General features: G+C 39.2%; 2 protein-coding genes, 1 long non-coding RNA gene and 5 pseudogenes across 5 annotated transcripts; 4 read left to right on the forward strand and 4 right to left on the reverse strand.

Moving 5' to 3' along the window:
• The first annotated feature begins 30,848 nt into the window (after positions 1–30,848).
• On the forward strand, positions 30,849–477,287 carry SLC35F1 (solute carrier family 35 member F1). The gene is made up of 8 exons (XM_053591164.1): positions 30,849–31,141; positions 303,725–303,900; positions 391,566–391,693; positions 427,272–427,431; positions 435,955–436,111; positions 437,994–438,046; positions 445,603–445,757; positions 473,918–477,287. The coding sequence occupies exons 1-8, from the start codon at positions 30,960–30,962 to the stop codon at positions 474,140–474,142; spliced, it is 1,236 nt and encodes a 411-aa protein (XP_053447139.1). The 5' UTR covers positions 30,849–30,959; the 3' UTR covers positions 474,143–477,287.
• LOC128586436 (26S proteasome non-ATPase regulatory subunit 5-like) lies at positions 50,633–52,254 on the reverse strand (annotated as a pseudogene).
• Positions 178,388–179,614, forward strand: LOC128585831 (KRR1 small subunit processome component homolog; annotated as a pseudogene). The gene has a single exon (XR_008380122.1). The product of XR_008380122.1 is annotated as a KRR1 small subunit processome component homolog (transcript).
• Positions 369,035–370,741, forward strand: LOC128586437 (succinate--CoA ligase [ADP/GDP-forming] subunit alpha, mitochondrial-like). Its single transcript, XM_053592228.1, has 2 exons — positions 369,035–369,053; positions 369,588–370,741. The coding sequence occupies exons 1-2, from the start codon at positions 369,035–369,037 to the stop codon at positions 370,529–370,531; spliced, it is 963 nt and encodes a 320-aa protein (XP_053448203.1). The 3' UTR covers positions 370,532–370,741.
• LOC128585835 (cofilin-1-like) lies at positions 388,494–388,984 on the forward strand (annotated as a pseudogene).
• Positions 457,182–457,435, reverse strand: LOC128585836 (40S ribosomal protein S27-like; annotated as a pseudogene).
• On the reverse strand, positions 472,646–472,746 carry LOC128586986 (uncharacterized; annotated as a pseudogene).
• Positions 477,288–478,123: 836 nt separating the features above from the next.
• Positions 478,124–483,314, reverse strand: LOC128586247 (uncharacterized). Of its 2 annotated transcripts, XR_008380211.1 has the most exons (4): positions 483,102–483,314; positions 481,223–481,416; positions 480,105–480,185; positions 478,124–479,802 (listed from the first exon to the last, which is right to left on the reverse strand). It is a non-coding gene; the product is annotated as an uncharacterized LOC128586247 (long non-coding RNA). The 2 variants fall into 2 exon arrangements; XR_008380210.1 differs by lacking the exon at positions 480,105–480,185 and having other exon boundaries at positions 478,125–479,802.
• Between the last annotated feature and the right edge of the window lie 93,402 nt (positions 483,315–576,716).

Genomic DNA, 576,716 nt, shown 5'->3' on the forward strand with positions numbered 1-576,716 from the left:
GGCATCAAAATTCTCTCAGAATAGTAGGCTTATTCCTGATCATGGAAAGCCATGTTTCCTCTGCTAATTGAAGCATTGTCCTCTAGTCGCCTTGGTGAGTGAAATGTATCTAATCCTGTATTTTTAGTTTAATTTTATGAGTCTTCTCATTGGGGGTCTTATAGCTCGACAACGTAAAGTTCCAGCATCCTATTTGTCTTGTGCAATGTTGTTCAATGGGGAGACGTAGGTCAAGGGCATAAAGTTACAGTTACACAGAATGAATAAATTCTAGAGATCTAATATATAGCATGGTGACTATGGTTAATGCTTTGCTGTGCACTTGAAATTTGCTAAGAGAGTAGGTCTTAAGTGTTCTCATCATACAGACACACAAAAGATGAGGTGATGTGATATGGCAATTAGCTTGATAATCGTAATTATTTCACAGTGTATATGTATTCATGTATCAAGACATCATGTTGAATTAAACATACACAATTTTTATTTGGCAATCATACCTTAATAAAGCTGGCAGGGGGGAATTTACTGAAATGACAGATATATCCAATACAGTAACCACTAGCCATAAATGGCTTTTAAGCACTTGAAACATGGCCTATGTGACCAAGCAATTGACATTGAAATTTATTTAATTTCAATTGGCTTACATTTAAATTTAAATAGCCCAGTGTAGCTATTGCTAATATAATGGTCAATGCAATTCTACTATCTAGCCAGAAAAACAAATAATTAATTTCAGGTTACATATCAGTCTGCTCTTCCTGCTAAATTCGTATCTTCACACAGAGCTTTTACCTCTGTACACTTATGTGATTCCTACTCTTACCTCATTCAATTAACTTTCTCTTATCACTTGTTTCTCTACATTTTTCAACCATTGCCTGCTTGCTTCGAGCAGGAATTTCAAAATCGCTTTATTGGATGATATTCACAGGAGCATCATTTTCACAACTTCTTCCCGTGTTTCAAAATTAGAATAATGGTTTGTAAATGGTGTTTTTTTTTTCATGTTTGTTGTTAATGCAAAGCAATATTTCCCAAAGTATGGACCATGTGCCCCTGGTGGCACAAGAGACAATTTTAGGTAGTACAGTGCTAAGCATTTACATAATTATATTACTTATTTTTATTTTAATGAGCATTATAAAAATGTGATTAGCATTTCAGATGTATACTTTAATGGATATTTTCATTCAACATGAACCTCAAGTAGGCATTTACATTTTAAAGAGTCACTTAAAATAATATTAAATCAGTAGTAGTACAGGTGGTACACAGATATAGTAAAATGTATTAATTTATTTAAAAAACTGCTGAACTCTGGGAAAGTTGTTAAATAAACTTCTGTATTAGCTTCATCCCATGCTCTTATCTCACATTCCCTGAGCCCCAGCCTTGTGACCCTGCTGTGTGCATTTCTTTTCCATCAGGTCTTTGTGGATTGGTTACTTCTGCCAGGAGTGACTTTCTACTCTTGACCCCTAATTCTCCAGCAGGTGATATTCTATACAGACCTCAAATCCAGATCATCCTTGGAGAAATCATCCCTATAAGCTCTTTTTCACTGACATTTTCATAGAACAAATTATACCTACCTTCTTAAAATCATCATATGTTATTCATTCTTCCAGGATAGCATGTCACATGGCAATTTAGTTGGTTGTACATAGATTTGTTTTAGTCACTAAATTGAGAATTCCTTGAAGGCAGAAAGACTTCTTTCCTGAAATGTGTCATCTCTATTTTATATTATAGAACATAGACTTTGTTAGTAATCTCTATCCAAGATCAACTTTATAAAGCAAACACATGAAAATATAAAGTTTTAGTACCTCCCAACCATAAGCTCTTGTAATGTAGTGGATATGTATAGTTTAGTGCACAAGAGACTAAGTAAAAATTATGTCAATTCTGTCAATTATGTCAGATTCATTAAAATGGTTGCTATTAAAATAAAGCAAAACTAACAAGTGTTGGTGAGGATGTAGAGAAATTGGATCCCTTGTGTACTATTAGTGGGAATGCAAGACAGTATAGTCATTATGGAAAACAGTATGGCAGTTCCTCAAAAAATTAAGAATAAATTGCTACCAATCCCACTTTGGGTTATATATCCAAAAGAACTGAAAGCAGGATGTCAAAGGGATATTCACACACACACATGTTTATAGCAGCAATATCCATAATAGCCAGGAAGTGGAAGCAACCAAAATGTGTATCAGTGGATGAATGAGTAAAGCAAATGTGGAATATACATACATGGAATATTATCCAGCCTTACAAAGGAAAGAAACTCTGACACATACTATAACATGGATGAACCTTGAGGATATTACACCAAATAAAATAAGTCAGTCACAAAAAGACTATTTGATTCCACTTATATGAAGCTATCTTAGCCCATTTTATGTTACTATGAGGAAATACCTGAGGATGGGTAATTTACAAAGAAAAAAGGTTTATCTTGTTCACAATCCTGGTGGATGGAAAGTTCAAGATTGGGCATCTGCATCTGGTGAGAGTCTCAGTCTACTTCTACTCATGGTGGAAGGCAAAGAGGAGCAGGTGTGTGCAGAGACTGCCTGACAGCAGAGGAAGCAACAGAGAGTGAGCTGGCATCTTAATCAGTTTTCTACCTTAGAATCAATCATAATGCCTGGTATATAGTAAATGTTCAAGAAATGTTTGTCAAAGGGCAAGCCCAGATATTAATTGAAACCTAATTATGTGAAGACAATTTTTAAGTACTCCTCTCTTCCTCTCACATTTATTACATTTGTAGACAATTTTTGCCTGTACTAGACAAATAAATGGTCAGGGAAACAGATTACATTTAGTATTTGCCAAAAAGAAACAAATAAGGTTATTAAATGCATGAGGAAAAAGTTACAAAGCTTTCTAAATCTAAAACAAAGTGAATTTTTAGAATTATTTTTGCTTCTGCTACCAAAAAGTTTTTAAAGTAAAAATTTAACTTATTCAAATAATGCATACTAAAATACCCTGCTTTATTAAAAATATCCTGAGTTTTTTGGCTTGAACTATGGTTTGTCTATGCTGATTTTCTTTACCAACTAATTGCTCAAATCTCTTTTTCACTGTGGTTAACTGCATTACAAATATAATATTGCATAGACTTTTGCTATCATGAGTATACAGTAAAATATATATACAGTTATATATAAAGTTTCAATAACCTCCTGATGTGAATGAACCATTTACTTATGTCTGAAATAATAAAAATATTTAAGATAGCCAGGGCTTATAGGAATAATTTCTGTTTAAATAAAAAGTTAACTGCATTACTTTCTAGAGAGCTCTTGGCCTTTTTAAAAAGTGATTTCTAGCTTGGATAGGTAATATATTTGTTCAGAGGGTATTTTCCTTCCTTTTAGCTTTTTATCTTCAGCCTCAAATGAAGTCTAGTATATAAGGCCTGATTCCATCTATTTTTTTAATGTTATGTGATTTTTAAGAATATGTAGGACAAATTCCTAAGTCAATTTCTTCATTGCCAGTCAGCTATTTGACAGGTACTTATTGGATGCCAAGTACTGTAAGTATTAGGAAAGAAGCTGCATGACACAAGGTAATTTAGCTACTGGAGCTTGCAGTATTCTACAAAGAAACACATAAGAAAACTGATACGGTGTATGGTGTATTCAGAGAGGGCTGTGGTTGCACTGATGAGGGGAACTAATTCAGGCTGTGCAATCATGAAAGACTTCCTAAAGGAAGTAATTTCCAAGATCATTCTTAACAATAAGTAGGTGTCAGTTAAATCAGAAAAGGAGGGAAGGACATTCAGAGTGAGTAATATGTGGGAAGGCCCAGAGGCATGAGCTAGCACTGCACAGTAGGGGAACTGAGCATTCTGTTTGGCTGAGCAAAGGAAATATGTACTAGGAAATGGAAGAAATGAAGCTAAAAGGGATTGGCAAATGGCCAGAACATGAATGAGGCTTCCACTTAGCTAAGGGATTTGAACTTTACCCTGAAAGCTGATGGAGCTATTGAAGGATTGATAAAAAGGAAGTGACAAGGTCAGTTTTGTGTTCTTAACAAAGTTCTTTGGTGGGAGCTTAATTCAGAGATCATTAGAGCATTCCAATTTAGATGTGACAAGAGTGTGGATGTGGCTCAGTGCTGTGATAGGATGGAGATGAATGGGAGGAGTTTTTAGGAGATAATAGTGGAAGATGTGATGACTACTGGGTGAATGAAAAGGCACAGTATAGGCATCTCCCAGAAGTTGAGATTAATGCATTCATTAAGCCAGGTGTTAAAAGCAGGAGGAGGACGTCAGTAGGATAGATGTGAGACCACAGTGTTTCTGATATGCCTTTGGGATATCAAGCATTTGTGTTAGGGATTTCCAGAGAGTTCTGAAAAATAAATACAGAAAACCCCTGGAAGTAGTGCATGACAAATGAAGCCATATAGGTGAATGACATCACCAATGGATCATGCATTGAATAAAAAAAGTAGAGGGCCAAAGTTGAGGATCTGGATAAAACCAACAGTCAAGGGGAACTGGAGAAGGAGAAAGCCTGTAGATGAGATGGAGAAGCAAGGAGGTTGGAGAAAACAAGAGAAATGTCTTTCCAGAAGCAGAAATAGATTAGGAGAAGGTGAACATTACCAAATATTGTAGAATGTTCAAATAAAATAATGGTGGTTAGTATGGTGGCTAATTTTATGTGATAACTTGACTGGCCTAAGGGGGTGCCCAGATAGCTGATAAAACATTGTCTCTGGGTGTACATAGGTGAGGTTTCTGAAAATCGTTACATTTAAATCAGTAGGATAAGTAAAGAAGATAAGTATGTCGTCACCATTGTGGGAGGGCATGGACTAATCCGTTGAAAGTCCAAATAGTTCTAAGACAATGAAATGTCTTAGCTTCCATAATTATGCGAGCCAATGTATGAATCCAATAATAAATCTCCTCCTATAAATCTCTACATATTTTATTGGTTCTATTTCTCATCAGAATCCTGATAAATACAATCAGCTTTGAAAAATGTAAAAACAAGAAGTTTTTGAAGACTTAATGAAAGTCATTTTAGTGGTATATTGGGACAGAAGCTGTGTTTCAGCAGATTAAGAGATGAATATGGCAGAATAAAGACACAGAAAGAATGAAAAATTCTAGACATGGGATCAAGAAAGGTCTTACTTTGTTTTGTTTTGCTTTTAAAGATGGAAGTTATTTGAACAGGTCACATGTTGAGGAGACAACTCAGTAGAGATGGAATTGGAAGATTGGCTGGGAAAATAGCCTTGGGGGGAGATGAGAAGGATGTTGCATGTGCTATACAGAAAAGAAGGAATGCATTTAAAGAAAGGTATTTGAGGAAAGGAACTGAAGTTAAGATAATTTTTTTTTTTTTTTATTGTTGGGGATTCATTGAGGGTACAATAAGCCAGGTTACACTGATTGCAATTGTTAGGTAAAGTCCCTCTTGCAATCATGTCTTGCCCCCATAAAGTGTGACACACACCAAGGCCCCACCCCCCTCCCTCCATCCCTCTTTCTGCTTCCCCCACCATAACCTTAATTGTCATTAATTGTCCTCATATCAAAATTGAGTACATAGGATTCATGCTTCTCCATTCTTGTGATGCTTTACTAAGAATAATGTCTTCCACTTCCATCCAGGTTGATACGAAGGATGTAAAGTCTCCATTTTCTTTAATGGCTGAATAGTATTCCATGGTATACATATACCACAGCTTGTTAATGCATTCCTGGGTTGGAGGGCATTTAGGCTGTTTCCACATTTTGGCGATTGTAAATTGAGCTGAAATAAACAGTCTAGAACAAGTGTCCTTATGATAAAAGGATTTTTTTCCTTCTGGGTAGATGCCCAGTAATGGGATTGCAGGATCAAATGGGAGGTCTAGCTTGAGTGCTTTGAGGTTTCTCCATACTTCCTTCCAGAAAGGTACTAGTTTGCAGTCCCACCAGCAGTGTAAAAGTGTTCCCTTCTCTCCACATCCACGCCAGCATCTGCAGTTTTGAGATTTTGTGATGTGGGCCATTCTCACTGGGGTTAGATGATATCTCAGGGTTGTTTTGATTTGCATTTCTCTAATATATAGAGATGGTGAACATTTTTTCATGTGTTTGTTAGCCATTCGTCTGTCATCTTTAGAGAAAGTTCTATTCATGTCTCTTGCCCATTGATATATGGGATTGTTGGCTTTTTTCATGTGGATTAATTTTGAGTTCTCTATAGATCCTAGTTATCAAGCGTTTGTCTGATTGAAAATATGCAAATATCCTTTCCCATTGTGTAGGTTGTCTCTTTGCTTTGGTTATTGTCTCCTTAGCTGTACAGAAGCTTTTCAGTTTAATGAAGTCCCATTTGTTTATTTTTGTTGTTGTTGCAATTGCCATGGCAGTCTTCTTCATGAAGTCTTTCCCCAGGCCAATATCTTCCAGTATTTTTCCTATGCTTTCTTTGAGGATTTTTATTGTTTCATGCCTTAAATTTAAGTCCTTTATCCATCTTGAATCAATTTTTGTGAGTGGGGCAAGGTGGGGTCCAGTTTCAGTTTTTTACATGTAGACATCCAGTTCTCCCAACACCATTTATTGAATAGGGAGTCTTTCCCCCCAAGGTATGTTCTTCTTTGGTTTATCGAAGATTAAGTGGTTGTAAGATGGTAGTTTCAGTTCTTGGTTTTCAATTCGATTCCAAGTGTCTATGTCTCTGTTTTTGTGCCAGTACCATGCTGTCTTGACCACTATGGCTTTGTAGTACAGACTAAAATCTGGTATGGTGATGCCCCCAGCTTTATTTTTATTACTAAGAAGTGCCTTAGCTATACGGGGTTTTTTCCAGTTCCATACAAAACGCAGAATCATTTTTTCCAAATCTTGAAAGTACGATGTTGGTATTTTGATAGGAATGGCATTGAATACGTAGATTGCTTTGGGAAGTACAGACATTTTAACAATGTTGATTCTTCCCATCCATGAGCATGGTATGTTCTTCCATTTGTTAATATCCTCTGCTATTTCCTTTCTGAGGATTTCATAGTTTTCTTTATAGAGGTCCTTCACCTCCTTTGTTAGGTATATTCCTAGGTATTTCATTTTCTTTGAAACTATGGTGAAGGGAGTTGTGTCGTTAATTAGCTTCTCATCTTGACTGTTATTGGTGTATATAAAGGCTACTGACTTGTGGACATTGATTTTATATCCTGAAACATTACTGTATTTTTTGATGACTTCTAGGAGTCTTGTGGTTGAGTCTTTGGGATTCTCTAAGTATAAGATCATGTCATCAGCAAAGAGGGAGAGTTTGACCTCCTCTGCTCCCATTTGGATTCCCTTTATTTCCTTGTCTTGCCTAATTGTATTGGCTAGAACTTCCAGCACTATGTTGAATAGTAAAGGTGATAGAGGACAACCTTGTCTGGTTCCAGTTCTAAGAGGAAAAGCTTTCAGTTTTACTCCATTCAGTAAAATATTGGCTGTGGGTTTGTCATAGATAGCTTCAATCAGTTTTAGAAATGTGCCACCTATGCCTATACTCTTCAGTGTTCTAATTAGAAAAGGAGGCTGGATTTTATCAAATGCTTTTTCTGCATCTATTGAGAGGATCGTGTGATCTTTATTTTTGCCTCTGTTAATATGGTGGATAATGTTTATGGACTTGCGTATGTTAAACCAGCCTTGCATCCCTGGGATGAAGCCTACTTGATCATGATGAATGACTTTTTTGATGATAAACTGTAATCTATTGGCTAGGATTTCGTTGAGAATTTTTGCATCTATATTCATGAGTGAGATTGGTCTGAAATTCTCCTTTTCGTTTGGGTCTTTTCCTGGTTTTGGTATCAGGGTGATGTTTGCTTCATAGAATGTGTTGGGGGAAGATTCCTTCTTTCTCAATTTTTTGGAATAATTTCTGCAGTATAGGAATAAGCTGTTCCTTGAAGTTTTGATAGAATTCTGGAGTGAAGCCATCTGGACCAGGGCATTTTTTGGTTGGAAGATTTTTTATTGTTTCTTTGATCTCAGTGCTTGAAATTGGTCTGTTCAGGAGCTCTATTTCTTCCTGGCTGAGTCTAGGGAGAGGGTGTGATTCCAAATATTGATCCATTTCCTTCACATTGTCAAATATCTGGGCATAGAGTTTCTGGTAGTATTCAGAGATGATCTCTTGTATCTCTGTGGGATCAGTTGTTATTTCCCCTTTATCATTTCTGATTGAGGTTACTAGAGATTTTACTTTTCTGTTCCTCGTTGGTCTGGCCAATGTTTTATCTATTTTATTTATTTTTTCAAAAAACCAACTCCTTGTTTCATTAATTTTCTGGATGATTCTTTTGTTTTCAATTTCATTGATCTCTGATTTGATTTTGGATATTTCTTTTCTTCTACTGAGTTTAGGCTTAGATTGTTCTTCTTTTTCCAATTCCATAAGATCTCTTGTGAGATTGGTGATGTGCTCTCTTTCTGTTTTTTGAATGTAGGCATCTAAAGCAATGAATTTTCCTCTCAAAACTGCTTTTGCAGTATCCCACATGTTTTGGTAGCTTGTGTCTTCATTGTTGTTATGCTCAAGGAAGTTAATGATTTCCTGTTTTATTTCTTCCTTCACCCATCTGTTATTCAACAGAAGATTGTTTAGTTTCCATGCCTTTGGGTGGGGTCGAGCACTTTTGTTAGAGTTGAGTTCCACCTTTAGTGCCTTATGTTCTGAGAAGATACAAGGTAAATTTTCAATTCTTTTAATTCTGTTGATATTTGTTTTGTGTCCCAGGATATCATCAATTTTGGAGAATGTTCCATGGGGTGATGAGAAGAATGTATATTCTTTATCTTTGGGGTGGAGTGTTCTATATGCGTCTATCAAGCACAGTTGTTCTAGGGTCTCATTTAAATCTCTTATATCTTTGTTTAATTTCTGTTTAGAGGATCTGTCCAGCTCTGTAACAGGAGTGTTAAAGTCCCCTGTTATGATGGTATTATCAGATATCATATTGCTCAGACTGAGTAAGGACTGTTTCAAGAATCTGGGGGCATTTAAATTGGATGCATAAATATTTAGAATTGAAATGTCTTCTTGTTGTAGTTTTCCCTTGACCAATATAAAGTGACCATCTTTGTCTTTTTTGACTTTCGTTGCTTTAAATCCACATGTATCTGAAAATAAGATTGCAACTCCTCTTTTCTTCTGAATTCCATTTGCCTGAAAAATTGTCTTCCAACCCTTGACTCAGAGCTTTAATTTGTCTTTTAAAGCCAGGTGTGTTTCTTGCAGACAGCAAATGGATGGCTTCTGTTTTTTAATCCGGTCAGCCAATCTATGTCTCTTCAGTGGGGAATTCAAGCCATTAACATTTATTGAGATAATTGATAAGTGTGGTAGTATTCTATTCGTCTTATTTGGTGAGAGTCCATTGCTTAGTTTTATCTTTTCCATCAGTGTGGAGGTTAGGTTCTGTCCTTTAATTTCTGAGTTCTTTCTTTGCTGCTGATGCATTATTGTGGTCAGTGTGCAGAACAGGTTCAAGTATTTCCTGTAGAGCTGGTCTTGTTGTGGCGAATTTCCTCAATGTTTGTATATCCGTAAATGATTCGATTTCTCCATCAATTTTTAAGCTTAGCTTAGCAGGGTACAGAATTCTGGGCTGGAAATTGTTCTGTTTAAGTAGATTAAAGGTAGATGACCATTTTCTTCTTGCTTGGAAAGTTTCATTAGAGAAGTCTGAGGTCACTCTGATGGATTTGCCCCTGTCGGTCAACTGGCACTTACTCCTGGCAGCTTGCAGAATCTTTTCTTTTGTCTTGACTTTGGACAGGTTCATCACAATGTGTCTTGGAGAAGCTCAGTTAGAGTTGAGGCGACCTGGCGTCCAATAGCCCCCTGAAAGCAGTGTGTCAGAATGTTTGGTGATATTTGGGAAATTTTCTTTTATAATATTCTCTAGTATGGCTTCCATTCCTCTGGGGCATTCTTCTTCCCCTTCTGGGATTCCTATCACTCATATGTTGGAGCGCTTCATAAAGTGCCATAATTCTGACAGTGAATGTTCTGCTTTCTCTCTCTTCTTTTCTGCCTCTTTTACTATCTGAGTTATCTCAAGAACTTTGTCTTCTACCTCTGAAATTCTTTCTTCTGCATGGTCTAACCTGCTGCTGATACTTTCCATTGCATCTTTAAGTTCCCTAATTGACTGTTTCAGTTCCTTCAGGTCTGCTATATCCTTTTTATATTCTTCATATCGTTCATCTCTTATTTGATTCTGTTTTTGGATTTCCTTTTGGTTATTTTCCACTTTATTAGCAGTTTCCTTCATTTTTTCCATCATTTCTTTCATTGTTTTCAACATGTGTATTCTATATTCCCTTTCTGTCATTCCTAACATTTCTTTATAGGTGGAATCATCTGCAGTCGCTACCTCATGGTCCCTTGGCGGGGTCGTTCTGGACTGGTTCTTCATGTTGCCTGGAGTTTTCTGCTGATTCTTCCTCATGAGTGATTTCTTTTATCTGTTTCCTTGTCCTAATTTTCCTTTTACTTCTTCTTGCTCTTTAAGTTCTCGTGCCTGTGGAGTAAGTGTTACAGGACCAGAAGGGTGAGAAGGATGAAGAGCAAAAAAGGGATGAAAGAAAGGAGGACCGAGTGATAAGAAAAAATAGAGAAAGGAGAGGGGGTGGGTAAAAGGAATATTGACAAAAAGAAGAGAGGCACAGAAAGAGGGAGACAGAGCAATATAGGTGTACAGTAGGGTACTTTCACACACCCTTAAAAAAAAACCCACCTTCTGGGGGTGCCCAGTTTGGTGGTTCCCTTGAGGTCAGCAGCTCTTTGCTGACCTAATCAGACACAGTACCCCACCTCCACCAAGTAGAGAGGAAAGACAAAAATGCTATAAATCAAACCAAAACAAGCAAACAGAAAACTTTATGGGATAAAATTGGGTGAAAAACCAAATAATAGCGGTAGAAACACTAGCAAAAATGAAGTTCTAGTTATTGAAAAATTCAGCAATGGGAAATTATAATTAAACTAGAAAAATTGAGAAAGAAAAAGGATCTGTATGGAAAAGGTTGAACTTAAAAAACAAAACAACATCAACAACATCAAAATAAACAAAAAAAACAACCAAAGCAAAAAAAAAAACAACAAAAAAACACAACCAAAAACAACGCAGTATGTATATGTTATTGAATATTTCTGGGCAACACATGGTCTTCTGGGGTATGAGATGTTAATCACAGTTCTGATGTGACTGGAGGCTGCTTATTTCTCAAACCCCAGCAGGTAGACACCCTAAATCTCTCTTCAGCCCACTTAAAAGGCACTTTGAACTTGTAAACTTGCTGAGCAGAAGCTTTCCCAGGAAAGTGCTTGTTGCTGGAATCATTGCTGAAGTGGCTATCCACTTACCCAGTGTGCCAAAATCGGTCTCACTCTGCCCCTGAGGGTTAGGGCTGCAAGTCGGCTCAGACCCCACCCTTAGGCTACTTGGTCACTAGGTTACCAGCTCCCACCCTATTCTAGCTCTGCGACCCTGAGGGTGGAGCTTGCCTAGGGCAGATCACTCACGATGGCTCCCTGTGACCCACAGCCAAACACTATTAGCTCCGTCTGGCTCAGCGGCTCAGACTGGGGCCCTAGACAAAGGCCAAAGTTCTCCGCACTCCCGCTCAGGCTCTCCCCAAGGCAGTTCAACTGAGTGCCAAGTCCAAAGACACCAAAACAGTTCACAGGTAAGGCCTTTCTGGTTTGCAGTCTCGCTGCTACTGAACTTACAGTTGCGGGTGGGTTTAGACGGATTGAGCACACGCGACCACTTGCCGTTTTTCCACTGTTTTAGTCCTCCTCTGGGGGTCAAGAAATCTCTCGCTGACTCCCTGTATCCTCACAGGGCTGATGATAGGCAGATCCCACCAGCCAGAGATGCCTGGAGTCCTATCTCCCCAGACTCACGGTGCCCAGATGTAAGGAAGCTGTTCCTGGGCCGCCATCTTGCTCCGCCTCCAAAGTTAAGATAATTTTTACCAGAGGATGTTCATTTCCTTTGTGAAGGACCAGATAGAAGAAGGTGATATGATAAGTCCCAGGAGAAGCAAAATTCTGAGAAGGGGCAGCAGCTTATGAAATTTTTTTTCTTTTTGCAGTTTCTGGCCGGGACCAGGTTTGAACCTGCCAACTCTGGTATATGGGGCAGTATATGGGGCCAGCACTCCACTCCTTTAAGCCACAGGTGCCGCCCCCCACCTTTTTTTTGAGACAGAGTTTCATTGTGTCACCATCAGTAGAGTGCCATGGCGTCACAGCTTACAGCAACCTTCAACTCTTGGGCTTAAGTGATTCTCTTGCCTCAGCCTACCAAGTAGGTGGGACTACAGGCACCTGCCACAACACACAGCCATTTTTTGTTATTGTTGTTGTCATTGTTGTTTAGTAGGTCTGGGCTGGGCTGGAAACTGCCAGCCTCTGTGCATGTGGCTGACACTATAACCACTGTGCTACAGGCGCCGAACCTGCTTATGGGATTTTTGTTCATGCCAAAAATGAATGGGCTGAGGGAAGGAGCAGAGAATTTGTAAGACTGAACTGATTGAGGTCAGGAATATTGTTGATATGAGTAATTGGAGGACAAGGGAGATTAGGAAAAACTTTAAGAGAATGATTGAAATGGTAATCCACAGAGTTAATAAATGTGTGCAAGATATTTGAGGAAACTTAAAATGCTGCAATAGAGAAAAAGATATGTTGAGATTTCCTAAGCTTCCTTTAGGTATGCATGTATGTATTTATGTATATTTATTTATTTTCTAAGCTTTATTTTAAAGGGTAAGTAACAGGCAAAGGGAAGTATAGGGAAGTTTCTATGAGAAGGATATTATGAAAAAACCCTTGGGTTGAAAGAGAGGGTGTCCCACTGAAGGAAATGAAAACAATTCAGTATAGTTGGTGCACAAAACACGATGACAGTGCAAAAGTGAAAGACAGATAAATAGGATACTGAAGAGAAAAGATGTGATATGCAAAGAGCAAAATTTGGACTTACTTTTGAGAAATACTAGAAATTATTGAGTTTTAAGCAAAAATAGTCAAGTGGTCATGCTTGTACCCTGTGTTGTTAATAAAAAGCATAAATTAGAAGGGTGCCAGAAAGGTCAGACTGGTCTCTTGAACAGAACAGGCTGTATGTAGTATGGACAAGGCATTCACATGTAGAGAGTGAAAGGAGTATGGAGACATTCAGGAGTTTAATGAGAGGCTGCAGGTGAAATGTAAATGGAGCACTCACTGAGTTAGTGAAGAGAGGAAAGAGTTGCTCAGTAGAAAGATACTGAGTCCAGGTTTAGCATTTTGAGTTTGAAATGCTTGTGGGATAAATAAATGGAGATGTTTAGTAGGCTGTAATTTATTCTGGTCAGAAGCTCTGGAAAAAGGGCATGTTCTGCATATAGATTTTAAAGTCATCAGTATATATGGTAGTTAAAACCGTAAGTATAGGTGAAATTGGGTAAAGAGAGTTTGTGGAGTGAAAGAGAAGAGCCTCAAGGAACACATTTAAGAGACATGCAGGGGAAAAATTCTTGCAAAAGAAATAGAGAAGAACAGTCAGTGGAAAAAGCCAAGAGAATAGAAACCAAGGGAAGGAAGTTTCAAAAGGGTCACACATGTGCTATATATTCTAACCATTATATTAAAAGGTCAATAAAGTGTCTATAGGGCAGGGGTCATGAGTAACTTTGGAAAAAGCAATTTCTAAAAAGTGGTGAGTAGGGAGCAGAGGGGATAGAAGTCTGATTGTATAAGATTGATGATTGGAAAAAAGAGACAGCAAATGTGGACATAATCGGAGACATTATCAAAGGGAGAAAATGCCCTTAATTAAAAGGTATTCCTCTAATATAAACTCAGAGGAAGCATTGCTGGGTTTTTCAGAAGAGAGAGATTTGAATATATCTAAATGCTTATGGTTAGAGATGGTAGCAGGTAGAAGTTAAAATTATAGGACAGAAGATGGAGGCCAAGACGGTGGACCAGAAGCAGCCTGCACAACACCGTTTTCTTGAACCTAGATGTCTAGATCCCTAGCAATACCAGAGAAGTTTTCCTCAATGATTCCCTTGAGTATATTTTCCATGCTTTTAGCTCTTTCTTCTCCCTTGGGGATATCTATAATTCACGTTAGTTTGTTTTGCATAGTCCCAGATCTCTCTATATGATTTCTCTTCTCTACTCTTTAAGACTGGGTTAGTTCAAGAATCTTGATTCCAAGCTCTGAGATTCTTTTATCTCCTTGGTTCATTCTGTTTCTGAAGCTTTCTGCTGTTTTGTAATTCTCTAAATGACTTTTTCTTTCCTTTAAGATCTATTACATCCACTCTTATGTTGTCTAGCTCTTTGGTGACTTTTTCATTAATTTTCTGAAATGCTTTTTTGACTTCTTTTTATTGGTTTTCAACTTTCTCTACAATTTCATTCATCTTATTTGCCATCTACATTCTGAATTCCATTTCTACCATTTTGGCAATTTCCTTGTGATTGGAATTCAGTACTATAGCTCCACTGTGATCCCTTAGGGATATCAAACTGTTTTTCTTCATATTACCAGGATTCTTTTGCTGGTTTCTTCTCATATGAAACATCCTCTCAACTCAGGAGTAATAGGTTTACAGGGCACCTGTTCTTTTCTGGAATCTTCTCTAATTAATTACAAGAAGGGAGAGCCCTAGATGGCTTCCCCCCCTTACTCTGAAAGCATTTCTATTCAATATAGTACTGGAAGTCATAGCCAGGGCAATCAGGCTTGAGAAAGAAATAAATGATATCTATATCAGAAAAGAAGAGATCAGATTATCCCTGCTTGTTGATGAAATTTTTATACCTAGAAAATCCTAAAGACTCCACCAAAAGAGTCATTAGATAAATAAATTCATAAAAGTCTCAGGTTACAAAATCAATGTATGTAAATCAGCAGCATTTCTATACATCAATATCAGTCAAGCTTAAAATTAAATCAAATACCCAATACCATTCACAATAGCTACAAAAAAAAATACCTAGGAATATATTTAAGAAAGGAGGTGAAGAGTCTCTATAAGGAAAACTATAAAACTTTGAGAAAAGAAATCACAGATGACATGAAAAAATGGAAAAATAGATCATGCTCATGGATTGGTAGGATCAACACTATTAAAATGTCCATATTACTCAAAGTGATTTACAGATTCACTGTAGTCCCTATCAAAACACCAATATCATATTTCCCATATCTAGAAAAATAATTCTATGCTTCATTTTGAATCAGAATAGAAGCCAAATTGCCAAAGCAAAAAAGAACAAAGCTAAAGGCTGATTACGAGACTTCAAACTATACTGTCTTCAAACAATACTATAAGACTATAGTAATCAAAGCAGCATGGTATTGGTGCAAAAAATAGAACATAGATCAATGGAACAGATTAAAAAACCCAGATACAAAACCATATACATAAGCCAAATGATCTTTGACAAAGCAGACAATAACTTACACTGGGGAAAACAAGCCCTATTCAATATTTGGTGCTGGGAAATTGGATAGCCATATTCAGAAGAATGGAACAGAACTCCTATCTCTCACCACTCACTAAAATTAATTTAATATGAGTAAAAGGCTTAAGTATAAGGCATGAAATAATAGAATTACAGAAGAAAATGTAGGAAAAATTCCTCAAGATACTGGCCTAGATAAAGAATTTTTGAAGTAGATCTCAATGGCAATCACAGCAACAATAAAAATAGATAAAGAGGACTTGATTAAATTCAAAATGCTCTGCACAGCTAAGGAAATAATCAACAGAGCAGATAGACAAGCTACAGAATGGGGGAAAATATTCACAAACTCTATATCTGATAAAGGACTAATAACCAGAATCCACGACTCAAATAAATCAGCAAAAAAAACCCCAAACAACCTCATTAAAAAGTGGGCAAAAGAAGATAGACAAATGGCCAACAAATATTTAAAAAATACTCAGTGTCACTTATCATAAAGAATCTGCAAATTAAAAACATAATGGGATATGAATTTACCCCTGTTGGAATGGCTTTTATTAAAACGCCCCCAAACTATGGATGTTGGCATGGATGCAGAGAGAAGGGAATGATTATACACTGTTGGAACACTGCAAACTAGTAGCAAACAGTATGGATATTTCTCAAATAACTAAAAGTAGACTGACCATTCAATCCCACAACCTTACTGCTAGGTATTATCCCAAAGGAAAAGAAGTCATTCTTTTGACTTCTTTTTGAAAAGAAGTCATTTAATTTTATCAAAAAGACACCAACAGTTAAATGTTTATTACACACAATTCATAATTGCAAAGGAATCAACCTAATGCCCATCAATCCATGAGTAAATAAAGAAAATGCGACATATATTACATATATGTAATATACACATATATGTGTGTATATATATATACACACACACACACATAAGCTGTCCAGAAAGTAACCAGCCATGTGATATGACTGATATTGATGTATAGAAATGCTGCTGATTTACATACATTGATTTTGTAACCTGAGACTTTTATGAATTTATTTATCTAATGACTCTTTTGGTGGAGACATATGTGGCTGAATACTTTTTGGACAGCTCTCTTATATCAGGGAGTACTACTCAGCCACACAAAAGAATAAAATAATGTTGTTGTTTTTTTGCAGCAATCTGGATGGAACTGGAGACCATTATCGTAAGTGAAGTATCTCCAGGAATGGAAAAACAAATACCACACATGTATTTGTTTTTGCGAATTGGGAGCTAAACAATGGGCACACATGGGCACAAAGAGATGTAAGGAACATTGGAAACCAATCATGAGGAGGGTGAGAGAGGGTGACAGGTAAAAAGAAACTTACCTGTTAGGTTACAGTGAGCACTATTCAGGTGATGGTGAACACACTAAAAGCCCCAATTTAAAAATTATACAAGGTATTCATGTAGCAACAACCTTTGTATTCCATTAATATTTTGAAATAAGGAAAAACTGTAGAATAGCCAAGGTCCAGAGCATAGGTGAGAGTAGCCTTAGGAAGGCTGAGGGGCACCTTGTCCATTACAAAAGGTGAGAAGCAATAAAATAGGTAAAATTCTGGGATGCTGAGAGAGTTCTCCTCAATGGCTTCTGTTTTCTGTGAGAAGCAGGAGGCACATAAGTTCTGAGTAGAGGGAAGAGGTGGTGGGATGGTGAAGTTGACAGAGGTCATGGTCCTAGTCATGGAATTGAGGTGTAGTGGCAGAGGTGGTAAGGGCAGAAATGTTTCAAATAGCTGCCCATGAAGCATAAAAATACTAATGGACAACGTCGAGGCCTCCATTAGGGGTGGTGGTCATTTCATCTGAGAAACAATTCTGGATTTTGTTTAATTCAGGGTTTGGCTATGGCAGTAAGTTGCTAAATTGGAGGTGAAAGTCCCAGGGGATATCAGGGTAAAGTACCTGGGTGTTGATGAGTAATTTCCATGGACTTTGAAATACTAAGGTGGAGAGAAAAAGGGAATCTAATGAGGCAGAATAACCACAGGCCAGTTGATGCCTGTGAAGATCAACCATTAATTTTGAGCCACGTTTATAGACTACAAAAAAAAAAAAAATAGTATTTACATAAAAAGTTTGAAAACAGCAATGAAAAGGAAGCAAGAAACTGACTTCTTATCTCCTCCAGGATAGGAGGAAGTATGAAATAAGCAAACACAATTCAGGAGAATATACTCTGGTTTCTCTTCAGATCGCACAAATATTTCGCCTTTTCACAATTCAGGAGAAGCTGGAATGCTTTGGGAGTGTCAGATCTTAGTAATAAGGTCATAGAGCAGGGGATATTCACAGCAGAGTTTGAATAAACAGCAGAGTCCATTTCCCTATAATTTATTCATGTCTTCAATGACTATTGAGAAAGGTCAATATGTGTCAGGCATTTGATAGGTCTTAGGCACACAATGTGAGCAAACACATTTTCTGCTCTACTGTTTAATGTGGAAGGTAGTCATTACTACCTTCTTTAAATCATACAAATTTAAAACTACATGGATATGGCTTGGTGCTTGTAACTCAGTGGTTAGGGCGCTGGCCACATAAACTATGGCTGGCAGGTGTGAACCCAGTCTGGGCCTGCTAAAACAATAATGACAACTACAGCAAAAAAATAGCCAGCTGTTGTAGTGGGCTCCTGTAGTCCCAGCTACTTGGGAGGCTGAGGGAAGAGAATCACTTAAGCCCAAGAGGTTGAGGTTGCTGTGAACTGTGACGCCAGGGCACTCTACCGAGGGTGATATAATGAAACTCTGTCTCAAAAAAAAAAAAAAAAAAACTGCATGGATAATCAAGTGTGATGAAGGAAAGGAACTTAGTTCTCTACAACAAGGGAACATGATCTATTCTGGATAAGGATAAAAGGACGCTATCTTGAGGAAATGATATTTGAGCTTAAATCTGGGTGAAGGGTAAGAAATTCCTAGTCATAGCTGGAGAATGGTTGGAACAGGTGGAGGAAATGACAAATATTCCAGGCAATGTAAGGACATATACAGACTGTGAGATGAGAGAGTGCCCAGTAATTTAGAAGAAAGGTGATGTGGCTGGAGGAAAAAAAGTAAGTAGGAGAGTTGTACAAGATAAAACCAGGCAGGGAAGAGATATGAAGGAACTAAATATGGCCTTGTAAGCTCTAGTAAGGAAATTTCTCTTTATGTAAGAGCAATGGGTAACTATGGAAGGTTCTTCAGCAGGAGGGTAGCATGATAACATTTTAATTTTGAAAACATTACTGAGAAATGGAGAATGTTTTGGGGGTAGACTAGAATAAAAGCAAAAGGGACAACTAAGGGACTATTGCAGTGTTCCAGACAAGAGATGAAGTAAGTTGGACTAGGACAATAGCAGTGGAGATAGAAAGAAATGATCTTATTCTAGAAATATGCAGCAGGCCAAATGGACAGGATGTATTGGTGGTTTGGATATGGCAAAGACAGATCAGTTCTTGGCCTTTTGGCTAAGATCATGCATGACCGTGGCAAAAAGAGAAAAGAGCACGTAAAGGACAATAGTTAAATTTTGGTTTTGCACAGTTGGGTGGAAGGTTGAAGAAGATCAGTTTGGATTGGGAATGAGACTGTAATTTTTGTCTTAGGCATATTCAATCGAAAGATTTCAGACTTAGAAGTGAAGACTTTGAGTAGACTGTACATATCAAGAAGCCAGAGGAAATTTGAGAGTTATTCAATTTATTAAAGCAAACAAGGGCTATGTGCTTTGTTCCCATGTGTTTTATGCATGGGAAATAGAGACATGTTAAGTTTGTGTGTGTGTGTGCTTTGTTCCCACGTGTTTTATGCATGGGAAATAGAGACATGTTAAGTTTGTGTGTGTGTGTGTGTGTGTGTGTGTGTATGGTTTGCTCACCATCTTTGCTTGATAGAAACCTGTTAAGTTTTTATTGTTCTTTTCTTTTTTTTGTGGTTTTTGGCCGGGGCTGGGTTTGAACCCGCCACCTCCGGCATATGGGACCAGCGCCCTACTCCTTGAGCCACAGGCACTGCCCGAGACCTGTTAAGTTTTAAAGGCAGGGTCTATAGGCCTCGTGGGTAGATTGGATGTCAGGGTAAGGACAAGTGGGATGATGGCTGATGGCTAACTAGTACATTTTGTTTTGTTTGTTGGAGAACTGAGTAGATGTTGGCACCATCTCCTGAACTTGGGAAGATGAGTTTAGATGTGTGAAGTTTGAGATGCCTGTAAGAAATTCAAAAGGGAATTCAAGGTGGTAGTTAGGTACATGAGCCTGGCAGTCAGGAAAGGAGGCATCAATTAGGGAGTCACTGGCAGATATGTGGCAATGGGACTAGAGAGATCACCCAGCAGGCATTTGTATGTTTAAAAGAGAAGGGGTCCTAGGAAAAAACCCCAAATCTCTCCAAGCACTCGAGGAGAAACAGAAAAAGGAAAGTTGAAAATAAGACTCAAAAAGGAGTGACCAAGGAGGTAGGAGGAAACTTAGGTAAATATTGCATCCTGAAACCAAAAGAAGAAAGAATTTCAAAAAAAAGAAATAATTACTATGTTGAATATATTGATGAATTGAATTATACAAAGACAGAGGATCAATTATTAAAACAAGATACAAAGAACATCACAATAGTAAATGTCACTGTTGGTGAACATCAATAGTGTTGAGTAGGATAATGGAGACCAAAGCAGTAAAGGAACATGCTGAAAAGAGAGATGAAGAACTGACTATAGACAAGCAGAGCGATTAGGGGAATTTTAGAAAAGGTCTGTGGGAAATGGGGTTAGGGATCTTGGAAGACTTGTTTCCTGACATATGAGATATTAGCACACATGTGATTGTATGATTGTTGCAGTAATTCAGTAGAGAGGAGAAATTTGATGATGTAAGAGAGATTGTGGATAACTATAGGAGTAAATTCCTTGAGTAAGCAAGTGGAGGGTCAGTGTAACAGTTAATTTTTTGCGTTAATTTAGCTGGACTATGGTGTCCAGATATGTGGGAAACACTATTCTAGATATTTCTGTGATGGTGTTTTGGATGAAATTAACATTTACATTGGTAGACTTGGAGTGAAGCAAATTGCCCTCCATATTTTGAGTGGGCCTTATCCAAGCAATTGAAGGCCTAAAAAGACAAAAGAACAAAAAAGAATTCTGCCAGCAGATGGTCTTTGAATTTGAACTGCAACATCAGCTCTTCCCTGGTTCTCTAGGTTGCTGGCTCACCCTGCAGATTTTGGACTTAACAGCTTCTCTGTAATTGTATGAACCGATTCCTTAAAATAAATCTCTCTTTCTGTATATATATACTATCAATCAATCAGTCAATCACTGGTTCTGTTTCTCTGTAGAACTCTAACAAATACAGCCAACCTTCAAGAAGATTGACCTTTTCTTCATTATACCAGGAGAAAAGGTAGAGGCTGGTAGTTTTAGTGGCAAGAAGACATCTTCTGCCTGATTGCTTCTATTTCTCAATGAAGAATGAAACAAAGATGCTGAAAGTGATAGTGGAAATACGACTGGAGTAACTTTGCAGAGAGAGAAGATACAGAGAGGGGGAGCCCGAGTATGGATATAAACATGAATATTGTGTTTTTGTAAAGTAATGCATACTTATTTGAGTTTTGTGGGTCATGAAAATAAAAACATCCTTCAGTAGGCTTGTGTGTTCTCTCTCTTTAGCAACATTCAGTGGCTAGGTACGCGCACAGAATAGGTAGATAAATGGATTGAGTAAGGCGGAATTTTGTTAGGTGAAAGGAATTAAGGTAATTTGAAAAGGGTGATTGTAATAGTGGCTGGTCAAATCTAAATTTGGTAAGGATGGAATGAGAACTTGAGAGGAAGTCTTGATGAGTTCAATGAAATGCTAGAGTGAAAGAAGTAGAGGTGGTAGTTGGAGAACAGGATTTTGATACACATATTTTCAGAGGGCACTCAGTTGGTTGTGATAAGGACCATGGAAATAAAGGAAGAGCCGAAGGAAAGATCAGCACTGGAGCCACGGAAAACCTCAGTGCTGGGTTACAAAGGCATTATTTTAGGACTGGATCAACACATAAGTGATGAACACAGTCTTTTGACCTTGCTACAACACATCTCTAACTGAACTTGATGTGGGAAAGAGTGATCTTCAGAAAGTGGTCTGGCTTCTTTGAAATTTATTATCAAGTAGAGAACATGAAATGCTCAAGTCTGAGTCAGAAAATGAGAAATTGGAGGTAGGCAAAACATTAAGACCTTACTTAGGTTTCCAGGTAAACAAAAATCACACAAATATATTTTTGTATATTTATTGGGAATAATAGAAAAAGTGCTTTAAAATAAAAGACAGTTTAGAAATATATGTGAAATTATTACTAGGTAGACTTTTCCCCTTTTAACATTCTACAATTAAATCTTGAATGATTTCCAATATTCTATAACTTATTTCTATTGACTTTAAACATCAAGCACTCAATGGAGAAAAGAAATGTGTCAGAGTTATACTTCTCTTTTTTCTTTTCTTTTAAAATCAACATTAATTTTTTAAATGACTTGTATAAGCCTAAAGGGAAAAGGGACTTGTATAAGCCTAAAGGGAATGACTTGTATAAGCCTAAAGGGAAAAGGGAAATCTACTATGTCTGGCTGAATAAATAAACTCAACCACATTGAACTTTTTATTTATAAAGTAAAAAAAAAGGTTTACTGTCTTTCGGGGCTTACTGACAAAGGTTGCTAACTACAAAGTGAGGGCTCATTGTTTTTACTATAATGATAGAATATAATATTCTGGCATTTTACATCAACTTAAAAGACAAGAAAATGTTTATTGAATTGTATCTGAATTCATCTATTGGGAAATTGAAGGTTTATCATTGAAGAAAAGGTAGATATTTCTAGAGAATGGAAGAATAACTGGCAAATTAATGAGTCCATTTGTAGATTTCTGGTGACAATGGTTTGTGAGCCTGAACAAGAACGGTTCCAGCTCTAACCACCACCCCCAATTTTCTCTCTTAGTTGCAACCTCCTCAGGAAGATGCCTTGAAAACATCAAGGACTCAATGGAGAAAAGAAATGTGTCAGGGTTATACTTCTCTTTTTTCCTTTCTTTTAAAATTAACATTAATTTTTTAAAGCTATAGTTACACATAGTTTAAAGAGTCAAATAATTCTTCAAGGTTTGTTAAGCAAAACAGCAGTGTTTCTCATCCTCTTCCCCATTCTCCCCTTCACTAGAGACAATCAATTTCTAGTCTTTTAGTTGATTCTTCTATTGATTTCTCATTATGGCTGCTGTGGGTTTAGCTTTCTTTTTTCCTGTCCCCAAATATACATATGTATTATTTTATCCTTTCTCAAGTTAAATATAGTTAAAAATTTATCTAGATAAAAATTTAGGGTCTGTGTTGCTGTGGCTCAGCAAGCCCTACTCAGCTTAGGCAATTAGTAAACTATAATTCCTTTTCATCTCTTGCCTGAACAACTCTTGGTTATTACTGGAGTTAATAGTTACCATTTTTGAAATTTTCTTTATTTTCATGTCATTAAAATTAAATTGCGAATTCTCTTCCAGTTTTCTAAATTCACTTTCAGTAAGATATATCTAACATATCTGTGTAGCTATAAAATCAATTTCATCTCCTTAAAGATATCTCTCTTGAAGTCTTCTGACATTTTCTCAATGTGGATTTTTTTGTCCGTGCACCCCTGTAGTCTTGAGATCTCTTATTAATATCCTAGGTATTCCCTGGGATTCCTCTTACATTGGAGCCCCCTCTTCCTATTTCTCTTTCCTCATTTACTCTCTGGTTTTGGTATAGTACATCAAGTAGCTTCCTGAAATATTTCGAGACTTTGTATGTGTGAAAATATCTTTATCTTCCCTTATATAGAATTGACAGTTTGGCTGGGTGTAAAATCCTAGAATGAAAATAATTTTCCTTCAGAATTCTGGAGACTACTTCACTGTCTTCTAATTTCTATTATTTCTATTAAGAAGACTAAACTCATTCTGATTTCTTTTTTCTTCTCCGGAAGCTTGAAGAATATTCTTCTAAATTCTATTCTAAATTTTCTCAATTTAAGGCATATTTTACAAACCATAAAATTTACCCATATCAAATCTACACCTCAACAATTTTAAGTAAATTTATCAAATTATGCAACAATCACCATAAATGAGTTCAATCTTATTATTTACTGTTTATTACTATTTATGATTAATTTCTGTCTTCACTCTTGCCCCAGAAAACCACTAATCTCCTTTATATTTCCATAGATTTGACTGTTTTGAACATGGAATCATACATATGTGGCCTTTTGTGTCTGACTTCTTTCATTTAGCATAACTTGTTTGAAGTTGACCTGAACCATTGCATAACATGTATCAGTAATTTGTTTCTATTTATTGGTGAGTAATATCATATTGTATGGATATACTACATTTTGTGTTTGTCCAGTTAATTGACAATTGTGTTTTTTGTGACTTTTGGAAAAATCATTATAATTAATGATTTGTTGCATATATGTCTACATTTATCTTGGGTAGATGTCTACGAATGTAATTTATGGATCATATGGTAAATTTATGTTTAACCTTTATGAAACTGCCAACTTGTTTTGCAAAGTGGCTTCACCATTTTGCATTCCCACAAGTAATCAATGAGTGTTCTTGCATTCTACATTTTGACAATATTTATTATTGTCTGTGTTTTTATTACAGGTATCCTAGTGGGTATGAAGATGATATTTCATTGTAGGTTTAATTTACATTTTCCTAATGACTTATGATGTTGCATTTTTTATACATTTATTGACTAATTAATATATTTACTTTGGTAAAATGTCTATTGACATCTTTTGCCCATTTCTGATTAGGGTTGGTTGCTTGCTTCTTATTGAGTTATAAGAATTCTTTGAATATACTATATACACGTAATTTATCAGATAGGTGTTTTGCAAGCATTTTCCTCTTGACCTGTTTCTTGTGTTTTCTTGTTTGACAGTATATTTTTGGCACCGAAGTTTTGAATTTGAAAGAGGTCTACTTCATCAATTCTTTTGTTTGTTTATTTGTGAATTGTGTGTTTGGTGTCATATAAAAGAAATCTTTGCCTAACCCAAAGTCTCAAAGATTTTCTCCTATGGATCATTCTAAAAGGTATATCATTGTAGATCTTACATTAAATGTCTGATCTACTTTGAGTTAATTTTGTGGATGGTATGATGTAAAAGTCTAAATTCATTTTTTTGTATGTGGATACCCAATTGTCCCAATACAATTTCTTAACAAGGCTATCCTTTCCCTAGTGAATTATCTTGGCAAGCCCTTCAATTAACTATAAATAGAAGAATTTATTTTAGGACTCTTAATTCTGTTCCATTGATCCATATGTCTATCCTTATGCCAATACCACGTTGTCTTGACAGCTATAGTTTTATACTAAGTTTTGAAAGTAGGAAATGAAAATCCATCAACTTTTGTTCTTTTTCAAAATTGGTTTGGCTATCCAAGGCACTTTGCTTTCCATATACATTTTAGAATGAGTTTGTCAGCTTCTGCAAGAAAGCCTGGGATGGGTGGGATTTTATAGGGATTGTATAGAATATATAGATCAAAAAAGCATCATTGTCATCTTAAAAACATTATGTCTTCTGATTCATGAACGTGGGATATCTTTCCATTTCACTTTATCTTCTTTAATTTATTGCAATAATATTTGTGGTTTTTCATGTAAAAGTCTGGTCTTTCATTAAGTAAGTATTTTACTATTTTTAAAATTATTTTTAATTTCATTTTCAGATTATGCATGGCTAGTGCATACAAATATAATTGAGTTTATCTACATCCTCCAGTCAGTAGAAGTGGTGAGAGCAAATATTCTTGGCTTGTTCTTAACCTTGGAAGTATTCATCTTAAATAACAAATTTAATTTTCACTGTAGGATTTTTATAAATATTGTTTCAAATTCAGAAAAATTTTTCTCTTACAAGTTTTTTTGAGTGACTTTGCCAGTCATAATTATTGAATTTTGTTAAACACTCATGAAGATTTTGTTCTTTAGTCTATTAATGTGGTATATGACATTAATTGGTTTTCAGATGTTAAACTAACCTTGCATTCTTAGGATAAACCCCAAATGTCATGGGATATAATGTTGTCGAAGTTGATTTGCTAATAATTTGTTGAGGATTCGTGCATCAATATTTATAATGTTATTGGTCTGTTTTTATATAGCCCCCGAGTCTGGAACTGTTTTTACATTTGTAACTAGATAAAAAAAAGAAGAATAGTTCATGACATGTGAAAATGTATAAAACTCTAATTTTAGTGTCTGTTTTAAAATAAAGTTTTGTTGAAACCTAGCCTCATTCGTCATTTGTTGCCGATGGCCACGTTCACATGCAACAGCAGAGAAGTTGCAGCCGAGTAGCTGCAATAGAGACTGGGCTACAGGGCTTAGAATATATATCACTTAGCATCTTACAGAAAACATTTGCTAACTCATATTATAGATTATTGGTCCCCTTTTTCCTACTTCCTTGCATCTATAGTAATTTCTGATTCACTGTGGTTTAGACATTTTGAGTGACAGTATCTTTTTCAAAAGATCATTAAGTTTTAATCTGGAAGGCAATCACTTTGCCAGTGGGTCACCTTTATCACGTTGAGGTTTTATTTTAGGTTCTATTAAGGAAGAAGCTTTTGCAGGTCTGAATTCCCATTTCTGCCTCTTCTACCCAATGAGACTGCCACTATGTTCAGGCAGTCTGTGGTTTGGAAAATGCTAGGTGGGGCTAGGTGAAATCTGGGATGACCATGGCAATCATCTAATGTGTTCATTTCTTATGTATTTCTTTCCCTTAAAGAATCATAGTTTCACATTGACTATCATCTAATATTCTATCCAGCTTTTAGAATTGTTCATGTGGGAAAGTTAATTAAGGCATCAGCCATTCTATCATGATCAGAGGCAGACTATTTATTTTTTAAAAATAATTTTCATGTTAAATTCTCTGTCTCTATATATACTGTTTGTACATATGCATATATACTGTATTATATATGTATATGCGCCTCTATGTACACCTACATAATTTGTTAATCTTTGTGTCCTGAAAGGGATATATTATTATTCTCAGTTTTATAGATTAGAAAACTGATGCTTAGAAAGTTTAAGATAGTTGCTAAAATTAATCTGGCCAATCAATAAAGCTAGAATTAGAACAGAGTACTTTAGTTTCAATTTCTATGATAACATACTACATTTCTATCCCCTGATAAGTCAGTGAATAAATTTTGTACAAGAGTCACTACAATTTTTCCCACAGTTGTCCATTAACATTTTTGTGGATTAAAATGTTTAGAGGGAGAGAACATTATTGGCTGAAATAATAACTGATGGTTATATGAGAATTTTGTCCCCTTTTCACAGATAACTAATAACTAATTGCATTTAAAATATTGAGGGGTATAATCTACATACATATACACATATTTTTGCTAATAATATAGGGTATTAAAGCAATCCTGACTCATTTAGAGGACACTGATACTACTGAACCAGTTCCTTCACTGAATATGAAGCTTTCTGTTAACAGAGACCTTTTATGCCATTAAAGACAGACCATACAGTACTTTTGATAATGGAACACTTTGGAAATAATACTAAGAAATTTTAAATCTATCAAAAGGTAGCCTGACTCTGCAAAATTGGCCCCTATTCATGACTAACACATTAATCTCCTCTGATTTTCCATCTCTCTTAGCAGGAAAGATCAATTATAAATGTGCAAACTGTAATCTGAGTTTCTTCCAAAGGAATAAGTTTCTTGAATGCAAAAAATGTTATACAAAGAAACAGAAACATGATGCAAAATGTATGAACAGTCTTTGAAGCCTGTAGTCTGTTGCCTATTTCTCTGCTGTGTCCATAATTTTCATATTCACTAACACCACTTACAGGCTATCTGTCTTGATAATGAGAGTTCACTGAAGTCCTGTGTTTTGACATACCAATTATTTTATCCATTTCTTGAATTTAAATTTAAAAACTGACCCAGTGACTTCTTTTCTTCCCTGCCCCACAAATTTCTCACAGTTTTGCTTAGCTTTCCTCTCTCCTATATGAGTTGAATTATGTGAGTCAAAACCCTGAATCTCTGTTATTCTAGAAGCTACATACCTTTAGTACTGCATGTTGAATAGATTGAACCAGACTTAGGAAAGAAAGAAAAAGATGAAGAGGATGACACAGGGTAAGCATATGGGCCATGGGGCATTTGCAGCAGCACGAGCAATCCCAGGCAACTTTCAGCAATTTGGGGAGAATCATCAGCCACCTCTGGAGAATGACTCTGAAGATTTTGTCCAATACAACACCCAGGTGCAATCTGTGCTAAACAGTTTAGTCAAAATGCCTGATGACTCTGAGGTCTGAAACACAGGCCAAATTCTGCTCTTTCTACATAAGTGGAAATGGCTTCGAAGTGAGCAGCACTGAAGAAGATATAGCTTATAGCCAACTTCTGCTTCCCCAAGGAATTCAACAGAATTAGCATATGTCTTAAGAAAATCTCAGGTGATGTAATGGTTAGAGTGGCAGAATTTGGGTAATGGAAATTTTGTAATAGCATCGTGCCACTTGTAAGAAAGGGGGGCGATGAGCAGTAAGTATGTCCCTGAAACCCACATGGCATCGCTACAAAATACATGAAGATTCCAACCCTCTTGTCTTCATCCCTTCTCCTTTTGACTGGAGCTCATGGAGGATGGATTTTGAGGCCAGGAAGACAGACAAAACTCTTGCAGCAGACTTCCCTAAATCTCTTCTGTTTAATTCCTTGTCAGACGTGCCATTATGACACTTACACGTTTGACACCTGTTTCCATATTTCCAAATGCTACTTGGTTACTTTTTAAAATTTTTAGAGATAAGGTCTTGATATGTTGCCTACTGTGGCCTCCAGTCCTGGGCTGGAGCAATCCTTTTGCCTCAGCCTCCAGAGTATGTAGCTGGTACAACAGGAGCATGCATGGGGCTTCAGACTGCTTGGAGGTCTTTTCTTACCAGCAGGATTGATATTTCACTCTCTCATCCTGTTCTTTCCTCATCTTGATTTTCTTCCTTCCTGACTCAGTGAAGGTTTAGATCATTTAGATTCAGTAGTCCCTCTAGAGAAATGACCAGATGCAAATGTGGACACTGAAGTGCAGACACAGCACTGTGTTGTGACGTGCCAAAAACATTCAAAGGGAAGGCAGCCAAATGTGAAGGAAGAGGGCACCGAAGCAACCAGTCATTCAAGGCAGACACCTGGATTTACCATAAATGTTGTTTTAATAGAGAGACTTCTACTGTGATTTGCTGCCAGGTTCAGCTGAAGTGCATTTTATTCATGTCAGCTACATTTGGTGAGTCCCCAAAGGGAAAATTCATCATGGACTATTGGAATTTTAATGCCTATGAGGCTTTGGTACTGTTTGTATTATGACAACTATTCAGAGCATCCTGTGCAAATCTGAGGTGAAAAATCTGAGAATGAAAGCGTGTTGAGAGAGAATGAGCTGTGTTAATTATAAAAAGGAAAACGTTCTAATGTGAGTTATTTTTGTAGGAAGATATCTCAGACATATTTCAGGTAGTGCCCAGATTTTACATATAGATTGGAGAAGTTTCGTGAATACTTGTTTGCTAAAGATTTTTCACAGTTACAAAAAAGGACTCCTGACATTGCTAAAGTGATGAGAACTTACTTGTCAACTGAACAATTAATCCCATCTTCTTTTTATTCTTCCCTATCCCTCTTCTCTTCTGTTAGAAGACATGAAAGCACAGTCCATTCCTTTTTTTTAAATGTTTCCTCTCCAACTTTTTCCCACACCCTGTGGCAAATCCTGTCACCAGGATTTTTAATTTACTGGTTTTCAGGGCAGTTGGATTGAGTGGTGGTATTAGTAAGTCTTTGCCTGAACACATTTACTTATTAAACTGACTCAGGAAAATTTATTCCCCGTACTTCAAGCAGTCCAGATAAAGGAAAATTTGAAAAACATATTTTTGTTTTTTCAATTATTGAAATTATTTTTGAAATTTTTCAATTATTAATTGAAATTATTTTTGTTTTTTTGTCAATTAGTAATTGGGATCTGGATCAATAGGTATGAGAGGGCCAAGCTTTCTGTGGCAAATAGAGTCTTCCCTTTTGGAGGTGGAGAATTGTTACAGGAGCAGTCAGGCTTCCCTGCTGGGTGGTTTACTTCATTCAAGCCTTATAACACCACTGGGAGAAAGACACGAGTACGGTGGTCCCGTTGTACCGAGGAGTATGCCTCAGCATTTAAGGAAATTGCTTGGGGGTGGTCTCTTGATGAGTAAGTTTCAGACGTGTCGCTGGAACTCAAATCTGCCTTTGTTTATTTCACAGCGCTACATTGCCCCAAACAGAGACGTTTTGACTGGGTCTAATATGCTTTCCCCAGTTCCCAGAATGGATCCTTTGGGAGAAGTGTTTTTCCTTCCCATTTCCTTCAGGCCACTAAGAGTAGCTTACCATATACCGCTATAATAGATACTGGGTTTGGGTTTCTAAACCCAGGCCAGCAGGGGCTGGGCTCCCGCCTGACGCTGTCCCAAGGTGGTGGTGCTGGATTCTGCGGTGCTTCAGCAAGAGCAAGAAACTCCCTCTAGAGGGAGAATCTCTCCTCAGCCCCACCGGACAAAAACACAGAAATAAAAGCAAAAACCCAAACCCAATGGTCACCACAATCTAGACTGTGGGCCTCTGCAGACTAGGAAGAGGGTCGGGGGCACCAAGGCACCTCCGGAGCGCCCTCTGGCGAGAGCAGAGCTAGAGGGTCCCCTTCCCGCTCCCCCCTTCGCCGCCGCCGCGGCGCCCCCGCCCGGCTCTCGGTTCACTCTCGGTCTTTCACTCCGTGAGACACAGACGGCAGCTTTCCGAGAGAGCTGGGGACAGGCTGAGGCGTCGCCAGCACAACTGTCGCCGCTCGCCCGACAAGACCTGGACGGAGAGAGAAGGCGAAGCCTGGAGCTCCATCCTCGCTCTCTGCAGGGTTCCCCCAAGCCGGCCGGCAGCTCCGCGCCCCCGCGCGACACCCTTCGCAGCCACTTTGTGGGGCGTGCCAGGACTTGGGGACGCGGCTCCGGAAGAGCCAGGGCCGGAGGCGGCGGCGGCAAAGGAGCTGGGGTGCGCGCGCCTGGACTGGCGCGGAGTGAGTGGCCCGCTGGGCGGCGGCGGCCGTAGCCGCGGGTGGCTCCCCACCTCGCCGCTTAGTAGGCAGCACCGCCTCCTGGGCCACGGCCGCCCGGCCGGGTCCCCTGCGCGTTCCCGGGCCCGTAGCCGGCGCACGATGCGCCTGGCTGCGTTTTGATCGCCGCCGAGCCTCCGACTCCGCCGCGATGATCCCCCCCGAGCCGCCGCAGCAGCAGCAGCCCCTGCAGCCGCCGCCGCCCCCAGCCCAGCCGAACCATGTGGTGACCACCATCGAGAACCTGCCGGCCGAGGGCAGCGGCGGCGGCGGGAGCCTGTCCGCCTCCTCCCGGGTTGGTGTGCGCCAGCGGATCCGCAAAGTGCTGAACAGGTGAGCGGCGGCGCCCGGCGAGGGTGGGAGCGCAGGGGTTGCGGGCGCCGGCCGGGGTCCCCTGCGTCCCTGGGGCCGCCCGGAGGTCCTCTGGGACTGGGTCGCCGCCAGGGGAGACCGGGAGATGGGACGCCTCCGCGCTCCGGAGAGGCCGGCCGCAGCAGCTTTGTCCCGGCGCAGGGAGCCCTGGAGTGCGGGGCCGCGGCGGGTCCGAGGAGGGAGTTGGGGGAGAGGCGGGGATTTCCGTCCCTAGCTGCCCTGCGTGTGTCCGCGCTCACACCCTCGCACACGCGTGTCGCCTCACTTTCCCTTCGCGCTCCTACCCCGGTTCTGCGCTCAGGGGCCGGAGGGGACGCGGGGACACGGTCGGGGCGGCGGCGGGAGGCGGGGGGCTGCGGAGATGGCGCGGAAGTCCTCGGCCTCGCGCGGTCGCCCGCCCCGCCCCGCCGGCGGGACTGTGACCCCTCTCCGGGGGATGGGGTCCGGCGACAGCCCTGGAGGGAGGGAGGAGAACCCACATCTCTCCCCTGACGTTCCAGTGGTGGCGCCGACTCTGGGCGCCTGGGAGAGGAGGGGAGAGGCCTGGAACAGACCCACACAAAGTGAGAATGTTGCGGGAAGGGTGTGAGAAGCAGCCGCCACTCGTTCCGAGCGAGAGCCGGAGGCGGCGCCGCCAACCGCCGCGCTCCATCGCTGGAATCTGCGTAGTGGACAACGAAGCACCGGGCGGTTTAGGTCCAGGACCCGCGTGAACGGGAAACGGGGGCCCATCGGTCCCTGACTCAACCGAAACGTGAAAGGGACTTTTTCTACTTCAGTAACTTGAAATGTTTGATGGGCTGACACATCGGGAAATCACGCGGGGACTGGGTTTTGTGTGGTTTTATTCGGGTGCTTGGGTGGTTTTCGACCATCTGAAAGGGCAACTCTTCTGGTCGCTGTGTTCGTACAGGTTTCTGCGTGGCACCGTTTGGGGTGGCAGAGATTCCCCGAGGATTCACGTTGAGCTGTCTCGGGCGTTAAGCTCTAGTGGGAGCACAAAATGTGTACAGAAAGAGAAGCTTGAAAAATACTCTTAATTGGGGGAGTATGGTTTAATTTAGTTATACCAAATCCCAAACCATTCAAGAACCCCTGTGATGATGACTTGACGTGAATTTAACTTGTGAGTACTTACATATGTTTCCATTTACTATCAAACAAGGGGAAATTCCCTCTGAAGAGAGACGTGAGTTGGTAATGGAGAAAGTCAAATCTTTTGATTTGTAGCTTGAAATAAACACCTTCCAAAATATTGCACTTAAAAGGCAAAGAGCAGAATAAATCAGGAAGAAGCTGGCTCTGTACATATTTTATGGGTTTCTTATTCTTCGTGAATACCTGTGGGGTTTCTTTTTCTTTTTCTTTTTTTTAACTGCAAATGCCTTGACATTGTTTACATTTTTAAGCAGAATATATTTTTAATTATTAATTTATTCTCATCAAACCAGCAAAAAGTGGCACAATAGTTCATTTGTCTTTGCTTAATTATAAGTTATTATTGTTTCCATGCAGGATCTTTCTTGATATATGCATCTGACACTTAGGGACCAGAACAGCAGGACTGCTGAGGTCCGAGTGAGGGACTCTGGTTGTCATCATGCCTCTCCTTCCATAGCTTGCACAGGGTTTGCAGCAGAACCATTCATTTCCTCTTGTTTGAGTTTCTTTATTTATAAAATATGTTTAAGAATAGTACTTTTCTTACTTCCCCTACCATGATTTTGAGAATTAGATGATATTGAAGAAAATAGTTGGAAAAGTATAAAGCTCTACACCAATTCAACTCATTTTTTTGTTGTTTAACAAGTCTGAGTTTGTGGCAGCAGCACAGGCAAATATGGTGAAGTCATGGTACTTTATGGGTAGAATTTTGTATATTAACATGTTTTCTGTGATTTGTGATATGAGTTGTGCTATTCCTAAGTTGGGTCACTGATGTTTCATCTCAGGTACATGTGTGAGTGGAACCTTAGGGTTATGGCTTTAAGACTTAAACTAAAACAATTATTTATTTGTCTTTCAAAGTTTTCCAGAATTTTCAATATCATAGTTTTGCATTGAATAGCTGGCTTTCCCTTATCCTTAAAGGATAAGAAGACATTTCTTTTGAGAAAGTACATTTTTAGTAAGGAGATTTAAAAAATCTGAATAAATTTAATACCTCCGTGGCGTGATTTCTTTTTTTCTTTTCTTTTCTTTCTTTCTTTTTTTTTTTTTTTTTTTTTTTTTTGCAGTTTTGGTCGGGGCTGGGCTTGAACCCGCCACCCCTGGTATATGGGGCTAGCACCTTACTCCTTGAGGCACAGGTGCCACCCATGGTGTAATTTCTTTAGCATGCTGATGGAGTTGGCTTTTGTGCCATGATTATGTCAATAAAAGAGAGCATTAATAGTGATAGGGGAGTGTAATTTAGCTTTAAGTAAAAGTAAGAATGGGATTTTAGAGATTCTGGGCAGAGCTTAGGTGTGGCTCCCCTCTGGTTTGGACTCACTGAGTGTTGGACTAGCTAGTAATGGGCAGGCCCATTAGCGTCAATCATAAGCATCTTTGTTTATTTTTTAAAAACTCAGGATCTGTTCCCTTTTGTCTTCTCTTTTCCCTCTTTCTGTTCCTCTCCCTCCTTCCTTAAGACTTGCCTGGCATTGCCCTATTCCACTCACTGTCTTCAATAATTTCCTTTCCTCTGTCCCTGTCATGTAGCATCTTAGCACTTTGCAGAAAGTAGTTCCAAATCTAGAAGCTAGGAGCCGGTATAAGAAACATGCTTCCAACTTTTGGCATGCAAATACAGTTAGCTGCATTCTATTGCTGGGAGCTTGCTGGGGATGGGGAGTTGCACGTCGGTCAGTGGTCAGCATCCCATTGGGCTAGAGGGGCAGTGCTGAGAGACAGGTTGGTGCAGTGGGATGAGGAGTGTTTTAGACTGTGAGCAAGGCAAGCCTGGTGAACTGCCAGCTGTAGGTCACAGAGTATAGCAACAGCTACCTGCCAACCCAGAGGAAGAAATGTGAAAGCATGTGCTATCTATATCCTGACTACCTAGGGAGAGTTAAAGAAGGAAGCACTGATTAATAATTAAAGGTGCCTCTTCTCAAGAAACTTACAATGAAATGTAGTGTTACCTTAATAAAAACCTGCCTTACGCTATCCTGCATCATTTTATTTCCTTCCTATCGCTTCATTTCTTCTCCCCTCACTTTACAGGCTTGCAGAGTTGGATTGCCCCACTTTGTACATGACAATAGGAGCGTCTCACTGACTAGTTCCTTTCTAATGGAAGCAATTAGATTAGAATATAATTGTCTCCAAGACTTTGGTGAAAAAGGAGGTGGTAGATAATTTTTTTTTTTAAAACCAATTAATGGGATGTGTTGCATGCTTTCCTCTCCCCTACTTAAAATTGTTTTAGCAATGGAGCACAAAAAATACAAGATGATTTGGTTGCTGGAGTAATTCCTACTTCTTTAACTTCTAAAGATGCAATATAATGTATCAATATAATTGATCAATATAATGTATTGATTCAAACAAGGAAAATATTATGGCAAACTCTTCTTTACTTATTTTCTAGCCTGGAATAGTATTTCCCCCCTGCTACAAGCAAGCAAGATATGACAAGAATAGAGTATTTCAAGGGTAACAGAGATGTCCCTGTCACAATGACTGCCGATCAGGTAGATTTTTAGGAACATAGAGAAGTAAATACTGATCTGCATATCACAGCTCCTCCAGCTTTCTTAATAAAATGTTTTTGAGAAACAAGTAATAGCTTGTTTTGTGTTTTGCATATGCATGGTTTATCTTTTCCCACTTGAATATTACTTTCAGTCCATAACAAAAATAACCATGAATTTCTGGTTTTAATCTACTTTCTTCACAATAAGACATAAAGTTATAAAGACATCTCTGCCTTTTTGTTTTTTGTTGTGGGGATATTTAATCATTAGAATGGAAGTACTAGTGACTCATCTATTTATTAGATTTAGAACTGATTGCCAACTTACATTTAGATTTATTTTATTAATTTTAAAATTTCTGAAACTTTTTTGAGTTGTAAACCTAATAGCATTAAGGATGATACATAGGAGAGCTAGAAGGAAAGTTACATGAAATCAATGTGCAAGTGGGAAAGTTACTCTGTAAAATTGGGCAATATGTATAATACCCTTCCAGAGTCGTTCAATAAGGTGGATAGAAGATTGTGACTGGCTCTCAAGGAACAGGGATATGCTTGGTCTTTTAGATACAATTGGTGAAAACATGCATTATAATTTAGATAATTCTTCTTATCAAGTAAGAAGGTTTCCCTTAAGAAATTGATGGTGAGGCTTTTCCTCAAGCTGCTCCTTCTAACATATGTCAAAATGAAAAGAAGATCAGCAGTAAAGGATGCATTTATATTTCACTGAAAGGAGACAATTATAAAAATAAAAGATCATCCAGTATATTTTCGTTTATGCACAGAGTTGGAGAAACTAACGTTTATATTAAAAAATATTTGATTTATCTCTCATAAAGACGATACATTTTGAAATAATTAATGTGTAATAGACATTTTTAATGGAATTTTTTTATTGATCTTTTACTTTCTCAAAATCCTTCAGGGCCTTAACGCTGTCATAATCGGTCTATTTTTACTATAAACATCTATAGATGTAGATGACATAGGAAATCGTGCTGTCTGCCCATATAGTTCTAAAGTTACTCAATGCAAAAGATGATTTATTATTTAGTTGCCATTACTCATAAAAGCCGAACACAGAATGTGAAAGTACCATCACTGGATTTTAGTTTAGCTTGTCCATTTATTTACGTTCCAGCCAATGAGCATTCACTGTGCATTGTTCAAACACATTAATTCTTGATTATCCTTCTGAAGAGGTATGCCTAGGGAGTCAGACTTTAGTGGACTCATGGAAAAAAATCTGTAAATATTTGACGTGTTTCTTGACTGTAGCATGAACATATACAAATAAATATTCATTTGTTCTTAAATAATTACTGTGTGATAAACCCTATTCTGGAAGACATATATATGGCAAAACATTATTTTTGGAGAGAAGGCCCTCAAAATCTAACTGGGGAAGGTGACATAGGATCACTACTTAGAATGAAATGTTGTAATCTATTATCTAAATTGTGTACATAGTGCCTACCTGGAGACTTACACATGTCTAGATACTGGAATATTGTTAATAAGCTATTCAATGTGCAATCCATATTCATCTTCTTGTTCTGACACTTTGGCCTACTTACATGTACAATAGATAGGAAAAAGATTCACAGGAAATGTCAAGAAGAAAAATACAAATCAATATGCTTTAGAAAATATTTTCTTTAAAAAGTCATACCTCAGTGGCAACATGAATGTAATTTGTTTGAGTGTACTTTTGAATTTTTTCAATTACTGTTTTCTTTTGAATTTAAAGTCTAAACCTTCTCTCGAGAATATTTATCTATGTGACTGTGTGATGGTTAAAAAAAAATACCTTTAAGATCATTTTGCAAGTTCAGAGATTACAAGCCACCAATTTCTACTGCATTTCATTTTAAACAAATTAATCAGGAAAATTGTCTACAACTGAATGAACACTTAATAGCTTTTAAAGACAAAATCATACTAATTATATCTAGATTTAGAGTGACAGGGCTGCAATTTGTACCTGTCCCTGTCTCTGAGAAAGCATACAATACTCTGATCTGTCAAATAAGACAGGTCTCTCTCCCTCATTCATTGATTCATTCTTCCAGTCATTCTTTTATTCAACAAGTATTTGTTAAGTACCTGCTGTATGTTGGCTACTGTTGGGTTACTGGTGAACCAGATAGCCACAAGTTGGTGTGACCTTGGTGCCACTGGTGGAGATTGTGTTATTACCCTTTCAATATAACCCATCCAGGAGGTAGTTTAATTAATGTAGAAATAAAGATAACATTAATTCCTCTCAAAAATGATCTTTGTAAGCTGATGCAACAAAAAATCTGGCTAAATTAGCTGGTTCACTTTTAGGAAAAATGCTTAAAAAGACCAAATTCATAATGAACTCTCTGAGGTGTACAGAGAGAACAGCAGACCTTTCTTGATGAAGACAATTGAGTTTGTTTCACTGGGGCCTTTACAATAATTTTAGGACTAACCACTGATGTTCATCTAACTTTAGAGAGTTAGAAAAACAAGAACAGATTTGAATCCAGTCCTACTGTTCAGGGTGACTCTATCAAGGTTGTTGTCAGATAGCTCAAGAAAATAGAGTTTTCTGAAATTATTAATGTGCTGACAGTGCATAGGCAACTTTTTTTTTGGGGGGGTTGGGGCACCTGTTTGTGCACTGCAGATAGAAGAGCTTTAAAATATGACACAAAGAGGAGGATGAGTTAGTAGGACTGGCTACTTCATGATGTGACAACTTCATGCAGGTGTTTAAGTTAAAATGAGCATTTAGACATAGTTTAAATTCTTTAATTTTACGTTATAAAACATAAATTTTATATCACAAAACATTACATGTTTTATCCTCCTAATCACAAAAGTTGGTTTTATTATCCTTTTGGTGAAACAAATTTGTGTGTTCACATAGCTAACTACTTTTATAAGACCACAGAGGAAGGAGAGTCCATGCTAGCTAGAGATGGGGTAGGAGAGATGGGGATTGCATTTGCCCTTGGCATTGAAAGATGGTTAGGATAGGAACATGTGTGGGAAGGGGGAGGGGAGAAAGGATGAATCACATAAGGAAGTGAGAGATCTGGGGGAGGCATAAGTGTCCAGTTTGACAATATATATATATATTTTTTAGAGACAGAGTCTCACTTTATGGCCCTCGGTAGAGTGCCGTGGCATCACACAGCTCACAGCAACCTCTAACTCCTGGGCTTAAGCGATTCTCTTGCCTCAGTCTCCTGAGTAGCTGGGACTACAGGTGCCCGCCACAACGCCCGGCTATTTTTTGGCTGCAGTTCAGCTGGGGCCGGGTTTGAACCCGCCACCCTCGGTATATGGGGCCGGTGCCTTACCGACTGAGCCACAGGCGCCGTGTGTAGATAGAAAGTGAAGTAGAGTGAAGTAAAACTAGGGTTGTAACATGTAGGGAGATAATGAAAAGCCTTAGGATGCTCCAGTAAATTGCTGGACTTCATTCTGTGGGCTACTATTCTTGTAGGTTATTGAGTAGAGAAATGACATGATCAGGGATGTTCCTGGACATGATATTCTGGGCAAAATCTATATGACAGAAGAAGAGGGAAGGAACCGGAGTCTGGGGGTCTGTTTGGAAGCAGTTGCAGTCATTCAGAGGAAAGGAGATGAGAGTCTGAAGTGGGGAGAGGCAGTGAGGAAGGTGAGGGAAGTGTTCTGAGCTGTACAGAAAGTGGACTAGGTCAAGGAGAGGAATTTGGGTACTTCTGGGGAAGGTACCCAATAGTTCCTAGAACATAGTGGGTATTCAATACTTGTATGTTGAAAGATTATTTAAAAGCTACAAAAGAGAAGAGATTTTTCTCGCCAGGGCCAAAAGGGCCCCTGGGGGGACAGCAGCCAGGTACTGAGAGCATGGTCCGTGGACCTGTACTGAGCCACAGACTGTGTAAAGAACAGAAGTCAAGAGTAAGCATTTAGAAATATCCATAGCAGTTTGACAGAGCACTTTTATGTCTTTTGTTCTATTATAAAAAAACTGGGTCTTGTATTTTGGTAAGTTTTTGTGTTTTGCCACTTAATTTTTCTCATAATTGATTTTTATTAAATTTTACAAAAGTATTATCTGCAGTGAATTGTGAATCAACTGTTATTTTGCAACATTGTTCGGTCCTCAGGTGATGCCAGTAAGCCGTATGACTTCTGAGAAGTTTTGCCCTAAGAAGGAGCAGAGTGAAGAGAGTCTTAATGGAGGAGATAATACAATAGATCCGTGTACTAATGGGAGTGATAAAGTGGAGAGGAAAAAATGAGTGTGAGGGAGGTGAGATGAAGGAACAATGGAAGCCTCGAGAAGGCTCAGAGGGTGGGATCTGAAGCAGGGAGTGGAGGGGTTGATCTAGGACAGGAGGCAGGACACTGTCCATAGCACAGGACGGGGAGGCCAAACATGTGAGTATAGAGGATAATGCGGCAGATTTGGTGGTGGCAATAAAAGACAATTCCTTTCTGGTGGCTTGTCCTCCGACCGAGGCAAGGCGATCTGTTGTGAATGAAGGCTCTCGGTGGCGAGGGGAGGATGGAGGATGTTTGTACAGAGAGAAGTGGGAAATAATCATCTTGAAGAGTCAGAAAGGAAACACACTAAAGAAATGTTATGTGTAAATTTGACATTTGCCGTGGGGCTGTGGTAGGAGGTGTGATAGGTAGGAAGAAGCTGCTACTATGTCTAATCTGCCTTGAAAAGAGTTAACGCAGAAGCAGATCTGGGCCCAGGAAACCAGAACCCATCAAATGAGAAGTGAAAATACTGGGGCAAGGCATATTTGAAGGAGCTTAGTTAGACTGGGCTGCCAATTCTATTTGGGAGCAGGGTGTGAGAGAGAGAGAGAGATGCCAATTCTATTTGGGAGCAGGGTGTGAGAGACAGAGAGAGATATGGGGGGATTAAGAGACTTTACTTAGGGGTCACCTAGAGATTCTGTGCCTGGGCCACTTGAGGGATGGTGTCCCTGTAAGAATGGAATGTGTTTTCTTTCTCAGGCCAGTGTCTTAACTTTGGGGGTCTTCCATCTTCTCACTTGTACACCAGTTGAAATAATCCTAATTCTTCATTTCTCATTGGATGTTTGGGGCTTTTAAATGAAATAACATCTGGGAGAAAGCTTGGAAAACTGCCTAGCAGTATGCAATTATTATCCTGGTCACAAAATTAAAAGGAACGCCTGAGTTTTGGCAACCTGGCGCTGTCAGCAGGCCTGTAATAAATGCTGTCGGCCCCCTCAGCGTGCGGTGGACTTTGCTACCTGGTCACTGCTCTGGTGTGGTTGTTTTTCTCATAAGCTTCATCAGTCAGTCTGGACTGAAACCCGCCGAACTGTGAGCAAGCCACCGGTCTGTTTACTCAATGTGTTCATTTTTTTTTCAAGCTAGATATATTTAATTTTGTGTGTGTGTTTTTTGTTCAAGAAAGCCTCTTCTTGGGAAGACTAATTTGGCATAAGGCATATGTTCTCCTGTCTAATTGTGTCTCTCAGACTGATGGAGCTTCAGGGTACCTGTGGTTTGTTAAGCAGAGTGACAGGCTTCAGGAAAGCGTTCGTGCCTTTTGAACTGGGGAGGTTTCAAAAGAAGCGTGGGCCTAAAAGGCTCCATAGAGGCGGGGCAGCGGATGGACAGAGCGGCTCAGAGGGAAGGGACAGAGCCGCTTTAATGTGCTAATGAGGGGAAGCCCAGATGCCAGCGGGATCAGAGGAGCTCTTTGTGATGCTAGGTTCCCGGGCTGGCTGGAGTCTCTGTCCTTATCTGGATCTTGCTGCAGGCCCGAGAAACAGTGTGCTCTCAGAGGTGCTCTGTCCTCCACAGACAACCGCACAGACCGCCTGGAACATGCAGGGCTGGGAGGATCTGCGGAAGACCCTGGGTGGGGTGACTGCAATTAGGGGGTGGGCGAGCACTGTGTGCAGGGCAGGGGAGGGGAAGGCGGAATGATTGTTCTGGAGGGCGTGGAGTCAGAGAGAGCTAGCAAAGACCCCTGCAGCTTTGTATAATTAACTATTTTTCCTTCACAACTGCCAGGCTTTGGTTAATTGGTGTTCAAGCCCATCTAAAAGGAGGTAATCTGTCCTGGGAATTAGTGCAAGTTGGTTTTTAGGCTTGCAGAGTAAGCCTGAACCATCACCGAAACCAACCAAACAAAACTGACCACCATCCAGTTATTTCTTGAGTGAAATTTATGTTCTGTTTATTTTATTCTGGGATCGTTCCAGCATTGCTAGGTAGAAGGGATTGGGACACCAGTTGGGGGAAGCTGGGCCAGGCAACTTGTCTTGAAGTTGTGTTTGCATAACAGGGACCCAGTACAGTATTTACAATGATGAGGTGTTTACTGCTACTGACCCTACCTGCTGATGAAGAGATTAGGTAACCAAAGTGTCCCCCAGTCACCCCTATGAATGCTGCCTCTAGATTTTGTCATAAATTCTTATTTCTGCAAATACAAGTTCCCAGGTAAGATGGGCAAATGAAGATCATCAAAGGTATTTTGACCTTTTCTTCATCTCCTGTTTTTTCTTTCTGAATAATTTATGGGACAATGTATTCATATATTTATTTTTTTTTTTGTAGAGACAGAGTCTCACTTTATGGCCCTTGGTAGAGTGCCGTGGCCTCACACAGCTCACAGCAACCTCCAACTCCTGGGCTTAAGCGATTCTCTTGCCTCAGCCTCCCGAGTAGCTGGGACTACAGGCACCCGCCACAACGCCCAGCTATTTTTTGGTTGCAGTTTGGCCGGGGCTGGGTTTGAACCCACCACCCTCGGTATATGGGGCCGGTGCCTTACCGACTGAGCCACAGGCGCCGCCGTATTCATATATTTAAATATTATGGAAATATGTATATGTTATATGTATTATTTCCCAAATCATGCATATTAGGTATTATCTGCAACATGTCTTTATCCATCTATGTGACTGTCTCCGTCTTGCTCTGTTTTTCATTGTCACATACACAGATATGCACAGATATGGTCTAGAGGACAGTTTTCCATTGGAGTGATTTGTCTTCCTTCTTTGATGATAGCCCCCAAATTTCATTACCATGTTTTTTGGGATGGACAGAGAGGTCTGAGTTGGTTCGAGAAGAATGCTTTATTTTTTAAATGTTTTAAAAATATTTAAAATATTTTTGTGTTTGTTTTGAGACCGAGTCTCACTATGCCACCCTTGGTAGAGTGCCATGGCATCGCAGCTCACAGCAACCTCAAGCTCTTGGGCTCAAGCGATCACCTAGGAGCTAGCTATAGCTCCTCACGTTCACAGAAAGTGTGAACGCACTTGTAGATCAACCACCCCATAGGATTATGCTCCACTTCTCCGAGCCCTTTACACTTTCATTACAACACATTCTGTTCTAGGTGGCAGTGTGTATGGTGACTTGGCTTCTACCCTTTGACTTCTTCTGTCTTGAACAGTTTGTGTGATTTTAATGCTTTAATGCTTTAATAAAAATGTTTCCTCCTTTCCGTGATGTTTTCCATTTATTTCTCTAATGGGAGACATACTTTTTGGATTAATTTTCCCTAGTGAAAGCAGGGTGCTCCCAAGCCTAAAGAGGTCGAGGCAATGAGGTGCTTGCTTGTGCTGGTATTAGAAAATCGATCAATTGCAACTCTAATGCTCATAAATGGACTCATTTATTTCCATGAAGAAACCCTGCTTATTACTTCCTTGGCCCCACAGTTAATTGCAGCCTAAGAGAATGCCTTCCACAATGACAGAAGAAAAGCACCATTTAAAGCATTTATAGTAACAGGTATCAAATTTCTCATTTTGGATATTAATTTGTCAGAGAACAGTGATTATGAAAAGTATGGAAAGGGGAACATAGGTAGAATGAACCCAGGGTATTGGGTTTGCAATTTGTTAGTCTATGGGTTCATGAATTAAGACAAAAGAAGAAGATGTCTTAGCTAAATTGTCATCTCCTATTTTCCTTTATTATAGCTAGAAAGCAGTTCATTGGATTTAGAAAGACAGGGATTCTTTTCTCTTTTAGCTCTTAATGGACAAGCAGGGAAACAGGCTACAGTGCACCTCTCGTCCCTAAAAAAACAAAAATTTGGGGCGGTGCCTGTGGTTCAAAGTAGTAGGGTGCCAGCCCCATATACGAAGGTAGCAGGTTCAAACCCAACCCAAGCCAAAAACTGCAAAAAAAAAAAAAAAATGCACATCCTGATATACTTCTCCACAAAGCGTTGTTGGATGAGATAAAATAATACTCACTTAATGAATTAATGATGTGCTTGTGGTGGGCTGGGAAAGGAAAACTAAGAGAATGGGCCTGGCACCCATAGCACAGTGGTTATGGTGCCAGCCATGTACACTGAAGGTGGTGGGTTCGAACCCTGCCTGGGCCAGCTAAACAACTGCAAGAAAAAATAGCCAGGTGTTATGGCAGGCACCTGTAGTCCCAACTGCTTGGGAGGCTGAGGCAAGAGACTCCCTTAAGCCCAAGAGTTTGAGGTTGCTGTGAGCTATGATGCCGCAGCACTCTACGGAGGGCAACATAGTGAGACTCTGTCCCAAAAGAAAGAAAGAAACAAACACCTAAGAGATATGTTAGTTAGAAGTCCTAGCTCAAAGTAAGCAAGGGGAAGGGAAAATATCATTTCTTATTCCTACTCAGAAATACTTTCCTAAACAATTTCTACCAGTTAGAAATTAATTTGAGTTGAATTTCTTCATTATATGCATCACTGTGGGAAAATTTAACAATATTAGACGTATATACTTTGTGCGTCTACTTTAAAGAAAGCTTAGTCCTAAGCATGATTAGGAGATGGTGAGGTTAGGTTCCTGCTCTTAAGTATTAATATATTTTAATCTAGCTAATCAATTATTATTTTAGTAACCAGTACATCGCTTTCCTTTTAAGAGCTGAAATCAGCCACAGGGAAGCATGGGAACATTACTTCAAGGCATCTTTGGAACCCGGGGCATAGGGAAGTTCTGGCTGGAGTTTTATAGTGGAGGAAATTGTTCCATTAGGGAACTCTAAGATTCTGGGCCAGGGGAGAAGAACGCACAGGCGCAGGAAAGCTCCAGAAATCCACCTTGCCATTGTTGAAGAGTATGTCTTGGACCCTCCAACAGTGGGATCAAGCATCATCTCACCAGAAGATTCTCAGAGGCATATGGATCAATAAATATCTGAGGACATGTCTGTGTGAAAAGTATGAGATTTTGACAAGTTATCTGAAATGCATAGTCTCCAAATCCCCTCCAGTTCTTAAAATCTGTGATAATACATGACACTACAGTCAGAAGTCCTTCTGACAAATCGGATGAAGTTTGTTCTGAAGCATATGTCTAGCCTTCTTTCTTCATGTGTTGGTCCTTCAGAGTAAGAGCACAGCCCAGTCATTTCAGCAGTCATTCATATGTACATGTGTCCTGGAGGCACACAACCCATGCAGCGTGAGTTTAGTAGCTAAAGGTTCTGTGTGCTAAATTGGAGCTCTGATCAAGAAATTACCAAATAATTCAGTCTATTTAGGTAAACCCTGCACAAGGGTTCAGTTTAACTTGACAGGTTTTCTATACTGGGATAGACTACAAATTGACATATATGCATAGTTTTTAAAGTGTCAGATAACCTACTCGCCTTTTAAATTCCTGCTCCAGAAAACACCAGTAGGATACCCCGAGGAGCAGAGCAGTGGCAGAGGATTGCTAACTATGACAGCCTTGCTTTTCCTCTGTCTGGTATTTGTTGCTTCACTAAAGCAGGGTGTCTTATCCAGGGTAAAGTAATGGAAGCTTGCTTTATAATATTATCAAAGATCTGTCTACATAAAAAAGAGTAATGAAGTCATTTGGCTTGCATTCTTGATATCATTTGTAGCGCCTCTGTGCGGGTCGAGTGAAACAGTTTCTCTAGCTGCTGGAAGCAATAAGGCTCCAAACATTAAATGCTGACTCAACATAAACATGGCTACAGAAGAAGATGATTAACTAGAAGAGAAGCTAGCATCAGCAATAAGAAATACAACCACACATTCAGAAGGCACATAGAGTATTTACATGTGACATCTTCAGGATCCATTTCAGAAAGGGAACAGCGTAATTGTGTTGGATGGAAATAGGTGTGTTCTTTCCTTTCTATCACTTGCATAAGAGTTTTTGTCTAAAGTTTTGCATTGCTTCCCTCATTTAGTGCATTCATTTTATCCTAGAGAGTAAGCCCTATCCCAGGGCTTTGGAAGCTTGTTAAGTTGTGTGTGTTTTTTCTTCAGCCAGTTTGTTCATGGAATTTTCCTGGACTACAGGGCTTGGAGATTGTTGTTGATCCTGGAGTGAGCAAGGTTCTAGGTTGATTCAGCCACATTGAAGAAGATGGACTTGCATTTGATGGTGAGGGAAGGGATGTCTCTTTCTCTTGCTGGATTTAATAAAGGAAGCAGCCATCTTGCTCCAGCTCCTGTGGGCATCCACCTTGTGACCATGAAGAAAATCAGCCTTAGGCTGATGCTAAGGACAGAGGAGTGAAGAGAAGAAAAGTGCCCGGGTCCTTTAGGATATTATTGTGTAACTTCCTGCAGTGCCACATGCTTGGAGCTTGCACAGTCACTGGACTTTCACAGGTATGGGATAAGCCTCTTTTAGCCAGGTTGAGTTGGAATTTTTTTAACTTGCAGTTGAAAGCACCCCTGACTGATACACATTTCTTTCACTTTGCCCTGAAACAGATGGCCTTTGAATACCATTCAGGGCCTTTTCATTTTTTTCAGTCTGGGTACATCTGCCAAGGAAGAGCAAGGGAAGGTTTGCTCCAGTCTGTGATATGAAGGATTGGTCTGCCTAAGATGTGTCCACCAAGGATAGAAAGAATGGGATCTTGTGACTGGTGAATGTCATGGATATCCATATCAAACTGTGGCACCTGTGATAGTCCTAAGTTGGTCTGAATTAGGCAAATTTGGGAGGAGATTGGCGTGCTGGGTGAAAGGCTCCCCCTACCTCCACAGTCATTTCATCATTTGTTTGATAAGCATTTATTCTGAACCTGCATTGTGATATGAAAGTTCTCGCACAGTATAATGGAATATTATGGGAGCACCCAGTATAAGGGGATGGGGAGGCATCTGAGCATAGGAGAGCTAAGCGGACAACCAGAGAAAGAGGAAGACAGAGCCAGAACAAAGGTAGGCATGTGTGTGTTTGTGTATCTGTGTATGGGGGGGAGTAGGGGATATGGGGAACAGTGTTTCCCAGAGGAAACAACCTATCAGATGCCAGTGAGTGGGTGAGAGCATGGCACATACTGGGAAATAAAACGAGTTCAGATGGTTACAGCCACATATGAGACTGAGAGATGTCAGAGGCTAGAGGGTTACACAAGGGCATGATCACACAAGATTTGGAAGCTTGTTAGGTTGCGTGTTTTATCTTAAGAGCACTGAGCAGCATTGAAGACTCTGAACAGAATGGTAACATGACGGGTTTACATGTTCATAAGATCTGGCTGATTTCAGTATAAAGTGAATTTGAGTGCAACAGGATTGGTTGTAAAAAGTCCAGCTAGAAGCCAGTTGCAGGAGAGGAATGGAAAGTAAAGATGAACTCTTAAACCCCTCCTTTCTGAAACCATGGGTTTTGATTATAATTACTACATATGAGGAAGGTGAGTCAGGGTGGACGGTGGTCAACATTTGATTTCATTTGGTGTACTAACCTCAAGACTTCAGGAAAATTATCTAAACTGTCTGAGCTTTGGCTTTATCATCTGTGAAATTATGGTAAGAACACTTACTTTGTAGGGACATTGAGAAAGATTAAAGAAAATGATATATTTATAGCTCTTGACACCATGCCAGAAACATATTAGCCATTATAATTATTAATATTTAGTTTAATACGTATATCAGGAAGAGGCACATGAATGAAGGCAGAGAAAGAGCTTCTTTCTGAGTTCCTTCCTAGTCTGGGATTTGAAAGTCTCATGAAAATCATAAGGCAGGTATAACTATGATGCTATCATTTTTTTCTTTGAGACTAGGACTTATAATTATTATGCAGGCAACAAATTTCTAAAAATTCTTTCACCTGGAAGAAGTAGAAATTGGGATAAAAAAGGATAAATAGAAGGTGTGCTTATTTTTGGCCAAGGAGAAGAGAAGAGAGGGGATATTGACCTCCCAGGTCAGGAAGAGAAGGAGCCCTGTTCCTGGGTTGTTCCAAAAGACCTGTGACTTCTCTGCAGAGAGAACATCCTTCAGAGTCACACCTGGGAGCTGATGAAAGCAGGTGTACTTCTTTAAGACTTCTGTCTATTTTTCTCTTCATAGAGAATAGTCCCTGCCAGATGGTAGATATTATTGTACACAGCAAACATTTGCTGAATGAAAGAAGGAATAATGAAGGGATTGATACGCTTCTCCCAAGCTTTGAGTTGTGGGGTGACAATTTCTGCTTACAGCATAGGCACATGCTGGGTCAGGCTCCCTCCATTTGCTCTCTACAAAGCAGCCTTGTATTTTCCATTGCAGCCATTAGAAAAGCTAATTAGAGAAGCTAATCAATAGCTGATGAACTGATTCATGGAGATAGATTTTTCAAGCCAAAGTTTGGAAAAAAAAAAAACAGATCCTTTCCTTAAGCAGTGAAACAGTTATTTTTAGTCAGCAGGTGTTGGAGCCTTTAAGAGGCATTTGGCAGGGTTTCCTTACACACCCATTTCATCCAAAATATGTATCTTTCATGGTTTCCATTCCAGAAACATGCTGCTTTTTGTGAGTGTTCTCTGAGTAGAAAAGGGAATGCTGGTAAAGTATAATTAAGAAAAAAATATATGAAGTGCTTGGCTCTGAACCTGGCACCATAGTAAATAGGCAATAAACAAGAGTGATTATAGAAATGCAGTTTACAGAATGAGGACAGAGAAAGGAGATGGCAGGTAGATACTGCTTCCTGCTGCACTTGGAGGAATGTTCCCTGCGTCCCTGGAGATAATGGGTCGCTTTCAGTTTCCTCAGTCTGAATCAATTTCTGTTCATACAGCCTTGGCTTATGATTTTAGATGTCAATACTTATTAGTTACGGAAGGGCCGATTAGTTTTCTTTGTGCATTGCTTAAAAACAAACAGCTCCCCTCCAAATCAATTGAAAACATAGTAACTTAATGGCTTGGACAAAATGGGTCTTCCAGAAAACAATATGGTACTAATTCTGAGATGAAAACTAAGCCTCTGGAATTGTTATTTCCCAGAATAAAGTTCTTTTTTTTTTTTTTTATTGTTGGGGATTCATTGAGGGTACAATAAGCCAGTTACACTGATTGCAATTGTTAGGTAAAGTCCCTCTTGCAATCATGTCTTGCCCCCATAAAGTGTGACACACACTAAGGCCCCACCCTCCTCCCTCCATCCCTCTTTCTGCTTCCCCCCCCCCCATAAACTTAATTGTCATGATTACATCCTTCGTATTAACCTGGATGGAAGTGGAAGACATTATTCTTAGTAAAGCATCACAAAAATGGAGAAGCATGAATCCTATGTACTCAATCTTGATATGAGGACAATTCATGACAATAAAGTTCTAATCATAGATTAGATTTATGCCAGAGATTGGTAAAGTGTAAGCCATCGATGCTCTGTGTTCATATGTTCCACTACAAATGCCAGACTTAAGTCTTTGATGAAGACAGCTTGGATATATCTTGCTTCTTAGAGAATAGTTTTGGAAGTCAAGCATATTTGTTCACTTCAGCAAACTGTACATGGTCTGCCATTATGGTTCCTGTCTGACCAGTACTGCAGAGGGGTTGGGGATGACTCGGCAGTAATGATGATTTTATCAGTGAAGATTCTCCAGGTAAGCAGAACCAATAGAATCTATGACTATCTATTTGCACATAAATATATTTGGAAAGTGAGAGAGTTTACAGTCAACTGACTGTAAATGTTAATCATATCTATAAAATACCTTTATAGCAACATCTAGGCTAATGTTCAACCAAACAACTGTGCACCATATCTTAGCCAACACATAAAATTAAACGTCATGGCAAAATGATATTGATAACTTTCAGATGTCCTGGAATTGTCTTGTTACTCTGCCAAGTGCTTTGCTTGTATTATCTTGTGCAATTCTCCTAAACCTTCATTTCCATTTTAAAGATGAAGACAAGCCAGAGAGGTCTGCTGAATTGCCCCCAAATCACCCAAATAGAGAGTTGCATCTTTGGGGCTTGAACCTACTTGGATCTGAGCCTGTGCTCTTACATAGCATTCCATAGAGCTGATATTAGTTGGTACCACATTGTTTTCTCCATGTGACAGATACCTGACTCATGCTTGGAAAAACAAACATGCAATTTATTGTTTCAGGCCCTTGGGAAGTCCAAGGTAACTGGATCCTGGGGCTAAAAGGAGGTTGGGACTCTGGTTTTTACTCTATCTCTTGGCTCTGTTTATTTCCTCTTAGCTTTATTCTGTAGACAGGCTCTGCAGAGGAAGGTAGGACTCACATCATCTGTCTCAACAAGAGCAATAGAAAAGAGCTTTGCTCTTCTGCAGCCTGAACCCAATTCCAGAAATTGACTTTGATCTTGCTTGGATTATGTACTTATTCCTGGTCTAATTCCTAGGTCCAAGAGATACAGCTCCCTTTGACATGACCTAGGGCTCGGGGGCCTGGGATCCAGGGCTTCATGATGGAAGCCACACTCAGCTGGGCAGAGTGAGGAGGGCACTGCCATGCTCAGCCCACCCCCCATGGGCTAGGGGTAGACACCTCCTTGGAAAGGTAACTCCCAAGTGGGTATCTCTTGCCCTGGACTGAGTGTGATAACTTTTCATTTTCTCGATGGGTAGAATTTCTCTGAATCCATTTTTTGGGAGTACTGTTTTTAGTGCCTTGGCCTGTTCAAAAGGAAAGCCCTAAACTATTTAGAATTTAAGTTTGGACTTTTAAGTTTTTTCCTCTAAGCACAGGATCTAGGCAGCCTACTTTTTCTAAGCCTTAATGATAAATTAGCTTCCCAGTAGGTGCCTAAACAGCAAAAACAGTGTTAGAGAAGGTAATAGTTGGACCTAAAGCTCATATTGCTTCATCCTTTCTGATGGCTGATTGCAGCCTACCTTGAAATATGGTTGTTTGTATTCTGGTCTTCTCTTTGTACTAGAATGCAGGCTATGGGGGGCATCGTCCAATCTTATTTCTCTTAGTAACTCCCTATAGCTCCTGGCACAGACTTCTGTTGCAGTGAGCACTTAGTAAGTGCTTTTGAGCAAATGAATGAATATGAGCCATAATGGAGTGAAATAATCCATTGTGTGCAGTGCTCCGAGAGATTTTTAGGGTAATTTTCTGAAGAAGCATAGCGCAGAACAGAATGAAGGGCACTGGCTCTGGTTCAAGCTGCCTGGACTTGAGCCCTTTCACTTTACCCTTTTAGTCTCTGTACCCCCATTTATCAAATGGAGATTATTATTTTTTTTTTGCAACCTATTTGGCTTTACTTTATTTGAAGCAGATTTTAAGTAAGGTTGTATGTCCATGAACATTTTCTGCAAGAAAAAAAAAAAAACTTACATCATGTTGCAAAAATTAAGACAGTCAAAGGAATCTGAAAAGTGTTGGTTCCATTACAACCAAGTTTGTCTGTTCTTACTGTATTCCAAAATCCTGGTTCCGCTTTGTATTTCAATGTAGAAATATAACAATGTTGGTAAAGTTATGTTAGACCTTCCATGATAATTCTGAGTCCTGTAAAATAGAGATGGAGTCAAATGCCTCTGGAGGCATTCTGGTTCAAACACGGTCCTCTCTATCACACTCTAGGAGAAACCATGCAGCTCCTTCCACTGCTGTTGTGGAAGTAAGTTTCACATAGCATGGACCTTCACTTAGGTAAGTACTGAGCCTCAAATAATTCGGGTTCCCAAAGATTTCTGCAGTTGTCTTAGATTTGGCAAGTGCTTTCACCAGTTTATTTTTGGCATCCTTTGAAGCCTTGTCATGTTCCACAGACTGGTCTAGTACATATTACTTGAAACCTGGACTATTAAACATAAGTTCTGGCCCCAGAAATGGTTCACAATGGCTGTGAACACTTTCAAGGCAGCACAGTGCAGTTCAGGGATAGGTTGGTTATTGATGGCATGGCAAAGCTCTAGGGGGCCCTGAGCTGAGGAGGAAAAGCAATATTCTGTCATCCTCAGTAGGCCATCAGTCTGCTGCTCAGGTGGTGAGTACAGAAGATATGAAATTATGTCTAAATATCTAATTTTTAACTCTGTTGAGGAATTCTTGGCTTGATGTCCTATTCTTGTGATTAAGAACTCAAAGCAAGTTCCTGTTTTCTGTAAAACTTGTTTTCCTTCAACATCGGATCCTAGGATTGCAGTAGTGTCTATTGCTACACCAGTCATGGTGGGGTCCTGACTTTCTGTCATTTCAAAGACTTTTCCCACAAAGACAGGACGATGCTTACAGATGTGTTGAGGACTGTCATGACAGCCAGCTTTCCAGAAAACTTCACAGAACCTGAGGGAGGAATAAATCTTCAAATTTTGGAAGTGTTGAAGAAAAATGTTGAAGCATATTCTGGAGTAGTTCCTATGTTAAAGATTCCAACTCAGAGGTTTCATGAAAGTGAAATATACTGGCAAGTAGAAGCTAGAGAAAGGGTCTAAATCCAATTCAACAATTATTTAGAAATCTGGTCAATAACTCCTTCTTGAGCAAGGTACTGTTGTTCATGATGAGTATATGCCAGTGATGCCACGATTTCTGTACAGGTGGCTTTGTACATCCTTTGTACATTCTCTCAGCATCTGGGTTACCAATTCACTTGTGCTACAGTAGGCTGAGATTCAGGTGACACAGAAGAAATCTCTACCATTAGCTCATATGTCCTGTATCAAACAGTGTCATTTGTTTTCATTACACTTTACAAATCATCCAGCAGATTGCTTTCAAATAATGCCCCCAGTCCAGCCTGCATTTGTTATATTCTTTTGATAGAGATTTGATGGCCACTTTAGCTATAGATTCTCTCCACCAATGCAATAAACAACTTGTTTTAGTAATTCAGCATTATTTAGAATCTCTAACAGCATCAGAATTTTCAGCAATTCTTTTATCCTGGGAAAGAGTGAGGGTCTTTACAGAATCATCAGGGTGAGTTAATCCGCTCTGTAGGTCAACCCTGAGGTTTTGGGCCACTACAGCTTACAGCAGACTCTCCAGAATGGATACACACAGTTGTCTTTTCCTGATGGCTTTTGTTGAGCAGGGAGAAAAGCAGACCAAGGCACAACTCTGCTGCAGGCTGGTGAAGCTCGCTGGTGGCGCAGACTGCAGCACTGTCCCTCTAGCAAGGCTTGCAGCCTGGCCACCTCACTCAGCAGTGCCAAAGCCTGAGCTGCCATCTTGAGATTACAATAGTTTTTACCCTACAGAGGTGTTAGGAGGTTATATTATGAGCATCTGGCCATGTTTAGTAGTAGGTAAAAATTAGCTGTCTTAATGATTCTTGCTGTTTGGTTGTTTTTTGATCCTACAAGATGATCAAGCCTTATTGGAATGTGCCAAGAATTTTATTTAGTTATGCTTATAATTGTGCCTCTATCAGAATTGTTTATTCTTGCTAGCTTTGCAAAAGTAATGTCTTTCAAAAAATAAGTTACTCCTTTTTTAAAAAGTAAAACAATACTAATGTATATCTCTATACTGTTGTTACAAAACCAAATAAAAGCTAGTGAGAGTGTACAGATATTTGATCTCTAAAGATCTCAATCTCAGCCATGATAAAACTGCAGCTAGTTCATCTTGGTGAGCCCCACCGACAGTTTTCTGCAAGTTGCCTGACTTATTTTCACTGTGGATGTGGCCCATTTCTCTCTAAGCTTATGGTTGACTAATGGCTTAAAACTGGTCATGTTCGTTCTTTTCTGGTTCAGTCATTTTCTGGGCACATCATTTGATAATCTTTCCATTCTCAATTCATTCATATCACCCACCCATTTTTTTCACTTTGCAAGCAGATGTTATGTGTGAGGAGGGGATAATGGGATGGGAAGGAGCATGTCCAGGCTTCTTTGTAGTTCATTGTAGTTCACTCTGGATTTGTAAAGATAGCGGGGAGGACTAGAATTGCCGGCACAGAGGTATTTGGCCCTGTTCTGTACAGTACAGACCAATGTAAAGATTGGTCTGTACTGTAGCCACTATTGCTTAAGTATTATTGTCCATTTTTGAGAAACTATGAATGAAGAGGTATCTCCAGATAGAGGCAAGGAACTGCCTTTGTTTGTTTTTCACTATTGTTGCCTGATACCTTGCTGTGGTTTGAATGTTTGTGTCCCTCCAATATTTATTTTGGAACTTGAACCCAAAGGTGATGATTTTAAGAGGAGGCCCTTTGGGAGATATTTAGGTCATGAGTATTCTGTCCTTACACACTTAAAAAAGAGGCTCCCAAGAACTGCTAGGTCCATCCATCTCTTCTGCTATGTGAGGATGCAACATTTATCCCTTCTGCTCTCCCACTATGGGAGGACACAGCAAGAAGGCACCATCTTGGGAGCAGAGAGCAGCCCTCACAAGTCTTCAGATCTGTCAGTTACCTCAGTCTTGGACTTTGCAGCTTCCAAAACTGTGAGAAATAGATTTCTATTATTTTTATAACTTACCCAGTCTGTGGTATTTGGTTATAGCATTAGGCATAGCCTAAGATGTACATTTCACTTTTTTTTTTTTTTTTTTACTTTTATCTCTGTTTGATAGAGAAAGTAACCAAGCACACAAAGTTTAGGATAACAAAGTAAGTAGTAGAGCTAAGATTTGAAAAGAAAGTTTGGCTTTAGCACCTGTTATCTAAGGTGGAAAGAAGTACCTTTTAAAGCCTCCGTGGTCTGTATGCAAACTAGTTACCATTCCATACCCGAATCTAAGATGAAAAATCTGAGATAAATTAAGTCTCAGACATTGAGACTTTTCTTCTGGGATGACCAAGGCATTTAAATCCTTCATTTCTAAACCACTTATTACTTTGTATTATAACTAGGGCTATCTAAACTGTATCTTTTCAAGAGTGATAAGAAGTATTCTGGAGTTGAAAAGACCAGGTAGGACTTTCAGAACTTGAAGTAACTTGAGGTTGAGCCTCATTTTCCTTTAGAGGTGATCCACAAATGTGATTTTTGGGAAGCTTTTGTGATCCAAGAGATACATGCACTCTTTGGGGTTCCGGGGCCAGGGAGGCAGCACTTGCCCATGGCCTGTGCTCTGTCCTTCACCTTTCCTGGCCTCCCTTCTGGACTTATCAGAAGGCTGCTCAGAAAACTAGTAATAACAAAACAGATTTCTTCTGTTGATTTTATGAAAGGTCTAAGGCCAAGCTCAAAACCTGTTTGACTTCTGCAAAATTTCTGTATGAAATTTTGGATTTCATAACTGGAAACTGCAGACTTTGGATGCTTGTGAAATATTAATGCTTATTGAGATATGTCACAAATGGGTACAGAATTTGTATCTTAATGATAATTCCTTTTATTCATTTTTTACTCCTGGTAATGTCTCTTGGACATACATACATTGTCAGCATTTACAAGCCTCATAAGCAGTAGAACCTCTAGAGTTGATCACCTCCCTACATTGACCACTGCCTTAAGTTGACCTAATTTTCATAGACTGGACATGTACCATACATATGTATCAGTAGTGTAGTGGGGCCTAGATCCTAACGTTGACCATCTCTGTATGTTGACCAATTTGTTACAGTCCCTTGGGTGGTCAATTGACAGAGATTCTACTGTATTTATATCTTAAAGGATTTCTCAGTGAATACCTCATTCTGCATTTAGACTCTTCTTGTTCTCTGCCTTCCAACAAAAGAGTAGCCCTATAAACCACTCCAAATTACATTGTTTTAGAGTAGCAAATTGTCTTAAAACATCAGCACACCCAAGGGACTTCCATTTTCTTTTCAGCCTTTTTTTGGAAGAAGGTATACCACACTCACAGTATTTCTGAGTAAGCATAAATGTCTTATGATGTGGCGGTTGCCATAGTGATTAATCACCTCCCAAAAAGAATAGTGGAGAATATAAATCTATGTAAATTACTCAGAACACTGGTTATATCTGCCCCATGAGCACCTTGGCTTATGAGAAATTTCTGGGGAAAAGGGACATTTTCCTCTTTTTTTGTTTCATGAGAAGAGGAATAGAGAAGTCTGCTTTTGTGTTTGGCTTGCCCAGGCCTCTCCCTTCCCACTGGTGAGTGCCAGAAGGTTGAGCAGCAGTGGGGCTGTCACTATAGTAGACAGAGAGGGCTCTTGTGATAGCAAATTGCAAAATTCCACAGGCATGTTGGAGTCCATCCCTTTATGAATATTCTGCATTGAGATTCTAATCCCCAGGGCACTTCCTGGGACCCCGGTGAGAATGCAGAGCTCAGCCCTCAGGGCTTTGGTGGAGGCTCTTCTGCTTGTCCTGACCTGTGACTTGTTTCACATTGAAATGGAATTTGCCACTGATTTCTATTCAATAGGAATAGCAAAAGTGGAAATTATTTTGAAGACTTAATCATTGAACAGAAGTCTGCTTAGACAGGTGAGGGAAATCCATGAACTACAGAAAAAGGGTTGCAAAGGGAGTGAGCAGCTAAAGATTTCAGAAAATTAAACTATATTGTGCAGTTGCTGTTTCATATCTAAGATAGATTCACCTTTTTAACTTCTTCTTGTAAATCAAAACCCCATAACTTTTAATCCTTTTAAAGAGAGTCTGTGTCCTTCAGAAATAAGGGAAGTGTGGATGGCATACAGAGTTGCTTTTGATTAAAAGGATTTCTTGCAGAAGGCTAATGGAAACAGGTTAACAGGGTGAAGGTGTTTTTAGCGAGGGTGAACGCAGCTAATCATATTAAGAAGATATTCTGGGTTAGTATTAGACAAATTTTGATAAGACAATGTCTGATTACTATTAAGGATATATTTTTAGATATACTTGATAGTCATATGTTTCATATACTGTATCTCACTTGCTAGAATGTATTTTTAAAAGTCACTTGTAAAGTGAATTCTCATCTCAGTAAATACAAAATTGCTTTGGGGGGAATTTTATTCTCAGGTATGAAATTCACAGTTCATTATTTTGGGGCCAATATTTGATTAAGAGTAGAGTAAAACAAACCATTGTATTTAATGGTTTCATTTAAATGAAAATGATTCTTCTCTGATGTTGTTGTACAAAAGAAATTTCAAGATATGAATTTTTTCCATGTTTGACTCAATAATAAGACACAGTGTTCAGTGTTTAACCTGACAGAGCCCTGTGGCATGAAAAAGAAGTCACTTAGTCACTGTCAAATAACTTAGGCATGAATTCTGCACCAAGGAAACTCTACCACTCTATTCCATGAGACCGATATTTACTCTCATACAGCCTGTACTTATTCTTGGATGAAATGACTTTTCTAATCCACATGGTAATATCAATTATACAGTTGATTTTTATTATTCTCAGTAGTTATGCTCTATAAAAGTTGATGTAAATTACTGAATTAGTAAATCCTGAATTAGTGAATACAGAACCATTACTTCTAGGGGAAATACAAGATAAGCTCCTTTGAGCTGGTGGTTACATTTTAGTCAACTTACAGTACATAATCTTTTAAAATATATATTTCTGTTTAATTTATAAGCATTGAACTCATGGTCAATAGTGCTATAACTCATTCCTGGAGGAAGCTTATCTAACATACGAATTTTCTCCATAAAGCGCATCAGAACCTTCTTGTACTTGGAAACTGGTCAAAACTTCAGTGCTATCCTTGGGTGCCATATTAAACAGTGAAATCACCAACAAACAGCAACAATAACAACAAAAAGTATGAGAAACATGGTGCTAAACAGGCCACAAAAAGGACACTTGTTTATAGTGTGAGAGCTGCAACAAGAAGGCAGAGAGTTGCTTTGTTTGACCTCCGCTGGGGATGTGCACACTGTGTGACTTAAGTTTTTGCCACTTTATATGTATACCCTTGAATGACTATGAAAATGGTGAAAGTCTTGGTTTTGGGGTTACACATAAATTTTAGCTAGTAGGTGAATTTGCAAATACAAAACCCACAAACAATGAAAGTCACTTTCTGTTTGTTCTCTTGAGTTCGTTTCTTCAGATGTTTGTGATTCTCTTTATTGAATGTGGTGCCCTCTCTCATGGGGTTGGCTCTCTTGAAGTATGTGACAATTCCTGTATGTGTTCATTATTATATTTGAGATTCCTTACTTGCTTACCTGTAAATAATGTTTCTGCTTTCTAGAATCTACCTCCTTGATGGAGAGGGAGGTAGATGTGCTGCCAGGCAGGGGTTCCGATGCTCCTTTTCTGGATACTGTCTTTCTGCTCCTTTTGGACACTGACAATCCAAGTCCCTCTCTAGTCTACTGTCCTCACATGCTACCTAGGCCCAGGGTCGATGCTGCTGCTGTAGCCGTTGGTTGGGCTGTGGAAGGTGGGAGGGTGAATCATTCACCAGCTAATTATTGGCTCGTTTTCCTTAGGACTCCTTTTCTGCTGCCTTGTTTGACATCCCCAGAGTTGCTCTCATCTTTGCCTCTGAATTCCTCTACACGTATCTGGGTTGTGATTTTTCCCATCAATATGATTCTGTCAGTCTTTCTTATTTTTGGAAACCCTCAACATTTTTGTTCATCCATTCCACCCAGTCTTATTTCCTAGCACTGTTGGGAATTTGCTCTTTTTAAAAACAGATTTTCTGGTATTTTTAGAAAATTGAAGTGGGAGTAGATAGGCAGAAAGACTGAGTCTGCCATTTTGATCTAATTCCCTACTATTTTAATTAGGAAAAAAATACAGTTCTTTGAAAAAAATTTTGTATTTTTATGATGCTCCTGAGAAAGGTGTCCCAATTCTGGATTTTAAGGCAGGATTTGCATGGAATCCTTTACTGATGGTTTATGGAGGCATCTATAAGAACAAAGAGGAGATTCTAATTTATTATTGTTATGGTTATATTTATTCTTATATGTATGATTTTTATCTTTATTAATGACATTTTCCTATGAACACCTTATGCACTCTTTTTTTTTTTTGTGGTTTTTGGCCGGGGCTGGGTTTGAACCTGCCACCTCCAGCATATGGGACCGGCACTCTACTCCTTGAGCCACAGGCGCCGCCCCACCTTTTGCAATCTTAACACATCTGTGTCATAATAATGGACGCCAGACACTTTATGACTCATTATCTCATTTAATTCATACAAAGATCCTATAATGTAGTGGTCGTCATTCTCATTTTGAGGATGAGGAAACAGGTCCACTGACTTTACTTGCCTGTGGGTTCTAATTAAGGTGAGGAGCTGGGATTGATCTGATAACTTGCTGACTCCAAATTCATCCATCTACCATACTCTTAGAGAGGATTGGTGCTCATTCCACATAATTAATTATTAGCTTTCTGCATGGGTGCTGCTACACATAAAAAAACAGGAAACTAAGCAAAGTGCTGTGGAAATTAGGTCTACATTGGAGGGACTGTGTGGTAAACACTGAAGCATATGCTATAGCCTTCTGTTATGGGGTTCTTCTTGATGTGAGAATGAATAACTGTTTAAACGTTCAACTTTCCAAAACAAATTAATGATCAATTTTGCATCATTATAAACCACTAAAAAATTCCTGCCCAGTTGAAGGCACGGCAATCAAACATTTATTTAAGGAAAATAATTCTGTTCTCCCTAGGTTTTTTCATTTGAATAAACAGCTCATAAATCAAGAAATACTGTACACAGCAGGCCTCTAGCTCAGAACAGCTCAAAAATTCTCCCAATATCTATGCTGTAAAAACAGAAGAATTACTTAATAATTGGATTTGTGTTGGAAAAATACTGCTACTTTTATTCATGGAGATGATGAGTACCTTGGGCAGAAGCAAGAACATCCCAGCTTCTAACATCTCCATTTTGAGCTGTTCAAACTCAAATTTGGGAATGTTCCCTGTAAATGTCAGGCTGAAGACCTCCATGCCTCAGCTTCTCCCGTTTCTGATGGATCTGATTTGAACAGAACAGTGAGATCAATACTGTTGTCTAATCCGCACCTCTTTCCTCATCTGCCACCTCACACCCATACTTCAGAGGCATAAAGTGCTTGCTCTGTGGGGGTGTCACGGAACCATTTCTAGAGACCAGTTCATTTACCTATAACATACAGTGACATAAAAATTAAATACAAGTATCCTGAAAATCAGGTGTAGGGCAACAGGCCTTAAAAAACCCTTAAGTTTCACATGGCTTCCCTAATTCTTCTCTTCTCCTCCCCTCCCCCCCCCCAGTGGTGATATGGACGACATGATTTATTCACATCCAAAGTGTTTTATCTCAGCCATGTGCTAGTTGTTAACCTGTTAGTCTAAGTCCTCTGAGAAACGTGGCATAGAAATAAATCTCACTGAATTTAAAGTGGATATGTGTCTCCACTAGAATAGAAAGGTCAACTTTCAGGATTTTGGTGAGTGCTACTCCCTGGATCATGTTGACATTAAACATAAAATCTCATTGTTCTAAACATGTTGACTTTGTTCCAATAGCAGCATTAATCTATCCTGGCAAACTTTGGGGTGTTGTCTTACAGGCCTCACAAGGTGAACAGGAGCCCCCGTTCTGTTTGCTCAAGGGAGCCACCACCCGCCAGCCTGCCCTGCCCTGCAGAGTGACATTTGGCTGGGCTCTGGGAGCAGATGCTGCTTGGTCATTAAGGCTTCTGAGCAGCTTCAACCTGCTCCTGATAGCTTGGCCACCTCTTGAGATGAGAAGTGGGAAGGAAGGAGTTTCTTCTGTTTTGGAATATGTAGCTAAGAAAGTCCTGGAGCAGGGGTTCTTGGGTCCAAACTGCGGCAGAGTTGAATGTGATGGCTTTGCCAAGTCACACATAGTTCTTTCCCTACCTGAGAGGTGTACACATCACAAGGTAGCTGTGTCTGAATGGACTTAAAATTACATCTGCTGCCCACCCTCAGGCCTCCAGGCTTGTTGTATTAGACAACTTCTGCCCCTAGAATGGATTTTCCTTTGCAGGCACTTCCCCGCTCCCCCTGACCTCCCACATCCTCTCTGAACCCGGGTTCCAGTCCTCTTCCTTCCAGCGTCCTACCAGATGTGTTGTCATACGCTTGAATTCTAAGTAGAGGTTTGATTCCAGGGTTCTGCAACCCCCTCAGCAAATCTTTCAGCCTGTATGTAAATCGGTGGATGCGAATAGGTACTTTTGAGAACAAGTATCACTTAGCTCTACTTCCCAGACAGATCTGAGTCTCACGTCAGCCCGGCCAAGAACTGCATGTAATTTTTGCATTTCTTTCTTTTTCCTCAGGTACTTGTTTTTCCTCTAATATTGTTATGTTTAAACAGCAAGTTAAAGTGTGCTAACATTTCCTGGGCATCCTCGATCTCAAACTTCCACAACCCTCAGTTCATCTTTGAAATTTTTTGATACTCATACTGAAGGTTGCTGAAAAGTTTCTGAGTCCGTTGGAATCCAAGTATTACCTTTGTCCTAATAGTTCCTTGAAAAGTAGCAGTTAGAATGGACCTAAAGGAATAAACTTGGAAAGATAACAAAAACACCCTACTGTGGAGTTTATGGAAGAAGAAAAAAAGGGAAGAGATGATTAAAAGTAATTAAAAAAAATTCTGCATATGTTCACATTACTTTCCTTTTTTACTTTGAAAGTAGGGGAATTCTCCTTTTAAATTAACACAGAGAGGCAGGACCACGCAAGCAGAGTGGAGATAAGTCATTGCATCGGTGTTGCCTTGGTAGGGCTGTCCGGGCTCTGCAGCCCTGAGGTCCTGCACAGCGTAAAAGGTAGGCTGGGTGAATGAACATGCCCAGCCCCACTAGCCCCGTGCTAGGCCAGGAGCAGCAGGGGGCGCTCTTTTAAGCCTGACTTTCTCCTGTGGGTTGGAGAGCCTCTGATGGCAATTACCCAAGACAATTTAACCAAGTAGGAGGGTGGGTAATGGCATGGAGACACTATTCAGGAAAACCATTTATCATTTCAAAATGAGTGCAGTGGGGGCGAGAAATGCATAAGGATAAAGAGCTGTGTTCTGTGCTCATTGCTTTTGATCCCTTATAAGTAGAATTGTTGAATACTCAGAAGAGAGAAAAAAAAGGGAGAGACCTCTATTAACTGTCAGGGGGAGGGGGGAATATTAGGTATTCTTCTGTTGACATGTTGGTGGAGGATGGAGCTTTCTTTTATAACTGAGGGTCATCTGAGATATTTCACCTACACCGTCTCCACTTGCTGCCTTTGTGCTTGCTTGCTTACTTATTTATTTACCTAGCTTTATTAAGGTTTAATTGACAAATTAAAAATGAAGCTTCCTCGTGATCCAGCAATCCCACCCCTAGGTACATATCCAAAGGAAATAAAATCCGTATCTCGAAGAGATGTCTGCACCCCGACGTTCACTGTAAGATTATTTCACAATAGCCAAGGTATGAAATCAACCTAAGTGTTCCATAACAGCTAAATGGAGAAAGAAGATAGGCTTTTAAAGATTCTTTTTTAGCACCTGTAAACTTTTATTAAAAATACAGTAATGGCGGGCGGCGCCTGTGGCTCAGTCGGTAAGGCGCAGGCCCCATATACCGAGGGTGGTGGGTTCAAACCCAGCCCCTGCTGAACTGCAACCAAAAAATAGCTGGGCGTTGTGGCGGGCGCCTGTAGTCCCAGCTACTCGGGAGGCTGAGGCAAGAAAATTGCTTAAGCCCAGGAGTTGGAGGTTGCTGTGAGCTGTGTGAGGCCACGGCACTCTACTGAGGGCCATAAGAGTGAGACTCTGTCTCTACAAAAAAAAAAAAAAAATACAGTAATGGCAACTTGCACTTGTGTTTGGTGCTCCAAGTTTGATCTCTGGTCGTGGTTTTTCTCCATGTTTGATATTTTTAGACATACCATCCACAAGTTGGTTATGGTGTTTACATTTGGTTTTAAGAACGTAATCATATCTTTCTGATTTATAAATTTCACATTAAAGGATTTCCTAATGCAAAATGAAAGCTCTAGTACCTCTTGAGAAAATTTATATTTAGAATGAATTATTTTTAGGCTTTTCTGCTTTAGATGAGAAAACATATTGGAAGGACTTTCTGCTATTTTTAAATATTTAGATGTAAATTAGTCTCACCACATTGTTTAACTTCAAGGTTAAAGCCCTTGAAGAATGAAAATAGTTATTTTCATTTCTATTCTGTTTCTATGATCAATGTAGAAAGGTTTACCGAGGAGGGGTCATATCCTTGATGAAACTGCAAAGTTAACCAGTAACAATAGCAAAACCAATAGCAATTACTATAACCACAACCTTTCAAGTAAACCAAGAATCTCAGCAACGTCGAGGGCAACTTATCTGGTTGTGACAGGCCTACTTTTATTCCTTCTTTTACACAATATTCTATTTGCCTTTGGAAATTATTGATATAGTTGCTGATAATGCAACACATTAGTTTTCAGGTAAGAAACAAATTTAGCATGCCTCTAGTGCCAGCTGTTCGGGAGGCTGAGGCAGGAGGATCACTTGAGCCTAGGAATTGAGGTTGCTGTAAGTTCTGATGATGTCATGGCCCTCATGCCCAGGTAACAAAGCGAGACCTTGTGTCTCAAAAAAAAAAAAAACAGAAAGAAATTTATTCCATGGAGTGAGTTGTTCAAGTACCACTGAAGATTTAAACCTCTATTTAAACGCTTTATGTATTTAATTATATTTCTTGTTTACTTGAAGTTTTTCTAAATGAAAACACATCATCCCCCCTCCTCCCCAAGCTGGGATTCCCCATCCATACCTGGAAAATATGGATAAAATTAACGTGAGTCAGTAGTTGTTGTTGATCACATAAGGGTTAGAAAAGCAACTTTCTTCTTCAACATCAGATATCATTTAGATAAAAGTTACCTTAAGTTTGAATATGTTTGTGTACCAAGAATACCTCTTTTGCAAGATCTGAAGCATCATCATGGGGAAAAAGTGGTAGAAAGGGCAAAAACATGCCTATTTTACCAAAATTATCATTTAATCCTCTCAACAACAATTAAAATAGCACATCTTTTTACAGACATTGTACTGGCTCAAGAGTGCCTCAGCCACTGACTTGAGACTACACAGCTAGGGGTGCACTGAGGGCTAGAATTTGAGTCTAGCTTATAACAAGGCACTCATTGTTGGATTTTGACCTAATTCTATTGTTGTTACAGAGTATAAATTATGTAAACACTGTGAGCTTAAATATTGTAAATGCCCAGGGAAAAGGAAAGGACAGAAAAATTTTTTGAATTTTGATTCAGGATGTTTTGAGTTTGAGAATGTTCATGACTCTGCGTTTAGGAATTTAAAATTTTAATACTTCACACTAATTAATTGTAGTCTTCTCTAGAAGTAACCTCCATTCTATACAGAGTAGTTAATTACATTTTTATGTCTATTTTTAATTTACTGAAATTAATTTCCTTAAACTACTTATATTTTTGTATAGTTTTCAAAACAATGATTTGTATATAATATAGAAGGTCCCAAAAAATGTATGCACATTTTAAGAAAGGAAAAAACTGCATGAAATTTTTAATACTGAAGTCACATTTGACTTCTGTAATTCCAAGAGGTGCTAAATGTGACTCTTATTCATTTTTTCACCTATATGTATTATTATAATTTTAATAATATAGTTTTTTCCTTTCTTAAAATGTATATGTATATTTTTTGGCATCATGTGTTTATTGTTCAACTCCCTGGCATGTATTAAAATGTTAATTATTATAGCTTGTCATTGAAGTTGGTATTTTATGAAGTCCAAACTTCTTGGTCAAATCTTGACCTGGTTACAGTTTTATCAGAAATATTTTTTTTTTTTTTTTTTTATTGCTGGGGATTCATTGAGGGTACAAGAAACCAGGTTACACTGATTGCATTTGTTAGGTAAAGTCCCTCTTATAATCGTGTCTTGCCCCCAAATATCAAGAAGATTTAATTCTTCCATCAGTGGTTAGCCATTGCCAATTGTGTGTTCTTTCTATTAAACCAACTTTTCCAAAATCAGTTTTGTAGTCATCATTGTCATCAAGATAACATGCGACGTTATTGTGAATTTTGTGTCACTTATTTTTACAAGTAATGCTTTACTTGTATATTCAAGTAATACAATTAACAAAATGAATTCACAGCTAATAGTTTTTATGAATTTCTTAGCCAAGTCATGAGAAAAATATGATCAATTTCTCTTAGTCCACAATATCCTTTGTCAATATACCATGCCAGTCTCAAATTCTTTCAATTCTACCACTGTCAATAGCCCAGTGCCTCTGAGATGACCTTTCCTGTCAGATGCACTGATATTGTTATTGATCCATTTTGGATTGGGTTTTGCAGATCTTGTTAATGGTTTTCTAAAATACACAGTGCTTTGTTCCAAATTCCATTTAAGCATAATGCATGTATCTCTAACCAGATTATTTGGTAGATCATTACTGCTGATTGATATTTCATGTTACCAGACCTGAAGGTAACAAAAAACTCATTTTCTGGACCAGTTTAAATGTGGTTGTATTTTTTTCTAGTATGTTAACTGCCAATATCTCCAATAAAGGCCTAGCTTGTATGTTGGAATTGAGGTAAGTGACACAATCATCTCCTCTGTGTGAGTAAGCTGTTTCTTTCTTAAACTCAATAAGCTGTTAACATTTTCTGCTATAACTTTCACTGGATTAAAAAAATTGAAAAATTTAATATCAGGGGAAAGCAGACAGATTGTATTAATGCTGCTTGTTAAGACTGTGGATTTTGATGTCAGTGTGAAATTTTGCATAAAGTTCTTACAGCTTGAAGCTTACTTACATCAACAGCAGATGAGAAATGATTAAAACTCTCTTGCAATGTAAATTACCTATATCTTTTCCAAAAGAGTTGGCTCTATTTTAAATGTTCTATGAAGGAGAAGTCTTTTCATTTGATTGTTGCAATGATGTGAAGACTTCTGGCCAGATGAAAACAAAATAAACGTCTTACATATTCTTAGGTCTGAAAATGTTCTTGAGCCTCAGTTTATGGCAAAACCCTTGATTTTGCTGGTCTTTGAAGAAGTTCCTAAAGCTTTAAATCATTTTTTGTCGTTATATCTGCCTTTAGTTGTTTTCCTTTTGCCTACTCTCACGTGTTCTGATAAGCATAAATCTGAATTAAAAATGATATTTTAAATGTTAGAAGCATCAGTTATGGGAGGCTGAACTGTGGCAACAACACTTCCATGAGAATGTTCTTCACTATCCACAGATCCACTGTCTTCATGGAGATGTGACATCTAGCTTTGCAAGTGTGAAAAATGCACTTTTATGGTTTCATTATTTTTGAAAAGCAGAATAAGTGGCCATGATAAGATAATTTTTTTGCAATTCTATTTGTTCTACATTTGTGCTTGCCATTAAAAACAAAATATGAACAATTATGGAGAATTGTGGCCAGGCACAGTGGCTCATTTGTATAATCCTAGCACTCTGGAAGACAGAGGTGGGAGTATCACTTGAGCTCCGAAGTTCAAGACCAGCCTGAACAACAGCAAGACCCCATCTTTACAACAAAATAGAAAAATTAGCCAGGTGTGGCATGCACCTGTGGTCTCAGCTATTCAGGAGGCTGAGGCAGGAGTATTACTTGAGTTCAGGAGTTTGAGGTTGATATGAGCTACAGTGATGCCGCAATACTCTAGCTGGGGCAACAGAGTGACACTCTGTGTCAGGGAAAAAAAAAATTAGAGAGAATTCTTCTTCTGCCTGTTCATTAACATTTTGCTTACTTTGGGCTATTTGTATACATCATTGGTAGTTAAGAGACCATTATTAAGGAAAAGATAAAGGATCTGGGTGCAAGGAAGGGATGAATCATTTCTAATTCAAAGTTGCAAAGTCAAAATATGCCACTTTGTTGCCAAACATAGTTAACATTCAGTTACGAGGCTCAATACCTCTGAGCTGCAATTAGAAAATGCTGTGGATAGCTTAAAAGTGGAAAATATAGTGAAAATATACTGAGTAAATTTATCACACTGAAAAGCTAGTTACTATTTTTGTTTTTACTTTCTAAAAAAAGGTTTTAACTTTGTTATTTGAGATCCACCGCTCCCAACACCCATCCACACATGCCTGCGCACGCACACACACACAAAATATATTCAAAATACAAACACATGATAAGTATTTGTTGATTTGTTTCAACTTACATTACTACCATCTTTATGGCCGCATCTGTTCTAGAGAGAGAATGCCTGCATACAAACAAGGGAAATTTAACTAAACTTTATAGGATTCCACTTTTAAAGAGTAATTTGTAAGCAGTTTTTGAGATGTGATTCTTATTTAGGTATGAAGCTATTCTTACTTCTAGTTTCAATGATGTTGTTTAAATCCAAGTGTTTTTTCTACGCTCCCAAATGGTCTGGTTTCTTGCAGAAATGTTGCTGGATCTGTCTTTGACAAGGTACAGCAGGTTGGAGGGTGAGAGGGCAGAGTGGGAAAATCCCTCTTGGCGGGGCACTTGGACAAGCTGCCAGGCTCCACCAGCCAGTGCTGTTCCCATCCATGGGGCATCTGGCAATGGTCCAGGCCCTCTCTAATGCTACCCAGTTTTAGCTGGATGCAGCAACCAACTCTCTTTGAGTCATTTAGGGATGAGTTGACGCTATTTGGAATGATGTACTACAACAGAGGGTATGTTTCTCTTTTTGGAAGGAAGGATTTTTCCCCACATATAGTCACAAATTTACTCCTCTTTACTCAGTATTTGGTATGGACATTATAGTATTTAATCCTCATCCTGCAAGGTAGGCAGTAGCCATTATCCCATTTTACAAATGAGTAGACTATTATTTAGGGGGAATAAGTCATACTATGTATGTAATATTCATTACAGCTTTTTTGAAAAATAAATGTTAACTGCTCATCATGGTTATTTTAGAGAGAGTTGCAATCATTTAAAATGATCACTTCTTAAATGTTAGAGGCAACATCGTCTTCTCTAGTCCCTAGTTCTCAAACCTGCGAGTAAAGACGGGTTCCTAGGACGACAGGCTCAGGGAGACTGTCTCCTGGCTTTCCTCTGTTGTCGTTGTGTGTAATTGAGGTGCCACATGTCCTCCCGGCAGAACTGTAGTGGGAAACCCTTCTCTTCTGGGCGGTAAGAAGTTTTTCCTTTCACTTTGTAGGGACATTTTCAATTTTAGAGTAATTTGAGAGTAGACCCAAACCCATTTAGACTATCCTCTTTTCCTAAGTTACACTTCCTAAGTGTAAGTTGTTTAGTGTGATAGTATAAGAGCTGGAAGAGCTGGTCTCAAACATCCCAGGAGGAAGAGCAGGGGCCTAAGGGAAAATGGTTATTCTTATATGTTCCGTGTGCTGCTAAAAGTTTTTACAGCAATTTCAGTTTATGTTGTTATCTCAGAACCGAAGAACAGAAACTCATGCTCTTTCTTTGTGCTTCGTTATTCTGACCAAACTTTAGTGCAAGAATAAAAGGAAAATGAGCTGGGTTGTTTCCCCTGTAACCCATTTCTCTTCATTCTCCTCACACCCAAGTTCTAAGTCCTGACCCATTTCCAGAGCCTTCTTTTTAAAGAGAAGATTGAGAGTTGAGTAGGAAAAGAGGATAGTCTAAATGGGTTTGGGTCTACTCTCAAAAATGTAGATTTAAAAATTATTCTTTTAATAACGAGAACATAAGTACAAATGAAATGATTGAGAAAGCAACCTGCAAATTGGAATTAAACTATAATTCTTACAACCACAAGATAACAAAGAATGGCTGATTTTTTGTTTCTTAATTCAAATATGGGTCCGCTGAGGTTTTGGGGGATTTGGCAGCCTTACTCTCAGAGCTCTGGGGCTGGAGCTTGGGGAAGAACTCAGCCCTATGATACTCAGTCCTATGTTCTTCAACCCACCATTACTTTCCCACTTCAAGCTGTCGTAAGTTTGAAAGACCAGGTAATGTAACTTTCTTTGTAACAGCCTCCAGTAAACTCTTCTCAGTGGTTTGATCTCTAGGAAAACTATTAGTGGCTAATTGAAAACTGCATGCATTGTGACATTACCAAAGAAGTAGGGTTGAATGTCCACAGAGAAACATTGATCCTTTTGGCCACCAGATACTGAATTGAAACCATTGCAGACCTCTTTATCAGGTATGGGATGCATTGTTTATTTTTATTTTGAGAAAGCAGATCTAAAAAGCAGGAAACCTATTTGTTTAACTGGTTCATTCATTCATTTAACAAGCATCCACTGAGCACCTCCTCTGGGCCAAATGCATTCTTAGATTTGGGGGAAACAACAGTAAACAAAGTAGTCCAAAAAAATCTGCTTTTAGGAGCTTATATCCATGTAGGGAAAGACAGACCATAATAAGATTAATATATAAAATATCTGTTATGGAAGTGGCTAAGGGAAAAGCTTGAATTAAAAAAAGCGATATGAAGTATGAAAAGGGTGATGAAATTTTAGATAAGGTAGTCAGGGAAGACCTCGCTGAGAAGGTGACTTTTGAGTAAAGACTTAAAGGACATGTGGTAACAAGCTATTTGGATATCTGGGGAAAACCTACCCAGGCAGAGGGAACTATGAGTGCAAATACAGAGAGTATAAGAGCTGGGGATATTCAAGAGATAGCAAGAGGCCAAGACTGCTGGAGAAGATGGAGAGCATAGCGAGAAAAGAGGTTCTAGAGGAAAAAAGGGGACTGGTCATTGGAGAAGGGCACTGCAGATCATTGTAAGGACTTTGGCTTTTACTCCAAGTGAAATAAAGTCATCTGGGGATTTTCAGCAGAAAAGAGTTGTGATCTGATTTATAAGAGCTCTGCTGTAAAATGCTGCTGTGGAAGACACAGACATAAGTGGGCAAGAATTGATTAGGGAGATCATTTAGAAGGTGACATCTAAGTGCAAGCCAATGGCAGCAGTCACCATCATGTGAACAGGTTGTAGGACTCTAGATCAATTGGACATTTTGAAGGTAGAGCCATCAGGATTTCTTGACTGAGGGGTGTGGGCCATGGGAGGAGAAGAGTTGAAGAATGCTTTGGTATCAGTTATGATGTGAAGGGTACAATGAGTAGAAGTGGGGGATAAATCAGTAGTTCAGTGTTGTATTTGGAATCTATATTGCATATTCATATCGACTTGTTGAGTGTAGGAATCTGGAGCAGGAGAGAGGACTCCTGGGCATATACTGTTTGAAATTCATCACATAGTTGATATTTAAAACCCTGGTGCTTGATAGCATCTCCAAGGATGTAAGTGTAGATGATGGAGAGAAGAAGGCCAAGGACTGAGCCCTGGGTCCCTCCCACATTAATGGCTCAATTAATGAGAAGCAGCCATCCGTGAGGTAGGATAGAGAAACATTTTGTGTCTTACTAGATTAACTTATGTTTCAATATTATTAAAATTATGGAAGAAATGGCAATAAAGGAAACTGAAAAGAAAGAGGCTAATGGTATAGGGAAAAACTAGGAAAATGTTCATAAATGACAGAGTTTTAACTAAGACAAGTCTTAACTATGTTAAGTAGCAGAACTAGGTGCATGGGGCTGGAAGGATGAAGAAGAAATAACACTATCATTTTTTTCCAGCCTTTGCTACTAAACTGTAAATTCTAATTACTTTGGATTTGACTTGGTATTGAAAAATGATTTAAGCTGTGATATCCTGATACTGGTAAATAGGACCTACTCTTTTATTTTACTCTGAAGTTGGGCTTATTGCTTTCTGAATTGTTTTAATATACTTGGGAGAAAGGTTGATTGTTTTTTCTCTGATTCATTCCCCAATGATGTACTTTTCTTCAGGTGCTGGAGGGTAAAAGTATTCTGCGTTCTGGTGGATAGATTTGTCATCATGACCTTTTTTCATTTATTTGGTGAACATTTTTCAGAATCAGTTACGTCTCAAGCTTTGCACTTGACATTGGGGATATAAGTATCAGACAAGCTAATTCCTACTCTGAAAGAGCTCCTATTCTTGTAATTATAATGAGCAATGACAGTGTAGTGTGACATGGGCTGTAGGAGAGAGGAGCGTTGGGGAAGGATTTGTTAAGGAAACTCAAGGGAGAGAACAACCAACTTCCTGGCAAGGGTTGAAGAGTGCTTCATGCAAGAGCTGATACTCAAGTTTAGTCTTGAAGGATCAATAAGAGTTTTCCAGGGAACAAGAGAGCAAAAGATATTCCAAGAAGGGAAGTAGTGTGCGGATCTGCAAATTAGTATGAAAGAGGAAATGCAGAGTTTAGAAGGCAGATAGGAGATAAAATCAGCAGAGTTAACAGGTGCTGGGTCGCGTAGGCCACCTTATGCTCAATGCTGGGGACTTAATGCTTTTTGTGTATTTACTCACTGAATTCTCAAACAACCCTCTGAAGTAATAAAGTATTTACACTGTTTTTACACATGTGTGTCCTGAGGCTTAGAAAAATTGAGTGGTTTCTCAAAGTTGTGCAGCTATGTAACATGTGCATCTGATACAGCACAACTCTAACACCGATTACACTCATGTGTAACTGACACAGCACGTGGTGTAATGTGAATCTGATACTACCAGTGTTAGTCCATTAGTCCTAATGCCCTTCTCATTATTTTCTTATTATAATTATTAGAAATAATAATACAAATAATAGCCACTGTGGGTGGGTTTTTATTCTTCTTCTGTCATACCTGTTTTCCATCATATGAGATTTGATGAGGGTTTTGATTTTTTCTGAATACTTCTTTACTTCTCTTTTTAGACCTTTGAATTTACAGTCCCTTTATTAGGTTGGCAAGCCTCCTGCTAAGGTTAGTTTGTGTGAGATGCCATCTGACCCCTTTGAGGAGCCCATGGCTCAGAAGAAAACTTCCATCTGTTAGGATCATTCATAGACCCTACTGTTCACACCTGAGATGCTCATTTCCCTCATGTAATTATCACTTTCAAGTTGGGTAAAGTTTGAAATATCACCTGCTCACCTGTATCCCTGAGGCTCTCAGTTTCCTAACCCATTACTGCAGGTTTCTCCCGAGCCAGTTGCAGAAGGTCATGTGGGTGGGCACAGCAGATAGCACAGCTCCTCCATAGCCACAGGAGATTGACTTTGGCTCATCTTTAGAAACACGTGTCTCTCTCTGGAAGACTGCAGAGGTCTGTGCACCTGATAATGCATCCTGGTTAGTGTTCTGTGGAATGAAATGCTTCTCCTTTGCAGGTCTGGAGTCCTCCCCAACCCCCTCTGGGTAGAGTCTCACCTTTGTTGAGTAACCGTCATGGCACAGCTTTTCTTCTGTGTTGTAGTTTCCATCCACAGCCTTCAGCTAGGTCTGGATTTCTCACCCCATCTTTTTCTTGCCTTGCCCCAGTCTTTTTCTCTGGGTGTTATTTCTGTCCAGGAATTATTCATCTTCTTTACTAAGGTGGTAGGGATATATTCTTCGGGCTCTTTCACGTTCTTTTCTCCCGAAGAGTTTGATTCCAACTCTCAGTACAATAATTGGGGGCCCACACATTTGGCAACAGCATGCCTGCGTTGTCATTTCCTTACATTCTACTAATTTGTAGGATTCAGATGCTCAGCAAGGTGCAGTGAGACTTCAGAGCACGTACTGCCATTGTGCAAAAGCTTGGACCTTGATCACCTGGACTCCAAACTCACAGCTCTTGGTTACTGTGTTCGGCTGCCTCTTCAATTCTTAACATTTAAGGAGTAGTAGTTTTGCTAGTTCTGTGGGATGTACCTTTATTGAGCATCATTTATTGAGTACTCTGTGCCAGCTGCCATGTAAGATCCTTGGCTTGCGCACAAACGTTTCTACTTTCAAGGAAGCTCACTCTTGAGTGGCGTGACTCAAAGATCGACGTGCCTGGCTCTAGCTATCAGCTTATTTCAAACGTTCCTTGCATTGTTAGCCATAAATGCAAGTAAAATAGAAGATTTTCATTCTAAAACTGAGAAGGTAGGTAATAGGAAAGTGATCTGAAATAATTTTTAAACTCTAAATGAATATTAAGCATTGATAGTAAGCATGTTTTAAATGTTTAATATGAAAATGTACAGTATTGGAACAGTAATTCCCTGCGTTGCGATTAAGACACAGAAGGAAGCATTTCTGTGTTGAGACATCAATATTGATAAATAAGGGACTTTTAAAATAGTTCAAGTCATTTCTAAGAAATGGAAATCATTTTTTCAACTTCTTTAGCATAGAGTCAAAGAATGCATTTTTAAGTGAGTCTAAAATAAAAATCACAGATATGTACAACTGAATGAATTACTTTACTATTCACTTAGCCCTGGATGTTCTATTCTTAGATGCAAATGGGAGCATTTCTCTTCATAAGGATTTATCTCAATAATATGAATGTGAATCTATGAAAAGATGTTTTGTAGGGTTTGTGTAGAGCCCAGAACCATTTCAGAATGTACTGAGGGAGCTTTGGAGCAAGGCTGGAAAGTCTAAAGATTAAGGGGTGAAATTCAATGCCTAAATGAAAAGGCTTGATCTGTTCTTTCTCAGGAAGAAAAACAACAGCAAATCAAAGTCATATTAGGAAGAGTCAAGAGTTTTCTGCTGAGTTTGAGTTGGAAAGACTCAGTTATCTGTCATCTTAACAATCTAGAGATTACCCATTGCATGTCAGAGTTGTGAAAAAAAAATTGGATGTAAAACTGTCTCAGAGATGGAAAAACAAAACATACTAACTGGAAATTTGGCAATGTGATTTTATTTTATCAAGAAAAATAAACAAAATGAAGTTTAGTTTATTTAGTGGAATTGAATGATGGGGGGTAGTAAAAAAGATACAATATGAAATGTTAACATTCACCAGGGAAACACAAAAATAACAAAAGGAAAAAGTAAATCATTTCTGCAAATTGAATGCATGATCTAATTTTTCTTTCTTTTAAATATCTGGCATGAAAGAGCTGACATGCTTTTTTGTGCTGTGTAGGACAAGGAAAAAGAGACTGGGAAAAGACCCCAGCTCAAACCTAGGCCAGTATTCAAGGATCCCAAACCAATGCTCTTTTGCCAGACGACTAACTTTTGCCAAAGAATCACAGTGGTGCAATCAGGAGAGGTGGGAGACCAGGCCTAGGGGGTGGTAAGGGATTCAGTCCTGATTGCCAATGGACAGCGCCTAAGCTATCCATTAAGCCCACGGGATTCCCTGCGAAGTGTCTGCTGGTGGAATCTGGAGCTTCTGAAAAGAAGCTTAAAGTACAGCTGGGAGCAAATGCTGCCTGTGCTGTGGTTGCCAGCCAGCCGCCCGCCTCACGCTGAGCCCTTCTGCAGAGCAGCCATCTGCTGCAGCTTTAATGAATGAATCTCTCTCATTTTTGTGTGTATGTGTTTTTTTTTTTTTTTTTTGAGAGAACAATAGCTTCTGTGGTGTGATCTGCATTCCGATGGATGGAGTCCTCTGTGTGTGTACAGGAGACAAGGGGAAGAGGCATGTAAGTCTGAGACCTCTCAGGTGGGGCCTTGATGGAGGCTGTTGGGGTCAGTGTTTTGAGTTCGTTTTAACTGGAGTGCTGAATCAACTTTTCTTTTGGAGACCTGTGCAATCAGGCTGCCCCTCTTTCCTCTACGTTTTGCATATCTGTTGTTCCTCTTTCCCCAGCCTGAACGCTGAAGGATGGATTCAGTTCTTTCAGGAGATGCTAATGAAGTATATGTCTATGGAATAACATATTTAAGAGGATTTTTTCTTTCCCTTAAATCACCTAACATTTACTGGGGTGAATAATCCCTTCTCGTGCCCCCTACACTGGCTCCCTTTGTAGCAGTAGCTGGAGGAACTCTCTGCCGGGGCTGTCAATATCTCTTTTCCCTGTGGTGTTCATCAGACTCAAGACTGGTCCTTCTTAATTACAAAGGATTGAAAGAAATACCCCAAAAGACAAATTAAAAACTTTACCAGGAGAGGATTGATTTGGTCTTTGGTTTAATCATCCTTAGAAGCAGAAAATCCTATTTCGCCTGTCAATAATGGTCCTATGCTTATAATCTTTAGCCTAGCAGAACTGAAGGAGAAGCTAATTTGGGGAAAAGCTTTTGAAGATTGGTTATCAGACTCACTGAAGTCATCTAGTTTCAGCTTTCCAAGAAAAAAAATATTTCATGTAAAATATTACTTGGAACCTTCACGTATAAACCAAATACAATTGCACCTGGGCTGGGCAGGGTGGAGAGAAGAGGACAGGAATGTGGCCCCAGCCCAGGAGCACAGGCTCTGCTGGGTAGAGTTTGTAAAGATGCTCATCAAGGGTATTTATCCTTCTTGGGGTAGGATTCTGTGAAAACCATAGTAGAGAGTAGTTGTTATTATTTATTTTAGTTTTTATTCTGCCTTTTAACTGCTAGCAGAAATGATATTTTATATCCTTCACTTCCCCTCGTCGATTTGGGCTACATTAGGCAGAAGATGGAATCGGTGGAAACTAAAATCCCTTCCATTCCAAAATTCAAAAGCTAAAAATACCTTTACTTTTTTGGATGGCTATATGCTAAAATTTTATTATGTGCTTATCCCATGATAACCTTGCCATTAGATATTTTATTACTATAAGTTCTGTGCATTAATTTTTATTGAATTTATTTTCCTAAATATGTATTTACTTAACATCTATGTATGTATTTATTTATGTGCATGTACATATGTATTGCGAGACATGTTTGTTTAAGTCTTTCTTGCATAGCTCATCCTGACAGACACCTGTCCCCAGTGGTAGACAGTAATATATAGCAGCCCTGAAATTCCTTTTTCAATTTACTTACAAAACTCTAAGAAAATCCTTTTTACAGACCCACTCACCTGTTTAGAAGAATGAGCGAGGCCTTATCAAATATAATAGTTGTTGCAGTTTTCCATCTGAGGGTCAGCCAGGGACTAGAGCAACAGATCCAAAAGGTAGGCATTTTTAGTTACATGTGTATATTTTAGATGTGAATGTTTCGGAGTCTGCAAGTGGCGCTAGGACTTAAGTCAACATCTCCTTCTAGGACCTATACAAAGGGGTCTGAGTGGAAGGATAACCTGTCACTCTCATAGCGCAGATAATTTATTGTTTAAACTGGGATGGTTTTGAGAGTGAAAGCGAGCCTTAACTGAATGGAATCAATGGAATGGCCCTTCTGGTAGTTCTTGAAACCTCCTGGGGCTCTGTTGATGAAGAAAATCTCGAGCCCCCTAGATCTCAAAGTATAGCCTTATGTTATAAAAGCAATCAAGGAAAAAAACTTTACCTACTGTAGAAAACAGAAGCTATCTAGACTTTTTTTTTTTTTTTTTTGGTTTTTGGCCAGGGCTGGGTTTGAACCCACCACCTCCGGCATATGGGACTGGCGCCCTACCCCTTGAGCCACAGGCGCCACCCGCTATCTAGACTTTTTTTAAAAAGATTTTTAAGTAATCTTAATAGGTTATAATGGCTTTAACTTGATCACTGATAATAAATGCAATGCAAAAAAATAAAAAAATGAATAAATGCAGTGCAATGAGAAAGACTATTGAATAATCATTAGTAATGAAACGTAGTGGCCAAAAAGACAGGATTATTTATTTATTTTTATTTGGTAAATTTTTTTGAGACAGTCTTACTCTGTACCCTGGGTAGAGTGCCATGGTGTCACAGCTCACAGCAACCTCAAGCTTTTGGGCTTAAGCAATCCTCTTGCCTCAGCCTCCCCTGTGGCCGGAACTACAGGCTTCTGCCACAACACCCAGCTACTTTTTCTATTTAGACAAGATGGTCCTCTTGCTCAGGCTGAACCCCTGAGCTCAAGCAATCCACCTGCCTCAGCCTCCCAGAGTGATAGGATTACAGGTGTGAACCACCACGCCCGACCAAGACAGGGTTTTTTAAAGAGTCCCCAAGATAATGTTGCTCAAGATAGATCTGTAGTGGCTGGTGGGAATCATTCTTCTGGCTGGCTGGTTGTTCTCCTGGATCCTAACATCTTGAGTATGCACAAATCTGTAGACCCAAAACTTCTACAGATTTGTGACGGCTTCTGATCCAGACTTTGCATTCAGATGTCTGATGGTGAGTAATCACAGACTAGGTCCTGCTATTCCCTAGTTTTCTCAACTATATAAATGGTTAAATATGCAAGAAATATAGTGATGACCCTAATATTTTCTTATTCATTGACTTTTAAAATATGCTCAGTATAAAATTTGGAATGCTAAGCATATTTTCTTATAACTCATTGAAAATATTCTTAACTCCTCTATAATTTATTTTCAACTCCCATTAGCCTTAATATTAAGTTAATCTTCACAATCCGTTCTAGACTATTCTAAGTACCTGGGAGCTAATACTTCATTTTGAAAACTTATCATGAGAAAATTCTTTCTGATAGCTGGTACATTTTTTAGCATTAAGTTGACTAACATTTGAACATAACATTTGTGCCATTTAATACATTACAGAATTCCTGTGCTATTTTATTTCTCAGGCCTGTAACTTCTACTTTTCTTTTTTTTTTTTTTTTTCCACTGTTTTTCGGCTAGGGCCAGGTTTGAACCTGCCACCTCCAATATATGGGGTCGGAGCCCTACTCCTTTGAGCCACAATCACTGTCCATAACTTCTATTTTTAAAGGGAATTTTATTTTATTTTTTATTTATTTTACTTATTTTTTTATTTTTGCAGTTTTTGGCCAGGGCTGGGTTTGAAACTGCAACCTCAGGCATACGAGGCGGTGCCCTACTCCGTTAAGCCACAGGTGCCGCCCTTTAAGGGATTTTTAAAATTGCTATTGCCAGAAGTACTTTTTAGGAATTGCAAGCAAAAACCTAATACTCAAACTGTATTTGCAATACTTATTCACCCTGAAAATGATAGAGACTCTATTTCCAAAGCTAAACTTGAAACCCATGTCCAGTGCACAGTCTGACAAGCGGTCTGAGAAATGGATTCATATTTGAAATGAGAACTTTCCCAGCCGATGGGTTCTGTGCCTAGAGCTGCTGATGTAATGCTTTGCACATGCTTAGTGAAACTTTACGGAGTGCAGGATTGTAGTTTATCTGACCCCAAGTTCACCATTGCTTCTTTAGATCTTGAGAGGACATAGGATGCTCCATAGTCAACAATTATGGACAAGACTTCCCAGCTCCCAATGCTACTTTGAGGACTTTCCCCACTTCACCATTTTGCCTGAGATCCAACGTAAACAAGAGAGGTTAATTAGGAACAAGAGAAGATCAGAGAAAACTGAAGACTGTTAGGATTCCAGCTCAGTGCAGTTTTGCTCCAGTCTGGGGCTAACCGCTGTGTCTCACGCATGCCTGTGTGACTCAGTGCCTTTGTTACCTCGCTCAACTGAAAGTTTCATATCTGGACTCAAATGCAGGCACCCAGTCCTGCCTGAAGTGGTCTAAGGTAATAAAAAGGAGAAGTAGGGCGGCGCCTGTGGCTCAAGGAGTAGGGCGCCAGTCCTATATGCCAGAGGTGGCGGGTTCAAACCCAGCCCCGGCCAAAAACCACCAAAAAAAAAAGAGAAGTAGTAGCACAGGATGGAAGACTTAGAGCATATGTGCTGGCATTTTATAACTGGAAATTCATCTGCCAATGCTACGATAATCATTAAGAGAAGTGGTGTGAGGGATCAAAACTGTGCTAGCTTAAACCAGCTGTCTGTGCTCTCGCGGTGCAGATGGTAAGGTTTTCCCACTTGGTAAACATGGTCTTTATGAGCGGCATTGCAGGAATACCGGGAATCTCCAACTGGAGCTGATGCAGTCCCTGCTTCCAGGAGCATTCTTACATACTCCTTCTGTGCTCAGTGGATGGCCAGGGTGGTTCTCAGATACCTGTCCTCTGATAGGGACCAGCCTAGGGATGGTGGGCTATTTTCCTGGTAAACAGAAGGCTGTGCCTCAAGCTCTTTGTCTCCAGGGCACTGCCCCTCTGGACAGCAGTGAATTGGGAGCCCTATAGGCCTCTGGCTTTCCTGGAAGTTGAGTAAGCCCTGGTTCTTTCCCTTTGTGTACAGAGCTAGAGAGAAACATAAGGGGCAGTGCAGCACAATGGTGCTATCTTTTGACGTGCTGTTGGATTGCCTTGTGCAGGAAGGATTCTAGCCCTTCCATTTGTGGATGTGAAACTGTGATTAAATCTTCAATGAGTGCTCCTTTACTAGGCAACGGGGGGAATTGGGGCCTGGAATCTAGTCAGTTCATTGATAAAACTCGAGGTTGAAAGCATGACTATTCCTTTGTGTAAGTGCATCCAGGCCTCATTAACGGGCTACTGCCCAACTTTGCCATCTGATTCAGCCACTGACTAATCACAGGCATTGCAGAGTCCATTTTCAAGCGCCTACAAGGGAAGCTTTTAATCTCTCATTGGAAAAATCGAGGACTCAGAAAATGTCACTCAGGCCCCCATTGGTAGATTAGGATTTGAGCAGAGGCCTTGGAAGGGGAAGATTTCAGTAAATCTCCAGAAGGGCAGGAAACATCATCCCTTCTTTGTGTATGTATGCTCGATATTTTCTTCAAGCGAGTATCTATCTCTTACAATCAAAATGAAAGCTGGAAAGGGAAAGAAGATGAATGAGGATGTCTGTTTCTTCCACTTGTGCCTGTGGAGTGATATTCTAACCTGTGGTGATGACTTCGCTCTTGGCCCCGTGAGGGTGGTTTTTCTTTAGCCTCCTGTATCTCTCCCCATGACTCGGTATCCTGAGTGATTTATGACTCTGCCTGTGCCTCCAGTGTGTCATCATTTTTTCTTCCATCTTCTCCAGACATAGTTCTGGGTACAACAAACATTTATCAAAAGAAAGAATGACCTCAATCACCCATGTGAATATTTTGATATGTCTTAAATCTATCTTTTTTTTGGCCACTCTTCATTTCTTAGAGAAATACTTTTGTCTTATTTGGTTTTCAGAGGTTAGTAAACTGTATAACTGTGGGGCCCTGTGTTTCAGAGAAAACCACGGGAATTAAAGAAAAGAAAAACAGAGCATCAAACTCTAAAGCATTGGAATTGTACTTCATATGTATAAGAATTTAAAAGGAGCTTGGATTTTAGGTGTGAGATTGATAGATACATCTGAAAAATAGTTTTGTGGTATGGTCCATTATTCCTGGGGAATATTTACTGGTAAATTTTAAAGATTTATGTAGGGTTATATAAGGTTATGAATTTTTGGTACTGGCTATTAAAATACAGTCACATATGGCGTATTGGTCAATGAAGGTCAATAAGTTGGTCAATTTATACCACAGTGGTCCCAGGATTATAACGGAGCTGAGAAATTCCTATTGCATAGCAAGGTCATAGCCATCCTAATTAAGTACAGTGCATTATTCATGTGTTTGTTGTGAGGCTGATATAAATATATGTACTCTACTGCCAGTCTTATTAAAATATAGCATATACAATTATGTATAATACATAATACTTGAAAATACATGACTATGTTATTGGCTTGTATATTTACTATGCTATACTTTTAATCATTATTTTAGAGTGTAATCCTTTTACTTATTAAAAATAATTAGCTGTAAAACAGCAAGGGCTGGCCCTTCTGGAGGTATTCCTAAAGAAGGCATTTCCACATGTGTTTTTACCCATGAAGACCTTCCAGAGGGAGAAAACATAGAGGTGGAAGACAGTGATAGGGATGGTCCTGACCTTGTGTAAACGTAAGCTAATACGTGTGTTTGTGTCCTAGGTTTTAAGAAAAGTTTAAAAAGTTAAAAAATTAGTAATTAAAAATAGGAAAAAGCTTATAGAAAAAGTATATAAGGAAAGAAAAAGCTTTGTATGATCACACAATGTATTTGTCTTTTGAGGTAAGTGTTACCACAAAGGTCAAGAAGTTTACAAAATTAAAGGTTTATAAAGTAAAAATCACACAGTAAGTGTTCATTGTTAAGGAAAGAAAGATACATTTTATAAACTTCATGTGAACTAAGTGTACTGTGTTTATAAAGTGTACAGTAGTGGGGTGGTGCCTGTGGCTCAGTGTGTAGGGCGACACCACCCATATACTGAGGGTGGTGGGTTCAAACCCAGCCCTGGCCAAACTGCAACAAAATAAAGAATTTTTTAAAAAAAGAAAGTGTATAGTAGTGCATACTAATGCCCTAGGTCTTCACATTCACTCGCCGCTCACTCACTGACTCACCAGAGCAACTTCCAGTCTTGTAAATTCCATTCATGCTCAAGTTCCCTATAGGTGTACCTTTTCTTTTTAATCTTTTTATACCATATTTGTAGTGTATCTTTTCTATGTTTATATATGTTTAGACACATAAATACCTACCATTGTGTTACAGCTGGCTTCAGCATTCAGTATGGGAACATGTTGTCCAGGGGTGGGGAACCTTCAGCCTTGGTGCCACTTGTGGCATTCTGGATCCTTGAGTGTGGCCTTTTGACTGAATCCAAATTTTGCAGAACAAATCTTTTTACTAAAGTGAAGTTTGGATTTGGATGAAGGGTTATGCTTGGGCATCTGGAGGCCCACTTGTGGCCTTGAAGCCACAGGTTCCTCATCCCCTGTCGCCCAGGTGTATAGAAGGCTGTAGCATCTAGGTTCATGTATCAGGCACAGGTTACTCATCCCCTAATGCCCAGGTGAATAGTAAGCTGTAGCATCTAGGTTCATGTATCAGCCACAGGTTCCTCATCCCCTGTCGCCCAGGTGTATAGAAGGCTATAGCATCTAGGTTCATGTATCAGCCACAGGTTCCTCATCCCCTGTCGCCCAGGTGTATAGAAGGCTATAGCATCTAGGTTCATGTATCAGCCACAGGTTCCTCATCCCCTGGTCGCCCAGGTGTATAGAAGGCTGTAGCATCTAGGTTCATGTATCAGCCACATGTTCCTCATCCCCTGTCGCCCAGGTGTATAGAAGGCTATAGCATCTAGGTTCATGTATCAGGCACAGGTTCCCCATCCCCTAAGTATAGTATAGTAAGTTGTAGCATCTAGGTTCATGTATCTGTGATATTTGCACAATGACCAAATCCTCATGGTACGTGTTTCAGAATGTATCTCCCTTGTTAAGCAACACACAGCTGCCTATTTAAAACCATTTAAAGAGTAACAGTTTTACATTTCACTTTGTGGACAGCTGCTGGTTAGCCACAAAGAGTGCTTCAGTGAAAGTCTGTAGTAAAATACCCATTCATTTGATAGAACTCTGCCTTTACAGAATTTCTGGATCCCTGGCTAATTTGTTGTTCCATGACTGTGGAGTTCCTATCCGGGAGAGGTGGTTTCAAGAATTGCTAAGAGCTTGGACTTTAGAGGTACACTGTTGGTTTATATCCTGACTTGTCTTTTTGCTTGCTTCATGAATCACTTAAATTCACTGTGTGTCAGTGTCTTAATCCATCAAATGGAGATATTCATAGGGCTCTTATGAAAAAATTCTCAAAATAATTTAGGTTTAGATGAGTTTAGATCAGTGTGTTGCATACAGAACACTGGATGAGTGTTTACCATTTCCTGATATTCTAAGTCTCTTAGCTGGGTACAGTGGTGCACTCTGAGCAGGATGGGGAATTCCAAGTGGGGGAACTGAGGCAGCCTCCTAGTTCCTTCACTAGGTCTGTGGGAGTTGAGTACTGTGCTGTTTAAGCACACTGTACCAAACGATGGCCTCTGTGTCCAGGACATGTAAGTGAGACGTTGTGTAACAAGGGCATTTGACATTTCAGTAACTAAGTCTCTGTCTATAGGGCCAGAGGCAAAGTTTCTCAATGCTCAAGATTGTTCTGCAACAAAGAGTTTTCTGTCCTGGTCGCAATGTGTTATTTCTGAGGGGAAGAAAACAATTCTAGCATCCAGAAACACACACTTTTTGATATACTTGAGATGTCAGAAAAAAAACATGTGTATACGTAAATACATAGATATAAAAATGGAACCAGTTTTAAACTTTTTGGCTAAATAATATGTGGAATAAGAAGAGGGAAGCATGATAACATTTGAAATTGTTCTCTTTTATATACAGTTGAAAAATAGTCTTTTGAACCAAGAGGTTTCAATGTATAATACCTGTCATAAATCATTGCATAAATAATACTGCTCAAATTTAAACAATTATTTTTAATCTCCTATGATGTGATACGTACTTTCACAAGCTTCCTCTATTAATATTTTCCACAGACATATGAGTTATATGTTATTGTTTTCATTTATAGAGAGGAAAAACTCAGGTCGTGGGAGATTTATTTGAGGTTATATATAGTCAGTAATTGACAAGGCAGCATTCAAACCCAGGAATTTCTGACCTTGAATCCATACCCTTTCCAGTATATTCTTACTGTCCTTGAAGAACAATTTAGGTCAGTCCTTGGAAAATTTCTAAGCCCTTGTGGTGTACAGAGCACTGAGGGAGTGCTGGGGATCAAAGCAAACCAGGCTGGCGTGCTCCCTGCCTTCCAGAAACTTAGTCTGGAGGAGATGACAAGATACCAGAAACTGTCAATGTTTCCATCTCCTTATCTTTGTGTGCATTACTAGAAGTGTGGCCTTAGACACTGCCACTACCATAGTTTAGACAGTTTATAAGACACTGCCTTTCTTTAAAGAAGGTATTTTTAAATGTCCTTATTTGTACTAAAAATGCACGCACCTCACATTTTCAACCCCATTACTTACCTTTGCTGTCTACAAAGTAGTTTCCAGGCCACATCATGTACGTTGTACGCGGGTGATTGACTTGATTACTTTAAAGAATCAGCGGGAGAATTATAATCTAGCAAGTTATAATGCATTTCATGTTAAAATAAAGCATCTTGCCATACCAGCTTGCCTGCTCCTACTGTGACACACCTGAAACTGGCTCTGATTCGTCTCGCTATTGTAGAGCTCCCTCAGAAAGGGGGGGAGGAGCGGAAAAGCAGTCTCTCTGGGATAGCCTTCCCAAAGAGGGCGGGGGAGGGATTAATGTCTTCTGCAGAAAGAAAAGTTGTGTATCAACTAATATTTGAAGGAGAAAGGACAAAATTATTAGTACAGGCATGGGAGAGACAAAAGTCAGGTGACCAGAGAAGCAGGAAAAAATGAGGGTGTTTCATATCTTATTTTAGGAATGATTGCATTATTTGTTTTTTGCTCACTCATGTATAGTTACATGAAATTTTCATTCTCTTATTGAATAAGATCTTTGTACCTACCTAGCAACTGTTCTTTAGTTTGACTGAAGAGCTCAGGAAGAGAAAGACATGTGGCCACCCTGCTCTGAGTCACTCATCTTTGACTAACTTGGTACCATTTGCCATAGGATTACAGTATCTGCTGGCCGTCTACCAGCAAGAAAAATAACTAACAGAAAGGGAATCAAAAGAAGAATCAGAATGGGTTACATTTCTCTTAAGTGAAGTACACATTTCCTTTAGGTCTAGGCTGTTTTGTTTTTTTCTATCCTCAGTACTTGGGCAGTTGCTCATTTACAACGGGAACTTCTATAATGAACTCCAGAAAACTTGGAAATGATACAACTGAATCTCCATGAATGAATAACTAAAGACTCTCTAGCAGATTCAAACATTCTGACAACATTTTTATTGTGCTTTATCACTGAAACTATTCAGAAAGCCAGAACGATGGCAGGCAGGACACCAAGACCTCTGGTCATCTCCACAGGATGAGAACATTTAATAAAACCAAAAGGAAAACGTGTGAGCAATTCCTTCCCAGCTGATGCTGGGACAGTCTAGACGAAGGGCCAATTAATAGAAGAGAGCTGAGCCTCAAGCTCTGGAGTTCTTTGGTGAGTCTAGAAGGGAAGTGATTTACAGGACCTCTCAGTCAGGGCCTGTGTCTGTCCCTTCCTCCTCCTCCTCCTCTGAGTTGCTCTCTGTGCTCAGTTAACATAAGGCACAGACACAGTATGTTTTCTGGTAGACTTGACTGTCACTTTTCTTGATTTCCAGTATCAGTGTCTTCAATCTAAACACTGGTCCATTCTGAAGTCACATGTTAGGAATACAGCCCGACATACACAAATTTCATCCTTCCCAGTAAATCCACCATAAAATGAGAAATTTCTTTCCAGGATTGACCATACTGGTGTGAGATACATCTCATTTTATGTCTGAAAAAGTGCTCAACATCTTTAATCATCAGAGAAAAGCAAATCAAAACTACCTTGAGATACCATCTAACTCCAGTAAGATTAGCCCAAATCACAAAGTCCCAAGACCAGAGATGTGGGCGTGGATGTGCCACTGCTGGTGGGAATGCAAAGTAATACATTCCTTTTGGAAAGATGTTTGGAGAAACTTAGAGATCTAAAAATAGATCTGCCATTCAATCCTATAATTCCTCTACTAGGTATATACCCAGAAGACCAAAAATCACATTATAACAAAGATATTTGTACCAGAATGTTTATTGCAGCCCAATTCATAATTGCTAAGTCATGGAAAAAGCCCAAGTGCCCATCGATCCGCAAATGGATTAATAAATTGTGGTATACACCATGGAATATTATGCAGCCTTAAAGAAAGATGGAGACTTTACCCCTTTCATGTTTACATGGATGGAGCTGGAACATATTCTTCTTAGTAAAGTATCTCAAGAATGGAAGAAAAAATATCCAATGTACTCAGCCCTACTATGAAACTAATTTATGGCTTTCATATGAAAGCTATAACCCAGTTACAACCTAAGAATATGGGGAAGAGGGAGAGGGAGGGGACGGAGGGTGATTGGTGGGATTACACCCCCCAGTATTTCAATACAGAAAGCAAAACCCGAGATAATATTTTGAAAGACAGTGAGAATTACTTATTTTTTCACTTCACTTATTAAAATTCTCCATTGTTTCTGTAGCTCTTTCAGCATGTTTACATTTTGAAAGGACCCTCTTCCCTTGCTTTTTAAAAATGCAGGTCCTCGAACACCATCACACACACAAACACACAAAAGGTTTTAAGACTCAGTTTTCTTTGATGTAAAACCATGGGCCTTGTATAATCATCTGCTCGCCCGGGGAGCAGATGCTGCTCTCTTTCTTGGCAAACAAAGCTTGGATGAAAAGGCCAACAATGCAGGGAAGATGTTAACTCCCATCACTCCTCTCCCCCTGACAGGCACCACTGGACTTCCCTGGGGGGCCTGTCAGCTCATGTCAGCTGCCAGACAGAGGATCTTCCTGAGGGGTCAAAGAAGAAAGTGTCTTCAGAGTGTAATGTGCTAGAGAAGAATCATGGAAACACAAGGAGGGCGTGAAACTCTGGAGTGAGACTGTGGATCAGCCCAGGCACTTGTTAGCTGCGGTGGGCTGTCCTTCCCACCTTCTGTGGTGCCAGGAGCACTGTTTTGTGTGTGGAGAGCATAGCATATGGGAGCTTGTGCCCGGGGCCTGAGACTCCTGGGCAGAGCCTAGTACTACCATCTCCCAGCTCTGTGATCTGGGCAAGCATCTTAACCTCTCTTAGCCCCAGTTTTCTCATGCTGTGGGTTGCTGGTAACCCAATAGGATGAGAAGGAGAGGAGAGGAGCAGGGAGCTGCATTTCTTAACGCTCGCCAGCTTCCCTGAGTATAACACTTCTGCTACGGCAATTCCAAGTCACCCACAGGTGTGGCTTGCAAAACTCCTGAATATTTAATGATGGGTTCTGTTTGCTGGCCCAAGCATAATGTTATTTATCTGTAAGGTGAACATAATAGAATTTACCTCACTGGTTGTCATAAGAATGAATGAGACAATTGGATGCAAAGTTCTCAGCACCCTAAGTTCAGGCATAGAGAAAAATACTTTATATTAGCAACTATTTTCCTTGGTTTTTGGCTGCATACCACTTAGAGGGGGTCTTTGTGTGAGTGATTCTAATCTGCAGGGTATTACATGTCACCCCAAATGTTATGATTGAAGACACACATTCTAAGGATAAAATAAATCTTTATTTTAATTCTTAAAATACTTGTTGAGCACTACACTATAATATTAGAGGGAAAAGAGGAATATTTAAAAATGTGAAAATATGCAGTACCAGAAAACTGTTAATTAATGCTTTTTAAACTGAAGTGTTTCTAAACAATTATTCCCCCTACATTATTGAAGATCTTTTGTCAAATCCTGATTATTTTCTGTATGTGTAATGACTGATCTGTGCTTTCATTTCATCAGGGAGCCTCCTTAGGGAGACTTTACTGAGGAGCCTGACTTTGGTTGAGTGTAAACGTGATTTTTATTCCTTGTTTGCTCATCACTTTTAACTGGGTCCTCACGTTCTCCTTGCCCGACTTCATGACATCACAGGAACATCCTTAACCTTTGTTAATAATTTAGCCAGTCCAGGTTGCATTTTTACTCTCACATCTGATCCAGAACTCCCTCCCTCCTCCAGTGCAATCTCCACATGTGACCTAAGGGCATGCAGGTGGCTCCTAAACTACTTAATACACCTGGTCCTTCCTCTTTTCCTAAGTGAGCTCCTCTAGTTTTGGCTGCAAAAAGAGCTGGGAGAGAAAGGGTGATGTTTCATCATGTAACTGAGTGAAGCCCAGGTCTCTCCTTTTGCCATTTCTTTGGACAACAGTGAGTAAAAGTTAGAGCCATCTCTGAGGGTCTGCATTCAGATGCTCCCTCTCCCGTAGAGTACAAGGACATCCTGGAGGACCCCGAGGGCCTCTCACCTCCACCTTTCCCCTGGTGTGAAGGTCTAGGCCAGGCGTCCTCAAACGTTTTAAACAGGGGGCCAATTCACTGTCCCTCAGACCATTAGAGGGCCGGACTATAGTTAAAAAAACAAACAAAACTATGAACAAATTCCTATGCACGCTGCACATATCTTATTTTGAAGTAAAAAACAAAACGGGAACAAATACAATTCACACGGCTTCATGTGGCCAGTGGGCCGCAGTTTGAGGACCCCTGGTCTAGGCTCTGGCTTGGTCAGCTCCTCCCCACCCAGCTCCAGCCCCCACTGGTTACCCTGAGCCCTGTGATGGGGAGCCAGCAATATGTCACAAGTCCAGCAGCTTCTGGGAACGTACACTAAAGCCATGGACAGGTCAAATCCTTGCCCCACCCAGTAATGGAAGCAAATGCTAAACTGCTGCAAGCCCTCCTCAGTTCTGTCTGCTCTCTTCAGTTCTCCTGAGCTTTGCGCAGAGAGGCAGAAGTAGGCCAACGTGCTGCCGAAGCAGAAGTCCAGCCGAAGAACAAGGTATCTGTGTCCTTTCTTGTGTTTAGCCGGGTCTTTTTGAATGCATAGCCTAATGGCCCTCTCACTTGTGCAAGGTAGGAGGAACAACCTTGGCTCCTCCCCATGGGTTCTCCGCTACGAGCTGTTTCCTCCCACGATTCCTCCCCAGCACTGGGGTGGGAAGCAGTGGTTAGTTGCTTTAGTTTGCTAGGGCTGCCCTAACAAAAGTACCACAGACTGGGTGACATAGACAACAATCGTTTATTTTTTCACTATTCTGGAGGCTCTGTGTTTGTATCAAGATGTCAGCAGGGATGGTTTCTTCCAAGGCCTCCCTCATTGACTTGCGGGTGGCTGTCTTCTCCCCATGTCTTCACATAGGCTTTTCTCTGGGTCCCGTGTCCAAATTTCCTCTTCCTGTAAGGTCAGCAGTCATTTTGGATTAGGGATACCTTAATGATATAATTTTAACTCATTTGTATCTTCCAAGACTGTATCTTCAAATACAGTCACATTCTGAGGTATTGGGGCTTAGGGGTGTAACATGTGAATGAGGAGGGGGCACGGTGGTTCAGCCCCAAACTAGAGGGTAGGGTTGTTTCTGCTGGTACTGGGTAGCTCTGATGCTTCTCTTTAGAAACTTTGATGCTTTCCTTTGTTTTAGCTTTGGGTGTTATCACTCAATTCTGAGGTGACAGGAAGACCACTCCCAATTTTATTCACGTGAAATGTGAATAACTCATGCTGTATATTTTCAAGACCTTTACTTTGTCTATGTCTCTCAAATAGTGAAAGTAGGGAATATACCAAATAGGAAATTACTTAGAGCCCATGGCAAAAAGAGCTGAAAAGAATGAAAGAAAAAATCAACTATGAAACATGGTAAACTATTGGGAGAAGGGATGGAAAATCTCATAGGAAAAAGTGAAAATGTCAAAAATCCATTGTGAGACCATAGAAAAAATTTATACTACATTTCTAAAAAATGAATAGGCAGGATTCTGTTTGTGAATTTAAGTAATCACCAAAATCTTTGTTGTTATTGTCTGTCAATAATACAGAGGTTAGTAAATTGTTTTTACTGACACTTCTGTTCTTACCCATTTTATGGTTTATGTAACCCATGTTTGGCCTTTATGGAGGTCGCGCAATACCTCAAGATAATGTTTGTTCAACTTGACAAAATGACCATTGTGACACTGTTGACTCCTTGTCTCCAAAGCTAATTCTTGATTTTTTGGCAATTTCTGAGTGCCAAAACCATTATGTTCATTTAAATAAACAAGTCCTTGTGAGCAAAAGTCTCTGTCAAACAATCAATCCATGCAATGAATGAGTTAGTGAGGTTAGCTCAGGAGAACTGCTGCTTGCTCTATTCAGTTAAAAAAGAAAAGTGAGTTGTCCTAAGGCTATGCAAAGAAAAGAGTTTAGGTTCGCCTGGAGAACCCATTTCAATCCAATATGAGAATAACAAATATTTGTCTTTGTTTCAAAACTCTTTTGCTTTTCTTTCTTCAAGTTCTTAACTATAGAGAGAAATAGAGATGGGTGAATGTGTGCTTAATGAAATACTGTAAAGAATGAAGATGATAATATTTTCCTGGAACATGATTTTATTTCATTTCTAAAATAAATGGCAGAAAAATGAGCATAATCTCTGATAATCATTTCAACATTAGGTGTTTAAATGAGTTGTACTTGAGTTCTGTACCCTAGTGGGATCTCTTTTGTTTGCTCAGAGTAGGGCATCAGACAGGACTAGCCCCTCATTTATCTGTCTTCTAGATCATATTTCTATTTTCCTAAAAAAAAAATGGGACCCTTATTTCAATTTGTAAAAATAGTAAATCTTGCTAGATTAGCTGATATTATTGGTTTTCACACTGCGAATAGACTTTCATATTAAGTCTTCACAAATGGTGCCTTTTATTTGTCTATCTGTTGGAAGGAAGTTACATTATTTGGTGATAGGAGGAATCATATCATTTTAGGAAAATTCCAGTGAAAGGTCATGAAGATTTCTTTTAGATGGTAGGGAGTGGTAGGGAGGGATGAAAGAAAAATCTAAGAGAGTTTTGCTTGAACGAAGACTTGGAGAGTGCCAAAACTCTACCAATATTTCATGTTAAAATAACAAGTGAATACATTTTGTTTATTTTTATACATACAGTGAGATTTGGATCAATGCTGGTGTGCCCAGAAGTGTTTGAGACATTTAATACTACACCCTTTACATGTTTAAAGGCTTCTGAACAATACAGCCCATAGTTTATCTGCATCAGAGACATCTAGGGTACTGGTTAAACCTACAGGGTCCCGTGTCCCTGAGATTCCAATTGAGTGTAGTGACATCCAAAGACCTGTATTTATTTGTAAAGGGCTCTCTAGATGATTCTGATGCACTTAGAAGTTTGAGGACTATTGTTTTGGGAAATAACTCAGCTCACAGACAATTTATTTTGGCAGCATCGAAGCCTGATTGTCTATGAATCTTGTTTTCCTTTTCTCTGTTGTAGAAGTTCACCAATTACCCATTTTGCTCCATAGTGGAGGATAGGCAATGATTCTTTTATATGGGTAGCCCATATAGCCTGGAAAATGTGTGTGTGTGTGTTTTTAATTTGCTGAAAGTTATACCATTATTTCGGATTTGGGAATCTCTTCCCTGCGTCTGTCTCAGGTGGATGAATTTTAGCGGACAGAAACAAACTGAGAGAGATGGTCTTTTCTGGAGTGAGAAATAGGAATTTTATTATAAAACATGTTCCCATTTAAACAGTAAATTTCTCTGTAATATAGTTGAAATTTTTATTTGTAGACTGAAACAACTTTTTGAATGTTTAAACAAAAATATATTCTTTATTTCTGTTCAAATTTTCTGAAAGGATAGACTGAGACATGAAGGTACCCAGGGATCTTATTTGGTTTGAGATCAGAACACCTAGTAATATAGTTAATATAGTTACCAAAAAGAAAACGTTTATGTATTTTTCCTTGCTGATTTATAAATGTAATATATGGTCTTTGTATAACTTCTGAAATATAACAAAAAGTATAAAAATATGTGACACCCAACCTGCAATTTCATAACCCATAGTAAAACATTTTTTTGCTTTTTGGCATATTGTTTCTTTTCTAAAATATACATAGCTATTATAAATATTTTATATCTAAATCTCTAGGCATTTCTGATCATCCCTTTAGTGTAAATTTCAGAAAGTATAGTTCCTATAAAAAAAAGATAGTTGCAGGGCTTTTGAGACATAGTGCCAAAATATTTCCAGAAAAGCTGACCTAATCGCTATTCTAACAGTTGTATGGATCATCAGACTTTACTTGTTCAAGAAGGTGTCTTTTTTTTTTTTTTTAACTTGTGAAGTTTCTTAACTGTTCATTTTTAGAAAGTTCATGTTGAGGGATTTTGTTTGAATTTTGTGACTTCTTTACTTTCGATGCTGAGGTTATTGTAATCAGTGAATTGAATGGGGCCGTGTAACTGTTCTGTCAGGCCAGCAACTCTGCTGATTGCAGTGTCTGAATGAAGGTGTTGTTTACAGTGTTCACCTGTAACGCCACTCTTAACTCACTCTAAGGAGCTTTGGATCGTAATGGTGGTAACAAGTACTAACATCAGCAGCAGGTTGCAGCTGCCAGGTACATCTTCTTGTTCTTTGTACCTCAAGAAGTACCTTAGCTAACAACACCGCCCCTTTAACATTCTAGAATGTGATAGATGTTTATGACCTTGAATTCTCTACATATTTTCCCTGTAGCATCTTGTAGGTTAGTCTCTCTCTTTCTTTCTCTCTCTTTTTTTTTTTTTTTGTAGAGACAGAGTCTCACTTTATGGCCCTCGGTAGAGTGCCGTGGCCTCACACAGCTCACAGCAACCTCCAACTCCTGGGCTTAAGCGATTCTCTTGCCTCAGCCTCCCTAGTAGCTGAGACTACAGGCACCCGCCACAACGCCAGGCTATTTTTTGGTTGCAGTTTGGCCGGGGCTGGGTTTGAACCCACCACCTTCGGTATATGGGGCCGGCACCTTACCGACTGAGCCATAGGCACCGCCCTAGTCTCTCTTTTTCTCCAGCTTTTTCCTTGTCATCTCTTTGAGGACAGGGGAGGTTGATCACAACCTGTAATCTACCTGTGAGCCACCCATATCTAGATCCCCAGTGTGGAATTAGGTATACTGTTTCTTTCCACAGGCAAATATATAGATGTTATTAATTTTATAAATTTACAAGAATTATGATAAGATGTTAAAATTGCAGAATTTTTAAAAATACAGTTGAGTGGAAGAGTTTTGCTGGTGTTTTAGTATGCTAGGGCTGCCATAACAAAACGCCACAGACTGGGTGGCTTAAACAAGAGAAGTCATTTTCTCATAGTCTGGAGGCTGGAAGTCCAAGATTAAGGTGTCATGGAGGCCTCTCTCCTGGGCTCGCTGATAGCTGCCTTCTCCCTGAGCCCTCATATGGTTTCTTCTCTGTGTGGGCACATCCCTGGTGCCTCTCTGTCTTCTTAAAGAGATTGGGGTCACCCCTGTGATCTCATTTCATTTACCTCTTTAATGTCCCTATCTTCAAACACAGTTTCATTCTGAAGTGAACTAGGGGCTAGGACTTCAGCACATAAATTCATTTCAGTTCATAACAACTTAGTCATTTATTTACTTGTTTATTTACCTAAAAATAGATATCACTGAATGTGAACAGGTGTTTCTCCTGAAAGCTGGTTTGGTGATGGTAAAGTTTCTGGGCCTTATTTCACATTTCAAAGTCAAAACTCGTTTTCTAGGAAGTGTATTTTAGGATTATTGGTAAGGTCCATTTCTCCCCAACTTTTACAACTATGAATAAGTTAAAGACGACCCCAAATTCCTATCCATTGAATCCTTTAATCTAAACTATAGAATCCAGGAATAAACAGTAAACTCGAAGTGGTGGTTTATTTCAGTTCTGCCAAGGCAAACTAAGCCCAGCGAGTATCGATGTGGCTGTGGGTTTGCTCTATCTCGTTCAGAATCAAGACACTGCTGGATGGTGCCAGGTAGACCGTGGAGGTCCTATGTAGAGATTCTACTGTTTCGAATACAGGCTCTGCCACTTACTAGCCCTTTAACCTTGGACAAATTGTTTAATCTCTCTCTACCCCAATATCCTCATCTGTGAAACAGGAATAATAATGAAACATGGGGTCCTTGTTAGGGATAAATTAGTTATGCCAGGAAGCACTGAGTGTCTAGCACGCAGTATGTACTAGATCAGTGTTATATTTTATTAGAGATAGATGCATATATTTTTTTTCAGGCTGAAAAGATACCACTTTATTTCCCCAAAACTACTATATACCAAACATAGCTATATTTGCACATGATAAATACTCAGTGAATTTTTATTGGAGGAATGAATTAATGATATTTGAAAATTACTTATTGGGTAGTTCTGCACTGAAGTAAAATTTAATTTAGATTCTGAGGACCATAAAGTCAAACAAAAATGCCTTTGAACTTGAGCAGAGCAGAGGATTGCTTTGACTCAGAAAATTCAGAAAGATTTTTTTGGAGTGTTTAATTTTAACATTAATATTAGTTTTTAATACTTTGTTAAAATAGAGGTATGTGACCGCTCTTCTCAGGAATTTTGGTCTAGGCTGGTGTGGTGGCTCAAGCCTGTAATCCTAGTACTCTGGAAGTCCAAAGTGGGTGGATTGCTTGAGCTCAGTAATTTGAAACCAGCCTGAGCAAGACCCAAGCCCCATTGTCTACTAAAAATAGAATAAACTAGCTGGACATTGTGGCAGGTGCCTATAGTCCCAGCTACATGGGAGCATGAGGTTGCTGTGAGCTATGATGATGCCATGGCACTCTACCTAGAGTGACAGAGTGAGATTCTGTCTCCAAAGAAAAAAATAGAATTTTGGTCTATAACCTATTTATACTCTTTAAAATTATTGAGTGCCCAAAGGGCTTTTGTTTATATGGTTTAAATCAACTTATATTTATATTATAAATTAAAATAGAGAAATTTAAAAATATTATGTATTCACACAACAAAATTAAACCTATTAAGAGTTAACATAAATAACAAGTTTTCATAAAATGTAATTATATTTTCCAAAACAAAAAACAATTAGTGAGAAGAGTTGTGTTGTTTCACATTTTGACAAATCTCCTTAATGCTTGGTTTAATAAAAGACAAGTTGATTGACATATCTGCTTCTGCATCAATCTTGTTGACAAATTTGTGCCGTATACTTATAGGAGAATGAGAGTGAAAGAAGCAAATAATTTGTTAGCATGGTTATGAAAATAATTTCGATTTGTTTGGACATCCCAAAAGGATCTGAGGGACTCCCCAGACCACACTTTGAGAGCCACTGCTCTAAATCTAATCTGTCAGGAATCAGTAGCCTCTGAGTTTTGCCGTCTCCATTTATCAGCACTAATGAGCTGAACAGATGGAAATGTTTACTTCCTTCCATTGATGTTGAGAAACAAGTTGACTAAAGTGATTTCCCAATGTCATTCACTCACCCTTCAGTGAGAATGCCCATCCTCAAAGTAAATGAGAATACTAAATAGCTAGATAAAAGTTTGTTGAAGTTATTTGAAAAAAAAGCAGAAATTTAAAAACTACTTTATAAATGCCTAAAGATAATGTGCGGCCTTCCTCAAATTTAGAGTCCTCTGACCTGTAATACCAATTAAACTTGGACCTTCGATTGGTTGGTAGCATCCGAGGAAAGTCTGGTAGTGATGTTGAAGTGTAATATAGGATCTAGTGCCTTGAAACAATTATTTTCATTTTAATATGATCTTCCCACTTTGATGTGTTAGAATTAATTGTGTATCTTAGCCTGTCAGTTAGATTCGATGTTCCGATAGTAAGGTGCAATAAAAAGCCCCCAGATTAGAGTGATGGGAAATGTGATTCTCTTTTTTGGCAGACAGGAATCTACCAATTACATAAGGGAATTTCTTCCGTCCTACACAGGCCTTTGGCTATATTGAACATTCATAATCTCTATTCTAAATTTTCTCTAATTTGATTTTTTCCCAGCCTAACATGTTGTTTTTATTGTTTTTATCTTTTAAGAAATGATTTATGATTCTTAATATTTAGAATTTATAAAAGTAACTTTTTTTTTTATCATTTCTGAAAGCTTAGACTCCTTTTCTGTAAATCCTCACCCTTGCATGTGAGCACAATAGAATATATTTGCCACAGGGGACATCATCATGTCCTCCACTGTGGCAACCCAGCAGTGGCGCAGTGTACAAGAACATTTGTGTTTCTTTTCATGAAATTTGATACAATCCACAACTCTACTAAATGTCAGGCACTTTCCTATGCAGATGCATTGCATGTTGAAATCCTGAATAATCAGGAATTCTGGGTGATTTTACTCTGTGGAGTGTGGTCCTCTCTGTCTAGGAAGTACAATCGTGTCTTCCTGTATGGTGAAACACACTGAGGTTTCTTGCAGCTCCTAATATAATATATTCTTAAATTTTCATTCCATGTCACAAGAGGGCGCTGATTCATATTCATGCCTAAAGAGACGACAATAAATTTACTCAAATCTCTTATCTTCAAGGTCAAACTGAAGAAACCTTGGCTGAAAGAAAACTGCTAGTTGTCCTTCTTCCTTTTTAGAAGGATAATTACAAATTTTACAAATTTTAGATTATAAAAAACCAAGTAACATATCACACAGTTGTTGGATTGTGTGTTAAATTCGGTACTGAGGAGAAAATTTGATTTCAGGAGCCAAGATTTTATTTGTTTTCTTGTTCAGTTTAATTCTTGCTCATTTCTTACTGCATTCTTGAGATGACCGTAGACAAAGAGTTGCGGAACACAAGGCCTTGTAGAAATACGTAAATATGAATGTTTAAATAAATACCAACAATTATTCTACAATCCTACAATTTATTTAATCACAGTTGATATTTTGGTTTATTTTCTTCCACTCCGTATATAATTGTGATCATGCTTTTAAAGATACATGTAGTTTTTTGTGCTACTTTGAAAAACGTAATGTTGTATTAATTATTCTCTGGGATAATTACATTTTTAAGTGCGATTTTAATGACCGTCCACTATTCCATTTTAACTACTCTCCTATTAAGGAAATGTATATGTTTTCCCTTTTTTCTGCTATTAATAATAGTGTGATAAGTATCTTTGTTCACGAATCTTTGAGGATACATCTGATGACTTCCTTAAGACAGATTCCTAGAAGTGGAATTTCTAGATGGAAGAACCTAATTATTTTTCAGGCTTTTGATATATACTGCTAAATTAGTGTGTAGAAGTAATTTTTTTTTTTAAGGAATTACTTTGTAGAAGTAATTTCTTTTTTTATCATTGTATACAACAGGAAGGTGCCTGATGCTCAGTACCTTCATTAGTGTTGAATATTTCAATTTTAAAAAATGATAGCCATTTCGATATGTGAAAATGCTAGCTGATGATAAGAATTTTTTCGATTGTTGGAGAAGATAACTCCTTCCTATGGGTATCAGCCATTTTTGTTTCCTACTCTATCAATCATCTTTTTATGACTTTTGTTCATTTTCTAATTTGGTGCGGAAGATTTTATCTTTTCAAATGAGCACTTAAGAGTATAAGGGTAATATTAGATCTGACAATTAAGTCCGTGAACTCATCCTAGAAAACGTGCTATATACTTTGTTGCTGAATATCACCACAGTCACCTTTGAAGTGCACCCCTTTTCCGCCAGATAACTGTAGTGATATTTAGCAACAAGGTATGTAGTGCTTTTTTCTAGGACAGGTTCATGAACTTAATTGTCAGACATCATATATCTCCTTCTGCTATATTTGGGGTATTTCCAAGTTTCTTCTTTACCATTGAATTGCTTGTGACTTAAAAATATATATGTCTATATGAGCAGTTTTAAGTTTTTATGTATTTAAACCTACTAAATACCTTTGTAAATTTGGTCATCAATTTTCCTTTTAATGCATTGAATATTTATGTAATTTTTATCAAAATGTCTTCTATGATAGGGAAAAATTTTCAGAGGTAGAAGCTTTTAAATTTTATCTTCATTTAATATTAATTAATAAATTTTCAGGTGAAACAAGCAGTTGAAATAATGTTGAGAAAAAAACTTTTATATTGGCAGTAAATTCAAATTTTACTTGAATTGTAGGGAGACTGTGCTTCACATTGCACCAAAGTCTTTTTTGGAGGACTGATAAAAGCATTTATTATAGTCTTTTTCTCAGAGTAGATTGTTTATCTCCCCATGTCTGCTTATCTGGATTGAATTTAACATCCTACTGGGCCTGTCTTCTCCTGCCAAAGCAGTGAAGAGGCACCTCATTTTTTCATGCTTTAGAAATGCTAGAAACAGAAATAAGGGCCTATTTTCTCTTCAGTTCCACTTTGAAAAGAATATTCCTGTGAAAAACAACTCTTCCCCATGCCTTCCCTCCTCCCCCCAAGTCAGGACTCTCTCTGCCAAGAAAATAAATCTTGGCAGATCACGGAACGTGTGGGGTCTGGCACAGAGGCCAGGTCTGCCTGACCACATTCCTCAGTGGTTTTTTTCAGGCTGAGTTAGTTATCCCCTTTCTTGTGGACACCAACACCTTGTCCTCTTGCCTGCTACAACCCATACCTGCTTGGCATAGAAATCCTTCTTTTCCCTTCATGACATCGTCTGCACAAGCCCTTTGCTTGGGCTCCTAGCTTGCTCCAGACAAAGGTCATCATTCCTTGGCAGAACCCTGGTTCTCATTCTCTCTCTTACATTGTCATTTCCTCGTCTCTCTCATGCTCTCATTTAAAGCCATCTTGGGTCTCATTCCCCTCATCCAGGGTTGCCAGATTTAGCAAAAAAAAAAAAAAAAAAAGCAGGACTCCCCATTGAATTTGAATTTCAGACACAGACTATATTTCTGTAAAAGCATTTCCGTTACTTAGACTGCAAACTTACCCGTTACATACCTGCAGTTCGGATTTAACAGGGTGTCCTGTATTTTATCTGGTACCTGGCAGCTCTGCCTTTATCCTGTGGCTCGTGTTACGGCTCCTCTCACTTTCCCCTTCATGGGCATGGGCTGCTCTGCTCTCCTGCCCATGACCCTGCCGCCTCTCCTCTTAGTCTGGGCCCCCCAGGCCGGCCTCTTCCTGCATGCCTCACGTCATGTGTTTTTGTACATCACGTGAGTACAGTCTTCCAGACACCCTGCACTGTTTGTTGTCTGGCTCACTTGTATGTTAGGAGATGCCCGGTGGTCAGTGTAGATGCAAGTCTAGCCAAGAGCAGAAGCCCACTCACTGCCTGCCCTCCCCCACCCCCCAAGCCTTCCTTGGGCATCACCTCCTGTATCAAAGGGCTTCAGCTAATTCTAGTTCTAAAGGCTGAGGTGAAGCCAGGATTCGGGTCGGTGAGCTTTTCTTTGATGGCCCCTAAAAGTCACAACCCTCCATTATACCATGAGGAGATTTTCTTAGGAGCCAAGTGCCTAGTTTCTGCTCCCTTGAAAACTGTTAAGAAGATTTTACTGTGTGTTGTCAAGCAAATACCAGCAGATGCAGCTTAAGGATTGGTTTTGCCTCACAATGTTTTTCCTTTTTTAAATAGCAGTAGATTTCAGATGCATTTATTTTACCTTGCCAGCATCTAGGAAGTATTAATAGCTCCTTTTCTTTCACTAACACAGCTTGTTCTCTAGTAATCAGCAGACTGGTTTGTTCCCAATCCTGGTGTGTCCTGCTTTTACATCAAAAAGAGAAAATCTCGCTTAAATCACGCTTTTTAAAGCACAGAGGCATTAAAATTCTATTATTATTTCTTCTTTTTCTTTTCTGAGGCTTTCAGTCCAAGACCTTATAAGAGGATCCATGGTAGGAGAGAAGAGAAAATCCAGTTCTGTTCCCGCTTGGCTGTGCTGTGCGGTCCTCATGGCTGTTGTCCTTTAACTTGGATCCATTGGATCCCATTTATGGGCTTTTCAGTATTGGAGCTTCTTGTTCCCAGCATGGCAGGATGATGGAGCTTTTCGTACGTATAGGCAGGAAAATTTGATTTATTGTTCTCTTAGCCCTGTCAGCAGAAATTTCTGGTAGGAACTTTTTTCTCTTCATTGTGGTAACAAATTGCTGTTAGCCCAGTTATGAAATCCCTTCTACCCCTGCACAGGGATTGGGGCCTCCGATTCTGTGCCGTCACCAGGTGGGTTTCTACCTGTGCATGTTCATGGTAGCTACAGAGTCTGTTGCCCTGCAAGGTTATCCAGATCCTCATGCATAGCACTGCAGCTGCAAGGCAGGGTCTGTTTATGATGCATTCTTAACTGTCACAGCCCACCGCTGCCACCGCTTGTCAGGGACTGGGACTGGCCAGGTCTTAGCCTGGCTTATCTAGGTTTCCCTCCTGGACGGCTATGCTACCTTGCTCAGGAACCATTGCTCCTGGGTGCCCGAGGGCTATTTACTTAGCTGAGGGGGTGGGGAAGAGATAGTCTTTGAGGATGAAGTAGTCTTAGAATAATCTTGACAGTCTTTAGCAGAGCTTAGTGATCTTCAGCAGAGAGACGCCATGCTGGCTTTCTACAGGCAGGAGAAGTGACAGAGTCAGAGTAAGCAGGTCAGTGATAGAATGCATACACTCCCAATTGCCTTCTTCTCCAGCCTAATATAAGGCTGATCTTGTGCCTCTCAACACCACAGGTGTAGAGGCGGCCAATTCACCACTGCTCTCATCTCGCGAGCTCTCTCATGCTTGCTTAGGAGAGCTAAATTCCTTCCCCTGGCCTTTTCACCAAGGTTTTCCATTATTGAGCTACAGGTGTTTCTTACAACTCACTCCTCCTAGCCATAGGTATACGGGCTGCGACACTTAACATCTTCATTGATTTTGAAACAACATGTGAGGGGAAGCTTTGGAAACCTACATAACTAAACCTCCAAGTGATCTGATAGGCTGATGATGAGGCCTCCACTAAATCTGGGATTCTAGGATGCGCATCTTTATAGGAATGGAGGCAGTTACAGACACCCTTGATTCTTCTTGAGGAAAGCCCAATTCTTCCCATTTCCCAAAGCCCCGATGACATGGCAGAATGATAGGAATTAGGTTCCCGTTCCAATGTCATATGTGTTGAGGTATTTGGCAAATTCAATAATGATGCATTTCAGTGGAGGACTTTATAGTTTCTAGAAAGGTAATGGGATACAGGAAGAAAAGGTTAAAATGGAACAGAGAGGATACATTTACTCATTTATCAATTGTTAGTACCCCCTGTGCCTGGCACTGTGTAGGCTGTTGGGCTTAGAAGGTCTCTAACTTTAGGGAGCTCAAATTTAAAGAGAAGATACACTTGGAAAAAGTTATCAGATTACATTTTAAGAAAGATTGACTAGAAAGATCACATGACTACCAAGGAGTTTGTGAAAGAGAATCAGTTATGTGCAGTCCATTTAGTTTTCAGAATGGGTGACATCTGAGGTAAACCTTCATAAAGGTGGGAGAGTTCGACAAGCAGTCCCAGAAAGCAATAAAGACATTGGCAGGGATGTGAATAAAAATACAACATGAGCTATGAGCTACTTTTTTTTTTCACATTGCAAAGATATTTTGAGGTTATCTTGTGACAGCAGGGAATCCTAGATGATTTTAAGCAGTAGAGTGACATCATCACTTCTGAATTTGGAAACCAAACTCCACAGGCAGGAAGACTGGTTGATGGTCTGCGATGAAAGTGTTCAGCAGAGGCAGAGGCCAGGAAAGGGGAGGTGGAGGGCAGTCTGAGGAAGCTTCGGTTGTGGGTGCAGAGGAGAAGATCCCTGTTCCCATGTCACCAGGGTGTTTGGTGTTGCTGATAAATGAGATGGGAAACTGAGGATGCAGAGAGGTCCTTCTATTGTGGCCACATTGGATTAAAAGTGGGAGTGCAGGTGGAGATGTCAGAAGTCCTGAGCTGGAGAACAGCTGGGGCTAGAGATGTGGATGTGGTCGTTGTGCAAACATGGCTGATGGTTGAAACTGTGGTGGAGGAGACCTCCAGGGAGAATGGAGGGCATGATCCAGAACAGAATCCCTTGAACGTTTAGGATGCAGGGGAGGAAGAAGAGGAGCAGGAGATAGAGACAGCAGGCGGGTTGAGCAGAGGGAAGACGTGAACAGCTGACATCAGGGAGGACTGGTCCTGGACAGTTAGAGGGGAGGATTATGAGGGATGATAATCAGCCTTATAAGGAGCTCTGACTAGAATTTTGGCATCAAATCATTTAGACACCTCTGCTTGGTCCTATTCCCAGGTATCAGCAGAGGACTTATATATGTGTATACAGTGGGCTGGCTTTACTTCATGTGGGCTACTGGCTTCACTTTGCAATAAGGAAAAGAAAAGTAGGAACGTGAAATGGATTTTGGTTAATGGTTAGTGTTGTATTTTTAGAGTCTGCATTAGCATTCTCTGCTAAAGAATATGATGTGGTCGAATATGCTTTTGTATATTTATACCACAATGTGCACTACTCTCTTAGAGCCCTAGTCTTTACAGTCATTATCAGCATTGCTTTGTACATTGTAAATTGCCAAGAGATCTTTTTTTGAGCATGTAGAAGTTGTCTGTGGGCTCTCCGGTGCCTCTGCTGCTCGCTCAGCGCTAAGGAAACTGATGAGTGAGGCACAGCATTCTCTGCGTCTTCCAGGATGGCAGCTCCGTGCTCATGCTTTTAAGGACATAAAAAAATACCAGCTCCATATTTAATCTGTGATCTGTTACAATCCCCAAATCTGTTTGTGTCAAACTTATATTTAAATACATTTATTTAAGGTTTCTGTTTTTCTCTCTAAATAAATTAGCCTTCTCTGATTTCTTTTCATATTGATGTGATCTGTCTTTTAAAAATCAGTTCTGGGAAAGGAAGTTGTTTTGACTCTAACTTCGCATAGGTATTTTTATGACATGTATTTCTTGTTAGCTCTCCCTTCTGAAATAACAAGAAGTATCTTTGAAAGTTACTGAAATGCACAACGTAGAAAAGTAGACCAAGAAGTTAATATTTAATGACGGTTTGGATTAGCATCAAAACCTTTATTTTTAAGAAATAAAAACTCCTATGATTGCAGAAAACAACAGGTTCCTTTTTTCTAACCTTCATTCTATATTTCCCCTTACATAAAATTTTGTGGAAGTAAAAAGAAAGGCAGAGACTATTTTAATTTTCCCTTCCAATAATACCCAAAACAGCAATGGTGACTGATGTGGGAAGATGAGCCGACCTTTAATTGAAACAGAATCCTTGGTATCTTGGAGGGGCTCAGACTTCAGAATAGACTCTGCTCTGATTGGAAAATAGTAGTATACCCATACAGTTCTATCCTGTGGAACTGTATGAACATTATCAATGAGAAGCTCTCAGAAGAGAGAGCAACTAAGACATGGGGTCTAGCATAAGACATGGGTACTTCTACTCAAAGGGAATGAAAAGGAACTGAAACAAAAACCCATACTCTTCTCCCCCCCCCTCCAAGTTTTCTGTACAGCATCACTTCTTTAAAGAATCAGCAAATTAGCCCTCTGATTTGGGGTCATTACTTGGGAGACTCTCTACAAACACATTTGCTAACTTTTCTGCATCTTCAGGGTCTCAGCTTATAAGAGCTCCTTTGTTATCTGGCATTGCCTCCTAACTAAGGCCTTAATGAGGTTGTAGCATTTAAACTTTATCTGTTTCTTCATCTGCTTACTTTTTTGGATTCTATTCGTTAAATTGGAGAGATTCAGACTGAACTACTTGGTGTAGGAGAAAGAGAAATATAATTTTCCTGTTATTGCACTTCTGTTAGTAAACTTGCAATTGTATTTCCTGGGTCTCAAAGGGCAGTCAGCAACAGGATGGTGACAGATGAGTCTAAGGCCTCAAAAACTAACCCAAGCACATGTCTTTGGACAGGTGGCTGGGGTGCTTTTATGGATGAAGAATTGTCAATTCTTCGTTGCAAATATAAATTGTGCTCCTTCAATATGGGGCAGCTCTTTTAAAAGTGGATTTCCTTAGGTCACAATTGGTCACCTGGTTCATCTGCCTTAGAAAATTAAGAAGCAGCCATAAGTTCATGCCACACTTTCAGACAGGGAAGAAACTTCTTGGTACACAAAACCTTCTCCCTTCTGACCCAACTGGTGAGCTAGAAAGGTCTTTAAAGATAAAAGTAGTATACCCATTTGCAGTATAGATGAGAAATTGAAACAGAAATGGTCAGGCTATTTCTCTTTCTGTTTAATTAAAATTCATGCTGACCCTTAATTTCCACTGTGAGTGGTCTGGTGTTTTGCAGATTAGTTATTGGGACTACCATATATCTCCTAGGCTGCCAGATGGAATCGGAGTAGCTGAAGATGGATGCTACAGTGGGATAATTGGGTTTCTCTGCTTCTTCTTAAATTCTTTAAGAGGTATATTCTATCATTTCATGGCCATTCATTCAAAATCTCCAGCTATAATCTGCCCTCTGACGGCAGTTTAAACTGCAGGAAATAAGTAAAAACACATCCACTTAGAAAATCTTCTATATTTTTGACAGTAAATCCCTTCTCTTTTTTCAATTATTACTGTTAATACTAATAACATTTTTCAGTTTGTTGTGGGGCAGGCTCACTGCCTGTTTTTGTATAAGTGGCAAGCTAAGAATCGTTTTTATCTTTTTAAAAGTGGTTGAAAAAAAGAGAATAATATTTCATGACACATAGGATTATATGAAATTTCAATCTTAGTGTTCAGAAATTATTACTGGACCACAACCACGCCCATTTGTTTACTTATTGTCTGCAGCTATATTCGCTGCAGCAGCAGAAGTGAGTAGTTGCCCCTGAGCCTAAAATACTATTTACTCTCTGGTCCCATACGGGAAAAGTTTGCCAAGCCCAGCTCTATACCACATGATCTATAGATGTCAACTCACTTAATCGTCTATGGACAACACTGTGTGGAATGTCCATCTGTTGTTCTTTTTCTACTGATGAGTAAACTGAGGCTTAGAAAGGATGTAAATTGGCCAGTGTTAGGGTTGGAATGACTGAGCTGGGAGAGCAGCCCAGGTTTGTCTGATGAGGAAGTGCTGGCCCTTCATCTTACTAAATTGTGTCTCTCTTTTGCTACCAGTTCAATCCATTTCTACAGCCATATTGCTGCCTTCTGCACTGCTGCTTAATTCTCCCATCCCCACTACATTGAAGAGTCCGTGAATTTTCCCAGGAAAGTGGAGGATGATAGAAATCACAATTTGATCAATCTTTTCTTTAATTGAATCAATAATCTACCAAACTCTGCAGTTGACTGAGCCTTTGGTACCATATATGTGAGAATAAAAGCAAGGATGTGGCTTTATTTTCCCCCTGTTCTGTCAGTACATACATGATAAACTTCCTAGAGTAAATACTGAGCAAGCTAACTGATATGAATATAGGTGGGAACTGACAGAGAGGTGGAGTCCTAGGAGAATGACACCGTGAGTCAAATTAATGCCTTGAATTAATGCCTGTAACTTGAGCTTTTTAAATTGAGCTGTGAATGTATAGATTTCTCTATTTTAAGTGGTAATACTCAGCTACAAACAAATATTAGACAATTCACAGTTCACTTGTAACGGACACGTGGAAGGAGAAAATGCTTGGGAAATACTGTCTAAATTTATAATTCAACTTGTATGCACAGTTGTTTTTTATGTAGGAAAATGCAACAATTAAAAAGTCATTACATCAGACCTTTCTTTCTTTTTTTTTTTTTTACATTAAATCTTTCTAATTGGAGCATCTCAAGATGTTCATTAAATAGCATAAAGGATCATCTGAGGCCTCTGACTACCTGTAGCTGAGTGGTGTAACTATCTATAGGTACATACTTTTAAAGCCATATGCTCCATATGTGTTAAAATGTCTTTAGTTACACTGTAAATAGTATTTCTATCCATTAATGCATTTATTTTTGACGTGTAAGTCTTTCCATTAGTGAAGAAAGAAAACAGTTCACAAAATTAGATCAATTCCTTTTTCCTTAATGGTTCTTTAAATTTGTAGAAAAATAAATATGCATGGCACTTAAATTGGGTGTCTGTCTTAAAGTTAGGCCTTCCCCCACTTGCTTGCAAGTAACAGAAAATCTCTCTCTCGTGAATTAAAAGGGGAACTTTATTGCAAACAGCCATGGGATCCAGGGGTAGCTCATGGAATCCAAAGGCAATTAACGTGATGGGGTTTCACAAAGGACTGGGCAGGGCTGGAAATGTTTGGAAGCACCGCAGCAGCTATGTTTTCATGTCTTTCTTGCTCTGTCAGGCCATCTGGGCTCTCGTTTCAGACTCTTTGTAGTGTCTGCTTTAGGTTCGATCTCTCTGCCTCTCCATCTACATATTGGTATATGGCTTTTCTCACAGCTCACCAGAGACCAAGCAGTGTCCCAGTTCTCAGGTCCTGGGAGAGAGACCTTGTTTGGCTCAGCTGGGATCAGGTGGCCGCACCAGGCAGATCCAGCTGTGGCCCGGGATTGGGTGCCATGGTTCAAACACCGAGGACTGCATGGCTGATGCCAGCCTGCATGGCTCCCATGATTGCCCGCCTTTGGTGGTGGGAATTTCTTAGTCTCACCCTTCCTGCTGGGGAGTTTTGAAAGGTGAGGAATCACTATATTTACCTCACTTGTTAAATGTGCCAGAAAGCATCAAATATTTCTGCCGTGCCACCTCTCTCCTGCAGCTCTGCAGAGCCTTTGCTCCTGACAACAGTGGCAGCTTCTCCTGCTGGAGATGATTTCCAGCAGCCCGTGTTGGGCCTTTTAGGCTTCATTCACTTCCTTTCCTACCATGTGACAGGAAGCATTGGATTCTGGGGATACAGACAGGTAAGAAACTGATTTCCATAACTAGGTGGAAATAGTCTTTTAAAAAATGCACAGGAAACTAAGGAGCGCAGAGGAAATACATTGAGCTGAACTTCTGGGCTGAAGGGAGGCTGCTTGCCGAGGTCCTGGAAAGGAGCAAGCCTGTGTCTCACGTGGAGCTGCTTTCTGAGTTTCAGTTTGCTCTGTCCTGCAGATCATCTTCACCATAAATCAAGCAGCGTATGTGTGGGTCTCTATCCACTCATCTGTCTACACTTGTGTCAATTCCATGCTGTCTGAAGTATTGTAATTTCTAACAAGTTTGATATTGAGTAGTGCAAGCCTTCTGGCTCTCTTCCTTGTCTTCCTCCTCCTCCTCATCTCTTTCTCCTTCTCTTTCTCCTCTTCCCTCTTCTCTCTCTCTTCTTTCTTCTTTCTGCTTCCAGGATACCCAGCCCCACCTCTGCACGGATTAAGAGCTTTACTGGAGCCTTTGAACTTGAGCTTGCTCCACTTTCCCATCCTGCGGGGATGCATCAAGAAGCCTGGTGGTTGCCTGCTTAGAAATGGGGTGGGAGTGGGATGAAGTGAAAGGGAATGACTCTGGGAAGAATAAGACAAACTGATACTTCCGTAGTTATTGTGCCCTACAGATGCAAGCCTCTTGGATAGTAAAGTGCTGTCCTCTCCCAGACATGTGAAAATGAAGCCTGTGAATCATCTTATGCCCGGCAATGTCTCCCAAACATATTATTTTATAATTTTTTAAAAAACTGACAATTTTTATTGGCAAATGCAAAATTATGAACTTTGTAGCCCAAGTAGTGCCCTTTCTAAAGCTGAAAAAATAGCTTTTCTTTCTGGAGGCTTGATGCCTAGGACGTAGAGTCACGGCCCCCCAGTGCATCGGGAAGGAATGACGATTATTTCCAGCTCCACAAGAGACCTGCAAGCCTCCATTGCTGCATCCTTTTGAGAGCAGTTGAGAGAACATCCATTGCTCTTCAGCAGCTCCTGAAGCCAGGGATTCTGTAGACTCGGTCACTGCTGAGCCCCTTGCAAAGGCAACAGCTGCCCAGCAATATTGATTCAGTGACTCAACTAGGTGTAGGTATAAAACAATATTTTGTGTTTAAGTCACTTGAAGCTACAATATTACTTTATCCTGAGGTGGGAGGCAGGATGGTGGGCTTCCTGCTCACAGTCACATCCCTTCTGTCCCTGAGAAGCAAGCCCATGTAGACATATACAGCCTCATAATCCATTCTCTCTGGCATAATTTAATTTCGATTAGAATTGTGACAATTTCTCTAAGTTGTGAAAGATCTCTCTGAAGAGAAAATTGGAAAGAAAACCTAATTAGATTATAGCAAAACTCTCAAATCTGTCAGCTCTGTTTGTGCCTGTGCAGAGTTAAATAAGCAGAGTTCCCAGCCCCAGTGCCTCAGCCAAGATCATCTTTCCTTGGAGAGAAGCCTGAGGTATGAAAGCTGTTTCAATGATATAATTTGAATATCAGAGATAGATATGCCTATATTAATATTGATCAGCCAGACCATTAACTCTGACATCCGTTAGGCTATTGAGGAATGTGCCGCACAGAAGGTTTCCCTGGAAAAAGATAAATGTCATGACTTCATGATGTGAGAGGAAGTGGGTAGGGCAAGAGGCAAATGGGGAGTCATTTGAATGGGTACAGAGTTTCAGTTTGGGATGTTCAAAAAGTTCTGGGGATGGATGATGGTTGCCTAATAATGTGAATGTACTTAATGCCACTGAATTGTACACTTGACGGTGGTTAACATGGGCACATTTTGTTTTATGTATATTTACCAGAATAAAAACGACCTATTTTTTGAGTTTTTGGAGGTGTCATATGTTGAAGTAGTTGTTATTATCTCTATAACATGATGGGTAGAGAGAAAGTTAGCAGTACTCAGGAAGCCAATGGGGACTTCCCAGATGACCTGTGGCCAGTGACCGCTCATTGATCACCTCCATGAGGGTCACTGCATTCAGCAACCCCCCACTCCCTGCCCACTCCCCAAGATCCTAGCAACTGGAGCATTACATTGTGGTAAATAATGAGTCTGTCTGTAGACAAAACTGTTACACGAACAGCATCCCTGTACCATTTTTAGCTGAACATATTTTATTCCTTTCCTTGTCCCCAAATAGGAGACTGTCTTTGTACTGTCAAAGAGTGCACTGTGCTTGCTGAAAGACTGTCAGCAGTGGAGGAAGTACCTCCCACTTGTAGCCTGTCGGATAATTTGGGATTCTTCTGTATGGAAAGTGGTATGTCTGGGAGAAAAAGGCCTCCTACTCAAAATAATTTTTAGTTTAATTTTCCTATGTAGTTTTTCTTTTGAGGAAGTTTTATTACAAACATTTAATTTTAGGACATTCTAAGGCCTTTTTGGTTCACTAAGGGGGTTTAAAAAATGGAACTTGGGGGCAGCGCCTGTGGCTCAGTGAGTAGGGCGCCAGCCCCATATGCCGAGGGTGGTGGGTTCAAACCCAGCCCCGGCCAAACTGCAACAAAAAAATAGCCGGGTGTTGTGGCGGGCACCTGTAGTCCCAGCTGCTCAGGAGGCTGAGGCAAGAGAATCGCGTAAGCCCAAGAGTTAGAGGTTGCTGTGAGCCGTGTGACTCCACGGCACTCTACCCGAGGGTGGTACAGTGAGACTCTGTCTCTACAAAAAAAAAAAAAAAAAAAAAATGGAACTTGGATTATAATTTCTGACCTTGCAAATGATTGTCATTTTTATTAATAATTTTCTTTTAATTCTAAGTTTAAAGTTAAGTATCCTAAAACTGGGAACAACTACTAAACTTAATATTGGACTGAATTCATTTTTCCAATGAATATGGAAACAATTTTGTAGTTATAGCTTATAAGTAGAATAAAATCAAGCAATGAATATTAAGTGTGCTAATAAAGCTCTGGTATGCTGTAAGAAATGGGAAAAGAAAAATGAAGACTAAAATAAAGCCTCTAACTTGATTTTCTAGCAAAGCCCTTACACAAATATCAAGTTCATTTGGTCTGACAAATGACAGTGTTTTTTCCATTTTGCAGGCTGTTTTCTTATACACACATATGTGTGTGTGTGTGTGTGTGTGTGTGTGTATACCTACACATACGTACACACACAAATGCACCCTGTATATATTTTTGGTAGTAGAACTGAGTCCAACTTAGCATATCATCGTGACAGTGAAGTATCTAAATTCAGAATTTTATTTCTGCCTAACTATTTGATTCAGAATGGCAGCTGACAGTTTCTATTGGTTAAAATTGGTTAAGTGGATAGTTTACATTTGAAAGGCACCTGAATCATTTAATAATTAAAAAATACTTCAAAGGGATCAAGTTAGGATCCTTTATCCCAGTGTGCTTGTACTTAGTTGTAGGGCAGGATTAGAATTCTGAATCCTGAGTTTGGAGTCACAATTATTTTCTCTAGGAAATATACAGGACTGCACTCTCACAACTATATTCTCTAGGAACTTCTGTCTCATTCTGGAGGCCACGGGGGAAGTGCGAGTAGTCTGAGACAAGGATTTCACACTTAGGCTGGGTTTGTGCTATCGGCTTCTCCTTCCTCTCCTTTCCTCAGTGGACTGTCTTCTTCCATTTATCTAGTGGTAAATTTCTATGGAAGTCACTAGATAACCAGAGAAATATATTATTTCAATGATTTCAAAATTCACAGAAGAAATAGGACATTCTGTTGCGCAAAATAGTACAGTTCAAGGCAACTCATCAACTGCTTTCTGTTTGCATTCACGGTGATGGCGTGTACACCAGCTCATTGTTCTTGGAATTACTCTGTGAGCAAGGGTCTAGTGAGTTCTGAGCCCTGTACTAGGTATCAGGAGCATGTAAAAGAAGGTGAAGAAGGCTTTTGTCTTTTTAAAACCTGTTCTTGGTTTTTATTCTACATTTACTAAGTTTCACATGTACCCTTGTATGATGCACCATAGGTATAATCCCACCAACACAATAACTAAGAAAATGCCAGGAAGGCTATGTTAACCAGTGTGATGAAAATAAGTCACATGGTCTATAAAACCAGTATATGGTGCCCCATGATCACATTAATGTACACAGCTATGATTTAATAAAAATAAATATAAAAATAGGAAAAAAAAAACCCAACCTGTTCTTGGTTTTTATGATTGTGAGAAGTTTGGAGTATTATTAGTGAGAAGTTGTATGGAGAGGTGATAAAAAGCCCAGACTAGGCTGGGGGTAGTATTAGCTGCAATTGGGAATGTCGGCCCCCTCCACCAGTCTGCTTCTGGTTCTGCTGTTGGTCTTTGTAAATGATCGGGACTTGATGAGATTCAGTCAACTGGTGGGGAAGGATATTTTTGTTCCCCAAATATTGAAAACAGAGGTGTCAATGTGTAAAGTAAGTGGTGGTTCTTAAATTTTTCCTGATAAGAAAACTAAGTGGACATTCTGATTGCAGAAAATATTGGAAATGCAGAAAAATAAGGAGAAAATACCCCGGACTACATGACAGCATTTAAAGGCGTTATGCAATGAATAGACTATAGCACCCTCAATCCACATTTGTGTTTCAAAATGAAAACAATACTAAACTACAAGCAAATGTAAAGCAGTACAAGCATGTTCTGATTTGGCACATGGTGACTGGTTCCCTGCTCTTTGTGTGTTGAATCATGAAGTTCTTTCTGGGGGGAAAAAGAAATTTTTTTTGACTTTGCCAGGTGCCCTGGCCACCTGCTGCGTAATCTAGCCTTACTTTCCCTCCCACAACCCAAAGACAATTGCTTTTCCTATTTTGGGGTAGTGCTTGTGGAGTTTTCTTATGTAGATAAAAATAAATTTGATAACTAAATTTGGGTACTGCCCATGAGGTTTTTTAATCTTCATTTTTCATTTACCATCTCATAAAAATATTCTCTCACCATTAAGAAATCTTTCAAGACACCATAAGTGGTGCAGCCATGGTTTTATTAATAGTTAACCTGTCTCTGAGTGTTTCTTATTTCATGCTTAAATAACGTCCTATGAACAGCCGCTGTATACATCTTTTAATCCATTTCTGATTTTTATTTATTCTTGTTACTTGGATCTGGTTTGTACGCCTGCCAGCAAGTCTGTTTCTTGGTACCTATGACAATCTACAGTGGCGTTATTTTAAAAAGGAATAAAAAACAACTTTTCTCATTTGATAGAAAAATAGTATTTTGTTTCATTTTTTACTTATTTGGTAGTGGGATACATTTTTTATATATTTATTGACCATTTAAAATTCCTCTGTTTATGTCTACTGAACATTTTCCTCTCATGATACCAGAATTTTTGCAAGCTGTAAATCCTTAATCTGTATATATTAAGGACATCAAATAATTTCTTTTATATTTGTTGGAAGTGTTTTCTCTCCATTTTTCTTTGCTTTTAAATTTTATGGTATATTTAATGCAGGAAGATTTAAGTTAATATTGCCAAACTTATCAATATATTCTTTTGAATTTATTCATTACTTAAAAAGTCTTTTGCCATTCCTTAAGATCTGAGATTCAAGTAGATTTTCTTCTAGGTTAAAAAAAAATCTTTTCTTTCTTTTAACTTCTTGTATTTCCTCTGACTAATGATTTGTTTTACCCAAGGTATTGTTTATTTTCGTTTGTGAATACTTGGCATTATTGTCTTTGTCGGTTCTTGAGTTTGGAAGATGAGAAAGGATGGTCTAAAGAGTCTACCAAAAGGATCATCACCCCATAACTTCTCTTAATATTCTGAGATTATCTCCTGCACATTGGAGCAGGTGTGAACTTTCCAACCACTCTTTTAATACAAGCTCTTCGTATTCCTTTCCTTTGCATTCATGTCTGTCTTCACTGTTCATCTTCCCCAGTTTACCATTTGATAAATATGACGTCTATCCTTTCCCTCCTCAGCCAGGTAGGTGTGAAGATTTTTTTCACAAAGAAATTTAATTAGGAAATTTGATTACTCCATACATAACATGACTTTCTGACAGTGAGAAACTACTGACTTTTGTAAACCTCATAAATACTTCCTAATTGGCTCTATTTTTCCATGGAATGGCTAATGGTTGTTTTTCAAATGCCATGAAGTGACATAGAGCAAGAGATTTTTTGTTTGTTGGGGTTTTTTTGTTAATCAGGCCCAGGTGAGGTTCAAACTCAACGTCTCTGGTGTGTGGGGCTGATGTGTTCCTGCAGCGCCCAGCTAGAGCAAGACATTTTTAGAGCTAATATGGTACAGAGAGACATTCCATTTCTTATTTTGAAATTAGTTGCTAAGTCTTTCCAGGAGTCATCAGAGCTCTGAAGAGTATTTTAGTTCCATTCGTTCTACTCCTCTGCAATCTGTATCTGAAAGATAGGAATTTTGCAGATGGCATTGGGCCATGCTTCATTTCTGGTCAAATCACACTATAATGATGCCACTTATTCACCCATAAAAGCTTGTGGAAGTGCATTGAACATCTGCACATAAAGCAGCCATTCATGCAAAGAAAGTTGAGGACCCCGTTTATCACAAGGGATCTGCGAGCTCTCTCTTCCTGCTCAGTTGGCCTCAGAAGTTTGAACTGCCCCGGGAGAGAAGTGCCAGCACTCAGCCTGATGAGCCAGTTCATAGATGTGGGCTCTCTCTGCCCTCATGGATGCCCGGCCGGAGCTGGGGCAGAGCCAACAGGCATTTACTTCTTCTGGAGGCTGAAAAGCAGCATCTTCCTTTAGCTCCACAAGCCTAAACCACTGCTTGGGTGTATGGCTTCCTAGGGTAATGTCTACCCTTCCCTCCATGGTCTTCCTCACCTTTACCCAAAGCATATTTGAGTTTTTTGATATTATAGCAATTCCTCAAACAGATGTTTTTAAAGAAGTACCAGTTTGATGAAAAGCATAATAATAGTTTTCTATTTCCAGTCATTGTAAATGTTCTTTCATTTGTCTGGTTATAGGTTTTTATTGACCAGCCACTGTGTGCCACGTACTGGGGATATAGCACTCAGTAAGAACAATATCACTTTATATCCTTCAGCACAATTCAAATCTGACAAATAAATTTCGAAGAATCCTCTGAGAACATTCCTTTATTGTTTTCACAGAGAACAACTCAGCTTTCACTTCATAATTATAGTGTAATTTAAATCCTGGTCTGAGGAAAAGTCTAGAAATCTGAGCAGTCTTACTTTTGATAATTGTCCTCACCTTCTTCACCTTTAATTGCTTTCTCATTTCCTTAACAGAAATGTGTTTTACATTTATATGTAACACAGTCTTTAATCCACATTTTCTGTGAATAATGGTGATGCAAAGGGTAGGTATTTCCAGTCCTCGGACAAGTCCAAACGCAAGGATATTAGTTTTTTTCTGTTGCTTTCCAGACACTTAGTGGCTAAAAATAACACTTAGTGGCTAAAAATGACACGTCATCTCACATCTCACAGTTCTATAGGTCAGAAGCCTGAGTGGACTCACCTGGTCGCTCTGCACTGGTTCTCATGAGGCAGAAATCAAGGTGTTGGCTGTTCTGAACTTTTCCCTGGAGACTCTGTGGGAAAATCCACTTCTAAATTTATTTAGGTTGTCAGCAGGATTCCTTGTTAGGAACCTCTTTCAGCTCCCGAAGGCCACTTGAATTTCTCCATCTTCAAACCAGTGACAGCACATTGCTGGGAGCCTAACACTTTGAATCTCTCTGACTCTCCACTGTCACGTCTCCTTCTGACTCCAGCCAGAGAAAGTTCCCTAAGAGCTCATGTGATTAAACAGGGTCCATCTGTTAAGTCCAGGATAAACTCACAGTTTAAGATCTGTTCCCTAATTCCATTTGCAATTAACATACTTGCAGGTTCCGGGGATTAGGATAGGGACATATTTGGGGATTCATTTTGCTTTCCACAGCTTTCAAGGACCTCACCAGAGCTCTTTTCTCACTAAATTCTTACCATGACCCTATGAGAATGGGTACTATTAGTAGCTAAATTTTGCAGGTGAAGAAATTGAAGTTCAGAGCAAGATGCATGCATTACGCAGCTGTAATGTTGGCATTCAAATTTGAACTGGATCTGTCTCAAAAGCTGCTGTGTTTCATCTGAAGAAAAAAAAGAAAAGTTGTTGACTGTTGGAATGCCTATCCATTGAGATAATGAAATAATTTGGCAAAGTTAAATTTCATCACAATGCTTTGGGATCCCCCAAAGCTAAGAAAGATCAGAACACATATGTGTCTTCGTGAGTCATTTCTGTGTCAGAAATTTACATTCCTTACTTTCTTTCAATATTCAGGCAAACCAATTAATATGATAGAATTTCAAATGTTTTTATGAAATAAATGCCTTAGCATTTGTGTTTCTGGTATCTCAATAAATATTCTAGCTGTAAGTAAAATTGTATAACATCAGCACTTCTTAAAATAGAATAAATCTTGGGGACCATCTCTCTTAACTGCTCACCTAATGCAGGAATTTCCTGTGTAACATTTCTGACTTTCCAGTATTCTCCAGCTGGATTTTCCTCTCATTGCTGGAATACTAACAGAGTCACAGAGTTTATATTTTGTAAGGTAACCAGTGAATAGCTTTAATATTCATGTCTTCGTTAGTTAAATAAAAATGTTGCTTTTGCAATTTTCCACCACTGATATTTACAATAAATCTGAGGAAAAATTCAAAACATATTTCCTATTAGAAAGGCAAATTGGGCAATGTATTTGTTTTGCTAAAAACCAGTGAGAGCTTTTAAGAATTCCACTTAAACATAGTTAAGTTCAATGAAGATATGGGTGTTGTACCTCCAGTGTCTAGGACCTAAACCATGGCAAGTGCTAAATAAATATTTATTGAATGAATGAAGCAATGAATGAATTTACATTTTCTGTATGCACAAAGTAGAAAACATAATTCAAAGTTCTGCTTAAGAAATAGACAAATGCATTTCATTTGGAAATATTGGTAGATTGGATGGGTTGTATTGTGTCATGAATCATCATGGTGTTATCTGAAGGTGTGCGTGCTAGAAGAGCAAGTACATATTTTCTGTTGTTCATAAGAGCAAATTACTTTTGAATAATTCTCAGGGAAATAAAGTACCATGGGATGTGAGGATTCATTCATGCTCTTTCCCATCTTTGTAGAAACTAAGTGCTGTCCATAGGTGAGGGAACATTCAAAGGCTATCATGACCATTTAACTTTTTCATATAAATAATTGTCTATTCAATATGACTTTTTTCCTGAAATATTCACATTTAAGAGAAGAACATAAAAACTCCACATTTATAGTTTTCATATAAAAATCTCAAGAAAGTTCAGTGTTAAGATTCTGCAATGATTTTAGCACATCTTTTGAAATTTAAGGGCATTAGGTGAGTGCAAAAGTAAGCAATCCCAGAATTGTGCCAAATAGGAATAATTTTGTTCAGTTTAAATGATGACTTTCCAAGGCCGTAGTAGATCTTTCTCAGGTGACGATTTGCTATCAGAGACACTGTCCATGCATATGCAAAAATTTAAGCTGTTTTAGAATTTCAAAGTATTACAGGGGTACAAATATTTTTGGTTACACGGATCACTTTAATAATCCTGGAGTCATGGTTATAAGTGTGTCCATCACCCAGGTAGTGTTCACTGTACCTATTGGATAGGTTTCTACCCATCCCCTCCTCTTTCTTTTCCCCTGCTTGATTTTCATTGAGTTTTACTTCCCCCTGTACACATGTGCTTATCAGCTAGTTCCAATTTAATGTGAATACATGTGGTGTATTTTTCCATTTTTTAAATACTTTGCTTAGAATCATCTCCAGTTCCATTCAAATTGATGCAAAAGGCATTAATTCATCCTTTTTCATGGCTGAGTAGTAGTCCATAGTATACACATCCCACTGTTTGTTAATCTACTTGTGAACTCATGGGCACTTGGGTTGATTCCACATTTTTACAGTGGTAAATTTGCTGTAGTAAACATTCAAGCACAGGTGTCTTTTTGATAAAATGACTTATTTTCATTTGGGTAAATACCCAATAGTGGGATAACTGGATCGAATGTCGTCTACTTTTAGTTCTTTCAGAAATCTCTGTACTGATCTTCATAGAGGTTGTACTAATCTGCAGTCCCACCGATAGTGTAGAAGCGCTCCTTTCTCTCTGCATTCATGCCAGCGTTTATTGCTTTTGGACTTTTCAATAAAAGCCATTCAAACTAGGGTAAGGTGATATCTCATTGTAGTTTTAATTTGCATTTCCTTGATGATTAGTGATGCTGATCATTTTTTAGTGTGTTTATTGGCTGTTTGTCTATCTTCTTTCGGAAAGTCCCTGTGCATGCCTTTTGCCCATTTGCTTCAGTTCTTTATGGATTCATGTTATTAGCCTTTCATCAGATATACAGCTTGTGAATATTTTCTCCTATTCTGTAGGTTACCTATTTGCTGTGTTGATTATTTCCTTAGCTGTGCAGAAGCTTTTTAATTTAATCAAGCTCCATGTATTTATTTTTATTGTTGCTGTGATGGCCAAAGGAGTCTTCTTCAAAAATTCTTTGCCTAGGCTGATATTTAGGAGAGTTTTTCCAACATTTTCTTCTAGAATTCTTATGGTTTCCTAAGTCTTTCATTCATCTTGAATTAATTTTTCTGAGTGAAGAGAGATATGGATCCTGTTTCATGTGGCTGTCCAGTTTTTCCAGCACTATTTATTGAATAGAGCTTCTTTTCCCAAGTGTTCATTGTTGTTTGCTTTATCGGAGATCAGTAGGTTGTTTGTGGGTGCTTTTATATCTGGGCTCTCAGTTTCATTCCATGGTCTGTTTCTCTATTTCTGTGCCAATATCATGCTGTGTTGGTTATAATAGCCTTGTATAGTATAGTTTGAAGTCTTGTAATGTGATGGCTCCAGATTTGTTCTTTTTTGCTTAAGATTGCTTTGGCTATTTGGGTTCTTTACTGGTTTCAAATGAAGTATAGAGTTAGTTTTTCTAGATCTGTGATCTATGACATTGGTATTTTGATGGGGATTGCATTCAATCTGTAAATCACTTTGGGTAGTATGAACATTTTAATAATGTGAATTCTTCTGGCCCATGAGCAAGGTATGTTTTTCCATTTGTTTGTGTCATCTGTGATTTCTGTTCTCTGTGTTTCATAGTTCTCTTTGTGGAGATCTTTCACCTCCTGGTTAAGTATATGCCTCAGTATTTTATTTTCTTTGTAGCTATTGCGAGTCCTATTTTAACCTTTTTTTCTGGCATGAGAATTTCTAAATTGTTTTGAAGAAAGGACATAGAGATAAGAAAAAAAGTGGTGTAATAAAGATGAAACTCAAAATTACTTTGAGTATACAAAATATCGATACTCCAAATGTGCTATTATTAGATCACCCTTACATGATTCCAGTCATGTGAGCATTCTCAAAGGTTACTTCACCTCTTCTTACTTCTCAGGGCTCTGAAGCCAGCCTTATGAAATATCACTATCTCTGCACACAGTGTCCAGATTCTGCTCAGTAAATCAAATGGCATATACATTGGGGGTGCCAAAAATGTATGTATATTTTAAGAGATGTTATCTATGTATTGGTTTTCAGAGTTGAATTGAATTATGGTAGCAACGTGTAGTATGATGTTAGCTCAAAAGATGGCATTAATCAAACAAATGTGAGCATCACTATGGGACAGGCAGGACAATCAAAGAAAATGGTGGAAGCACAATTGTTGCGTGAGGTGTGCAAGACCATTTTGAAGTGGTATTTGGAATTCAAAAACATTATGGAAGTAAGATGACAATGGAAGTGTGAGTATGTGACAGAACCTCCAATGACCCGGCCCGCAGGTCAGTCAACAGGGATACCTGGAGGAGGGGGTGAGAATGGGAAGGGACAAGGGGCGTGAAGAATGGAGACAAGACAGGAGTCTGATCAAGTCTCGTTTATTGCAAAGTTCTTCCAGGGTATATAAGGGTAGGTGAAGGAGGAGGTTTACATCACCAGGTATCCAAGCAACCTGGCCTTGGTGAAGATAAGTTCCAAATGGCAAGCTTCCAAGTTTTGCTCATGTGATTTACAAGAAGAGGCCTGGCGTTTACAGGGAAATAGAAACTTAGGCCTAGCATTTGCAGGGAAATAGAAACTTAAGGTCTGTTAGTACTGGAAATAGCACTTGGCCTACAAAATAGATGCTGTGGTGTCAGCCTTCCACAGGTCCCCCTTTTTTATAATATTTTTAAATGTACATTTTACTTTTAAAGTTTTGCCAGCTCTCCACCGAGAGGGCGGGGTGACTGTGTCTGTCTTAGGTTGGGACTGCCTTACCATCTCAGCTGATTCTCCTTACCTGTCATGGGATACACGGTAGCTATCTGACTGGGCTCCTGTCTTAGGATGGTAGGATAAGCAAAGTCTGAGATGAGGGTCCTCGTTACCCGTCCTTGACTAGCCAGTCCCCTAAGTAGTTATGGTTATGTGTTCATCTTCCATAGCAAGTCTGTGATAATGAACCTGGAGGGGCTGCATTTTAATAGCATCAATTTGTTGTTTTATAAAGGCCATGACTTTGTTAAAAAGAAAAGGTCCTAGCGACAGTAATATTAGTAAGCCAAGGAGAGGCCCTAAAAATGGAAGGAGATAAGGCAGAAAGCCATCTAGCCCGCTCCAAAACGGGTTGTCCATAATTTTTCTTTTTCTTTCCTCTAGATTATCTTGTAATTTCTTTATTTTGTCTGGAACAATTCCTGATTTATTTGCATAAAAGCAGCATTTTTCCTGTAATGCTAAGCAGATGCCTCCTTGGTTAGCCGTTAGAAGATCTAAACCTCTTCTATTCTGTAGTACTACTTCAGCTAAGGAATCTAATTGATCTTGAAGATCTCTAACTGTGCCTGATAGGGCTCGTATATCTTCTGCCATAAGTTGAGATAGTTCAGTATATTTATGTACAGCAATGCCCATACCGGTGGTACCAGTGGCCATGCCAGCAGTGATTCCCAGAGTGGCCAAGAGAGGGAGAAATTGGATAGCCCTTCTAGAACGGCCAGATATATAATCAAAGGATGGTATAGGTAAAGATTCATTTCCATTGACTGTATCTATATCAGGTAGCAAAAGGGCAATAGTACATAATCCTGTCCAATTAGTGGGTAGAATGGTATATGCCAAGTTATTGCCACAAACAAATACCGTATCATTGGGAGCACACGGGGAATAAGTAATGTTGATGATGTCAGTGCAATTGGTCAAAGAGAGTATGCCAATATCAATAGCATAACTGTCATCTCTATAAGGGGAGACAATACAGGGTGCTTCAGAAAAGACAGGTTGTACTGGTAAAGGCATGATGGACATGCAGTTATTAGATGATAATTCAATGGAATTAACATTGATAGCAGTAGGCATAGATAGTCCTAAATGAAGGCATAACCAGCAATTTTGAGCCAAAGAAGGGTTGGATTGATTAAGTAATCTATGTGTGATGTCTAGCATTTTCAGGGTTTGGGGGTCTAGATTCGCATCCCTATTTTGGGGTAAAGCTATTGGATGGTAGTTAAATTTAGGAGACATGTAGTTTATAATGTTTTCCAGTTGCTTTTGGACTATATTCTGTCTTACCTGATCTTGGGGTCCACCTCCATCAGAGACGTGCACAGGTGGAGTCTTATTCCAGCAAACTGTTTTTCCTACTGTATCAGGACAGCCAGATTGGGCATATTTATTTGAGGTCCCCTGGACCTGAGGGACTGTGTCCCACTTGCCTCCAAATGTCCCCGAAAAATGTCTGGTCAAGATTGCTGTAAAGTAGGTATTATTATCTGTACCAGTACATAGTTGAACCTGCTCATAACAGGTATTATGTACAGATGGATGGAATTCTATACAAGGGCATGGTCCAGGCTTGTTATTAAAGGTGGGGATAATTTTAGCCTTTTTGCTACAGACCCATGCCTGTGCTCCATGAATATTTTATCTCATTACTAAGTATATTGTTTTATCACCACAATCTACATTTAGGAGAGGGGTTGTCTCACCGTTCCAGGTGCCACTATGGCACTCGCAAGGAGTACCAGTTAATTTTTGTAAGAGTGCCCAAGCCTCATGGGGATTACCGAAACCACCTTCATTTTTTCGAATCAGGAGAGAGATTCCCAGCAGTAGCTACATCCAGGTGCTCATACTTACCTGCAAAGAAAAGGAAAGAAAGCCTTCTCAGGGGGGCCTCTTGCTCCCTGGATTTAGAGGTGATGATGTTATCTACTTGTTTGACCAGTCGTTCAGGTAACCATCGTGCTGCTTCCATCTTCTGTGAATATATGCATACTGCACCTCTACCCCAAATTAGAACCGGATCGGGGCTGTGCCATTTATTATCTAATGGATCTTTCCATAGGGCAGTGGCAAAATCCCGTTTAGTATCTGGGTGCCAGAAGCAGTCTGCTGCAGACCGGCCATCTTGGTCCAGCGTAAAAAAATTTTAAATGAGTAATGAATGGGATAAGAGATTTCTTGGGGATCCCTTAACAGGGTACCATTCCCCCTTCTTTATTTTTTCTAGAGTGTTTTTAAGAGATAAGTGGGCATGTTCTACTATGCCCTGCCCTTGTGGGTTAAATGGTATACCAGTGATGTGTTTGATACCGAGGTGTTTACAGAAGGTGTTAAATGCATGTCCTGTGTATCCTGGACCATTATCAGTTTTAATTTGTTTAGGGGTGCCTAGTACAGCCCTGGTGGCTAGTACATGGGCAATGACATGTTTGCCGGCCTCCCCTGACTGGCCAGTGGCATAAATAAATCCACTGAAGGTATCTATGGTTACATGAACATACTTGAGTTTTCCAAATTCAGGTAGGTGAGTAACATCCATTTGCCAGATGGCATTGGGTATGAGACCTCGAGGATTTACTCCTAGATGGGGAGTAGGGAGTAGAATTACACAAGAAGGGCATTGCTTTACCATGTGGTGGGCTTGTTCCCGGGTAATTTGAAACATGAGTCTAAGGGTGTGAGCATTTAGATGATGTAATTGGTGAGCAGCGGAGGCTAATGCGGTCTGATCAGGCTCTGTGGTGGTTTGGTCAGTACAGACTAAGTGAGTGGCTTTGTCTGCTCTGCGGTTACCATCAGTTAGGGGGCCAGGTAAATTGGAATGAGCTCTAAGGTGTCCAATGAAAAAGGGGAGGATCCTTTGCTGGATAAGATTTTGAAGTTGCAAGAAAAAGGTAGCAGTTTCTGATACATGTTTGATTTGCACTGCTGTCTCTAATAAGGGAACTGAATGAGCTAAATAAGCACTATCAGTATAAATATTCAAAGCTCGATTGGGAAATGTGGAGAAAACTGCGATAACTGCTTGAAGTTCTACAATTTGTGCAGAATTTGATTTTACCTGAAATTGCACAATCTCTGTATTAAAGGTGTAAGCTGCATGACCAGAAGAGGAGCCATCTGTGAAAACTAATAAGGCATTGGGCAATGGGGAATTGGAGGTTCTTGTGGGAAATACAAAGTCATGTGTACTAATAAATTGTAATAATTTATTGGGTGGATAATGATTGTCAAGTTTACCTGAATAAGAAGCACAAGCAATAGGCCAATGTTCTGTAGTTTGAAATAACCAATTAATTTGTGCCTGAGAATAAGGCTGTATAATGATATCTGGTTCTTTACCAAAGTATTTTTTACTATTTTCCCTTCCCATAATGATGATATCCACGACAGCCTGATAATAGGGATAAATAACTTTTTTGGGAGAAGCAGGTAAGTGGATCCACATTATGGGGGCAGTTTGCCAAAATACTGCTGTGGGTGTAAGAGAAGTTTTATAAATGATGTAGCTTAGGGGCTGAGTGTAATCTATGGTTGTAACAAATTGTGAATGAATAGCTTGTTGTACTAATGCTAAAGCCTGATGGCCTTCTTCTGTTAATGTTCTAGGAGAATTGGGGTTGCTATCGCCTTGTAAAATACCAAATAAAGGTTTTAAATCCCCTGTGGTTAGTTTTAAGTAAGGTCTAAGCCAGTTTATATCCCCTAAAAGCTTTTGAAAATCATTTAGTGTTTTTAATTTGTCCAATCTGAGGGCAGCTTGAGTATTAGTAATTCTGGGTCCAGTTAGGTGGAAACCAAGGTAAAGGTAGGGATCTTTTAGCTGAACTTTTTCTGGGGCTATTTGAAGTCCCTGGTTTGTGAGGGAGGATGATAAATCACTGTAACATAGTAAAACCCGCTGAGCATTCTGTCCAGCAATAAGAATATCATCCATATAATGAATGATGTACATGGAGTTCCAGCGAAGCCTAGTTTCCTGAATAGCTGTGGCAGCAAATTTTTGGCATAAGGTGGGGCTGTTGGCCATACCTTGTGGTAAAACTTTCCATTGGAATCTTTTCATAGGTTCCTTGAAGTTGATAGAGGGGAGACTGAATGCAAATCTTTTTTGATCTAATGGATGGAGTGGTATAGTGAAAAAACAGTCTTTAAGATCAACGATAATTTTATAGTAGCCAAGAGGGATGGCCACAGGAGTGGGTAATCCTGGTTGCAATGCTGGACTTTACAGCTCTTAAATCTTGTAATAGTCTCTATCGCCCTGATTTCTTTTTTATGACAAAGATTGGAGTGTTCCATGGGGAGTTGCTTTCCTCTATATGCCCAGCTTTTAGTTGTTCCTGCACTAACTGCTGAGCGGCTTCTAATTTTTCTTTTGAGAGGGGACATTGATCAACCCATACAGGCTCGTCACTTTTCCAAGTGATCTTATTTGCATGGCGTGCAGGAATGTCAATAGCCCTTAAGATAAATTTCCTAGCCCTTTTTTGTCTGTTTTTCCGGTAATTTGTAAAGGGCTGGGAATGCCTGATTCCTCTTTGTTTGATTCCTCATCACTCTCTAGTGAGATAAGATCTTCTTGCTCATTAAGCTGACAGTTAGGAGGAGTGCCTCCAGCAGCCCTAAAATCCTGGGATGGATCTTGGGATTTAATATCCTTTTCTTTGTGGTGATGTAACAGTTCTTCTCCCTTTTTTATGACATCCGCAACCGCGGGACAAACACTGCGATAGCTAATAATATCATTAATGAGATTCCAGTACGAGAAAGCAGTGACTGGTATTTTTTCAGGTCCAAATATCTGATAAAAATCATTTAAAGCATCACCTACTCTTTTCCATCTTTTCTCATCTATAGTTCCTTCTTGAGGAAACCAAGGACAGACTTCTTTTAAGAAGTCAAAAAATTGAAATAGCTGTTTAATTTTGACCTTTACTCCTCGCGTCTTGAGTGCATCTCTTAACTGTTCCACAAATAACTCATACTGACTGACTTCTTGCCCCATGATCGCTATTACTCACCGAGATCCTCGTTCCAGCGCAGCAGGCTACTGCATGGCCAGGTCCCGATGTTTCTCTGAGCCGGCCGGCTGCCTCCAGTAGCTTCTTCACCATCTTCCCTTGTATCCAGGTCCCTGGTCGGATGCCACGTGACCCGGCCTGCTGGTCAGTCGACAGGGATACCTGGAGGAGGGGGTGAGAATGGGAAGGGACAAGGGGTGCGAAGAATGGAGACAAGACAGGAGTCTGATCAAGTCTCATTTATTGCAAAGTTCTTCCAGGGTATATAAGGGTAGGTGAAGGAGGAGGTTTACGTCACCAGGTATCCAAGCAACCTGGCCTTGGTGGAGATAAGTTCCAAACGGCAAGCTTCCAAGTTTCGCTCACATGATTTATGAGAAGAGACCTGGCGTTTGCAGGGAAATAGAAACTTAGGCCTAGCATTTGCAGGGAAATAGAAACTTAAGTCTGTTAATACCGGAAATAGCACTTGGCCTACAAAATAGATGCTGTGGTGTCAGCCTTCCACACTCCAACATACCTAACAATTGCACATATTTGTGATAAGTTTGAGAGGCATGGTATAGTGTGTGATGTGCACAAGGGAAGATCTGGGAGGCCTCACACACAAGAAGTCCTTTGTAAATGTTGCTCAAGCCGTGGTTCTCTGTAATCAGAAGTGTCTGAATGCTGATGGTAACTACCTTCAGTACCTTTTGTAATTGCAAGTGCCAGATGTAACTTGTATTCGTCTTTTGTTATTGGAGCATATTGAGTATTACAATTTTAATACAGTTTTTTCCTTTCTTAAAATGTGTATACTTTTTTGGACACCCTGTGTGTATGTGTGTATCTATACACATACATATATATCTATAAATTAATATTACACTACTAATTCATTTGAAAAGAAACAGAATCACAAGTGAACTGACTGAGGCTGTCTTAAATTACATCCAGAGAGGTATATTGGTATGCTTATTAGCCATCTTTCTATGCAGGTCCTGTACACATATTTTGCAAATATAGCAAGCAATCTGGATAAATGCACACCAGGTCATCTTCAATTTGTTACATTTTCACTAAGCATTTATTCCTTCTTGAAAGTTGAGGATTGCACAGAATAATTTAGGTGACTGGAGGATGCTATTTTGAAGTTTTTATTTTTGTTCCTTTCAAATCTAGAAATTGAGTAATCTTTCTAAACGTTCTTGTGGAGATAATATCAACAGAAGCTTTAGGGGTTCCACTTATCCAGAGTTTCTTTTTTGTCACAGGGAGTTTGAGCAATTATTGAAAGTGCTAAGTTAAATTGTGGATATTTTGTTTATTGTCTGAAACTTAAACTTCCTATGATAATGCTAACCATTGGTGTGGAAAACAAAGTCCTAATCCTACCAGATTGTCCTAAGAACACCTAAAATACAGGTAAACACAATCCAAAATTCATTTAAAAAGTATTTATTAAACATCTGTTATGCTCCCAGGGTCATTCTAGTTGCTAGGCAAACACAGTCAAATAGGGGGCGTTACAGTCCCAGGTGGAGACCCGGCAAGCACGGACAGATTAAGCAACCTGATGGATTCATGATAGAGGTATTTATTCACAGTGCTAGGATACAACAAGAAGAAGGTCTTTCAGTTGGATGGATGGGTCTGAACAGGGTCTGGTGAGAGGTGACAGAGAGACGATTTGACATCTGGTTAGATGACAGAGAAGTGCAGGAAAGGCACATGGGAGTGGAACTGCCATGTTCAGAGACCTGCCGGTAGTGTGGTCTGAAGCGCGTGTGCCTGCTTCTGTGCAGACGGGTCATGGAGAATAAGGCAACAGGGGCCAGGTCACGGGGAAGCCTTCAGAGTGCCACTCGGGAGCCTGACTGCTATTCCAGAAATTGGGAGGAGGCGGCAGTCTGCCCTCTTTCTATCAGTGAAGCCACTTTTCTCTCAGTCTCATAAACTTGAAATAACACAGTATTGTCCCTATTTTTTGTCTGTCTGATGTGGTCAATAACTATCCTTTTAATTCACCCTTGGGGGTGGCCTCTACACAGTCTCTATTTTTACAAGTTCTACTCTTTTGCCCAATTTTAGGCTCATCTTCCTCTGCTGGACCATGGGGGGGTCCTCCTCCTCCCTATCCTCCCCTCTTTCCTCTTCTTCAGTCAGTTCTATCTCCTGAAGCTACTTTGGCTTCAGATAACCTTAGCCATCGAGAGGCTGCATCTGGTGAAGGTCTTCAAGTTGGTGGAGACTCTGCAGTCCCAAGGTGGTGCAGGGCATCATGTGGTGAGGGGCTGAGTGTGCTGGTTTCAGACTCTCTCCCCTTTTATAAAGTCACTGTCCCACTCCTGTGATAATGCATTAATTCAGTGACCTGTCAGTGGACAAACTCTGCCCTCATGACCGAAGCACCTTTTAATGACCTTACCTCTCAAACTGCCACATTGGAAATTGAATCTCAAAACTAATTTTGAAGGGAACAAATATTGAAATTACAGCAACCACCTATTATGTGCTGGACTTTGTGTTAGGCAATGGAAAGTGTGCTTTCTGCCACATAGTCATAACCCTGATGGTCCCGGTGACTTTACAGGAGTCCCATTTGTTACATGATGGCTTGTGAAGTCCTCATATCAAGAATAACTCTGAAGTTTAAAGGACAGACAGTTCAATCATTGAAAACTGGAATGTATCCTTTCTCAAATTGAATTTCACTTCCCTCATATCTTCACTCAACTATAAGATTTCATAATGTGCTCATGATTCTTTATCTGTTGTGTTAGATGTTTGTTGTCCTGTTACATATCACCACAAACTTAGTGACTTAGAATAATCACCCTAGTAAGTGTGATGGCTATTTTAAAATTTACATGTCAGCTTTTCCCATTTTTATAAGAAAATCCTTCATGTGAAACAAACAAACAAATAAAAAGACCTCCCCAACCACTCATTTATTATATCTCACATTTCTGTGCATCAGCCGTCCAAGTAAGGGTCACAAGGAGATTCAGTACGAGAGGGGCAGCCTATGGCCGCCATCACTCCAGCTCAGGGTCTCCCTAGGTTGGGCTGCAGCTCTGAACTGCAGGGTCTGCTTATTAGCTCATGTTGGAGAATTCAGCTTCTTGCAGTTATAGGACTGACATCCCATTTTCTAGCTGGCTGTTGGCTGCAGGCCACTTCTAGCATCTGGAGGCCAACTGTAGTTCCTATGGTCTCCATAGGCCCTGTTGCCCATGGATATTTGTTTTCTTTCAGGACAGGGCTAGCAATCTCTCTGACTACTAATCCTCTTCTGGTCAGCCACAGCAGAGTTTTCTATGATAATAACTAGATAAATGTTTGAGGTGATAGATACCCTAGTTACCCTCATTTGATCATTACACATTTTATACATGTATCAAAATTATCACACGTACCCCCAAAGTATGTACAATTGTTATATACCAATAAAAAGATTTTTTAAAAAAATAATACCTACTAAATAATAAAAAGGTAGTGACTATACCATCCTATTTACAGGCTCTAACTGCACTCAAGGTAAGAGGATTATGCAGGGTGTGCACACCAGGGGGCTGGAATTTTGGGGGGGCCTCTGAGAACTCTGCCTCCTATGCTTGTGCATGACATTGATTTGTTGGGGTCAATATTTAAATTAACTGCACATTTGACATGTGCTGGGCCACAAGGACGTTCAGTACAATAGGGGAAGCCTGTGGCTGCCATCACTTCTACAGGATGTGTGGGGTGAGATGGTCCATGGGCCTGACCTTATGGAGCTGTTTAATGTTCCTGCTGAAATAGCCCAAGAATGAAAATTTATCTCACAATTCAGAAAAAGATGAGAGCCTTTTCTAGAATTTCCTTAGAAGAACAAAATTTAAACTCATAGTCAATGCTAGTGATAGACCAGATTAGACCTAAGCAGATGGTCAGTGACAACTGCAGATGGCACCAGCCTCAGTTTAAAAGTTTATCTACTGCTGTGGGGAATAACAATCTTTCATGTTTTGCTTCCACTGTCTAAACTCCCTCTGGAGTCGGTTTCTTTGTACTTTGCCTCAGAAGCTGGCTCTTCTGCTCATGTTTTTATTTCTGTGAGTAGAAACTAAAGACCTGGGCGAAGAATTTTAGATGATACTATAATACATGGGTCACTACAAAAGTTTTGAGATACACAAAAATCAAGAAACAGAAAGTCCTCATGGGTGGAAACAAATGAAGGCCTCCCAGTAACAGCAATAACCTAGGCAAATCCAAATTTATGGGTGAATCAGAAAGGACACTGTCAGCTCTGTTTCTTGGGAGTGAAATAATGGACCATAACACAGTGTCTCAAACCTTTCATAGTGACCTAGGTCATTCCTGAACATACCACATGGGAGGTCTTAAACTACTGGTAGTCCTTAGAAGTATTTACTGTGTTGACACGGATGTGTTGCCCTGAGGTGTCATTTATTTTTGTATGTGTGACCAATTAACAACTAAAATAAATCCAGTGAAAGAGAGATGCTGTGTTGGTTTTGGTGTGTAGTATTATTCAAGTATCCTACAAATATTTGCTGGGTATATGTCACTATGTTTGTGCTTTGGATACGACAGAGAACACACAGACCTGACTCATGCCTTCAAGGATGAGGGATGGAGAGATTAGGCAGATCAAAAAGATCCTAAAGGTGGTTGTATTTTTCTGTTCTCTATAGCTGGACATTAGGTTTATTTTATAGAGGGTTAAATGATAGAACATCAACAGATGTCCTGTCCCTGAGATCAGGGTGTAGGCAGTGTCACGTTAGTAATGAAATCCTAGAGTGCCACCAGGACCAGCCTGTCATACTGTGTCCCCATTTTTAAATCTCAGGAAAGCTAAGTCAAGCTATTTTGAGAGAGTAAAATAAGTATGAAGAGAATAATCACTGACCTGCTCTTCTTCAAGTTTCTATGCCCCGCACTAGCATGATTGGGCGATTCTGCTCTTGGTTTCAGAGCTAATTAGAGGCAAGACGGTGATTTGCATCCTATAAGTCCAATTGTCTTTTATCTACAGCTCCATAAGATACTTTAACACCCTCTATTCTTTCATCCTTCCTTGTCATTTTTTAGTGTGCTTGTAATTATCCAACTCAGTAAAACTGCTTTCACAATGACAACCTCAGTTCCATAGTATAAATTTTATTCTCATATTCTTAAAATATTTTGAGTTCAAATTGGTCCAACTGTGTTTTCACATATTTTCTCTTAGATTTATGTACAAAAGTAAGGTATACTTGCATAGGTGGGATTTGAGTTAAAAATTCTTAAATAAATTTTATTTTGATAGCACATAGAGGGAATTTAGGGTCTAGACTAATTCCAGAATCTGATAGGCTAAGTTTTTGTTTGTGGTCCAGGAAGGTCTCTATATTCTGGGCCTATGTATGAATCCAGGATTTACTGATATTTTAACACAAATATTCTCTCTAAGGGCCTCTTAGTAGTTTGTATTATTACAGAACAGTAATGACACTAGTTTTTATATCTGTTTCCTCAGTGAAAGATAATAACTCTTTCAATATTAATGGACTGCAAGGTTTAATTAATTGTGAACGCTTTTGAATGTATTTCCAGAACTGACTAATACTACGCTTGTGGTAAAGACAAAACAAGATAAAAGTGGCTTATGATATTTTAATAATGCACTCATATTCTTAATAATTTCTTTTATCATCCTACTGGGCTATGTCAATAAGTAAATGTCAAAAAGTTGGCTTGTTAGCACATACAAAAGGTAGAAAGTGATGCCAGTTCTGCTAGGCACAGCCCACTCATGTTAAAATAAATTATAAAATGCATTTTGCTCTTCTGAGCTTTTATTGTTGTCTTGAGGGTTTTATTTCTTCTCTGAGAAACACAAAATCTTTTAACCAATCTTGTGGTATTCACAGCAATTCTCTCAAGACCAATGTGAGGTGAGTAGATATTATTAAAGAAGATAATCTCTCACCTCACTGATTCTCAGCTTCATCCCAGCCTTAAGAATGACACACACAACTCAAAATAATCTCCCTTTTCCAAATCACAAGAACACACAGCTGACCAGGCTCTAGAGAAGTTATTTCAACCAAGGGTGATTTTGCCCTCCAGGGTGCAGTTGGTAATGTCTGGAGACACATTTTAGTTATTATAACTAGGTGAGGAGGAGGCACGGTTGGCGTCTGGTGGGTAGAGGTCTGGGATGCCCAGGTGAGCCCAGCACAACTCAGAATTGTCCAGCTGCAAATGACAGCGTTGCTGTACTTGAAAATCCTGCCATAGAGGCTGTAATGCTGCACTGAGGGATAAGAGTAATGTCTTTATTTGTCTCTGCTTCTTAGGGGCCAATCGGAAAAAAGAAAGAAAAAGTATTTTGCATTCTCAGAATGAACACCTTAAAGGCATAAGGTTTTTAATAATAAAAGTGATGTTAATTTTTTTTTTTTTTTATTGTTGGGGATTCATTGAGGGTACAATAAGCCAGGTTACACTGATTGCAATTGTTAGGTAAAGTCCCTCTTGCAATCATGTCTTGCCCCCATAAAGTGTGACACACACCAAGGCCCCACCCACCTCCCTCCATCCCTCTTTCTGCTTCCCCCCCATAACCATAATTGTCATTAATTGTCCTCATATCAAAATTGAGTACATAGGATTCATGCTTCTCCATTCTTGTGATGCTTTACTAAGAATAATGTCTTCCATGTCCATCCAGGTTAATACGAAGGATGTAAAGTCTCCATTTTTTTTTAATAGCTGAATAGTATTCCATGGTATACATATACCACAGCTTGTTAATCCATTCCTGGTTGGTGGGCATTTAGGCTGTTTCCACATTTTGGCGATTGTAAATTGAGCTGCAATAAACAGTCTAGTACAAGTGTCCTTATGATAAAAGGATTTCTTTCCTTCTGGGTAGATGCCCAGTAATGGGATTGCAGGATCAAATGAGAGGTCTAGCTTGAGTGCTTTGAGGTTTCTCCATACTTCCTTCCAGAAAGGTTGTACTAGTTTGCAGTCCCACCAGCAGTGTAAAAGTGTTCCCTTCTCTCCACATCCACGCCAGCATCTGCAGTTTTGAGATTTTGTGATGTGGGCCATTCTCACTGGGGTTAGATGATATCTCAGGGTTGTTTTGATTTGCATTTCTCTAATATATAGAGATGATGAACAGTTTTTCATGTGTTTGTTAGCCATTCGTCTGTCGTCTTTAGAGAAAGTTCTATTCATGTCTCTTGCCCATTGATATAAGGGATTGTTGGCTTTTTTCATGTGGATTAATTTGAGTTCTCTACAGATCCTAGTTATCAAGCTTTTGTCTGATTAAAAATATGCAAATATCCTTTCCCATTGTGTAGGTTGTCTCTTTGCTTTGGTTATTGTCTCCTTAGCTGTACAGAAGCTTTTCAGTTTAATGAAGTCCCATTTGTTTATTTTTGTTGTTGTTGCAATTGCCATGGCAGTCTTCTTCATGAAGTCTTTACCCAGGCCATTATCTTCCAGTGTTTTTCCTATGCTTTCTTGGAGGATTTTTATTGTTCCATGCCTTAAGTTTAAGTCCTTTATCCATCTTGAATCAATTTTTGTGAGTGGGGAAAGGTGTGGGTCCAGTTTCAGTCTTTTACATGTAGACATCCAGTTCTCCCAACACCATTTATTGAATAGGGAGTCTTTCCCCCAAGGTATGTTCTTGTTTGGTTTATCAAAGATTAGGTGGTTGTAAAATGTTAGTTTCATTTCTTGGTTTTCAATTCGATTCCACGTGTCTATGTCTCTGTTTTTGTGCCAGTACCATGCTGTCTTGAGCACTATGGCTTTGTAGTACAGACTAAAATCTGGTATGCTGATGCCCCCAGCTTTATTTTTGTTACAGAGAACTGCCTTAGCTATACGTGGTTTCTTCCGGTTCCATACAAAACGCAGAATCATTTTTTCCAAATCTTGAAAGTATGATGTTGGTATTTTGATAGGAATGGCATTGACTAGGTAGATTGCTTTGGGAAGTATAGTCATTTTAACAATGTTGATTCTTCCCATCCATGAGCATGGTATGTTCTTCCATTTGTTAATATCCTCTGCTATTTCCTTTCTGAGGATTTCATAGTTTTCTTTATAGAGGTCCTTCACCTCCTTCGTTAGGTATATTCCTAGGTATTTCATTTTCTTTGAGACTATGGTGAAGGGAGTTGTGTCCTTAATTAGCTTCTCATCTTGACTGTTATTGGTGTACACAAAGGCTACTGACTTGTGGACATTGATTTTATATCCTGAAACATTACTGTATTTTTTGATGACTTCTAGGAGTCTTGTGGTTGAGTCTTTGGGGTCTCTAAGTATAAGATCATGTCGTCAGCAAAGAGGGAGAGTTTGACCTCCTCTGCTCCCATTTGGATTCCCTTTATTTCCTTGTCTTGCCTAATTGTATTGGCTAGAACTTCCAGCACTATGTTGAATAGTAAAGGTGACAGAGGACAACCTTGTCTGGTTCCAGTTCTAAGAGGAAAAGCTTTCAGTTTTACTCCATTCAGTAAAATATTGGCTGTGGGTTTGTCATAGATAGCTTCAATCAGTTTTAGAAATGTGCCACCTATGCCTATACTCTTCAGTATACTATTCCTCTTCTAATTAGAAAAGGATGCTGGATTTTATCAAATGCTTTTTCTGCATCTATTGAGAGGATCATGTGATCTTTATTTTTGCCTCTGTTAATATGGTGGATAACGTTTATAGACTTGCGTATGTTAAACCAGCCTTGCATCCCTAAAAATGATGTTAATATTTTTAATGTTGTCAAAACAATGCTAATAGCATGCATAGACCCTTAAGGAAAAGAAAGAAATCTGGAAGGAAAATGTGAACACAAAATAATCTCTTCGTAAGGCTCAATATTATCAAAAATAACATCCTATTACTTATTATATCAGTGACCAAGATGGAGAGGAAGAAGCAGGAGGTAGAAGAATGGGAGAGGGGAGAGGCAGGGACATGTGTGGTTACTTCTTCACTTACCTAGATTTCTGGTACTCCTCACCTTTTACAAAAGCTTAGTGACCGTCATTTTATTCATCTTCCTCCTGAGCTTGGAGCTATTGCAGGAGATAGCATGTAGGGACAGTAAATGCGAGAAAGAAAACAAAAACTAAAGGGAAGAGGAAGACCCTCTGGATACATGACCCAGAGAGTCTTGGGAGTGGCAGCAGCAGGAAGGAACAGCAAGCTGTTGCCCCCACCCCTGCATCTCGGGGTTGGATTCCATCCTGATTAGAAAACCTGAGCTGAGACGCCATGCTTTGGTGCACCATGCTTGGTGTGTGGACCTGGTTTTACTGAAGGCTCCTGCTGCTTCTGTCCTTACTTATACTTGCTAACTTGCTAAGTGGCTCCTGACAAATCACTTAACCTCCCTGAAGTGAGAATACACTTCACTTTCTTTGCTTTCTGTAATTCAATGAGAATGGTGAGATGCAGTGAATTCAGAGCTCTGAATTCAGAGCTATGTGCCATTTGACAGATGCCATTACTTCACGTCATCACTCATTAGTAACATGTTCAACCACCAAAATGGAAATGAGGGCTACTGTTTAATACAATCCATTAAGCATTCTGCTTAGATATAAAATCTTTTCTATTATCCACAGAGGTAGCTGCAAATTTTGCAAGCAACATCTTTTACCAACACGAGCTTTCTCTGGGGGTTACTGGAAATATGGATAGATGTGATTTTCATTTCTTATTGAGCGATTTGTTCATTATTGCAGCAGTAATCATGAAAATAGGTCAGAGCCCTCTTAGAGTTGGATTCTTCCCCCTATCCCAAGAACAGCACTTAAATATTAATAGCATCAGTGGGAAAACACGACAGCTATTTCCCTGTGTTGGGCAGCTCAATGAAGAGTTGTTCAGAGTGAGCGCCAGCGCTCTTGCCTCATGAATGGACGTGATTGTGAGGAAATCATCTCCCACCAAGGCGAAACGTGACACTGAGAACAAAGGCTGGTTTTTAGCCTGACGTGATGAGCTCACCCCACATGCCCATGTGGGGACTTTGAAGCTTGTCCAGGTGCCAGCTTTCTGTGTAGATGACATTCTTGGGGGAGCTTTGGAGACTGGGCAGCAGGCCTTCAAACATTGATCTGCAGTGTATGAATTACAAGGTCAGATGGGGTGAGGTATCATAATATCTCCTTAGCCTGAGTTTCCTCCAGAGAAGACCTAGTTCCCTTGCCCTGAGCAGAGGGAAACCACAATATTGTCAATTTAGTCAAACCAATAGTGGCTTTTAAAAAGTAAATTTATATAATTATTCTTTGGATGAGTATGTCTATAAATAAGATGGTGCATTTCTATTTTTCATTATCTACCATGCCTTTTGTGAAGCTGTGCTAATGCTTAGGAGAAATACACCAGGAAACTAGGCTTAGAGTAGCTAGTTAATAAAGGAAAACCTCGAGGAATCAGTTTTTGATTCAGGTGATGTCTTAAATCACATTGATTGTTTTTTTCTTGTTTAATTGACTAATTTGATCCTTTTTTATCATGGTCTCATCATAGCTTATCATATTGACTCTGTGGCAAATTCATCTGTTTGTGAATCAAAATGAGATTAAATGGCATTGTTTTTTTCTCCACTCCCACAGAGAATTGACAGCCACACTATTCTTCATGTGCTCAAATAGTTAATTAGGCATCTACACCTACCACTGTGTCGGGTATTAGACAAGTTCAGAGCAAGGGAAATTTATGGTATAAACTTATGAGAAAAAAGTTGCAGAATAACTTCAGTCTGCTTGCTGCTAGTGGGGAGGACAGGCTTTGAGTCAGAATTGGGTTTGAATTAAGGATTATTAGCTAAGTTATACCAGGCAAGTTATTATCTTAGTTGACCTCTGAGTTTCGTTTTCCTCACTCGTGAAATGGGCTTAAAAATACTTACCTTGTAGGCACATATATAATCAGGGTAAGATATTTTATATAAAACACCCCGCACAGTGTGAGCACTCAGTACATGTTACCCGCTGTTAATGTGATGAAGATCCCTATAGTTTGAGAGCTGTCAGGATTCAGAGAAGTTTGTCTTTTTCACAGGGTGGAGGCATTTGAGAGGAATTCTTTGTGAGAAGTTGTGATTTTAATGGCCTATGAGAAATACACTACAGGAACATATTGAAAACAAGAATTGGTGAACACAGTAACTGCATATTGGGAATAAACTGTGTTATCAGATTTGAAAAACAGACCCACACTGTCATGCGGCTCATGTAATCTCCTTAAAGCCTGGTTGTAATCACATACCTTCTTGGGGGGGTGTGGGCCTGAAGGGCAGCAGCTGGGGATTTCTCACAGGCGGTGGAGGTCTCTGGGAGTAGAAGTGCGAGGTCAACTGAAAGCTGAAGGAGAGAGCTGCCATCTCCTTCTCAAGAACAGTCAGAGACACCAAATCTGAAAGATGTGGAAGTAGAGATATAGATAACATGTCATAGAGTAAGTGTTCAGAGGCACAGACACAATAAAAATGGATGGAGAATAAGTCAGGGGCCATCCTGAGGGCCTCAGGAACTAGCCACTCTCTGAGGCCCACCTGTACTGGCTGCAGCCATGTGACAAGTAGGTTGAGAAGGCTGGCTTGGGACCCAGTAACCGGAAGGACACTGGCCTGGACAGTCCGGGTCTGAAAAGGAAGGCCTCTGTGTCAGATCTCCAGGCGTTTTTCTTTCACTTCATTTTGTTTTTACCTCTCCCTAGTTCTTTTCACCCATTTCAAAAACAGCTATTCTCTACACTTGATTTCCTCAATACAAATCTTTTCTTTATATCTGACTTTAACCTTCAAGGATCAGCCGAACGAAAAGTCTTTGTTTCCCCAGCAGTAAAAATCATGCCCCACCTCTAAGTTCTTTTAATACCCATTCCCCATTCCCACTGTACCTCATGGTTCTCTATTACACTAAAAACTCCTTAGAGGTAAAGACTACACCGGTACATCCTTGTCTTTGGCACAGTTTCTCAGAAATCGCCAATGCTTCATGGTGCCACAAACAGCTAAGAAACCCAGTTGTTTGCTACATATATCTATATAAACCATCTTGGAAGATGATTTACAAAATACATATAATTCCCTGGGGATGATTTTATTTGAACAACTCTATTAAGTATGCTTTTGAGGAATAACTGACTTCCTAAACACACACCCATTCTGCAGTTCTCCTGCTCAATGAACTCTACTTTTTGAGAATTGAACTTAGTGCTTCCTGTTCCCCACAGCTTATAGTCTTAGAATCAGTTTGCTGTATTTTGTTGGAGTCCTTCTCTAACCCAAGAATTAATTTTTTCTCCAGTGGAATGTTTCTAAGTCAGCCTGAGGGAGTCAGGTGGTCGCCAAAGTATCGGTGCACTGTGTCCTGAGTGAGTGTTTTTACAGCTACCACCTGATAACACCACTAATGCCTCTTTTGTGTCATTTTGTTCCTTGAGACATCCTGAATATTTACTGTTTCATGTTGAATACAAAAAAAAAAAATTCTTTATGTAATATTGTTTCCCATAGAAATACTAACTTAAACAAAGGCTAAGCAATCTGAATTCTGTAAGCACTGTATATATTTAAAAACATTTGGTCAAACCTAGTTTATCAGCAAGGATGGGAGGGAAAGTAGCATGATGTATGTCCCATTCCTGTAAAGTTGCATAGAATTCATTTCTTAAAACAGTATTTTAGGGTTAAACTGCAAGTATCCTTTGTTCAAGAATTTCTATTTTTATAGAATGACTTAAGTTCTAAGCTACTGTGTGAAAGTGATTCTGAAGGATCAATCCCTGTACCATGTCTGGTGCTTAATATTTGCTTAGTGTTTGAATGAATCAGCATTAGATTCTTTGCTGATGTCCTGGGTTCTTATTCAAGAGATTTTTTTTAAGACTTACAATAACATTGTTGAGGTTAAAAGACTTGGCTTTTATTGAATATTTTCAAAAGGAAAATGCTCCAGGCCATCTTGCTTCCTCCCAAGCCCCCTTAAAAGTTCTACCACTTTGCACATAAACAACAAAAAATCCACCACCACCCCAAAACTCAAACTCCCTTTGTGGTGAAGTTGCAGGATTGCTTTATTTTAACACATAGTTGGTTGAAGATATCAGGAAAGTTGTGGCCATCATAGGCCTGGCAGGCAAACAGGATTTGCAGAAACCTTTGTCTTTCTGTCCCTGAAATATTTCTGGAAAAGTTATGGTTGCTTCAAGGACCAATTGAGGAAAGGAAAAGTAACCCCAATGTCTTGAACCAGCTCTAGAACTGATGTAAATTGGTAGTGTTCTGAATGTTGCCTCATTCAGGCCTGGACCATGTCCAACGGCCACGTTAGGAATAATCTCTGGGGCCTTTTTTGAGTCTAGAATGAAACTGTTCACACGGGTGTGATCTGGGGTCTGGAAATAAAGAGCAAGCACATCCGTGTCAGACTGCACACCTTTGCATGAGGGCAAGGAAAGGAACAAGTGTACTCTTCTGCCTCCTGCACCCACTGTATCCCCACTGTGTGCACACATACGTTAGAGTCCTAGGCAAGCCAAAGTAGGAAACGTACTTTCTCATTATGGGCTTTTCAGCAATGTTTAGTATTGGCTGTGTTACTAGGTAGTGAAATTTCCTGGAATTCACAGCAGGATCATCTGCTCTTGGGCCACTGTTTTTCATTTTCTGCTGACTCGTGATATTCAGTGGGTAGCAAAAGCTCAACGTCAAGTAGAGAGTGTTCTTCTAAATAATAGCAAGTTGGCAACTGCATGAGCTCGTGCTAATTATGTTTCTGTCATTCATCTGTGGTAGATCTTTGTGGCTCTTGTATAAAATAGCTCCAGGGTATTATTTCTGCACACTTATATAAGCCCTGCTCATTAAATAAAGTGCTCTATGTTAAGTTCTCTTTTAATTTTGTTTTCTAAGATCATCATAATAAGAGAGAGACTGAATTGTAGTGAGCCCGTTTTGTAGAATAGTTAGTGGCAAGTTAATATGCGATCAAAATTTTAAAAATGCATGAAGAAGTCAATGGGCCTTATCATTACTTTACACTTTGCTTTTAAAGTCTTCCAGCATTACCCCAGAATGGCACAGCAATAGTTCATGTGATTCCTCATAAGTGCTCATTATCAGAACGTGGATTCTTTCAGTGGAAGGAGTGTTAGACTTGTAATCAAGGGATGAACTTTATTTCTAGCACTTAGAGCTGCATAAGTCTCTCAATTTCTCTGAACACATCTTTTATCATTTGAAAATGGGCATAATAATTCCTACCTTACAGGGTTATCATGAGATTAAGTTCTTTTATATATGTCTCAAGCATTTTATAGATTGGTCAATTATATATTTTTGTTATTATTATTTTTGTTGCTGTTATTAATGCCAGCGGTTTCAGCTAGGGATATTTTAAATATGCCTTTCTATATAAGCTAAGCATTTTATGATTGGTGATCTAGGCATGAGAATTTACTAGAGACTGAATATTTCTCTTAATTAGAATAATGATAACATTATGTAGGAAAATCTCACTCCAAAGCTCTACTGAAGCCATGGAGCTAGCTGGTGATGTGTGGCTAATGGGGCCAGTTGCAGCTGTATGGTATCCAAATTGGCATTATTAGGTCACACTATGCACATCCTAGATTGACTGACCTTTACTCACTCTTTCTCAACCTGGGAGCTTTGCCGGATTCTACCAGATCTACAAAGATCTGGCACCTATTCTACTGAAATGCTTCCAAAAGATTGGGAAAGAGGTAATTATTCCTAAATCATTCTATGAAGCCGGAATCATTCTGATACCAAATCCAGGAAAGGACACACAGAACATGAAAACTACACACTACTGTCTTTCATGAACACAGATGAAAAAATCCTTAACAAAATACTGGCAAACTGAGTCTCACGGTACATTAAGAAAATAATTCACCATGATCAATTGGGATTCATCCCAGGAATACAAGGATGATTCAGCATATATAAATCAATAAATATGATTCACCACATAAGCAGAATTAAAAACAAAAACCATATGATCATCTCAAGATTCAGAAAAAGCATTTGATAAAATCCATCACTTCTTTATGATGAAAACCTTGAACAAACTAGGCATAGAAGGAACATACCTCAAAATAATAAAAGGCATATACGAGGTTGGACAATTAAGTTCACGATCGCATCCTAGAAAAAATGCTATGTACCTCATTGCTGAGTATCACTGTGGTCACCTTTGAAGTGTTCACCTTGGGAAGCTATGCACTGACACGAGTGCCAAGTCCACTCTTCAAAGCAATTTTGGAACTCTTTTTCTGTAATGGCCATCCCAGCTATCATAGTACACAGCCTGATTATTAAGTTTATGAACTCATCCTACAAAAAGTGCTTTGAAGGGTGGACTAGGTGCCGGTGTTGATGCATAGCTTCCCAAGCGGAGTACTTTGAATTTCTTTTTTATTTATTTATTTATTTATTTATTTTTATTAAATCATAGCTGTGTACATTGATATAATCATAGGGCATCATTCACTAGCTTCACAGACCGTTTACCAAGTTTCACATATACCCTTGTAAGATGCACCGCTGGTGTAATCCCACCAATCCCCTTCCCTCTACCCACCTCCCCCCTCCCTTCCCTCCCTTTCCCCCTTCCCCCTATTCTTAGGTTGTAACTGGGTTATAGTGTTCATGTGAAAACCCTGAATTAGTTTCATAGTAGGGCTGAGTACATTGGGTACTTTTTCTTCCATTCTTGAGATACTTTACTAAGAAGAATATATTCCAGCTCCATCCATGTAAACATGAAAGAGGTAAAGTCTCCATCTTTCCTTAAGGCTGCATAATATTCCATGGTGTACATATACCACAATTTATTAATCCATTCGTGGATCGATAGGTACTTGGGCTTCTTCCATGACTTAGCAATTATGAATTGGGCTGCAGTAAACATTCTGGTACAAATATCTTTGTCATGATGTGATTTTTGGTCTTCTGGGTATATGCCCAGTAGAGGAATTACAGGATTGAATGGCAGATCTATTTTTAGATCACTAAGTGTTCTCCATATCTCTTTCCAAAAGGAATGTATTAATTTGCATTCCCACCAGCCGTGCAAAAGTGTTCCCTTTTCTCCACATTCGCACCAACATCTCTGGTCTTGGGGTTTTGTGATATAGGCTTGTCTCACTGGAGTTAGATTATATCTCAAAGTAGTTTTGATTTGCATTTCTCTGTTGATTAAAGATGAAAGCATTTTTTCATATGTCTGAAGGCCGCGCGCCTGTCTTCTTCAGAGAAGTTTCTCTTCAAATCCCTTGCCCAGCCTGTGATGGGATCCCTTGTTCCAAGTGGAGTACTTTGAAGGCAACTGTAGTGATATTCAGCAATGAGGCGTGTAGTATTTTTTCTAGGATGAGTTTACAAACTTAAATATCTGACCTCCTATGACAAACCCACAGCCAACATCATCCCGAATGAGATAAAGTTGAAAGTATTCCCTCTAAAAACTGTAACAAAACAAGGATGCCCACTTTTACCACTTCTATTCAACCTAATTCTATACAATATTCATAACTATAGCATGAAAATGGATATTGTGATCAAGAAGAAAATTTAGCTTGGAAACCTGGGAACTAATCAGGAAGTTATTGTATTAAACCATTATGGGTACAATGACAAAGGGAATAGACATATGTGAACAGACTCAAAATCAGTATTAAAGTGGCAAAACTTGTAAATGAATTTAATGTAGGCAAGGGTCAGTGATGACTACCAAGTGTCTGGATTGGACAGATGTGGAGGAAAGTGATAACTTTCACCAACAGAGGGAGGACTGGATAAGGAGCAGGCTTGGAAATGAAGATGAGCAAGGCTGGGTGTTGTCCTAGAGGCTGAACTGTATCCATGAAGAAAGGAACAGAGTGGAAGTTGATAGGATTTGAGCGAACTGGTGAAACAGCTGCCTTTGGGAAGGGAGGCCACAGGAGACTGGAAAGTATGGGATCATGGACAGTGTCGAGCCCTTGTCAGAGAATGGAAATCATGCATGTGAGTGACACAGGCTGCAGGGTTGGGCATTTCCACTTAGTAATGCTCAGTCACCCTTCCATAGGCACAAGAGGGCAATGGATAGATCCTGGCATTCAGTAGGTGCTTGGTAAAATTTCTTTGCTCGATGTAAGGTTAAATTTAGGTGGAGATTTCTGAAGATCAAGAATAAGATATCTTAAAAGGCAGTGGACAGGACTGGCTGCCTAATTTTCTGGGGATACAATGCAAAATGAAAATGCCGAATACCTTGTTAAAAAAATTGTGAAGGACAGAGATGGCAACAACACAGTGTTAAGCCAAGGTTGGGCCTCTCTGAGTGTGTGGCCCGGTGTGGTTGCACAGGTCACACCCCTGTGAAGCAGATTTGGCAATGGGGAATCCATCTGGGGACCTGCAGAATGCTTATTAACAAGTGAAAATTTGGGTATTTCTCTTTGAACACCTGCTTCCTTCCTCCTTTTCTTTTGTCAAACATATAAATAACAAAGGTAATAAAAATGATGTATGCCAGGGAGGTGGTGGACATGGAAAGGATTTAGTGGCATGATTTATTTAAGAGCTGTCCCTCACTATTCATCTGTGCCTGTTTAAATGGAAAAACTGAGGTCTCTGGTCTCAAGTCCTGTATCACAGTGTCTGCTACATGACAGCTGGGTGAGTTCCCAAGCAATATTAATATTAAGGTTATCATCTTAAGAACAGTATTTCTAAAGTCCTCTGTTTTCTTACAAACACATGAAGCCTCCTTTTCCATTCTTTTCCTACTCTTTGAATCTGTCAGAATGCTGATTTCTCTTTGGGTGATGAAAAATGACTCTGTTCTCTGGCTTATTGAAAAGCATTCCAAGAATCAAGAAACAAATTTTGAAGTCACAGTTAAGTTGGGTCCGCTGGCCCCAATGAGTCATATCTTCTGCAGCACAATTTCTATTGCAGAGACATGAGAGCCCATCCCTGTTACCATTAATTTTGATGAGTCTACCTGAGAGGCTATGGGGTTACTATGGAATCAGGCTCACTGTACCTACTGTGCTTGGACTTCAGATTTTATATCTGAAATAAATGTAGAGAGACGTGATTCTGCATCATAATCTTTTCATTTTGTAAATGAGAAATCTGAGACCTACTGTTGTGATTTGTTGTGGCTCAGTTTGACTGGACAGGGATGAGTTGTGAGACTCTAGGCGACCACATCCGCAGCATCTGAACATCCTAGAAAACAGCTAACTAAACAGTCCTTCCCAGTTCTTCCTACTATACTTTGCTTGACATAGATATAATTTATGTAAAGGAGTTCATTAAGGTCAAAATAAAAGCTTATACTTTAGCAACAAAAAATTGCTAAAATCTTAGTAGTGTCAAATTTCTTTTCAATTTGTTTTGGAAGGATAGTTATGAAAATTAAGAATACAAAAGCTTTTTTTTATTTGATGGTAATGGAAGAGGGAAGCATAAAGAGAAATTAGTCATTGTTTTAGGTCATCAGTTGCATTTTATTTTAGGCAAGTTGACCACAGAGTGAATTTCGGTAAATAAAGTCATACATTTTCCAATAGCTTTTAGTATAAAAGTGGATGACCTCTTTCTGAAACTAAGGTAAAGGAAATAACATGAAATAATAAAGCAATTATTTAAAATTATACATTTAAAAGCAACAAACATAGAACAAATATTAAAAATACTAACTTTGTCTAGAAACTTCATCTGCAACTCTTACTGTGGAATAAAATACATCCATGGATGTTTTTTCTCTTTATGGTGAATCTCAAAACTTAAATCTTTTATCACCTAGAAAAGTTTTGTGCTTTATGATAACTTTTTAACATATGAAGTTTGTGTATTTTTTAAATGAAATGTTTATCTTAGTCTTGGCTTTATAGAAAAATTGCAGAGATATTATAGAGTTCCTATGTACTCCCCACCCAAGTCTCCCTATTGTTAATATCTTATATCCATAAATTATAATTAATGAATCAATAATGATACACTATTATTACCTAATTCCATACTTTTTTCAGATTTTCTTAATTTTCCCTGTGTCCTTTTTCTGTTCCAGTACTCCTACCTGGGGTAGCACATTACACTGTGGTTGTCAGATCTCCTTAGGCTCCTCTTGGCTGTGACTGTTTCTTAGACTTGCTCACAATCTTGACAGTTTAGAGGAACACTGGTCAGGTGTTTTGTAGGTTTCTTAATGAATTTTATTTGATTTTTTTTTTGCAAGATTAGACAGGGTTTATGTATATTTGGGAAGGGTGAGTGCCATAACTGATCATCATTGATGTTAACCACAATCACCTGGCTGAGGTATAGTGTTTTCAAGTTATTCACCATGAAGTTAATCCCTGCCTGAGTTTCATACTGTACTCTTGGGGAAGAAGTCTCTATGCATAGCCCACAATTGAGTAAGAAGTGATGTTTCACCTCCTTGAGGGTGGGGTTTCTGTGTGAATTATTTAGAATTCCTCTACATGAGAGATTTGTCGGTTCTCCTTTGTGTATGTATGTGTGTGTGTATGTCCGTATGTATTTAATCATGGATATGTGTTAGTGTGGACTCATGGATATGTGTGTGTGTGTATATATGGACTCATATATATATATATACACACACACACACGTATATACTTTAATTTTGATTGTAATTCCAATCAAAGTGTTCAAAGTGTTTTACTTTGGGAATCCTTTCAGTTGAAAGGATTACCTGATAGTTCTCAAACCAGTATGATACACGTCTATAGAACACTAGAATTTATCATTAATTTAGAGTAAGTCTATTACATTGAAACAAAACAGAAGTAAGATTTTCAAATGGACCAAATACAGGTGCACCAAATAAAGTTTAAATTTAACATTCAGATATTCAACCAATGCTTATTGGGTACCTGTTACTTCAAGGCACTTGGCTAGGTGCTGTGGGGTTTGAGGATGACTCACACTGTCTCCAACCTCCCTCAGTGCACAGGTCATCCACGCAGTGCAGAATGGAGGAATCATAAGAGAGATGCAGATAAAAGGGGGTGGGAGTTCAGGAAGGGCAGAGACCACGTTCAGTCTTGAGGATGTTTGAAAGGATCCTGAACTTCTCTGTGTATGAGTTAGAGCTTGAAGGACAGAAAGGATTCAGATGTGATGGGATAAGGAGGGGAGAGTAGCATGACCTGCACCGAACACAGTAACTCTGACTCGGAGATGGGGGAGAGAGGCCACTATATGGGGACAGGCAGGTAGAAGGGTATGACTGGAATTACTAATTTCTTTTGGTGTGGATTTATAGATAGTATGTTTAGTGAATGTGGGTGGCTAAACTTTTACAGATGGAGTTCAATTTTAGCTTGTGACTGTTTTGTTTTTAAATAGGAAAAAAAGTGATTCTGACTTTAGGATGTGTTAAGAATATTGACATCACTCTTGGCGCTCTGCTTAATTTCTTATTTTGTTAATACCCACTTTGTGAATCCCAGAGTTGCTAAAATTCTGCACTGAAAATTTATACTTCTATTTTGTTTGCAGCAGGAAACTTTGAGATCCAGTCTTAACTTTCTTGTTCATAAGCTTTGAAAGTGTGTCATTGAGTGGGACTGAGAAGTTATTTCCAGTATGAAGATGGTTGAGGACAGAAATTAACAAGGAAGTTGGGATGAGGAAAAGAAAACATTTGCCTTTTTTTTTTCTTGTTTTGCAAAACAAGTCTTGATTTTTAAAAGCCAGGCTGATTGAAGTATAATTTATGTACAATAAGATTCACCCCCTTTAGGTATGAATGAAGTTCAACAAATCTTGGGAAATATACTTCATTGCGTGATCACTGCCACATGTGAAATAGTACATTTTCATATCCCCAAAAAGGATTCTGGTCCCTTTTTTAGCCAGTGGATTTTCCCATTGCCAGTCCTTGTAATCACTGATCAGACTGAGCACCAGAGATAAAGATTAGACAGTATGCAGCTTTTTGTGTTATACTTCTTTTACTCAGTCTGATACTTTGAGATTCATCCTTCTGATGTTTGTATTAGTAACTCAAAATATTCCATTTTATTTGTTTATTTGTTTACCAATTGATGGGCATTTGGGTTGTTTCCAACTTGTGGCAGCTGTGGAAAAGCTGCTCTAAACAGTCAACGTGCAGGTCTTTGCCCCAGCATGTGTTTTCTCTCTGGAAAATTCCTGGGAGTGGGATTGCTGTGTCATCCTGGAATGTTTACCCTTGTAAGGAACTGCCTTACTCTTTTCTATGGTTGCCATACCCTTTTGTGTTTTTAGCAGCCATATATGAGAATTCATTTCTACCACATTCTCAACTATACTTGGTAAGGTCAGTCTTTTTAATTTTATAAAGTAAAATGTTACATAATTTTACTTCACATCCTTATTAATAGATATGAAGTATTATCTTATAGTTTTACTTTGCATTTCTCTAATGAATTAATGATAAACATCTTTTCCTGTCTTTATTGACTATATTTATCTATTCCTTGGCAAAGTAACTGTCAAATCTTTTATTTTCCTCCTTTCAGAAAGGTGGATTTTTTACCATCTTTTAAATTGGATTGTAAGAATTCTTTATGTATTTTAGATATAAGATCTTTATCAAATACATGTTTTATAATTTTTTTCTTTCTAGTCAGTGGTTTTTCTTTTTTATTCTCTTTACAGTGTCTTCCAAAGAGTAAAAGTTTTTGACTAAATGAAGTACAATTTATACTTTCTCTTGTATGTTTCATATTTTTTCTATCCTATCTAAGAATTCTTTGCTGAATCTGAGGAAATCATGAGACTTTCTCTTTTTTTCTTTTTCTCTAAAAATTTTCTATTTTCAGGTTTACAAATAACATTTTAGGCCTATCATTCATTTTGGATTAATTTTGTTTAATACAGAAGAACATTCTTGTTTTATTTTTTAAAGTTTTTGTATTCCAAGAGCCTATTTTCAAATGCAGAACCCAAAATATAGTGTATCTGGAATTTTTACTGTTTTTTGTGCATTAGCCTTCTCCATCCCGTTCACACATGCAGTAAAGACTTGACTATAGTGTATTGACGAGAGGACAAACTCTAAGAGGTAGGTGTCTCTGTTTTTTGTCTCCTGTATTCTCTTCCCCCACTGCAATCCACATCAGTGAGACTTTTTTTGCAATCATGTTTCCAGTTTTTATCTTCACCCTTTTTCAAAATATTTTGAGGCTCTGGAGAGGGTCATAAATAGAGGCTATGTATAAAATAAAGGAAATAGAAATCATTAATAGGAGTAAGCAGGTAAGTGAGGGAGTGAAGCTTATACTTTGATGACTCTGGCTTAGATATATAAGACAAATTGGGAGGATGGATAACTTGTTGTGAGCCACCTTACTGACGAGTGGTGTTGATTGGTATAATTCACGGGTAGAAGAAAAGAAGGTTAAAGGGTTGGAGGGGGACCCAAAGAACAAAGTAACTATCTGAGAGAATGTGCAACTGATGAAAAAACACTTAATGATGACGATGGGGAAGGATGTAGGGAAGGAAAAGCAGACATTAAAGGTAATTGCAGTATTTCAAGCCTTGTGGACAGGGAAAATGGTATGGTCAGGGTAATGGGGAAGTTAGGGATGAAAATACATTTGAATATGATGATGATAGTGATTTTTTTTTATTTCAAGTTAATGTGAAGGTTCAAACAACTAGGTTACAATATTTGCCTTTGTTACAGAGTCCCTCTTATAGTTTTGTCCCACACCCAAAAGGCGTGCCATATACCCTTATTATGCCGATAAAGTGGGAGCACACTAATCCCCTCCCCTCTTCCCTTCTCCCTCTCTCTTGTTCCCTCTTCCCCCATCTTGAATTGATTTGAGTTTTTGTCTTGTGTGGGCATGTATTAGATTGTCTGCTGGCTTTCTATTAGTAGTGAGTACATTGGATATTTGCTTTTCCTTTCTTGTGATATTTTATTAAGAACAATGTGTTTCAGCTCCAGCCAGGTTAACACAAAAGATGTAGAGTCTCCATCTTTTTAATGTCTGAATAGTATTCCATGGTAAACATATACCACAGTTTGTTAATCCATTCCAGAGTTGATGGGCATATAGGTTGTTTCCACATCTTGGCAATTGTAAATTGAACTGTGATAAACAATGTAGTTGGTAAATGTCCTTATGATAAAATGAGTTTTTTTTCTTCTGGGTAGATGCCTAGTAATAGGATTACAGGATCAAATGGGAGGGTCTAATTCGAGTTCTTTAAGGATTCTCCATACTTCTTTCCAAAGAGGCTGTATTAGTTTGTAGTCCCACCAACAGTATGAAAGTGTTTCCCTTTCTCCATATTCATGCCAACATCTCCAACTTTGGGACTTCATGATATGGGCCATTCTCACTTAGGTTAAGTGATATTTCAGGGTCTTTTTGATTTGCATTTCTCTGATGATTAGGGATGGTGAGCATTTTTTCTTCTCAACGTTTTGGAATAGGTTCTGCAGTATAGGTACAAATCTCTGAAGATTTGATAGAATTCAGGTGTGAAGCCATCTACTCCAGGGCTTTTTTTTTTTTGAGGGCTGGGAGCTTTTTTATTGTTTCTTCAATTTTAGTGCTTGGTATTGGTCTGTTCCAGAGATCTATTCTTCCTGATTAAGTCTAGGGAGATGGTGTGACTCCAGATATTGGTCCATTCCTCCACATTGTCAAATTTCTGGGCATAAAGTTTCTTGTATTAGTCAGGGATAATTTCCTGTATCCCTGTGGTGTCTGTTGTTATTTCCTCTTTTTCATTTCTGATTGAGGTTATTTAAAATTTTACTTTTCTGTTTCTCATTAATCTGGCCAAAGGCTTATTGATGTTATTTAGTGATAGTGATTTTTGAAAACTATCTTCTTATCTGGGCGTGGTGGCTCACTCCTATAATCTTAGCACTTTGAGAGTCTGAGATTGGTGGATTACTTGAGTTCACAAATTTGAGACCAGTCTGAGCAAGAATAAGAGCCTGTCTCTGACAAAAATAGAAAAACTAGCTGGGTGTTGCAGCAGACACCTGTAGTCCCAGCTAAGGACTGGAGGCTAAGGCAAGAGGATTGCTTGAGTTTGTGGTTATGGTGAGTTATGATACCACCACAGTCTATCCAGGGTGACAGAGTGAAACACTGATTCAAAAGGGAAAAAAAAAAAAAAACAAAAAAACTGCTCTTTTGCAAAAGGTAACACTTGACCTATCTAAGTTGTTCTTTTGAAATGTAATCCCGGGTTTGGATTAGAGTCATGAGAATCAGCATAGAAATGAAAGTTGAAAATATCAGATCAATCTTTCTAAGGATGAAAAAAAAATGAAAGAAGAAAAGTAAGATGAGGATTTATCTTTTGAAGGTGCGTATTGCTAAAAATTAAAGGGCAGGCAAGAAACAACTGAAGGAAACAGAGAAAGAGTGTCCAGAGAACTAGGAGAGGAAACAGAAGATGTGGCATATAAATAGGTGAAGAAGCTTCAGGAAAGACCTTATGATCCTCTAGATGTAGGAGATAGACATCAAGCAGAACGGAGATCCACAAAAGACAATTATATTTGTCTAGGGAACATCTAATAGAGAGCTGGTGACTCTGAAGAGCAGTGGAGAAGTAAAAAGAATATAATAGTCTCACCTTATCTGTGTCTTCACTTTTTGTGGATTCATTATCTTGAGGTCAACTGCTATCCAAGAATAAGTGAGTATAGTATAATCAGATAATTTGAGAAAGAGAGAGAGGCCAGAATTACATAACTTTTATTATTGTGTATTGTATTATATATTATATATTGTTTTATTCTAGTATTAGTTGTTGTTTTAATCCCTTACTGTGCCTAATTTATAAATTCAATTTAATCATAGTTATGTATGTATAAGAAAAAACATAGTGTATATTGGTTCAATAATATCCACAGTATCAGACATCCATTTGGGGGTCTTAGATTGTACCCCCAAGAACAAGGGGGCATGTCATGGAAGAAGGGAAACAGGGACACTGTCTATTGGCAGTATTTCCCAATGTATATGTTCTAAAAACTATTAGTAAATGCTACAAAATTAAATATTTGATTTATAAAAGTTTACCAAAGTTAAAAACATTTCTTCACTGAGAAAGTTTAAAACGTTTCTTTTTCTCAATGCTCTGCAGACTTGGCTATGCTAATATGAATTCCTAAGCCCTAAAGAGGGGAAGTATAATATGCAGCATGTCCTACCTATGAGCTTTGCATCCCTCTCCCTCCTTTTAGAATATCTCCTTGGCGGGGACATTGCAATAAAGGAAGAGAAAAATAAACTATCTTATCAGGAAATTTTATGTTGTGCATTGTTATGTGAGAAGTATTGTGGATATAAGTAAGGGAGTCAGTTGTGAGGGTAGTCAGGGAATGATGACATATTAAAGACTTGAAGGAGGTGAAGAAGGAAATTATGCTTCCCTCCAGGGGAAGTCACATTCCAGGTGTGAAGCTGCTGAGATCGGAGCCACCTGGCATGTTTGTAGAACAAGAAGGATTGTAAGGCTGGAAGGGAAGTGGGAGGAGATGTGGTCGAGGTGTGTGTCTGAGGTTGTTTCTGACAGTACTTTGACAATGTGTAATTCCTGGAACTGGGGCATTGACTTAAGATAGTCTTGAGTGGGTTTCTGGTTGGGTGTGTCCTACAAATAACAACAGGTCAGCATCTTGCTTCTTCTAATGATTTTAGCTGTAGAAGGAACCTTGGTCAGAATGGTTTCTGATTTGACTTATTCTGGTAGAGCAAGGCCTGATTTCGTGTGGCTTTGGAGAAATGAGAACATGACAAGGAGAGGATACCGCAAAGTGGGAAAGGATCTCAGAAAGGAAGGAATTACTGAGGGTCATCCAGGAATCTGGGAGCAATAAATGAAAACTATGAACATCTTTGGGTCTGGGAGGACAGGACTGAGGAGATGGCAAACACAACCATCCCCTGTTACGTGTGGGTTTCCCACCAAATGAGCAAACATGGATTTTTTGAGATCTGTCTGCCTCTTTTTTATTTATTAGAGAAACCTGGTGATTTATAGCTATTCTCTATTTGAACATTGCTTCATAATCTGTTTTTAAGAAATAATCTCTTATCTTTAATAGCAGTTCCATTCCACATTCCTTTCTCCTCACTATCCTTCAAATAGATCTGAATATTTTTCACAGTAGTATGGAAAACATTCAAGTCCTTGGGTTGTATTTATTGTTTTAATCAATATTCTATTTTTAGAGCAGTCTTAAGTTCACTGCAAAACTCAGAGGAATGTACAGATAGTTCCTACATACCTCTGCCCCCACTCAGCCTCCCTCACTATCAGTATCCCACACAAGAGTGGTATGTTCCTTGCAATCAATGTGGAATTTATTTTTAGATACAATGGAACAGGAAGTGAAAAATTGGTATCTTTTTCAGGCAGATGTAATTTGAATGTACCTGTTCACTCTTAGTATTTTTTTTTTAATTTGGTTTCTTTATCCCTTACATGTGAAACTTGGTAGTAATTTTTAAGTCTATCTTAAACTCTTAAGTTTTTTTCTGCATAAACTATTACTTTCAAGGCCACATATGCAGTTTACTGTAATTTTAGCTAGTTTATAGGTGATTAATTTTAGCAAAGGAATGATTCAGGGGAAGGGGATTCCAGAGTCACACTTATTTACACACACCCGCTGGAAGTTCTACTGGAACAAAGGATTATTGTATCAGCTGGTGAGTTTGAGGCTGGTTCACATGGGTCCACGATGAATAAATTTCTAAAATCCTAAAAAAATAAATAAATAAATTATGGCTGAATTTCTTATCCAGATAGCTATTTAGAAGAAATTATTTGTGTGTGGGTATATGTATAAAATATTTCACAATGTATTAAAAGTGGTGTTTAATTTAGCTCAATAAACCCTTCTTTTTTTACCTTTTGTTATTTTTCTGAGAAAAATATTTTATTCATATTCTAAGGTCTGATTTCCATAATCATTTTTTAACAGAAAAAATGGAAGAGAATGGAAGAGGTAAAAGGGGGTGAGAACAGGATTACTTTATAGCTATAAGGACATGAAGTGAAGTGGAGACTTGTCGATTTTCTATCAATTTTATGAATGTATTCATTCTGAAAACTTTGATTTATCATCTGCATATGTCAGACACAGCATTGGGGATAGACCCACGAAGGTGAGTGAGTCACAATCTCTACCTTCAGGGAAGTGGGACACATACAGATGCTTCCGTTTAAAACATCTAACCTCCTTTCCTCCTCTCTACCTTTTCTCTTCCTCTCTTTAGGAGTAGAAGTAATAATAGCAATAACACCTTAAACAGTTTATGTACAATATAGGTTGTGGCTCTTCCAGTCTGACTAGCTGTTACAAATGATTCCAGTGTAATGAAAATGCTTGTTAGAAGGGTTTTGGTGGTATTTTAAAAAGCTGCTTGATGTTATTTGGTCTTTCTTTTCCTTGGGCTGTACCTTGTCATCACGCTCTCATGTAACCTAGAAAGCAATTGACTTTTAAAGTCTCCACTTACTAAATACCTTTCATGAGCCAGCTCAGTTCTTGACTTGAATTCCTTCATTGTGTGTTTTAGCTACTTTAATACCTTTTGCCTTTGATCATGTTCTTGAGTTTTATTATCTCTTGCCTGGCTTTTCTCACCTTTTTCAAATTTGTTCACTTGTCTTGGAAACTAAGGTAGCAGGTGATGTGCCATTAATCTTATATCTTTTTTTTTCCTCTCTCTCTTTGGCAACATCTTTTCTCCATGTTTAAGTCATTCTGATTCATTTGGCCACTGTGTTGCCTTGTAAATGTGGCTATCTCATTCGGTATTCTCACATATATGTTCCTTCTGGCAGGTCTTCCTTTCACCAAATTTTTCTATTTTATGAAATAAATAATTGAATCCAAGCACTCTATCCAGAAAAATATTCTAATTTACATTTTGCTGAGTGACATTTTATTTTCTACCCATATTAATACCACCCTTGATTCCTTTGCATAATCTTTCTTACACCCTCTGGATTTAAAATCCAAATAATTGTCAGCAACTAAGTAAATGTTAGCTAATGATGTTTAACACATTAAGATGCACATCCCAAGGATTTGGAGATTTTTCACTTTAGCTTTAAAATGGGAAGTTATTTTTGGATCCATTAATAAACCTCCCAGGCATTATCTTTTATTGATATTCAACTGCATTAGTTTTTATTTTAAATATGATATTTAAGAAGAAACTTCAATTTGAGAGGATTGACAATTTTAGTAAAAAGGAAAAAATCTGTACAATCTAAAGAAAAATCAGAGTATAGGACTGATGATTTTAAAACATCCAGTTGAGAAAGCAACAAGGCCACAATAATATCTAATATTTGCATCTCTGTACATTCACAGCAGTGTTTTCATCTTTTACCTTGAAGCGTATTATTGCCTCCATATTATAATGAGGAGAAACCTCAGGTCCAGGGAAGTGTGGCATCTGGTACAGAGGGCAGAGTCAGCCACAACAACTAGAAGATGGGACAGGTGTACTAGGTTTACCTAATCAGTGTTACCCGCTTGGCCCTGGTAAAACTGTGCAGGACTGACTGATTTATTCATTGAATAAACATTTAGGTCTTTTCTGTGAACCTGTCGACTTCCTGGAACAGCATTATATTTACCCTGCAGTGACTGAAATATAATAGGGTCCTCCCACATAATCAATCAATCAATAGGGGATAGAAGCTAAATGGAGGGAAGGGGACAGAAGACCTTGCAGGTGTCCTAATCTCTGATTATTCTGTGTATCTACTCCTGATACTAGAATAATAAAATGGCTTATTATCACCAACTTGTCATTCTAACAAGGATCGCGTACATTTTGTTTAAAGGTCAGAGAGTAAATATTTTAGGCTTTGCGGGCCACATGCGGTCATTGTTACTTCCTCTTTTTTTCTTTCTTTCCTTATTTTTTTTTTTTATGTTTTTAAACACTTAAAAAATGTACAGAACAATGCAGGCAATATAAATCAGGCCTGGGCTGTGGTTTGTCTGCTATAAAATAAAATTATGAGAAAAGTACCCGTGGTGTTCATGTTCTACTGTACATTTTACTGGCCCCCTTTGAGGTCTTTCTGTAACTAACATCATTTGCGTATGGTCCAAGATTTTGTTGAAAGGATAAATAGTAATGAGGCTCTCTCCCTCTTTTTTTTTTTTTTTAAAGCAACTTTGTTAAGGTAATTTATAACTTTCTTACTTAGATTTTGGAGTTGGGGTGTACTGGCGGTAAAAACAAAGGTAAATAGTGTTAAGAAATATCTGGAGTTGGCTGGGCATGGGGGTTCAGGCATGTAATCCTAGGTCTTTGGGAGGGTGAGGCAGAAGGATCAATTGAGCCCTGGAGTTTTTTTTTTTTTGTGAATTTTGGCCGGGGCTAGGTTTGAACCCGCCACCTCTGGCATATGGGACTGGCGCCCTACTCCTTGAGCCACAGGCGCCGCCCCCTGGAGTTTTTTTTAATTAATAAATTAATTTTTTATTATTAAATCATAGATGTGTACATTAATGCAATCATGAGGCACCATACACTGGTTTTATATACCATTCAACATATTTTCATCACACTGGTTAACATAGCCTTCCTGGCATTTTCTTAGTTATTGTGTTAAGACATTTATATTCTACATTTAGTAAGTTTCACATGTACCCTTGTAAGATGCACTGTAGGTGTGGTCCCACATATTACCCTCCCTCCACCCATCCTACCCCCTCCCCTCCCCTCCCTTGCCCCTTTCCCCATATTCTTAGGTTATAACTGGGTTATAGCTTTCATATGAAAGCTATAAATTAGTTGCATAGTAGGGATGAGTACATTGGATACTTTTACTTCCATTCTTGAGATACTTTACAAGAAGAACGTGTTCCAGCTCCATCCATGTAAACATGAAAGAGGTAAAGTCTCCATCTTTCTTTAAGGGTGCATAATATTCCATGGTGTACATATACCACAACTGATTAATCCATTCGTGGTCTGTGGGCAACTTGGGCTTCTTCCACAACTTAACAATTATGAATTGGGCTGCAATAAACATTCTGGTACAACTATCTTTGTTATAATGTGTTAAGATTTCTAACTGTGATTTTTGGAGTGGTCTGGTTCATATGTTAATTCTATTAATTTTTGTATTTTGAGGGTCTATTTCTAACCATTACCTTCCCTGATGAGTTGTCTTTTTGCCATTATAAGACATCTCTCTTTATGTCTGGTAATACATTTTGTCTTGAAATCTATTTTATCTGGTATTAATATAGCAACCCCAGCCTTCATGTAATTTTTTTTTTTTTTTTGAGACAGAGTTTCACTTTGTCACCCTCTCTAGAGTGCTGTGGTATGATAGTTCACAGCAATCTCAAACTCTTGGGCTTAAGCAATCCTCTTGCCTCAGCCTCCCAACTATCTGGGACTACAGACCCCTGCCACAATGCCCAGCTATTTTTAGAGCCAGGTCTCACTCTTGCTCAGGCTGGTCTTAAACATATGAGCTCCAGCAATCCACTCACCTCAGCCTCACAAAGTGCTCAGATTACAGGCATGAGCCACTGCGCCCAGCCTCATGTAATTAATTTTTGCGTATTATATATTTTTCCATCTTTTTTATTTCAACCTCTCTGTGTCCTTATATTTAAAGTATGTCTTTTTTGGGGAATATGTTATTGGGTCTAGCTTTTTATCCACTCTGTTAATCTCTGCCTTTTAATTAGAAATCTTAGTTTAGACCATTAGTATTTAATATAATGACTAATATTTTTGGATGTGGATTTGCCTTTTTATTTTTTTTTCTGTTTGTTTCTTCTGCTTTTTGTTCCTTTGTTCTTCCTTTCCTGACTTCTTTTGGATTATTTGAATATGTTTTGATGTTGGATTTTAAATTATTTATTGGCTTTTGGCTATATTAATTTGAAATTTTTTCCATCTACTTTGAGTTAATATTGTACTACTTCTGGTAAAATGTAGATATCTTGCAGCCATCTAGGTCTTGTTGCCATTCTCTCTTGCTATTTTTTTACATTATGGTTATCATATATGTTACTTCTACATACATTGAAAGCCCACTGAAAAATGTTATTATTTTTTACTTAAAGCATTTAAAAAACTTAAGTGGAGAAACTGTTAGTCTTTTATTGATTCTGTTTACTTTTTGTAGTTTTTTATTTTTAATTATTATACATAATAGTTGTATATATTTATAGGGTACAAATAACATTTGATTATGTTGTGTCTAAGCATAGTTTCCTTTAAATATTTTGTTTGGGGTTCACTAAGTTTTATGAAACTTTAAGTCATAGGTTTCATCTAATTGAAGATGTGTTTAGCCATGTTCCTGTTTAGAGTCCTTGGGTAGTGGTGGTGTTGGTGTTTCTTTTCCAGAGTTATAGACATAACCAGTGGGGAAGGATGGATAGCCATGGAATTACATTACCATGGCATAACTGGAAATTTGTCAGTATCCTTTAATTAACAAAGAAGTAAGTTACTTCTGTAAAGAATGAAAAGAAAAGTGATGTAGTACCATAGTTCTAGAAGTATTATATTTGAATATCTCTTATCATCATGGGAGACAATATTTACATAGTACTTACATATTAAATTACTGTAGGCATCTGCACAGGATAGAATCTTTAAAATTCAGGATTGGAAGGCTGTTAAAAGAGTATTAGTTTAATGTTATCATTTTATGTATCATGTAAACAGTGAAAATTATGGCTTGAATTAAACTCAGTTCATCGTTCAGATTCACCATATCATTGTATTCACGTAAGTGTATGTCCTGAAGTCATAGTCTGTGTGTCCAGAGCATGAATCTTGTTACATTTCCTCAACCTCAAAACCTAAAATGGGAAAAATTTAAGAAAAAGGGAACCCATACTGGTCTGTGTATAAATATTTGTTGCATTGAATTTAAACAGTTCTGTTTTTAAATTCCATCTATTTTTATCCAGGGGCATAAATACAAGTTAAGATTTAATGGTTGCTGCTCTGATTTTTTCTAATGTCCTGTAACAGGTATGAAAAGGTGAAAAGGAGGTAAATGAGTATGCCTTATGCTTTATTAAGATTATAAGAAAACTTAAAAAACCAAACCAAGTGGTACAATTAACCTAATAGAATGTGCAAGACTTGATGTAAGTTAATACTGGTGGAAGTAGCCAAAACAGCTACTTAAAATATATTCTTAACAAATTGATTCAAATCTAGAAGATTTATAAAAGAGATCAAATATTTGGTTTTTCTCAGAACCCTTTTCTAATATCTCCCTGTCTTGAAAGTATTCCGTAATTTATTTAAAGACATCTTTTTATTTATTAATTATTATTATTATTATTATTATTTTTGAGACAGAGTCTCACTATGTCGCCCTTGCTAGAGTGCCATGGTGTGACAGCTCACAGCAACCTCAAACTCTTGGGCTGAAGTGATTCTCTTGCCTCTGCTTCTCAAGTAGCTAGGACTACAGGCACCTGCCATGATGCCTGGCTATTTTTTGTTTGCAGTTGTCATTGTTGTTTAGTTGGCCTGGGCTGGTTTCAAACCCACCAGCCTTGGTGTATATGGCTGGCGCTGTAACCACTGTGCTATAGGTGCCAAACCTAGCGATGTCTTTTAAAATACATCGTTGATAATGTTGCTTCCATGTGGAAGGTGTGCAGCACACGCACTCCCCCTCCCTTAAATTTACTCGAGAGCCCTGCACCCTTGCCTGCTACCTTGGCCACATTTAACACTCAGTGATTCAAATAATCCTTATTAAACGCTTGCTATTGCACTGGGTAGTATTCTAGATACTGGAGGTACAGTGGTGAAGTGGGGGATGGGGAAGGATTTAGACAAAAATTTGGTGAATAAATAAAAATTTCAAAATGCGGTGTTTGTTGTAAAGGAATAAAGCAGGTTTTTGATTTATTCAAAGGTGTCAATGGTGTATCAGAGAGGGCAGGACTGAGAAAGTCCCCTTTAAACATCGTATTTTAACTCAATATTAATCACTTGCAAGCAAAGGGATCAGTAATGAGATAGGCTCCAAGGCAGAAACAAGTGTTATGTATCAGAAGGGCAGGATAGAGTTAGGGATTGGAAAGCAGTAGGATAGAGAAATCCTCACATAGGACTAACTGGGGCCAAATCAGTCTGATGGGGACTTCAGATTTATTCATGGTCATTTGCTAAGGCAAACAGACTTGCTTGCTTTCAAATAATATCTACTTGAAACTACCAATCATTTTTTTGTCCCCATATGGACATTTCTGCCCCATTTCTTACTGTCCAGAACCTATGGCATTTTTAAAAGCTCAAATGTAACATCCTTCATAAAGTCTTTCCTGACTATTCTAATACAATATACTTTTCTCTTTTCTATTTATCCATTGATTCTTTGAAACTCAATAACTCATCTAGAACTCTCTGTAACAGGCACTGTGGGTGGTAGCCACCAGGAATATGAAGATAAATAAGACATGTTCCTGCACTTAAAAAGCTCATTATTTGGTAAAAAAGAAAGCCATATGAATAGATCTTTATGATTAATCATGATAAATGCTGTAACCAATGGCAAATGAAGCACATTGGTGGCATAAAGGAACAAATAACTACTTCTACTTGTGTAGAGTTTCAGAGGGTAAGTAAGAGTTTTCCACTTGGGAAGGTGAGGAAGGCCATCTCAGAGCCTGGGTCTGAATATGCAAAGACATCAGGATGCGGTGGATGGTCCGAGATGAGCACCAGATACATGTGCACTAAGCTGCAGGAAGATTGTACAGGGCCTTCCACACCTTGCTAAGTAGTTTGGACTTTATGGGTAATAAGGGAAAGAAATGGGGCAATGCCTGGTGGCAGTTTGGAAGATGACTTAGATAGGAAAAGAAAGAAAATGGGAGGTCACATTGGTCTTTTGAAATAGTCCAAACGAATGATGATTAGGATCTAAATTTAGGTAATGGCAAAATGAATGATCAGGAAGGGTTAGATTTAAGGCACTATTTTGCCTTAGTAGTAACAAATATTAGTGACAAGCTGAATGTGGAACAAATGGAACAAGAGAGCTTTGGAAAGACTGGCTTGAATGAATGGTGTTCATTGACTGAAACAGAAGAGGAGGAACACGGTCAAAGGGAAGATAATCAGCTCCCTTTTGAACAGGTTGTGTTGGAAGTTCCTGCAGTACACCCCAGACACCTCTTTTGATTATAGACATAGCAGCTGCTGCTCTGTGCCCAGTGTGGTTAGTGTTCTACTTGTAAGGACGGCCTACCTGGTTAGTGTTCTGCTTATAAGGATACTTACCTCACCAGGTAGAATGTTGGCTATATGAGAACAGAATCATGCATTCCACTTTTCTTAGCAGGATATACACAATCTAGTGATCAATAAATATATTAATAAATAAATAGAATTTTAAAGTTCATATTCTGTTTTACAAGTCATTGAACTGTTCTTTAGTTCCCCATGTAATAACAGAACATTAACCCAAGCTGTGGGTTAAATGTGAGCCTGGCTTTCTACTTGTGTCTGCTTTTACTCTTGAGTTAGGAAGAGTTAACAGTCACTCTTTCATAGAGGAAAGTTTTGAATAGGATTTTATATGTAGTATTTTTGTTAAACTTAAGTTTTTTGACTGCATGGTGGCTCAGACCTGTAATTGGAGCAATCTGCAGTGGGTGGATTGCTTGAGCTCAGTTCAAGACCAGCCTGAGCAAGAGTGAGACCTTGTCTCTAATAAAAATGGAAAAATTAGTCCAGGTGTTGTGGCAAGGGGCCTATAATGCCAGCTACTCAGGAGGCTGAGACAGGAGGATCACTTGAGCCCAAGAATTTGAGGTTGCTAGGAGCTATAACACCACAGCACTCTGCCCAGGGCAACAGAATGAGGCTATGTGCTAAATAATAACGAAGAACTGACTTTTTATTTTTTGCAGTTTATGTAGTAGAAGTGGAAAGCATTTTGTGGTCTATAAATGGACCTTTCAGGTAGAAAAGGAAGGGAAGATAAATGCCTCTTATTTTCAGCTGTTGACCTGGTTTCTAGAGGTATAAATGGTACATAGTAAAAGTTCAAAAAATATTTAATAGGTGAGCGAATGAATACGGTTTTCCCCATGTTTTTATATTTTGTTGGGCATTTCCATACAAACCTGTGATTGGGAGTGTTTGATACTTTCCCTTTCACTCAGTCTTCTTTAAATCTGGAAAGTATTTCAAAGGTATCATACCCTTACTCACTGTCACCTTCACCGCGTGGCAGCATGAGGAAATAGTCTAAAGCCTTTTGCTCAGATCAACAAGGAGAAAAAATTATTTTTCCTTCCACCATTCTTTTCAGAATTGCTTTTCAATCAGGCCTTTTAAGGGACTCTGATTTTCCCTATTGTCTGTGCAGTATGTGACCTGTTCCCCTTGATTTTGACAAGTTAGTGGTGATTACTGACAGAGGAGGGCAAAAGGACTGCCAGTGGATCTCTTGATTGAGCAGAATGCAGTGAAGTGTCAGCAAAATGCGATGCCAGGATGTGACCTGCAGGTGCAGGCCAGTGCCCATGGGATGCAGAGAGAGAGAAGGAACATTCACAGCCACACAGCCAGCACCACACAGCCAGCACCTCGCTGGCCTCTTCCCCTTCAGTTTAGTCTTCGTGCTTCAGGCACAAATGGCTTATTTGAGTTCTTGTGTTGCCTGTCTTCTGCAGGAACTGTGGAATGTTTGGGGGAGCTTCTTCCACCCCACTGGAATTTCAGTCAGTGGCATCCTCTCTACCCCTACCCCTGCCTGCCTTCACCTTTTCTCCCACCTGGGTTTCTGTCTTTCTTCCTGTGGTTAAGCAATTCTTCTTACCTTTCTATTTCCCCCCATTTCTCTGAACTCTTTGTATCTGTTATATCTGATTGAAATTGTCCTCCAGGGCTTTTCCCTTTGAATGGGGTGGGGGTTGAGCACCTCATTAGGTGCCCTTGACAGGGGCCACCAGTATCTCAGAGGATCTGCCTGGGAGGCTCTGGTAGCAATTCCATTTCTCTCTGAGTCCGTAATCATGTTGAGGGGCATGGGACTGAGCCTCAGTAGCATTGTGGTCAGATGCACCAATTAATGGCCAAAAAAATTAAGAATTAATTCAGGCCTTTTGATGAGTTTTGAAGAGGAAAATCAGTCCACAGCTGCATTTATGAATCCCCTTTCTCCTCCTGGCCATGTTCCTGACACCGCACACCACTCTCTGCCCTGGTCCATCTAGTTCAACTCTGTTTACCCCTCAAACTCCCACTTGCTTTCTTAGAACTTTAACATGGCTCAGAATTTACATTTCTGTCCAAAAGGTGTAATCCTTCTAGTTTAGAATGGAGAGAGGGAATTCAAAACTATGGGAGAATGGAAGTTTATGAACACTGTTCATGTGATAATTTTTGTACTGTGGGTTGGGTGTGGTGGCTCACACCTGCAATATCCCAGTACTTTGAGAGGCCAAGGTGGGAGGATCGCTGAGGCTAGGAATTCCACACCATCCTGGGAAAACAGCAAGACCTCATCTCTACTAAAAATTAAAAAAAAAAAAATTAGCCAGACATTGTAGCACACACCTGTACTTCTAGCTATTCTGGAGACTGAGGCAGGAAGATAACTTGAGCCCAGGAATTGGAGATTCCAATGAGTTATGATTAAACCCCTGTACTCTGGCCTGAGTGACAGAGTGAGATCCCGTCTCAAAAAAAATTTTTTTAATTAAAAAAAAATTTTGCATTGTTATGTTGTATAGTACAAATTATATTTAAGTAAATACTTCAAGGCTAAGTCTTGCAACTCCTAGTAGACATGGGGAGAATTTTTCAAGAAAAAATTTATAAATTTATAATTATTTTGTTAAGCCATTTCTTTCAAAGGCAAAATATGAATTTCCTGGAAACTAACTCTTTGTTTGACAAATTTCTTCTTAAATGAATGAGTGTGTGATACAAGAATAGGTGAAACTTCACATTCTAGGGTTGTGTGTTCCACCAAAGGCTGTGTCTCTCTGAAAGAAGGAGCTTCTAGAAGGAGGATACGAATCAAGATACATGGGCCTATCCTGGTAGTGAAGAGCTTTTGAAATTAGAAATGCTTTGCAACCAGGTAGGGAAAGCATTTAAGAAAGTGTTCCTGGGCTGGTAGCTATGAACATAACTAGTCAGTTGTCTGAGTTAAGAAGGTCTAAGATCAAGTTCACTAGATATATGCTGTTTATGGGCAGAGAGATTTCAAGGGCACAGCAAAGAGTCCAGCTTAGAGGAGGCGTGGCTGCTTGGCGTGCAGAACTGATATAGAAGCCCCCTCAAGTCCAGAAGTTTACTTTTGGACATTTATCTCCCACAGCTATTTGTCTTAGTTTCTGAACTTGCCTGTCACACTCCTTATCTTCCCAATGACATGCACACAAAGCTCTCATATTTGATTTCCATGTCTTTGGGATTTAATGGGGATTTTCTGGCTGTGAGTCTGTGTGATTATGAGCGTCTGGAAGGAAAATGCATGGGCCTACCCAAGAAGCTTAGATAAATCACCTCTTCCACTTGCTTTTAGTGGATGCTGATGGTTTTATTATAACAAGACTTTTATTGGGGGGATAGGAGAAGGATACTATGGTATTCTTTCATAACTTGGTCAGGTTTTCTCCTTTCTTTGACATTGTCATGATTTGTTTGTTTTTCCAGATATTGGTTATCTCTGGGTTAGCCCTGAGACCGGTTTCCTGATGAGGACTGTAGATTCACGGGTATCTTTTTTGTGGAGTTGTGATTCAGCCAGATGAATATAAACCTGTTATCATAGAAAGTACTCTAATTACTTAAGCCAAACACATAAATGAATAGATATTTAAAGAAATAATTTAAATAAATTTTATAGATAACTAAAATAGTATAGGGATCTACAGATGCTTAACACTTTCGGAAAGTAAATTGGCTTTGTAAACAAAGTCCGAAATCTTTAAAACTGTACTGAACTAATACTTTTTCAAATACTCTTTATTACCAAGTAAAATTTGGCCTACGTCTCAGATCTGTTGCCACTCAAAATTTGGTAACAACTGGAGCGTGTCACTAATAAAGGGGTAATTATGGCCAAAAATATATGGTGCTGTCAAGCCAGGAGTAGTTATATTACTGAGATTCCTTTACAGACCTAATCTATTCTCTCTTCCTGAAAATAAGAAATGAGTCACAAAATGCTTCAAATGTGAGAATCATAATGTACTTCTGTAATGTACTTACTACACAGTATTCTTGCAGAGAAGCATGGATGTTTGAGGATGGGCTTAGCAGTTGGGAAGCTGGGTGTGGATTTCAGGTCTAACACTTCTCAGCTATGAAGAAACTAGGGCTGGGGGTCTAAGTCTCTTTAGGTTCTGTTTATTTATCTGAAAGACTGGGTTGGTAGCAACTAATCTCAAAGTTGTGAGAATTGAATGAGAAAATATCTGTGAAGCTCCTAGCATAGTATCGGGAATATTCTAAGCACTTCATACATGGTCACTGTTATAAACCTGATTTTATTTGATCTAAACAACCACCCAGTGAGACAGGTAAGGCAGTGACTATTGTCATACCTATTTGTATGATAAGGAAACAAAGTCCCAGGGAGTATAAACTACTTGCCAAAGGTTACATAGCAATTTAAGTACTAAAACTGGGATGGGTTCCAGCCAGTATTTTTTGACTAAAAATTCCCAAGATCAGTTTTATCCACATTTTTCAATTAAAGACGGATTTTTGAGATAGGAAAAAAAAATCAGATTTGTTCTTCTAATCTCGTTGGAAGGAATTTCTATCTACTCTCCTTCCTCTCTTCTTGCCAGGTTCCCGGAGCTTCATCCTTACAGCCCTGTCTCTGGGGGTGGCCGGCTCACCCTTTCCTTTCCTTGTGCTCCTAATCAGCAGTATGCCTTCAGTGTGTGCGAGGTCTGGGAGGTGTCCATGTGTGCTAACTGAAGTCTTCTTCCTGCCAGTGCCAGTAACTCTCTCAGTGAATCTCAAGCCTCAGCCACCTGAAATGCAGATGGAGAGGAGGGCGAGGGAAGGGGTAAAGACAGAAAAACAGACAGAAGCATCAGCCTCTGGGAAAATCGAGCATTTTAGAACCTTTAATTTTGGTTTCTAGGCTGGGTTAAACGTCTACTTCACTGGGGAAGGCTTTGTTCCTCTTTATATTCAGTGACTTTCTTCATAAACTTAAGTGAGTAGGTCTGGCTCTTGGAAAATAAACTTGGAAAGAAATAAATTAATTTTTAAAAAAATCTGAAGAGTTTAAATAAAAGATGTCTGTGGCTTCTGTTTGGTCCCCTGATCATCTGGGTCAGGCATGATGCCAAGTGTTTTACGGGCATTATTTTATTTTGTTTTCCAAGGAATAAAAAAGGGACATAAATGCTATTATCATCCATGTTTTTCTATATGAGGAAGCAGGCACAGTGGCTTGTCCAGGGCCGGATTTGTTGGTATTAATTGGGAGACCTAAGATTTAATCTCGGTGGCTAGCTTGTGTGCTGCTGTGGTTTGTTACCCTGGGTTTCCCTAATTGCTTCCAAACCTTGAGTACACGGGTAGGGGCAAATGTCCCAAATCCTACCAGCAATTTACTTTGTTCCCCCTAAAAATACATTAAGGTTTTAGATTATCCAAATCTCTGGTTCCTTAATGAAATGGTTTCCAAAGTAAAAGTTCAGATACTGAAGAATATTTTTCCTTTGATAAAATTGTTGATTTCAGGGGATTTCATTCATGTAAGAGCAACTTATAGAACTAAGTGTGGTGACTTGAAAGTGTTTTCCTAAGTAAGTTTTGTATAAATCCTGGAAGAGATGTACTTTCAGATTTTCATACTATTCTCATTACTGCACACATTTTTTTTTTCAGCTCAACATACTAAGACAAGAAGCTTTGGGGAAATAGTGTTCTATTTTAAATACTAAAACCTTCTTCTGCCTTGCTGCCCCATTCATTCAGACTGATTGGTAATTCTACTGTAGACATATCAAGCAGGACATGGTGATTTTTATTCTATGGTTCTTATCTTTACAGATTTTAGGTATAAAAAAAGTTATAGCATCCTCTCCAAATTCAAAAGGGAATTGCATTTGTAGACATGAAATCTAGTGCATTCATCTCGCCAGTTTGGTGCCCTCCATGTAGGATTTGGTCCTTTGAAGGATGGCTGCAATTACTTAGTCTTTCCAGGGTATTAAGTTTTATTTGAAGCATTTGAGCAATTTTAGTAGATAGGAACTTTTTGGTTTTGGCTTTAGCTATCTAGAATAAAAAATAATGTTGGTTGAGCAAACTTCACAAAGCAGAGATTGAGCTGTGCCTCTTGGAAATCAAATGTTGCTTTTTTCTTGGACTTTATTAGAAAATACACACGAAGATATTCATTGTAACATCCATCTTTGCAACAAGGGAAGTTTACTTACTTTAGTGCTCTTACCATTGAATAATTCTAGTCATCAAAATTTACAACCTGCACTGGAAATAAGAGCAATAAATAAGGTGGTAACTGGCCTCAAGGAATTCACTACTCAGGGGGAGTGGATAAAGACAAAAAATATTTTTTTAAACAACTAAGAATGATGTCTCAGTGCAATAAGGGCAGTGATGGAAGTCCAGAGACAATGAAATCCTGAGAGGTGTGGCTGACCTTGACTGAAAGAGAGCAACCCAGGACCAGAAAAGAATTTTTGAAGAGACAGCTGAGGAAGAACAGCAATTATCTAGGTGAAGAAGAGAAGAGGAGGAAAAGTGTTTTAGGCACAGAGAGCAATACACTTAAAGCCTTGCAAGAGAATAAGCACAAGGTTTGAGGAATTGAAAGAATTCCCTGTTACGACCTGGGTTACATCTCCTAGGGAGAGGAGATGGGGAGGAACGGAAGCTGGAGAGAAAGGTGGGGCCAGATGAGGCCAGGTTTTGTTATGGGTTATGTTTGAAGAACTTGGCCTTCTTCCGAGAAGAGTGGGTAGCATTAATGTAAGGATCCTGCAGGCAGAGTGTGATTCCATCATTCCTTGGCTGTTGACCCGCCCATAGAGACACATGGGGAGAGAATTCAAGGATTGGGGGACTCCTCACAGCTGTCGGGTAGAGACTGGCCATCCCACAGCCCATGACAAATATTAGATGAGTACATTGACATCTGGAAATTTATTCCCCTTCTACTATCAAATAAAGATATAATAATTGCACATGTTTAATTAAAAGATTTATGTTAAGAACTTATGCATTCTAGATTAACAGTTTCCTTCAAAGCTAGTTTTCTAGTTATCTGGATTGTCAACTTCTTACCATTTATAAAGCCTTGCCTTCAAGAACTGTACCTATTTAATTATCTCTTAGGAACACGTTATTTAATTTTCTAAGAGAGAAGCTTGAAGTATATTTCCTTTTGTTCCTCTATTCAATATGCATCGATTCTTACCAAGCACCCATTGTGGGGCCAGCACTCTTGACAACTTTGCACTCCACTCCTGCTTAGTACCTCTCTGAATAATTGAGTAATTTTCTAATTATATATTTTAATGAGTGCAATGATTGTATGTTACTTTTTATAAAAGATAAATAAAAGAATTTTTCAAATGTAATTATAAGGAAAATAAGTTAATACCAATTAGAATTCGTCATTCACCCACCATACATCTATCACTGTGCAAATCTTGAGCTGGTAATGGAGTTACAAAAAATGTAAAGTACATAATACTTAGTGCCAGCAATTCACAATATTAGTGAAGAACCAGATCGTGTGTGGAAGCAATGGAGAATAATACAAGACAAATACGATTAAAAGCTCAGAGTTTGGGTTGAAATTACAAATTGTAAGGATACAAAGAAAGAGAATCTCACTATAAGCCAGAATAATCAAGTAAGTTTTCTTGCAGGAGGGATGTCAGAGCCAGCTTACAAACTGACTTTAGGTGTTAATGGCTTGTCTTGCTGGGGAAGGTTTTAAGTGTGAAAATAATCTTAGTGTTTAAGGAGAACCAGAATGGTGATTAGGAACTTTCCAGCCTAAGTACCTTCCTTTACAGGACCAAGCCCTAACTGTTTCACGTGGATCATGCTCCAAACTGCCTTCCTGTTATATCAGGATGCCATCCCTCACTCCCTGACTTGTCCCCAGCTCCTGTGCAATAATTCATGACTCCAGGTGATGAATTCTGCCTACACTCATCTTACACTTCTCCCTAAGCCATTAGTCTAGCAGAGAATGCCTGTGCCATCCTACATATGATGGCCAAAAATAACAACTTGGACTCACCCTGCCCAGCTTTCTCTTTGTCTAAAACCATTTGGTAACCAACACCACCTATAAAGAACCCATACACCCACACACAAAACCCTTCTTCTCTGGTTGTTGTTCATATGCAATCTCAAAGCACTAAAAGAATTTTAAAAAACCCAGAATTCCCTAAATACTAGTAGGAGACTGAGAAAGTAAAGCAAAATCTCTGACACTGAACTTGTCCTGTCCTTGAGGCTCTGCCTCATTGTCTGATATATAAATAAATGAAGTGTCTAGTTTCTATTGCCCAGGAAAGCACCAAGACAAAGTAAGGCATAGATGGGAAAGGCCTTAAAAAGGTGAATTGAAAAGAATTCACCTTGAAAATAAAATATATAAGTAGAAACTAGTACAGAATTTTAATGGGTTATTAGTTAACATTGTCAGATACTATCGTCTTCTTTACAAATTACTTTTGTATTTGACCAGTGAGAAAAATGAAAATAAAGTTTAAGGAAAAGTTTGTCATTATCAATTATGTTATCAATTTTTATATATTATTTCTATACTTTCGTTTCAAACATAAGAGAAAGACTATTTAATTGTGAAAAAAATAACTGAGTGCCTGAATATTATTTTTTCATTTTTAATTTTTTTATTAAATCATAGCTGTGTACATTAATGCAATCATGGCGTACCATGCGCTGCTTTTATATATAATTTGAAATGTTTTCATCACACTGGTTAACATAGCCTTCCTGGCATTTTCTTAGTTATTGTGTTAAGACATTTATATTCTACATTTAGTAAGTTTCACATGTACCCTTGTAAGATGCACCATAGCTGAATATTATTTTTATCATGGAAGAAGAATTAGAATTTGTGAGAGAATAGTGGATTAACATAGAATATTAGTGAACATCTTTTCTAGAAACTGAAGAGAGATTGCTTCCTTATTGTGTAAATACCATAGAATTCTCAGGACCTAGACACTTAAATGAGGTAGTTCTTTCCATAAGCTCTGTTATGTTCAAAGAACGTTTGTCCTTTACTTAAATGCTCTTGTCTAAATCAATAGCACACAAGCATGGTTACCACTGACTTTAATACAGCGTACTGGATTGATCAGGCATTGTAAAAAGATCTGCATAAATTAAGGGTTTTATCTCCCCCAAAATTACCTGGTAAGGAAATTTATCCAAAGAAGATTTTACTTAAAGACTTTAAATAAACTTAAATGTTAATGATTTCAGACATTGTTAGGAACTAGCAATCCAGTTTATAAAATTCCATTGCTCTCTGCCACTCCAAAGAGAGAACACATTCCTTTGCTGTTTCTTAGGCATGCTAAGTTTTAAAATGAGTTGAAATCTATATTGTCTAAAAATGATGGTATATGATGATGATTCCATAGGGAGCTACACCAGTGCTTAGAGTATCACAGAGATGAACAGAACACAGCCCTGACCTTTAAGACCATAACTCAAATGTCTGGGGAGGAACAAAAAAGCCTTATCTCCACAAACTTTATTGTTGTAAATTTGTAAAAATAGTATTATGACACTATTAATACTTAAGGTCATTAGATAAACTCTACCTAATCCTATTATCCTAACACATTTGATTATATTTAAAATATTTCTCCTTCCAGTCTATGACCCTATCCATGTTTATTTCACCAATTATAACCATAATGAGCATATTATTCAATTTTTATTCTTTAGTTAATAGTGTAAGGTTAACATTTCGCATGTTTTTTTTTATGGTGTACGTATTTGTAATGTTTAATGACTGCATGATATCCCATTGAAGTACCAGCATTTACTTAAACATTCCTCTATGTTTAGCGTTTTTACTTTTTGTATTATAGATTTTTTAAATCCAAGCCAAGCAGCTTGCAAAGTAGAATAAACATCTTTATGCATGTATTATTTTAATGCTTGAGAGTATTTTAGGATAAATTTTAAAATTACCAAGTCAAAGAACAAGAACACTTTTATGATTCTGGATACATATTGCCACATTATGTTAAGTCACTATCAGTGGTGTATATTTCTGTGTGTTGACACACTGATAACACTTAAAAGTTTCAGTATTTTTTCTAATTTAACACATGCCAAATGGAACTGTTTTATTGTTTGATCAACAATACATTTCTTTGATAATTAGTGAGGCTGAGGATAGGCTCATGGAACATTTGTCCCTCCTCTCATAGTAATTGTAATGTTATCTTCTGGAGTCTTGATTTCCATTTATCTTTTGGAGTCTTGATTTCTTGTTTATGATCATCATAACTTTTTGCAATTAGTTATCCGTAAGCAGGCCTTTTGGGAAGAAGCAGCACTATCCACACAATAAGGGGGGAACCCTGAGAACAGAATTTATTTGGCTAGGGTGCCAAAGCATAGTAATAAAATTCTTTTCTATAAATATCTGTCCATTGTGTGAATGAAAATAAAAAGGATACTGTTTTAGTCATATATCATACCGCAATTTTCAGAATCCTTAATCACTCACTTTTGATTGAGTGATTAAAAGTTTACTTTGGGATAACATATAAAGGTTATTTGCCATCCGGGAATAAAATTCCCTGCTCTTGGCACAATTACAAACTGAGATGAAAGTGAGGAAATCATTTTTCAGAGTCTTGCATTCGCTATATGCTATTTTTGCACCAAAGGTGATGTGGGTTTGCAGGAGTTATTTCTTCATGTGCCTCTGGTATTTCACATTACCTGTCACCTTATTCCTCTCTGAAACGAACTCACTCTCTTCCATTAGAATTGATGGGTAGCGAATGTGACATGCTGGCAACTTCTGTTTTCCCAGCTGTGTAAGAGAAGCCCATTGCTGGGTTGATTGTGTGAGTTCATCTAAACCTTCTTTTCAATCAGTTGATGACTGTGTTTGAGTATTGAAAGAGTGTTCGGATATTCCTATCTAGTTTCAAATGTTAGTTTTTCAGTGTTTGGAGACATGTTTGTCTTTAGATCCTATTTTTAATTTTGAGTGAGTAGAAACATTTTTGAGATATTGTGTTAAACAATAAATCGTGAAGCATCTTAATGTAATTGATTAATGTAGTTGAGGTTGGTTTACCAATGGCTTCATGGATTAAATATTTACAATGAAGGCATTAGTTTTGAATTTTGGCAAATTGTTTTATTTTGTCAGATTTTTATATATGAAACTTGGTTTGGGGAATATAAGGAACATTTGGAAGAAAAGCCTCTTTATTGGCCTCTCATCCAAAGAAGAGTTTTTCATTTTAGGAAGGGGGGCTATTTTTAAAATGACAAGTTATTTTGATTTTTCCAAATTAATTTAGCAATCACAACATAAATCATAGAACTGGGCTGAAATGCATAACTCTCTCTTCTCCTAAACCCAACCCCAAATCTCAGGGTCTCATTCCTGGGACAATCAGACGAGAGCTCCATGGGGTTTACAAGCAGAACATTTGGAATAAAAGCAGAAGGCAGAAGTGTCTCAGGAGGAGCTCAGAATGAACTTTAATCCAGCCTGAGAAACAGTGAGACTCCTGTCTATATTAAAAATAGAAAAACTTGCCAGGTGTAGTGGTGGGCACCTGTAGTCCTAGCTACTTGGGAGTCTGAGACAAGAGGATCTCTTAAGCCCAAGAGTTTGAGGTTGCTGTGAGTACTGATGCCACAGCACTCTACCCAGGGTGACAGAATGAGACTTGTTTCAAAAAAATAAAATAATAAAATGAAATAAAATTTTAAAAATATGCTTATTGTTATCAATCGACCTTTCCTAAAATCGTGTGCTATTGAGTATGTCATGTGGAAGTCTCTGCCCATGCCAGAGCCTTATCAATATAACAAATATAGAAAAATTAGGTGCCAAAATACCCACCAGAATACTTGTATATTTGTAGCATCGTACAGAACTAAAATCCCAACCACTGTCAACACTCTGTCTACCTTACGTGGTTTGTTCTTCTAGTCACTTCAGATATTGAAAGTAGAGCTGATGTGGTTATTACCTGCTCACTTGATGTTTCCATCTCCCACATTTATGCCAGTAAACATCAGTTTTGATTAACCATTAATTTTTTTATCTTTACCAAGTCTTACAGTGATTATTTAATGTCTTTCTATAAATCTCATTTTGTGCTGTTAAGAAAAAACCTCCATCTTGAAAATCTACATCATACAGAAGGACCTGTCAGGCAAAAAAAAAAAAAAAAGTCTTATAGTTTTCAATGTTTGCTTTCTGTGCTGCACCTTTCAGGGAGGGCCTGAAAAAAAGAATGAGAAGGAGCTATTAAATATTTTTAGCAAACTATTGCCTTTCTCTTATGCAAAACACATAGAAATAGTCTCTTTAATTTAGTAAATTATTTAAAAGGTAGAGATGCTTTGTGAGTCATAGCTAAAATGACTCTTAATCATAATATTTCTATGTTCCCCCTGCATGTTGAAGCTTTTTACCAAGGTATTTCTGTTTGAGGTCTGATATTTTTCCGTCCTCTTCCCGACTTCTCTTGCAAAAAAGAAAAAAGTGCGTTTCTGCTAATGAATTGAGCAGATACCTAATAGTTTATGCACCTGTTGAGCTGTGTAACTTAGTATTTGGATACTCGATTTGATAATGTATTATGTAATTGATAAAATGGAGATATGTATTACTGTTACTTCAACCATATATTTATACTGTCTGGGAATGTCTAGTTATAGTTCTGCAGGAGAAATAATTTGTCAATATTCACCAGATTGTGAGAATTTAGTGTGAGAGCTTGAACATCTAAATAATGAAATTCAGAAAAGAGTATAATTTTAATTTTTATATCATTCCTAAAAACAATTTCTTTTTCTTTTTTTTTTTTATTGTTGGGGATTCATTGAGGGTACAATAAGCCAGGTTACACTGATTGCAATTGTTAGGTAAAGTACCTCTTGCAATCATGTCTTGCCCCCATAAAGGGTGACACACACCAAAGTCCCACCCCCTCCCTCTGTCCCTCTTTCTGCTTTTCCTCCCCCCCATAACCTTAATTGTCATTAATTGTCCTCATATCAAAATTGAGTACATAGGATTCATGCTTCTCCATTCTTGTGATGCTTTACTAAGAATAATGTCTTCCACTTCCATCCAGGTTAATACGAAGGATGTAAAGTCTCCGTTTTTTTTTAATGGCTGAATAGTATTCTATGGTGTACATATACCACAGCTTGTTAATCCATTCCTGGGTTGGTGGGCATTTAGGCTGTTTCCACGTTTTGGCGATTGTAAATTGAGCTGCAATAAACAGTCTAGTACAAGTGTCCTTATGATAAAAGGATTTCTTTCCTTCTGCGTAGATGCCCAGTAATGGGATTGCAGGATCAAATGGGAGGTCTAGCTTGAGTGCTTTGAGGTTTCTCCATACTTCCTTCCAGAAAGGTTGTACTAGTTTGCAGTCCCACCAGCAGTGTAAAAGTGTTCCCTTCTCTCCACATCCACGCCAGCATCTGCAGTTTTGAGATTTTGTGATGTGGGCCATTCTCACTGGGGTTAGATGATATCTCAGGGTTGTTTTGATTTGCATTTCTCTAATATATACAGATGATGAACATTTTTTCATGTGTTTGTTAGCCATTCGTCTGTCATCTTTAGAGAAGTTTCTATTCATGTCTCTTGCCCATTGATCTATGGGATTGTTGGCTTTTTTCATGTGGATTGATTTGAGTTCTCTATAGACCCTAGTTATCAAGCTTTTGTGTGATTGAAAATATGCAAATATCCTTTCCCATTGTGTAGGTTGTCTCTTTGCTTTGGTTATTGTCTCCTCAGCTATACAGAAGCTTTTCAGTTTAATGAAGTCCCATTTGTTTTTTTTTGTTGTTGCAATTGCCGTGGCAGTCTTCTTCATGAAGTCTTTCCCCAGGCCAATATCTTCCGGTGTTTTTCCTATGCTTTCTTTGAGGATTTTTATTGTTTCATGCCTTAAATTTAAGTCATTTATCCATCTTGAATCAATTTTTGTGAGTGGGGAAATGTGTAGGTCCAGTTTCAGTCTTTTACATGTAGACATCCAGTTCTCCCAACACCATTTATTGAATAGGGAGTCTTTCCCCCAAGGTATGTTCTTGTTTGGTTTATCAAAGATTAGGTGGTTGTAAGATGTTAGTTTCATTTCTTGGTTTTCAGTTCGATTCCAAGTGTCTATGTCTCTGTTTTTGTGCCAGTACCATGCTGTCTTGAGCACTATGGCTTTGTAGTACAGACTAAAATCTGGTATACTGATGCCCCCAGCTTTATTTTTATCACTAAGAACTGCCTTAGCTATACGGGGTTTTTTCTGGTTCCATACAAAACGCAGAATCATTTTTTCAAAATCTTGAAAGTATGATGTTGGTATTTTGATAGGAATGGCATTGAATAGGTAGATTGCTTTGGGAAGTATAGACATTTTAACAATGTTGATTCTTCCCGTCCATGAGCATGGTATGTTCTTCCATTTGTTAATATCCTCTGCTATTTCCTTTCTGAGGATTTCATAATTTTCTTTATAGAGGTCCTTCACCTCCTTCGTTAGGTATATTCCTAGGTATTTCATTTTCTTTGAAACTATGGTGAAGGGAGTTGTGTCCTTAATTAGCTTCTTATGTTGACTGTTATTGGTGTATACAAAGGCTACTGACTTGTGGACATTGATTTTATATCCTGAAACATTACTATATTTTTTGATGACTTCTAGGAGTCTTGTGGTTGAGTCTTTGGGGTTCTCTAAGTATAAGATCATGTTGTCAGCAAAGAGGGAGAGTTTGACCTCCTCTGCTCCCATTTGGATTCCCTTAATTTCCTTGTCTTGCCTAATTGTATTGGCTAGAACTTCCAGCACTACGTTGAATAGTAAAGGTGATAGAGGACAACCTTGTCTGGTTCCAGTTCTAAGAGGAAAAGCTTTCAGTTTTACTCCATTCAGTAAAATTTTAGCTGTGGGTTTGTCATAGATAGTTTCAATCAGTTTTAGAAATGTGCCACCTACGCCTATACTCTTCAGTGTTCTAATTAGAAAAGGATGCTGGATTTTTTTTTTTTTTTTTTTGTAGAGACAGAGTCTCACTATACCGCCCTCGGGTAGAGTGCCGTGGCATCACACGGCTCACAGCAACCTCTAACTCTTGGGCTTACGCGATTCTCTTGCCTCAGCCTCCCAAGCAGCTGGGACTACAGGCGCCGGCCACAACGCCCGGCTATTTTTTGTTGCATTTTGGCCGGGGCTGGGTTTGAACCCACCACCCTTGGCATATGGGGCCGGTGCCCTACTCACTGAGCCACAGGCGCCGCCCAGGATGCTGGATTTTATCAAATGCTTTTTCTGCATCTATTGAGAGGATCATATGATCTTTATTTTTGCCTCTTTTAATATGGTGGATAACGTTTATGGACTTGCGTATGTTAAACCAGCCTTGCATCCCTGGGATGAAGCCTACTTGATCATGATGAATGACTTTTTTGATGATAAGCTGTAATCTATTGGCTAGGATTTTATTGAGAATTTTTGCATCTATATTCATGAGTGAGATTGGTCTGAAATTCTCCTTTTTGTTTGGGTCTTTTCCTGGTTTTGGTATCAGGGTGATGTTTGCTTCATAGAATGTGTTGAGCAAGATTTCTTCTTCCTCAATTTTTTGAATAATTTCTGCAGTACAGGAATAAGCTCTTCCTTGAAGGTTTGATAGAATTCTGGTGTGAAGCCATCTGGACCACGGCATTTTTTGGTTGGAAGCTTTTTTATTGTTTCTTTGATCTCAGTGCTTGAAATTGGTCTGTTCAGGAGGTCTATTCCTAAAAACAATTTTATTAATTTTATATCCTTTTGACAATAATATTCTTCGACTTTCATTAAACCTTAATATGGTTTTGTCTAATAGGTAAATCCTGACTTGATATGAACAGATCGACATACATCTCTAAAGGAATGCTAGTCTCAAAACATCTGTTTAATATTTTAGATTAACATAAAAGAAGACATTTTGGTATTTTAGTTCAATTGAACACAACTTCCTAGAGCAGTGGTCCTCAACCTTCCTAATGCCACGATCCTTTAATACAGTTCCTCATGTTGTGGTGACCCCCAACCATAAAATTATTTAGTTGATAATTCATAACTGTAGTTTTGCTCCTGTTATAAATCATAATGTAAATATCTGATATGCAGGATGCATTTTCATTGTTACAAAGGGGTTGCAACCCACAGGTTGAGAACCGCTGTCCTAGAGGAAGTGTGCTTCAGTGTTCTGCATAGCACTTTGAAACATAAATATTCAGCCAAAAATATATCAATCTGTAAAGCCTTGATAGAGGTTAATTTTTCAACTCAAATCTGGTTGCACTCTCACGCAGACAAAATAGCCACAGCAAACTCTCTCATAATAAATGATGAAGTTGATACCTTGTATTCTAGTTCGGTGAACCTGAGAATGGTGTGTGTATTCAAGTGTGGAAGAGAAAAACGTCTTTGTCTTTACACAAAGACTTTTTCTGGGAATTTCCTTTAGCTTGTGATAATCACTATCTGGGTAATTAATAACCCAGAGTAGTAGGGAATTGGTCTTTACTACCTGCTTTGCATTTGGGAAAACTAAAGAGAAAAAAAGATTAGGAATGATTTGTCCTTGTTTTGATTATTAGCCCATCTTGTTTGGCAGCACTGATAAGAAGGAAAACTTCTTTTTCCTTTTTACCTTGTGGGTAAAGCTGCTTAAGGAGAATGAGCAAACAAGGATAGTAAGAAATTAAAGGTGAAAAGTGTGCTGCTCCTAATTTAGTTTTCCACATGTAGATTTGATGCTAATGAGATAATTGCATTTGGGAGTGACTACCTCTGCCCCGTGTAAATTTAAATTCCAGAGTCTATGAGAAGGCTATCTTTAAGGTTGCCATATCTCATGAGCCATTTAGCAGGAGCAAATGAAATTAAGCACGAAATTGGTTTGATTAGTGTTTCCTGTACTGTTGTACCAATGTCATGCTAGAGATGTTTACAACTTGCCATTCAAATGTGTTGACCTGGGCTTTCATCGTGAAATTAGTGGGACTATCGCATGGGTATGAGATCCTAGGTGGACAAACACATACTTGGCCAGTCTCAGAGGATCTTTCCATTGGGTACAGGGATGACCCCAAGCAGGAGGAGGGGACACTGAGGAATTCTAAGGATAACATCGAAGACAATGAGATTCTTATGGATGAACTATATGGTAAAATTTGAAGAATTAATGTAAATTAAAGATCTAAGAGTGTAGTAAAAAAAAAAAACTTCTTCCTTATTTGATTAAGAGATTAATCTGGTCAAAAGCAATTGTCTCAGTCTCTGTGGCCTCAATATTTTGTTTAATGAGGTTTTGAAATGGAGTGAGAGGTTGCTATGGTGGAAGTAAAATACTGGAAAATTCTAATTTATTAAACGGTTCTGGGAAAAGTCAAGAGAGGCAGAGGTCTGGTTGTTCTCCCCAGTATGTTGTGGTGGCAGAACAAGTTTATGATTTTTTCATAGGAAAGTCTTTGAGAAATGAGGAAAACTGGTTACTAGAGAAGGAAAAGACGTTTGAGGTGTAGATTTCTGTTGTGTAGAAGCAGGAGGCTTATGGAAGACAATCTCCTTTGCCAAATGCGTGGAAGCTTTCAGATCAAAATTCAGGCAGGCATGTTTGGAGTGGGTGAGGGAAGACATTGTTCATCAGCAGGAGATGTTCTTTCCTTTGAGGAGCCAGGAAAGCATCTGTGCACTGTTCTGTCATTCCATGGTGGGGCTGGCACAGGGGAAATTATTCCTTTGGGTGTAGAAAGAAAATAATACAACTTTGATTATTCTATATAATTTAACGTTTTCATGTATTTTTAATGTATAGGACATATTGGCACAGACTTATACACAGTGTGTGAATAAATACACAGGTATGCTGGGGAGAGGTGCATATTCAACCTTTTTAAAAAACTAATGTGGCAAAAAATATCTTAAAAATGTGGAGATCCAAGATCAGGTTCTCCCTCTTCCAATAACTGAGCCTGGCCTCTCTAAAGATACTCCATAAATCAGAAACCAAAGGAACTGTTTTGTCCTCATTATCTAGGAGCTATGCACCTTTTAAATTATTGTCTTAGGAACTAATCTTATCCTATTTTATTTCTAGATATTTGTTTTCCAGAGATCTTGTTTCCTCATTTCTTTTTAAAATCTCATTGCTCTATATGCATCCCTGTACACCACCTTGAGATTTTTATGGAATAAGGTGGGGAATATAAATTAAAGTTGAAAGTGCTTAGAGAATACATTATTCATCCTGGTATTAGGATTTTCCAAAGCAACTTCACAATTGGTAAGTGGATATTTCTATTGTGGGATCTCTAAGTATTTCGAATTACTCAACTTATTAAAAGTGCTGGTTGTCTTGATAATCATGCTTTTCCTTCTAATGTATCCTTACTATTTTTCTATTGACCTCTGATATTAAAATAAGTTGGAATTACGAGAATAGGTCTTAAAATAGAATGCAATTCTTTTTATATAATAAGATCAACTTTAGTTTCAGTGCAATGAAAATACAATGAAAGTCTCAACTTCAGCACATAGAATTTGGAAAAATTTTCTGTCAGAAGCAAGAAGCAATTTATAACCTTTTTGAGATATAACAAAATACTTCATTTCTTATTGAAATTATTTGTGCTGTATTTAAAAATATTCTCTGATAATAAAAATGTGTCATGGGGCAGCCCTGGGAGCATGAGCGGGGTAGAGTCGCCAGCACCCATGGAAGGCTCGCAGTGGGCAGCCGAGGGGAAGATAGGGTCTTGCTCTATCACCCTGAATGGAGTGCAATGGTCCCATCCTAGCTCATTGCAGCCTCAAACTACTGAGCACAAGCAGCCCTCCTCACTCAGCCTCCTGAGCAGCTGGGACTACAGCAGCTGCATTGGGGAGTTGGATAGAAAGTGACTGGAGCAGGGGCAGAGACAAGATGGCTGACTGAAGCCAGCTTTCCACAGAGGCTTCCATCCAGAAGGAGAGTTAAAGGACAGAAATTTAGCAAGTAACCTGGTGGATTAGAGCTGCACCGAGAGAGAAGGTTGAAGAACGCACATCAACCCCGCTAAGGCAAGCTGTGACCCCAAGGATATAAACAAAACGTACCAAATCCATCACCAAGCTGGGAGTGCCCCACAAACAAACGAGCAGAGTTCAAATGTCCTCCCACTAAACTCCATAGGAGAGACCCTCTAAAAACTGGACCTACCTCCCCTACTAGGGTGCCACGGCATTCTCCTGCCAGGCATAAAACTGTATATATCCTCTACCTGCAACTCTGAGCTCCCAGCACTCCCCTCCACTCTCACTCTGAGGTCTGGAGGCCTGTCCCCAAGGAGTCCCAATTCTTGGGTGATTTCTCGAGGGGTGTAGACAGGGCCTAAACTGCAGCTGGTCAGTCCTCACTCTATGGCACAAGAGTGAGGAGAGGATGGTCAGCTGAGAGGGAACCACGCCGGAGCAGCTGCCCCGAGGCGCAGAACAGCAGCTGTCTTTTGGCAACAATAGGGCTCAATCCCGGATATTCCGAAGCCACACCCCCTGTCTCCCTGGGCAACCAGAGGAGGCCAGGGATCTACTCAGGTGGCAACCACCACTGGACAGATCTGGGACAGAAATGCAGGCCCCGTAATTAAAGGGTTTGCCTGAGGCGGAACCGGCCTGGGTGGAGCATGGGGACTAGAAACGCACGCTCAGAGCCGGGAAGTTCCCAGGGCAGGGCTGACCCAGAGGACAGCTTTACCGAGCCTAACATGCACCCGGCCCTCAGGAGATCATCAGCCAATAGACAAAGAAAGACAGGTGTCTAGAATTGACAGCTAATCAAATACAAACCTGCAGGAGCAAAGACAGGGCCTGAGGCGCAGGCTCTGGGAACTCAAAACAGCTTCTCTTCTGCAGGGGAATTTAGCAGGGACAGAAACAAATTCTCGCAAAGTTGTTCTGTTCTGTTCTGTCAGTAACATCAATCAGGGGCAGGGCTGGAACTGAGTGAACACCACCCCCCAGCCTCCATCAAGTGCCCGAGGTTGTCATGCCTCACCTCCCCCTGATAGATAGGGGCAGAGCGCAGTGGCTTGGCTGAGCAGAAATAGATTGCCTTGTGATTCAGGCAGGTGCAAACCCCTGGAGTATCTGTTCACTACAGGCAACTGAGTCACAGCCCTGCAGGGCTATCAATGACTGGATGTGACAGAGGTGCAAGGTGGGGAAGGTGCATCAACCTTCCCAGACAGATCTATTTGCTGGGTGGCTCCTCCTTACTCCACGGAGCCCTGGAGCAAACCATATCTGAGTAGTCACCAGACCCCTGCGATCAAGTTGCCAGAGACCTTTTAAACTCTCCCACCTGAGACAGGTGCTGACTGAGACAATTGATTTGGACTTTTTGAACTGAGCCAATCACCCAAAGACTATGCAGGTGGTGCCCTGGGTATGCGGTTGTAGGAAGGTTTGATTTACTTTTTCCACTTGTTGCCTGTGGGGGGCGGGGTGACTTAATTGCTGGTATTTCTCCACAGCTGAGACTTCCACCAGAGTAACCACTTCACTAGGGTCAAACAGAGACCAGCTGAAAACAAGACAGACCCACTTAGCCCCACCACACCAAACAGGTCCCGCTTTCTGAGGCCATAGAACTCTATAGGTCCTCGACAAAGCTCCAGGGAAAAATCAAATGGTGTAAAACAATCATGGGGTGAAATCAGCGGAAAAACTCTGGTGACATGAATAACCAGAATAGATTAACGCCCCAAGGAAAGATATGACAGATGTAACTAAAGATCCCATTCATAAACAGCTGGCCGAGATGTCAGAAATTAAATTCAGAATTTGGATTGCAAACAAGATTAATAGAATGGAGGAAAATTTGGAATTAGAAATTCGAGGAGCAATTCAAAAGTCGGAATTAGAAATTCGAGGAGAAATTAAAAAGTTGTCTTAAGAATTTAATGAATTTAAAGACAAAACCACCAAAGATTTTGACACTCTGAAGCAAGAAATTGCAGCCCTCAAAGATCTGAAAAATACAGTAGAAGCCCTCAGTAACAGACTGGAGCAAGCAGAAGAAAGGATTTCTGACATAGAAGACAAAGCCTTTGAACGCTCCCAAACTCTCAAAAAGGAAGAGAAATGGAGAGTAAAAACAGATCATTCTCTCAGAGAGCTCTGGGATAATTCAAAGATGGCTAATATTCACCTTATTAGAATCCCTGAAAGTGATGAAGTGGCCTTGCAAGGCACAGAGGCCCTTCTCTATGAAATTATGAAAGAGAATTTTCCAGACATGCCAAGAGATTCTGAAATTCAGATAGCAGACAGTTTCAGAACCCCAGCACGACTCAATCCCAATAACACATCCCCCAGGCATATCATAATTAACTTCACTAAAGTTAATAGGAAGGAGAAAATTCTGTAAAAAAGCCATACGTAAGAAATCTATTACCTACAAAGGAAAGAATATTAGAATGACTGCAGATCTCTCTGCTGAAACTTTTCAAGCCAGAAGAGGGTGGTCATAGAATTTTAATCTCCTAAAGCAAAATAACTTTCAACCCTGGATCCTGTATCCAGCTAAACTGAGTTTCATTTATGATGGAGAAACTAAATACTTTAATGACATTCATATGTTGAAGAAATTTGCCATAACCAAACCAGCTCTTCAGGATATTCGCAGACCTTTCCTCCATAATGACCAGCCCAATCCTCTACCACAAAAGTAAACTCACTCAGAAACTTTTGATCAGAGAAGCAACTTGAACATGGCGACTTCCGCCCTGAACGAACCTAGGAAAGCGGCTGGAAAAAGGGTATTTTGTACACAGAAGCCAAATCTGGAGAACCAAGATGAATCAGAACTCCTCACTGTTCCTGATGGATGGAAGGAACCAGCTTTTTCCAAAGAGGACAATCCCAGAGGACTCTTGGAGGAGAGCAGTTTTGCAACTTTGTTCCCAAAGTAAGCAGAAAGCCTTGAATGAACATCACATTAATGCAACCCTGGACTTGATTGAGGGCAACATGACTGTTTGTACTACAGAGAAGACCTTTGATCCATATATCATCATTAGGGCCCGAGATCTAATAAAACTGTTAGCAAGGAGTGTTTCATTTGAACAGGCAGTACGAATTCTTCAGGATGATATTGCATGTGACATTATTAAAATAGGTTCTTTAGTAAGAAATAAAGAAAGATTTGTTGAAAGAAGACAACGGCTTATTGGTCCCAAAGGATCTACCTTGAAGGCTTTGGAACTCTTAACAAACTGTTATATTATGGTTCAGGGAAATACAGTTTCAGCCATTGGACCCTTTAGTGGTTTAAAAGAGGTGCGAAAAGTAGTCCTAGATACTATGAAGAATATTCATGCAATTTATAACATCAAAACCTTAATGATTAAAAGAGAATTGGCAAAAGATTCTGAATTACGATCACAAAGTTGGGAAAGATTTTTGCCACAGTTCAAACACAAAAATGTGAATAAATGCAGGAACCAAAGAAGAAATGTGTTAAGAAAGAATATATACCATTCCCACCGCCCCAGCCAGAAAGTCAGATTGATAAAGAATTGGCTAGTGGTGAATACTTCTTGAAGGCGCATCAGAAGAAGCGACAGAAAATGGAAGCAATAAAGGCTAAACAAGCAGAAGCTCTCAGTAAGAGACAAGAGGAAAGAAACAAAGCTTTTATTCCACCTAGAGAAAAACCAGTTGTGAAACCGAAGGAAGCTTCTACTGAAACTAAAATTGATGTGGCCACCATTAAGGAAGAGGTTAAGAAAGCAAAGAACAAGAAACTGGGAGCCCTTACAGCTGAAGAAGTTAAGCTTAAGATGGAAGCAGATGAGAAGAAGAAGAAAAAGTAACACACAGAACCCTTCACTACAACTTAAGACGCTACCTCCTTTTGTAAAGGATTTTGAGATACTAGGGCATTAGTTGCCTATCTGGGAGAAAGAAGAATCTGAACACTTTTTTTCTTGAGTTTTAACAGTGTTCTTTATAAATATAAATTATTGTATTCTCCATGTATTTTTGAAAAATTTTGTACTAGAAAGTGGAATATATTATATACATTGTGTCTGATCAGTTCTGGGCAAGTTTTGCCTAAGCATGATTTTGGAAGTGAATTTTTAGGTTTTTCATATTTAGATTTTTGGAACATAACCATTGTAATAATGTCCTAGCTTTTGATTTTCAGGAAAATAAATACCAATTTTTAAATGCCTACTGTCTAACAATAACAAGTAAATATTTAGCTTTAGTCCAAAAAAAAAAAAAGAAACTTTTGATCAAACTCCAACTTCCACAGTGGTGAAAGGACTAAAAATGTCCACTGGATTTTCGAAAAACTCGATACCCCAAATTTTGCCAGACTTATCAATGTTCTCCATTAATGTGAATGGCTTAAACTGTCCTCTAAAGAGGCACAGGTTACCTGACTGGATACAAAAACTCAGGCCAGATATTTGCTGCATACAAGAGTCACATCTTAACTTAAAAGACAAATATAGACTCAGGGCGAAAGGATGGTCGTCCATATTTCAGGCAAATGGTAATCAGAAAAAAGCAGGTGTTGCAATTCTATTTGCAGATACAATAGGTTTTAAATCAACAAAAGTAAGGAAAGATAAGAATGATCACTTCATATTTGTTAAGGGTAATACTCACTATGATGAGATTTCAATTATTAATATCTATGCACCCAACCAGAATGCACCTCAATTTATAAGAGGAACACTAACAGACATGAGCAACTTGATTTCCTCCAGCTCCATAATAGTTGGAGATTACAACACTCCTTTGGCAGTGTTGGATCGATCCTCCAATAAAAAGCTGAGCAAAGAAATTTTAGATTTAAACCTAACCATCCAACATTTGGATTTACCAGACATCTACAGAACATTTCATCCCAACAAAACTGAATACACATACCTCTCATCAGCCCATGGAACCTACTCCAAAATCGATCACATCTTAGGTCACGAGTCTAACCTCAGTAAATTTAAAGGAATAGAAATTATTCCATGCATCTTCTCGGACCATCATGGAATAAAAGTTGAACTCAGTAACAACAGGAATCTGCATACTCATACAAAAACATGGAAGTTAAATAACCTTATGGTGAATGATAGCTGGGTCAGAGATGAGATTAAGAAGGAAATTGCCAAATTTTTGGAACAAAGTGACAATGAAGACACGAATTATCAGAACCTCTGGGATACAGCAAAGGCAGTCCTAAGAGGGAAATTTATAGCACTGCAAGCCTTCCTTAAGACAATGGAAGGAGAAGATGTTAACAACTTAATGGGACATCTCAAGCAACTGGAAAAGGAAGAACATTCCAACCCCAAACCCAGTAGAAGAAAAGAAATAACCAAAATTAGAGCAGAATTAAATGAAATTTAAAAGAAAAGAATTATACAACAGATCAAGAAATCAAAAAGTTGGTTTTTTGAAAAGATCAATAAAATAGATAAACCTTTGGCTAACCTAACCAGGAAAAAAAGAGTGACTCTCTAATCTCATCAATCAGAAATGACAAAGACGAAATAACAACAGACTTCTCAGAAATTCATAAAATCCTTAATGCATATTACAAGAAACTTTATTCTCAGAAATATGAAAATCTGAAGGACATTACCAATACTTGGAAGCACGTCACCTTCCAAGACTTAGCCAGAATCAAGTGGAAATGTTGAACAGGCCCATATCAAGTTCTCAAATAGCATCAACCATACAAAAATCTCCCTAAATAGAAAAGCCCAGGGCCAGATGGCTTCACATCAGAATTCTACCAAACCTTTAAAGAGGAATTAGTACCTATGTTACTCAACCTGTTCCAAAATGCAGAAAAAGAAGGAAGACCACCCAACACGTTCTATGAAGCAAACATCACCCTGATCCCCAAACCAGGAAAAGACCCAACAAGAAAAGAAAATTGTAGACTGATATCACTAATGAATATAGATGCAAAAATATTCAACAAGATCCTAACAAACAGAATCCAGCAACACATCAAACAAATTATACATCATGACCAAGTCGGTTTTATCCCAGGGTCTCAAGGCTGGTTCAATATATGTAAAACTATAAGTATAATTCAGCACATACACAAATTAAAAACCAAAGACCATATGATTCTCTCAATTGATGCAGAAAAAGCTTTTGATAATATCCAGCATCACTTCATGATCAGAACACTTAAGAAAATTGGTATAGAGGGGACATTTCTTAAACTGATAGAGGCCATCTACAGCAAACCCACGGCCAATATTGTATTGAATGCAGTTAATTTGAAATCATTTCCACTCAGATCAGGAACCAGACAAGGCTGCCCATTGTCTCCACTGCCTTTAACATTGTAATGGAAGTTTTAGCCACCGCAATTAGGGAAGAAAAGGCGATCAAGGTATCCATATAGGGTTAGAAGAGATCAAACTTTCACTCTTTGCAGATGATATGATTGTATATCTGGAAAACACCAAGGATTCTACTACAAAACTCTTAGAAGTAATCAAGGAATACAGCAGCATCTCAGGTTACAAAATCAACATTCATAAATCGGCAGCCTTTATATATACCAATAATAGTCAAGCTGAAAAAACAGTTAAGGACTCTATTTCATTAATAGTAGTGCCAAAGAAAATGAAATATTTGGGAGTTTATCTAATAAAGGACGTGAAAGATCTCTATAAAAAGAACTATGAAACTCTAAGAATAGAAATGGCTGAAAACGTTAACAAATGGAAAAACATACCATGCTCATGGCAGGGAAGAATCAACGTTGTTAAAATGTCCATACTACCCAAAGCAATATACAATTTTAATGCAATCCCTATTAAAGCTCCACTGTCATACTTTAAAGATCTTGAAAAAATAATACTTCATTGTATATGGAATCAGAAAAAAACCTCGAATAGCCAAGACATTACTCAGCAATAAAAACAAAGCAGGAGGAATCACGCTACCAGACCTCAGACTATACTATAAATCGATGGTGATCAAAACAGCATGGTACTGGCACAAAAACAGAGAAGTAGATGTCTGGAACAGAATAGACAACTAAGAGATGAATCCAGCTACTTACACTTACTTGATGTTTGACAAGCTAATTAAAAACATTCAGTGGGGAAATGATTCTCTATTTAACAAATGGCTCTGGGTGAACTGGCTGGCAACCGGTAGAAGACTGAAACTGGACACACACCTTTCACCATTAACTAAGATAGACTCTTACTGGATAAAAGATTTAAACTTAAGACATGAAACTATAAAAATACTAGAAGAGAGTGCAGGGAAAACCCTTGAAGAAATCAGTCTAGGCGAGTATTTTATGAGGAGGACCCCCAGGCAATTGAAGCAGCTTCAAAAATACACTACTGGGACCTGATCAAACTAAAAAGCTTCTGCACAGCCAAGAACACAGTAAGTAACGTAAGCAAACAGCCCTTAGAATGGGAGAAGATATTTGCAGGTTATGTCTCCGACAAAGGTTTAATAATCAGAATCCATAGAGAACTCAAATGTATAAGCAAGAAGAGAACAAGTGATCCCATCGCAGGCTGGGCAAGGGACTTGAAGAGAAACTTCTCTGAAGAGGACAGGCTCACGGCCTACAGACATATGAAAAAATGCTCATCATCTTTAATCATCAGAGAAATGCAAATCAAAACTACTTTGAGATATCATCTAACTCCAGTAAGGTTTGCCCATATCACAAAATCCCAAGACAAGAGATGTTGGCATGGATGTGGAGAAAAGGGAACACTTTTGCACTGCTGGTGGGAATGCAAATTAATACATTCTTTTTGGAATGATGTTTGGAGAACACTTACAGATTTAAAAATAGATCTGCCATTCAATCCTATAATTCCTCTACTAGGCATATACCTGGTAGACCAAAATCACATCATAACAAAGATATTTGTACCAGAATGTTTATTGCAGCCCAATTCATAATTGCCAAGTCATAGAAAAACCCCCAGTGCCCATTGATCCAGGAATGGATTAATATACTGTGGTATATGTACACCCCATGGAATATTACGCAGCCTTAAAGAATGATGGAGACTTTACCTCTTTCATGTTTACATGGATGGAGCTGGAATATATTCTTCTTAGTAAAGTATCTCAAGAATGGAAGAAAAAGTATCCAATGTACTCAGCCCTACTATGAAACTAATTTATGGCTTTCACATGAAAGCTATAACCCAGCTATAACCTAAGTATATGGGGAAGGGGGAAAGGGTGGGGAGGGAGGGGGAGGTGGGCAGAGGGAAGGTGATTGGTGGGATTACACCTGCAGTGCATCTTACAAGGGTGTATGTGAAACTTAGTAAATGTAGAATGTAAATGTCTTAACACAATAACTAAGAAAATGCCAGGAAGTCTATGTTAACCATTGTGATGAAAATAAATGTGTCAAACGTTCTATAAAACCAGTGTATTGTGCCCCATGATTGCATTATTGTACACATCTATGATTTAATAAAAATAAATAAATAAATAAAAAATAAATAAATAAAAATAGATCTGCCATTCAATCCTGTATTTCTTCTACTAGGTATATACCCAGAAGACCAAAAATCAGATTATAACTAAGATATTTGTACCAGAATGTTTATTGCAGCCCTATTCATAATTGCTAAGTCATGGAAAAAGCCCAAGTGCCCATCGATCCACGAATGGATTAAAAAATTGTGGTATATGTATACCATGAAATATTATGGAGCCTTAAAGAATGATGGAGACTTTACCTCTTTCATGTTTACATGGATGGAGCTAGAACATATTCTTCTCAGTAAAGTATCTCAAGAATGGAAGAAAAAGTATCCAATGTACTCAGCCCTACTATGAAACTAATTTATGACTTTCACATGAAAGCTATAACCCAGTTACAACCTAAGAACAGGGGGAAGGAGGGGGAGGGGGGCAGAGGGAGGGAGATTGGTGGGATTACACCTGCAGTGCATATTACAAGGGTATATGTGAAACTTAGTAAATGTGGAATGTAAATGTCTTAACACAATAACTAAGAAAATGCCAGGAAGGCTATGTTAACCAGTGTGGTGAAAATGTGTAAAACGGTCTACAAAACCAGTGTATGGTCCCCATGATCGCATTAATGTACACAGCTATTATTTAATAATAAAAAAATAAATAAAAATGTCACAAAGTTAACCTCAGTAAGATGGTTCTATTGCAACTCATTGTTATAAAAATGACTTAATTATTCAGGGTATGAGAAGGCATATATCGCAATGTTTAATTACTGAGCCCAGTAAAGATATATACCACACAGCTGAGTTACCCCTCATGTTTATCACGACATAACAGAGAATTAGCTATTACTGTGTCAATCTTTGATTCATTTACAGAAAAACTAAATATCATATCTTGTTATCTAGCACAGGGAGCCATAGAAGAATGGCTTCTGTATTATGTCAATTAACTCCCTTCTCTCACCCAGTTTGTACCTGGGTAGCACAAAGGGGAAAATGGTTAAAGAGTAAAATTTAAGGAATGATGATTTGGTGGGCTACAAATTGTCTCAAAATGCAATGGAAAAGTTTCTTTATTCTCTTTAATAAATCGCCATCTTTAATATTAAATTGGGGTCTTAAGGTAAATGGCTTTTTGATTAGATTCTAAAATGCTGTATCAGTCAGTACAAACTAGGTTATAGTATGGAAACAAACTCCAGAATCTCAATGGCTTCAAATAACCATGTGTCTTGCTCACAGTCCATAGCCACTGCAAATGGACAGTATAGTTAGTCAGAAACCCAGGCATGGAGATAACTGTTGCCATCTGTGATTTCACAATTGCTGGGACAGGGAAGAAAGGGATGGAGAGTCATGTGCTGGTTCTAAAAGTTTCTGCTGGAAGGAAAACTCACCATTTCCACATATTGCCACACTGCTTTCCAGCAAGCAGAGAATCCAAGAATTCTACCTCATGCCCATAGCAAGAGACCCAGCATTTACAAACAGCCCTCATGACAGTCACAGAGGTCACCGACTGAAAGAAAAACTACTAGTGATCTAACTACATCATTTTTAGAGAGGTGGGAGAAGGAAAAGTAATTGTTTACCCATAGTGTTTATAAAATATGCCTTAGGGCTGCATATTAAAAATAAACATTGTTTACATATACCCTTAAATAGCTTACATTCTGGAAGGGGAGATGAGGATATAATTATAAGAGGCCAGATAATGATACCTGGTTAGAGGGAAAATATCTTAATTTTATAACACAAGGATCAAAGCCACATAACAAAGACAAATCTGTACTTTAGCACCAGATTTGAGCTGCACTTGCTCCCTCCTTAGTAGCTATATGATTTAACTTCTTTGGGTCCATAAATCTGCACTCTTGGATTATTATAAGGACTAATAAATGACAAATATAAAATACCTGCTATTATACTAGGCACTTGGTCAATGATAATGATTATCAGAACACTTTAATCTACATAGTATTAAGCTTTGACATAGCATACATGTACCTAGATATTCACCAAATAAGTTTGATCACATGTGATAAGTTTTTATTCCTGGCAAATACAAATCTGTGTCTACATCTAATGCCATTATTTAAAAAATACGTAAGTTCAATGATATATTTTTAAATGATTTAAAAATTGTCCCTGTACTACTACACAGAGAGTCCCTACACTTCAGTTGTGTATGTCATTTTGCAGTGGCTGGTGTTTTCTAGATTTGCCCTAAAACATTTAGAGCTGTAGATATTGGGCTTACTTGATGAGATGTGGTCCCTTTTGTGAACAAAAGAGGCTTAAAAGTATAAAAACAGGAAGTGTGAGATGGATAAATGAATGAATCATAAAAGACTAAATTTATGTGAACTAGGACACAGTTCTGTATCATTTTGTCAGTTTGAATGGTGGGTGCCTTGTGAGAACAGAGACAATTGTGTAATCACTGAAGTGCAACATCTCATTTAATTGTCATGAGAAGACAATGCTGCTCTGTTCCATATTCCACGTCTGGCATGTCCATTTTTGCACAGAGATTAAGAGGTGGAGCCAGGACTGAACCCAAGCTGTATAGTCCTAAAGCCCCAGCTTCGGAACCACCCAGCCCCTCATGTACTCAATCGTCCATTCCTTTTCTTTTTTTCTCTCTTTTTGTAAAATCTTCGTATCTCACAATTCCAAATATAGATTTATCAGCAAGAATCTTCCTGATAAATTTATCAACAAGTTCAGCCAAGTGACGCTCACAGCATGGCAGTCATTACTAGTCTCAGCTGCCTTCCTGTCGTAAGGAGAACATCAAAAGGAGCAGAACGGACTCTCCACTCCCCAGAGAGCCTGGCGGCCACCACCGTGGACTTAAAATTGCTTTTTACATGCATCAATTGAAATGGCCTCCACATAGCAATTAGATTTAATGAAGGGAAGCTGCTGCTAACTAAAACACGCTGCCAGACCTTCTGTTGGTTATTTTTAGAGGAAGAAGATTGTACAACCTATCTGGCCCTAATTCCTGTCCCTCTAAAATTGCTTTTTCTTGATGGATTTTGCTTCCTTCTCTGAATTAGAAAACAAGAATAAACTACAGATAATTTACCTGTTAGCTCCAAACAAGCTGTATTATCAAAAAACTGGACAGGTGATTCTCGGAAGACCTATTATGTAGGTATAGACACAAACATAGGCCTATTTTACATATATATGAATACATATATAGATATGTATAAGCCACGTTTATGTGTATAAATGTTTGATATCTTCTTATATGTTATATATATAATATAGAAGAAGTGTGTATGTGTGTGTATATCCACTAGAGACTTCTTTCTGTATTTATAGTCATATTCCACTAAATATTTATTTTTTTTTTTAATTTTTAGAAAAAGTGACTAGAAGTAAAGAATCCATACATACACACTGAGGGCATTTTTTGATGACTGAACTTCCTACAAAGATTGTGAGCAGAATCTTTCATTTGGGGAAGGTCTCGAAACATCAGTTAAAAGACCTTTGAAATTATAAGAAAACAAACTTGTCGATGTTAACAGATGGCTGATTTGCTACTGATTTCCTGAGGTCATGTTTGTAAAAATTTCACTAGATTTAAGGGTTCTAGTGTTTTTTATTACATGGATGAATTGCACGTGTATAATGCTGAAGTCAGAGCTTTTACTCTACCCATCATCAGAATAGGGTACATTGTGCACAATAGGGTAGATTTTTATCTCACCACCCATTACACACTTCTTTCTTAGTTTCCAATGTCCATTACTCCATTTTATAACTATATATACTCATAATTTAACTCTACTTTTAAGTAGAAAATGTGGTGTTTGTTTCTCCATTCCTGAGATACTTCACGTAGGATAATGGTCTCCAGTTAAATCCAACTTGTTGCAAACAACATTATTTTGTTGCTTTGTGTGGCTGAGTATACTCCAAAGTGTGTATTGTGTATACCCACTTATGAATTGCTGGGAACTTAGGATGATTCCATATCCTTGTAATTGTGAATTGTGCTGAGATAAACATTTGGGTACAGATTTTGTTTTTTTTGATACAATAACTTCCTTTCCTTTGGGTAGATCCCCAGTAGTGGGATTGCTTGATGAAATGATAGGTATAGTTTTAGTTTTTTGAAGAATCTCCATACTGTTTTCCATAGGGGTTATACTAATTTACAGTCCCACCAACAGTGTATAAGCATTGCCTTTTCACTGCATCCAAGCCAACATCTGTTGTTGTTTTTTTTGACTTATTAATAATGCCATTCTGATAGGAATAAGGTAGTATTTCACTGTGGTTTTAATTTGTATTTCTCTGATCATTAGTGATGTTGAGCATTTTTTTCATATATAGAACCCTAAAATAAAACTATATAGCCATTACCAACTGATTTTGACAAAATAGACAAAAATATACAGTGATTGAAAGGATCCCCTAATCAATAAATGGTTCTGGGAAAATTGGATAGCCACATGCAGAATAATAAAATAGGATCCCTATCTCTTACCATCTACAATAATTAACTCAAAATGGATTAAAGACTTAAATGTAAAACCAGAAACCAGAAAAATGCTAGAAGAAAATGTAGGAAAACTCTTTTGGACATTGGCTTAGCCAAAGAATTTATGACTCAGGCCCCCCAAAAGCAAATACAGCCACAACAAAAAGAAATGAATGGTACTTAAACTAAAAAGTTTCAGCTCAGCAAGAGAAATAATCAGCAGAGTAAATAGTCAACCGAAAGAATGGGAGAAAATATTTGGAAACTACACATCTGAGAAAGGATTAATGTCTAGAATTTACAAAGAATTCAACAAATCAGCAAGAAAAAAGTAACCCATCAAAAAGTGATCAAAAGACATGATGTCCCATGTTTTCAAAATCAGATCTAAAAAATAGACAAATTTAAATGGGCACATAAGGCACCTTTTATTTGCATCTATTTTTAAATTATTTCACTAACAAAATGCTAAATTGACTGCACTAACCTTAGCAAAATGTGTCCTTTAAAGGATTCTCTTCAGATCACATAAATCTTTCACCATTTACTAAAAAATAATAATGGAGTCCTTAAACTATCAAAGTTTTTCTGTTTTTCTAATAAGACAATCAGAAAGAGATTGATTGATTGATTGTTTGAGATGGGGGTCTTACATTGTTGCCTAGGCTGGTCTTGAACTCCTGGCCTCAACCCATCTTTCTGCCTCAGCTTGCCAAAAAAGCTGGGATTACAGGTGTGAGCTACTGTGCCCAGCCCACAATGAGATTTTTGTAGTGTGGTGTATGAAAATATGAAAAAGAAAAACTTGCCTTATAACAATCACATAAAAGATGTTCTGATTGAGGATTAGACTGAGGAAGAGATTCCAATTGCTCATGACATTTAAATAATTGGATAACAAGTGAAAACAAAAATCCATCAACTTCTAAAGTTTTACTACCTGAATATTATTTGGTACTTTCTTTATTTTTTAAAACAAAGAATCACATCAAGATGCAATTGTTTTTACAGAGTTAAGAGTACATTTTTTTAAAAGGCATTTTATTTATCTCCTAATGCAGGGATTTCGGGGATATTGCATGATTCTTCTATGTCTCATATTTATGTTATAGGAAAAAAAGCAGCTAAGTTTTGATGTCATGTGGCCACAGGAAGATTGGAGAATTACAGTCTATAATCAAGGGAGAAGGAAACAATCTACTCTGGTTGGAACTTTTCTTATTTATCCTTTGCTTCCCCATATATTTTTATATTGAATTTGTCATCAGAATACCACAGAAATATTCTAATTTTTTTTATTTCTAAATTTACGATGGAGTAAGATGGACCAGTTCATTATAAAAAACTTTTGAAAACAAAGGGGAAAAAGTCTCAACTATCAAAGAACTGTATTTCTTTCCTTTCTTTGTATGATACTGTCTTTACTTCAGACTGATGCTTATTATAAGGTTAGAATAAGACAAAGACAAAGATGTAAAAACTCTCTAAATGCAATATGTATGCACATTTTCTCTATATTTTTCAGTTATAAAAGACTGATTGTTTCTGTAGTTCAGAAATGGGTGGCAAGCCATCTTCCACCTCCTACCCCCACCCATATCAAAACTTTGTATTCCATCAGGTGCTGCATTCTTATATGGTGCAATCATTCTTCCTTCTCTTTAGTAGTCACTGGAGATTGACTGTTGTAAGTAACTGATGCACATAATCTTTGGAAATTTTATCCAGGAGAGGTTCTTCCAGTATTGTTGATTCTTCAGAGAAGAAGAATGATGTTTTTAAACAAATGGTTGGAAAGAAACTTGGGGAGAATTTTGGAAAAATTTTGTTGAAAACTTAATATTAGCTCCTTCTTTTTTAATTTAATTGTATTGAAAGTGCAATAGTGCAGAAAGAATGACATGATTAATCATATAAAGCAAGTGTCTGTCTAGACTGGATAAAGCAAACTCATAGTATTAACACCTTTGCAAGTCTTCATCATTTTAATTTAATGACACTTGAGGAACTGGGGGATCACTTCTGTAGTATAGCCTGACATACATAGTAGATTGTAAGTTGAAAACCACAGCACACCTTCCATAGCCATCACACTTCCCTTAGAATTGTCCCATGTGTTTAAGTACCTGTTTGCTGGATAGCTCTACTCTATCTTGCAGGTGACAGGACGACTGAAAGTCAAATATGAGTGAAAGGAGGTGGGCTTTGGTGGACCCAATGGGTTCATAATGAATGTTTCTATGGGGAAGTCTCAGATTTCCTTGGGTTCTGCCAGAGCTAGGTTGCTTAGAATTTCAGACTTAATTTTCTACGAATAATAAATAATAAAGCCAAAATTCCAAACTTGTGTTCTGCACTTTTATTCATATTGATCGTCTGTGGCCATGCTTTTTCTCTCTTTCTGTTCAGAGCTGCTTCCCTGAGGATGTTTTCATCTTCCTCACTATATTGTACTTATTGGCTACTCCATGGAGATGTGATGAATTTAACTACACAAAGTGCAGGAAACCAAGGCAAGTTTACACCTGTAACTCATGTATTAGGGAACAGTCACACTGCTCATCTAGATAACTTGTGATGGAAGTGGTGAGGGAAGTGACCACAGATACCTGAATTAACTGGATTTACTATGGGGAAGAATCCAGATTATTGCATGGTCTTCCACTAGAGATTGATAATGGCATGCAAAGGAGTAAAAACCTGTGTCTCCAGCTTCTAGATTCCTGCTGTGTATCCACTAATGCAATCACACGGAACCTGCCAGAAGGAGTAGGCAAAACGTCCTGCTTTTGGATATTTTAGTACACGATAGTGAACTAAGAACAGGAACTCATATTTCAAAAATCTGTCCCCTGCTTTCTGCAAAAGCTAAGAGATACTCAAAAGACAGACAGGGCTGAATTAATTTTTAATGTGATTTAGTAGATTTTTTTGCTCTGAGTTTTGGTAATTCATAGATTTATACCATACCGCATTATGTTGCTGAAGTCAGGCAGTTTTCACACACACAGAAAGGTATTCTAAAGTGAAGTAAAAACCTGTAAGAATTTAAGGTGGTAAATATCCCAGAACCCCTCATCTGATCTTTATACATTCTATACATGCACCAAAATATCACATGTACTCCCAAAATGCACAACTATGATGTAACAATAAAAAAATTGCATAAAAATAAAACTATTGCTATTGAATGAAGAAAAGATTGAACTAGTACCTTAATGAAAGATTTACAAAAAAACTTGAAATTTTTTTTCAGCTAATTAAATGGGATTTTATTGTTACAATACAGATTCCTTTCATAAAAATTAGATAATAATCTATCACCATAGAATGTCTTAGAAAAATTATGCTGTTGATTCGAACTATTTAGTTTTGCATAATTTTGAAAGTAGCTAAATCATCACTAGTGTAATTAATTGGACTTCCCTCCCAAAATATTATAGCTGTACTCAAAGATTTTGTTTACAACCTAAAATGAAACATATACAATTACTTGTGTTTATTTTTCATTATGTCTTACAGAGTAATGGTTACTAAAGAGTAATCCTTACTAAATCTGAATTAGATTCAGCTGAGATGCTTGTTAAAAATGAAGTTCTACCTAATCTGATATTTGGGGACTGGAGTTCTAGGTGTTTCTAGATGTGCACTTTTAACAGAAATGTGCTATTTTTATACGAGTGTCATATACAATGGAAAAAATATATAAATGTGTGTGTGTGTATATATATATATACTTTTTTTTTTTTGAGACAGAGTCTCACTATGTTGCCCTTGGTAGAGTGCCTTGATGTCACAGCTCACAGCAACCTCAAACTCTTGGGCTTAAGCCATTCTCTTACCTCAGCCTCCCAAGTAGGTGGGACTACAGGCACCTGCCACAACACCTGGCTATTTTGTTGTTGTTGTCATTGTTGTTTGGGAGGCTGGGCTTTCTACAAAAGCTAAGAGATACTTACTTAGCTGGCAGTTCAAACTCACCAGATCTGGTGTATGTGGCCAGCGCCCTAGCCACTGAGCTACAGGTGCCAAGCCTAGAAATAATATATTTTATTTATCCATAGGAAAATACTTTTTTTGTTGTATTGAAATTTGGCTTGCTTTGAATATTCAAATTGCTTAACTACTATTCAGCTCAGTTGAAATATCAGATTCACAGAATTTTCAAAAAGCCAATCTCCATTATTTGATGTCAATAAAACATCTAAGGAAAAAGATAAAATGTCCTCTTTTATCACTTCTTTAAAAGCATGTGATGAGGAATCTCAGGTCACCTCTAGAACCTGAGCACAGACTATAGGCTACAGTCAATAAGAAAGGTCCTCAATCATGTGCCACAAGAAATGAATTCTGGCAACAATCTGAATGAGTTTGTGAGTAGACTCTTCCCTAGTTGAACCTCCAGATAAGAATGCAGCCCAGCCAACACTTTCACTGCAGCTCTGAGTGACCCTGAGTAGAGAACCCAGCTAAGCCATGCCTGGTGTCTTGACCCAAGGAGACTATGAGATAATAAATACATGTTGTTTTAAGTCACTATATATATATATATATATATATATATATATATATATATTTTTTTTTTTTTTTTTTTGCCAGGGCTGGGTTTGAACCTACCACCTCTGGTATATGGGGCCAGCACCCTACTCCTTGAGCCACAGGAGCTGCCCCTTAAGTCACTATATTGATGGCAATTTGTTTTGCATCAGGAGAAAGATTAATACAAAGGCCAAGGAATAGAGTTTAAGTTAAAAGTGAAAGCTGACCTAAGGCAGCCATTCTTAAAATTTGGTAGCATAAAGCCCAGCTAAGCTATTTACTTAAATACAAATTCCCAGACCATCCCCTCTCAACACACCCATTCCACTGAAAGTCAGATCAAACGTCTAGTGGGCTCCTAGAAATTTGGCAAGCACCATAGGTGATTCTGGTGCATTGTTCGAAATTGCTCTTTGAAAAACACTCACCTAGGGCTATAGCCAGTGACACAGTGGAGAAGCAATACATTTCAAAGATACTTTAAAAATAGAATTAAAATTATTTGTATACAATTGTTAGTGAAAGATAAGGGGTGAAAAAGAATCACAGACCATTGGACAATGGAATGACTGATAAAGTCAGATAAGGTCATAAAATGGGAAGTAATTCAAGAGAAAGAGCATATTAGTTGAAGCAAAGTTGAAGAAAGGGAGAATATGTTGAATTGGAGGCTCCTGTAGGAATACAAGGAAAGGTATAAAAGGCAATTGGAAATTCGGGACCAGAGCACAGGAGTGGGTGGAGTGAGAGATGCAAATTAAGAGTCATTAAGGTCCGGTTGAAACACAATTTGAAATTTAGGTGAGATTGCCCTTGGAGAGAGTCAGAGGGAAAAGAAATGAGGGTGCAGAATTACAGCCTGAGAAAATTACATACATATGAGGTGGATAAAGGAAGAACTACAAAAAAGAAGCAAAGTAGTGCTTCGGGCGATGCAAGCAGACACATAGGAGCAATGTCTCGGAAGCTGGGACACAAAATTTCAAGAAAAGAAATGTCTGATTGTCTGAGAGTATCACAGAGTTCAGATGGAATCAAGGCTAAAGACAGGTGATTCCAATAGGCAATTAGGTGGTTTCAAGAAGAGGTGGAATGAGTGGTGGGAGTTTGCATCAGATTGAAGTAGGATGACAATGGTAGGTGAGGGTGTAAAGGGAGGGAAGTGTGGCACAGACGTCTTGAGGAGAGCTTGTTAGGAAAGATTGCTGTGCCCTACTCCTAGAGTTTCTAATTCAGTACATCTAGGGTGGAGATGAGCAAATTCACAGGTGTATTAGCTTTCTATAATTTCTGTAACAAATTATCACAAACTTAGAAGCTTGAAACAATGCAAATTTATTACCTACCAGCTCTGGAGGTCACAGGACAACACAGGACTCCACTGGCCAAAATGAAGGTGTTGCCATGGATGCTTTTATTTCTGGAGTCTCTGAGGGAGAATCTGTTTCCTTGCCTTTTCCAGCTTTTGGAGGGCTCCCACATTCTTTACCTTGTGGGACCCTCTTCTCTATCTTTAAAGCCAGCATTACAACATCTCCTTGACCATTCTCCAATAGTGATGTCTCTTTCTTTCTTCATGCAGAAAGAGACATCTCTTCATGTTCTCTGATTTTAAGGATTTGTGTGATTAGGTTGGGCCCACCTGGATAATGCAGAATCCTCTCCCCATCTCAAGATTCATAACTTATTTACAAAATCCCTTCCACCCTGTAACACAGCATAGTTACAGGTTCCAGGGACTGGGATATGGACATCTTTGAGGACTGTTACTCTGTGTATTACACAATGTGCTGCTGATGCTTCTGGTCTAGGACCACACTTGAAACACCACTGACATAGACATTTCTTTCCAGAAGTTTAAGCAGTGAAGGGATATTCAGAGTGTAGTAATTAATTTGAGAAAGAAGGATCAGGAGAATTTTTTCAAGGTAATGCGAAGATTAGGGCGTATTTGGAGGAGGTAGTGTGAGATGCTGGTAGAGAGGAAGAAAGGCTAGGCCCAGAAAGAGCCAGACAACTCTATGTGCTCAGGTGGAGAGTTGTGCAAGCACGGACATTTGTCCTCATGACACAGGAGAAAAAGAGGTAAGCAAGGGTCAATTTCTTCAACCAGTGTGGGATTTCTTCCGGTTAGTCAGGGTGAATTTGCAAAAGCAAACAAAAGAAAAACAGCAAGGGAGAAAAACCTATTTAATATGAATTGGCATTTACCCTACTGGGAAGTCTAGTGTTACCTGGTGGCTTTGGAGTTGAGCAACCAGACTTCAGGAGATGCACTTTTAGCTCATAAAAATCACTCATTTAATTTAAGTACCAATGACACAGAATGGCAATGTATATGCCTGAAGTACTTTTTAAAAAAAATTGTATAAATTTAAGGGGTACATGTGTGATTTTGTTACATGGATGTATAGTGTGGTGGGTAAGTCTGGCTTTTAGCATATCCATCATTTGTGTAATGCACATGGTGCCCATTATGGAAATTCAAGACCTGAAGAATACAGTGACTGATTTTTCTTCATTTTCTTCAAGATTGCTTTAGAATTTTAGAATAATCCTAGAAAATTCTAGAAATGCAGAATTTTAGATTATCAAGAATAATTGCACTTTTTTTTGACCACTAACATAAAAATTATTTTATACTTACTCTTAAGTGAAAAAAAATGACTGAAATATGGCTTTTGGAATATTTTCCAATACAAAAGAAATTTTCAGTGTGTTTTCTTTGAAGTCCTTACATTTTGGAATGCTGAGAATGCTGAAGATTACCTTTCCATTCATCCGTAGCACAGAATTAAACATAATGCCTTAATGTGCCCACACCAATTAGTGTTTCTGTTATGATGCTTTTATCTACAACTATACCAAACCAGAAGTGGTATAAATAATAAGAACTTTTTTTATGTTGCTGAAAAAAGAAGGTTTGAGGTAGTTTCCGGGTTAGGTTCAGCAGATCATTGACAGCAGAGCTCAGATTTTGACTTCCCTCTTTGTTAAAAGCTTTATGTCCTCAACAATAATTTCTAACGACAGATGCAGTAATTTACTGCCTTGTGATCCTTTTAGAGATGAAGGAAAATTTTCCAGAAGAATCCCTGTTGCTCCTATTCCTGTATCCTTCTATATCTTGGCCAAGGTTACATTCCAAGTTCATGCCTAAACCCTTATCTGGCAAGGAGAATGGAATCAACATCTCTTGTTTAGACCAGTGTTTTTCAACCTTTTTAATCTCAGCACACTTGAAACTATAGTTGAATTTCCACAGCACACTTAAATTATATTGATTCAAAAAAAGAAAGTTAAAAAAAAAGGATATACATACTTTGCTTTGAACTTCTTTAGAAAATAATTAATGATCTTTAAAATTTTTATGTCACACCTAAGATCCTCTCATGGCACACCAGTGTTGAAAATCAATGGTTTAAACCAGTGAGTCTCATTCTTGGCTCTGCTTAAAAAAAAAGAAAGAAAGATACCTAAGCACCATCCAAGAGCAATTAAATCTGAATCTTTGGGGTGGTGCTTAAGCATTAATATATTTTAAAGCTCTCAAGGGATTCCAGTGCACAGCCAGGATTGAAAATTACTGGATTAGTAATGGTTCTCAGGGATTTTTAAAACACAGATTCCTGGGCCTTCCACTCAGAGTTTCTAATTCAGTGTGGGTAGAGGGATAATTTGCATTTGCATTGCTAGATGTGCATAGCAAGTTCTCAGGTGGTGCTGATGCTGGTCAAATTGTATTTTGAGACCATGAGGGTTGGAGAGGAACCATGAAGCATGTGGCTGCCCAGTGCTGGAGCAAAAGGGCTAGTGGAAGCCTGGAAGGGCTTCAGCAGCCTCTGTCTTAGTGAGCTGATTTGTGCTGACTTCATACTAGTGAGGACAAGCTTTCAGCTTTATTTCCTTAAAGGAAATTCGATTTTTCCTGAAGGAAAGTCTACCAGGGGTCATCAAACTTTTTAAACAGGGGGCCAATTCACTGCCCCTCAGACCGTTGGAGGGCCGGACTATAGTTTAAAAAAAAAACTATGAACAAATTCTTATGTACACTGCACATATCTTATTTTGAAGTAAAAAAGCAAAACAGAAACAAATACAATCACACCGCCTCATGTGGCCCACGGGCTGTAGTTTGAGGACCCCTAGGTAGCCTCCATCTTTGGCCCCAAATACTCAGTTTCCAGGATAGATCACAAGAGACACTAGGAAAGCAGGTGTGAATGTGCCAGTGCCAGCTATCATTGGTGGCAAAATTGACAAGTGGATGGCTGACCACAGGAGTCATAGCAGCCCCTCCCCTTTCAGACAGGAAGAAACCAGTGTGAAGTTTAAGGACTGGATAAACCTACAGTTCAGAAATGGAAAATGGGTTTCAGTGGCACCATGGGCTTTAGGGAACATCTGCTTGGGAGGGAAAGAGGATGGGGAGAGCATGAAAATGAGAATCAAAGAAATAGAGCAAGGACGTCCATTTAAGGCAGCAGCCACAGTGTAGTTTCTATGAAGACATGTGCAAGAAGTATACAATTCTTTCTCCTTTCTCAGGGAAAATAAATAGAGGAGAAATCTCTCCTTGAGAAAGGAGAGGTTTAGGAATTTCTTTTCTTTTTTAAATTTCAGAGTTGGGTCTTTCATACTTTTATTTTAGGGAATGTATGAGATGGAGCCAATAGGAAGGAAGGATGGATGGATGGATGGATAGATGGATGGATGGATGGATGGATGGATGGATGGATGGATGGATGGATGGATGGATGGATGGATGAATAGATAGATAGATACATAGATAGATAGATGAGGGATTTATTGTGGGAATTGGCTCAAGCTGGAAACCCAGGAAAGTTGGCAGCTGGGCTCAGTTCCGCTGAAGCCTCAGAGCCAGGGCAGCCAGTGATGTAATTCTCAATTCAAAGCAAAAGGTGTGAGGCCCACAGGGCCACTTGTTCAAATACTGGAGTCCAATGGCTGGAGAACTGGGAGTTCTGATTTCTCAGGAGAAGAAGGGTGTTCCAGCCGCAGGAGAGAGAGAGTGAATTCACCTTTCCCCTGCCTTTTTGTCCTATCTGAGCCATCAGCCGACTGGCTGGTGCCCGCCCCTAGTGAGGGTGGATCTTCCCCACTCACTCAATAGCCCGCCTCTCACTCCAGTCTCCTCTGGAAACATGCTCACAGTCCCACACCCAGAAATAATGCTTTACTAGCTACCTGGGTATCTCTTGATCCAGTCAAGTCAATAGCTCAAATTAACTATCACAGGGAATACATTTAAGGCAGCAGCCACAGTGCAGTTTCTGTGAAGACATGCGCAAGAAGTATACAATTCTTTCTCCTTTCTCAGGGAAAGTAGAGGAGAAATCTCTCTTTCTCTGAGAGAAGAGAGGTTCCTCAGAAACCTTGGAGAAAGAGGTGTTGATGGAGGTCTCAACTAGCTCTCTCCTCCCTCCCCAATCCCAGTTGAAGTAAAGCAAATTGTTCTTCACTTTCATCCTTTTCCAACTTGTCTAAGAGTCTAGTCTTCGCTTCTGCTGGCAGTACATTTGCTAGTTCTCAGGAGAAGGAAAGGTAAGAGAGATAAGATTTATTCGGGGGTAACTTTTTTCATTATTCCCCTCAAGATGATTGAGAAATCCATATACAAGGGGGAAACTACACCTTTGAAAATGCTCTGCAGTTATTAAGCACCTGTCACACGCTCAGCCTTCTCTCTTTATATTAATCTTACCCAAACCTCATAACCATCTTGTGAGGCTGACCTTGATTGTAAACATCACTTTAAGTTTGCAAAAGAGCGCTACAAATGCCACTAAATAGAAAACCAATTCCACTAGTTTTCTCTCAGAACAAGGCCACCCAGTCAGTATTTAAAAGGAAATAAATTAAAAGAAAAATATTCTGTTAACAATACATATATAAAAATAGCAAAAATCCTATTAGTCTTGGAATGACTGAAGTTTGCTAAGTATTCAAGAAAGGATTTGACTCCTCGTGTTAGATTGAGATAAGTAAAAGAATAAAAGATCATAGGGTGACACCTGTGGCTCAAGGAGTAGAGCGCTGGCCCCATATACCTGGGGTGGAGGGTTCAAACCTGGCCCTGGCCAAAACTGCAAAAAAAAAAAAAAAAAAAGAATAAGAGATCATATAAGGTGGTTTTGCTTTAACAACGTTGTTAGGATTTCAAATATCATCAGCATGAAGCCTATTCAGGGTGGCCATAGAGTTCTTACACAATTAAAAATTGCACATTATTTTAAATTGCACACAAACTTTATGGCCATCTTGGATTTACTTGTAATTTATTGTATTTACTTGAGATTACGTAATACTGGTGGATACTAGTTAACCGCTTCATTTGCATAATATGCAACTTTTCCTTTACTCTTACACATTTTGTTTTTGACAGTTTTCCCATCATGTCAAGGAGGTAACATTAAATTCTCATTTTAGGACCAATCAAATCTAAAATCTTTACATCATCTTTAAAATCCCATTTGAGAGATGACCAAGCACATCACAAAAGTTTTGGTTTTTTTTAATCTCTTTTTATCTATAGACCAGTATTTCCTTGAATTTGGGAGAGACGGAGAGGAATTGGACATCTTATTTAATATCTTTTTTGCCAGACTCCTTTCCCCTGGCATATGCCTAGGATCAGGCCCAAAGACATAAGATGTTTTGCTGAAATTCCATAAAGCTGGTAAGAATTATTTAGCATGCCATTCAAATTTGACAGTTTTAGGGGAGACATTTAAAAATAAAGCAGAAGATTGTCATAGCAATGATTAACAATCCTTATTGTTGGCTTCTGTAGCTAATATCTAGCTATTAAACTATTCTTTGCAGCAGAAGTAATTATTCTTGTTTATCAGCTCTGAATGTTGAGAAAGTTCAGTTTACTCAACATTAAGCACTTAAAAATGAATTTAATCCCTTTTGTGTTTAGAAGAACAGAGAATCCAGGTACACAACTACTTACCCAGAATGAGATAGCTTTTGCAAGAATGTTCACTTAATTAATGATAACTTAATTGATGCATAATGTATTAAGCAGTGAGGGCTAAGAGAATCTACATTAGGGTAAAAAACCAACTGCTTCTCTCTTTCTCCTTCAGACAGAGGTAAAACTTAAATTTTAAAGAAACAGCAGCCTGCACTAAATCTTATCAAGTGAGTTTTATTTCCAATTAGCATTTATGTTTCTTCTGTGGCACAGAGGGTGTGAGAACATAAATCTTGCATCAAGAAGCTGAAATCTACTTTAAACAATGACAGTAAATTCTACACCTTTGAGTGGGGCTTTAACATAGGAAATATGTTAATTCCGTAAAAAGAAACATGCACATGTTCATATATACTTGAACGCACACATACACATATCTTAACAGTTGAATGCGATCACATTTTTAGAATTTCTCCCTATTGCATAACATCCCACACCCCCACCACTCAGTCTTACTTCCCAAGCAGTATGTGCCATAATATCTAAATAACATACTTTTCCTGCTGTTTACTTTTAAGAAAAAACAAAAACAATTGAACAACACCTTCAATACTGACTTGTTATGGTAGATGAAGACTTAGATTGCTTTTTACATTAGCCCATGTCCCATCTCCCAACCTCCCAATACAGTGATATTACTATATGTTTTTTTAATTGATCATTACTGCTTTCTCTATTACTATAAATGTTATTCACATAGTAGTGTACTATAACATTTCCTTTCCTATATAGCCTTTCACTTTTTCTGGCATTTCTAGTTGTTTTCCTTTATTACCCAGTTTTCTCATTATCATATCTGCCTTATTAAAGTCTTTATCATATTAGATATTCTGCCAAGAGTCGCTCTTCCTTTTCTGGATCCTTCCGTATGTCAGCTCTGATCACAATTGTTCCCCCTTTGGTCTCCGCTGCCCAGTTGCCCTCTCAAGGACTTCCGTTCCCATCTCCTGGCTTGTATCCAGGGATCATGGATCTTACATCTCTTCCCCTTCTGTAGTTTACTCCCTTTTTTTGGTGGAGCATATTCTCAGAAAGAAGGTAAATTTCTAGGACTCTTTCCATGGCTGAAAATCTATTTAACCCTGACAATTGTGAGTTTGATTTTGGCTCTATGTAGTGTTCTATGTGATAAGAATTATTTTTCCTAGTAAGATTTAAGGGCATTTCTGGTGTCCTGTAAGCATCTTCTGTCGGTGAGGAGTCTGATGTCATCCTGTTCTCATTCTATTTTGGTAACCTGCCTCTCCTCTCCTCACCCCCAAGGCCCCCACTGCCAACGTGTCTTGTGTCTTTTGACCAAAGATACTGGAATTTCACAGGGACACCATTTGCTGCAAGTCCTGTCTTCAACCATTGTTCTGGACACATGGTGAGACCTTCAACATGGGAGTGCATATCCTTTAGCTCTGAAACATTTTTCTATATTATTCTTTTTCTAATTTCTTTCTGTGTTTCCTCTAAACTCCATATGATTCAGATGTTGGATCTCCTAGACTAGTCCTTTATGTCTATTGCATTATCTTTGGCATTTTACATATCTTAACTTTTCATTGTTAGGGAATTCCTTAACTTTGCTCCAAACTTTCTATTTTTTTAAAAAGTGGGAATACAGATGTTTAAGAGATTTTTCATATTATTTGTTCCTTTTATATAGTATCTTTTATTTGTATAATATCTACTCAGCTCTCTCAGAGCATACAAATTAGAGGATGTCCTTTTCTTAATCGCATTTTTATTCTCTTTCTTATTTTATTTCCTCCAAGATACATTTCATTTACTTGGTTCTAATATTGGAGTCTTTTGGGGGGTTGTCCATATATATTTAGGAACAAGGCCTTGGAAAGCTGCTTGGAAGTTATGTGAGTTCTACATATGTTCATTGTGTGCTTGGAGGGTTTTTGTTTGAGGTGTTGGAGCTCAGAGTTGACTATTTCATTAACAATCCAGAATTCCAGATTATTATTTCTTTTTCCCTTCTATGACTGTTCAGTCCCTTCACCCAGGAGAAATACTGCCTGGGAAAGGTGGATGCATAGCTGTAAAACATCATTTATTTGAAGGATGGGGTTCTGCATATTCTGCATTATAAGGAATCCCCTGACCTGTTATAATAGTGTAACTATTCTTCCATATATTTTCTCTGTTCTAGAAATGTATTCACATTCTGGTCCCCTGATGGCCCCTTTCCTATGTGTTCAGTTATGGCTTTTTACATTTTAATTCCTTTAGCAGCATTTAAGTGATATCTCTGGAGGGAGGCAAGACAGATGCATTTTGTCAAGTTCTGAAGAACTTTATTAAACTATTTTAGGGTCTTCTTTTTGTTCATTAATTTGAGTTCTCTATATATCCTAGTTACCAAGCTCTTGCCCAATTCATAATATTCAAATATCTTTTCCCATTCTGAAGGTTGCCTATTCGCTTTGGTTGCTGTTTCCTTAGCTGTATAGAAGCTTTTCAGTTTAATTAAGTCCCATCTGTTTATTTTTGTTGTTGTTGCAATTGCCATTCCTTCTTTATAAAATCTTTCCCCAGGCCAATATCTTCAAGTGTTTTCCCCACACTTTCTTCAAGGATTTTTATTGTTTCATGCCTTAGATTTAAATCTTTTATTGATCTTGAATCAATTTTTGTAAGTGGTGAGAGGTGCGGGTCCAGTTTCAGTCTTTTACAGGTAGGTTATCCAGTTCTCCTAATACCATTTATTTTTTTTTATCTTAATTATTAAATTTTCTTATTTTTTATTTTTTACATATACATGTGTTATGTAATGTGTTAACTAATTAACCAATACCATTTATTGAATATGGATTCTTTTCTCCAGTATACGTTGTTGTTTGGTTTATCAAAGATCAAGTGGATGAAAGATGTTAGTTTCATCTCATGGTTTTCTGTTCGGTTCCAAATGTCTATGTCTGCCAATACCAGGTTCTTTTGATCACTAAGGCCTTATAGAGACATTAATAGAAGCTTCTTTAAAGAAGACAGACGAGTGGCTATCAAACATATGAAAAAATGCTCATCATCTCTAATCATCAGAGAAATGCAAATCAAAACCACCCCGAGATATCACCTAACCCCAGTGAGAATGGCCCACATCACAAAATCTCAAAACTGCAGATGCTGGCGTGGATGTGGAGATGGGAAGACTTTGACACTGCTAGTGGGACTGCAAACTAGTACAACCTTTTCAGAAGGAAGTATGGAGAATCCTTAAAGAACTCAAGTTAAACCTCGCATTTGATCCTGTAATCCTGTTACTAGGCATCTACCCAGAAGAAAAGAAATCCTTTTATTACAAGGACATTTGTACTAAATTGTTCATTGCAGCTAAATTTGTAATCACCAAAATGTGGAAATAGCTTAAATGCCTACCAACCCAGGAACAGATTAACAAGCTGTGGTATGTGTATACCATGGAATACTATTCAGCCATTAAAAAGATGGAGACTTTATGTCTTTTATATTAACCTGGAGGGAGGCAGAACACATTCTTCTTAGTAAAGCATCACAAGAATAGAGAATCTAGGGCGGTGTCTGTGGCTCAACGGAGTAGGGCACCATCCCCATATGCTGGAGGTGGCGAGTTCAAACCCAGCCCCGGCCAAAAAACTGCAAAAAAAAAAAAAAAAAAGAATAGAGAATCTAATGTACTCAGTTCTAATTTGAAGGCAGTAAATGAACTAAAACAAGGGTAGGGTAGGGGAATGAGGGAGCAGGGAGAGGGGCAGAGGGAGGTGGATGGGATCACAGTGTATGGCACAGCACTTGGGGGCAGGACACAATTTAGAAGAGAGACTTTATCTAGCAAATGAATCCTTTATACTCTCAATGAATCCCAAACAATAAATAATAAAAAAAAACCCAAAAGTATTTTTGTACATTACTATCTGTGAATCATCGACATGAGCTGTGGAGAGTGTATTGGTAGGCAGTGACCCAGGGACAAAGGAGAGGCAAAATAGGAGCCAGCTTCAGCTGTGAAAGAGTTGAAGCTGTAACACCTCCGAATTTAATCTTCCATGGAAAAGACTAATATCTACCCTGATATTTAAGAGCTTTGGCTTGGGAGTTGGGACATGAGTCCTAGCTGTGCTGCTATGAACTGAATGACATTTGGAATTTGTGAGAAATTTACCAAGATTTGCTCATCTGTAAATTGAGCACACTTGTCATAACTACCTTATAGGGTTGGGGTGATGATTAAACATGTAATGCTGGCAAAAAGCTTAGTATAGTGCTTGGCATCTAGTAAGTATTGATTGTAGTTATTTACTATTAAAGTAGCCACGCCCTTCCTTGGCATTGCAAAAAAATAAAGAACAAATAAAATGATATGTATACATTTAGATATAACATGAATAAATCAATAAATCCAATATACAGTAGAACCTCCATAGTTAATCACCTCCCTACATTGACCATTTCCTTAAGTTGACCTAATTTTCATAGACCAAACATGCACCACACGTATGCATAAGTATAGCACACCTATTTCCTTACGTTGACCAACTCTGTACGTTAACCAGGTTGTTACAGCCCATTGGGTGGTCAACTTACAGAGGTTCTACTGTATTTTGTTATATAACCTAAAATCAAAATGAGGTTTATAAGGGAAACTTTATGTAACATCATCAAACAGATACTTATTAATATTATCTTTAATGTCAATATTTGAGTAGAACTTCCTGCCATCATTATTTATATAATGAGTAATATATATTTTTATATGTAGCCTCATATTGTATTTTAAGAATACTTTTTACTCATGATTTATCTGACATAAAACAAATTAGTCTTTTGTTTGTTAAATTGGCACACACATTTTAAATTGATTTATAATATAAATGGTACAAAAATAATTTATGGTATTAAAATTTAAAGACAGAAATATAGTCCATTTTTTATTGTTCTACCATCAGAAAATCCAGGAGAAAACTGCTTGTCAAAATTGAAAAATGTTTTGTGCTGATGACATAAATTTAAATTACTTTAGCTTTTCCCCATAGACTGTTTTTTCCCCCTTATTTATAGAGGCATGTTTTTATAATTACGGCTGCAGCAAGAAAGCAGCATTGCACTGAAAGTTGGGCAACTTGAGTCCTAGTGCTCCTTTATTGTGGTTTACTAGTGTGTCCTTTATGTTCCCTAAAGTGTGGAAAGCCTTATGTAAATATGAGACAGTGATGCTTCTTTCAAATTTACTATAATCATCTTAAGCTGTTCCTCAGAAAACTGTCCAATTTCTACCTGTATGAAGAGGGCGGGGTGATTCAGGTTGTGCCATGTGATGCTTTTGTCTTCCCAGCATGGAATGTTGAGTGACTGTTTCTCCTGTTCAGCCAGACTGTCCCGGTCTCCTCCGTATGGACCGCCGTGCCTGTGCATGCTTTCCTCAAAAGCTTGACTGAGCTGATGTTATTTGTCTTCATCGATGGGAAGGATGTCCCACCTTCTCCTACTTCCAGTTCAGGATCTTCTTCAGGATTGAAATGTTATGTTTGAGGTTCTGGTGATTCTGGTGATCTGGTAATTATCTCATAACTTAGAGACATATAGATTTAAAAAGCATATTTAGGGGGCTGTGTGCTTCACTTTTGCTATGAAAGTGCCAAAGCTTTGCTTTCCGATGCATGGTTCACACCACCCTGCTCTGCATGTGTGAGGTCTGAATGAAGGGGGAGGAGTCCATGTTCTGTTTTATTTATGTATTTATTTTTAGAGACAGGGTCTCACTTTGTCGCCCTCGGTGGAGTGCTGTAGCATCACAGCTCACAGCAACCTCCAGCTCTTGGGCTTAGGCAATTCTCTTGCCTCAGCCTCCTCAGTAGCTGGGACTATAGGCACCTGCCACAATACCCAGCTATTTTATTTTTTTCTTTCTTCCTTTCTTTCTTTTTTTATTTTTATTACATCATTGCTATGTGCATTAATGCAATCATGGGGTACAATGTGCTGGTTTTATATACAATTTGAAATGCTTTTATCAAACTGATTAACATAGTCTTCACAACATTTTCTTAGTTACTGTGTTAAGACATTTATATTCTATACCTAGTAAATTTCACACGTACCCTTGTAAGATGCACCATAGGTGTGGTCCCACCAATTACTGTCCCTCCACGCATCCTCCCCCCTCTCCTTCCCTCCCTCCCTCCCCCTTTCCCCTTCTTCTTTGGCTATAATTGGGTTATAGCTTTCATAAGAAAGCTATAAATTGGTTTCATAGTAAGACTGAGTACATTGGATACTTTTTCTTCCATAGATATATATCCAGAAGACCAAAAATCACATTATAATAAAGCTATATGTCCCAGAATGTTTATTGCAGCCCAGTTCATAATTGCTAAGTCATGGAAGAAACCCAAGTGCCCATTGACCCACGAATGGATCGATAAATTGTGGTATATGTACACCTTGGAATATTACGCAGCCTTAAAGAAAGATGGAGACTTTACCTCTTACATGTTTACATAGATGGAACCGGCTATTTTTGTTGTTGTTGTTGTCATTGTTGTTGCAGTTTGGCCAGGGCTTCATTCGAACCTGCCACCCTTGGTATATGGGGACTGCGCCCTACTCACTGAGCCACAGGCAGCACCCCATGTTCTGTTTTCAAACGTGGTGCTTGTTTAGTGAGAATCTTGGACCTTCCAAAAAGTTTGGTTAAATTAGTCAGTGGAATTCTTCTTGAACCTGTAGTCTGGATCTTATTTATGCTGGTCAGAATATAAATGGGGCTCAGAATATGTCACGTTAGTTATGCTTTGGGATTTTTAGTTTCTTTTTGCATTAATTTCCACAGTGCATTAAGAGTTCAAATCTACATGGTAAGTAGAAACTAGCATTTTTCCAAAAAGATGACAGTCATTTTATACTGTCATCTTTTTTGCATTACTAACTAGTTCATCTGATTTTGTGGTCACATATCTAGATTATTTTTTTTCTTTCAAAAACACTTCATAACTGCAAACCAAGAAGCACTGGGAGCTTAATGCAAATATTAAAATGACAAATATTGTAATTATATGCACAAATAGCAATAAAACCTTGACTAATACAGTATTTAAAGCCACATTTGTATTTTTGTTTATGCATTAATCTTTGGGTTACAGGACATCCTGTTCTACAAATGCAATATTTTTGATCTAGTATTGCTTTATTTTTGGAAACAACCTGATTGCTCTTGGGAGATGATTGTGGTGTTTAATGGATTTTGATATATATTTCTAAACACTCATGCTTATAACTTTCTGATATGCGGGAGAATAATACTTCTATTGTCAAATCTATCAGTATTTTCCTTCCTGGCAAAATGAGTTGAATCAGATGTTTTTCTTTGCCCTTCAGAGTGTTGTTCTTTTAAAATTTAAACAAATAGTAAAAATTAGCTTTTCTTTATAAATGTGAAAAACTGGTAACGCCCATTTTCTGTCACCACATACACTTTCTCCTTTAGATGGAGAAGGCACTTATCAGGTCTTTGGAGGGCCCACCCTTTGCTATTATCTGAACACTGAGGCTGAGGGGCACCTTCACTACCAAAAGCTTACTGTTATACTGTTGGAAAAAAACTAAAATTATTAAATCTAATCTGATCATTGCTCTTGTATGGTACCTGTTTGGCCCCTATACTTACTTGAATTTATAATTTCTGCTTTATAGTATCGGCTTTTTGTGTTATGCTCAGAAAACTATTCCAACCCTCAAATTATATAAATAATTTTCTTAATTTTCTTATGGTACTTTGATGCTGAATGTTTACATTTAAATATTTAATGCATTAAGAATTTTTCTTTAAGGTATGATGTGGGAACTTTGTTTAGCCAGTGTTTTCCAATATTGTTTGTTAAATAATTCATATTCCCACCATGAATTTAAAGTATTGTCTTTATTATAGACCAAATTATTCCATACAATTATATGTACTTTTTTAATAGGTAGCATTCATTCTTCCACCCTTGTTATGCTGTTTTAATTATTGCAGGCTAATAAGCTTTACCATATGTATTACATATAGGGCCAGTTTTTTCCCTTTTCTTGCATATTTTTATGCAATTATATTTTAGGTTTACTTTAGAATGACTTTTTAAGCCTCGTTCACCTTCTCCATCTATGTCACCCTTCCCAAATCCTTTGTTTCCTTAAATTAAAAATTGAAATTTTAATGTGTTGATGGATTAATCTTTGGAGAACTTAAATCTTCCAATTTTGGTATTTGTACATAAAGCATTCGCATGTTCTTCATTGTAAACAGATAACAATACCAAGAAGACGAATGCACAAAAGCATCCAGGTCCAAAGAGTAGTGTATACATGAGCAGGAGGGAGCCCAGCTCAGTCGGGGCTGCTGAGGGCAGCCTTCGCAAAGAGGTTGTATGTGGCCAGAAGCTTACAGGTGGACAGAAACTTACACAGATGATTCTACATAGATCTTCTGGACACAATAGAAATAAATTACTGTGTCATAGTTTTGCAATATATCACCTAGACAAGTACACAAATGGATATGACTGACTAGTCTATAAGAGGGACAGGGAAATGCTCTTTGAGAAGCTAAGTTGAAAATTTGTGAGGTCATTGCTGGAAATGGAATGGATAAAATTCTATCAAAAACAAAATTTTAAGACACTTAATTGACCTTGTAATAAGAGTTTTAGGAGTTTAGTTACCACGTGGAAAGTAGTAACTAGTGTTCAACTTCAACAAAACTATATAATCTAAAAATGCTGGATAGCAGATCGAGAATTTAAGAGCATTTTATGAAGAAGCTTTGTCAGCGTATTGGCAGAGCACACAGCAGCCGCCCCTGGTGGTTCCTGTGACAGGCACCATCAGCAGACTTGAAAAATAAATTAACTGCATCTGGTAGTAGAGGAAAAGAATTCCCCAAAACTCTGAAACAGCAAGAAATCACAGTCTAGAGACCTTGCCATTCGACCATAAATTATTACTTAAACTATTTTTCACCTAGCCTGGCTGTGTTTTAATTTTCTAGCTCACTAACTTTTTCTCAGGAGAGGGTTAAGCTTACCATCCATTATCAATTTAAGTTTCACCTCTTGGGATTAAAAAAAAAAATGTCAGAAGACAAGTGTCTTTCTTTAATTGATGTCACATTAAAAGCAATGGAACCTGTTTTTTAAACGGCTTCTCCTTTCACTGATGTTACCTCAAATGCATGACATGGTAGAGTATGTTTTTAAAATTATTTTTTTAATTCTTAGGTGAGAGAAATACTTGGAGCTTATTCTTTCTGGATTTCTAGTCACAGTTTATGGAATGTAAGGCAAAAAGTACGTGCCCAGATAGCGACAGCTCAGGTTGAAGGCAGCGAAGACAAGCATGAAAACCTTGTAAGCCACTAACAAAAAGAAGAGTGGGTAGAATTTGGGGGCAGCAGTTTGGGAAGAGCAGAAAATTGACCTGTTGTCCTTTGATTGTTTAATATTGTGAAAAATCTTTAAATAAATGTAGGCACTGGAAATGATGAGAGAAAAACACTGTGATATATACCCTATTACCATGTCAAACTGAGGACCAAAAGTCTGTACGGTCACACACCAGGTTGGGAAAGAGACAGAAGCTTTTATTAAATAAATCAATCAATAAATAAATAACATGTAATAGGTTATACAACCAATCCCCTGAACATTCGTTCCCATAGATTGCATTTTACCTTTATTACAACCCCAGTTAAAAGTTTGCCATGTGAAGGCAGTCCATTCGGAGATCACTCTCTCCGGGAAGACGCTTTTCTTCCTTCTCATAAGGCCTTCCCTGCTACTTCTCCAGTCCAATGTGGCATCCTGGTGGAGAAGGAAGCTTGTGTGTCCTTAAAGCACCAGTCACGGCTTATTGGGGAGACATCTGATGTCCCTCTGGGCCCTGGTGCTATCTTTTAAGTCCCCACCAGCCCCTGGGGAAATGTCCGTGAGCAGCCTGCCTGAACCCTGGATGTCGCAAGTTATGGCTGTTTCTGGTGGGTATTTGTGGTGGATGTCTCAGGAGACGCTCCACTGCCAAAGTCCGCCATTGTATCCTGCGTAGCTTCCTGGTCCTTTCGTCAGGCCACTAGGGGTCCGCTTTTTATTTTAAAATTTTTATAGTAGTAAAATATGCATAACATAAAATTACCATTTTAATCATTTGAAAGTATATAGTTCAATGGCATTAAGTACAGTCAAATGTTGGGATGCCATCACCACTCTGTATTTCTAGAATTTGTCATCATCCAAAACAGAAACTCTGTACCTATTTAACAATAACCCTCCATTCCCCCTTCTTCCTAGCCCTTGGTAATTAATCTCTATTTTATTTTCCATCTCTACGAATTTGACTACTTCAGATATTTCATAAAAGTGGAATCATACAATATTTGTCCATATCTGTTTGTCTTACTTAGCATAATGTCTCCAAGAATTCATCAGTATGGCAGGTGTCAGAATTTCATACTGTCTATTTTTATTTTGGATTAATAAAAAGGAAATTATGATTAGGTTACATTGTTTGTGGTGTTAGGTAATATCCAAGTTGTAGTTGAGTCTTTCACCCAGAAAGTGTGCCACGTACCCCTACTTTGTACTCATTAGGTATACCATAAGTTTACTGAGACTCCTCACCACTTCCCACCTCCACTTCTTGAATTCAATTGTGTTTTTCTCTCATGTAGAATTTTAGACCTTTTAGAATGGAATATTATTCCATTGTATGTATATGCCACATTATTTTTAAATGTCAATGGACACTTAAGTTGTTGCTACCTTTTGGCTATTGTGAATATTGATACTATGAATGTTGAGTTACCTATTTGAGTTTCTCCTTTCAAATTGTTTTGGGTATATATGTAGGATTGGAATTGCTAGATAGGGGTTCCATTTATGTCTTAACAACCTTTCTGTACCATTTGGAGATGGGAGAACTTCTGACTGCTTACTCAGTACTTAAACAAGGTAGGCAGGCTGTTGTGAGTCTACCCTCAAGTCTGTGTAGACATTTTCTTCAGCCTTCGTGTGCCCTGGTGCTGGCTAAATGTGGGTACTTAAAGTGTTCCCGAGTTGTTTTCTGGACAAAAAAAAATTTTCCCTGTTCTGTGACTCTCTCTCACCTCTCCAATTTGAGTTTTGCCCCGCAAGAGATGAGTCAAGACACAGCTGATCACTCAGCCTACACATCCTACCTCATTTTTCTAGTCCACAAGTAACAGAAGGACTCTCCCTCTCTTGTCAGGAATTCTCTCTGCATCATATGCTCTTGCCTCCTAGATTAGCAAGCATGTAGAAAAGCACACTCCTGTCTCCAAACTTGGCTTTCAATATTTAAGGGGACTCCTAAAATTCAGAAAGCCTCTTATTTTTGACAAAATCAGGCTTCAAAACTGGGACCTTACTCCGAACATGAAAAAAAAAACTTAACTTGAGACTCAAAACTGAGCTCTAACTTCTTTCTTCCTAGATATTATCCACCAGTTCCTGAAGTAATAGTGGCATCAATTCAAGGAAATTGCAGGGTAGGAATACATACATCGAAGTAATGTGTCTAACTATTAATATTACCCCCATTGCGTTAGCATTAGTATTTATTTGGCCAATTTCTAGTCAATTTCTATTCTGTGTTCTCATTCTATGTCTCACTTGTTCAGCTCTGATTTTGGTAGAAAGTTAGTGGGACCACATTTGGCTTTTCTATGTCTTCCTATTAGGGTAAGCATGTAGGATCTGATTTCACAGATAATGGATGTTGCCACATCAAAATATTGTGGCTAAAGCTTTGCTATACATCTGAAATAGAATGACAAAGGTAAAGAATGACAAAGTGGCTACTAGATAAAAAGAACTGCAGAAGTTCAGGGTAATATTTTGTGTGAATATTGATTTTTCTAATGGCTTTGCTGTGACCTTAATTGAGCTATGAGAGGCTAAGCCAGGTTTGGAATAAAATGAAAGTGCTTGTAGTATATGCAGGAGCTCTTTCTTCTAGGGAAGACTGTGGGAACCCTTACTGAGCTTGGGCCCTGATTGGCTAGGGAGCTAGAATGCATCACCATCTTGCAGGGAAACAGCTAGCTAGCCTGTGCAGCTTTTCTGCTGTCTTCAGCTTAGAGAGTAAGGCAGAAAAAGCTGCTGATCATCAGCATCAAGAGGAAAAGCTAATGAAAAAACCAAGCCGTGTTCCTAATAGCACATTAGTGCCCTTCCACTTACTTAACCAGAGTTGGCCTAAAAATAAGAACTGTCAGCCCTTCTTACGCCTCTATTGTATATCTAGATTTACTTTCAGGGCAGAACCTTCATCTAAACCTGAGAAGTTGGTGCAACAAGGTCTTCTGCTCCACCTCCTCATCACGGCTTATTTCAGAAGCTTAGAGCTTCACATGAAATCTTTTCTTAAATTCTGTTTTGCTTTTATTCTTATGTACCCTGTTTGATCCAGGGCATATTCACTGAAGTTTTCAATGAAAAAAGACCAAATTCCTCACATCAATTACATTTTATATGTAGTACAAACTTGTAGAGCTGTGTATAGAGACTGCACATGTTCAAGAATGTTCACAGATAAAAAGACCAAAACGATGAAACCGAGCATGCAAGGGCTCTTATAGCCATTGACTGCGTGTTTCCTTTAAAACAACCTGATCTATTCTTCTTTTGTGGATGGCATGACCTGGTCCATTCTTCCTGACTGGTTTGTCCATGCTTGGTGCATGTAACCATACAAGTAAATGCTGAACCTTCTAAATTTCATTTCCTCCCAGCCCATGTTTATCTCTTCAGAGGCTTTTTGCTCTCAATCTGCCGAATGCCTATGAGCATAGATTCACTGTGAGGGAGTTGGCCTGTCATTTAATCCAGTAGTTCCTGCACCTGAATGACCACCAGAATCATCTGGGGAGCCATAAAAACTTTTAAAGTCCCAATGAATCAAAATCTCCATGAATCTGTCTCAAGAATCTACATTGTAAAGAGTTCTCTATGATTCTGATTCTCCATGATTCTGATTCTCAGCCAGATTGGGGTCCTTAACCCATGTCCCTACTTTAAAGAAGGTACCTAGCTAAAACAGATAACAGATAATCTCTAAATGACAGGGACATGCATGAAATGCTTACAAAGCATTTAAAAAATCCATGTCAGAGCATTAACTCTTGAGATTTAGAGATAGCTCATTGAGATTGGGTTCCAGGCAACTGCAATTTCCTTAAAAACTGCATAGGTTCTTCTCTTCCTACCCCACTCCCAGATGAGAACACTGATCTAAATCATTCTTTACACATAAGAGTAAAGCCTAATTTTAAAGATGACCAAAGATGTTTTGATTTATTTTATGTGCTTATCTTTACTATAGGATGCTGGTAACTACTGATAGAAGTGACTGAATTTGACTGAAATTGCCCACAGAGCAATGTTTTGTTCCTGTTAAAGAAACAAACAGGGTCTGAACTTTATCTCTGATTGGGGGGGGGGGGGTGAACTAAGAAAACACAGAAACACTGATTTTTAAATAAACTACAATGTCTATCCTTTTCTTAAGGAATCGTGATTAGACTTATTGCAGTTACAAGTAATAGAAACTCAACTATAACAAACAAAACCAGGCAATTTATTTTTTAATGTAAAGGAGAAGACCACCAAAAGTTGAGACTTCAGGTACAGCTGGATTCAGAACCTCAAAAAGTGGCAGAGCTTTCTCTTTGTCATTGCACTCTGTTTTTCTCTTCACATTGGCTCCATTCTCAAGCAAGCTTTCTCCAAATGGCAAGAAAAAACGTAGCCTCTGTCAGTCTCCAGACCATTTCCCTTAAGCGATCTAAGAAGAAAGTTCTGTCTCTTTTTCAGAATTCATAGTCCTGATCTGAAGAAAAGCTCCAGGTGGCCTTGCTTGAATCACCTGTCCATCCCTCAACTTCTCCCAGTGGCCTGGAGAAGGAGGCCTTATCCACTAGAGCAGAGTGGCTCCCCAAAGAGGAAAGGAGAAAACAACAGCTAAGCAGGGGGAAAAAATAGCTATTTTCTACAGAACAAGTTGAATGCATTTGTTTTGTCTGTTCCAAATTCTAAGATTCATTAAACTTTGTAATCTGTGGGGGATGGGGGTCACACTCCAGGCACTTCTGGGCTAAGAAGAATATGTTTTTTATCTGGCTATGTGTTTTTATGGCCCATTGGGAAGGATATGTGACTGAAATGGAAACTGAATTTTGCTACATTTAATATTATCAAACTGAATTGATGGAGTAAACAAATGTCTGGACAGATGCAAAAGCAGGCATTTTATAAAGTTATGGGCTGGCCTAAGTGGTAAAGTGGAAAGGGTTAGCTAGCCCAATATGTTAGTATGCAGATATTTTCCAGCAGTGAGAATATGACCTTGAACTAAGCCACCCAGAGCTTCCCCAAACCTGCACAGTGATGCTTACAAGAAATAATAAGGAAAGGTTAAAATAAAAAATGTGTAATTCAAAATCTGTTTAGGTCATCTATGAAGTACTTCTTTTACAACTATTAAAAGCAAAAATTAGAGAAATCCTTTTTACTAAATCCCGGGATATTTTCATATCACTATTATGAAGTCAAGGTCAAAAAATAATTTAGTACTTGTATCTCTGTTGTGTGATGTGGCCTTCAAAAACATTCTGTGGTGGATCTTGATTTAGTATTTGGTAATATGTTAAAACTAAAGTACAAGTTCATGATACAGATAAGCAATAATTTGTAATTTTGCTATCACTAATTGGCATCATAGAAGGGAGATCTTTATTGCCGCTTGAAGACACCTTTCTCAGCTTCACAAATACAAACACTATTTGCTGTTGTCATGATTCCACCATTTATTCTGAGGTTATTTGAATGGAATTAGTCTGCTGTCTTTTTATACACAGACACATTATAGTAACACTTTTTGATCACTAGCTATGTGACAGATATAATTCTAAGCCCTTTACATGTGTATTTTGTTTAATTCACAGAACAGCCAGATGAGATAGATGCTTTGATTCTCCATTTTGCATATAAAGAACGTGAGTCTTACAGACTTCGTTTAAGTAACTTTCCCAGAGTCGCATACATGGCAAAGAAGTCTTGGGAACAGAATATGAGCCTCATTCTGCCTGGCTTCCAAACCCAAATTTTTGATGCCCAGGCCCTTTCCTCTTTTTCTCTCTTAACCCATGGCTTTATAACATTGAATAAAAAAGTTTAAAGTTCTTAATTGAAGGAATCTAACCACACAAATCACATATACGTGGTACACATTGCCCAATCAGATTGATTTTTCATATTAAAATTGGAATAGATACTTTAAATGATGTAGTATACATTGATCCTTATTTTAGCTCTGGTTTTACATATATACATTCACAGACATTTCTAGATGTTTCTAAACAATACAAGGTTCTCTGAATTTCTCTCACCCCTGCTTGTATGCTAATGTGTTAAAAGAGTATTTGCCTTTGATTTCTTTACTTCTAGTGTGGGAGAAGAGGCAGGTATAAAATAACTACTACAAAGTGCAATATGTGGCACGCTTCAAAGTAATGCTAGGGTAATCATGCCCATCCAAAACTATGGGGCTTTGTGGGTAGACGATCCTGATTCTAGCTCAGGTGATGAAGGAAGGCCAAATGTAGAAATCACCAAAAAGGTTGGCAGATTATTAAAAGGGCAGGGGCTGGAAGTGGATAGTGGTGCCAGGGAAACAAGGATGCTGGCTCCTTTCCCCAGGTGTTTCTACTTGCACCGAGACGACACGCTGGGACTGGGCAACTCAGTAACCTGTCAATTGGGGGCCTCAAGGCCTTTCCACTTTTGGCTCTGATTCTGTGGGTTTATGCCTTTCTCTGACTTCAGCCAATATCACATTAACTGGGAGCCATCGACTAAGCATCATTATTCTTTGATTTGTGTACCTGTCCTGTCTTCCCATTGTAGACAGCCTGGGAGGTGGGAGCCAGGTGTGGGGCAGAGACTGGGCCGAGCAGTTAGAAACCAGGCAACACTGTCATTGCCCTGGGCCCACCCCTACTCCTCTCTACATAGAAACCACGGAGACTCTCCTACACTCTGGGTATTCATTAAAGGGGTTCTAACAAATTTGTTCCCCCACTGGAGGAAGCCTCCTCCTGTCTGAGTGTCCTCAGCAAACCTGTTGGTAACATGGTCCACTTTCAAGGCTGCCAGCTGGTTCTAACATATTTAGGGCCTATCAGTTCCAGTTTGGAGCAAACTCCCTGGGATCTTCCTGGTGCAAATTGAAATAAAAACATCCTACTCAGAAATCTATGAGTGTTCTCTGGATAAAGGCTATTTTAACTAGTTACAAATTTAGCTAAGTGTGCAATCATCCATTTTATAGTTTTCTATCTTATTTTCAAGATATGTCACTCTGAATACTAATACGACTTGCCCTAGATGAATTAATACGATTGTGCCTAATATGATTATGTGAATGAGCTGTCTTGAAAGGTAATTCAGTTTTTCACTACTGGAGCTATTCCAACATAAGTTGGGCCATGAACTTGAGGAAATTCAAGCATTTGATGGATTTTTAGGCTAAGTTATCCTGAAGGACCCTTCCTGTCTTAAAATTCTATGATTCTATGTATTTTTTCCTTGTGCTCCTATGCTGACTTCTAATGACCAAATTTCCCCCTCCTAAATGTTGGCAGTTCACCCATTTAAAATATTTTCTGGGATTGCTGTCAAGTTGTCCATTTTATAACTCATAGACCCTTCTTTCTTCCTTTTGGTGAAAATCAAGCCTCCCTGCGCCCATCTCTTGTCTCGTCTGTCTCTTCCACTTTCTGTACTTTCTCGAACGTCTGCATCAGCATTTCTACTGCTCATTTGTGAGGTCTGTGGTTACCTGGAAATATGATTTATCCAGGTCAGAATGCTCGAACTCACTTACAGCAGCCACATCCACTTTGATAATCCTTCAGCACTCTCTCTTGTCAACTCTCCCTTACTGAGGCTCACTCCTGTCTCTTCCTGCCCAGTCCCCTCAGGACAAAGATCCAAGCAGAAGAGAGTGGAAGATTCTACTTACAGCTATTGTTGGGGAACCTTTGAGCATGGGTACAGCCCTGGCTCCAGCCTCCTCTGGTCTTTGGGCATCAACTCTAATTTAGGAAGCACGTACTCTTCACTTGTGTCATATTTAGAAGCCTTAGTTCATGCTGGTCCTTAATCTCACTGAGGTTTCCCACCAGTTTGTATCTGGAGATATTTTTCTGTGATTCCCCATCCTTCTACCCATACTTTGTGCCCATCTTGTAGAGAATCTGCTCATGCAGCTCCTTTGGTCTGTCCTTCCTTATCACGCTCATTCAGTCATTTCTAGTCTTGGAAAGTCCATCATGCCTGCATTTACCTTGGACTTCTGCTATCTGTAGAAGCCTATCTGGGAGGCCAAGTTTATATGTTTGGTCTAATGTCTGACTGTGTTCTCCCCACCCCCATCCACATGAACTCTGAGGTGCTGGGCCTATTGGCTTGCTACAGCTGCCATAACAACCGCAGACTGGGTGGCTTACCCAAGAGAAATTTTGTTTTCTCTGGACGCTAGAAATTCATCTGGGACTGGCTCATTTGCAGCCTCTCTCCTAAATGGCTGACTGCCTTCTTCCTGTGTCTTCACATGGTCTGCCTTCTGTCACCGATTGGGTCCAAATTTCCTCTTACTAGGATACTGATCATATTGGATTAGGACCCACCCTAATACCTCATTTTAACTAATTTACCTTCTTAAAGTCCCTTTCTGCAAATATATCTGCTTTCTGAGATACTGGGGGGTTAGGACTACAACTTATTTATTTTTTCTTTCTTTTTTTTTTTTATTAAATCATAGCTGTGTACATTAATGCATTTATGGGGTACAATGTGCTGGTTTTATATACAATTTTAAATACCTTCATCAAACTGGTTAACATAGGACTTCAACTTATTAATTTGGTTGGGGGCACAATTCAACCTATAATAGGCCACTTCCTACATTAGCAGCTATAGCAGGCATCCTCAAACTTTTTAAACAGGGGGCCAATTCACTGTCCCTCAGACCGTTGGAGGGCTGGACTATAGTTTAAAAAAAAAAAAAAACTATGAACAAATTCCCATGCACACTGCACATATCTTATTTTGAAGTAAAAAACAAAACGGGAACAAATACAATTCACACCACTTCATGTGGCCTGCAGGCCGCAGTTTGAGGACCCCTGAGCTATAGCAACAGGTCAGAATTAGGGTCACAATAGCAGCTGTGGAATGGTTTTTGTTATTTGTTTGGCCTCTTTCTTTACCTTGTAAAGATGAAATGTCAGCGTAAGATTATCTCTGCCAATCTGCTCTTCCTAGGCTCACCCAGTGTTTCAGGACTGAATTTGCCTCACTGTCCTCTACTGTCCTCTCAACAAAGCAGTCCAAGGGCATGCCTTCCTTTGCCCCAAAACTTCTATCAAAATCCTATCCATGAAGCTCAACTCAGATACTACCCACTATTTTCCTGGTCTGTGCTGCCGTGGTACTCTGTCTATATGAGAACATTTATATTTATTTAATATTTCTGTTGTGCTGATGTTGCTTATTTAGTCCTTCTTGTTCATATAATGAGCACCTTGTAAGAATGTTCTGTTCTCATGTTCATCTGGAATCACCCTAAGACACCAAACATTTGATATGGACCCAGAAACCATTCTCCATATACTGAACTGGTTTGCATCTTCTCATAGATTTAGAATGGCTATGAAGGCAATCAACCTTTAAATAGCATTTTGTAGTTACACATATTCTTAAAAGTACTATCTAACAAATCATTGATATAGTTCATCTAATTATGGGGTTATTTTAATAGTTACTTTTAGTGGTGACTTTAATTACAATATGCATTTGTAATTAAATGTATTTTTCACATATTTTTCATGATGATCTCACCCAAAGCACTATTTATTCCTCACACTAATTTCCCATTTATTATTTATGATGGAGAATGCTTTTATCTGTTTTTCTCATCCTTTACTTTAAAATATAGTTCTTTGGTGACGAGGGGCTGTGGCCTGTAAATATTCACATACCTGGAACCATGTAGTTAATAGAGATAATGCAAGACAGGTCACAGAGGGCTGCTCTTCCTTCACGTGTGCAGGTTTGTCATCTGATCACAACCACAAAAAGTTTCCTGGGAAATAGCCCATTTGAAAAAAAATGTGAGTCTAGCAACTAGGAATCTTTCCTTTTATGGTATCTCTCAGCCTTTCCCCCCTTGTGTTTCATGCATAGAATGGATGTTGAACATTAATCCATTCATTTTTTTTAATGCTGGAAGTCCTTAGTGAGCACTATTTGCCATGAATCTTATCTTGGAAATAAGTAGGATGCCTTCTTGGAAGAGAGTGAGGTGGCAGTGGGAGGTACAAGGGGTGAGCAGGTTGTGCACTGAGCAAGGACATTCAACCACAGGGGTGTTGGGGCTGACACCAGACTGATTAAGCCTTATTAAGCCATACACCCTGATGTAAAGTTGTGTTAGCCCAGAAGAAGGGGAGAAAGAAAGGCCTTTTTCCATAATTAGCATCAAGACCTGTGTGTTCCACCCTGTGGACTGGCAGAGCCGTGGTGAGTGGGGAGAGATGGATACATTGTACAGGTGGGGGCCACAGTAGAAGCAGAGAGTTCATTTAACATGTTATTACAGACACCTAGGAAGAGAGAAAGAAATGGTGCCTAGAACAAAGCAATGGATATAACTGATGGATGGGCTGATGGATTATATTCAGGAGGTATGGGAAAGAGGGGGGAGAATGAGATGGACCCCCAGAGCACTAACGTGAACATTTGATGAGCATGTTTATCATTCACTACGATGAGGAAGACTGAGGGCGAGACCTGGAGTGGCAAGGGAGAAATTGAAAAGCTCTGTTTGGAGGAGTCTCACTATAGATTTTGCATGGAGATTTCTTATCAAGGGAGATTTCTTATCAAGCAGCCATACGAAGATTCATCCAGAAGATTCATCCTCGGTGTGCCCAAAACATAAAAGAAACAAAAGAGCTGAGGCTAGAAGTTGTGAGAAGTCATTTAACATCCATTTGCTAAAGGGATTAGGTACTCATTACTTTCAAAGTCTTTTGCTGCCATAAAACACACCCATTTATTTCTGTTTCCTTTTGCTCATTTTTGTGATGTTCTTTGTGCAGGATACATGACTCAGAAAGGAAAGGTGGCATGACAACTAGTAGTAAACTCATGCAGATTTTCTAAGCTAAAAAACAAAACAGCAGCACACACAAACAGGCCTCAAGCTACTAGTTAACATATATTTTTGCAATAGAGTTGGCTGAAAGATAGACCCTTAGAAGATGTGTGGATCTATTTTTATGCTTATACTGTCGGTAAAAGTTCCCTCGTTCACGTTCACTGTGGATTTAGATCCTATGCACATCTATAGATTATAGGGTATTCTGTTAACCCCTCTCTCCTAGATAACCAGCAGCCTCCAATTTGATTTTGCAAAATTGGAAGGGAAAGTCTTTCTTCCATTAGCCAATTTCATGAAATAAAAAGCAATGCCTCAATTCTTGACTCAAAGCCGAAAAGCTGTAATGTTCCATAAATGATTAAAACAGCAGCTGGTAATGTCTTGGAAACAGATTGATCAGTTGGAATGCCTTAAAATCTGTCTGGATTCTGCATGCCTTTGAACTAATTCTGAGGCTGAGTAAGACTAGGTATTTGGAGACCAAAGATGTCAAGATAATTATGAAAACCCTGGGAGGAACTGCAGCTCTCTAAGGCAGCCATTAGCACATTTTAATACCCCAAAGTGGGGTAAATTTTGAGAGTTTTGGCACATGGAAACTCATGCTGACCCTTGTTTACCTTCTTTCTATGTATCTGTTGTGGGATGCAGTGGTGAATAAGACAGGGTCCTTGCCCTCCCGGTGCTTATGTCATGGTGAGAGGAAATAATTTGTAACTTAGCAAATAAAGAAATGTATAAAAATTAACAAAGCATTTAAGCCAAAATGTTAAGATACTACTTTAAATTGAAATATTAAGAAAGTCCTCCCCAAAAGGTCGACATCTGAGCAGAAACTTCAATGATGAGAAGGAAGAAGCCAACATTGTATATACCTGATGGAAAATTCTGTAAAGGTGAGAATAGGCTTGCCATAGTTGAAAAACAGTGAGAAAGCAGATGAGGCTGGAGTCTGGTCAGTGAGGAGAGATGAGTAATAGAAAATAAGGTAAGAAAGGCTAGCAGACTCCAAATGAATGTTGCCTTAGAGACCATAAATATTGCATTTAATTCTGTGGGAAATTGGTAGAGGTTTTAAGCAGACTTTTGAACAAAATTAAGATTGAGCAAATTAATATTTTTTCAAACAATTTTTTTAATTTATTATTAAATCATAGCTGTGTACATTAATGCAATCATGGGGCAGCATACACTGGTTTTATATACCATTTGACATATATATTTTTTTTTTTTTTGTAGAGACAGAGTCTCACTTTATGGCCCTCCGTAGAGTGCCGTGGCCTCACACAGCTCACAACAACCTCCAACTCCTGGGCTTAAGCGATTCTCTTGCCTCAGCCTCCCGAGTAGCTGGGATTACAGGCGCCCGCCACAACGCCCAGCTATTTTTTGGTTGCAGTTCAGCCGGGGCCGGGTTTGAACCCGCCACTCTTGGTATATGGGGCCGGCGCCTTACCGACTGAGCCACAGGCGCTGCCCCATTTGACATATTTTCATCATACTGGTTAACATAGCCTTCCTGGCATTTTCTTAGTTATTGTGTTGAGACATTTACACTCTACATCCGGTAAGTTTCACATGAACCCTTGTAAGATGCACCGTATGTGTGATCCCACCATTCACCCTCCCTCTGCCCAACCTCCCCCCTCCACTCCCCTCCCTCTCCCTCTTCCCCATATTCTTAGGTTATAATTGGGTTATAGCTTTCATATGAAAGCCATAAATTAGTTTCATAGTAGGGCTGAGTACATTGGATACTTTTTCTTCCATTCTTGTGATACTTTACTAAGAACAATATGTTCCAGCTCCATCCATGTAAACATGAAAGAGATAAAGTTTCCATCTTTCTTTAAGGCTGCACAATATTCCATGGTGTACATATACCACAATTTATTAATCCATTCGTGGGTCGATGGGCACTTGGGCTTTTTCCATGACTCAGCAATGAATTGGGCTGCAATAAACATTCTGGTACAAATATCTTTGTTATAATGTGATTTTTGGTCTTCTGGGTATATGCCTATAGGATCGAATAGCAGGTCTATTTTTAGATCTCTAAGTGTTCTCTAAATATCTTTCCAAAAGGAATGTATTAGTTTGTATTCCCACCAGCAGTGTAGAAGTGTTCCCTTTTCTCCACATCCACACCAACATCTCTGGTCTTGGGATTTTGTGATATGGGCTGATCTAACTGGAGTTAGATGATATCTCAAAGTAGTTTTGATTTGTATTTCTCTGATGATTAAAGATGATGAGCATTTTTTCATATTCTGTAGGCCGTGCACCTGTCTTCTTAAAAAACATCCCCCTAACTGTTGTGTGACAAATGGGCTGTAGGTGTCACAAGTGGAAAGAGAAGCATTAACAGGGAGGTTATTGCAGTTGTCAGGGTAAATGAAGATGGCAGCTTAGATATGGAAGTAGAAATACTTGTCAGAAGTGGCTAGAAATGGGATGAAGTTTGAAGGAGGAGTTGACAGGATTTATTAGTGGATAGCATTGGGAGATGAGGAAAAGAGAGAAGTAAAAGATGGCAGGATGACTTTAAGTTCTTTCCCTAAGAGATAGGGTGAATTGGTATTAACTGAGTGGATGAAATGGGTCTGAAGTGAGGAACAGGTTTGGGTGGGGTGGAGGAGGATTCAGAACTTAGATTTGTGCTTGTTAATGTGGGATTCCTGTAAGACACCTAAGTGGCAGTACCAAATGGATCATTAGAGCTCACTGGATGAGTTGCAGGAGAGTAAAATAGATGCAGGTGAAGTGTAAGGATCAAATCCTAAGACTCTTCCACCTTCAGAGAGTGCAAGAGAGTGTCTAGTAAGGCAGGGAAAAACTAGGACAGTGTGGGATCCTGGAAGTCAGGGGAAAGGAGTGTCAAGATGCCAAGTAAGAAGGCTGATAATTGGCCATTATATAACACAACACAAAGGTCATGGTTATACTTGACGATAGCACTTTCTGTTGAGTGGTGGGGCCATAAGCCCTGACATGGATGCATGAAATGTAGCAAAACTTTGAAGTTTTCCTAGAGAGGACTGGAGGGAAATCAGAAATAGCTTAGAGTAGATGGGGTTTTGTTGCAGTTTTTTTTTTTTTTTTTTTTTTAAGGTGGCGGTTATAGCATGATTCTATGCTGTTGAGAATATTTTAAGGGAGAAATTGAGATGTAAAAAAGAGAACAGGAATATTTTCAGGAACAAAGTCTTTGGGTAAGTGAGAGGAGATGGCACCCACAGCACAAATGGAAGGTTGGCTATTGATCAAAGCAGAGAATATTTTTCCATCAAAACATTAGCGAAGACAGAGTATAATGGGACCAGAGGAAGTAGGTTTACAAAGTATGTGATCAGTAAATGATCTAGACCTCACAAAATTGCTTCCATTTTCCAGTGAAATATGAAACAAAGGTCATCATCTGAGAATGAGAAAGACAGAGGAAGTGTTGTTGAAAGTTTAAGTAGAAAAAGAGAAAGCAAATTTGCCAGAAAGCCAGAGTAGAATTACTGGGCAGTACTCAAGAGTTCTATAGTTATTAATATAAATTTGTCACTCAGGCTGTCATGTAGTAGTGTGATTATATAGCTCACTGCTATATGATCTTGAACTTCTGGCCTAAAGCAATCCTCCCACATTGGCCTCACAGAGTGTTGGGATTATAGGCATGAGACACTGTGCCTGGCCAGAATGTGTCTTCTTTGTTCCAAATAGTTGTAAGCATTGAATATCTCAGCAAAAAGAGTATGGTCCTGGGCAAAGGTCCCTGGGCTGGGGAGGTGGTTAATAACCTGAGTGTGTCATTCAATTTCCAGAGTCTCAAGTTCTTTATTTCTAAAATCTGGAAGATATTTTCTATCAGGCAGGTGATCATGCTTACCAAGTTAGACAATATACTCAATAGATTATTTTAAATTTTGCTTTAACAAACTTACCATCATTCTTCATCAGCCTTGTCAGAAAAACAAGTTATTTTCAGTGGACCCATGTGCTAAAAATAAGTATTCATGACTTCATGTGGATGGGTTTGTCTGTGTGATCTCAATTGAGCTGTGAAATTTTGAGATCTGTGGGAAAGGAAAGGAACAGAATGGCGTTTTCAGACTAAACTAGACACAATGAACAGGAAACTTATGGGCTCAACAGGTAGACTCTAAAATTGTGGTTGATGGAAAGATGAATGGAAGGAAAAAGTGAATATTGAAAAGGTAGAAGGGCCAGGACTGGCAGAAGGTGGCTGTGGGCAGAGAGAAGGTCATATACGCAGTTTAATGTTTTTGTTTGGGCTTGAGATGGGAACTTGGACACATCTTCCTTATTACCAATTGAGGGCCAAGCCCCAGACGTGAGTCTTCAATCTACAAACTTAACTTTGACAGAAGAAGTAAGGTAAGAATGTGGGTTGTGTGAGAGGTACTATCTGGGGTGGCACTTTGCTGTCGTAGATGTGGGGAAAAAGAAAGAATTGCATCAACAAAAGATTGGAATACAGCTGCTTAGCCCTGTTTCTCTGAACTTTTTCTGTCCCAAGCTCAACCTCTCCCTTCCATCAAGCAAGTTATTGATTCAGAGTTAAATTTACAGTCAGCTATTATTGAATAAATTAAAATAAGGAAATACTAATACACTTGGGGTATATAGATGCAATTATTTTTAGGTAAGCCTTGATACAATTTGGGCAAAAGATTTGTACCCCATCACTGAATCCCCATAGCACATGACAGTGAATGTGAGTTATGAAGAATAAAATCGCTTGTGAAACAGATCCTTTTATACATGCTGCCTCTTCTAACCAACTCAAGTCTTTTTTTGGAAAAATCTGGGCAGTGAGTAAAATAATCATAGTTCTCTTGGCTGAGTGTCTAGTGATCGGGCATTCAGTTTTGGCTGGCTGGTCACTCAGCAATCCCTGTTCACGCAGGCACTGTTGTAAAATACCCTTGAAATGCACAATAGATGGGGTCCTTCATTATTTTTCAAAAGCCTGAGGATTGACTGCCAGGATTCATACTTCATCTCTTGTTCTTTTCATTCTAGGGTTTTCCTATGACAAAGTTCCAATGCACTAAGGAAGATACACCATTCACCTCTCTTTTGGACCATTTGTTCATTCAGGGTCTAACTGTGGAAATGAAATAACTGTACCCAAAAAATGCATAACCATACCAGGAAACATATTCCATGGTTCACGGTCTCACTCCTACCCCAAACCTGCTCTTTTTCTGTCATGCTGCTATTCTCTGCTTTGGCTCAAGCAGAAAACTCACTCTCACTTTTATTCCAAACAGAATTGGTCATGGAATCCCATCAGTTTAGCATTTGTTGTATCTATCCCCTCTTCATTTTCTTTTTTTTTTTTGTAGAGACAGAGTCTCACTGTACCGCCCTCGGTAGAGTGCCATGGCCTCACACGGCTCACAGCAACCTCTAATCTTGGGCTTACGCAATTCTCTTGCCTCAGCCTCCCGAGCAGCTGGGACTACAGGCGCCCGCCACAACGCCCGGCTATTTTTTTTGTTGCGGTTTGGCCGGGGCTGGGCTCGAACCCGCCACCCTGGGCATATGGGGCCGGCGCCCTACTCACTGAGCCACAGGCGCCGCCCCCCTCTTCATTTTCTATACTTTAGGACCTTAGAAGTCTCTCTCTCGGTTCTTAACTGGCCTCCCTTTCCTATTTAATTTTCCTTCAGTGTTTTCTTTTTGCAGCCCAAGTGATCTTTCTAAAAGTCAAAGCTAACACCCCCCTCCAGCCTTAAAATTCACACTGCTGCTTCCCTCTGTCCTAGGATAAGGCCATAGTCTGAAACAGACCTGCAGGGTTCAGGAAGAACTGGACTCGCCCCTTAAGTTCCCACCTGCCTTTCTGTCTACCTCATATCTTTCCACCTTCCTTTTGTCCTATGTCCAGGCTACATGTACTCCTTCAGGACAGTTTAATAAATGTTGCTCAATGAACGAATATCTGTTTCCAAGGGTAGAGAGGGATTCCAGATGGGAATTTCCCCTTCCTTTCAAATCACTTCAGCCCAATTTTCAGTTGTTCTGAGCCAAAGCATTATAGATTTTTTCTTCTTCCTTTTAAAAAGGAGGTTTCCGATCAGTTATGTCTTGGGTGGTGTGCATTTCTCTCTGTCTCTTTTTCTTTTGGACTCAGAGAGTGATGGAAGCCATTTGAGTCTAAATGTCAGCTGTCATGAATGGGAAGTTTGAGGGCACAGCTGGAACTGACTCTTAGTGGAGTGATATTTTTCTGTGAAGATTGCTTTATACAAGAAAGTGTATTTGAATCACAAATCCCATTTAGAGAATTATTTTGCTGCCACTACCAGTTGCAGTAGCTGATAATCCCCCAGTGGTCATTCTTCCTTCCAATTAGACAAAGTACAGTACTTATCTATAACATTCAGCTCAAATACATAATCATTACCCAAGACAATTGCTAGTTACCTAATAATTATTCCGGAGTGAACCTTTAATTCTTACTAAATGAGTAGGTGTAGTTTAGATATTTCTTAACCTCACACATCTAATTACAAATAGGTTTATTTCTAAGCACCATGTGTTTCCTTTCTAAAAATAAGTCTACAATGGTAGAGTATCTCCTAATCACTGTGCACAGATACAGAATGAACAGAAAATTTTTTCCAACACCAGTGCTCTTAAATAATGAGAATATTTTGATTCATTCAATAAATATGTATTGACTATCTACTACAGGCCAGCACAGTTCTAGGTGGTCAGGCTACACCAAATAAATCAGTACATGGAGCTTATCATATTACTTCACAATTGTATAGGATTTTGGAAAGCTCTTTCGTATATACACGCCTACTTTTGATTTTCACAATAATCTCATAGAGGGGACAGGGCAAGAATTATTACCACCCTCCTACAACTAAGAAACCCTGAGCTCAGAATGTCCTGATGACTTAAAACAACGACATGTAATCGTAAGTGACAGATCTACCATCAGAATCAGGGTCTCCCAGTGCTGTTTTCACCATCTATTTTTCCAATAACAATAATTCCTTGAGCTAGAAAATCTCATTTATTGTGCAGTGGGAGGAAAGATCACTAAAAACACTCCACCATGCAGAAGCAGTTTTTCTTTCTTTGTAGTGCTGATGACTTTTTGCTTCTTCCTCTGACTCTCATCTTCTGTCTTTCCCCACATTTCCACCTTCGTATCCATACAGCATCCTTGGGCAGCTTTCCAGGAAAGTGCCCATTGCCTCCATCCTCTCCAATATATTCCTTCCTGGATAGTTCACTGCATTTACTGACATGCCCTTGGGTAAAATGACTGGATGTGCTACTTTATTTATAATAGTCTGGACAAAGGGCACTGTTGATACGGAAGAAAGAAAATGAGACTTTTAACACAATTATTTTTATCTTGTATTTAGAACATAGAATGAAGAGAAGAAGGAAGCAAAAGTTTCCTGTATGTCCTTCCCTGGTTCCCTCCTTGTTTTTAGCCACTGGGTTTGGCTTATTCTGTAAGGTGTAGCCTCTGGACGGTCTGTGGATGAGGAATGATTGCAATGCGGAAGCTGATGCCTGGTAGGTTTGACATGCCTTTGTTCAGCCCGTGGTGACTGGTAAGCAGGCATGGGAAGTCTTCCCAAATGGAAAGTCTCATACAGTTACATGTCTAAGGGAACAATAGTGGCAGAGAGCCAAACGGTTGTCATATGAGCACGATGTCTTTGTGCACAGGTGTGACTATATAAGGAAAGCCTAGTGCCTTCCAGTGGAACCACAGGAGATGAAGCTCAAGGACTCTATCTTGTGCCACAGTGGTGATGGGGTGGGCCATAGATCCAAGGGATAAGACAGTATTAGGGAATGTGCCACTGTGAGGGAAGGTACATGACAGTGAGTTCACAGGGAATCCTGCTGGTGGGACAGACCTATGTTCCCTGCTGGTGGGGAAACCTGCAAAATTTTAGCAGGATTGTGGCAAGGGGATCCTCTTACTGGAGGGCAACCCCGTCCTCAGGGTAACACAGTGATCCAGAGCAGGATTCTCAAACTGAAGCAGTTGAATCACTTGAAGGGAAGAGAGGCTGAAATTGATTGAAATTGATTGCTGAGCCCTCACCTCCAAAGCTCCTGATTCAATAAGTCTGATGCTACTAGTTGGGAGACCTTAAATTACTTATTAAATACTGTAACAGTCAGTTATGGAGGGTGTATAACCGGCAGGTGACCTGCAGTGGGAGGTCTCTCTTTCTCTACCCCTCCCTCCCTAGCTCTCCCTCTGTCTTCTTCTTCCTTCTAACTCTCCCTCTTCCCTCCTGCTCCCTCCCAGAATCCCCTTACTAAGTGGTCACTGCTGACTCTCAGAACCTGAAATGCTCAGTCATGCAGTCTCGCATCTAAATGGAGAGGGGGCCATAAGGGGCTGAAGGGAGTGATCTCCAGGCTAAAAACAGCCCCGTGCCCAAGAGCACATGTGGGATCAGCCATGAATGGAAGTTAGCAGTGCTGTCCGCCCTTGAGGACTCCCCTGTTATACAGCCCACACTGGGAGGGGAGGCTCAGGAGTGGCTGTGGATCACACTCATGCCTGGGAACGTTGTTTCTCTTCCACCCCCCAAACAGCAGTAGGCCTAACAACTATGACTATAGTAAAAGTGAGATAAAATATGTTGGTATTACTTCTCAGTTATTTTTAATTAAAAAAAACCCAGTGCATTAGTTTGTGTATGATAAGTTACATTTATGAGAACTGAGAACATTTTGCATGTGTAACATTTATCCTCACAACAGCCCAATAAGTTCAACATTATTTTATTATCCTTTTTTGTAAATAAAGAAACTGGGGCAGAAAGAGTTTAAATAATTTGCCCAAGGTCACAATGGGCTATAAGTGACAGGCAAGATCTGGACCAAGGCAGTCTGGTGCCAAAAACTTTTAGCTGCTATGCCATACTCATTTGTGTTTATCCTCTGGGCAGAGGACTTTCAAGGCACCTACCTTAACAAAATGGTCCCCAAATTTTGAACCAAATAAACCTCTCGTAAAATTACCCATAGTTAGCCAAACTAGAGGTTAAGTGCACACATAATCTTCCCCAAGCCTGGCCTCACTTCAGACACCAGCCTTACATGTACACCAGTTGTGGGGTAGTGTTCAGTGGGGTGGGGTGAACTCAGGAAAGGGCTATACTCATGATTACAGTTTTATTATAATAAAAGTATAAAAATTAGAACCAGCCAAAGGAAGAGGCAAATAGGCAAAGTCCAGTGGGGTTTCAAATGTCACCTTCTGTCATCCTCTGTCATACCTTAGCTTCCCAGTATAAAAGTGTGGCAGTACTGAAACATGATTATCAACCATGGCAGATCATCTAGGCTTCAGTGTCCAGAGTCCAGAATTTTTATTCGTGTTTCTTTATGTAGACAAGCTGGACTGAATCCCTGGTAATGTGGTTGAACTCAATCTCTGTCCGCCCTTCCCTCCTGGAGGTAGGGCTAATATCATGTGGTACCATATCCCAACTCCCTAAGCACGTGGTTGACCTTTCCCATGTGGTCAGTGACCCTATCCTGAGTCACGTCATTAGCATGAACTATCAGGTGTGGTTCTGTTAGGTAGATAATTAGGATCTCTGGGCTCTTTAGGGGGTAACAAAGGGCAGGCCCCTAGGCTTGATGGGCCTCCATCTTAATCCTGTCCTGAGCAATCACCCACCTGAGAATGAGTGAATGCCCTAAAATCTATCAATGAGAACTTAGTGTGCCAACTGCAAAGCAATGCAGAGAGCTCTCTCTCTTCCAGAGTCTACTGTACCTATGCCCATCTCTCTCCCATGGGCAGAGGACGGTAGACTCTGGAAGGTGACCTAGAACAACCTGAAGGCTAATTGTCATGTCATTAGCTTAAATCTACATTGCAGTTCATATCCCCCATGGACTTTCATAGAAGCTCAGGGGCAGTCCCCAGGTGCAGTCAGACTCCATGATTCCAGGGTGACTCTGACCACTGGGTGGGCCCAATCCAGACAGTATAAAACAGAACCTCTGGCTATAACCAAGGCCTTTTTCATCGTGACTAGGGAGCCCCATTATTGTCTATGGTGAATGTATCTTGCTCTGTAAACCTGAATCTTGCTCTTGCTCTGTAAACCTATCTTTCTCTTCCTCAATAAACTTTGTTTCATGCTTTCCTTACTTTGGGGGATCTGGCCATTCTTCAACAAAGAGCACACCAAGATTCAAGACCACAGAGAACTGCCTGAGCCCTGAAAATTCAGGGCTCAGCATGAATAAGAAGGCTTTCTAGTCTCTGGGGAAATTCCAAGGATTTAGAGGTTACCTCCCAGGATCTAGGAACAAGGGTCCATTAAATTCTTTGTTACATAAAAGCACAGCACAGGGAGGTGGTGAAACAGGGATGTCTGTTCAGATATAAATTTTATAATATCTTTTAGGTCAGCAGCTCTATTTCTGTGCCAGGCAATAGTCTCACTATCACAGAAAGGGGAAGAAATTTCTGCTAGTACTTCTGCAAATAATCAAGTACTATGTCAGGAAAGGTAGCACTGGAGAGTGTCGGAATTAGAAGGAAGCTGGAGAGCTCTGCATGGTGGACGATGTGGTGAGCACAGCCCTGCAGTAATTTGCAATGAGCTCACATTCCGACAAACCAAATACAAAAGTGGTCCTTGCTGTGGCAAGAGAGTGAGTATCTGCTGTGTGAATTGAGGGCCACAGAACTCTGCCCTGTGAAGCTTTTATACACTCAACATGTAAATTGCAGTTCTTGTGAATTGGGGTTGGTTCACATGTAAATGAGAAAATGCTTGAGTTAACCAAGTCTGCTTCTGAAAAGAATGGCTATCTAGGAACTAAAGACTGTACAAGGGTACTTGCAAATAATAGGGAGGAATAGAAGGCTGTTCTAATTCCAAGGGACTTCTGAAATGAGAAATAATGAGAGGTGGGGTGGGAGAAGGGGAGGGTAAAACATCAGAAGAGGCAATCTTCCATGAAAATCCTCCTGTGTGCCATTAATGCATGTCTTTCCAAATAAGAGCCAGCAAATGAGAAAAGAGTAAGGATGTATAAAGAGGTGAGCTCTGAAGGGAAGCCGGCTCTGCACAGACAGAGCCTTTTATTTTAAAGGGCTGACTGTTATTAAAATATGCACATTACACACTGTGTTTATAACTCACTCAAAACATGGGATTTCCTATTATGTTCAAGCCCTCTTTGTTTTGAAATTGAAGTCTCTCAAATCTGATGTATTTAAGTCTGAAGGAGGAAGAAGTGAGAGAATGCTTAATTTGGCCCGGCCATCCATCTGAGTATTCTGGATGTTTGCAAGATTGATTCGTTTTGCCTTCTCAGTGGCAAGCTTCCTTTACTCTCCCCTCACTAAACACAGTGCTGGCAGAGATGGGCTTTTATGATGGCCAGGGCAGCCTTTGAACTGTTGAGCTCCCACCATTAGATCTAACGCTGCTGATTGAAGTGACATAACGTGGGGGACATTAACAATGTAAAAAGACATTTTCCTTTTTCCATTATTTTTAAGAAAAAAAGTGTTCATATTCAGATGCAGCAACTAGCTATGATTTTAACAGGACATCCCTTGGTGACAATGGATTAAAATGTCCACAGATGCTGAGTGATGCTTTTATGTCATGGCACAGCAGCCTTTGCTTCAGATGTAGAGAAAGCTGCCTCTGCTGTCTCTGGAGAGCTCATTCATAGGCCTTGTGGCTAAATCCTCCTCTCCTCTCTGAGTTTCCCCTTTTGTACGTCTGTCTCCATCAACCAGAGGCAAAAACAACACTTGGCAGGAAGGAAGATGTGTCCCTGGGAGGCAACAGGTCTGAATCTGGAAGGAGTAGTGCAAAGGGGGCTGCTATTTAAGACTGCCTCCTGGATGGTGCCTGTGGCTCAGTCGGTAAGGCGCCGGCCCCATATACTGAGGGTGGCGGGTTCAAACCCGACCCCAGCTGAACTGCAACCAAAAAATAGCTGGCTTTGTGGCGGGCACCTGTAGTCCCAGCTACTCGGGAGGCTGAGGCACTAGAATCGCTTAAGCCCAGGAGTTGGGGGTTGCTGTGAGCTGTGTGATGCCATGGCACTCTACCGAGGGCCATAAAGTGAGACTGTCTCTACAAAAAAAAAAAAAAAAAAAAACCACTGACTCCTGTGATGCCAGGAAGCAGCCGGTGAAACAGCCAGGACTTTCTTATCTACTCAGATCTGGACTGGCACCTTGCTTTGTGTCTAGTAGCCTGTGGCAAGTATTTTCACTCTGAGCCTCCATTTACCCATCTGTAAAATTGGGATGATCACTGGATCTACCACTCAAAGTTGTTAAATGAGTCAACACTTGTGTAGTTCTTGAAACACAGCAGGTGCCCCATCCCAAGAAGAATGTATTATGTATTAAGTACTGTATATAGATTTCTAGTTCAAACTGAAGCAAGCAGTTGATTATCAAGGACTTTAAAAAGTTGACGCCTGAGGCTGGGCATGGTGGCTCACGCCTGTAATCCTAGCACTCTGGGAGGCCAAGTTGGGTGGATTGCCTGAGCTAAGGAGTTCAAGACCAGTGTGAGCAAGAGTGAGACCCCGTCTCTACTAAAAAAAATACAAAAAAAACAAAAAACTGGGCATTGTGGTCGGTGCCTGTAGTCCCAGTTACTTGGGAGGCCGAGGCAAGAAGGATCACTTTAGCCCAGGAGTCTGAGGTTGCTGTGAGCTGTGATGCCAGAGCACTCTATCCAGGGCAACAGAGTGAGACTCTGTCTCAAAAAAAAAAAAAAAAATTGCTGATGCCTAATTTATCTTCTGAGCTCCTGACTTAGGGGCCTGCTGCTGCAGGGATCCTATGGCCCAACTCAGGACATTTATTTATTAAATAAATAAAAGTGCCACTTGGATGTCTTGCCCTGACACCTGCCTGAACAGAAAGCTGATTCTCTTGGTGTGTAGAGTAGATAGAAGGAGCCACAACCACTGAAAAAAACCACTGAGGTTTTTTCTACCCAGGCCATTGGCTTCTGTGCACAGACCTGGGAATCCTGGTGGGGCACATTTGAGCCACTTGCTGAACACACGGCCACAGAAATGGCAGGGGGCTGCCACATGGTGCCGAATGAGCCAAAGAGTGTGTTTGCTGATCTAAGAAAATGCCAGTCAGAGCCCTTTGGGTGGACTGACTCTACCCTTTTCTTTCTCTTTGCAGGAGACAGTGGACCTTTGAAGGGGTGGGCTGCGACCCAGTAGGTCTGGAATTGCCTTGTTTACCAGTCCATCTTGCCCAAACTCAGATGACTGTCAGGAAGCCTTGAAATGGTTTTTCGATCTAACATTTTAGTTTTTCATCATTCAGGTCTGCAGGAGTTATCTTTAACCAATAATACCATCTTGAACAGTCTCAGAGTCTGCAGTAGGTGGCTGTGTTTTACCAGCAGATGCCTCCTAGTGCACTTATATTTAAAAAGTAAACACAGTGGAATGTGGCATATTCTGTCACAAGGTTAGCCCTGTAGCATAAAAATAGTGTGCACATGCATACTGGTTCAAAAATATGTCAGCGTTTTCTACTTTCTTCCTTCCTTCATTCCTTTCTTTTCTTTCTTCATTTCTTTCCTTCCTTTGCTTTTTTCTTTCCCTTCCTTCCTTTCTTTCCACTTTTAAGTACTTCTATTTGAATGCTCTAGTGAGATATTTAGAGATTAAATTGTGTGTCTAGCATGGTTCAGAGAGGCTGTCTAGCATATCATCCTAGAATAAGGGACAAGTCATAGCTTCACCATTTGTTAGCTATGTGATCCTAGGCAAATTATCTGACCTCTTTAATTCTTAGTTGCAGTGTCCATGAAACATGTAAACAATAATATTGTTTATAAGATTATAATATTCTAAGATTCTTACAAATTTCGGATAATGCATGAAGCACAGTGCCAGATGTGTAGTCAGCGCTCAATAAATATTAACCACATGTTTTATTTAGGTAGAATTTTGTAAGTTTTAAAATATTACTATTAATGTTTGTGATTCATTTCCCAAGTTCAACCATTATGGAATTAATAACATAAATAAGTAGAAAGTGAGAAATAAGGTAGCTCCTAATATGAGTTTTTAATAAAGAACTGAAAATAGAATATACCATTCTAAAATATCTCGATGTCACCATTCTGAAGGTAGGAACTATGAAACTTTTGGGGAAGTATCACCCACGCTTAGTGACCTTTAGCCATTTGGTTCAGTGGCCTTCCAAGTTAAAAAGGCCCTTGATACTAAATCTGCTTGTTCTCTTTTTTCTCTCTAAATTCCATGGAGTAACTTCTCCAAGTCTAAGTCCAGCCCTTTGGTCTCTACCGTGGCCATGATGTTCTCAGCACCTTTGTCCTGTGGTTGGGTCTTCTTGCTCCTTGCCTTTTGAATTTTTCCGCTGTGCCCTCCAGAGCTTCTCCTTCATGCCTGGCTTTGTAAAGCCTTCCCCCCATCCACCTGGCTTTCTCATGAAGACACCACTTTCCTCATGGTTCTCTCAAAGAGCAGCTGAGCGCTACCTTGCCTTGTGGTTCATGGGGGTGAGGCAGTAGGCCATTGCTCTGTCTGCTTTGTTGCATCGATGACCCAAACCCTTCTTTTCACTGGTACTATCCCTCCCCTCCTTCTTGCTGTTGTCTCCTTCCTACTACTAATTCATGAAGACACAATCTCTGTCTCCATCTCCAGTAGGCTGAAATAGTTGGGTCCACACACAATCAACACTCTGGGCCTTGGTTCCTTCACCTGTTTATCTCCTCTTCCTTGACCTTGTATACTCCACATCAAGAACCTAATCTGTATCCACCCCTGGACTTTGTTATCACCATCTCCAAAGTAAATAATTCAAGCATTTTACATTCTGTCTGAAACCTTGTCCTGTTCTACTTTGCCTGCTCCCACACTCATACCAGGACCACTCTTGGGCATTTTTTCTATTTCATCATTCCCTGCAATTCAGTGACCTCTTTACTTACTACCTGAGCATCTTTTAATAGCATCATATGTATCTTAGATTCCAACATCTATTTTCTAACAGGACTCCTGCCAATACCCCTAATTTCCTTCCTTCTCTGTATTTTCATCACACCCATGAGATAAAACATGCATTTTTACTTCACATTGTTATGCATAATTTGTTCATGTTCCTGAATAGAGTGCTGATAAAGAAAAATGATACATCAAAGTAGACGACATGATGCTTACCAACCCCAAAGAGGTCTTCAACACTACCTGGCAAACCTTCTGTTTTTTCCTGATCTGCTTATTGTCCCAAACTCTATAATAAATATTTCAAATTTTTGCCAGTCTCTTCAAATCTCAATCTTCCCTCTGTCCCTGCCTCCTTGTACTTTGTAGAAAAATCAGTAGCCTTAACAACACAATTTCAAACCTACAAATAACAGTTGCTGGTATTAATGTTATTGAGCCTGAAAACTTGGTAGTGATCCTCTCACTCTACCTCCTAGCAGAATAAGGAAACAGACTGTCCTTGTAACTAAAAATGACCCTCCACCTAAGCTCTGTGTCCTGTCCCTTCTCCTTTCTCTGGAACCTTAAATCAATTCTCCTTTCTCTCTCATGTATGGTCAATGTCTTTCTTTTAACAAGAACTCTCCAACTCCGACAGAATTTCTTCATTCCTATCCCCATACCAAATGCTTTCTTGTTTTCATGATGGCTTCACCATACACCCAGTTGCTTATGGCAGATTTCTGAAAGGCATCCTTGTTTCTCTCCTCCCTCCCACCCCACACACAGCAAGTCTTGTTGCCTCAGCATCCACTGTTGAGATAAATCTGATAGCTCCTCACCAACTCACTGTTATGGCTCTTGCACATGTACTACACAGTGGCTATTTAATAAGTTTACTGTCTTCTTATTTCTTTTGATCTCTTGTAATCCATCTTTGCATAACAGGGAGACTACTGTTTTAGAGTTTAAATGAGATTCCATTCCCTCTGTTGAAAATTCTTTAGCTGGTCAAGGGAGATAGCAGGGTTTATGGTTTTGGTGATTAGGGAAGGATCATCAACATTTTCAGAGTCAAACATATCTCTCACAATTCCCTTAAGTTACAACAAATTATACCTTTCCTAGTATTTTTTCAATAGGTGACCTGTATTAGCCCCCCATTCTCCGATAGCTCTAAGAACACAATGAAAGTTTCAGATTCTGCCCGGGGGGGTGATGCTGAGTTGAAATGATTTGAATTGTCCCAAAAGGATGACCAGTGTCAAATTGTGGTGTACAATTCATGTAATTCGTTGAAGATTGGCAGCCTGTGTCTAGTGTACATTATAATTCTATATAACTTAAATATTTGATTCACACACACACACACCCCTCTGTGTTGCCAAATAACAAAGAATTCATTGTGTTGCCATGCTTAACTCTCTGGAACTTGATATTTGACTGCACACATTTGCAAGGTCTACAATTCTTCCATAATTAACTGTGATGTGAGTTTTCATTATGGCCATGACTTGTGTATTACACTTACCGTATTGATGCCAGTGCCTAAGCTCCTAAGGTAGATTTTCTTAAGAATCTGAAGGAGTCACTATGAATTGTCTATGATGATTTTTCACTATTTTAGACCCTGAGACAATCAGCCTGTATATTCACAGTTTCCTGTGGTGGGAAAAGTCAGAAACTTCTTTAAGAAGCAAGGATCTTCAAAAATGTTACAAGTACAAGGAGGTCTTTGTGTATACTTCTGAATATACATGTGTAGAAATATCTTGGATGTATGATTAAATAAAAGGAAATTACTTAAAGTCTTTTCTGAAGAACAGTTGTTTCCCTGAAATATCTTGTCTGTTGCTGCACCATGTTATTGCTGGAGTGTGGGCTGGGAGCCCATTTATACTACGTTTTCCCCAGGCTGAAAATTATCAATCAACTACTACCCATTAAATTTTTTTTTCTTATCAAACTATAGATGGGGAAATGAGTTTAGCTTCTTATGTTCCAGTGACATTTTATGGGTATATTATTTTCTCTGGGAAAATTAAAACTTCTCATAAGATTAAATTGAAATACTTATTACTTTGTTTTGAATCATTCTGAAGTCTTCCAGGCCTGTTCTTTTGAAGGCATTTCTGCTTGGGTAAATTATAATAGTTTCAAGTTGAAGAACTGAGAATATAGAGTGAAACTTAAGAAGAATGTCCAAAGAACGGATTAATTTAAAATGAAACTTCACACATAGGAACAACTTCCTCATTATTAGGGAATCATAGTAAAGGGAAAATGAGATTCAGAGAAAGCAGATGAGAAAAAGTAAGCCTTTATAATAAAACCTGAATGTTGAAGTAATTGATTTAAGACGTTTACCTGCGCAGAGTTGAAACGGGTGAGGTAAAGAGATGTGGAGCATATGGAGAAATTCAGTTATCCAAAGGTTTATGGCAGTGCCAGCTCACTTCCCCCAATCAAGTGACCAAGAATGGAGTGACTTTGAGAATGCTAGCTCTCAGGATTCCAAAAGCACTGACTGAGATCTCTAGGAGGTTTTTTCTTAGCTATCCTTACCTTTATTCTTCCCCATGCCAAAGGTACAACTGCCTGCTTTTCAAAGCTGATGTATATACTTTTACTTATAACTATCTAAGAAAGAAAGCATCAGATGTTGCATAGACAATGTTCAAGTTCAGCTTCAGATGGGGTTATATTAGGATTTCAGCACCTAACATTTGGAATATAAGAATTTGGAGAATGAACAAACCATCACCAAGAGGAAAAACAAACTAAAGTTAAGCTAAATGTCTTGAGAGGAATGAATAGTAGAAAGACAAGTTATTCTAAGTTGCCCTGTCTTGCCATAAGAATATATAAAATAGAAAGATCCATAATACAGTTGCCAACAGAACACCAGTCATATATGCATAGTAGATATTCATCAATTATTTGTTGTCGAATAAGGCAATAATTCTGAGGCATAAAAAACTAAACTTCTGTTGAGATATAACATTGTAAACCTTTCTTATTCCATATGAAGAAATGAACTGATGGTCAGGAAATCCTGAAGGGAAATGTAAAAATAAACAAACAAACAAAAAAAACCCACACACAAAAACAAAACAGGAAGGGACTTGTAAGGAACATCAAGAGCACACTGGTAGATCCATCCTCTCATCTCTGTCACCTCTGACTCACAATGTCATGCGGACATCACAGAAACTATGTGAAACACACCAAGAAGCTGGGTTGCTTTCAAAGGCATATGGCAAAGGAGATTGCATGACCTGCCTACTGACCCAGTGCAATCCATTAACAGCATTCAGAAAATCTTTCTTTATAGGTAGCATTTACCTTTATCTTTAGTCTTTCACTCAACACATAATTATTAAGGGCTTTCTATCTGTTAGTCACTGGGAATACATTATAGAGCAAAAGCAAACACAGCCACTGTCCTCATGGACCTCATGGATCAAATGGAGGGAGCCACACAGATGTGAAAAGTCCTACAAGGGAAAACAGTGCTCTTTAAATTCTGGGCATATAAAAATAGCCAGTTTCCTATCTATGCCACGAATCCCTTGATGGATTTTGTAATAGCCTCTGGTCTCTGGTCTGACATGTAGAGAGCTGAGGAAGTCATGACTTCTTTCCTCACAACAACAACCAAAGACTGAACAAAATGAAAAATCAACAAGTTTTCTAGAGAACTGAGGTCACAGAGCAAGATGCTGCCCTGAAAAATGGAGAAACAGATAGGTGTATAGAGAGAACAATGGCCTACACAGAGGAAGTGTATTTACCAGTATTGGTAAAAACAAAAACCCGAAAGCTCAATGTGGACTAACATAAGAGTTAAAAATATGAAAAAGAGAGCCCATCTTGGGGGCAAGGGGTCCACTTTGCTGAGTTTTTGCATCCAGGAGCCCTACCAGGTGCTCACTATGAAGAAGGGAGAGAAATCTCTTCCTGCAGGGGAGGGTAAAGTCATCATTCTGGAACACACCCAGTGGTTTGGGTTCTCCTTCACAAGGGCTAGCCTACAGAGAAACTGATTTATCAAAGTCTGATCAACTGGGGTTCTACCAAAACCCTACCCATCTTGGGGAAGGGAAAAATCCCAACTCTAGCCCCATCTAGCCTTCCACTTGGGGGAGGGAAATACATAATTCAGGCTCACAAGACACAGGGCTACAGAATACTCTCCTCACCTTACTAGCATATCAGTAGGATTCCTATATAATAATAAGGTATTAAATCTAAAAGAACTGCAAGCCTCAAATCTTACTTAAGGAGTCTTTACAGACACCTAGAAATAATAGAGGAGACAAAAACAAGGGCATTGGAAGAAATTTCAGCCTTTCACACCACAACTACAGTAAATGGTAAACACAGCCTAACTCCTAAGCATAAAACTTCACCTAAAGGTCTCTCTAACTCACTCTCTTTTATCTGATACATCTTGCCTGGCTCTCAACAAAAATTTTCTTGACCTACTGAAAATACTGTCTGAAGAAGCAAAGCACCATCACAAGCAGACTCAGACAAAGTAAAGAGTTTGGAATTATCTGAAAGAATTTAAAATAAATGTGATTCATACATGAAGAACTGTAATAAAAATAGTGGACAATATGGAGAACAGATGGGTAATGTAAGCACAGACACTGAAACTCTAAGAAAGAATACAAAAGGAAGTTCTAGAAATGAAAAGTCCTGTATTGTACATGAAGAATACCTTTGTTGAGCTCATCAGTAGACTGGACATGGACGAGGGAAAAATCAGGGAGCTTGAAGATTGTCAGTAGTAACTTCCAAAACCGAAATGTAGGGAGAAAAAAAGAATGAAAAGGATGTAATATCCAAGAACTGTGAGACAATTACAAAACATGTGTTCTGCATGTAAGGGGAATATCAGAAGGAAAAGAAAGAGGAAAAGGAACAGAAGAAATACTTGAAGTAATGTTGGCTGAGAACTTTTCAAAATCAATAGCAGACACCAAATCACAGATCAAGGAATCTCAGAGAATACTGAGTAGAATAAATATCAAAAAATCTATACTTGATATCATCATTTTCAAGCTGCAAAAAATCAAAGACAAAGAGAAAAGCCGGAGAGCTTGTAGGTATATCTATCCTACAGAAGGGTAGGGATAAGAATTGCATTGCACTTCTCTTTACAAACCATGCAAGAAGAAAATGGAATGAACTATTGAAAAACATTGAAAGAAAAAATTCTTACCAACCTAGAATTCTATATCCAGTGAAATCTCTAAAAAGTGAAGGAAGAAGTACTTTCTCAGACAAACAAAAAACTGAGGGGAATGTGTTGCTAGGAGGCCGCCTGCCTTGCATGAAGTACATTTTAAAGGAAGTTCTTTATATAAAGAAAAAAAGAGGATTAAAGAAATAAATGAGTAAAATAAAATCTTTCACTTTTCTTACTCTTAATTGATCTTAACAGGTAACAGAATATTTAAATGAATAAGAAAAATAATATATTGGGTGAGTAGGCTTATGAATAAATGAAATGAATTACAGCAATATTGTAAGACGTAGGAGGGAGGAATTAGGAACACTTTTTGATAATAGCAGTCCCCAACCTTTTTGGCACCAGGGATCGATTCCATGGAAGATGATATTTCTATGGGACAGGAGACAGAACTCAGATGGTGATGGGAGTGATTGGGAATGGTTGTAAATACATGTGAAGCTTCACTTGCTGGCCTGCCAACTTACCTCCTGGTGTTCACCTGGTTCCTAATAGTCCATGGACCAGAAATTTTTTGGCACCAGGGACCAGTTTCATAGAAGACATTTTTTTTTCATACTGGAGAAGAAGGGAGATGGGACAGCAGACAGTTCAGACAGTGATGCTGTGTAGTCCAGTTCCTAACAGAAAATAGACCAGTGCTGGTCCATGGCCTGATGGTTTGGGACCACAGTCTTATAAGGTCTTTGCACTATCTGTGAAGCAGTATACTATCACTTGACAATAGACTTGGATTAGTCATTAATGCATATCACAAAGTCTAGGGCAAACACTTAAAAAATGTTTTAAAGAAATACAATTGATGTGCTAAGAGAGGAGAGGAAGTAGGATCGTGTAAAATGCTTAATTACAATCAAAGAGGTCAGTAAAAGAGTGGAAGACAAAAGAAGCAAAGAACCATATCAACTAATAGAAAACAGTTACAAGTATCAATATCAATCCATCTAAATAATCACTTTATATGTGTATGGCCTAAATATACCAATGAAAAGACAAAAGATTCTCAGAGTAAATTAAAACACAAATCCCATCTATGTATTTTCCACAAGAAACATACTTTAATTTTAAAGGCAGATAGTTTAAAAGTAAAGGGGTGCAATAGAATGTACAACACCCACAGTGAACCCTAATATGAACTGTGAACTTTGAGTGATGATGATGTATCGTTGCAATTTCACCTGTTGTAACAAATGTTCCACTGTGGTGGTGGACATTGATAACAAGGGTGGGTTTCTATGTGTTGGGACAGGAAGTACGTGGGAGATCTCTGTACCTTCTGTTCACTTTCGCTGTAAATCTAAAATTAGTCTAGAAAGTGAAGTATTGTCTTTTAAAGTAAAGAAATGGAAAAAAATATATCATGCTAACAATAACCAAAAGAAAGCTGGAGTAACTATATTCATTTCAGCAAAGATGATTCCAGAGCAAGGGAAGGTAGAGCAGCTTCTCAATATTATCTTTTCCAGCACTGATTTCAGTTGTTTAACTTTTCTTCGTGGGGTCTGTTTTTGAATGTATTAGCTATGTTTCTGATATTCTGCCCATAATTCTTCATATCTTAGAGCCCAAATTGAAAATTAGTTGTTCAACACCATTTAATAATGCGATGTGATTTTAGCTATTTAAAACGTGTGTTGTCTCTCTTCTATGCTGAAGCTGTGGATATATTTGCAGTGCTGATGTCACCTGTTAAATCACACTGTTGATGACTTATTTGGATTCTACTCAGCCTAGTATAATACGTAACACTACAAATAGCAAAGCAGGAATACTACTATTAGCTAAATCAAGCTCTCTATATGCATTGTATCATTTAGTTTTTATAAGAGATATATGCTAGTATTATCCCGTTGTACTGATGGGAGAAACCAAGCCTCAGAGAACGTAGCCAAGTTTGCTGAGTTTAAGTCACAAAATTGGGGCTTGAACTTGGCTGTGTTGGATACCAGAGCCCAAACACCTAACCACTGCCCCCATAACTTTTCTCTCTCTAAAGATTATGTTATCACAATAATGTTCCATTTTTCCCTTCCTGTATCTGGTCCATGCTCTCAGAATATTTTAGCTAGCCCCCAAATGAATTATTGTTTTTATTTTCCCTTACTTTCTTATATTTGGCATTTACTATACTGTGTTCTTCAACTTTACCTCAAAGCTATTTGGCCCCCCAACTTTTCTTCTAATGGCTCAAGCTCTCATTCCTCTTCACACATTAACAAGTCAAAGTCTTTCCTTTATAGCTTTTTTTACTTTTGTTCCGTATTTCATGAAATTTATGTTTGGAAAAGGGCCATCCTATTATTTTGAATTGGAATCATGGACAATGTAGGGAGACAGTTGGTTTAAAATATCTCTAGTGTCTTCATTAAATATAAGCAAATAAATGTTCTTTAAAAGTAGAATGGCTTAAGAGACATAATTTGTTGCATTTAATAGACATGCAAATCTAACACTGGGAATATGTAGAAGCCACTTGGTGCAGAAGGTGTTTGTTTTAGATACTTTTAATTTGGTATCCATACTGTTCTTCCCAGATGCATTAACTTTTAAACTCACAGTTCTCCATTAAGAACTCTCTCAACTCTGACCCCAGATAGTTCTGAGCATCAATCAGATGATTTTATTGCCAGCACAATTCTGCATTGATGTAAGATGGGAACTTACAGTATTTACAATGCACTACTTTTTCTGGCAGGTACTTTGGTAATGTTTTTTAATTTAAGCAGTGGGTTATAACTTAAAGTGCATTTTTCTATATAATTGCAGCACATCATGGGGGCTGTTAAGAAGAATTCAATTTTTGACCACTAAAAAAGTAAAATGTAAAATGACCGTTCAGAGAAGCAGCATCTACGATATCATTGCTTTCATGAAATAGAATCACAGTGTATATGCAATTAAAGAGGCTAGCCTTGACTTTAAGCATCAACATCAGGTCATTCGGTATCGTATTTAGAGACACAGCTTTATTTCCAACTGTGGCTGACCCAGCTGACTCTCTCAGGTACAATTTTATCCATGATTCCTCTATGATGAGCTTGTCACTGTGGACCACAAAAAATGATTCATGCTTGGTGTGTGTCAAAACTAGCAATCCCCTATCTGCAAGGACAGGAGATAAAGGGAATTTTATTGTGGAGTAAGAGAGGGTCCCCCAGCTGCTAGAAAGGAGGTATATGCACTGACCAGATAGCTCAGCAGTACTGAGCCCATGTTGGTTGATAAATAGAAGTAAAAAGACAAGTAGTAATTCCAACAGGAAGAAAAGGGGAGGCAATGGAGGAATTAAGAAGAACAGAGGGGCGGGTTTTTGTTATAATTTTTTAATTGTTGGGGATTCATTGAGGGTACAAGAAACCAGGTTACACTGATTGCATTTGTTAGGTAAAGTCCCACTTATAATTGTGTCTTGCCCTCAAAAGGTGTGTCACACACAGAGACCCTACCCTCTCCCCCCTTCCCTCTCTCTGCTCTTCCTTTCCCCAACCCCTCCCTCCTTCTCTCTCTCTCTGCTCTCCTCTTCCCTCACCCCCCCCACCATGTACTAGGTCATTAATTGTCCTCATATCAAAATTGAGTACATAGGATTCAAGCTTCTCCATTCTTGTGATGCTTTACTAAGAATAATGTGAGTTGTGTAAATAGTCTAGTGCAAGTGTCCTTATGGTAAAAGGATTTTTTTCCTTTTGGGTAGATGCCCAGTAATGGGATTGCAGGATCAAATGGAAGGTCTAGTTTGAGTTCTTTGAGGTTTCTCCATACTTCCTTCCAGAAAGGTTGTATTAGTTTGCAGTCCTGCCAGCAGTGTAAAAGTCTTCCTTTCTCTGCACATCCACGCCAGCATCTGTAGTTCTCACTGGGGTTAGATGGCATCTCAGGGTGGTTTTGATTTGCATTTCTCTAACAATTAGGGATGATGAGCATTTTTTCATATGTTTGCTAGCTATTCATCTGTCTTCTTTAGAGAAGGTTCTATTCATCTCTCTTGCCCATCAATATATGGGATTGTTGGCTTATTTTCATGTGAATTAATTTGAGTTCTCTATAGATCCTAGTTATCAAGTTTTTGTCTGATTCGAAATATACAAATATCCTTTCCCATTGTGTAGGTTGTCTATTTGCTTTGGTTGTTGTCTCCTTAACTATACCGAAGCTTTTCAGTTTAATTAAGTCCCATTTGTTTATTTTTGTTGTTGCAGTTGCCACGGAAGTCTTCTTCATAAAGTCTTTTTCCAGGCCAATATCTTCCAGTGTTTTTCCTATGCTTTCTTTGAGGATTTTTATTGTTTCAATGCCTTAAATTTAGGTCTTTTATCCATCTTGAATCTATTTTTCTGAGTGGAGAAAGGTGCAGATTTAGCTTCAATTTTTTACATGTGGATATCCAGTTCTCCCAGGACCATTTATTGAATAGACATTCTTTCCCCCAATGTGTTTTTGTTTGGTTTATTGAAGATTAGGTGGCTATAAGATGTTAGTTTCATTTCCTGGTTTTCTATTCAATTCCAAATGTCTATGTCTCTATTTTTGTGCCAGTACCATGCTGTTTTGGCCACTATGGTCTTCCAGTCAATGGAGTAAAAGTGAAAGTTTTTCCACTTAGAACTGAAACCAGACAAGATTGTCCTCTGTCGCCACTACTATTTAACATAGTGCTGAAAGTTCTAGCCAATACAATCAGGCAAGAGAAGGAAATAAATCACATCCAAATGGGAGCAGAGTAGGTCAGACTCTCCCTCTTTGCTGACGATATGATCTTATACTTAGAGAACCCCAACAACTCAACCACAAGACTCCTGGAAGTCATCAAAAAATACAACAATGTCTCAGGATATAAAATCAATGTTCGCAAGTCAGTTGCCTTTGTATACGCCAATAACAGCCAAGATGAGAGGCTAATTAAGGACACAACTCCCTTCACCACAGCTTCAAAGAAAATGAAACACCTAAGAATATACCTAACAAAAGAGGTGAAAGACCTCTATAAAGAAAATTATGAAATCTCCGTAAGAAATAGCAGAGGATATTAACAAATGGAAGAACATACCATGCTCATGGCTGGGAAGAACATTGTTAAAATGTCTATACTTCCCAAAGCAATCTACAGATTCAATGCTATCCCTATTAAAATACCAACATTGTACTTTCAAGACTTGGAAAAAAATAATTCTGCATTTTGTATGGAACCAGAAAAAAAAAACAAAAATGTATAGCTAAGGCAGTTCTTAGTAACAAAATCAAAGCCAGGGGCATCAGCATACCAGAGTGGTGGTTTTAATGATTATACTTTATTCTGTTCAACTACTCTAAAATAAAAATATTTCTATTCATACTACTTTACATTCCCCATACTATTTAACATCAGTCATTTCTTTGGGGGTTCACCTACCCGATCTTAAGTTGGATGGTGCATTTTACAGACGTTGAAACTGGCAAGCACAGTGTGTTTTCGTTCTTTGTGCCAGATCACGTGTCCCTGGAACCTGAGGCTTGTGCAGTGCTATACAAACAGTTGTCAGCTCTTAACCTCACCTCTGAAATTTTGTTTTCACATTTTACCCAAGTACTATATAACTCTGATACCTTAAAATAAACTGCAGATGCTGGCATGGATGTGGAGAGAAGGGAACACTTTTACACTGCTGGTGGGACTGCAAACTAGTACAACCTTTCTGGAAGGAAGTATGGAGAAACCTCAAAGCACTCAAGCTAGACCTCCCATTCGATCCTGCAATCCCATTACTGGGCATCTACCCAGAAGGAAAAAAAATCCTTTTATCATAAGGACACTTGTACTAGACTGTTTATTGCAGCTCAATTTACAATCGCCAAAATGTGGAAACAGCCTAAATGCCCACCAACCCAGAAATGGATTAACAAGCTGTGGTATATGTATACCATGGAATACTATTCAGCCATTAAAAAAATGGAGACTTTACATCCTTCGTATTAACCTGGATGGACGTGGAAGACATTATTCTTAGTAAAGCATCACAAGAATGGAGAAGCATGAATCCTATGTACTCAATTTTGATATGAGGACAATTAATGACAATTATGGTTATGGGGGGGAAGCAGAAAGAGGGAAGGAGGGAGGGGGTAGGGCCTTGGTGTGTGTCACACTTTATGGGGTCAAGACATGATTGCAAGAGGGACTTTACCTAACAATTGCAATCAGTGTAATCTGGCTTATTGTACCCTCAATGAATCCCCAACAATAAAAAATAAAATAAAATAAAATAAATAAACCTTACAAATAGTAAGAATGAGTAAATGAACAGAGAATTTGGTTGACAAAATGACAGAATTGCACCCAAGTGAAGAGAATGAATTTGGATTTATCGTATTCAATAAACGTTTGGCTGAAGTTAATAAAAACGCCAATGTTGAAAAGCTAAGAGAAGGTTTCTTATTCAAGTTTTTATAAACATCATCTTCCCCTCAATATGTGTGTTTTTTTTATTTGAAGATTTAATGTGGATCTTTTGGAAGCAAACATGGAAATTTGTACTTATTCCTTGTGAGTATGTAACTGAGAGATCTACTTGGTGCCTGGATGAAAGAAGTATATGTAGTTCAAACTGCCTTTTGTGTAGTGCCTCCAAGTACTTCCTACACCTCAGGGCCCCCTGCCTACCCTAGGGGGAGGCAGTCTGGGTGAGAGGTGTGCCTTTCTATCATAAGGTGGGAGAAAGGAGACTGTGAAAGAGACGTGCAAAAGGAGAGCTGGCATGCAAGTTGACTCTTACTTCTCAGGCAGAACTAAGTTCTCAGATCTGTTTAGGAAAGCCACAACTACAGCAGCTATTGATCTAGACGTGACCTTCAAACTGACCATGCTTGAAAACCTTTGTAAAAACCAGATGAATGAAAGTGTGGTCAACATTTTGCAATTTTGCAATGACTTAAACCCTTAAGGAGATTTGCAGAAATAAAGTTCTTGTTTGGGAGACATTAAATATGTATTGATTAAATGAAGTAACTGTAACTGCAATTTAATTTTAAGCCACAATTTACTACTGCCTAAGATGCAGAGAATAAACAATACGCACCAAAATGAGAGAGACTTGGAAATGTATATCATTTAAGTAGTATATAAACATCCACTTTATACTAAATGCAAAAGACAAAATATATGATTACATTAATCCCTTCTATTATGATCTATGTACAAATGACTTAATAAAAAAAACTAAATAAATAAATAAAATAAACTGTGGTATTTCTATCAGCTAGCATCTCTGAAAACTAATTATTTTAAACAACAAAAAGAAATTTCAAGTCGGATCAAGTAGGACATTAAAAATGTAACAAAAAGATGGAAGAAGATAGAAGTCAAAAACTAGGGTGTGGTGGTTTATTATTACAATGGAACAGCAACTTGAGGTGGTTAATAAATCATATTTTAGCGGTTTTCAAGCTGTTTCACAGAACAGTTTCCTTCTAGGGCCTTCCTCTCTCTTAATCCATTGGTATTCTATTGAATGAGTACCTGCTGTGTGCTAGGTAACGTTGGATGTTAAGGACACCGTGGGGAACAGGAACATTTTTGTCATGAAAAGCCTGATGTTTCTCTGTCCCACTCAGTCTCCTACTGGGTGCCAAGAACAGTAGAATTAATTAAGGGAAGAGATTGGGATAGTTTGTTATTAGAATACCAGGTTTGCATCCCAGCCTCAATGCCATATGAGCCTCGTAACCCAGTGGAAGTCTGCCATTTTATCTGAGTCTCAGATTCCCAGTCTGAAAATTAGGAGACAATGATGCCTCACCAAGATGTTAGAGCAATTAAATAAAATCATATCTTCTTCAGTCTCATCTTCTTCCCCTCCTACTCAAAAGACTTTTTTTTTTAATTGTTAAATCATAGCTGTGTACATTAGTGCAATCAAGAGGTACAATGTACTGGTTTCATATACAATCAAATATTCTCATCAAACTGTTCAGCGTAGCCTTCATGGAATTTTCTTAGTTATTGTATGTAGACATTTGTATTCTGCATTTAGTAAGTTTCACCTGTACCCATTCTAAGATGCACCATAGGTGTGACCCACCCATTACCCTCCCTCCACCCTAACCTCCCTACTCCCTTCCCCTTCCTTGGCCCTTTCCCCATAGTCTTGTGCTATAGTTGGGTTATAGCCTTCATGTGAAAGCTATAAATTAGCTTCATAGTAGTGCTGAGTACATTGGATACTTTTTCTTCCATTCCTGAGATACTTTGCTAAGAAGAATATGTTTCAGCTCCATCCATGTAAACATGAAAGAGGTAAAGTCTCCATCTTTCTTGAAGGCTGCATAATATTCCATGGTATACATGTACCACAATTTGCTAGTCCATTCGTGGGTTGATGGGCACTTGGGCTTCTTCCATGACTTAGCAATTATGAATTGGGCTGCAATAAACATTCTGGTACAGATGTCTTTGTTATATTGTGATTTTTGGTCTTCTGGGTATAAACCTAGTAAAGGAATTATAGGATCTAATGGCAGGTCTATTTTTAGGTCCCTTAGTATTCTCCAAACATCCTTCCAGAAGGAATGTATTAGTGTGCATTCCCACCAGCAGTGTAGAAGTGTGCCCTTTCCTCCACATCCACGCCAACATCTCTGGTTTTGCGATTTTGTTATGTGGGCTACTCGTACTGGGGTTAGGTGATATGTCAAAGTAGTTTTGATTTGCATTTCTCTGATGATTAAGGATGATGAGCTTTTTTTCATGTGTTTGTAGATCGTGCATCTGTCTTCTTTAGAGAAGTTTCCTCCTAATTTACTGAAAAGTTAGAAATTGTCAGTGACTTCACTTCATATTCAGGAATTGACACAATACTCTCTCACTTCCTTTTTCTCTGTCCCTTCAGTTTTCCCTTTCTGGCTTGCTTTCTTCCTGTTGTTGAATCATTTTGCACTCATTCTAAAGAGATAAAAGCCAGATTTTAAACAGAGCTCCTCCCAAGCAGCATAAGATGGCATTCAGATTTATGCTGGAGAGATGTTAACAAAGATGGCAGTATGGGTTTCAAAGCACAAAGTGCTTTAAAATAAGGTAAATATTGCTTCCTGACATTAATTAATTTTTATGTTAAAAAATTAAGGTGAAGAGGAGTTCCATTAGGCCCTGTTTAAATCCTGTGAGGCTCATCACTGTATTCTTATTTTCTTTCTTGTTTTTTGTGGCCAATGTCTCAAACTTGCTCAGACAAGACTGCAACAACAACAACAAATAGCCAGGCGTTGTGGTGGGTACCTGTAGTCCCAGCTACTCAGGAGGGTGAGGCAAGAGAATCCCTTAAGCCCAAGAGCTGGAGGTTACTGTGATACCAGGGCACTGTACTGAGGGCAACAAAGTGAGACTCCGTCTCTAAAGAAAAAAAGAGTCTGTGACCACTAACTCATTCCCTGTGCAGTCTAATTTTGACCCATGACTTTGCTGAAACTGCAAATGAGAAGATCATTAATGATTTAATCAAATTATAGAATCTCCTCGAGTAAAACCTTGGCTATCAAGTAGTGTCACCTCTTAGCTAATGCTGAGATCACAGCTGTGACATTTGCACTAGTGTGCATTCGACCTTCCCTTCACCATCTGGACTGAAGGGGAGGAAGCTAGTTCACAAAGCAGCCCATTCTAATGTCCAGTAGTTGTAGATTGGAGATGGTTTATCTTTGTACAAATACAAGCCCTGTAACTTCAACAAATGAGCCTCCTTCTGTTCTGAGGCTTTATATAGGTCTTGCTCTTCTTTATCAAAATGAGATGGCCACCTGCAGAGCTGTAGCAGATGAGTGACAAGATAGCGACCAACAAGCCTGTAATTGGTAAGGCTATAAACTGCAGATAATTGGTTCTAAATATTACGATCTTTATCAGTACAAACATTTTCCTAAGTGAAAGTACGCTCACAAGGTTTGCAGAGTAGCTTAGTCCTCCCGTGACAATGTGCTTATTACTTGTGACATACAACGAAGGGAGAAAGGAAAAATCACAGACATGGACCCTGGTAGCAACTGCATTCTGAAAACATACATAGAAGAAAAGAAAATGGCATATTTTGTGGGAACAATGTGATGAAATTATCAGAGTTGATTTTTCTTGGGAAAAAGGACCAATAATTTGGAGTCCGGCTTATCACTCTGTAATAAATAGAATGAGTTGACAGACGAGTCCAGAGTCAAAATTTTTTAATTAAGGTATTATTTGTATATAACAAATTCAAAAATGTTAAGTTTATAGTTTGATGATTTGGGGCTACCACCAAAATTCAGATACAGAGTATTTGCATCACCCTAAAAAGAATCCTCATGCTGCTTGCAGTAAGTCTCCCTTTCCAACCCCCTTTTGAGGCAGCCAGGGATCCACCTCTGTAGGTTTTTTTGTCTTTTCTGGATCTTCATATAAATGAAACCACAGGGTACATTCTCTCTGGTTTCACTTCCTCCACGTCACATATTTTGGGGACTTATCCATGTTGCAAGCATCACTGTTTCACACCCTCGCATTGCTCTGCAGTGTTCCATGGTGTGGATACAGCACAGTTCATCTGTCCATCCCTTGAGGAAGATTCAAGTTGTTGGCAGATTTGGGCTATTCTGAATAATGCTGCTGTAAACATTGACATATACGTCTCTGTGTGGACCTAGGTTTTCATCCCTGTTTAGTAAATAAATACCTAGGAGTGAAAATTTCTGGCTCATTTGGGAAACGTATGTTTAACTTGATAAAATTTTCCCAAGTGTCCCAATTGTCCCAATTTTCCCAATTTTGCATTTCCCACATGCAACAGATGCCAGTTCCAGGTGTTCTGAATTGTTGTTAACACCCCATGTCATCAGTCTTTATAACTTCAGCCATTCCAGTGGGGGGAGAGTGGGAGGCATCTCATTGTGGTTGTAATTTGCATTTCTCTGAGGATTACTGATGGAAGGCATCTTTTCATGTGCTCCTTGCCCACTTCTATATCTTGTGAGATGCCTGTTCAAATCTTCTGTCCTCGTTTAAATTGGGTTGTCTTCAAAATAGATTTTTGAAAGAATCCAGGAGTCTCTGAGTTTTTGTGAACACTTTCATATGTGTAAAAAGTAACAAATCTAGTGGGTAAACAGAGGAGAACTCATCTGGGGAAGAGACAGGGCTAGAGCTAATGAGCCTCTTTCCCCAGCGTAGCTGAATGGCACACTGCTGTGCCCCATGCACCGCTGGTTTACTGACACCCATGGCAAGACGCAAATGCAAAACGCTGACATGAAAATGGCAGCTTCTAGAGATAGAGAGGCTTTGGGTGTTTTGTTTTGTTTTGCCGTAGAGTCCAGACATGTACTCTTGTGAACTGAGGAGATAATAAACCATTTTTTAAACAGAAGCTCCTCCAAAATAGCATGAAGTAACATTCAGGTTTAGGTTTGAGAGATGTTGACAGAGCTATGTTACCATGGATCTCTAAAGAGTACTTTAAAATAAGGTAAATATCGCTCAATGATCATTAATTCATATGTTTGACTGAAAAAAATAGCACATAAATATTCTGCATTTTTAAAATTTAAAATATGTTTATATATAAGAGGATATAAAATGATTCAATAGTAACAATATTTTCTTATTTTAGATGGCAAAAAGATTTACATATTATTGGTTAGCCTACACTTACGCAGTATAGTATATGATAATTTTGTACCAAGTCATTTTCACATAATATTTATTTACTACCATTATGTATATTGTGAGATACTCTTGGGAATTATGCAAATAATCTTACTAATTTTTGTAGCTTGCCTAAAATGTTTAGGAAGCATGGAATTTTATTCTCATTTTTATAGGATGAATAATAGGCATACATTTTTTGAGGGATATCCAGGCCGCGGTGGATTCTTTTTTTTTTTAAATGTCCAATTCAGATTACATTAATAACTTATATTTTGTGCTGCTGTAGTTTAATAAATTGAGTGTACAAGAAATGAAGAGACATGAGATGAAATGAATTGGGAAGTCAAACATGATGGAAGTCTTTGTGAAAATAATGTCACATATTGAAAAGGATAATCTTTGAAATGGAAACCAGAAAAGACAAATGGTATAGAAAACTAGCAGCATGACCATAGTGCAAAAAGGGACCACTTCAGCCTCCAGACTCAGGGAGTCTAATTCAAGAGTATCTATTTATTTCTTCTTGGCTAATTTGACCACTAATAAAGACACAGATGGTTTCCCACAGTGCACAGTGCCCAGCATGGAAGAGGCAGTAGGTAAAATTTGGTGAATTACATGGAAATTCCCAAAAACTCAAAGAATTCTATTCAGAATAAAACTTTTCTTAAAACAATCTTTTATGTCTGATAACAAGCACAGACACTACAAAGAGGTTTTGCTGAGACTAGGCTAATGCAGCCTGAGTTATCTGGATAATTCCTGAAAATCAGACTATTTGCAAACAAAAACAATATCCCAAGGGCCCCATCAGCCAGCTCCCTTCTCATCACAGAGAATCACATTGAACGCAGAGTAGATGAGAACACATTTCATCTTCAGAGATACATCCTGAGGCACACTGATGCTCAAAACACTCTCAAATGTAGGGTATTTCTTTATATCTGTATCTGTAAACGTAGGAGGGGGTTGTATAGAGTGGGTTGTAGTGGGTTGATAGAGTGGGTTGTATTATCTCTACCGCTTACCAACCATTTTTCTCAGTTCCCTCCTTGTGAACACAAGTTTGTTGGTTTGTTTTCTGCTTACGTGTAATTCCCACCTTTTCTCATGATAAGTCAAAAAAATTAACAGGGCCTCAAACTATAAATTCATTATTATTAAAGTAAAAACCTGAATGAAGAAAAATTGATGATTGAAGGTGATAAGTCAGTTGAAGCCCAGGAAAGGTGCAGCAACCTGTTGGAAGATCCTACATTGAAATGACATAAGTAAAGTTAATCCATTAAGGTTCTTAAAGAATTTAATAATGAAAACAGTCCTTTTACCTTGGCTGCCAGGACTCTCAATGTTACAGTTAAGCCTCAACTGAAGTAACTAAATGATTATCGCTAACTTCTGGCATGATAACTTTTTTTCTTCCATTATTTTCCTTTATTTATTTTTTTTTCACCATTTATTTTCATTTTTATTTTTTATTAAATCATAGCTGTGTACATTGATATGATCATGGGGCATCATTCACTAGCTTCACAGACCGTTTGACACACTTTCATCACACTGGTTAACATAGCCTTCCTGGCATTCTCTCAGTTACTGTGCCAAGAAACTTACATTCTGCGTTTACCAAGTTTCACATATACCCTTGTAAGATGCACCACTGGTGTAATCCCACCAATCCCCTTCCCTCTACCCACCTGCCCCGTCCCTCCCCTCCCTTTCCCCCTTCCCCCTATTCTTAGGTTGTAACTGGGTTATAGCTTTCATGTGAAAACCCTAAATTAGTTTCATAATAGGGCTGAGTACATTGGGTACTTTTTCTTCCATTCTTGAGATACTTTACTAAGAATATGTTCCAGCTCCATCCATGTAAACATGAAAGAGGTAAAGTCTCCATCTTTCTTGAAGGCTGCATAATATGGTATAAATATACCGCAATTTATTAATCCATTCGTGAATCGATGGGCACTTGGGCTTTTTCCATGATTTGGAAATTATGAATAGGGCTGCAATAAATATTCTGGTACAAATATCTTTGTCATGATTTTTGGTCTTCTGGGTATATGCCCAGTAGAGGGATTACAGGATTGAATGGCAGATCTATTTTTAGATCTCTAAGTGTTCTCCATATCTCTTTCCAAAAGGAATGTATTAATTTGCATTCCCACCAGCAGTGTAGAAGTTTTCTATTTTCTCCACATCCGCACCAACATCTCTGTCTTGGGATTTTGTGATACAGGCTAGTCTCACTGGAGTTAGATGATATCTCAAAGTAGTTTTGATTTGCATTTCTCTGATGATTAAAGATGATGAACATTTTTTCATATGTCTGTAGGCCGTGTGCCTGTCTTCTTCAGAGAAGTTTCTCTTCAAATCCCTTGCCCAGCCTGCGATGGGATCCCTTCTTCTTCTTTATTTTTTTTTTATTGTTGGGGATTCATTGAGGGTACAATAAGCCAGGTTACACTGATTGCAATTGTTAGGTAAAGTCCCTCTTGCAATCATGTCTTGCCCTCATAAAGTGTGACACACACCAAGGCCCCACCCCCCTCCGTCTGTCCCTCTTTCTACTCCCCCCCATAACCTTAATTGTCATTAATTGTCCTCATATCAAAATTGAGTACATAGGATTCATGCTTCTCCATTCTTGTGATGCTTTACTAAGAATAATGTCTTCCACGTCCATCCAGGTTAATACGAAGGATGTAAAGTCTCCATTTTTTTAATGGCTGAATAGTATTCCATGGTATACATATACCACAGCTTGTTAATCCATTCCTGGGTTGGTGGGCATTTAGGCTGTTTCCACATTTTGGTGATTGTAAATTGAGCTGCAATAAACAGTCCAGTACAAGTGTCCTTATGATAAAAGGATTTTTTCCTTCTGGGTAGATGCCCAGTAATGGGATTGCAGGATCAAATGGGAGGTCTAGCTTGAGTGCTTTGAGGTTTCTCCATACTTCCTTCCAGAAAGGTTGTACTAGTTTGCAGTCCCACCAGCAGTGTAAAAGTGTTCCCGTCTCTCCACATTCATGCAAGCATCGGCAGTTTTGAGATTTTGTGATGTGGGCCATTCTCACTGGGGTTAGATGATATCTCAGGGTTGTTTTGATTTGCATTTCTCTAATATATAGAGATGATAAACATTTTTTCATGTGTTTGATAGCCATTCGTCTGTATCTTTAGAGAAGTTTCTATTCATGTCTCTTGCCCATTGATCTGTGGGCTTGTTGGCTTTTTTCATGTGGATTAATTTGAGTTCTCTATAGATCCTAGTTATCAAGCTTTTGTCTGATTGAAAATATGCAAATATCCTTTCCCATTGTGTAGGTTGTCTCTTTGGTTTGGTTATTGTCTCCTTAGCTGTACAGAAGCTTTTCAGTTTAATGAAGTCCCATGTGTTTATTTTTGTTGTTGTTGCAATTGCCATGGCAGTCTTCTTCATGAAGTCTTTCCCCAGGCCAATATCTTCCAGTGTTTTTCCTATGCTTTCTTTGAGGATTTTTATTGTTTCATGCCTTAAATTTACGTCCTTTATCCATCTTGAATCAATTTTTGTGAGTGGGGAAAGGTGTGGGTCCAGTTTCAGTCTTTTACATGTAGACATCCAGTTCTCCCAACACCATTTATTGAATAGGGAGTCTTTCCCCCAAGGTATGTTCTTGTTTGGTTTATCGAAGATTAGGTGGTTGTAAGATGTTAGTCTCAGTTCTTGGTTTTCAATTCGATTCCAAGTGTCTATGTCTCTGTTTTTGTGCCAGTACCATGCTGTCTTGACCACTATGGCTTTGTAGTACAGCCTAAAATCTGGTATGCTGATGCCCCCAGCTTTATTTTTATTACTAAGAACTGCCTTATCTATACAGGTTTTTTTCCGGTTCCATACAAAACGCAGAATCATTTTTTCCAAATCTTGAAAGTACGATGTTGGTATTGTGATAGTAATGGCATTAAATAGGTAGATAGCTTTGGGAAGTATAGACATTTTAACAATGTTGATTCTTCCCATCCATGAGCATGGTATGTTCTTCCATTTGTTAATATCCTCTGCTATTTCCTTTCCGAGGATTTCATAATTTTCTTTATAGAGGTCCTTCACCTCCTTCATTAAGAATATTCCTAGGTATTTCATTTTCTTTGAAATTATGGTGAGGGGAGTTGTGTCCTTAATTAGCTTCTCATCTTGACTGTTATTGGTGTATACAAAGGCTAATGACTTGTGGACATTGATTTTATATCCTGAAACATTACTGTATTTTTTGATGACTTCTAGGAGTCTTGTGGTTGAGTCTTTGGGGTTCTCTAAGTATAAGATCATGTCGTCAGCAAAGAGGGAGAGTTTGACCTCCTCTGCTCCCATTTGGATTCCCTTTATTTCCTTGTCTTGCCTAATTGTATTGGCTAGAACTTCCAGCACTACGTTGAATAGTAAAGGTGACAGAGGACAACCTTGTCTGGTTCCAGTTCTAAGAGGAAAAGCTTTCAGTTTTACTCCATTCAGTAAAATATTGGCTGTGGGTTTGTCATAGATAGCTTCAATCAGTTTTAGAAATGTGCCACCTATGCCTATACTCTTCAGTGTTCTAATTAGAAAAGGATGCTGGATTTTATCAAATGCTTTTTCTGCATCTATTGAGAGGATCATGTGATCTTTATTTTTGCCTCTGTTAATATGGTGGATAACGTTTATAGACTTGCGTATGTTAAACCAGCCTTGCATCCCTGGGATGAAGCCTACTTGATCATGATGAATGACTTTTTTGATGATAAGCTGTAATCTATTGGCTAGGATTTTGTTGAGAATTTTTGCGTCTATGTTCATGAGTGAGATTGGTCTGAAATTCTCCTTTCTGTTTGGGTCTTTTCCTGGTTTTGGTATCAGGGTGATGTTTGCTTCATAGAATGTGTTGGGGAAGATTCCTTCTTCCTCAATTTTTTGGAATAATTTCTGCAGTACAGGAATAAGCTCTTCCTTGAAGGTTTGATAGAATTCTGGAGTGAAGCCATCTGGACCAGGGCATTTTTTGGTTGGAAGATTTTTTATTGTTTCTTTGATCTCAGTGCTTGAAATTGGTCTGTTCAGGAGCTCTATTTCTTCCTGGCTGAGTCTAGGGAGAGGGTGTGATTCCAAATATTGATCCATTTCCTTCACATTGTCAAATATCTGGGCATAGAGTTTCTGGTAGTATTCAGAGATGATCTCTTGTATCTCTGTGGGATCAGTTGTTATTTCCCCTTTATCATTTCTGATTGAGGTTACTAGAGTTTTTACTTTTCTGTTCCTCGTTAGTCTGGCCAATGGTTTATCTATTTTATTTATTTTTTCCAAAAACCACCTCCTTGTTTCATTAATTTTCTGAATGATTCTTTTGTTTTCAATTTCATTGGTCTCTGATTTGATTCTGGATATTTCTTTTCTTCTACTCAGTTTAGGATTAGCTTGTTCTTCTTTTTCCAATTCCATAAGATCTCTTGTGAGATTGTTGATGCCTTCTCTTTCTGATGTTCGAATGTAGGCATCTAAAGTGATGAATTTTCATCTCAAAACTGCTTTTGCAGTATCCCACAGGTTTTGGTAGTTTGTGTCTTCATTGTTGTTGTGCTCAAGGAAGTTAATGATTTCCTATTTTATTTCATCCTGCAACCATCTGTTATTCAACAGAAGATTGTTTAATTTCCATGACTTTGGGTGGGGTCGAGCGTTTTTGTTAGAGTTGAGTTCCACCTTTAGTGCCTTATGGTCTGAGAAGATACAAGGTAAAATTTCAATTCTTTTGATTCTGTTGATATTTGTTTTGTGTCCCAGGATATGATCAATTTTGGAGAATGTTCCATGGGGTGATGAGAAGAATGTATATTCTTTATCTTTGGGATGGAGTGTTCTATATGCGTCTATCAAGCACAGTTGTTCTAGGGTCTCATTTAAATCTCTTATATCTTTGTTTAATTTCTGTTTAGAACACCTTCCAGCTCTGTCAGAGGAGTGTTAAAGTCCCCTGTTATGATGGTATTATCAGATATCATATTGCTCAGACTGAGTAAGGTCTGTTTCAAGAATCTGGGAGCATTTAAATTGGGTGCATAAATATTTAGAATTGAAATGTCTTCTATTTTTCCCTTGACCAATATAAAGTGACCATCTTTGTCTTTTTTGACTTTCGTTGCTTTAAATCCACATGTATCTGAAGATAAGATTGCATCTCCTCTTTTCTTCTCAATTCCATTTGCCTGAAAAATTGTCTCCCAACGCTTGACTCAAAGCTTTGTCTTTTGAAGCCAGGTGTGTTTCTTGCAGACAGCAAATGGATGGCTTGTGTTTTTTAATCCAGTCAGCCAATCTATGTCTCTTCAGTGGGGAATTCAAGCCATTAACATTTATTGAGATAATTGATAAGTGTGGTAGTATTCTATTCATCTTATTTGGTGAGAGTCCATTGCTTAGTTTTATCTTTTGCATCAGTGTGGAGGTTAGGTTCTGTCCTTTAATTTCTGAGTTCTTACTTTGCTGCTGATCCATTGTGGTGGTCAGTGTGCAGAACAGGTTGAAGTATTTCCTATATAGCTGGTCTTGTTGTGGCGAATTTCCTCAATGTTTGTATATCCGTAAATGATTTGATTTCTCCGTCAATTTTGAAGCTTAGCTTAGCAGGGTACAGAATTCTGGGCTGCAAATTGTTCTGTTTAAGTAGATTAAAGGTAGATGACCATTGTCTTCTTGCTTGGAAAGTTTCATTAGAGAAGTCTGCGGTCACTCTGATGGATTTGCCCCTGTAGGTCAACTGGCGCTTACTCCTGGCAGCTTGCAGAATCTTTTCTTTTGTCTTGACTTTGGACAGGTTCATCACAATGTGTCTTGGAGAAGCTCGGTTAGAGTTGAGGCAACCTAGGGTCCGATATCCCTCTGAAAGCAGTGTGTCAGAATGTCTGGTGATATTTGGGAAATTTTCTTTTATAATATTCTCTAGTATGGCTTCCATTCCTCTGGGGCATTCTTCTTCCCCTTCTGGAATTACTATAACTTGTATGTTGGAATGCTTCATAAAGTCCCATAATTCTGACAGTGAACGTTCTGCTTTCTCTCTCTTCTTTTCTGCCTCTTTTACTATCTGAGTTATCTCAAGAACTTTGTCTTCTACCTCTGAAATTCTTTCTTCTGCATGGTCTAACCTGTTGCTGATACTTTCCATTGCATCGTTAAGTTCCCTATTTGACCGTTTCATTTCCTTCAGCTCTGCTATATCCTTTTTATATTCTTCATATCGTTCATCTCTTATTTGATTCTGTTTTTGGATTTCCTTTTGGTTAATTTCCACTTTATTAGCAGTTTCCTTCATTATTTCCATCATTTCTTTCATTGTTTTCAACATGTGTATTCTAAATTCCATTTCTGTCATTCCTAACATTTCTTTATATGTGGAATCATCTGCAGTAGCTACCTCATGGTCCCTTGGCGGGGTCGTTCTGGACTGGTTCTTCATGTTGCCTGGAGTTTTCTGCTGATTCTTCCTCATGAGTGGTTTCTTTTATCTGTTTCCTTGCCCTAATTTTCCTGTCACTTCCTCTTGCTCTTTAAGTTCTCGTGCCTGTGGACTAAGGCTTACAGGACCAGAAGGGTGAGAAAGTTGAAGAGCGAAAAAGGGATGAAAGAATGGAGGACCAAGTGATATTAAAAAAAAAGAAAAATAGAGAAAGGAGAGGGGGTGGGTAAAAGGAATATTGACAAAAAGAAGAGAGGCACAGAAAGAGGGAGCCAGAGCAATATAGTTGTACAGTAGGGTACTTTGACACAACCTTAAAAAAAACCCACCTTCTGGGGGTGCCCAGTTGGGTGGTTCCCTTGAGGTCAGCAGCTCTTTGCTAACCTGATCAGACACAATACCCCACCTCCAACAAGTAGAGAGGAAAGACAAAAATGCTATAAATCAAACCAAAACAAGCAAACAGAAAACTTTACCGTATAAAATTGGGTGAAAAACCAAATAATAGCAGTAGAAACACTAGCAAAAATGAAATTCTAGTTATTGAAAAAGGCAGCAATGGGAAATTATAATTAAACTAGAAAAATTGAGAAAGAAAAAGGATCTGTATGGAAAAGGTTGAAATTAAAAAACAAAACATCAAAATAAACAAAAAAAACAACCAAAGCAAAAAAAAAAAAACAAAAAAAAAAACACATCCAAAAACAAAGCAGTATGTATATGTTATTGAATATTGTCTGGGCAACACGTGGTCTTCTGGGGTATGAGATGTTAATCACAGTTCTGATCCGACTGGAGGCTGCTGATTTCTCAAACCCCAGTAGGTAGACACCCTAAATCTCTCTTCAGCCCACTTAAAGGGCACTTTGAACTTGTAAACTTGCTGAGCAGAAGCTTTCCCATGAAAGTGCTTGTCGCTGGAATCACTGCTGTAGTGGCTATCCACTTACCCAGTGTGCCAAAACCGGTCTCACTCTGCCCCTGAGGGTTAGGGCTGCAAGGCGGCTCAGACCCCACCCTTAGGCTACTTGGTCACTGGGTTACCAGCTCCCACCCTATTCTAGCTCTGCGACCCTGAGGGCGGAGCTTGCTGGGGCAGATGGCTCACAATGGCTCCCTGTGACCCACAGCCAAACACTATTAGCTCCGTTTGGCTCAGCAGCTCAGACTGGGCCCTAGACAATGGCCAAAGTTCTCTGCACTCCCGCTCAGGCTCTCCCCAAGGCAGTACAACTGAGTCCCAAGACCGAAGACACCAAAACAGTTCACAGGTAAGGCCTTTCTGGTTTGCAGTCTTGCTGCTACTGAACTTAGAGTTGCGGGCGGGTTTAGACGGATTGTACACACACGACCACTTGCCGTTTTTCCACTTTTTAAGTCCTCCTCTTGGGGTCCAGAAGTCTCTCGCTGACTCCCTGTATCCTCTTAAGGGTGATGATAGGCAGATCCCACCAGCCAGAGATGCCTGGAGTCCTATCTCCCCAGACTCACGGTGCCCAGATGCACGGAAGATGTTACTTGGCCGCCATCTTGCTCCGCCTCCGAATTGGATGTTTTTAATTGTTCTGCTCTTTGCCTCGATATTACTATTTTCACTCTTTACCGTAGACGGTGGGAAGGTGGGCACACGTGAGCACCAAGGGCACGCCTGTGTGTGCACGCATTCTAGGATACCATCCCCTTCTCACCCGGGTCCTTGATTGGACACCCGTTTACACCTGACTCGATCCCTTCTTCTTTTTTGCTAATGCGTTTGAGTTCTCTGTGGATTCTGGTTATTAAACCTTTGTCGGAGACATAACCTGCAAATATCTTCTCCCATTCTGAGGGCTGTTTGCTTGCTTTACTTACTGTGTTCATGGCTGTGCAGAAGCTTTTTAGTTTGATCAAGTCCCAGTAGTGTCTTTTTATAGCTGCTTCAATTGCCTGGGGGTTCTTCCTCATAAAATACTCACCAAGACCGATTTCTTCAAGGGTTTTCCCTGCACTCTCCTCTAGCATTTTTATAGTTTCATGTCTTAAGTTTAAATCTTTGATCCAGTGAGAGTCTATCTTAGTTAATGGTGAAAGGTGTGGGTCCAGTTTCAGTCTTCTACAGGTTGCCAGCCAGTTTACCCAGCACCATTTGTTAAATAGGGAATCTTTTCCCCACTGGATGTTTTTAATTGGCTTGTCAAAGATTAAATAATGGTAAGTAGCTGGATTCATCTCTTGGTTCTCTATTCTGTTCCAGACATCTACTTCTCTGTTTTTGCGCCAGTACCATGCTGTTTTGGTCTCTATCGATTTGTAGTATGGTCTGAAGTCTGGTAGTGTAATTCCTCCTGCTTCGTTTTTATTTCTGAGTAATGTCTTGGCTATTCGAGGTTTTTTCTTATTGCATATAAAATGAAGTATTGTTTTTTTCAAAATCTTTAAAGTATGACAGTGGAATTTTAATAGGGATAGCATTGAAATTATATATTGCTTTGGGTAGTATGGACATTTTAACAATGTTGATTCTTCCCAGCCATGAGCATGGTATGTTTTTCCATTTGTTAACATTTTCAGCTATTTCTTTTCTTAGAGTTTCATAGTTCTCTTTATAGTGATCTTTCACGTCGTTTGTTAGATAAATTCCCAAATATTTCATCTTCTTTGACACTACTGTGAATGGAATAGAGTCCTTAACTGTTTTTTCAACTTGACTATTGTTGGTATATATAAAGGCTACCGATTTATAAACGTTGATTTTGTAACCTGAGACCACTGCTGTATTCTTTGATCACTTCTAAGAGTTTTGTTGTAGAGTCCCTAGTGTTTCCAGATATGCAATCATATCATCTGCGAAGAGCAAAAGTTTGATCTCTTCTGACCCTATATGGATACCCTTGATCACCTTTTCTTCCCTGATTGCAGTGGCTGAAACTTCCATTACAATGTTAAAAAGCAATGGAGACAATGGGCAGCCTTGTCTGGTTCCTGATCTGAGTGGAAATGATTCCAATTTAACTCCATTCAATACGATATTGGCTATGGGTTTGTTGTAGATGGCCTCTATCAGTTTAAGGAATGTCCCTTCTATACTGATTTTCTTAACTGTTCTGATCATGAAGAAATGCTGGATATTATCAAAAGCTTTTTCTGCATAGATTGAGAGAATCATATGGTCTTTGTTTTTTAATTTGTTTATGTGCTTAATTACATTTATAGATTTACGTATATTGAACCAGCCTTGAGACCCTGGGACAAAACCGACCTGGTCATGATGTACAATTTGTTTGATGTGTTGCTGGATTCTGTTTGTTAGGATCTTGGTGAATATTTTTGCATCTATATTCATTAGTGATATCAGTCTATAATTTTCTTTTCTTGTTGGGTCTTTTCCTGGTTAGGGGATCAGGGTGATGTTTGCTTCATAGAACGTGTTGGGTAGTCTTCCTTGTTTTTCTACCTTTTGGAACAGGTTGAGTAATATAGATACTAATTCCTCTTTAAAGGTTTGGTAGAATTCTGACGTGGGACCATCTGGTCCTGGGCTTTTCTTTTTAGGGAGGTTTTGTATGGTTGATGCTATTTCCGAACTTGATATGGGCCTGTTCAACATTTCCAGTTGACTCTGGCTAAGTCTTGGAAGGTGATGTGCTTCCAAGTATTGGTCAGTTTCCTTCAGATTTTCATATTTCTGAGAATAAAGTTTCTTGTAATATTCATTAAGGATTTTTTGGATTTCTGAGGAGTCTGTTGTTATTTCATCTTTGTTGTTTCTGATTGATGAGATTAGAGATTTTACTCTTTTTTTCTGATTAGGTTGGCCAAAGGTTTATCTATTTTATTGACCTTTTCAAACAACCAGCTTTTTGATTTATTGATCTTCTGTATTATTCTTTTGTTTTCAATTTCATTTAATTCTGCTCTAATTTTGGTTATTTCTTTTCTTCTACTGGGTTTGGGGTTGGAATGTTCTTCCTTTTCCAGTTGCTTGAGATGTCCCATTAAGTTGTTAACTTCCTCTCTTCCTGTTCTCTTGAGGAAGACTGCAGTGCTATAAATTTCCCTCTTAGGACTGCCTTTGCGGTGTCCCAGAGGTTCTGATTGTTCGTGTCTTCATTGTCATTTTGTTCCAAAAAAATTGGCGATTTCTTTCTTAATCTCATCTCTGACCCCGCTATCATTCAGCATAAGGTTATTTAACTTCCATGTTTTTGTATTAGTATGCAGATTCCTGTTGTTACTTAGCTCAAGTTTTATTCCATGGTGGTCCGAGAAGATGCATGGAATAATTTCTATTCCTTTAAATTTACTGAGGTTATACTTGTGACCTAAGATGTGATAGATTTTGGAGTATGTTCCGTGGGCTGATGAGAAGTATGCGTATTCAGTTTTTTTGGGATGAAATGTTCTGTAGATGTCTGGTAAATCCAAATGTTGGATGGTTAGGTTTAATTCTAAAATTTCTTCGCTCAGCTTCTTGTTGGAAGAGTGATCCAACACTGCCAAAGGAGTATTGAAACCTCTGACCATTGTGGAGCTGGAGGAAATCAAGTTGCTCATGTCTGTTAGAGTTTCTCTTATAAATTGAGGTGCATTCTGGTTGGATGCATAGATATTAATAATTGAGATCTCATCATATTGAGTATTACCCTTAACAAATATGAAGTGACTGTTCTTGTCCTTCCTTACTTTTGTTGGTTTAAAGCCTATTGTATCTGCAAATAAAATTGCAACACCTGCTTTTTTCTGATTACCATTTGCCTGAAAAATGGATGACCATCCTTTCACCCTGAGTCTGCATTTGTCTTTTAGGTTAAGATGTGACTCTTGTATGCAACAGATATCTGGCCTGAGTTTTTGTATCCAGTCAGCTAACCTATGCCTCTTTAGAGGACAGTTTAAGCTGTTCACATTAATGGAGAATATTGATAAGTCTGGTGAAATTTTGGGTGTCGAGTTTTTCAAAAGTCCAGTGGACATTTTTAATCCTATTGCCAGTGTGGAAATTGGAATTTGATCTGAAGTTTCTGAGTGAGTTTACTTTTGTGTTATAGGATTGGGTTGGTCATTATGGAGGATAGGTCTGAGAATATCCTGAAGAGCTGGTTTGGTTATGGCAAATTTCTTCAACATATGAATGTCATTAAAGTATTTAATTTCTCCATCATAAATGAAACTCAGTTTAGCTGGATACAAGATCTGGGGTTGAAAGTTATTTTGCTTTAGGAGATTAAAAGTCGGTGACCACCCTCTTCTGGCTTGAAAAGTTTCAGCAGAGAGATCTGCAGTCATTCTAATATTCTTCCCTTTGAAGGTAATGGTTTTCTTTCTCCTGGCAGCTTTGAGAATTTTCTCCTTCATATTAACTTTAGTGAAGTTAATTATGACATGCCTGGGGGATGTCTTACTGGGCTTGAGTCATGCTGGGATTCTGAAGCTGTCTGCTATCTGAATTTCAGATTCTCTAGGCATGTCTGGAAAGTTCTCTTTCATAATTTCATGCAGAAAGGCCTCTGTACCCAGCAAGGCCACTTTATCTGTTTCAGGAACTCCAATGATTCAGATATTGCCCTTCTTTGAATTATCCCAGAGCTCTCTGAGAGAATGATCCATTTTTGCTCTCCATTTCTCTTCCTCTTTGAGAGTTTGGAAGCGTTCAAAGGCTTTGTCTTCAATGTCAGAAATCCTTTGTTCTGCTTGCTCCATTCTATTGCTGAGGGATTCTACTGTATTTTTCACATCTTTGAGGGCTTCAAATCCTTGCTTCAGTGTGTCTAAGTCTTTGGTGGTTTTGTCTTTAAGTTCGTTAAATTCTTGAGACAACTTTTGAATTTCTCCTCAAATTCCTAATTCCACTTTATTAATCTTGTCTGCAATCCAAATTCTGAATTCGATTTCTGACATCTCAGCCAGTTGTTTATGAATGGGATCTTCAATTACATCTGCCATATCTTTCTTTGGGTGGGGGGGTTGAGCTATTCTGGTTATTCATGTTACCAGAGTTTTTCCACTGATTCCTCCCCATGGTTGTTTTACTCCCTTTGATTTTTTCCCCTGGGGCTTTGTCGAGGTTCTGTACAGTGTTGTGGCCTGAGAAACTGGGGCCCTGTCTGGTGTGGTGGGGCTAAGTGTTCTGTCTTGTTTTCAGCTGGTTTCTGTTCCACCCTAGTGAAACAGATACTCTGGTTTGAAGTCTCAGCTGTGGAGAAATATCAGCAATTAAGTCACCCCGCCCCCCACAGTAAAACACTTGGAAAAGGAAAATCAAACCTTCCTACCACCATGTACCCAGGGCACCACCTGATTTGTCCTCAGGCAATTGGTTCAGTTCAAAAGGTCGAAATCAATTGTCTCAGTCTGCACCTGTCTCAGGTGAGAGAGTTTAAGAGGTCTCTGGGAACTGGATCACAGGGGTCTGGTGACTACTCTGGTGTGGCTTGCTCCAGTGCTTCGTGGAGTCAGGAGTAGCCATCCAGCCAATAGATCATTCTGGGAAGGTTGATGCCTACTTCCCCACCTTGCACCACTGTCACACCCAGTCACTGATAGCCCTGCAGTTGGCTGACCCAGTTGCCTGTAGTGAACCAATACTTCAGGAGTTTGCACCTGCCTGAATCACAAGGAAGTCTGCCAGGCCGCTGCGCTCTGCCTCTCTGTAGCAGGAGGAGGTGAGGCCTGACAACTTTGGGCGCTTGATGAAAGTTGGGGGGTTTTCACTCAGGTCCAGTCTCGCCCCTGATTAATGTTACTGACAGAACAGAACAAAGCAACTTTGCGGTTCCCCTGCAGAAGAAAAGCTGAATTGAGTTCCAAATCAGCTTGTCTTTGGTCTTGTATTGTCTATAGGCTGATGATCCCTGAGGGCCAGGTGCATCTTAGGCCCATTAAAGCAGAACTCTGGGTCAGCCCCACCCTGGGAGTTTCCCCGGTTTGCAAGTTGGTGTTGCCACAGGCAAATGCTACACTCACAGTCTCTGGTTGCCCAGGGAGACAGGGAATGTGGCTTCAGAATATTCGGTAGTGAGCCATATTGCTAGCAAAAGAAGGCTGCTGTTTTATGCCTCAGGGAACCACTGCTCCCTTCCAGCCAACCATCCTTTCTCTGCTCCCGCGCTCCAGAGTCTGCACTGACCGGCTACAGCCCCGGCACTGTCTACTCCCCTCGAGCAATCGCCCAAGAGTCTGGACTCCTGGGGGACAGGACTCCAGATCTTAGAGCGAGAGCGGAGGGGAGCGCTGGGAGCCCAGGGTTGCGGGCAGAGAACACACACAGTTTTACACAGTTTTATGCCTGGCTGTATTGTCGCCAAAAGATGGCTGTCACATTGTGCCTCAGGGAACTGCCGATCTGGTGCAGTCCCCTCTCAGCCGACCATCCTCTCCTCACTCCCGTGCCCCAGAGCCAGCGCCGACCATCTGCAGTCCAGGAACTGTCCACACCCCTCAAGAAATCACCCAAGACTCTGAACTCCTGGGGGACTGGCCTCCAGACCTCAGCGTGAGTGGAGGGGATCGCTGGGAGCTCAGAATTCCAGGTAGAGACTATATACAGTTTTATACAGTTTTATGCCTGGCAGGAGAATGCCGTGGCACCCTAGTAGGAAGGTAGGTCCAGTTTTTAGAGGGTCTCTCCCATGGAGTGTAGTGGGAGGAACTTTGAACTCTGCCTGATTGTTTGTGGGGCACTCCGAGCCATTCTCATGGGGGAGGGGACTCCCATCTGCTTGGTGATGGATTTTGTACCTTTTGTTTGTATCCTTGTGGTGGCAGCTCGCCTCAGCGCGGTTGACGTGCATTCTTCAACCTTCTCTCTTAGTGCAACTCAAATCCACCAGGTTACTTGCTAAATTTTTGTCCTTTAACTCTCCTTCTGGATGGGAGCCTCTGTGGAAAGCTGGCTTCAGTCAGCCATCTTGTCTCCTCCCCCAGAGTCACTCATTGTTTTCCTTTAAATTCTTTATTTAGTTTAAGTTTTTATCAGTCTGACCAGAAGGTACTTTTTCTTACTTTGAGTGCTTGCCAATCTTTTTTGAGTGTAGATAGAGTGCCAGTTAAAACATTCATTTATAACAATGAAAAGAGCTTTAGCATTATGAGCTCTCAAAAAGCCAATGGATAGGTAAAATTAATTTAGTAGCTGTTTCTTGTCTCTAACCTCTGATTTGCCGTGGCAAGCATTGGCATGGAGATGTTCACTGCTTTATTTTATTATATGTTCAGAGAAACTATTCAGAGGTACAGATTAGAATGTATGACACTACTTTATTTTTAGAAAGTTGAAAAGGACTTTATTAACATGTTATGATTTAGACACTATGTTAAGGAGTTTTTAATATTCCTCTAATCTAATCTTCATAGAACCGCTCAGAGCTATCACAGTCATCATTTAATAGTTGGCAAAACTGAAGCCCTTGGATATCCATACAGCAAAGATTTGAACCCAGTGCTGTCTGGCAATGCTTTTGTCCACCGTACAATTACCTTCTTAATGAATCCCCATAAGGATCGTTTCAGCCAACCAGTCTCTCAATCAGAATGACATTTAAGTTATCCATATAAATCGTTATCTTCAAAGCCATCCCTGCCCTTCCCTTGGGAATATATTCTGATGTTCAACATTCTCCTCAAAGCAATCAAATTCCTCTTTATACCTAAGCTTATCTTTTATATGATTTTCCAAGTTCTTTTTCTTTTGTCTTTTCCTCAGTTCAGGGTGGAACTCTCAGGCACATTGACTATACATTATGGCAGACATGAAGGAAGATACAATTCTCAGATCTTTAGATATCAATAAAATAGAAATCATTAGGTGATCCAATAATAGTACAATAGGGGTTTCAGAATTGTTCCTCACAATCTTCGTTAGCTGTCCTAGTTTTTCAGAACCCAATGTCATCATCAAATTCAATAAGGAAGAGATTTCCCCATTTCTAAGTTATATTTTGTTTAAAATGGAAGATTATCCTCAGAAAATAGGAAGTTGGGGGAGAGGGGTGGGCACTGGTGTGCTTTCACCTAACAGGCACAACGTAAGGGTACATGGCACACCCCCTAGCTGAGGGGCACAACTACAACAGGGACCTTACCGAACAAACACAAACATTGTAACCTAATTATAACCTCACATTAACATGAAATTTAAAAAAGGAAGTTGATTTAAAAAAAAATAAAAAAAAACTGTTGTTTTATTTTTAGAATGCAGTTTAGGACCCAGTGATATTTTAGTTTTGTGTCTCACCTGATGCAAAATAAAGACATTCATTGTAAATGAAGAATTTTGTATGTCATTTGTTCATGTCCAAGATGTGTAAGAGCATCTTTACTCCCAATTTACTCAGTTTTTATGTTGTGTTTTAATCAGAGAAAAACGGAAATGCCATAAAACAATAAATTCCATTGTTAGCTAATATCATTGCAGCTCAGCTATGGTAGACTTGTGACAACGTGGTGGCTTGATTTCCAGTGGCTGAATGCCCTACGCTTGCTGATATGAAAGAATTCAGTACCAAGCAAAGCTGCTCATTAAACAAGCCTTTGCCAAGTCAGAGAAACTTTATTTTTCTTGCCACAATATAAGGAACTAAATGCAATTATGCAAGCTTCCAATTTATCCCCAGCAATTGGAATCTGTGAGAGCTTGGAGGGTAAGATGGGTGTGATGAAGAAAGTTTACCTTTGTTGTGTGCATTTAATACGCTACCTTGCCAAACTTTAACCAGAGCTTCCAACAAACAACAAAATAGACTTATTTGAGTCTCCAGGCTTTTATCCCTACCTCCACCCTGCTCTTCATTCCCTCATGAAGGAACTAACAAGCTGTGTTGTGGCCAAAAGGTAGGCAACAGGAAAGAAAAGAAGAAAATGCAGTCTAGTTTATTACAGACTCTGGCTAATTGGCATCCAAATAATTAAGAGCTGGATTTAAAATAAAATGCTCAACACCTAATAGAAGCTCAGTGATGAATAGGGCACAGGGAGGAACACTGAAATTGTTGGAACATTTATCAACTAGTAGGAGTCCAAAGGCTATGAACTGAAAACAGAAAGTTAAATAGAAACAGATCCCAATAGGAAAGAAAAAATTAGACAGCTAGCTGGGAGCAGCTAACTCATCTCATAGCTGGAAAAAAGAATCATCTTTCAGTCTCAGCAATGAAATGGTAGGCAGTGGGCAGTTTGAATAAGGTTTAATTTCAAAAGTCCTATTTTTAAAGCTTGCATTATATTTTACTTATTTTGTATAAGTAACCTGTCTGTAAAACCCAAGAGAAACACTTCTTCAGGTTCCTGAAAGTGGAAGGTGAAGCAATCACTCAGAAGGTTTAAAGGAAAACAATTTCACTTTTATCTAAATTAACAGACAAATTCACTCCAAAGTTTATACTTTGCTTTAACTCTAGCACTTAACTGTTGTTGGCTAGAATTGACCATCAAAGGCAATGTATTTGGTAGGTGTTAAAAGACCAATCTTAGAAATTCAATACTAAATGATAGTATTTTTTTTTTACAGAGTTACCATAGAGATGGGTTCTACACAAACAGACATTTAATAAATGGCAAGAAAGGAAATTGCCTATGTGCACTATAAAGGGTGACTTCTTTCTGTACCTTGCTGCTCTGCATGCTTTGTAAAATGGCTTTGGAAAATGCCAATTTCAGACTCAGTGCATCTCTACAACCCCTAATCTTCCCTAAAAAGAACATCAGACTATCAGGCTTAAAATGGTACAAACACTGCTGAATTGACACACAGTAGCCCACAATGAACTTGTATTTCTTATGAAAACATCTCACCATTCTCTGAACCACTTGCTTAAACTGAATGTCTGCTGTCGTTCCCTTGATGGGAATTTCTGGAAACTCTGGGTGGAAATGGTAATTCTGGAGGCATTTACCTTTACAGTGTCCATGGAACCTGTTGTAAAAGGAGCTTCAGGGACCACCTGTTCCCTTCACGAGAAATTTGTCTTTTCAGGGATTCATAGTCTTACAATATCTCCTGTTTTCCCAAAGACCAAGAACTCTGGGAGATCAAGAGATGATGTCTTAACTAGGAATTAAGGTATCTATCTGGGCTCCAGTGCTAGCTTTGCCACTAGCAAGTTGTGACCTTGGATTATTTAGGCAGCCTAGCTGAATTTTATTTTTCTCAAATCTAAAATAAAAGCTATATGTACTATATTGTTCTTTAGGTTACTCGAACCCTCAGAATCCTCATGATCTTAAATTAGTAAGATCTTAAATTACATCATTACCCTTTGGACTCAAGGGCAAAGATTTTTAAATCTGATTGACTTGGTTTACAAGATAAAATCATGAAAGTGCTGGACTAGCAGTTCTCTCTCTCTGAACTGTGCTGTGCAGGATACGAGTACAAGAGCCCCATCTATGGCATCAGTGCCTTCCTATGCCTGTCCCTCCCCAGAGATATCAGTGCCCCATACCCAGGTTGGAAAGGAGGAGAGGAACCAAGGGTTCTATTTTCTTCCCTCTGGCTGAGGTCTCAGGCCCCCGTGTTGTTGCTGAGCTCAGCGCAGCCTGACTTGCCCTATTTCACTTAATGTCCCAAGGTCACCTGTATGCCCTCTTGATGGTTCTAAACCTGATGAAAAACCCAAATCCTTATTTACAAACTTTTCCTCCCCTCTTTTCAGGTAGAATCCAAATACATACATTTAAATTTCATCTCAGGAATAGTTCAGAAAATTTCATATATTCTCAAGGTATCACTAAAAACCTAAACTATTAAAACAACATACATTGTACATTTACAATTGTAAGTCCTATTCATCATGCCTCCTGACCTATTTCTTTCTACAACTCAATATCCTTCACAATGTGCAAAATAGATGGTGGCAAGATGAATGAACAGTAAATTATAAGGAAGGAAAACTCAATCAACCAGGAGCCAGGGACAAAAGAAACACTGGAAGGATATCCTGCAGCTCAACATCTAACATTTACACCCACATTCCAGAATCGCTACCACATAGGGAGCTCTTTGCACAAACTTACATGTCTTCAGATATACAGATGTATAATAAATGCTTGCAGGCATGTGTGTATAAGGGCAAAATCAAGAACCCATTTATTTATAGAAAACAAGAAGAAAATGATATTTTCAGAATTAAGCATTTGGGTTTTTCTTACAGACTGATTTAAACTACAATACTGGCTGAAATCTGTTGTTACTAGGAGTAATGTGTCACTTTTCCCTCTGTGCTACCTAACTTTACACTTATTTCAGAAAAGATAACAAAATGGTGAACACCTTGTCTTAGTAATTTATGGTATTTTTTGTCACATACTACAGATGTGTTATGTTTACACGGGTCACGTAGTTATTCACTGGAATTTTTCTAAAGGGTGAAAATGACCCGATTTTGCCCTTTAGAAAGTTTTGGGAGGAACAGGAACAAGACTTGGACTGGCCCTGTTTATTTGTGAGCATATGCTGAGTATTCTTGGGCTTCCTTGAATAGTACAAGTTAAGCCTCATAGCCTTGTTTCTCCAGAATTTCTCCCTTCTGTTAGCGTTCATAAAATCTGAGAGCTCTCCCAGACTCCCAGCGAGCAAGCAGCCTTATAACTAGAACGGCACCCAGCTCTATCTTCACATGTTTCTAAAATGAGGAGGTTGCCAGTGCAGCGGAGATGGAGCAAGCCAAGCCGTATGACATCTGTGATTTGATGAGATTGTGGAGAGAAGGGATATTTAATACATGATCTTGCTGATATCATTTCATGTGCTCTCAGCTGATCCGTTCAGGGGTGGAGGGGCACTGGCAGGTTCCAGCGGCCTAGAGTGGCTCTTGAGCCCCTGCCTGAGGATAACCAACTTTTTTTTTCGTCCAGTTTGTTTGGCTTATTCCTAGGGCAATAGGCATTTCTGCTAGCATTTGGCCATGGAAACATTGAGTTAGAAGTGATAGTGGATTAGAACGTTTTAAAAAACAAATTCAGAACCTATACGATACGAGTTTTATGTTGAGAGGCAGGCAAGTTAGTGATTAAGCCTTCAAAGATGACAGCCCCAGAGTGCCCCTCACTAACAGGAGACCGCTGACTTTCCTGGGCCTAGTGTCCTATCAGTAAAAGAAGGATACAAATAGTGATCTCCATAGAGGCTTTTGTTAGGCTTAGATGAATTAATTCATTTCAAACATTTAGAAAGTAACCTGCTGCCAAGTAAGTTTTGCATTAGGCTACTTTTGAAATGTTTTCTTTGAAGTTCAGTGTTTTAACGTTGGATACTTCATGAAAATAAATGATGAAGCCACCACACCTACTCAACACAGTTATTATGCCCTTTCTAATATTTCACTAGATTGTTATTGATCCATTCATCAAATATTTACATCTCCTATGTGAGAGGTGAGGTGCAAGGCAGGCGAGATCCAACAGTGCACAGGAGACACCTGCACAGGATGCCCTTGACCCCCTTCCTCACGGGACTGATGGTCTGCTTGTGAAGACACATGATATATAAGTAAACGAGTGAATCAAATAATCGTGGGTTGTGATTAGTGTCTTAAAGGAAGTCAATGAGAGTGACAGTGGGGTCTTAGGGAGAGGAGACGTGGCTTCTTGAAGGAGGTACTGCACAGACTTGTGGACAAGTGGGTGAAGTAAGAAGGCTTGAAGACTCAGGAGCTGACAGTGTGGTCAAAGAGCTGGAGTGGCTGGAGCAGAGGGAGAAAAGAAGAGGAAATCAGAGTGTCAAGGGGCTTCCAAGCCAAGGAATTACATGCAATGATTTGCATTTCCTATGGATTCCACTAGCTGCATTGTTGAGAGCAGATTGAAGGGGGCAGGTGTGGGAATAGGGAGACCAGGTGCAGTCACAGGAGTCTAGATCTAGAGAGAAGATGGTGGCTGGGCTGCGTATTGGCAGTTGGGGGTTGGTAAGCGGTGGATTTGAAACTTTCGAGGTTGTGTATTTCCAGGAATTTATCCACTTCCTCTATGTTCCCTTGATTGTGTACACAGAGGTTTTGGTAGTATTCATGGATTATATTTTATTTTTCTGTGGTATCAGTTGAAATGTCTTCTTTTCCATTTCTTTTCTTTTTTCTTTTTCTTTTCTTTCTTTCTTTTTTTCTTTTCTTTTTGGAGACAGAGCCTCACAGCAACCTCCGACTCCTGGGCTGAAGCGGGATTCTCCTGCCTCTGCCTTCCAAGTAGCTGGGACTACAAGCGCCTGCCACAACACCTGGCTATTTTTTTGGTTGCAGCCATCATTGTTGTTTGGTGGGCCTCGGCTGGATTCGAACCCACCAGCTCAGGTGTATGTGGCTGGCACCTTAGTCGCTTGCGCCACAGGTGCCGAGCCTCCTTTTTCATTTCTGATTGTTCCTCTTTGAGTCCTTTCTCTTCTATTTCTGGTCAATCTGGATAATGCTTTATCAATTTGTTTATTTCTTCAAAGAACTCTTTGTTTAATTGATTTTTGAGGGGGGTTCCATTTTACTTAGTTTTGCTCCGAGCTTTATTATTATTTTTCTTCTGCTAGCATTGGGTTTAGTTTGCTCTTCTTTTTCTAGTTCTGTGAGATGTGACATGAGGTTGTTTAATTTATGGTTATTCTGTCTTCTTGGTGTAAGCATCTAAGGCTATGGACTTTGTCCTTAGCATTGCTTTTGCTGTACCCCACAGATTTTTGAAAGCTTATGTCCCCTTTTTCATTCAGTGAGACCAATCTTTTGACTTCCATTCTAATTTCATCATTTACCCAAGGATCATTCAACAGTAGTTTGCTGAATTTCCATGACTTTGTGTAGATTTGAGAGTTTCTCTTAAATTGATTTCTAGTTTCGTTCCACTGTGATCTGAGAAGTTGCATGGTATAATTTTGATTTTTTTTCAACTTGATGATATTTGTTTTATGGCTTAAGAAATGTTCAATCTTGGAAAATATCCCATGTGCTGATGAGAAAAATGTATTTTCAGTAATTTGGGGATAGAATATTCTGCGAATGTCTCTTAGATACATTTGTTTTAGAATCAGATTTAAGTCCTATGTTCCTTTATTCTGCTTCAGTGATCTATCCATTTCTGTCAGTGGGGTAGTGTTGTTCCTGGCAATTGTGATGCTATTATTTATTTCTTTGCTTAGCACTAGTATAATTTGTTTTGTGAATTCCAGAGTTCCTGTGGTAAGTGCATATATATTTAGGATTATGTCTTCTTGTTGAATTGTTCCCCTTACCATTATATGATGACCATCTTTGTCTTTTTTTTAATATTGTTGACATAAAGTCTATTTCATCTAATATGAGAATGACTACAACTAATCTATTTTTGTTTCTGTTTGTGCAAAATATTTCTTCTACCTTAAGTCTGTGTGAGTCTTGTGAGTTAGATAGGTTTCTTGTAGGCAGCAGATACTTGGTTTACGCTTTGTCATCCATTCAGCCAGTCTGTATATTTCAAGTGGGTCATAAAGACATTCAGTGTCAGTATTGATATGTAGGATACTATTCTGTTCATTATGTTGGACAATACCTTTTAGGCAACCCTTCCCTCTTATGCTACTGTTTTATAAGAGCTGTAAGTTCTAATTTCCATATGTTTTTATATGACCTATAATGCAGTTTTTACTTTTCCTTTAGGGTAAGTCTAGCAGTGACAAATTTCTTAGTATTTGCTTATCTGTGAAAGTCTATTTCTCCATTATTCCTGAAACTTAGTTTTGCAGGATACAGAATTATTTGTTGGAAGTTGTTCTGTTGAAGTAGACTAAAAATGAGAGCCCATCTCTTCTGGTTTGTAAGGTGTCTACAGAGTTTTCTGTAGATGGCCTGATGTGTTTTTCTTTGTAGGTTGTTTGTTGCTTTTGTTTGGTAGCTTGTAGAATTTTATCCTTCATTTTTATTTTGGACAGGTTAATGATTATGTGTCTTGGAGATATCGTGTTTGCTATGAATCTTTCCAGTGTTCATTTGTCATCTTGTTGGATAGTTGAATCTCTGGCAATACCAGGGAAATTTTTCTTAATAATTCCCTAGAATAAGTTTTCCCTGCTTTTTCTTCCTCTTTCTCAGGAATACCTTCATATTTTGGCTTACTTTGCATAGTGTCATGTTTTTCTGAATAATTCTTTATTCTTTTTTTTTTTTTTTGTAGAGACAGAGTCTCACTTTATTGCCCTTGGTAGAGTGCCATGGCATCCCACAGCTCACAGCAACCTCCAACTCTTGGGCTTAGGTGATTCTCCTGCCTTAGCCTTCTGAGTAGCTGGGACTACAGGTGCCTGCCACAACGCCTGGCTATTTTTGTTGCAATTTGGCCAGGGCTGGGTTTGAACCCACCACCCTCAGTATATAGGTCTGGTGCCCTACCCACTGAGCCACAGGAATTGCCCAATTATTTATTCTTCTTTATCCTTTTTTCTGTATCTGACTGAGACTGGATTCGTTCGAAAGCCTTGTCTTTAAGCTCTGAGATTGTTCCTTTTACTTGAACTAGCATATTGTTGAAGCTTTCTTCTGTATTTTGAAATTCCTGAAATCTATGGTCCCCATCCCTAGTAATGGTCCATGGCCTATCAGAAGCAGGTTGAAGAACTATGCCTTCCCCTCTCTCCTCTCCCATCCATAGAAAAAATTATCTTCCATGAAACTTAGAAACTGGACCAAAGGGTGATTGAGGGAAACAGCCTTATCTGTATTTACAGCTTCTACCAATTGTTCACAGAACCACCTGAGCTCTTCCTCCTCCCACCACTACCAGTCTGTGGAAAAATTGTGGTCTATGAGAACAGTCCCTGGTGCCAAAAGGTTGGGGACTGCTGCCTTAAATGACTCTTTCATTTAAGTTATCTTATATTCTTTCTTATATTGTCCTTCTCTTTAACTGTTTTAGATTTTTTTCATTCATGTTCTGAAATATTTTGGAGCTTCTTTGTGTTGGTTACATTTTTCTTAAATCCATATTCTGAATTTCATTTCTGACATTTTAACAATTTCCTTTTGTTTGGATCTGTTGCTCTAGAAGTTTTGCTATCCTGTGGAGATGTCAAACTAGCTTGTTTTATTTCGATTTGTCAGAGTTCCTTTGCTGATTTCTTCTTGTCTCAAGCCTCTTCTCATGGTTCAGGGCAGATAGGTTTGCAGCACACACGTTTTTCTTTGCTGGGGACTCTCCTATTTAGTGAGCCGGGGAGACACTTTCTGCACGCTTGGTGCTTAACAAAGCATCACAGGTATAAAAATCTGATTCTCATATCATCTGTGTGCAGTTTTGTCACTTCCCTGAAGAGAGTTTCATGTATAGTTCTCTGGAAGACTGACCTGTAGGAGAAGGGCAGATGCACTAAGATCTTGTAATTTAACTGTTCTGTGGTGTTGTGTTCCCCTGTGATTGTCATGCTCCAAGCTGGTACTGGATAATCCTTGTGCAGAATGATGAGTTGTTCCCCAGAACACTGGTGGAAGCTTAGGGAGTGTGGGAGGCCTGGCTGAGTCCCTCATTGTGGAAGTTTGTTCTGCCCAGGTCTCTCTCCAATAGTGGCAGTGGCAGCTGGCCGAGACTATCTAGGTGGTGGTTAGAGGTGCCAGGTCTGTGGATATTCAGTCCACTTTGATCCAGGTACAATTGCAGCTAGTAGGTCCTTGGTGGAGTATTTGACTATGGAGGTAATTCCCACCCTGTGGTGTTAGGGGGCCACATGGGCAGTGTCATAGGGTCAGTCAGCTGCAAAGCAGGCTTAGGGGTAGGGCGGTGAGGTCCATTGGCAACATGAAAACCATAGGGGTGGGGCCACAGGCCGGGCCCATGAGCAGCTAATGCTATCTCCCTGCCTAGGTCCTGCAGCTGCCACAACACTTCTCAGGTGGTGACCACAGTGCCCATTCTGCTCAAATCCCCTGTCTAGGGGGAGAGGCACATGGCTCTCAGTCACAGGGTACATGAGAACATCCCTTCTTCCTGCTTACTCCCTAGTCTGGCTAGGGCAATATGGAGGTGGCTGCAGAAAAGCCAAGTCTCAAGTAGACTAGTCTCTGGTCCTGAGAGCTCAGAATGGTGTCAGTTACAGCAACCTGGGAACAGATGCCACTGTTTCCCTGCTGTGCGCACTCTCTGGTGCAATGCTGCTACACAGCTCCCTGATCAATCAGGGGTATGTGGTGGTTGGGAAGGGCACCTCACAGATCAGGTTTCAGTTTCTGCAGGGGCAGCCTGGAGCACAGCTGGGGTCCTCTACTCCTGTCCTTCCCTGTTTGAGAATACCCCCCTGAGGTACCTTCTGATCTTGTCAAGTGGATTACCTCATCACCCTTTCTTTCATTCTGAGTGTCCTTCATCACTTCTCTGATGACTCAAATGCTTTCTCCAAAGGTCCATCCATAGGAGGGCATCAACTTGCAACTTTCGACCTTCTCCTTCAGAGTGGCATGCCTGGGCTGCTTCTAGACCGCCATCTTGCTCCTATCCCCCTTTGCTAAATTTTTATGATGAGTAATAAGTCACTGGCACCAAAGCAATAACCTTCACATATTTAAGAGTCAATTTACATATAATGCAGTTAAACATAGGTTCCTATACAATGTGTTGTGGGACAGAAATTTATAGGTGGAAGAGCCATATGATATTTTAGAATTTCTGCACTGAATGTGAGGACCCTGGATAAATGTCATACTTTTTTTTTTGGGGGGGGAGGAGATAAGTTGCCTCTTGCCTCAGATATATTACCATTGATCTTCCAAATTCTTCATCCCCCTTGGTTTTGGTTTCTGAATTACATGATATTTCAAAAATGCTTTGTAATTCTTTTTTTTTTTTTTATTGTTGGGGATTCATTGAGGGTACAATAAGCCAGGTTACACTGATTGCAATTGTTAGGTAAAGTCCCTCTTGCAATCATGTCTTGTCCCCATAAAGTGTGACACAACCAAGGCCCCACCCCCCCCCTCCTTCCCTCTATAAATGCTTTGTAATTCTAAAACTTATAAACAGTATGTTATGGGCAATTTGACACCTTTGTCTTCCTAGTTCAAAACCTTGGGAAAACTATTAACTTCTCTGTAGCTGTTTTCTCATCTGTAACCTGGAAATTAGTAGTAATACTTCTTCAGTAGGTTGTTGTGAAGATTAAATGACTTAGTACCTGAGTTCAGTAAATTCTGTGATTAGTATTATTAGTGTAGATGGGCAGAATTCTCAGGAGGTGTGTGTTTCTGTTTCTTCATCTACAACATAAAGATAGTTTCCTTCACAGAAACCAGTGGGAAGAATTTGATTTATTATAAAATATTGTGTCTTTCTGAGGAAGCTATAATTTAAAAACAAGGTACTAATAGTTTTAGGGATAGATTGCACCACAGGCACAACATTTGGCTAATGTTATTACATAATGCCTAACAGTCAGAAATGTGGAGATACGTACCTCTTAACGAAGTTTTATTTTCAATTTTTTTCAATTTTATCTGCAATTTTGTATTCAGAGAACTGCCACTACTTTGTATGCACGAACCACTGTTATCATTTCTAGTGTCTTTTTATAGTGTGCTACCATCATAAAGGATTTGATCTGGATTACACTAAAGAGCTCAGAGATCATAAATCATTTAAATGAAAGCAACAGAACCAGAGCCAATAAAGAAAGGGGAACAGGATGCAGATTTTATAAATAGTTTATGTTTTCACAGAATAATTTACAGGATAATTTTAGAGTAATTTATACTCTTCTGATTAATACTCATAAAATATCTGATATGGAAAGGTGGTGAGCATTGCCCTTCCACCATGAATATGAACTTTCACTATTTGGCTAAAGTAGAAAGTGAACTGGTCCAACCTTCTGGCTGGTCCAACAACACACTTTGCAAAAACACAAATTTGTCTTCATTCATTATGTTTTCTCTTGCAATTCCAGGTTACTCTATGATTAATTTAATAGAGGAAAATGGATTCAAAGAGCAAGAATTTTTTGTTGATCCATCAAAGTTGTAACATACAAAGGAAGCACAGAAAAAGAAAAAAATTTTGTTAATGTGCACAAAATAATTTTATGCAGTTGTAGTCAAACACAGAAACAATTTTTATTATGGTACCTTTTATTCAGCATTATATTTTAAGCATTTTTATATCTCTACAATCTTTTGGCAATGCTCGGAAATTGCTGCCTACTATTCAATTAAGTTGATTCACTATAACTTAATGAAACATTAAGTTATACTAACATTTAGGTCATTTCCAATTTTGTATTATTATGAATAATGATTGTGATGCAAGACTAGCTTCTCCATCTTTTAAATGACTTCCTTATAATAAGTTCTCAGATAGGCGATTACCAAGAGTGTCAAAAAAATATAAACATTATTGTTTCCCAGTTTGCACTGCTGTTTGCAAGGATATGAGTTTCACCCCATTATTTAAACATGGTTGCACTCACTTTTACTTTAATAAGTATAAATTGATGAATATTTGCTGATATAGTATTAATAACTCTGAAATTTTGTAGTCTGCATTCAAAGATACATACAGATGAATTTATTCAATTATATTCCGTTATATTATTAATATATTACATTATCATTCATTCATACACGTGCAAATGCATAAATATATACTGATATACATAATATATAAATAGCATCCTAATGATGAATCATTTTGTCTCCATGCTAAGATCAATAATTTTTTTCTGAAACAGGCATTTCTAGAAATAAGTGATAGCACATAATACTTTAAAGTCTTTTGTTAAGAAAACCCCATAAACTCCCAAAGTGTCATGTGTATAATCCATCTTTTATATGTGTACTACTATTTTTAAGGGCCTCAAGAATGGATACACAGATTTAGTAAATAATTCAAAGAACAAGCCCTGCTCTTAAGAAGCTGTTATTTCAAGAAACACAAGTAAGTAGATGAAGGTCTTTGAGAATGGATTACATCTCCTCTTTCCCTAGCTTCTTACTCTTTTCTCACATCCTATTATAGCCCTTTGGAGGAGAAAGGATGGAAAAAAATTGTTAACAGGGGAGACTTAGGGAAAAATACAAGAGAAAAAATGAAATAAAATAAAAGTAGTGATGAGAGTAAAGCAGTGCATTGCGCATTTTGAATGTTCGTGTGCGTGTGTGAGGTGTGTGTGCTTATGGGGATGTGTGGCTCTATGGTTTGTAGTTAAGAACTCATGCTGGGTTTAGATTATGATTCTATCACATGCTGACTGTGTGATCTTGAGGCAACTTATTAAACTGCACTGTGCCTTGGTTTCCTCAGCTGCAAAATGCAGCAATAGTAAAAATTCCCACTTTATGGGGTCGTTGTGGGATGAATCCATGTACAGCCCTCCAAATGTCTTTATCAATCTTAGTTATGATTATTGTCACCGTATATGAATTGAAATTTCTAAAATTACTTATTTTCCCCAGTAAAGAATAATTAAGTAGAAACATTTTATTCCCTTTCATTTTGTGGCATATTTTTTTAGATGCCTGTAGAGTATGATTTGAACAGTATCTGGAAGATTCTATTTTCAACTATATCCTTCACTAATTTGTTCCACTATTACAGTCATTCCCTTTTATTTAGTTGTCTCTACCCCATTTGCTGAAATGCAGAAAGGGTTGACATATTACCTCGCTATCTCCTCAGCATCAGCTTGGTTTCAGAACTTTTTAGAGCAGTCAAGACCTCACAGGAGCCCATGCTGTGTCCAGAGGAAGGCCTGGAGAAGGCCGAGAGGGACTCTAAGGCTGCAGGAGGTCCTTCTGGTGGAAGGAAGAAAGGGGTTGACAGCTGGTTCCATATGCTCCCTGGATATTGCTTCTGGATACAAGATGTAACTCTAATAGTTCAGAATTTCTAGGAAGAACAGATCTAGAACACTCTCTGCATTATACCTGAAACAGTGTTTTCCTAAACTCAGTAATCTGTGATATGCCAGAGAGAAGATTTGATCCACAGAGTTCTGTAGGCAGAAACCGGCTGATGGCAAAGAAAAAAGAGTGAAAAGAAAGAAAAGAATTAAAGCGGAAGCCCTGCAGCAGAAGCATATATTCCTAATGCTGCGAACAAGTAGAAAATTGTTGCTGGACTGAGAAGGTTTTTCAAAATTAAGTGGCACAACTATTTTTAGGTTCTGAAAAAAATGTCATTTCTTTCCACTAAAATTAGTTTTTAGATGCATAAATGGCAACATTTCTAGATGGAAAAGAAAATGAATTTCTACTTAGAACAAGTTTATAGAAAGGTTAATCATATTGATAGAATAAAATAGGCCAATTTTCACTGCAAAGAAATATTACGATATGCAGAATTACCAGAGGGAAGAATGTTCTCAGGAAACAGCTTTTATTCTCAAGTAGAAATAGCTTTGATTTTTTTTTCTCTTTTCCTTTTTATGATGCAGAGATCCAGAACACTTTCTTTTTCTTGTTTTTGCTGCTCAAAGACTTTTCTAAATATAAAAAAATAATGGTTTCTTCTGTCTGTTCATGGGTGGGTTAAGTCTGAGAGATGACATTCCTGTCCTGACCTCCCCTGTCACAGTCTTTTATCCAGAACCTGGGGACTGAGGACACTCCCTGGATGTGCAGTGGCTGATGTGCCATGGCAGACATGGAACTGTCCAGTGCTCTGCATCCTGAAAGGACTGGCCTGTCTTGCCATTGAGAACCTTCTTGTTTAATACCTGCCCCTTCCTCACGTCCTGATGCTTTTCCTTCCTCAGTGTCTCTGAGACCATCAAGACAGTCTGAATGTAAACAGCGTGTGTTTGTGTGTGTCCTTCTAGTCCTTTCTAAAAGATGAAATAAATCTCATCATTGAAAGTTCAAATACTTATGAAATCTGAAGTTAATAAAGATATATTGGCAAGAGGAAAAGGAAGAGTTCGCCTCTGCAGATCAGAGTCATACCATGTTCAAAGGCAAGCTGCTTCATGTGGGGTGGGCCTGGGAGAAAAACACCTGGTCGGAAAAAATGTTTTGCTTCAGAGAGGAAAGTGGTTTGGCTGCATCTTATGGTCCATTATCTCTTTACTTACCATGAAAATCTCTTCTCTGCCTTTGGAACACTCGCTTTATCTTTTGTCAAGATCAGTTGGAAGTGGGGAATGAGAAAGGCTGGCTGCCTCCAGCTCTGGTTCAGCACTCTGGGGGCACACGGGCTGGGAGAATATGTTAGCTGCTCACAGATGAGCAGATGAGCTGCTCATAGGAGCAGGTGGTTGAGGAAGGCTGGTCAGGAAATAGTTCTGAGTTCCAGAATGATGCCGTGAGATAGGCAAGAGTTTAAGAAATGCAGTGCAAAGTGGGAGAGGCAGAGCCCTAGACCAAGGCGGCTTACCAGGGTAGCAGGTAGTCAGCTTGGTCACAGAGCTTACCTGTGTCACAGAGCTTACCTGTGTTCAGCTCTGCACTCTGAGTATGACCCTGTGAGACTGGACTTTCCCAGGGTGTGGAGCCAGGGACCAGAAAACTACAATGCTTGAAAGAAACACCCTCCAAGAGATGCACACCTGTCTGGTGGCTCAGAAATGAACCTTGCAGTTTCAGAGACCTTTGGTCACTTGAACTTCAGAGTCTGTGTGGCTGCCTCCTAATGCCTTCTCTTCCTCCACCTAGATTTTGTCTCTCAGGAATTAAAATATAACTCCTTCCTTCCTTCCTTCCCTTTCTTTTCTTCCTTTCTTTTTTTTGGTACAGTCTCACTCTATTACTCTGGGTAGAATGCTGTGAATACTGTGGCATCATAGCTCACAGCAACCTCACACTCTTGGGCTCAAGCAATCCTCCTGCCTCAGCCTCCTGAGTAGCTGGGACTATAGGCACCTGTGGTTGTTGTTATTTTTACTAGTCAAGTACCATACTGAAAGAAAAACTTTTTTTTTTTTGAGACAGAACCTCAAGCCTGTTGCCCTGGGTAGAGTGCCGTGGCATCACAGCTCACAGCAACCTCCAACTCCTGGGCTCAAGCGAATCTCCTGCCTCTGCCTCCCAAGTAGCTGGGACTATAGGCACCCACCACAACGCCCGGCTGTTTTTTGGTTGCAGCCATCATTGTTGTTTGGCGGGCCTGCGCTGGATTCGAACCCACCAGCTCAGGTGTATGTGGCTGGCACCTTAGCCGCTTGAGCCACAGGCGCCGAGCAGCAGTTATGCGGAGGCTAACTCAGTAGATGGTGAAGGTCGGGAAGGTAGAGGTCAAGAACAGGAACAGCAGAACCTTACCTCTCTGTGGGATTGTGAGCAAACCTTCTCTGTGGTATGAGTTGTATTTCTGAGATAGCTGGGGGACTCTGAAGAGCAGACTGCCTCATGTCCCGCCTTGCACGTGCAGGTACGCTCAGGACACACATCTTCACCACAGAGTCATTAGAACTCAAAGTATCTGAATTTCAAATACGTCTCTTACTTACTAACATGCTAATAAAACCAAGAAGTTCATAATCCTTCTATCCTTCAAAATCATTCTCCAGGTGACAGACTGTCTGTCACAGCCTTCTCTCTAAAATACCAGTCAAGAACCATCAGTGCTTTCTGAACTCTCTATTATGTGTCTCTATCAGAAGTATTGTTGATGTTATTAACGAAAAGATGCTTATGAAGTAGAGGCATGTTGAGATCTCCACTGCTGGAAGCATCTAGATGCCCTGCAGCAGCCAACTCTGCTGGGTGGTGTTTGGGCCCTTGCCTGCCCCTCATCTGGCTCGGCTTCTCTGCAGGCCAGCTGAACTTCCCACTCACCCCATAGCCCAGTCGCAGCTCAGCATCTGTCCCCGCAAGCACAGATTAAGCACCTGCCAGTTTCTAAACACTCTGAAGACTTCCGCTGCCCAGGGAATGGAGGGAGGTTCCAGCTTGCACGGCACATTTGGGAGATTTCTGATACTCACCACAACTAAATATCCTGTGCAGAATTCACATTGTCTCCCACAGATACCTCACCAATTCTCCAGGTATTTCTGCAGAAGGAAAATAGCACCAGATATTGACCACCTGCGCTACATCATTGGGAAGGAGGGATCCTCAATCAAGTCTTCCTCATAGACCCAGGAGCAAGATATTCACTTTTCCAGAGATTCTGTAAAAGACTGAACTCCATGCACTGGGCTTCAGGGAAGACAGAGACACATAAGATCTCAAACAAGATCTTAGGTCATTGCCGTGGTATTGAATACAGGGTTTGAGGTTGACAACCCACAACCGTGGAAAGACACAGGCTCAGCCCATTGCTATGATGCCCCACTGGGAGCCTGGGTATCTTCTCTGCTGCCTGCCCTTAGCTGGCCATGGTACACTGTAAATTAGCACTCTTTTTGTGTGTGTGTGTAACGCTCATGGTTTTAGTAACAGTCTATGTCCATCTTTGAGCACTTGTGGAGAGTTAAGAAGTCTTCCTACCCTTATCTTGCATGAACTCTGTGGTTGCTAACTCACTGAGCACAAGGTTCTCTGTCTGAAATCTCTTTCTTATTTGAAGACATATCAACAGAGAATTGCCCCTATAGCTCATTTAAAAATACCTTTGGGTTTATTTGATTGTCTCCATTTGGGACTTACACGTCTCTATGCTAACATGCATGCCTTGATAGGAATAAATCTTTGTATATCCTTTAGTTTCTACTTTTATCATAGTCAAGTCAATTTACCCATATCTTGAAGAAATTTTGACATTAGTAGAGGATGGAGCCTTGTTTCCCCTCCATTAGCCCCCTCCTACTCCTCCCCTTTTTATTCATAAATAGCATTTCAAGAGTCTTGCTCTACTTCTAGTCACAGACATGTAATAAATATTTCCATAAATACTGAATGGGAAAATGCTCACAGATGCATTCTGGGATTATCAACTGAACCAAAAATTTCTGTGCCAAACATGAAAGGGTGGGTTAGTGAGAAAACGGGCACCTCTCATCCCTCTCACTAATGTATCTCGGGCAGCACTGGGAATGTGCAGAACACTCTGTAGGAAAACATTTTATGAAATATATATCACAGCAGCCATCATGTTCTGTTCTTCAAAGGGCCTCATTTCTCACCTTCCTCAGATTGGTTATGGAACTGGAATACAGATGAGGCAATATCCGTTCCTTCATGGCTTGGTAACTTCCACAGGTTCTTTAACCACTCTCCTCTGATTTTATCTGTTGTTGTTTTAGGAAAATGAATAATTGTCATACCAATAGATCTGATTTCCTAGTTATTACTACATATTGTCCCTCATCTACTCTTCTTCCATCTTCTGTCACATCATTGGAGTGCCTTTTAGCTTTGCAAATCTTTGTTTTCTGCCCCTTCTCCATCCTCTTGAACTTTACTTGCACATACTGCAAAACAAAGAAACTACAGTCCTTGTCCCTAGTAAAATTCTGAACATTTTACTAATGTGTACAAAAAGAGAGATTTTAGGGAAGCAAGATGCTTTACTCATGACTTCTTAGCTAACAAAAGTGCAAATAAACTTTTCTGAGAATGGGAGAAATGGAGACCTTTTGTTCCATAACATTGCACAAAACAAACTAAATGTGACTCTGAGTTCTCTTGGCTCTGGACTCAGGAGAAACTCTCTCTCTCAGCCAGAGAAGAAAGAAGGAGAGTTTCCTCTTCCCCATGGCCAATTCACTCCAAACTCTTCCCTCTCACTTCTTCCAACCCAACCTTTTCTTCTAGAGCCCAATGGATGACTCAGAGTCTTAGGCTTATTGAAATGTACTGATTACCAGTATTGCATATTTCTGAAGCATGTGCTGTCCTTGAATCCAGAAGCTGTGCAGGTTTCATGCCACCCTTAGGCACATGAATCTATACCTCCCCTCCTCAGAGTGGAAGGAAGGGGTGGCTCTGAGTCCTTATCACATATAGAATCTACCCTCATTTTGAGGAATCTTCCCCTAACTTGGTGCTTCTATACCCTCTTCACTCAGGGGTGTCCTACCTGTGGCCCATGGGCCACATGGGATTAGGTGAGGGCTTTTTTGCTTATCTATAGTGATGGATATCATGAAAATTATGCCCAGGACTTATTTTATTTTGACTCATCAGCTTTTGTTAGTATTTGAGTATTTAATGGGTGGCTCAAGAAAACTCTTCTTCCAATATGCAGCAGAGACAAAAAAGGTTGCTTTCCCTATCCCTAACATACCCCCCTCTGTGGGATTCCAGAAACAGAAGGGATACTTCAGCAACATTTGTTTTAGCCCTGCCTGATTCCCTTCTCAAGAGAAACTATCCTGATGTCAGGGAACTCAAAACCTTAGAGAAAAAAAATGATGAGAGGAAAACCACATAACTAAAAGCCTCAATATATTATTTTACTATCAACATAAAGTAAGACCTTGTCTCTTTTTAGCTAGCCTTTCTAAAGTTAATATAATACCTGTCTCAGAAAAAATGCCCCAAGGTCATCCTGACCTCTTATTCATGCCAAGGGAATATATCAGCAACCGAGTCCTTAACGAAGGCCCATTCTGCCTTTTTCACTCCTAGAACTTCATTAGGTTTATCTGAAATATGCTTGCAAAATAATCTAATTTATCTTGCTGCGAGTAATTTAATTAGAATTCAATTAAATTCAGTAGAATGCGTACATCATTTTACATGTTGCACCTTGATTTATTTTATTTGCTATTTTTACTTTAAAGATGAAATGGAGTTATTTGGCCCTGAAGTATTATATCCAAAATAATTCATTTCATGCATAAACTATCTGGTCCTCCAGAGCACTTGGGGTGGGGGTGGGGATGTGTGCTCATTATTATGCATGCCACATACTACTCATTTGAATTTACTCTCTTGGCCGTATGCATGCTGGTGAGATAGGTGCTTCATATCAGTTCATATCAGTCCTTATATTTCCTAAAGAGGTATTTTTTTAGCCCCTTCCTTGTTTTTCAGGAGAAACACACACACAAAAGGACCAATAAGGGAAAAGATTCTTTTCAAAGTTCAGATCACTTTCACCGTGACTTTCACAACAAAAACATCAGGATATCAAGGGAACCCTAAAGGATGGAGTTTAAAACGCCAAAAGCCTCAATATATTATTTCAAATAATACTAAATACTAAATTACTGGAAATATTAAAATTGTCTGGAAATTGCTTTCTCTTGTGGAGCAGACATGCAGAACTGAGATGCAATTGGTGTTAGTGAACACAAACCCAAAGGCCAGGCATCACATGGGTGCTATGTATACACCACTAGAAGGATCATTTCAAAGACAGCCAAAGAACTATCTTTTGGGGTTTTGCCCACGAACAAGATTAATATGGCCAAAAATCTTCCAAGGTAATATGTTTCCATGATTCCAGAAACAAAGGGGGATAAAAAGTATCTTTTCCCTATACTTTCTTGATCCCAAATTACTTGTAGCTAAGCCATTTCAAGTAGAAAGTGAGGCCAAGACCCTCTGGTTTACCAGTCTGCTGAAGCTGTCACCCTCAGTGTTGTCCTTAGTCATCGGGCTGCCCCACACAGCTGCTGTACCAAAGCAGAGAGTGGTAAACAGATCTAAGAACTGGGACATGGTGGTGGGGAGAGAGGAGAAGGGTAGGAAATATACCTTTAGCAAAAAATATGTTAGAGTTAAATTGAAGTGTTTATTTTTTAACCATTGAAAACTTTTACTTTATTTCCCTTTTAGTGAAACTTTCAAAAATGGAATGGAGCCATTCCTATTTTTTAATTTGAAAGGTAAACTCTTAATGCCCTCAGACAGTTATGGAAGCATGATTTCAGGCTTTCCTGGGTGATGTAGATGAGTTAAGTGCAATGTTCCAAAGATCAGCAATTACTTGGATGAACCAAAATCTTGACTTAGGAGAAAAGAAGGTACAAGTGTGTCCAGTCAGTTCAGGCTGCTGTGTAGTGTAACAGTGTACAGTCATGCTCCTGGTAATCCAGTTTTATTCAACAGTAGACTGCATATATGACAGTGGTCCCATAAGATTATAATGGAGCTGAAAAATTCTTATCACCACTAGTGCTGCTTCAGCCATCATAAAGTTGTAGCACAATGCATTACTTAGATGTTTCTGGGGGTCCTGGTGTAAACAAACTTACTGAGCTGCCAGTCATATGAAAGTATAGCACATACAAATAATATATAATACTTGGTAATAAATGACTATGTTACTAGTTTAAGTATTTACTATACTACACTTTTATTAATTTTTTTAAAAAATTAACTGCAGGCTAGGCTAAATAACTCCATTTCATCTTTCAAGTAAAAATAGCAAATAAAATAAATCAAAGTGCAACATGTAAAATGATGTATGTATTCTGCTGAATTTAAATGAATTCCAATTAAATTACTTGCAGCAAGATAAATTAGATTATTTTGCAAGCATATTTCAGAGATTCTCCTGCCTGTAATCCTAGGCCAGGGTGTGTGGATTGCTTGAGTTTAGGAGTTTGAGACCAGCCTGAGCAAGAGCTACTAAAAATAGAAAAAAACTAGCCAGGCATTGTGGTGGGCACGGGTAGTCCCAGCTACTGGGAGGCTGAGGATCGCTTGAACTCAAGACTTTGAGGTTGCTGGGAGCTATGATGCCAGGACACTCTACCGAGGGTGACAGAGTAGACTTTGTCTCAAAAGAAAAAACAAAAAACTGTTAACTGACAAAGAGCCTCAGGCTGGTCCTCCAAGAGTTATTCCTGCAGAAGTCCCCTGAAGACCTCCCCCTGGGAAAGGAAGGGAGCAGAAAGACAATGATACCGATGACCCTGAGCCTATATAGGCCTAGGCTAATGTGTTTGTGTCATAGTTTTTAACAAAACGGTTTAAAAAGCAAAGAAAAAAAATTAATAGAAAAAAATTTTAAGAATGTAAACCAGAAGAAATTTTGGCACAGCTGCACAGTGCGTTTGTGTTTGTGTTTTAAGCTAAGTGTTATTATACCTCAATGCCAATCGGCAAGGGGTAGCTGTAATAACACTTAGCTTAAAACACAAAACACTTTGAAAATTCATAGATTATTTCACAATGAGCAGAAATTGTTTTCTCATAGTTCTGGTAGATGGAATTAAGGCATAGTTGGTATTCAGGAGCAATAATTACACCCTAAAAGACTATAAGCCATTGGACTCTTAATGAGGTTTACAAATCTCATTTTACAAATTTATAAATTTAAAAAGTTACAGTAACCTTAGAACTGTTCTGTTTATTTCATTCTCATTTAAAGTTTTCTTTTTTCATTATTTGTTTCCTACACTTTGTGACTTAACTTTTTTGTTGTAGTATCTCACTAATTTACATTTGACTCTCCTTATCTGGGTATGCTTTCTTTCCATCTGTAGCTTTCCTTAAGTTCTTTTTTTTTGGAGACAGAATCTCACTATGTTTGTTGCCCTCGGTAGAGTCCCCTGGTATCATAGCTCACAGCAACCTCCAACTCCTGGGCTCAAGTGATCCTCTTGTCTCACCTTCTTGAGTAGCTGGGAATACAAGTGCCCACCACAATGCCTGGCTATTTTTAGAGACGGGGTCTTGCTCAGGCTGGTCTTGAACTCCTGAGCTTAGGCAATACACCTGCCTAGGCCTTCCAGAGTGCTCTGATTACAGGCATGAGCCACCATGCCCAGCCTTTCCTTAAGTTCCTTAACTAATTTTTTTTCAGAATCAATAAAGAGGAAGTATGTAAAGACATACCTCAGAGATATTGTGGTTCCAGACTATGGCAATGAAACAAATATTGCCATAATGTAAGTCATGCAAATGTTTTGGTTTCCTATTGAATATAAAAGTTATGTTTACATTATACTGTGTCTCTATAGCTTGCAATAGCATTATGTCTAAAAAAAGGTAAATTCCTTTAAGAATATGTTATTAAATAAAAAATATTAATAATCACCTAAAAAAAGTTACAATAAACTTAGCTCCCTTTGTTATGGAAAAAAGAAAAAATTATTTTTAAAAAATTTAGTATAACCTAAATGTACAGTATTTTAAAAGTCTACAGTGTATATTGTATTATCTTAGTCCACTCGCTCACTGACTCACCCAGAGCCACTTCAGTCCTGCAAGCTCCACTCATGGTAAGTGCCTTGTACAAGTGCATTGATTTTTATCTTTTATTCTATCATTTTATCTTTTTGATGTTTGTATATGTTTAGAGACACACAAATACCATTGTGTTGCAACTGCCAACAGTATTCAGTACAATAACATGTGTATAGGTTTATAACCTAGGAAAGATAGGTTGTACCATATAGCCTAGGTGTGTGGTAGGCTGTACCATCTAGAATAGTGTAAGTACACTCTGTGATGTTAGCAAAACAAAGAAATTGCCCAACAATACATTTCTTGGAATGTATACCTGTTGTGAAGCAACATAGGATTGTACCACAGACTGGGTGGTTTATAAACAGCAGAAATTTATTTCTCATAATTATGGAGGATGGAAATCTAAAATCATGTTGCCAGTACAGTCCAGTTGTAGGCTGCCATTGTATCCTCACATGGTAGAACAGGGCATGGGAGCCCTCTGGGAGCCCAGTACCCCCATCATGAGGACTATACCCTCATGACCCAATCACCATCCTAAACTCCACCTGCTCATGCTAGCACATTGGGATTTCAACATCTGAATTTGGGAGGGACACAGACATTCAGTCCATTGCAGCATGGTTATACATGGTTTCAGTTGGAGAAGAGTAAGTGGTTGTTCTCTCCATCAGGACACATTGCAAAGGGGCAGACTGAAGCCCCGTGACAGCCGCAAAGGTGCTGGGCATTGAGCAGTGTCCCTTTCCACCCTGGGGACTGCGCTTCACTGAGCACACTTTGTTATATTAATAGGTTATTTCAAGCGCAAGTAGCAGAAAGCTGAGAGTACAATTTGTGTTCACAAAAATGATTCTTCACTTTTTTCTTCCTTGTTCTTAACGAAAGTGTCACTGGTTCCCACAACTTGAGGGCCGAAGACTATAAGACTGGTTTTCAGTTGTAACCGTGGCAGCAGCTCCTCCTGTAAGAACAGGCTAATCTCTTTTACACAGAGCATGAATTTAATGAGAATGCTCATTTTCAGAATAAAAATCACTGTTGCATCGTTGGTTTGTCATTGGCTTGGCATTTTTCTTTTGCCACAATGCTTAGTCTTGGGAGTTTTTTAAAAGGTAGAATATTTTATACCGCTGAACTAACCTGAGTTGTCTTTTAACAAAATCATTGAGTTTTTGGTGTTTTACACTAGCCCCCAACACCACCATTAAGTCTTCTTAATAATAAATTTTATTGTGTATATTTAAAGAATAGAACATGATGTGTGTGTATGTATATATAAAATAAAATGATTACTATGTTAGAACAAATTAACATGTCAAGTCTTCAAACATCCTTCTTGGATTGCTCTGCTTCAGGCACTTTCTCTCCCACTGGCTTGTCCTTCTGTTCTCTTTCTCCTTAAAGGAAGCTTAGAGCCTATTGGGATTTCCCACTCTAGGGCAACCCTTTCTTCCAATTGCCTTTTCTTCTTGAAGCCTGAAGCCAGAGAGGCATTAATGGAATTTTATTTATTTATTTTTTATTAGAATCATGCCTGCAAGTAGAAAATTCAACTGGTCAAATTTCTTCCCAGACATTATAATATTTAATTATGTAATATCCCATTTTCATTCTTACAGAGATCTTTCTGTCTGGCCCGTGCTACAAAAATTGGATTTTGATGTAATTGTCAGGTGTTTTTCAGGTAGTCTGTCCAAAGTACTGAGATAAAATGACTCCTTTATTGTCAGGTCCTTGTAAGAGGGCAATTAGAGTCAGCTTTTGATGAAAGGAATGAAGACAAATGTCTGCTAGCCTCTACTCAGAGAATCTTTTCACTACTTAAAAGCAAAGGCCAGACGGCTTTGTCTTCTAAAATGAGGAATGACTCCCTTACTACTATCATAAGTTATCCTGCATGTTCTTTCGTGTAAAAGGCATAATTGATGATCTCTATTGATTACATATTTTTCGGGCAGTTTTTAATTGCGTGTGCAGGAGTTCAGCACCTAGTGGAATCCAATTTTCCCAATTTTCTTCATTTCAAATACACTACATTTCAGGCATAACAAATGGTAAATAACTGATAAAATAATGGAATTTGACATGGTTTTTTATTTTAAACAAAAATGAGTCACTGGTCCACTTGCCTACTTTGTTTTTACTTATTCAGTAGATTTTAAAGTTAGATGTTTGCCATTTGGCCTCAGGGTTCACTAATAGTTCAAAATGCAAAGCTAAAAGCATTTTGTAATGAAAAATGTCAAAGTCATTTAAAAACATATAAAGAAAAAAAACAGCAAAACAGTCATCCTGAGAAGGTTGCCCCTTCTGCCGTAGTCTCCAAGAAGATGTTAGCAAATGTGTGAACCAGAATCCTAAGTTTCTATTTAAAACTGAAATCTGTTAGTCATGTCATGTATGACCCTTTAAAAATGCTTCATTTCTTTTTGGATCTCTTTTCCCAAATTTCTGAAGGGCAGGACTCCTTTACAAACTGGGGGATAAATGTACCAAGCAGAACTTAAAGCTATATATCTGATGTGCATGTTAGCAGCATTTTTTTCTAGTTTACTTCTAAATGTATCACAATGCAATATTATCAAAGGATTTACATAATCAATAAGAGTATTGGTACTTCTCAAGTATGCTACAAGGTAAGAAGAACTACTATTCTGAATATCTTCCATGAGGGAGTATTATAGGAGGTTATAAAAGCTATATTATCTAATCCTTGTGACAGATCTGTTGAGATGTATGTTATTATCCCCATTTTATAGAAGAAGAAAGTCTCAGCAAGTTAGTGGCCAAGTTAAAATTCAAATTCATATCTATTCAATTTCATTTTAATATATCATGCTAGTTTTCTGGAAGAAGATGGCAAAGCAATCATTAAATACTTACCTTGAAGTCACTTGTCTCCAAAGTGGGAGTACACATCCCCAGAGAATCACAAGATGAGCCCCTGGGATTCAGAAAGAAAATATTGTCATCACTGAAAGAAATTAAGCTTGGCAAATTTTCAACATATAAATTAACCCCTGTGCAATTACTCGGTTAAGTCAGATATTCAAATTTTTCATTTCTTTTCTTTTTGAACAGCTGTATAATTTTCTTCTCTATTTTATTTCTTCCTTTCTTCTCTTTGTTCCTTTTAAATAGTAGCTTTTTGGAGTTTTTTGTTCGTTCGTTTTTTGAGACAGAGTCTCACTCTGCTGCCCTGAGTTGGGTGCCACCATGTCATGAAAGCTCACAACAACCTCAAACTCTCGGGTTCAAGTGATCCTCTTGCCTGAGTCTCCTGAGTATCTGGGACTATAGGCATTCGCCCAACACCCAGCTAGTTTTTCTATTTTTAGTAGAGACAGGGTCTCACTCTTCTCAGTCTGGTCTCAAACTCCTGAGCTCAAGAGATCCTCCTGCCGTGGTCTCCCAGAGTGCTAGAATTATAGGTATGAGCCACTGGGCCTGGCTCCTAGCAACTTTATTGAGATATAATTTACTTACAATACAATTCACCTATTTAAAGTATACAATTCAGTGTTTTAGCATATTAGTATTTGGTATGTGGATCAGTGCAACCAATACCACAGTCAATTTTAGAACATTTTTATCACCTCAAAAAGAACTCTATTCCCATTAGCTGTGACCCCTAGGTCTTCATACCTGCATCCCTAGGCAGCCAGCTGTCTGCTTCCTATCTTTGTAGATTGGTCTATCCTGGGAATTTCATAAAAAATGAATCATATATGACCTTTTGTGATTGTTTGTTTTTACATGGGAATGCGAGATTCTGTGACACAAGAGTGGATGTTTTGCTGTCACAAGGGGCTCATGGTAGCCCCCTGACTTCACCCAGTTTATGTGGGTCTAGCAAGGATTTTTAATTTTGTCATTTCAATAAATAAGCCTTACAAAGAGTACTGTTGGCTTGAAAATGATTCCTACACAAAATCAGAGAGTCAAAGATAATACCAAAATATGCTATAAGTAAATAACAAAATCAATTGAAACTGCTCTGTTTTTAATCTGACCATTTTTCATCAGCCATGTTACATAGTAAGACAAAATAAAATTTAATTGTATTTTTTAAAAATACCATCTAAAATTTGTAAGTGTCAAGAAGATGACTTAAAATATGGATTTACTTCCACTTTTATTAAAGATGGACTTCACTCTAAGTGTACAGTGTACCTTTAGACATTTCCTGACACGATATTAGCAAGCAATTAAAAAACTAAGCAACCATAGCACAAAGATAACTTTTGCAATTTTGGAGAAGAGAGAGGTTATATTTAAAGTCATGCATCTCATTACTTTAAAAATTTTACATTAAATGTAGGAATAATTTTCAAATTAGCCTCAATTGGTATTTCTTACTTGTTAATAAGTAGTTAAAACTGTAAAGATAACCATAATAAACACAAAAAAGGGGATGGCAACAGATTGGAATTCATTCCTCTGTTATTGAATGCTGCTGAAAGATACATAGAAAGCCATCCTGAAGATCTGAAGAAACAAGTGCTGGAACACTTCGCCTTTGCAGCGTCAGGATGAACACTCAGTTGCACCTGACTGCCTTCTACTGAGGAGGCTGTGTTATGAACACAGTGGAGTAGGGCAGGGAGGCCTTACTTGGGTAAAGAGATATGTGGTTCTTCAATCTTGTCCCTCACGGAAACTTTTTTTTTTTTTTACCATAATGAAAACAGGATTTGATTCTAACTAACAGAAATTTGAAAATAATATTGGGAAATTTGGGGACATTGTTAGCAGAGAAATTTAGGGACATTAGGGCTTACTTTGTTTCCCTTGCTCAAAAATTCCCAGGAATAATTCCTACTGTATTAAAGCCCTACCCTACAGTGTCAATTCTTGTGGGCTTAACTCTCTTTACCTATGTGTTCTAGTATTATGGTTTCTCAGTGGGCAGACGAATGCTTCCACATCTCTTTTCTTTTGAGACAGACAACACTTCAGTCCCTTTCCTGCAATAACATGCCAACTTCTCAATCCCAAGGTACATCTCTCTCTTTCAAAAAAAACTATGACTCAAAACTATGTTTTCCAGGAGACATTTTCAAATTTGCTTTGTCCAATTTTAAAGACTACAGTTATCTCAACAACTTCTAAGAATTTCGCATAAATGTAGTTGAGCACATAGGTATTTTTATATTCTCTCTTTAGATAGTTTCACTTATTTATGTTTCATGCTTCCTAAACTTCTTGGAGGCAGGGCCAAGCATTCCTTACTCATAACTTGCACCCGGCAGGTCTAGGCAAATGCTACAAACTGATCTATTTCTCTGTGACTAATCCTAAAACCCACAATAAATAAATAAACATTGCTTATAACTCAGCTACCAAAAAGTTTGATCACATAGGCAAAAAGAATAAACTTTAAGATCAAAGATGCAAATTTTAAGAGTTGATGTGCATTAAAAGTGATCAGAATTATGAAACAGAAGAAACCATAAAGCTTGTTATTTTAGCCCGAGTTCTCTAGGGGACAGAGAGAAGCTTATGTGCTATGTTAATAAAGGCTGTGATCTAGGGGGCAGGAAGGAGGAAGGGGAGGAGGAAGACACACTACGTGGGTACCTGGGTACGGAGTACGCACTGAGAACCTTGTGAGGCACAGCCGTCGTCAGAGAGACTGCTGCTCAGCTCAACCCATGTAGGGGAGGAAGAAGAAAGAATGCATCTGTTTGCTAGAGCTTCTTATTGGTCAAGTGCAATAATTCCTCTGCACTTCCCAGTTGCTTATGAGTGGGCACCAAGCAGGTCCCTGCAAGGTCTGGCCCTCAGCCACAATTGCCAATCCCCAGGGAAGGAGGCATGAGGTGCACCCCATGGGCCTGAGGCCCAGGGCCACTAGCTGGTGCCCACACCATGTTGGTTGTAGTCTGTGCAAAGCCAGTCATGGCAGCCACCACTGGAGCTGGACCAGAGACCCTGGGGGTAGGTGAGACCAAAAGGCTTTGAAGGGGAGCATAATATCACCAATCATAATATCATTATTTTATGTGAAGAAGCCTAAACCTAAAGTGGGAGACACCCAAGTTCATGGGGCTTAATTAATGGAATTCCTGAAGCCAGGGGCATCCAGCTGCCTATTTGGTGCCTTTTGACTCTTCACTACTCCTTGTCTAGGCATGAAACTTACAGCGTCTGTGAGCATTTGTGACCCCTCCTCCCACAACAGAATTTCTATGATCCCCTACGCTTAGTAGGTAGGACTCACAGACCCAGTCAAACGTTGTTTAAGAAGGCTGCCTCGTGACTTATAGGTTTCTCTTACCTAATGAGAAAAACAGAACAAAACATATACCGTGAAACCAAAGAAAAGATTTAATTCCACGAATACAGAAGCTAAGGCAAAGAAATCCCAATTAATGTTAAACCTCTGCAGGTGTGGGTTTGCTTCTTGCCTAATAATCTTCTTGCATAAAAGTCTAATTAATGCTTGAAGGTGATAAAAACCTTTCAGCAAAGAGCTTAAAGAAGTCAATGGCCTAACTTCTGCAAATAAGAATCTTGTCAAACAACAGGATAGCACATGTTTCTCCTGCGTTCAAGTGGTATTGATCTTAGTCTAGGCAGTATACTTAAGTGTTCTTTATCGGATGCATACCTGAATTTATATGCTAACTCAGACTTGGTGTGACTTGCCTGAGAATAGTTATCAGAATGAAGGTGTCTCCATAGAAAGGTTGATGTGCTCTAATTCAAGATGATAGCATAATTGTTTCATTTTCATGCCAAAGAGTTACAAAGCAATATGATTATATAACACCATGCTGAAATTGCTCATACCTTTTAAAAGAATGGTCTATGACTAAGAGGAAAAAAAAAAAAACAGGATTCAAGTTATGCTTTATTTTAAACCTTATTATTTTGAACATCTAATTTGTAACACAGTTTATTCTTAAAATTCTGAGGTCTGTTTCTTTAACAGAACAAAATGCTGGTGGTAATGGGTATGTCCGTCTTTATGAAAACAAGCTCTATTATAACAGGTATTCAGCTTTCTGCAGCAGCACTATTTTTCTAAGATTCATGCATTTTTCATTGTCTAGTCATTCGGAATTTAAAGTGGGCAGGATGTCCCTTTAAATTCATAAACAAAGAAGATGAAAATGTATATCATAGTCTCTTCTCCATTTCTGCTACTAAAATTATAGGAACTATGTATCTTATGTTAGAATGCATCTGGTGTGCTATTCCATACACTACATGAATAACCTACAGTGTGCTGTGCAAAATTCCACCCAGTGTCATATTTAGCGAGATTTTTGCAAGATAGCACCTTTCTAGGCTGGTTCAGAAATGTATCAGAGAGTAGCGTATTAATCTCAGTGTCTAACTGACAGATGGAATACAGTGAAAACAACTTTGTTTTTGTCTTTCAGAGCTAGTAGTTTTTCAAGATAAGATAAGCAGCCATCTTTCATATCTTCCAAGACTTTACCCTTTCCATTTATAGATTCGTGTTCCTACTTCAATGTGTTCATTCATCCATTCGGGGTTTACTTAGCATCTGTTTCTGTCCAGTTACCCTCATAGTACTAGGAACCTAGAAATGAATGCCATCTATTCCTTTCTGTTCAAGAGCTCATTTGCTGCACAGTTTGGGGAGTGTAAGTAGAGACAGGGACCTCCAGATGAGGATGCGTAACTCCGACTTGGGAGCAGGGAGCTGCTAAGAGGAGGTTGTCTGGAGAAGATGGTGCCTTACGGCCATGAGGACTTAGATGAAAGGACCACACAGATCTACTGTATTGGTCACCTAAGGAAAAAATATTTAGGAAGGATAGGGTGACTGTAAATGAACTAAAGAGATCCTGCAGCAAAGAGAGAGTAGGGAGAACATTTGTGTGCAACACATCACCAGATGGATTTGTCCTGTGCTAATACAGAGCAGCAGAGAATTTGCTAGGGGCAAGATGCAAGGGCATGGCACGTCATTAGTAGGGTGTCAACCTTTAGGTATTCACATTTACTTCTATTTTTATTATTTCTTTTATTTTGGTGACTCTAGTAACTAGCTCAGATGTGCAGGCTGCAATAGCTATGATTAGGGAAAAGACTTGTAATATCATCTGATAAAATGTTCCTTCCTTTCCCTCCTGCTTTACATGTTCTGTTCATTAGTTTAACCAATAAAACCATAATTTGTATTCTCTATCAAATCACATCAGCAACAGACGAATGACATGGCCACTAATTAAAAGCAGAAATTGAATACAGCAGATTGCCGTTGTGTTTGAAGAAACAAGAATAGGTTTTCATTTCAGATAGCTTGATGGGAGAGTTTCATCAGAGGGCCAGTCTGGCTGACATTTTTTTGTTTACACCTTCTCCAAAATACTTCTGGAAACGAGGCACTTGGCTTTCTAGCTCTATGGTCTGTGCATTCTATGAGGGCCAAGAATATTTTGGCAGGGGTTGGGGGAAGCAAGATGGTAGTATAGCATAGTACATAGTAATTAAAAAGTTGACTCAAAGGGGTGGGGCACCGGCCCCATATGCCGGAGGTGGTGGGTTCAAACCCAGCCCCAGTCAAAAACCGCAAAAATAAATAAATAAATAAATAAATAAAAAGTTGAGATTTGGAGTCCTATAGCATAGTTTCCATCTGAACTCTTCTTATTGTTAGCTCTATGACCTTGAGCTGGTTCCTCAGCCTTTCTAAGCATCAGCTTACTTATCCATAAAGTGGAACAACAATAGTGATAATATCAGCCATGTAAGGTTATTGTGAGTGGCTGGGAGCAGAGGCTCATTACCTGTAAATCGTAGCACTCTGAGAGGCTGAGGCGGGAGGATTGTTTGAGCTCAGAAATTTGAGAACAGCCTGAAAAGAGCAAGAGCCTGTCTTTACTAAAAATAGAAAAATCAGCCATTTGTGGCCATTGTGGCAGTTGCTTAAGGTTGAGGCCAGAGGATCACTTGAACCCTGAAGTTTGAGGTTGCAATGAGCTAGGCTGCCACCGCTGCACTCTACCCAGAGCTAGAGAGATTCTGTTTAAAAAAAAAAAAAAATAGTATAAATTTAAGCACAGAGCTTGGCACATAGTAAGGACTTATTAAAAGTGAATTATTATTGTTACCTTAACTGGCTCCATTTATTACTAAGTTATTTGGGAATCTAGATCCAAAAACCTTGGTTTAGCAATTTCCCCATGGCAAAGGCTGTATCTTACACACTTTTGTGTGTATGGTATGTGGCATATTGAAAGCTATTTTATAGAATATTGGCACATATACATAAAAAAACTAACATTTTATTCTCTTATGTAACCAGCCATTTACTGTGGCTTGATGTGGCTCAGGAAAGGCATAGAATATTGCCAGATTTTAAGATACTACAGCTGTAATTTAAAGAGCAGTAGAACTTCATGTCCCAGCAGTAGTTTGCAGCCTTCGTGTCCCAAGTAGACACGCTCCACACACAGCATTCTCTAGTGGAAATACTCCACTTCGGGAGTAACTGTCTGATTTATGGGCTGTAATTCTACCCATATTTCTTCTACTTAAGAACGTAAGTTACCATGCAAATAATGAAGAGCAATTCAATGATAGAACAATCATAAACCTACTCTACATTAATTTTGAAATCATTTTAACATTATCATTTTAACTGTCATTGTTATTGTTTTATATGGTCCCTAGGTCGAACTTCTTCAAAGAATTCCTTAAATTCTTCAAAACTCTTATTTCTCATCACTTCCTATTTATGTAGTCACCACTAACTATCCCTCCCATGAAACTTTCTGTTCCTTTGGTTTCTGTGACACCAGTGTTGTTCTGATTCTCTCCATTCAACCACAACTCATCTTTCAGAGACTGGCAGTGACTTCAAATCATCTCTCACTGGTTCTCATTCTCTCCACATTAGAATTACAACAGCTTCCTGCCTGAACTTCTCTGTTCCCTTGGTTTACTTGACACCAAGAATTCTTCTCGTCTTATCCTTCTAATTCTCACTCCAGTGATGTGATTCTTCTCCTTCTCCCAATCCCAACCTTGGGATTCCCCCAGGATTTTTCCCAAGGCCTCTTATTTTCTCTCCTGATATCCTTTCCTTGGTGATATTATCCATTTCCAGTACTTTAGCCATCACTTTTGGAGTATAATTTCTGCATATCCATCTCCTGGTTGACCTCCCTTTCCAACCCTGATCCCATGTGGCTAATGCTGCTGGATCAGGTGAAAGTTCATCTGGCATCTCAAATTCAATATACCTAAAGCATTTATTGTCTTTTCGCTAAACCCATCTCCTTTTCATGATTTTTGTTAGTGGCTATCACACTTCTTTTAGGCAGCCTTAAAAACCTTTGAGTTAATTCTGTTACCTTTTTTTACATCTATCTTTCTTTTTGTAAATCACCTTTCCATTCTAATGAATTGTTCACTGTTGCCTGGGCCCACATCCACTCTGCCTTTGAATCCCACCATCTCCTGTCTCCTCTGAATGGTATTGCCCAGCCAGAGACGCAGTGAACAGTGAACACTGTACAAGCTCCAGAGTCTGGCAGAGCCAAAAGAAGTGTAAAAGCAGCAATTACAATGCAGTGAGGTAGAAGTAATAAAGGAGACACATCCCAGCGGGGAGAAAGCAGGGAACACTTCTCAAAGAGGTGAAATATGAGCCAAATCTGGAAAGATGAATAGGCGTCAGTGGCAAAGGCACAGTGAACATTCTGGAAACAATAACGTGTGCAAAGGAGTGCAGGTGATGAAGATGGTGACTCACTGTTGAAGAGTGAGTGGCTCTGTCAGTCTGAAGCTCTGCCTTGAGTGGCTCTGTCGGTCTGAAGCTCTGCCTTGAGTGGCTCTGTCGGTCTGAAGCTCTGCCTTGAGTGGCTCTGTCGGTCTGAAGCTCTGCCTTCATGGAGGGTTAATGTGGGGAGCAGAAGGTCAAGCTCCAGAGGTAGCAGGAGTGGAGGGAGACATTTAGGACATAACTTATCTGTGTCTGTAGAATAAGCCACTCACAACTGCATGACCTAAAACAACATCATTTATTATTTCTCACAATCTTCTAACCGGGCAGCAATCTCTTGGGATGGTTCAGCTTTGCTCCATGGGGCGTAGGTCTGCACTTGACTAGGGCAGAAGGTTCCAAAATCCTCACCCGCAGATGTCAGGCGCTTCAGCCAGGGCCATGGTGGCTGTCCGGATTTCCCTTTCTCTCCCATGTGGTCTCTCAGTGTTCAGTAGAGCACCTCTGATTTCTTTACACAGAAGCTATGTTTTATGAAGGTGAAAAAAAAAAACAAGCTGAAGAGCTTCTTAAAGCCTAGGCCCCAGAGTCACATGACATTTCTTCCTTCACATTCTGTTGGTAAGTGCAAGTTACAAGAACAGCTCAGCATCCAGAAAAGGAGAAATAGACTCCGCTTCCATTTGGGAGGAGCTGCAGGAATGTGAAGAGAATGTTGGTAGCCATCTTTGAAGACTGTCTAACACAGCCCTTATAGATCACTGCATTCTAGATAGAAGTAGGTAGAAGTAGGGTAGGATTTTAAGCAACAAACTGATATTTTAAACACTATGTTTTAAATCATGTCATTGACTCCTTTATAGAGATTGAATGCGTAGGTCAGGGGCAGTTAGGTGAACTTCAGGAAAGTGTTTTCCTTGGACCCATATGCTTTCCCACAATTTTTTCTCTTATGGGAGCAGAAGGATTAAACTGACACTTTTCTTAAAGCAAAATACCACCGAACTACTGCCCAGGACTCTGTGTTCCTCCCAGAAAAATGGAGTCGCATCTGTTATGGAGGAGGAAATCTGTAACACTGCAAATCCTTTGCCTAAAGCTGTTTTTGTTTAGAAATACTACTGGTATTGCAAAGTAGGGCAATGTGGTTAATGATGTATTTTTCAACATAGCTAGATGAGAAGATTTTGAATGTTCTCACCACAAAAAAATAATAATAATAATAAATGTTGGAGGTGATGGTTATGGAATTATCCTGATTTAGTCCTTATACAAGGCGTACAGATATTGAAAGATTGCACTGTGTCCCATAAATACATGTGTACAATTATCATGTATCAATTAAGATAAAATAAAGCTAAGAAAAGAAGAAATACTGCTTTTTTATTTTATATGCTGTTTGTATAAACGAACCAGAAAAGTCACACGAGACATTCAGGGAGGGGAGAAGTCGCTTTGTATTGCCAGGGGGTTTCCTGTGTCAGAGCGTGGGTGTGGATGCGACATGAAGCCTATGTGGGCATTGGACTAGTTTGCAAAATGAGTGCATTGATCTTTGTTACTAATTCTCATTACAGAGGTCTATAACAGCAATGCCTATGAAAAAGCCACAAAAAGTACTTGCGTAATTAAAAAATTTTATTACACCACCCCAATACCAATTCTCCATAGCTTTAATGTATAAGGAATGTATCTTGAGCAGAAGAGAATAGAGACCTAATGCTTGTTAAAGTTTCCTAGAGAAAACTGAGATCCAAAGTCTGGAAATGGGCAGCAGACGGTCCTTCTGGATTGTCAGGGGTTTGTGCACCTCTCCCCCCACCTAAGTGTTTCTGAATCCAGGATTTCAATCTATAAAGAAAAGAGTCTCTCTTCACTAGCACAAGAACTTGAGGATGAGGCCAGAATAGGTTCCTCCTAGTGAGTGTTCAGGCAGTTTCTCAGCATCACTGAATATTTAGTTAATACTATGGTGGGGGTTAAGACGATGTCCATTTCCTCCCAAGGGCCCCAGAGTGCAGTGGCTGGCAGCCAGGTTCCTTTGGAGAGATTTGGACTCAAATCCCAGTTTTGCCACTTACTAGTTATGTGACTGTGAGCAAATTCTTTAACCACTGGTTTCCTCCTCTGTAAAATCTTGATGATGATTGAACCCTCTTCATAGAATTGCAGGGAGAAACAGTAAAAGAAACAGTATGTATTGCACTTAACCCAGTGCATGTGACTATCGCCATTGTTATAATGGACTTCTTGCTGATTCTAGCTGTTTTTGTTTATTTCTCAGGGAGATGTTGATCTCTGTGGCTCTGGGCCAGGTGTTATCCCTCCTTATTTGTGGAATTGGCTTGACGAGCAAGTACCTGGCAGAAGACTTCCATGCCAATACACCAGTCTTCCAGAGTTTCCTCAATTATATTTTGCTCTTCTTGGTCTATACCACCACACTGGCCGTCAGACAAGGTAAGGTCAGAAAACCACCAGGAATGCAGGTGCTGTAAACACCGGAGAAGAATGATGAGGCTTGAGCAGATAGCTTTTTGTCACTTACAGCATTAGGAAGACAATTCAAAACCCAAACTCTCACTTTTCTGCTTTGCGGTAATATGGCAAACAAAATGAATGAATAAATCAAAAAGAAGCATAAATCGTGTGAATTCAGAGGAAAATGGGAAATGCATGTATAGGCAGAAATGTACAATTGCTCACTATTTGAGTTCCCGTTAACATTCCTTGTACCTCTCAATGGATCTAAAGAGAAGGTTTCCCTGGAATTTGGAGCATGCCCAAGGCAGCTGTCCTAAATAATTCTAGCCCCCACAAATCCAAGAAATTGCAGACAAATATATGTTCTTTGGGAAACTGACACAAAAAAGATAAAAAGAGTAAGCACAAACAACTCTAGTAATGACACAGGAGAAAAGAAGAAAAAGGAAAACTACCATGAATGGTCAAGCGAGTTGTTAAATTATTTTAAACAAAATAATTAAAGCAATACAACAAGTCCTTCATGAGTCAATGCAAGAAAAACTTTAAAGGGGTGGTTGCAATTGAAAATCCTCATTGTATATTCTTGAAGAGTCTTATTATTATGCCACTGAATCTGGTGTGCTGTGGCTTGAATGTCCCCTCCCAAACTCATGTTGAAGTTTAATTGCCATGTGATGGTATTAAGAGGTGATTAGGCCATGAGGGCTCCACCCATATGAATGATTAATGCTATTATCATCAGAGTAGGCTTCAGATAAAAGCGATGTTGGTCTTTTTTTTTTTAACTTTGTATTTTATTTATTCTTTTTTTTATTATTAAATCATAGCTGTGCACATTAATGCAATCATGGGGCACCATACACTGGTTTTATAGACCGTTTGACACATTTTCGTCACACTGGTTAATATAGGCTTCCTGGCATTTTCTTAGTTACTGTGCTAGGACATTTACATTCCACATTTACTAAGTTTCACATGTGCCCTTGTAAGACGCACCGCGGGTGTGATCCCACCAGTCCCCTCCCTTTCCCTTTTGCTGTCCCTTGCTTTCTCCCACATTCACTTGTGCCTTTCTGCCCTCTACCATGGGATGATAGGGGCTCCTTTACTTTACAATTTCAGCCTCCAGGACTGTGAGAAATAAATCTCTACTCTTCATAAGTTACCTAGCCTCAGGTATTCTGTTCTAGCAGCACAAAATGGACTGTAGAACAGTGTGTACACTTTTATCTATGTGAAATAGCCAACTGTTTTCCTCCAAATAGTACCTACTACTGTAAAATATGCATTGAAAAATAATCATTAATAGGTTTGAAGACAATTATAGACATTAATAATAAATAAAGATACATGTGTAGCTATATATATATCAAACATAATAGTCACACATTTTTGAAACTTTTATAAGGATTGTTTGCCAGTATTTAATTTTTACCTTTCTTTACTGGATTGATGTCCAGAATAATATTGTAGAGTTATAATGATTTTCTCAGTATTAGGTTTCATTTTAGCTAAAGAATAAAAATGAACAAGTTGATACTGAATTCCAGTTTAATTTTGGATTTCCTTGAAGGATTAGAGTCTCTGGGGGTGGTGGCTCATACCTGTAATCCTAGCACTCTGGAGGGCCAGGGCAAAAGGATTGCTTGAGTTCAAGAGTTTGAGACCAGCCTGAGTAAGGCTATCTCGACTAAAAATAGAAAAATTAGCCAAGTGTTGCAGTAGGCACCGGTAGTCCCAGCTGCTCAGGAGGCTGAGGCAGAAGAATCACTTGAACTCAGGAATAAGGTTGCTGTGAGCTAGGCTGGTGCCAAGGCACTCTGACCTAGGGCAACAAAGTAAGACTCTAAATAAATAAATAAATAGTATTATAGAAGCTAATTTTATTTACCTCTCCAAAATTGGTGCTATCGGTGCTAATTTTTTAAAATGTGTCATCAGTAGACATCAGTATGCCTTAAGAATAAAATGTCAGGTGATGAAAGTTATAGACACTGAATCTCATCAATATTTCCTCAGTGTGATTTGGGAACTAGTAATTTTGAATGATGTAATGGGTTATCTCATAGTTATGCCCATCAAGGCATCACTGGTTCCTTCAGAAGCAAGGAAGGGGGTAAAAAATATAATCTGAAATTCGCAGCTCAGTACCCGTAGCACAGTGGTAGGTTTGAACCCAGCCCAGGCCAACTAAACAACTGCAACAAAAAAATAGCCAGGTGATGTGGTGGATGCTTGTAGTCCCAGCTACTTGGAAGTCTGAGGTTGCTGTGAGCTGTGACGCCATGGCACTTTACCCAGAGTGACATAGTGAGACTCTCTTTCAAAAAAATTTTTTATAAATATTTTTTTAAAAAACAGTAAATTTGTTTATGAGAGATTGTCGACATGAGGATGTGTAACTTGGCCACATTAAGAAAAGAGAGCGAGGTCGGCCCCTGTGGCTCAGTGAGTAGGGCGCCAGCCCCATATGCTGAGGGTGGCGGGTTCAAGCCCAGCCCCGGCCAAACTGCAACAAAAAATAGCCGGGCGTTGTGGCGGGCGCCTGTGGTCCCAGCTGCTCGGGAGGCTGAGGCAAGAGAATCGCGTAAGCCCAAGAGTTAGAGGTTGCTGTGAGCCGTGTGACGCCACGGCACTCTACCCGGGGGTGGTACAGTGAGACTCTGTCTCTACAAAAAAAAAAAAAGAGAGCGAAACAGTTTGACTTAGGGAAATCGCTGATGGAAGCTTGAATTAATATTAAAATCATACAATTCGTTAGCCCAGTTCAAGGAGTATAATTAAGATAACAAGTTTCAATTAAGAACAATTTTTGCAACATTCTAATATTACCCAAAAGATCACATGAAAGTGGTGAGTCTAACTTCCCTGGTGATTTTTAGAAACAGTCTACTCTGTAAGATGATGAATTGTAAGTAGTTTGGGGGTTCTCGTCCTTCTTACTTCCCAGGACTCCAGAGGTTTAAAAGCTTGCATCATGGGAAAAAATTAAGCCATTCTGAAAAAGCAAAGAGAATTATTTCCACAATACCAATAATTTATAGGTAGAAACCAGAAAAGCTTAGAAAAATAAATCTGGTAAAATCCCCAATATCTTGACCTATTGAGCCTTTACAATGTGTCAGCCTCTGTGTATGTAAATTATCCCTTTTATTCTATCAATCCAAGAGAATAGGTATTATTATCCAAATTCATACACATAGATGAGAAAACCAAGGCTCTGGCATCCCCAGGAAGCTGCTCAGGGATGTACATGAGGAGGCGGTAGAAGCCCATCCTAGGCCACGGCTGTGAGGTTCAAGGGAGGCAAGAGTAGACCCTCTGAACAAAAGGAAAAGATTTATCCCCCTGAATTTCATTTTTTTTATTAAATCATAGCTATGTACATTAATGCAATCATGGGGCACCATGCACTGGTTTTATATACAATTTGCAATATTTTCATCAAACTGGTTAACGTAGCCTTCCTATCATTTTCTTAGTTATTGTGTTAAGACATTTATATTCTACATTTAGTAAGTTTCACATGTACCCTTATAAGATGCACCATAGGCGTGGTCCCACCAATTACCCTCCCTCCGCCCACCCTCCCACCTCCCCTCCCCTCCCTTTCCCCTTTCCCCATATTCTTAGGTTATAATTGGGTTATAGCTTTCATATGTAGGGCTGAGTACATTGGATACTTTTTCTTCCATTTTTGAGCTACTTTGCTAAGAAGAATATGTTCCAGCTCCATCCATGTAAACATGAAAGAGGTAAAGTCTCCATCTTTCCTTAAGGCTGCATAATATTCCATGGTGTACATATATCACAGTTTATTAATCCATTCATGGATCAATGGGCACTTGGGCTTCTTCCATGATTTAGCAATTATGAATTGGGCTGCAATAAACATTCTGGTACAAATTTCTTTGTTATAATGTGATTTTTGGTCTTCTGGGTATATACCTAGTAGAGGAATTGTAGGATTGAATGGCAGGTCTATTTTTAGATCTCTAAGTGTTCTCTAAACATCTTTCCAAAACCCTGAATGAGAAACCAGCCTGGGTGTAAGGCCCAGTGAGACACAATGCGGTCAGGAGGATGTGGACAGGAAGGAGGGACAAACTCAAAGACACCAAGGATGGGGGGCAGCAGGAATGTGGAGGCTCTCTGGAGAGCAAGTGCTAAAGAGGACCAAGAAGATTCTGATTGTTCATGCCAGTTCTTGATGAAGAGAGTCGATTTCACCCATCCTTCCTGGAGAGTTTTACCATTGTCGTGGATTATCACTGACTTCTCTGGCATGTCCTCACTTGTGTATTTACTCAGAGTGCTTATTTGTTCTAAGCTTCACTTTTAGAAGTTTTAATACACTTGCATTAAGCTAACATCTGGAAATCAATATAGTAATTATTTGTATAGGCTGATTCAAACTATGTTTTGGAGACATAACAATCTTTCTACTCTGGCACCTCAAGATTTGGGAGGGAAAGAACAACGACAAAAAAAAAGAGTAGAAACTCCTGTGTGTGCCAGCAAGGGCCTCCCGTGGTCACAATTTCTCTCTCTCCCCCTCCCTCTTTCCTGGTGCTCTGAGAGGGCTTCAGGTTAGGGCTGAACAAGGTGCCGGTCTTCCTACCCCTCCCAGCACCTACCCTGCTGAATCCTCATACTAATTTGATGCCAGCTTGGACCACATAACTGCATGAAGTTAGAATCAGGAATATATTTTTAAACAAGTCTTTCTTTATAATTTTATGCATACAACTTCTGGTTATGATTCCTACAAAAATCTGGGAACCGTTCTTCTTTTAAAAAAATTCTATCCTGCCAAACAAATTTTAAGTCCATTGCTCTTCATGGTTAGAGCTAAGTTTTCTTCTAGAGGAATCTACGATTTTTTAAAATGCCTCCTGTATATAACAGAGAACTTCAGAAATATGACTTTGTGGAAAGAAATGTACTTCAAAAACAGTTTCATTAACATTGTATCAAGTTTGAGAATTTAGGTAAAGTTTAGGTAGATGTTAACCTTTAATAACTGAATTGTAACCACTTTGAGAAGTTACTCAGGAAATTAAAATATGCCCACTGAAGTAATGCCAGAAATCCAAACGCCTTGTGCTGTACGTCCAAAACGTAGGAGGGCTTCGGAATATGACTAAGAAAGTATAGTGAAGTTTCCAAAAACTTATGGATTTGCCTAGAAAATTCTCAAAAAGAAACTCTTTCTCATACCTACTCTTAGTATGTTGGAGATTGACTATAAATATGTGGCTTTATTTCTGGGTTCTCTATTCTTTTCCTTTGATCTGTGTGTTTATTTTTACACCAGTGCCATGTTGTTTTGGTTACTCTAGCCTTGTAGTATAGTTTGAAATCAGATAATCCAATGCCACCAGCTTTTTTTTTTTTTTTTTTTTTGCTTAGGATCATTTGGCTATTTGGGCTCTGTGTTGGTTCCATATGGGTTTTTTTTTTTTTTTCTAATTTTGTGAAAAATGACATTGGTATTTTGATAGGAATTGTATTGAATCTGCAGATTGCTTTGGGAAGTTTGGTAATTTCAATGACATTGATTCTTCCGATCTATGAGCATGAGGTATTTGTTAATTTGTATCATCCACAATTTCTCTCTCAGTGTTTTCTAGGTTGGTTTTCTGTCTCTGTGTAAAGATCTTTTACCCTCTTGGTTTATTCCTAAGTAGTTTTTTTTGTTTGTTTGTTTGTTTGTTTGTTTTCTAGCTATTGTAAATGAAATCAACTTCTTGAATTGGTTCTCAGCTTGGTCATTACTGGTTTACAAAAATGCTACTGATTTTCATATGTCCCTTTTGTATCCTGAAATTTACTAAATTCATTTGTGAAATATAGGAGTCTTTTGGTGGACTCTTTAGAATTTCCTAGATAAATGATCCTAGATTGGCAAACAGAAATAATCTGACTTCGTCTTTTTCAACTTGGATAGCATTTATTTTTTTCTTTACCTGATCCCTCTGGCTATGACTTTCAGTACTATGTTGAATAGGAGTGGAGAAAGTGACCATCCCTGTCTCGCCCGGATCTCAGGAGGACTGTTTCAACTTTTCCCCATTCAGAATGGCATTGGCTGTGGGTTTGTTATATTTGGCTTTTTTCATTTTGAGCTCTGTTCCTTCTGTGGCTAGTATATTGAGGGATAGCATGAATTCTATCAAATGCTTTTTCTGAATCTGTTAAGATGATAACATGATTTTTCTTTTTAATTCTGGTTTTGTGATAGATAATATTTATTGATTTGCATATTTTGAATCATCTTGCATCCCTGGAATAAACCCACTTCATCGTGGTGTATTATCTTTTTTCACGTGCTTTTGAATTTGATTCATTGGTATCTTGTTGAAGGGTTTTACATCTAAGTTCTTGAGGGATATTGGACTATAGTTTCCTTTTCTATTGTGTCCTTGCCAAGCAGGACATCAGGGGATAATGGCCTGAGTGAGGAAGGACTCCCTCCTCCTTGATTTATTTTCTGGAACAGTTTCAGGAGGGTTGGAGCCACGGCTAAATTCTATTCTTTGTATAGAATTTAACCGTGAATCCATCTGGTCCTGGGATTTTTTCCTTATGTGGGGAATTTTTTAAATTACTAATTTAGTCTCATTACCCATTTTTAATCTGTTCAGATTTCCTCTTCTTCCTGGTTTCATCTCGGAGGTTGCACATTTCTAGGAATTCATCCATTTCCTCTGGGTTTTCTAGTTTGTACACACAGAGTCGCTCATAGTCTCTGATGATCTTTTGTATTTCTGTGGTATCAGTTTTAATGTCTTTTTTTTTTTTTCATTTTTCATGGTATTTATTTGAACCTCCTCTTTTTTTCTTGATTAGTCTAGCTCTTAGTTTATCAGGGTTATCTTTTGGAAGAACCAACTTTTTGTTGCATTGATACTTTTAAGGTTTTTGTTTTACTTTCATTTAGTTGTGCTCTGATCTTCTTTGTTATTTTTTCCTTCTGCTAGCCTTGGATTTGTTTTGGTCTTGGTTTTCTACTTCCTTTAGGTAAAACATTAGGTTGTTAATTTGTGATCTTTCCATATTGTTGATGGAAGCATTGAACTCTATAAACTTTGTTCTTAGTACTGCTTTTTCTATATCCTAGAGGTTTTGGTATGTTGTTTCTCTTTTTATTCCTTTGTAAAAGTTTTGATTTATATCGTAATTTCATCCTTGACCCAAAGATCCTTCAGTAGCAGAACTGGGTTTTTTTGTTTGTTTGTTTGTTTGTTTGTTTTGTTTTGTTTTAGAGACAGAGACTCACTCTGTTGATCAGGCTGCTGGTGAGCCATGGTGCAATCGTAGCTCACAGTAGCCTTGAACCTCTATGGGCTCAGGTCTTCCTGAGTCTCTTGAGTAGGTGTAACTACAAGCAGGAACCACCATGCCCAGTTAATTAATTTTTCTGAAAACCATGTCTTGCTATGTTGCCCAGATTGGTCTCAAACTCCTGGCTTAAAGCAGTCCTCTCGCCTCAACTTCCCAAAGTGTTAGAATTACAGGCATGAGCCACTGCATCCAGCCAGGAGCAGGTTGTTTAATTCCCAGGTATTTATACAGTTTTTAGAGCTCCTCTTGAGATTGATCTCTACTTTTTTTTCCTCTCTTTCCAATACTTGTTATATTTTGCCTTTTTTTTTTATTAAATCATAACTGTGTACATTAATGCAATGGTGGGATACAATGTGCTGGTTTTATATACAATTTGAACTGTTTTCATCAAACTGGTTAACATAGCCTTCACAGCATTTTCTTAGTTATTGTATTAAGACATTTGTATTCTACATTTAGTAAATTTCACATGTACCCTTGTTAGATGTACCATAGGTGTGGTTCCACCAATTACCCTTCCTCCACCCATCCTCTCCAATCCCTTCCCTCTCCCCTTTCCCCACATTCTTAGGCTATAATTGGGTTATAGCTTTCATATGAAAGCTATAACTTGGTTTGATAGTAGGGCTGAATACATTGGATACTTTTTCTTCTATTCTTGAGATACGTTGCTAAGAAGAATATGTTCCAGCTCCATCCATGTAAACATGAAAGAGGTAAAGTCTCCATCTTTCTTTAAGGATGCATAATATTCCATGGTGTACATATACCACAATTTGTTAATCCATTCATAGGTCGATGGGCACTTGGGCTTCTTCCATGACTTAGCAATTATGAATTGGGCTGCAATAAACATTCTGGTACAAATATCTTTGTTATAATGTAATTTTTGGTCTTCAGGATATATACCTAGTAGAGGAATTGTAGGATCGAATTGGCAGGTCTATTATTAGATCCCTAAGTGTTCTCCAAACATCTTTCCAAAAGGAACGTATTAGTTTGCATTCCCACAGAGATACTTGACATGATTTTGATTTTTTAAAATTTATTGAAACTCATTTTATGGCTTAACATATGGTCTATCTTAGAGAATGTTCTATGCACTGTTGGGAAGAAAGTGTATTGTGTGGTTGCTGGTGGAATGTTCTATAAATGTCTGTTAGGTCCTTTTGGTCTACTGTCCAATTTTAGTCTAATTTTTTTTTGGTTGATTTTCTGTCTCAGTGATCTGTCTAGTGGTGTCACTGGTGTGTTGAAATTGCCCATTATTATTGTATCATTGTCTGTCTCTCTCTCTTTTTTTAACCACCCCTTTGCCATATGAGGACATCTCTTTTCTTAGATTTTTCTAATATTTGTTTTATGAATCTGGGTACTCTGATGTTGGGTATGTATATACTTAGAATTGTTATATCTTGTAGAATTGATTCTTTGTCATGATATAATGACCTTCTTTGTCCTTTTTTACTGCTGTTGTCTTAAAAGTCTGTTTATCTGATATAAGTATAGCAATTTATGCATGCTTTTGGTTTCTGTTTGAGTGGAATATTGTTTCTACCCCTTTATCTTCAATTTATAAAACTCTTTAATAGTTAAGTTGGGTTTCTTATAGTAATGTATACTAGGGTCATATTTTAAACCTATTTTGACATATTTCTGTCAAAAATTTTAAACCTATTGACATTTTAAACCTATTCTGTCATATTTTTAAACCTATTGACATATTTCTGTCAATTTATATCTTTTAAGTGGGGCATTTGATTCATTTACATTCAAGGTAAGTATTCTTATGTGAGGTTTTAATATAATATAATAACATTATTATTATAATGTTAATTGTTATCTAGTTGCTTTGTAGCCTCTCTTGTGTAATTGTTTTATAAGACTTGTGAATTTTATACTTTCATGTATTTTTATAATAGTGAGCATTGCCCATTTTTTTCCATGTTTATAACTCCCTTGAAAATTTCTTGTAGGAGTAGTCTAGTGGTGACAAATTCTCTCAGTGTTTACTTGTCTAGGAAAGACTTTATTTCTCCTTCACTTATGAAGATTATTGTAGCAGTACATAAAATCCATGGATAATAGTTTTTTCTTTAAGAATTCTGAAAATAGGATTCTGAAATGACACAGTCATTTGGCTTATAAGGTTTCTGCTGAGAAGTCCCCTGTTAGTCTAATAGCATTTCCTTTATAGTCATTTAGATACTTTTCTCTTGCATATTTTATGATTTTTTTCTTCATATTGACTTTAATTTGATGACTATATGTCCTAATCAAGTCCTTCTTGCAATACGTTTCCCTGGAGTACTCTGAGCCTCATGTATCTGGAGGTCTAAATGTCTAACGAGGCCAGGCACAGTGGCTCACACCTATAATCTAGTACTTTGGGAGACCAAGGCAGGAGGATCACTTGAAGCCAAAAGTTAAAGACAAATCTGGGCAATATAGCAACACTTTATCTCTACAAAAAAAAAAAAAAGAAAGAAAGAAAAAAGAAAATAAAAGAAAGAGAGAGAGATTGAGAGAAAGAAAAAAGAAAAATTAACCAAGCATGGTGGCATGTACCTGTAGTCCCAGTTACTGTAGAGGTTGAGCCAAGAGCATAACTGAAGCCCAGAAGTTTGATGTTGCAGTGAGCTATGATCATGCCACTGTACTCTAGACCAGGTGACAGAAGGAGACCCTGTCAATAAATAAATAAATAAATAACTGTCAAGCAAGAGTCGGGAAGTTTTCCTCAATTACATCTTCAAATGGGTTTTCCAAACTTGCTTTTTCTTCCTACTCAAGAAGAATTCCTTCCTACAATTCATATCTTCAAACGTTTTACATAATCCTATATTTTTCAGAGGCTTTGTTTATCTTTTATACTTTTTCCCCTTAGTTTTGTCTTATTGGATTAATTTGACTGATCTGTTTTTGAGTTTTGAGATTCTTTCTTCTGTTTGGTCTACTCTGTTGTTGAAAATGTCAAGTGTATTTTATAATTCCTTCAATGAATTTTTCATCTCCAGTTCTTTTCATTTGTTTGTTTTTATATATCTATCTTTTTGGTAAATTTCTCATGCATATCCATAATTGATTTTCTGATATCTATGTACTGGTTTTCACATTTTTCTTGAATCTCATTGAGCTTCTTTAATATAAATTCTATTAATTCTTTATTTGGCATTTCACAAGTTTCAGTTTGGTTAGGATCCACTGCTAGAGAGTGAATGTGATCCTTTGAAGGTGTCATAACAATGTTTGATTATACTTGCAGAATTGTTGTGCTGGTTCTTTCTCATCAGGAGAGAGTATTTCTTCTTCCTTTTATTGAATTTATTTAATTTTATCTGGGTAGGATTTAGGTTTTTTTTTCCCCTTGAGGATGTGACTGTGATGTATGTTGCATAGGGTCATTTGGAATTGTGGTGCTGTGCTTTCAGTGGGAACAAATTTGGCAGCGCATAGCAAAGCAGCACCTGGCCGCAGAACAGCAGGACAGTGCCGCTCAGTCCAAAGGCGGGGTGGGTCTGCCGCCTTGTGCTGCTTCCTCCCTCTGAGCAGGCCCTGGGGAGTGTCAGCGGGGGCTCTGGTGATGTGGAGGCATAAGGGTAAGGGTGGAGGTTCCCTGCATAGGACACAGTCACCTGACAGCTGCTTCTCCAACATGGCACCCCATCTGCAACCCCAGGTAAGGGCAAGTATGCCGGCTCCAGTTTTCAGTCTGGTACAATGCCTTTAAGAAATCCAAGTCACCACCCACACCAGTGTTTGGATTCATGAAGGCAGAAAAGCTCTGTTGACAGTTCAGTACTGACAGTCTACCACAAGGGCGAGGGGAGCCCAAACACCCCCCTTCCCTTCCCATGAAATACCAAGTCCCTTGGGTTCCGAGCCATCCTCTGCCATCTCTTGCTTTCTTCTTTTTCTGTGCCTCAGCTTTTTATTATGTGTTTTCTGTTATGCTCCCTCACTCTTCCCCTTGATATTCTTTCCAAGTGTTGATTATTCAGTTGTAATGTTGGTTCTTCTTTCTGAGGAGAACTGGTATCCGGCATCTTTAGTTAGCCATCTAAACCCTCTCCATAAACCACAAACATTTTAAATACTCAATAATTCCCTTCTTCCCTTCTTCTGCTACCATTTTTCTATGTTCTTGTCTCTCTAATTCCTTTTCATTTTCCCAAAAAACAATTTATTCATCCATAAGGGAGGTAAAGATTGTTGAGTAAAGGCAGGATGCTAAGGGCACAAAGAAAGTACTTAAAGTCTTTGTTTTCCTCCTCAAATCACTGTAATGGGGAATAAGAGAGGCGTTGATAATAAAGTATGAGTAGAATCAGAAGTATAAGTTTTTATGCAGATACCCTGAAAAAGAAGGAGAATATTGCCATAATTGAGGATTATTAGAGTACTATATTCCTGGTGACTGGTTCTGCAAGTTTTGCTTTTTCATTTAAAGGTATTTTTATAATCTAATCCAATTTTGATATAAGATAGACTTCTAGCTAAAAGCAATTGTGATGAGTATTACATACATTTTTCTTTATAGTGAATTTTTAAACATAGATAGTAACCTGTTTTTTAAGTCATTTACGTATTTCTTTATGTAAAGGTAAAAATGAAACAAATCCCTAATTGTACTAATAGAACACTCATAAAAATATCACTACATAGCATCTCTTTAGTTTTCTTTTAAGAAAGAATACTGGAAAGTAAACTGCATGCCATACTCTTTATGAGAAATGATTTCATTTTAGGCATAAAATTCCAGAAGATAGAAATCCAAGAGGTCTAGCTTCAAATTTTAATTCTAAGTGAAGAAGCTAAAGAAAGGAAGCCAGCTGGATATTCAGGCACTCACTCTCTCCTGGCCCCTTATTCCCTCCACATTTTTTCCCTATCCAGAGCACTCAAGTAGGGCAGAAGACATGAGAGAAATGTAAAAATGGCATCATTATCTATGCACAACAGCTAGACACAACTCATGGACCAATGGTCCAGTTTCACAGACCTTGACATTTTAAAATTAATATTCCTCTTGGAGTTTGTGCCAAGGAAGTATTCTTCCTCCTTTTTTTTTTCCTTGAGGGAAGTAGGAGTAGAGATTGGGTAAGCATTAATTGGAAGGTAATCATTGCCTCTTCCAACCCAAAGAAGGCTTTTTTCTTAGTTTTTCTCTACAGAAATAGTATAATCCTTGCATAGAATTATATAAATTAAATCCTCAGTGACTGATATTGCAAGATTTAAAATACTTATGTAATTAGAAGAAACGGAGAACTTCTTAGAAATAAAATGGGCCTCTCAGCCCCAACAAAGTCTTGGTCACTTAGGTATTTGGCATTTTTTCAGTATGCTAGAATCTAGAATCACCTGAAGATCTCACCTCTCAGTTCTGCAAGCACTTCTCTGCCTCTGTGAATCTATGCCCCCAGCCTTTGCTGAAATTTTCTTTAATGTTTAAGATAGGCAGTCAAAAAGAGCAGTGCAAAGAATTAAACCAAGATCTAGAATTTCCTCGTAGCAGAAGCCTGAGTTCTATTCACTCACAGCCCCGTTCCCAATTCTCTGGATAACCTCGGGGAATTGCTGAGAAGGGAATGTTATTAGCATCTTGTCAGAATAAGAAAGCCCTTGGCAAATGTAAATAGTAAATTATAAATCCCTTGGGTATCATGGGGGAAACATTACTGTCATTTACCTAAGTCTGGTGAGATAATATTCATTGGAGCTTCTTAAAAAGTCTCCCTTGTGGGAAATTACTTTGCAAATATTCATTCCTAATTCTTGTCACATATTTATTTTTACTTCTTAAGTATGACTGCAGAATTTTAGCCCCCATAGTGTAGAAAGATTGTACCTCAGGGATTTCAGAGATGAATCTTTGGTAGATGCTCCTTGAGAATTATGCTTATGTTATCTGGGAAAGGGAAAGAATAGATTTGGACTGGGGTGTTAGATAGATATCACTCTGGAAAACTGGTAAAGAACGCACATCATAAGAAAAAATTAGAATCCACTGCTAGCAAAACTGCCTGCCAATATACAGAGACTCCAGAATTCTCATGTACTGCTGGTGGGAATAGAAAATGGTAATGCTACACAGCTTGGCAGCTTCTCATAAAGTTAAACACACACTTGCCATATGACCCAACAATTTCACTTTTCCAAAAAAATGAAAACATTATTTTCATGGAAAAATCTATACGCACCTGTTCATTGCAGCTTTAGTCATAATTGCCAAAAACTATAAACCATGCAAATGCTTGTCAGCTTCTGAAGGGATAAACAAATTGTGATAAATTCATGCAGTGGAATGCCACTCACCAATATAAAGAAATAAAGTGCTGATACGTGCAGTCTTAAGGATTAATATAAAAACCATTATGCTAAGTGCAAGAAGCCACACAAAAAAGCTACATACTATGTAAGTACCTACTGCATGGTATAGTTTATACAGTGTCCTGGAAAAGTCATAAATATAAGGACGGAAAATACATCAGTGGTTTCCAGAGTCTGGGGATGGGGGAGAAGATTGACTATAGAGATGTATAAGAGAACTTTCCGTGTGATAGACGTGTTCAATGTTTGGCAATCATTATAGACATCCCATAACCATCAATATACACATTTGTTGAAACTCTTCAAACTATACACCTCAAAGCAGAGAATTTTATCATATCTATGTTACACTTCAATGCACCTGACCAAAGTGGGGAAAAAAGAAAGAAAGAAAATTGACTATCTACATGTGAAACTTACTAGATGTAGAATATAAATGTCTTAACACAATAACTAAGAAAATGCCAGGAAGGCTATGTTAACCAGTGTGATGAAAATATGTCAATTGGGGGTGGCGCCTGTGGCTCAGTGAGTAGGGCACCGGCCCCATATGCCGAGGGTGGCGGGTTCAAACCCAGCCCCAGCCAAAACTGCAACGAAAAAATAGCCGGGCGTTGTGGCGGGCGCCTGTAGTCCCAGCTGCTCGGGAGGCTGAGGCAAGAGAATCACGTAAGCCCAGGAGTTAGAGGTTTCTGTGAGCCATGTGACGCCACGGCACTCTACCCGAGGGCGGTACAGTGAGACTCTGTCTCTACAAAAAAAAAAAGAAAATATGTCAAATGGTCTATAAAACCAGTGTATGGTACCCCATGATTGCATTAATGTACACAGCTATGATTTAATAATAAATAAATAATTGACTATCTACTATAACCACGTAGTTACCTTGATGGAATGGAGTAGTTTATCGTTGGCCTAGAACTTCCAATATGTAGCTATTCTCTCAGCAGCTTATGGATATTAAGAAGCTTCATTGTTAATTCCAACTGTATTGTGGCAGGCAACCTTTTAGACTATAAGAATGAGTGCAATTTCCCCAAAAACATACCTACTTCAAGGAAGTTGCAAATATTACGTGCTCTATCAAACCCAGAAGCCATCAAACAATGCAAACCACGCATATTTCATACATATGCAGCATTGACAAGGTGGGTCTGTCACCCACAGTCTTAATCAATCCTGCAGTGTCCAATGGTATATGTCATGTTTGAATCTTAAAGAACTCTCAGAACTCTCAGTATCCTTTAGTGCAATAGATGACTTTCAGATTGAATGAAATTGACTTGAATACGCAACACCATCTTCTCTTAATGAATCCTCATAAACTTACACACAGACACACTTTATACACCAGTCCCTCCCTTCATTCCCCATGCCAAATCCTTCATTAATGGATGCCCTTCTGATTTTTCATTCTAAACAGAAAATAAGCTGGGAGTGAGAGGCTGTCCCCCTGTTTTATCTGGAGGCCATGCTGACTGTTAATTTTGGATATCTTTAAGCATTCCTCTATCCATGCTAAGAGCTGGCATGGAGCAATACTCATTCCTGGCACGCAGTTCCAGTGTTCATGTAAGAGACTGAAGGGTGGTTACAAGATGATAACTGAATTGCCTGAAGGAGATAAGTCCCCTTCTGCCAAAATAGCGCTTTGTATATAATTAGTGTAAAAATTCAGAGGAATAGAGTTTATCCTTACAATCATCTTTCTCATTAAAAAAGAATCATAATGGAAGAACAAAGCAGTCCCTGCAGTGAATTGAATTGCTTTCCCTAAGTTTTCACTGAATCAAAGACTCAGCAGTTACCCATCTTGCGGACAGTATTGCAGTCTACTGCATGAGATTTTCAGGGGGAAAAAAAAGCAAAGCAGACGATTTTTTTTTCCTTAAGTCTTAGAATTGCCCTGTGATTATCTTTGGATTATTATTTTCTGCCTATGAATTTCTGAATATTTGGTTTTATTAGTTCCCATTTCTGAGATTTTTGAGAGGTAGGAGGAGGATGGTTATAACTCTCCAAATTTAAATGTGATACTTGCAAAGGGGTGAATTCTATTGTAAGTGGAAATGACTGAGCCCCTTCATGACATACATGAAGAAAAACACAAAGGAAATAACCTAAAATTAAAAGAAAATATGATCAGAATTTATGTTTCTGACCATGTTTTTGCTTTACTATTTGAAACTCCTCTCAAAAAATAGTGTGAATATCACTTTCTTTTACCTTTAACTGTCTAGTTAGTCATTTTTGAGAAAATATCTATGTTTAACGATCATAGTTAGAAATTATTACATTAAAATATAATTTCACTGGGAGGCAGAGGTGGGTGGATTGTCTGAGCTCAGAGGTTTGAGATCAGCCTGAGCCAGAGCAAGACCCCATCTCTAAACCTAGCTGGGTATTGTGGCAGGTGCCTGTGGTCCCAGCTACTTGGGAGGCTGAGGCAAGAGAATCACTTGAGCCCAAGAGTTTGAGGTTGCTGTGAGTTCTGATGCCACAGCACTCTGCCGAGGGCAAAGGTGAAACTGTCTCCAAAATAAATAAATAAATAAATAAATAAACACATAAAATATGATTTCAAACAGGGTCACTCTGGTAAGTTTTCATAACTTATCTGTTCAGTATTTCTTCTATTCATAAATCAGGAAAATAATGGTAACTCCCTTATGGGTTAACTAAATAGTTAAATAGTAACTACCTTATGGGTTTCATGTGGACTAAATGAGATGATGCATGAAAAACTTACAGGACAGTGTCAGGCTTACAGAAAACCTTCAGTGAATATAATATGCCATCGTCAGATTCAATATTCTTTATAAACATTCTTCTCCCCAGCCAGTTGGATTTTATACACATAATCCTTTGTTTGACTCCAATCCATCGTGAGGACTGAAATTCAATGACCGTATTCCAGCATATATGTTCTCCTTCACTTGTCCCTCGATGTTTGAATAGGCACTGGTATGATTCATAGAGGGATCAAAAAGAAGAGACTTTCTAGATGTTTTCTTACCACTGCAGTGGCCTCCTTAAGTGAGAGAACTTACTGAGATAATTAGTGTATCAGCACTAGACTAATTCTAAAATGCACAAACCCAAGGCAGGGTGTAGAGTGTGTGTCTTTGAGAAAGCTCTCAAGAGCTTGAGAAAGCTGAGCCCAGGGGAACAACAAGCACTTTGTTCAGGAGTAGCAGAGGGGTGGGGAACCTGGGCCTTCTGAGTTCAAGATCTTCCTTTGTGAACCACCAAAGGAGGCAAGAAAAGCTTCATCTTTTTCTGCTTCCCCCCTTTTAGTGAAAGGATTTATTATGTAAAATTGGGATTCAGTGAAAAGGCCAAAGGCCATAGTTAAGGACCAGGAAGGCTAGAAGTTTCCTTAAGGCTACAAGTTCCCCACCCTAAGAAGAGAGGGTTGCCAAAAAAAAAAAGAAGAAGTTGAAAGAACAATTCCCTAGGCCAGTGCTTGCTCCAGATTAGTGAGTATTTTGTTCTCTTTGATTAAGACCATGAAATTCTAAGGTAGAATTACTCATTACTTCCCAGCCTTTCCTTCCCCTTGTTGTGTGAGTGTGTGTGTGTGTGTATGTATGAGTGTGTGTGTGTGTGCTTCCTGTCTCTTCTCCTGTTTCTCTCTTCACCCCAGCTTTTTCCTTTTCACACAGCCTTAACTGTGTGGAAAAGAAAAACATCACCATGACCTTGACTTAGACAGGACTGTCACTACCCATGTGGACACTGCAGAGGAGACAAAGATTCCGTGTAAGCTGTGCCTGCAGAGAACCACTCCAAGTTATTATTCTTTGCTCAAGAACAGGTTTAGAGAACAGGATACCAATTCAAGTAGAATATGTTGTGAAATAAGCTTGACCACCTTCATTCCTGAATGTTTTCTCTCCCATAGCACAGCCAGTGTTTGTGAACTGGGACCAACTGAACAGGCATACAGAGGGCAAAGCAGCCCCACGTCAGCTGGGAAAATTGTATTCCCATGGCAGCAGGAGATGTGGAGGAAAAAGAAATGTATTTAGCCACAGCCAGGACAGGATGGCATTTCTATCCCTGATAATTTCCAGCAAGGAACAAGTTTGGGGGCCAAGGGCCATGATTTGGGAGAGCTTATCATTATGATAGTAGAAATCTTCAGATTTCTTCTCAGAGGGTCACAATTTTACAAGCAAAATCCCAAATCCTCATTAATTATCTGCAATCATCAATAAGCAACACAATTTAAGACCATTTCCATGGGAACTACAGTAAGAAATCTATCAGCAGGGAACTAACCTTACTATTCCAATGACAGGACCTGCCCTTGAATTAGGTCATTAAATGGAATCTCACTCTCATTTTTGGACAGGAAGAACATTCTGTTTCAACATTGAAAAGTTAAATTGGGGTCTGGAGGGGAAAATTCTTTAGAGTGGAAAAGAGCCGCAAAATAACCTGAAAGAACACAAAGCTGGGGAAGTGGCCACCAGGTGTCACCTGACAAGTGGAAAGGCCACAGTGTCACAGACCTTGCAGCTCCTTGGTGGGCAGAAGCAGGCTACAGACAAGCTCTGCAGGCTCCAGGGGCCTTACCACATCCACAGCAATGTGTTCTATGCCTAAAGTACATTTCAGCTTTTGGCTTAGTGGATGTCATCTGCTGAGGACGAAATTTCCAGCTGTGCAGTGTAAAACTTGGACCATTATGGCACAGCTTTAAGCACGCTATTGAGTTTAAACGTTTGCTGGGCTAAAAGAAACTAAGTGAGATCATTCTGAAGCTAGTGAAGAACTCAGCTTCTAAAAATAAAGTTGAAGAACTTGGTGAGTAACTTCTCCACAGACACACGTGTGGGCAAAGCTTACGTAAGTGACATAAACGGAGAAGGCGCTGCACTGGTGCTGTTAAAAAATGTACGTTATTTACTATATGGAAACTCACATGCTCGTAACCCCGATTGCTGTTGTTTTGACCTCAACTCTATTGAAGTCATTTAAATAGCTGAGAGGAAAGTTGTTGGTAAATGTGTCCTGGGCTGAGAGTCTCTCTTACCTGAGGGAGCCACCCTGGTGCACAAGCCAAGGATATACCTCTTCCCTAGAAGAGTTTTGTGGTTCTAGTTTTGCCCATGATTACTTTATAGAAGTCTCTGTCCTGATTCCATCTGACTCAAATTTGTCTTATATACATTTCATTTCTCTTCATTTCCTGAATCCTTCTTCTCTTTCTTCATGGATTCACTCATTCATGATTTCGCTCACTACTCATTTATTCAGCGGGTACTTTGGGAGGATTTTGTGCATCAGGCTCTGTGCCTCTGGCTGTGAAGGCTACAGGATCCAGTAAAGATGACCTGCCTTCTCCCACCCCCTCCAAGCTCACAGACAAGAGGAGGAAGATGACAGATAAAGAGTACCTCTAATTGCAAAAGTGCAAATGTAAGGGCCTCCCTTTTCTTTATCTTTACCAAACTTTTATTGCAAAATCATTGACTTGTCATGAGCCACTTAACATGGCGAGATGCTCTGATAAATGCTTCATTAGGCGATTAATTGTTGTGAGCATCACAGGGTGTGCTTACACTACTGTAGATGGCACAGCCTACTGCACACCTAGGATATGTGGTTCAGTCTACTACTCCTGGGCTACAAACCTGTGCGGCAAGTCACTGGACTGAATACTAAGGTGATTGTAACATAGTGGTAAGTATTGTATATCTAAATATATGTAAACATATAAAAGGTGCAGTAAAAATATAGTATAAAATGTCAAAAAAAAAAAAAAGTACACCTGTACAGGGGTTACCATATTTACCATAAATGGTGCTTGCAGAATTGGAAGTTGCTCTGGGTGAGTCAGTGAGTGAGTGGTGAGTGAGTTCGAAGGCCTAGGACATCACTGTACACTAATGTAGACTTTATAAACACTGTCCGTTTCTTCTACAATAAATTTATTTTTTATGGGGGCAAGACTTGATTGCAAGAGGGACTTTACCTAACAATTGCAATCAGTGTAACCTGCTTATTGTACCCTCAATGAATCCCCAACAATAAACAAAAAATAGATAAATAAAGTAATTGCCCTATAATGTTGCAATAGCTGTGGCATCAATGGGCAACAGGAATTTTTCAGATCCATTGTAATCTTACAGGAACACTGTCATATATATAGTCACTTGTTGACCAAAATGTCCCCTTATACTACGTACAGCACATGACTGTACTTCTCCATCATTTATTTCATCACTTTATTTCCATTTAGTCCCCAGACCTCCTTTTCCCATTTTCTCACTGAAGAAGTCATTGTAAGTACTTAGAATCAGTATGTTGCTACTTCATGGACTCCCCTTCACCATTTTTTGATGGTGCCCGTACTTTCTGCACTGGGACCCTGACTCTGCCTTAGGAAGAGGAGCATCTGTTCCTCTAGTCCCTGCACTATCCCTGCCACCCCCTTGTCTTTGGGGGAGAATGCTGTCCACCCAGACAGCACCCACCTCCTTTATTTAGACCTACTGTCATGTACTGTATGAGGACCTTTTGGTCAATGACCGACTGAATATTCCACAACAGTCATATAAAATAAGATGTCCTATAAGATTATTACTTGAGTTTTACTTCCATATGTGCACCTGAGTTCCCATTTAATAGTGAGTACATGTCTCGTGTGTTTTTCCATTCTTGCAATACTTCATTTAGAAGAATGGTCTCTGGTTTTATCCTGGAGTAGTACTCCATGGTATACATATCTCATGTTTTATTAATCCACTCACACAACAGTGGGCACTTGGGTTGATTCCACATCTTTGCGGTTGTGAATTGTGCTGAAATAAACATTGGAGTGCAAGTGTCTTTTTGATGAAATGACCTTTTTTCTTTAGGTAATACCTAATCATACCATTGCTGGATATAATGGTAGATCTACTTTCAGTTCTTTCAGATTCTTGAGGAATCTCCATACTACTATCCACAGAACTTGTACTAGTTTGCATCCCACCAACAGTGTGTAAGTGTTGCTTTCTCTCCACATCTATGCCAGCATCTATTTTGTTGGGACTTTTTGATAAGAAAAAACATTGTCATTGGAGTTAGGTGATATCTTATTGCAGTTTTGATTTGCATTTCCCTGGTGATTAGGGATGTTGGGCTTTTTTTCGTGTTTATTTGCCATCAGTCAATGTTCTTTTGAAAAGTCAGAGGCTACTTTGATAATTACAGAGGCTCTTATCTTCAAAAAATACCTTCCAAGACCCCCAGTGGATGCCTAAAACCAAAGATAGTTCTCTGTTTTTTTCCTATACATGCGTATCTATGACAAAGTTTTATTTATAAACTAGAAACAGCAAGAGATTAACAACGGTAACATAATAAAATAGAGTAATTATAACAATGTACTGTAATAAATGTGATGTGAATGTGGTCTCTTTCTCTCCCTCAAAATAACTTAGTGTATTGTACTTACCTGTTTTCAGACCCCAGTTGGCTTTGGGTAACTGAAACTATGAAAAGTGCAACCATAGAAAAGGGGGTGATGACTATCCACGTATTAGTGCTTCTGAGGCCCTCAAGAGCACCTCCCTCTTTCCTAGCAGTGACATGTGGATCACAGTATGGATCATAGATCTGTAGCAGGTGACACCTGCCTCAAATGACCTCTATCTAGTTGCAAATAGTTCTTTACTTTTCTGACTTTACTCCAGTAAGAAACTTTTACCCTTCTACTGGTGACTGTGGATGTGTATAACAACATACATATATGTTGTTATAGTGTGTGTTTCATTCATATGCTAGAAACTGAAGTTGTTCTACAACTTGCTTTTTTTTCACTTAGTACATCCTGAGAAACTTTTCAACTTAGTACATGTACCTTATAGTTTTTAGTTGCTGAGATAGTATTGATAAGCCCGCAGTTACTGATCATATGGATTGTTTCCAATCTTGAATTATACTATTTTACAAGAAATATCCTTGTAGGCATATCATTGTATACATATGATACAATGTATACATTGTATCTTATAGTTTAAATTTCTAAAAATGTAAGTGTTCAGTCACTGGGCATTCTATATATTGATAAATATCACCAAACTTCCCCCCACCAAATGGAATTACCAATTCAAAAGTTTTCTAATAGTATTTAAAAGTGCCTATTTTCATAGCACTCTGGGAGGCCAAAACCAGTAAATTATTGAGCTCAAGAGTTCAAGACCAGGCTGAGTAAGAGCAAGATCCCATCTCTACTATAATAGAAAAACTAGCCGGGCATAGTGGTACATGCGTATAGTCCCAAGCTGCTTGGGATGCTGAGGCAAGAGGATTGCTCAAGCCCAAGGGTTTCAGGTTGCTGTGAGCTATGATGCCATGGCACTCTACCCAGGGCAACAGAGTGAGAATCCATTTTAATAAATAAATAAATGTTAAAAAAAATTTAAGTACCTATTTTCCCCCACTTAACTGGTGGTGGTGTCCCACCACCATTGGACATTATCAGTAATTTTTTGTCAGTTTAAAAAAGTGAAAAATACTTCATTGTTTTAAATTTCATTTCTTTAATTACCAGTGAAGTCAACATCCTTTCATATGTTTGTTGGTAACATGAAATAACTTTTAATTCCTAAAATGTGAGATGATAACAATCCCTCACATGGTCTGTGTCTGGTATAAGAGTTTGTCCCAGTGGGCCCTTTTCCTTCTTTGTTTTCACTCGGTGTCTTGTTTTCATCTGCTTGTGAATTAGTGTCAAAAAGGGAAAACAAATGAGCCCTGTGATACCTTCCTCTGGAAGAATGCCACAGCCAGAGCACTGGATGATAATAGGGAATTTATACCATCCATAAACCTTTTATAGTAGTGTAATTAGCAACATTATTAATACTACCCAAGCCTGGCTTTCTTTATTACTGTAAACACAGCTTGTTTACAGTAATAAGTAATCTGATGTCATGATCACATAAGTAATATGACATCAGTAATAATCCTTCAGGGCATCATGGAAAGCACTTGAGTCAGTTTAGCTAGGGATTAATCAGAATCTTTATTCGAAAAAAATTAAAAACGATTGTTTTTCTTTAGAAAACAAAGCATGAGGGCTAACTCTTGGACATAATATAACATTTGAATTTTGGAATTTGGGAGAGGTTTATTGGTATTGAATGGGAAGGATGGATTGGAAAAGACATATAGGAATCAGTGCAAGCTTTTATCCCTCAGCCAAATACTATCCTGCCTATTTCAATAACTCAATGTCAATTAAATATGGTTTTCTGTACTCTTGTGGCATTTCTATTAATGTTTCATCCAAAAAAGGTAGTGAGTTTAATATATATGCTTCTTATCTCTTCTTTTAACAATAATTAATGTAAGGTAGAAGTAGATTCCAAGAATCCCAAATCCATGTAAATTAGCAGCATGATTTAGATGACAGCTGTGGGAATCAGGACAATAAGATTACATTCAAGATTGGTCTCTACTGTGGTTTTTGTTCCTTCTTTATGCAGTTCACCTTAATATCATCATTGCTCAGATTCCCTGGCCCCCCAAAAATGGGGACAGCTATCAAATTAAAATTATTTATTAATATATATTGATTATTTTGTGTGCTCAGAGACAAATTTGTAACCCTGGTGGCTTCATTAAAATGTTAATCATAAAAAGATAAGGGGATTTTGAAAAAAAAAGTCAACTAGATGATCGTTGAGAGACAGTATTCAATTGCATGTGACATTTTGGGGGTTGGCTATTAATTTATTTAAGCCATAGCTCAGAATAAAACTAATATATAGTATTTCAGGATGAGTAAAACTTTTGAAAGTAATAGGTGAAAATTCCGTTTATTCAACTTGAATGAATACTGGCAAAGAGAGGTGGCACAATTAAATGGGGGAGAAAGAAATAGTGCATGGTGAGTTTGTTTGATTTTATAACCACAATATGCACTATTTCAAGTACCACCCACAGGAGAAAGAGAAAGTAAATGATGATATATTACACCATTACATTATCCTTAAGCCCTACAAACCATCTTGTAGCTCATTTTCCAGATGAAGAAATGGGCTCAGAGAGGTTATTTAACTTACAAAAATTATGTAGTGGTTTCTGTTTAGGATATAGTGAGTCACATAAAACCATCACTCTCACTCTAATAACAAAAGCTTGCCTGCTAACTATAAAATCTTAGTTTAGTTTCTTCCTGGAGGATCTATCCAAAACTGTCAAAGGGGTGTTAAAATCTCCCACTATTATAGTGCAGAAAGATATCAAGTTGTTCATATCTATTAGGGTTTGCTTTATAAATTGAGGAGCATTCTGGTAGGATGCATAAATGTTAATTATCAAAATCTCTTCATGCTTGGTGTTTCCCTTGACAAATATGACAAATATCCTTATCTTTCTTTATCTCTGTTGGTTTAAAGCCAATTGCAAATAAAATTGCCATCCTGCTTTTTTCTGATTTCCATTTGCTATATTATTGATGTCCATCCCTTCACCCTGAGTCTAAGATGTGATTCTTGTATGCAGCAGATATTTGGTCTGAGTTATGTATCCAGTCAGCCAACCTGTGCCTCTTTAGAAGACAATCAAACCATTCACATTAATTGAGAGAATTGATAAGCATGATAGTGTTTTGGGTGTCATGTTTTTCCAATGTCCAGTGGATATTTTTAATCCTTTCAGCACTGTGGAAATTGGGTTTTGTTCAAAAATTTCTGAGTGAGTTTACTTTGGTAGAGAATAGGTCTGAGAATATCCTGGAGAGCTGGTTTAGTTATGGCAAATTTCTTCAAGATATGTATGTCAGTAAAGTATTTGATTTCTCCATCACAAATGAAATTCAGTTTAGCTGGATAAAGGATCCTGGGCTGAGCCTATCAAAAATATTCAGTGGGGGAAAGACTCCCTATTTAACAAATGGTGCTGGGTGAACTGGCTAGCAACCTGTAGAAGACTGAAACTAGACCCCCACCTTTTACCATTAACAAAAATTGATTCTCACTGGATAAAAGATTTAAACTTAAGACATGAAACTATAAAAATACTAGAAGAGAGTGTAGGGAAAACACTTGAAGAAATCAGCCTGGGAGAATATTTTATAAGGAGAGTCTCCCTGGGCAATTGAAGCAACACCAAAAATACATTACTGGGAACTGATCAAACTAAAAAGCTTTTGCACAGCCAAGAGCACAGTTAGTAAAGCAAACAGACAACCTTCAGAATGGGAAAATATTTTTGCAGGTTATGTTTCTGGCAATGGTCTGATAACTAGAATCCACAGAGAATGCAATTTAATCAATAAGAAAAGAACAAATAACCCCATTTCTATGTGGGCAAGACATTTGAACAGCAACTTCTCTTATGAAGACAGGTGGATGGCCTACAAACACATGAAAAAATGCTCATCATCTTTAATCATCAGAAATGCAAATCGAAACCACTTTGAGATATCCTCTAACTCCAGTAAGATTAGCCCATGTAACAAAATTCCATAACTGCAGATGTTGGAATGGAGAAGGGAACACTTCTACACTGCTGGTGGGAATGCAAGCTAATACAACCATTTTGGAAAGAAGTTTGGAGGATACTCAAGTAACTAAAAGTAGACCTAACATTCGATCTTGAAATTCTAACTAGGTATATACTCAGAGGATCAAAAATCATTTTACAACAAAGACATTTGCACCAGAATATTTATTGCAGCCCAATTCATAATTGCGAAGACATGGAAACAGCCCAAGTGCCCATAAACCCATGAATGAATTAACAAATTGTGGTACATGTACACCATGGTATACTATGCAGCCATAAAAAGATGGAGACTTTACATCTTTTATGTTTACCTGGATGGAGCTGGAACCTATTCTTCTTAGTAAGGTATCTCAAGAATGGAAAAGAAAGTATCCAATATACTCAATACTACTATGAAATCAATATATAATCACCTACACATTCATACAAATAGTAAGACGTAACTATAGTCCAGAAAGTAGATGGGAAGAGGAGAGAGAGGGGAGGGGACAGGGGAGGTAGGAGTAGGGAGGGTATTTGGGGGACCCTCACCTAATATGCATAATGCAATGTACATTTCAAAACTATTAAGAAAGGAGTATAATTGTCTTACCACAACAAATAAGTAAGTGAGGTGTGGATGTGTTAATCAGTTCGATGTAAGCATTTCACACTGAATATCAAATCAGTACACTGAATCCCATAAATGCATCAATATACACAGTTATGATTTAATAAAACAAAATTTAAAAAGGTATAAAATTCTAGCTTTTGTGAACCCCCCAGAAAACTAACGTTGAAAACAAACCTAAATGTACAAAACGTCAAAAATTCCCTTTGTAGGAAAAAAAAATCCACAGCTTCTCTTATCCCTAGAAGATGACAAGAGAAAAAAAATAAGAAAAATGGGCTGGTGAGGCAGATTATAATTCCAAAATATCCCAGACACAGAGCAGTAGGTATGCACTCACTTGAAAACTATGTTCTGTGGGTATTTACCTAATGCTGAAGACCAGCACAGGAAAACTAAGAGATCCCACATGGTGTGGGTGGAGCCTCCCCACGTGCTTGACAGCCATCATTTGAAGGTGAAGGGGAGCAGTAAAAGAGATCCAAGTGAAATGAGTTTGAGGCATCCCAGATGTCAAGCTGCTAAGACAGGAATAGAGAACCAAGTCCTCCTCCATAAGTGCAGAAATCCTAGTAAATGGCTGGAGAGCAAAGATAATTCCCCAATAACCCAAACTAAATTTAGCTGAGCAGTAACACAAAGCTATATCCTTAATGACTGAGAAAGCCGATAACTTGGTTGTAAAGTACAAAGAGATCTCTAGTACCACAGCAGTACTCATATCCCATTCCCTGAAGAAGGGTAAGTCCTGATTCTTCTCTCTAGTTATTTGAAGATAGCTTTGAAATAAGTGAAACTAAAGTTTCAAGAAAGCCTAGTCTCGCTGATCAGAATAACTCAATACCCCAATTAAAAAAACTTAATACAAGGAAAAGGACATGCCCGTTTCTGGAAGTAAGTATTTATTAGTTCACTCTATAGTATTCATTTATATAAAATGTCCTGGTAAAAGAAAAAATTACTACATAAGCAAAGAAGCAAGAAAATGTGGTATGTGGTCAAGGGAGAAAAAATTAATAGAGACAGACCCAGAGATGTCATAATGTTAGAATTATCAGAAAATTTTAAACTTAATAATAACTATGATAAAAATTGTTATCCTAATGGAAGAGGTCAACAACTTTCACGAAGACGTGAGGAATTTCACCATAAATCAGTCAACTCTTTTAAAAATAGCCAAATGGGAATTTTTTTTTTTTTTTTTGAGACAGAGTCTCAGTATATTGCCTTCAGTAGAGTGCCGTGACATGATGGCTTACAGCAACCTCAAACTCTTGCGCTTAAGCAATTCTCTTGCCTCAGCCTCCCAAGTAGCTGGGACTACAGGCGCCCACCACAATGCCCGGCCATTTTTGGTCATAGTTGTCATTGTTGTTTGGCAGGCTTGGGCTGGGTTTGAACCCGCCAGCTCTGGTGTATGTGGCTGGTACCCTAACTGCTGAGCTATAGGTGCCGAGCCCCAAATGGGAATTAAAAAAAAAAAAAAAAAGTAAAGGAAGTAAAGAATGTAGGACTCAGCAAAGAAAAGACTCTGTAAACTTGAAGGTAAGGATGCAGTATCCAGACAAAACATAAAGAGAGAGAGAGAGAGAAGAGGGTAGAAAAGTAGAATAGAATAAGATATTGAGCAACATGAAATGATTCAACATGTATGCAATCGGACTTCCAGAAGAAAAAGACAGAAAATGGGGCAGAACAAATATTTGAAGAGACATAGATGAGAAATCTTAATATATTTAAACATATCCAAGAATCTCAGCAAATCCCATGCAGGAGAAATGCAAAGAAAAGTTCACCTAGTTATACCACCATAAAGTCATAAAACTGCTAAAATCCACAAATAAAAAGAGAATCTTGAATGCAGCAAAAGAAAAAAATATATCACACGGAGGGAAAAAAATACTTTCACTAGCAACTGTAGCGGCAGAGAGGCAATATAACAACATTTTTAATATGCTGGAAGTAAAAAAAAAACAATCTGTCATCATACAGGTCTGTACACAATAAAAGTATACTTTAGGCTAATAGCCAACAAACACATGAAACAATGCTCATAGTCTCTAATCATCAAAGAAAAGCAAATCAAAACTATAAATGGTTTGTTATAGAAACTTGAGAATATATATTTTTTTAAATACATCACCTAACCCCAGAAAGAATGGCTTACATCATAAAGTCCCCCAACAACAGATGCTGGCATGGATGTGGAGAGAAAGGAATATTCGTATACTGTTGGTGGGACTGCTGACTAGGGTAGCCTCTGTGGAAGGCAGTATGGCAGCTAAAGGTAGACATACCTGAAATCCCATTACTAGGCATTTAGCCAAAGGAACAAAGTCACTCTACCATAAAGATGCTTGCACTCAAATGTTTATAGCAGCACAATTCACCATTGCAAAGATATGGAAACAACCCAAGTGTCTTTAAACACTGGAATGGTTTAATAAATTGTGGCCTTTTTTTAAAGGCCATAGAATATGATTCAGCCTTTAAAAAAAGATGGAGATTAAGTAACTTTTGCAACAACCTGGAAGGAATTGGAGACCATTCTCTTAAATGACGTATCACAAGAATGGAAAAGCAAAATCACTGCATTCATTACTAAATTGGAACTAGCAGATTAACACCTACATGCTCACATGAAAGAAAAACTTAATGAAATTCAAGCAAAGGGCAAGAGGGGAAGGGGAAAGGGTTTGCATAAACTCCCACCCAGTGTGTACATTGCAGGGATATATGGCACATTACGTGGGTATGCAACGCATCTATAAAGTGTACTTTAACCTTACACATGCAAACTATGAAATCTGTGTGTACCCACATGTTAATCTGAAGTTAAAAAGAAAAAGAAAAGCATCCTTTAGAAGTGAATATAAATAAAAATCATCTCACTAGTATGAGACAGAGCCAGTATTTGAACTAGAGCTGTAGAAATGGTTGCCTTCCTCCCTGCCTGTACCTCAGGGCCTTTGTTGTATACTAGCACATGTCTTCAGCAATACTAGGCTTTAAATGCTTAATTTTTACAATTTATTTTAAATATAAAAATAACAAATGGTCTTCCAAATAATTTAATCAGTACAGAAGTATAGAAAATAAAATCAAAGCCCCCATTTCTACTTCCTACAGACTTAAACTGGCAACTAAGCAATTAGAGACAGGTAGGTCTACTTTCCTTGATCTCATTTCTCAGATTTAGGATGTGAAAAGTAAAAGTGAGAATACTTATCAACTCTTTTTTCTTATGGAAAATCCTCCTTGGCAATAAAAATAAGAAATTCAATCCCTTGAATAAATAGGCAAATGCAGAATGCTCTATTTTTTTCTAACTCGGTGAAAACCATCAGAAAGAACAAAATTTTCTAATCAATTTACCACATTGACACCAAGATAATTATTTGACTCAGAAGAGAAAGCAAAAGTTTTATGTTGCTTCCTGCTATCAAGGGAATCTGATGTTCTGGAAGTCGACATGCCCTTTCTCCGGTGTTTTCTTTCAACCTTAGTTATATTAAATCTGCCTCACCTTCACAAACACCACTTTTGCCCCAGGCACACACGTGGACAGCACTATCAAGTATAGTGGGCAATTTTAAAAATTCACATTTTACAGTGTGTATTCACAACATCATCTTGAGGCAAAAGATGAGAAGTGACACCTGAACACCAGCAGAGGAGGCTTGACGAAGCTATTCAGCTCTGCTTGAGGAAGTACCTATAGTCACCCCATCATCCATAATATGCTCATCTAATTTCAGGTAAAGGCAAAGGTGAGAAATAACTTTTCCTATTTATAGTGAGACTGATTACAGAGAAAAAAAAAGTCTTAGTGTAGATCTTAAGAATCACCAGTTCCAACATAGAGATCCCAGTTCAAGCCAGGAACTCGGAGTGTACTAAAGTATTTCCAGAGCGATGCATCCCATCTTTGGGTAGCTCTGACCATTAAATTGCTTCCCTCTTATGAGCCAAAATACGTTCCCTTTTGGCTGATATCCAGTATCCTAACTCTATTTCTTTGGGCTTATGGACTATTCCTTTGCTCTTGTACAAAATAGTCATTGAAATATTTGGAGTCAAAGATCATGCACACTTTCCTTTCCAATCTAAACACCTCTGTTTCGGAAAAGTTAAATCCTCTCTTCATTTTTCCTGCTCTTCTCTCAACATCTTCTATTTAGTCCATTTCTGTTTGAGAGAGAAGTACCCAGTTCTCCACTGTGAAGAATGGGAGGAGATTGGTCTCATCCCTCTTTCCTCTTTCTGTTTTTAGTTTAAAATATTTGTTTAATTGGTCACAAAGTGTTTGCTGTAGAAATTTGGATATATATATCTATCACTAGCACTGACAGGGATGTGATTATATATATATATGTACATATATATATTAAATATAAATAAAGGCAATGTCACCTGCAATCTCTGGGTTTTGTGTGTGTGTATATACGTATATATACACACATATATTTCTGTATATATCATACTTTAAAATTGTAATAATACAGTTCATACTATTTTATAACATTGCTAGCACAGTTTAGTCTACAGGGAACATTTATTTTTGTGTGTCTGCTTTTGTTTGTTTTGAACTAGGGAATCAGCACATAGTTTAGCCGTATAGCATTTTCTGTTGGCATCATCCCTTGGGATTCTGCCTCCTCTTTCCACTGTCTACGGCTACGTTTTTTAAAGTTCAGACTTGCACTTGCTTTCTTTATTCACTCACAGCTCATTGCACCTAAATAATCCCAAATGAAAAACTGACTGATTTTCTTATATAGTCTTATATCCTTATTGTAGGAAAGCATTTTTTCAAGCCTCTAATTCCATGATTTAACTTGTTAAAAGTTATTTTTCTGATACCTGACCTTCTTTCTAATAATCTTTGGTAGTCCTCAGCCACCTCAAGTCGTGTTAAATCGCAGAACCTTTTCATCTTGAAGTCCTGCTGCACAGTTTTTAAAGCTTTCTTGGTGGGCCCTGTTCTCTATGCCTGTCTTAGCTTCCCTGGCAGACTTTCTGACTCTTTGATCTCCTCACACGCCCTAAAAATGTGAAACTCTGAGATAGTGTTAAATATGTTATAACTGACAGAGCTTTATCTTTTCTTAGCATGGCTCCCTATCTTAGAGACATTGTATCTTGTATTTCTCTGCTAAATCAAAACTCACTGGAATGGCCCGGAAACTAAAGGAGCTCATTCCTCCCGTGTGTACACTTCCCTTTCTGCCCTGTGGAATGGCAGTTTGCTTCATCCTGAAAACTCTTAGAATGAGAAGAATGGATTTAATTATGAATTTTCTTTTGAGTTTTCAAGAGAAATTGCCAGAACTTTGAATAGAGGTTGACCTCTTATTCCAGCGTGATCCAGTGTCTTCTATTTATTGGCCCCTAAACTCTTCTCATTGACCTGTGACCAACCAGTTACAATTGCAGAGAATTCTTAGCCTTTAAAAAAATAGTCAGTATTCATAATTTAAACTGAATCTTCAGCAATTATACTTCCATTATTTGAGATGGTGATGTTTTACTGCTGGTATCAGGTTCTCTGGAGAAGCAGAAACAATAGGAGACTGTATGTGTGTGTGTGTGTGTGTCTGGGAGACTCTGCTGTGAACTCTGAACAATGGCCTCTGCTACCTGTAAATGTTTCTCATTGCCTCAGTACAAAGAGGCATTGTTTACATAGATTGCACTGACCTTTGGCAGAAAGGAAATGCGAACCCAGGTACTGCTTGTGAAGCTGTCTCCATTCCTCGTTAGGTCTTTGCTTCCTGACACCCGGCACCATCTTGACACGGTAGTTATGGGGATGAGGGCAGTGTTGAATTAACCTCATGCTCACATTGGTGAGGCGTGGATGTTCTACTCCTGCAAGAGCAGCTTTCCCAAGCTTGCAGCTCATGTGCCCCCCTAAAGCCAGAGCTAATCACATCCCTGTCCGTGCTAGGGACAGCCACACCCTGAAGTAGCGGCACTTCTCGGGCCTCTTGATTTGGAATTTTGACCAGTCCCTACAAGGTGCCAACTCTTTTGCCCCTTTACCTCCTCTCCTTCCCCACCTGGAATGTTGGCCTCACTTCCTCCTCCACACACCTCTCTTCCTGGAGGACCTTGTTTTGAAGGCCCAGCTGTTTGTGTGTGGGAAGATCTTGTGTTCCTGAAGCTTCTTTTCATTATTTTCCTATATTTTTTGTTTGTATATTATTTCCTATGTTTTTTATTCAATTCAGCTGACCTTCTTATTTATAAGAATTTATTTTTTGTAAATATTACTTTTAATATTAAAAGTAAATTTTACCGTATTTATGTTTGGAATGATACCTTTTTCCTCCCCTTTTCTTGGAAGGTGGGGTGGAGTCACAAGCATGTTAAAGAGAATCATATGAATAGACTCAGAAACCATTTTTTGTTCCACTAAGCTTTGGATGTGGGTAAATTCCCTACACTGAGCCTTAGGGAAGACTCCACTCCTAACCATCCAGGAGGCTACAGGAGACTGACAATACCCATAAAGAAACCCAGACAGTCACAGGACAGGTATAAGATTTATCCCAAAGATAATTGTCTTATCGTTTTCCCGGGATACTTCAGTACCTCCGAGAGTAGATTTGTGCACTAAAACCCCAGTAGTGTGATTGACATTTTATCACATTCACCATGGAGGTTTTGTAGCTCAGTCTGTCAAAACTAAAATAATGGCAAAATTGTTTTGAATATTCTCCTTAAGAATATTTTTATGGGAAGCCATAACAAAAAGGCTCTCCATATTATCAAAAATTAAACTAATGCTTCCTCTTAGTTAAGTCTATGTATACCCACTCTTTCTTACATGCTGGGGACTAAGCAGAAGCTGGCTGGAGCTAGGCTTGGTTCGGGAGTTTTCAAAACAGAAGCTTGGGTTTGCTTCCCATCTGTATTCATCAGGTTTTCCAGAGAAGCAGAGCCATAGGAGACTCTGTGTGTGTGTGTCTGTGTGCGCGCTCGCGTGCACATGTGTATATGTGTGTGTGTGCGTGTGTGTGCATGTGCGTGTCTCACACAGTTATGGAAACCGGGAAGTCACATGATCTCTGTAGGCTACCTGGAGCCCAAGAAAGCCAGTGGTGTGATCGGAAGAGTTCAAAGGCCTTGGAACAGGAGGTAGAGGGGTTGTGTTGTGAGTTCCTGAGTCTAAAGGTATGAGAAACAGGAGCTCTGATGTCTGAGGGCAGGAAAAGGTAGACGTCCCAGGCCCAGGGGAGAGAAAGAATGAATTTACCCTTCATCTTCTCCCTTTTTGTTTTGTTTGGACCCTCAAAGGATTGCCAGTTTCTGTAAAGAGTGGTGATTGTCTTTACTCAGTCTACTGATTTAAATGCTATTCTCTTCTGGGAATGCCCTCATGGACATTCCAGAAATAATAATTTACCAGCTATCTGAGTACCTCTCAGCTTGCTCAAATTATCACCTAAAAATTAACCATCAAAGATTTGAAATTTTTTGTTTATAAATATGACATAGGATATATGTTCTAAGAAACCATTCCCAGCACAGCACCTCTAGGATTGTAGGGTAATTTTTTTTTTTTGAAGTCTCATTAAAGTATAACTGACCTTCTAGAAAGGTTACAGGAATTTGTAGAGGCCAGCCCTGAGCTGGAGGCTAGCAGCTCTGACAGATGGATGTGCCCACACTGGTATGGTTTACCCTGAGTCAGGTTACAGCTGCTCCTAGTGGTCCACAAACTGGATCTCAACAATTGCCAATATGGCATTTGGAAGGAAGCCCTGGGGACACAGCAAATATGGAATGTAGGACCCGAGACCCAGAACACATCCAGGACTGCCAAAGAGAAGCCCTTTCAGTGGATGAACTAGGATGAAATCCATCCCATAGGAGAAGAAATGAGGAACTTTGCCTCTCTGAACTTTGATCTTTTTATAGAAAATTCAATAGAAAAAAAATTCTCCCCTGAGATTTTCTGACTCTAAGCCTACATGGGTGCAGATTTGGGGCCAGAAATCATATTATCTGTATGAATTTAAAACTACTGAGACTAAAATTTAAATTTTAAGAGTCCCAGATTTGTAGTTTCCCAGGTGCCTGGCATAAACAAATAATAGAGTCTCTGGAGGAATATATTTTAAAACATGATCTCAAAAAGTTCACATAGATCAAGTTCTAGGGAATATGAGCTAATAATTTTTTAAAATATTAAATTATTATGAGGAAACAAATCACTATGAATAAGAGCCAGCATTAAAATAAACTACAGAAATAGACCTGCAAATATTATAGATGTTGTCATTACCAGGTGAGGAATTTAAAGTAAATATATTTGAAGTAATAAAGAGGGCCAGGCACTGTGGCTCACACCTATAATCTCAGCACTCTGGGAGGCTGAGACTGGTGGATCATCTGAGCTCAGGAGTTTCAGACCATCCTGAGCAAGAATGAGACCCTGCCTCTATTTAAAAAATAGAAAAACTAGCTGGGCATTGTGGTGGACACCTGTAGCCCCAGCTACTTGGAGACTGAGGCAGGAAGATCACTTGAGTCCAAGAGTTTGAGGTTGCTGTGAGCTGTGACACCATGGCAATCAACCCAGAGTGACAAAGGGAAAAAAAAAAAGCAATAAAGAGGATTTTCATTGAATGACATGATGACATGCATGAAAAAAATTGATCAGGTAGGTCTGGGAAAAAATAGGATTTCTAGACATTAAAAACCTAATTATTGAAATTAGAAACCAAATGCAGAGATGAAACAACAGATGCGATTACACTAAAGAGAGAATTAGTAAATGAAAAGTTAGTTCCTAAGTATTTACTCAGGATGCAGCACAAAAAGATGAAGATAAAAATATGAGACAGATGTTCATTTACATGGAGAGTCAGAATATGCAACATGAACTTAGATTCTCAAAGGAGATGATAGAAAGGGAGAGTGGCGCTAATGAGATAATGGCAACCATTTTTCTAGAATTAGTAAAAGACCCAAATCTGTAGGTTCTGAAAATCTATAAAGTAATAAAAAATAAAATCACATCTAGACACATCAGAGTAAAACTACAGAACACTAAAGAAAAGGTAAAGAGTATCTACAAAAGAGTAACAATGACATGAACAAGTACACCTAGAAAATAGTTTACTAACACCAACAAAACCTACAGTCACATAATAATGGAATGATCCTTTAGGAAAAGACGGCACACTGAAGATATTTTCTGCCAAATAGTTTACTACTAACAGACTTGCAGCAAAGGAAAAAGAAATGTGATCTGAGTAAGCTCGAAGATTGAAGAAGGAATGGTTAAGTAAAGAATCTGGCAAATTTATACAAAGATTAACTGTGTAAAACACCATGAGACTGTTTCATTTGTAATATTTTAATGAGGAAAAAAAGTTTAAACCACAGGCAATGATAGCATTTAAATCAGGAAGTGGTGATTGGGATTAAAGAGTTCCAAGATCCTTATATTGATTTGGAGGAGGGGAAAATTAACTTCAGACTCTGTAGCATTGCATTTCTTAAGTAAACACTAAAGAATATAAAGCCCGTTAGAAGGAAGACAATGAAATGAGGGAGGGAAATTCAGCAAATCCAAGAGAACTGAAAATGCACAGCTGGAGCAGAAACAACGCGTGAGGCAAATAAAAAGTACAAACTTGCCAGAAGGAGCAGTAATACATCAGAAACCACAATGTAAACACACACTAACCTTTCCTATTAAAACAATACAGCAGCAAAAGAGATCTTTAAAATTCTAGCTGTATGGTGATTATAAAAAATACACCTGAAAATGAAAAGAAGATTAAAAAAAAAAAAAGATCGAAAGAAAAATAATGAAAAAAAGATAAAGTAGGAAAATCCTAAACTGAAAAAGAGGTGCTGTGGGTATATTTAATAAAAAACATTAAGAGAAAAACAATACTTAGTGATGAAAAGACTCACTATTTATTGATTGAAGGTTTAGTAAATCAAGAAGTTACACATATAATCCTAAGCCTGTGAGTACCTAGTAATATAGATTCAAAACAGAAAAAATAAAAATTGACCTATCAAAGTGGGAGTTTTTTAAGGTGACCTTTGCTAATTGATAGACAAAAAAAAAAAAAAATACTGTAAAGTGTGTTTGTTAATTTTGTTAAGGAAACACCTTTTCCCCCTTTTTTCTTTTTTTTTTTTATTATATTCAAATAACTTTTGACTTGGATGATACCTTTCCATTATGTCTTTGTTTTTTATTTTATTATTTTGTCTATCTATTCCTTATTATCACCTGCCTTATTCTTTCTTCAGGTTTAAGAAATTTAGTAGAGAATAAACTCAAAGCATAAAAAAGCAATTTAAAAACAGTGAAGAGTTAAATGAATGTGGATGTTCTCTATGACTCCTTGGTATGAAATGACATTATCATTTTCATAAATATATAATATGCACTATGCACAAAAACATTTGTAGCATAATTATACTTTTACAGACTTATCAAAGACCTGTAACATAAAGTAACCTCGATGGTATGTTTTCATAGCCAAATTTAATCCTTAAAGACAACTGTAGTAAAACTTTCGTCATTCCCAGGATTTTGCTGATATTGCACACTCTGGAAGGATTTCTCTTTGGTCTTACTCTAAAACTTTGAACACCTTCCTCAAAATCTGTTTCAAAGAAGAAAAACTCCATGGCTGAGATTGCTGCAATCAATCACAAAGTCCAGCTATCTTGAAATACCGCCAAGCAGTAAAGATCTTTATTTTCTGAAGCTTACTAGGTAGGTGGCTTTGAAAACCCCATAACAGATAGCAATGACAGGAAAGCATGTTCATATTTTGTGGTCACAATTTAAGCTAAAACTTCACTCTCTGAAGATAAGGTATCTGAAGATAAGATTAGAAGCAAATCCCACCTGAATCATTAAGAGCTGCTTCTGATGACAAAAGATAAAGATTTCAGAGCAAAATTTCCTTTGGTGGAAGACATGCGTGGAAAAGGAAGAAATTGCTTCTTAGAGAAAAATCTCCCAGAACCCATGAAATGACAACGCTGGGAGTAGAGATCAATACTCAGCGGTGGCCAACAAGAGACACGCTTTGGAAGATACGGTTTGGGGACCCAAAGCATGTACTTCCCAATAAAGTCTAAATAGCTGGACTTTCAAACAGATTAATTCAATGAGACCCAACCGAGCTACATTCCTTCCTAGAACAGGGCTCAATAGGCCTACGGTCTACAACTAACTCAGCAATTAACTCAATGAATTTAACATTGACAGAAGCATTTTACAAATTCCTGTGTACCATCTTTCTTCCCACCATAATCTTCTACTGTTTCTTTACTCCTGTGGAGTTTGTGTTTAAATCACTTATTTGAATTCTTTCTTACAAGCAAGAGTAGGAATTGTGTCTGTTCTTTGACTTTTCGTTCACTTCTTTGGTCTTTGAGTATCGTCTGCTTCCCACTCCACCTATCTTAAAACTAGATTTTTCAGCAAAGATGTGTGTCACATTGCTAGTATCTCAACACACAGGTGAAATTCTTCTGAGTGATTTAGAAAATAGCTATTTCTGACTATTTTCACGATTGTGATCTTTTCCTTACAAGGCACAAAGCACAAGTAACAATCTAACATTTACCCTGAGAGGGTCTTTCCACACATTCATACTCATGTCCTGGAATAAGCATAAAGAACAAGCCTTTCAAAAATGGTTCTATGAGGGGTATCCAACCTTTTTTTTTCCTGCTGTACATTGAACGGATTAAGAGTTGTCTTGGGCCCCACAATGATTTTTTGATTAGCAAAAAAAAAAAAAAAAAGGGAAAAATTTCCATGTATCCTTTTTCTGATATCCAAAATCACAGATAAGCAAAAAAAAAAAAAAATCCTCACAAGATCTGCATGTAGCCCGTGGGCCACAGGTTGGACACCCCTGGCTAGATGATTGAGTACCAGGCCCTCCATACATGGAGCAGGATTCCCAGAAATCTAATCCAAGGGATTTCCAAGAAATCCCACTGCAGTGTGGAATTTCTCCAAGCTATTCTGTTAAGGGGAATAACACACTATGGGAAACCTTCTCTCTCTCCAGGACCTAGAGGTCGTGCTCTGAGAAGCAACCCAGTGCCCCAACTCTACTCCTCTGGCCCCACCCCCATTAGTCCTCCAAAGGGCAAGAGTATCCCTCTGCTCTTTCAGGTTAGAACATAGAATTAGTGGCAAAAAAGAAAAAAATGTGCCATACATATCTGTATTTTTTAAAAACAGAGGATGCTGAAAAGATTTTATATGAAATTATGGATATTTTAATGTGTGATGTCTGCTAAGTAAAAACTGTAGTCGGTTCGAATTTCAAGTCACATGCTCAGATGTGGAAGAAACAACACATCCTATATTTTCTGTGACTCAACCTGTTTTAACTTCAGCCACTTCACCTTGGTCGGGGTCACACTTAGTCCCTCTCTTCCCTTCAGGCTGTGCCATGGTTCCAAGATCTTTTCTAGTGCCAGGGATGGAGTCGAGCTTCTGTACATGGTCACTGTCATGAATAGGCTGGAGATGTAGCTACCAGTGGGTTGTTGTCCTGTCTGCTTGTCCTCGTCACATGCAGCAGCTCTCAGAAGCTCCTGATGCCATGCTTGGGGTACAGGAATATTTTTTAAGCTGCCTATGGATCCAAACCCCTCTGCCTAAATGCACCAATGATGGCATTAGCACGAGGCAGAGTCAGGATTCTGAGTGCTCTGAAATCCATTCTGGTGCCTCTTCTCTTCCTTTCCCTACTCCAGTCTGGAGGAATATCTTTCTTGCCTGGGGCAGCAGGGTAAGTGGTACTTCCCCCTTGGTTTTTCATGACTCTAGTATGTTGGAAAGTCCTTCTTCCCTTATCTCTTCTGCAAATTACAGCTAAAATTTTAGGCTTTGGAAAATAAAAGCCAGAAAGATTTGCAGGCTAATTCTGCCCTGCCACATTTCCCCTAGGCAACCAAACAGAAAGTCTGGGTTACCAGCTTGAATAAGAGCAGGAACAGGGAAAATTACTTGGGAGAACAACAACAAAAAAAAAATCCCAAGACTGCATCTAGCCACAAATTAACAGGAAAACAAAATCAGACATTGAAAGTAGCTCTTTCCTTACCCATATACATTTTCTCCAGGGACCATTGCTTGTCAAGTGTAGGGACCACTTTTATGGCTTTGGATTCTCATTTTTTCATAATGATTTATTAAAATTCTTTAACACAGAAGCGACAAAGTGGCAAGCTGCAGGCCAAATCTGGACAACAGTGTTGTTTGATCCACGCAATGTTTACAAAAATTTGAATTTGCTAGAAAGATTAAAAAAACAGAGCATTTCCCATAAAAATATGAATTTCCAGCTTCAATTGAAAACCAGACCTGCCAGCAGAGGGTCTGTGTAACTGACAGCTGGGACTCACCATCCAGACAAGGCGGGCGCCCTTCAGTTGGCCGCAGTCTCTACCTGTTATTCATCTGATAGACACGAGAGTTTGTAAGCCCTGATCTCAGCTCCTGTGTTTGAAGTACCGTGATGTCAAAAGTTGGGTCTGTCTAGTTCATTACAACAAACACAGTGAGTGGGATAAATTGAGACTTCATACATCCGTCTGGAGTGAATAGATTCAAATCACCTCCCCTCCCAAACACATACCATTTTATTTTTACTCAGCACTGCTTTATTATACTCCTTCACCCCCAACCCCCCAAAGGATTATATGTATTTACATGACTACTTTATCCTGACTTCTCTGCAATGTACCCATAGGAGAAGACTATGAGACTGGACTGACAATTAAGTTTGTGAACTTCTCCTAGAAAAAGTGCTACATCCCACATGGCTGAATATCGCTATGGTCACCTTCAAAGTGACTCCCCTGGGGAAGCTATGCACCAATATCAGCACCTAGTCCACCCTTCAAAGCAATTTTGGAATTATTTTTCTGGAATGGCCATTGCAGCTGTCATCTGACAATTCAGTTCACGAACTCATCCTAGCAAAGTGCTTTGAAGGGTGGCGAGGCCCTGGCGTCGGCTAATAAACAGTTTCCCCAGGGCAGTACTTTGAAGATGACTGTAGTGATACTCAGCAATGAGGTGTGTAGCACTTTTTCCAGGATGAGTGTACAAACTTAATTGTCGGACCTCATAAGTCTTTTCCTCAGTGGCCCCAACCCAGAGGAAATTCTCCCATGGCCCCTGGGCCTCCCCAGGTCACGCAGTCCAGGGCTACCTCCTCTGCATGTGTCCACACAGCCCTCCAGCATCTGCCTACCTGGCTATGTCTGGAGTCTCCCCATCTGGAATGTGAGCTCCAGGAGAGGAGAAGGAAGAGTTCTGGTTCCACGGAATCCCCACGCCCAGCTCCTGGCATCACAAAGGGCATTTCTCAACAGAAGTAGAAATGAGACGAATAACAACCCTTATTTACATTTAGATATTTCTCGGGCTTGCAGCTCAGGGTACCAAGATGTCTTTTGCTCTAGACTCCTTTACTTTACAAAGTGCCAAGGCAGCAATGCAAAAGCAGTTATTCCCTTTGCACTATCTCGTCACTGTCTTTTTCTGCCTTCTTACATCTTGCTAGTTTTCTTTTTTCTTTTGTTGCTTTTTTTGAGATGGAGTCTCGCTATGTTGCCCTGAGTGAGTCACAGCTCACAGCAACCTCAAACTCTTGGGTTTAAGTGATTCTCTTGCCTCAGCCTCCCAAGTAGCTGGGACTACAGGCACCTGCCACAACGCCTGGCTATTTTTTTGTTGTAGTTGTCATTTTTGTTTAGCAGGCCCGGTCTGGATTCAAATCCTCCTGTCCCGGTGTATGTGGCTGGTGCCCTACCACCAGCCTGAGCCTCTCTCGCTCTCTTTTTTTAACTATTTCTAAGACAATGTAATTACAGTAGAACCTCTGCAGTTGACCACCTCCTAAAGTGGACCTAATTTTCATAGACTGGCCATGCACCACATGTCCATATTAGTAGTTCCTAGTTCCTTATGTTGACCACTCTGTATGTTAACGAGTTGCTTATAGTCCCTTGGGTGGTCAATTTACAGAAGTTCTACTCTATTTTGAACTAAATTTATTAGACATGAGTCTGTCCAATTTTCAAATAATAAATAAGTATTGTTTCATTGTTTATGGCGTTCATTTAATAAGCACTTACTGAGCTGCCTTCATTTGCCAGGTACCAAGTTAGGTGCTAGAGACATAAAGGTGAATAGGACCATCAGGTCACAATCCCTAAATGAGACTCCAAATGACCCATCCCTGGGGAAACTGAACTCAGAGAACTCCACCCCACAACACAAACAAAGGAACAACTTTTCTTGTCTGGCAAACTGCTAAGGGCTTATGGTAAGTGTCCTAGACAACTTGAACCAAAGCCAGCTTCCCGGGGTTTGGGGTTACCTTCTAAAGCTGGTGTGGGCAGGTCTTTTCTATAAACTGCCATTCCCTCCAGAGATTCCCCTGTTTTCCCGTATCAGTCCCATTATTTGTGCCAGGCTCCCTCTCTTCTTCCAACTCAACCAGCTACCGATCTCATTTTCTCCTGATGTGTACAAGTTGTGATTTGTGCCCTACCCCAGGCTCTCTGTCAGAGTCAAAATCTGTGCAATGAGACAATTTATGTCACAACGTCCCACACAAGGGGGGCACGTGGATGTAACTCTCTTCTCCCTTCTCCTTCCCCCAAAATGCCAGGGCTGAAATTGTTTTTTTCTGTCAAATGGAGCACTCACGTTTCGAGAGTGCATTTTTATTTCCATTTCTTTCTCCCTCACCATCTTCTCTGAGACTGACGAGTGTTCCAATTACTGCCACATCCCCTTCCCCCAGATACACTGTATAAGAAAAAAGAAGCCTGAAAAGTGTAACCAACTCATGTAAACAGCCCTCTGTATCAAAACCAACAACAAAAAGAAGTTAATTTCTTTTCTGCCCTTTTCCACCTTTTGGTCACAACAGACTTTCTTCAAAGATAATGGAATTTACACTTTGCTTTGTTTTTTCCTTGACAGTCCCTTTATCAGGTTTTCCCTAGTATCAGTGTGTGGGTGGCGGCAGGGACTTTTCCAGAAGCTTCCAGATGAAACAGCCCTTGGAGAGATGTGTAAACCAAGCCTCCAGCCCACTCTTAGTACAGATCCTAATGAGTCATTTCAATTTTAGGAAGCATATGAATCTAAAAGATCCCTGAGCCAGAAAACAGAATTTTCCCAACTGAAAGAGGCAAAAATAGTTTTGTTACAAGAAAGGGGAAACTCTTCTCCCACCTTGCTTATAAATTACTCACCAGTTCCACAACAGGAAGATGCCAGCTTGGGCCCCTGTCAGAGAGTTGTTTCAAGAATAAAGTATAAATTCCTATGCCTAGTTCCTCTGGGACCACTATGTAATGTATTTAATTCACATGCTGTCAAGTCTTGGAGCCATCAGCTCTTAAAAGGACTTAATCCTGGATTTGATTGCTTCATTATGGGTTAACTACCTTTAACTTGAAAAATAATGCTACAGTACCACTCAGACCTTGACACAGACTCATAGCTCAGGGGGAGATCTGCTGCTGCGGACACCAGCCAGGCTCCTGACAAAGAGTCTCTCCTGGGGACAGCACTTCTCATTCTTTGAAAACTCCTTTTACATTTGTTATGTTTCTACTATCTTTCAAGCTGCCTTTATTTACTAAAGTCCAGCCAGAAAAAATCACAGTATGAGAAAAATTTTACTTCTTATTGATATCCCAGAAGCTTATTGAAACATTGGTAACTCAGTGGCATATTAAAAAAGTTCTCCTTTAAGGCTTAATAATATTTTATTGTGTGTGTATGATAATATATATGTTATATATATAAATACACACCACATTTTCTTTATCTTTTCATTCATTAACTCTTAGGTTGTTTCCCAGTCTTGACTATTGTGAATACTGCCGTGAGGAACACGGGCGTACAGATTATCTCTGTGATTTCATTTCCTTTGGGGATATACATAGAAGTGTCATTGCTAGGTCACATGGTAGTTTTATTTTTAATTTAATGAGGAACCTCCATGATAGCTACACCAATTTACATTCCCACCATCAGTGTACAAGGGTTCCCTTTTCTCCACACCCTCAACAACACTTGTTATCTCTTGTGTTTTTGATGGTAGCCGTCCTAACAGGGGTAAAGTGTCATCACACTGTGGTTTTAATTTGCACTTCCCTGATGATTCGTGATGAGGAACACCTTCCCATACACACGTTGGCCATTTCTCATGTCTTCATTGGGGCACTGTTTAGCTTAGCAGGTTCTTTTGCCAGTTTTTAATCCAGTTGTTATTTTGTTTTGCTATTGAGTTATGAGTTCCCTACGTAGTTTGGTATTAACTGTTTATCAGATACATTGTTCACAAATATTTTCTCCCTTTCAGTAGGCTGCCTTTTCGTTTTGTTAATTGTTGGCTTTGCTGTGCGGAAGTTTTTCAGTTTGATGTAGGCCTACTTCATTTTTGCTTTGGTTGCTTTTGGTGTGAATATTCAAAAATCATTAGTAAGGCCATTGTCAAGGAGCTTTTTTTCACTTGTTTGCTTCTAAAATTTTTATTGTTTCAGGTCTTTTTCTCCAATTTCAGTTGACTTTTGTGCATGATACAAGGGCCTAATTTTATTCATTTCATTTTATGTGTGGATACCCAATTGTCCCAGCACCATTTTTGAAGAGACTATCTTTTCCCCATTTTGTCTTCAGGGTACCCTTGTCAAAAATATACTTTAGTGTACTTCTGGGCTCTCTGTTTCTGGTCTATGTGACTTTTTATGTCAGTACTGTGCTGTTTGATTACTAAAGGTTTCTATTATAATTTGAAATCATACCCACAAACATACACACACACAAGAGAATATTATTCATAAGCCAGACAAAGAAAGAAAAATACTGCCTGATCTCACTTATATGTAAAATGTTTTTTTAAAGTCTAATAAATAGAAACACAATAGAAAGGTGACTACCAAGAGCAGGGCAGGAGGAAGGCAGGAAGAGGGACACACAGGTCAAAGACTCCACAGTTCAGTTATATGGGATGAACAAGGCTGGAGACTCATATACAACATGAGGACCAAGGCTAATAATATTGCATTATATACTGGGAATTTCTAAGATAGTAGATTTTAGATGCCCCAAATAAAAGGTAACTGTTAAAAGATGGATATGTTAATTTGTTTAACTATAGTAACTATTTCAATATGTATATCAAAACATCTAGGGTTGTATGCTTTAAAGATGAGGTAAGAAGGGGCGGCACCTGTCCCAGCCCTGGCCAAAAACCACAAAAAAAAAAAAAAAAGATGAGGTAAGAAAAAAATTCTAGGCTTACTTACTTTGCCTAATCAGCTAATTTCTCCTTTCTTTTCTTTTACTTTTTTCTCCTTCCCCGCCTCCATTTATCCCATCCTTCCTTCCTTCTTACTTCTTTTTTCCCTCCCTCCTTTCCTTCCTTTCTTCTTTCCTTCTTTTTGTTCTTTCTTCCCATATCTTTGTCTGTCTATAGCCTAAGAGGTGCCCTTGATTCTCCCAGTATCTAAAAATTGGATATTGTGAGAAGCTGGTAATGTTAGAATTTTTCTCTTTAAAAATCTCAGTGAGCCTTCCTGCTTCCTTTATTATAAAATACATGAATAAAATAGGATTTTACTTTATTATGAAATTATTTTCCCCCATCTACAGAGGATCCGACCTTCTCCACTATCTCTGGGATTAAGTAAAAGTTTCCCTATCTGATTCCAGGATAATATTAACAGGACGAAAGAGGATTCAGGAAAATAGAGAACTCTGAGCTTATAAAAATCAATCTCTTGCCTCCTGGGGCTTTGGCCTGAATAAAGACTGTGGCCTGAGGGCCAAATTGTACTCAGGCCTTATAAATGCCCCTGTAACAATTCAGGGTTGAATTTTTAAGACTTTAAGTTGTCTGCTTTCAGAAAGAAGAAGGCAGAAAAAGCGCTACTTTACATTTGAAAAGCTCACTCTCCGAAACAGCTGGTTCCCCACTGGGACAGTCCCCGACAGAGCTGGCAGTGGATTTGTAAAGGGATCACGCCAATAAACAGGCAGACAAGATAAATGCTGCTTTAAATCTGCAGCCTTTTCTTGGTCCTGAAATCCATAAGTTTTTCGCAGTTATGAAAAGTTCACAGAGGAAAGAAATCTTCTTTTATTAAGAGTAATTCCTCCTCCTTCTAGAAAGCTTCCCCCCATTGAAGACAAGAAATGTTGGGATCATTTCCTCCGTCCATTCAATTAAATCAGTGTGGACTTCAACTGTGCAACCTTTGAAGGCAAACAGGCTTGGTTTTTATAAGAATATTTTTCAGGATTAGATAAAATTCAGACTTTAAGCCAGTGACTTATGAGACTGCTCACAGGCATTCTAGTTTCTCTTTGTACTGCTTACTCTATGCACTGAGCCATGACGTCTTCCAGATCTTGGGAGCTAATGCCAGTCACTCCCCATTTCTGGCCAAGCCCCCCAACCCTGCCAACTACTTTCTCTCTACATACGTTTCTGTGCCTATTCTGGACATTTCATGGAAATGAAATCATATGGTCCGTGGCCTTCATGATTGGTTTCTTTGTTCAGCATAATGCTTTTCAGGCACATCCACTTTGTAGGGTACATTAGTACTTCATTCCTTTCTATTTACTGGTTTTATTCTATTGATGTTCCATATTTTATTTATCTATTCATCACTTAATGGACATTGGGGTTGTTTCGACCTTTTAGATATTACGAATGATTGTGCTGTGTAAATTCATGTAAAATTTTTTATTTGGATATTTGTTTTTCAATTCTCTTGGCATAGTCCAAATTTCTGGATCATATATTAACTCTATGTGTAAACTTTAGAAGAACCACCAGACTGTTTTCCACAGTGGCTGCACAGTTTTACATTATTGAATGACTTCTTAAATCTCCCACACTCACATAATAGCTGGTATATAGTAAGGTGGCGAATAAGTTAATTTAGTGGACAGTGTGCCAGGCATTGTTCTGAACACCAGAGTTAAGATAGTGACAAAGGTTTTGTTCTCATGGAACTTCCAAACTAATGAAGGGAGATGGACGAGCACATAAGTAAATAAAAGAGATGATTTTATGCAGTGATACATGCTATGAAAGCCACTAGACAGGCTTGTGACAGACAGTGGCTGGGGCAAAAGTTCAGTCATCAGGGAAGGGCTCCCCATGGAGAGCTGAGGCCTGAATAACAAGTTCCAGCCACCTCAAGGTCCGGATGACAGTGTTCCAAGCAGAGGAAACAGGAATGAAAAGGCTCCAGGTATTTATTCTTCTATTACAAAATGTGCATAAGAACCCAATGAAATAAAAACCCTGGAGTAACTTCCTTCGAGTAAGAGACCATTGCTCCTACCTGTGGCTAATTGATTTTGGAGGACTGCTCTCAGTGAACGCAGCTACCCTTACACAGAGGTCAAGATCTCACAACTGAGCTGTGAGTTCCTATGTTCACTCCTCATGTTCAGTCTTAAGCTAGGCCATGTTTCTGCACACATTCCCACCCTATTCATGCGGGTGCTGACTGTTGTGCGACATTCATAGGTCTCTGAGGACAATGCTTATCTGGAGTGAAGCAAAGACTTCTTTGAGCAGCAATATCCTTTAAGTATTAGCATTCTATTATCAAAGGTCATCTGTATGAATGAATGCCAAATGTAAGACCTCTTCTGTAAGTGGCTTGCTCTGGTCTCTTTCCCTTATTTCATTCACCCACCTTTCATGAGCTTCTCACATCCCACAGTGCTTTAACCTAACAGTCTCCTTCTGGGGGCTTTATTTGCAATAGACATACATCCAAGGTCACCGGAGTAAAGCTTTGCTCTGTGAAGCAAAGTCAACCATGACACTGGGAGGGGTATGTCTGATTTCTGCCAAGACCTGTAGATAAGGCTGTCGATAGTAGCTAGAGGAGAAATAACGACAAATTCTCTGTTCTGAATATCCCCATAATCCAAATTATGCTATGGAAACCCTACAGTGGGAAAACACACCAGTTGGTGGGGGTGTTTCTGACCAGTTTTTTCCCAGTTAATTTAAAGCTATTCAAGGTTTCATTCATAGCAATGAGCAGGATTGACAAGGTCTCTCTCTGCCTTCATGGAGAATTATTGTTGGTGAGGAAGAACAGTGAGCAAGATAACTGCAAAGGCAAATCATAAAGGAAATAAAGCAGGAGGGGAAGCCGAGTGCATGGTGATGACGGAGGGTCTGTCTTGTCTAAGATGGTCAGAGAAAACTGCATGGAGGAAGTGACAGTCGATGTGAAACCGACGGCACTGGGAGGGCTCAGGGCATAGGGACAGTCCTAAAGGAGCGGCCCATGAACAGTAGACACAGAACAAGGCCAGAAGAGTGAGGCAAGAGGGCTCGAGGAATGGGAGGTCTGTATCCTTATAGCAGTGTATGCGAGTGAGGGAGTGCTACACCATGAAGGCGCACAGGTGGCAGCGACGGGACCGCGGGAGGCCTCCTGGGCCCTGGGCAGGGTGTAGGTTCTGTGGTGACTGCACTGGGAAGCCAGGAATGCTTTTTACACTGGAGAAGGATACTACGGTATTTGCCATTTAAAAAATGTCATTTGGGGGCGGCACCTGTGGCTCAGTGAGTAGGGCGCCGGCCCCGTATGCCGAGGGTGGCGGGTTCAAACCCAGCCCCAGCCAAACTGCAAAAAAAATAGCCGGGCATTGTGGCGGGTGCCTGTGGTCCCAGCTGCTTGGGAGGCTGAGGCAAGAGAATCACGTAAGCCCAAGAGTTAGAGGTTGCTGTGAGCCATGTGACGCCACGGCACTCTACCCGAGGGTGGTACAGTGAGACTCTGTCTCTACAAAAAAAAAAAAAATGTCATTTGGTCTTATGTTAATGGGACAAATGAAATATCTTTTCTCCTAATTTCTGACCACTAGTTAATTCCTAATTTCATTTTTCTAAAATACTTAGAAGCTCATAGACTACTGACTGTGGAAAGTAGATGTGTCTCAGAGGTGACTTACCTGCTGAATAGAAATATCATGAAGCTATTGAATCTGCTGAGTAGGCAGAGTTTTTCTCTTTCTTTTCTCTTTTGATTTTTTTTTTTTTTTTTTGAGAGAGAGAAAGTTTTGCTCTGTGTCCTCCAGCTGCAGTGTAGTGGTGCAATCACAACTCACACTGCTGGACTCAAGTGATCCCCCTGGCTCAGCCTCCCAAATAGGTGGGACTACAGGCACAGGCCACCATGCCCAGCTAATTTTTCTGTACTTTTTTGAAATGTAGTCTTAGTCTGTTGCCCAGATCTGTCTTGAACCCCTGGTCTCAAAAGATCCTCCTGCCTCAGCCTCCCAAAGTGCTGGGATTATAGGCCTGAGCCACCATGCCTGGCCTTATTATTATTTTTTTTTTCAGTTTTTGTTTTTTGGCCAGGGCTGGGTTTGAACCTGCAACCTCTGGCATATGGGGCCGGTGCCCTACTCCTTTGAGCCACAAGTGGTACGCAATCCCTGGCCTTTTGATCTTTTACTGAAGTATAACATACATAGAGAGTAGTGAATAAATTATAAGAATTTTTCAAAGTGATCTACCTCTGGAAACAGCATCTAGCTCAAGAAACAGTATTACCCATCCCCAGAACAGAAGTTCCCATCGCCATATAATCTCCTTTAGTCATTACCCTCTTCTCAAAGATAACCACAATCATAACTTCTGACACATAAAGTAGTGCTTCCTATTTTTAAACTTGGAAAAAATGAAATTATTAAGACATACTGGCCAATATCTTCCAGTGTTTTTCCTATGCTTTCTTGGAGGATTTTTATTGTTTCATGCCTTAAATTTAAGTCCTTTATCCATCTTGAATCAATTTTTGTGAGTGGGGAAAGGTGTGGGTTCAGTTTCAGTCTTTTACATGTAGACATCCAGTTCTCCCAACACCATTTATTGAATAGGGAGTCTTTCCCCCAAGGTATGTTCTTGTTTGGTTTATTGAAGATTAGGTGGTTGTAAGATGTTAGTTTCATTTCTTGGTTTTCAATTCAATTCCAAGTGTCTATGTCTCTGTTTTTGTGCCAGTACCATGCTGTCTTGAGCACTATGGCTTTGTAGTACAGACGAAAATCTGGTATGCTGATGCCCCCAGCTTTATTTTTGTTACAAAGAACTGCCTTAGCTATACGGGGTTTTTTCCGGTTCCATACAAAACACAGAATCATTTTTTCCAAATCTTGAAAGTACGATGTTGGTATTTTGATAGGAATGGCATTGAATAGGTAGATTGCTTTGGGAAGTATAGACATTTTAACAATGTTGATTCTTCCCATCCATGAGCATGAAGAAGACTGCCATGGCAATTGCAACAACAACAAAAATAAACAAATGGGACTTCATTAAACTGAAAAGCTTCTGTACAGCTAAGGAGACAATAACCAAAGCAAAGAGACAACCTACACAATGGGAAAGGATATTTGCATATTTTCAATCAGACAAAAGCTTGATAACTAGGATCTATAGAGAACTCAAATTAATCCACATGAAAAAAGCCAACAATCCCATATATCAATGGGCAAGAGATGTGAATAGAACCTTCTCTAAAGATGACAGATGAATGGCTAACAAACACATGAAAAAATGTTCATCATCTCTATATATTAGAGAAATGCAAATCAAAACAACCCTGAGATATCATCTAACCCCAGTGAGAATGGCCCACATGACAAAATCTCAAAACTGCAGATGCTGGCATGGATGTGGAGAGAAGGGAACACTTTTACACTGCTGGTGGGACTGCAAACTAGTACAACCTTTCTGGAAGGAAGTATGGAGAAACCTCAAAGCACTCAAGCTAGACCTCCCATTTGATCCTGCAATCCCATTACTGGGCATCTACCCAGAAGGAAAAAAATCCTTTTATCATAAGGACACTTGTACTAGACTGTTTATTGCAGCTCAATTTACAATCGCCAAAATGTGGAAACAGCCTAAATGCCCACCAACCCAGGAATGGATTAACAAGCTGTGGTATATGTATACCATGGAATACTATTCAGCCATTAAAAAAAATGGAGACTTTACATCCTTCGTATTAACCTGGATGGACGTGGAAGACATTATTCTTAGTAAAGCATCACAAGAATGGAGAAGCATGAATCCTATGTACTCAATTTTGATATGAGGACAATTAATGACAATTGAGGTTATTGGGGGGGGGAGCAGAAAGAGGGAAGGAGGGAGGGGGGTGGGGCCTTGGTGTGTGTCACACTTCATGGGGGCAAGACATGATTGCAAGAGGGTCTTTACCTAACAATTGCAATCAGTGTAACCTGGCTTATTGTACCCTTAATGAATCCCCAACACTAAAAAATTAAAAAAAGACACACTGGCATCTGTCACTCAATATATTATTTGTTTGATTCATTCATAATTGTTGTGTATAGTTGTAGTTCACTTATTCTTAATGCTATGTGGTATTCCATTGTGTGGACACACCACAGTTTATCTGGTCCACTGCTGACAGGCATGTGTGTATTCTCTAGTCTGGCACTATTATGAAACTCTGTGCTTTGAGTATTCTTGTATCTATCTTTTGGTTAAGACATCTATTCATACACATAGACATATACATATACAGAGAGTGCCAAAAAATACCTTCCATGTGTACTGATAACAAAAGATGAATACAAGTCATGTTTGCACACCTCCTGTAATTGCAGAAGTCAAATGTGACTTCAGTATTACAAATTTAATAGTTTTTTCCTTCCTTAAAACGTTAATTCATATTTTGGCACCCTCTGTAGATTTCTAAAACAGAAACATTCCAGCAAACTTTGAGAATCCTGTGATCAACCATACAGTTAGGCCACTTGATAGGTGAACATTCCCACCTTTTATATCACAGAGCCATCTTGTGAACAGACCAGATATTGTCTGTCCTTCACAGGGTCCAGGAGGCAAATTGAACTAGCATACTCCATTTATCACAGCGTTTTCCCACAGATGCTTATTTTCCCTACTGAAGCTCTTAGCATTTAGAAAATTCAAGTTAAATTATTTCTTGCAGTTGAGAAGCTGATAACCTGAACAACTGAATTGTCTTATTGTTTTTAAGAAATTAAAAATAACTTTGAAGTGATTAACAAATACTAACATGTGCAGTTAATGAAGGGCCTCCCTTCCCTCCCTCCCTTCCCGTCCCTTCCCCACATTCCCCTTCCCTTCTTTTCCCATTTTTCTTCCCCTTTGTAAAGCAGAGTATCTTAATTGAGGAAAATCAAAAGGGAAACAGAAAAAGTATCCTTTAGGTAAGATAAATGGATAAGTCAAGAAAAATACTTTGATCTATATTGCATTAAGGATAAGCATAGGTAAAAGTGTGTTGCAAATGTAAAGAAGAATATCTGAGCATGAATTATAAGCACAGACTTTGGAAGGGACCTTAGGAAACATTTGTTTCCTTCTGTAAGGAATGATTGGATCAGTTACTCAAGGTTAAAATTCCTACGTTGTACATTAGAATAAAAAGTTATATTGAAAATAAAACAATCACCTAGAGTTGATAACTGAGTCAGAGTTGAACTAGTTTTGTTGACTGGTTAGTATGCTTAATTTTAAGACAGAAATCCTTTTAGAATATTCACATGTAATAAATTACACGCCTTAGGACCAATGTTCTGTAGAACGTGACTTAGAATTATTTCCTGCAGTTCTCAGCAGTTATGATACATGGACAGCCAGCCACAAAAGCTGTGTCTCTTTGTACACTTATGAAATATACAGCTTTACTCAAAGGCAACTTAGGACTAGTGGTGGGCATCAGTGTGACAAGAAATGTGGGTTGGGGTGATGGTGCAAGGATGGGAGCGTAGGGAGAGTGGAGGGGCAATGTCAGCAGACCTTCCTGGGAACCTCATGAGAACTGAAGCATTCCGAAGAAGGATGTGCTCAGTAAATAAAAAACACACAGCAAGAACAAAAACAAACTGATATAATCTGATTTCAGGGACAAGTTGCTATTTCACTTTACCTGTCTCCACCGTACCCCCACCTAAACTACCTACTTATCACCACCTAGAATTCCCTTCACTGGAAATACATTTTCCCATTGTTAGACCTTTAGCATATAAATATTTAATAGTGTTAGCTGCCTGGCATGAGTAGAATCTAGTTAAGCTCAGAGACAACAAGTCATTCCCTTCTGGGCTTGGGGTGATGATTTCTGTCCTGAATGGAAAGCTGGAAAGCCCCTGAAGGGGGAGCAATGGATTTTTTTCAAAGAAGAAAATGGAAGCATCAAGGGAGGGAGTTTCTGGCTGTCCCCGCACCTTCCACATCCCCCATGATAATGCTCCCCTTTCCAGCATGCAGGACTCAGCCCTTTGCTTGTGCACACAGGCTCTGGAGAACCAGGATGAAGCTTGTCCTATATGCCCTGCAAGTACCCTCCACTCAGCCAGGTTGTGACATGATCTCTTTTCTGTGTTCCACTCATCCGTCACCCTGGGAAGTCATTTTATCTCTCTAATCCAAAAACACCTGGTAATGAAATGAAAGCCTGCTGCAGAGTGTGAGCCATGCTCATAAAATAATGACAAACGGTTTTGCTATTTCCTTTAACCAGGACATCTATTACTTGGTATTATGGATTAAATCATTCTCCAATTTCTTTATAAATCTTGTAAATTGTGAGAATTCAAATTCATGTTGTGAAGAGAAGTGTCTTTTAAAATAATGCTTTTATTATTTGGAGTGCTCAGGTTATTTTATGCAATATTAAGTGCTTTTTAATTATGAAAGCAATTCATCCTTATTAAAGAAAAACTGGAAAATGCATGTAACTACACAGGAAAGTATATCCATGTGCCACCACCTAATCACAAACACCTCTGTTTATATTTTGCTGTCATCTTTAGAGCCTTTCTACTTTTGAGAATCAGAAAAAATACCCCCGAAGTATGGTACTTTGGCAAGATGTATGCTTTGAACTAAGAAGGACTGGAAAAGCCCCCGAAGCAGCCTCTGAAGCAAAGTCTCTAACTGTCTCTTGTTCTTCTGTCTCCCACCCATGTTTTTCCTCCTTCTCCCAGAATTCCTCTTTCCCAAGGCCAGTCATAGAAACTAGTACCTCTCTTTCTCAAAATAAGCCATAAAACCTAGAAAGTCACTCTTTCCCTTGTCCCTTCTCTTTTATTTCTTGAAAACCTCATTCCAGGCCCCATAGCTGAGAAGAAGGAACACTGCCCAGAGACACCAAGGGGAATCTGCACAGGCAGACTTTGCTAGGTAACCATTAGGTCAAGGAGAATCTCAACAGGCAGACTTTGCTAGGTAACCATTAGATCAAGGAGAATTTGAACAGACAGACCTTGCTAGGTAACCATCAGGTCAAGGAGAATCTGAACAGGCAGACCTTGCTAGGTAACCATCAGGTCAAGGAGAATCTGCACAGACAGACTTTGCTAGGTAACCATTAGGTCAAGGAGAATCTGAACAGGCAGACCTTGCTAGATAACCATTAGGACAAGGAGAATCTGAATAGGCAGACCTTGCTAGGTACCCATTAGGTCAAGGAGAATCTGAACCAGCAGGCCTTGCTAGGTAACCATCAGGTCAAGGAGAATCTGAACAGGTAGGCCTTGCTAGGTAAGCATTATGTCATACACGTTTTGTCCTATCACATTTCTACACAGCTGTGATTCTTCAATGCACCTAAGCATAAAGACAAATAGTTTTCTCTTAGTCTTTGGCTCTTCGTTTCTGAAGGGTCCCATGTCACATAAAACATTGAGTAAATAAATTCGTTATGCTTTTCTCTTATGAGTCTGTCTGTTGTTATAGGAGTATTGGCCATGACCCTTGTGATGGGTGAGGAAAAGTAGCACACTTTTCAGCCCCTACACAATTCTTGTTTGTACTTTTATTTTACATAATTGAAGTCCTACTGTGTTTACAATTTTCACACCTGTTTTTTGTACACTGAATATTTCATCATAGCCATTTTTACATTTTCTTACATGCTCTTTCTAAAAATGCATTTTAAAATAACTATTAAATATTCTAACAAGTGAATGTACTGAAATTTACTTCCATAATTGGACAACTGTTTGAATGCCCATAATTTTGAAAACTAAGCCTATTTTATAAAAGCCACAACCGATTTTTCTACTTCCTAGTATCCATAACATTTCAGAAGTTTTGGTAATTGCTAAAAAATACTGACCTCTGACCTACAGAGTAATAAAATTACCTTAAATCCTTAAATAATCTCTAAAGTTTTTATGTTACTGGTACTATGATCCTGTCAAAATTTTCATAAATATTTTATTATCTTAAATATTATTCTAATTTTCTAAGATTTCTCTCAGTTCCATTCTCCAAGGCAATCTGTGTGACAAAAAGGAACAGAAGTGATTTCTGATTCTTCTTATTCCAAAGATTTGATCTATACTTCTTTTATTTTAAACCAACTAATGACAAGCATCATTTCAGTGGCCTTCTATATAAAAGCTATCCTTATTACATAATTCTGTGGGAACAATAACACTGATATTCTAAAACAGTTAGAGGAAGTGAAAGAACCAGAGGAACCCAATTGTGCAAACATGCACCATTCACAGTTCTTCCACCTTGAGAAGATTGCCATAAAATGGGAGAAGGTGACAATTTTAGTTTTCTGTCTTTCTGAGTGATTAGCCCTCTTTATAATTAAAATGAGACCTAATTATGATTATTAAAATTAAGAACTATCCAGCTGATATATAAACTGTTTCTTGTTCTGTGTATTCTAATTCCTTCTAAAGTCATATTTCCCTTTTAAAATTTTACCACCTAATCTATGGAAAGTCTGATTTAAGGTATTTACCTATGGGGATGCGTATGGTAGCAAGTGACTAAAAAATTAGATGCAATTTACTTGAATGAAAATAAAACAACAGGGGAGGGGGAAATGGTGGATTAGAATCAGACTGCCAGCATGCCGCTCCCAGGGAAAGAAGTGAAAAGTGCAATCGGTTGCTTACTTAGGGATCACTTTTCCCTGAAGCTACATTGTGAAATCACAGAGACCAACACATGATGCTTAGTATGGAAGAGAAAAGGTTATGGGGTAATATATAGAACAAGATGAAAGGAAGCACAGGGAAGAAGAAGGGGATAGAGTGCTGGGGCAGTGTGGTCACTCGGTGGGAGCTGTGCAAGTTTTGAGAAAACCCCACCATCTTGTTGGACTGGGGACCTGTTTGGAGTCTGCAGTGTCATTGTACCAGACAACAGGCATGGTGCAGATCAGCAGCAGCTAAAACCATCCTGAGCTCTCACATAAGTAGTGCCAGGTCAGCACCAGACTGAGGAGGGAGTAGACTAAAGAGAGGATTCTCTGAGGTATACCCAGTGCCTGGGAGCCAAGCACTTCTCTCCTATATAGGTGCAATGGAATCTGAGTGCAGGAAGTGACTGGGGTGCAGCAGACTCCAACCCAAAAGGCTTTTGATGACTGCTTTGGGTCCTGGGAAGGGTGGGGAGAACACTGCCATTCTTGGGACACTAGAACTGACTTTTCCCATGTATGTGGCATCAGGGCCACTCCTGCACTCATGGAACAGCCTTGCCCAGCCCAACTCTGCCCCCAGGCCACAAATACCCAGTACCTACCCTTCAGGCCAGATCAGACCCATAGCCTACATGGCCCACCTCCTGGCTCTGAGGCCCTGCTCAGGAGCTCTGCTTCTAGCTCCTCCAGTCCCAGCTCTGAAGCTCTTACACTGGAGCCTGAAGCTGTGTCTCTGTATCTCCAGAACTCCTTCCAGGACTGACCATCCCCAAGACTGCAATCCTGCATTTAGATCCCAAGACCCCATTTCTGAGTTTCCATAACCATTGCAGGGCCAGAGAAACTGCTTCAAAGTCCAGTGCCCCACCAGGGACCCCTATCCTCAAGCCACCAGTTCACCACAACCTGGTTATAGCAAATGTCCATAGTCTGGTAACCCATGACAACTGCCTGGATAGCCCCATTAAGCTGTCATACCTGCAGGGAGACCCTGGGTATAACAATCTCAACACCACCATTTTTAGTAAAGAGATGCTTGCTCAGCTCCCAACTTGAACATGCTACAACTATCTGGCGAACAACTCAACACCCAACACAAAAAGCATTCAGCACAGGCTTGAGCAGAGGCAATCACAGTTAAGCAGAACAAATCAGAAAAGCTGTGTTATAGACTTCTAGCACACACATGTCTCTAGTACTGCATCCACATTCCAGGGTAGGGAGGAGAAAAAGCACCATATAGTGACCTCCCCTTATTCTAATTAAGCAGGAGCATTCTCAGCAAGGAACAGGTGCCATGTAAACCTATTAGCCATGAGTTCAGAAAATAGGTTTCACATAAGAAGCAACCAGCCAGAGAAGATGGGAAACATGAAAAATCAAAACAGATTGACATCTCCAAGGGGTCACAATGGAGCCAGACTAGTAAACACCAACTCTGAGGAAATTGTCAAAATGATAGAAGTGAAATTCAGAATATAGATGACAAATAAGATGAATGGAATTGAAGAGAAAATTGAAAACAAAAGAAGCTAAAAAATTTTTCAGGTAATTAATGAAAAAGTCACCAAAGAACTAGACAAAATGAGGAAGGGTGCAATGGAACTTAACAAAATGAAAGAAACATTTAGAGAATTTCAAAACACAGTAGACAGTTTCAGTAACAGATCTAAAAGAATCTCAGCACTTGAAGACAAGGTGCTCTTGAGTCATTTTAAGAGGCAAAAAAAGAGAATTAAAAAAGCAGAGAAATCATTTACTGAGATATGGGACTATGTGAAGAAAACTAATATATGAATTACAGGTATCTGTATAGAAAAACATATCTCAAAATTATAAAAGCCATGTGACAACCCACAGCCAATATCATACACACTGAATGTTGAAAAGGTGAAAGCATTTCCACTAAGAACTTGAAGAAGATAAGGGTGCTCACTGTCACCACTTCTACAAAACATAGTGCTAGAAATTATAGCCAGAGCAATAAGGCATGAGAAAATATATGGTATCCAAATCAGAAAAAGGGAGGTCATACTATCTCTCTTGGCTAATGATAGGATCTTGTATTTAGAAAACCCCAAAGACGGAGTTCTTTTTTTTTGAGACAGAGTCTCAAGCTGTCACGCTGGGTAGAGTGCCATGGCTCATAGCTCACAGCAACCTCAAACTCTTCTGCTCAAGCGATTCTCTTGCATCAGCCTCCCTAGTAGCTGGGACTACAGGCACCCCTCCCCACCAAATGCCCCAGCTATTATTTGTTTTTTTCTTTCTTCCTTCCTTTTTTTTTTTTTTTTTTTTTTTTGCAGTTTTTGGCCAGAGCTGTGTTTGAACCCACCACCTCCGGCATATGGGGCTGGCGCCCTACTCTGTTGAGCCATAGGTGCCATCATATTATTGGAGGGTTTTTTTAGCAGGCCTGCACCTGGTTCAAACTCACCACCCCCAGTACAAGATGCTGGATCCCTAACCAGCACCCAGTCCCCAGCCGTGATTTCTGTTTGGGCATTCACAAGCAGGGCTGAAGGCTTTTTTACAAGGGTCAGGAGACAGCAAACCAAATCCAATAGTTGCTTGGTTACAGTTATATAATCACCTCATTTGGATTGTCCAGGTGGCTAATCTTCAGGTTATATTTTCACAAGTTAATTGGCCATTTGTATTTGGTTAAGCCTAAATTTTTGTTTCTCTTTAAGTTAGTAATTTAAAAATAAAACATTTGAGTTAGGTTTCAGTATCCCTACATAGAAAGTTAGGAAAGAAGAATTAGATCAGTCAACTACTAGTTATTTTAACACTCTACAGAAGGGCTTGTTTGTCCTAGCATTTTCCCAAGATAATTCAAGTAAAATCTCAAATCAACCACCCTGTTCCCCAGCATAACTCTCCTAGGGCTTGTAGGAAAATGTTAAATTTCTGCTTTATCCCCCACATTCCCAAATATCAACTTCCACTCCCCAATTCACATTATCCACTATTTGTCTTTTGCTATATATTTTTTCTTTTTGAGACAGAGTCTTAAGCTGCCACCCTGGGTTAGAGTGCCTTGGTGTCACAGCTCACAGCAACCTCAAACTCTTGGGCTTAAACAATTCTTTTGCCTCAGTCTCCCAAGTAGCTTGGACTACAGGCACACACCACAACACCTGGCTTTTTGTTGTTGTTGTTGTTGTGATTATTGTTTTAGCTGGCTCAGGTGTATGTGGCCGGTGCCCTACACACTGAGCTGTTACGGGTGCCACCCATCTTTAACAAAAAAAAAAAAGGAAGAAAGAAAAAGAAAACCCCAAAGACTTCACTAAGAGTCTCCTGTAATTGATAAATAAATTCAGCAAAGTCTCAGGATATAAAATTAATGTACACAAATCAGTAGCATTTCTATATACCTATAACTGTCAAGCTGGGAGTCAAATCAAAGACTCAGTACCATTCACAATAGCTACAAAGAAAATAAAATACCTAGGAACATACTTAACCAAGGAGGTGAAAGATCTTTACAAGAACTACGAAACACTGAGGAAGGAAATTATGGATGACAGGTACATCTCATGCTCATGGACTGGTGGAATCAATGTTAACAATTTACAGATTCAGTGACATCCCCATCAAAATACCAAATTTTTTACAAATCTAGAAAAAATATTTCTACTCTTCTTTTGGAAAAAGAAAAGAGCCCAAATAGCCAAAGTGCTCCTGAGCAAAAAAAGCAAAGCTGGAGATACCACCCACCTTACCAAACTTCAAACAATACTATAGTAACCAAAACAGCATGGTACCATAATGAAAATACAGACACAGACCAATGGAACAAAATAGAGTACCCAGATATAAAACCATCTCCCTATAGCCTTCTGATCTTTGACAAACCAGACAATAATGTACACTGGAGAAATTAAGCCCTACTCAATAAATTTTGCTGAGAAAATTGGATCACCACATGCAGAAGAATGAAACAGGATCCCTATTTCTCACTCCTCACAAAAATTAATTTAAGATAGATAAGAGACTTAAGTAGAAGAAAATGTAAAAACTCTTCTGGATATCATTCTAGAGGAAGAATTTATGACAGACATAGCATCAACAAAAATAAACAAATAGGACTTGATTTAATTAAAAAATCTTCTCCACAGCTAAGGAAATAAGCAATAGAATAAATAGACAATTTATAGAATGGAAGAAAATATTCACAAACTGCATTTCTAGCAAAACAATAATAACAGGAATCTACAAAGAAGTCAAGCAATCAGTAAGAACAAAGATTAACAACCTCATTAAACCGTGAGCAAAAGACATAAACAAATTTTTCAAAGAAGATAGACAAATAGTCAACAAATATATGAAAAACTGCTCAAAATCACTACTTATCAGGGAAATGCAAATGGAAACCACAATGAGACATTGCCTTTCTCCTGTTAGAATGGCTTTTATTTAAAAGTCCAAAAACAACAGATGCTGGTTCACATGCAGAAAGAAAGGAATGCTAACACACTGTTGATAGGATTGCAAATTAATACAACCCCGATGGAAAACAGTAAGGAGATTTTTCAAAGAACTAGAAGTAGACCTACTATTCAATCCACGAATCCCACTACTGGGTATCTACCTGAAGGAAAAGAAGTTATTTCATCAAAAAAAATTTGCACTCATATGTTTAACACAGCACAATTCACAATTGCGAAGATATGGAATCAACCCAAGTGCTCATTAGTTCAGGAATGGATTAACAAAATGTGGTATGTGTATACCACAAAATAGTACTCAGCCATAAAAAAAAAAAATGAATGCCTTTTGCAGCAATTTGGAAGAAACCGGAGACTAATATACTAAGTAAAGTATCTCAAGAATGGAAAAACAATCACCACATGTACTCTCTAATAAACTGAAACCAACTGATGGGTACACAAATACAAGAGGAAAGTAAAAGTCATTGGAAATTAAATGTGGGACTATGGGGAGCAGGGGAAGGGCATAAACCCCTCTAAGGGGTACAGTGAACATTTAAGTGATTGTGACTCAGCCATGTATCAAAAACATTTGTTCCTCTTTAATATTTTGAAATCTAACAAATGAAATACTGGAGAAACTAAAAGGTAGCACTGGTCTAATGTGGTTTGACCAGCTCAGATGTTACCTTAGGAACAACTCTTGATTTCTGTATGTCTTGCTCTGGCTTTGCCACTCTCAAACAAGCCTTTTCTTTCCTTGGGATTATGTAGTATAAGAAATCCCCCAACTCCAACCTTCCAACTTTCAGATTCAGACATTTAGGGGAAGGACAGAGCTTCTTCCTGGTCACTCAAGTAGAAATCTATTGCGTCTTTTCGGTGCTCTATCTAACCCCAAACCAACCCCTTTGGCCAGGGTAAGCTGACGTGTGATTGTTCCACACCTGAACCAGAGTGGAGGCACAGCCCAGATGCTGCCTCTCCTCCAGAATTCATCTCTGACTACCTTTCGTGAGCTGAAGTGTGCCTCTTGCCTTTCCCCAAATTTTTAAGTTGAACTCCTAATCCCCAGTATCTTGGATTGTGCCTGTATTTGAGGTAATTAAGATAAAATGAGGTCAGATGCTTAGACCCTAATCCAAAATAATGGGTGTCTTTATAAGAGGAGATTAATACACAAAGGAAAATACCTCCTGGGAGACACAGGGTCTAGATGGCTAATGACAGACCGAGGAATGAGACCTCTGAAGAAATCTACCCATCCACACCTTTATCTTGGAATTACAGCCACCAGAACTCCAAGAAAAACTTGTTCACTCCATACAGTCTATGGTACTTTGTTACAGCAGCCCAGTAAACTAATATACTACCCTATTCACATGTAAGCCCTTTTTCTTCTGAGTTTCCATTGCCATTTTTGACCTTTATTACTTTCCATCTCATATTACGTTATGTAGGAGTCTTTATTTCCTGTCTTTCTTCCCAGACCATAAGATTCTTGTGCCCAAAACCCAAGTCTAATTCATTTTCACACTCCCAACATTGCACTCATCAATTTATCAAATGTTTATTGCATGCCTATCATAAACTATGCATGTACAACTAGGCACTCAATAAATATTTGCTAAATAAATAAGTGCAACTCCAAAGAAGCAGGTGAATGGCATAAATCATTATGAAATGTCAGGTTTTAAAGTATGCATGATCAATCAAAGAACAACAACCAGGAACATATGGACATACCCTTGAGAAGGAGAGTTCGTGCCAAGAATACCAAGAACATATCACGCTGACTACAGCATTTTTGTATTTTCATGTTGCTTATCCCTATAGGGCTGGAAGCTCAAGTGATATTAACAGGTCATTATTATAATAAATTCCTTGTTTAACCTTAGCCAGAATTGTGCACAACTAAGTGGAAAGTTGTCCTAGAACTTAGTTGATGTCTTACCTAAATAATTAGATTTCTCAGGTATGGGTATTAACTGTTTATTTTCTCAGAATGAGGTGAATACACCAGCATCTGCAGATTATAAAAAGGAAACAAGAACTGTATATAATAAAATGTTCACAGTGGACATAGTCATTTTTAGTCAACAAGTTTCCATTCTACTACTTCCAGCAGAAGTACAACTTAGTCAGGGAAGCTACCCTATCCCCTATCCCAGGCCCTGTGGGAACTCCAGTTCTCACTTAAGGGATGGATGCATGACCAAAAGGAAGCCAGTGAGATATTCTCTTTCTGAACCTTGAAACTTGATCTGTGCTATGAACAACACAAAACAGAAACAGGTGGAGGCCCTGTATTCTATTTGCAATGCCTTCACAAAAAATAACAAGTATTTCATGCTTTCTTGGTTCTGGGCAGTCTGATTAACCAGCAATCCACAAGTCAAAGAAATAGGTTGCTCAAGAGGCACAGACCACAGAACAATCCTCCCCAATGTGTCCATTCCATATATAGTCACGGGTAAAATTCAAAAGGAGCATGCTCCCCAGGAGAAGCACAGAGGATGATGGAGAATGAGAGATAAGAGATGCTGTCCCCAAGTAGGAACACAGTGAACTAGACTGGGTCAGGTCACAGTAGTGTGTGTGAATCATCCCCAGACCATCTGTCTCCCTCCCTCATTGCCTAGCTCAGTGTGTTGGAGATGGTTAAGATTATTCAGAGGGAGGTGGCCAGACCTTTAGTAGATACATATCTCATTCTGACTGATAGACTGTTCCTTACTCAGGGATTTTTAACATAGACCTTAAAGTATATTTCAAGTTTAGCACTCACAATAGGAACTTCAGCACTGGTCTTTAAAGAAGACTTAAAAACAGTATTGGGGAATTTAGTTGTTTTCCATTTGTGAAGAAAAAATGAGTAAATTTAATTTCTATGTGGCTATTTCCATAAATACAAGGAAAGAAAGAGTATTTGTAAGGATGTATGGCTATTGTTAAACCCAAAATGTAAATGACAATAAGATATGACTTTTTTTGTTTGTTTGTTTGTTTGTTTTGCAGTTTTTTTTTTGGCCGGGGCTAGGTTTGAACCCACCACCTCCGGCATATGGGGCCGGCGCCCTACTCCTTTGAGCCACAGACATTTGTACTTCCAACATTGAATTGTCCTCCCCCACACCCCCATTCACCCTTCTCCTTTCTTAGCTTTCGTATTCAGGACAGATCATCCAACACTAGTAGGTGTTACCCAGTGGAGTCAAGTGGCTCAGCATTAGATGCGGCCAGAAGGCTAGCACTGTCATTTAGGTCAGAAGCAGGGAAAGACTTAACTAGACGCAACATGGTACAATTATAGAGGTGATGACTGGGGAAAAGAAAATATAGAGAGAGAGAGAATGAGCAGGGTTTCAAAACTGATAAGGTCAGAAGGAGAGCAAGGTCAAAGGTGGTTCTGAGGTTTGAGATTTATTGTACTGTTGGCAAGAATTGGTAGTACAGTAGGAAGAGAGTTTTTTCAGGGCAAGGGATAATTTACACTTGAAGAAATAGATTCACTTGCTTACAAGGCCCTTTTTGGATACTTAAGCAGGCAGGTGGCTATGTTGGGAGATACTGCCATTGGTAGGAATCCCTCAGATCTACTCAAATTCATTTGCAGGCTCTTAGGCTTTGTTAAGCCCACTGGGCTTCGGTGACCCCATTGGTTATTTCTCACAGATGGTAGACATTAAGCATATACTTTTTCAACTCACCTGTAATAGATATTTATTGTTTAGGGCTGATAAACATCCAGTCTCCTGTAGTTTAACTAGATTATCCCTTATTTTCCTAAGCATTCTTTCTTGGTGTAGCAAGGTACTCTGTCTTTGAGTGGGAGCTGAGCTTGTGATCCAAGCTAGTCCACTGTTTCTTTTTCTCCTAGGTCTTTGAATCTTGAGTACAGTGGGATGAACTGTAAAGACAGTTGTTCTTAACTTGTTCCATCAGTGGCATCTTAAAAGACTCTTTTCACTCCAGAGATGTCCCAGAAGTCTTGAATCCTGAATCCTGACTTTTTTCAAACCCACTTCCCTAGCCTTCCAACGGTTGCCTTTTCTAATTAGAACCACCACAGCTGGTGTCTGTTGATTTAAATTACAAAAATCTTGATTTAGAAATAATCATATAGCCAACACTTATCCACATTCTCAGTAGCACTATTCTGAACCATTTAGGACAACAGTTAATTTAGTTTTCTTATAGACATAGATATCATACCTAACTTTAGGAAATCTCGTAACATTTGAACACCATTTACATTAGGAAGCAATTAGGATCTAACCTTGATCTTATCTATAAAGAGTTAAAACCAGATGTATTGAAGAAAAACCACTGAGGGGTGGGATACTTCGTGACATTATTGTAAGCATGCTGGTAGAAGTTAAGGCAAATTTGGATGCATCTGGGCATCATTTTAAAATTCAGTGAATTTTAAAGTTCAGTGAACAAGGATGACTCCAGTTATGTTTAAGTTATCACTTCAGAGCTATAAATCTGTGCCTCTCACTATGCTTTTAATTAGAATCCACTGTATTAATATCAAAGAGCTAAAATCAACAAATTATGGCATATTACATTATTAACACCGTACTAGCCACCATTTAAGGACCACCAAGTTTCATTGTACTGATCACAAAACACAAAACTGAAGAGAGACTATCCTTCTGGTCTGTTGTGGATGAGCATACAGGATGTGTCCAGTTTGTGTTGCAAGGATGGAGAGAAGGGAATTCTCTCTCTCTCTTTTTTTTTTTTTTTAATTGAGACAGTGTCTCACCCTGTCGCCCTCAGCAGAGCGCTGTGGCATCACAGCCTACAGTAACCTCCAACTCTTGGGCTCAAGCCATTCTCTTGCCTCAGCCTCCTGAGTAGCTGAGACCACAGGCACCCACTACAGTGCCTGGCCATTTTTGTTGCAGTTGCCACTGCTATTTTAGCTGGCCAGGGCCGGGCTCGAACCTGACACCCTCGGTACATGGGACTGGTGCCCCCCCACCCCCCACTGAGCCACAGGCGCCGCAGGAGAGAAGGGAATTCTTACACAGTGCTGGCAAAGTGTAAATTTAGACAAACACTTTGGGGAGTTATTTGGTTATATCCAGGGATGTGAATAATGTGCATATTCTATAAACCAGTAAATTTCAGCACTGGTAAATTTTACATAGGCCCACAGACATGTTTATTGCAGCATCGTTTATAATAGCAAAAGTTGGAAATAACCTTTGAGTCCAGGGATGAGAGGAATGGGTAAATAAAATGTGTCATGCTGTTCTGCAGATTTAAAAAATGAGCCAAACTTATTTGTTTTAATATAGACAACTCACAAATATAATGTCGAGTAAAAAAAAGTTGCAAAATGATAGATAAAGTGTGATACCAGTGTTATGAATTTTATAAAACTCTTACAAAAACATGTTATATATGATTATGCATACATATGCATATAATATGTATAACTGTATTATAATACCCAAAGTGGTTTGTGAGGTAATGCATAAATTTTCTAATGTTGTTTCTTAAGATGGGAGGAAATAATATTGGGAAGAAGGAGTGTGAAGACGTCACACATTCCATTTTATGGAATGCTTTTTTAAAAATTTTACTTTGTTTTTAAAAATGATTTTGAATAAAAAATTTATTAAGTTACTAGTTCGTTGTTGTGGCTACATGGTATGGCCAATTAATTTTCTATATTTTTTATTTTTTCAAAACCAAAAGTCTTCTCAAAGCCCACCACTGTCTATGATACAAGATGCTTAATTTATTTATTCACTCTTCAACACATACATATTACTTGCCCGCTATGTATAAGACACTGTTCGGTACCGTTGGAAATAACAAAAAGATATAAGACATGGTCCTACCTTCAAGGATCTTGTACCTTTAGAATTTAAAAGTTCCTCTTGGGAAAAGTATGTGTGGGTTCAGGCATGCCTCACTGGGGTAATATTTTCAATAGGCTTATGAAATTATTACAGTTGTCATGAAATTACATGTAGGTGGGTTTCACTCTATGAAAACATAACAAGAAAATCACCACTTACAAAAGATTAAATTAGGGTGTGATTGGCACTTTAAAAGGGAATTATTCCCTTTTTAAAAAATGATTCATTGTAGACCTCTGAACATATGAAATGTGATGGTTTATTAAAAAAAAAGTCTTTCTTATGCCAACCTTTTGGGGTAACACATTCTTTATGTAAAGTAAGAAATACTAGTACAGGGGCTACCATGGTCTCGGGCAACAGTGGCCTAACAGCCGCCCGCCTGCTGTCGCGCAGCTTGCTCCCTATTGTTTCCAGTTACATGAAAAGAATACCGTATGTCAATGAATCTGAAGCATCATCTCTTGTAAGTGCCACAGAATGGAATCCGGCATTGTTCCTATACAGCTTCACGGAAACATCTCTATATTGATAAAAACATGAAGGTTATCTGCCAGGGTTTCACTGGTAAGCAGGGCACCTTTCATAGCCAGCAGGCTTTGGACTATGGCACCAAACTCGTTGGAGGAACCACTCCAGGGAAAGGAGGACAGACGCACCTGGGCTTACCAGTCTTCAATACTGTGAAGGAGGCCAAAGAACAGACAGGAGCAACAGCTTCTGTCATTTATGTTCCTCCAGCTTTTGCTGCCGCCGCCATTAATGAAGCTTTTGAGGCAGAAATGCCACTGGTTGTGTGTATTACTGAAGGTATCCCACAGCAGGATATGGTACGTGTCAAGCACAGACTGCTGCGCCAGGGAACAACAAGGCTAATTGGGCCAAACTGCCCTGGAGTCATCAATCCTGGAGAATGCAAAATTGGCATAATGCCTGGCCATATTCATAAGAAAGGAAGAGTTGGTATTGTGTCCAGATCTGGCACCCTAACTTATGAAGCGGTTCACCAAACAACACAAGTTGGATTGGGGCAGTCTTTGTGCATTGGTATTGGAGGTGATCCGTTTAATGGAACAGATTTTATTGACTGCCTTGAAATCTTTCTGAAAGACTCATCCACAGAAGGCATCATATTGATTGGTGAAATTGGTGGTAATGCAGAAGAAAGTGCTGCAGACTATTTGAAGCAACATAATTCAGGTCCAAATGCCAAGCCTGTAGTGTCCTTCATTGCTGGTTTAACTGCTCCTCCAGGCAGGAGGATGGGTCATGCTGGGGCGATTATTGCTGGAGGAAAAGGTGGAGCTAAAGAGAAGATCTCTGCCCTGCAGAGTGCAGGAGTTGTGATCAGCATGTCACCTGCACAGCTGGGAACCACCATCCACAAGGAATTTGAAAAGAGGAAGATGCTATGAAAGAAAAAACAGTTTCCTAAAACTGTGGAATGAATCATTAGACATGTGAGCCAGCACTGGATTGCTTCTGTTCAGTGATTGACACCCTATATGCCTGCTGCTGGTCTTTCAGTACAAGGGGAAGCCAAAACAAGGTTGAGAATGTCCTATATTGAGATATTTTCACTTTATTATATAACAGATGCAGCCAATAAATCTACTATTTGATTTGGAAAAAAAAAAAAAAAGAAATACTAGTACAGGGCAAAGCCTTTTCATCTAGGGAGTGTTTCTACTGGTATATAATGAGTAAGTTAACATGCATGGCACCTTGTAGCTAAGGACCTTTATGGTAGTTCCACGGCTGGTCCAGGTGGATAAATTCTATCAAACGTGGGCTAGAAACCCAAGGGCAGGCATTCCGGGAGTGTCTCTCCCTCGCAGATGGCACAGGAGCCATATGTTACATTCCAGGGATGGTGGGTGGAATGTGCCTGCAGTGGAGAAGGATGATGAAGAATGGTAAGCCAAAAGCTGTCTTGAAGAAATTGAAGGATCACACCCCTGCTCTGACTAGAAAAAGGATGGATCAGTCTGAAAAGAAGGGGTAGAATCCAAAATATAATCTGCATTTTTCATAGAGAATTGGAAAAGATGAAATCATGGAATTGATATGAACTCTCTGTGAAACTAGGGGAATTTGAAGATTGCTGCTAAGGAGGACAGCCCAGGATGGCCTATGCCTGAGTAGAAACATTACTGACTTACATGTGTTGATTGACTGTTGTCTGAAATTACCTAGTATTGAGTGCACGTCATGTGCATGGATCCTCCAGGGCAGCAGTCCCCAACCCCTGGGGCTGCAGACTAGTACCAGTCCACAGCTATTAGGAACCAGGCACACAGCAAGGGGTGCGTGGTGGGTGAGGGAGTGAAGCTTCATCGGCATCTACAGCTAGTCCTTGCTGGCTCCAAGGCCTGAACTCCGCCTCCTGTTAGATAAGTGGTGACATCAGAGTCCCATAGGAGCATGAACCCTACCATAAGCTGCACACATGAGGGATCTAGATTGCTGCCTGAACCCTTTTAAGAATCTAATGCCTGGGGCAGCGCCTGGGGCTCAGTGAGCAGGGCGCCGGCCCCATATACCGAGGGTGGCAGGTTCAAGCCCAGCCCCAGCCAAACTGCAACAACAACAACAACAAAAAAAATAGCCGGGCATTGTGGCGGGCGCCTGTAGTCCCAGCTACTCGGGAGGCTGAGGCAGGAGAATCTCCTAAGCCCAGGAATTGGAGGTTGCTGTGAGCTGTGTGAGGCCACATCACTCTACCGAGGGCAATAAAGTGAAACTCTGTCTCTACAAAAAATAAATAAATAAATAAAAGAATCTAATGCCTGGAGATCTGAAGTAAATGTAGTGGGTTTGAATCATCTCAAAATCATCACCCCCCTTCACACTGGTCTATGGAAAAATTATCTTACATGAAACAGGTCGCTGGTGCTAAAAAGGCTACTGCTCCTGGGCATCCAGAGGAATCTGAATCCACAGTAGACACAGTTTAGTATCTCTCAGGGCCCCTGGAGATGGTGCCACGCTGCACCCGGCTTAGCACAGTCTCCTCCCTACACACTCTAGTTTCTGAGAAACCAGGTTCAATGCAAAAATCATCTGAGTGGTTACAGAAAAACAAAGAAGTGGCAGGCCACATATGTGTGTTTGTGTGTGTGTAATCGGTGACATACTTCATCCTTTTCATGAATGTGTGACTTTTGTTCTTTGATTTTTGCTACCTTCTCCCTCAATTCTCTTAAAAGTGATCAGCTAATAATTGACAGTCACTGCCTAGGTAATTTATTTTTATGAGCAATTTGTGTCCCAAGACTTTTCTCCAGGGACCTAGGTTATATGATTTTTTCTGGTGTCAGGAGGAAAAAGTGAACCTTGGTATCTTTGGCTCAGGCAAAGTGGACTTTGAGGTAGGAGTCCCTGGAAACCTGGGGGGAACCTGATGAGTGCAGTGTGCCTTGGCATTCAGACATTTTCTGTTCCTTGGGGATTTCTGTATTTGGCCAGACTGCAAGGTATTGGGGTAGATGAAACAGCCAAGATCTGAATTTCCCCTTGAGGTCTTATCTCAAAAAAATGAGGCAATTTAAAGCACATATGAGAAGAAGGTAGTTTTGAAAGTTTTTAAAAATGAAAGAAAGACCAAGAAGTGCTTTTAACTAATACATACTAAAGGTTTTTTGCCTGCATAGATAAAAATGGTCTTGTTGCTAGGCAACAGACACGGAGACAATGGTGGGCCATGGAGGTAGAAGAGCTCCCAAGTGTTTCCCTGTGAGTTCTTGTCACAGTAGGAACCGGGCTAACTGGCTTCTCCCATAATGGGAAATGGCAGAAATGGAGATGTGACAGAGAGAAGTGAGGCATCTTGATTTTATTTGTCTAACAAAACAGTTCTTGTGTGATGCATTTAATACTCTTGTTAACATGGAATGGCCCGTTTATGCTAGTAGGGATTTTCCTAACTGTCCAGTTTGTATTTGATGAATCTGGTAGTGAAAAGAGTTGCAGAACTTCAGACACTAATGTCTAATATACAGACAGTTCTTAGACAACCACTACGGGCAGAGCCAAGCTTGATTATCATCTTGGTGCGAATAGAGTGTATTCAGAATGAGAGACAAGGACTCGGTCCATCACTCACCTAGCAAAAGGATTCACTTAAAGTGACATTCACTTGACGGAGGATGGCAGATGTTAAAGTATATTTCATATTATAGTTTTTCTTTACAGTATGAACACCGTTTCAAGAATCCTGCAGATTTTGAATATTTGGTATGTGTGTTTTTATTCTCGATCACTATAGAACTCTTTGAAGTTCTTACTTTACTATTCCTACTGCTAAAAAGTTGTATAGACAGTAAAGAAGATAAGTTCCATTCTTCCTGTCTCCTTCCCCACCCTCCCAAAAAAGGATGTTGGAGAAAGTGAACAGAGGGCTTTTTAATTATTTTTAAGGCAGAGGAGAAAAAGTAGCCAGGAAATCACTGAAATTAATTATGTCAGATGCCTCTATAGCAATTTACAAGAAACCCCACTTCACAAAACTCGATGATATTTATTAACCTTTAATAAGCTACTTCTGGGCTGGATGTGATGGCTCACATCTGTAATCCTAGTATCCTGGGAGGCTGAGGCAGGAGGATCACTTGTTGTCAAAAGTTCAAGACCAGCCTAAACAAGAACAAGACCCCCATCTCTACCAGAAATAGAAAAACATTAGTTGGGCCAGTTGGCATGCACCTATAATCCCAGCTACCCAGGAGACTGAAGCAGGAGAATCACTCAAGCCCAGGAGTTTGAGGTTGCTGTGAGCTAGGCTGATGCTACTAGTATACAGCTAGGCTAGTGTCCTGTCCTGGAAATGTACTAGCTGGTACTCTAGCTTGGGCATCACAGTGGGACTCTGCATCAGAAAAAAGCTACTGATTGCAAAAGAGTTATTTCCTTGCTGTCTTTATTTGAAGGACCGCAAAATGCTGTACACAGAGCAGCACTTTGTTACCGACATGGTTTCTGAGGCACACAAGCCCCCGAGAGCACCACCTGTAGAAAGCACATGGCTGTATTAGAGAGTTCCCATTCAATCCATCCATGGCAATCACCCACAGGGACTTCGCCCAGGGTGTGGACATGAAACTGTGCAAGTCCCACTCCCACTCCCATACTCACCCCTTTCACCATAGAGTGGCCTTAAGTTAGATTCCAAACTGATTCAAATTGAGTTGTGAAGTAATGCTCTGAGGATCCAGTGATTTGGAATTGCTGATGTGAATGGCTGGCTACAAACCGCAACCAAAACAACACAACAAAAAAGTTCCCTGGGCTTTATTCATGATGTAACTTCACACGACTTCCTTATAAAAGATTATTACCTCAGTTTCCCTTTTACATACATACCGAAAGGAATTAAAGAGTGAAATCAGAGACTTGAACAGATATTTGCATACCAATCTTTATAGCAGAATTATTTGTTAACAGCCAAAGGTGGAAACAACTCATGTGTCCATCGGTACATGGATATAAACAAACATGGCCTATTAGCCTTGAAAAGGGAGGAAATTCTGGTAAGTGCTACAACATGGATGAACCTTAGAAACATTAAAGTAAATGAAATAAGCCAGACGTGAAAAGAGAAATAATGTGTGATTCCACTTACAAGAGGTACTTGGAATAGTTAAATTCATAGAGAAAGTTAAACAGGGGTCACCAGTGGCTGGGGAAGGGAAGATGGGGAGTCATTGTTCAGATGAACAAGTTCTGGAGATGGGTGGTAGTAATGGTCACACAACAATCTGGAGGTACTCAATGCTACTGAACTGTATACTTAAAAATGGTTAAAATTGTATGTTATGCATATTTTACCACCTGCAGAAAAATAATAATCATGAAAAAATAATAATATCATTATCTTATTCTAACTCACGCCTTAAATTATTCCTTCTGCTTTTTCCCTTCTGACCTCAGGTTCAAAACTACAACAGTGAGATCACAATATGCCTTAGTTTAAACTCTGGTAGAATACTGCAAGGTCAAATTAGTCATGTCTTCTGGAAATGTTATTTTCTGTTGCTTTCTCAAAACATTATTTATTTATCTGTATACTTGCAAAGACCAGCCACATGACTGTGGCATCACAGTTTTTCCTGTTTTTCCAGTTTCCAGTTTTTCCTGAAAAAACCCTAGTTTTTCCTGCCCTGGTTAGACTTGTAGGACAGATGGCATGGTACAGACGGCAGGTCTACAGACTGGACAGATGGCCGAAGATTTATTCTGAAGTAGAATGCAAGACCTGGGATTTTGGTTCAATTATACCTGCCATGGATGTGTCTAAGTTTCTGTGATCAATAAAGAAGTGAGAGGCCTCCCAGGATAGGAATGGTGCTTACAGGTATGGCATACCCCTGCAAATAGGAAGAAGCAGTCTAAATGTCAGTTGACATGATACCTGTTCACAGTCAAGTTTCCTCCCAAGGAATTAGCAATGTTAGCAAATTTATTTCTCAGCTCAATGAATATCCAGAACCTTCAGGCACCCTTTAGACTTCAGCCTCAGCCTTTGTGAAAAAGCACTTTGTTTCGGTTGAAATCAGATCTAAAAATAGACTGGATTTGGATGGGCGATGGGTACTACAACTTTGGTCTTGGAATTAGATCCAAGATGTAAGAAGTGAAGAGAGCAAAAAAGGTTGAGAGATTACTTTGGAGAATGGCTTGAATTGTCTTACAGGTTTACATTAAAAATCATAATTTTACCTATGACACCTTGCCTCCTATCTTGACTACTAATTGGAAATCCATTGAGTTTTCCTTTATTTGCCTTTAAGCACCTACTGTTTCTGTCTTTAAAAATCCATAGACAAATAGAACATCCTATTAAAAACTGTATGTAGCCAGCAATTTCTAGGACATATTCAATTTTGGTTCCCAAGGGTTCACCTCACATCCGTGATTGCCCCAATTAACCCTAAGTCCCAGAAACATACTGGTAGATTGTTGCTAATCAATACTTAAGTATTATTATTTTACAAGCCACCTGCCCTGTCTCAGACACAGATCCCCATCAAAGACACTGATGTCTCACTTCAGAAGTTTACATATGTCAATGGTACATACCCAAGAATAAAACCACTTTCTAAGAAAGAAAGTTATTTGGATTACTAGGGTTTTTCATTTATTGGTTGGGAGGTCTAAAAAGATATTATCTTGTAAAATGGACCTTTTTAGAGGGCATGTATTCCTATGAATTTTAACACGGATCATTAGGCTTTGTCAGACATTGGCAGTGCACGTGAGCTGAATCACTGGTACCAGAGCTGACACATAATACAAAAAGGAATAAAATCTTTGGAAAGTTAAAATCTCCCTGTATGCAACATGTAAATGTAGTAGAAGATAATAGAAATAGAGACATTTGATTCTATGGAATAAATCCATATTATATATATTTGGGGACTTGTTTGTAATAGAAGATCAGTAACTATTTGTTAGGCAGACAATAATGTACACTCATAAGAGTGTAATAAAGAGATCACAAAACAAAGGGTTTTCTTTCCTCAGTTTACTACCATTCAGGACAGAAGAAATGTACACATGCAATTATATTTTAAAAATATAAGAAATGCTATGATGAAGTTTCTAAATCAGTGGAACAATACACAAGGACGCTAAGAATTCAGAGGAAACGTCAAAGTGGGTCAAATTGGGGAAAGTTCTCTGCGAAGGTAGGGATTGGGGGAGTCTAATATTGCTTCTGTGGATGAAGAGCCCCTGCCACTTCTTAGGGCTTTGACAGACATAAAACAGGTATCAAATTTATTCCTACGCCAAAAGCTACCCTGTCAGATGGTTCTAGTCCCCAGCCAAGCTGATAGCAAGCCCTGCAGAAAAATGCTTCAGTGATAAATAGACCCCCACTTATTTATTAGTTTAAGTCAAGACTGTCAAAATGTCACCAGAGGCAAAAAGCATCAAAATCTCTGGGAGGCTTAAAACACGGATTCTGGAAGCCCTAGCCCAGATCTACTGGGTAAGAATATCTGAGGTGTACCCCAGAAAGCAGGAGTTTAAAAGCTCCCCCAGTAACTTTAATGCGCACTGAAATTTAAAAACCAGACTGGTAAAAAAAAAGACAAAAATGTAATGTGGTCAAGAAGTAAATAACCATTTATATCGTCTTACAGACAATTGAACCGCTGGCTTGTTTTTTGTAGTTTATCTTGCTTCCAAAATATTTTCATATTGCCAAATGCCTTATTCAAGGCTTGTTTGTGGTTAAGGATAGTAACACTACTCTGGAACCTCCCTGTGTCACTGTGCCTGTGACATCTGTGCTTCCCAATGTGTTTGCCACACAATGCAAGAAGCTTCATTTGGGAAGTTAGTTTATTATTTGGCATCTTTTCCTCTCCTGGTTCTTGGCAATCACTATTCCATCCGGTCATTTCTTATATTCGTGTTACAGATGTTGGTGCTCACCTGCTCAGCTGTCTACCTTAGTGATGTCTAGTAAAGAGGGAGTCATTTCTCCACCGGCAGCTTCATGAAGCTTCAGCAGCAAGCAGGTGCTGCACTACACCAACAAATGGTTCCTTCTAAGGACCTTTGTGGTCAAAACGTAGGCTTTGCCCGAAAATGAGGCAAGAAAGGCAGGGAACGATTTGCCCAGTAGCACGAGGGCAAGGCACCTTCACAAAAACAGAATACAAGGAAATGAACACGAGAGGTTCTTAGCTACTAAGAGCTTGTCAAAACCTCCGCTGGAAGAATTGCAAAGCACTCCTCTTAACCTCCAAAACTGAAATAAGGCTGTGGAAGTAATAGAATTCAAACGTCTCATTCTCTGTCTGCGAGAGTATAATATCACCTATAACTCAAGGACGCTGTGAGGAGGAAGGCGGTCTGCAAACCACAGACATTACTGATATTCTTGTGTTACAGTCGAAATGCTACTCCGTTAGCTACGCTGTCTCTTTAACAATGGAAGTCTTCTTTTTGTAAGTTTATGATGAGAAATTTGAAACATATAGAATAGTAGGCAGAATAGTCTACTGAAGACCTACGTGGTCCTTTATCAGCTTCAAACAAATTTCAACTCACGGTGAAGTTTATTATTTTTTTATGATGAAGTTTATTTTATTCTTACCCTCACTACTGCCCCCATCCTATACTATTTTGACTCCAATCGTAGAAGTTACATCATTTCCTCTGTTTCAATATGAATTCCTGAAAGATAAGAACTTAAAAATGACATGACAATACCATGGTCACAGTTAAAATTAACAAGAATTTCAAATGTCTCATATTTGTTTTCAGTCAAGATACAAATAAGGTCTGCAGGTTACAAGTGGCTGGTATTTTTCTTCAAACCTTTTGATCTATAGATCTCTCTATTTGTATTATAATTTTTTTAGTTGTTAAAGAAATCCTCATTTGGCTTAAATTATAGGTGCCTCTAAAGCTATAATGCCCCTAAATCCTCTGGGGACTTGATCAGATGCAGATGCTGAGTCGGATGTGGGGCCCGAGATTCCAGCAAGCTCTCAGTCTGTCTCAGGCAGTGCTATCACTGGCCAAACTGCTATTCAACAGGCCAAACTTTAAGTGGCCAGGTACATCCCACAATCTGGATTTTGTGGATTGAATCTTTCTAGTGTATTTTAACATTCTTCTGACCTCTATATTTCCTAAATTGGTGGTTGAGTACAGAGACTTGAGCAAATTTAGGTACTTTTTTTTTTTTTAGAAGCACATAAAACATAATACTTGATTGTTTCTTTGTAATGCTAGAAGCTGACACCCATTAAAGCTACTAGCGTATATGCATGAGGCCTATATTCATTAACTCACTGGGGGTAAAAAGCGATGTTCTAATTCCCTCATTTCTTATTCGTTTATTAGCTAACCTATCACCGTAAAGATAAATCTCTCCTCATTTACTACCTAGTGGTATAGTTCATATAAGAATCCTGGGGGGGGAACATACTTGATTATTTTCCTTTATTTTACCAATTTTCAAAATAGTGAGTTGGTTTACTAACATCTTCCAACAGCTACCCATTAGGATTTTTTTAGTGCTTGTCTCGTGGTGATTGTTGTGGTTGCTGTTATTTTCAAATTCATTTTGAATTCCTGGATAGATACATATTTCACACATCTCAATCCATTTGAGTTGTTATCTTTGTATGACTCTTCAGTTGGACTCTGAGTCTTTTTGATCTAACCCTAGTGGTCTTTGAGTATTCAATTGCTACGTTGTGTGACAATATGTTTCAGGCTCAACTTGCATATTACATTTCCTGACCCAGATCTATAATTAGCCATTTCTCCAAAGATGATTATTTCTTTTGCTGGAAAATGTATTTTAAGATGATAATCTGGGTGTTATAGTGTTCATTGCCACTAGGTTGGTACAATGTAAACCTTTTAACCCCATAGATATATTCTTCGATATTTTCAGTAGGAAATATATATTTATGCATCTATATATGTTTATACACACATATACCCAGAGGATGCTAAAAAAAAATGTATGCACATTTTCAGAAAGGAAAAAACTATATTAAATTTGTAAGACTTAAGTCACGTTTTATTTCTGCAATTGCAAGAGGTAGTCAATGTGACCTGTATTCATTTTTTGTCAATGGCGTGTAACAGAGTTTTCTTCCTTTCTTAAAATGTGTATATGGTTTTTTGGCACCCTCTGTGTATATATTCTAGACGTATTGCATGCTATCATTGCATTGCATTGCTCATTGTTTTACTGACCTTAATTTCAGAAAATGATATTTCATAAATAAACATTTCTTATTTGTCTGATTTGTTTTATTAAATGTGCCCTACACCAGAAAACAGAGTCTTGAATACTTTATCATACAAAGCCAGGACAGACCTTGGAAAAATGACTTCTTCCACATTCAATTTCTTGATTTAAAAAATATCTTCCTCACAGGGCTATTAACAACAAAGCTCTATCCTTTACCAAGTATTTACTGGAAGCCAAACACTTTATACACTTTTTTTTTCATTTAATTCTCATAGCAAGATTTTCAAGTAAGTGATGTTTGCCTCATTTTATAAATGAGTAAACTTTCCCCAAGGTGACGCAGCCGGTGAAGTGACAGAATCAGGACTGTAACAGATCTCTCTGGCTCCGTGCTTTTAACCTCAAGTATGGGCTGGCAATTAAAGAGAGAATGAATGTACAGTGCCACTGGCCCAGTGCCTGGCAAATAGTGCTCAATGGAGAGTAAATGGCAGGTAACAGAAGTGGCGTTGGTGCATCTGTGCTCAGCATTTGGGGCGTGGGGGCCAGCAGCCTTCCACTTTACCAGCCTTCTGTCACATTGACACTCCATCTTGCTAATTTCCCATGTTGGGTCTAACCTACGTGTTCACCATGACAGATGCTCTCCTGTAAGAGCTCAAGGTCAGCCCTCAAGAGTCCGGGCAGGCACCTTCTGTCATGTTGTCTTTTGACTATACTCAGCAAGTGGCGGGAGTCCGGAGGCAAGCCTGCCTTGGCCTCTTCCCCTCGCATCGTGTGTCATTAACTCTACACAGCTTTTTGTTCAAAACAAAATTCACAAAACTGACAGATTCATCTGCTAATGTCAGGAGGCATCAGAGCCAATTACAGGAAACTTCCAAAAGGCAAATAGGGTCACTTATCACGAAATGGGATTAAAGAAAGGAAAATAGTCTTGTCATTAAAAAGGACAAATACATTTTCCTCTCAGCAGGCTCACCCCAGGAAAATAGAAAGATTTATATTAGTGCATAGTTTCATTATGATGGCTTTGCATAATTTCAAATCTAAGAATTCACCCCCCACACAGTCACTTGAACTAGTGAGCACTGTTTCCCATTGTAAGTGATAGCTTTATGACGGCAGACAATTTACATATAAAGCACCAAATTTTGACACTGTTTAAAGATAGCAAATAATCACTTACATTGTTTTAAATCACCTGGGAAGGAGACTAGTTGTTTGTCTGTTTTACCTTGAATCCAGGTGGGGACTGGCTATACTGGAATACTTTATCATACATTCAAGTTCTTGAGCAGCAGAAGGGAAAATTTAATTGTGTTTGAGGAAAAGGACAATCTTTGTACTTGCCAAGGTTCAGGGCACAGTGCCTGAAGTACCCTCACCTCTCACACCATCTATGAGAGTTTGGACCAACTGAGGAAGTTTAGAGGAACCATCGCTCACACAGGAACACCCTCCCCTCTGACACCAATTGTAAGTGTTGGGGAGGAGGAGGTAAAACCATTCAGAGGTTCAAAAATTTGCTAGAAAGGCTCACAGAATTCACTGACAGCTCTTAAAGGCATGGTTATGGTTATTATAGGGAAAGGACGTGGATTAAAATCAGCCTGTGGAGAAAGTGCATGGGGCAGAGCCCTGGAGGCGCAGCAAGCATGGAGCTTCCATTGTCCTCTCGACTAGTTTCCCAGCGTCAGTACCTGACAATGTGTACTGAATTTTGCCAACGAAAGGCACTCACTGGAACTTCGACGTTCAGAGCTTTTACAGAGGCTCCATCACAGAAGCACAATTGTGCACCTGGGCGATCTCACTCCCTGGTCAAAAGCCCCTCTGACTTAGGCCAAAGCTACCACTTTATATCAGTTTTCTTTCTGGAATGACCAGCCCCTATCCTAAATCGTGTTATTAGGGAAGGATAAAGGCCAGACCCTTTGTGAAGGGGGTGCGGGGGGACAAGGTTAAATTCTGTATGACACAGCCACTGTATGTGGGAATTTTGGCATGAGGAGAAATCAGCTATGATAAAAATCAAGATAATAATAATAACAGCTATTTGCCAGGCACTGCGTTAAGTAATTTATGGAAATTTTATTTAATTCTCGCAAAGACCCAAGGAGGCAGGTCTGCCTGCTAGCACTGACGTGTGGCAGGGCACCACACACCCGTGCAGGGGAGGCGGGCCTGGGTGAGACTCCCCTGCTGAAGGCTCCTGTGCCCTCCCTTGTTGCACTGCCGAAGACAAAGCGGGACCCCCCCAGGCATAAAGCTTCTCATTTTCTCTGAGAAGGCTTCTGGAGCTGGGCTATCTGACAGCCCTGAGAGAGACACCCAGCCTGGAAGACTCACTGCCCAAATCAAAAAGGAGGATCCTTGGGACTACTTTCCCGACCTGAGATCTGTGGGTGTACGTACTGCAAAAGATGAAGAAAAGTGACAATGGCCCTGTGTGTGTGGGGGGGGGGATTCTCAAAAAGATGCACAGACTGGGTGGGAGTTTGGAGTGTGAATGTATGCTCAGTTTTAATAAGTTAAATTTTAGGAGTCAGATGACATTTATGAAGAAATAAATCTATTAAAACTGGAAATATGGGGCGGACACATTGTTCTGTGTTTTAACATGCAGCATAGCTTATATTATTCAGAAACCTATTTTGTATGCAATCATATCTGTGCGTGTATGGATATTTCTTTCTTTTTAAATTTTAGATTAATATGGGGATGCATGCAGTTAGGTTACATGGTTTTCATTGGTAAGGTTGAGTACTGGTTGTACTTGAGCCCTTCACCCAGGAAGTGTGTAGTGTACCCACCGGGTGGGAGTTTGTCCAACCCATTCCCCCCTTCCCCTTACTTGAAGGTTTTTTCTTATGTTCAGCTTGAACTGAAAACTACCAGAAGCTTATGTGATTCCTTATGTGATTATGATTCACTTTTAGTTGGTTTTAGAAATTTTTCCAAATCCATATTATGCATTTCTTGAAAACAGCCAGATAATTGAGCAGATTTTAAAGGTCATACCCAGCTATCTTACCTTAATAACAGTCTTACATGGAAGAATTAGTTTGCCTCAATAACTGTGGTGGGCAGAATAGGATGTACAAAGAAAAAAAGGAGGAGGAGGAGAAGGGGGAGAGTTCTGAGGAAGACTGGCAGAAAGTTTGGGAAGGCTTCTTGTGAGAGTAACATGCAGACTGAGTCTTAAAAGATGAGTAGGAGCTTTACTAAGGGATGAGAGAGGAGCCAATGAGACAGAGGCAGTCTCTCTCTCAGTATTTTTTTTTTTTTTTTTTTTTGGTTTTTGGCCGGGGCTAGGTTTGAACCTGGCACCTCTGGCATATGGGACCAGTGCCCTACTCCTTGAACCACAGGTGCTGCCCTCTCTCTCAGTTTTCTTTTTATCCTTCTATGCACTTGCCGCTCTTGCATCTTTCCCATAATGTGCAGCGTGTGTGGCAAGAGAAACTTTGGAAATATCTCCATAGAAATTCCCATCTTGGACAGGCCTCTTTATACCAGGGTCCTGGGTCTTCCTCTGGGCTTCAGGGTGAAGGGGTCTGCTCACGAGACCTCCACTCACAGATCAATTGGTAGGAGCCGCAAGATGGAAACAAGGTGGGCAGCATCAAGCTTGAGCTCCTCACCCTGCCTCTCTCTGGTCTAGACAATGTCCTCTACGGGCAGAAATGTGGCCCAGCACAGCTCACCAGGGTAAGAGACAGGGAGAGATGTAGTCAGAGCCCTAGCAAGGAATTAAGAGAGTTCATTTTCCTGAGTTTCCTCTATGCTAGTCTCACATGTGGTGAGCTAGTGTGGGATGAGGGGCTGGTTGGATCTGCAGAGAAACAGAGGCAACAGAACAGATAGGTAAGTAAGTAGAGAGATGATAGATAGATAATAAATAGATAGATTCATAGACAGACTGACTTGACTTATTGTAAGGAATTGGCTCATGTGATTACGGAGGCTGACACATATTATCATCTGCCCCCTGTAAGCTGCAGACCCAGGAAAGCGGTGGCAATAGGCAATAGGCCAAAGGACTGGGAACGAGAGGAGTCATTATCCATGGCCAAGAGAAATTGAGATGAAATGTCCCAGCTCAGGCATGAAAGGAGCAAATCCTGTCTTCCTCAACTTTTTGTTCTATTCGGGCCCTCAATGGATTGGGCGAGGCCCACCCATGTTGGGATGGGCCATCTACTCTACTTGATTCCACTGAATCAAATGGTAATCTCATCTTGAAACACCCTCACAGACACACCCAGAAACATCTAACCTGCACACCCGTGGGCCCAGTCAAGTTGACATATAAAATTAACCATCGCAAGGATGCCAGGATTTCAGGGCCCCACCAATTGCTATCATGTCTTGTGCACATTATCTTGCATTAGATATTTTCAGTGCTTATATTACCCTTAATCACAATGCCCTATGAAATACTTGCTAGGATCCCCATTTTACTGTAGAGTGATTGAGGTTCAGAGCCATTAACCCAGTGACTCAGTAGCTAGCACACAGAAGAGGCAGCCTGCGGCCAAAGCCAATCTGTTAGCTACTAAGCCCAAACATCCAAGGGCTGCCTTCTATGCTCTTCCCGTTCTCACTGTCTGGCTGTGATGATAAAAATAAATGAGAGAATACAAGAGAAAATGTAACCTTTATTATTTATCTTTTTTGTATTTCATCCTCACACTCACATTCATGTTATGAATTTGGAGTGATTGCAGTCCTTTTCATGAAGAATTTACATGCTCATGTCCTTATAATTAGCACCTTCACTGTGGTCACTTTTCAAACTAAAGAGAATTGTTTTTAAGCTCTAAATCCTCATGCCACGTGATAGATTTTTAAAATAATTATACATCCATCACACATCATTCTTCTTTTCAAATTTACTGATTAATACTTAAACATTTCCCTGTGGAGTTCTGGTAAAAGAGATGTGACATTCTGACTTCAGACTGTGAGCCAAGGGAGTGTCTATTCAAGTGAGGGTCCCACTCCCCCATCCAGGGGCTTCCCTTTTGCTGTGGACTTATTGGAATTACCCTGAAGGACCGCCCCACCCACGAGAGCCCTTCATGAAAATGCAGTCCTAGGAATAATGCAGCTTCTTGTTCCCTTAGCTGAAGTCACCTAGGGTGTTGTCTGGAGGAATTTTATGCTCTGTACAGACTACCACTGGGGGTGAATAAGAATATTTTTAATCAAGTCTCTTCTGATGTCTAGTCACTGGTGTGAATGGGGACTGCATTTCAGAAATTATGCAATTATTACAATTTCTTTGTACAAAAATTTCTTCTTCATTCACTCAAAGTTTATTACCACCCCACCCCATGTGTAACCATTGTTATTATGCCTGAGGCTTCATCAAGTTATATAGCATGTAATAGCGATTCTTGTAATTTGACTTTTTTTAAAGCCGTAAAATTGATTTAAAGCTTTATTTCACATTACAAGATAAATTCTATTATAGACTTAGATAAAGCAAGGAGAGTATCAAATCCTTGATACGACACTGATGGTGCTGGAAAACATCCCAGACTCTAAGGAAATCTGGACGTAGAAGTCTCACGGTTGCACAGCTGGATACTGGCAGCTCCAGGGGGATGCCATGCACGTGGGCTCTAGTATGATGGGCACCCCCGGGAGGTGGCAAGTGAGTTGGACAGATAAGCCATGAAAGATCCCTTAATAAGAAATGCATGACTCATGAGGACAGTGCCACATTTACAAACCAGCAAGGCAAAAAATAGTGCAGGACTAATAAATACGATGCTAGATTGTTATGAGTTTAAATAGTGGTTCATCTATATGGTCCTGAGCAAGTCGTTTAAGTCCTCCAGGCCTTGCTTTTCTCATCTGTAAATAGAGTAAAAGAGCAGTCACTACTATGTAGCATTGTTGTAAGGATTGAGTTAATATCTGTAAAACATGTAGACACTGTCTGACATATAGTATCATATATGTGTTTGCTAAAAAAATCAAAGACACGTTTTAATTTGGTCATCCTGTTGAAGCTTAGTAGAATGGAATATGAATCACAAGTTCAAGATTGTGAATAATTTCCTTTTCTGTTCTCACTTAACCTAAGTCATTGTTGGATTTCTAACCTACTTCAAATCAGAATAACTTTCATTATGTTTTATACATTTGTCATACTTTACAGTCCTTTAAAAAGAGAATAAAAACAAAATAAAACTCTATACCAATTGCAGAGTTAGACGTATACAAGGACATGTCCTTTGCTACATTGTTTGCAGTGGAGAAAAATTGAAACAATTTATATGTCATACTTTACAGTCCTTTAAAAAGAGAATAAAAACAAAATAAAACTCTATACCAATTGCAGAGTTAGACGTATACAAGGACATGTCCTTTGCTACATTGTTTGCAGTGGAGAAAAATTGGAAACAATTTATATGTCTATCAGTGGAAGACTAGATAAATTGTGGCATACCCAGAAAATGCAACAATACACGTCATATAAAATAAATGAATTATCTCTACATGAAACAACAGGGATGCATTTCTCTTTTTTTTTTTTTTATAAACTTTTTATTATTTATTTATTTTGTTTGTTTTTTGGCCGGGGCTAGGTTTGAACCTGCCACCTCCGGCATATGGGACTGGCGCCCTACTCCTTGAGCCACAGGCGCCACCCAACAACAGGGATGCATTTTTAAAACAATGTTAGGTGCAAAGAACCCTAGGAAAAATACTGTATAGACAGTAAAACTTCATGTAAAGTTTTAAAACATAACAAAAAGTTAGATACTATCTTAGATCTATACAAAAGTAGGAAATGTATAACAAAAACAGAAACATGCAAGATGCACAGCAGTACCCAAGACGGTGATCTGAGAAAAGAGGGATAGAAGTGGAATCTGGTGGAGGCAGAGAGGGAGCCCCAACTTCATCTGTAATATTTTCTTTTTCAAAAAAATCCGAAATACATGAAACAAATAGCAAAATGTTAGTATATATTTAATCAAGTTGCAGGGTATTTTATTACATTATTCTCTAATCTTTTTTATTTATATTAGAGCATATAGTTAATAAAAGTAATAATAAACAGAACGTATTTATATGCCAAACCGTAATTCTAAAGTTTCTGCCCATGGGTTTTATTACTTCTCCTAGTTAATTAAAAAAAAGAGGGGTGGGGGAGACTTCCAAACATTAACATATCGCCAAGTGTGCTTGTGTTTCTTATGGATGGCTCTAATTTCAAGAGGTCTGGGCAGTGCTTTGGCACAGGGACTCTAAGGAATGTATTTTCATTATTCTAGAAAGAGTTTTAATGGTCTATTGTACATCAGTGTTAATGGGAGTCATGTAGATAAATCCCCAAGCAGTTCTTTTAACAGTTGTATTTTTTGCTCAGCCAAAAATAAAAAAAAAAATGCTTCCTCCTCTTGTCTTGGATAATTCTGCTAAGTAATCATGTTGCATATTTTCAGGTACTTCAAATGAATCAATATGGAAGCATTTATTTATGGTGCTTTGCTTTGTAAACTTTCTCAGCAGAACAGTAGGGTAACTAATCATTGCTTTGAATCTATGTGCAATATACTTTAAATATGTTATTGACTGGTGAAACAGCACTGTAACTTGTTTGTTTGTTTGTTTTCTCCAGTGCTTTGTATTGAGATGTAGCTGGTATGCTCTGAGGTGGGCATTTCTCTGTTCATTGTCTAAATTAACTGGGACAATGACCTGTGAATTTAAGAACTGCAGCTTAGAGGTTAAATAATAGCCATTGACCTTTCTATGTCTCAGCTACAATGTATGATGTGTAAAATGTTCACCAAGTTAATTTTGTCAGATGGTGTCTACATTCTAACTGGAAAAGTAGAAACATTGGCTGGCACGTGAATGTTTATAGTAGATGTTTTTAAGTCCCTCAATTTTGATGGAATTTAACATTGCCGAGATCGTTAAGCATGCCATTTATTCATAAACTCTATGTTATTTATTGACCTCCTGTTGTGTCCTGTTGGGTCTAGAGATGAAGTGGTGGCTAAGATAATAATGCCACTCTCTTTGAATTGTTATTAATTGAATGTGTGATGGAGCCAAGAAGGCAGATAAGTATAAGACAGGAAGGTAAGTGCCATGTGCAGGACAAACACAGGTGTGAAGGGAGCACAGTGTGGGGCCAGATGAGCAGCAGAGAAGGTTTTCTGGTGGAAGAGTGGATTCTGATTCTTCATTTGGAAGCTGACTCTGTCCAAGCTGAGGAAGCCGCACATGGAGAGGCCAGGAGATGGGAGAACATGAACTTTGAACCACAAGGTCTGGTCACTTCTTTGGTAGGAAGATATTCCACAGATATTCTGTGGCTGTGTCTCTCTGGAATTCCTCGCCAGAGCCCCCTGAGGGAAACCATTGTGCGTCAGCTGTCCGAAAGTCCCAGATTTGATCCTCAGCTCAGTGGCAAAGACCCACCCAAGACCAGTTAAATCAGAATTTCTAGGGGCTGGTTCTAGGCATTGGGAGTTTCATAAAAGCTTTCCAGATAATACGAATATGCAGTCAAGCTGACAATCACTGATTTAGGCATTCATTCGGGTCCCAGCAGCAGTGGCAGCAGCCGTCCTCTGCTCTGCTTCTCTGGCCAGCACTCTCTGGCTTCTGGAAACATGGCCTCTGGTGTGGCGGTCTCCGATGGCGTCATTAAGGTGTTCAGTGACATGAAGATGCGCAAGTCTTCAATGCCAGGGGAGGTGAAGAAGCACAAGAAGGCCGTGCTCTTCTGCCTGAGTGAGGACAAGAAGGACATCACCCTCAAGGAGGGCAAGGAGGTCCTGATAGGCGGTGTGGGCCAGACTGTCATGACCCCTACGCCGCCCTGGTCAAGATGCCTCCAGACCAGGACTGCCCCCATTGCCCTCTATGATGCAACCTATGAGACCAAGGAGTGCAAGAAGGAGGACCTGGTATTTATCTTTTGGGGTCCTGAGTGTGCACCCCTCAGTGTGATTTATGCCGGCTCCAAGGGCGCCATCAAGAAGAAGCTGACAGGGATCAAGCATGAATTACGAGCAAACCACTATGAGGTCAAGGACCACTGCACCCTGGCAGAGAAGCTGGGGGCAGTGCTGTCATCTCCCTGGAGGGCAAGCCTTTGTGAGCTCCCTCCTGCCCCCTGCCTGGAGCATCTGGCCGCCCCAGACCTGTCCCTGCCAGACCAGAGGGGCTGGGGGCAGCCCAGTAGGGCGAGGGCAATCTCTTTACCCCGGTTGCCAAACAGTCCCCCCACCCCTGGATTTTCCTCCTCTCTCCGTCCCTGATGGTTCTGGCCTTCCCAAACTGCTTTTGACCTTCTGATTCTTTTTAGGTTGAAGCAGACCAAGTTCCCCCCACCACCCCAGATGGGGGGAGCCTGTATTTTTTTTTAACAATACCCCAACACCTCACCTGTTCCATCCCTTCCCATCCTGCCAACTCTTAAGCGCAGTAGTGACTCTGTGCTTGTCTGTTTAGTTCTGTGTCTAAAGGGAGTGTTGTGGAGAGACACACACCCCTTTTCCCCTGGTCTCAGCCACTCATGGAAGTAGGACCATTAAGGGACCTTAGATTAAAACACACACACACAAAGAATCACAAATTCATAAGATAAATTCCAACAGATGTGTCAATTACCAAATGTGCAGGCAAGTAAGAGGCAGAAGGGCTGTGTGAGGACGCTGCCAGAAGGAGCTGGCTGTGAAGAAACAACCTTGGGTCAGACCTACCAGACCTCTCAGGTGCATGACCATGAGAACAGTGACTCAGACGCTGGCACTGGCTCTTGACATATTCAGATAGATACCATTTCATACTACTTTTGATTCATTAACTCATTCCAAAATACCTAGCTAACCCTTGCTATGTCTCAGCATGCTAAGTGCTGTGGACACATACATGAATGAGATGGTAAGTCTACCATCCCAAGCATCTCTTCAATGCCGTGAAGAATTTATAAGTAACCAGAATCATGTGAAAGGATTATGCAGAGGTGGGTACACTTGGCCCAGCTGGGGAGGGGGGGTAGACAAAGGACCAGAAGAGAGATAAATGTTGAAGAATGAATAGCTACAATATGGGAAATGCAGTTCAGAAAGACTTTGAGTGTTCTTGGATAATCAGCTCAAAAGTGTGGCATCAAAAACTTGGCTGGAAAACTAGTGGGTTGGCCACCAATGGGCCTTGTTGCCACTAGCCATAAGCCATGTTCTGACTGTCTCTATGCACCTGGAAAGCTTTGTGTTCATAAGTCTCCGTAAAAGTGGAAAGATCGCCACATCTGTTGGCTACTAGAATAAGGCCAAAGGCAGAAATCAGGAGTTCAAAGTTTTTAAAAAAGCCCAAAGACAGGTGAGGATGTGGGGCTCTGTGCAGGTCTTGGGGACCAGCCAAGGCACATTCGTAGCACTAGTTTAGATTTATTGCCCTTTGCTAAAAAATTGAGTATGGTAGAAGTGTCACTTTGGGGATTCGATTATAAAAAACCTAATCATCCATCTTTGATGTTTTTCCTTCCTTCATTCATTTCTCCTCACCCCCACTCCCCCACTGCCACCGGGGTAAACCAACTGTCATGTTTTGAGGCAGTGTGTGGACAGGCCCTGTGGTGAGTGCCAAGGCCAGCCAACAACCGTCTGAGTGAGCTTGGAAGCAGATACCTCCCTGTCAACACTTCAGATGACACAGCTTCCCTGGCTAACAGTTTGGCTGCAACTGACTGGAAGACCTCATGTCAGAGACATTCAGTTAAGCTGTACACAGATTCTTGATCCCCCTAAACTGGGAGACAATAAATACTTCTTGTTTTAAACAGATCTAGTGGGGGGGTACTTTGTTTACAGCCATAAGTAATATATATTGTAACCATTGTCTCAGAGTTCCTGCACATTCCACATCCTCTAGGAAGACCTGGGAGGTTGGCAACAGAGAGTTATTGTTGTTACTAATCATGATTGCTCCTTCTTGAGAAACAAAGTTTATCTTGGGTCTGAAATGTATGTGAAAATAAAGATGAAAAACTAAGGGATTCAAAGTCTGTTCTGATGCTACCAGTTTAGAGGCAAGATGGTAAAGACCACAACACTGAGACATGGTCAGATGGCGCCCTTCTCCATCTGAGAGTGGCCCCAGCTTCCTCTGTCTTTCCACGGCCCGCACATCACCAGAGCACATGCAGTGCTCAAAGCCGCTCAAGAACCCAGGAGGGCATATGGGGTCTCACCACAGATCTTCCATCAAGCACAAGCTGTTTTGCATTTGGCTACAGTCTTTTCACATGTATCTATTTTACCGTAATCCTGAAATTTAATCAAATTTGAAATGTATTTATGCAGTCTTTCTGATATACCTTTCCTTGTATTTTCCCATGATGTATTTGTTTTTTCCTTCATATATTCACCAGAAAATGTTTTGCATGGTGAGCTAAAGACCTTCTCAGTCTTACTTGATGTACAAATTAAACTCAAAGAGCCAAAATCTACAATGAAGACCATTTGCTAAATAAAAACATGTGAATTTCTGATAAATTGATTCATTTTTTTAAAATATTTGTTAAGGTCATGATGAAAAAATGCAATGCTACAACATTTTAGAATCCTATATATATAAAAAAATTATGAATCCTTTATATATATATGTATATATACACACATATATAAATTATGTGTCAAGAACCTAACTCATTTCTTCTTAACTTCATAACACAGGAGAAGAAAACCTCCTGGCAATCTTACGACGCAGATGGTGGAAATATATGATTTTGGGACTCATAGACCTGGAAGCAAATTACCTGGTGGTCAAGGCTTACCAGTATACAACTCTGACCAGCATCCAGGTACCAGTTTCCTTCTCTTCTTCGATTTCCAGATGTAATTTACTCCTAGTGTAGTCCTTTGGAATCAGTATACTACTCTAAGTTTTGGAGCAATAGGGAAAACGTTTGTATAAAAAGTAACTTAAGTTTTTGTGGCTTTTTCTTAATTCAAATGTAATTGGACATCTTTTTTCTCTTTATCCCAAATACCTCAAGTACCATTGACACTATAAAAAAATAATTTGTGGACTTGGACGCTGCCAAATAATCTATGTTAATGGGAAAATTATTAATAAGCATAAAAATAAATCAATTTTAATCATAACTTGTAACTTTTTAGAATGTTAATGGACTTTGATTAAATAATCAAACTGCTTAATAATCTTTTACTCTATCTTTTTTTAATGTATAGAATTTGTGATCTGAAGGGATAGGATTTTTCCTAAAGGGACAAGCATTAATTTCCTAAAACATGTTATGCATGAGAATAGCTACTGTGTTCTCAACCCCACTTTCTCATTTCTATTTTTTTCTCTTCCTCACACACATGCACACACATACACACACACATAGCATTGAAAGTTGACCTTGGTGTTTCACTATTTTTTCCCGACCCTTGTATTCCTCACATAACTATAAAAGATAAGCTTCAATATTTTTTGTTTTATCCTCATTTTTCTTTATATGGCAATATTATGAATTTCATAGCCGTTTAAAAGCTTCAGGATAGAAGCTAAACAAAACATTGTTCTCATATTAGGTTTAGCTTAGATTTGATACTTCAACAAAATTTCTGCCATCCTAGTAATTTACTTAGGAACAACAATAACAAAAATAGAGAAACAAATAAAGTACCTAAATGAATTTAGGTGATATAGATTTGGTGTATGGGAAACTATCTAAACCTGATTTTGCTTTTGTACCATCTGATTTCCAAATGAACTTCAAGATGCCTTGAAATAAAAGTAATGAATGGCAGCATTTTTCCAGGACCACATCCATATGTATTTTATATTCCAAGAACACGTATGAGACAGGTTTCCTAGTAAAGGTGCCCGTGTAAACGAGGAGAGAACGGATAAGGGAGATCTGAGACTATCCTCTCAATTTAATCCTGAAAATTCTGTGGCTTTTGTCTTGATGTTGGAAGAGATTCAAGGCACTTGTTGGATGCCCTGTGAGAACCCAGATGTAGGGCATTCTGTACTGGCAAGAATTTAAAAATTTGCTTATATGAAATCCTTTCTCACCCTTTAGAAAGCTTCTTTTCTCCAATCTTGAGAGCCTTCCTCTCCCTGAAGTTGGCTTTCCTATTTCTACTTTTATCTTTTCTGCTAGGGAAAAGAGACTCTCAGAATGGCCCCGTGCACAATATATAACATTTATTTTGGTTAAAATAAAATGTAGACATGCACGACATCCTCTATTCTCTGTACACCAGCCGTGCTCTTAGTATGATTTTAAGCATCTTGAAAGCAAGGACTATGACTTTTTTAGTTTAATTAGAAAATCCTCCTGGCGCAGAATCATGAATAAATTTGCATTTAAACATAAACACACCAAATATAAATATGATTAACCTATCACCGTAAGAATCACCTAATTACATTTTCTAACTTTTGTTTAAGCCCTCACAGAATTCCAAGGAGGCACGCACACATACAAGACATTTGTAAATCCGAAAGGGAGAATAACTCAGGACATTTCCCTTCCTTAATGGCCATGGTTATAGTGCCTCCACGTTCATCTCTCCACGCAATCAAGCTTTCACATGGAAAAAATCCTGTACGTCATAGTTGCACTAACAATTTAGCATCCTGTATGTAATTGAAACTGTTTTCACGAAATGGGTGAATGTACCACAGATTTATTTTGAAAACCTTTTCACATGTTTTTGATGACAAATACTAACGTACTGGAAAAAAAAACATGGAAACAAAAATAATTGTCAGTGACCCCTTTGTATATATTCAGCAGAGATTCATTAACGATCTAAAGTTGCCACTCACAAAAGTTCTTGGGTTCTCTCTTCCCGCCTCTCCTTTTCTTTCTTTCTTTCTTTCTTCCTCTTCATTTAGAAACACAGTACATGAATAGACTGTTCCCCCACTACCGAGGCCCCATAAACACCTCATGTTTCACACACACTTGCACAGCACACATATTTGCTACTTACTTTTAATTCTTTTTTTTGTTGTTGCAGTTTGGCCGGGGCTGGGTTTGAACCCACCACCCTCGGCACATGGGGCCGGCGCCCTACTCACTGAGCCACAGTTCTTAATACCTTTGCTTAAGCTATTTCTATGACTTGGAATATCCCTTTCTTCTCCACCCTCTACCCACTGAAGTCCTCTTCATTTCATGGTTCTCTGTATGATTTAGGATGCTTTCAAGTTATAAACAAAAGAAAGCTCAACTGAAACTGTCATTAAAAGTAAGAGAATTTAAGCCAGGTCCACTGGTGCATGCCTTTAGTCCCAGGTACTCAGGAGGCTGAGGTGGGAGGATTGCTTGGGCCCAGGAGTTTGAGGCCAGCCTGGCTAGCATAGCAAAACCTGCCCCAAAGAATGTATCGATTCTCATAACTGGAACGTTGATGAGTGAGGACAGTCTTCAGGATAGTTTGTCAAGTGCCTCAGTGATGTCATCAGGGGCTCTGTTTGTTTGTTTGTTTGTTTGTGTTTTCCATTATTCCCCTTTTGAGTCCCTTCTGCTGGCTTTACCCTAAAGTAGGTTCCTCTCATGATCATAAGACAGCTTTTAGCACAGATTGGAGCTTCATGTGATTCTTCACTCACACCCAATGAGACACGGCATAGATGCTTGCCCACAACCATTGAACAAAAGCTCAGAACTCTGTGCTAACTGGACCACACTGATGGCCAGGGAACACTGTGAGCTGATGGGCTTAGACCTGGACTCCCTTAACCAGTACAGAATGAGATATCGCTCATCAGTGGGAGTACTGCCGGCATTTTGGGTGGACAGCACCCACTTCTAGAGTCAGAATGAGATTGTTCCTATTCAATCACATGTCAGTCACTCTCTTTCTACAGTTTCTTACCAAGGAATGATGCTTCCATATTCTCTTCTGACTTCAGGAAACTGTGAGTTCTTTCATAGCAGGATGATTTCTTGTTCACCTTTGGACCTCTAGTACCTAGTTGAAAACCCAGCACATACTAGATACTCAATGAATGCTTGAAGAAGTTAATTAAATCGCATTGATTTCCAGCACTGGGGGCACAGAAACTCCCAGCAGCACTCTTCCTAAATTTAGAGGTCCTCAGAATGTTCATGTAGGTATAGTGGGGAAATGAAGGCAAGAATGATGGCTTCATGACAAAACTGGACCCGTTAGGCCCAGGCACAGTGGCTCACACCTATAATCCTAGCACTCTGGTACACTGAGGTGGGTAGATTGCCTGAGCTCAGGAGTTCTAGACCAGCTTGAGCAAGAGTGAGACTCCATCTCTACTAAAAATAGGCAAAACTAGCTATGCCTAGTGGTGCACACCTGTAATCCCAGCAACTGGATCCTCCTTGCGAGTGGATCACTTGAGGCCAAAGAAATGATGCCACAGCACTCTACCCAGGGTGACAGAGTGAGACTCTGTCTCCAAAAATAAATGAAATTGGTCCCTTAGACCAGAGTCAAAATTATAAATGGACCTAGGGGAGAATGAGGAGAAATTTCCCTCTTTGGAAATACACTTGACTTTGGTTTCTTCTGTTGAGCATTGAGGTCACAACAAATTCTTGGCTTCGTAAGTCAGTGAGTTCTTTTCCAAAATTTTTCAAGTATTTTTCTGCATGTGAACAGTGACAGTTTTCTCATCAGCTGATCTCCTGACCCTCGGGTTCAGTTCACTCCACATAGTAGCCCACCACTAACCCATCCTGCCCCTTGTCTCACAATAGCTGTTTGACACCTTATATGGTGATACCGTCTATGAAAAAGTTTAATTCTGTAGTAAGAAAAACAATGTCAGGGAAACATCAGCTGGTCTTCATTATAATTTACTGAGCAAGGAACAGGAGAAAGTAAAAAACCAAGTTGAATCTAGTAGTTATAGAACCATTTTGCCACCTACCACAAATAAATCCATTAAATAATAACAAGTGTTCAAAACAGAAGGCATTTGCTTTGACAATCATGTCTGTATTGTTTGGTAATTTAATTCAGCACATTTGGTAGAACTGATTGAGGACCTATTGTGATTTTCCCTTGTTTATATAAATTTTAATTCAACACATAATATGTATTTATTCATATTAATAAAGAAGGCACATTAGGCATCTGAGAAGTGCACTAGTTACTGCAGGTGATATAAAGAGAATGAATTAGCTTTGTCTCCCAGGCGCTATGAACTGATGAAGGAATAAAGGCACACTTTCACGACAGTAACACCGAGCATGGCCGAGAACAGAGGACACCTGAGCTGTGATTTCCAGAGGAGGAAGAGATGACGATCATTTGCAAAGTTGAGAAAGTGCCCATTTAGATAAGTCTATGAGATTAGGCAAAATTTGGAGAGGATAAAATGTAGATATAGCTTGTGCATGGAATGAACAGCATAACAAAAGCCTGGGGGCAGAAAACCTGAGGAATAGGATTGGAGAAGAAATATTCTTGCTCAATTTATACAGTCACTTAAATAATTAGCAAATGCTTCTGTGTTTAAGGTTCTATACTAGGCATTGAACATACTATGAGGAAAAAAATAGATACTGTCTGTATTCTCGTGGAGCTTCCAGTCGAGTGGGAACGACAGCCTTTATTCAAATACCCAAACAAATGAGTATATAATTATAATCAAGGATCAGCATTCTGTAGGAAATCAACATGGTTCTATGAGAATGTTTGTTAAAACAACTTCATCCAAACTGGAAGAGTGGGAATGTTTTCCTAGAATTTGATGATGGAACTGAGATCTAAAAGAGGAATAGGTTAGTGGGGAGAGAAAGAGATCCAGGCCAAGAAGACACTGTGCTCACGGCTCTGTGGGGGGATGGACCACGGCAGGGAGGAGGCTCTGAACAAGGTCAGGTGGCTGGACGAGGAGGCTGGAGAGAAGGAGGCAGCGGTCAGACCCCACAGGGCTTGATGGCCAGCCCATGGATCTGGGGCTTTAACTTAAGTGCCATGGGAAGCCACTGCCAATTTATACACTGGAAGGTAATGTGACAAATCTGAACTTCAAAGATCATTCTGGCTGCGGTGTGGAGAACAGATTTAAGCAATGGTTACTCATAGCAGAGCAGAGGGCCAAAGGTTCAGTCGGATCATATTGTAGAAGGTCTTCAATGCCAGGATTGAAGAGCATGACTTAATTTTGTAGGTAAACAAGAGCCTGAATGTTTCTGACGAGATGAATGATAGGATGTGACCCAAGCACTTTTGCTTTAACAAGAGAGACTTCATTAACGATCGGCAAGGCACCAAATACTCTTGTTTTCCAATTGTCTCAAAAACAGAGATGGAGAGGGAAAAGATGTGAAGAATAGTCCTTGCTTTACCCTCTTGCCTTTTCAGTTTATTCACCAAACTTATGGTTAAATATTACAAATTATTGATAAATGAAACTTGAGAGGGGAATACTATATTTTTGAAATGACTGTTGATGCACACGAAATTGCAAAAATATATAAAGTTCTTTGCACTGTTCACACGGTTTTCCCCAATAGGGACATTTCAGATGACTTTGGAATAATGTCAAAACCAGACCAATGACATTAGAACAATATCAGACTATAGACTAGTGTTTTTCAACCTTTATTTAATCTCACAGCACACTTGAATCTATAAACTTCCACAGTACATTTAAATTATGTTGATCAAAAAGAAAAAGAGTAATAAAAAATATGTTAAGTTCAAGTGCATTGAACTTCTTTTGATTATAGTAAATTAATAATAATTTAACAAATGATCTTTGAAATTTTTCATGGCAAACCTAAGAATCTCTGCAGCACATTAGTTGAAAATCACTGCTCCAGACTTAATTCAGTTTTTATTCATTTTTACCTTCTCTTCTTTGTGTGCTTGTGTGTGTGGTTCCATGCAGTTTGGTCCCCCATATAGGTTTCTGTAATCACCACTATAGTCAGAACTGTCCCAACACCACACAGGAACTCCCACGTGCAACGTTTGTGAAATTGCAATCAGCTCATCGTTCCAATCCCTGTCACCTGGCAACCACTAATCTGTTCTCCATCTATATAATTTTGTCAGCTGGAGAAAGTTATGTAAAATGGAATTACACAGTATTTAAAAGCTTTTGATATTGGCTTTCTACACTAAGCATAATTTCACTGAGTCTGTCTAAATTGTTGCCTGTATGAATAGTTTATCCCTTTTTATTGCTGAGTAGTATTACATAGTATGTACAAACCAGAAATTTTTTTCAGTATTTTATTTTATATTATTTTATTTTGTTTGAATTTTTATTGTTTGGGATTCATTGAGGGTACAAAGAATTAGGTTACACTAATTGCATTTGTTAGGCAAAGTCCCTCTTATAATTGTGTCCTACCCCCAAGTGGTGTGTCATACACTGTGACCCCCATCCCCTTCCTTCCTCCCTCTCCCTACTCCCTCATTCCCCTCCCCCCTCCCTTGAATTGATTTTTCTCTTATGAGGGAAAAGAGGATTTTTCTCTTATGTATCAGATCGACGACTGGCTTCATATTAGAATTGAGTACATTGTATTCTGGCTTCTCTATTCTTGAGATGCTTTACTAAGAAGAATGTGTTCTACTTCCTTTTTTTTTTTTTTTTTTTTGTAGAGACATCGCCCTCGGTAGAGTGCTGTGGCGTCACACAGCTCACAGCAACCTCCAAATCCTTGGGGTTAGGCGATTCTCTTGACTCAGCCTCCCAAGTAGCTGGGACTACAGGCGCCTGCCACAACGCCCGGCTATTTTTTTTTTGTTGCAGTTTGGCCGGGGCTGGGTTTGAACCCACCACCCTCGGCATATGGGGCTGGCGCCCTACTCACTGAGCCACAGGCGCCGCCAGAATGTGTTCTACTTCCATCCAGGTTAATATAAAGGATGTAAAGTCTCCATCTTTTTAATGGCTGAATAGTATTCCATGGTGTACATACACTACAGCTTGTTAATCCATTCCTGGGTTGGTGGGCATTTAGGTTGTTTACACCTTTTGGTGATTGTAAATTGAGCTGCAATAATCAGTCTAATCACAGTGCAAATGTCCTTATGACAAAATGACATTTTTTCTTTTTGTGAGAATTTGTTTAATTATTTACTTGATATCTCTTTTATCTGTGTTGTTCCAGCTTTAGATTTTTACAAATAAAGATGCGATGCACATTTATATACAGGTTTTTGTGCCAAGAAAGTATTCATTTCTTGGGGATAAATGCTCAAAAGTGCAATTTCTGGGTGCATGTTTATTTAGTTTTAGAAACTGTCAAACTAATTTCCAGAGTGGTTGTATCATTTTACATCCCTACCAACAATGTATAAGAAATCCATTGATTCTCCACCCTTACCAGCATTTGGTGTTATCATTATTTTTTTATTTTAATCACTTTAAAAGACATGTAGCAATATTTCATTGTGGTTTTAATTGCTTACATAATGATTAGTAATGTTGAAAATCTTTTGGGGAAAAATATATTTTAACTTTGCCTTTATAATCAGAAGCTAATGGAAGTTAACAGTGGCCAAAAGGATAACATTTACCCAGGAAAAAGATGACAAAAGGCAGACATTGAAGTGAAGAAACCCAGCTGTTTTCTTAATTAAAAATAAAGAGGGTAACACTACCATGTTGGATTTATAAGGATTTTATTCTAAAGACACATGAGTGAGTTTAGGGCTCTTGACTTATAGAGAATGAATAGGTTGTGCCTTTGACTTTGAGACAGATTAGCAATGACATTTGGATACGTTCTAAAAGCTATGCTGTTTTTATAACCATGCTATATGAATCATGACAGTAGAAATACCAGCTTTATGACTTCTAGCCCAATGATTAGTCATCTTTTTTCAGCCATGTAATACTAAAATGCAAGCAGATTAAACTAGTGCTTCTGTGAAATAGGAAAGCATCTCTCTTCAAACAAGATAGTTGTGGTAAAATTCACTCACATTGGGAACTACTTCCAGCACCCTTGCTAGCCAGCTGAGGGATCTGTACCTCTGACACCAATGCCCTTTTTCAGGCAGCGCGTGTTTCATAGCTCTTCTTTGCATTCTTTAAGCAACCTCCTTCAGGAGTGAGGCCCAAAAATATAATCCCTCCAGCTCTGATTAATTGTCTTTCTGCCCCACTCCTCTGACTTGGGCACGTTAGTGGAGGTTAATATGGAACAAATGCCAGCCTCCCTGGTATGCAGTGTGATATTCAACCTTGAGCCTAATTCTACAAACCACGTAAAACATACACATGCAACAGTTTATCTCGTCACTTACATAACTCTCAGGCCTTTCTGGATCCACTCCTTCTCACCTTCCAGCAGGCTAGTAATTCAGTTGTATCAGCTATAGAGAAAGGACAAGTAGTTTGTACCTTTTCATGTGTCTCTAGACCAGTGTTTTTCAACCTTTGTTATCTCACAGCAGATTTGAACCTATAGTTAAACTTCTGTGGCACATTTAAATTGTTGATCAAGAAAAAAAAAACAAAACAAAAAAGTCAAAAAATACTCACTGTGCTTTGAACTTCTTTCAAAAATTTAATTAATGGTCTTTAAAATTTTCACGGCACGCCAGTTGAAAATCACCGCTGGAAAGTTTAAACCATATGAATAGATTTAGCGTGTGTACTTCTTCAATGATTAAGAAATGCCCCCAGCCAAATCCCAGGGCTACAGCTCTTGATTAGACGTGAATCCTGCTGTAGGGTAATAAACAGCTGTACTAATACTCAGAACACAATATACTCAAGACAACTTGAGTTTCCACTTCTGTGGAGGAGCCAGGGAGCAAGCATTCTTCTGCAGAATTAGAAACAGGTTCCCACGAGCTTGAGTTTACAATTATGAGCTCAGCTTTTAAAGCTATATTTTCTTCTTTATCTTTGCTGTTTTTGCCTGTCCCTGAAACTTCTGTGGAAGTTTAATGACTATTCCATAAATTGTTTTTAAATTACATTTAAAGGCAAAGCATTTAAAACCAAAGTTTTTACCCACAAAGGAAACGTGATAGTCCAAATCCCTTTTGTATTTCTTAGGTCCAGACTTCCTATTCCTAGGATTGTGAAAAATAACTGAAATACTTAGCAATTGAAATCTAAATAGTTGATTGAGTGTTGCACATTTTCTAGTATCCTTTTGTCCTGATACAGGGTATAAATGCATGTACATCATCAGAGGATGATGGAACTATCATCACTGGAACTATCACTGACTTCCCTTTAGTCCAATTACTATACTCAACTCTCTCTCTTTTATTGTTAAAATGTATTCTCTAAGGAGCTTTAGTATTCTACCTCCATGGACTCTGAGTCCCTGGCCAGCCCCCCAGGTACCATCAAGTAAAGTCATCAGAAAGCAAGGAGAGCGTTCCTCTTACAGTCCTTCCACTGCATTCTATAACAACTGTGCTTAGAGGATAGGAAAACATGTATTTCATCTTGTCCAAACTCTTTATTCATCTCTTCATCTTCATTTTTCTTACCGTAACTGTCACTTTCTACTTTACACAATGGTTGTTTATTTACAGATTTTCTTTCCCCTTCAAGTGCCTAAGATCCTTGAAAGTGGGACTTGCGTACATGGAGTGTAATAGGCACTGAATAATTTCTGAATGTCTGAATAAGGGCAGAAACAATTCATCTTTGTTTCCTTCACTGCATCATACACATGATAGATGCTAAAAATAGATTCAATATTTGAATAAGCAAGTTAATGAATGAGCGGATGAATTTGTGAAGGCCAGTTGTCAGACAAGGCAGTACAAGAGATCTTTAGTATTTGTACCATCCGTAAGTGCATTTATTCATACAGGACATAGGTATGGAATGCTAAATACATTCTGAGTATTCACTTTGGCCTAGAATGTAAAGATGATGAAAAAAAACCATACTGGCTCTGAAGAAACTCAAGGGTTTTAGGCACAGACTAGATGTCGATTCTTTCATGCTGTGCTTACCTGTCCAAAGTAACTGCACCTTCTTTAAATCCTATAGTTGTAATCATCATAGTGAACCTTCCTCTCAGCACCCTGCAGCTGGCTATGTAACAGTGAGTGGAGGAAAAAGACTTGATTAACTGTAAAACTTGCTGGTCTCTTCCAGTTTAAAAACTCTTTAGATAGTTCAGTTGCTTTTGAACAAATACGCAGCCTCTGAGACACCCCACCTCCATGCTCATTTCTGAGATGGCATAAGGGTTTGTGTGATCTTCTAGCCTCCCTGTGGCCCTTGCCTAATGTCCTTGTGGGGCAGCTGGCCAGTGGTTTGCCATGTGCTTGCTGCCCTGGGTGTAGAGCTCTGTGGCTTCTGTTGTGCTCAGAGGCAGCCCTCCCTCTCCTGGTGAACTGCCCACACATCCCCGTGATTCTCACTGAAGCTGCGGCCCTCCAGATGTCTGGCTGTGAATCCATTTGGTCTGCAGTCTGGGGGCTCCTACCATATGGACCACCCCCTACATCCCTTCCCGCTCCTGATAAGCCAGGCTGCACCCTCTGCGGATGTTCAGATTTCTGGATGTCTTCCAGCAATACAGGAGCTGGGGAGGATTCTAGAAACTTCAGTGCTCTGCTAACCACATTTTACCTCCACTTGCTCTCTGATGTGGCCTCTTCAGCTTGCTGTGAGGTTGCTGTCCCTAAAAGAAACCAATCCTTTGTTTTCAGTTGCCCCTGAAATTCTTTCTATCTTCTGAGACTTCAGTCCAGAGTGGTATCTTTGGGCGCATATGAGTCAACCCTTACTTCTCTGTCAGTTTCCTTTCCTCTTCCCGCACTCTGCTCTTTTTCCCCCGCTCTTCCTCCCTAGCAGGACTTCCTTGCCTCCCAGCCTCCTTCCAGGGACTCGGGCCTCTGGCTGGGCCTTGAGGGAAGAAGGGGCAACTTTCCACATTCTGGAAGAAACTCTGCGCTAGTGGCAATCTTAATTCTTGATATGTCAGAAGAAAATCATGGAATTTACAATTCTCTATTCTCAATGAACCTGACTTCTTAGATGCTTCCTTGCTAAAGAAGTTGAGAAAATCAACTTTGTGTTTTAAAGCTCATCAGTGACCTCCCTGTTCTGTGAAACTGGTCTCTTTTTCCTCATGGCTGAATTATATAGGCAGATGGCTATGTGAGGCATGATTTAAGGGGGGGAACTAAACTTCCAAAATTTTATTCCTATTTTGCTGGAAGACAGATCTGTAAACAAATTATAATGTGATGTGAAGGATAGTAAAATGGGGCTATGCACAAAATGCCAGGGAATTACAGAGGAGGAGTGACTTGGAGGACTCCAGAGGAAACATTTGAGCAACATCTATAAACCTAGGTTTTATTGACAACATGACTCTGACAATAAAGCAGGCCACTTGGTTCCCCGGTGATTTTTAGCTCCAATGGCACACGTAGACAGGTTATAAACAAGTGAGATGTCCTTACGTGTTTCCTCTCTCTCTCTTTCTCTCTCTCCCTCTCTACATTGGCTTTCCTAAAGCCACCTACCTAAAAGTGAGAATAAAAACCTTCCCCCTGGTGTGACCATGGTATGCAAATATAACCTTGCATTTGGTGGTCCATGTTTATCTTCCACTTCTAAGGCAAAAATAATGTAGCCAAAATAATACATTCTATTGTTCTTATCCTGCCACCGGCTCCTAACACAGCCTCTTTCTGCCCAGTGAAGTTCCTCTGTCCTTCCTACAGACAGACTTTCAACAGTGCCTGTACTGGTCTTCCAACATTCACAGGCATGTCCCGATTCACAGGACAATCAGCCAAGCTGGGAAACTCGCTATCTTAGCAATGTCTCCAATACCGAGTACTCAATAAATGCCGGCTTCTTTGACTTGCATATTTTCCACTTCATGTATTCTTTCCATTGATCAAATTAAAAAAAAAAATAAAAAAGATACAATTTGTTTAATCATCCCATCCTCACACACTTGCACAGCAAATTTAAAAGAAGCAATAAATTTCACAGTTGCACGCAAAGTGATGTAGGTGAAAGATCATGCTTAAGACATGAGAGAAGGCTGGGAAACCCACCTTTTAGTTAGCTTTCCCACTGATTCATCATCGTCTTACTTCAAGTAAGATCATTGTCAGTTAATAGAGGCGGAATCTCATAAAAATTAATGAGGTCGCTGCTAAATACGAACAAAACTCTGTTTTGGAGAGGAAATATTTCCACTCTGTTTGGAGAGGAAATATCAGGGGATATTGCACAAGCAAGCATGGTAATATGCTACTTGGAATCCTGTTTTCACAGGACCAGGGGCTAAGCAAACCTGAAAGCCGTGGCATGCTTGCACACGTTGCCATGTAAAATTAAAAAGTTTTCCCCCATGATACTGCCTGGTCTGCAATGAACATGTTTCTGAAATAATACTCTGAAATCCATTTTTGCAAATTATATATACTTTTAACATACTGGGAAATATACCAGAGTACTTCTTGTAAATTGGAAAAATCATTTTGTACTATGAATAATAACTCATGTTTTTCCTTTATGTATTCTTTCTATGCATGGAGTTTGGGAAAGTGAAATGCTCTTTTAATTTTTTTGAAATACTCTTACAGACCAGTATTATACCACAAAGTTTCATACTTAAATTCTCAGAGCCGGTGGCCAAATTTTGGAGCCTGGCATAGTTGGTGAAGAAGGGTGCGTAGGCAGACAGGAAGACATAGGAAGTTCAGTCTTAGATTTCCTCAGGCCTCCTTTATAATACACATGTGGATCTACTAACTCCTGGCAACATGAGACCTCCAGACACAAATGCCCTCTACAGAACACAAGGGGTGGACTCGTGGCTTGATGAAGGTATAAAATCATTTAATCAATGATTCATTCATTTAAGTAAGAATTTCAAATAAATTCAACAGGCACTCGAGGATCGTGTGTGTGTGTGTGTGTGTGTGTGTGTGTGTGTGTGTGTGTGTGTGTGTGTAAAAGAGAGAGAGAGAAAGAGCGGGAGGGAGTGGAAGAGACAAAAAAAGAGAAAGCACAGCATTCAAATCCCACAAGTTTTCTAATGGTCAAGTAAATATAATTTTTAACTTTGAAATTTTCTTTACTTTGGAAACTTCTAAATTATAAGCCTGTTTAGAAACTAATTTTAATTAAACAAAAAATTCAGTGTTCTAATTAGCCACGTTTTAAGATCTTGCCAATTAAGGTATGCTCATTGGCTGAATGCATTTATTTGGCCTTTGAGTGATTTGACTTTTGTAGACAGGAAATCTTTTGATAGACATTTAGAATTATGTTTTTATTCTGGGTCACCCTCCCCCTGCCTTTCTTCAAGCAAAATTCTATAAATAAAATCATTGATAATTCTCCTAGTTTTTTCCCAGGCAATTATTCCCTGGTTCCTGAGACATTAAAGATTCTTAATCAGATCAAAGAGAAAGTCAAAGATATTCTGTGTTCAATGGAAGATTTGAGGATTTTAAAAAAATCAATAATTAGTTTTTGCTTTTTAAAATGATACCATATTTAATAAAGGATTTATTTAAAGGACATAATAGGAAAAGATAATGGAGTTAAAAGAGCTAGTTTGTAACAAAAGCTTCTGTAATCAGTTAATATAACGTAAGAATTAAGAAATAGACAATTTCTGAATGGTTTCATTAGAAACATTTACTTTTGAAATAAACTTTACTTTTGAAACAAAAATGAACTGAAAATCATAACAGTTTACTATATAAGACATAAAGTGATTTGATAAACAGCAATATTTATACATGTAAATTCATATTATCCTTCAAAGTTCTTATTTTTTAATAGTATATGCCTATTTCAATGTGGTTACAAGATGTTCAAGTATTTTAGAATTTCTTTTTTGAAATCTCATTCAGAACCAAGTCATGCAAGTTTCTTTATAATTTATCCTTCCTTTGGAAAGTATTATCTAGCTTAGTCTGGCTTTTGGTTCTTTCTAAGTAATAAAAACTACCCCTAAAGAAGGAACAACTGCTTCCATTAAGGATATTCCAGCGAGTGCTCAGAGGCACTTTCAAAGATTTTTTTTTTTCCAGTTTTTGGCTGGGCCTTCCCACCTGTTAGAGATTGAAGGTTTACGTACCTTCAAAATTCACATGTTAACGTCCTAATCCCCGATGTGATGCTTTTTGGAGGAGGATCCTTTAAGAGGTCACTAGACCATTAAAGTGGAGCCCTCACAAATGGTATTAGTGCCCTTATAAAAGGGCCCCCATTGACCTCCTTCACCATTTATACCATGTGAGGGCCCAGAGAAATGACAGCCATCTAAGAACCAGGAGGTAGGCCCTCATCAGACACCCAACCTGCTGGTGCTTTGATGTGTGATTTGCTGCCTTCAAAACTGTAAGAAATAAATTTGTGGGGTGGCACCTGTGGCTCAAGGGGTAGGGCGCCGGTCCCATATGCCGGAGATGGCCGGTTCAAACCCAGCTCCGGCCCAAAAAAAAAAAAAAAGAAAGAAATTTGTGTTATTCATAAGCCACTCCATCCATAGTATTTTTAGTTTTTTTTTCTTTCTTTTATTGTTTCAGGTTAATTCAGAGTACAAAGAATTAGATTACAATGTTTGCATTTGGTAGGTAGAGTCCCTCTTATAATTGTGTCCCGCCCCCAAGAGGTTACACCACCCTTACATTTTGCCCATTAAGGGGGAGCACACCCATCCCCCTTTCACCTCCCCTCTTCCCACTCCCTCATTCCCCTGCTCCCCACCTTAATTGATGTTGTTCTCTTATGTGGGTGTCTTAGATCGTCTGCTGGCTTCATATTAGAATTGAGTACATTGGATTCTTGCTTCTCCATTCTTGTGATCCTTTACCAAGAAGAATAATCCACAGTATTCTGTTATAATAGCTGAGGCACAAAGACACAACTCCTGGGCAGCTTTCAGAGCACTGGCCATTTGAAGGCCTTCTTCTAAAGGATCTGGAAACACAGGCACAAGAGCAGTTTTCTCTTGTCCATTTGTGCTCCTGTTTCCATTGTTTGTAAAAAGAAGCCTGCCTGGGAGCTGTTCTTTGTGATGACTAAAATGCCAGTTCTCCCAGCACTGCCTAGGTGAGCCCTTTGGAGTACTGTCTGCCATGAATGAATGTACATGAAAATGCTTCTGTGCTTTGTCTGGTTCCATTGACAGAAGTGCTCACTTTGAGTCTACCAGTATACAAAATTCACCTGTTATAAATGGTTAAAGGAGGAGAGTGCCCTGGTGCTTAATAACAGAAAAAGCAGGGGGAGGTGCAGAGGCTGCTTCCACTGGCAATGCTGTTCATAAATCAGTAAAAGCTTATAAGCTGCTTTGAGACCAAAGTGTATAGTCTTAAAACGGATAAGAATTTTTAAAACTCAGACAATGAGAATTTACAGAAACACCAGCATCTGAGAAAAACAGCAGGGGTTCCTTTTGTGTCTCTTCTTCCTTTCTTCCGCCTTGTTTATATCTTCTGATTTACGGCCATTTCTAATTTAAGAGCCTTTGAACGGGAAGACAGAACATGACTGGGCATTTTCAGAGGCCATTAAGGAGGGAGCACTGTGAGTACTTTAGGAGCTGTGACGCTGGGCCAGAGAATGACAATAGGGAATCACAACTGCACTGCATGGGGGCTCCCCTTTCATTCTTCACTGCAGAAATCACCTCACTACGTATCTTCATGCAGTACAGTTTAACTCAGTGACAGCGAATCTGCCCCATGTGGTTCAGAGAAATAGAAATTATTCATTGCTTCATTTGTTATTCATTCATTCAACATCTACTATCTGTCAGGCAATGCGATAAGTACCCAGGAGTTTGCTCAGCTGTCACCTTCCCAGTAAGCTCTTCCCTGTCTTCCCTGTCTAAATGGCAACCTCCCACCCCATTGCACACTGTTCCCCCTCTCCTGTTTTATTTTTTTCTGTAGGTCTTATCACCATTGACATCCTATACATTATTTTACTTAATTGTCTATCTCTTTCTACATAATTACATACTCCATAAAGGCAGACTTTTTTACTGTCTGGATTTTTATGTCCTGGGATAGTGCCTATATGTGATTGGTACTCCATTAACTTTTCTTTTTTACTCTTTCCCCCCTAAATATAAAGGGGGTACAAATGTTTTTGTTACATGCCTTGAGTCAGGAATATAACTGTGCCTATCACCAGAATAGTGTTCATTATACCCATGGGAGCTGTTCGTCTTTGTGATGACTAAAATGCCAGTTCTCCCAGCACTGCCTAGGTGAGCCCTTTGGAGTACTGTCTGCCATGAATGAATGTACAGGAAAATGCTTCTGTGCTTTGTCTGGTTCCATTGACAGAAGTAGGTAGGTTTTTACAGCTCCTTCTTCCCATGTTTGATTTTCACTGAATTTCCCTTCCCTATGTCCACTTGTGTAACCAATGATTATTTTCAATTTATTAGAGTACATGTGACGTTTGTTTTTCCGTTCTTGAGATACTTCACTTAGGATAATGGACTCTAATTCCTTCCAAATTGCTGCAAAAGGCATTAATTCATCCTTTTTTATGGCTGAGTGGTACCCCATGGCATACAGATGCCACATTTTGTTAATTCACTTATAAATTGATGGGCACTAGGGTTGACTCCATATGTTTGTCATTGTGAATTATGCTGTGATAAATATTCAAGTACAGGTGTCTTTTCGATAAAATAACTTCCTTTCCTTTGGGTAGAGACCCAGTAGTGGAATTACTGGATCAAATGGTAGGTTTATTTTAGTTCTTTAAGAAATCTCCATTGTGTTTTCCATAAAAGCTGTACTAATTTTCATTCCCACCAACTGTGTCAAAGCATTCCTCTCTCTCTGTATATATGCAAGCATCTATTGTGTTTGGATCTTTTAGTAACAGCCATTCTAACAGGAGTAAGGTGATATATCATTGTGGTTTTAATTTGAATTTCCCTGATGATTAGAAATGTTGAATATGTTTGTTGGCCACTTGTCAATCTTTTTTTGAAAAACTCTGTTCAAATCTTTACTCTACTTTTTCACGGAATTGTTCATTTTTCTTGCTGGTTTGTTTGAGTTCTTTGTAGATTCTGAATATTAGCCCTTTATCAGACATGTAGTTTACAAATATTTTCTTTCATTCTCTAGGATATCTGTTTACTCTTTTGATTATTTCCTTAGCTGTGCAGAAGCTTTTCAATTTAATCAGGTCCCATTTTACTTATTTTTTTTGTTACTGTAATTGCCTTTGGGTCTGAATCATAAATTCTTTGCTTGGACTGATATCCAGAAGAGTTTCCCCTACATATTCTTCTAGAATTCCTTGGGTTTCTTGCCTTACATTTAAGTTTTTATCAATCTTGAATTAATTTTTGTGAGCAGTGAGAGAGAGGGATCCTGTTTCATTCTTCTGCATGTGGCTATCCAGTTTTCCCTGTGACTATCCATTCTAGAATAGGCCTTCTTTCCCCATTGTACGTTGCTGTCTGCTTTGTCAAAGATCACTGTGCTGTATGTGGATGGTTTTAATATCTGAGTTCTCTATTCTGTTCTGTTGGTCCATGTCTTTGGATCAATACCATGCTGTTTTGGTTACAAAGGCCTTACAGTATAAGTTGAAGTCCGATTATGTGATGCCTCCAGATTTGTTCTTTTTACTTAAGATTGCTTTGGCTATTTGGGTTCATTTCTGGTTGCAAATGAACCATAGACTTATTTTTTCTAGATCTGTAAACGGTGCCATTGTTATTTTCATGGGGATTGCATTGAATCCGTAAATTGCTTTGGGCAGTATGAACATTTTAACAATGTAGATTCTAACAATGCATGAGGATAATATATTTTTCAACTTGTTTGTGTCATCTCTGATTTCTTTCCTCAGTGTTTCATAGTTCTCCTAGTAGGGACCTTTTACCTCAATGGTTAAGTATATTCCTAGCTATTTTATTTTCTTTGTAGCTATTGCAAATAGTATTGAGTCCCTCATTTGACTCTCAGCTTGACTGTTACTGGTATAGGGAAATACTACTGATTTGTGTACAGTGAGTTTATAACCTGAGACTTTGCTAAATTTATTTCTTAATTCCAGGAGTCTGTTGGTGAAGTCTTTGCGGTTTTCTAGGTATAAGATCATATCATCAGTAAAAAGCAATTGCTCTGGCTAGGACCTCCAGCATTACGTTAAACAGTAGTGGTGACAGTGGGCACCCTTGTCTTGTTCCACTTCTTAGGAGCAATGCTTTATGCTATTCCTCATTCAGTTTGATGTTGCCTGTGAGTTTGTCTTATATGGCTTTTATAATTTTGAGATATGCTGCTTCTATGCCTACTTTGTTGGGGGTTTTTATTATGAAAGAATTTTGGAGAATGCTTTTTCTGTGTCTATTGAGGTGATCATGTGGTCTTTGTTTATGCTTCTGTTTATGTGATAAATCACATTTATTGATTTATATATGTTAGACAATCCCTGCATCCTTGGGATGTAAGACCACTTGGTCATGGTGGATTTTCTTTCTTTTTTTTTTTTTTTGGTATGCTATTGAATTCGGTTTTCTAGTAATAATATTTTATTCAGGATTTTTGTGGTTATAGTCATAAGGAATATTGGCCTGTAATTTTCTTTTTTGTTGCATCCTTTCCTAGCTTTGGTATCAAGGTGATAATGTAAGCTTCACGGAAAGAGTCAGGGAGGACTCCCTCCTTCTCAGTATTAGGGAATAATTTCTGCAGTGTCAGTACCCGTTTTTCGTAGGTCTGGTTGAATTTGGCTATGAATCTTTCTAGTCAGGGGCTTTATCTTTTTTTGTTGGAAGACTTTTTATTATGGCTTCAATTTTGGTGCTTGTTAGTGGTCTCTTCAGGATTTCTGTTTCTTCCTGATTGAGTCTTGGAAGGTTTTGTGTTTTGAAGAATGTGTCCATTCCCTATAGGTTTTCTAATTTGTGTGCATGGTGATTTGGTAATATTCATGATGATATGTTGTATTTCATTGGTACCATTTATATCTCTTTTTTCATTTCTGATTGAGCTTATTTGGGCTTTTTTCTGTTTTTGGTGAAACTAGCAAGAGATTGATCAATTTTGTTTATCTTTTCAAAGCACCACCTTTGTATTATTTTTTTGCTTTACATTTCATTGAGTTTTGCTTTTACTTTTGTTATTTGTTTTCTTTTGCTGGCTTTGAGTTTGGTTTGCTCTTCGTTTTCTAGTTCCTTGAGGTGTGATATTATATTGTTAATTTGAGATTTTTCCGATTTTTTGATGTGGACATTTAAGGCAGCAGATTTTCCCCTTAGGAATGCTTCTGCTGAATTCCATAGAGATAGATAGCTTGTTTTCTCATTGTCATTCTATTAAAGGAATATTGTGATTTTCATCTTAATTTCTCTATTGACCCAAATTCATTCAGCAGCAAATTGTTTAATTTTCATGACTTAATTTCCCTAAGTGTCTCCTCTTAAAATTGAATTCTCATTTTATTTCACTATAGCCTACAAGCTACATGATATGCTTTTAATTTTTTTAAATTTTTTCGAGGCATGCTTTGTGGCCTAAGATATGATGAATCTTAGGGAAGTAACCTCTACATATCAGACACTCTGTTCAGACTGAGCAGCTAAGTCACAAGTGGTCCTCACCCATCAAGGGAAGAATCACAGAAGGAGGAATCGTCTGGGGACAGAGACGTAAGTTAGTTTGAGACAGGCTGAGCTGTGGGCACTTTTGGTACATTCACATCAGATTAGCAGGTGGTTATATGGCTCTGGAGTTCAAGAAATCGATGCAGGTTTGAAAGACATCAGCATACAGATGATTTTTAAAGCCAGAGCAGTGAGTGAAATCATCCAGGTTAAATATGGAGCAACAAGAAGAGCTACTGCGACCCAGTTCTGAGGACACATCATTTGAGAGATGAGAGTAGATGTAGAAGCTCAAGAAGGAGCCTGAGAAGGAGCCCTGAGGGGTGGAGAAGTGGCAGCTGAGCACACCTAAAGGAGGGATGTCAGATTCTGCACTGAGTAAAAAGAGACTAAAACCTGTCTGCTGGGCTCAAAAACAGGAAATGTATTTTTGTGCAATTTTGATGATGTTTGGGGAAGAGAAACCAGATTGCAGTGAGTGGAGGTGTTGAATGGATGTTTAAGAGAAAGAGACAGTGGCTGAACGCCACTCTGTTCGAGAAGTTTGGCAGGAACGTAAGGAGGGTGGTGACAACCAGGGGGTGGGTGGCACATGTAGAATGTGAAAATTACAGAGCCAAGGACTGAACTCTCAGACACACAAACTTCAAGGGACCAAAAGAATGAAAAGGCAGAAGGAAAGGCCAGAGAGGTAAGAGGGAAAAATAACCAGTTAAATCAAGAAAGGAGAGAATTCAAGGAGAGAGTGATTAGTAGTGCCAAATACTGCAGAGGTTGGCTAAGTTAAGAAGTCAAAAGAAAGTGGGTGTGTAATTTAGATTTGGTGATGGCGCACAGGGGGCTGTCAGTACTGCTGCAGCGGGAGGAATGAATGGGGTGAGGGAGCAGCGCCTGTGACTACAGATGGATCCTCAGAACCTGACATGAAGAGGGAAAGATAAATAGCTACAGAGCAGTGGGGCATCAAAAAAGATGAGGACGTGTGTGTGTGAGGTGAAGGACAGCAGCTGGCAGAAAGGGACCTGCAGAAAGGGAGGAGTATCTGGGAGGCAGCTGGAATAGCTGAGGGGCAGGGTCCCAGAGAGTGCAAGAGGGGAGGCTTCCAAAAAGACAGGGCAGAGTCCCCTTCCCTGCCATCTAGGTCCTTTGGGGAGGAAACCGAGTGTGATCTGGAGAAAAGAAATGTGTGTTCATTGACAACTGTCCACTTGGGCCTAGTATAGAGTGTTTTGTTCACTCTGGTCTCCCCTGCACCTATAGCTGGGTATATAATAGCAGGCATTAAAAAAAAATCTGTTGAATGAATAAATAAAGGACTAGTATAAGGTAATACAAATCTGATTTTCCCTTTTTTTCTTTTTAAGAAAACTTGGAATAATGAGTTCAAGAAAAGGACCCCAGAAAGTACAAGTTGTTTTTCTCTAGCTTTCGAAATTGTTTCTTCCTGCTATTTTAATGTCGTGAGGAATCAAAGGCAATGGAAAATGAATGCAGAATTAATATTTTATCAGAAAACATTTATTTCCTTCGATACGTGCTTTGAAATGTGCACTTGCTTTAATGTTATTGTTAATGTTCTTATATTCGTGAATTCTATAAATAAGAAATACAAGTTAGGGCTTGGCTGACTTAAGGCAATCACTTCTCCACAAACCACTTAAGATAACCACACAGTATCAGATACCAAAAAAAAAAAAAAAAAAGATTCTCATTCTCATGCACTACATTTTATAAACTATGCCTTTTTAAATATAAAAAATGCAGAGAAACACCTCCAATCAGTGATCAGTTGTCAACAGCCTCAGAGTTTACTGCTCTCCCAGAATGTCAGAGAGAGCTCACAGCCTGCTAGTCAGTTGAGGCTAATACAACCTAGACAACCATTATTAGTGGGTCTTACATAGTCTCTCAGAGTGGCCTGGGCCTGGATTACTTAAACTCTTTTCTGTAAAGAGTTGGCTGGCTTAGGCTGGCATTCTGACTCTTGACAGTCACTATCATATGACTTCAAGAAAACTACCTACTATTTTAAAACTCCATTTCCTCATCTGTAAAATGGGAACATTAAGAACCTGTCATTGATCTTGGTATATGTGAATTTCTTGCTTTCTACTTTTGGAGTCTGGTTTGATAATAATCAGAGTTGTTCTTAAAGCCAGTGAAAACTTCGATGATTCCTCATGCTCTTCAACCAGAAGAAACTTGTCCTCTGGGACAGCTGTGTTCTCGCTAGCGGCAGATTTCCCCACAACAGAGCTAGAGAGTTTGTGTCTAATTAGCTGTATCTTCCGGTCACCTAGATTTCTAGGTATTTGTCCCAGATTTTCAGTGCATGGCAGTGTCATTTTTTTTCTTTTCTTTCTTTTTGCCTTTGAGAGTTGAAGCCAAAAAAGTAAAGTAATATGCTTGAGTGACTAGGAAGTCCTGACAACTGGCACAAAGAGACACATAAAATTCACACGTTTAAATCCTTATCGGTAGAAAAGAGAAAAGCAGTTTGGTGAAAATCTTTTTCTAAATCCTGAAAATAGGACATTTCCTGCAAAACAGCTGTCATATAGTCAGCCCAGTGACAGGTTGTATTAGTTTGGATCTCTTGGGCAACATGATAGAAGCATGGCTCCATCCAGAATGACTATTTTAAGATACTAAAACCTAAATATTAAGTCCTAAGGAATGGAGCTGAAGGGGAGGAAATGACTCCAGACAATCTCGTCTCCAAAAACCACTTATGACAGCCACACAGTATTAGATACCCATTCCAAAAAAAAAAATTTCCTGGGAAAGAAAAAAAAAAAACATGGTGGGGGTAGAACGTTAGGGGTAGAATATTGTGGTGTCTACCAAGAAAATCTGCTCCCGATGTGACCCCATCATTCCCTTTATACAAAAGAGCTTAAGTAATCAAAGCTCAGGTTGATAAAGATACAACTCTCTGGAATTACACTCCTGGCTGGATTTTTAAATGCCTCGACAATGGTGACATAGCCAAGCCACAATTGAAACGGTTATTGATCGCATGTGAATGTCATTTCCCAAATTATATTCTGCTCTCTTCAGCTGGACCGTCTGCCTAAAGAAGACTTTGGTTCTTTGTGTATTACTGAACTTTGTCTTTTTAAAGATCCTTGCCTGTTAAAGCTTCTGTTTTACTCACTGGAGATGAATTTATAATATATGTCACTTTTAGAAACAAGGGAATTGCCAATTAGAAACAGAGGAAGAAAGAGTAGGGAAATGTTCTCTTCTCCTGGAATCACCTACCAGTTGCCTCAGGTTTAGCCTCTGACAGCTGGGCCACATGAGTGGAGCTTGTTCTTGGTGATAGCTGGAGGGGAGTGTTAACAGGAGCTGAAGGCTGGCGGGGCAGGCTCTTCTGGGCAGGGAGCTGTAGAGGGAGGGAGGAGGTCACCTCATTATTCTCTACTGGAATGGGAGAAGTTGGTCTTTTTTCGAAATTTTTTTGTAAACCATCAGCTTCCCTTGAAAAGACTGATCTGATCTTGGAAATTTTTACACTCATAACATGTGTTGTTTTATATATTTTGAAAGCAGTACAGATGCTCTGCGACTTATGATGGGGTTACATCCTGAAAATATTGTAAGTCAAACCATCCTAAGTCAGGGACCATCTGTATATGCTCAATAGAGGAATATGGAAACCACAGAGAATTCACCACCATGAGGTGGTGAAGATTCAGTTATCCTATTCAAAGATAATCACTGTTAACATTTTATTTTTATCAATTCTGAGTTTTCTCCTTCCGGAGATTTTTTTACATCTAACATTATGGTATGTAGATCCTTAATCAAGAAACAAACTTTAACATGAACATATATGTGCCACATCAACCAAGCATGGTATAAAGGGAATGTAGATGGATGCCCTCTTTTCTCAAGGTACCACCCAAGTTAGGGAAGGCTTCCATTCCCTTCCCCAAACTGAGGAAACTCCTACTCTCCATTTCTTCCTTACTCTGCCTACACAGGAAGTAGCTAACATCAATGTCAAGTACAAGGCTTTACAACTTGGGGGGTTGTGATGCCCTAACAGAAAATGAAAAGGGGTGTGTTGGGGGGGTGGCGAGTCTTCAGAATTCTTCATTTTTGCTACTTTATAGACTTGCTAGATAGACCCCAAAACAGGATCCAAAGCCTGATGACCATTATCCCCAGGATACCTACCTAAGAAAGTTTAAGCTAAGTTAAATCAGAGTGGGAGGTAGGAGGCAACACTGCCTTGTCCCATCCAGGTCCAACGTGAATACAGCTGGCATTTGATCTCCATTTGGTTCCTTCAGTCTTGTAGGTCAACCATGTGAAATTACCAAAATCCAGCCAATCTAACCTACAAAACTCAAATTTCAAATGGATCATGCTATTATTTTCTGCCAGTTAGAGGAGAGGAAATGTAGTGACTGGAACACAGCATCTAATACTAAAGAAGAAAACAGTACATGTAGCAAGTTAGATGCAAAAGATAGCCAGAATCTAAATAGACATTTATCAGAATGTAAACATAATGCTGTATTCTGTTTTTGTGAGGGAAGTTAAAGGCCATAAGTTAGAGAGAAAGAACAAGCCTTGCTAAGTTTTGGAGTTTCTAAGTACAAAATGGGAACGCTAGAGAGGTTTCCTGAAATGTTTGTTCTTAATTTGAAGAGAAATTTTCCCATCTTAATTACCTAGATTTCCTTGCCATCTTCATCCATGTTACAGACCATCTAAGTCAGAAAACAAAATACCATGATATACTAACTATGACACTCTGATTTTTTTTTTTCATGAGTTAAAGTTAACTCTTTGAAAGAGGGAAAATCTAAGTTACAAATTTGATCTTTTAGTAAAAATTAGATCCTTCTTTATGGAAAGAAGTAGGTTATTGGCCTTTTCTTGGGCCTTTAGGCAAAGCTACTCATTCGTTTAAAAATAAAAAGAATTCTGTTTATACTTTGGATCATTTGATGAAACTTTACATAATCAACTCATAGAAAAAAGTTTATAGGCTAAGATATGACATTTAAATGCTATGCAATGATCTTCATTTTGCTTTGATTAATTCAAGCAGCAAAAACTCGCCTTCGTGTTTATCTGACACCAATATCACTGTGCCCTTTATGAAAGTGTAATTTATATCTTGTATCTTCCAGCAACTACAATAAATGTAAATATCCAAATTCAAAATTTCATTTGAAGTCCTGTAAGAGTTTAGAAAAAGATATAGATTTGCCCCAAAAGTCTTCATTTAACATTTGACAATGAGAGAATGAGTATTGTAAAAGTCCTTTGAAATCTCTAGGGATTTTTTAAGGGGCAAAAATGAAGACTGAAAAATAGGATGGTAAATTTCATCTGGAAGAAAAAACAGATGAGAGTAGCTAAGATGATTTTGAAAACAATGAATAATACAAACCAATTTGCTTTAGATGACCTTAAAAGTACATTCTTAAAGCTACAGCAATTAAAGCAACGTGATACTGTTGATGATAGTAGGCTACATAATAGGGCCCCCAAACCAATCTTAATATAGTATATGATATACACCTCAGAGAAAATATTACAGACCGAAAAGAGAGGGACAGATTGTTCAACATATGCAACAAAATCCCATAAATCCATTAATGTACAGTCATGATTTAATAAAGAAAAGAAAGAAAAAGATATCAAATCAGATATTAACTTAATCTCATGCAACAAAATATTCCAGGTCTATTAAATTTTTACATGGTAAAAAGGGATCATAAATAACTAAAAGAACATATAGTTGACTATTTAACTGATTTTGGAAGAGAGCAGAAATTTCTAAAAAATTAGCTTATAAATAAACCCCTAAAACTTTTCAAAAACTATAATGCTATAAAAACATTTTCAACAAATATGGCAAAAGTGTAACCGCCTTAATATAGAAAGATATTTATGTAGCAGTAATAAGACTGATACTTTAGTAGAGAGAAGTGAACCTGCTAGCATACGCATGAAGGGATATTTCCCAAGAGATAGATAATTATTAATACAAACATGCAGATTCAAAAGAGTTTGCTTCGTTAGTCATCACATAACTTTCAAACAATAATGAAATTTTATATGTGATATTCATTAGCAATTGTAAAAACAATAATATGTAAATTGACAGGACTACAGTAAGACTGGAATATTCATCCTCTTTTAACTTCCTGGAGAAGAAGTTGACAGTATGTAATAACAGTTTTTAAAAGCTTATACTCTTTAAACCTGAAATTTCACAGCCAGGAATTTACCCTTAGGAATTTTCAGAGATATAGGCAGTGGTTTAGTGTGTTCTATGAAGCATTGTTTATAATTAAGAAGAACTAAGAATAAATGAAACACGTAAAAATAGAAAAATGCTTTTTAAAGTACTGTATCAAAAGTATTTAAAAATACCCCAGTTAAAAATAGGCAAAAATAGGAATAGACATTTTTTCAAAGATATAAAATGGCTAATATGCATATTAAAATGTTTAATATCATTAATCCCTAGGAAAATGCAAATAAAAATCATAAGATACTATTTCATAACCAGTAGGATAGCTAAAATCTAAAAAAATTATTAATAACAAATGTTGGCGAGAATGTAGAGAAATAGGAACCTTATACACTACTAGTGTGATTGTAAAATGGTGTAGCCACTTAGAAAAACAGTTTGGCAAGTTCTCTAGATGTTAAACCCAGGATTATTATATGACCCAGCAAGTCCCCGAAAAGCTTGTTTGCAGATGTTCACTGCAGTATCGTTCACAAGGGCCAAAAAGTTGAAACAACCTAAATGTCCATCAACTGAGGGGTAGATAAGTAAAACTTGTTATACCTAGATCACTACAAAAGTTTTGAGACAGACTATGTTATGGTCCATTATTTCACCTCCAAGAATCAGTCGGCAGCATCCTTCCTGAGTCACACAGGCAAGTTTCAACCTGCTCAGTTTATCAGTGCTGCTGGGAGGGCTTCATTTGTTTCTTTCACACAGATTTTACATTTCTTGATTTTTGTGTATCTCAAATATTTCATAATGACTTACATATTTAAAGAATGCAATATTATTCTGCAATAAAAATGAATGAGGTAGTGATAAATTCTATAACATGGATGAGTCGTGAAAACATCATGGTAAGTGAAAGAACCAAGTCACAAAGGGCCAAATAGTATATAGTCCATTTATTTATATGAAATATGCAGAATAGATAGACAGAAAGTAGATTAGTGGTTGCCAGTGGGTGGGGACAGGGAAAAATGCTGAGTAACTGGTAACTGATACTAGTTTCTTCAGGGGGCTGTTGGAATGTTCTGAAATTGATAGTGATGCCTGAGCAACTCTATGAATACAATCAAACCCACTTAATTGTGCACTTTCAAGGGTGAATTTTATGATATGTGAATTACATATCAAAAAATTGAGCTACATCTAATGACAGGAGGTGTTTATATTACAGGCTTAGGATTAAAAAAAAAAGTAGGTAACTGTCCTGTGTGTGTCTTTATCTAGACTGGGAGTCTCTTGAGTTCAGGGACAATTTTACCTATCTTATCACAGAGCCTAGCTGTTTCCATGTAAAGCACTCAGACAATAAAGATTTAACAAAGAAAAGAATCCAGTATCTTCTTACTGGATGCTGAGTTTCCTGAGGGAAGAAAGGGTGCTTGTTCATCTGTATATTTCTCCCTTGTCTCCACTCAACACCTGATATCTAGCAGATGCCCAACAAATGTCAGCTGAATGAAAGAATACACTTTTTCTGGCTTTACTGTTTCTCTAATTCTGCACCTCCCATGACTCCCTCACTTGCCATTTCACTAATTTTATTTAACCCATTTTTTCTATAAAATGCAAATAAATGTCCCTTTAACTTTAGTTATACACATTTATGCCTTTGTCTGTGAATGCGTTTAGTTGGTGTGGGTCTATGTCTCTGTAAGATCTTTGTGAGCATAACACAGATGATAAAACTCTGAAAGTCACTATGTTAACTTGGCTGGTTGAAACCAACTGGCACTTGGATGATTATGATGATATAACATTTCTGACTTACACAGAATTTCATTGCACAAGCGTGGAATTCATTGCACTATCATGAAATTGTAGAGCTGTGATAATTTTTGCGGGGAGGGTTATGATAGTTAAATGCACTTGTGCTACATGACTGTCAAAATTGATGCAAAGTGATTAAATAAGGAAAATAATATCAAGCCTGTCCCGTGATATACTTCATAACTACCTAGAGTCCAACAGCTCACCCACGTTGTCATACCTCGCTAGCCTGTATCATACTTGGGCCTGGATTCTCTCTCAAAACACCACTAGACCAGAGGCCTTCTCTGGTTTTAATTGATGAAAAAATTCAGCTTTATTAGACTTATTCTTAGTCAATAAAAATGTGCTTTTTTGCAGAATGGCCCATTATCTCCCCGATACCTTCTTGGATCTGGGCTTGTGGAAATTTCATCTACATACAGAAACTTTTTTATTCAAACCAAGACCCTTTATATACATATATAACCATATATACATATGCACACACATATGCTTATATTCAACACATTTTCATTGTAGAAAATTTAAATCAAAGTGCACATTGTCAGAACAACAGTTAACAGATGAGCGGGATTTCGGGCCAATGCACGCAGGTGTTGGAGTGAACCAAGCCCTGGGTGTGGGGCAATTGAGCAGGCCAGACACTGTACTTCCCTCGCTGTGCAGCTGGCCCTGGTAGCACTTGGACAGGCTGGGCAGCAAACAGCCAGGGAAATAGAGAAGAGAGAGGGCAAGGCTTCTGTGGGCATTGGGAGCTTGTCCTCTTGGAGTCTTCTTGGGCTGGGGAGATAGTACCTGCTGGTATCCCACTTGGGTGGGGGTGGGGCAAGAGTACCACATCCCAGCCGACTTCTTCCCTCTGCTTCTCCTTGCCCTCCACATCCCACCCCCTCAGTAGCTGGGGCATCCTGTCATCCCCTCGTGTGCCCGTGTCTCCTACAGAAGGGCCTGTGTCCCTGGTAGAGTTGCTAAGGGGAGCCAGCCTCACCTCTACCCCATACAGCTGCTCCAGGCCCTGTGCCTTTCACTGCATCCCAAATATGGAGCTGTGAACTCATGTGGACCAAAGACTTGGAAAATATTCTGTGAACTCAGCATGCAACAGGCAATACCCACCAGCTCTAAGGAGCCTGGGCAGTCTGCGAAAGCAGATTTCACTGATGCACAGGAAAGGTGCGCCAGCCTCGTGAGAGTGTGCACCAGGCATGGCAAGCCAGCACCTTTTCAGAAACCTGGGTGTCTGAAGCCTGACTGAGGTGATCTGGGGAGTGCTGGCAATGGAGGGGGAGTCCAAAGGAAGAAGAAGCTTGAGTGGAAATTGTCATGAAGAAAAGGATGGGAGGTGTGTGTATCGGAGGTGTGGGCGTATAGGTGTGTGTGTGGCCAAGTATAATTGAAGACTGCAAGCAAAGATAAGGTGGTTAGAGATTGGTTGAGTGGAAAAGAAAAAGGAGAGGGAGAGGAAAAAAGCTAATAATGGAGCAATCATCCTATACACACACATACATGCTTACATGCAGAGTGTGTCAAAAAAATGTACACTCATTTTAAGAAAGGAAAAAAATGTATTAAAATTGTAACACTCAAGTCATATTTGACTACTGCAATTATAAGAAGTGTTCAACATGACTTGTATTCATCTTTTGTTATCAGCATATATTGAGTATTACTATTTTATTTATTATTTCAGATTAATATGAGAGTACAAACGATTAGATTACACTGTTTGCATTTCTAAGGTAAAGTTCAAGTTGTAGTTGAGCCCTTCCTAATATGCACAATGTAAGGGTGTACAGCACACCCCCTGGATGAAGGGCTCAAAGAATGTTACAATTTTATTTTATTTTTTTATTAAAAAGGAAACAAAGAATATTTTTTTCTGAAAGTACATTATTTTAATGTCATGCTTGAAAAAATTCAAACACAACAACAAAAAGTGTAACAGAGCCCAACTAACCAACCACCCTGATTTAATAGGTAAAAATAGCAAACATATATTCTGTGCTGAATACTATTTTAAGTGCTTTACAAATATTAATTCATTTAACCTTCATGACACCCTTGTGAGAGGGTACCACTGCATCATCCATCCCCAGGTGACAGAGGAAGAAACTGAGGACAGAAAGATTAAGTAATTTATCCAAGGTCATAAAGATATAAACCTCAGCTCTGGTATCTGAACACAGGGGACCTGGCTCCAAGATTAAGCTATTCTGCTTCTAGACCTTTAAGAATGTTACAATTTTTGGTTGCAACCAAAAAATAGCCGGGCATTGTAGCGGGCATCTGTAGTCCCAGCTGCTTGGGAGGCTGAGGCAGGAGAATTGCGGAAATCCAAGAGCTGGAGGTTGCTGTGAGTCCTGTGACATCATGGCACTCTGCCAAGGGCGGTAAAATGAGACTCTTTCTCTACAAAAAAAAATAATAATAAATAAATAAATAAAAAAGAATGTTACAATTTTAATACAGTTTTTTTCTTTCTTAAAATGCATATACATTTTGTGGCACCCTCTTTAAATATTTAAACTTTCATGTTATTAAATGTGGACTGTCTTCTGTTGTCTGAAAAACTGTGCCAACTTGGGCTTTTTTATTTAAGTAATTTTTGGAAGCTGCATTTGAACTCTGATCTAGGAGTCCTGAGGCTTTTTTAGCCTTAATCCAATACTAGCTTGTTATTTTCTTGGACCATCAGTTTTCTTGTTTATAAAATGGGTACAATCACAACTCCCTTACAGGGCTGTTGTAAATAAAGATTTACTTAATCTAACATAAAAATAACATGTGCTTTACAAACTGTTGTTGTAAACCTAATGTGACCAACTGTAATTGTTATTTAAAACTACAAGTTTTCAAATAATAATCCTGGTGCCATCACCATGACTTTAGAACAGAGGTCCCCAAGCTTTTTAGTGCCATGGACCAGTTTCTTGGAAGACAATTTTTCCACCCACAGGGGATGAGGGATGGTTTCAGGACAATTCAAATGCTTTACATCTCCCTCTCAGATCATGACAATCTAATGCTGCCCCTGATCTGACAGGAGGTGGACGGAGCTCAGGTGAGCTCAGGTGGTGATGCTAGAGATGGGGAGCAGCTGTAAAAACTGATGAAGCTTCCCTGACTCATCGTCACTCACCTCCTGCTGTGCGGCCAGTTCCTAACAGGTCTCATACCGTCCATGACTCAGGTGGGGGACTGCAGCTTTAGAGGATTTGCGCCAGCCATTCTGTATGGGGTACGTCAGTGTCTCTCTCAATAAAATTAGACATGGAGATCAAGGACTTCCTTTTTATTTTATTAAATCAGAAACACATAGATCATGTATACATTAATGCATTTATGGGGTACAATGTGTTGATTTCATATAGAATTAGGAGAGTTTACATCATGCTGGTTAATATATACCTTATCTCATTTGTTTAATTATTGTGTTAAGACATTTATACTCTATACTTAATAGATCCGACATGTACTCTTGGAGATCAAGAAGTTCTCTGGGATGTATCTGAGGATCAGTGACATAAGGAGAGTAAAATTAATATAAATTCTTAGGGGGGAAATGCTATGTAAATATAAAAAAAACTTTCTAAAGTATTTTTAAAATTCTTTGAGTTTTTCGGAGCATAAAATAGTTATGAAATAATGTTCAGTTGTTTATTTTTTAGTACTGATATTTTATAATTTCCTTTTTTGAGGAAAAATATATGCAAAGAAAAAGCTAAACAGATTAATGAGACAATCAGAGATTTTTTTTTTTCTTTTTTAACACTCCCAGTGGTAGGCATCTATTATAATGACTCTCTCTCTTTTTTTTTTTTTTTTTTTTTTTGTTACTCTAATAACCACTTTGCTAAGGAGTTAAGCTGCCAGAAAACTACTGGAAAATTATTTTATCAGTACATTTTATATTACATGACCACAGGGGCAAGGCTAAAGGCAAAAATCACCACAAAACAATAGTCTATTTACTGTGCCAGTTTCTTTTCTACAGTTACAGATGTCATGGTGAGAACTCCAGCTGTAGCAATTAAATATTCCTGTCATTTACCTTCATTAAAATATTGTTCAAAAACTTCATTGTGATGTAACTACCGCTGATGCTAACAACTTGTGTGACCTCGAGCACATCATTTCACCTCTTGGGGACTTTTCCCCCAACTTTTAAATAAAGGCTTTAAACTGGGGAGACACTGCCCTCCAGGGGCCTTTGCAAATGTGTAGCAGTGTTTAATGGTCAGGACCCAACAATAGTTACCCTGCAGAGAGCACAGGGAGCTTCCAAAATGAAGAATTATCTCACCCCAAATAACTTTATCAGTCTTGATTATCTTAATGTCCCTTCTGATAGTAATACTACATGTCCATCCATTCTGCAAGTCACTCAGCCACTAATTCTTGGGCCCTCACTGAATGCTGACTACCAGTCATCCCTCTCTCAAATGTTCAGAAACCCTCACTGGATTGTTTCCTTCTTCCCCTTCCCTTGTCTACAGAACCACCTAACACTTACAGATAAGAATTGTTCAAGTCAAACCATTAATTCAATAGATCTCAGGACTCTGTGTGTTTTGGATTTTCTAATGACACTAAGAACCAAAAAGACTCATGTCAGCCCTCCCCAGTGATCGGATGTTGACTTGCTTTGCCCTCAATAACTCAGGAATGAAGACTGTCAGCTCCACTGGCCAAGGGCTTCCAGCGCCAGATAATCCCCACTGTGAAGCATTGAGCTAAATATTTCAACTTGATTCAATCATTTTAAATTTTTAACACAAAACACCAACTGTTTTATGCCCAGTGAACATTTTCACTGACAACTGAAATTTCCTAATATACTTAAATAGCATCTGAGGCTAGTTGTAAAACTTGCCTTAGAGTACATCACCACATCGAGAAGCATCATTAACTCACATTGCTAATTAACTGCAGTGGGCAACTGGGTGCTATAGTATGATACAGTCCTGCCTGCCACACCTCTAACTGCCACACATGGCCCCTGCAGGAGTGCTGTGACCTTTGGGCTCAGCCCCCAGCCATTACATTACTACTTAGCATTCACATGATCTTTCCTTACCTTATCATCACACCACAAACCCAGAGACAGCTTACTATTCTGAATGCTTGTTTCATTTTCAAAGGAGAGGACGGGAACACAGAGAATCATGAGGGTCTGCTCCGGTCACAAAAAGCTTTGGGAATAGAGAGGCTTCTGAGTGCTATTTATAGAGTTAAGAAGCCCCTCTGATCTTCAGGTATTCTTGGTGGATATGCAAACTTTTTTCAGCCTATAATGAATCTTGGAGATGCCATTTTGATGTTTCTGCTCATTAAAAATCTTTGTCTATATTTGTTTAATAGCTATTAGTGGATACTTCTCTTGAGCACAACAACATTCTGGATGCTGGGAATATAATTCCATCCTCATGGACCTTCGCACAAATGGGAAAGTCAAACCTCATTCCAATATTTACATAGTATCATCTAGTTCGTACTACAAGGGGAACGTACAGGGTGCAAGGAACGCACCAAACAGGACCTGACCTAGCCTGGGGATCCAAAAGTGTTTGTTTATTTGTTTATTTATTGTTGGATGCAGAGTCTCACTTTGTCACCCTTGGTAGAGTCACATGGCATCACAGCTCACAACAATCTTAAACTCCCAGGCTTAAGTGATCCTCTTGCCTTAGCATCCCAATAACCGGGACTACAGGTGCCCAACACAGCACCCTGCTACTTTTGGAGACAAGGTCTTGCTCTGGCTCACGATGGTCTTGAACTTATGAGCTCAGGCAGTCCACCCAGCTTGGCCTCCTAAGGGCTAGTATTACAGGCATGAGCCACTGCACCTGGTCCCCCCAAAGTGTTTCTTAATGAGTTAGAAAAGGAGGCAAGAAATTCATAAATTGAGGTAGAGCATTCCAAGGGAGGAGAAAACATTAGCATAGGCCCTGAAGCAGGAAAGAAGGGCTTACGCCAGGTAGGAGAGGATGCTCACTTAGTCTCCGTGGCAGAAGTGGAAGAGGGTAATGTGAGTAGATTGAGAGATGCCTGGAATATGGAATTGGCAGAATTTGGTGATCAACAGGATGTGGGCAATGAGAGTAAAGGTTCATTAAGTTTCTTTAGCCTTTGTGTTGAGTGCTGGCTGATAGGGGCCACTTGTTTGGTATTCCAGCAAGGAGTTGTATGAGGCATTTAGGCAAATCACAGATTTCTTATTTGGTACATGGAGTTTGAAGTCCTGTGCGGAAAGCCTTTCTGAGACAGCTTATCCTGTGTTCTCACCATGGTGTGGTGGAGATTAAACCAGCTCTGGAGCTCAGGGCACCTGTTTGGAAGCAGGGTTACAGGCCAGCATTGAGGGCCTCATAATTCACAAATATGTTTCATGTTTTCTCTCTGAGCTTCACACTAATCTTTGAGGAAACTTGGTGAGGCTGTTATCTTCAGTCTACTAATAGAAAATTGAGTTTTCTGAATTGGTGATTTCTGTAAGGTCACACCGCTATATGAGGTGGGGTGTAGTACTCAAATTAGGGTCTTCCGGCTCCTGACACAGGGGTCTTCTCATTCCGTCACATTGTCTCTCCACTTGATTGGGATGGACTCATCAGCTCCTAGGGATTCTATGTCATACGGAATCTTACTATTTTTTGTAAAATATATAAAAAAATGAAACCAAAGGTATTTTTTCTATACTTTGTTCAATCTTGTTTAAAACTTTTTTCACAACAGTTTTATTAAAAGTATTTGTAAACTTATGTAACTAATATTTGTATCTATATTTAGAGCAATTTTTTAAAGAGTGAAATACCAAGCATGGTGACTAATGCCTAGAATACCAGCACTTTGAGAGGCTGAGGTGGAAAGATTGCTTGAGCCCAGGAGTTTCAGGTTGCAGTGAGCTATGATTATAGCCTTATATTCCAGCCAGGGTGACATAGTAAGGCCCTATTCCTTAAAAAAAATAAAAATAAAAAATGTTTTTAAACCCTAACAATAACAATAACATTTGCTGTGCACGGTGTGTAATCTCAGCACTCTGAGAGGTCTAGGCAGGAGGATCACTGTAAGCTAGCAGCTCATGAGCAACCTAGACAATATAGAGAGACCCTATCTCTACAGAAAAATTAAAAATTACCTGAGAAAGGTGGTACATACCTATTGTCCCAGTTACGCAAAAGGCTGAGCCAGGGGGCTGGCTTGAGCCTAGAAGCTTAAAGCTGCAGTGAGCTGTGATCATACCACTGCCCTTCAGCCTGGGCAACAGAGTGAGACCCTGTTTCAGAAAAAATGGAGTGATGGACAGATTAACTTTTACTGGTAGTGGGAGACAGTACTTGGGATAAGTTAAATTCATCTTTTGTCTAAATTCTAACAATTTATGAAACATTATTAGATCTCTGCACTCATATCTCTCATATGCAGATCAATTCCCAAATCAGCAGGACATTCTAAACTGGCTCCAAATATTCTCCCGGGTGCTCCCATGGAGCCACTCACAGCTCTGAAGAAGACGGGAGGCAAAGCTACCCTAGCACAGTGGAGACAGGAGACTCTTCACCACCAGCCTACCTTTGGGGAGATTTGCCTTCTCTCTTTCTTCTCAAGGCTAAGGAGATATTTACAATTAAGTGAAAAGTTAAGTTAATTTGCATTTATTACAGAGATTGTTTAATTGCGTCAATTCTGGGTGTACACAAAAACTCAGGTACAAGGCAAATACACAGCCCTTTCTACAGAGCTAACATGGAAGGCTTTGCCCTGAACTCTGTTGTTGTTTATCTTCCTCCCTCGCGACAGCTCCTGGACTGTTTTGTGATCCCAGTCGTGATCCTGCTCTCCTGGTTCTTCCTGCTGATCCGGTACAAGGCTGTGCATTTCATTGGCATCGTCGTCTGCATCCTGGGAATGGGCTGCATGGTGGGAGCAGATGTGCTGATGGGAAGACATCAGGGAGCAGGTGAGTCTTTGAATGTTCACCAGGTTACTTCCCTTTTTGGATGAGGCCAAGGCAAGAAATGGAAATTTCCCAGTTGAGCAGAGACAAGGACCTTAGGAACTTGGATTTCTTTCTTTGTTTTTTTTTTTTTTTTTTTTATTAAATCATAGCTGTGTACATTGATAGGATCATGAGGCATCATTCACTAGCTTCACAGACCGTTTGACACACTTTCATCACACTGGTTAACATAGCCTTCCTGGCATTCTTTCAGTTACTGTGCCAAGACACTTACATTCCACATTTACTGGATTTTTGAGTGTCTGGGTCTTATTCATGTTTGTTCCCCACACCTAAAACAATAGGAGATGCTTAATACACGTTGCTTGAGTGAATAAAGGATGAAAAATACAGCTTTTATACCCTTTCTACATAAATTTAGAAACATGCAGACCGTATTTAAAACTGAAAGTCATAACTTACTTGGAAAATGTCTTGGAAGTTGGTTTAAGACATTTCCAGACCCAGACTAGCTAGTTAGAGGTAATGGTGATGAATGAACCCATAACTGAACCACAGAGCCTTCCCACACTTTCCCCACCCCAAATCTTTTTCTGTCAAGCCAGGAAAAGACTGAGCTTCCAAACCACTGGGTGAAGATTGGTTTATAGGCCTAAGAGTGGATGACGTTTGAAGACTAAATTTGGAATGTTCACTTTTTTATGAGAGAGAGCTAAGCCCAGTCTCCTCATGCACATTTTTTTGTTTGTTTGACTGCTTGCTTTGGGGAGAGGAGTTACTGGTGTTAATCACAGCTTGAATAATAGGCCTGTAAAATGAAGCTTTAGGATTAACTCATCAAATTGCTGTGATTCTGCTTGGGAGGGGGTGGGGGCTGAGCCAGGGTGGTTTCCAGCGAACCCTTTTTATTTATTTTTTTATTCCTCCCCTCTCAGCCTCTCAGAGTGTTAGGATTACAGGTGTGAGCCACTTCACTTGGGCCCTCTTTTCATTTTCTTAACAATGCTTTTTTTTTTTTTGAGACAGAATCTCACTATGTTGCCCTCAGTAGAGTGCTATGGTGTCACAGCTCACAGCAACCTCAAACTCTTGGTCTCAAGTGATTCTCTTGCCTCAGCCTCCCAAGTAGCTGGGACTATAATGCCCAGCTATTTTTTTTATGTTTATTTTTTTCCTTTTTTTTTTATTGTTAAATCATAGCTGTGTACATTAGTGCAATCAAGGGGTACAATGTGCTGGTTTCATATACAATCTGAAATATTCTCATCAAACTGTTCAACGTAGCCTTCATGGCATTTTCTTAGTTATTGTATGTAGACATTTGTATTCTGCCTTTAGTAAGTTTCACCTGTACCCATTCTAAGATGCACCATAGGTGTGGCCCCACGCATTACCCTCCCTCTACCCAAACCTCCCCCCTCCCTTCCCCTTCCTTGGCCCTTTCCCCACCATAGTCTTATGCTATAGTTGGGTTATAGCCTTCATGTGAAAGCTATAAATTAGTAGGGCTTCATAGTAGGGCTGAGTACATTGGATACTTTTTCTTCCATTCCTGAGATACTTTGCTAAGAAGAATATGTCCCAGCTCCATCCATGTAAACGTGAAAGAGGTAAAGTCTCCATCTTTCTTTAAGGCTGCATAATATTCCATGGTATACATGTACCACAATTTGCTAGTCCATTCATGGGTCGATGGGCACTTGGGCTTCTTCCATGACTTAGCAATTGTGAATTAGGCTGCAATAAACATTCTGGTACAGATGTCTTTGTTATATTGTGATTTTTGGTCTTCTGGGTATAAACCTAGTAAAAGAATTATAGGATCGAATGGCAGGTCTATTTTTAGGTCCCTAAGTATTCTCCAAATATCCTTCCAGAAGGAACGTATTAGTGTGCATTCCTACCAGCAGTGTAGAAGTGCGCCCTTTCCTCCACATCCACGCCAACATCTCTGGTTTTGGGATTTTGTTATGTGGGCTACTCTTACTGGGGTTAGGTGATATCTCAGAGTAGTTTTGATTTGCATTTCTCTGATGATTAAGGATGATGCATTGCAGTTCTTTAAAACATACCAAAATGTTCAACAGAAGGGCTCTGGGAACAGAAAAGAAAGACCATAGTTGTTGATATCAGGAATGAGATAGTTCTTGGAATTTCCATTTCTTCTAGGAAATTAGATGATAAAGAGTCAAAATTGTGCCATTTTTCTTTGTGAAACCAGGTCATCTGAAGTCACAATGTCATTTATGTTGCACCATAGAACTTTATAACTGAAAGCTACCTTGCCACCTCCTTTATATTCTCTATACACTGGAACATCAAGATCCACACAAGCCAAGTGAGCTGCCCAAGGTCACAGAGCTGAGAGAGCAGAGACTCAAACCCAGGGAACCCAGGGTCCCTGGTCTCCAGGGCAGTCCTCTTTCCCTCTATCAATTTGCTGGGAGCTGGAAATACAACACAGAGCAAAAGAGAGACAGCCTCAGCCCCAGAGATACACAGGCTGAACAACACCATCAGTCCCCATCTCAGCAAACAGAGGAAAATATATACCCCAGGACTTCCCGGATTCTCTTCTGTGAAACACTGGTTCCAAGGCATATCAATAGACGTCACCAAAAAGGCCAATTTATATGGATAATCTCTTTGGACTAATCAGACAGTGTTTTTGTCTGGTCTAACCTGGCCCGTTGTTCTAAAGTCCCAATTTAATTACGCTTTTTCAGCTTTCCATGCACTGTACAAAGCAGAAGCATGTACACTTAGTCATGGAAACTCTGCCTTCCTGAACAGCAGCCATTCTCCCTGGCCATCAACTTGCATTCTAAACTGAAGGGAGACAATTGTCCTGATAAATATGAACAATTAAGCCTAGAATGTTAAGCTAACTTGAATTGATTTCACTAGATTGTATTCACTAATCTTGTGTTTAGTGTTTTCTTGCTTTCAAATAAAGTGTTATGGAAAAAAAGTAGAACAATTTAAGAAAAAGAAAGTAAGTCCATTTGGGGGACTTTCTAAAGTGATCAGTTTTTTAAAACAATGTAGACAAATGGCTAAAACATTTTGGAGTACTATTTTGTCCATCCATATGAATCTTTCTAAAATCCACACCATCACTGCTTTTGTGACACATGAAGCGCCAGAGTTAACGGAATTGAACTCCATCATTGTGGAACTCCTCTGTGCTGTGGAAATGGGGCCCAAGGACATGGTATGATGTTTTAAGACCATCCCCAAGGATCCCAGGGCTCATTTTATAAAACCACGATCAGATAAGCTTTAGCTCTATACAAATATTAAAGTAGGGACAGCAATTTAAACTATCATAGAAAATATTTTTATTAAAGAAAAAACAGACACTGGTTTGGAGGTCAATATAATACTAAAATTGGTGTGTATCATTATCAAAAATATTCCATTTGTTTTTACTTTTATGGCAGAGTTGGTTCAATTGCATTAATTATCCAAGGTCATAAAACTTTTCTAAGGTACTTCAGGAACTGGCCAGAACTTTAATCAGGCATCCAACTTGGTAGTGATTCTTATCACCATATCGAGAGCTTTTCACAGGAAAGGAGAAGATCTGACTGATCCTTTTTATATTGCTTAAGCCATGTTTCACCTTAGTGTGGGATTTTGACAATTGTGTCTCCAAGGATATTGGGGTTGACCCTTTCAAAATTTCTTTGACTTCATTATCATTAAGGTAATTATTTTGATTCTACTTTGTTACTGGGTATCTTCATTAGCTATCTAGGAATTCCTCATGTTGATTCAAGTCTTGCTAGAGGAAATTTTCAGATGGCATCAAGTCCTCCAGATATAAAATATAAATGTCTGGGTGGCACCTGTGGCTCAATGAGTAGGGCGCCAGCCCCATATGCCGAGGGTGGCGGGTTCAAACCCAGTCCCGGCCAAACTGCAACAACAAAAAAAATAGCCGGGCGTTGTGGCGGGTGCCTGTAGTCCCAGCTGCTCGGGAGGCTGAGGCAAGAGAATTGCGTAATCCCAAGAGTTAGAGGTTGCTGTGAGCCATGTGATGCCACAGCACTCTACCCGAGGGCGGTACAGTGAGACTCTGTCTCTACAAAAAAAAAAAAAAAAAAAAAAATATATATATATATATATACACATATATATATATATAAATGTCAGGGTGCAGAATGATGTGTCAGGAATAGTGCTTTTGGGATGAAATGTGGCTGGCAAGTTTGCCCTCCATAGACAGAGGTGGGGAGAAAGCAGCCAAGCCCACAGCCTGGGAACCTTGGCCTTGGAGCCTATGGAGTGGTATTCATAGGGGGAAGGATGCAAAAATCACTCATGTTCCAATTTGTTGCATGTCCCAGGTACAGCTATACTGACTGAGGGAGTGTCCACGCCTTTGCACTCACTTGGAAGATGTCTTGTCCAAATTTCTCAGTATCATTGGAAATCAGTGACCCTAATATCCTAATATGTGTATTCCCTTTGTGGCCTTGGCTTCATCCATGTCAGCAGTATAGGGCTTTTCTGAAAGAGCATTTCTGTGTTTCCTGATATGTGGGAGAATCAACATGTAACAGAGGTAGCTCCTGAGACTAAAACAGAAGTTGGAGTATGTAAAAATGACTCAGTGAAGCCAAAGAGATACCACTCTCTGACTTTCCTATTGTCCTGGGAAAACTTATGGGTATAAAAGGAAAGGTTATAATAAGTTACAATAGGATTAAGAAAAAAAAAACAATTATAATAGCTCCCTACTGAAAAAATATATTTCTTCTCCTTCATAATGTTCTCTTTCTACCATATCACATTCATTGCATCTTACCTCTTATTTATCAAAGATGTTAGGCATCCATAACAATAATTTTTTCTTATTAGACACAATTTTGTATGTAGTTCCAGGAAAAAAAATACTTTCAAGAAGCCAGATAATTAAAGACAACCAAGTAAAAGTGACATTTTTGTTGAGTGCCCACTGGTGGCAGGAATGTTCTCATACATTATCTCATTTAATTCTCCTAACTATAAAAAGAATTTTTATTTTCATTCTTGCAGCTGAAGAAATCAAGGCTCAGAGAAGATAAGAAACTTGTGTACAGGCACATCTTTACTAAATTGTGTGGCCCAGATGTGACATCTAGCCAGTATTCTTCCTGCTATACCACTTAATACTTATTTTTCCATAATTGTGACCCTTATAAGAAATTGTTTTATCATAGTAAATTAGGATGAACAACTGTCCTGTAATGCTCAGAAAGGAGGGGTTTCCCCAAATGTAAGACTCTCTCTAAGAGAGTCCCAGGAAAGTAAGACAGTAGGCCCCGCTGTTTGAAACTCTCATGTATTTAAGGGGATGGGTATATTTTACAAATTATGCCAACTGTCTTTCAACACTCCAGAATAAAATAGTATAACTCACCATTTATTTCTAGACCTAGTGGCATGTACTAATTTTAAATAACTTTTCCCTCTTGTCCCTCGCCACATGAATATCCTTCTCAACATGATCTTTCTAGTAACTAAATAAAAATCTAATAGGAAAAAAAAATTTTTTTTAACAGTCTCACTATGTCACCCTGGGTTGAGTGCTGTGGCATCATAGCTCATAGCAACATCAAACTCCCAGGCTCAAGCAATCCTTTGACCTCAGCCTCCCAAGTAGTTAGGACTATAGGCAACCATCACTACACCTTAGTTTTTTTAAAAAAATAGTTTTTTTCTATTTTTAGTAGAGATGGGGTCTCACTGTTTTTTAGTAGAGGCAAAGTCTCACTCTTGCTCAGGCTGGTCTTGAACTTCTGAACTCAAACAAAATCCACCCGCCTTGACCTCCCTGAGTGCAAGGATCACAGGCATGAACCACCAGTCCAGGCCAGGAAAACCAATTTTTGCAAAACAATTATGACAGGGTTGATTAGAATCAAAAAGCAATCCAAGATGAGATATGCCCAATACAAAGAGACAGGTGGTTATCCAAAGGAATGATTGATTCTTTGTTTTCACTGCCATTTAGTGAACACCTACGTGTCAGATACTATGCTAAGTACTTTACATGTATTCTTTTATTTACTCACACAATAGCCCCATTTTAAAATGAGGAAATTAAGTTCAGAAAGACTCTATAGCCTGCCCCATGTTACACAGCTAATAAGTGACAGAGATGTGATTAGACCCAGCTCCACCTCCATTGAAAGCTGTTGCCCCTCAAAACTTTGGATTCAGACCTTTGCAGTCACCTCGATTCATTTGGACATTTACTGAAAATATATAATGCTCCAGGATCCATATTAGGGACCCTAGTAACTTATGTCCCTCCTTTTCAACCCTACTTTGTAAGAGAATAGGAGCATGCAGCGATGAGACACTCAAGTTAACAAGCAACTGAAACACAGTAGACAATGACCAAGAGTGTGAGATTCCAAGAAGGAAGAGAAGTATCGGGTAGGATGGACATTTCATAATTTTAAATCTGTCTATTTACCCCAAATTTGCAAAATAATATCAGCCATTATGGTTTCCTATACACATAAATGACAGATTTTCTGAGCTTAAGTTTTCCCATGAACATCATATAAAAACTGGTACTACAATATCAAATATCTACTGCATTAACTGTATAAAATATAGGGAGAAATATGTTGTAACTTTCAGTTAATGAGATACAAATCTCAGATACAAAACATTCGTCCTAATACTTTCTTACACTTTGTATTATACCAAATAGCCCATTTTATAATACAGTCAGATAAAATTTTGTTCTAGTTAATTTAATTATATTTAATTAAGTAAATGTTTAAATGCTATATGTTGTAAGTACACACTTCAAATGATTTAAAAAGTGACAAAAAATTACCAGTGAAATTATAATAAATAACATTTAATCTTGTTGTCACTGACAACTTAGAGAATACATCTGAATTTAGGGTCACACAAAATTATGTTATTGTTATTAATAATTATTGCTGAATTGGCGAAGACTCAAAGTACTTATGGGTAGATTTCTCAGAGTCAAAGACCAGTTATCAGGATAGGATGTAACTGTACAGATGTGGAGTTTGGAAAACACTGGTGACACTATTCACTCCAACAGTCTGTCTTCTTCTTAGAACTTTTAAAAGATTGATGTTTCCCTTATTCGATTAAAAGACGCCGTTATGATCTAGTTTTCCTGAATTCATTCATATAAAATTAATTTCATTAACCAAGAATTTCATTAAGCAGCATTTCCTCACTTCCCCAGTACAACAATAATTGATATTCATAGTTATGACCCCAGGTCATCAGAAGATTCTGAGATATCTCAGAATCAGTTTCATTATAATTTTTGTTATAGATATGTTTTATTTTATGGGTCATTCCTCAAATGAATTACTTAAAATTAAAAATTCGTCATTATTTTATATCCAACACATGAGGAAGATGAATTAGGTTGCTGACGATTTTATACTCTGTCACGGCAACCTTGATTTCCCTAGAAGATGCTCCTAGGGACCTCCTCCTGTGTCTGGTTTCTCATCAAGGTCTCATCAGGTTCTCTGACCACCTACTGAGCAGGGATAGCTCACTCCCTGTGAACCCAGGGCTACTACCCAGCAAATGCTCAGTATTCCTCACTGAATGGTGAGAACCCAGGTCTACAGTTCTAGATTTTCCAGCTAGCCTGGGATTCCTAAGGCTATGCTGATTCTATCCTCAGAATCTGTCTGCAGTGGGCCTCCTTCCCCGCCCACACCTCCAGTGCCCCAGGGCAGCATGTTTGCTGAGCTCCCACACCACTGACTTGCCCAGGACCGAGACACAGGGGTGCAGAGCCACCAGTGAGGCCAGACTAGCTGCTTGTCTCTACTCCCCTCTTCTGCTGGATTCACACTTCCTGGAGTGGGAAGAGTTTGCCTCATTGTATGAAATATTGGAGTAATTTATTAAGAACTGGACATAAACCAAAACCAACCAAAACTGAGTTTATAACAAATAGATTTTTTATGAAAAAAGAAAAATATTAATGTGATTGTGGATTACATATATTTCCACTCTTACGTTACTCAAGGACAGTTGAAACTTTCAGTACATAATTCCCTTCCATGTCATTCTCTGAGCAAGTACACATTTTGTCCTTGGTCAAAAAGGAGTTTTTACTGCTTCTGTTATAGCTTTTCTCCCTGTACAGCAAAGGGTGAAAATTCACACTGATTGTCTTCTTTCTATACAATGTTCACTAAACTGCTGGAAATGCCCTAGAGCAAATAAAACACTGCCCGAATTAGCAATATTCACAGACCTTTACCTAGACAGAAGACACTGGGCTTTGTAAAGAGGGTCTGGAAGAAACTGGTCTCTTTCTCAGCTAAAGAAGACCTAACTGTGTCAACACAGCCAAACTTTCTATATCAGAAGATGTTTAGAGCACAGATAAACTACTAAATCTCATTTTGAAATTTACATGTCAGAATAGAATAGGCAAAGGAAGCTGCATTTGCTGGTGCCAGATTATTAAGAACATTTTAATGACTTCCCCTCTGTTTCTTTGGTTCCTAGGGGAAAATAAGCTAGTCGGGGACCTCCTGGTCTTAGGAGGAGCCACTCTCTACGGTATCTCTAACGTGTGGGAAGAATACATCATCCGAACCCTGAGCCGAGTGGAATTCCTGGGAATGATCGGTCTCTTCGGTGCATTTTTCAGTGGAATCCAATTGTGAGTAAAAAGAATAAGAAATTCAGAGAGTAGAGATGATCAGGACTTAGTGGTACGATTTTTTGCCCTTGGGAAATAAAATATCAAGGTGGGAAACTAGTTACCAACCTCTCACACAGAGGGCTTATGAAATCTGCCGATTCAGTATCTTTTTTAGTAAATTTCTTCCAAACTTAAAAAGTTTATTATACATTGTTATAAAACATTTTATGGGCTTTCAAGACAATTTGCAAAAATAAGCATTAGAAGTACATTGATTTTCCCAAACCAGTGAATGGGTTATTACTTAGAGAAGTAAAAAAACTAAGCATAAAAATCACAGTTCCCTAAAGGAACATTCTGGTGATGACAACCACCACTAGAAAACTGATAGTCTTAAATTTGTTCTTTTATTTCTCATGGATTTGCAAGAGTGAACCACATTTCAAATGCATCTCTTAGAATTTAGCATTTCTATTTTTCTTAAAACAATGAAGATGTATAACAGACATTCACTGAGCATCTAAAAGTGGAAAGCACCAGGTTTGCAAAACTTCAGGAATTGAAACATATAAGTAATCGCTGGCTATTGCCTGGGAATTTGTTGAGAGAATAAATGAGAATAAATGCCAAACAAAGTATAATTTTCCATCAGTAAAAACCATAGATTTTAGTCTCGTGTAGGGGTAAAGGATGATAGTATAACCTCAAATCTAATTTCACCCCATCTCTTTCTATAAACAGGCAATTCTGATTTCCCCAAATCTCTTCTACAAAGCAAGCACTTTATCATTATATTGATTCAGTGTCTGAAATTATTTATGAAAATATTCTGTTATTACCTTAAAAATGTTTTACAAATAAGCTATTTTCTACAACCCCCCCCCCCCCACACACACACACACAAATTTCAATGTCTTGTGATACTGGTGAAAAACACAGCAAATGGGGCACAGAGATGGGAAAACTGTCTCAGAAGGATTTATGTTGGGTTCATTTCGAAAGCATGATGCCATTTTAAAGTTCCCAAATTTGCTGCTTCAGCTTTGTGAGAAGAAAAGAAATTGCCTGGTTCAGCTATTCATAGCCTATATATTGTAGATAGATGGCACCTTTTATGGGTTATTATTCTTCAGTCCAAAAAATATGTTCAGAGGTCTAGTGCTCGTTTGCTTCAGTTATAGTCCATTAGAGCTGAGAGCGCCCTTTGGGGGACACTGCTGCCAAAGTAATGGAGGTGGCGTTAGGAGGAGTTTGGCAAATGGGATACATTGCAGGCACACTGGAACCAGAGTAATAATGCTGGGGGAGTGGTGCCAACTGGTCTCCTTTTAGAGCAGTGAGTGATTCTCAGAGTGTGGTCCGCTGACCAGCAGCCCTGGCATCACTTGAGAACTTGTCAAAAATGTGCATCCAAGACCCTATGGGGATCTACAGACCCAGCATCTTTAGGGATGGAGCCCAGGAAATAGTGTTTTTATGGCTCTCCAGATGCTTTATGTATACGTTTAACTTTGGGAACCACTGCCCTAGTAAATGCTCATTCAGAAAACTGATTAAACCTGTAAGCACAGAAATTGCCAGAACCTCACTGTTTGCTTTTTAGAAAGCATCCACAGGATCGGGAACAAAGGCTATGGGTAGACTGTCAGGGCAAGGAGGGCAGTGGAAGGGTGGAGCTCCGCTGTGGCCTGGCACAGCTCTCTGCTACAGGCCACACCTTCCAATCCTTCAGCGATAAGTGCAGCTGCCTCCGTAGGCTTGCCTCTAAGTGGCTCAAAGCTCTTTCTGAAAGTCAATTGGTTGCTTCAGTTAGTTGTGTAAATCTGATAAGTGAGAAGGAAAAGGGAAAGTGAGTGTGTTCAAATCTTGCTCATCTGGTCTGATTTCTTTGAATTTGCAGAGCCATAATGGAGCACAAGGAGCTGTTAAAGGTACCCTGGGACTGGCAAATAGGTAAGAAGCTTGCTCACCTGAGATGCCGTTTTCAGTAAACCTGAGAGATGTGTCTGAAGAGTGATGTGGACAGGTGAAGCACAGACAAGGAAGGGATTTCAAATGGCAGAGATAAGAGAAAACGTGATTCTCCTGTCACGTTAGGCGCTCCTGCACAGACGGATCCATGTGACTCATAATATTTCCTAATTGAGCTTCTGCCCATTATCCTCATCAAGATGCCATTAGTTATAACACAGAAGTGTGTTATTAGGTTAAAGACCAACAAGAAGGAAGAAAGGCCCCGAGGCAGGGATAGGACATATATGACCCCAATTTGCTCTAGTCAAGAAACACTAAATGGATGTGACCATTAGGACGTGCCACTTTAGTAAAGGCAAAAAACTGAGCATATCAAAAAGACATGGAAGGAAACAGTGACATGGGCATTCTGAGCCCATAAAATCCTTTTCAGAAGGGAACAGTTTGCTGCAAGAAATGGTTAATCGCCTCCAAATGGACTTAGAAAATACCAGACATGCATTGAGCTAGGCCATCTCCTTTCTAACTGTTTCATAAGTTACTTTACTCTAAAAAATCTAGGACAATGATTTTAAGATCCTAGTGATGCTCTGATGATGGATCACAGCTAGCACTGGAAGGGACTGACATTTAGTACCCTCAGAAGGTCAATGTCTCAGCTGAGGTAAGTGTGTCCCCATACTGTGGCTGACTGCTTGAGCCCTCTGTCCAGCTTGTCTGAGCTTTGATACAATGGACAGCTTCAAATCCCATCTTTATGAGGAAGGGCGATGATGACAAGAATTCCCCTGCACCACTTTACCTACTGGCCCCCAGCCCTGAGCACCTGAGGCTGACTTGCTACCAAAGTAATTCCCTCTGAAGGCACACTGTGAGCTATGAAATCTGTCTGACTCTCCCCAGGGATTATCAGGGGTTATTTCTAGATATGGCAAGGGTTGACCAGCCCTGTGTCTATCACAGAGTCCCGTCATTTCATTTCTCTCAAATTTTGCTGCAGAATGTTATAAATTAAATGAAAATTCGTGTTTGGCACAATGGCTCACACCTTTAATCCCAGCACTTTGGAAGGCCAGGATCACCTGAGGCCAGGAGTTCAAGACCAACTTCAAAAAATTGGCTGGGCATGGTTGCACGTATTTGTAGCTACCTGGGAGGCTGAAGTGGAAGGATCGCTTGAAGTTTGAGGCTGCAGTGAGTTGTGACTACACCATTGCACTCCAGCCTGGGCGACAGAGTGAGACCAGGTCTCAAAAAATAAAAAAAAGTCAACAGAGGGGGTGGAGAAGAGAAGAAGAAGAAGACAGTAGCAGGGAGGGGAAAGAAAGTAGCTGCAGGTTCCAGAAACATCTGCCTTTGTGACTTTCAAAGCCAGTAAACAAAATGTGACCCCTGCTTGACAGCAGTTCACATGCAGCTGGTCCACGAGTATAAATTAATCTGATGTTGATGGTGATAGCAAGCAAGACAAGAATTTGTCTTCTCTTATGTGGATGCCCCCTGCACATCCACTGAGGTTCTGTTATAATTCAGTGTTAGTTAAATGCATCGTCAAAAGATAGTTTTATTATGAGCTCTCATATTGCCATTAAGATGTCAGTTCCCTGTGGTCGAGGATGAGGAAGGGCATATAAAAGGAACACGCTCCAGAGATATCCTTTCAATTCCTGATTGGAAATGAGGCCAAAATGGCCTCCAGAGCACAGAAAGGTGACTAGAGTTCACAATTTATTGTGTATTTCAAAACAGCCTAGAAGAGATTTAGAATGTTCCCAACACAAAAATAATTGATAAATGATTAAAGTGATAGATATCCCAATTACCCTGACTTGATCATTACACATTGTAAACATGTATCAAAATACCACATGTACTCCATAAATATGCACATTTATTATGTATTGATAGGAAATGGCCTTGAAAATATAATCACATATTCATCCTCTTTGTGAAGCATTTGTAGGGTTGAGTTGGGGGTGTGTGACACCAGGGCCCTGTTGTCCTCATTATCCCATCCTGACTTACAGCGAGGTTCCATTGTTTGTCTCAGTGCTAGGCACACGACATGTAGTGTATAAATGTTTATTATGTGAGCAAGTGATGCATCACAAACAAAGAAGACGATCCTGTTCTGCCCTTTCTCACCTTGCAAAATACAGACGAAAGGAAGTGGTGGAGACAATGGCAGGGGACTTTCTGCTGGATATTGCACCTTCTTTCTGGAGAACTGGGAGATGGCATAAGAGCCATTGAACTCCTGGGCCAAACAGGCAGGCACCAGGCCAGGGGCAGCATCCTCTCAGACCCTCCCTGCACTCCCTGGGATGTCTACTCACCCAACTCTGATCGCTGTGTCCTGCTGCAGGGATACATTGTTTTGATAGACCAGAACCCAAGAAGGTCTTCATTTCCCATGATCTGTCAGTGGATTTCTCCCCATATTAGTAATCTACCTTATACAATCTTTTGGACGCTCATGTGGTTGTCACTCTATTAAAGTAAAAAGATTTTTTCCCCCTATGAGGTAAGTAGTTAAGTGGGATGATAAATATATTTTATATTTTCTGGTCTTAAAGGCAATTTCTGAAACAGATTATTTTATTTTCCTATAACATTGGCCAATTGCAAAATACAGAGCAATTAAAGGCAAGAAAATAATAGTTATTGTTGTTTGCTTTTATTCCACTGTTTTACTCTTCTGAAGAGAAAGACTGGTGATTATCTAATCAGAAACTAAAGTGGAATGTAGGACCTAATATAGCTAACATGTCCTCCCCGGAGCAGGGATGTTAGAGTCAACTCAGAGATCTAGTAAATAACTTCGACGCTCCCTTTATTCCCTGTGTTGGATTGTGTCAAGGAACATGTGAACAAGCAGATGTGAAAGTCAAAGTCACAAGGAAGGAAACTGTGCTGGGGGTCAGGGCCCAAGTGTATGGTGTAGAGGCTTCCTCATGGGTTGTGCTTGATGCTGGTTTGGGTTTTGATTTTTATTCCTAGCCAAAACAAGAAATCTGGCCTTTCCCTGAAGATGGAATAATGGGGCTAACAAGCAGAAAGGACCTTAAAGATAATTAAGAATATATCCTTTTTTAAAAAACTCACGTTGACTCTGAGGCCCGAGGAGTTGAGGCAACTTGAGCAGCCTCATAGCTACCTGCGGTGGGACTAATTTGCCCTCTGAGCAAACCCAGCCAGCCCGGTGCCCTGGGTAGATTTAGGCCAGAGCATGAGTTCTGGGAAGTCATCTAACCTGGTCATTATTTTTAAAAGTAAAAGTAATATTTTAGATTTAGTGTATTTAAAGGAAAGAGAAAGAGCAGCAGTGAGATGAGATAAAAGAAAGAGCCGAGATAAATACATGCAGCCTCCACAGACACCTGCTACAGATAGATAGTGTATATACACATATCAAAAATCTCATACATAAAGGGAGTATGTACTGGAGTCAAATAGACTTCTCCTTCAAAGCCTTATTTCCCTTCATCATAACTAAGCAATCTGTGTAACAATAATGTAAAGCACGTGTGGCCTGAGGGCAAGTTACTCAACCTCTATGTGCTGGTCATCTTCTTTTTCTTCTTTTTCTTTTTTGGTCTGGTTATCAAGGATAGCCTAAACTGTAACAAAAATCACATTTTTATTATTAAAGAAAAGTTTTTACAAACAATATAAAAGTATACAGAGCTGCACTGTCTAACCCATGCTGGTCTCTTGCCTGTTTGCTCACAGATCCATTTCTTACCGCATCTTCTGCTCTGCTCATGCAAACTCCACTTCTCAACCTAACTCAGAAACTGCCTTCCAGCTAGTTTGACCAATGGGGGATGGTAGAGGGAGACTGGAGGTGGGAGGAAGAAAGAAACCAGAGCATTTCTCCCAGTTTCCCTTTGAGATGGGATCTCTGGGGATGACTGAATCTCCTGTGATTCTACCTCTGGGTTTCCCCAACTTCTGACCTCTGATAGCATGGCCCCCTTCCTATGTTTCTCTAGCTGCTGGGGTAGGGGGTACCTCCCTGCTGTTGCTAATCCAGGGGTTGCCTCACCATCCATTTCCTGTTTACTCATTCAAACAACTGTGCAGCTTGTGCAGCATATTAAATATCCTCTATTGAACCTGGTATGGACTGTGCTCCTTGACTAATACTCTCTATAAGCCAATTTCCTATCTAAAGAAGATAACAATAGTTATCAGCATTACAATGGAGATCAGTTAATGTACATAAAGTACATGACACCTCGTAAGCCCTCAATCCATATTAGCTGATAGTATTATTTCCAACCTCTGTGCTTAAATCTATTTAGTGAATGACAAGAGTGACCAAATTCTATCTTGAGAAAAAGAGAAAACATTTCAAATAAGAAAGGGTCATTCACATACATTGTCTATAAATGTAGTTATTGCAGCCTTTATAGTGTTCTCAGTCAGAAAGTAATTTAGTTCATTTGTTGATCATGTCAATCAATTGGGCAACAAGCTGGGCCTTCAGATGTATTCCTAACATCCATTAACTTGCTAATGTCCACCAAATAGCGAATCAGCAACATTCAACAATACCACAATCCATCTCTCAATTTAATTGTGTGTTTATTTGGCTGACCATGCTTTGCTTATAAAACAGGATATTTTTTTTTCTGTTTTATAAGCAGGATACATATCATGAGCAAAGCAATCAACTGTGACAGTGTGTCTTCCACTCCTGTCCCCATACATCTGAGCTCTGTAGCTTTTAACATACTTAAGCTATAAACATCCTGGCCAGTCTATTTTCCTACTCTCCTTGGCTCACCAATTGCGCTTGTAAAATCTGAGTCCTCCAATTATGACAGATCTGATGGCCATTCCAGTAAAAGAGTTCCAAAATTGCTTTGAAGGGTGGACTAGGTGATGGCGTCAGTGCATAGCTTCCCTAGGGGAATACCTTGAAGGTGACCATAGTGATATTCAGCAGTGAGGTATGTAGCACCTTTTTCTAGCATGCATTCACAAACTTAATTATCTGACTTCATATATCCAGCTCCCTGCTGACAGATCCTTATCCTATACATAAGCATCTAACAATAAACATACTCAAAATGGAGCATTTATTTCCCCTGAAAACCTGCTCCCCCCCTTAGTCTCTTCTTCTCAGTTTCGATGCCTCCTTTTCTCTTGCTCTCACTGCCTGCATCATTCCATCTCCAGGGCTTCTTGAGTCTTCACAGACCTGGCCACATCCCTTCTTCTGCCATTCCAAGCAAAACCAAGCAAGCCATCAGCTAGCCATGCTGATGCTATGGACAGACTATGAAACCACATTTATCTGTAGAGTAGCCAGCATCATCTTTTTATGTGGATCAGATTCTGTTAGTCACCTGCTGCAAACTCCTTGGCTTCCTACCACATCTAGAATAAGACATAAATCTTTCCAAGGCCCTGAATAATCCATCCCCTCCCAATTTTCCAGTTTATCTCTTGTCACTGCCCATTTTTTTTTTTTCTGCTGAGCCATTCTGGTCTCTGCCAGCTTCTGCAATACTTGAAGCCCTGACTCTTCTCAGGGTCTTTTCCTGTGCAAGTTTCCCTGCCTAACAATATTCTTCACCTGGCCCCTCCCACAGAAATCTCCTTTTGGTCCCCCAGTGTGCAAGGTTAAGTGACACCTCCACAAAGCAGCACCTCCCAACCCCCCATCAGGCCCCCGCCGTTCTCTGTAAGGAACCCTTTTCTGCCTGCATGGTTCTAGTAGCAACTGTAAGCTTCTGTCCTGTTTTTCATCGTATTCCTAGCCCATAGCAGACATCCCAGGGCATAGTAGGTACTCAGTGAAGAGTAGTTGAATAAATGAGTGAATATAAAACATCAGAGCCCCCAGACAGTCCATGCAGGATGATGGAAGGGTAGTATTCTTGAACTTTCTAGCCCAGTCATAGTATAATCTAAATCAGTAATGCCTTCAAAAAAAAGGCTTTGGTGCCTGGACTGGGTTTTGATCAAGTTTGATTATTTTTAGTGAGGACAGCTCTTGTCTCTAGTCTGCTAATCACATATTTCTTTTAAAATACCAAATTAATTTTTATGCCTTTTCATCTATTAACCATAAGTCATGTAGTATTTATTATATTTTTAGTAGCTTGATTAAAAGGAAAGTGAACTATAAGTAGGATGAAACTCAAATGCAGGAAATGTGACCGTTTTAGCAAATTAAAACTTGTGTTGGGGAATTCAAACCCCTCTGATATAATGGGAGGGTATACACCCAGGACAGTTACCCTTCTGAAATAGAAAGTGGTATTCCATCCTCCTCTGAAGGCACTTCCACCACGCTAGAGGGGGCTGTTGTACCGAGTTTGCTTACTGAATGTTTATAATAATTCTTTTTACATGAATCTGAAGTGGTTTTCCTTATACTTAGGATAAGAGGCATATGGAATGATGGTTTGTGACCATAAGTACTTTTCGTATGGGCAAAGCAAATTTCTCATCACTGATCTTCCTGGTTACAGGGACTAGGTGTCCAGTACCTACCAAAGCCTCCAAAATTCATAAAATTCAGAGTAAGCAATGAGCTCCCAGCCCATTCCAGGCACATTCAATCAAGAATTCCTTTGGAAAGCTTATTTTTATTATATTGTAATGCCCAAAGATTTGCTGAATCCTATCACTCATGCTAATTCTATGCCTTATTCTTTCAAGGTAAAGAATGAGCATTATTTTTCCACATTTGTATTGTGTTAACATCTGGGAGAAGATGAACCAAAATCCAGATTCAGCTGTAACATTCCACTTTGGGCCCTACAAAACTGAGTAGTCGGGGAATTAATATTAACAATTGTTTGACTAGGCACAACTGTACAGAGAGAGATGGCAGAGTGGCGGTGCAGCATTTACAGGCATTGAAGCCCACATGTGAGAGCTAACAGCAGACTAGGAAAGGAGATGGGAGGGTAGGTTCTGTGTGCTAGGGGAGTGGGTCTGCACAGGATTTATGAATCTGGAAGACAGTGACTGATGACTCATATTCAGAGCAATGAACTGGTCTGCCCAAGTTCACGTAAGCCCAATTCTCTACAATGTAAGCCTGTCAGTTGTAAGGGTTGTGTCGTTAATTATTCATCATGGCGACAAATACCTGCTGCCAAGCAGTTTTGTTCTATTTTGCAAATAAAAAATGTAAGAAGCAAAAGAAGTTTTAAAATACAAGTACATGGGTAGCAAAAATTAACTACAGCACAGTTGGAAATAGAATTCAGAAACCTTGATCCTGTGTTCTGACTGTAGCCACTAAGAGGCACTCCTTCCCAGAAGAACCAAAATGTCAGCTGTGTGGAAGAAGCAGAAGGTTCATTTTTCACACCCCAAATTTTACTCTTAATCTGTTTGATTTTTTGCCATGTGTTATCCAATAATAAACACCAGTGAGTAGCGGGAAAAAAAAACTGCCTTTTGTGGGTGATGAATGGTGTGGCCCATATTCCCCATCTCCTCTTCCCACCATGGATGCTGAAGACGCCAGAGGTGGCCCTGACATTGTCCTCTCTGTCCTTCCCCAGGGCTGCTGTATGTCGGCTTCAGTGCCTGCATGTTTGGTCTCTACAGCTTTATGCCAGTCGTCATCAAGAAAACCAGCGCCACTTCGGTCAACCTCTCTCTGCTCACGGCGGATTTGTACAGCCTGTTCTGTGGCTTGTTTCTCTTCCACTACAAGGTAAGTTGAGTTGAAGATGACACTCTGTAGGAAAAATGTGTGTGGGTAGAAAGGCCCCAGTGTGGAATGCCCTGATTTGGTGTCGGGAATTGAATGTAACTCTGTCTGCTAACCCCCATGATTGGGAATTTGCATTTCAACTGTAAGACAGAATTGTCCTAAGAGATGATTAACTCTAGACAATTGATAATAAAAGATAAGAAATAGCCAGATAAGGAAGGGCTTATCACTCAGCTCAAAGGCTGCTCTTTTTCCAACCCAAAGCTGTATAATTCTCGCACTACAACCACAACATGGATTCTCCCAGAGGCATTGGAAGAGTATGTTCTCTTTAGAGAAAAGGCACAATTCCTGCAGTTACTGCTGTGCAGGCGTTTATATACCAAACATGAATAGAAATAGTTTCTTTTTTAAGAGATTTGGGTATGAATAAAGGAATGCAGGGAGATATTGTGAAGGATTCGCAGTTAATGCATGAGCCCTGAAGAAAAGAAGAGACTGTCCAGTCCAAAGATGGCAGTTTCTGAGCATGCAAGACTCTGCCCACATCGTCACCTGCGGCACACCAGGCTCATGGATCACAGCACGCTGAAGTTAGATGCTGCTTTTTTTGACACCACACTCACTGCAGCCAATAGCAATGAATTAGAATATTAGAATCAGTGGGTGAGCAAAGATCACCTGCCATTCCTTCACTAGTTCTTTAAGGTAAGGGCCCATGGGGACATGACCCAGTGTGAAACAGGCTTATACGGAATGTCCAAGAAGATAAAACAAACCAGGACAGGGAAAAGAAGGTGCGGCAGAAAGGAGGCACTGCTCTGGCCACTTCTAGCCAAGTGCTTCACCAGTGATATTACAGCTGGGTGTGGCCAGAGCAGCTTCAACCTGGTGAAACTGGGCTTGGAGCTCCTTAGAAAAATGATGAGAGGTTGCATTTGTGAGGACCAGAGGCACAGCAGGGGAGTGAATAATCAGAGTTATTACTGAGAGAAGCCAAAATCATAACCAAGAAACAGAGAAGGACCAAAAGGATGGAAAAGGGCTCACAAACAGGGCTGGTTAATTGCTACAAGGACTGGAAACAGATCTGGAAGACTGGAGAGGCCGAGGAAGGGGCCGTGCCAGTAGATAGGGATAAAGTTCCTGTTTTTTCCTCCAGCCTGATTGAAGTATATGTAATTGATGAATAAAATTTACACCTGTGCACAGTATTTAAAGTGTATGATGATATGATGTTTTAGTATATTACATATTATTAATACCTTGTGCAATGATTATCATAAGCAAGTTAATTAACGTATCCATCACCTTACATAGTTATCTTCTTTCTGTTTGTCCAAGTGGTGATAGTTAAGATCTACTTTCTTCACAAATTTAAAGTATAAAATGCAATACTGTTAACTATTTTCACCATGATTAGGTCTCTAGAGTTTATTCATCTAAAAACTGAAAGTTTGTGCCGCTGGCCGACAGCTCCCTATCTCCCCCATGAGTTCCTATTCTATACGGAGCTTTTTTTCCCTGTGTGGTGGCAAAAACAACAGCAAGTATCTAGGACTGGACAATATGTATTGTTTGTAATTAGTTTTGTTTGTATGGTGTAATCTGTTTCTCAAGCTCACTGTGGTCCTCATAAGGGTAAAAGCAAAGTCATAATATGTTCCCCTAGGGCTGCTCTTGACCATAGTGCTGGGAGGACCAGCTCCTCTCAAAATCCCTCTTCAGACACACTCAGTTGTTTTCCAGTGCCCTGGAGACCACCTGGCCATCATCTCATCACCACAGCACGTGGCTACCACCTTGATTCTCCCTTCTTCAGTTAAGCATCCACCTCTCATCCATTGCTTCAGATGACTTCAGTTCTTAGCAATTAACCTTGTATTTGGCTTTACGAGCTTCTGATCTAGAAAAGTCCCTTTAATCTTCCTTAAGGAAAGATAACTAAAATCTATTGTTCTGATGGAGGACTGTGGGCAATCCAGACCCTGTCAGCATGCCTGAGGGACAGTGTTCCTAAAAGTCTGGTTTCACCGGGGTGCTTGCTAAAAATACAGATTCGTGAACCAAACCTTGGAGCCACAGAATCAGTGTCTGGGGGAAGGGGGAGTCTGCACTCCTAACAGGCTTCCCCCAACCCCCTGAGTCAGACGCTTTGAGTTTGAGAATCCTTGTTTTTTAGGGAGAGGGTATGCGAACAGTACTCATTCCTGTTTGAGTTGGTCACATCTCACACTTCCACTGACTTTGAGTTAAACTCAGGGTTCCTCACATTTGCAGGCATCAGGAACTGAGAAGGCCGATGAGTCAGGTAAAGGCTGGTCCTTCACAATCCATCCTCTCCTCCCGTCATTTGTATGTTACTACTTAGGATAAATTATGTTGCTGAGAAGGAAACCATGTAGTAATCCCTCATCATGCCATCAGAAGGGAAAATGTATTATCTGAAAATTCTTGTATTCACCAATTTAAAGGTATAATGGAGATTTTTATTTCTTACAGCAATGGGTTTTTTTTTTTTACTATGCACATAAATTTTGTTACTATTTGTAAGATAAATGTCCTTAAGAAAATTGATCCAATACAGTAGGTGTTTTTTTCTAGTTAAAATTGATTTGTATTGTTTTTGTTGTTTTGTTTTTAAGACAGGTTCTCACTTGTTTGTCCAGGCTAACATGCAGGGGTGCCATTAAAGCTCCCTGCAACCTTGAACTTCTGAATTTAGGTGATCCTCCTGCCTCAGCATCCCAAAATGCTAAGGTCACAAGCATGAGTCACTGTGCCAGACTTGTCTTTTTTTAATTAAACTTTTAATGTAATTGTGAAGTCACATCCAGTTTTGAAAAATAATGCAGAGCTTCCAGTTACCCTTCTCCTAGTTTCCATTGTTGATAACATCCTCCAAAACTATAGTACAATATCAGGATGTTAACATTGACACAGCCAACATCCAGGACATTTTCATGAGAGGATTCCTCATGTTGCCTTTCAAAACCACACCTACTTCCCTCTTACCCACCCCTGACTCCATGAAACCACTAAGTTGTTCTCCATTTCCATAAAGTTGTCATTTCAAGAATATTATATAAGTGTAATGATACAGCATGTCACCTTTTGAGGACTGAGTTTTTTTGCTCAGCATAACTCTCTGAAGATTCGTTCAGGTTGTTGTATATATTAGCAGCTCACCTTTTTTTACTGCTCAGTAGTAATCCATGGCATGGATGTACCATAGTTTATTTAACCATTTACCTAGTGAAGGACTTTTGAGTTCTTTCTACTTTGAGCTATAATAAATAAAGCCACATTTATATACAGATTTTTTGTAAATAGGGGTTTTCATTTCTCCAAGATGAACACCTTATAGCCCAATTACTAGATTGTACAGTGGCATATTTAGTTTTATAAGAAACTGCAAAACTATTTTCTGGAATCATCTATTGTCTTTTATTACAAAGAGATGCATATTTGTTATGAGAAAATCAGAAAATACAAATAAATGCTGCTACACATTGTGGCTGTTTTACATATATAAGGTGTCCCAAAGTCTGCCCCTAATGTCTCTATAGGTAGGCAAAATAGGAAATTGTAACTAAATATACCTGTATTCACAAAAGATTCATGGCAAAATTTTATGAAGAGGTGGCCAGAGAATATTTTGTAAATATTTTGAAAATTTTGTCATGACTATTTTGTAAAGAAAAGTACATTTAGCTATAATTTCACATGTTACCTGTGCATGGCCACTTTAGGGGCCACCTTTGGGACACCCCGTATTTTACAGTTCATATATGTTTTATAATAAATATTTAGTTACACCACACCTATTTTTGTCATGATTTATTTAAACCTAACATGTATATATTTCCATGTGATTTAATGTCTCTATATAATGCGAGTCTAAACTGGTGGTTCTCAACTCTAGCCATACATTACAATCACCTAGAAAGATTCACCTACAATCACATAGCCATGCCTGGGGCCTGACCCAGAAAGTATAATGCTGTAAGGACTTTAAAAAACTCTTCAGGTGATCAGATCAAATATCCTAATATATAATCACAGTTGAGAATCGCTAATCTACAAGATTATTTTCAATAGCTACATAGAATTCCATGAACTTATTTCCCAACCATGGCACTGTCAACCTTTTAGACTGGGTTCTCTTTGTCATAGTGGGTGTCCTCTGCATTATTTAAGATGTCTAACAGCATCCCCTGGCCTCAACCCGCTAGATGCCAGCAGAATCCCCTCCAAGAGGGGAACAGGCTGTGATGGGAAGTCTGAGGGCTGGAGAAGCCTGGACATAGCTGTGAGAGAGGGAATGTGGATGGGCCTCATGCAGTGGTGTTGGGGATTGGACCAGTGACCTCCAGATCTCATTTGGTTTCACTACCATCTTCAGTCATGGTTGATTCTTTCACTTAATGATGATGTCTTTAGATAAGTTTCTGGTCTGGTTAAAAATATCTGCAAGTTGGAGGGAGGGCTGTGTTCTCACAGATGTTGCTTACCCAGGCAGAGCTAAATGACTAAATGCAACTTTCCTGCCCAACATTGATTAGTCGCTTATTGTCATTTTTTTCACTCTTGGAAAAACATTTTCCTTTCTCCTCAGCATCATTCCACTGTGTGCAGCATCTCTCCCTCTTGTGCTGACTGCCACGCTGACAATAAAGCCCCCTGGTCCTGGGAAGCAAATGACCTCATTCTAAATTAGTCTATCTGAATGGTATAGTGGTCTCAAAAACTCTAATTTTATAAGATTTCTGAGAAGTGGTGTGCATTTCTGTTCTTTATTACCTGACAACATGATTGAATTCAGAACAGTGAATCTATAGCAATCCACGGACAGCCCAGAAAATGAGCTTTACCGGTCCTCAGAGACCCCAAAGCCAAACCCAGGAAGAGATTAACATGCATGTTTCTCAATTTGAGGGTATATTGGCTTTTTAAGGTCAGAGCTTGACCTGTTACAAACTCTGTCACCTTATATGTATCAGACAAACAGGACAGGTTTGAAATGGAAAGGGTCTTAGTTTCCTTTTGCTGCTGTCACAAGTAATCACAAATATATTGCTTAAAATGATGCAGATTTGCTATCTTACAATTCTGAAAGTCAGAAGACTCACTGGGCTAAAATACAGTGTTAGCTGAGCTGTGTTCCTTTCAGAGGTTGTAAGGGCGAATTCACTTCCTTGCCCTGTCCATCTGGGGTGATTTTCGACCAGTGTGCCTTGGTACCCTGGTGTGTGCTGTGAGAGGATCTTAGGGGTGCCACAAAAATTTTTAAAGATCATTAATGAAATTATTTTCAAAAGAAGTTCAAAGCTCAGTAAGCATATTCTTTTTTTTACTCTTTTTTTTTATCAACATAATTTAAGTGTGCTGTAGTAGTTTAACTAAAGGTCCAAGTGTGCCGTGAGATAACAAAGGTTGAAACACACTGTTCTAAATGCCGCCTACGTTCCTTAGTTTGTGGCTCTTTCTCCTTTTTCTAAACCAGTGGTTCTCAACCTTTCTAATGCCGCGACCCTTTGACACAGTTCCTCATGATGCGGTGACCTCCAACCACAAAATTATTTTCGTAGTAGCAATGAAAATAATTTTATGTTTGGGGGTCACCGCAACATGAGGACCTGTCTGGATAATGCAGGATAATCTCCTCACCTCAAAATCCTTGATTTAACCACAAAGTCCGTTTTATGCTATAAAGGAAGTCTGGGATGAGGACAGGAATGTCACCGGGTGCCTTATTCTGCCTGCCAAAGGGGACTAACAATCAATTACACCAGGACAATAGGGTATGCTGGCTCCAAGCCAGGCCAGCTGGGACGTGTGGAAGCCACGTCTGGGTGACAAAGACATGTTCTCCACCCACAGACACTCTGTACCCTGTTGAATTTCCTGGCTAGTGTTTAACCCTTTCTGATCCTGTGTAGGACCTCGACCTGCTTCAGGAAGAATCACACTCAAAAAAATTATAAACAAAAGTCAGCAAAAACACTTTCATTATGTTTTGTAACCCAAAGTAGATGATATAATCATCAGGTGAGTTCATATTTATGTTTTTCTCTTTTAAAACTATATAATGATTACATCAACCTCTTTCCCACCCCAAATAAGTAAGAGCTGAGGAGAAAAATCGTATTGGAAAGGATTGAAGTAGTTTTGTTCCCCTGCTAATATGTGATTTTAGTAAAGAAAACACCACATCACGTGGGGAGAAAATAAATTGGAGTAAGAGGGTTACTTCACTGGCTACCTTGGAAAGTGTGAATTTAGCAGTACGGTGTGGCCAAAAGGGAATGGACTTCAGAGTCCAAAGAGCCTCGGTTTAAATTGTGGCATCTGTGTACTCTTTACTCGAACCTGTTACTTATTCTCTCCAAACTTCCAGGTGATAAGATTTGCCTTGTGGAGTTTATGAAGAGATTAAATTAGCTAATGCACAAACAATGGCCATCAGTGATACATTTCTACGATTAAATATATGATTCAGGATCAGTAATCTTTATCTCATTCACTTTGGGGACTTTTAATCTTATTTTAAGAGTTTGTAACCAGGTGTAGCTTTCAACAATTTTGTATGAATTTTTCCCCTCCTTATTCCTTGCTTGAAAAGGCACACCTGGAGTCTCATGCATAAACATGTGGAAAGTATCTTATCAGTCACTTTTAACTGAATTCTTTTGCTTAAAATAGAATTTTTAAGTGACAACCAAAAATACAAAATATTTGGGGGTTGTTAAAACACCAATATTTTTTTCACTATATTCCATCATGTACTGAATATTCTCCAGGAAAATAAAGGTCAATATTGAATATGCAGAAAATTACTTTTTGCTAAACATTTAAAGTGGATGATGGCTTATTTCATACACTTACTATCACCTTTTTAAGGCTTAATATTGCTGCAGAGTTTGGGCATGGTGCTGATGCCTGCACTTTGGGAGCTGAGGTAGGAGGATTGCATGAGGCCAAGAATTCAAGATCTCCCTGGATAATAAGCCAGACCCTATCTCTACAAAAAATATAAAAACTAGCCGGGTGTAGTGACGTGTGACTGTAATCCCAGCTACTTCACTCAACAGGCTAAGGTGGGAGGATTGCTGGAGCCCAGGAATTCAAGGTTATAATGAGCTACGATGATGCCACCGGACTCCAGCCTGGGTGACAGAGTAAGACCCTGTCTCCAAAAAATAAAAAGGAAAGAAAAAAGAAAGAAAGAAAAAATTGCCACAGAATTGGAGTAAAGTTGACAGTAATTTCATAAGAATATGTTATTTTTGTGGCTTCATTAAAATAAACTAGAAATTAATAGAGAAAAGATGAACGTTGTGGTTTCTCTCCAAGTCCCCTTTAGATACTTTGCTTAGCAAGTGATTTTCAACTGGTGTGCTGCAAAAATTTTTCCAAGATCATTAATTAAATTAAGTTCTTGAAGGAGTTCAAAGCCCAGTAAGTATATTCTTTCTTTTCCTCTTTTTTTAAATCAACATAATTTAAGTGTGCCGTGGAAGTTTAACTACAGGTTCAAATGTGCCGTGAGATAAAAAAAAAGTCGAAAACCACTGACGCAGACCATTAGCTTATTGCACTCAAGCCCGAAACCACAAATGTCCACACTCTTCAGATATCACTTGAAGAGTGATATCTTAGAAGGGAAGGCCTCCATAAGCCTCCTATTCTTACATCAGGAAAATGTTTTTATTTTCTCTAAATACTCACTATTAAAACAAGGGAGAGAGAGAATTTCAAAATAACTCGTCCAAGAAGCTCACTTCAACTATCCTGGGTAAAATGATTAATGTAAATTTTATAGGATTTAATCTGCACATTTTCATTAAAAAGACATTTCGTGTGTTTTAGTCTCATCTTTATACCAGATAAACTTTTTGTAATTGATATGAGTTATAAAATAGTTCAAAAAGTTCCTTAATGTCAATTATCTCTGCTAGCAATCTCAGTTACATCCTACGAGGATGGATGCAGAGCTCCATGCTCTATCCTGACAGCTCTATCCTGTCAGCCACTAAAATGATACCCCACATCTGCAAGTTGCTGTTACTATTTTGTTGTGTTGTTGTTGTTATAAGAGATTTGGCAAGCTAAGTTTAATAACTCTGGACATGGGTTCATAATAATAGTATATTATTATGTGTTACATTTCCGTGTAAAAGAACTTAACCCAGCCATTATATATTTATTCTGTGCCTGCTATGTGCCAGCCACTGATTTAGAGCTTAACTCTTTATTTATAAATAAAGATGATAGGAACATCAAAAACCACCAGGCAGATTAATACGAAGGAGGAGATACCAGGACTTGAATAGTACAGCAATTTCAAGTATCCTTAACATCTGAGCATCAATGCCAGAGAATTTGCAGAAGTTGGAAACTTTCATCGGGAGTGGAATCTTTCATTAGACATGAATCAGCACCTTCAGCCAAGCAACCCTGTTGATCCTCTGTGGCAGTGAGCAATTTCAGTAATGGAACTGCACTTTAAAAGCCAAGGCAGGCAGCCTTAACTTGTGCCATAAAAGCAATATTTCCATCTTATTTATGAAAATACCTTCCTAAGGAGCTTGTTATATTTCTCTCTTGTAAGGATGGCATCTTAAAAGGCTATGAATTTTAAGCTCATAGTGCCCAAATGTAATTATAAATGGAAGATTTAAAATGTAATACTTAGCCTTTTATGTTCTCTTTTTAAACTTTCACTAGTCAGTAGAGAATTAGGGAAACAAGTATCACTGAGGCTCAAAAACATTTCACATGAAATACTCAGGTGAAAGATCAATGAATGTTTGAACTTGGCTTTCTCCTTCACAGTAACTCAGTATAGCCTCTTTTGAGGCTTCTATCTTGCTGAATTAGTTAGCATAGGGGTTGCTAGTTTCTAGCAGTAGAGGAGGGGTGCAGCCCTGCAGAGCCATTCAAGAACCCATATTCCTTCCATCTTGTGGCTCTCACATCCTCAGGGGCAGAGGTCAGAAAACCATGACCTGTAAGCCAGACCCCTGTTTTTATAAACAAAGTTCTATTAAAGCCCATTTTATTACACATTACACATGGCTGTTTTGGAACTGCAATTGCAATGCTGAGTAGTTGTGACAGAGTATTGACCCATAAACCTAAAATATTTACTATCCAGCTCTTTAAGAAAAAGTTAGCTAATGCCTGGGCTAGGCACTTGAAGTCTCCCAAAAGACTCTCTGTGAGACAGCCTGGAGGCTTTTGCTGTGTCTATAACCCTGCCCTGTTCTATCAGCCAGAACTCAGTCACATGGCCACACCTAATTGCAGAGGTGGCTAGAAAATACAGTCAAGCTGTTTGTGCAGGAAGAAAAGAAAAGTATGTTTGGTGAACAAATAGCCAGTCTCTACCACATTAGCAATTTCTATTTATCACAAATATTGGAAGGATTTAAGAAGTTAGGGATAAATTATGAGGCAGGCACTGGAATTATAGCCAGAAGTCAAAGTTCTTGTCTACATTAATCTGTTCATGAACTACACATCACAAAACGAATGCTTTGAACTCACATCATCTGAGTAAGCTGTAAAAATGGAGCAGCTAGAGGCATTGCAAAAGCTCCAAGTGGAAAGGCTTGTGGCTGAAAGGGGGCATAGCCAGGAAAAAACTACTTGTCTCCCAGGACAATACCTGGGATATGTTTGTCACCAACGTGCACAATCTGGCCACATTCTGCACATTCAGACACCTAATTTTTGTCAGCAGACCTGTGTGGCTCCATCTCCCATGCACCAGAATATTAATAATGCAAGCTCACAGGAATCAGAGTATCAGTTTGCTAAGATAAAGAACAAGGATTGGCTCACCTTAAAGGCCAAAGCAGAGCCACCATGGACAGGAGACTTTTCAACTCTATATTTAAAAGTTTCAAGAGTTTTGATCTACTCTCTTCTAAGAAGGAGGATTAACACAATCTCGTCCTCATTTTCTGACTTTTGTTGTGTTGTATTTATACTGTCAATTATTTTACTAATTGGCATAAACGTGATCTCTGTGGTTTTTCGGCCATATTTCCATACTTACTACATTTGCTATATCACCAGTCTCTGAAATTCAGGCACTTCTTTTCTGAACTTCTTATTTAGATTAACCTCTTAGTAGGCTAGAGTTCATCACTACTGGCACTGTTAGGAAGCAGGCCAGCTACATGTGGTTGTCCAGGCTGTGCACAATGCTGTTTGGCCCTTTATAGGGAATATTTTCACTACAACGGAAAAGCTGATGGTTGTCAAATATTTTACAGAACAAGACTTTATATTCACTGCGGAAGTGCCACAGAGGTAGGGGTGGATCTGCCAGGAAGTGCCCACAGGGCTTGTATTCTTAAGTCTTTCCTTCTTTGAAAATATTTTTTGTCTTTCTATTCAACGGATAACTCTGTTCCAAGTTGTGCTTCTTTTCTCACAACTTTAAAGACATTTTCTTTTACCTGCACCCAGTCCTACTTCAAAATTTTAAGTCACTGGATTTTATCATTATGGAGTTTTCAGTGCATGGGGCCAGTGCTCTACCCATTAAGTAGGATTTCTTTCTTTTTTCCTCCCTTCCCTCCCTTCCTCCCTCCTTTCCTCTCTCCATCCCTTCCTTCCTTTCTTTCTTTCTTCCTTCCTTCCTCCTTTCCTTCCTTCCCTCTCTCTTTCCTCCCTCCCTCTCTTCTTTCCTTCCTTCATTCCTTCCTTCCTTCCTTCCTCTCTTTCTTTCTTTCTCCCCTCCCTCTCTCCCCTTCCTTTCCCTCCCCTTTCCTTCTTTCTCAGGGGTTATGCATGCATAACCCAGGGATCTTTTTGTTGGATGATAATGTCTCTCCCATCTTTACACTTACAAGTCAATCTGGTCTATGACCCGTCCCACTTCAAGGGCTATAACCCCTTTGTGTCCATGAACTGCTCCCCCAGTTCACCACACAGCCCCAAATAATGTCCAATCCCAGTGACCCCTGCCTCCCCAAGAGTCTGAGTAAGCAGGTGAGATTTTCCATTCCTGAGGATGTTTCCTCACCTTTTTCCTGAGTTAACCCAATCACGAGTTCTATCAGTTCTCTCCAGATTACAGAGATATCTGGGAGTCTCCAGAGTCAGCCAACTCCACTTCCTGAGTGCTTTGTGGTAGTGCTGGCTTAGCAACAAGTCTGAGTCACGCTGGAATCTTCCAGGAAACTCTCTCTTGGGTAACTTTCTAAAGTTTATGCCACATATCTTTACCCCTTTTCTTCTTTGGTTGCAACAAAAATTTTGGCTGGTTTTGACTTGGGAATTCATTCCATTAAGCACTGGGAGGCTATAACCCTGCTTCCCTCTGACACCTTTACTCAGAAATACTTTTTTCTTAAATCCAACATATATTTATTGGGATGGTTTCCCATTCATTCAAGCAAGGTACTTTTAGTGTTGCTTCCCCCTGAAGGAACATCCTTCTGTAAGCCTGGCTTTGCCTCCTGTAGGCTGGCAGAGGCTGGGAAAGCAACCAACACACAGGACTACTGTTATGCATCTCTGAACACTGCGGTCATTCCATAGCATCTCCCGAGCATTTCACATTCATGGAGCGGGAATTGGGCTCTGCACCAGGGGATTCTTCTTGTGTTTGCTTGTCTCTCTTCTGGGGAGAGAGGAAGGAGATCCTTTGCAAGAAGCATGTTCTCGTGTGGAGGCCACTACCACTGGAAAAGGAGAAATATTTTTATTGGCATGTTCACTTGCACAATTGCATATATAAACCTTTAAGCAAGTATGTATTTGTGTCCACAGAGATATAGCAAAAATGATGTTCACCAAAATGTGAACACGTGTCCAGGGGCAAGCAGTGTTGTGCCAAGCCTATGCCTCACTGGGAATTCCAGCTTCACTCCCTACCAAGGGGTCTGTAACTTGTTAGGCAGCATGATGAAACCAAGCGATCCCTTTGACAATGTTTTTAAATGTCTAAGATAAAATACATGGGATTATGAAACCAGTTATATTAAAATAAAGTTATGAAAATATTTTTTAAATGTGATGATAAAGTAATATACACATCACAAGATCTGGGAGCAGATCTAATAACTCCTGCCATTTCAAAGCAGTGAGGAGCATAAGCAATATTTGGCAAGATCTGCAGCAGTTGTCGTGTGATATGAAAATAGGTACTGTACGTGATTTCCTCTGGTGAAAAAGTTGGAGTTACTGCCAATGCTACCATAGCTTATTGCTTGCATTTACAATTGAAGAAATACAAAACGTCAGTTAGAGGTCCGTGAAAATAAAGTTCTCATCCAAGTTCTCAGACCTCAGAATTCTATTTATAGGCTCCTGGTTAAGAAGGTCTGATGTGACCAGTTCCACAGCTTTGGGCAAAAAGTTACTTTTCTCAACTGTAATTCCTCATCAGCAAAATGGGGGTCACCATAGTAACTATCCCAGATTAATTGTGAGACATAATTGTGAGATATGTCAATCATTTACTGTAGTAAGTGAATATTCAATAAATAAGGATGACAGATGAGTACAGATGGCCCTCTATATCTGTGGGTCCATGGATTTATTGAAAAAAAAATTGAAAAATTTATTGAAAATTTTTATTTGAAAAAATATTTATTGAAAATCCATATTTTTCAATAAATCTATAAATAAAAAATTATATTTATATTGAAAAACATTTATTGAAAAAATTCAGGAAAAAAACTGCATCTGTACTGAACTTACACAGACTTTTTTTGTCATTATTCCCTAAATGATACAAGGTGACAACTATTTACATACTATTTACACAGTACTAGGTATTGTAAGCAATCTAGAAATGAGGTAAAGTATACTAGGGGTTATATGCAAATACTGTGCTATTTTACATCAAAGACTTGAATATTGGCAGATTGTGGTATGCAAGGGGTCCCAGAATCAATCTTCCACAGATATCAAGGGACAACTGTATTTATATTTCATGTTCTTCACACTTTTAAGTGTTGTATTAATTAGCTTTTGCAGAAACACTATATGAACATTTATTATTTGTATAATCATACAGCAATAAAGTTATTTTCATTTTGGAAATACCCTGAATTTTACCATGAATAATGTGCTCCTATGTATAACGTGTACCCACATTTTTTGGCCCAAACTTTCAGGAAAAATAAATCTTTCCTTTTAATTTTTGAAGGCGGGTGGGAGTGGCTGTGCTGTGGTGCCCCCTACTCTCATGATAGGCACAAGACCTAGAGCAGGCCACTGTGGGCAGGTTGTTGAGAGGAAGACCAGGCAGCTGGTAAGAGTGGTCCTGGTGACTTAAGTACCTGACCTCCCCTAGCTGTCCCCTCCCAGCCTACCCTTTCTTCCACATCCTCTCTTTTCCTATTCCCACCCATGTCCATCAGTGGGAACGTGACCACAGCTATTCTGCTGAGAACCCCAGTGGCTTCTTTCCTGGGAAGCTGGTGTGAGGCACCAGGGCTGACCCTGTTTGCCCCAGGCTCCTGATCCCTTCCCTTTCCAGGATGTCTCATCTCTCACACAGCTGGCCCCATCCTGAGGTCCCTAGTACACTATGCTTGAGGAAGAAGCCTTCCCTAATGATACCCCAGTGAAAAACTCTGCATTTACATTTCTGCTTAGTGACTAGACTGTACCCTTGAGCCATCATCCAAATCGTGGGCACTCAGTAAGGTCAGAATGAATGACCTTTCCCAAACATGCAAATCCTACAAATCACCCAGGGGGCGGATTAAAATGGGACTCCTGAACCACACCCAAACACACTGAATTAACCCACCAGGAGAAAGACTTGGTGTCCATTCTGTCAACAAGCACCCTAGATGACTCTTACTTCCAGCAAGTTTGGGAAATTATACCAACTCAACACCCCACCAGTTCAGACAAGTCATAGGCTCAAAATTACAATCTATGGGCTCAGGTAACCCAGAGCTTTTGATGGTTAGATTATAAATATGTTAGGCTTGCTTCTCAGGCAAACACACAGCTACACAACTCTGCCATGGACATACCTGTGTCCCAGTAAAACATTACATACAAAACCAGGCAGCTTCCAGATTTGTTAGTTTACCGACCCTTGATGTAGGCTACAACTGTTCTTGCAAACTTTTCCCTAATCTTCAGCACCAGGAAACAGCCATTTCTCTGCAAAGAGTATCATTTAAAAAGCTGCTAAAAAGTAAAATGCTACAAATTTCTTTGCACTTCAAGGATGCAGGTTTGTTTTCAAAGCTAATTGTAATTATATCATTTTCATCCAGTTTTAGAATGAGTGGAGTTTCTGCTTCCTATTTGAGTTTTCGGTTACATCTAAGGGCATATCTGTTAGTTCTGTTATAAGGATATCTGTAGCCTGCACATGAGGTGGTCAATATCTTCAATTCAATGGTTTATGGTCTTCATCTTACCTGAATGAGCAAGTGGGGCACCAAAGCAGACCAGCATCCCTGAGGTAAGATGTGAGAAGGAAGGATTATTAAAGCAATAGCTTACAAAGAACTGTGAACTATTTGGAAAGCAAAAGCACCCCGAGAGAGGAAGAACATTTTAAACTGATTTCATACATATGGCTCACCCCCCAGGAAAAAGTTTCAGTAACAACCATAATATTGTCAAATTAATTTTTCCCAGAATCACATATGTCCAGAGAAAACAGACCTTTGCACATAGACTAATTTGACAAGAAAAAAAGCTCCTTTGTAAGCTACAGGTCTCTTTACAGTTTGGTGATGTTTCACCTTTCCCACCTTCCTCAAAAATATAGAGAGGGAGACAGAGAGATGGTTATGGGTACATTGGTTTGTGAATGTCAAGCTTAGGGGGATCCCTCTAGATTATGAGGACAAAAGTGTGTTTATGTAATAGCAGTATAACCCAAAGTTCACTTTGTTTTCAAGTCTTAAGACATTAGATAATTTATTTTTACAAAAAGGGAAAAAAAACAAACAGTGTTGTTGAGTGTCTCAGGTACGTTTTTTATGCTACTCCGTGGATTTCACGGGTTATACAATACTGTGAAAATTCAATAATAATGACGTTATAAGATTTTATTATGGAATAACAAAAACATTCAAACCTTATGCCAATACTTCTCCATGATATTCTGGAGTTAAAAAGTGATCATTGACAGCCACCTAGGAGGAGGTGGCAGCTATTTATCAGAAAGTAAATTGCTTATTTAGAAAAAATTAATCTTTAAAACCAAAATAAATTACTCATCCATTTATTTCTATTTTGTCTTCCCTGCCACCACCAGGTACATTTAAGAGAAAGAAATATAGAATTCCAGTATTATTACAGGGAACTCATTTTTCATTTTGTCAAGGGGTTTCCTCCTCCCCCAGCTGTGATAGGATTTTTTGATGATTGTACATTTCTATGAATAGAAAAAAAAAAAAAAACAGCTTCTGTTCATCAATAATTCATTGAGGTTGTTTTTGAAACAATTCAAGTTCAGTTTTTCCCCTGTGCAAATGACATATGAACTGCCCTTAGAAGTGAAAGAAACAAAAACAAATACTATTAATACTTAAGTATTAAGTATTAAGACAGTGGGAAGACAATTGAGCCAAGGATCAAAGCCTTTGGACACTGTGTCAGGTGTCACTGCAAGATCTGAGACCTACATGCACTACTAAACCTCCCCCACCCCACGCTTCCTCACCATCAAGGTGCTTATCACAGGACTCTGTACTTCTCCGAGGGATCAGCATTTTGAAAATGAAATGAAGTGATATATATAAAAAATGTTTGGAAGAGTAGACTGCAGCTTTGTTTGCTATGTAAGATTATCATACTTAATTTAGAATTATTATTCATTGTGATTTCCTCAATATGGTTCTTTTTTTATATTTCTGATTGATATAAGGATACAAATGATTAGGTTACATTTGTTAGGTACAGTCCATGTTGTAGTTGAGCCCTTCACCCAGGAAATGTGCCATATACCCAATACATTGTTTCTATTAGGTGAGAGCACACCAATTCCCTCCCACCTCCCCCCAGTTGAATGTAGTTGTCTTTTTCTCTTGTGTGGGTGTGTAGTTGTTCACCTGCTGGTTTCATATTATTATTGAGTACATTGGATACTTGTTTTTCCATTCTTGTAATACTTTACTTAGGAAGATTTTCTCCTAATCCATCCAGGTGAATACAAATCTCCACCTTTTTATAAGATGGTTGAATAGTATTTTATAGTATACATATACCACAACTTATTTATCCATTGGTGAGTTGATGGGCACTTGGGTTGCTTTCACATCTTGGCAATTGTGAATTGAGCTGTGACAAACACTCTAATGCAAATGTCCTTATGGTGAAATGATCTTTTTTTTTTCTTGTGGGTAGTTACCTAGTAATGGTTCTCTTCATAGAGTGAGAGAGAGCTTCTGGAGTCTCTTCTTAAAAGGATAGTAATCCTGTGAATCAGCACAGAGGCCCTATCTCTAAATATGTGCATCATTAACAAAAGTCTTGGATACACAAAAATCAAGAAACATAAAGTCCATGTGGATGGAAACAAATGAAGCCCTCCCAGCAACACTGATAAGCCAAGCAAGTTGAAACTTGCATGGTGAATCAGAAAGGACACTATTGACTGTTTCTTGGAAGTGAAATAATGAACCATAACCCAGTCTGTCTCAGACTTTCATAGTGACCCAAGTACATCCACCTCAGGGGTTAGGACCTCAACATACACATTTGGTAGGGCCAAAATTCAGTCCATAGCACCCAGGATGATCTCCCATCTCAAGATCCTTAATTTAGTCACATCTGCAAATATCCTTTTTTCCACAGTGTAACTAACATTCATTGTTCCCATCGGTGAAGACATAGATGTGTTTTGGTGGACTATCTTTCAGTACACCACACCAAGGATGCAAAATGAATTGCTAAAGTTACTCATGCATACTCAAGTGTACTCAACCATGATTTATGCCAATGTGGGGTAGTTGCTCAAAATTAATGAACGAGGTAAAATGAAGTTGAAATTTATGATGATTCCTGTGGCTTATATAATTATGCATTGTTATAAGAAATCTCAACAGAAATATGCCCAAACCCTAGTCTATAAACCAGAAGTTGATTAGTTGCGTTGATGAAAAAGCCTTCCATTCCAGATGGACAAATCATGTGCTCTTTTTCATTTATTTACTTCTTTGTTATTTATTTATTTAAGACCTCCCCCAATGGTTGTGACAGCTATTCTTTTAAATAGACACTCCCATAATGAATTTGCAATGCAACTTAATTTAAAGTGAACTTTTCAGAAAGGCTTTTGAGAAAGTTTTTATGTACCTTTGCTTTAGAAGTTACTCTCTCTGATGTAGAGACAGCAGCAGCTGACAGGTATTAAGCATGGACGACGGGGCAAGCACTGCTCCAGGAGTTGTACGTGCAACTTCTCATCCACAGGCCCACAAGGCAGATGCTATTATTATCCTTAATTAACTGATGAGTGGCCTAGGGCTTGGAGAGGTAAGGGATTTGTCTAAAACTGAGCAAGGAAAAAGCCAACAGGGATGCAAGCCCCATCATTTTGATTCTAGCGCTCCTCCTGTGAGACACCACTTGATATTCCCTGGAAAATATGATTTTTATAAAACGTGCTATGAAGATAAATTGTTTAAAAAGTTTACAGCAGAGTCAAAGACCTTTAGTGTCATAGACTATCATGTTACCAACCGTATTAGTCAGTGTTCTCCTGAGAAACAGTACCAGGAGAGAGAAAGAGAGAGAGAGAGAGAGAGAGTGTGTGTGTGTGTGTGTGTGTACAGAAAAAAATGATTAATTGATTTTCAGCAATTGGCTCACAGAACGAGGGGCTGGCAAGCTCAAAATCTGGAGACCCAAGGTAGAGGTGATATTGTCACTCAAATCTGGGGCAGAATCCCCTCTTCCTTAGGGCTTCAGTGTTTTTCTTAAACCTCCACCTAATCAAATAGGCTCACCCTCAGTATGGAGGACAATTTGCTTGACTCAAAGTATACAGACTTAAATGTTAATCTCATTTAAAAAAACACCTTTATAGCAATATCTACACTGATAGTCAAATATTTAGGTATTGTGGCCTAGCCAAGTTGACTCAACTCATGAAATTAAACACCATAAATTCTTCCCCTTTCAACTTGGCATTGACTACACTTTAAAGAATAATCTCCAAATAAAGACAATAACAAGATCATACATCTGCATAACATGACATAACTATCCTGCATACAACGGAAAACACACTAAACCTGTCCTCAGAGGAAGACGCAGAGTCTTGGCTGGTATGTTCACTCTTCTCCTTGCTATCTTTAACTGCAATAATATGGTGTAAAGTTACAGTTTATGTTAATTATAAAGGGATAAGAGAAAGAAGGAAACAAAAATATTTGTCCTGTGCGCGCGCACACACACACACACATAACAAAGAAAATTACAGTCCTTGTATCTGCAACTGATCACGAGGCCATAGCTGCTATCTTCTTTCCCTGTATTCACTTTCCCCTCAGCAAGCACCTCAGGGGGCTGTGATTATTCACTTCATGAGGTCACCCCAAATCTTCACTCCTAAATGGCCTGGGACACTAGTAGTCCTGCTGGGATTTGGTTGTTGTGGTTTTCCTTTGACTTTACTCACCAGGCATATTAACACTAAGAGACACGTTAACGGGTCTCTGCTATTCCTGAGATACTCTGTTACCTTCAGGGTGGAGTCGTCGTCCAGTTCCCCTTGGTAAGCAAGGTCAGTTGATCTCCAAAACTCCCTTCTTTGCCTGTTGATTCAGAAGCATGAATGAGCCCAAAGTGGCCAGGGGGCAGTCTGAACTTCGAGTTTAATGAAATCATTGTTCTGTCTTCTGGTGGAAGCATTCTTCCCTTTGCAACTAAGACTTTCAGTTCAGCAGAGCATAAGGTTGCAGTGACAGGAAGCAAAAATGTTACTATTAGATAGCAGGGCAAATGTGAATGGTGACACTTCCAGTTCCACCCCGTGATTCCATTGTAACAGGGGGACGTGGAGGTCTTTGGAATATATTGAGCTGCAACACTATCATTTCTACAAACTAAGCATCTTTCACTGGCTTTAGAATTTAGTCCCCTGCAGAATTGTTCCTGGCCAGGAAATACCTCTGTCTGTTGCCGAGGGAAAATAGATGTCGTGGTGCAAGAGTCCAGTGGAGCAAAGGCCACTGCTCAGCGTGCCCCCTACACACATGCGGTTTTTTTGACTGGTGCTAATAAGAACTACACAAGGGAAGGTGACATAAGTGAGCTATTGCACAGCCTTCATCGTAACTGAGCCTATAATTAAACATTCTCATGGAGTCAACCCCTCTGTTCCACTCTGGTACGGCTAATACAATCTTTTTTTTTTTTTTTGCTAGACTGCAGAAAATAGAAATCTGCGTGCACAAGGATTTTTATCAATTCAACCAGTGAAACTGTTTGTTTGTCATATAAAAGATAATGGCAGAAATCCTTATTTAGCTCCCTATCCCTTGTACTCATGTGTGAAATTAACCTCTGGGGAAGATACTGGCCTGTTAAAGAACCCTTATTTGGCCTTAGATGTGATTGGCTGCATAAATTGTACTGGTAAGTAAACTGGTTTTATAAACCAAACAGAAGGTCTTATAAACCAAGCTGGGATTGCAGTTCAGGACACAGCCTTGCCCTGATGACAGACGGCATCAGGCACACACAGAGAGGCAGGGGCCCTGGTTGCTGCTTCTGTTTGCTCTATCAACACGATACTTGGAAAATAAGTCATTTCCCAAGTACTTAAATCTTAGCCATGCTTTGGCTTTTTGATATGAATAGAGAAACCATTTGGCATTCTGACTAAGGCACTCATTCGTTTTCTTCCTGTCTTTATTAGGTTAGCATAAATTGGGGATCGAATTCCCAATTGGAGAAAGAATAGAAGATGAGCAAGGGTGGGGGGGGTCAGTATTCTTAGTTTTTCTAAGGACAGTAATCTTAGTGTTTGTCAACAGATTGTGCGCTGTGCCCGTATTTGATATTTTGTGTAGTATGACCTAGAATAAAGAAATATTCCAATATTTAACCAGAAAGGTTTAACCCTTTTTATTCTGACGAAAAAGAAATAAAGGAAAAAAGAGGAAGAGGAGAAATAAGGGAGGTGAGAGAAGATAGAACAATAATTGGGGAGTAAAAATATTTGAAAAAGCTCTGGTTTCTCCAACCAATTTATACTAGTTCAGTAAACTCAGAAACTGAACTTTTGCCTTTTTATTACATTCACAGTAATAAAAATGATCTTGTTAGTTTCATGAGAGCCAAAATTAGGAAGTCAAACATCAACTTGTTTGTGTTGGTTTTTCCATGGAGCCAGGTCTGTCTGGTTTTCTTGGCCTGAATAGCAATTGGCTGAGGCCCAGGGGCAATAGATCAGGACCAGGCAGAGCCCTGTCACAGGGTCCTAAACAGGCCACAGCTTGCAGTGTGCTCAGCGCTGACCAACAACCCCTCCTTCTGTGTCCAACGACTGCACTCCCAGCCTTGAGGTGTGGTCCTCAGCCCTCTGAGAAGCACCCAGCTGCCGAGAGAAGGGCTGTGTGGTCTTTGCTGGGCAGTCTTGTCTCTCCCACCTAGGACATGCAACAGAGTGGAAACAGCTGTTTCCCTTCCAAGCCTGTTGCCAAAAGGGCCTCATATAAAGTGGGACTCAAGAGACTGTGGACTCCCCTTCTAGTCATCCCTCACTATAGCAGCATTACATTTAATTAATGATTCACGCTTTTTTTAATTTTTCTTTTATTGTTAAATCATAGCTGTGTACATTAGTGCAATCGAGTGATACCATGTGCTGGTTTCATATACAATCCGAAATATTCTCATCAAACAATGATTCACTCTTAATCTAGTCACTGATGGGTCTCTAAACTACTCTGGTATCCAGGACCTCTAAACTGGTCATCTGCTTCCATTTTAAATAGTAATGTACTTATTTGTTCTTTCTTGATCTAGCAAACAGGGATAGAGGTAGGGGGTGCTTCATATTATACGTGTATTTTATTTCACAGAGTAGGGAAGTGTAGAAAAAAAGGACTCTTTGTCTTATATGGCAAAAATTATTCAGGACATTTTTCAGTCCTTGCACGCTTGGGAACGGGTCATGAAAAGGTGTCTTTTGATCTCTGTGCTTTTCACAGAGCTTCCCACAGAACCACATTGACATGGAAAGCCATGTCACCCATACCACCTCTGTCACCCTTAGGAGCCACTATCAGGAGGGTCCCAGGAAGAATTTGCCATTTTCAGTGGAAAATAAGTGGCATTACTAATTATGATGACTTTGTACTTTGAATCCAGATTTGCTACCCTTTTCATAATAGTAAGACACCACCTGCTTAAGTGGTAAAGATGTTTTAATTCATCCATTTAACAGATATGAAGAGCATTTTAAGAGGTTCATTCTCTTTGAAAGATGGATCAAACTCTTGAACTCATAGCATTCTATATATGTTTGTAAATAAACTTAAGATAAGCAAAAAAAATTATTCAGAACAGTTTTCCCAAACTTAATTAAAAGTCTAGTTTTTTCCAGGCATAACTTGCTTGCTGGAATTACCAGGCCAGTCTCCCTCTATGGAAATTCTTCCTGCAGTATTTTAGCCCACACATACCAGCCTGTTACATGACCTTGAAAATGACCAGTCACTGCCATTTACTTATCCATGGTCACATTCAACAACTGTTAAATTTATGGATTTCCAAACTACTCTCAGAAGTTTTCTGCAAAAGTGTTAAAAATATGAGAAAGCTTAATTACATCTGTATCTTTTAAAAAAAATCAACCAGGAAATAAATCATTACTGTGGCCATATATCCTTTATAAATGTGAAATAACTCCATGTCAAAAGCCATGTCTAAGAACATTTAGAAACATCCTTGAGTTAATTTCTGTGCAGCCTTCTTCTGCAGTTCAGGGACCAGTTTCTACTCTTAACACTACCTTGTTTCCAAACAGTATGCCTCTTTCAAGGGCAGGCTCAGATCCATAGTGCCCCAAAAGACAACAAGCGGTTTGAAGTTTAACAATAATGTCATCCTTGAGCTATGATGTGACATATTTGATATTTCCTTCCTCCATCCATTATGGATCACCTTGGGAACAGCTGAGGGCTTGAAAGCATTTGCCTTCACTCATCTCTGGTACATGAGAAGCCATCAAGGGCAGTGTTCTATCTGCCTACAAAGCTTCTCTCAAGAAAAACAAGTGTTTGATATAGGAGTGCAAGTTCATAAGGCAGATAATAAAAGTCAGCAGTAGGGCCCTGCAGATGTGTATAAAAAAAGAGGAAAGAGAAACAGAAGACAGCAGAACACATGCTGACTCAATTTAGATAAGAATTATTTTTTGATCATCAGGTTCTTCGGTCCCCTTTCCTCCCAGCCATTGAGAAGTTTTCTTTACCTTGTATCTTTTTTCTTTCTAATTTGACCTGATTTTCTCTCCCCTTCCAATTGTATTTTCTCAGAGCTTCCTTCCTTGGCCCTCCAAGTTAGATCTAGATCTCTGCTTGTTTCCTCAGATAATTCCAGTTGTTTTACCCCAAGTCTCATTCCCCTGAAGCTCCCTTTTTCTAAGAGACCTCATGAATCACTCTTTTTCAGTCTTTTCTTGGCCTCTCATGAGTGACAGAGTTTCTTTTTTCCACTGAATCTTTTTTTAGATGTAGAAACTGTTGTATATCTGCTTTTAAGAGCCAAAAAAGGTCTTAAGTTTCCATTATTCATTAAATCAACAATTAGTTCTCATCACTAGTAAGCACAAGCCATTTATCAAAAAAAATGACCAAAGTCCAACATCAGGAACCTTACAAAAGCTGTGTTATGTAAAGGCTATGCCACAAAGGGACCCTTTTCACGTGCAGTTCCCAGGAAAAGGGAAAACACCAGGCCCATCATATAGAAGTAGTTGGGACATGTGTGCAATAAAGGGAGAGCTTAATTCAGTGTCCCTTCATGGTGCACTTTGTGCCTCTCCAAAGACAGCCCATGCTTTTCTCTGCTGCCCTGGAGAAATGGCCTCTTTCTCACATTGTCTGATTGATATATTTTTTATAAATATATAAAAATTGTACTTTGAAATGAGTTTCAAACCATATGGTTTTTCACTTGGATAGTCTGGGGTTTCTTGAAGTCATTGGTTTATTAAACTTCAACTTAGATACTTAGAAGCCAAAAATAAAATGAAAATTTGATCTATCCTTAACCAGCATGCCAAATGCCACATTAACCAAATAGTAATCACACTGACAGGCCAGCTGTCTAAGAGCTGGGTTTAACTCCTGGATGGACATTAACCCCTGGCCGTGCAGGTTCACTATCAGTCTTCTGTACAAGGGCTTGTGTCTTGGTCAGATTGTTTTAGGCAACATTCAGGGACGCACTGTGTAGTAGGTGCCTTCTGACCCTTTTTTTCAAAGAAGACCCATCAAGATGGAAAAAGGCAGAGGCACAGTAACCAGTGTGTGTAGTGTGGTAGATTAATACTGGGTGCATCCTTTCTTAGCTTCTCAAAGCTACCTGTTAGGTGAAATGCAGACAAAAGTGTACCTGCAGCTCACAACTCACAGGATACTCTGATGGGCTACAGTTGGCAAAAGGGAAGACACAAAGTTCATGTCCAATAGCAGCCCCTGCCCTCTGGTGGAGACAACAAGCCTCTGCCGACACTGGGCTTATCTGTAACACAGAGATAGCTTCGGTGGTCACGGGGCCTTCCGCAGAAATTCCTATTCTTTTTGCTTGAGGAGCCAGGAATAAGTATTTCTTTGCAATTTAACAGCCTAGACTGTACAAAATCATTAGTTCATTGGTTTCTGAAATAAATGCTCCACAAGATAACCCCAGCATCCAGAAATGGAGGTCATTCTTTTAGGTATCCCTGATTAAATTTTCTTTTCTTTTTTTTTTTTTTCAGCTAAGCTAAAATAAAGGAAAAAATAAAATGTGTTTTACTTTTTTAAAAAAAATCAAAACTTTCTGTCACTATTTATGGCATTTAATATTTATCCTATAAGGCTTGCCTGACTACTCTCTTTTGGAACTTGTATATGAAATGAGAACTTTCTCTAACAACTACTAATAAATCCCCTTGGGTGATTTCCAAGATGCCTCTGTCCTATAAAATGCCATGCTATCTGTCTTCTGAACAATTTTGTCCGTATGAATTAAACACAAAGGCACTGAAAGCAAAGAATGCGTCATCGTGTTAAAGCTATGTCTGAAGAAAACACCTGCGTAGTGGATTTATCACTCTCTCTGATGGTTCCATGCCCCAAAATGGGATGATCCTTTTAAGTGGAATATTAAGATATTATGTTTTACAATGGCAAAGACTTTAGCTTTACAAAACTTAATATTATGTTCTTAGTCATATTGACCGAGTCAAGATACGGGATCCAAAATCAGAAATTGAGATTCTCAAGGATTTAGGTTCTTTAATCCTCTACATTGGTACCCTGTGTCAGATCCTTTCCTGTCCCTACCACTACATTATTCCAGTTGCCAAATCCTGTCCACCGTGTTTATGAAACCTCCTACCCCAATCCACTAGGCAGCCATCTGAGTCTTCATTCTTCAGCATCCTTACGAATTCATCTTCCTTTACCCTCCTCTGACCCCAGGTTTGAAGATGACTTTTAGAGTCAGTGATTATAGATTGATACAACTTCCTTTTCAGTGGATTTTAATCTACTAGAAATGACATTTTATTGTCTAGGTTAAAACTAAAATCTTTGAAATATATCACGGGTACAGGATGATTTTTTTTATTATTTTCCTTTCATTCGTCTAAAATTTTCCCATAATTAAATGTATTTATCTATCTAAAATAAACAAATAGCAAATGGTACTTACTGATAATACTGTGGCAGGCTCTGTGCTTGATACTGATCAAACAAGATATAACCCCACAGTCAAAAGATGACTTGGAAAAGATAACTTAATCTATGATTGTGTCAGAATGTTGTAAGATATATTAGAAAATTATAATTTTAAGTTAAATTCAATAATAATAACAACAATGAAGCAAATATGAGTTGAATGGTTGCTTCAAAATAAGAACTATGATAAGTGTGTTATGTGCTTTATCTAAGTCTTTATAACCCTTACTATGTCATTAAATATGAAATGTCCTATTTCAAATCAAACTTTAGTTTATTGTATCTCAAATAAGAAGAAGTACAATTAATCAAAGTTTGTGCCTAAACTATCATCACATTAATAAATCCCCCTGGGTGACTTCCAAGATGGCTCTGTCATATAAAATCCCATGCTATCTATCTTCTGAACAATTTTTGTCTGTATAAATTCAACACAAAGGCATCGAAAGCAAAGTATGTGTCATCATGCTAAAGGTATGTCTGAAGAAAACACCTGTGTGGTGGATTTATCACTCACTCTGATGTTCCATGCCCCAAAAAGGGATGATCCATTTAAATGGATCTTTGCAATCTTAATGGTAGCTTGTTTATGTCAGCAGCAAAGAAGCCTGGAGAGCAAGTGAGGATGAAATCAAAACAGGCATTTTTCACAGCTTATTGAAAATTGAATATTTTTCCTTGCAAGAAGTGGTCCAAAGCCTGGAAGAAGTGTAGTCAGTTGGTGCAAGGTCTGTTGAATACCGAGGGTGACAGAAGTTTCCACATCCTGCTTCTGTAGTTTGAGCAGCATTGTTTGTGGGACATTTGGTCAAGCATTGTCTTGCAAAAGGTTTGGCCTGTGTCTGTCAGCCAGTCTCAGCTGGTGTAAAGGCGAACATCGTCCTGACATCCATTTGGTTGTAGTACACGTCTGCTATCATCGATTGACCACGTTTGATGAAGCTGTAGTTACCACCACTGGACCATCAAACAGACACCATTAACATTTTTTTTATGAATATTCAGTTTTGGACTACATTTCAGCACTTCATCTTTTAGCCAACCCTAGTGCCAGATACTTGTGATTGTCAAAAAGAATCCATTTTTGATCACACACAAAAGTTATGGTGCAGAAATGGTTCACCTTTATGTTGTGACAGCAAAGAAAGGCAAGCTTTGAGACCATTTTGTTTCTGACATTCATTTAATTCATCCGCTGGAATAGTAATGTCAAACCTTGCTGCTAATTCATGCATAAGTTGAGATGGAGTCGCTTCTGCCACAACTTTCAATTCATCATTATCCCCTTTGGTCTCAGGTCACCTACGTGGCTCAATTTCAAGATTAAAAATCACCAGAAAGGAACTTCTCAAACCATCACATACTGTGCATTCCTTAGCCACGTCCTTCCCAAACACTTTGTTGATATTTTGAGCTGTCTGGGCTGCGCTGGTTTCACGATGGAATTCATATCCATGGTTTTACAAAATTGCTCTAAAAATGTTTTGAAAGACAACCATAAGCTAAAGTGTGCATTTGAAAGAATGAGGATGTACCTTCACAGTCAAAATCAAACGAGAAGTGTCGAAGTGAACTGTCAGAGATACCAACTGTCAAACTTACTACTGAAGGAAATCAAACATCTCTTACCTAATAAACTTAACAGGGGAAACCGAATTAATGATGTCAAGTTAATTAAGTGAAGCAGTTACAAGCTGAGTGCAGCATCCATCTGAGGTAGTGTTATAAAATGGTTTGAATGTAAAAAATAAAGGGATTGAGAGATAATAAAGGGGTGAATGGTGTTCTTGAAAGAAAACCAGAAAATCATTGTCAGTTTTACTTACCTGGCTGGTGCAGAAAGAAAGGGAAGAAAGAGAAGGAAGGAAGAGAGCGAGGGAGGGAGGGAGGGGCCTTTAGCCACAGGGACACCTTTCTGTTAATGAGCCATTTTCAAAACTACCTTTCCTATTATTGAAGGACCAGGCATAGCCACTTTTTGTAGCTTTTTATTCTAGCCCTATAGCTTACTTCATCCTTGCGCAGGGGCCATGCTAACCTTCTCTGTGCCATTCCAACTTTAGTATTCCAACTGAAGACAGCACCTTATAACGTATTTCATAGGATCCTGGGCCGTTTTCCTCATCTTTCAGCTTCCATTTAATTTTTGTCTTTCTACCGGTTTTTAGTTCTTCAAGGTATGAGCATAAAAAATAAATTAGGAAAACAAAATCAGTCCCCTTATCCCCACGGATGAGAGACGTGGGTGAGACTGCTATGCTGCTCCGGACCGGAGGGCGACCTGGCAGACTGGCAGACCACAGTGCATTGTCTAGTTTCTGTCTGTATGTGCCTCTGTCCCTCCACTGAGTCGGTTTAGTCCTTGATGCTTGTTTGTGATGGTAGGAACCAGCCGTATTTTTCATTTATCTTTCCCCAGCACATGGTTCAATGTTTGATAGAGAGGGGGCACACAAACAAAGGGTAAATGAATGAAAGGAATGATACAATTACCAGCGCAATGCTTTCAGTGTAACTTCTCGAGAAAGTCCAGCAGTTATAATTTTCCAAAAACATACGTCAATTCTTAGAACTCACATAAACTGACATTTTCTCTCCCCCTTCCCCTAAACTCTGTGAGTTGCCAAGCAAGTAGATTTGGAAGCAGAATGCTGTACATCCAGCCCTGTTTGGTTTCCTTTATAGATGAGCGGGGCAGGAATGGGAGGCTATACTATTTCTTTCTGTCCAAGGATCATCTAATCTTGCAAAGATAGTTACTAAAGTCAATAACTGTCCCTACTAGGAAGACAAATAGTGTCTGAATTGGATTAAGGTGACACCAAGAGTGCCCTGACGCAGCCTTCGGTGAGGGGATTGTTCTTTATGGCTCCATTACCACCTTAAATGGGACATCTTTATCTCTTCTGGGTTTAATGAAGCCACAAACAACCGGCTCTTTATTGAGCACTATTGGAGGTTTTCTGCTTTTAACTAGATGCATTTTAATTGGTGCTTAACTAGCTCTCCCACCTTACCAGGTCATCAGATTGGCGCAATCAGCTAAGTATTCCTCTGTGTCAGCCTCAGGGTCTGGCAAAAAGATAAGGGGAGTCAATGAGACCACGCCGCTTTAGGAGGGGAAAATTCACTCTCCCTCATGGATTGGCGCTGGCTGCCGCACCAGGCTGCCTGTCCCATCTCGGTGCCTCAGGAAGGTGTCAGTGGTTCTCCTGCGGCTGCCGAGTGACTTTGCTGTTGTGTCTCTTTTAGTTTTCAGGCCTTTATCTCCTGTCCTTCTTCACCATCCTCATCGGGCTGGTGCTCTACTCCTCCACCTCCACCTACATAGCCCAGGACCCCCGCGTGTACAAGCAGTTCCGCAACCCCTCGGGACCCGCCGTGGACTTGCCGACCACGGCTCAGGTGGAGCCCTCGGTCACCTACACCAGCCTGGGCCAGGAGACGGAAGAGGAGCCCCATGTTCGTGTGGCCTAGCATGAGGCCTGCCTGCCCTCTGAGGCCAGCTCAGTGGCCATGTGTCTGCCCATCATCTCTGTATTGTACATAGAGAAAGGTATTTACGAGGTGCAGTTCACCAGGGTGGACTGCAAGGTAGCAAAGCCTCCAAAAGCCTGTGGACGGGTCAAGCTTAACATCACTGGAGACACAGGCTCCAACCTGCCCAACTTGGAAAGATGCCTAGTTAGTGTGTATCCTGACCACACACCCCCTGCATTAATTACTGTGAAAATTTTTGAATCAAAGGCAAGTATTATTATTTGTATTATTATTGTTATTGTTATTACACCAACTTTCAGGAGGATGTTTTGTACTCCTGATAGGAACTATTGCCAGACCCACACGTAGTCAACATAAAGCCCACTTTTCTACAGCAAGCCACTTTTTAAAGAATCATACTTTATTTTTTTGCACAGACTATACGAGTGATGCATGCCACAGGAGCTCCACCCCTGAGAAGTCTCCTTATCCTAGGGACCCGGCGGCTAATGGTTTCCCCTGTCACCTGTTGGATTGCCTGCTCAATAAGTATTTTGTGCTATGACCCTGGTGGGGAGGGGCAACTGACCATATAATTCTCTATTCTAGGAATAGATATAAAACAAACATTTTAGTCTTTTTATATTTCAGTCTCTGATCACTCCGGGCCGTTGCCTTTCTGTTGTGCCATGAGATTCTGCTAACAAGTTCCTGTGGAAACAGGGCAAGGACTGTTCCATTTCTGTGGCTTATTGGAAAACCCAGAAATAATATCATTTGTGTTTAGGTCAATATATATATATTTTTTAAATCTTGCTGCTTCTCCCTATATCCTTTCTTTAAGAACTATTTTTTAATTCTCTTTTTTTCCCCTGGATTTCCTCAGTGATAATATAGAAATTAACCAAGGCACTGGATAAAGACATGGTCCTCTGCCCTTAATCATATGACAGCTTTTTGAAATATACCAGCATGGAAATTATCTTTTTTTTTTTTTTTTTTTTTTTGTGTGTGTGTGTGTGTGGCGTATCATTTGTTGTGCCACCTCCTAGTAAAGTCAAAGTGCTGATGTGGAGCAGTCTTTGAAAATATCTCAAGTGATCTGGTCACTTTATAGGGGTAAAGATGTCACCATTGGAGAAGTCTGGCATTTTGGTCATATTTGCCATCCATTCAATAGCAGAATATATTGACACAACATTCTTATGGATACGGAGAATATTACAGGATCCCCATAATTCTTTGAGTGATATGTCACTAATCTAATGCCCTTAAAATAGCCCCCTTTTTTCAAACACAGGAAATTAAGAAACACCACACACCTGTGTAATGTAGAATAGATTCTATGTGTTAGTGTGCCAAGTTCTTTTTAAGTTTAGCTGACTGCAATACCATTCAAAAAGATCCTTGATGGAATGACAGGGTTTCTAAAGGCAAAATCAATGTTTATGAAATGTTGGGTAATTCAAATCACTGTATCTGAAGCAAGCAAGCAAAGCAAAACACCAGTGGGATCTCTCAAAAGCAGAAGGACAGATTGGAGTATAGTGAGGACCCCCAGAGTGCCTGAATGAGGCCTAAATCTGGCAGGGAAAAGCCTCCCATGCCATACCTCCATAGCCACGTGGCCTTCTTGCCTGCCTGCTACACGGGGGTTGTGGGGGGGTGGTCCTGCCCATAGACATGGGGAAGAAAAGTTATCTTCTCTGATAGTCAGTTTTGATGATCATCTCAGTTCAGCCCCTTTACTACCATTTCATTTTCTGCGGGAGGGGGAGAATCAATGTCAAAGCACTATGTGTATCCAATCAAAACGACTTTGCTAACTTCTGCTGTCTGCTACCTTTCAGACCAATTAAATACCTTTCTCTCACTATTTTGTCCATTCAGATCTGAAGACCTTTAAAGACTGTGGTTTTTATTTTTGTGTTTACATTCCTTTGGTTTGCATAATTTGCTTGATTTATTGCATTTTTAGTATTTATTTTAAGCCAAATGTTTTTGTCTTTTGGATTTGTTTTTATGACATTAATTTGTAGACATTTAGTAAAGTCTTATGAGAAGCAAGTGGATGAAAGTATTTCTAAGTTCACTCAGTAGACTGGGAATTTTTTACAAATTTGAATTTCCAAAAGGTTTACTATCAATAGATGGCTAAAGGTTGCCATCTGAATTATTTTATAGAATATTTTAATTGACTCCATTGTATGGAAACCAAGTGTGAATGTTAAGATGAATTCACTGTATACCCCTCATCATTCAGCGTCCTTGTATTCAAATATTCATGTCACTGGGTGACCGCACTGTGTTGGTTTGTCTCCATTTAGAAAGGTTGATAATATATTGAGTTGTTCAAGATCAGGAGTTCAGACTGAACTTTCAGGAAAAAAAAAAAGCAAAGAACAAATTCTTTTTCTATGTAAAAAACATTGATCCTTTGGGAATGGGGAGGGAAATGGGCGTAGGACAACATTAACTCTAGCTGTTTTAGTTTCTGAGATTTCATAACCTCCACGAGACACCAGCAAAAATTTCAGCTTTTCAATCTACCACCAATCTCTCCTCAAAAATGGTGATTTTAGTAATTTGTGTAGAATTCGATTGGGTACCAGCAAACTACAGTTCTCCTATACCCCGCTAGAGAAGGGTGGTGGTTTTCACTTCCTCAATAAAAACTTGCACTGGGGCCAGAGCTTGCCTAGGTCAGACCTTCCCCCAGCTTCAAACTCTTAAAATACTCAACCAGGTAGACCCAGCAATGGGAAAATTTGCACCACTGTGTCCCATAAAAATGTTTAAATGTTTAGTTTAGATATTGCTAACTTGTGCTATTAACCTTTTTGACAAGCGTGTAGTATTGTTTGTTTTGGGTTTGTTTTTGATTTATAACCATTTTAGTAGTCCCCAGCTAGCTATCAGTACAGATTTTACCCCATGGGTAGGATTCTATTGTTAAGCCACATAACAAAGCACACTAATTCTGACACTGCAAATGGAAAATATGAACCAAAAAAGAAATTGACACCGATGAGTTGAACCAACTGTCCATTTTTGATATTTGCATGCTCCCCTATGGACTGGCTGTGGCAATGTAATGCCTGTATAATGTTTTCAAATAAAAATAAATGCTTTATGAAAGCACGGACTTCTTGGTTTTCTTGTGTGTTTCTCTGTGCCATGACAACCATGGAAGCAGCTCCCTTGGGATGCTAGAAATAGCAACAAAAGTAGATAGTCAAAAGTACATGTCAAAATAAAAATCAGAAAGAAAATATTTCCAAATTAGGAAGGGCAGAGTTGGTCTCAGAACTACAGATTCAAAAAGCCAAATTAAACATGTTTGTGATTTGCAAAATTAATCATGTATCCAAGTATGTAAGAAGACTCGGAGGCTATAACCTCCAAGTCCACATTTAAAATGCATGCAGGAAAATATAAATTTACCTCCAAGAAACAGTGTCTCATAAAAAGGAAAGTTCTCTGCACATCACAAATAAAGTTGGCACAGCAGCAGACTAAAAGGATAAACTTTCTGCCAGAGTGCAACATATATACAGCAAAGACTGTTCATGTTTCTACCCAGAAATTACACAATGTCTTGTAATCCTCTCTTCCACTAACTGTTGTCACCTGCAACCCCATAAGTAGCTAGCGGATTGTATATACATTTGTATATTCTTGTCATTTGGGTTCACAATCACACTTCAGGAATTCAATGAGCCGAGAAGACTATGTGTCTGAGTTATACATTAAAAATAATTTTTACAGAAAGACATTCATTTTTCTGGAAAAAAAGGAATAGGAGCACACTAAGTGCTTCACAAAGTGCTCTTAAGCTGCAATCCATCATGATCTGCTTTTATAAATAGTTAGAACAGCATGTCCTTAACAGAAATTATTTGCTTTAAAAATGTGACTCACAGTTTTAAAAAGCTTTTTCCTTAAAAAATGTAAATCGCTCTCTAAAGTATTATTTTATTTAGTAAGCTCTTTGGTCAAAGATAAAATAAAGTTGAACTTCAGTCCAGCCTATGACAAATGTCCAGCAGCTCCAGATGATTGGGGTCCAAATAGTACACAAAATAAATATACATGTCATATTTCATCTGTTTCCTCAACGAATTAAAGATTTCTGAAGAGGAAGAACTGAGCTTCCTAAATACTTGAAAGTTCTTGCAACAGTAAGGAGGCAAGTGAATAATTTTTGCATGAGAATAAAATAGAAACAGGTAAAATCAGCAGGAGGGCTGCAATTTATTATATTGTCTTGATGTTCCACAAGAAAACAAATCGTAATGTCTGAAATAACAAGAGCTGAAATTAGATCCATCTTATCTATTTTCAGTGCCAGCAAACACCTCACACATGGGAGGCACTCATACATCTTGTTTTACTGGAATCTAACTTCCAAACAGTAAATACAAAGTACAAACATAAGATAGCCTATTACAAAACGTTCCCTTAACTACTTCTATTACTCTTGAGTACTTTTTTTTCCTGTAAAATTCCTGTTCTTAGAAAGGAAGAAATCACCATGTCCACTTCAATGCACCCATCTAGGGAACTTCAAAAATCACTTAGAATATTTGGTCTTCCAGGTTCAGGCCAGGGGTGTGAAACAAAAAAAGCACAATTCTTTTTCGGCTTATAAATAGTGTTTTGAATTATAATTTCCTAATGATGTGCATTGATCTTTCTTTTTTCCTTCCTTTTCTCTTTGATTTCTTCCTCCTTCCCTTTTGTCCCTTCTGTCTTCTTCCTGCAAGCATAACAGAGGGCTGACTACAGCCTGCCTAGGCAGGGTCTCTGTCCTTCATTCTCTGCATGGTCAAAATGTTTAATTAAAAAAAATTGTAATACAGCTGGAAAGCCCTGCTCCTACCAGATGGCCTTTCATCAGTGCCTGAAAGGACAAACCATTATAATCACTTTTCAAATGGGCAGACGAGTCTCCTCCAAACGCTACCATAGCCTGATTAACAAGGGCAGCTAATGATCAGAGGAGGGAGGTCTCTGGGAATAGACTTTAAGATTAGGGCCTTCCATCTGGATGGATAAAGGCCTCGTGTCGATAAGATTAAAATCTCTAAAAGCATGAAAATGAGCTCATTCACAACTGAGACCAATCCCCTAATGCTTGAAGGATAATTTCAAGATAGATAAAAGTCAGTATTACTTTACACAGTGGAGAATAATCTTCCGGAACTCATTGCCTCAAACTCACAGTACAGGCTAAAAGTATAAGTGTTAGGTCACCTCATAGATGGAGAGCTACAAAAGGACATTTAGTAGGCCAACCATGCAATGCATCACCCAATCTGTTAAACTCTGAAAGGAGAAAATGGCACTCTTAATAATTGTGTCTGGACAACAAGTGTCAACTTATCCATCCCTGGCTAACTTTGATGTGTGCTGACTGGCTTTAGCAGCAGTGGAAAACCATGTCTTCCTGCCACTAGATGTCATGTATCTGGGGCAGAACAGTTGGGTGGAGCCAAGGCTCAGAATGATGAGGCTGGTGTGGATCCTTATTTCAGCAGCACTGACCCCTTAGTTCCCTCCTCCTGCACAGACTTCCATCTTGGAATCACCATGGCCAGGGTTGGTAGGGAAGCAAGAGCAGTTCCAGTGATAACATCTTCACCACAGTTTTATTCCTAAATGTGCAAAAGATAAAAAGTGCCGAAAGACACACATAAGCCTAAAAGAGGAAGTATTGGCTGGAATTATAGTAGAAGCCAGCACATCCGTATGTTTTGAGAAATGCTGAATGACAAATAAAGGCATGCATGAACAAGTGTACATTCCCCATGGAAGGAAGAAGTAGATTTCTAGATACTGAAGAGCAAATGCCTGCGGCAGTGGATCAAAACCATTCATCACTCAACGTCTCCCCAACAGTGTTCACAAATACCATTTCTGAGACTTGGGGCTACTCTGTTGAAACATGACATAATACCTATTTTTGCTCAAAGTTAAGTCTTCATCATGCCTTTCTCAACCTTGTCCTTCTAGGCAGGGAGAATTACTTCTGAGGAACCTGAAAAGATTCGATAAATTTTAAGTAATAGTAATAATTGCAGTTTCACAGATGGTTGGCCACTTGCCAATTTCACAGCAAACTAAAAAAGCAATAAAAAAAATCTACTTGTTCTTAAAGTGACTACTCTTCTAAATGAAATTACTAAAGAGAGAAGAAATGAGCTAATCACTGGAATAATCAAAACAGGCTCATTACGGGACTCCCTGTGAGCTTTTGTTTGAATTCTCTAATGTAGTTTTTGGCATTAAATAGGATTTTAAAAGCTAAATAGGTCACACATGCATACAAATGGTTGCTTAACTGCTTTATGTTCCCCAAGATTCTGACAATCAGGCTGCATTTTAATTAAGGGAAAATTGTCAAGGATAGGGAATAACTTAAAGTGGGGAATTAGGTGTCCATAGTTGAAGACTGAGACTTGACTATGTGCTCTGTTTTTGATGGACAATCATAACGTCCAAACAACAATGAAGTTCATTTTCATTTTAGTCACAAGCTTAGTCATAGAATTTGAGTGCTGGAGGGAACACTGGAGATCATTTTGTTAAAAGTCTTAAGGAGTTTGAAGGCTTGTGGGTGTGGAGATGGTTTTGTTAGAGGCAAGGATGTTGAAAAGCTATAGCCTTAGTCACCACTGGCAAAATCCTGTCGATAATATGATAGTGAGTAATTTCTCAGCTAAAGGAGGTGGTCTATGATCACGCAAAGCTAGAGCTGAACATAGACCCTGTCTCTCAAGGGGGCCAGAGACACTTCTTAGGCAGCCTGGGTAAGTGGTCCTTATCCAAGGAGGATTCCTATTACTAACCAACTCCTTAAGTGTAATCTCGAAGAGAAAAGAATAAGTATTTGGTACATGCCCAAGGTAAACTGCCTTTGTCCTTCTGTATTTAATCCTTCTGGACAAATTTGGGATTGGCTTTGCCCATCTGACTCCCCAGACCAAACATGCTATGAGAGCTGCAATAGTCCATCTGTAACGGCTCGAGCCAGGTCGGCTGAGAGCTCGCTGCTTCCACAGGTAGATTTCTCACCTCCAGACACGACCCAGCTGTCACCGACTAGATTCTCCAATGACCTTTGTCAGGTCAGCACCCCTTGTAAGGCTGCTGCCCTTGGAAAACAATTCTGCTGCCATTGACTCCAGGCCAAACTGGACTTAAAGGTGAAGCAGTGTCTATTTTCTTCCTGAGTGCTGGAGTCACATGAATCACTCAGTCAAATGGCCCTGTGATGTAAGGATGCGAGGAAATCAACATCATCCCATAAGAGGTCAGGATCATTAAAGCTTTTAAATTTTAAAAGCAACAGCTGTCCTGCCTGCCCTGAGAAGTGCATGTTGCTATTCGTACTGACATCACAGTCTCCTTAGAGCCCTCTAAACAGAACTGTGGGGCCACCACCTCTACTCCTGGGTTAGGGAGGTTTTTATTGGGAAAAACACTCTTCTACCTTTTCTCTTGAATGAATGTTTTGGTCTGTAATCTCCTTTTCTTGACTCTTGACATTGTAAAGAAATAGACTTTTATGTATTAATACAGTTTTCATTACTTTCCTCACCATGATAAAATAGTATATTTTCTTCTAGCTATAGTACAATTCCCATCCATTTTTAATGTGATTGCAGTAACATCTGATTTTTGCTATTATTTCTGTCTATTCCTCCTGAAATGACTGACCCAGAAGTCCACATCCGCTGTCACCTTCTCAGCCTGGCCTTTCTGCTTCATTCTTAATGACAGCTTCTTTGAGCCTTGCAGGAAAATGATTTTTTAACTTCACATTAGAAGTCCACATCATGATCTTTTGTCTTTAAAATCATTTAAGAAAATAATGAACGTGAATATATCTCAGATATCTGTAGAATTTATGCACATTTGTTTTTAAAAATAGAACAGAATTGGGATTTTTAATAGCACATTGACTATTCATTAAATGAAAGTACCTTAGTTCCTAAATGACAATGATTTTAAAATCAAATTATGGCTTTAAAAAATTAAAAATATTACTTTTTTTTCAATGCCCTTACCTGTCAACACTACAGGATCCCCACATTAGCAAAATACTGTGAAATATTCTATTGTTGGTGGGGTTGGCTCATGCCATCTGTCCCGAAATGAATTTTATTTTCCTCCATGGGATCATTAACTACTTTAATATCTCTTCTCTTACATTTTTACTTCAGAAGTTTCAAAAAATTATTACACTATTTTTTAATTATCCAAAGAAACACCCTGGAAGAGAAATTATGTTCAGGTGAAAGAATGTAGCGGTAACAAGATACATGTATGGCAAAGAATCTAGACATGTGTGCTAACTTGATTATGATGAACTGAAAGTTTTTCCTTTATTCTTTTGTGCTTTCATCCTCAGAAGAATGAAATAATAAGTAAAAATATTAATTTTAGAGATGAAGTTCTAAAAAATTATAATAAGTTTAGGCCCCCAAATCAACTTTAATGGGAGTTTGGGTTAAAGTTGGGTATTTTGCACCAGTCCGGGTTCTGAGCATGATGGGCCTACTTGTAGCTAATGGCTAGCTGCAGACAGGGTTCCTGACAGACTTATTCCAGCTCACATGTTCAGTCATGTGGTAAAGCAGGTGGTAGCAAAAGCCATACATTCCCCCAGAGACGCTGAGATGGTGAGAAGAGAATCCCGGTTAATAGAGATAATCCAGGGCACCTAGTATTAGCTCATAATTATTCCTGATAACACTCCTATTCCCATGCCCCTTAAGAGAACCCAAAATCTAAGTGCAGACTTGAGACCATCTTTCAGCCACTTGCTTAGACATTAAGTCCTATTTGAGTTATAATAAACCCCAGATGATTTTCTCTAGGGAAGGAAAATCAAAAACCCTCCTATCCCCACTCCTTTGTAAGTTGATCCAGTAACAATATCTGTTTTTACCTTAAAGGGATGTGCTCCTCTTCACATTCATCACTTCAACATCTTATTCTAGCTGTCAACCTCCAGCAAAGATGTCAGCTCAGGGCTCCAAGAGTTCTCTAGGAAGCTCAAGACCAACTAATAACCAGACCAGAGGCATTGATTTTCTCTAACACCCCGTGGTTCAGAACGAGATGAATGCCTCAGAGCAATGCAGTTAGGTCACATCCCTCCTTCCTGAACGCACCCCTGAGAGCTGTGCCTATGATGATGGAATGCCCTTTGCAGTTGGGAAAATAAAAGCCCTGGAACATGCCAAACCTAACTTTTCCATTTACACCTCTAAGGAAAACCCAGTTGCTTCCTTTATACAACCAAGTCCTGGCCCTCTGATACTGGCAATTACCAAAGGAGAAAGACTTTCACGTCCCTGGGGGTGTGGTGGGGTATAACATGGAGTTGCAGTAATTAGTGTGTGATCCTCAAGGCGAGGATAAGTCTCAGCTTCAGTGTTACACCTCAAGGTCTTTTTCTCTTAGATGTTCTTTTTCTACTGCTGGTCTTGGAACATTGTGGTACAAATTTTTAGCCAGTGCATTTTTGGAAATCTACTATAGAATTCTGTGGCTGCAGAAATCTGTGTGCCAAGCACTGGGGTAAGCATTGTAGAGTTTTTCTCATTTACTCCTCAAAGTAACCCCAGGGAGGGGAGTTTGTTGTAAAATCTATTCCAGTTTTACTGATGAGTTAATGGAAGTGTACATGGATTACATGAAATGGCCAAAGTTACATAGGTAGCAAGTGGCCAAGTCAGGATTCAAACCAAGCGTGCTGACTTCAAAGCACAGAGTGTCTCATCACAGCTCAGAAAAGGACAAAACTCTCGAGGAGCTATCCACAAAATCCAGTCATAAAAGCATGAAAAAGAGGAATGGGGAGAATGTATTCAATCAGACAATCTGTTCTATTACAACAATGAAATCAGCTAGCATAAGAAACCCATGCCAACCACAGTCACAGTTCACTGTTGATATGGGAAGTGGGTGACAGGCAAACTAAACCCCCCTTGATGCAGTACGAACAGAAATAGCTGGTCTGAAGAAAAGAAAAAAAAAAGAAGAGGAGGGAAGGGAAGAACAAACAATTCCACCAGCCAAGAGAAGAAATAGTAATTTGCTCTGGAAGCTGGGAGATGTGGTCAGGAGTCATGTCCCTAACTTCTTCAACAGGCTCCATGCCCACCTGCTGAGGAGATAGGCCACCCTTCCATCCCCCCATCCTTAATATCTTATCCACTCCACATTCTAGGCTTACCACCTGTTTATTTTATTTCTTAGAAACAAAGGCTTGCTCTGTCACCCAGTCTAGAGAGCAGTGGCACAGTCAAAGCCCACTGCAGCCTTGAACTTCTGGGCTCAACCTATCTTCCTGCCTCAACCTCCTGAGTAGCTGGGACAAGAGATAAGCACCATCATGGCTAGCTTATTTATCTGTTTTTGGAGACAGACTCTTGCTCAGGCTGGTCTCAAACTCCTAGCCTCAAGCAATCCTCCCACCTTGGCCTCTCAAGAGCCACTGCGCCCAACCAAGTGGTTTTTCCCTTATCCCCCTTCTAGTCAACCTCCCAGCAGCACATGCCACAGGTGGCGCCACCAACCACACCCTCCTCCTTGATGCACTTCTCTGCCTTGACATCTGTGGACCCTCCTTCTCGCGGTGTCCTGGGCCTCACAGGCTACCCTGCCTATATCCTTTGCAAGCTCCTCATTCTCCTTCATAACTAAACATCGGGGCCTTGTCCGTATTTTGCATTGTCTATTTATTTGTTTGTTTATTTATTTATTCATTCATTTTTTAAACAGTCTCACTTTGTCACCATCTATGGAATGTTGCAGCGTCAGAGCTCACAGCAGCCTCAAACTCTTGGGTTCAAGTGATCCTCTTGCCTCAGCCTCCCAAGTAGCTGGGACTACAGGTGCCCGCCATGACACCAGCTAGTTTTTATACTTTTAGTAGAGACAGGGTCTCGCTCTTGCTCAGGCTGGTCTTGAACTCCTGAGGTCAAGCAATCCGCCTGCCTTGGCCTGCAGGAGTCCTGGGATCACAGGCAGGAGCCTCCGTGCCCCGCCTGCATTGTCTTTTTATTTGTAGTCACTCTCATCCCTTTCAACACCAACCTCATGCCAATGTCTCACACAGTGGCATCCCTGCCCAGACCACTTTCTGCTGGCTCAACATCTCCTCTGGGGCACCCAATGTGCCTCTCAAACTTAACTTGTCCAAAAACAGAACTCGTGGTTCCCTCAAATCTGATGGAAGCAAATTGTTCTTCAGTTCTTTCCGACTTGCTTAAGAGCACCACCCTCTACCTCACCACACTGCTGAAGTGCCCCAGATTCATCCTCGATTTTGATACTTCCATCAGCATCTGCTTCCAATCCACCAACAGGTCTTGGCATCCTCTGACCTTTGTCCTGCATCTGACTCCTGGCTAGAACTGCTCTGCCACCCTGGCCCAAGCCACTTTCCTCTCTATCCTGGACTATAGAAACTGCCTCCTCAATGCTCTTCCACGTCTACCTCTCTACAATCCATTGTCTACAGGGTGAGATGTTCTTAACATTGTAAATTACATCCTACCATTTCCCTGTGTAAAGCAGCGTCTTCTCATGGTTGTTAGAATAAAACTGAAATGTCTTACCATGGTTTTCAAGACCTGCAGACCTAGATCCTTGAAATTTCATGTTTCCCTTCTCCCCTCACTCACTCACCATGTGACACCTGAATATACCTGTCTCTTTCTCCAAAAAGTCAAGCTCCTTCCCACCATGAGGCCTCATATCCCTTGGCCTACAAAGCTCTTCCCCTCGCTGAAATTTCAGTTCATATACCACCTCCCCAAAAGGCTGTCTCCATCCAGTCACACTGTTTCCATTACCCTGGTTCAGTTTCTTCATGACACATCTTGCTTTTTTAAGTAATCTTATTACTTGTGTGCATGGTAATTCAGCCTCCCACTAGAATGTGAGTGCCTGGAGGGATTGTGTCCAATTCAAGCTGTGTCTTTAGCACCTGGAATAGTATGTGACACTGTAAGCCCAGAGTAAAGTGTGTGCAATAAACAGATGGCTAGGCCTCAAGAAGGGCTAAAGGGTCCTAGAATAAGAAAGCTAAATATTAAAGCTTCATCTATGATCATGCAATAAAAGAGAATTTCAGGCAACAGCAAGGGGGTGGTTGAGATCCAGGAGATCTTGTACATGGTTTAAATTCATATCAGCTAGGAAGTCTCCTTTGCACAGAGCTGTCCTCCAGCTTGGGCCTATATCAGGAGAGCAAAGAATTTTCTTAATCTCTATTAAAATACAAAGATATTACCATTCATTGTTCAGCAGTCATTAAAAGAGAACTTGCGAGACAAAGTTTGAATACTAACAACCAAAGCCCTATTAGTAAAGGCTCTATGACTGAGGGCAGGTGATTTTGCTCTTTAACTAATAGTATATCCACCCAGCAGCTCCACCAGATGCCAGCTGCTTACCTCCCAAGCCGATGTGCTTCATTCATGCTCTGATAACTCCCTTACTCCCAACCGCTTTTCCCAGCAACAAACCACAATGCCTTCGGTGCACATTCAAGGCAACCCCAAACAAATCTCTCTCTATCCCCCACATGTGGCCACCTTATTTCTTGTTGACGAATAAAGAATAGCTGAGTCTAAGTGTAGGACCAACCGCATGCAAGGAACCATTCCCTTGGTTTAAGAATTAGAAAAAAAGAAAATAAAACGGTAATATGAAAAAGCGAGCAGACGGTGTGCAGCTCTTAATAATTTAGATCTGGCCATAAAGGAAAGCCTCTGTGAAAAGGTGACATTTCATTCAGTAAGCACTTAGTACTCAACTACTGTGTGCCAGGAACAGATCACCATGATGGTGACAGAGCAGCAAAGAAAGGAGAAAAGGTTCTATGTTTTAGTGCAGGTTGATAAAAAACAAATCCATTGTAATAGTGATTAGTGGTAAAAAGAAAATAAATGATAAGGTAGTAGACAGTGACAGGGCTCTTGATCTGAGTGATGAGATGAGAAAGGGCCAGACGGAGAAGATTTGGAGGAGGAACAGAAAGGCAGAGGGAACAGCCTCTGTATACTCTGTGCAAAGAGATTTTAGGCTGAGACTGAATCAGCACCAGAATCCCCACCTTCAACCCAACTGCTGTGACACAGCAGAGTTTAGGGGTAGAAGAACTTACAAACACTGGCATTCCTGTCTTTGGAATGAATTTGCAGAGCTGGTTAGGAGAACAGTCCTATAGGCAGACAAAGCTGCCTCCCTGCTTACTGATTTAGGGACTTTGGACAAGTTACTTAACATGTCTGACCAAGGTTTTCTTATTTGTAAAATATTGGTAATGGTATCTTCTTGAAGGTTTTTTTTCTTTTTTTTAAGGATTAATGAGATGAGGTCTGTAAAACAGAGCATGGTGTCTGTGTACAGCAAGGTCTCAGTAAGGGGTGTGACTGTTACTCACAATTCTAGGAGATGGGTAGTCTTCCTGCTTAGTAATAGAACCCAAGTGCAAACACACATCATGGAGAGGAAGATGACAATCCGCTACAGACCAAGGCCTGTGAAACTCTGATCAGCCAAAAAAGCATTTGCAACAAAAGAAAAGTTGGAATTGCAGTTAATGCTAACAGGCCCATTTCTGCTTTGCCTAACTTCCCTGGATCCGCTATTTGTCCTTCAGCTTAGAAAGCTCAGATGCCACCTGGATTCTTTTTCCCACTGGTTCTGACCCCATAGCCATGCCCCAGGATCGGCCTGAGGTGCCCCCACCAATGCTGTTATGCCTGCAGCACACACAATTCCCCACCTGAGCTTATAAGTGGCCCAAAATAGAGCAGGAGCAAACAATGATGCTATCGCTGGAGGCCTGACACTGCGTTTTTCTCAGCCTCTTCCCCCAGGCAGGTAAGAAAACCATCTACACCAGATTGAGAACGGTCTGTCCATACACCAGGACCTTGCCCTAGAAACCTCAGTTTTATTTATATCTATGTGGAGTCAGGAAAGCCTACTTTTATCCCAGATATTTTGGGGAGATATTTATACACCCAACAGCAATTATGAAAATAAATATTTGCATACATAAATATTTTTATTCACAAAAATAATTGGTTTTGGTGCAGTCTCTTCCAGACTTTTTGCTGACATATACAGGGTCCTTAAATGAGAAAAAAAATGTTTATTTCCTGGTCAGCCAGCCAGGCAAGGAATATTTACCTCCTAAGTGTCCCTAAATTCTGTCCCCTTTCTCCCGGCCTCATCAGGATGCCCCAATCTCAGCTCAGTTCCCTCCTAGTCAGCCTGTCTCTTACGTATGCCTGCTCAGCAGGTGCAGCACAGTTCCAACCCTGCCGCTGTCCCACTCACACTTTTTCCTGCCTCCTTCCAGTGGACACCATGCAGTTGCACAACGCCAGGCTGCCACTCACATTCCCCTTAGGACATAAATTCCAATCCCCACATTTCCAGTCCCTTCCCTGCTTTATTTTCTCTGCAGCAATCTCGCTCACTCATCATTTGTTTGTTTATTGTCTCTCTTCTCCAACTTGAATGTAAGTTTCATTCGTTGTGCTCTCCTCTATCCGTAGCACCTCAAAGAGTATCCAGCACACACGTGGGTGACGTCATTGACTAATGGACGCATGAATAACATCCAAAAGCCCTTCACATGACACCCGGCTGCCAGCATGACAGAACCTTGCCTCCTCCTCCAGCTTCACCTCCCGTGTTCTCCACTTCACACTTGAACCTCAGACAAACGGCTTCCTTTTTGTTTTCGTAGAAAACACTCAGCTTCTTCCTGCCCCAGGGGCTTGGCACTTGCTTTCCGCTCTGCTGAAAGATCTCTCCCTTCCCTTTCTTCTAGATAACGCCCGCTCATTCTTCAGTGCCTTCATTAAACATCATGTACCAGAGAAACCTGCCCTGACTCCAGGTGATACACAGGTAAGGCCCTTCAGCACTCCCAAGTGCTGACTTGGAGTAGACAGTAAGTTTTGTTGAACAAAGAGGACATATTAGACGTGTTCAGGCTACAAAGGATAAAACTAGAACCAAGGGCAGAATATTTCAGGAGGACAAATTTCAGCTCCACATAAAGAAGGACTTCCTAAGAGTCGGAGATGATCCAGGATGGGGTGGGCTGTCTCAGGTGGTGGTGGGACATGGAGAAGATGGCCAGATGTTACAGGAAAGAAGCTGATGGAATCTAGCTATGAGATGGGACATTGGACCACACCCATGGTCTCTACAGTATATCTCAGGATTTGGGGACTATCTTGAAGTCTGATGCCCTGAAAACTTCAGGTTTTTCTGGTGCTCCTGATTTTACCTGTCTTTGACTTTGGAGATAGAATGTAAAGTTCTGTAGTAGAGCAATCATGGACTTTAAAATTGCACATGCAGTATACCTTATTGTAACTGTTTAATTGTCCATATTCCCCACTAGGGTATAAACTCTGTAAGACTGGAAAGAATATTAGATAGCTGTTTTCGTTGGAAGTGAAGAAGTTGGTTCTGACAATATTAAGGAAAAAAGGAAATTCACTGGAAAGTTTCTGACTCTGTGGTAGAAATTTAATAGTATTTATGCTCCTGGTACCACTACAGATGTTTTTGAAAGGCACAACCTAGCAGAAAAATCACTAAAAATCATTTTTTAACCAAAAAAAAAGTATTTTCATAAATATTCAGCCCCTTTACAAGTACATAGGGAGGTGAATGAGTAACTTTGGACCAAACAACCCACAGTCATTTATCCAAACTTGGACACAAAAGAACAATATTTAGAAAAGAAGTAAAAATTCCTATGTGGAAATTTGATGAAAGATGACCATGTTGATGAACACTATCTCTTAAACAAATTACTCAGAATAGTAGATTAAAAAAAAAACAGGAAGAAAAAATCAGAAGATAATTCATCTTGGGCCTGGTGGCAATGGACTCTAAGTTTTTGTTGCAAAAAAACATGAACTAACCTTTGAAATCAAGTTTGCAACTTATATTCATGTTTGTAACTTACACTGAAATAAAATTAAAGTAAAATTAGCTAATAAAGGAGTTTCATGAACATGACATTAAATATGCTTACTTGAGAGATATTTCTTGATTTTCTTGATACTCAACATAGTGTACTTTCTGGAAACAATAATGTATAGAACATGAATGTTCTTTAATCCTGAAAGCACCAATTATTACAGTTCTGCCTTAGTAGGTTTGAGATCCAATAGGTTGGGATCAAATACGTTCCCTAAGTGACAAAGTCTAGAATGAAAAAATCAAAAAGAAACAAGACTTACTAGTGATAAGCATGGAATTTGATTTCTTTCTAGCAGTGCAGAGGAAGAACAGATGAGGATTTGTCAGCTTGACTATCATTATAAAATAAATACACCCTCATACCAAAAAACATTCTGAGAAAAGATTTAATAAAAATTCTAAAACATGAATTTTGAAAAGCACTTTCATTACTTTTATGACTCAGCAGTGTTACTCCCACAGAGTCTCACATCACATTAGGAGATGACCATCTTCCAGAATAAAAAGATAAGTAATAAATCTAATGAAAACCAGGAATGCATAGAAATAAATAATGGGCAAACATTTCATGATTTCTAATATTCTTCATAGCATACACATTCTGACTTCAGAGTCCTTTGGGGTGCTCCAAAATTAGAATATCGAAGTGATGCCCAGCTTCTTGTCATCTGAAGTATTGAATTTGAATGATTCAGAAATAATAAAATGCACGTATCAGACTGAAAATGTAATATTAGTCAATAACTCCAGCCTTTTCCTCACAGAAACTAACAAGTGGCTAAGTTGGCTGATGTGAGTTTTGATTCTTCTGCCTTCTTTGGCCCACCCCCGACAGTTTCTAGAGAACAAGCAAAGCAGGCAGTCTACAGTCAAGAGCTGACTGTAATTTCCACACCCTCTTCTGCCTTTTGAGAGGCGGCTTTAAGGAACACTTGATATTACATACTTAGACATCAGATATTGCAATTTCCTCTGGAAAAAAAATGAATGTAGGTGCACAAAACAGTCAATGTCATTCTTTAGAAGTCCAAGGTATCCCAGCTACTCGGGAGGCTGAGGCAAGAGAATCGCGTGAGTTAGAGGTTGCTGTGAGCCATGTGACGCCACGGCACTCTACTGAGGGCGGTACAGTGAGACTCTGTCTCTACAAAAAAAAAGAAGTCCAAGGTAAAGGAAAAATATGACTTAGAAATGGAAAGGAAAGAAAGCCAAGAAATGTCATACTTAGCAGTCAAAAAAGGACTGGGTTTATAAACAAGATGAAACGCCGTAACTGTGGTAGGTTGGAATTCTAATCTAAAATGCTGGAGATTCTGAATGTTTTTTTTTTTCCCATGCATAAATGTGGAGAACCCCTAAAATAGACAACCATGGAAATAAGAGCTAATTGAAAAATTATCAAATAAAATAAATAAAAGTAAAGACAAGCATCTTCAGGAAAGCGGGGCATAGGAACCTTGTTTTCTTTTTTGCCATTCAGAAAGCTGAGAATGAAAAGCTTCTACTGGGAGTGAAGGTGTGGTGGCTCCAGCTACCTCGTTCCCAACACCCCACCTCCAGCTGGCCCTTTGCAGCAATGGGGACCATGCAGAGAAGGAGAAAATTAGCCTCTGGCAGTCCCCACTGAGACCAAGGTGCCAACACTAGCCAGCAGCTCTCAGGTCGGCACTGGCGCCAGCAGACACAGTCCTGTGGGCACGTGGAGGCCTGGCTCTGGCAGACCAAAGGGTGCTGTAGTGGGTTCCCAAAAGGTCTGTCATTAATTTGAAAAAAAGGATTTTGCAAATGTATCTTTGGGATCTGGAGGTAAGATCAGCCTGATTTACTCCAGTGGACCCTAAATCTAATGACAAATTTCCTTGTAAGAGAAGAGGGAAGAACAGAAACACACAGAAAACAAGTGCATTGGAAGATGGAAACATTGGAGCTATGCAGTCCTAAGCTGTATTCATAAAGACAGTAGGTAAATGCTTAAAAGTTCAGATCCAAGTTCATATTTGGAAGGATCATTCTTTCAGCTTCACAAATTAAAGCCAACCACCTGGACGTTCTGATTCTTAGGATGTTCATCTTCCAGGCTATAATTTTCCACATAATGAGTAAGCACAAGCTCATTATAATTTTCTGGGGAAAGAGTTTCTGCTTCAGGTCTTTGAGGACAACTCTCAATGTGGATTCATTTCTAATCAATTATTTTGCCTTTGTCTGCTTTACAGATTTAGCCTTCTCAAGCTGAATCCAGAGTAGTAGCGATCCAATTTCAGTTCCTTCTGTTAGAGACCTGTTAGCTAACTAAATGTTCCACCTGAAATGCATCTTACCCCATTGCAAATTTTTTGGCCCATGTGCTACAGTTAGGCACAACGGGTGTGGATAATTTGGGGCCAAACCCTGGATCATGGCTTACCTCTGCATCATTTTCTAGAGAAATTAGACAGGACTAAAATAATCTTTTGCCCAGTTTTTAATTCAATGAGAAGGAATCTTCTCATTTTTTCTTACAAGCTGAAGAAAAAAAAGAATTATTGGAAAAATATTGGGTAACTCAAGTCTAATAAGAATCCCGGAGAATTGGGCTCAAAAAAACACAAAACTCTAGTTAAAGACATAATCAGACAGGAAGTTACTGCTGAATACTTCCCTGGTCACTCGGCTCAGTAACCACTGGATGCCATCACTGGCCACAAACTCTGCTGTAAAACCACCAGGAGAAATACTAAGAAACGAATCTCACAGTCCCTTCATCAATTCACCTCTCATTTAAGACTTCAAGTCAGTGTAGACTTAGCCAAGTGATGCGCAAGGAAAGGGGAGAGCTCCCCCCACTCATGGCTTCTCTGTTGCTTCCAGCCATCTGCCAGGACTCTCACTGGAAGTGCTCAATAGACCCAAATCATGACAAGTGAGATAATTGTCATGATTACATAGAGACACTGGTCATTTCTGTCTAGGGCCTAAACCATCATATCACTTACACTAAAATGCGATTGGAAGAATAGCCTCACGACAGATTAGATAAGAACTCCCAGAGGGCCAAAAAGCCATGTGGTCTGGTTCTCCTCCTTTTAGCTTAAGCTTAAAAAAGCTTTGAGAAGAGCACATCACACCACTAGAACTTCCCGTGTTCATAAACAGAACTTAGCAATCTCTCGTGTGTTAAGTAGTGGGGTTTCTTCATCACGAGGCACTACACTTTCCCACTTCCTCATGGGGCACAGCCACACATACAAAATGAGGGCATCAACAGTCTCAAAAATTTAACCTGGATTAGACCAATTTGGAAGACTGCTGATCAGTGGCACCATACCACTTTGACTGAACTGGCGATGTCATTAGTCTCCACTGAAGGTTGATAATAAGACATCTCTGACATGCATTACTGTGGACTGTACCATGGGGGTTGGATGCTGTGCATTTTACTACATAGTATCCGCTCAATTACAACTCCTGGCAGAGCTTTTTCCCTGATCTCATTATCCAGAAAAGCTGTACTCTTGAGCACTTCTTGTTTTATGTCATGGGCAGGACACTACAAACCTTGTAATGGATCATCTTACCCTGTCAAACCGACTCTGGGAGGGTTAGGATAAAATTTAAAGCCTGCCTCTACCATGTTTATAAGACTCCATAGTATGCATTTTTTTGTAGTAACTTACACATGGAACCATCTCACTTTCTTCTCCTTATGTTCTCCAACAAATTTCTGTTTATTCCACCCTGTTGTATTGTGTGTATATTTGTAATCCACTTTAGAAAATTTTACGAACAAAGTGGGCATGGAAGGAAGGGAGTGAAAGAAGAAATGAAGGAAAGAAAGAATGCAGGCCCACTGCCTTAAAATTGTGTACCTATTATATCACGTTTATTTATTTGGCTAAGTCACTCTTGGAAGGTACGCTGTACATGGTGAGGGCTATACCTTACTCATTTTTATACACTCAAACTTACAGCTCTCAACAAATGAGTAAGCTATTGTGGCTAAAAATATTATCACAAAGTGGGCTCAGCTCCTGTAGCTCAAGCGGCTAAGGCGCCAGCCACATACACTGGAGCTGGTGGGTTCGAAAACAGCCTGGGCCTGCCAAACAACAATGACAACTATAACTAAAAAATAGCCAGGCGTTGTGGCAGGCGCCTATAGTCCCTGCTACTTGGGAGGCTGAGGCAAGAGAATCACCTAAGCCCAAGAGCTGGAGATTCCTGTGAGCTATGACATCACAGCACTCTACTGAGAGCAACAAAGTGAGACTCTGTCTCTAAAATATATATATATATAATTACAAGGTGAATGTAGTTTATGCTAATGAATTATGTACTTGAACATGGTCTAAATGGTAAATTTCATATTATGTATATTTTACCATAATAAAAATACATCTAAAGCTATCCATTAGGATAAAAAGGATTTGTAGCTGTAAATAAGTCTTAAGCTTCTTATAGGAAGGAATCGTCTTATTTTTCGCAGCATACCTTCTACCCCAGCAGAGCCTAGAACAATAAAGTGCATATATGTGTCTGGTGTTTGAGATACGTTTCTTGAATGAATTCCCAGCAGATACTAGTAGACCTTACATATAGGCAGTTACATAAGTGTATGATTTAGGACTCCCATAGGTTCTGGGTACCAGTAAGTATCCCCTCATCATTTGTAATAACTGAAATATCTACCATTTCTTTGGGTTAAATCCATAATAAAGATAAATATTTTATCCTAAAAAAGGAATTAGTTTTGAATGCATCATTTGAAAACCTAGCTAGGAACATGGCTTTAGGAAAGAGAGCCACAAAACAGGTGAGTTTGGGTCAGGGTTGAAGTTAGGAGGAGAAAGAGAGAGAGAGAGTTTCAAAGGGGTACATTTTAGAGCATAGCATGCCTAGGAGGCCTGGTGAGAGAGAGAATCCACACGCTGTAGTGGAAAGCCAGGATCTTCCAAAAAAGTAATGGTAATGTGACCCTGGGGAAAGAGACACTCCAAAAGATGGGAAAGAGGCTGCTGAAATTCTGGAAGTTTTGTTTTTAATATGAAGACTGAGCTGCCTTTTGCCCAAAGTAGCATAGTGTCACATCGCGAATATGAGGTCATAGGATTCAAAGCTAGAAGGGATCTTAAATAGCATTTAATGCCACACTCTTCCCTTAGAATTATAATAGCAAAGATACACAGAAGGGTGCAATCGGCAGTGGCGTAACCAGTAGAAACCTCAGACACCCAAGTAAGTCAGTACCACTTTCAGTGTACCCTCCTAACTTGTTTATGTTGAATAGGAAAATTTTTTTATTTCCTAACTTGTGCCTGATCCTTTGACTCTAGCAGTTGGAACACCAGTGATTTCTCAGAGTAATGGAGTGCTTAATTCATCCCAGGTGGTAAAGCTTCTGATGATGGGGAAGAATTCAAATTGCAAACTGCAGCAGGTGAAAACCCAGCCCTGCCTGGGGATTACTGAGTGTAATCCTCCCTGATGGAGGTGGATGATTGGTTTACATATTTGGCGACCCTTGCTGCCATTTTGCCAAGAAAAATCTCCTTCTAACACTGCATCCACTTGGGCACTCATTATTCCAACCCCGCAGGCTAAAAATAAAGGCTTCTGGGAGGAAGGCGAGGGGAAGGGGGCCAAGCACATGCCTTGCTTGCTGCCATCAGAGTGCTGCCATCTCACCAGCACAACCCCACCTGCAGCCTGCAGTGGGTTTAAGCCATTTCACTAAGCAGTTCCCTTGCCCAGCTCCGGCACCTGTCTTCCCTCTCATAAATCCTCTTCTGTATTTTCCCCTTTTCTGCCTCCTGAAAGTGCTTTATGCTTTTTATAAGCCATCTGGTTTGTTTTCACTAGACAGGCTGCCCCTTCTTCCTTCCTTCTCTTTCCACTTCCATGTTTGGGAAACACGTTAAATGTTTACTGATGGATCACATACACTCAGCGCGCTGGATTCTCCACGTTTACAGAATCTGAAGACCAACTGCAAGGGAGTTTGAAGACTAACTGCTATGCAGTGAACGTTTCCACCCTAAATTTCTCCAAAGGTCTGAAGTTAAATGCACATGGAAAAGACATTTATTTATTTATTCTTGAGACAGAATCTCACTCAGTCACCTGGGTAGAGTGCAGTGACATCATCATAGTTCACAACAACCACATCAACCTGGGTTCAAATGATCCTCCTGCCTCAGCCTCCTGAGTAGCTGGGACTACAAGGTTCACACCACCATGCGCAGCTAATCTTTTCTATTTTTAGCAGAGACAGGGTCTCCCTGTTGCTCAGACGGGGTCTTGACCTCCTGACCTCAAGCAAACTTCCTCCCTTGGCTTCCCTGAGTGCTAGGATTACAGGCGTGAGCCATTGCACCCAGCCTGGGAATGACAACTTATAAGGATCTTATAATTTCCTTAAGATATGGTAGTTTATATCCACTTATCATACTCCAAGCAACATTTTCAATACTTTTCAATTACCAGCTCATTTAATCCACATAATAACACTGTGGGGTAGGCACTATTATTATCCCCTTTTTTCAGATGAGGAAACAATTGCACAGAGATGGAAAGCAACGCACCAACCAACACACCTTAGCTCCAGCATCTGTTCTGTTAACCCCTGTCCTATGCTATCTCGACACCTACACAGGAAGGAGGAATTGACATCTTTTCTGAGCCACAATACCCAGCTCCACCTGCTCTACCTACAGTTTCATCAGTAGATTACACTGCCTTTAGGGATTGGAGATGGAAATTAGAGCTTGCAGATGGGCTGCATTCTGGGCAGGTTAAATTATGGTCTCAGGCCTGTCCCAAGGTGGAACGGTGGTCCTCTTTTCCTAACCTCAAAGGCCCTCACATTCCCCCTTTTTTTTTCTTTTTTTATGAAATTATTTCTATCCACCAGTCATTTCAGTTTGAGAGAAAAGTACTGAAAGAAATAGTTAACAAGGGCCGGCACAGTGGCTCATGCTTGTAATCCTAGCACTTTGGAAGGCTGAGGTGGGTGGATTGCCTGAGCTCATGAGTTCAAGACCAGCCTGAGCAAAGCAAGACTCCATCTAAAAAATAGAAAAAAACCTAGCTGGGTGTTGTGGCAGGCATCTATAGTCTCAGCTATGTAGGAGACTAAGACAAGAGGATTGCTTGAGCCAAAGACTTTGGTGTTGCTGTGAGCTATAATGCCACAGCACCCTACCCAGGGCAACTGAGTAAGATTCTGTCTCTCAAAAAAAAAAAAAGATAAAAGAAAAGAAATAGTTAACAGTTATTAAATGCTTAATATATACTAGGCTCTGTTCTAAAATCTTTGTGTATAATAGTACCCTCTTATCCCCAAGGCATACACTCCAAGACCCTCAGTGGATGCCCTATCTGAGGATAGTACTGAATCTTATCTTCACTATATACACTATGCTTTTTTTTCTTTTTATCTGATAGCCAAGCCTGATGGCAAGTGACAAATGGCAGGTGGTACCTACAGCATGGACACTGTGCTTGACTTCCAGCAAACAAAGGAGTTAGAGTCTGGCTGCAGTGGCCTGGGGTCAGATCCACGAGGCATTGCAGCCAGGCTGCTGCTGGGAGTCCCGCTACCCACGGCCCCTTCTGCACTGGACCTGTCACACAGTACCTGCCGCTGTGTCCCAGGGCTGAAGGATAATGCATCCTACAGTCATCTAATGAGTCCCTCTGGCTGCCTGCTACAAGTCAGCCTCTGTGTGGAAAGAGGCAATGTGCAGGGAGCCTGGAGACAGGCTATTGGAATGATGTTGAGAATGCACTTCACCCCTCCTTTGACCGTTCCTGTCACTCAGTATGTCCTGAGGCACTAGGAGTCTCTGCTAAAAGTATTCCAGAAGGGGTTTTCTTAGGAGTCATCCAAAATCCAGTGCTTACTTTAGAATTTAAATGATGTTGCTTTTCTCCCTCTCTTTTTCTGATTTGTGACTATATTTTCCTTTCCCCAATAAATAAATCCAAATGCCCTAAACACATTTTCTTCTTTAGGGGAATATTAACTACAGTAGTCATAATAAATTTAATATCTCACTCTGTGACTGTTGAGGCAATAAAGTGTATAAACTTATGGAGATAATTCCAATTGAATATCACATAGCCAATCCAATTAACCTAACACTGAATTTTGCAGGGAAAATGGGCTTCCTGTGAGCCAGGGAGAGAGAAAATAGAGAACGATAAGAAGGTCCTTATCTAACAAAAGCAATCAGTGTAACCTGGTTCTGTGTACCCTCAATGAATCCCCAACAATAAAAAAAAAAAAGAAGAAGAAGAGTTCAAGGAAGATTACCTAGATTCACAGTCTCTGACAGTTAACTAACATATCTTGATGTGTCTCACCAAGAAATGAAAGTACCAGGTTGGTTTCCCATTTGTTGATATTGTTTTACTCTTAGGTAAAATATCTAAATTGTACTCATTCCTTGATAGAGAAAAATCATATAATCACTGAAGTTTCTTCACTGGAAATAGTACCTTAAGAACAGAATTGATAATGAGGGGAAAATCTTTCATTTTGTGTAGTTATTAGGACAATCTGTGATCCCAAATCTTCCATGTTAAATTGAATGGCTCTTCTCGGGCAGAAAAGCACTAGGCCAGAGATGTTTCATTTGCATTGTTTTTATGTTCCCTGCTTCTTCATAGAGCAGTGAGGAGTTGTTTGACCTTCTGTTGTTTATGATTTTAGCAATGGAATAAAAAGAGAAATACCAAATAGATGGCTATTTCCAATCAAAAAGTAAGTTGCTAAGAATGTCCGTGCTAAAGTCTGGTTTCAGGTCCATACAGAGAGAAACAATTGCACTTAATATACTACTGCCCAGTAGAAACTCATTGAACACAAGCTCATCTCAGAGGGTCCCTAACAACACTGCTCACGTAGGGAAGGAAAAACAGGTCTGCTGAGGATCCCGAGTATGGCAGCAGCAGCTATTACTCAAATATTATATGGTATCCCTGGAATAGAAGCTGATATCCCATCAATGATGATTGCTGAATGCACAAGCTACAGTAACACCACAACCAGGGACTGCCTGGGGGGAAAGCAAAGCTTTATTTCCCTCCTGAACCAATATTTAGTCAATGAGACCCACTGAAGCATTTCTCTTGGTGATGTTTTTATTCTGGTAAAATGTAGGTAATATAAAATTTACCATTTTAAGTGTACGAGTCAATGGAATTAAGTATGTCTAGCAACAATCACCACCACCAATTTCCAGTTTTTTTCATCTCAAGCAGAAACTCTGTACCCACTAAATAATAACTTCCTATCCCCAAACTCCAGCCCTAGTCACCTCTATCCTACTTCATCTCTCTTAATATTCCTACCCTGGATTCCTCATACAAGTGTACTAATATATATATAATACTTGTCCTTTTGTACCTGGCTTATTTAGCATAATGTTTTCCAAGTTCAATTTGTAACAAGTATCAGACTTTTAATAACTTTTTAAGGCTGAATTAATATCCTATAGTATAAATACGCCACATTTCATTAATTCATTTATCTATTGATGGACATATTTGAATTGTTTCCACCTTTTGGTTATTATGAATAACACTGCTGTGAATATGGATGAAGCATTTTCAGCAAAGGAATAATATGATCAGATTTCTATTTTAGAAAAATCACCCCTATATCACTCAAGATACAGTCAGGAGAGAGAAATCAAAATAGTTCTATGAATAGAGAGAATTTAACATAAAGAATTACTAGCCAGGTAAATGGAAAGGCAAAAAGAACAGGACATTATCCTGGAGGTAAGAACTCTAGAAAGCAGCTACTACCCCAGTGGGGTCAGGGGACAAAGCTGGGATTGCTTAAACACTGGAGCCTGGAGAAGGGGCTCCATGGAGCTGAAACTCAGCCCCTGGGGGGGGGGGGCTGCTGCTTAGCTGATACTGGGGCCTCTGAGCTCAGAGGAAGATGACTCATGGGGCTGGGATCACACACCCTGAGGGGAGCACTACTTGGCTGGTGCTGGTGTCAGATGAGTGCAATGGGACCAGTTCCATGGATCTGGAGAGGCTGCAAAATGGATTCAAATGCTGCTACTGCAATAATGACTGGCATGGCAGGGCAAAGAGAGGAGACAGGAGCACAACTAATGAGAACAGAAGCCAGCGAGAAGGAGCAAGTCCCTTCCCTGCCTCTAACCGTGCAGCTTCCTTCAGTAAAGCAGAAATGTAACCTGCGGAGTCCCAACCCCAGAATACTTACCAAACAGAGTACAGAGGTGGATTTAATGCTGAGCAGTAATAATGTATTATATTTTATTTACTTAATTAATTAATTGAATTTATGTTTTTTAAAGACAAGCTCATGCTATGTCACTCAGGTGGGAGCACAGTGGTCCCATCATAGCCCATTATAACCTTGAACTTCGGGCTTGAGCAATCCTCCTGCCTCAGCCTCCCAAAGTGCTAGGATTACAGGTGTGAGCCACTGCACTCAGGCCCTGAGAAATAGAAATTTAATACTAGTATAATTCTACAGAAATCTGAAAAAAGAAATTGCAGGAGATAAGCCTGAAGTGAGGAATAAAGTGTATGTTAGACATATTCCCAGTGAGAGACAGTCCTTGAGGGCAACTCAGTGTAACATTTCTACATTGGAAATGGCCACCAATAACCATGTCTACAGTACGTCACTCCATCCGCTGACCATAGCTGATTTATCCAGTATGATCTCCTAACCCAGGCTGAATTCAGATTGTCTTTCAGGTCTTTGAAACTTGGAAAAGATACACATAAAATCTGGGGATCGTGTGAGAGCTGAGTCAAGTAAATGGGATCTGCAGACACCTGTCGCTGAGGCTGCTAGAGCTGAGATGGCCCTTCCCTTCCTGTGTTCTTAGTTGTCCAATTCCAGCTTTGATTTCAGGAGGTAATCTAGAATGTTCCCAATAAGTTCTTCCTTTTTCTTAAGCTACCCAGAGCCATTTTTATATGCTTCATATTTTCAGTAACGTCCCAGAGCTTACATTCCGGAGAAATGTGCTTACATTCCGGAGAAATGTGAAACACTTTAACAAGCAACATCAGCACTCGCAGTTGCTAAGTATCCTAAGACAGGAAAGTGGAGTAAGTGGACCGTGTAAGTACAGAGCAGCGTCTAAACTCGTGGGCTGCTCAAAAGTGGGGGGTGAGGGGAGAGTGAAGCAAGAATGGGGTGGTGGGCCAGGGATATGACCATCAGGTTGAAGCCCCAAGGCAGAAGGAAGCATGGACCATTTGGACAGTTTAAGTAAATGAAAGCAATTCCCAATGCCTAACATAGATAAGTACATGGGAATGAGGAGACATAACCATAATGATTCTTGCATTGAGGGTTTACATGCCAGGTAGTAACTGATTTAGTCCTCACAATAATCTAATGAATTAGGCAACATTGTGGGAAGACGTCTTTCCCTGGGGTTCTTGAATTCCTACACATCTTATGAGCAGAGGCACTGACAGTTTTCGTTCCAGACTATTTTTTCAAGGATCAATCTTAGCCTATACAGATAAAGATTATGTCTCCTCCAGAAAAGAGGGCAGACTTGTTTGCTCTCTATTATAATAAAGATACTATTTCCTGGAAGGGCAAAGTTCAGGCAGATTTGCTCACAGCTCATCTAATAAGATTTAGGGTTTGTGAGCTGTGATATAAACCTACTGTGCGCACGGCATCTACCTGGGCTTGCCAAAATAGGAACCCATGTGGATTGCTCCAGAGCCTGTGGTCTTTACCACAGCCTTGAGGTTGAAAAGGCAAGAAGGGGCTAAATCACACAGGGCCTTGTAAGGCCCTGTGTGATTTAAGAGTTAATATTTATCATAAATGCAATAAAGGAGTCTATTAGTCTGAGTAGGGTAGCTGCTGTAGCTATTAGACCTCAATATGTATATTGAAGGTTCAAAGTCAACACAAAATCCTTTTTGTGTGTGTGTGTTAGGTAAAGTCTCTCTTATATTTGTGTCTCACCCCCAAGAGGTGTGCCATGTAATAGCCTGAAGTGGAGGATTCTGCTCAGTGGGCAGCCCTCTCCTACATGTAACAAAAGTTGATCTAGGAACTAACTCGGGCTGCCTTTATCTTGTGACACCATCAACCCCTAGAGCCGTATCTTCTTCAGCAGAAGAGCTAAGAAGATGGCATGGAAAACCACATTTCTTAAAATGCCTGGCCTCGAGGTGACTCCATCACTTTTGCTAACTTTCCATTGGCAAGAGCTAATCACATAGTCCCACCCAGAAACCAGAGGGACCTGACAAGTGTAGTCTCTCCTTTCTAAAGATAACTCCATCGTATGGAAGGGGAACATACATTCTGAAGGACACCAGCCATCTGTGCCAAAGGGAGCCATGCAAAGATTTAAACATGTGGTACATGTCCAATTTACACTGCAGATTACTGACTGTAATATGGACATTTGATTGGAGGGAGTAAGACAGGAGACAGGACAAAAGCCAGGCAGGATCTGTTGTGGCAGTCTATGCAGTACTGGAAGACCAAACCAGGTAAGAGAAAATAAAGAGGAAGGAGGAAGTAAATGAGGGCAAGAAATATTTAGAAGGTAAAATCCACTGGATGCTCTCCCTGATAAAGCAGCTCCATCCTCCTAACTAACCATGTATTTGCTGGCCTGTTGTGACCCGTCCCTGATTCTATTCCCGTATTTATATTCACAGTGTAATAATAAATGTTAGAGGGGGCAGAAGAGGAGAGATAGGACTAACAATTTAAAAGAATTCAAAATGAAAACTTTCATGCAGATTTACATCCTCACTCTCAGAGACACACGCCAAACGAAGTGTTCACCTCTCTGTTGGCCTATTGTGGAAGGAACAGTAGTGTGAAATGTAGCAAATCATTTTTGAATAATCTGTGCTTACTTAAGGAGTGTGTGTGTGTGTGTGTGTGTGTGTGTGTGTGTGTGTGTGTGTAAGACTATATAGACTATGACAGTGACACAAAATGTGGTTTGGGTTCCCCAAGAAACCAACTCCGAGATAGAGATTGGCACACAGGAAGTTTATTTGGGGGAAATGATTTCAGAATTATCACTGGCAGGGGCATGAAAGAAGCATTACTGCTCACAGGGAGGATCTGATGTGTGAAACAATAGCAATCAGAGCCTCAGCTGATCTCACACACAGGTTTGGAGCATGAGTGGACTTCAAAGTTACCCCCAGTTAGAGCAATAGAGAAGATCTGAGCTATCAGCTGCCAACATTTCCCAAAGCTGGAGGAGTAAATACCTGAGTTCTAAAAAAGGGGGAACCAGATAGCATACATGTACATGTACACGTTTGAGTGCCTAAAAAGTACTTGTTGACTAACTCTAGCCTTGACCACATATACAGAGACATCTATATATACACACAGGCATAAATATGAGAGTTTCTAGGAGTAGAACCATATATGGTATCACAGGACTTATTTCATTTGTGTGTCATTGGAGTATTTATCTCCTCCTAGAGAAAAATGGCATCCTTGGGGCAGATTTTAGCTTATCCCAAAATTAACAATAAAATCTCCTCTCAGGATTCTCTCCATGCAATCAGGCTCTAGCAGAACTGGGGCCAAATCTTAATTCTACAACATACAGTTGTGTGGTGATGCACAAATCACTTAACCTTTATCAGCCTTGATTTCCCCATCTGTAAGAGAGCAAATTAAAGCAATTTACTGTCCCAAGGATAAAATGAGATAAGGAAGTAAAGCATTTAGCTTGGTGCCTGGCCCATGGGAAGCTTTTAACAAATGATGCTGTAATTAATAAGAGTGGATCTAAATATGCAGTGGGTCAAATCATGTCTGCTAGTGGACATTGATCAAGCAAGGTTCTCCAAAAACAGATAAAGCGAATGTATTCCTGAAAGCCACATGTAGATGAAATCTAGTGGAGATTATTTTGTTTGCCACTTCAAATTCTCTGTTCCTTATAGGTGCTCTCCAAACAAATCCTTGACCTATGTGTAGGTGAAAAAAGGTGAGATTTTGAAATATGACTGTCTGTAGTCTTAGTCACGAAACCCCCCACTCTAAAACCTGGCTACAGGTGTCGCAGGAAACTCAGGGACTGCTTACTCCCCTTATGGTTAGTAATCACCATTGAAGGCTTTATTCAGGCATCACCTCCTGGTTTAGATTTTTGTGTCTGTTTCCTACTTTCTGTGTATTTACTTTTGCAAACCAGTTTTTAGACTCCTCAGGTTCAGTTTTAATGGCTATTGGAAACATTCACCAACTGTCTACACAGAGAGCTTTCTGTGAGGTTGTGGCTGCATCCTAGGCACATAGTTGGCCACATTTCCAAGCATCTCTTACAGTCTGGTTCTAGCTTCCAAAAGATGAATAGAGGTACGCCACATCTATCAGCTGTCGCAGTTTGTCTGTGACTGAAGGGCTTCCATGAAAATGGAAATTCCTGTTTTGAAACTGGTATAATTTGAGGAAAATCAGTCAAGTTGTTAACACTACAGTCAAGTTGGTAACCCTACTTCCCAGCTCATAGGAAGGGCTTCCATGAAAATGGAAATTCCTGCTAGGAAGGGCTTCCATGAAAATGGAAATTCCTGTTTTGAAACTGGTATAATTTGAGGAAAATCAGTCAAGTTGTTAACACTACAGTCAAGTTGGTAACCCTACTTCCCTAGCTCATAAAACTACCTGTACACCACCACCACATTTTTCTCCTTCTAGCTGCTTAAAGAGCTGTCACAAACAGCAAGCTTGGAAGCTGTGCTTTGTAGATAGCAGAGTCCCATGTCAACCTGAATAACCACAAGAAAAAGTCATGCTTGTGTCACCCCATTGATTTAGACTATCTACTGTGGGTCTCCTGGATGAAAAAGACATTTCTATTGTGTTTGACTCATCATCGTGGGGACTGTTTTCACAGCACTTTAGCCTGTCTTAACTAAAATAGAGGCACTCCACAAACAGAGCTAAAATAGATACAGCCTTTACAAGGCAGTATAACACTAAGGCAGGCACACCCAAAACACACATGCTGACTCTCAGGGGAAGATTTTACAAGGAGAATGGAATTTCAGAAGACATGAGAGGCAAAGAACGAAGAAGAAATGCTGATCAGCATTTAAACCCAGCTCAAATCCACCATGAGAAATTCCCAGCTCTTCTCTCAGAGATTAATATCATTATCATAAAATGTACCACACACTTGAACAGTGCAGGGTACTATAGGGGTCAGAGTAGAGGATTAAAAGTCATAATGAAAGGGTTCACCCCAGCCATACCAGATAGCAGCTGAGTGATGATGGTAAGTCAGTAACCTCTCTGGAACTCAGACTCTCTGTCTGGGATATGTTTTACCCTCCAATAGAAAATATTCTATGAGCCAGACCTATGTCAAGCACTAGACATACAAAGATAAGATATGATAAAGTCCCTCAAATAAACAAGCTAGAAATGCTTTGAAAGTGGTTGTCACCTGGGACCAAAGAAAAGAGAAAACAAGGGTGGTGCCTGTGGCTCAGAGGAATAGGGCACCGGCCCCATATACCAGAGGTGGTGGGTTCAAACCCAGCCCCAGCCAAAAACTGCAAAAAAAAAAAACAGAGAGAGAAAGAGAAAACAAGTGGGAGAGTTTTAAAAGTCATCCTTATTCCTAAGCAAAACCATGAGAGTAAATTAACTTGCTAGGTGCAAGGATCTGTAGAGTAAAGAGCAAAGAGCAGAGTTCAAAACATAAAGAGTCTTATGAGCAGTAAGTGAGCTTCCCTTGGTCAGCAATGATTCACACATTTATTCAAGACCTATGATAGTCCATGCTTGTGCTACTCTCTAGGCACCTGCTACCCTCTAGGTTCTAGGATGAGAAGACCCTACTCCCTAGTTCTTCAGAGTCCAGCAGGGCAGTTCATCCCATAAGCAATGGGATCTTGACTTAGCAGGCACAGAGAAGGGATCTTCATGCAGAATCATGGGGTTCAGAGAAGGCTTTTCAAGTTGCTGGCACTGAGCTGAGCCATGGAGTGCAAGTATGTGTTAGCCAGATGTAAGGAATAAAGGAGATGTGGGAAATAAGAGGGAAAAGGATGACTTAGCTGGAGGCAGAGCAAGAATGTGGAAGGTGCAAGGGATGGTGTTGATTCACATGCAAAAGCCAGAACAAGAAAAGACCTGTCTCTCCAACTTCCTCCCTCCCTCCCTTTCTTCCTCCCTTCCTTTCAACCTTAAGGACTTTGAATTTCATTCTTAAAATTACAAAAATTCATAAAAGGTGTTTCAGCAGGGATCTGAGCTAAAGAAATGCCCTGGCAGTGGTAAGAAGCCGGGTCAGGGAGGGAGGAAAAAGACCACTCAGCAGGCTCCATGATCATCCATCCAGGTGAGAACTAAAGGCCTGATCCAGGCAGTGGGCAGGAGAGGGGAGGAGATTACAGATGCAAAGCCTGTCAAAGAGGCAGAATTTACAGAAGCTGGGGACAGTTTGCTTCTGAGGGGTGTGGATAAATGAATCTCAGAGGCAAGAGGCTTGGCTTATCCAGGGAGGGAGAAGGAAAATAGCAAACTATAGATATCAAAGGGCAGAGTTTGATTGAAAGTGAGTGGAAATTGACTCTGTCTAAAGCTGTGATGACATTAGGACTATTTAGTGATATCCTTTAGTTAGGATAATAGAGAGGTCCCAGATGACATTGCCTCTCCAGGTGTGGGCTAAGGAGTGAAAATCCATGGAATTGATGGTTGCATATAGCTCAGCCACTAACTCAAAATCTGGGAAATGTTTTAGCTTTTAGAAAAAGTATAAACTGGGTCCAATTCACCCAGATACACAAGCCCTTTTCTAGCTAATAGCCACATTCTTGTAAAGCTGTGATTTGATTAAGTACTTTAAAAAACAGTTTATTCCATTTGGAGTCCTTTAGCCTTGAGTCTAATGCATTTGAAACAGCTGTTTCTTGTTAAAAATATCACAGCATCTCTGCCAATTTATAATTAAAGATTACAATTTTTAAAAACTGGAAAGGGGAAAGAATTCATTTAAAAAGAAAAAATAAGTTTGCTGTGTCTTAATGGTCTGCCTTCCCTGAGGATTGGCCTGCCACATTTTCATTTTCCTGATGTTCAGAAAATCAGGAGGAAATGGCCTGTGGTAGAAATTTCAGAAAGTAATTGAATTAGAGAAGTTAGAACGAGGCATTTGTGGTTATTCAAAAACCAGAGCATGTGTATCTCCAATAAACCTACATGAAGATGTCTCTATCCTATAGACACATGTTTTCTGGAAATTCAGAGAAAGCCTTAAAGATATAAAAGCCAAATTCCTATTTAACAGCACAGAAAGCTGCAGCTGTTCCTAGCCAGAATGCCAGTGGTTACATGAGCAGCTAATGGCCATACCAAGGCCGCATCCACCCCAGGCCAGCAAGGCCCCTGTCAGAAGTAGTAAGGTGAGTCTCAGCAGCAGAAAGCAGGGGCAGAATAGGGGAGAAGAGGGCAGGCTCTCCAGCTAGGGAGAGCTGGGTTTGAGACCCACTTTTGCCACTTACTAACCCAACTGCTTGGCTGGATCGCCCATCCTAGCTAGGCTTTGATGGAACGACTCTTCATCTCATCAAATGGAGCTAATACTTGTTTATTGGGGAGAAGTTTGGTGATGCCTTCTCCCCACTGACCCATCTAATCTAAGTTATATACATGCTATTCTCTTCCATGTTAGAAGTAATTTGGTTTAGTTATATCTACTATTTACAGAGAGCATTTATGTGCCAAATCCTTCTGAACAGAAGGCTTTTATCTTCCAACAGGTAGGAGGCCCTTGGGAATTCTAATCTATGCTCTGTTGTCACATCAAAACATTACTAAATGAATTGGAAAACCCACTGGTATGCGCTCTTTAAAATAAGGAGATAAAAGGAGGGTTCTAAAGCAGGGAGACGCTGGGAGGATTTCATTTTTGAAACTACGTACCACATCATAAACAGGGTCCTGTGTTTTTCCCCAGTCCCTATCCAAGATGACAAACATGAAGAGCATATCCCACACACAAAGCTTCAGGAACCTGCAGGCAGGCACGTTTATACTAACAAATTATAAGCAGATGAGTTCTGTTTCTGCATTTATAAAACTCATCCTGGCTCAGATACAAAAACTCATTAGGAATCTACAGCGTGCTCTAAGTTGTAAGCTGTGTTGCCAGGGTGCCAAAACAAAGGGCAGATTTAATGCCCATAAACAATCAACTAAACTTATTGTTTGACATATATAAAACTATACAATAGGCCATGTTCCAACAAACCTAGAGTTGGCCAACTTAAGTTTTCTTTTTTCATTTGCCCGGATATTATACAGACAAACACATTCCTAGTGGTCACATGAGCAGCTAATGGCCTAATGGGTAAAAATACTCAGGGTTTTAAATTCAGCTCCCCACTATGCTTCTGGTGCACTATGATCTCAGGGATCTTTTTCCTTCTGTGCAAACTGTTCATTGGGGTTGTTAGTGGGAAAGCACAGGGTCCACTATAACTAGTTTAAGCAGAAAGGCAATTTCTCAGAGGATATTAAGTAACTTTTACCAGAATGGCTAGAAAGACCAGGGAATGGGACTTGGTACTAAGCAGCCAGGATCTGTGACTAGATTGCAGATTCAGTCCTGGGAAGGACCCCACTGTTAGGACTACTGCCACTGTTGCCCCCAAAATCTGCAGCCTGTATACTCTATACAGCCCACTCAAAGGAAAGCAATTCCACACATTAGTACTTTAAAAAGAAGGCTTATGTGGGTGGGTTCATTGGCAGAAGCTGAGGCACAGGCTGTCATCCAAGTTCAAGAAAGGCTAGTAAAGTGAATTCCAAATCCCACATTAGAGAGGCAGAACTCAAGTGGGATTGCCTCTAAATATAGGATTACTAGTCAAAAGGCAATGGCCAGCTAAAATACGACATGTGTGTCCATAACACTGGAAGTATATCTTGTTCTTTACCTTTCTTGGAAAGCAGTTGGCCCATAACAAGATGAAAGTTTACAAAATTGAATATAGCAAAGTATCTGCTGGTTTTGAAATGATTTGTGATTACAGCATGAATTCTAAATTCAATTAAAAGCATATGTCATTAATAATCACTTTCCCAACAGACCGCACAAAATGAGTCTGATCATCAGAGTTGACGTGGTGTGTACAGTGTTATTAAATAATCACCTTGAAAACCAAAAAGGTCTTATTCATTAGCCTGAATAATTTTCTCACCTGGATACAATTGCTTAAGACTGTCTTTACAAAGATAAAACAGAAAGTTTCTCTCTTTGCTTAGTATTCATTTCATGAATATCTGCCTCCTCCCTTCCCCCCTGAAAAATACACTTTTTCCAAAAATGCTCAGAAACTGGGCAGTCTATAAATCAAGAGAAGAGCCCTTATACACATATGTGCATTTAAATTCATAAAATTTCTTCTGTATTAAACTGATAGTGAATGAAAGACAACTGAAACACCATCCAGCATCCTACTCAAATGCTCATGAATTAAAATATGTCTATCTCAATCCATAGGCCATCATTAGGTTAAACAGGAAAACACTAGATGTATTCCCATTATAGTCAGGAACAAGAATGGTACATAAACTATCACCACTATTATGTAAAATTATTCTGAAGGTTGAGATCTAATGAAATTAGGTAAAACTATAGATGATAGGTACATGACAGAGAGAGAGAGATAAAAGTTTAAAAGATTCAGTATTTGCTGATGATGTGATTATATGACAAAAAAGTCTAAGAATAGGCTTACAAATAATAAGGGAATTCAGTAATATGACCAGCTATGAAACTGATAAATCAATGGTTTAACATACACAAGAAAACTGATTTGGATATATAAAGGGGGAAAAGGCTTCACTTATGACAGTAGCAAAAAGGCTCATAGGAATTTTTAAAAATTTAAAATTTTTTTAAGGAATTTTAAAAGATAAATAGAATAACTTAAGAAGATACCAGTTCTGACAGTTAAGCTTGCAAATTCATCCTAGAAAAGGTGCTACACCGTATTGCTGAATATCACTGTGATAGCCTTTGAAGTACTTCCACTGGGAAGCTGTGTAGTGATGCCAGCACCTAGTCCACCCTTCCAAGCAGTGTTTTTTGTTTGTTTGTTTTGTTTTTGCAGGGTCCAGGTTTGAACCCACCACCTCCAGTATATGGGAGTGATGCCCTACTCCTTGAGTCACAGTTGCCACCCTTTCCAAGCAATTTTGGAATCTTTCATCTGGAATAGCCATCAAAACTGTTGTTGTATCTATCATTCTTGATATCTTGAAGGTCATCAAAATGTCTTCCTTTCCATATTTCCTTTATTTTTGGGTAAGGAAAAAAGTCATTGGGGGTTAGATTGGGTGAATAGAAAGGGTATTCCAATACAGTCATTTTTTTACTGGCTAAAAACTCCCTAATAGACAGTGCTATGTGAGCTGGTGCACTGTTGTGATTCAAGAGCCATGAGTTGTTGGGCAAGATGTTCAGTTAAAATTTTCCTAACTGTTTCTCTATCAATGTTTACTTGGTCTTCTGGGCTTTTCATACTCACCCAACAATTTTGACACACAATTTGATGAACTTCACAAAGCTTTTGTCAGTTTTACTCGTTACTGGCCACCCTGACCTCTTTTCATCAGTGCCACTTTCTCCCCCCTCAGAAAACTGGATCCATACTGCCATTTTCTTCATATCATCATCTCCATAAACTTGGACTAACATGACCCTGATTTCAATTCTTCTTTTGCCAAGTTTAACAAGAAATGTATGAATACTTATTCATTTCCCTAATTTAAGCTACGTCACTCTCACTACTGCACACCAAAACACACAACAATAATAAACACCACTCAGCAGGATGCCAACACATGTTGGCACAAACACAACTGTGAGATACTGCTATACCAAGATTATGAAACCTTATTGAGTTATTTGTATAGTGCTACCAATGTAAGCACACAGTGACAAGTTCAAGAACTTATCTTGACTATTTCCTTTTTTTCCCCTTTTTTTCCTTAGTGCCTAATTCTCACATAAATTAGATTTAATTTTGACCAAAGTATATTATTTAACATTAATTTTTAATTCAACTTGATAATATGTTGTTTAGGATATTGCATCCTCACTTATATGTGAAATATGTTTGTAATTTCCCCTTTATAACAATATATTTTCTCCAATTTTAATATCAGGTGTATCCAGATGAAGTAGAATGATTTAAGTATTTCTTCTTTTTCTATTGTGTATAAAATTTGGCATGATCTGTTTTTTGAAACTACATTTTACTTTTATTTATAAATATTAGTTGTCTATTTTTTGAGACTTTGGGAAAAAAATAATAAGTTAACTGATGACTCCATACTGAACCTCAGAGTCAAAGCATTCTATAATAGACATACTCTTATCTGATGATGTGAATGTTATTTTCTTTGCATTACTATTATTATTGTTGCTTAATATTTTGATGCAGCAATCGTCTGATTTCTTTTCTGAATATATTTATTATCATTCATTCTTTACGAGGTTTTTGTTTCTAGACCTTATCTTAAACATTGCTATTGTTATTAAATTTTAGTGAAGACAAAAGTGGAAACCTAATAAACACATGTATATGTAAAAAAAAAAAAGCCAGGTGTTGTGGCAGGCGCCTGTAATCCCAGGTACTGGGAGGCTGAGGCAAGAGAATCACTTGAGTCTGAGTTTGAGGTTGCTGTGAGTGATGTCACAGCACTCTATCGAGGGTTACATAGTGAGACTCTGTCTTACAAACAAAAAAAAAAAGGACTACAAATAAATACTAGCCCACATCTAACAACAACAAAAAAAGATGTCTCTTCTCCCTAACCTTCAAAGGCTTTGGAGCAAGGAAATATCAGGATCAGAGTTGCCTTAAATTCAGTAGGAGATCCCTATGAAACTTTTGGGGATTAAGGAACTGTCTCTGGTAGCTTTACAAAGCAGAAGAACTAGGAGCTAGATTATAAATGAGTTTGTAACATAAATATTATTTAAATAATACACAGCTAGATTCAAATTAGTTTGTAACTAAGGGAAATGTTCCCAAATGATTCTATAAACTTCAGTGAAGAGAGTATTAAGAAAAAAATTATAGTTCCTTAAATCATAGCATTTGGCCATTACAAGATAGATAAAACAACGTGTTGGAGTTAGGATAAATAGGGGAAAAGGCTTTTGCTATGTTATATAAATACAAATTGAATATTGAATAAGCATAACTAAAATCTTAGTTAAGTAAAAATGAATTAACCAAATCAATACTAATAAAGCAACCAGTGCTTTGAAAAAAAAAAAAAAAAGAAAAGAAAAAGAACTTATCTTGAGTATATAAAATCTTTAAGAAGGAAATTGTAAAACATTCCTGAGTGACGCAAAAAAAGACTTGAACAAGTGAAAATCATACCATGCTCTTAGCCAGAAAGACATCAAATCTCCTTAAATTAATCCACATATTTACTGTGATACACAAAAACCATATGAAAAAATCAATCCTACTAAAAGTTAAAGAAAAGAATTGAAAGTTAATACAACAAAGCAAGTGCCATTTTCTTCTGTTAGGTGGAGCAAATAGTTGTAAATGATAATACTCTTATGAAACAGGAATTCACATGCCTCTAATGAATGTGAAATTTTGCAATAAAATAATATTGCAAAATTATTTTGCAATAATTTTGTCAAAAAAAAATTCAGCAGTTTGATTTGAATTTTGAAATAAAATAATATTGCAAAATTATTTTGCAATAATTTTGTCAAAAAAAAATTCAGCAGTTTGATTTGAAGTTTGAAATAAAATTTATGCCCTTTGACCAACTCATTTTATTACTAATATTATTTACTCAGGAAATAATTTTTTAAAATACATGTAGTAAAAACACCTTCCTACCACCAAAAAATAGATTGAATAATAATAAGTTAGACTATAGCAGAGAAAAAGAAATATGGATAACCACATGAGGTAGCCAGAAAAGTCTATTGCTAGAACACAAGTAAGCCAGTCCCTATGGAATTCACTGACTATCCCTGTTAAGATTTGAAGGGGGTGAAGGCTCTGAAGAATGCCTACTAATAGTACAGACGTGGCTGGAGATTCTCTCCAGTATCAAGGGAACTGATGATGGCTGTCCTGTGTGCCCTGTCTCCTGATACTCCCACTCTAGGTCTCTACCGACATAACAGACAGTTTTGAAAGTTTCATCCTGGCATCTACCTGTGTAAATTCTAACAGTAGATGAAACAGAATCTGAACTCTGAATTGTTGTTTATTAACAACTTTAAATTACTTGCAACAAGAAATAGAGCCCAATTGCCAGACCAGCACAGGATAGGGAGAGCTATTTTTTTCAGAAGAGGGTTCAGAAAGAGCCATAAAAGTGCTTGTTGAGTTAGAGTCTAATGCAACTTTAAAGCAATCTTTATTGGGCACTCATAACTTCTTTGTCTATGTAGCATTGCCATTCCTGGTAACAAGTCTAGATTTTCTAATTCAGTAAAAAACAGAGTATAAGACACTAGTTGCATATAAAATCCCCAGGCTTACTCTCTCCCTAGACAGAAGAAACTTAGATGAAAACCAATATACTATGTCATCATTGAAGCTAATATTAATTTAAAATTTCTATAATAACACTTGTGACAAATTATTAACATATCTAATACTGATATTCTTATATGTACCAAACACTCATTGAATGGCCTGTGGATGCAGACACATATGGTCTGGTTTTGCTCAGTGTTATCATTTTCTCTATTTTATTTAGTATACTCAATCTATACTACCCTTTCATATCCTCAAATACATCAGTTTATTCCTTACCTGGGATTTACACACCTGCTTATCTTACCTCCAAAATTTCTGTACCCTGAAGTATTTAAATATCTACTTATACTTCAAGTCTCAGACTATCTTACCCTCTAAAATGTCTTCAATTAGACTGTACAATTGGTTCTCAAATTTGGTTATACAATGAAACTATCTGGGGATTTTTTAAAATATTGATACCTAGGTCCAAGCCCCAGAAATTTAGATGGAATTCACGTAGGAGTATAGTCTTGGCATTTGAGAATTTTAAGAGAACGCCAGATGATTCTAAATTGCATGAAATTTTAGAAAGACTGGCGCATATCTTTTTACCCTGTTTGGTCCCTTTAGAGCTACTTGCAGGCTATAGTAGTGATTAATGTACTTGTTTATTTTTTTGCTGTTGACCATAAAGGCAGGATATATGTCTATAAACAGAAGCAAAAACAAAGAACATATAAATCATCTCAATAGGTACAGAAAAAGCATTTAACAAAATTCAGCACCCTTTCATGATAAAAATCCTCAACAAATTAGACATACAAGAAATGTATCTCATGATTATAAAAGGCATATATGACAAACCCACAGTCAATATCATACCACATGGGAAAAATCTGAAAGTATTCCCACTAAGGACTAGAACAAGACAAGGGTGACCACTGTCACCACTTCTATTTAACTTGGTGCTGAAAGTCCTAGCCAGAGCAATCAGGCAAGAGAAAGAAAGGACATCAAAATCAGGAAAGAAGAAGTCAAAATATTGGCTTTTTTTGGCAACATTATCTTATATCTAGAAACCCCAAAGATTCCACCAAGAGAGCCATTCAGCAAAGTCTCAAGTTACAAAGTCAGGGTACACAATTAATAGCATTTCTATATACCAATAACGGTCAAGCTGAGAGTCGAATTAAAGTCAATACCATTTGCAATAGCTACAAAGAAAATAAAATACCTTGGAACATACTTAACCAAGGAGTTGAAAAAAAAATCTCTACAAAGAGAACTGTGAAATACTGAGAAAGAAATCACAGAGGACACAAACAAATAGAAAAACATATCATGCTCAAAAATCAGTAGAATCATGTTGACAATGTTACTAATAAAATGCCTATACTGCCCAAAGTGATTTACAGATTCAGTGCAATCCATATCAAAATACCAATATCATATTTAAAAGGCCTAGAAAAAAATAATTCTATGCTTTGTTTGAACCAGAAAAGAGCCAGAGCAAACTTAAGCAAAAGAACATATCTATAAGCATCAGACTTGTTCTTTTATACTGGATTTCAAACTACACTAGAAGGTTATTGTAATAAAAAATCATGGTACTGGCACAAAAATAGAGACATAGACCAATGGAACAGAACAGAGCAACCAGATATAAAACCAACCACATACAGCCAACTGATTTTTCATGAAACAGACCACAATAGACACTGGGGAAAAGAAGCCCTATTCCATAAATGGTGCTGGGAAAATTGGATAGCCATTTGTAGAAGAATGAAACAGGGTTCCTATTTCTCATCACTCACAAAAATTAATTCAAGATAGATAAAAGACTTAAATATAAGACATGAAACCATACGAATTCTAGAAGAAAATGTTGGAAAAATTCTTCTAAATATTAGATTGGACAAAAAATTATGAAGACAACTCCAATCACTGTAACTATAAAAATAAATAATGGGACTTGATTAAGTTAAAAAGCTTCTGTATAGCTAAAGAAATAATCAACAGAGCAAGTAGACAACCTACAGAGTAGGAGAAAATATTTACAAGCTATAAATCCAATAAGGGCTAATCACTAGAATCGACAAGGAACTCCAGCAAATCAGCAAGACAGAAACAAACAATCCCACTAAAAGGTGGGCAAAAGACATGGACAGAAGCCTTTCAAAAGAAAACAGACAAATACCCAACAAATACATGAAAAAATGTTCAACATCACTAATCATCAGGGAAATACAAATTAAAACCAGAATGAGATAGCACCCTAATTAGAATGGCTTTTATTAAAAAAACAATAGTTGCTGGTATAGATACAGAGAGAAAGGAACATTTATACACAGTTGATGGGACTGCAAATTAGTACAACCTCTATGGGAAACAGAACAGAGATTCCTCCAAGAACTAAAAGTAGACTTACCATTTGATTCAGCAATCCCACTACTGTATATCTGCCCAACAGAAAAGAAGTTATTTTATCAAAAAACACAACTGCACTTGAATGCTAAATACAGCACAGTTCACAATTTCAAAGATGTGGAATCAACACATCAGGAGTAGATTAATGAAATGTGGTATATACATACTGTGGAGTACTGCTTAGCCACAAAGAAGGCAGAATTAAGATCTTTTGCAACAATTTGGATGGAACTGGAGACCATTATTCTAAGCGAAGGTTCTAAAGAATGGAAAAAGAAACACCACATGTACTTGATATTAAATTGAAACTAAAAGATAAGCACTCACTTGCACAGAGGGAAGTAAAACTCAGTGGAAATCAAGTAGCAGGAAGGGTGGAGGAGAAGGGCGGGGAAAAATCTACCTAAGGGGTACAACAAACACCATCTGGGCGATTAGCACACTTATAACCATGACTCTAGCATAACAAAATCAATACACAACCAAAAACATCTGTACTCCCATAATATTTTGAAATTAAATAAAAGGTTTTTGACAAATGAATACATAATTTAAAAAAGGAAAATTAGTATTTTATGTTCTACATTAAAAAATTCATAGTAGCCCAAAGTAGTGCTTCTCCCACTTTAATGTTCCTATGACTTATCAAGGGTCTTATTAAAATATGGATTCATATTCAATATGGTGGGAGAGGGTTGAGATTCTACACTTCCAACCAGCTTTCACATTCTTTCACATTTTGAGTGGCAAGGGCCTAACAATGTTTCTCTGAACCTCCCTGAAAAATAAGAATCACCTGAAACTTCTAACTGAAAGAACAGATTACTGGCTCCTAATTCAGAATCGCTGAATCAGGATTTCCATGGGAGAAGGATTGTATGCGTATACAATATGCATCCCAGCTGATTATTATCTTCAGGGAGGCTTGATAAACCTAGGAGCTACTCTGACACTATTACATAGTGTGTCTATCTTCAAAATTAATAAAGGAGAATTGCTAAATCAGTTCCTACAAGACTGACTCTTTCACATATAATGATAACTCTGGATCAAATAGAATTAAAAACTACCTAAATATTTGGAAGAATAACAAAAACAATCAGATTCTGGAGGTGTGCTGACACTTAAAGAAAGGGACTAGTAAAGAGCTGCTTTTTATTTTCCTGGTATTTAGTCTCAGATCAGTCATGCTGAAGTCTGACAGTTAAGAGCAGCTAAAACTTCAATAAAGAAAACCAGAAATCTAAAAGGACAGCATTTAGGATAACCATAGCCACTAGAATATGACAAGGAAATGCTAAAACATAAAGATCAGAGGGAAAGAGCCACAAATTCTGTGTAACAACGTTTGCCCAAATCTCTGAATAAGCCCAGAACACAAGGGTAGGGCTGTCTGCAAGCAAACCAACTAAGGATAAAAGGGCTAAATGGAGATTTGAATGTTTGACAAGAGGCAGTTTAAGTCCAATCAGTTTCACTAGCAACTAAAACAACACTCTTAGGATTGTAATAGAACCCAGAGTCTCCACAACATAATATTTATAATATCCAAAATAAAATCCCAAATTACTCAGACAAAGAAAGATAAAGTCCACTTATGTGAGGTACCTAGAATAGGAAAATTAATAGGGACAGATAGTAGAATAGAAGTTACCAGTGGCTAGGAAGAGAGAATAAGGAGTTATTGTTCAGTGGATAGAGTTTCTGTTGGAATAATGAAAAAATCCTGGAAATGGATAGTGACAATGATTACAAAACATTGTGAATTTACTTAATGCCCCAGAAATGTACCCTTAAAATGATTAAAATGATTTTATGTTACCTATATTTTCCCATAAAAAATAAAATAGAAACTAAAGTCATTGTAACAGAAGGAAGCCTGCTTTCAATGGGGTCATCAGTAGACTGGACACAGCTTCAGTGAGCTTAAAGATATGTCAATAGAAAAATCCCAAACTGAAAAGTAAAAGAAAGAAGAATGAAAATAAAGGGAATAGAATATCCAAGAAATGTGGGAATATCATATAATATACATGTAATAGGAATATCAGAAATAGAAGAAAGAAAAGAACAGAAGAAATATGAGTATATGAAGCAATAATGGCTGGGAATTTTCCACAATTAATTCTAGACATCAAAATACGTACCCAGTTAACATGATACTTAATAGTGAGAACTAGGAGCTTTCCCCCTAAGAACAAGTAGAAGGCAAAAATGGCCCTTTTTACCATTCCCATTCAACATCATGCTTGAAGCCTTAGCTCATGACAATAAGATTAAAATAAAATGAGAAAAGGGGGGCGTAGACAAGATGGCTGACTGAAGCCAGCTTTCCACAGAGGCTCCCGTCCAGAAGGAGAGTTAAAGGACAGAAAGTTACCAAGTAACCTGGAGGATTAGAGCTGCACCAAGAGAGAAGGTTGAAGAACGCACATCAACCCTGCTGAGGCAAGCTGCAACCCAAAGGATACAAACAAAAGGTACAAAATCCATAGCCAAGTGGATGGGAGTCCCCTCCCCAATGAGAATGGCTCAGAGTACCCCATAAACAAACGAGCAGAGTTCAAAAGTCCTCCCATTATACTCCACGGGAGAGACTCTCTAAAAACTAGACCTACTTCCCCTACTAGGGTGCCATGGCACTCTCCTGCCAGGCATAAAACTGTGTAAAACTGTATATATCTACCTGCAATTCTGAGCTCCCAGTACTGCCCTCCTCTCTCACTCTGAGTTCTGGAGGCCTGTCCCCCTCCAGATTCTTGGGTGATTTCTCCAGAGGTGTGGACAGGGCCTCGACTGCAGCTGGTCAGTGCTGATTTTGCAGCTGGGAGTGCGGAAAGGACAGTCAGCTCAGAGGGAACCACTCTGGAGCAGCGGTGCCCCGAGGAGCAGAGCAGCAGCCGTTTTTGGCAACAATAGGGCTCACCCCCGGATATTCTGGAGTCACACCCCCTGTCTCACTGGGCAAACAGAGGAGGCCGGGCATCTTCTCAGGTGGCAATAACTGGCGGAAGAGCACGGGGACTAGAAAACACACGCGCAGAGCTGGGAGATTCCCAGGGCAGGGCTGACCTAGAGGACTGCTTTACTGAGCCTAAGATGCACCCGGCCCCCAGAGGATCATTAGCCTAAACAAAGGAGAGCAGGTAGAGGCTGGAACTGACAGGTAACCGTGCTGTGAATACAGACTACAGTGGCACAGACAGGTCCTGAGGCACAGGTTCTGGGAACACAAAAAGCTTCTCCTCTGCAGGGGAATTTAGCAGGGACAGAAACAAATCCCTGGAAAGTTGTTCTGTTCTGTCAGTAACATCAATCAGGGGTGGGGCTGGAAATGAGTGAACAGCCCCAGCCTCTCGAGGTTGTAAGGCCTCACCTCCCCTTGCTGGATAGTGACAGAGAGCAGTGTCCTGGCTGAGCAGACAGAGATCTCCTTGTGATTCAGGCAGGTGCAACACCCTGGAGTATTTGCTCATTGCAGGCAACTGGGTCACAGCCCTGTGGGGTTATCAGTGACTGGGTGTGACAGAGGTACAAGGTGGGGAAGGAGGCATCAAACTTCCTGGACTAATCTATTTGCTGGGTGGGTCCTCCTGACTTCACGGAGCACTGGAGCAAGTCATATTTAAGTGATCAGCAGACCCCTACGATCTAGTTGCCAGAGACCTTTTAAACTCTCCCATCTGAGACAGGTCCTGAGATAAATGATTTGGACCTTTTGAACTGAGCCAATTGCCTGAGGACTATCCAAATGGTGCCCTGGGTGTGTGGTTGTAGGAAGGTTTGATTTTCCTTTTCCAATTGTTACCTGTGGGGGGCAGGGTGACTTAATTGCTGGTATTTCTCCACAGCTGAGACTTCAACCCGAAGTAACTGTTTCAGTAGGGTTGGGCAAAGACCAACTGAAAACAAGACAGAGCCACTTAGCCCCACCACACCAAACAGGTCCCCAGTTTCTCAAGCCAGAGCACTGTACGGGTCCTCAGCAAAGCTCCAGGGGAAAAGTCAAATGGTGTAAAATAATCACGGGGTAGAATCAGCAGAAAAAATCTGGTAACATAAATAACCAGAGTAGATCAACCCCCCCAAGGAAAGATATAGCAGATGTAACTGAAGATTGCATTCATAAACAGCTAGCCAAGAGGTCAGAAATCAAATTCAAAATTTGGATTGCAAACAAGATTAATAGAATGGAGGAAAAATTGGAATTAGAAATTTGAGGAGCGGTTGTTTTGCAGAGAGCTTTAGCCTCTTGACGTTGGGTCTCTACATGGGCTGAAATAGCAAACCACCACAAACTGTGTGGCGTCAACCACAGAAGTTTATTACCTAAGAGTTCAGGAGCCAATAAATAAAGATCGAGAAGTCTGAGATCAAGTTCTGAGCAGGATTGGTTCCTCCGGAGGGCTGTGAGGAGGACTCTGTTCCCTGACTCTCCCCCAACTGCTGGTGGTTTGCGGCAATCTTTGGCATTCCTTGGTTTCTAGAAGCATCATCCTGATCTCTTTGTCTTCACACAGCATTTTCCCTGGAATCTACAAGACCATCTTAGAGATTAAGGACTGAGAAGAGTAAGGAAGGCTCCAGCCTGGCCCTTGGAGGCACGAGAACTTAAAGAGCAAGAGGAAGTGAAAGGAAAATTAGGGCAAGAAAACAGATAAAAGAAATCACTCATGAGGAAGAATCAGCAGAAAACTCCAGGCAACATGAAGAACCGGTCCAGAACAACCCCGCCAAGGGACCATGAGGAAGCTACTGCAGAGGATTCCACCTATACAGAAATGTTAGGAATGACAGAAAGGGAATTTAGAATACACATGTTGAAAACAATGAAAGAAATGATGGAAACAATGAAGGAAACTGCTAATAAAGTGGAAAATAACCAAAAGAAAATTCAAAAACAGAATCAAATCAGAGATGAACGATATGAAGAATATAAAAAGGATATAGCAGAGCTGAAGAAACTGAAACAGTCAATTAGGGAACTTAAAGATGCAATGGAAAGTATCAGCAACAGGTTAGACCATGCAGAAGAAAGAATTTCAGAGGTAGAGGACAAAGTTCTTGAGATAACTCAGATAGTAAAAGAGGCAGAAAAGAAGAGAGAGAAAGCAGAACGTTCACTGTCAGAATTATGGGACTTTATGAAGCATTCCAACATACGAGTTATAGGAATTCCAGAGGGGAAGAAGAATGCCCCAGAGGAATGGAAGCCATACTAGACAAAATTATAAAAGAAAATTTCACAAATATCACCAAAGATTCTGACACACTGCTTTCAGAGGGCTATCGGACCCCAGGTCACCTCAACTCTAACCGAGCTTCTCCAAGACACATTGTGATGAACCTGTCCAAAGTCAAGACAAAAGAAAAGATTCTGCAAGCTGCCAGGAGTAAGCGCCAGTTGACCTACAGGGGCAAATCCATCAGAGTGACCGCAGACTTCTCTAATGAAACTTTCCAAGCAAGAAGACAATGGTCATCTACCTTTAATCTACTTAAGCAGAACAATTTCCAGCCCAGAATTCTGTATCCGCTAAGCTAAGCTTCAAAATTGACGGAGAAATCAAATCATTTACGGATATACAAACATTGAGGAAATTCACCACAACAAGACCAGCTCTACAGGAAATACTTCAACCTGTTCTGCACACTGACCACCACAATGGATCAGCAGCAAAGTAAGAACTCAGAAATTAAAGGACAGAACCTAACCTGCACACTGATGCAAAAGATAAAACTAAGCAATGGACTCTCACAAAACAAGACGAATAGAATACTACCACACTTATCAATGATCTCAATAAATGTTAATGGCTTGAATTCCCCACTGAAGAGACATAGATTGGTTGAATGGATTAAAAAACACAAGCCATCCATTTGCTGTCTGCAAGAAACACACCTGGCTTCAAAAGACAAATTAAAGCTCCAAGTCAAGGGTTGGAAGACAATTTTTCAGGCAAATGGAATTCAGAAGAAAAGAGGAGTTGCAATCTTATTTTCAGATACATGTGGATTTAAAGCAACAAAAGGCAAAAAAGACAAAGATGGTCACTTTATATTGGTCAAGGGAAAAATACAACAAGAAGACATTTCAATTCTAAATATTTATGCACCCAATTTAAATGCTCCCAGATTCTTGAAACAGACCTTACTCAGTCTGACCAATATGATATCTGATAATACCATAATAACAGGGGACCTTAACACTCCTCTTACAGAGCTGGACAGATTCTCTAAACAGAAATTAAACAAGGATATAAGAGACTTAAATGAGACCCTAGAACTGTGCTTGATAGACGCATATAAAACACTCCATCCCAAAGATAAAGAATATACATTCTTCTCATCACCCCATGGAACATTCTCCAAAATTGATCATATCCTGGGACACAAAACAAATATCAACAGAATCAAAAGAATTGAAATTTTACCTTGTATCTTCTCAGACCATAAGGCACTAAAGGTGGAACTCAACTCTAACAAAAATGCTCGACCCCACACAAAGGCATGGAAATTAAACAATCTTCTGTTGAATAACAGATGGGTGCAGGAAGAAATAAAAGAGGAAATCATTAACTTCCTTGAGCATAACAACAATGAAGACACAAGCTACCAAAACCTGTGGGATACTGCGAAAGCAGTTTTGAGAGGAAAATTCATCGCTTTAGATGCCTACATTCGAAAAACAGAAAGAGAGCACATCAACAATCTCACAAGAGACCTTAGGGGATTAGAAAAAGAAGAACAATCTAAGCCTAAACTCAGTAGAAGAAAAGAAATATCCAAAATCAAATCAGAGATCAATGAAATTGAAAACAAAGGAATCATTCAGAAAATTAATGAAACAAGCAGTTGGTTTTTTGAAAAAATAAATAAAATAGACAAACCATTGGCCAGACTAACGAGGAATAGAAAAGTAAAATCTCCAGAAACCTCAATCAGAAATGATAAAGGGGAAATAACAACTGATCCCACAGAGATACAAGAGATCATCTCTGAATACTACCAGAAACTCTATGCCAGAAATTTGACAATGTGAAAGAAACGGATCAATATTTGGAATCACACCCTCTCCCTAGACTCAGCCACGAAGAAATAGAGCTCCTGAACAGACCAATTTCAAGCACTGAGATCAAAGAAACAATAAAAAAGCTTCCAACCAAAAAATGCCCTGGTCCAGATGGCTTCACTCCAGAATTCTATCAAACCTTCAAGGGAGAGCTTATTCCTGTACTGCAGAAATTATTCCAAAAAATTGAGGAAGAAGGAATCTTCCCCAACACATTCTATGAAGCAAACATCACCCTGATACCAAAACCAGGAAAACACCCAAACAAAAAGGAGAATTTCAGACCAATCTCACTCATGAATACAGACGCAAAAATTCTCAACAAAATCCTAGCCAATAGATTACAGCTTATCATCAAAAAAGTCATTCATCATGATCAGGTAGGCTTCATCACAGGGATGCAAGGCCGGTTTAACATACGCAAGTCCATAAACGTTATCCACCATATTAACAGAGGCAAAAATAAAGATCACATGATCCTCTCAATAGATGCAGAAAAAGCATTTGATAAAATCCAGCATCCTTTTCTAATTAGAGCACTGAAGAGTATAGGCATAGGTGGCACATTTCTAAAACTGATTGAAGCTATCTATGACAAACCCACAGCCAATATTTTACTGAATGGAGTAAAACTCAAAGCTTTTCCTCTTAGAACTGGAACCAGACAAGGTTGTCGTCTGTCACCTTTACTATTCAACATAGTACTGGAAGTTCTAGCCAATACAATTAGGCAAGACAAGGAAATAAAGGGAATCCAAATGGGAGCAGAGGAGGTCAAACTCTCCCTCTTTGCTGACGACATGATCTTATACTTAGAGAACCCCAAAGGCTCAACCACAAGACTCCTAGAAGTCATCAAAAAATACAGTAATGTTTCAGGATATAAAATCAATGTCCACAAGTCAGTAGCCTTTGTATACACCAATAACAGTCAAGATGAGAAGCTAATTAAGGACACAACTCCCTTCACCATAGTTTCAAAGAAAATGAAATACCTAGGAATATAGCTAACAAAGGAGGTGAAGGACCTCTTTAAAGAAAACTATGAAATCCTCAGAAAGGAAATAGCAGAGGATATTAACAAATGGAAGAACATACCGCGCTCATGGATGGGAAGAATCAACATTGTTAAAATGTCTATACTTCCCAAAGCAATCTACCTATTCAATGCCATTCCTATCAAAATACCAACATCGTACTTTCAAGATTTGGAAAAAATGATTCTGCGTTTTGCATGGAACCGGAAAAAACCCTGTATAGCTAAGGAAGTTCTCTGTAACAAAAATAAAGCTGGGGGCATCAGCATACCAGATTTTAGTCGGTACTACAAAGCCATAGTGGTCAAGACAGCATGGTACTGGCACAAAAACGGAGACATAGACACTTGGAATCAAATTGAAAACCAAGAAATGAAACTAACATTTTACAACCACCTAATCTTTGATAAACCAAACAAGAACATACCTTGGGGGAAAGACTCCCTATTCAATAAATGGTGTTGGGAGAACTGGATGTCTACATGTAAAAGACTGAAACTGGACCCACACCTTTCCCCACTCACAAAAATTGATTCAAGATGGATAAAGGACTTAAATTTAAGGCATGAAACAATAAAAATCCTCAAAGAAAGCATAGAAAAAACACTGGAAGTTATTGGCCTGGGGAAAGACTTCATGAAGAAGACTGCCATGGCAATTGCAACAACAACAAAGATAAACAAATGGGACTTCATTAAACTGAAAAGCTTCTGTACAGCTAAGGAGACAATAACCAAAGCAAAGAGACAACCTACACAATGGGAAAGGATATTTGCATATTTTCAATCAGACAAAAGCTTGATAACTAGGATCTATAGAGAACTCAAATTAATCCATATGAAGAAAGCCAACAATCCTATATATCAATGGGCAAGAGACATGAATAGAACTTTCTCTAAAGATGACAGACGAATGGCTAACAAACACATGAAAAAATGTTCATCATCTCTATATATTAGAGAAATGCAAATCAAAACCACTCTGAGATATCATCTAACCCCAGAGAGAATGGCCCACATCACAAAATCTCAAAACTGCAGATGCTGGCGTGGATGTGGAGAGAAGGGAACACTTTTACACTGCTGGTGGGACTGCAAACTAGTACAACCTTTCTGGAAGGAAGTATGGAGAAACCTCAAAGCACTCAAGCTAGACCTCCCATTTGATCCTGCAATCCCATTACTGGGCATCTACCCAGAAGGAAAAAATTCCTTTTATCATAAGGACACTTGTACTAGACTGTTTATTGCAGCTCAGTTTACAATCGCCAAAATGTGGAAACAGCCTAAATGCCCACCAACCCAGGAATGGATTAACAAGCTGTGGTATATGTATACCATGGAATACTATTCAGCTATTAAAAAAAATGGAGACTTTACATCCTTCATATTAACCTGGATGGATGTGGAAGACATTATTCTTAGTAAAGCATCACAAGAATGGAGAAGAATGAATCCTATGTACTCAATTTTGATATGAGGACAATTAATGACAATTATGGTTATGGGGGGGAAAACAGAAAGAGTGAAGGAGGGAGGTGGGTGGGGCCTTGGTGTGTGTCACACTTTATGGGGGCAAGACATGATTGCAAGAGGGACTTTACCTAACAATTGCAATGAGTGTAACCTGGCTTATTGTACCCACAATGAATCCCCAACAATAAAAAAAAATAATAATAAATAAAAAAAAAAGAAGGCTAATATCTGCCTCATTTTAATCCCTGAAATTGATGAAGTGGCTTCACAAGGCACAGAGGCCCATCTCCATGAAATTATGAAAGATAATTTTCCAGACATGCCAAGAGATTCTGAAATTCAGATAGCAGACAATTTCAGAACCCCAGCACGACTCAACCCGAATAAGTCATCCCCCAGGCACATCATAATTAACTTCACTGAAGTTAATATGAAGGAGAAAATTCTGAAAGCAGTCAAACGTAAGAAAACCATTACCTACAAAGAGAAGAATATTAGAATGACTGCAAATATCTCTGCTGAAACTTTTCAAGCCAGAGGAGGGTGGTCACCTACTTTTAATCTCCTAAAACAAAATAACTTTCAACCCCATATTGGGTATCCAACTAAACTGAGTTTCATTTATGATGGAGAATTCAAATACTTTAATGACATTCATATGTTGAAGAAATTTGCCATAACCAAACCAGCTCTTCATCATATTCTCAAACCTATCCTCCATAATGACCAGCCTAATCCAAACCACAAAAATAAAATCACTCAGAAACTTTGGATCAAACTCCAACTTCCACAGTGGTGAAAGGATTACAAAAAGTCCACTGGACTTTCAAAAGCTCGATACCCCCCAATTTTTTTTTAAACTTTAACTTTTATTTATGTATTTATTTATTTATTTTTATTGTTAAATCATAGCTGTGTAGATTTGTCCAATCAAGGGGTACAATGTGCTGGTTTCATATACAATCTCAAATACTCTCATCAAACTGTTCAATGAAGCTTTCATGGCATTTTCTTAGTTATTGTATGTAGACATTTGTATTCTGCATTTAGTAGATTTCACCTATACCCATTCTAAGATGCAACATAGGTGTGGCCCCACCCATTACCCTCCCTCCACCCTGACTTCCCCCCTCCCTTCCCCTGCCTTGGCCCTTTCCCCATATTCTTGTGCTATAGTTGGGTTATAGCCTTCATGTGAAAGCTGTAAATTAGCTTCATACTAGGGCTGAGTACATTGGATACTTTTACTTCCATTCTTGAGATACTCTGCTAAGAAGAATATGTTCCAGCTCCATGCATGTAAGCATGAAAGAGGTAAAGTCTCCACCTTTCTTTAAGGCTGCATAATATTCCATGGTATACATGTACCACAATTTGCTAGTCCATTCGTGGGTCGATGGGCACTGGGGCTCCTTCCCCATGAATTGGGCTGCAATAAACATTCTGGTACAGACGTCTTTGTTATATTGTGATTTTTGGTCTTCTGGGTATAAACCTAGTAAAGTAATTATAGGATTGAATGGCAGGTCTGTTTGTAGGTCTCTAAGTATTCTCCAAACATCCTTCCAGAAGGAACGTATTAGTGTGCATTCCCACCAGCAGTGTAGAAGTGTGCCCTTTTCTCCACATCCACACCAACATCTCTGGTTTTGGGATTTTGTTATGTGGGCTACTCTTACTGGGGTTAGTTGATATCTCAAAGCAGTTTTGATTTGCATTTCTCTGATGATTAAGGATCATGAGCTTTTTTTCATCTGTCTTTAGATCATGCATCTGTCTTCTTTAGAGGTTTCTCTTCAAGTCCTTTGCCCACCCTGAGATGGGATCACTTGTTCTTTTATTGCTAATACATTTGAGTTCTCTGTGGATTCTGGTTATTAGACCTTTATCGGAGGTATAATCTGCAAATATTTTCTCCCATTCTGAGGGCTGTCTGCTTGCTTTACTTACTATGCTCTTGTCTGTGCAGAAGCTTTTTAGTTTGATCAGGTCCCAGTAATGTATTTTTGATAATGCTTAAATTCCCTGGGGAGTCCTCCTCATAAAATATTCACCCAGGCCAATTCCTTCAAGAGTTTTCCCTACACTTTCTTCAAGTATTTTTATAGTTTGTCTTAAGTTTAAATCTTTTATCAAGAGAGAGTCTATCTTAGTTAACGGTGAAAAGTGTGGGTCCAGCTTCAGCCTTTTACAGATCACCAGCCAGTTCACCTAGCACCATTTGTTAAATAGGGAATCTTTTCCCCGCTAAATGTTTTTTTTTCATGGTAGCTTGTGGTTTTATTCTATAACATTCCAATATTCATTATTCATAATCATTACTGTACTTAATAGCAGAGCAATTTTTCCCCTGACTCCCTTGTAAATTCAGTTTTTTTCAGCATCAAGGTAAGCAGAAGTTACAGTTAAATTGCATTATGTAACCTTCTCATTAATGTACATATATCATCCAGTTATTAAGAAAGAGTTAATTTGTATGTGTTAAAGATCAAAGCTATGGCATCAAATAAAGGTAAGTAGCTGGATTCATTACTTGGTTCTCTATTCTGTTCAGAAATCTACTTCTCTATTTTTGTGCCAGAACCATGCTGTTTTCATCACTATCAATTTATAATACAGTCTCAGGTCTGGTAGTGTGATTCCTCCTGCTTTGTTTTTATTGCTGAGTAATGTTTTGGCTATTCGAGGTTTTTTCTGATTCCATATAAAACGAAGTATTATTTTTTCAAGATCTTTAAAATATGACAATGGAGCTTTGATAGGAATTGCATTAAAATAACATATTGCTTTGGGTAGTATAGACTTTTTAACAATGTTGATTCTTCCCAGCCATGAGCATGGTATGTTTTTCCATTTGTTAACATCTTTAGCTATTTCTTTTCTTAAAGTTTCATAGTTCTCTTTATAGACATCTTTTGTGTCCTTTGTTAGATAAACTCCAAAATATTACATCTTCTTTGGCACTACTGTGAAAGGAATTGACTGTTTTTTTGGCTTGGCTATTGTTGGTATATATAAAGGCTACAGATTTATGGGTGTTGATTTTGTAGCCTGAGACATTGCTGTATTCCTTGATCACTTTTAAAAGTTTTGTAGTAGAATCCCTACTGTTTTCCAGATATATGATCATGTCATCTGTGAAGAGTGAACGCTTGATCTCTTCTGACCCTATGTTGATACCCTTGACCACCTTTTCTTCCCTAATTGCAATGGCTAAAACTTTCATTACAATGTTAAAGAGGAATGGAGACAATGGGCAACCTTGCCTGGTTCCTGATCTAAGTGGAAATGATTTCAATTTATCTCCATTCAATAACATATTGGCTGTGCATTTACTGTAGATGGCCTCTATTAGTTTAAGAAATGTCCCTTCTATACCAATTTTCTTAAGTGTTCTGCTCATGAAGGGATGCTGAGTATTATCAAAAGCTTTTTCTGCATCAATTTAGAGAATCATATGGTCTTTATTTTTTAGTTTGTTTATGTGTTGAATTATATACATAGATTTATGTATATTTAACCAGCCTTGAGAGCCTGGGATAAATCCCACTTGGTCATGGTGTATAATTTTTTTGATGTGTTGTTGGATTCTGTTTGTTAGGATCTTATTGAGTATTTTTGCATCAATATTCATTAGTGATATTGGTCTATAATTTTCTTTTCTTGTTGGGTCTTTCCCTGGTTTAGGGATCAAGGTGATGTTTGCTTCATAGAATGTGTTGAGTAGCATTCCTTCTTTTTCTATATTTTGGAAGAGCTTTAGTAATATAGGTACTAGTTTTTCTTTAAAGGTTTGGTAGAATTCTGACGTAAAGCCATCTGGTCCTGGGATTTTCTTTTAAGGGAGATTTTGTATAGTTGATGCTATTTCAGAACTTGATATAGGCCTGTCCACGTTTCCACTTCTTTCTGGCTAAGTCTTCGTAGGTGGCATACTTCCAAGTATTGTTTGATTTCTTTCAGATTTTCATAATTCTGAGAGTAAAGTTTATTGTAATATTCATTAAGGATTTTTTGAATTTCGGGGGGGTCTTTTGTTATTTCATCATTACCATTTCTCATTGATGAAATTAGAGATATTACTCTTTTTTTCCTGGTTAGGTTAGCCAAAGGTTTATCTATTTTATTGACCTTTTCAAAAAACCAACTTTTATATTTATTGATCTGTTGTATAATTCTTTTGTTTTTATTTTCATTTAATTCTCCTCTGATTTTGGTTATTTCTTTTCTTATTCTGGGTTTGGGGTTGGAATTTTCTTCCTTCTCCAGTTGCTTGAGATGTCCCATTAAGTTATTAACTTCCTCTCTTTCCATTTTCTTGAGGAAGGCTTGCAGTGCTATAAATTTCCCTCTTAAACTGCCTTTGCAGTCTCCCAGAGGTTCTGATAATTCGTGTCTTCATTATTGTTTTGTTACAGAAATTTGGTGATTTCCTTCTTAATCTCATCTATAACCCATCTATCCTTCAGCATAAGGTTGTTTAGCTTCCATGTTCTTTTATGGGTATGTAGTTCCTGTTGTCATTGAGTTCAACTTTTATTTCATGATGGTCTAAGAAGATGTAGGGAATAATTTTTATTTTTTTAAATTTGCTGAGGTTAGATTTGTGGCCCAGGATGTGGTCGATTTTGGAGTATGTTCCGTGGGCCGATGAGAAGAATGTGTATTCAGTTTTGTTGGAATGAAATAGATTCTATAGATGTCTATAGATGTTCTATAGATGTCTGTTACGTCCAGATGTTGAATGGTTAAGTTTAGTTCTAAGATTTCTTTGCTTAGCTTCTTTTTGGAGGATCTATTCAGCACAGCTAAAGAGGTGTTAAAGTTTCAAACTACTATGGACCTGGAGGAAATCAAGTTGCTCATGTTTGTTAGAGTTTCTCTTCTAAATTGAGGTGCGTTCTGGTTGGGTGCATAAATATTAATAATTGAAATCTCACCATATTGAGTATTACCTTTAACAAATATGAAGTGTCCATCCTTATCCTTCCTTATTTTGGTTGGTTTAAGGCTATTGCATCTGCAAATAGGATTGTAATGCCTGCTTTTCTCTGCTTTCCATTTGCCTGGAGTATAGATGACCATCCCTTCACCTTGAGTGTATATTTGTCTTTTAACGTAAGATGCAATTCCTGTATGCAGCAGATATCTGGCTTGAGTTTTTGTATCCAGTCAGCCAACCTGTGCCTCTTTAGAGGACAATTTAAACCATTCACATGAATTGATAATATTGATAAGCCTTTCGAGAGTCTGGTGGACATTTTTAATCCTTTTGTGACCATGGAAGTTGGAATTTGATCAAAATTTTCTGCGTGGATTTACTTTTGTGGTGGAGGATTATGCTGGTCTTTATGAAGGATAGGTCTGAGAATATCCTGGAGAGCATATTCTTCTTAGTAAAGTATCTCAAGAATGGAAGAAAAAGTATCCAATGTACTCAGCCCTACTATGACCTAATTTATGGCTTTCATATGAAAGCTATAACCCAGTTATAACCTAAGAATACGGGGAAGGGGGAGAGGAGGGGGAGGGGAGGATGGGCAGAGGGAGGGTGATTGGTGGGATTACACCTGTGGTGCATCTTACAAGGGTACATGTGAAACTTAGTAAATGTAGAATATAATTGTCTTAACGCAATAACTAAGAAAATGCCAGGAAGGCTATGTTAACCAGTGTGATGAAAATGTGTCAAACGGTCTATAAAACCAGTGTATGATGCCCAATGATCGCATTAATGTACACAGCTATGATTTAATAATAAAAAAAATTACCGTAGAAATGTTTTATAATTTTTAGTGTAGAAAAGCTGCATGTCTTCTTTTTCCTATAGAAATGAATGGCTAGCTGTGTAGCCCTGGTTGGCCTCAAAGTCTTGACCTCAAGTGAGCCTCCTGCCTGGGCCTTCCAATGTTCTGGGATTACAGGCATGAGCCACCATACCTACCTGAGTTAGAGATTTTTTAACTAAATAAATTTATTTCCATGTATTTTGTATTTTTGATGCTATTGCAAATGACATCATTAAAAAAATGTCAATTTTCAATTGTTTAGTGCTAGTATATAAAATTACAATTGATTTTTGTGTATTTATCACATTTTCTGAAATCTTGTTAAGCTTATTTAACAGTGGTTTAATAGATTTGCTAGGATTTTCTAAGTAAACAATGTATCATCTAGAAATAGAGGCAATTTTATTTGTTCCTTTCCAATCTTTATCTCTTTCATTTTTTAAAATGTCTTCTCACACTGACTTGGACTTCCATTACAATGGAAGTGGATATTATCTTGTCTCCAATCTTAGAAGACAGTAGTTCCCATTAAGTATAGATCCTAGAAGCCAATTTTTTCATAGATGCCATTTATCTGATTGAGGAAGTTCCCTTTTATTTCTAGTTTGCTGATAGTTTGTTTTTCTTATAAATTGGGGATGAACAAAAGATTTTGTGAGATGGTTTTACTTCATCTATTGAAATTATTATGTTTTTTCTCTTTTATTCTGTTGATATGAAAAATTAAATTTTTAAAATGTTAAACCTACCTTCCATTCCTGGGCTATTCCCATTTAGTCATTTTTTAAATCTATTACTGGCTTCAGTTAGCTGTAATTTGGTTAAGTATATTTGCAATTATGTTCTGGAGGGATATTGAGCTGAATTTTTCTTTTTGGTAATGTCTTCATCAGGTTTTAATATTAGGGTTGTGCTGACCTGATAAAACATGTTCAACTAGGTTCTATCCTCCTTGATTTTCAGAAATCACTTGTGTAAAATTGGTGCAATTTCTTCCTGGAAAAGTTTATGGAATTCACTGATGAAAGTATCTGGGCCTAGGGAATTGTCTTAGTGGGAATATTTTGATGATGAACCCAATTTCTTAAAAAAAAAAAATATATATATATATATATATATATATAGGTATAGTAATTCAGATTTTCTAGTTTGTGAGTATTTTTCAAAGAATTTATCTATTTCATATAAGTCATCAATTATTTTTTGGTATTTAATGAATTTGGCTGTACCATAGTTTGCTTATCCATTCACCTACTGAAAGACATCTTGGTTGCTTCCAGTTTTTAGCAAATATGCATAAAAACACTGTAAGCATTAGTGCAAGATTTATGTGGATTTAAGTTTCCAACTCATTTAAGAAAATACCTCAAAATCTGTGTGCTCAACTGTAGGGTAAAACTATATTTTAGCTTTATTAGAAACTGTCAACCTGTCTTCCAGGTGGTTATTTCTTTTTGCATCTCTACTAGCAGTGAATGAGAGTTCCAGTTGTTCCGCATGCTCTCCAGCATTTGGTGTGTCGGTGTTCTGGATTTTGGCCATTCTAACAGGTGCATGGTAGTTATCTCATTGTTTTAATTTACAAATCCCTAATGACATATGATGTTGAGCATCTTTTCATGTATTTATTTGCCAACTGTTTATGTTCTTTGATGAACTGTCTGTTCAGGTCTTTTGTCCATTTTTCAATTGGATTGTTTGTTTGCTTATTGTTGAGTCTTAAGAGTTCCTTGCAAATTTTAGATACAAGGTCTTTATAAGATGTTCTTGTGAATATTTTCTCCCAGCCTATGTCTTGTCTCTTCAGTCACTTAAGGGTTTTTTTTTTTTTTTTTTCGAGTAGAGGTTCAATTTATCAACTTTTTCCTTTATGGATCATGCTTTTGTGTCATAATTAAAAAAACATTGCCAAATCCTAGGTCATCTAGGCTTCCTCTTATGTAAATTCTAGAAGTCATATAGCTTCACATTTTACATTTAGGCCTATGGTCCATTGTAATTTTTGTAAATGGCGTGAAGTCTAGTTTCAGTATTTTGCATGTACATGTCTACTTTTTCCCCTGCTACCTTTGAAAAGATTGTTTTCTCCATTTTGAAAAGATTGTTTTCTCCTTCCTATCATGAGTGTGGACTAATATCTTCATTTATTTAGGTATTTTTTATTTTCCTTTATCAAAGACACAAAGGAAATTCAATGAAAAAAACAATCTTTTCCATTGAATTGGGTCAATTTTTCAACTCTTTTTTCTGTTCCATTGATCTATTGTTTATTCTCTTACCAATACCATACTATCTTCATTCCTATAGTTTTATACTAAGTCTTGAAGGGTAAGTTCTCTGAGTTGGTTCTTTAGTATTATGTTGATTATTCTGGGTCTTTTGCTTCTGCATATTAATAGTTTGTTGATATCCATAAAATAACTTGCTGGGATTTTGATTGGGATTCATTGAATCTGTAAGCAAGTTGGAAAAACCTGACATCTTGACAACGAATATTGATGAATCTTTCTATCTTAACATGGACTAAATCTTCCTTTAGATATTTTTTATTCATTCCATCAAAGTCTTATAGTTTTTCTCATACACAGCATATATATATATTGCTAAGTTTATACCTAAGTATTTCATTTTTTATGGTGCTACTGAAAGTGCTATATGTGTGTTTTTAATTTTAAATGTAAATTTCAGGCATATAAAAAACAAATGACTTTTGTAAATTAACTTTGTATCCTACAATATTGCTATGATTGAACTTTATAGGGGCAAGACATGATTGCAAGAGGGACTTTACCTAACAATTGCAATCAGTGTAACCTGGCTTATTGTACCCTCAATGAATCCCCAACAATAAAAAATAAATAAATAAATAAATAAATAAAAAAGAGTTTTTTTTTTTTTTTGGATTTTCTACATAGAAAATCATGTTATCTTTGCATGAAGATAGTTTTATTTCTTTTTTTCAATCTGAATACTTTTTATTTTCTTTTAATTGTTTTTTTATTATTAAATCATAGCTGTGTACATTAATGTGATCATGGGGCACCATACACTGGTTTTATAGACCGTTTGACACATTATCATCACACTGGTTAACATAGCTTTCCTGGCATTTCCTTAGTTTTTGTGTTAAGACATTTATATTCTACATTTACTAAGTTTCACATGTACCTTGTAAGATGCACCGCAAGTGTAATCCCACCAATCACCCTCCCTTCAACCCCCTCCCTTCTCAATCCTTTTCCTCTCCCCCTTCCCCATATTCTTAGGTTATAACTGGGTTATAGCTTTCATGTGAAAGCCATAAATTAGTTTCATAGTAGGGCTGAGTACATTGGATACTTTTTCTTCCTTTCTTGAGATACTTTACTAAGAAGAATATGTTCCATCTCCATCCATGTAAACATGAAAAAGGTAAAGTCTCCATCTTTCTTTAAGGCTGCATAATATTCCATGGTGTACATATACCACAATTTATTAATCCATTCATGGAGCAATGGGCACTTGGACTTTTTCCATGCCTTAGCAATTATGAATTGGGCTGCAATAAACATTCTGGTGCAAATATCTTTGTTATAATGTGATTTTTGGTTTGCTGGGTATATCCTATTAGAGGAATTATAGGATTGAATGGCAGATCTATTTTTAGATCTCTAAGTGTTCTCCAAACATCTTTCCAAAAGGAATATATTAATTTGCATTCCCACCAGCAGTGTAGAAGTGTTCCCTTTTCTCCACATCCACGCCAACATCTCTGGTCTTGGGATTTTGTGATTTGGGCTAATCTTACTGGAGTTAGATGGTATCTCAAGGTAGTTTTGATTTGCATTTCTCTGATGATTAAAGATGATGAGCATTTTTTCATATGTCTGTAGGCCATGCACCTGTCTTCTTCAGAGAAGTTTCTCTTCAAGTCCCTTGCCCAGCCTGCCATCCTATGGTAAATTTTAAATGGAGAGATTAAGTTTGCTTTGTTTGGTTGTCACTTCTTCACACATTTATGTATAGATTCAGTACAATCATAATCATAATCTTAAAAGGATTTTTTTTAATAGAAGTTAACAAGTTGATTCTGAAATTTGTATTGAAATGCAAAGGACGTAGAACTGGGGAGTCTAATAACATGTATAATAGCCATCAACCACAGGTGACTGTTCAAATTTAAAATTTAATTAATTAAAATTAAATATAATTAAAAATGTAATTCATGTACTAGCCATATTTCAAGTGCCTATGAGGCTAGAAACCTCATATTGGACAATGCAGATATAAAACTTTTCTGTCATTGCAGAAAGCCCTGTTAGAAGTGCTAACCTAAAATGTCCAAAGAAATCCTGACAAATAAAAACAAAATTGGAAGGCTTATACTACCTGACTTTAAGATGCGCAATAAAGAATGTGCACTTAAGAATCAACAAATTGCTCAACTGAACAGAATAGAGAGCCCTCAAACAGAGCCACTCATATAGTTATTTGATTTTTCAACAAAGGCACCAAAGCAACCCAGTGGAAAAGTACAGTAAATCTTTACCAAAAATTCTGCTGAAACAACTATCATTATGGAATAAAAATGAACAAATTCTATGTCATATTATATACAAAAATAATTTGAGATGCATTAAAATCCTAACATAAAAGCCAAAATTATATGGCTGTTATAGGAGAATATAGAAAAATACCTTCTTGACTTAGAGACAGGCAGTTTTCTTATCAAAACAATAGCAATAGAAGAAAGATTAAAAAATTAAACTATCAAAATTAAGAAATTATGCTCATCAAAAGACATCATTAAGACTAGGCATCACAGGCATATATTTGGCAAAGGACTAGTACCCAGGACACATAAAGAACTCCTCCTATATTATAAGACAGGAAATCCAATGTTGTAAGAGGGACTTTACCTAACAAATGCAATGAGTGTAAACTGGTTCCTTGTACCCTCAATGAATCCCCAACAATTAAAAAAAGAAGAAGAGGGCGGCGCCTGTGGCTCAGGGAGTAGGGCGCCGTCCCATATGCCGGAGGTGGTGGGTTCAAACCCAGCCCCGGCCAAAAACCACACACACACACACACACACACACACACACACACAAAAAAAAAAAAAAAAAAAACCAAAAAAAGAAGAAGAAAGAAACTCAATGTTTAAAATCGTGATTAAGTTTAAATAAACATTTTACAAAAAAGGTATACACGTGGCCAATTAGTACAAGGAAAAATGTTCAACATCATTAGTCATCTCAGAAATGCAAATTAAAACCAACTGAGGTGTCACTATATGCCCATCCACATAATAATTCTAAGAAGCAGAAACTGTTATTATTCCCATCCTGTGAAGAGGAAACCAAGACTTGGAAAGTGAAGTCATTTGCTTAAGGTGACATTTAGCAAACGGTCATGCTGAGATTCGAACACAAGCTGTGTAATAACTGTCGTGATAACATGCTGTGAAAACATCTTCATGTGGTCTTCTGTTTCCCAAGTGCCTGTTTCACTAAAAAGAAGGATGAACAAAAGAGGAAGAGAGAAAAAGAAAGAGAGGAAAAAGGAGAAAAAGGAGGGAGGGAGAGAAGGAAGGAAGGAGGAAAGAGGGAAGGAGGGAGAGAGGTTGCTTCAGTCTCTTAGAAGCAAATACTCCTTCATTTGCCTTCCCAGGAAAACTTTGGCCTCAGCCCTTTCAGATGTCACTGCACACTGAAGATCTTCCTTCCTTATCTTTCAAAGAAATATAAATGAAAGAAGAGATTGAGCTCAGAAGCCTTGCCCTGTCAAGGAGGCTGATACAGTCATTCATTTTTGCACTGATACTGACCTCTGTGGTCTCACATCCTATATTCAGCAGCTAATAAACCTGTCTAGAATTCATTGAAATGTTCTAAGTTACTGGACAAGAAAAACTAGTCATTGGAATGTTTACAGCTGACTGAGTCCATGAAATGAGTTGTAGTTTGATTTACAAGTTAAATTCCATCTTATCGTTAGCCCATAAGGACTATATTACCAATAGCAATGAAGCCAGGCCTGATGTCTTCCTTTCACAAGCCTTACACATAGGAAGAGGGGTAAGACTTCATCTTAAGCACGAATAAAAGTAGAAGAAAATGAACTAACGAGGATTGATAAAAATTAAAATTATAACAATAAACATTAGACAAATAGTACAGAATAACTGGTTGGACACTGGCTTTCCCAGTGCAGTATATGCAGGCATTTGTAAGAGAACGTGAAAAGTGTCAAGTCAGCTCCCTGCAATGACTGAGATTTGGGAAGAGGTCAAATGTGGTTTACAGAAGAAAGCTGTTGAAACCAACAGATTGAGACAATAAAGGATGTAATGTCCAAGGGAGCTTCTCTCGGCTTTTCCATTAAATGCACTCAATATTTCTCAGGCCTCTGGCTACTCTCTTACAAAGACAGTTTTGCAGAGGCATATATATTGAATTGGAAACTACTGCATTCATAGTTTCAAAGTTCTCTGTCTTATCCTCCAATTGACAAACACACACAAAATCAATTGATGAAAACTCAGCCTCTCTGCTCAAATTGCAACCATTTAATCATGAATTGGAACATAGCCAACCAAAAACAATCAGAAAATGGCTGTGCAGGGAAAAACTGGAGATTTTGGCCCAATCTCTGAACACCAAATATGGGGATATTATATCCTGAGGCCAGTGGATGTTTCCAGGATGACCCAAAGATATGAGATTTGATTGGCAATGTTCTTAAGAGGTTTCCTGAAAGAGGTCAAAATAGGTCTGGTCATCTGATGATGGCATAATTAAATGGTTACCAGAGAAACCAGACGAGTGCTCTCCTTTGTAATAGCCCTGTGGTCCTGGGTGCATCCTCAGATCGAAACATTGAGTGGGTAGCTCACTGCTGGGAAGTTTATCGTTTTAGTCAAGAGCTTCCCCTAAATTTTGCTATGCCAACTTGGTCAGGATACGAAAATCTATGTATCCAAATGTCTATATCTCCAAGTGATAAAATTATTAACAATTAGTTTCAACTCTGGCTCTTTGATAACATATAACACTATATTTGAAGAGTGGTTAGGTGCATGACAGTCTACTAAAAACTCTGCAGATAATAATCCCAGTATGTACAATATCCTTACATGAGGTACTATTATCCCTGTTTTATACAAGAGAGGATTTGGGGAATCTATTTTCCCAATCTAGTCTAAAAGGTAATAAATGGTAGAGATTGAGTTTGAACCCAAGTTAGTCTTATTTCAAAGCCTCTGCTTTTTCCCTAATGTACAGCTGAAGTGTGTTGGATAAGCTTATGTGGGTCATGTCCATGGGACTCAGAATTTACATCCAGAGCAGGGTCATCATCTCCAGTGAAAGATGGCTCATGCCACCCCATAGAGCACTGTGCACATGGAGGGACAGAACCACCAATACCCAGCTTCTCATACTGCAAATGCCAGGGAAGCCTCAGTGAGCAGGGGTGCCTGACACCCCAAATGTTATCAGTGCTGCTGCGCTGCAGGTGTGTCTGCTATTGCAAAGGCCACAAACAAGCTGTGTGGGCTCACTTGATATGTATGACCACAAATTCATGTTCTGTCATCTTGCTCCTCAAGTAACAGAACCATACTTCCTTCACCACAGCACTGAAACAGCTGTAGGCAAATTTACCAATAACCTCCATGCAACCAGACACAAAGACAACTTCCTGCTGTATTGACATGGCTGCTCACGCTTTCCTTGAAATTCTCTCTTCTCTGGGTGTCCATGGCCCTGCCATAGGCATGTTTGCATCCAGCCCCACCCACTGCTCATTATCTACCACCTTTAATGACTTTTCCCTTGGCTCAAACTCTAGATGTCTCAAGAACTTGGCCTTACACCCTCTACTCTTTTCTTGTGTTTTTTGTGCTTTCCCTCTAAATTATAACTTTTAAAAATCCCATTGAGTTTCAAACATGTCCTCTGCCTCAGATACTTCCTAATCAATCTCAGATTTAATGCTGAAGGCAGAGCTCTTGATTTTCTGTCTCCCATTTCAATAAGTCTGTCCTGTTGACAGTCATCCCCATTTCAATAATTGGCACCATCAGCATTTGGGGGTCTTAAGCCCCAAAATGTAAATTATTGCTTTTCCAACCTGCTCCTGGCTCATCTAATTCTACCTCTAGAATATATTCAAAATCCATCCACTGAGACAAACCACACAAATTTAAATCAATTGAGTCACCACCTGGGTGACTGGTCCTGCTTCAGCCTCCTCTATAACTCTTCTCCATATTTTCATTCCTTCTGAAATCAATTCATCATTCGGAAGCCAGGTTAAGTCCTTCCTGGGTGGAGCAGAGGTGACCCAAAAGCTTTAAAATGCTTCCCGCTTACCTCTCCAAGCACATCTCCCATCAGCATCCCCTAGCACTCACCACCTGCTGGCCTTCATCCTTTATTGCTCTTATTCAGGCCAATTGCACAAGAGGCATTTGGACCAGCTCCACTGTCCACTTGTCTCAGATACCCTGCCACAGATCTTGGCATGATGGGCTCCCGATCCTTGGGAATACCGGCCTTGTGGGGCATTCTTCATGGCCCACACTAAGTGTTCCCTTCTCTCATTCCAGTCACGCTTCATCCCGTGGCTTTATTTTACATTCTTAGTCACAGTTCTGGCTATCTGAAACCAACTTTCTTTATTTTTGTTTCTTTGTTTCTTTCCTGTCTCCTCCCACTAGAATGTGAGCTCCATGAAGATCAAGAACCTTGTGTTTTCTGTTCTCCTGAGAGCAGGGCCTGACACTATGTGTAGAACACGGGAGTGAATGAATCCTGGATCACCAGGCACCTCCTGAGACCTCAAGCATAACCCCTCCAAGTTCTCATAGTGACCTTGACTCTTACTGAAGCCAATTTTGAGGGACTTCTAGAAGTAATCTCCAGCCATTAAATCTACATTTTCTTTTAAATTTGTATAGATCTGAAACATGATAACTTATAAAACCTGAAATGCTCGGATTATAAGTGTACCATTGAAACAGTACTCACTGATCCCTATCAAGACATAGAACACCCCTACGCCCCTGGAGAGTTCCTTTGTTTCCCTTCTCAGTCACCTTGCCCCCTTCACCCCAAGCAATAACTGACCTGAGTTTTATCAGCAGCAGTTTTCCCTGGAACTTTGTTTAAATGGAATCATATTGTATGTACTCTTTTGTATGTCTTCTTTCACACAGTATAATTTTTAGTATTCACCCATGCTATTGCATGTAACGGCAGTCCATGCCTTTTTATCGCTGAGTAGTGTTCCAAATATGGATGTCCCTCTGTTTGCTCAGACATTCTGTTGATGGACATCCGGGCTACTTCTAAGTTTTGGTTATTATAAATAAATCTGCTCTGGTCATTCTTCTACAAGATTTTTTAGTGGAACTATGCTATGTGCTGATTTTTCCTTGGATAAATACCTAGGAGTGGAATTATTGAATCATGGGACAGATGATGGGTTTAACTTTTGAGTAACTGACATGGCTTTCCAAAGGGATTGTACCTTTTAAAATCCACTTTTAATTTCTTCAAACTGCACTGCTAGGCAGCCAAACATCTAGGAGTCATCCACAAATACATCAATAAATATTTACTGCACGGAACACAGTAAGGTCCGAGAAAGCTAGATGCCCCCATCCCTCTCCATTCCAAGTCCCTGATGCTCTCATCATTGACACATGGAAAAGGACAGCTGAGAGTGCACATGGCCAGTGCAGAAGCAGGGTACCTTCAGTCATTTGGTGTTTTAATCGTTCCCACCACGTGCTTCTTGGATGAGTAGGAAGCCAGAAGCCAGCACTCCACGTAGAACTGCCTTGGCACTCTCTTGTGTTGAAGGCTCTGGCCATGCTCTTAAGCAGATGAAGAATGGTAAGCACCTGTGGCTATTTCAGAATCTCAGAGACATGCAGGAGGCTGTCCCTTTAAGAAAATGGAGCAACAGCTAATATACCATGTGTATATATGAGCTTCCAGAAGAAAGATTTAATCTGAGGGCAGATTTTTCCACCATTAATAACCACTTTTTAGACAGCTGATGGCAATAGCATTGGAGACTTTGGGGGTAATTATTTCCCATCAGGATTTAATAGCTTTACCTGGTCAAGGCCTAAGAGGAAGTAAGCCTAGAGTTCACATACCTTTTGAATTAACAAGGTTTAATTAGGGAAGAGCCTCTTTTTACAATCCATTTAGTAAGGCCTTTGCATGACTTCAAGCATTCCCAAGAGTAATCACTTTTCTGCTGAGTGATGGGAAAAGCCCAAGCACTGTGACCCTCAGTGCCTAATGCACAAGTCACCCAGAGTGGTCGCTGAGACATGAGTACCAGCATGGGCACATCCCAGCCCTCTCAGACCCTTAGGATTCAATTCCATCCTGGCCCTTCTAGGGCTCTATCAACCCCCAGCATCCTAAAACACCCACCCCCTGAAGTAATTCTGGGGAAAAGGCTGAGTTCCCCAAGGACAAGAGAAGTCCTCAGAAACCAGAAAAGGTTATAACCCCCTACAACATTCTTGATGCAAAAACAAGCTGCCAGATGATCAGGGTGCAGTCTAATCTTCTCACCACATCCTCCAGCTTGGACCTGGGCTTCTCAGCCTTCTCAGAGCTGAGGAAGAACCCAGGACTGTCTGAGTCTGGGTCCACATTTCCAGGATTACTATACTTCCAACCTAAAACCCCCCAAAATGGCCATGATTACTGAGAATGAGGTTTTCCCATTGTGAAATCTCCCAGCAGGGCTGGATACGGTGGCTCATGTCTATCTGGAAAGCTGAGGCAGGAGGATTGCTAGAGGCCAGAAGTTTAATACCAGGTTAAGGGCCAGGCACAGTGGTTCATGCCCAGGTAGAATCTGGGATCCAGCATCTAGCACTCTGGTAGGCCAAGGATCACTTGAGTTCAGGAGTTAGAGACCAGCCTGATAAAGAGCAAGACTCCATCCCTACTGAAAATAGAAAAACTAGTCGGGCATGGTAGTGCATAACTATAATCCCAGCTACTTGGGCTAAGGGCCAGGTATGGCTATAGCAGGAGGATCGTTTGAGTTCAAAAGTTTAAGGTTGCTATGAGTTATGATGCCATGGTACTCTACTCAGGGAAACAGAGAAAAACTCTACCTCAAAAAAAAAAATGGGCTGAGAGTGAGACCCCGTCTTTACAAAAAACTACCCAGATGTGGTGGCATAGTCCTAGCTACTTGGGAGGCTGAGGCAGGAGGATTTCTTGAGCCCAGGAGTGTGAGGCTACACTGAGCTATGACACCACTGCACTGTAGCCTGGATGATACAGCAAGACCTTACCTCAAAAAAAAAAAAAAAAAAAAAAGGAGGAAGGAAGGAAGGGAGGGAAAGAATGAAAGGGAAGGAAAAAAGCCTCCCATCAGTGAAGATTTTGCTGCTGAACCCATCTGGAGTCCTCCAAGAGGATGTCCATAGCTCCGGCCACAAGTAACCTTGGTCACACATAAGATTATCATGTATTTTGTTGTTCAGACCTAGGCCTGAGTACTCAATTGCATTATCAAATTTTTTTTATTCCTATCTTATTTTTATAACAAGGTTCACCTTGAAAACAAGCTAGATTCTGCTGTCTAAAAGCACCTTTAAGAAGAGCCTGAAAAACGAATAAATATTATGTTTTCTTGATGAGACATTTCTTGTACCCTCTGAGCACCCAAACTTAAGAGGTCATAAAAAAACCAGGTGCTGCTCTGGTTTGACATCAGCAGTTATCACGTGCTATTTAGAGAGTATGTGGAAGGATTTCTTGGCTCCAGTTGAATGCTGGACTTCTGTTTCCAACAGGCTTTCAGCAGCCGTGGATGAGTCATCTGCCGGGTGACCAGAAGCTGGGATCCAGCATCATGTGGCTCCCCAGATAATGAGGTCAAATGTGCCAGACCTGCCAGGCCTTGATAAGTGGCTTATTAACATCCCTAAATGGTAGCACTTTTGATTAAACCTCACACGTCTGCCTGCCCCTTTCCCTGTCCCTTCTAATATTAGAACTGGTATTTTGCTAATCATGACCTTGCTTGAACTTTAGGATGACTCAAGGATAGTGGAACATCATCATGTCCCTCAACTATTATCATCAAGGACAGGGGGCTTTCTGGGTTACAAAGCCTTAGACTTTAGTGAAACCTTACTGGGTTTTATTGCCCTTTGGAATACACTTAGATTTGTTTTTTAAGTCAACAAGGTATAAAATAAAGCATAAAGTTTAGATTCAGAAATTGTGTGCCCTATGACAACTTCTGCTCCCTAAACTACATATGTAAATTGAACAAAGTCACTTTCATTACTGCACTGTGCCTCAGATTTCCATCTATAAAAAGGAAAGAGTGAGGCAGAATGTGGTAGTTCACACCTGTACTCCTGGCACTCTGGGAGGCCGAGGAGGGCAGATTGCTTGACCTCAGGTGTTCAAGACTAACCTGAGCAAGAGCAAGACCCCATCTCTTAAAAAATAGCCATGTGTTAGGGCAGATGCTTATAGTCCCAGCTACAGGGGAGGCTGAAGCAAGAGGATGTCTTGAGCCTAAGAGTTTGAGGTTGCTGTGAGCTATGACACCACGGCATTCTACCAAGGGTGACAAAGTGAGACTCTGTCTCACAAAAAAAAAAAAAAAAGGAACGACTGCTACTTTTCAGAACTAGTATGGAGATCAAATAAGACAAGAGATACAAGCTGTTTGTGAATAATAAAAGCAGTACGTAACTATGAGGCAGCATTTTCATAATTATTTTTTCTTTTTCTTTTTCTTTCTTTCTTTTTTTTTTTTTGTAGAGACAGAATCTCACTTTATCGCCCTCAGTAGAGTGCTGTGGCATCACACAGCTCACAGCAACCTCCAACTCCTGGGCCCAGGCAATTCTCTTGCCTCAGCCTCCTGAGTAGCTGGGACTACAGGCGCCCACCACAACACCCGGCTATTTTTTTGTTGCCATTTGGCCGGGGCTCGGTTTGAACCTGCCACCTTGGTATATGGGGCTGGTGCCCTACCCACTGAGCCACAGGTGCCGCCCTATTGTCATAATTGCTATTCTCGTTCTCAGGCTTTCTATTCTGTGGCCACATTGCTCTATTTGAAAACAGTAATTGCCAAAGTCAAAATGTCCAATGTTCAAAACATGAAATATTGTAAGATAATTTGAAAATATCCTCTAAAGTGATGTTGAACCTGGAAAGTAAAGATATCCTAGGGTAACAGACAGTTCTAGAGCCCCATGAATACGAACTGAAGGTCAAAGGCCAGATGGCTGGAAAAATAGACAAGTGAGATAAAACTGAGCAGTGGGTCAATAATAAGAGCAAAAGGTTTTAGACACATGTGACAAAGGAAAAGAGGAAATCTGGGTCTCCCTGCCATGGAAGAGCAAGTCTGTGGCATGGGGGAAGGTGGTCTAGGCAAAATTACAAAGAAAGTTAACAGCCATTCAGGTGGAGGGCAGCTGGCTTTTAGACAAGGATTCAAGCACAGATTGAGGGAGAAGGTATGAAGGATGAATCTGAAAATGCCTCAGTTGCAAAGAAAAACAACAAGCACCTGCAGGCCGGGGCAGAGGCTCAGGGATCAGGATGTTAGTGGGAGGTTCATAATAAGGTTGCGAAGCAGGTGGGAGTATGGGCATCAGAGAGCAGGCAGGGGAGGAAATTCAGCAGAGAGTGAGATGTGGGAACTTACAATCTCAGAGGAGGTGAGTTCAGATCCATGGAACATGTGCATGGGTGTGGATAATGGGAATGGGAGAGGGGAGGTGTGATCTATGAAGCAGAGAAAGTCAAGAGCCCATTGGACCAAGATCTTCATTGAGTACCCACATTGCAAGTAGAGCCTCCCAGAATGAACCCTCCTTATACAGACAGGAGGGTTAGGATGCACAGAAATTGGAGGAATGATCATTAGCTTAGAAGATGAGAATGACATAAAAGCATAGCTCAAATGACGGAGAGACACACATGAAAAAGTAAGGATGACGTTTGGAATGCCAACCCTGCTCTCACAGTGGGTCGCTTGTTTATCCTTCTATCCTCAGGCCCAAGGGCAGACTCCACGTGACCCTTGAAAACAAGATGAAGATTAAGGATGCTTCCTTCAGACTGTCAGGTGTGGGTATAAAAAGAGGAGTTGGAAGGAGTTGCTCTGTGACAAGGGAGAGGGAGTTAAGAATGCTGATTACGACTCATGGGTTCGATGGGACCTGTGGAAAGGATAGGAGAGAAGACAGCCATCAAAGGATGACACGAGGCAGAACAGAAAGGCTGGGTGAACAGAGGGGCTCACATCCGGACTGTGTCCAACTGACAAGGACAAGAAGCAGGGCAGAATGAACTGACCTCAAGGTTCTGAACGGGCCTCTAAGTAGGCTGAGACCTCAGACCTTTTCAGAAACCCGATGGCATCAGGATTCTTAGTAGAACATTGGAGGATATGACCAGGTACTGACTGGGCCAGGAGCCTCCCACATGTAACCTCTAGAAGAAAGGTCTTTTCTATGTTCTTCCAGGGATGACAAGTTTGCAGGTACCATGGTCTCTTTTGCCTACTTGAGAAGGTCGTAGCTTCTAGACACCCACAAGACAGTGATCTTCAGCCAGCAGGTGGGCCTGCCAGCAACATGTCTGAATGTGATAGCCTGAGGTCAGTGCGTGGTTATCAAAGCCTGATGAAACATCATTCTGATTGTGTTTTGATACTGAATTCTTAGACTGCCTAACGGCATAGATAGACTCTCTGATCCTTACCTCCATCTCTATTTTCTTCCTCCCTTCTTCCCACACTTGCAACATTATTAGTGACCTTGAAAAACTGATGATGACCTAAATGCCCAGCAAGAGAATAGCAAATTTGAGCTTTGGAATACCAAGAGCCAGTTTCTAAAATGGGGCAACCTGGTGCTATCATGGAAGGATTGCTGTAATACTTGTTGGGTAAAAAATGGGGGTTGGCAGCACAATAGTTAGAGTAGATCCACTTTTGAGAAGAAGGAAGGAAGGGAGGAAAGGAGGGAGGAAGGGAAGGAGGGAGAGAGAAGGGAAGAAGGGAAGGAAAGAAGGGAGAGAGGGAAGGAAGCAGGAAAGGAAGGAGGGAGGAAGGGAGAAAGAGGAAGGGAGGGAAGGAGGGAGGGAAATTCATGCTGATGTGCATTGTTTTTATGTGAGTACATGTGTTTTGTGCTTGTGAATAGAGAAGATATTTTAAAATACACCACAATGATAACTGCAGTTACCCCCAGATGTGGCGTGAGCGGGGGGACGTGGGAAGAGATAAAGGAAGAACTTCACCTCTTATGCTGTATATGTCTGTGATTCTTAAATTTTTTATAATTATTATTGATTATTACAATAGTAACTAAAGACAATTCTATAAATGATAATGATCTGGTCTTTACAAGCTCTAGTGCACACTCAAGTTTTATTAACTTTGGATTTGGGTATGATATAGGTAAGCAGAAAAGGTTTCATTACTCATCGAAGGCAAACTGTTTGGAGGAGCTTGGAGCAGGAATGATGAAAGCAATTTGCAAAGTCACTCAGCAGAAACTGGAGAATGTTGTCAATGAGTTGGAAACTTGTTCTGAACAATGTGTGATGAAGGCTAGTGGCTGGGCTGGAGCTGAGAAATTTGAACTGCCTTGCTGTTGTGTGCCATTTGCTATCTTCTGATTATGAGTGAGAACTGAAATTATTAAAGTTTAAAATTACATAAGCAGGCAATTTTCTCATTCTTAAATGAAGAATTTAAAAGTCACACATAAATAATTGCAGGATATAAAGTGTTGTATCTGAAACTTACACTGTAAATATTTTTTAAAGTGAGGGTGGCACCTGTGGCTCAAGGAGTAGGGCGCCGGTCCCATATGCCGGAGGCCGGAGGTGGCGAGTTCAAACCCAGCCCCGGCCAAAAAAAAAAAAAAAAGAAAGTGAATTCAGTTTAATTCAAAATACTGAAACATAAAGGTTTTATAATTTACATATTTGATTTGTTTTCATAATTTTCTACCCAAACGCTGGGTAAGTAACCTTTCCACCCAATCACTCAAAAACCTATTAAAGTTGACACCAGTGATTTCATCTTACATTACCTTCTTGTCTAAATATAGCTCTGAAAAAATTATTGCAGACAACCTCAGTGTTAAAACGGCTTTTTGTATAAATACCATCTCTCAAACAGTGTGAATGAGCTATACTTGGAAATGACTTACCAAAGTCAAGGACACTTCACTGTGTGTCCGGCCCAGGTCTCAAGGAAGAAAAGGGCAAAGATCAGCTTGTTCCCACAGCCAATCTCTTACACACTTCAGCCCAGGACGCTGGTCCAGCCTCTTCTGGTGCCACTCACTTGTCCTTCCTTGCTGGGCCTGAATTCTTCTCCCACTGGTCTCTGCAGGTTTCTTCTATAAAATTAAACAGTACATTTTAAAAACTGGATCCCGTGAAGAGCTATTTTAGAAGAGCAAGTTCAGTCCAGGTTTTGAAAAAGTGAAAGAGCTGAAGTTCACACACACACAAAAAGTCATAGACTTTTTGAATTGCAAGATATTACAAAAATCTCTTCAATTCCATTTCCTCCTTTCAAAGCTGAAAAACCAACTCCCTAAGAGCTAGGTAATCAGCCAGGATCAAATGGTCATTTTGTCATCAATTTATTGCTGGGCAGAAAGACCTTATCTTCAGTATCAAGATATTTCTGGAACATTTCAGTAATATTAAAAGCATGATTATATTTAAAATGTGGCATATTTATATTATACACCCTATTAGATGACCAAATGATACTAGTACAGATTGCAACTTCCTGGTATGTATTACACAGAGGCTTAAGCTTTCAGCAAATATTTAATGCCTATTATACGCCAGGCACTGTGCAGGTGTTGGGAAAGAGCAGGGAAGAAAACCGTCATTGGAGAGTTTTGAGCAGCAAAGAGATGCTGTCTGACTTATGCAAAAGGACCACTTGAATGACTGTGTTGAAAACAGACCCTGAGGCTGGGCGAGTGCAGGAAACCAGTTAGGAGGCAGGAGGCTGTCGCAGCAAATGTGAGTCCCCGTGGTGGCCTGGCCCAGCGTAGGAGTGATGGAATCTATGATATTCTGAAAGAAGTGCCAGCAGGATTTGTTCATGCACTGGGTGTGAATATAAGAGAAGAAAAAGAGTCAGCGGTAACTCCAAAATATTTGACGTCAGCAACTGAAAGAATGAGGTTGCCATGAACTGAAATGGGGGAAACCAGAGAGAAGGATCGGAGGATAAAAGGCGGAATTCGGATGGGGGCGTAGTGTTTAAAAACTCCGCCAGCCATTCAAGAGGGACCCTGACGAGCGCGGTTGGGCAGAGTGATGTGGAGTTCAGTGGAAACACTGGGTTGGATATTTTCTAACTTTTGATTTTGAAGTGAAGAGCTTAAGTATAGCCAGTCACTCGCACAAGCTATATAGATATAAGAAAGCATTTCTTCCTCGGTTGTTAGTAAGTGTTGTATCTCCTTGATCAACATGTGCTGATTTTTCAGGCCCCAAGCGCTGTTGCACATTTGAGGGGGTATACAGATGATTATGCTTCTTGTTCTGTGACTAAATCTAGAGGAAAACGCTGAAAATAAACCACACACCCCTCAAAGTCTATCCCTACTGCATGTGCCCACCCAAGGCGCGAGTGAAAGGCAGACGCAGGTGTAACGGGGCACACCTAGAAACGGAGCGTCTGAGCAGCGTCTTCAGGGCTGCAGAAGAGTTTCACCCACGTCCGCCAGTGGGCTCCGGAGTTAAGCAAAGAAAACAAGCACCGGCGCCCCGCGGAAGGAAGGAGTGGGGCCTGTCCTGGCACCCACACAGCACCTGTGGCCCCAGCCCAAAGCCGGGGGTGAGGCGCGCAAGGATGTGCCGGGTTGCTACGCAACCTCATAAAGGAAGAGGGACAAACACCGGCCAGAGGAGGAGACACACGTCTGCCCTGGGAAGGGCCCCACCGCGCTCTGTGGGGACGCAGTTAATCCCCTGGCGACAGAGGGGATGGCGCTGCTGTCAGAGAGGGAGGAACAGGTGCCAGGAGTTGACATTGGCCTGCAAGTGTGCCCTTCAGTGGCTTCTCTGCAGTTCCTGAGGAACACCCGGCCAGCTGCTGTGGGCTGGGCAGCGAACCACCAGGCACAGCCCAGCCAAGGAGGGGCTGGGCTCCATCAGAGAGGATGCAGGGCCGCCGGAGAGCTTTAACTGCTGGAGCAGCAGGATGAGCTTTTCCTAGTTGCTTCCTCCCGCAGAGACTTCCACGCAGAACAGTTCACGTCATTTGGCAGAGCCACATAATGGATCACAGGCCTGTGCAGAGAGCCCTGGGGCACGTACACCTCAGTCCATGTTATGTGAAGGGCCAACTCTTCTGTCCTTGAACCTGAAAATTTGTGATTTCTGTCCATTCTTTGTCTTTGAGAATCATAAAAGGAAATGCTTTTACTTAGGATATTTCAGAAATATGGAAACTATGCAAATGCTTGTCAGATCTGAACAGTCAACATTGTTACAAATACTATTAAGAATCACCTATTCACTCTGTTTTTTATTTTCAAACATACAGTATGTCATACCTAAAATTTTTATTTTTCAATTAAAAAATAAATAGCCAGGCACTGTGGCTCACAGCTGTAATCATAGCCCTCTGGGAGGCCTGAGTGGGTGGATAGCTTGAGTTCGGGAGCTCAAGACCAACCTGAGCAAGAGCAAGACGCCATCTCTATTAAAAATAGAAAAACTAGCAGGGTGCTATGGTAGGCACCTATAGTCCCAGCCACTCAAGAAGCTGAGGCAAGGAAATTGAAGTCAAGAGTCTAAGGTTGCTATGAGAGCTATGACACAATTCTACCCAGGACAACAGAGTGAGACTCTGTCTCAAAAAAATAATAATAATAAATAAACTATGTTCATTGTGACACGTGTATGTGTGAGTGATAGCACTGAAGGAAAAGGAAAATTCTAGGGCTGTAAAAGAAGATTCTCCATCTGTGCTCCTCAGGAACCATTATTCACTGATAGATTTGGGCATTTGTCCCTGTCCATGACATAGGTTGTGTGACATGGGCTATATTGTTGATAACAAGATACTGGTGGTGGAGGGTGCACTTGTGTGCATGGCAACCCTTTAAAGGGGTTTATATGACAATGCTGAAGTGATTTTTCAAAGTAAGAAAATCTGCATTCCACTACTGGCTTTTAGGGTATGGAGGGTGAATAACGTAGCTTGTCATGACTCTTTCCTGTCTCTACTTTCCCATTTCCTGTCCTTCAAAAAACAGCTAAACAACTTGTACCTTTTGTACAAAGTTTCCGGAAATAACTAACTGCATTTGTGACTGTTGTTGTTTGGGGTGGTAAATGGGAGGGTATAAAGAAACTAGTTTGCACATACCAAGGCCGTACATAAACACACACAAATACACACTCTGGGGCTGTGTGGGCCGGTTTTTAATAGCCTGCGTATCAGCAAGGCTCTTCTTGTGCCTTAAGATCTAGACAACGTGGGCTCAAACCTCCCAGCTCCATGATTTATGGAAAGTCCAATGCCCTTGCCAGGAGTGATCTGAGTTTCTAAAGGTATTAGGTTAACAGGGTTGCTTCTTTATTTGAGTGCCAGCTTCAGTTAGAATGTCTTGTTTAAGGCGTCACTGCCTGCATGTGGGGAACTCGAGCCACACCATGGGAAACCAGCCATGCACATCCCCCACTCTCAGAGAGTCGCCATACAAGCCACTCACCCAGGGTCCTTGGATGTGAGATTGACCTTATAAGAGGTTTGGGGAGATGATGGAAAGTTTATTTCATAGCAATTCATACAACTTTGAATCTAAATAATCCCCACTTCTCCCTTCAAAGTCCCATGGCCTTTGCATTTTGTTGTTCTCCCATCTTACCTCTTTCTCTTCTTACACCTTCCCAGGAGCTTAAACATTTAAGTTAAATAAATATGGCAGGGGAATTCCTCATCACATTTTTAAGAACAACTCTAAATTCCCCATCATTTCTGTAGAACAATTAAGCTATCTCCATTCCCTACCCTGAAACTCAGCTACAAATGACATTGCTTATCTAAGACTCTAAGAAAGAGCTTTAGTACCCAGGTATGGTCCTGGCCCTCATTGGCTGAGTCCTTAAACAAGGACTAAAGGACTAGCAGTCAGGATTCCCACCTGGAGAGATTACAGCTGATTGCCATGGTTTTCTTTGTGCTGTCTCATATTTTTCAAACTGCTGACTATATTCTTCAGGCAGGCAAAATTAAATAATCAAACATTTAAAAAATGTTCTGAAAAAATAAATCCAGGCTCTTGTGCAAAATAGTTTCATGGGGGGAATCTGAAGAAAGATGAAGTTGATGCAATGAACAGAAGATGGAAAACATTTCCTATAAATGACCAGACAGTATAAATATTCTAGGCTTTTCTGGCCACATAGTCGCTGTCAGACAATTGAACTCTGACGTTGCTCCAGAAAGCACTCATAGACAATATAGAAATGGATGAGCCTGGCTGCCTTCCAATAAAACTTTATTTACAAACTAGGTGGCAGACATTTTTGGATGTTCAAATCAGTTGGCCTCTCAGGAGCCCAAGGTTCTTTCTGGCAAATGATAACATTACACTAAGTGAGGCCAATGCACTTTCTTCCTTTAGGATTCCATGAAAGAGTCTCTCAGAATCTTATGGAGAACTAGAAAAGGACAAAAGGATCTATTATTACTCTTTTTCTCTTTTAAGATTTAATAAATATATTGAATGACTCCCAGACCCCATGTGGTACATTGACTTGCATCACAGCTCTCATGGCTGGACATGTCCAGTTGACTCTAGAGTTTTGGGCATAATTACTGTGAACTTTTAATAAAAACCCTGGGCTTCTCAGTAAGTCCAAAGACTTGCCCATCATTATGCAAATAAAGAGAACTGAGAGGCAACTCTCCACCCAGCATTTAAGGCTATAGCAGTAACTCCATTTAATCATAGCCGCATACCCTCCTTTTTTTCAGAAAAGGAAAAATTGAACATTGAAAGGCAAATGGGAATTTTTTTCTGAGCACACAAATGTGAGAAATCAGCAGGAAGTTTTCAAAGTCTGTATTGGAGGCCTACACTATTGAGGGAAAACTTTGACGGCAAGAGTAGGTTTTAACGTACATTAAAGGCAATCTTCCACATAAACTTAAAAAATAGAGAAACTGTGTTAGGTCAGGAGAGGACTGGTTGCTGAAAAGAGTGAAGAATCCAGAAGTCAATCCCAATCTATGGCTGGAGACTCTAAAGGGACAAAGTCCTCCAAAGGAGAGAGAACTGCATCCTTCAGTTATTTCTCAAATCTGGGACAGGCTTGCTCCTTCTGTGACTGCACTTTCCAAGGAAAAGGGCAGTATACTGGGGGACAAGCTGTGATTTCTAAAAGAGGAACAAATTCTACATCCTTTCCCACTGCCTCCTGACCTCTCTTACTAATTCCCTAATGAAGATCAATAGACTATTTCAGATCTCACAGAGGCAGGGCAGAGGGAGGGAGAAGGCGATGCCTCACTCACAAGAGGAAGTCGATGTCATCTTTGAAGATGACTTCAGACACAGCAGTGGCCAGGGACAACCCTTCGTTCTCCATTACTGACCTTTGGAGTCAAAGAACCATTTGTATAGAAGCGTTGGGCTTTTGTTGGGAAATACATTCCGGCTTTCTTTTTCCTTTTATATGAGGTGTGTGTGTGTGCGTGTGCATGCATGTTTGTAAAAGTTGTCCGGTCACAAAAGGCCCTTTTACGGTCACTAATGGAAGCAGGGGTGGCCATTACAGAACATGAATGGCATTGTGCCCAGGAAATTGCGTTCTTGTTTGGACCTGGGTAATTCTGGTGAACAGAGAAGTCCTAGCTGTTATCAGCTGTCCGTGCGCCTTTTGGAACATCCCGACAAGGAAGTAGCTGTCAGTCAGAAGAAAAATGAGTCGAAGTAGGATGAACAAAGTGAGCTCATGGGGAAGGAAGATGCACAAATACACAGAAAGATAATTTTCCTTCTCAATCAATACAGTCATAAACCCTGTCTGAATTTCTGACTTAAGTTATTCGGCTTATGGTTTCTGGGTGAGGTTATGGTTTCTAGATGTGGGTCAATTTAGACAGGAATACAGCTTACTCTCTTTGTTGTCTCACCTGTTCCTCCACCATCATTTCCCAGGAGAAGTCACAAAGGTGACTTGCATTGACAGTTCAGTCTATATGACGGGCTGAAGTCCCCACTGTGTCCACACAAAAAAATTATAACTGCATTCGGGAAGGGCAGCGCTTTAATGGAACCTTCCTGCCTCTCAAATCAGGATGAGCTTCTGAGACTGAAGACTAGTCTATATTGTAGTATCATGACAACCTAAAATCATCATTGTACCTTTTCAGGGTAGGACTCATGTGAGAACATTCCTAACCTGATTAGACCAGTCAGGGGACCCATTTGAATCAGATCGCATTAAAGGGTAGTTAACTCCAAAGCATTTAAAATTGGGAGAGAATGAAAATTGGCCAGATATTGATCAGCCATAAGTAGAGGGGTACGTCGCAACCATGGAAATGTGGGGGAATCTGCATAGATGTTGTGATTGGCCTATTTAAAGGGGAAAAGTGATCCTGCCAGGTGAAGTAAAATGTCTTGCTGAGAGGCAAGGACTCCCCAGAGTACATTGAGTATGAAACAGAACAAGGAAATTCATTTCAATGCCTTCATGGAAAGGGTGACTCACACAGCTTTCCCAATGATTTGCTGCCTTTTCAGTCCCCCACCACCTTCTCTCCTCACAGATCCTCCCAAAGCTTTTATTTTTTACATCAACATCCAGGGGTCATGTGCTCACCCTTCCTTGCTCAATTTCTCTTTCTCTCACTTTGAGAGTACAGCAGCAATATTAAGAAAGCTTAGATTCTGTGACTCCCACATCCCTCCATTTTTTTCAGAGCTTTCTGAGTCAGTTTGGACAGTAAGGTTAAACTGAGGAGATGTTGCTGGAATCTCCCTCTGCCAAATCCTTGGTGTGGGGGGTTGAAGAATAAAAGCACAGAACCATGCGAATGAGTAAAAGGATGGAGTTTATTGATAGAGAAAATGATTGATAAGCATGAAAATCAAAAGAGGGCGAACAGAAGAGGGGGAACAGAACCTCCAGCAGTGGAGGGGGGATTCAAGTGAGAAGCCCCCCACCCCAGTCTTCAGTCCAGGGGGTTTGAATGCTGCTTTTCCTATCCTGCAGGCATGGGGTCTTGGGGAAGGTTGTTACAATGGGCTAGAGGTATGTTAGCAGAAAATAATCCTAACACTGGCACAGGAATAGGTCTTTGCAGTTTTTGCCTCAGGCAAAGAATTAAAGTGAGTGCTCCCTACTGGAGGAGGACCCATATCCTTTAAGGCTGCTTTGTTCCTGATCTAGCTAGAGCTCAGACAGTGTAGCCTGGAAAGGGCAGCCTACTTGTATCCAGAGATGGGGGTCCGATTTCTGAGCTCACCTAGGCCCAGCCCTGAGTGGGAGAACCCTGTATCAAAGAGGACTGAACCAAAATTCCCTGAGAAGGGTTTTTTCCATATCTCAGCTCTCTTTGGGGTTAAAAGAAGCAGCAAAAGAAAAAAGTGATATCAAATATCAACATAGCACATTTTAGGAGAGAAGTAGCTTCTAGCTTTAGTGATTATTTTGTGTTTATGAAACATAGCCACTTTCATGCAAGTCTGGAGAAAAGAGGACTTGGTACTCTTAAGCTGCAGTCAAATATTTGAAGGCTTATTCTGAAGAAGAGTGCTGAATTTCTTCTGGCTACTCCAAAGGGAAGAACTAGCACCGTGTGTAGAATTTATAGAAAAATTTTTTGACTCAATATTAAATACAAAAATTATCTTTACTGCCTTGTAAAGTAGTGAACCTTCTAGCACCGAAAATGTTCAAGCAAAGTGACAACTGGGGTTCTATTAGGGAAGGCTAAGTGAAAGTAACAAGTGAACCCAATAGACTAAATGACTCAAAGAAAGGAGAAAGAGGAAGGGGAGAGAAGAGGGGAGGGGAGGGGGAGGATGAGTGGAGTGGGACCACACCTATCGTGCATTTTACAAGGGTCCATGTTAAATCTACTAAGTGTAGAATATAAAGGTCTTAACATAATATCTAAGAAAATGCAGCGAAGGCTTGGTTAACCAGTTTGATGAAAGTATTTCAAATTGTATGTATATAAAACCAGCACATTGTACTCCATATTGCATTAATGTACACAGCTATGATTTAATAAAACAAAATTAAATGACTCAAAGAATAATTAAATTTCTTTCTTTTCCTAATTATTTTATTTTCTTTCTTTCTTTCTCTCTCTCTCTCACTCTATCTATTTCTTTATTCCTCTCTCTCTTTCTTTCTTTTTTCCTCTCTCTTTCTTTCTTTCCTCTCCTGTAACAGCTCAGAGCAGGTATTCAGGTTGGTGGGGTGGTTCTCCCTCCACCCCTGAGTCATTCAACAACCTGAGCTGACAATTACTTTGGTGTGTCTGAGATGTCCTGGACATCACCATCCCACAGCCCTGGAGTGAGGAAAGTGATGGAAACCACACAGGAAGATTGTTATGGACTAGGCCTAGAAGTGGCACATGCTCACCATACCCCCCACCAATCCCATTGCATCGGCTCATCACTGTAACTAACTGCAAGGTAGACAGGGAGATGTGGTCTACCTGGTGATCTTGGACAATCTATTTAATATCTCTGTCACACTTCATTCAATTCAACTGTGAAAATGAAGCTATCTCAAAGAGGACTATCAAGAATGTGAAAAGACAAAAAATAGAAAAAAAAAGTGCAAATCACATACTGATAAGGGTCTGTATCCAGAATAAATAAAAAACTATTACAACTCAACAATAAAAAAGAACCTCAGTTTAAAAAATGGCAAAGGATTTGAAAGTAGATTTCTCTAAAGTGTACAAATGGCCAATAAGCACAAGGAAAAAAGCTCAACATCTTTGTACATCAGGGATATGCAAATATAAACCACAACGAGATACTACTTCACACTTATTAGGAAAGCTGAAATAAAAAAGACAGACAACAAGTGTCCACCAGGGTCTGAGGAAATTGGAACCCTTATACAATGTTGCTAGGAACATGAAATGAAGCTGCTTTGGATAACAGTTTGACAGTTCATCAAAAAGTTAAACATAAAGCTACCATAAGATCCAGCAATTCCACATGTAGGTATATACCCAAGGGAAATGAAAACACATATCCACACAAAAACTTGTACAGAGGATTATTCAGACAAGATGGCAGACTACAGATAGCTCCTTTGTAGCCACACGTGGTGAGATGGGGGAGTAAGGGCTCCAGCCACCTCTGGCTGGCCAGCCCTGCCCAAAAACACCATTTCATGGGTGCAGGAAGACAGCAGGAGATCCCAGAAGCCAAAGAGAAGGTGGAGAGCAGTGGAGATAGGCACAGAGAGTGTGCATTTGCTTGCTGGCAAAGGCCAGCAATTTGACAGTTTTCAGACACAGTGGGTCTGCCCTGCAGGGTTTTTTGTTTTGTTTTGTTTTGGTTTGGTTTGGGATTTTAGATGTAGGCACTTGATTAAGTTATCTTGGGAGAGTTTGGGCCAGCTGTGATCAATATTGAACAGCACCTAGGGGTCAGGACTGAGCCACTGGGTGGAGCAGAGCTCTCCCTGTTCGCCTACAGGCCAGGGGCAGCCATTGTGGGAGAGCTGCCTTGCAGGATCAGCCCTCAGGGTCCTAGTGTGAGGCTGGCTCCAATGGCTTATTAAGCTGGGTGGCCACCCGTGGAGAGACTTGAACAACACACACTTTCCTGCAAAAGCGCATGGCCAAAGGATATGGTTTGGAAAGGTCAAGGCATGCCTATTAAGCAGGTCAATGAGAGAGCTTCAGGCTCCCAACCCTGTAGGGATTGAGGGCAAAGAAATCAGGAAGACAGGATCAGGTCCCCTTGGCAAGATAGAGGCTTATAACTCCCATCTTACACAGCTACATCAGTGTTGTGATTAACATCTCATACCACAGAACATCACCTGTTGTCCAGGCAATATATGGCAATGTGTGTGTGCGTGTGTGTATGTACGTGTGTGTATATATATATATATATATATTCTTTTTTGAAATTTTTTTCAACTTTTATCTCCTAGATTTTTTCTTTCTTTTTTTTTTGTGTGTGTAATTATGATTTTTTATTGTTTCTTCTTCAATAGTTAAGGCTCCATTTTTGCTAGTTTTTATGCTCCTGTTATTCTTTTTTCCCCCAAATTTTATCCCTAAGGTTTTGTAGTTGTTTTTTCCTTGTAGCATTTTTATTTTTCCATTTTTACTTCCTTCAATAACAAGGGATCCATTTTGCTATGGTTTTCCTATGCCTTTTATTCTTTCTCTCCTTTCCATTTCTCTCTTTCTCTCTCTTTTTGTAAATATTTTTTCTACTTTTCTTATTTTTCATGCATAAATTTCTCAAATAACAACTAAGATATGCCCCTCCTTTTTTACATCTTATATAATTTTATCTTTAATTCTCTTTATATGCTTTTATTATTATTATCATTTATTTTTTCTGATCCATTTTATTCTTTGTCAATTTTCATTCCATTTATGGGACAGATCTCACTCACCCCTTGGCTGGGGTGCCACAGCATTGGCCTGGATCAAGGAGACCTTGATCTCCTGGCATAGGGTATCCTTCAACCTTTAGCCTTTGGAAACATGCTAGTGTTAGGTCCCCATGTGACAATTTGCTGGTTCTTGTTTTTGTTTTTTCTTTGCTTGGTTGTTTTCTCTTCTCTATTTGGTGGAGGTGGGGTTTTGTTTCTGCTCAGGTTGGCAGGGAGCTCCTGTTCTTGAGGGAGCCACCCAACCAAGCCCAAAGGCTGGGAAGCACCCTGCTGAACACCACTATTACTCCTGTCTCTCTTTGTTCTTCTCTTCTTTTTGTCAATATTTCATTTTACCCCCTTTCTTTTTCTTTTCTCTTTTTCTATCTTTTTTTTTTTTTCACTTCTTGCTCTTTGCTCTTCTCTTACTTTTGGTCCTTACATTTTATACCAAAAGGACAATTCAATACCAAATGACAGAGACAAGGTAACTTGAGGAAGTGAAGGTAAAAGACAAGCTAAGGAAGCAGACTGAAAGAAAACACTCATGAGGAAGAACCAACAGAAAAAAACCTGGCAACATAATAAACTAGAACAGAGGAAACTTGCCCCCCATGGGTTTGTAAGATAGCAACTGCAGAGGATTCCACCTATAAAGAAATGTTAGAATGACAGAAAGGGAATTTAAAATATGGATAATAAAAACAATGAAGGAAATTACTGAGAGAATAGAAAACAACCAAAGTAAAACAGAAATAAATAAGAGTTGAAAGATATGAAGAATACAAAAAGGATACAGCAGAGATTAAGGAACTGAAGCAGTCAATCAGAGAACTTAAAGATGCAGTAGAAAGTATCAATAACAGATTAGACCACAGAGAAGAAAGAATCTCAGAGCTATAAGATAAAGCTCTTGAGCTACCACAGGTAGTTAAAGAGGCAGAAAATATGAGATAGAAAGCAGAACATTCATTGAAAGAATTATGGGACTTCATGAAGTGTTCAAACATATTAATTTTAGGTATCCCAGAAGGGGAAGAAGAACACCCCAGAGGAATGGAAGCCCTACTAGAGGATATCATTAATGAAAATGTCTCAAATATCACCAAAGACTCTGACACATTCCATTCAAAGAGATATTGAACCCCAGATCATCTCAACTCAAACAGAGCTTCTCCAAGACACATTGTCATGAACCTGTCCAAAGTCAAGACAAAAGAGAAAATTCTTCAAACAGCCAGGAGTAAGTACCAATTGACCTACAGGGGCAAATACACCTGGGTGATAGTGGACTTCTCAAAGAAACTTTTTAAGACAGAAGAGAATGGTCATCTATCTCCAACCTACTTAAACAAAATAATTTTTAGCCCAGAATTCTATATCCTGCTAAGCTAAGAATATAGCTGATGGAGAAATCAAATCTTTTACTGATATGCAAACTTGAGGAAGTTTGCCACAACAAGAGTTTTCCAGCTCTACAGGAAATATTTATTTTTTTTTTTAATTTTTTAATTAAATCATAACTGTATACAATGATATGATTATGGGGCATCATACACTCACTTCATAAACCATTTGACACATTTTTATCACAGTGGTTAACATAGCCTTTCCGGCGTTATCTCAGTTACTGTGCCAAAACATTTATATTCTACATTTACCAAGTTTCCCAAATACCCCTGTAATATGCACCACGGGTGTGATCCCACGGATTCCCCTCCCTCTACCCACCCCCCCCTTTCCCACTTCCCCCTATTGTTAAGTTGTAGCTGGGTTATAGCTTTCATGTGAGAGTCCCAAATTAGTTTCATAGTAGGGCTGTGTACATTGGGTATTTTTTCTTCCATTCTTGGGATACTTTACTAAGAAGAATATGTTCCAGCTCCATCCATGTAAACATGAAAGAGGTAAAGTCTCCGTCTTTCTTTAAGGCTGCATAGTATTCCATGGTATACATATACCACAATTTATTAATCCATTCGTGGATCGATGGGCACTTGGGCTTTTTCCATGACTTAGCAATTATGAATTGGGCTGCAATAAACATTCTGGTACAAATATCTTTGTTATGTTGTGATTTTTGGTCTTCTGGGTATATGCCCAGCAGAGGAATTACAGGATTGAATGGCAGATCTATTTTTAGATCTCTGAGTGTTCTCCATATATCTTTCCAAAAGGAATGTATTAATTTGCATTCCCACCAGCAGTGCAGAAGTGTTCCCTTTTCTCCGCATCCACGCCAACATCTCTGGTCTTGAGATTTTGTGATATAGGCTAGTCTCATTGGAGTTAGATGATATCTCAAAGTAGTTTTGATTTGCATTTCTCTGATGATTAAAGATGATGAGCATTTTTTCATATGTCTGAAGGCCGTGCGCCTGTCTTCTTCAGAGAAGTTTCTCTTCAAATCCCTTGCCCAGCCTGCAATGGGATCCCTTGTTTTTTTCTTGCTGATGCGTTTGAGTTCTCTGTGGATTCTGGTTATTAAACCTTTGTCAGAGTTATACCCTGCAAATATCTTCTCCCATTCTGAGGGCTGTCTGCTTGCTCTGCTTACTGTGTTCTTAGCTGTGCAGAAGCTTTTTAGTTTGATCAAGTCCCAGTAGTGTAGTTTTGAAGCTGCTTCAATTGCCCGGGGGGTTCTCCTCATGAAATACTCACCCAGACCAATTTCTTCAAGGGTTTTCCCTGCATTCTCCTCTAGTATTTTTATAGTTTCATGTCTTAAGTTTAAATCTTTAATCCAATGAGAGTCTATCTTAGTTAATGGTGAAAGGTGTGGGTCCAATTTCAGTCTTCTGCAGGTTGCCAGCCAGTTCACCCAGCACCATTTGTTAAATAGGGAATCTTTTCCCCACTGAATGTTTTTAATTGGCTTGTCAAAAATCAAATAGCGGTAAGTAGCTGGATTCATCTCTTGGTTCTCTATTCTATTCCAGATATCTACTTCTCTGTTTTTGTGCCAATACCATGCTGTTTTGATCACTATCGATTTGTAGTAAAGTCTGAGGTCTGGTAGTGTGATTCCTCCTGTTTTGTTTTTATTTCTGAGTAATGTCTTGGCTATTCGAGGTTTTTTCTGATTCCATATAAAACGAAGTAATGTTTTTTCAAGATCTTTAAAATATGACAGTGGAGCTTTAATAGGGAGTGCGTTGAAATTATATATTGCTTTGGGTAGTATGGACATTTTGATAATGTTGATTCTTCCTAGCCATGAGCATGGTATGTTTTTCCATTTGTTAACATTTTCAGCTATTTCTTTTCTTAGAGTTTCATAGTTCTCTTTATAGAGATCTTTCACGTCTTTTGTTAGGTAAATTCCCAAATATTTCATCTTCTTTGGCACTACTGTGAATGGGATAGAGTCCTTAACTGCTTTTTCAATTTGACTGTTGTTGGTGTATATAAAGGCTACCGATTTATGAATGTTGATTTTGTAACCTGAGACGCTGCTGTATTCCTTGATCACTTCTAGGAGTTTTGTAGTAGAGTCCCTAGTGTTTTCCAGATACACAATCATATCATCTGCGAAGAGCGAGAGTTTGATCTCTTCTGACCCTATATGGATACCCTTGATCGCCTTTTCTTCCCTAATTGCGGTGGCTAAAACTTCCATTACAATGTTGAAAAGCAATGGAGACAATGGGCAGCCTTGTCTGGTTCCTGATCTGAGTGGAAATGATTCCAATTTAACTCCATTCAATATGATATTGGCTGTGGGTTTGCTGTAGATAGCCTCTATCAGTTTAAGAAAAGTCCCTTCTAGACCAATTTTCTTGAGTGTTCTGATCATGAAGGGATGCTGGATATTATCAAAAGCTTTTTCTGCATCAATTGAGAGAATCATATGGTCTTTGTTTTTTAATTTGTTTATGTGCTGAATTACATTTATAGATTTACGTATATTGAACCAGCCTTGAGACCCTGGGATAAAACCAACTTGGTCATGATGTATAATTTGTTTGATGTGTTGCTGGATTCTGTTTGTTAGGATCTTGTTGAATATTTTTGCATCCATATTCATTAGTGATATTGGTCTATAATTTTCTTTTCTTGTTGGGTCTTTTCCTGGTTTGGGGATCAGGGTGATATTTGCTTCATAGAACGTGTTGGGTAGTCTTCCTTCTTTTTCTACATTTTGGAACAGGTTGAGTAATATAGGTACTAATTCCTCTTTAAAGGTTTGGTAGAATTCTGACGTGAAACCATCTGGTCCCGGGCTTTTCTTTTTAGGGAGGTTTTGTATAGTTGATGCTATTTCTGAACTTGATATGGGTCTGTTCAACATTTCCACTTGATTCTGGTTAAGTCTTGGAAGGTGGCGTGCTTCCAAGTATCGGTCTATTTCCTTCAGATTTTCATATTTCTGAGAATAAAGTTTCTTGTAATATTCATTAAGGATTTTTTGGATTTCTGATGAGTCTGTGGTTATTTTGTCTTTGTTGTTTCTGATTGATGATATTAGAGATTTTACTCTTTTTTTCCTGATTAGGTTGGCCAGAGGTTTATCTATTTTATTGACCTTTTCAAAAAACCAGCTTTTTGATTTATTGATCTGTTGTATTATTCTTTTGTTTTCAATTTCATTTAATTCTGCTCTAATTTTGGTTATTTCTTTTCTTCTGCTGGGTTTGGGGTTGGAATGTTCTTCCTTTTCCAGTTGCGTGAGATGTCCCATTAAGTTGTTAACTTCCTCTCTTTCCGTTCTCTTGAGGAAGGCTTGCAGTGCTATAAATTTCCCTCTTAGAACTGCCTTTGCAGTGTCCCAGAGGTTCTGATAGCTTGTGTCTTCATTGTCATTTTGTTCCAAAAAATTGGTGATTTCTTTCTTAATCTCATCTCTGACCCAGCTATCATTCAGCATAAGGTTATTTAACTTCCATGTTTTTGTATGGGTATGCAGATTCCTGTTGTTATTCAATTCAAGTTTTATTCCATGATGGTCCGAGAAGATGCATGGAATAATTTCTATTCCTTTAAATTTACTGAGGTTAGACTTGTGACCTAAAATGTGATCAATTTTGGAGTAAGTTCCGTGGGCTGATGAGAAGTATGTGTATTCAGTTTTGTTGGGATGAAATGTTCTGTAGATGTCTGCTAAATCTAAATATTGGATGGTTAGGTTTAAATCTAAGATTTCTTTGCTCAGCTTCTTTCTGGAGGATCGATCCAACACTGCCAAGGGAGTGTTGAAATCGCCAACGATTATGGAGCTGGAGGAAATCAAGTTACTCATGTCTGTTAGAGTTTCTCTTATAAATTGAGGTGCATTCTGGTTGGGTGCATAGATATTAATAATTGAGATCTTGTCATATTGAGTATTACCCTTAACAAATATGAAGTGACCATTCTTGTCCTTCCTTACTTTTGATGGTTTAAAGCCTACTGTATCTGCAAATAAAATTGCAACACCTGCTTTTTTCTGATTAGCATTTGCCTGCAATATGGATGACCATCCTTTCACCCTGAGTCTGTATTTGTCTTTTAAGTTGAGATGTGACTCTTGTATGCAACAAATATCTGGCTTAAGTTTTTGTATCCAGTCAGCTAACCTATGCCTCTTTAGAGGACAGTTTAAGCCATTCACATTGATGGAGAGTAAGGATAAGTCTGGTGGAATTTTGGGTATCGAGTTTTTCAAAGGTCCAGTGGACATTTTTAATCCTTTCGCCAGTGTGGAAGTTGGAGTTTGATCCGAAGTTTCTGAGTGAGTTTACTTTTGTGGTATACGATTGGGTTGGTCATTGTGGAGGATAGGTCTGAGAACATCCTGAAGAGCTGGTTTACTTATGGCAAATTTTTTCAACATATGAATGTCATTGAAGTATTTAATTTCTCCATCATAGATGAAACTCAGTTTAGCTGGATACAAGATCCTGGGTTGAAAGTTTTTTTGCTTTAGGAGATTAAAAGTTGATGACCAGCCTCTTCTTGCTTGAAAAGTTTCAGCAGAGAGATCTGCAGTTATTCTAATATTCTTACCTTTGTATGTTATAGTTTTCTTTCGCCGGGCTGCTTTGAGAATCTTCTCTTTCATGTTAACTTTAGTGAAGCTAATTATGATATGTCTGGGAGATGGCTTATTGGGGTTGAATCGTGCTGGGGTTCTGAAGCTGTCTGCTATCTGAATTTCAGATTCTCTAGGGATGTCTGGAAAATTTTCTTTCATAATTTCATGTAGAAGGGCCTCTGTGCCCTTGGCTGCAACTTCATCAGTCTCCGAAATTCCTATAACCCTTATGTTATTTTTTTTCGAATTATCTGAGAGCTCTCTGAGTGAGTGATCCGTTTTTGCTCTCCATTTCTCTTCCTCTTTGAGAGATTGGGAGCGTTCGAAGACTTTATCTTCAATGTCAGAAATCCTTTCTTTTGCTTGCTCCATTCTGTTACTGAGGGATTCTACTGTATTTTTCATATCTTTGAGGGCTGTAAGTTCTTGTTTCAGTGTGTCTAAGTCTTTGGTGGTTTTGTCTTTAAATTCATTAAATTCTTGAGACAGTTTTTGAATTTCTCCTCGAATTCCTAATTCCATTTTATTAATCTTGTCTGCAAACCAAATTCTGAATTCGACTTCTGACATCTCAGCCAGTTGTTTATGAATGGGATCTTCAATCACATCTGCCGTATTTTTTCTTGGGGGGGTTGATCTATTCTGGTTATTCATGTTACCAGAGTTTTTCCGCTGATTCCGCCCCATGGTTTACTCCCTTTGGTTTTTCCCCTGGGGTTTTATCGAGGGCCCGTACAGTGTTGTGGCCTGAGAAACTGGGGCCCTGTCTGGTGTGGTGGAGCAAAGTGGTTCTGTCTTGTTTTCAGCTGGTTTCTGTTCGATCCTATTGCAACTTCTACTCTGGCTTGAAGTCTCAGCTGTGTGGAAAAATCAGCAATTAAGTCACCCCGCCTGCCCACCTCTGGCCCCAGTTGGAAAAGGAGAATCAAACCTTCCTGCAATCGCACACCCAGGGCACCACCTGAAAAGTCCTCAGTCTATTAGCCCAGTTCAAAAGGTCCGAATCAACTGTCTCAATCGGCACTTGTCTCAGGTGGAAGGGTTCAAGAGGTCTCTGGGAACTGGATCACAGGGGCCTGGTGACTCCTCTGACACAGCTCACCCCAGTGCAGCGTGGAGTCAGGAGGAGCCACCCCGCAAACAGAGCATTCTGGGAAGGTCGACGTCTCCTTCCCCACTTTGCCCCTCCGTCGGACCCAGTCACTGGTATCTCTGCAGATGGCTAACCCAGTTGCCTGCAGTGAACAGACACTCCAGGGGTTTGCACCTGCCTGAATTGCGAGGAAGTCTGCCAGGCCCCCGCAGACTGCCGCTATCTAGCAGGAGGAGATGGGGCCTGACATCTTTGAGTGTTTGATGCAGGTGATGGGAAGGAGGTGTTCACTCAGGCTTAGCCCCGTCCCTGATGGATGCTGCTAACAGAACAGAACAGAACAGAACAGACAACTTTGTGAGGTTCTGTCTCTGTTCCTGTCGTCGCCTACAGGAGACGGGCTGTTTTGAGTTCAAACGTCTTTGCTGCTGGAGAATTGCGTCTGAACACCTCTCTGGGTCGGCCCCGCCCTGGAGGCTTCCGGGTTTGTGAGCCGTGTCACCGGTGGCCTCCTCTGGTTGCCCAGGGAGACAGGGGGTGTGGCCTCAGAATATCCAGAAGTGAGCGTTCTGCCGTTAAAGCAAAAACGGCTGTTGATCTACCTCCAGGGAACTGCTGCTCTGGTGTGGGCACTCAGGCGACTCTTTTCTCCTCTGTCCCACGCCCCAGAGTCAGCACTGAGCGGCGGCAGTTTGTGCTGGGTCCACACCCCTTAAGAGATCCCCCAAGAATCAGAACTCTTGGGGGATGGGCCCCCAGACCCGGATTGGGAGTGGGGTGGGGGGAAGCTAGAGTTTCATTCAGTTTCACGCAATACTACGGTCCGGGGAGGGCTCCTGCACTGCACCGCAGGGAAGTGCCGCCAAGGCTTGATTTCCCCTCAGCAGAGTGCCCTCTCCTCGCTCACGTGTCCCAGAGTCAGTGCTGACCTGACGCAGCTCAGGCACTGTGCACTCCCCTCGAGAAATCACCCAAGGAGCCGAACTCCTGGGGGATAGGCCCTCAGACCCCGAGTGAGAGTAGGGGTTCTCAGCTCTCAGCGGGGAGGCCAGAGTCTGATTCAGTCTTGGGCCCCGTATGCCCGGGGAGGGTTGGTGCACTGCACGGCAGGGAAGTGCCACGAGGCGTGACTCCCCCTCAGCCCGGTGCCCTCTCCTCACTCGGCGCGCCTCAGAGTCAATGCTGACCAGTCGCAACTCGGGGACTGTCCACTCCCCTTGAGAAATCACCCAAGAATCTGAAGTCCTGGGGGACAGGCCTCCAGACCTCAGTGGGCGGGAGGGGAGCGCCGGGGATTCAGGGTTGCCGGCAAAGGATTCCCAAAGTTTTATTCAGCCCTATGTCCGGCAGGAGAACGCCACGGCACCCCAGTAGGGGAGGTAGGTCCAGTTTTTAGAAGGTCTCTCCCGTGGAGTGTAGTGGGAGGGGCTTTAATTTCTGCCCGCTTGTTCAATTGTGGGGCTCCAGAGCCGGTCTCATGGGGGAGGGGGACTCCCGTCCGCTTGGTGGTGGATTTTGTACCTTTTGTTTGCGTCCTTGTGATCACAACTTGCCTCAGTGGTGTTGATGTGCGTTCTTCAGCCTTCTCTCTTGGTGAGGCTCAAGTCCACCAGGATACTTACTAAATTCCTGTCCCTTAACTCTCCTTCTGGACGGGAGCCTTTGTTGAAAGCTGGCTTCAGTCCGCCATCTTGTCTCCCCATCTTCTACAGGAAATATTTAGACCTATTGTACACAATGACCATCACAATGGACCACCAGCAAACTAAACTAAAGGATAAAAACTAAAGGACACAACCTAGCTTCCACAATGATCCAAAGGATGAAACTAAGCAAAGGACTTTCACAAAATAAGATGAATAGAACTCTGCCATGCTTATCAAGCCTCTCAATAAATGTTAATGACTTGAATTCCCCACTGAAGAATCCCCACTGAAGGCTGGCTGATTGGATAAAAAAACCACAGGCCGTCCATATGCTGTCTACAGGCAACACAACTAGCCTCAAAGGACAAAGCAAGACTCAGGGTGAAGCAATGGAAAACAATATTTCAGGCAACTGGAAACCAGAAGAAAGGAGGGAACACAATCTTATTTTCAGATACAAGTAGATTTAAAGAAATTAAAGTCAAAAACACAATGATTGACACATCATATTGGTCAAGGGAACAATACAATAAGAGTACATTTCAATTCTAAATATTTATGCACCTAGATTTATGAAATAGGCCTTGATTGGTTTGAGCAATATGATATCCTATAACACCATAAGAGCAGGGGACTTGCAGAGGACAGATCCTCTAAACAGAAACTAAAAAAGACAAGGTACTTAACTTGTGCCCCAAGAAAAACTGTGCTTAATAGACATATACAGAACACACCATCCCAAAGCTAAGGAATATATGTTCTTCTCATTGACCCATGGAACATTCTTCAAAATAGACAATATCCCAGAACACACATCAAACCTCAAGAAAATCAGAAGAACTGAAATTATATCTGTACTTCTCAGGCCACAAGGCAATAAAGGTGGAACTCAACCCCAACAAAAATTTTCAGCCCTCCACAAAGGCATAAAAATTAAACAACCTTATGCTGAATGAAAGTTGGTTCAAGGAAGAGATAAAAGGGGAAATCATTAACTTCCTTGAACATAACTACAACAAAAATACAAACTACCAAAACCTGTGGGACACTGAAAAAGCAATGTATCACATGAGATGCCTATATCTGAAAAACAGAAAAAGAGCACATCAACATCCTAATGAATAATCTTAAAGAAATGAAAAAGGAAAATTAATCCAATCCCAAACCTAGGAGAAGAAAAGAAATAAGCAAAATTAAATCAGTAATAAATAAAATTGAAACAAAAGAATTACTCAGAAAATTAATGAAACAAAAAGTTGGTTCCTTGGAAAAATAAATTAAATTGATAAACCATTGGCTCAATTAATTAGAAATAGAAAATAAAAATCTTTAATAACCTCAATCAGGAACAAAAAGGGAGAAATAACAACTGATACCACAGGGATACAAAGGATTATCTCTGACTACTGCAAAAAACTCTACTCCCAGAAATTTAACAAGGTGGAAGAAATGGACCATACCTGGAATCACACCATCTCCTAGACTGAACCAGGAAGAATAGATTTCCTGAACAGATCAATAACAATCCCTGAGACTGAAATAACAATTAAAAAGCTTCCAACAACAACAAAAAAGCCTGGAACCATATGGCTTCACACCAGAATTATATCACACCTTCAAAGAGGAACTTGTATCTATGCTGCAGAAGCTATTCCAAAGCATTGAGAAGGAAAGAACCTTCCCTAACACATTCTATGAAGCAAACATCACCCTGTTTCCCAAATCAGGAAAGGACCCAATTAAAAAGGAGACATACAGACCAATTTCACTAATGAGTATTGATGCAAAAATACTCAACAAAATCTTAGCTAATAGATTACAGCTACACATTAAAAAAATTATACATCACAATCAAGTAGGCTTCATCCCAGGAAGGCAAGGCTGGTTTAACATACACTAATCCACAGATATAATTCACCATATCACTAGAAGCAAAAATAAAGACCATAAGATCCTCTCAACAGATGCAGAATAAGCATTTGAAAAAATTCAGCATCCTTTCCTGACAAGAACACTTAAGAAAATAGGCATAGGTGGCACATTTCTAAAACTGATTGAAGCTATCTATGACAAACCCACAGCTAGTATTTTACTGAATAGAGTAAAACTGAAAGCTTTTCCTCTTAGAACTGGAACCAGACAAGGTTGTCCTCTGTCACCTTTACTATTCAACACGGTGCTGGAAGTTCTAGCCAATACAATTAGGCAAGACAAGGAAATAAAGGGAATCCAAATGGGAGCAGAGGAGGTCAAACTCTCCCTCTTTGCTGACGACATGATCTTATACTTAGAGAACCCCAAAGACTCAACCACAAGACTCCTAGAAGTCATCAAAAAATACAATAGTGTTTCAGGATATAAAATCAATGTCCACAAGTCAGTAGCCTTTGTATACACCAATAGCAGTCAAGATGAGAAGCTAATTAAGGACACAACTCCCTTCACCATTGTTTCAAAGAAAATGAAATACCTAGGAATATACCTAATGAAGGAGGTGAAGGACCTCTATGAAGAAAATTATGAAATCCTCAGAAAGGAAATAGCAGGGGATATTAACAAATGGGAGAACATACCATGCTCACGGATGGGAAGAATCAACATTGTTAAAATGTCTATACTTCCCAAAGCAATCTACCTATTCAATGCCATTCCTATCAAAATACCAACATTGTACTTTCAAGATTTGGAGAAAATGATTCTGCATTTTGTATGGAACCAGAAAAAACCCCATATAGCTAAGGCAGTTCTTAGTAATAAAAATAAAGCTGGGAGCATCAGCGTACCAGATTTTAGGCTGTACTACAAAGCCATAGTGGTCAAGACAGCATGGTACTGGCACAAAAACAGAGACATAGACACTTGGAATTGAATTGAAAACCAAGAAATGACATCTTACAACCACCTAGTCTTCGATAAACCAAACAAGAACATACCTTGGGGGAAAGACTCCCTATTCAATAAATGGTGTTGGGAGAACTGGATGTCTACATGTAAAAGACTGAAACTGGACCCACACCTTTCCCCACTCACAAAAATTGATTCAAGATGGATAAAGGACTTAAACTTAAGGCATGAAACAACAAAAATCCTCAAAGAAAGCATAGGAAAAACACTGGAAGCTATTGGCCTGTGGAAAGACTTCATGAAGAAGACTGCCATGGCAATTGCAACAACAACAAAAACAAACAAAAGACTTCATTAAACTGAAAAGCTTAAACAAAAGTCTTCATTAAACAAAAGTCTTCATTTAAAGACTTCATTAAACTGAAAAGCTTCTGTACAGCTAAGGAGACAATAACCAAAGCAAAGAGACAACCTATACAATGGGAAAGGATATTTGCATATTTTCAATCAGACAAAAGCTTGATAACTAGGATCTATAGAGAACTCAAATTAATCCACATGAAAAAAGCCAACAATCCCAAATATCAATGGGCAATGGACATGAATAGAACCTTCTCTAAAGATGACAGACGAATGGCTAACAAACACATGAAAAAATGTTCATCATCTCTATATATTAGAGAAATACAAATCAAAACAACCCTGAGATATCATCTAACCCCAGTGAGAATGGCCCACATCACAAAATCTCAAAACTGCAGATGCTGGCATGGATGTGGAGAGAAGGGAACACTTTTACACTGCTGGGGGGACTGCAAACTAGTACAACCTGTCTGGAAGGAAGTATGGAGAAACCTCAAAGCACTCAAGCTAGACCTCCCATTTGATCCTGCAATCCCATTACTGGGCATCTACCCAGAAGGAAAAAAATCCTTTTATCATAAGAACACTTGCACTAGACTGTTTATTGCAGCTCAATTTACAATCGCCAAAATGTGGAAACAGCCTAAATGCCCACCAACCCAGGAATGGATTAACAAGCTATGGTATATGTATACCATGGAATACTATTCAGCTATTAAAAAAAATGGAGACTTTACATCCTTCGTATTAACCTGGATGGAAGTGGAAGACATTATTCTTAGTAAAGCATCACAAGAATAGAGAAGCATGAATCCTATGTACTTAATTTTGATATGAGGACAATTAATGACAATTATGGTTATGGGGGGGAGGAAAAGCAGAAAGAGGGATGGAGGGAGGGGGGTGGGGCCTTGGTGTGTGTCACACTTTATGGGGGCAAGACATGATTGCAAGAGGGACTTTGCCTAACAATTGCAATCAATGTAACCTGGCTTATTGTACCCTCAATGAATCCCCAACAATAAAAAAAAAAGAAAGAAAGAAAGAAAAAGAAAGAAAGAAAAAGAAAAAAAAATACAGTTTCACATTCATTCCTTTGTTCATTTATTGAACAAATACATTCCAGGAACTTGGATTACATGAATGAACAAATCACACAAAGAGCTTATATTCTAGTGGGAGAGACATTTAACAAGCAATACATACAATAAGTAAATTACGTATGTTACAAATGTGCTATGGAAAACCAAATCTGGAAGACGATAAGCATGGGGTGGCAGGCCAGGGTTTGGAGTAGGGTGGTCCTGGTAGCCCTATTGAGAAGGCAATTATTTAAGCAAAGGCCTACAGAGGAAGGAGTTGGATGTGGGAAAGTGGGTCCTAGGTAGCCAAATCCAAAGGGCAAGCACTCAAGTTGGGGGGAGGCCTAGCAGAACACCAAGAAGGCCTGTGTGGCTGGAGTTGAGTTAGTAAGTGATGAGTCACAGAGGAAATGGGGCAGACCAAAGACGCTGGCTTTCACTTCCAGGGTGTTGAGCAGAGTGACATTTCAAAAGCCTCACCCTTGTTGCAGGGTGGACACGCAGAAACAGAGGTAAATCAGGAGGCCCTCCAGTAACCCAGGTTAGGGATGACGGTCATTCATATCAGAGTGACAGCTTTGGAGGCCAAGAGAAGAGATGGATTCAGGTCGCCTTTTGAAGAGATGTTCTTGCTGAAAGACTGGAAGTGGGTTGTTAGAGAAAGTGAAGAATAACGTGAAATGATGTGAGTGAAGTGTAAGCACTAAAATCAAAGCCAACTAGGGACTGAACTATCGAGTTATTACTTAAAAGAATGTTTGGTGAATTGTAACAGAAACAGCACAGGCCTAACACCAAAATGGAGCTGCCTAGCACTCCACGAACACCATGCTCCCACCACTGAATTAAAGTGGTCCTCTGGAAGCTGGAGAATTTAGTCTCCCTTCCATATGTCTCACCAAGATGGGAGCCTTGCGAAAGGCTGCCTAGCACATAGAGATTGCAAGGTGAGTCCAGTGCATCTGAGAACAAGCTGTCCAACAGAGGAGGAGAGCAAGGCAGGGCCCATTTCCCTGTTGATGTGGCTCCAGCCTGCTCCCTCCAAGGCCCACTGGACAGTGTGCTCGTGGGTTGTGTATGACAATGTCCCCGTGATCGTATCCTTTCCTGGGGAAGAAGGAGAACAAGGTGGGACAGGGAACTACCAGTTTCTCCCTGGAAACACAAAGAAGGAGGAATAAGATTTTTTTTCCCCATTGGCAATCAGGATTATTAAACTAGACAAATAGAGGTATCTTTGATTTTAGAATATAATAATTTTTCAGGGCATGTTTTTAAAGGTTCATTTTAGGGTAAAATATATAAAAGAATTAAGTTGTTCTAACAATTATAATATTCTTCCTTGCTCAGCCATTGAATTTCTCTAAGAGACAGCAGTGTTAAGAAAAAAGCCTAGGTTTGGGGGTCCAGACTTAAGTCAGTTCTAACCTTGACCCTTCCACCCACTAGCTGTGTAGCTTTAGGGAAGTTAAAGCTTTAAACCTCAGCTTCCCACTGTAAGAGAGCAGCAATGATCCTGGATAAAAGAGGTAGCATGTGGAAGGTAAATACTGTGCAGCCCACTCTATAGACTGCACCAACAATGGTTGATTTCTCCTTAATGTAGGAGCACAGTGTTAAGGTGAAATGCCAGTTTTCTAAACGTGAAAAACAGCTCTTCTCCCTGAAACACATATAAAATGCAGTTTGCAAAAATCAAAGGAACTTTCCTTTCCATTCAAAGGCCCTTGGCTTTGTTTGGGGGCTTCTTTTTCTGAAACTCTGTTGACACCAAGCACCATCCTTCTGACAAGAACTGTCTTGAGAATTCAGTGTGGTGATGAGAAGGATTATCTCATGAAAGAACTCTTCTTGTGATGTCTTCAGCCCTAGCTCAAAGTCTTGTGGTTGCCAGCAGATCAAATACAGCCTGGGGTAAAAATAAACCCCCCACAGAGGTTTGTCCGTGGAAGCCAACTTGCTGGAAAGCTCCATTTCTCAATGTTTTTACTGTCTATTCTTATTGGTGAAATTTAAGTTACATGCAGTTGATTACAAATTTTTCTAACCCCACAGTACCGGCTCAGAGCTATTTCTAATTATGGGAGATGCTGTGGAGAATGATGATAAGGGGATTTCAAAAGCTTTGATTAAAATGATATTCACAGAATTGACATTTAAGTGACTAATTTTATTCTTCTATGCCACAAATTAATTCATATTTTTTGTGTTCGATATGAAAGGAAGTTTGGAGACTTCCAGGATCAAATTGCCACCACCACCACCAGCAGCAGTCTATTTATAAAATAAAGTCTTTAGTTATAAAGAAAAAAAAATCCTGCTGCTATAGAGAGAGCTTTATTTTTAAGTGGCTGGTGTACATTACTGGATGAGAGTAAATGGCTTCATAACGTTCTTTCTCATTCTTCAGCATTTCCCCACAGTAATTTATACCTCTGTGTAATGAGGTATAGCAGACAGAAGTAGATTCGGAGTTTCAAAATTCTTGGTTTTATTCCTAGATCATCTGCTTGTTTGATCTGGGGCAAAAATAGCCTCAGTTTTCTCAAATTTAATACAGAAATAACTCACAAGATTGTTACAGATCTAACGAAAAAAATATAAAACATCTAGTATTGTGGCTAGTTTTAGTCAATAAATGGTAGCTGTTATTTCCATAAATCGCTGTTATAATTCTTTTAATCCTATTTTGAATGTCAGTTCAAGGATATTCATATGTAAAATCTGAGTCAAATAACATATATGCTGGAGAGGGATATTTATAGCGACAGGGAAAGTGAAACAAAAGAAAATGGAGTAGCATTTTTTAGACTATCACTTCTGCATGGTATTGTATTTTTGCACAGTGTATTATTAATATGTGATGGCGTGAGTTGTCTCATTTAACACTTAGAATAACTTTTTTTTGTAAAATTGAGATATAATTCACATCTATAAATTCACCAGTTTAAATGGTACAATTCAGTTGGTTTTAGTATATTCACGGCATTATACAACTACCACCACTGTCTAATTCCAGAACATTTCATCACCACAAAAAGAAAGTCCATAACCATCATCAGTCATTCCCCCATCTCCCCTTTCTCCATCCCCTGATAACCGCTGTTCTAGTCCATCAGTGCTGCCATAGCAAGATGCCAGAGACAGAGTGTTTACTAACAACAGAATCCATTTCCCACAGTTCTGGAGGCTGGGAAGTCTCAGGAGGTGTCTCAGGAGGCCCTTCTTGCTCTGTCCTCACATGGTGAAGAGATAGAAGAGCAAACAAAGGACTAATCTTCCTCACCCCAGACCCTTTATAAAACACAATCCAATGTTGAGGGCAGAATCCTTATGACTCAAAAGGCCCCACTTCTTTATACCACCACAGTGGGGATTAAGTTTCAACATGATTTTTGGAGACCTGATTTTGGATACATTGATACCATAGCAACTACGAATCTACTTTCTGTCCGGGTGGAATTGCCTGTTCTAGATGTTCCATATAAATTGGATTGTATGATACGCACCCGTTTGTGCATACTGTTTTCAAGGTTTATCCATGCTGCTGCATGTATCAATACTTCATTCATTTTCACGTCTGAATATTATTCCATTGCATGTATATATCACATTGTGCTTATCCATTCACCAATTAACAGAGCAATAACATTTCACAGTTGAGAATATTGCAACTTACAACACTTAAGAAAACTCACCAGAGATCACATGATTAACAAGTGTCAGGCAAGGATTTGTATTAAGGCTTTTATTAAATCCAAAATTCATATTCTTAATCATTTTGCCTTATTGTATCTAATTTTAAAAATCAATTGGCTCATAATGAGAAATTAAAGAAATATACCTCCAGGCTTTTTGCTTATTTTTCTATTGTTTTTTTTTATCCCTTTCTTAATGGTTTAGAGATTTTTTAATATAAATATTATTTTGATATTAAATTTTTGTTAATGGTTTGTATTGTAAGTATTTTCTCTCAGGGTTATAAGATGTCTTTTGAGGAATAAAATTTCCCAACTTTAAAAAGGTCAAATTTTTCACTGTCTTATAGATGCCGTTTTTGCTTATTTTGGGGGGAAATCCCCACACATACCAAGACCTAAAACATATTCACTTAAATATTCTAACATTAGCAAAAATTTTCATTCTTCATATTTAACTTCTCTATCTGAGATTGATTTTTGAATATGAAAGGTGAAAAAGTTCTAATTGAATTTCATCTTTTTCCAAACATTTCTTCATCCACACATTTCACAAAAGAGGAAATACCGGGCAGCGCCTGTTGCTCAGTGAGCAGGGCGCCGGCCCCATATGCCGAGGGTGGCGGGTTCAAACCCAGCCCCGGCCAAACTGCAACAAAAAAATAGCCAGGCGTTGTGGCGGGCGCCTGTAGTCCCAGCTACTCGGGAGGCTGAGGCAGGAGAATCGCCTAAGCCCAGGAGTTGGAGGTTGCTGTGAGCTGTATGACGCCACGGCACTCTACCGAGGGCAATAAAATGAAACTCTGTCTCTACAAAAAAAAAAAAAGAGGAAATACCATAGCCAATAAATATTTGAAATGATATTCAATGTCACTAACAATGGAGTAAATGAAAATCAAGAACATAATGTGATAGCATGTTATATTCTTTCAAACAGCAAAAATATTGAAGTTTGATAATATCAAGTATTTAGGAGAATGTGGTTCTACAGAATCTCTTTTACATTGCTGATGGGAATGCAGAGAGTTAAACCAACTGGATAACAATCTGTTATTTGTCTTGGTCTGTTTTGGCTTCTATAACAAAACACCATGAACTTTTAGCTTATAAGCAACAGAAATTTATTTTGTATAGTTCTAGAAACTGGGAAGTCCAAGATCAAGATGTTGGCAGATTCAGTGTCTGGTGAGGGCTCATTTCCTCATTCATAGATGGACTTTCTTGTTATGAAGAGTGAAGAAGCTAGCTAGCTCTCTAGGGTCTGTTTATAAGGGCCCTAATTCCAATCACAAGGGTGCCACCCTTCTGACCTAATCACCTCCCAAAAGCCCTGTCTCCTATAACCATCACTTTGGGGTTTAGGATTTCAACATATGAATTGGTGGGCGGGGGGGGGGGCACAAACATTCAGACCATAGCAGTATTATAAAGTGAACACTCAGATTAACAAAACAAGAGTACCTGTCAGGAGACTGAATAAATAGCAGTATATTCACATAATGGAGTTTCATATAGCAGTCAAAATAAATGAACCTCAGTGACACACAATAATATGAATGAATCTTAGCAATAATAATAAGTGAAAAAAGTAAATTATAGAGGATAACATATAATTCGATGCTCATGTTTGTAGCATTTAAAATAATTTTAATTTAAAAAAAATGAATGATGAAAACCAGTTCAGGATGGAAGTTACCTTGAGTTGTGGAAGGTACCAAAAAGTCATGAGTATATTATGTCTTGGTTCTGGTTGTTTTTTTTTCTTTTCTTTTTTTTTTTTTTTTTCAAACTGAGTGGTACA

Source organism: Nycticebus coucang, chromosome 5 (assembly GCF_027406575.1).
Source record: "Nycticebus coucang isolate mNycCou1 chromosome 5, mNycCou1.pri, whole genome shotgun sequence".
Classification (NCBI taxonomy): domain Eukaryota; kingdom Metazoa; phylum Chordata; class Mammalia; order Primates; family Lorisidae; genus Nycticebus; species Nycticebus coucang.

Excerpts from the sequence above, each read along its gene's own strand:
- SLC35F1 (XM_053591164.1), top strand. The coding sequence starts at position 30,960 with ATGATCCCCCCCGAGCCGCCGCAGCAGCAGCAGCCCCTGCAGCCGCCG. Across the intron at positions 303,901-391,565 it reads CACACTGGCCGTCAGACAAG|GAGAAGAAAACCTCCTGGCA; the intron begins GTAAGGTCAGAA and ends TTCATAACACAG. Across the intron at positions 445,758-473,917 it reads TGTTTCTCTTCCACTACAAG|TTTTCAGGCCTTTATCTCCT; the intron begins GTAAGTTGAGTT and ends TGTCTCTTTTAG.